Source organism: Siphateles boraxobius, unplaced genomic scaffold, assembly GCF_051911475.1.
Source record: "Siphateles boraxobius isolate OS27281-9 unplaced genomic scaffold, OSU_SipBor_1 25, whole genome shotgun sequence".
Classification (NCBI taxonomy): Eukaryota; Metazoa; Chordata; class Actinopteri; order Cypriniformes; family Leuciscidae; genus Siphateles; species Siphateles boraxobius.
In genome coordinates this window covers 7,570,473-8,041,031 of record NW_027508866.1, presented here as the reverse complement: position 1 = coordinate 8,041,031, position 470,559 = coordinate 7,570,473, and the positions used below count along the sequence as shown (strand labels likewise).

The window sequence follows — 470,559 nt, the reverse complement described above, 5'->3', positions numbered from 1 at the left end:
CACATTTTCCAAGTCAGCTGTCTTTATACCAATCCTCTGAATAATTCAAAGTTTATTGGGAACTTTGGACAGAGATCTAATGAAAATTTAAGTTAAGAGGCATTCGCACAAGGATCCATAGGTACTCCTGTCTGGTGTGAATTGTGGGATTGTCTGTTGAACCTAAAACTGTGTCTACACTGGACCGTTGTGTCTGTGTCTACGCGGCCGTTGTCCCGTTACGCCGCAAAAGCTAGAAGCTGTCTACACTGGATGGGACAAAGTGTCCATTGCCAATCCATTTGTCCTTCATATCAGAAATGTGTATGTAAACACACACTAGACAGATGTGTTTCACTGTTGTGCTCGCGTCTTTCGCAGAGTCTCGTGCATGACACCGCATTCTAAAAACGCGGCGCTCAAGTTTAAATAAGTTAACTTTAAAAAGACGCGTCCCGAAATCTTGTGGTTTTTCCCCATTCCACTTCCCGTATCTCGCGTTTTTCATAGCAAAAACCAGCCATAATTGGTCGTACCCTCACCCGCTCTGAGCGGGATTTGAACCAGCGTCACCAGCATGGGAGTTAACAAGGATGCTAAAGATGAGCCTCTTGAGGCCAGGGGAGTGAGGTTTATTTGGACAGCTTTTTATTGCTGGCCTTCGTTACACCCCCCACCCCCCCCCACCCCCAAACTTCATTCCCATTCGGGTCACGGCACCGATGTGACTGCTCCTACTCACACCTGCTCCTAGCGGGATTCAAAACGGTATGACCATCATGGGAGACGGGCGCAACAAGGACCCTAAAAACTGTAGCTTCTAGAGTCAGTCCATAGTGCGGCTCTTGAGGTTATAGAGGAGTGAGGTTTACTTGCACAGCGCTTTACTAGCTGGCCCTCATTGCAACAGCATCAGTAGCCGCATTTCCACTACCATTCAAATTGCGAACTGAAAATACGCCCAATGGAAACAAGTCAATTTCGCAAAAAAAAACAATTTATTGCAAATAAATTTTTACGCTCACATGAGGTGGTTTTTCAGACAATTCGAAAAAGAAATATTTAGCAAAACTGCAATGGAACAGTTTGGACAGTTTTCTGTTTGGACAGAATACAAGACGATACGTTCTTTATTAAATTCATTCAAGACAAAAGAATTACAGGAATACTGGATTCTAAACCTCAAAGAAATGCCACAATCAAGACCTCGAAGCAGATATGAGGAAGAAACACCAGCCGCTCCAAGTATAAGAGTCTTTTCCTAACCATTAATGCTTGGATAACACACATACGTGCTTCGATTAATAATAATGCCCAGTGCAGTGGCTGGGATATACGTAAAAGCTACCAACATCCGTCGCCATGATTTTTAAAATGACTTATCGCGAGATGAAAAAAGGACATTTTAGTCGCATAACAGGTTAATGGAAACGCCATCATTTCGCAATAGTTTTTTGTCAACATTTAGAAAAAATTCGCAAAAGTTTTGCGCAAATCTGTAATGGAAACGCACCTATAATAACGGGTTGCGCATGTACGCTGAGGGTGTTTTTATGGTTTGACAAGGCAGATATTGCAGAAAGGGAGGAAGTGAAAGATGGTTAATAGCTGGTTTAACTGGAATTCACCGTCAGCTAACCAGAACCAAACCAACTAATCTAAGCTGGCCATTTCCGCAGGGATTCGTTTAAAAACAACAACCCTTGCATTATTAAGAAGACTCTTGAAATTCTAGATGAGATGAAGAATTGATCTCATCTTCAGATACCCAAGGATCCAGAATAGATGGAATTGAACGTGGACTTTTATTTAAATTACAAAACTAATGCTTCAGCTGCATCCTTATAATTGCATTTACTGGAATAAAATACATTAACTTTGTGTCCTTCCTTTCTGCAGCCCATTGCTCTTTCTAATAAACACTGATGAGTAGGCTATATCACGACCTGGGCGTATACATTACACGTCCTCTTGTATAGATGATAAATAGAACAATAATGAAGAAAATAAAGAATAAAATATAGCTTTAAAATATTTTCCATGAAATCACATTTTATATAGATTTGTAATATTGTTTTATTTTTATTTATTTCTGTATTTAACCATTTTTAATTGGCCCAGACGAGCTCATTTTTTCCACAATATATTTTAATATGCTTCTGTGACAGTAGATCAATTGCTGGAGAGCTTTTAGTGCTAATTAACAGAAGCAGAGGGAACCAGTAATTAAAACAACAGATTATATATTTGTATATTTAAAATCTGTTAATGTAGGCTACATCTTTGTCCTGACGGACAAATACAGACTTTGAAGAACTGAAATGTTTGTAACTTAAATATGACCAAAGGAAGTGAAATCCAGTAGGCCTATGCAAGATATGATATGCTTCTTTCCTTCAACACGTATGAATTTGCAGCAAACATAAACATGCTCACAAATCCACAAACACTCATACAGTATATCCATGAAAACACACAAATACACACAATTATAGTTACAGCTCCAGGTGGCACGTTGCCATAGAGATGCCTTACTTTACTTTTAGCATGTAGGCTAGATCATAGAGCTAGATATAGAGTGCCGAAGTTATGACGTCACTTTGTAGGCCAACATAGATATAACACTAGATGTCGCCTTGGGGTTCAAAGCGCGCGTCAAAACCGCCGCCATCTTGGAACAGAGGTCTTGTCATAGGAAGTAGCTTTGTAACGCTGAATTCATATGGAATGCCAAAGCTGACTTAATTAAAAATAAATAAATAAATACATAAATAAATATACGAATAAATGTAAAAAAGCAAAAATACATAAATAAATATACAAAAAAATGTAAAAAAGTACAAATAAATGAGTATTTATACTTTTATTTCCTTATTTATGTATAATTGTATTTTTTCACACATTTATTTATTTATTTATACATTTATTCATTTATTTATTTCCACTTTTATTTATTTCCACATTAATTTATGTATATATGTTTTTATGTCTACATTTATTTATTTTCACATTCATTTATTTATACATTTATTTATTTCCACATTTATTTATTTCTACATTTATTTATTTCTGCATTTCTTTGTCCGTATGCTAATGGAGGGGGGGCGTGTTTTACCTCAGACATCAGCAATCGAGCTCAGAGTGGCAGTGCTGAAGCTTTGAGGCCACAGTGACACCTTGTGGTGTGTGACCAAACGAAACGCAAGAGGTGTGCGGACAATATCACATTTTAAGTCATGTATATCACCCTAACTGTGTGTAGGGTAGGCTATATAGGGTTAACACACATAGCACACATGAACAGAAACTTTACTTCAACGGGTCTGATAGCAGACACTTGGACATGAAAGCGCATGAAAGTATCCACTATTAACAACAATGTAAACACGGTGGATAGGGCTGATAAGAGCTTGCGTTTATTGTCGATGAGACTCGCACACCAGCGCAGAACGCGGAGAGAAACCAGCGCACATTTCAATGACTCCTACGCAAGAATATTGATCAATGAGTTTGAAACGCGACTCAATACACGGTTTACATTCGCGTTTCATAATTTCGAATGCATAACAGGTGTCAATTCAAATGCTTAAAACACAACCCACATTTCATAGATGCTGCTCTAAGATACTGATTAATCACAAGTCATCAATTTGGAATTATTCTTAAATCAAAGAAAAGGGCTCATGTAAACGCAGCTATAGTGAGCCACGCATCTCACTCAGTGGAGGACAAAAGCATCATCATGCCCATTCAAACAGCACCTGTCGTGCCCATGGTCGTGGTGATATTTCCCCCTATAAATTGATTTTTTTTATATCTACCCAAACCTTGGTTGAGCATGTGTGTGACTTCCCTCTCTCCGAAATGCACTTACACTCCAGGTCTCTGGAGAATTCATAAACCCCTTCAGCCGACAAAAAATGCGAGGAGGTTCTCTCCCACAGGCTCCATGCATTCAAAGTCTCGGATAGGCCTACTCACATTATTTTTTAGGAAATGTTCATACTAAAGTAAAAATGAATTAATCGTTTACTAAGCCTAGTTTTGTTGTAATTGTGTATCCCCTACTTTCTTTTTCGGATCACAAAAGGAGAATCATTTTTTTTTTTTAAGTCCCGCTCGCACTCATCCATTTAATGGCAGCGAATAACGACCACGGCCAGCATCAAGTTTTTTTTTTTTTAATTAAAAAGAAAAAGACACTAAAGTATCACAAAATGGTCCATATATTATATATTCCAAGAGTTTTAGGGTTATACGATAGGGTTTGGTAAAAAAAAAAAAATGTATATATATATATATATATATATATATATATATATATATATATATATATATATACCACTATAAAACTAAACCAATCTCTGTTACCTTAAATTATATGTTTATCTTTTGTAAAGCTGCTTTGAAACAATCTACATTGTTAAAAGCGCTATATAAATGAGGATGACTTGACTTGACTTGACTATATATATATACAGTATATATATAGGCCATTCATATTAGGCTACATGCACTACCAAAACTTTTTTTTTTAAATAAAGAAATTAACAGTCTGAAACACTAATTTGATAGAACATTTAATAGTCAGGTAAAGTATACATTTATTAAATAAAACAAAATGTCAAATTTTCATCTGCCACTTAGCTACAGCACATACAGACAACAGACCAAAGCTGGTATCGAATTGCACCGCTAATACAACAGCGTCCTCTAGTGGCATATTTAAGAGAGTGCCATCACTGACAAAACTGTATTTTGTAGGCTAGTTTGTTTTAAGTTTTAAAGTGCTGACAAAAAAAAAATCCCCAGAATGACTTCCATAGTAGGCCTAGATTGGTTTCTTTTGTACAAAAATATAGTTAAATTAAACCCTTAATTTTAATGTTCTATGCAAAATTATTAGTAATATCCAATTTTACACTGTAAAAAAATATTGTTGGTTTAACTTAAAGTAACCTGATTGCCGTAATTTTGAGTTTATTGAAATTAAAAATGTGAGTTAATACTATGGAGATTGGTTTAATCAACAGAAATTCAAAATATGTTATCTGAACAACATGAAGTTGATTTGACAAAAGAAAAAATGTTGTGATATCAAACCATGAAAATATTTTTTTACAGTGCAGTAATATTAGTAGTAATGTGTATTATTTAGTAATAGGCCAATTATTAATATCCCATAATAACATTATACCTCAGTTTACGATTACAGAGCAGTTACGTGCTAAAAACATTATAGCTGAAGTTCTCCTGCTGTGGTTTGAAATTAACGTTGTAGACGCCGATTTTCCTTTTGTGATACACCAATCCTGCGATGGCAGCCAGGGAAAATAGAAACACACCAACGCCAAGTAGAACAAATCCAATAGTCTGAAGAGTATCTGATGTATCAGTTTGGGGCGATGCTTTAAGAAAAAAAAGATTTAGTAGTGATTTTGTCAACTGAAATGATGTGCTTATATACAAGGAAAAAAGATATTATATGAGCCTTCATATTCATTAGTACTCAAGTATTTACCTTTATGCAATCTGTTTAAGGGTCCAACAGAAGCCTCTGTCAACCCAATGAATTTGGAATCCCTGTATGCCCTCCCCATACAGTCCTAATGAATTGCAAAAAGATTATTAAACTTTCTTACATTGCCGTTCTCATGCTGTTCTTTTAATTTATGCAAAAAAAGTAAAAAATAAACAAAATGGGAAAGAAAAAAAATATAATAATTTTTTAAATAAATTGTAATACAACCACAGCATTTATTTATTTATCTATTTAGCATATACTCTAGTGGTCCCAATGGACACTTAAAATACATAAAATGTATAAAATAAAATAATAATTGCAGGTGCCACTTAATTCTTGGTTTGTGAGGCCTGAGTGTCCAATGCTTTGCCACTGTATATGAATGAATTACATGAAATGTAAGCTCTCAACCCACAGGTCTGCAGGTGTTTTCCTGAATTTCAACACAGATCTGGATCTGGCAGTGCATGTAGATGACGTCCAGATACACCAATGAGAAGATCTGCACTGACAGCAAAGACACAGTGCTGTTTCCGTTCTGAAGAACAGTTGTGTGTGAGTTTGCCACTGCACACCTGAGGAGCAGTGAGAGATGTGTTAACACTGGCATTACACAGCGCGTTTCTAATAACACAACAGTTAAATGTTTGCACTGTGATGATATATATCATGCTAAAACCTCATTTTAAAGATGCACTATGAAACTTTTTTGTTCAAAATTAACAACGTTTTAATTATGAGTCAATACATCATCAACCATTCTTCCAAAACGTTGTTTTCGTCTTTTCACTATGAAAAGCCGATCTTAAGTGTTATATTTTAGGGTACGTTTACAATGATGTACTAAAACCAGTTATTCCTTTGCATTTTTCGTGCACAATTTAGTGTTTTTGTAGATGACGCGAAGACGATAACGGTATCTTTTTCAAAAACTTGCACTTTGAAACCCAAAACGCAGCTGTCGTGTATGAGTGGCCAAAACACATAAAAAGTTTTACTGTACAATTTTAGTTGAAAACGTAGCAGGATGGTTTTCGTGGGAAATTGCATAGCCTACATCCGTCCCTCGCCATTGTGTTTCTTGTTATGTCCGTAAATAGAGAAAAGTCCGAGTGGCATAGGTTAGTTGTCCCAACGAGCGAGAAAGGTTGACATGGCACTAAAAGCCAGATTTACTTAACGGGGCAAATAGAGCGCCATTTCCAAAAGAAACGCTGACGGGAATGGAAAGTTCTGCGCGTGATCTACTGACGGCACACAAATTAAAGAACACAGATGCAGCCAAATCATTTCCATAATGCCCAACATAAACTCCCAATTAGCGTCTGGTTTAAGACAGGTTTTTTGGGGGGCGGTATAAAATGGCGCAAATACCAGTAAATTGACTAATCCCCTTGCATGATTCATTTAAGGTCAGCCACAAAAATTACCCTGTCCACGCCTTTTCAGCACTCATTTTTCACTTAGTTTTTTTACGGTATTTTTTTAATGCCAAAAGAGGGTTTGCACTGGCGGAAGCTGTTAGTAAATCTGGTCCTAAATATCTCACCTCTGGGGAATCACTAAAAAAAATGCCTAACAGAATCTGCTGGCAAAAAAAGATATCATAATAAAACAAAATTAAATAAAATAAAATATACTTTTCGAAGATGGCGAGTACGGATCGCCGCACATGACATTCAGGAAAAAAATAGTAAGATAAATCGTGCTCACGATTTGCTAATTCGTTCCCTCGATCTATAAATTGAGGGAATATATTAGTACATCGTCCGTGCACTATAGTAAATCGAAGGAACAAATTATTTATGTAAATATAAAAACGAAATACTAATTTTTCTTGGATGTCATGCGCGGGGCTCCGTAGGCGAGAACTGAGGGATTTAAAAATGCTGTAAAAGCGATGCGGAGTTGACTTTATTCCTCAACACGGAAGTATTTTATTAAACAGATAAATTGCCATATGTAGCTCTCTAACAGAGATCATTCTAAAACATGATGTAGCACTGTGCTGGAATTTTTTTTCAAGGAAGTATCATGACTATTACTGGATATAGCTACAGTAACGTCTTCAGCTAGTCAGCTTGAAATCCATCTAAATTGCTTATATCTCTTAAGCCTAGTAGAGAATGTTTTATGAGCAGTAGGACAACCATTTTAATAGGAAGCACAACCAAAACAAAGTTACGTGTTTTACCGCTATAGGGCCAAAAGCTACATTGTGTACATTTAAAAGCTGCAAGTTCTTGTCAAATGAAAATAGCCATTGCAAAATTTACATTCCCATATTAAAAGACATTATTCAGCTGCACCTACCCATCCAGCAGAAACACCCTGCTGGGTGACTCTGATGAGTTGCTGGTTGAAGTGACCCAGCACTTGCTGATGACAACTTTGATTTGGGAGATATTAGTGTTGACCGCAACCTCAACATAGACCTCATCATCAAAGCTTAAGGCGTAATTCTCAGGTAACGGAGACGTCCCATTCAGCAGACGCACTGTAACCTGGAAGCTACCCAATCCTGCCACTTGGCCATTGATCATGTCAAAATACCTTTAAAAGACAGGGTTTGTTAGTAGCGACAAAATGAGTTTCACTCAGAAATCAAAATTCTTAAAGAAAATTAAGCCTTGATTTATTTAATGGTTCTTAAAACAGATTTTCTTTTTGAAAATATTCCTTCCTTTTTCTTTTGATGTAAAATGTGACCTGGACACATGAGATTCACCCACTGAAAACAACTAAATAAACTACTGCAGATTCCACCCCTAAGTTATCTGGTCTCATTTTGGTATCTGAGTTCAGGAAAAATATATGTTGTTTAATATACGCCGACATAATTAACACCTTAAATTGAGTCTAGATGTACTTGACGTGACAAGAGATGGGGTACTGAGCCTGAAAAGCGAGAAAAACAAGCTCCATAGAGACAGTTGCTATGGAAGCACTGTACCCTGGGGAGTCGTATCCCGTGGAGATGATGATGCGACTCGGGTAAGTGCAGATGATGGGAACTTCTAGACGCACATTAGAAGCCACCGACACATTGTTGTATAGAGTCACATTAAATGAATTATGGGTGCTGTTCTGAAAGACAAAAAAAAAAATCATTGGTTATGTTATCATTTTAAATTCTGCATAAACCAGTTTTTAACAAAAACTAAAACCATAACACAACTTGTTAAAACTTTATTTTGATGGTGCACTTCAAACATTGAGTTGACTATAAGTAACATTGCACCTATACATGTCACCGAGCCGCACGATTCTGGATAAATTGAGAATCACAATTTTTTTGTTTCAAACACGATTCTGACCAGACAACTAAACATAATAACATGTAATTTACTAGTTCTGACAACATGTTTATTTGCTGCAGTTAATCTGAATGAATTATTTTTCTTTTAAATCGGATTGAATGAATGATTCAATGAATCACTCATAAATACCTCACTTGTTTCATTACTGGATGAATCAGCGTTCCCTTTCGTTGTCACTCCGAGTTACGTCGGATGACGACGAATGGGGTTTCGCTTAGAAAGCCTATCAACTTCGAGTATTACAAAACGAGCCAATGGCAAAGAAATGCCATGGGTCTGCGGAATTTGCATGGCGTAACTCCGCCCCACCTCGTGGGTATAAAAGGAGGAAGCCGGCAGCAAGCAGATATGTTTTCGCTTCGGAGCCAAGTGTATTCTTCTCTCCACAAGCCATCTCTGAATTGTCAGCTTTACAAACGAGTACCTCGAGTGTTGGTGTGACGGCGATCTACGGCGAGAGCGTGCTTCCTGCTGATCTGTTGCAGTGGTCTGCCAGTCGGTGCGTTTCTCCCCGGGTGCTTCAACACTTGAGTTTTCTCTCACTAAAAGAGCTTACACGTGGCACGTCTTTTTAAAGACGGCTCGCCCGTGCATTTCTGGTTGCAGCGGACTGGTATCGGACTCTGATGGGCACGAGCGCTGTCTAGTGTGTTTGGGCTTTGATCATGCTTGAACAGCGCTCGTGGGTGACTCATGTTCTCGCTGGGAACGTGATCATCGCGTCATATATAGGTCGAGACTCGGTGAACTCGCAAGAGTGAGAGTCCCCTCATCCACCCCCCGATCTTCGGCTGGTGGCCAGGGTGACCTGAGGGTTACGGTCTGGATCTAGGCGCCGACTATGTGTCCGTGTCCCCAGCCCCCCTCTTCAATGACGGTGCCCGCTAGTGAACTGCTGATTCCCGCGAGTCTACCCTCTGGTGGCCCGCGTGTTTCAGTTGAAGCTACAGAGGAAGATGCCATGTCTGTTGCAGCATCACTAGGTGGGTTTGAGTCTTCTGGAAGTGAGGGCTCGTCACAGCTGCCACCTTCCGGTGTGTATACGGCTGTGCCTGAGTCTGATCCGGAGATGACGACCATGCTTTCCTGGGACGATGGGTTTTGGGTAAGGCCGCCGACCCTCGTCCACGGCAAACCCCAATACCTCTCCTCCCGGACGTGCATGATGAGATCTCGAAGTCCAAGAAGACCCCCTTGTCTTCTCGGGACCGCTCGCTGATCTCATCCGCCTTTCCTCCCCTCGATGGGGCCGCTGCCCATGGGTACACTGGGGTTCCCCCGGCTGAACGCTCTGTTGCGATGCTATGTGTCCTCAGAGTGCTTCTTCTCGGCGCAATCCTAAGCACCCGCCCGTGGCCTGTAGTTTTTCGTCTACGCTTGTGGCGAGATCCTATAGCGCCACGGGACTGGCAGCCGCCTCACTGCATGCCATGGTCATTCTGCTGGTCCACCTGACCCAGATGCTCATAGACCTGCACGAGGGCGGGACTGACCCAGGGCTCTTCACTGAGCTGCGCGCCGCCACTGACCTTGCTCTCTGAGCAACGAAAGTGGCCGTACACTCCCTGGGTCAGGTGATGCTCACCAGTCTGTGGCTGAACCTGTCTGATGTGCTGGATGTCGCGCGGACCCGTCTGTCCGACATTCCCATATCCCAGGTCGGCCTCTTCGGCGGTGCGGTTGAGGGCTTGCCCAACAGCTCTCAGCCGCCCATGAGCAGAGTGAGGTTGATTCTGTCCCGACGGCCCCGCCGTCCGCTCAGATCCCTCGTCTGCCCACCGCCGAAGGCGCCCTCCCGCGGCTCCCACCCCGCCCGTTCTCGGGCCGGCTCTGGGGGCCGCGGGCAGACGCCACAGCCCTCTCCAGCCCCGCCCCCCGCTACACGCCGGGTTAAGCGGCGCTCGTGAGACGGGCACCTCGGCGATGGAGCAGACTGAGGTTGATTCTGTCCCGACGGCCCCGCCGTCCGCTCAGATCCCTCGGTCTGCCCACTGCCGAGGGCGCCCCCCCGCGGCTCCCACCCCGCCCGTTCACCCGGGTCGGCTCTGGAGGCCGCGGTCGGACGCCACAGTCCTCTCCAGCCCCGCACCCCGCTACACGCCGGGTTAAGCGGCGCTCTTGAGTTGGGCTCCTCAGAGATGGGACTCAGTTCTTTCCAGGAGTTGGTAGCAGGACCACTCCTTTCCCCGGGGAGGGCCGGGGAAGAATCCTTATTCTCCAAAGAGCTGATTCTCCCGTCTCTGAGCACAGAGTTCTCGGACGTCACAGAGCGCCGCCCACAAGCCGTGCTCTCCTCGTCCCCCTCTGTCCCAGAGGCGGTTGACACGGCGTGCCGTCCACGGACCGCTTCGCCCCTGTCCCCCTCTGTCGCCAGACCCCTGGCAGAGCAGGCCCCCGCGGGACGACCAGCCTGGTCCTCCCCTGGCCCCCTCTGCCAGGGTGCGGTTGCTAACTGTGCCCCCTCTCCGGGCCGCTATGCCGTCCACATCTGGGCCAGTTACTCCGCCTCGCTGCCCCTCCGGGGGGACGCCTGTGGCTCGCATGATCCCGTTGGTTCAGTTCCTGGGAGCCTGGCTAGAGCTCCCCGTCTGTCCCACTGGATCGCGCGTACCGTCAGGCTCGGCTATGCGATTCAGTTCGCACGGTCTCCTCCCCGCTTCAGGGGAGTCCGCTCCACTTTGGTCGGTGGCAATGCCCCTATCATGAGAGCAGAGATTGCCACCCTGCTGGCGAAGGGTGCAATCGAGACTGTCCCTCCAGCCGAGATGAGGTCCGGCTTCTACAGCCCCTACTTCATTGTCCCCAAGAAAACCGGTGGGTTACGGCCAATCCTGGACTTGCGCGTGCTGAACCGCTCCCTTCACCGGATGCCGTTCAAGATGCTCACCGCCAAACGCGTTTTCGAATGCATACGGCCCCAGGATTGGTTTGCAGCGATCGACCTGAAGGACGCCTACTTTCATGTCTCCATTCTTCCTCGACACAGACCGTTCCTCCGGTTTGCTTTCGAGGGGCAGGCATACCAGTACGCGGTTCTCCCTTTCGGGCTAGCCCTGTCTCCTCGCATCTTCACGAAGGTCGTCGAGGCGGCCCTTGTTCCCCTTCGAGAGCAAGGGGTTCGCATCCTGAGTTATATCGACGACTGGCTGATCCTAGCTCACTCTCGAGATCAGGTTTGCGAACACAGGGACCTAGTGCTCCGGCACCTAGCCCGTCTGGGCCTTCGGGTCAACTGGGAGAAGAGCAAACTTTGCCCCGTGCAGAGGATCTCTTTTCTCGGTATGGACATCGACTCGGTCGCCATGTCCGCGCAGCTTACGAGCGAGCGCGCGCAGTCACTGCTGACTTGCCTAAGACAATTCGAGGGCAAGAGTGCGGTTCCACTGAAACTTTTTCAGAGGCTCCTGGGGCATATGGCATCTGCAGCCGCGGTCACGCCGCTCGGATTGCTTCATATGAGACCGCTTCAGCTTTGGCTTCGCGACCGAGTCCCGAGGTGGGCATGGCAACACGGCACGTTCCGAGTACCAGTTACTCCGACCTGCCGTCAGTTCTTCACCCCGTGGTCGAACCTCGATTTTCTCAGGGCCGGTGTCCCCCTGGCACGAGCTTCCCGGCATGTTGTTGTCTCAACAGATGCCTCCACCACGGGCTGGGGCGCCATGTGCAATGGACATGCTGCTGCGGGCTGCTGGACAGGACCCCAGCGGCTGTGGCATGTCAATTGCCTCGAGTTGTTGGCAGTACGCCTTGCCCTGCACCGCTTCCGGGCGTTGCTCAGGGGTCAACACGTACTAGTCCGCTCAGACAATACCGCCACTGTAGCGTACATCAACCATCAAGGTGGTCTACGCTCCCGCCGTATGTCACAACTCGCTCGCCACCTCCTCCTATGGAGTCAGAAGCATCTGAGGTCGCTTCGAGCCATCTTCATTCCCGGAGCGCTGAACTGTGCAGCCGACGAGCTCTCACGGCTTCAGCCCCTCCCTGGAGAATGGCGACTCCATCCCCAGTCGGTTCAGCTGATTTGGGACCAGTTTGGGGACGCGCAGATAGATCTGTTTGCCTCTCACGACTCGACCCATTGCGCCCAGTTCTATTCCCTGACCGAGGGCACGCTCGGCACGGATGCTCTGGCGCACAGCTGGCCGCAGGGCCGCAAGTATGCGTTTCCCCCAGTGAGCCTTCTTGCGCACACTCTGCGCAAGGTCAGGGAGGACGAGGAGCAGGTCATTCTGGTTGCCCCTTACTGGCCCAACCGGACCTGGTTCCCCGAACTAGTACTCCTCGCGACAGCACCTCCCTGGCCGATCCCTCTGAGGAAGAACCTTCTTTCTCAGGGACGGGGCACCCTATGGCACCCTCGTCCCGATCTTTGGAACCTCCACGTGTGGCTCCTGGATGGGACGAGGCAGGTTTGAGTACCCTACCACCAGCGGTGGTGGCTACCATCACTTCCGCTAGAGCGTCGTCCACGAGACACGTCTATGCGTTGAAGTGGAACCTCTTCGTCAACTGGTGCTCTTCTCACCGAGAAGACCCCCGGAGATGCTCGATCAGTGTTTTGCTTTCCTTCCTTCAACAGGGGCTGGAGCGAAGGCTGTCTCCCTCCACCCTGAAGGTCTATGTTGCCGCCATTGCCGCACATCATGACCTCATCGAAGGTAAGTCGGTAGGGAAGCACGACCTGATCATCAGGTTCCTGAGAGGAGCGAGGAGACTAAATCCTCCTCGTCCTCCTCTCGTTCCCTCTTGGGACCTCTCAGTGGTTCTAACTGCCCTGAAGAGTGCTCCCTTTGAGCCCCTGCAATCAGTCGAGCTTAAGTTCCTGTCTATGAAGACAGCGCTCCTGGTTGCACTGGCCTCCATCAAGAGGGTTGGGGACCTGCACGCATTCTCCGTTGACGAAGCGTGCCTGGAATTTGGGCCGGCTTCCTCTCACGTGATCCTGAGACCCCGGCCTGGATATGTGCCCAAGGTTCCTACCACTCCCTTTCGGGACCAGGTGGTGAACCTGCAAGCGCTGCCCTCGGAGGAGGCAGACCCAGCCTTGGCACTGCTCTGTCCAGTACGCGCTCTCCGCGCCTATGTAGACAGAACGCAGTGTTTCAGGACCTCAGACCAGCTCTTTGTCTGTTATGGTGGGAAGCTGAAGGGAAAGGCTCTCTCCAAGCAAAGGTTGTCTCACTGGATAGTGGACACCATTGCTTTGGCTTACCAGCAGCAAGGTCGACCGTGCCCCCTTGGTGTGACTGCCCACTCCACCCGGAGTGTGGCGTCCTCTTGGGCTCTAGCGCATGGCGCCTCGCTAACAGACATCTGCAGAGCTGCAGGCTGGGCGACACCTAACACATTCGCCAGATTCTATAATCTCCGAGTGGAGCCTGTGTCCTCTCGTGTACTCGCTTCAACCAGCTAGTACCGGACCCGCTCAGGTGTCTTCGCTTGCTCGCCATTCCACTCCACGGACTGGATACGTGCGATACTTTCCTCAGGTGAGCTTCTCCGAAAGCCCTGAGCTCCTCCAGCACTCCTGACGTCGGCGCCAGTGTCTATTGCCTGTGCGTCGGCTAGGTGCCTCCCGTGTGCATGGTCCCTCCTCTGAGCGACCCCCACATGTGTATTTCCACTGTAAGCCTCTCTGAGCGTGTGTCTTTCCCTTGGCAAGCCACCTTGCCACCCCTGGGGTTTAAATATTCCACCTGCGGCTGGACACCCCAGTGTTTCCCATATGCTTCCTTCGGGTCATATTGTATTCTCTAAGTCCCCCCCCTCCGGGCTGGCATTAATTGCATACTTCCCCTAAGCTTGGGATATGCTTCCCAGTGTACCTTGGTATTCCTGTGTTATATGGAGTCCTTTGTCCAGGTTGACAGGGATCTCGATTTACGCAGGGCACTGGAAGACAGCTGAGAAGGTGGCGTGATTAGACTGGTAACCCCATTCGTCGTCATCCGACGTAACTCGGAGTGACAACGAAAGGGAACGTCTACGGTTACGTATGTAACCCTCGTTCCCTGAGTAGGGAACGGAGACGTTACGTCTGCCTGCCACTTTCCGCTGTACCGCGGGGATCGCCTGAGCTCAGTCTTGGCTCCTCAGCGAAGAAACATATCTGCTTGCTGCCGGCTTCCTCCTTTTATACCCACGAGGTGGGGCGGAGTTACGCCATGCAAATTCCGCAGACCCATGGCATTTCTTTGCCATTGGCTCGTTTTGTAATACTCGAAGTTGATAGGCTTTCTAAGCGAAACCCCATTCGTCGTCATCCGACGTAACGTCTCCGTTCCCTACTCAGGGAACGAGGGTTACATACGTAACCGTAGACGTTTTTTGAACAAATCTCTTGAAGGAATGACAAAAAAAGTCACTTGGTGCCTAGTCTCAGCCACAGAGCATTGGCGGGACGTCTGATGCATATGTCACACTTTACTGGAAACACTTAAGGATTTTCGAAGTCTTCGGAGACGTGTGTGTCACGTTCTTTATTGGTCCGCATGGAAACAAATGCGTTGACGCCAAACCCCCTCATTGAAGAAGAATGCTGTCATATTTACAACTGTGACAGTGAAAGCTGCGATAATGGGTGTTTCTCAAACCGAAGTCTGCATCTTACGAACGCTGCATATCTCGGCTGCCACGTCATCAAACGTCGCTGGAGGCCATCTCAATTTGAAGGATCCTTATAGGGCAGCCTTCGTTTCGCATTCTTCATTCGGCCTGTTTTGAAGAATGCATCTGATGTATCCTTCGTGGCCTTAAATCACCCACAATCCTTTGCACACATTTAAATTCACGAAAATAAACTGACGGAAAATTAGTCTGTACTGAGCTTTTACATATTATGAAATGTAGGACAAAAATAATGTTTTCGGACATGAAATGATAGATGTTATCTTTTGTTTTGCTGTAAATTAATCACTAACACTAAACTGACAATAATGTAAGCCACTGGGAGACCGCAGACGGCTGTCATTCACTCTTTTGTATTAATAGAAAGCCAGTTAATAATAAAAAGATTTGTATTACAAAGTATTTTTTTAAAATTAAGTTTTAAAGGGGTGGTTGATTATGATTTCACTTGTGTGTGTAATGTTGCTGTTTGATCATAAACAACATCTGCAAAGTTACGACGCTCAAAGTTCAAAGCAAAGGGAGATATTCTCTTTTAAAGAAATTGATTTTTAAGGACTACAACAAACGGCTGGTAGGGACTACAGGACATTCCTCCCGGGTTAGTGATATCACTAAACCTACAATTTACATAAACCCCGCCCCCAGAACACGACTGATAGATTATCACGACAGAATATGCTAATCAAAGACTAGAAGATAATTACAAATAGTTACATGAATTCATCAACTAACCATTCATAAATGTTTTCTACATGTTGTCACTTCTTCTTGAGTCTCTCCATTTTGTCCGACTCCGGTTTGAACATAAAAGGCTAAAAGTTTTTGAAATGTTCAGTGCATGTCTGTGTGAGGTAATGGAAGCTGCTAAGAAGGAGCTGTTGAAGCTCCGCCCTCTGTGCCGGGAGCAGCAGCTCATTTGCATTTAAAGTGACACACAAAAACGGCGCGTTTTTTGACATGCACTTGTCAAAGTTATAGTAAGAATGTCTGTTGGGGATCATCAAAATAAAGTGTTGGCAGATATTAATCTACTAAAGACAGTCTACTAAAATGAATACTCTACTAAGATGTTGAAAAAAATTGACGTTGAAAACGTGTTGTTTATGACAATTAAAAGTAAATAACACTAAGAATTGTAATCAAAAATAGCAATATAGCTTTTTTTAAGCAAAACAACTGGCAATTTCGATGACGTCACTGTCATGGTAGGACCCCCGAAGGTATATAGGCAACAGCTGCAGGTCCTATATACACACACGAAAATTAGTAATTTTAATGGCATGGGTTACGCATTTGAGCCTGTGAGGGACAGGCCAGTATTATCTGACTACCATCACATGGAGGATGACCAGTTTCAGGCTCCACATACAGTACAGGGTCGTTTGGGGGAAGTGACTGGTGTGTGCGCGGGCGCTGCCGGAGCATGGACACTGCACACGAGTCGATCCGTTGCAGAGAGGGCAACCTGGAACATTTATTGATCGGCGAAAAATGCATCACCATGCACCATTCATTTCTGATGCTGTGCGGTGAGAGAGACGTGTTGGAGGTGGAAATGCTATCTATAATGGATGTCCGAGCTGAGACGCTGGAGCGCCGCATAAGTAGCTGGTATGTAACAGTGTATTCTACATGTTGGCGACTGGGCTAGGCTAGGCTAACTTGTTATATCCTTTTCTCAGAGTGTTTAGGTTAACAGCGTACCGGTAGTTCACTCTTTGGGCGAGGGGGCATTTGGGAAATAGGATTCTGATCCCATCCTGTGCAGTGAACTATCAGGGATCTTTTTCCCTCAGCCGAATATCAAGGTTTCGAGTAACGTTATGCGTTGGACTTGTAACTTGGCTAAATAAAACATTTGATGCAGACATTGTCAGACGATTTATGTACTCATTGACGAAAGTATATCTCTAAATAGTCTGTCGCTAAAAAAATGCTCACTACAGACTCGAAATCCAGGGGCTGTTGGAGGGCTAGACAGTTTTAAGGCAGCTAGCCATGACTTGAGGGCTGGTTTCCTTGTCAAAGGTAGCCTGTGAAAATGTATCGTAACCCCAGCTGCCTTAGCACTCTACAATTCATTACTACAGCCAGGGGCAATAGAGTACGAACCCCCCCCCCCCAGAGACCTGTTGGTTTCTGTTTCCTCAGCCATGTCAGCCAGCCTCAGACTATCTACATGCTACGGCTGCTCTGCTGGTATTGGTTGGCAACGGAGTAGCTTACCATGCCAGTGACTTAACCGAATGTTGAAATCCAACATGGCGGCGCCCGCGTAGCAAAAACAACATTTTCAACGTACCATTTTATCCCTTTTAACAAATTTTGCCATTTTAATAATTGTACCAATGAGAATAAATAAAATACATCTGTTATATCACCTTTTCTCAAATTTCAGTTCAGTTCATCTTTAAATTCTGCTTATAAGTAACTTTGCAAGTGCATGTCAACTTATTGTATAATAAAACTATTGACTACTACTACTAACTTTATATAATAAAATAAATAAAACTCAAATAAATAAATAAATTAAAATTAAAATTTACTAAAATGAAAACAATCCAAGGTATTAATAAATACTACAATATTATATCAATAATGATACTAAAAATATATTGATATAAACTCAATGTATGAGTTAAATGATACTGGAGGACTTACATTCTTTAGTGTAACACCACACTTATCCCAAGCTGTAGTGACCCACACATGGGATCCATTTCTTCCGTTGAGAACACATTCTGGTTTACCGAGGTACAGGGCACTCTCTGGGATGCTATAGGCTATGAAGATGTGTCGCCATATGAAGACTGATATATACCCTGGGCTGCACTCAACAGCTACATATGAGATCAAAGGGCCTATACTTGATGTCATGGTTGTGAGTATTGTTGTAGTAATGTTTGCCGGCATTGTTGAGAGTCTGTTAGTCGTGGAAGTCGAAGACACTGTTGTTTTGTTGATGCTCTGATCATGAGCTGTGCTCACTGTACTGCTCATAGATAGGTTTCCAAACGTAGTTTTTGTAATAGATGTTGTAGTGTCTGTGGCAGTGGAATTTGAAGATACTCCAGGATAGTTTGAGGTGGGATAAACGGTTGTGGCGTTATGTGAAGCTATAGTCATGAACAGGAAGAAACACAGATGAGAATATAATAACAGATACAGTATATCTGAGTAAAATGATATGCAAAAAAAAAAAAAATGTAGGGAGGACTTGATTTTATCCACTTAGAATTGATTGGATTGTTGTCGCTTGCTAATAGAGTGCTTCAGGGATGACATATTTTGTAGGCCAAAACAAGTTAGCATTTTAGCATTTCCAGTTCTGTTTTCCTGAAGTCAATGGTTATATTGAGTGGGTTAAATGCCTGAAATAAGGTCTGTGATCAACACAGGCTTAAGATATTTTCAAGTTTTGTTCTACTGCATTAAAAAAATCAGTGAAAAAAATGCTTTGTGATTTTTTTTAAAAGCTGTTACTTGTCTTGAAAAGGCAATTGCTAACAAGTGGCTTAATGGGACTGCAAAGGACATTAAACGTCATCACATCGAACAGGTAAACTCGTCTACTCACTACTCCCCTTTCACAGCCTCGTGTTTATAATTGCACTTTTGTAACTATTCTAACTCAATTTCAGAGAACATGTTTTTTTTTTTAAGTTAAGACTGAAAGAATTATTGAAAGCTTAATGGTGGTGACATTGAAGTCATGTGAAAGTGGTATAGTTTGTTTAAAGCCTACATTTAACTCTAGAAATTGTAATGTAATTATGCTTTAAAATTCATAAAAGTTGTTTTCATTTTGTGAAGATAATCATGATGAACTTTAATGATAAACTTTTGTTGGTCAAGCAGCTTGTTTTATTCAAAAGCCAATGGGAAAATCCTATTGGGTTTTTGTCAAGGGATCAACCTGGGTGATGCAAAATTCTGAGTTGGCCTAAAAATACGTCATCACTGTGGCACTCTATTGCTGCAGTATACCACATCCATACTGTCATTTTTAGTCACAAGTATCTGTGCATGATTGACTTCTGTTTGTCTCAATTAAAGGTGTGTGACATTCTAATGAAATCTCTCAACAGTAGCATTATACAGCATGTACCTGCACAGATGCGTCCTGGTCTACTGAGGCTCAAATCTGTGTATCCAGGCCAACAGGCACAGGTGTATGAGCCATCCGTGTTTTCACAGGAAGCCCACAGAGAGCAGTCCGCCTCAGCTGCCAAACACTCATTTAAATCTATAAATAACAAGAGACTAATCACATCTCAAGTCAACATGTCACATCATTAACAAGTGTGGAAACAGTTCCAACATCAAACTTCATTTAATGTTTAGTAATAACTTATTTAATTCTTTAATACATGAAAGAATAACCCGTACCTTCTGTGACTATATTGTCTACTGTGTAGTTAGTGCTTTTCTGTAGAGATGCAGTAAATTCGCTGGACATGCTAGACATGGTCAGGTTGCTGCTGGGTTGAAAAATGATGGAAAAGTTCACGATTACACTGCCAGCTGAGAGGGATGTTATCTGGATGATGACCTGCCCAGAGATGACTAGCGCACGGGTCTCTGGAGGCAAGTACAAAATAATCTGCAGACACATTTGAAAGAGAATCAACACATTTTTGAAAATGATCTTGGTTATTATGAATCATATAGCTTAAAACAAAAGATTTTTATCAAAAAGATTTTTGCATTATCAGATGAAAATGTGAGTACTTGCAAAACACTAGGGTGTTGCAGGTGGTTGCCAAGTTGTTGCTATGTTGTTGCTAATGTGTTTAAATGGGTGTTGCTAAGTTTGTTGACTGAGCCCACCACCAAGTCTCAATGATTTCAAAGTCACATTTAGGTCCAAGTGGTACTCACTGCAGAGCCAAATGTCATTCAGTGCAGCCTTTCTGGACATAATGGGTGGAGCTTGATGTAGTCCAGCTCCACCTCTTTGGACCTAATGAGTGGAGTTATGTTTAGCTATAGGGTTGTGGTAGGGTTAGGGCAGTGTTTCCCAACCCTGCTCCTGATGGACCCCCAACACTGCACGTTTTCTTTGTCTCCCTAATCAAACACCTGATTCAACTCATCAGCTCATTATCACATATATCCGCAGGGTTGGGAAACACTGGGTTAGGGTATGGTTGGACCGACCGTTCCATTAAGTCCAGCAAGGGGGAACTGGACATCAAGCTCCACCCACTGTAAATCAATGAAGTTGACTACAGTATACTCCACAATGAATCTCGTATTTACATTGTGTCTACACATTTTTCGATATAATTAGAGCATTTATTAACATATTTCTTCTGCCCCTCTGGTCATTGATTTTATGTGCTAGTCTGTGATTGGTTACAGTGCTCTGAGATCTCCTAGCCTCCGAAACTTTCGTCCGGCATAAAAAAAATTATGCGTTTATCGCATCCATAGCAAGCATTTTTAGAGGTGTTTTGACAATTCAGAGCCACCAAATGATGAATATGAAAAAACGTATCTTGGACTCACCAATGGACTATTGTCATTACCTCATGAAACTACGTTTCCCATAACTCACTGCCCTCATCGCTGCATCATCCCTGATTGCTACCACCTGTGTCTCATTACCTTGTCAGTCTCAGCTTATTTAAACCATACACTCATTAATTTCCTGCAAAATCTTGTTAGTTGTTTACACTGCATTTCTGAGCGTGTTTGTATCCTGGTTTTCTTGAATCTCTGCCTGTTCCCTCGTATTTCTCTCTTTGCCTCAGCCCTGATCTGTTATTGTTTGTTTGTGTATGACCCTTGCCTGTTATCTGGATTACGTCTTTGGATTGCCCTATTCAATAAATACTGCATTTGGATCCTCAACCTTTGTGTCTCAGAGCAGTTTGTCAAAGACTCGGTGTGCAAGGACCTTTAGTCTGTAGCCCCATTGCCTTCAATGTAAATATGGAGGATATAACTGTTTCCAGGTGAAAACTGTAAGTCACCTTTCCTTCACTAGTTGCATAATTTATGGTTTCATTCATGTCTAAATGTACAGGACAGTGTTTAATAATAATAATTTATATCTCAAACCTTAAGGGTGTGCAATAGCTCTAATAACATCAAGCTTTTACTAAACCGATGAATTTTTTTACTGGATGATTGAAGAGTGTATTTTATGTCAGGCTCAAAGTATCATGTTGATACATTTTTTATCATGTGTTTAAATAAATATGGAATCCATCAAACCTCATCTATGACACTTCTACAGAACTCCTTATATGCATCACTGTTTGGGTCACTCAAGGCCTTTGTATAGTTCATGTTTGTAAAACGAGCCGTAGCTAGAAGCACCTGTCCATCTAAAGAAAACACAATATTTAGTTATGTAAGCACATTTTATCATGCTGACACCGTAATATACAGCATAACTATAGGAATCTATAACCCATAGTGTTATTATTGACTGAATTTGTAATAAAGGAGGTCTAAAATTTTACATATATTATACATTAAGCACTTAATACTAATAAACCCAATGCTATACTTGCCTGTTTTCACTTTGATCTCCTTGGAGTTTCCCTGGTTACCACAGGCAAATGGAGTGACACGTACAGTATAAAGAACTGCAGGATTCAGGCTATTGAACGTCCAGTTAAAGTTCCCCACATGCGATATGTTTCCCAGCACAGTGGTCCCTTGTAGCAGAACCAGGTGGAAAGTGACACCGGTTTGGTTGTTACTGGTCCATGCCACATGAAAAGTTGATGCTTTGACGTCATAAGAGAACAGACTGGTGATCTCAGGTATGTCTAAACAAAGAACGAAAAAGAAGTTAGTAGTTGTATAGATATACATGGATATACAAGTCACAACAGGCTACACACGCAGTGTATGAAAATAAGGTGAGTTCAAAGACATTCGTTTTAACAAAAGCAATTTTTGAATAATGAGTTTCCATTGATAACTGATTCAGACCAATTCTAAACACAGACTTACCATGACTTAAAATTTGCCAACATTATACCAATTTAGATCTAGACAGATTTAGATACGACCTCTTTAAGGAGATTTTAATAGATTCTCTTATTAAACCTGCACAAAATTCTTTCTTTATTTACATGGTTTTAAATTGTTATTTATTATGTATCATCTCATGATGATATAATCAACAAATGAATGTAAAACCTGCAAATACAACAATGCAACCATGTTAATTATTCACATCCCAGTGCATGCTGGAAACGGGGCAATTGGGACTAAATCACAAAGCCATATGTTTTCTGAAGGTCTCTTTTTTCAGCATTATTTACTTTATCTAAGAATCACGTATACCGTGCCACTTAAAATTTATTAACAAAATGTCCTCTGTCACTATGTGTACTCGGCATTTTTGCATTACACACCGCATGTAGAAGGTGGTTGGCTGGTGGAAAGATTGTTTGAACGTGAAGTGAGATCAACAGTGGATGTCCAGGATGGTCCATCAGTGATTGTTCTATTACCTTAAAAAAGAAGGGAAAGCAGCACAAACTAGATTCAAAGTGATTCCTGATGAAAATGTGCATCATAAATGATCATATCTGACAGGGTTGGAGATAAGCAAAACTTATTCGAAGTGTACCTGGCGGGGGGTGAGTAATCGAGGATGGAGTAGTGTTGTCCATGGAAGGTTGCAGAGTGACACTGGGGGCTGCATTAGAAACAAACAAGAAAACACTTAACTGGATTTTTGGTCCTTTCAGAATTATGGGGCTTCATCAACAAAACAAAATGGTGTGTGCACCTTTAAATAAACAGGTATGTGACCAAAAACATCCAAGAAGGCCTTCAGAAAAACAAAAGAAGGAAACGGCTAGAGCTCTCAAACTCTACAAAAATATTAGACAAATAAAAATGTTTCAACCCTTTTAGTCTTTGTCAGGTTGCTTCATGTGGTTTATCGAATGATTGTCCTTTCTTACCCATGCAATCTGTTCCTGGCTGTGAAGGATTGAGGTCATGATACCCATGATGACAAGCACATGAGTAAGATCCTTCTGTATTCATGCAGTGTGCGTGTGGAGAACAACTGTTCAATTCCGGAACTGCACATTCATCCACATCTGTGTAGGAAATGATAATGTATGCATGAGTGTGTAAGATGTGGATTCATCAAGATAATGGCAAATTCATAAGTCAACACCATTGCCGAGTATTTTCGCCTTAAAACTGCAGTGAACCAAAGACAGTTTCAAAAACATGGTTTGAAATAACTGGTGTTTCTGACATCACAAACGACCTTGCAACCAATCATTTCAACGCGTGACCGTCAACGAATGGATCTCTGAGCTGGTGTGAGTGAGTGGAGGCGGGGCTAATTTGCATATTCAGAGAATGCGTATACTAAATGGGGTTAGTTAGGGGTAATCAATCTAACTTTTTGGTAGCAAATTAGGCCAGTCTATGTATGTAACTGACTTTAAAAACTTATGAACAGTGATAAAGACATAATGGATATGTTTATTGGATTGTACATTAGACATCAAGTGGCGGCTCAACACAATTCAAATGTATACAAAAATATCAAACACTGAAATATGTTACTATTCACATTAAAAGTACATTTTGTCATTCTTGACAAAATGAATCGTATGAAATACCAATCACGAGGCCTACTTGTCGTACCTTGGACCACCACACTAGTCACCTCCTCAATGTTTCCCAACCGACCCAGTCTTGTAGAGATATCTTCTAGAAAGAAGACATTAGAAGAACAAACCAGCAGTGATGAAGAGGTTGTGAAGGGCCCTGCTGACCATGACCGGACATGATGCACAGAAATTTCATCAGTTCCCAAAGCGCCAGTTACCTACGGAAAAAAACAGCAGTTACATCTCTTACAGATCAACATAGACACTAGACAAAGCCTATAAGCTATTTCAAAATGTATTGTTTGCTCCAAGTATGCTGCCTAGGTAGGGAGCTCAACTACATACTGTAATTGAATGATAGACCGATAATTACAAACCACGGAGTGCAGTAGTCTGGTGTGGTTGAAGAGTCCTTTGTCCATAGTTACTAGCTGAAAGCTTGTCTTAACTGTTATTGTCGCATTGAAGCAGGTTCTGTTGGCTTGAGGACAAATGGACATTTTAAACTTATTGAATGTTATTTAACAATGTGCCTATAAGAATTCTGGAATGCAGTGTATGGGATTGTGTATACCTGGTGGTACTGGGTCTGAGCACTGATAGATGTTGGAGATGTTTTCTGTCTGACAGCATTTTTTCCACTGAGGACAATCTATGTCCCACTTGCACACAGAAGAGTTTGAATTATTCCACAGAGACCTTGTCACACTTGCCGAGGGACACAGTCCTTGCTTAGATGTGAATTCTGCACTTCTGTTCAAGGCTGAGATAATGACAATATCAATATAAAAATACTTTTACAGTAAAAAAAAGAGAGGCTACAATAATGTCACTTTAACTGCTGATTAAGACAATCCGCAGCATTCCTTCTCTTTCCTGGGACAATTTTGCAATCTATTTCAAATGAATTTGTTTGAAAATACTCACACAAGGCACAGTAACTTCCAACTTGTTCGTAGCCATGACAGCATTTCATGACCTGTTTGGACATGTTATACACCAGTGTTCTGTATTCTGTCTTATAAACCATGACATCACACATTGCCCATGGCAACCACCCACCACACGGTCTCCTCTGGGTGTACGAGGTTGGATAGGAGATCACATTGGTCACCGAAACATGCTCAGTCACGTTACACTGATGATAACCTGACAGAGTCCTGTCATATCCTGAAAAATGAAAGAAATTCAAAATTGTCTGGAATAGACTAATTTTACAATCTTAGAGCCAGTACTATAAGCCAAGTCGTCATTGTCACATGATCCTTCGGAAATCACTCTAATATGCTGATTTGGTGCTCAACAAACTTTAATAATGTTGAAAAAATTGTGTTGTGCTTTATGATAGTTTTGTGGAAACCATAATAATGTTTTTCAAGATTCTTTGATGAATAAAAAAAGTTCAAAAGAACTGCATTTATTTGAAATTGTAATAATATTTCACATATTTCTTACTTGTTTGCTACATATTTAAAAAGATATAACATTTAAAAGAGATTCATATTTATAGACAACATCCCACCGGAAAAGAAAAATCAATGAGATTAAATGTAGTGGAAATTGGAAGTTTATATAAATGGAGAACTTTCCAGCTGATTCTACACCTTTTTTTTTTCTTTCTTTTTTTTTTTTAGGAGAAATAAATCTCCTGGTTCAGAGGTGAAACTATTGCTCTGGTTTGCCAAGATACCAAAGTATGAAATCAAATGTCCAAGATTTCATTATGAACTTTCTCATCAAAACCTTTATCCACATTCATTTTAGATACTTTTCCTGTATGTCTCATTTTTATTTCTATTTGAAATTTTAGGAAAACATCTGACACAATTTTGATACTGAAATGAAACATATTTGGATAACATAAGCAGATTTTTCCTACCTTCAAATAAAGTATTATGCCCCATTCCAAGGCCAAGGAGAGATGTGATTAACCAGGTAGCAACGGCCCAATGCATTTTGAATTTTGATTTGCCAAATTCTTGCTTCTCGTTTTTAAAAACCAGTCATTGTGAACAGAACAGGTTACTCTATGAGCTCCACATACACGGTTTCTGCAAACCCTTCTTCTTGCCCCTCTCCCACTGCTCTCCACAGACGCCCATCAGCTCCCTGGAGTCTGCTCTAACTGCTCTGCACAGGTGATCCTGTAACAACAGTGGAAAATCAATGGCATTTTTAAAAGCATTTCACTTTCACCTACCCAGCAATCAATTTTACGTCTAAAAGACGTCTAATAGCCGTCAAAACACAGCCCAGACGTTTAGGCTAAAACAAGGCTGAATTTGGACTGTCAGTGAAAATCTAATAGACGTCTAACCCTAGCCCAAGAATAGACTAGTCATCAATTAGACGGCTATTGAACGACTACATATATACGTTCAATAGACAGTGAATATGGGTCTAGACTAAAATAAGGCTGAATTTGGGCTGTCAGTGAAAATCTAATAGACATCTAACCAGACCTCATCAATTAGACGGCTATTGAACGACTACATACGTCTAATAGACACTTTTTAAAAATATTTTTCACTCAAATATAACAGGTTCTCATAATGGACAATCCATCCAAACAAATTAAATATAAAAGTTTTAATTAGAAAAAGTACATTAACAACTTAGACAACTTACAAAAAGACCAAAACATAAAAATGACCATATAAAATATGGAACATCAACAACTTGAGAATGACAAAATTAAAATTAAAATACAAAACCTTTTTTTTTTAAACAACGATTCATTGTTGGCTTTATTTCCATAAAAATAAATGCCATGTATCCAGATTCAATGTTATTTTAGCTAGAAGTGGGTTACACTTAGCCGGACTATATCGGGTCTATATTTAACCGAGACGGTGAAATGATGGCTATTGCTTGCTGGGTACTGTGTAGTGTATTATGTGATATTGACAATATTGAAAGGGTTTTGTGAATAAAATAGACAGTAAAGTAAAATGCTGCTTATTATAAACAAGAATCACTAAATGTGGTTTGATTTCGGTCTAATCAGACATTTTAGTCATGGCAATAGGCTTTATTTGAGTTTGAGTTAATGCTCTTCATGTTTTTAAAAATGTCACCATGGTGCCTTTTTCACACTTTTGCAAACCTCTAACCTCACACTTGTTGAACTGCAAAAGGCTTTTTGCTTCAAGATATTTTCTTCATGGTGAAAATTGTGCTGTGACTGAACCAGCTTAGTTAGAATTAGCAGTGCACATAATACATAACCTATGAGAACATACTACAAGGCGTTAATACACAGATACACAGACACGCACACATACGGACACCAGATTATCAGCAGCCAGTCTGGTATTTGGCTAAATCTAGCAGCTAATAAATGTGGTGTGAAAAATAGCCTAATTAAAGAACGTCAGTGTTATGCGCTCACTGAGTGACTAATGTGTTCTCATGCAGAGAGCAAGAGAGCATAATGTACTGTGTGCTTGAGAAACTACTGAGAGGATCATAATTCAACACGTTATTTGTCAAATAATAGACTGAGGAAAATAAATCGGACTTATATAAAATTACAGAACAAAATATGTGGTGTTTCTGTATTGCAGCTTCTTTTAAACAGTGATCTGTTCCTGCTGTGTTGAAATTATATGGTGTCCAAACTACACTGATTTCAAATCCTGATTTAAGTGAAAGTGGCACATGGAGGCCAAGTATGCTAACCCATACGCTGAATTTGTCCTCTGCATTTAACCCATTCAAGTGCACACACATGAGGAGCAGTGAGAAGTGAACACACACAACGCAAACCGTAGACACACAGACCCGGAGCAGTGGGCAACCATCAGTCATTTCATGCCGGTAATGAGAATCAAACCCGCAACCTTCAGGTAACCAGTCTGACTCTCTAACTGAGATTTGAGAATCTACATTTACATTAATTAGATTTAAAGTACTTGACTACCTTTAAAAAAAATAAATAAAAAAAAAATAAAAAGTTTAATATTTGAATGCTTTCTACACAGCTTTCTAAAGCCCCATGCAAGGCATAACTAGAAACAAATTTCCAACAAATAGAAACAAATTTCAATCTCTTTTATAAGATATTTTAAACTTTCCATTGTTGTCTGGCCTGGAAATCCAAATTCTAAATATTCTTGATAGTCAGGTTTTCCGTAAGGATGGGAACCCTGGAAATAGAGCATGTAATTTTCCTACACAAACATCAAAAATCACTGTGATAGTGTTGAACTTTCCTCATGCAGTTTCACTTTCATATTAAGAGTTAACTTGCTTATGGGTAAACACAATTAAACTCTCCCCAAGGAAGTTATAATGAGTACAACGTCAATGATTCTTTGACAGACTTTATTATTCATGTCATTTTAATTAGTTGCAGAGGGAAAATAACCTAGATCTTCTAGAATAATGAGCAATTAGTTATTCACTCTAAGCATACAACATCATGTCTAAGCAACTTTAAACATAATAAAAACAGTATTTTAGAGCAATGCAGTTGTTTAGTTAGATGCTGCAAATTAAAATGGGAAAATATAATTATTAGTGGTGTAAATATTGTTTTGATAACTTAATATGATTAATTGTATATTTTAATAATATTTTTTGATAATTTCTATTAATCAGATGGAAATTATTTTCCATTCAATACAATTAAAGCTCTCACTTGTAGATCAAATGCACACAACACATTGTGCAAAAATATTTTTTAATTTTTAATACAAACACATTCAAGTTTTTGCAAAACTATTATTAAACAGTGAATTAAGTAACAAATACACGTTGTTTCAATTATCACACCCAGGGGAATGACAACACGTTTCTTTAGAAGTGCTGATTTCTATACACTTAATGACAAAAGGATTCCTGTTTCTTTAATAAGCGTATGCATGCGAACTTAACTCAACTGTTTATCAGTCCGTCATCCTCCGCTCATTTCCTCCATGAACGCCCACTGGCTACAGCAGCCAATCAGAGAGCAGCACACGTGACGAGCGTTCTAAGCGATGACCTCATCCCTAGAGTGGGATGACGTCAAATACAAGATGGATGGAATCACGACTGCTTCATGCTCCACGCAACTCTGAAACAAAGTCCAGTGTCGGAGCTCCGCGACATTCAAACCCACCAAACTAGGGTGAGTTGAAATGCTGAACAACTTTATTTCACCGTCTAACTGAAGTAGTTGGATGTTGTTCTGGTAAAATCTGTCTTTCCTGACGTAACGCTGAGGAGATTTTCTCGCTCTCTCTCTTTCCTGACATAAGCGGCTGCTCCAGCCTGTTGTGCAGGATGCGACGTCTGCGCAGTCGGTGACCGAAGAGTGTGTGTGCGTGTGTGTGTGTGTGTGTGTGCGCGCGCGCGCGCAGACGCGTGTTGTAATCGTTTAATTTCCTATCTTGTGAATAGTACAGTAAAGAAATGCAACCAGTTGCCTGTATTTTGTGACGTGTTGTCACAGTTTGGCAACGGAGAATCAACAAATGGTTTTATTTGAAATGGAACTCGCGATTAAGAGGGAGGATTATCTAGCGAAATCGTTTAACGTATAAATACTGTCGCCTTTTCATTAACGAATACTCTAGGCAGCGTAAAACCAACTGTAACTAACGTTAGACATGATGTAATCAGCGGTGGTTGTGCGCATGCGTAGACACTGGGCAGGCCCGGTTACTGAATTTTATGACATTTATTTGCTTGTTATCTTTCATGATCATAAAAATCTATGGAAAAATGTCATTTAACACATTACAATTTTTAATCTCAAATTCTTTTTTATCTCGTGGAAATTAGATAAGTATGCTTTTTTCCCCCTCTGTGTTTGCAGACATGATTTTCCTTTTTCCTTTATGCAATAACAGTGTTTTATTTCATAATAAATGAATGTTTCCAATCAGGCAAATTGTTGCACAGTGTATTGTTGGCCCCCCAATTTTTATTTTTATTTTATTTTTTTTATACAGTAGTGGCAAGAGTCAATTTTTTTATTTCTGATAATGTAATGAATCACCAAATTATGCAGACATAATTTTTGGTCAGGCTGTGAAAGAAACTATGAACACATGTTAAAACAAGAGAGAACCAATTAATTATTAATAACTGATTATGTTGTAGTAGTCAGTGTATGTTTTTTTCTATGACCTTTTTTTAGTATATTAAAATAAGCTAGAACCTGTAGCTGTAGTTTGCATTTTTTTGACAAATAGGCTAATTTAAATACCCTAACCAATGTAATGTTTTGTTCTTCCCTCATATATATATATATATATATATATATATATATATATATATATATATATATATATATATATATATATATATATATATATAATCTTTAAATACATAAATATTTTCCTCTTTTGTTGTTGTTGTTGATTGTTTAATCAAATGTGTAGGGACATTAAAAAGAAAAATCCCCTCCTGGCATCATTTTTGGCCACTACTGGGCTAAACTAACATATTTAGTGGTATTTTAATTGTCTTAACCATTTTAATAAAAAATCACTGGTCAGGAAATTAGCAAGAATTGCAGAAACACTGTAGATAAAGTACCTTTGCATGGAATAGCCTTCCCCAGCTTGAAAACAGCTTTTTACAGGAAGAAGAGTCAATGTTAAAGGGTAACTATATTCACTAAAACAACTTTTTTTAGTTAATGATCTGTTAGAATGGAGCTTAATAAATGCTGTTCATTGATTCGAGTACATTTTTTGACATTTGGGTTTTAAGTGTTTTGATTCTATAATATATGGTGTAAAAACGTCTGAGTGCTGCCCTCTTCAAGTTGAACGGTGGCTATTGCAGTTGAATTTTCCTATTGGAAGTTGTGGTTCCCTCTGACGTCAGAGGGCTCCAGCTAACCAAGCCCTTGCCTACAGAGAGATGCGTCTCAGGTGCACGCCCCCCTCTCTCTGGGCTCCACATTTCCAGCATTTTTCAAATATTGCCAGTGGGTGGAGTCAGTCTCTGAGCAGGGTTAGTTACCCTTTAATAGCTTTAAACAGTTCACGAGTAGTCGAAAAATTTCTCCCAGTTTGTTTGAGTTTAATGTGAGACCAAATATTCACTATAGGGTTCAAATCTGGACTCTGACTAGGCCAAAACATGAGCCTGATGGACTTGTTCTCAAGCCACTTCTTGGTTGTCTTTGTAATTTGTGGAGGAGCATTGTCTTAAGAAATAACATCTGATCATTCCTCTTTAGATAACAACTTTTCATTTCTGGGAAGCAAGTCATTCTGCAATATTCTCCTGTATTCCAAAGCATTAAATTACTTAAATCCCAGCAGCTAAAAAGGCTCTGCACACAATGACAGCTCTTCCTCCATGCTTCACTGTGGTAGAGATGCATTTATTATTATATTTCTCAGCAGATTTTTGAAGGCACCGGCCGCTTTGGTTCATCACCATGCCACTAGTGTTTCATTGTGATTCATCACTCCACACAACTACTGAACCACAGTCTCTGAATCAAACTTCCCATATTCTGCCAAAAACGTCATTCTGTCTTTGATGTTTTTCTGAGACCGCAATGGCTTTTTAAGTAGTGCATTAAAATAGAAGTGCACTTAAATTTAGCTAATTTCCTGAACAATAATTTGTGGTTAAGACAATTAAAAGCTTGGTGTTTTGCCATTTTGAGAATATTAATGAGACCTTATTGTAAAGTCTTACCAGCGTGAACATTAATGAACAATGGATACACAGTGTATTTATAAATGAACATATGAGTAGATAAATAAATGACAAGAAAAATCGCTGTTCATTTGGAGTTAATGATACCTTGTGCATTAAGTAATGTTAATGAATTGACATTATTGTAAAGTGTTACCGAGATTATTTTGATGTAACTTATTTTAAGTCACTGTTTTAACGAATTTGCAATGTCACTAAATTTGTCTTTTCTTTTATTCTCCTTCAAAGCCAAAATGGAGGGCCTGGGCCACTACTGTAACCCTGCCCATGGTATTTCACTGCTGGGTGCCCTCAATGAGCAGCGGTTGATGGGTCAGCTCTGTGATGTTGTGTTGTTAGTGGGTGATCAACAGTACCAGGCCCATAAAAGCATCCTTGCAGCCTGCAGTGAGTATTTCCAGTCTCTGTTTTCCAGAAGGGACTCGGAGAACCGCTCCGTTGTTCAACTTGACTTCTGTGAGCCTGATGCTTTTGAGATTGTGCTAAACTACATCTACTCATCATCTCTATTTGTGGAGAAATGCAGTCTGGCAGCAATACAGGAGCTGGGCTATAGCCTAGGCATTCCATTTCTAACCAACATCATGTCTATAAGACCTCAGGCGTCATACTGTGTGTCGAGAAAACAACTGTTGCTCTCTGAGGAGGAGGATGGGTCTTTTCAAAAGAGAAGTGTTATTGTACATCAAAGTCAGGGTGAGCAGCCTAACATGGAAATGTTTCCAAGGAAAAGTTTGAGTCTTCAGGGAAAACCGTTTAAACCGGTCACAGAGCAACACAATTTCAGTGACCAGAGCCAATCCTCAGGACACATCAGACCAAATGAAAAAGAACCAAACAGTACCTCCAACAGCAGAAATGTAAACAAAAACACAGTTGAGGGTGACTGCAGATCTATCATCTCCTCCCCAACATCCATACTGAGACATCGAACTGAATACCGATCTCCATCTACGAGGCCGCAACTAACGTCCTCTGTGTCATTCAGTGAGTCTGTACAGCATGCTAGCCTACAATCAGATCAAACTGACACACCCATCGATGGCAGAATGGATGCATCGCATGATTCCAGACCAGTGGGTGAGCAACATGGCCCCCGCAACCAAACTGTTGACCGAAGTGGGCCACTTATTAAAAGTCTGCTACGCAGATCATTGTCTATGGACAGTCCAGTTCCCGTTTTTTCTCCAGCTCTGGAGCTAAAGGACTCACAAAGTCGAGAACAGTCTGTGGTCAAGTTAATGGCCACAACAGCTAGGTCACCATCCCCTGAAAATGAGGACCGGGTGTCAAAAGATATGCCACTTCTTCTCAGGTCGAGACAACGAAATGCGTATGAGGTGGACGGCACTCAAACAACTCAACTCAGAATCAAAGCAGAGCCCAGCAGTCCCCTTGCCGACCCTTCTGAAATCGTTCGCATCACTGTTGGAGACAACCTGCCGGTAAATTTCAAAGACTTTCAGGCAAACTATGATGAAGGTCCCAGAGGGTATTTTACTCCCTCGATGAAGAGGAAGAGTAAGATAGATGGTAATTGTATGCCCTTTAAGAGATCCAGGCCTGTTAATGAGCATCATCTGTTGCATCAGGAAAGCACGTTTGATGAGGTACCTTACAATTCCAACATGGACACTAGTAATGAGGAACCTGGAGAACTTCGACCAAACAAAATGTTTAAGTGCTGGAACTGCCTGAAGGTTTTCAGGTCCAATGCGGGTCTGTATCGCCACGTGAACATGTACCACAACCCAGAGAAGCCGTACGCTTGCGACATCTGCCATAAGCGCTTTCACACAAACTTCAAGGTCTGGACTCACTGCCAAACCCAGCATGGTGTGGTGCAAAATCCTGCACCCTCCTCCAGTTCCTATTCGGTCCTAGATGAGAAGTTTCAGAGGAAGCTAATCGATATCGTCCGAGAGCGGGAGATAAAGAAGGCCTTGATTATGAAGCTCAGGAGAACCAAGCAAGGCCTGCAATCACAACCCTTTGGCAGGAAAAGCAGGCGATCGAGGTCATACGGATGCCCCTACTGTGGCAAAATGTTTTTTTTCCAGTCACACTTAAAGCTACACATGAAGGGACACTCCGCTGAGCTGGCTAGCCTTGACACGGATGCTGAGAGAGACCTACAATACAAGCAGCAGCAGCAGTTGGCACATCTTAAAGAAAACCAAGATAAGGACGTATTTTCTTGCCGGCTCTGCAATGAGAAACTGCCCTCTTTGCCTGAATTAGAAGACCATGAGAGAGCTTGCAGGTATGCTACAGTCTGCCCATACTGTGGACTTCGATTCTCCAACACGGTCGTCAAGAAAGACCATGAAGCTCACTGCAAATACAAAAAGCTGACCTGCCTTGAATGTATGCGCACGTTTAAGTCCTCTTTCAGCATTTGGCGTCATCAGGTGGAAGTTCACAATCACAATATGATGAGTGTAAAGGAGCAGTTGACTCTCGGTCTCCAGGAGAGCAATCACGACGAATCGCCCAATGTGTTCGGAGTTCCTCCCTCTTCTCAGCAGTTGATGCGTGACCCCAGAGAGGAAGCGGTGTACAGCGACTCATCTGTTCCACCCATGTATGATTCTGAAGACTCATCGTCTTATGTCCCAGAGGACTTGAGTGCTCACGGTCAAGGGGAGCTGCAGGTCAAAGAGGAACCTCAAGAGGAAGCCGTATCAGCCAAGGATAACGTGAGCACCGGTTCCGAGGAACCGGGCGTTTGGCCTTGTGAAAAGTGTGGAAAGCTTTTCAGCACCCACAAAGACCTGGAACGACATCAGGAACTGCTTTGCCATATCAAACCCTTCATCTGCCACATATGTCACAAAGCGTTCAGGACCAACTTCCGTCTCTGGAGCCACTACCAATCTCATATGTCCACACCTGAAGAGCCAGGGATGAGAGAGATTGACAGGATTCTGTCTTCTCCGTCTCCTTCTCCACCTCTTACTATTTCCATCCCAGAGCCTCCAACTTCTCAAAAACCTCCACTCACAGCGACCTGTTCTGGGGTGGACACCTCAGAGAAGGAACCCAGAGGCTCCATGTCACCGTCAACCAAACTCAAGAAGCCAGAGCAGGACAAGACTAATGACGAGGAGCCTGGGGAACATTCACACGCCAAGTCCAACAGCACAGATAAAACTATCGCCCCGCAGGAATCCGACACACTTTTTTACCATGCACCAACCCTCTCTGCACTCACCTTTAAACGGCAGTACATGTGCAAATTCTGTCACCGGACATTTAAGACTGCTTTCAGTCTGTGGAGTCACGAGCAAAGCCATACGTAAGAGTGATAAACGCAGTTGCAAATTTGTAGCCGTTAACCATTGGAATCAACTAACTTGGACAGTTTCTCTTTTAAACATAATTTACTTTGGGACACACTTGCAGCCAAAACCCAGGGATTTATTAACAGCATTTAATCATACTTAATATATCTTATTTCTATAAACAGTATTCAGAATGCATCTTGGATTGCATGCCAAGAGTTTCTTAAAACAAACTTGTTTTCTAAAGCATTTCCCTGTATTATTATTATTTTTTATTTTAGGTTTATTGTTCAGTGATTTAAAAAAGACTGTTAAATGAAACGGACTTCTTTCACCTAAAGAACTCTTCTAAATTACTTTCTTTGAATTATTGCAAACAAATATGTGATGACTTTTTTGGGGTTATTACGCAGAAGATGTACACCTCTCTTGTTTTAGTGGCCTTTATGCTGTTATTTAGCACTTTCAAGCAATTCCAAATAAACATTGTTCTCTATTAAAAGCACAGGCTGGTGTAGAAATGGCTCTTTAGTTAGAAAAGATAGATCCGTCACATCCAAAACTAAAAGTGAATTCCCCCTTTTCTACCCTGAACCTATAGCTTTAAGTTTATTTTTGCCCCATTTAGATTTTTCTGTTATATACACAATTCAGCTCTGCCACTGTTGTTAGAGCTATTAAAGGAATAGTTCACCCAAAAATGATATGCTGGTGATCAAACAGTTGACGGTAACCATTGACTTCTATAGTAGGAAGTCAATGGCTACCGTCAACTGTCTGGTTGTCAACATTTTTTAAAATATATTCTTTTGGGTTCAACAGAAGAAAGAAACTCATAGAGGTTTGGAACAACATAAGCGTGAGTAAATTGTCAAATTTTTCATTTTTGTGTGAACTATCCCTTTTATATTGAATTGTTGCTTTGAAGCAAAACTTAAACACCCTAAAATGTATGAATCAAACTTTGTGAACATTGACAGAGGTGAAGAAAACATGTTTATAATTTAATTTCAACATTGCTACTTAAGTTGTATTTTTCATTTTAAGAGTATTTTTGTTCATGTGCTTTGCCAGTTCTGTAGGCTTTCCTGGTATTTTTGTTTAGAGGTTGTGGATAATATTCAGTGACTGTATTGAACAAATAGAAGGCTTTATGTGTACAATTCGCAGGTTTTGAGTGATGTTCTTTAAGCTGTTTAGTGTGTGCCTGCAATGTGGATCTTCTAATACTTTTGTTGTACAGGACATGCAGTATATGTGGGAATTACTTCTCATAAATGTGTAGAGATGAAGTTTAAGTAGATATTCACACTGTATCAGTACTGTATCAGTACATTGTGAGCTGTACCATAGTGTAAGCTCAACTTACCAGAACTCAGTACTCAGTGATTAATGAAGTCTTGATGCAATGATGTTGAATGGTTGGACATTCCTCCTAATGTTCAGTGGCCCTTTTCTGTGACAGTATGACCCAGAGAAGATCTTTATTCTAAAATATTAAAGCACAAAAGCCGTAAACTTATATTTAGCAAGTATTTTAAATATTAAGAAGTCTTCTTCCCTTACATTAGGGGATGTTTGGCTTAGCAAGCTTGTGGCCTTTAAGCACAAAATCTAAATATGTTGCTTGCTCCTTGCATTTTCCTTCAGCTATTGCCATTTACTCTATATTTTGATGGATGAAACAGTAATACATTCCTTTTGATCTTATCCCCCCAAAAAGGTATTGATTAATAAATAAGTTGGCTATTTCTCAGGATAGAAATACTTGATTTAGTTTGCATTTACTTTTGTCACCAGTATTACATGACACTTAACATCAGCTTTTTGTTTAGGGTTAAACAATATTATTAGCAGACCGATGATAAAACGAGCATTTCTCTCAGTAATTGATACATTTCTTAATGTGGTTCATTGAAAGATTGTATGACATTGAATGAATAGTGATGACAGAACAGAACGTTTAATCCTCAAACACATTTTTATGGTCTTTGTTTGTACATGAAGATTATCCCCCAGTTTCACAGACAAGGCTTAAACTAGTCCCAGACTAAATTGCATATTTGAGCTGTTTTAACTGAAGCAACTTGCACTGAAATGTCTTAAAATATATCAGTGCCATTGTTTTGTCTCAAGATGCACACCGGTAATGTTTTTTTCTATGGCACATTTATAAAAGCTGCTTAAATGCCCTAATTGAACTTGGACCTAATCCTGGCTTAATCTAAGCCCTGTTTGTGAAACCGAGCCATTATCTTTTTTGGTATTCCTGTGGTATCACTGCAATAACTAATATTTGTAAGCACTTGAATTGTTCTAATGTGGCTTTAAAAACTGTATCAGTTTTTGTGTTAAAGCATTTTCTACTGTTTTCTGTGCTTGCTTTATAAAATAAATATCAATACTGTGTAACTGAACTTGTTTATTTCATCTACCGTAATATGGGCATTGTGTCAGTTTAAAAATTTACAGAAAGTCTTGTCATTGGATTTACCCCCCCTATATATATTTTTTTTTGTACATTTGTTCTTTTTTTTGTGCAAAATAATATTTAAATGTGGGAAGAATCAATGGTAAAGACTTTTTCATGAAATATGCAGCAATATGTTGTTTCTTTTTTTTCTTCTTTTTTTATGAACAGGCTTTAAAAGTCCGTCTGAACTGAAGTGAATTCATGGAAAAAAACACCTACTCGTGGCTTAATTGTGATGATTATAAAACAGTTTGCAATTGTTCTCACACATTGCATTTTCCATGAACACTAACACATGTTCTTAAATTTGTGTTTATCAGGGTAACAAAAATCAGGCAAACAAATTCAAAAGAACAACGATATGATATAATTTAGGCTGCATAATTAGATTTATTAAAAACAAAAACAACAAAAAATAACTGAACTAGATGCTTGTTTGAATTAGCTGAAAGATAATGGATACCGTTATTATACTGGAAAAGTGTAGTGTATTTATTTTAAATCCCGCTAATGTGATTTTTTTTTTTTTTTTACAAGATCTTCATAAATGTCCAACATTTTTACAATGCCAGCGTGTCTTTGATCAGCCTCCTCATGGTAGTGCTCACTGACGTGCCTAGAGAATCTGTGATCTGAAACGTGATCTTGTACAGATACGGCTGGACGTCTTTCAAACTCGTATCGAACACATTGTCCACCTCTGACTGTGTGGGCATCTTGGGAAGATACTCGTGACGGTTAATCACCTCCACGATGTTGATGACTTTCTCGCCGAGCTTCTCGCCAACTTTCTCTCTGCAGATCTGACGCTCCTGTTCATTGGCCAGGTTCACCACGTTCACCTTGATGCTCCAGACCTCCCAAGGGATGCATTCATCAGAAAAGGGCCAGCGTGACTTCTTCTTCTGGTAGAACTCCACAGAGATCTGACCCATGCCATCACTTCCGGAATTGCCAAGAGCATCCTGGGTAGAAAAAAAGTTGTGATTATAAAAAGTGCAATTTTGCAAAAGTAAGATAGTACTTACCATGGTACTCAAAGTTACTGAATAATGCATGTCCAAACATGGTTTACCATATTAAAATTTTCGAATGAAGTATAATATCCAATAACGATAGTAAAAATCATTTGATGGATAGAAAATGACAATTCTGTCATCATTTCTGTCATCATTCACTCACCCTCGAGTGAATTTCTTTCTCCTGGTGAACACACAAAAAAAAATATTTTGAAGAATGTCGATAACCAAACAGTTGATTACCCCCACTGACTTCCCTGGCATTTTTTCCACACTATGGAAGTCAATAGTCAACTATTTTGTTACCCATATTCTTCAAAATATCTTCTTTTGTGTTCAGCAGAAGAAAGACATTCCTACAGACTTGAAACAACTTGAGGGTGATGACAGAATTTTCATTTTTGGGTGAACCATCCCTTTAAGTAACGTTACTGTGATCAAAAATACCTTAAATTCTGCTACCGCTTTTCTGGTGATCCTGTCCAGCTCATCAGAAGACACTCGCACGAATGTGAAGTCGATGAAGTCGCAGTCCACGTCTTGAGTTCCCACTGTGCCGATGGAGTACGTGCCCTCTTTCTTATAGTGAAATTTCCCTGTGCTGCGGTGCAGGAGGATCGTGTGCAGGAGGGCTAGCATGGCCTCATCCACCTGCCTGCCCTCCACTGACACCTCCAGGACCTCTGATCGACAGTTCATGCTGCTCTATAATACGGTTCTACAGTTATTAAAACAAAACTTTCATTCGAACTGTTGATCTGAGCTCAAATGTGTCAAATACAAATAGACACGGAGCTGTACACCTTCAGCTGTTCTGCTTCTAAAAAGCGCCACTTTAGACTGAGTGAAACAGCCTAAGATTCGAAGTTATAATAAAGTATGGACACAACAATATAATTATGAAAATCAAATGTAATTTAAGACTCAAAAGGGCGTTCACCGAACATGTTTACCTGAAGTACGAAATGTCGATGCGTATTATTTTTCTTTCGACGGCGTACTCTTGTTTTGTAAATATACGTCACATACGTACAGCGCGGGATAAGGGACAGTTTAGTTTTAGCGTTTCACGAACGTTTCTAGCTGAAATGACATGTAATTCAGTAGTAAGAACTGGACTGACATTATCGTGCTAGCAAGATTTAACGGCAAAAAACTGTTTGATATATTTGTTGATATAATTGTTTACAGTGATTGATATACAGTGTTGATATTTGCTACTAGTCAACAATCTTTTTTTACGACAAAATAGATGTTCAGTCAATATATAGTGAACGCCGTTTTATAAAGTGGTTAAGTGATGCAAACAAAAAAGTAAGAAAATGTCCAAATAAAATGTGGCAGGTAAAACGAAAACTACTAATAAACATCGATTATTGTTTTAATAATGGTATTACATTCTACAGTCGTACTGTTCCGAGGTATGATCAAATAAAATAAAATAGAAACCAAATGTTTAAAGCCAAACCATTTAATTGTATGGATATATAACTTTTTCCAATATTAAAACATGTATATGCTTTTTCCTGGACGTTCCACTCAGTTGTAAAATTATATTTAGTCAATCCAAATATTTCCATACAATGAAAAAATAAATGCAAATCCTTCTCATTACTACGGAAATTACATGAGTAATTTATATTCAGGATTTCAACATGTACTCATAAACTAGAAATGTGTAAATGGCTTCTTGGGACTTTTATTTTGAAGAGCATTTTCCCATTCAGTGCCGTCTCTTGTTTTGGAGGGAGTATCAAAAGGAAGAAAAATAAGAAACATAAGCCCTCGTATGTTTATAATTTAATAGTTTTTATAGAATAGATAGTAAATGCGCCATAGTAGATTTTACGTGGTTAAAACTAAACGCTTGCGTATTTGAGGCTATCATAGTTCTAAACTGTCATAAGTTACCAACTTACGAGTCTAACACGACATTTCAGCCTGGTTTTTATCAGTCAACGCCATAGGTCAAGGCTAGTGTTGAAAATGCACAGGACTGTGCCCAGCCTCCCCCTGGCGCCCCCCGTGAAGGTAAAACTCATCAATGCGGGTTTCCAAGTGGCCTCAGACTTGATTGACATGCGTCCTCTTCAGCTCTGCAAAGGTATTTATATAACTAAAACCAACTTTTGAATTTTAAAATAGCCTCACACTAGTTACAGATTACCAGAAAGGTACATTTTCGTTAAATCCATGCTTGTTTCGTTCACAGAGGCAGGAATATCACAAGAGGAGGCAGTGGAGGTGTTGCAGATGTTGAGGGATGATGCCCATCCTCACCAGCAGAGGGCGGCAACAGAGAGCTTAACAGCCCTGGATCTTCTGCACCAGGAGCAAACTCTGGGGAGCATTGTAACATTCTGCTCAGGCCTGGATAATGCCCTTGGAGGGGGTGTGCCTGTGGGGAAGACCACAGAGATCTGTGGATCCCCTGGTGTCGGAAAGACGCAGCTATGGTATGGGAGGAAACAGATTTGAAAATGTGTTAGTTCATCTTAAAATTGGTAATAAGTGGCACATATTTGTGTTGATAATGTAGCTCACTATAGGTTCAAAAGCGGTCTGTTTTTCCCATTTAAAAGCATGCAGCTGGCTGTGGATGTGCAGATTCCTGTGTGTTTCGGAGGCCTGGGAGGAAAGGCACTGTATGTAGACACAGAAGGCAGTTTCTTGGTGCAGAGGGTTGCTGATATGGCGAAGGCAGCCGTGCAGCACTGCACACTCCTAGCAGAGGATACAGGTCTGATTTGAGTAGCTGAGCTTAGTTGGGATGTCTAAATGTGTACGTATATTCAGAAAAAATGCTTAATTAACTCTACAGGTCCAATACTGATCAGCTTTATCTGTAGATTATTGAGAATTTTCATTAATTAATGAGACACAAAATGTATAATTGTCATCTGTCTTTGCTTTTCCTCTTAGAACAGAAACAAGCTTTAGAGGATCTTACTGTCGAGAAGATCTTGTCCAACCTCTTCTTGGTCCGTTGCCATGACTATGTAGAGCTGTTAGCTGAGGTTTACCTCCTACCTGACTTCCTGTCTGGGCATCCTGAGGTAAAATATGTATAGTCTAGACCACTGATATCTCTTTCAGCACAGTGATTTAGATGCTCATAAATTACATGTTCAATCATAGGTGCGGTTAATAGTGATTGACAGCATTGCCTTCCCATTCCGCCATGACTTTGAGGATCTTTCTCAGAGAACCCGCCTCCTGAACGGCCTTGCCCAGCAGCTCATCCAACTTGCAACACAACACAGTTTAGCGGTACTCAGCACCTCGTACCACTGAAACAAAGAATAACGAAGAGTAGACAAATCTAGGATTTAATAAAAAAAAAATTTGCAGAATACTCATATTTGGTTAAATTGAAATAAATAAAATTTTATTTTAACAAAAAGTATTTGGGGGAGAAAAAAAAAAAATATATATATATATATATATATTAGTACCGGTCAAAAGTTTGGAAACATTACTGTTTTTAATGTTTTTGAAAGAAGTCTCTTATGCTCATCAAGGCTGCATTTATTTATATAAATACAGAAAAAAAACTGTAATATTATGAAATATTATTACAATTTAAAATAGTGGTTTTCTGTTTTAATATACTTTAAAATATAATTTATTTCTGTGGCGCAAAGCTGAATTTTCAGCATCATTACTCCAGTGTTCAGTGTCACATGATCCTTCAGAAATCATTCTAATATGTCAATTTGATACTCGGTTATTATCAATGTTGGAAACAGTCGTGCTGCTTAATACAGGTGAAACTCGAAAAATTAGAATATCGTGCAAAAGTTTGTGTATTTCAGTAATTCAAATTAAAAGGTGAAACTAATATATTTAGTATATATAACTATATACATATGATTATACTTTTCAGAGGGCCGACATTTCTGTATTTAAAATACTTTTTTTAATTGATTTCATGTAATATTCTAATTTTCTGAGATTTTGAATTTGGGGTTAATCATCAAAATTATAACTTTTGAACGATATTCAAATTTTTTGAGTTTCACCTGTATTTATTTGGAACCTGTGATACTTTTTTCAGGGTTCATTGATGAATAAAAAGTTAAAAAGAACAGCATTTATTCAATTTTTTTTATTTATTCATTGACTTTTTTTAAAATCAATTTAACACATCCTTGCTGAATAAAAGTGCTAAATAAAAAAGAAAACAAAGAAGAAAATTGATTGAACGCAATATGAACGGTAGTGTATATTGTTACAAAAGATTTTGAATAAATGCTGTTCTTTTTAACTTTTTATTCATCAAAGAATCCTGAAAAAAGTATCAAGGGTTATAGAAAAATATTAAGCAGCACAACTGTTTACAACATTGATAATAAATCATCTTTAGAATGACACTGAAGGCTGGAGTAATGGCAGATGAAAATTCAGCTTTGCATCACAGAAATAAGTTATATTTTAAAGTATATAAAAAAAACACTATTTTAAATTGTTATGATATTTCACAATATTAATGTTTTTTCAGTATTTTTGATCAAATAAATGCAGGCTTGATGAGCATTTGAGCAAACTTTTGACGGGTACTATATACATATATATATATACACACAGGTGATTAGCCAGGAAAAGTAGAATATTAAATGGCAAGAATAGCTTTTAATATTTTGATTTTATATATATATATATGTGTGTGTGTGTGTGTGTGTGTGTGTGTGTGTGTGTGTGTGTGTGTGTGTGTGTGTGTGTGTGTGTGTGTGTGTGTGTGTGTGTGTGTGTGTGTGTGTGTGTGTGTTACAATAATCTATGTTAATATATATATATTTTTAATATTAGGTTGTTTTGACCAATCAGATGACCACAAGAGTTTCAAATGGCCAATCCAAGCTGGTTCCTGCATTAGGTAAGACATAACAGATATGAGGGCATTCATGCATTGTTTTGCTTTGCAAAGTCACCTCCTAACAATTACAATTCACACTTTAGGTGAGAGTTGGGGTCATGCCGCGACACAGAGGCTCATCCTGCATTGGGAGGGACTGAGGAGGTAAACAGACTTTTTTAATTTGCTAATTGTGTGGGAAGGTGTTTATTGTGGCTTTTTTTCTACTGGATTTAGCCTAGTCTTTTTTAGTCCACTCAACCTGACACAGCAAAATGTAGCTATAGAATAAAAAAATAAAATACAAAACAGCAGCCAACATCTGTGGTGTTCTCTGAGCCAAATGTGTCTTAGAGAGAGAGAGAGAGAGAGAGAGAGAGAGAGAGAGAGAGAGAGAGAGAGAGAGAGAGAATGTTGCATAAACTCTTTACCCTTCACCTCCGTGGGTGATAGAATGAATCACTTTGAACAAGTAGCTTGCTTTGCCTTTTGTAGCCAGACCTTATTCATAATGCATCCTGAATTCCTGCCAGTCTATTACTTTATAACAGCAGGAAGCTGAGAGGCACGGAGAGCATCTCCATCTTGCTCTCTCGTCTCTCTATGAAGTTGAAGGTCTTTCTTCTGGCTGTAAAGTTTAGCTTCCCTGCATTTGAATTGCCGCAGACCCTCTTGCTTTTTAAACTGAGCAGACAAGTTCAGAGTGGATGAGAATGTGCATTGTGCAATGATATAACAAGAAATGTACTGTGTTTTTTTTTTCACATTTCCACTTTGTGCTTAGGCTTGCCTCCCTGTACAAATCCCCAAGTCAAATGGAGGCCACAATTCAGTATCAGATTACAGTAAGTTTAATAGTAACAGAAACATTAGTAACAGGGGAGAATATATTATATACTTAAATATACTCTTTATATTGAAAATGTATGACATAGCTTTTCCTTATATATATGATCTCACACAGGTCCGGGGTTTCAGGGATGCCCCAGATGAACCCAGACATGCATCTCCTTCAGGAAACTACAGCAAACGCCCTCGAATGGAGGATCCGTCTTGAGGATCTGTCAGGAATGTACAGATATTTATATATTATATGAAAACTCAAATAATAACAATTAGTTCTTGGATTATTAATATAATAAAGTATTGAATATCGATTGTTGGCCCTTAGTTATTGGTGTTATTGTGGTATTAGTGAGTGGATGACAATCAGATAATTAAATAAATAATGAAAATGCAAAGCTATTCCTTTAACTTAAATTGGATGACGGAACTGGTTATAGGCTATATATTTATCAAAAAAATTAAAATCTATTCTTGCCATTTAATATTCCCCACCACTTTTCCTGGCTAATCTCCTGTATATAATATATGCAAAATTGTTTTTCTGCAGCTTCAAGTGCTCGTGATTAGTCAAAGTAATTGACAATCACCAGTCATTAATCATGTCACTTAAATTGCATGGGCCAAAACTTTGTGCCATAATATGCTAAATTAGTAACATTGTATTGAATAATTTGGCTCCAATGAACCCAGTGAGAAGGTGTTGTGTATATTGTGTTGTACAGGTCGCATCAAGATGACTCTCTGTCTTGCTTGTTGCATGAGTGACAATATGAAGATAAAGAGTTTACCGTTCACATTCACTTCCAAGTAACAGTAATGATTTAGCTGCAGATTGTTCCTGTTCAATATCAGTATATCATCCGGGTTCAGTTTATTCCCAGCGTGGATGTGTGAGGTTCATCACTTTAATTGAATTATACACTGGGAAGCCAGCATTATATCAACACAAAGATAAAATATGAGCACTTCACCTCATATCTCCTTGGCTGCCAATGGATAGTTTAGATATCCGGCAGTGGACAGAAGAGGACATTGTGTTCTTGATGTTTTTAACCTCCATGTTAGACACATGGTTAGATCATGAATGAAGAACTGCCTATGACTGCTAGACTAATAGGATTACATCATTTGTCAGGGTTGGTTTAAGACGAGTGACTGTTCAGTTGTGTGCTAACAGACACTAGACCTCAGGCTTTCTAAGGTGAGGAAGGTACACTGGGTATTATTCCTACATGCTGTGTAACTCATCCTGGGTCACTGCATCAGACATCCCTTTACCTTAAAACTTATAATATCACAGGTTACTATCTGATTATGAAAACAATTTCAAATTGATTTGTCATCTTTTACAAATATCTAACAGTTTCAAAATAGTGAGTTAGAGTCATTAAAATATATAAAAGTGTTCTGTCATTTTCGTTACCTAACAATAGGTGTGGTAACTGATATTTTTCCAGAAACTATGATTAGATAGCTGTTGTGAGTTGAACTAATAATACATGTAGTAAAACCATAGTAAATATGGAATATCCTTTAAATTTTTAAGAAGCTAATAATAATATCTGGCAACCCGCATTTGAAATAACAATGATTATTCTGAATATGGGATATTCCAATAATCCGTATAAGACGCGTTCAGGATTTCCTGTCATTTTAATTTCTCAGCAATAGCTGTAGTTATTTATAATATTTTGAGTGAAAATATTTACATTTTTTAAATTTTTAATTTTGCGTTTAATATGATCAGGCAACCCCCGGTTGAACTAACGCGTGCTTTAAAACCACAGTAAATATAGGATATTTTTCAAACCATGTAAAAAGCTTTTAGATTTTATCCCCTCTGTCATTTAAATGTTAAAGGGTTAATAATAATATCAGACAACCTGCAGCTGAACTAACAATGCCTGGGAGCAGAACAGTTAATTCCCAGCGATGATGTGAAATCTACAACATTGTTATTTTTAGCTTAAGCTATGATGTCCTATATACACAGCGAGCATCACTTATCGAGTTTTCCCACTCATAAACATTCTCTCTAAGAGCTCTGTCGAAGTAAGCCTCTGACGTTTCGATTAAATAATTGTTTCGCACGGCGTCTGAATCAGTCTCAGCCTAATCAGATTTTAATAATAGCCTAATGTGCATCACATTTATGAGGGCTAGCAAACAGCCCTCATGTTGACGGTTTTAAATCTATTTCAATTGGGGCCATTATATAGTGCTATTAATCGGATACTTATTTCAACTTTGGCAGGAAATAGGTTATAATCCGTCTAAATTGTGTTTATTTGTGAGATAAAGTTGAAGGAGTGTTAAATGAGGACAATGCAGACAAACTCAAAATCAATCAGCATGAACCATAGGCTGATTACGTCATAAGCTTTAGTGCTCGACCGATGTCGTACGTTCAAGCAGCCACGAAACTGATGTGGCTAAAAAAGGTTGGCGTAGCGCACGCATCACTAACTTGCGTTCTACTGGAAAGTTATTTATAACAAAATTTATATTCTCACACAGTGTTTTATATACTGGCACGTGCAAACCCTTGGCACTCCTGAAGTGCGTTATGTATGTCTGTTTTTATGTGTTTTCCTCCTCAATGCACATTTCCTCTTTTTGTTGGCCTACAGAAAAAAAGGTTGAACAGTAGAATAGGCTATCTATTATTTGGATCATTAATGTTCTAATTAATTAGGCCTACGTTTTTAAAAATCCCTAATGTATTAAAAACAACTAATTTAAATTAATATTTAAGGTATGAAAACTTGGTTTAAAGCATTCCAATGCAAAATAATGAAATCACATGTTTGTATGGCCATTTAACCCGTTTAATGTCAAAATTTTCCCAGTTACGTGGGAAGTGCATGTTTTGTTTGTTAATCTCATTTGTAACTGGTGGAAAACAGGCTCTGGTGTTTCCACGGGTCAAAAATGCGACGTGATCATATCATATGTGATAATTTAGGCTACATAAGAGCAATCTAAATATTATAGCCTATAAATATAGACCTTTAAAATATTAGGCTATATGCCCCAAAATATGCTCCAAATATTAGGCCTAAGTGTATCTGCTATCTTTCATAGGGGCCAACTGAAATGAAACCTCTCGGGTCACGTGACTATTTATGCCACGTAAATAAAACATTACATGTAAAATGCTTAAACAATTTATACCCTTTGTTGTAAAAGTACATTTTCATCACAAATATGGAATTAAATGGGTTAATGAAAAAATTGCCTCTTCTTCATCATAACCCGCCCCTTGTGACGTCACGTCGGTCAGTTGTGCGACTCCCCTCTTCACGCGCGCGCCGCGGGCCCTCCCCAACTCGCGCGACTAGAGAATCGCTCCAGCCTATGATTCAAAGTAGTGTAGACTTCTTGCCCGGCTCCAGCTGTCTCTGGTCTCTCCAGGAATGAGAAGCAATGGCCGGTTCTGCCAACGAGGAGAAAACCTTCAAGAGGTTCTTGGAGCTCTTCTTGCGTGAGATGAAGCCACCTCTCCAAGAGGACGTACCTCTACCTATGCGCCCCTTGTCGGACCTCATCACGGAGGACGAGGTGGAAGGGGAATGCCTCGACCTGTGTCTCCAGCACCTGTGTAAATAGTTAAGTACCGATGCGCCGTTGCGCTTCATTTGTTTCACTTACTATGCATATGTTGTTATATTAGCTTAAATGCGTTTATAACATTAGATAGAATAAGAATAAAAATATGTGGACGAAAGACAAAAGGAAACAAATTTTTGGTCCCGAGAATTGCATAGAATTAGCCTAATCTGCACAGTTATTTGTGTGTGTGTGTGTGTGGGAGAAAAGCGCAGGAATATTCATCACTCTTAATAACTCAAGCACAGTGTCGAAAATTATTACTGTATAGGAACTTCACAGGTTCAGACTGTTCCAGATCTGAATGTTTCGTACATTTCGACACGGGTAAAGTTTTAGTCTGGCCACTTCGAAGACTATAAAAGATGAGCTTTTCCCAACTGTAATATCATCTGTTAGTATGATATGCCTACATTGTGTGTCAATAATAATTTCATTATTAATTTCATTATTCAATAAAAACATTAATAATAATAATAATTATCGTTATATTGTCAGATTTTAATATTTAATTATATATACTAATTGATATTAAAACAATGATAGCAATTAACGATATATAAGGAAAAATATGACAACTGTGAAAGTCATTTTTTTATGTGTTTTAATGCGTTCATAGTGCAAATGCAAGCAGATATTTGTAGTCCATTTTTCTGATTAGGCTACACCCTCCGTTCTCCAGTGACCCCTTTACTCGTGTCTTTAATACTCCGATGTGGTACGAGCACCTCTATTCTCCATATTTTGCGTCATAATCATTTTCTTTTCGATCAGTTGTTAACGACATGTTTTCATCTGAGATGATCGCATGCTTACGCTATCAGTTTGTAATCTGAGTAAGCATACAGCATCCGTGTCGCCAGTATCCAGCGCTGGACGGGGTTCGTCGGTCGACGAGATAACTGAGCATGACTGGTTTTGACCCCGTGCATGTTTTATGCAGCACGGTTACATCTTTCTTTCAAGATTTCGGCAGTTGTGTGTGCCATCGCATTATGCCGAGACACACCTGTCTACATCTTCATATACATTCAAACGAGAACAGCTTAGTGTAAGTGAAGTGTAGCGAGCATTGTGATATCGCGGTGTTTTGAATTCTGGGCGAGATCTGTGGGAAGGGGTTACGTTTGATAAACTACGTCATTAGCTTGCTATAAATAGCCCATTCAGACCCAGCAGAACTTTTATGAGCATGAAATAGACCTACTCATACACATCTAATGGATCTGGTGATAAATGGGTGCGCAAATGCCCAGATAGTTGCACATTTCCTGAGTCAGGTGTTTTCAACTGTGCTATTGATTTATTTTTAGTTTCACGTTTCATATTTATCTGCATCCATTTTGTGGCTATAATGGAGTAAATTTTCCATAGTACATAGGTCCTTTTTTGGCTTGTGAGTACTGATTTCAGGACCATAAATTACCATCACAGACATTGATTATAATTAGAACATTCTGAATATTATTTGACATTGATTCTATGAACATTCTGAGAAATATTAGACATTGATTATAAGATGAATGTTCTGAATGTTATTTGAAAATGATTTTAAGAACATTCCGAGAATTACTAGAAATTGATTATGATTTGAATAGTCTAAATGTTGTTAGACATTGATTATAATCTGAGTATCCTGAATTTTAATGGACATTGGCCATAATCTGAATATTATTGGAGATGGATTAAAATCTTTACATCATTACGCACTGATTATAATGTAAATAATATGAATATCAGTCGACAATGATAATAAGATACCACTTATATTCTGTGTGTTATTAGACATGGATTATAATGTGACTATTCAGATTAGTGGTCAATCAGTGTGGACATTTTTTTGACTGATTCATAAGATTTGACCTTTGGACACTTGAATCTTGAATATTTGATTACATCCTTGAATGCATTTGCTCAAATCATATTTTACCAGCCTCTACACATCTACAGACCTTTTCATTTTGATCTAAACTGCGCCCCACAAAGAGATTATTGTTTTTTGTGTTTGAATTTCATTCAAATGTCAGCACCAGGTTGCCATAGCCTGCTGTGGAGAATCCCTTTTCCTCTCGCTCAAGCAAACACACAAATACAGTCTTTTTGGGGAATCACAGAGCTATTTCCACATTCAGATTTTTGCAGTGCTCAATGCACCGATGTCAGTGTGGATACTCAGATGTTAATGTTTATTTTAGGTTACTGACCCTGCCTAATATCTGATCCTCAGGAGAGAGTTATATGGTCAGTTAGCCTGAGGTTGATGGGTGTTTGTTTACCGTTTTTCTGCATGGGAGCTAAGTTGAATGAACTTAACCCGACATAGATTGATTTAACCATTTGCCAATGGAATGCATAATTCATTTGTAGTCAGAGGGGTGTATGTGCATTTAAAATATATACATGAATATAGTTCCCTAAATAATGCATATTCTTCCATTTAGCTATATCAGTTTATCCTTGCTCCAAACGAAGGCTTGCTCGCTCGCCTCGCATACTTCAGGACTGAAGCTCCTGCTTCCTGTGTGGTGATTCAGCTGAACGTATGATTATTTTGTCACTGGGTTGAAGATCTAATAATAGTCCTGAGAGAAAAGTGGAGATCCCCTTTGTTCTGTTCCCTCTAGAGTGCGGGTACAGGGTGGTTCTGTGTTTATGTGTAAAAAGGAGAAGAAGAGAAGCAAAAATTTGGTAGGGGGAGGTCGGTGACGGCACGGTGAATAAGCTTCGTTTCAAATCCAGAGCTCCAATGATGGTGGCATCCCAGCAGTGGCATGATGACATGTCTGACTGGAGAAGAATGCAGGGGATCATTTAATAAGTGCCAATCGATATAGAAACAGTGACTCTGCAGACCTCTACACATAAGGATTTCATCACGGCATCTTTTATATTAATGGTCCTCAATGCATGATTTATGTTAACGACAGCAATGGTTTAGCTTGTGCTTTTACTTTTCTTTTTGAAGGTCTAGTATTGTAATATAGTCTTCCTCAACTCGTTTTGCTTTTGCACCTAGATTTTATGCTGTACATAATGTAGGCAGGTTATTTTATTTATTTGTTTTTCCTTGCAACTGTTCCATTTCGGTATTCTAATTGACATGAATGTCAGAATTTTATTTCATTTCATTTTTTTTTTACCTTGCAACTACTTACGCCCTGCTTTTATTTAGTTTTTTTATTTATTTTGTATATATATTATTTTATTTTATTTTAAATGCATGTTGGCATTGTTTCTTTGGCTGCACACTCTTTACCATCAACAACTAATTTGAGAATATTGGAAAATATTGTTGTTGTTTTTTAAATTTTGTACAATTGTTTTGCTATTCTAAGAGTATAATTATATGGTTAGCTGCATTTTATTATTACATTTTGGATAGTTTTTCCCTTGTGACCCGCCCTCATATCTGAATGGTGAAAATTCATGATGCTAGCATTGTAAGTATAATAAAGCGCTTTTATTCCGCCCTATGTCAGTGATCTCTCTCTAAATTCGAAATCTAGACGAACAGGAATACCCATTATATTTTGGTTGACAGTAAACCTTGGATGATGTTATCTAGCACAGTCTGGTTTAGCTGTTTTTCTCTGATAAATGGGGATGTGTGGCTAAAAATGGAGGTTGGGAGGGAGGTTGTTTCCTCCTCCTGTGGTGAGCAGGCCCTCCAAGCCCATGGGGAGTCCTGATAGACACTAATGGATAGAGGAACACTCTCCTAAAGCTCATTAAACCCCCGTCTCACGCAGCTGTAAACCACACACATACAGAGGTACACAAAACTCACACATACACGCGTTCCCACGCACAAAAGACGCGCAACACATCAACACACACAGAGCCCGAGGGAGCGCCTATGGTAATGGAAAAAAATGGCACACTATACACCACACAGCTGTGTCATGATAGAATCAATGATGGAGGAAATATCTGTTGCAGAGGGGAAGGATTTGCATGTTGTAGCATCATATGCGGCGTTCACTCATCTGTGATGGCAGGAGTTTCCCTTTATGTCGAGTGTAGATCAGGTTTATGGTTCTTTTGTGATGATTTAGTGTCAAATATTTAAGAGGATGGAAGGTTTAAAATTTAAAAATGTAACCACATTGTATTTTTTAAGGATATACACACAAATGTGATCATAAACCACATTATAATATGGGATTAAAAACTCATTTTTGGGTGAACTGTCCCTTTAAACTGCTGTCCTCTCATGGATTCTTCATTATCAGTGTTTGATCAGCATCACAGACGACCCGTCCTCTGATGTCTGATCATGACAACATTGATCCGACAATTAAGCAAAACAAATAGATGTGTCAGCAGCGTATTGTTTCCATTCGAGCAGACAGTGTATCTGTGGCCAGGTGTTGTCTAGATGAAAGGATGCTATTTTTCTTCTGGGTCAGTGTGGCCACGGGCACCCTTGGCATGGCATTAGAGTATGGTTCCTCTTCAGGCACACACTGACAGCAGCTGTGCTTCAGATGACCGGCGTAGCCCGTTCACCCAGCCCCCTCTCACTCCGATAACATACACACTTTCTTTTGTAGAGCTATAATCAGATTTTGATTTATTTCAGGCTCAAAACAAGTGTTTATTGTGTGCTGTCTTTGTGAAAAAAAAGTACAAAGTAATACAATTCTGTAAATTATGTATTTATTTATTTAATTTTATTTTTTATTTATGTATTATTAGAAATGTCAATCCAATTAAAATTTTAATCAAAATACTTATACCATATGCTGGGATGCACAATATATTGGTATCAAGAACTATTTATATAGTATATCAAATTTATATAATACAGTTTTTTTTTTCATTTATCCGTTTCAACTGATATTTAATTGTTCATGCTCATTTCCCCTATTTTTACATTGATATACATTTTTTTTTTACTTTTTAAGTTCATATTTAAAATGCTAATAATAATCTACTAACATTGTAAAATGAAGCCTTAAATTGTTGTGATGCCTAAACTCACTTGTAGCATTTAAATAATTGATTTTATTTTTATTTTTAATTTAATAAATTACATGTATTTAGACAAAACAGAATTAAGTTGTAATATTGGGCACTGATAATTCAGTCATAGCTAAAAAATAATTACTTGCTTATTGGTATAAGCCAGAATTTGAATATAGGTGCATCACTAATTAGTATTTTGTGGGAAAAGCCCCCAAATAAATTAATAATTGTGATTTTTTTTATTATAAACCTCTATCAGGTTTAAAGTAGTTCAGAAACAAAATGGTTGCACACTTTTTTATCAGTAAAGCAAGATTGCAAGCTAAATGCATTCGTCAAGCAACGTAGAGTACCTTACTTGTCCTTTGCATGCTCTGAATACCATCAGATCCTTGCAACGTTTTAAACCCCTGCGGCTCTCCTATTGCCTGTAATTGAATTTCATTTTCTGAGTAATAGCTTGCAGCTGAAACCACAAAACACAGAGAGGAATATTTGATCAATAAATCAATCCGGCTCATTGCCTCCCCTAGGCTTCTAGGACTGTGTGTTCATCTCCACTGTGATCAGACCTGACACTTAAGAGAAGCGAGTGTGGCTCCTCTCAGCTTGTTTTCATTTCAGCTGACGGCAGAATGAACTAGCCTTCGCTTCGACAGTCTATATGGACAAATTTAGATCCGCACTGGGACAAACAAGGATGATAGCAGTGGCCAAGAAGAGAGAGAGAGAGAGAGAGAGCTGCTCCTCAAGGATTCACAAGTCATTACTTATAAACCACCATTGGCATCCATAGCAGTTATTTGCACTTCCGTGAATGATGCTTTCTGGGCCTGATATTAATTAGGACTCGTCTTAAGGTCTTCTCTCTTTTTCGGTTTTCTTTAAATGTGCCTCTTGGGAGGTCAGGAGTGGATAAGAGAGAGCCAAAGACCAGATTGTCTTGTCTTTTTGTCACTGTTCAGAGATCAGGGTGCTTCATCTCAAAGGGGACGGTGTGTACGGATGTGCCAGAGAGCGCAAGAACGTGTCCTGACTCCTGTACGAACGGAATTGAAGTATTCGATTAATTCATTTGCATATCATGTAATTCATTTTGTTTTTAATTATTTTGTTTGCATATAATTGTAAGCTTAAGGCCTTTTGAGAACAAATACCATGGACTTTGTTGATCACAGAGCTTATCTTTTGCGACAATCAAAAGCCTGTGAAAAAATCCTATTGGTTTTTTTGTTGTTGTTGAGGAAACCAGTGTGATTCTAACTTCCGGGTTGGCCTACAAAAATACATCATCACTGCAGCGCTCTATAAGGTCAGGCATATGTTTGAAGAAAGGTGATAAGATCCATTGTTGGTTTCATATTGACTTAATATGAACTTAATATTGACTTAAGTGCATGTCATTTCAGATCTGGCACTGAAACGTCTTTCCGGATCGGGGTCAGCGTAATGCGCTATAATACTTGTGTTTTCTTGGGTTTTCTCGTCAACAAGCTTTCATTCATCCATCACAAACAAAAAAAGCACCTGCGCCAGGTTACGTAAGCCTTGGACCACAAAAACACAAGCATTCGAAGCGTTGTGCAACACATTTTCGTCACCGTAGAGCTGCCAGCAGTGTCTCCCTCACAGGTCCTCCAAGGTTGTGTATCCCTGCCTGTATTTCATTTGTTTAAAAGAGGTCCATCACCTCCTCTCTATCTGCTGGCTGGCTAATTGAATGGAAATATGATTGATTCCCCACTTCTCTGCAGTTGCAGAGCAATTAAGCTGAGTGGGTTGGACGGGGGCTGGTTTTCATTCTGTTCGGTGCTGGCGCGCTCAGGTGCGCCGTGTATTTCGCTGTACTTTCAAAAGGCAAAGTTCACCCTTTAAGAAGTGTGTTTGAAATGCCAAAGCTTTGAAACCCTTAATCAGGAATGGCATTTGGAAAACTGTGTTGTTGTTATGTTCTTTCCATTTTGTATTCTAAAAATTGTCATATACTGTAGGACATTTTACAATGACCTCTGTTAGAGAGCTTCATATTGCAATTTATCTGTTCAATAAAATACTTTGCTCACCTGTTGAGTCTTAAAAATGCCATCTTCACCTCGCTTTCACAACATTTCAAATCCCTTCAGTTCTCGGCAAGCCAAGCCAATGTTGATTCTCGTTTTATTACGAGATCTGTTACATTCTCTTTTCGCCAGCAGACTCTCCTCCATTCTGCTTTTTTTTTTAAACGTCTGATTCTCCAGAGTTTCGAGATTTAGTGTGCTCCATCATGTCTGCCTTTCTTGCTCATTGTGACAACTAACCTATGGCAACGTTTCTCTCTTTACGGGTATGACTAGAAACGTATGGGTAAGTGATGTACGTATGCAATTTCCTGCTAAAGGCTTAAAAGCTTAAAAATAAATAGTAAGGCTTACTGTAGTGAATAACGGTAAGACAAAAATATGTTTTGGAAGAAGGATTGATGATGTTTGTCCATTTTGAACAAAAAAAAAAGTACAGTTATACAAAAGTTTAACCCTTTAAGAGCATTCAAATCTTTTAAAGAGCGCTTTCCCTTTAAGAGCATGTTTTGACATTAGTTGCTGTGCACATGTGACTATAGCAGATCTTTGTGTGTTTGAGCATAAAATCTTTCATTCTATACAATTCTGATGCCTACATTTACTTAAAATATTGTAGGTTTTGGTGTGCTTTAATATGTTTATTACAAGTAGTATACATTCATAATATCATTCATTTATTGATTACCATAAAATATGATATTACTGTATTCCTGATATAATATTATATATACATATATTATACTATTTATATAGTTTAGGTTTTAGGGATGGACGATATATCAACACAATAAAAAAAAAAGTCATTATTGGCTCAAATTGGACATTTACCAGTCAGTATTTTAGATATTTGAAGATGTTTACGCCTAATATTAAAATTCAGATCATTTTTCTTTAATCTTCCATTCTGTACATTATACTGTTGTAATGCTTAAATTCTTCTACAAACTATGTAAGTTTTTAGTTTTTTTGCATCTGACAAATTACAGAATATGATATAATTTATAGTTAATTCATTTGATAATTAGAAAACGTAGTTTTCAAAACTAACAGAATTAGCCAGATTTATTCTCAGTACAATATATTTTCTGTATTTTTCCCTTTGATTTATTTTATTTCCTTTTTGTTTTCTCGAAAATAAACAGCCCGAAGATCTCTTTTGAGAGCCTTGTGTTATTTTAGTATTATTATATATAGTATTTCATAATATTTTTAATTAATTTAATCTTTATATTTTCATTAATTTTAGTTTGTTTTAGTAATTTTGTTGTGTGCTTTTGTAATTTGTATTAGTTTGTTTTTGCTTTTGGTTTTAATACTTTCTGAAGTAAAAATAAAATTCAGGTCAGATGCCAAGGTAACATTTGTCATTTTCATTTAAGTTTTTTTAGTTTTTCATCTAATCTTATATTTTATTTAGTTTTATTTTATTTTTGCTTTTTTAAAAGCATCGTTTGTTAACCAGAATGCCAAAAAACTGTTGGCACATTTAATCTCTCTTAATCCTGACACTTGATGTCTCCAATCTGGCTTTGAAAAATGAGTTTCTCTCTTCTTCTCTTTCCCGCTCTGCCTTTTCCTCTTTTGCCTTCCATTCTCTCCTGTAGTTGCAATTTTCCCTCCAGCTGTTTTACTTCAGGTTTTGTCCAGACCTGCAAACACTTAAAGTTACTGAACTTTAAGTTTAGTTTTATGGCAGTATATTGATGCAGCAACTTTTTGATCATGTTCGCATCAAAATCGCATCAAATCTATAAATATCATACACCAATGATACGTTTTTTTATTAATTTTTATTATGAAGCTAGATCAATTATTCAATTCTCCAAATGTCAAATAATTCAGTTGTGTTTTCGAACGTTTTCTCAAACAATTTATTGGTTTCATATTCAGTGCGAGCAGTTTTGGTGCAAAATTCTTTTTTTTTATGCATCTGTGCTTTTTAATTGGATCAGAGGTTTATGGTTGTGCTGGCTAGCATAGCCCCTGACCTCTTTGGTGTGAACCTTGTGGCTGAAGATCTGGATGAAATGCAAGTTAAACCTCATTTTGGTTCAGTCTGACTGAATATGGATCACCGCCCTGAGAAAAGTGTGCTGGTTTCATTAGGCAACCTCAGAATGTGACCTTGTAGAGGACAGGGAAAGTGGACTAGCTGGAGTGGATGACCCAATACAGTGTGCTGGTGTGTGTGTATGTGTATCCTCTCCCTTGATCATTACTTTCTACCTATAGTCCCTGGGCTGTGGAACTGGGGCTGTGTGGAGGAAGAGCAGTAAAGTGACCTACATTACACTGCTTCCCTGGATCTGGAGCTCTTTAGCTCACAAACACACCATATTCATGTTGACTGTATATATCACAATGTTTATGGTTGACATTATGTTTACAGTGTGATTTGATATATGTACTTCTTAAATGGATTGTTCACCCAAAAATGAAGATTCATTTTCTTCTATGGAAGAAAATATTTTGAAGAACTAAACAGTTTTGATTACCATTGACTTCCGTTGTATGAACTAAAAGCCTCATGTTGAATCCAAGAAATAGCAATACAATATTGAAAATATTGATGTTATTGTTGTTGTCATAAATACTAGAATTACAAGAAGGCCATTCTAATTTTTAACTTTTTCCATTTTAGGGCAGACTGGCTTATATATATATTATATATATATATATATATATATATATATATATATATATATATATATATATATATATATTGGCCATTATGTGAATTTTAAAAACCCACAATGCACCTAAAGCCTTGATTATATAATGAATGAATTAATGACACATTATATAGTGCTTTTCATATGTACTACTGTACACACAAAGCACTTCACAATCATGTCGGGGTCTCTCCTCAACCACCACCAGTGTGAGCATCCACTTGGATGATGTGACAGCAGACACAGTACAACGGCACCAGTGCGCTCACACACACCAGCTATAGTGGAGAGAGGAGAGAGAGTGATAGAGCCAATTCAATGGATGGGGATTATTAGGAGGCCATGATTGGCAAGGGCCATTGGAGGGAATGTGGCCAGGACAACGGGGTTACACCATGTTAACATGTTTTAGGGTCATTAAGATTTTTTAATTTTGAAAGTCTCTTATGCTTATCAAGGCTGCATTTATTTGATCAAAAATACAGCAAAAACAGTAATATTGTGAAATATTATTCCAAATAAAAAGAACTCTTTTCTATTTTAATATATTTTAAAGGGGTGGTTGATTATGATTTCACTTTTCTAACTTTAGTTAGTATGTAATGTTGGTGTTTGAGCATAAACAACATCTGCAAAGTTACAACGCTCAAAGTTCAAAGCAAAGGGAGATATTTTCTTTTAAAGAAATTGATTTTTAAGAACTACAACAAACGGCTGGTAGGGACTACACGACATTCCTTCCGGGTTAGTGACATCACTAAACCTAAAATTTACATAAACCCCACAACTGGAACACAATTGATAGTTCCCTTTCGAGAGGTCTCTCCTATTGCGTAATGCTTACGCTATGGGAAAACTCCTTTTCTCGAGAAATATTGAAGCTACATAGCTACATAAATTCATCAACTAACCATTCATAAATGTTTTCACATGTTGTCACTTCTTCTTGAGTCTCTCCATCTTTGTCTGACTCCGGTTTGAACATAAAAGGCTAAAAGTTTTTGAAATGTTCAGTGCATGTCTGTGTGAGGTAATGGAAGCTGCTAAGAAGGAGCTGTTGAAGCTCCGCCCTCTGTGCCGGGAGCAGCAGCTCATTTGCATTTAAAGGGACACACACAAAAACGGCCTTTTGCTCACCCTTAAAAAGTGATGATTTTAAAATGCTTTATAAGAATATCTGTGGGGTATTTTGAGATAAAACTTCACGTACACACTCATTTCTACATCAGAGATTTATTTTACATCTTGTGAAAAGGGCATTATACCACCCCTTTAAAATGTAATTTATTCCTGTGATGGAAAAGCTGAATTTTCAACAGCCATTCCTTCAGTCTTCAGTGTCACATGATCTTGGTTGAAATTGGTTGTGCTGCTTAATATTTTTGTGGAAACAGTGATCCGAATTCTTTGATTGAACAAAGGAACAGCATTTATTTGAAATGGAATATTTTTGTAACCTTACAATTGTCTTTACTCTCACTTTTAATCTATCTAATGTGTCAATCTAATGTGTGCTGAATGATATTAATCATTGGTATTAATACAATGGTTTTAATTTATTTTCTTTAAAAGAAAGAAAGATTATTTTCTTTACTTTTTTGTTGTTGTTGTTGTTGTTGTTGTTGTTGTTGTTGTTGTTGTTGTTGTTGTTGTTGTTGTTGTTCTAACTGCTGTGGAAGTCATATATTGCAGTTTTGGGTCATAACATTGACTTGTTCCAGTTGAGTGAATGTCAAGACCCCTGAGTGACATATTTCAGTTTCCAATGAAGTTAGAGCACAGTTTCAGCATACATGTCCATTACTCTACTTGTCCAGCAGTCTTTAGATAATTAATCTAATCTACAGTCGGGTTATGTAACTCTATTACATCAGTATGTTGCCATATTGTGTGTTTACTGCATGCTATATCAATATTGCTCTAAGATGGTCTTCATATAGTTATTGCATCAGGATGATGTAAGCAAATGCAATAATAAGCATAATGTTGTAAAAATGTAGAGAAAGTTCAGGTTCAATACGCAAAATGAAAATGAGCAAATGACCTGTTATGTGTCAAATTCCATGGACTGTGATATTGATTTCTGTCCAGGTATGGGTCACTTATGTTTGTTGCATTTTATGTCATTTCATGCCATTTCTGTCATATTTTACAATCTTTTGTCCGTGGAACACAAAAGAAGATGTTTTGAAGATTTTTAGGGTTATGGTTAGGTTTTTGTCCATTCAATGAAAGTCATTGAGGTCCAATGTTGTTTTGTCTTTGATTGTATGGACAAAACATTTAAAAAAAAAATCTTTGTTTTTCTTTCACAGAAGAAAGAACAACATGATGACAGACATTTTATTTTTGGGTGACCTAGCCATTTAGAGCCAGGTAAACTCTGCATTCTCTATCATGGAAGAAATTCAAAAAAGAAAAGTTTAACTTCACATCTGGGTCAGGACGTGATATGATTTTGTGGACATCATGATCCAGTTCTGGCCCATCAAACCCACTTTAGTCGAACAGCTTAGTGTCTTCAGTTTGGTGTACTATGACAGCGGCTCCTGCCACCACCGAGAAAATCTGCATTATTGACGCCTCTGGCATCTACATATTTAACACACTGGCCCCGCTATTGACTTTCCAGGCTAACACTCCGCTTGCACGAAATGCCGAGCGCCCCCGCCCCCCTGCCGAGAGACATTCTGCTGCCCGCCCGCCACCCCCTCAGACTAGAATGCCCTCCTGCACAGTTTCAAGATTCATTGCACTGGAGCAGCAGATTCATTTCAGTCCAGGCTTTTGTATTGCGATATGTGTGTGTGTTTCAGGGTCTCCGCTTGTCACCTCGAAGGCCAGCCACAGATCAAATTCTGAACCAAAATGTTGGACTTTCATCACTGTTGCATGGACAATGCATGGACAATAAGTGCAATTTCACAGAGAATTATACCAATAGTCCATTTGCATTTGGTTTTACTGCGAGAATATATTTGTATAATTATTCAAATAACTAAAAGTTTGTGGTTGGTATGAATTCTTTTTAATGTTTTTGAAATAAGTCTCTTATGCTCACCAAGGCAGCATTTATTGAATCAAAAATACAGTTAAAACTGTAATATTATGAAATATAATAATAATATAAAATAAATGTTTTCACATTTTAATATATTTAAAAATGTAATTTATTCCTGTGATGGCAAAGCTAAATTTTCAGCATCATTACTTCAATCACCAGAAATCATTCTCATATGCTGATTTGGTGCTTAAAATTGTGTAAAAAAATTGCTAATTTGATCAATTTAATACGTCCTTGCTGAATAAAAGTATTCATTTTGAAATAAGAAATCAGCAAGCCAAGGCTCCAGAGTTCTTCACTGTCTGTTTTAGTCAAAACAACTTTCTGTTGAAAGCTTTCACAACAAAGTTGTTTTCCCCTTTTGTCATGACCTTTGTCCTCCATACCGTTTCTCCAGCCTTTCCAGCTCAGTTCTTGATATCGCCGTGACCTTCACGACCAGGAAAAACACTGAGGCGGAAAACCACGTTTGTGCTATTTTGAATTGCACAACTGCGTTATTCTTTACCCTGCGTGTTGTACATAGTGAGTAAGACTTTTTAGACACAGGGAGAGAGATGAGGTACCGTAACTTTCACAACACTGACAAGGAGAAAGCACACGGTGACAGCGTGGCCCTCTCCGAGTCGCAGGGAGCTATTAGCTGACTGAAGATAGTGTGCTGCGTCGGTCCGCCTCTGCAGTGGCCTTCAGCTGTCAGCGCTGGGAGAGTGGACCGCGTGAGGGCTGAGTCATAATAAGCAATGTGCTGATGAGCAGAGCCGCCCCAAACATCCACGACTAGCCACTGTGTTCCAGTCAAGTGCCTGGATGTACCCCGCTCTCTCTCTCTCTCTCTCTCTCCGCTAAAGCTTCTCTGACTCATCAGTGAATAATCTGGGCCACCGCGGGGCTTAGATTCTGACTCATCTCTCTAAACCAGGGTTTTTGGGGGGCTTCGTAGAGTGGGATAACTGTAGAGGAAAGCCTAGGATTTGGAAGAGGAAATGGAAAGCAGCCTCTTGTCCATGTCGCCTGCAATCGTGACCTTGTTTGGATCTATGTTTACCACAGGATAGACTTTGCATGTGTTCATTAGCCTTTTGTCCATAGATACATGACTGTGCAGGTTTTTCCCCTAAGATGATCTCGCTGCTCAAAACAACAGATCTGCCAGCTGGTGGATTACATAATCCAGTCTTTGGTCTTAAGGCCACTTACGTCGCTCTCTGAGGACGCTTAGCCTGGCTAATTTGACTTGCATCACAAAAATGGAAGCAAAATATCTTCTAAAACATATTGAGGTTTCTTTTGTTGCTTTATATTTGATTTGGTATTTATATCAAATTTTGTATTACATAAATTACAGTTTAAACTTTTTTTATATATCTATTTTAACATTCCTGTGCTGTTAACATTCCTTTATTCCTGTGATGGAATTTATTTATTTGAAATAGAAATCTTTTGTACCGTTATAAAGGTCATTACTGTCACTTTTAAAAAATGTAAAATGTCTTTGCTGGATAAAATAATTATTTAAAAAAGATCTTACTGACCTTTTTGAACATAAATGTAGTTCACAAGCTCTATGGACCACTTTTATGATGCGTTTATTGAGTTTTTTTTAAGCATGGCAGCCCCAGTCTCTCTTCATTGTACTGAAAAAAAAAGTGGTCAGGATTTTCATTACAAAAATAAGCTTTTGTGTTCCATGGAAGGAAGTCATTTGGAATGACATGAGAGTAATTGATTCATTTTTGGGTGAACTGTTTCTTTAAACAAGTGGGGCAGTTTGTCAGAGAGTTCCTATCAGAGTAAAGCCAATTTGTCAATCTTCTCTGTTTACAAAGACAGGTATCAGTGCCAGAAACTCTGTCTGTACAGGGCAATATTATGCATGCTGAGCACACACACACACATACACACACACACTAACACAGACTCTTCCTGTGGCGTCAGCAGCAATCGTTGCAGTTTTAACCAGTCAGCTCTCCTTTTCTCCACCTGGGAAGAAGGAATGCATCAGCGACAAGAGTTATGTGCTCTCCTCTGTGTGTGTGTGTGTGTGTGTGTGTGTGTGTGTGTGTGTGTGTGTGTGTGTGTGTGTGTGTGTGTGTGTGTGTGTGTGTGTGTGTGTGTGTGTGTGTGTGTGTGTGTGTGTGTGTGTGTGTGTGTGTGTGTGTGTACTTGCAAGGGAGAGGGAAGAAATAATAGGATAAATGCTTAACTCAGGATATCCCCACTCAAAACAAACATCAAAACACTCGAAATCCCATCATGCACCATGGCGAAAAGCATCAACTTAAATGTTCTAAAATAAATGTAGTTAATTTAGAAGCAGGCTGCGGTATGGCTTAGTTCAGTGAACCAAATCCACAACATTATCATTGATTTACCTGAAATTCAGGCTGAGGTCAAAATGCCCTGTGTACTAAAGAGGAACTGCCTGTTCCAAGTTGATCAATTTCATTTTGCAAATTGCCATTGAGCAAATTGCAAAGTAAACTCTGAACTGAGCAACCACCACACAGTGCCCCTCTCAATAATTGTCTCCATCGTGTAATTAGTAAGTCCTGAGGGTAGACTCTCAAGAAAATAATTGCATACTTGATTTGGGCTAAAATATAACATGCACGTTAATTGAACCTTATAATATGGGTTTACGGCACTTAAGACATATGCATTACGCTGCAAGTGCACATCTGATTTTAAAACAGTGACAAATATATTTGTTGTACATATTTATCTTATAAAATAAAATATACTTAGGTTCTCTCTTTTTATCTCTATCTCTTTCTCTCTCTCCTTCTATATATATACATAACAATAGATTTATTTAATTTTATAACATATATATATACAATTATATATATACACATTATGCATTTAGCCAAAATTAAATTAGATTTATAAAGATTCATTAATAAATTAATATATAATATATTTTTTTACAGATACATTTGAAATATATATTTTTTTGTGATATAGGTTCTCACTATGGTTTGAAACACAGCTAAAATAAACATGGCTGTGCAAATGTATTTTTACAGGTTCAGCTGAGTGAACTGTTTTAACCACCTCTGCATTCCAGAGATCTGAACACACCCAAACAATGACATTATCTGGAACAAGAGCGGTCTTGTAGACAGTGTTCGTGTAGATCTTTGTGTAATACTTTCTAGGTTGATACCCTCAAAGTTTATTTTACCTGATCAGCCCAGCATGACAAACAGTGGCTCAAAAAATGGTGTGAGTTTGGGGTGGAAATATCTGTTTGTCCAACCAATGGCAGACAGGAGAATTGTTCGAGGCTAGTGGAGCAGAACTTTAAGTAAATTAGTACTAACAGGGCATGATGATTATTTTGCCCCGCTCATGGCAGTGTCTCTGCTTTCATTTGTGGACTGAATTGGATCTCCTTATAGATCAGTGACGATGAACCCAGGGCATTGCTGAACATCTCGCTTCCGAAGTCATGGCCTTGTGTGTGCTTGTGATGTCTCTTTGCGTAACTCTTAATCAGCAGAGGCGTGTTGGGTAATAATCTCCATGCTGCTGATTAATTCCTTCTCTGGGACGTCCGAAATAAACAATCGCGCCGGAAGCGCCGGCTGCTTCCCGAGACATCCCGGACTCTCTTTGCGTGTCTATAGCCAAATAGAGTTGGAAAATAGTACAAATGGTAATCTCTGGATTATGGTGTTAATCCCGGGTTGGAAGACAATAGGGGCGAGAGGTTCTGTTTGTGTCCTGAAATGAGGCTGGCTGGCTGTCCTGCAGGTTCTACAGCATCTTTATTTCAGTGTAAGGGAGCAATGTCAAATCATGCGATAGCAAGCATTTGATTTCCCGATTTTAATTGTCTAAAATAGCACATCATTCTTTTGGGGATTAAAACCAAACCGGAACCAAAGATATTTGTGTTCTTTCAAGTGTCAAAGAAAATTCACATGGTTTACCTCAAGAACTGAGCATCACTGTCGTCATGGAGACAACCTTGGCCCGAGCAGCATGATTGGCTTGGGCGGAACAAGACGTGAACAATTGTGTTTCATTGCACAGACGCCGCTCCCAGTGCCGTATATATGCACTTAAAGGTGTAGAGTCTCTCCAAGTGCCCTGGTTTCTCTTTTTTTGTGAAAAAAAAGTGAAAAATTGCTCTTGTCAACCACTAAAGTTATTCTGACCAAATATTACAGGTGAAGGACAGAGAAGCTCGTGAGAGTGCCTCTCAACAGTAAGAAACACAGTGAATCCAAGTTTTTTTCTGGCTATTTATGCCTCTACGCTTATACATTGTTCATGTTTTTTTGACTGGCAGCCATTTTTTGTGAGTTTTTATCCTTTTTAAGATTACACTATTCTAAATATGGCATAAAATAATAAATTACGTCATTGTAGTTGACGTATAGCTTCCATTATACAATATTATACAATACAATATTGACATCTTTAACGTAATTAAAAATAATTGCGTAATTAAGAGTTACGCAAAGAGACATCACAAGCACACACAAGGCCATGACTTCGGAAGCGAGATGTTCAGCAATGCCCTGGGTTCATCATCACCGTTTTATGAACTTAAAACGGGTGAACACATCATCACTGATAGTGCACAAGTTGCTAATGAATTCAACAACTTCTTCATGCAATCTGTTAACAACCTTGCGTCAAGCTTTCCATGCTGGAACAACATAGGCCTAACAACAGTAGACCTGCTTGAAGATCAAGATAACTCATTTCAGCTCAGGGAGGTAAGTCAGACAGCTGTTCTGAAATCTATACAGGATCTAAACACCACCTTTTCGAAAGATATTTTTAATTTAGATACAGCTTTTCTTAAAAAATATAGTAGTATTCTGGTCCATCCTCTTACCAATCTGGTTAATATCTCCATTAGATCAGGGCAATTTCCAGACGGGTGGAAAAATGCTCTAGTAATACCGATTTTTAAATCAGGAGATGACAAAATGTCTTGTAATTATAGACCTATCAGTCTTCTTCCAGTATTGTCTAAGGTTTTAGAGAAGATTGTCTCAGGACAACTTGTGCACTATCTTGAGACAAACCAGTATCTGAGTCCTCTGCAATTTGGATTCAGGCACAACCATTCCACAGAATCCGCTACTTGTTTATTAACTGAAAACATTAAACAATCACTTGATAAGGGAAATGTAGTTGGTGCAGTATTTTTAGATTTAAAAAGGGCATTTGACACAGTAAATCACAACACCTTAATTTCAAAATTAGCTAAGTTCAATTTATCCAAACAGTCATTGTGCTGGTTCGATTCATATTTAAAAGGCCGTGAACAGTGTGTTGTGATTAATAATGTGAGATCCACTTTTCTTAAAATCAAAACAGGGATTCCTCAAGGCACGATCTTGGGACCCATACTCTTCAGTCTCTACATTAATGACTTGCCAGATGTAGTATGTCCAGATATAGGTCTACAGATGTATGCAGATGACACAGTGGTATATGCATCTGGTAATACCTATATTTCTGTGGCTAACAAACTAAATGCTAACTTAGAAAAAATATCATCTTGGCTGACCTCATCTTGTTTAACCTTAAACACCAAAAAAACAAACTCTGTCTGCTTTTCAATTAAAAAACTACCTCTAACACAACTTTTGAACGTAAAAATTAATGGGGAACTTATTGAACAAGTACCTGAAGTGAAGTACCTCGGAATAATTTTGGACTATCAGTTGAACTTTAAAAGTCATATTAAGAAAATCTGTAAAAACATTAAGGCCAACTTGAGCTGTTTTATGATGATAAGAAACTGCTTGACTCTTGACTGTGCTTTTATTTTTTTTAATTCTATGATTCTAACACGCATATCTTATGGCTTAACCACATGGTCTCAAGCTCATCAGTCATCAATCAAAACCATAGAGTGTCTTTATAACCGTGCCTTGAAAGTTTTGGACAAGAAGAGAATAAGGTACCATCACTGCCAAATTCAAAGCAAATATAAGATTTTAAGTTTTGCTAATTTTATTTCCTTGCATCTGGTTAAACTGGTCTTCAAATGCTTGAATGACGCTGCTCCACCACCGCTTTGCAAAACAATAACAAGACAGCAAAGTACTAGATCAATCACCCGTTCAGTGTCAAAAGGCAACTGTAGGATCCCTTTTCGAAGAACATCATTTGCCCAGGCTGCTTTTTCAGTTAAAGGGGCAAAATTATGGAATTCTTTGCCAGACCATTTGAAATGTATCCCAACACTAGTGTGACAATCAGCGGCTGGAGTGCCCGCATGAGCCACTGGAGGGCACTCTCTTCCTGCGTTATGTTCCACCATGGACTCATTATGTTTGATTATGGTTTCATCAGTTTCACCTGTGTACCCTCAGCAACCCTTTATCTGGACTGTTCTGTTCTGTGCCCATTTTGTGAAGTATTGTTTTACCCAAACTCTGTCTTAGTTTGTACCTCTTGTTTCTCCGTGCTTGGACTCGATCTTTTGTGTTCCTTTAATAAATATCTGCGAATGGATCCGACCGCCTCAGCCTCTACGTGACAGAATACTTCACCACATCAGGATCCAGCAGATTACAGAACAACTCACCGCAAAATGGAACCAGCAGTTGCTCCAGCAGTCTCTCCCATAGTCGTCAGCAACCGGGCCCTGAGAGAATATCTCTCGGTAATGTTTCAAATGAACCAGTCCGTCCAAAGCTATGCTAAGGACTTCCTCTCCATTTGCCATCTCGGAACGCTCGATGAAATCCAGCTCATAGGCCTGTTTCGGAACGGGCTGGATTACCGGATTGCTCGATGGATGCCGAGCAACATTACCGATTGGACTCTGGACCGGTACATTGCTGAGGCTTGCTTCGTGGACTGTTCCATAGCCACGTTCCCGTCCTATCCGGCCGAGCCAGCTCCTCACTGCAGTCTTACCAAACCCGCGACTCACGTATGCCCACTCGAGCCCGTATTCCGCACTGGTCCTGTTGGATTTGCCAATCCGGAGACCGCGGAGGTTCCGCCGGCCGAGCCAAGTGAGTCAAGTGCTGCCGAGTCAAGTGAGTCAAGTGCCGCCGAGTCAAGTGCCGCCGAGTCAAGTGCCACCGAGCCAGGTGCCGCCGAGCCAAGTGAGTCAAGTGCCGCCGAGCCAAGTGAGTCAAGTGCCGCCGAGCCAAGTGAGTCAAGTGCCGCCGAGCCAAGTGAGTCAAGTGCCGCCGAGCCAAGTGAGTCAAGTGCCACCGAGTCTACCGAGTCAAGTGAGTCAACTGCCGAGTCAAGTGCCACCGAGTCAAGTGAGTCAAGTCCCGAGTCAAGTGAGTCAAGTCCCGAGTCAAGTGAGTCAAGTCCCGAGTCAAGTGAGTCAAGTGAGTCAAGTCCCGAGTCAAGTGAGTCAAGTGAGTCAAGTCCCGAGTCAAGTGAGTCAAGTCCCGAGTCAAGTGAGTCAAGTCCCGAGTCAAGTGAGTCAAGTCCCGAGTCAAGTGAGTCAAGTCCCGAGTCAAGTGAGTCAAGTCCCGAGTCAAGTGAGTCAAGTCCCGAGTCAAGTGAGTCAAGTCCCGAGTCAAGTGAGTCAAGTCCCGAGTCAAGTGAGTCAAGTCCCGAGTCAAGTGAGTCAAGTCCCGAGTCAAGTGAGTCAAGTCCCGAGTCAAGTGAGTCAAGTCCCGAGTCAAGTGAGTCAAGTCCCGAGTCAAGTGAGTCAAGTCCCGAGTCAAGTACTGTGTCAAGTACGTCCAGTAGTGAATCTAGCCCTGTGAAGCGCCGTCGCAGAAGGAAGAGAGGGAGGACTCGTTTGGCTCGCCAGGCTCCGGTGGGCGTTCCCAGACTCCTCGCCCTGCCGGCCCCGCCTCTGCGCCTCGCCCTTCCGGCCCCGCCTCTGCGCCTCGCCCTTCCGGCCCCGCCTCTGCGCCTCGCCCTTCCGGCCCCGCCTCTGCGCCTCGCCCTGCCGGTCCCGCCTCTGCGCCTCGCCCTGCCGGTCCCGCCTCTGCGCCTCGCCCTGCCGGCCCCGCCTCTGCGCCTCGCCCTGCCGGCCCCGCCTCTGCGCTTTGCCCTGCCGGCGCCCTTCAAGCACCTTCCTCCCGTGGATTTCCCCAAGTATTTTTTGGGGGGGGGCAGGAGGTACCCTGTGAGGGCCCTGGGAGCTGCGTCTACATGGACCTTTGCTAGTAGGTACCCTGAGAGGGCCATGGGGGCGGCATCTACATGGACCTTTGCTCTACTGCCTACGTCTGAGCTTCCTGGATTACTGGTTCCGGCTAGCCCAGTTAGGTGTGATCTACTCCGTTCCCGTGTTCAGTGTGCTCCGCCCTGTTCTCCTGTCTGTTGTGCTCCGGCCTGGTTCCCTGCCAAGCTTGCCCCGCCTGGGCTGCCTGCGAAGCTTGCTTCTCCGTGGTCTCGGGTCTTGCTCCTGTCTCCAGGTCCCCTGCCTCTCCACGGACCTGGCCCTCCATCCCATCCCCCGTTGACCTCCCCCCAGAGCTCTTAGGAGCGTCTGGAAGCCGCTCCTTAGAGGGGGGGTTATGTGACAATCAGCGGCTGGAGTGCCCGCATGAGCCACTGGAGGGCACTCTCTTCCTGCGTTATGTTCCACCATGGACTCATTATGTTTGATTATGGTTTCATCAGTTTCACCTGTGTACCCTCAGCAACCCTTTATCTGGACTGTTCTGTTCTGTGCCCATTTTGTGAAGTATTGTTTTACCCAAACTCTGTCTTAGTTTGTACCTCTTGTTTCTCCGTGCTTGGACTCGATCTTTTGTGTTCCTTTAATAAATATCTGCGAATGGATCCGACCGCCTCAGCCTCTACGTGACAACTAGCCTCCTTCAAAAAAAATACAAAATCGTGGTTAATTCAGGAACAATATTGCTCTCATACTTAGTATTTATACTTTGCTATCTCTGTATATTTCCTGTCCTTTTTTATTTAATTTCTTTTTTCTTTTTTTTATTATTGTAATTTTCTTCTCATCCTTTTAATAATGTTAAACTGTATTTTTTATCAAAAAGCCCTACTAGGGACAAGTGTCGTGAATTAGCTTTAGCTAAAAACACTATGATACATACATCAGATGACTGTTAAAGTTGATCTATGTTATTTGTGTCTGTCCCTATCTAAATAAACTATAAAAATTAAAATTAAAATAAATGTAGCCTAAAATAGTTTATGAAGTCTGCTAAGGGTGGGTGGAATCATTTTTCAATGAATATGGAAAACTGGATGGAAGTTATTAGAGGGGAGAGAAAAGTTTTGGTCAGAAGGTAGGACTGTGCGTCAGTGTCACTACAGCCTAAATTACCGTCCTCTTTGGCTCAACTAGGTCATCTGCTCTCAAATAGACTTCACACTTCATTTCGTATAGCCCACATCGCTCCCCTTATTTATCCTTCAGATTTTCAAGCATCTACATGCTGCCAGCCTGAGACCTAATTTGTCTGCTATGTACCGAAACTTGAACCTTTGACTTATGATTAACATCAACACGAACTTTAAATGGAGAGAGAGACTAATTTGTTTTTGTTTCTCCATTTCTGTCACCTGATTTTAGTTTAGGTTCTTTTCCACTGTAGCCTCTGGCTTGCTTAGTTGGGGACACTTAATATTCGTCAATTTGACTTTACTGACACTATCGGATGAGAACTGAACTGAGCTGGATGATGACATCTCTGTTATTTACACAGTTATTGAACGAAACTGGATCGACTAACTTCAGCTGAACAATGACACTTTTGTCTTTTAAGAGATGCTTTAAAGCAGAATTGAAGTCTTTGCATAATTGAATCATTATTTTCCTCTATATCCCTCTAAAGCTGCATTAAAACAATAGCGCTATATAAATAAAGATGACTTGACTTTAATTTAATTAATCTGTCTATTATATATATATATATATATATATATGTTTTATGTATAAATATTTTAATAAACATATTTATTATATTTGTAATTTTTATCATTATACATACAAATTTAAAACAGATATAAATGTGTGTGTGTATATATATATATATATATATATATATATATATATATATACACACACACACACACACACACACACACACACATTTATATTAAATTACATTTTTAAAATTGTTACAATTTTTATTGTTAGAATTATTTCAATGTGTTTTCATATTTCTCTATTTATATATTACATTTTAAATACATATTAATTCATTAAACATTACTTTTCCATACACTATAATCTGTAAATTATGAAATATATGGAATTTGACATTTACAATTGAGAAAAAAATCATAAATATTGATATTTAAAATACTGAATGGTCATTTATTATTTACAAATCAACCAAATATCAATTCTGGGAAAGGTGTATTACCAAGTGAAAGTTCAAACCCTGCTTTCCATAATCCAAAAAGAGATTTGTTTGGCAAATGCATTGTGGGGAAAAACAAATATTCCAGAGGGAACTTATGACTCAAAAAGTGTCCAGTAATATCTCACCTCACTGAACAGAACTACGTGATTAAGAGCTGTGTGTTAAACAGTGGCTCTATTACATGATGACACTTTGTCAAATATATGTTTATATATATCAGGCCTCATTAATATCCTGGGCAGATACGCACATTCAAAGATCTTCAATGACACAGTACGTCCTCTGCCTAGTAGCACCTAGCAACAGATTGGACTCGGTATATGGTGTTATAACTCAAATTGGCTAATCAGTTTATGTTTTGTATTGGCTTGTTTATGGTTTTTAGGGTGTGATGATACTGACCACAGTATCATTTCAACTGCATTATGGTAATGTACAATCAACATGATGATTGTGGACATGCATTCAGTACTGAGCAATGACCTCAACAGACCTGTAATAAAACTACCGGAGAGGATGGAATTAGGCTAGCTGGAGGATGCATATATTTCACAGTTACTTGTTGTTTATGTTTAAGGTTTTATGATTAGGATACCATTAAGATTATGCAACTTTATTTAGGCTGCTTTTAGAATTCCTAGAAGTTCCTCATTAGGAAAATCCATGCTATTTTTTTTAATCAAGCATTATCAATCAGGGCTGTGTAAAAATAATCTGTAAGTTCATTTCATATTTTCTGTTTCAGTCAGCTGGTTTCTTTAGCTCTAATGTCCTTTAGGTTTCTACATTTCTGTTACCTCATTTGCCTAATTCATCAGCCTTCAATGATAGCGATTTTCATTTTTCACATGCTTGCAGGATATCCAGGCACAATTTTTGATTCTCCCGGGGGTGTTCAATCCCCTTGCTAGGTGTCAAGGTGGGGGAGGCGTGTGTCGTATTATGTCAGAGCCTAGAGCCTCTGCTGGCAACCGTCCAGCCCAGGTTTCAGGCCACTGTGTTCTTGCCCCTTTGGAGAATCAAGCATAGAGCCGCCTTGCCAGGGAGAGATGATGCCCAGATGGCATGGCGACCACGTCTGTGAAGAGTTTGGAGGGCTGATGGCCTAGATTCCAACACAAGTGCATTCGAATCTGTTCAGTCCTGTGGTCCAATTAACACTGGGGATCAAGAACACTAGGGTGACGTCTTTAAGCAAACCCTGTATATAATTTTTGTTTTATCAATGCTGCTCCGGGTGTGTGTATCCACGTTTGCAGTGTGTGTATGTGTTCACTACTCACTACTCTGCTGCTAATGTGTGTGCACTTACTTGGATGGGATAAATGCAGAGGTCAAATTCCAAGTATGGGTTACCATATTTGGCCGTCACTTTCAACTTTCACTTTTTTTCACTTCACTTATCTACAATAATTTCTCTGTAGACAATAATTGTCAAAATATAGTTAACGACTTTGGAATGGAAACGGATATGGGTATGGAGAGTACTTCACAAAAGACTAGTTCAGGTTCTGCAGTTAGCAAAGCCATTGAACTCCAAGCTTGTGTCTGTGGCTGGAGCAAGGCGACAACGGTCAGGGGTTTGAAGATTCATCAAGGGAAAATGAAATGCTTGAGGGAGAAGGGACAAGGGCCTCGCATTGATCAGTACTTCTTACGAAGTCAGTCAAGTCAGTCGAATGAAATCCAGCGACAGAAAGCAAACCACAGTTCGCAGGATATCAGCACCCCTGTCATAGAGGAGAGGAGGGTTTGCACAGTTAGTGATGAACACATTGATTCTTGTGAACCCGGTCAGACTAACCAGCATAAGAGAGAAAAGAACCTCAACGGGCATAGGCCTGGAGTTAGATGGCCAAGAACTTGTGAGAAAACTGCATGGGACACGGTAAACACAGATCTATGCTTTGCATTGGAAAGATTAACTGGTACAGTTGAAAAGAAGCTGGATAAATTTGGGGACATCATTTACACATATGGAAGTGAGAGGTTTGGTGTGGAAAAAAGGAAGGAAAAAGTACAAACTTCTCCTGGATTGTCTAGACGGCAGCAGAAAATTGAAGGGTTAGTTAGAGAAAGGAGACATCTGAGGAAGCAATGGAAAAGAGCGGAACAAAATCAGAAGGAGGGACTCAATCTCTTACAAAGGGCCATAAAAGATAAGCTTGGAACATTACGCAGAGCTTGAGCGCCTACGGAAACGCTACAAAAAGGAGGAGCGTACGAGGGCTAATTTCTATACAGATCCAATCAAATTCGTAAAGAAGTTATTTACCAGTGAGAAGAATGGCACTTTAAAAGCATCTAGGTTTGAGCTAGAGAGATATTTGGAGGAAACGCATACAGATGCAAAAAGGCATGAGCCTATGTCAATTCCGTCAGACATCCCACCTGTCAATCCACCAGAATACCAAATGGAGGTATGTGCACCTAAATGGAAGAGATAGAGCAGGTTGTGAGAAAGGCAAGGGCTTCATCATCTCCAGGGCCTAATGGAGTTCCGTACAGAGTGTACAAGAGTGCTTCAGGAGTTCTACGAATTCTGTGGAAATTGATAAAAGTGGCTTGGGAAAAGCAGGTTGTACCTAGAGCATGACGCCGATACCCAAAGAAAAAGATGCTACAAGCATCAGTCAGTTTCGGCCTATTTCACGATTAAACGTCGAAGGCAAGATTTTCTTCAGCATTATTGCTCAGAGATTGTCAACCTACCTATTAAAGAATTGCTTCATTGACACTTCAGTTCAAAAAGCGGGCATTCCAGGATTCTCAGGATGCATAGAACACATCAGTGTTATCTGGCAACGAATTCAATCAGCTAAAAAGGAGAGGAAGGAGCTCCACGTGACATTCCTGGATTTGGCTAATGCATATGGTTCAGTGCCACATGAGCTTCTTTGGGCATCATTTGCTTTTTTCAGGGTACCGATGTCGATAACAAATTTAGTGAAAGCCTATTTTGGAGATTTGCAATTTAGTTTCTCAACTCCAGAATTCAGCACTACATGGCAATGCTTAGAGGTTGGAATAATGGCAGGATGCACCATTTCTCCACTGGCTTTTACCATGGCAATGGAAGTAATCATTAGGGCATCAAAATGGGTAGTAGGAGGAGAGCGCTTGGCTTCTGGGATGCGACTACCACCAATCAGAGCATACATGGATGACATGACAACCATGACTACAACGGTAGCCTGCACTAATCGGTTATTGGGGAAGTTAACAGATAATATTGAATGGGCACGAATGCAATTTAACCCATCTAAATCAAGGAGCATCTCAATAATTAAAGGCAAGGTAGTAGATAAAACATTCTTCATTAATGGTGAGGCAATACCAACAGTTTCTCAGAAGCCAGTGAAGAGTCTAGGGAGATGGTACGATGGGGATCTAAAGGACACAGTTCGAGTGGGAGAAGTTAGACGACAAGCTGTGGAAGGGTTGAAGAGCATAAACAGCTGTGCTCTACCAGGCAAACTGAAACTCTGGTGCTTTCAGTTTGGTCTACTGCCAAGGTTGCTGTAGCCACTGACTGTTTACGAGGTTTCTTTGACAACAGTGGATAAGCTGGAAGCCTTAATAAGTTCATACATCAGGAAATGTTTGGGAGTTCTGCCTCAGCAGAGTGGGACTTTATAGTAAAGAAGTATTGCAGCTGCCAGTCTCTGCTTTAACCGAGGAGTTTAAGTGTGCCAAGGTCAGACTGGAAATGACTTTAGCAGAGTCACGCGACAAATGTGTAAGGGAGGCAGCCCCTGTGGTAAAAACTGGTAGAAAGTGGTCAGCAAAGAAATCTGTAGTAGAGGCAAAGGCTGACCTTCAAATTGGGGATATCGTGGGACAGGTACAGCATGGAAGAGGGGGTTTTGGGCTGAGTTTAGCTCCTCCTAAATGGCACAAGGCAGGCCCAGCTCAAAGGAGGAAGCTGGTAGTCAACGAGTTGCGAAAGCAGGAGGAGAGGATGAGATGTATAAAGGCCATTTCCCAGGCCAAGCAGGGAGAGTGGATGAGATGGGAGAGTGTGGAACAACGCAAAATGGGCTGCCAATACCTTTGGTCAATGGAAGAGAGTAGGATCAGTTTCCTTATTAGGTCAACATATGATGTTCTCCCATCACCGCAGAACCTAAACCTCTGGGTAGGAGAGGATCCCTCTTGTCCTTGTGTTCATCACCTGCCACATTAAGGCACATTTTGACAGGATGTAAGGTGGCTCTTAGCCAGGGTCGGTTTACTTGGCGCCATGACCAAGTATTGCGATGTTTGGCTTTAGCATTGGAAGGCAAGCGTAGTATGACCAATAAGTTGCCGCCTGTTCTAGCAAAACATTACACGCAGAAGACAATATTCCTCCGCCCAGGCGAGCAACCACCAAGAAAAGTTACTAACACCAATTCTCGCCCAGGACAACTGGAAGCTGCTAGGGACTGGAAGATGCTGGCTGATCTTGATCAACGGCTTATTTTTCCACCTGAGATTGCCACCACTAACCTACGACCAGATATTGTTTTGTGGTCTGGATCAGCACGCATTGTTCAACTGATAGAGTTAGCACTGCCATGGGAGGATGCTGCAGATGAGGCATATGAGAGGAAGAAACTGCGGTATGCACATCTGGCCACTGAAGCAGAACAGCGAGGATGGAGAGTCCGGGTTTATCCAGTGGAAGTGGGTTGTCGAGGTTTTGTGGCACACTCTACAACCCGGTTCCTCAGAGACGCCGGATTCAGTGGCCAAGAGTTGCGTCGCACAGTAAAGAACTTATCTGAAGCAGCAGAAAGGAGCAGCAACTGGCTGTGGTTGAGACAGAAAGATTCTAGCTGGCTGTGTACAGGCCGCCATGCTACGGTTTCATAGATTTCTTGAAAACTTGAAGAGTCTGTTGGTTTATTTGTATAGGTTGTATAGTATTTACAGTCATTACGTTCCTGTGTATATTGCGTGAATGACAGGTGGTTGGGCAGATATTGTGTTTTGCGGTAGGTGGTATGCCATACGGAACCGTTGCCACTGAAACTGCATATTAACGCACCAGTGGGGCTCGACAGCCTTAGTCAAACGGGTTGGCGCGTATGGTTGGGTTGCGTAGAGATTGTGAGATTGTGGTTAGGTCTCAGCAGCAACTGTTGGTTTATTTGTATAGGTTGTTTAGTATTTACAGTCATTACGTTCCTGTGTATATTGCGTGAATGACGGGTTTGTTGGGCAGATATTGTGTTTTGCGGTAGGTGGTATGCCATACGGAACCGTTGCCACTGAAACTGCATATTAACGCACCAGTGGGGCTCGACAGCCTTAGTCAAACGGGTTGGCGCATATGGTTGGGTTGTGGAGAGATTGTGAGATTCTGGTTAGGTCTCAGCAGCAAGAGGGAAGTAGAGGTCAGTAAGCTGGGCTGAGTTGAGTGGGGGACGGAGGGGGGTGACTCTGGGACGCCAGAGTCACTGTCGAGCCCTCTTGAGGTGTCGTGGGCTAGTCGACGAAACACTGAGGACGGAAGGTGCCCACTTGAAGACCCTAGAGATGTTCCCTACTCCGCTCAATCCAGAGGGTTGTTATGGGCGGACGGCACATTGGTTGCAGTCGTTGTGTGTGCTGACGCGCAATACACTGCAGCTATTAACACCAGACAGAAGGAGATTCACGTCACCAGATGGAAAGAAGCGTAAATGGATGGAGAAGCATAGTTTACTGTAAAGCTACGTCTTAGTTGGTGATTATCTTGGCGAAAGCCGAGTACAAATCAGCATGAAGTTTTAACACCTACTCTCCTGTAATGGAAATCAATTAGGGGTGTGCTAAGAATTAGTGTCAAGAATTAGAATTTTTTTGGCACCGCTTAGTTAAAAAAAGGGCATGAGTGTTTGATCAAATTATACAGTTTGTTGAGAAGTGTGCTTTTATTATTATCAAAAGGTAAAAAATTTTTTATACTTTACTGGACGATTAAAAATAAAAAAACAAAAACTGGGCCAGTAAGCCATAGGTATTCGTAGATTCAACCGCTAATTTAAATTCCTGAACAAATGGGATAACTTTTCACAGGTGAAAATGTGTTGGTTTGTGTTTTTATATGTATTAACTCAATATTACCGTCTCTGTGTAGTGCAAGCAGAAGATGAGGAGGAGGAGGAGTCTAAAGTTCCAATGCAAGCTTTTACTTACAATAATTATACAAACAGGTACAGACAGGCAGAAGGTTCACACACACTTAATACAACGGAGAACAGACAAAGACTGACTGAACAGAAGGGAACTAAATACAAACACAGATGAACATTGATTGACAGAACACAGGTGACATAGATGAGGTAACAGGTGAGACAGATGAGGGTTACCATGGAAACAAATGAGTGGCGGGAAAACAGAACAAAGACATGTGACTAATGAAAACACAAACAAACACTGACACATGACAATTACATGTTTTTACAATGGAACTTTTAATATTTTTAATATATATCATACTTTATAGTAGGAAAGTATTAGATTTTGGATGCAGCGTATGTATATATCTATGCAGTAGCAAACCGATTTGCAACCAAACCATGCATTCTAGCCACCACAGCAACATTCTAAAACCGATTCAGAACACCTTTAAAAGAACATAGCAACACCCTAACAACATTCTAGCATCATGCTGGTGGTTCCTTCAAAGAACAATGACATTCTGAAGACCTTAGTTCACAGTTCACATCAAGGACGATAACTATATTAAGTTTTAATAATCGCTCTAATTCTATGAGAATTGGGAACACCACAACTATAACTCTAATCACACAGAGCAACGATATTATTGGAATCACTTTCAGAATGCGCTTATAATAAACTGAATATTATTGTGCGTCAGTGTTGGCACTAACACTGTTTTCTCTAGTTAAATTGATAGTTATCATTCTTGGTATGAACAGGGAGTGAAAAGATTAAGTCATTTATTTTGCTGTAAATAATGGCATGGACATAATTTTATTCATTTTAATGTATTTTTGTACACCACTCTGAACAAAGCCTCAAGAAATGATGATAGACGAAACAGTCCGTGACATTTAGAACTAAATGCTGCTTGTCTGTACCTTAAAATTGCCGTATAAAGATTAAATAATGAGGATGCTTTCTGAGGCCCAGTTGTGCTGTGTACCCCACCTTTATCTGTTACCTGAGATAACACGACTTCCTGTGACATCAAAAAGCAGATTTTTCTGATAAAGCCCTATTTCTCTCTTTATCTTTAGGTCTCATATTCTGTCTCTCTTTCTATTAAGCTCTTACTCAGTTTGTCATAAAGGTATGCAAAGCTTTTCAACCTGTGCGACGTCAGCAGGCAGGTCAAAGGAAGAGAGTATGAAAAGTGTGGGTTAGCGCAATGTGTGGGTGTGATGACGCCATCTCTCTCTTTTCTCTCCCTCCCTTTCCGAAAGCGTGACTCTGAGGCGCTATACTGAGCAGAAGAGGAGTGATGGGAAAAGTGGGGTTTTCATGAAGGTCCTTGACCCAGAACAAGCACTAGTCTTTATTTAGGCATGCTGTTATTGTATGTGTGTGTGTGTGTGTGTGTGTGTGTGTGTGTTTGTGTGGGTCTGTGTGTGGGAGGATAGTGGGTGTAATAGAGAGATTGAGAGAGTGATGGACAGGAAGAGGATTTAGTTTGGTGTTAATCCTGAATGTTTCTATTAATAACCCTTGAGTCATATATGTGCGCGCACACACACACACACACACACACACACTCCAACTTATCAACTCGCACCAACAAATTTCATTTAATTTCCACCCACTAGCTCTTCTGATGAACTGGGGAAAGTCCACTACATGCTGTATTACACAATTAAACATGGTATGTTGCGCACATTGTGCTCATTACAGGAAAAGTGAAAAATGTTGTCATAATTTACTTTCCATTATGTCCTCCAAACCCCTCTGACTTACTTTCTATATGGAACATAAAAGAAGATTTTTTTTAATGAAAAAAATATAATGAAAGTGATTGGGGACTAGGACTATCAGACTCTAAAATAACAAAAAAAAAATACCATAAATGTAGTCCATATTTATCATCTACTCTTCTGATGTCAAATGATAGTTTTGTACGGAACAGACCACAAATTTAAGCCATTATTTGCTAAAAATACCTTTTGTGTTCCACAGAAGAAAGTAAGTCATATAAGTTGTGAACAACATGAGGGTAAATAAATTATGAACTATCCCATTAATAATCATTTTAGGCATGTTTAGCTTCATACATAGTTTATTCTTGAGGATTAATGATACTTCATTATAGCAGCACATCACAAACATGGATCACAACAGAACAGCCTCGTATAGCTAAGCTGAACTGGCGTCTCAGAGGAGAAGCTGTGTGTGAAAAGGAAAATCCTCTCTTACACACACACATGATGTTGAGTGTTTGGGAGATCTTACACAGTCAAGGACATTGAAAGTTAATGTAGGAGTAGAAACCCCCTTGAGAGCCGTGTGTGTGTGTGTGTGTGTGTGTGTGTGTGTGTGTGTGTGTGTGTGTGTGTGTGTGTGTGTGTGTGTGTGTGTGTGTGTGTGTGTGTGTGTGTGTGTGTGTGTGTGTGTGTGTGTGTGTGTGTGTGTGTGTGTGTGTGTGCGACATGATTTTGCAGTAGGTGGGCTAGAACGTGAATGCCAAGCCACAGTGAAACAAACACAGGCTCTTCCAGATACACGTAACTGTTTCCATATCTATGTATTGGAAAATAAAATTGTAGTTCATCTACTCTTATAGTCTATTATAAAACAGATTTGCTTAAACAGAATTGCTAAAATAATGACTGTATTAACACTAGTTTTCATTTGTTTGCCATTGGTTGAACAGACAGAAAGCCCCGCCCCAAACGCGCTGCATTGGTTGAGCCAATGTTGTCGATTTTTGAAAATGATTTTTCGAAGTTGTAAATATGACTTAATTTTACAAGAAAATACTCTTTCGGTCTTTCTAGAAAATTTCTTGTTTAAATCAATGTCACTTGCACTTTGTAAATATTTGTGAAATATTATACTATTATATATACTAGCAATTTCTGAGAGAATTGTTTCAAAGTAGATCCTACACCAAAGGTTAAGTTATATTTACTAAAGATTATTTATCTAATATTTTTATTATGTATTATATTTAATTATAGCTATAAGGCACTTGAGAGCTTGCAAGAAAGCCCTTTAAAATATAACACAGCCTCTTGTAGCTTGCTTAATTATTGTATTATGAGATGAAACTAATTTTGAATGTGTGTGTGGGTCTTTAATTACGTCCCTAGTTATAATTACTGCATTCAAATGCAATGCAAGTCCATCAACAGCGTGTATTCGTGTGCGTGTGTGTGTGCATAAGCATCATTTCTCTCTTGACATGAAGTGTGACTATATAGTGTTAGCCACACTGAGCCTTCATTCCTCTGAATGACGTCAAAGCGAGGCTCCCCGACACATTTCTGTTTCTGTCGCTCTCCTTCTCTTTTTTTTACCCTCCTGCTGTATAGTTGCATTTATCTTCCGTAACCAGGATAATCTGTTAAACACAATCAAAATGAGAGCAGAGACAATTCTATTTATTCCTAATTTCTGTTTATCCTGCAACACATAACCATGCTGTGAGATTTTAGTTGTCTACTACAGAGACGGCACTTTGAAGTCTGGGGATAAAGATGTTTTTTTTGCAACTTGATTGAGAGGACAAAAAAAGCCTCTTCTCTAATCCTCATTCCTTTGCATCCCTCCGACACCTCTGTGCTGTTCAAGAAACGGCCGTCTCCCATTGGCTCACCTTATCTGTGCCCGAGAGGCTCAGCCAATCAGAGCTCCCCACCTCAGCACCCCCTCCCCCTCAGGTAGTGACGGCTGCGTGCGTGTGAGAAGGAGAGAAAGAGCAAGAGCATTTCTATGAATGGAAATGCGGAGGAGGATCCCAGAATGTGATGGCAATTGGCATGTCATTTCTCTCTCTTTCTGTCTTCGTCCCCTCCTCAGGCCATCAGTTCCTCCCACATCTCACTGTCACTTTTCTCTCCCATCTTTTCATATTTCTGCCACGGCTGACATTAATGCACACTGCTGTCCCTGTGACACGCATGCTTTCAAAGACTTCCAGTGTCTTTTAGGATCTGATTCATACACCAAAGTTATAGGTATCATGGATAGGTGGATGGATAAGTGGATAGATAGATGCATAGATAAACCGATGAACAGATATATAGGTATTCAAAAAACAGATAGACAGATAGAGAGAGAAAGAGAGAAAGAGTTATAAACAGATACATTAGATTGATTAACATATGGATGAACAGATAAATGGATAGAAATCGATAAACATAGATATAGAACGGTGGATAGATCAAAAAACAGATAGATAGACAGATAGATAGATAGAAAGATAGATAGATAGATAGATAGATAGATAGATAGATAGATAGATAGATAGATAGATAGATAGATAGATAGATAGATAGATAGATAGATAGATAGACAGATAATACATGGATAGATTGATCCAAAAAAGATGTACAGTGTAATTAGGAAAGTTATGTGGGTAAATTGATTCTGATTAAAAGGAACTCTCTTTCATCACTTCTTCACACTGAGAGAGCCGACTATATCATGTTGTCTGGGAGAATCTGTTCGTTTTTAGCCTCCTTCTCATCTCTCTGCTGGATCCTTTCATTTGGAGCAGACCGTCATTGAGTCGTCCTTGAGAACGCTCCACTTTCCGCCCTCCTGTCTGCGGGGCTGGTATTCCAGTGTGTGTGTGTGTGTGTGTGTGTGTGAAACAGTTAGAGATTGCTCTGATTTCTAATATCTAACGTGTGATCTGACCTGAGGGCAGATGGTGGCTTTTTTCCTCACTACAACATCACTCACCACAGCATCCCGTCGTCATGGCGCAGCCCACGTTGTGCTGTCAGGGTTGTCATGGTTACGTAGGCGCATCAGCTGCCATTGCTGTACAGCCTAATGTGTCTATGGCCACCAGAGCGGAGGCATTTTAATGCATTATTAAGATATTCATAATGCCTAATTTTTGGTTATATTTTCTTAATACTCCCTCGTGATAGCACCTTGACAGAGAACTGTAACTGATATAAGACATTAGTTGTGGGTTGCTCATACTTTACATTCTACAATTTATGGTGTAACCAAGAATATGTAAGTATTATAATGGTATAGATGATGACATACAACATGTATAAGATTGGCATTATAATTGAACATTTAGTACCATTATAATGCATTACATTAATATTGGGGAATTTATTTAGAATTAAATCCATTGTTTTGATTGTTTTAATTCATTATGGACCATCGTTCATAAATTGAGCGCGTCATAATAAATGTTTTGAGGATTAGTACATCACATTATTGGATGGCTGTGTTATCCTCTCTCATCAGGCCACAGCTGAAGCTATTAATTCAGCAGAATGTTGGCAAACGCCGCTGAAGCCGCTCACAGACAGAGAGTGGACGGGAATGGCACATTGACACTGTCGAGGACACACGTTTAGAAGATTTCTGTGGCATATTTATTCACTGAGATTAATGTGTTCCTCTAGTCAGATAACTGTTCCTTTCCACAATTAGAAACTGCATTTATTTATCCGTGTTTTTATTATTATTATTATTATTTTATTATTATTGAATGGTCGTAAAAAGCAATAATTAAATAGTCTTCTTTTTTTGGATTTTCTTTATAATATACTGTGTACTTTATATATGCAGTACCTTTCAAATGTGTGTACCTTTCAAATTAATACTTTTATCCAGCAAGGAAGCATTACATTGATCGATAGTTATAATGCTACTGTAATGTTACAAAATATTTGTGTTCAAAATAAAGGTTTTTCTTCTTTTGCACCTTCTATTAATCAAAGAATCCTGAAAATATATGGTTTCCACAAAAGATATTAAGCAGAAATGTTTTCAGCATTGATAATAGCGATGAATGTTCCTTGAGGCTTAAATAAGCATGTTAGAAGGATCATGTAACACTGAAGACTGCAGTAATGGCTGCTGAAAAATTCATATTTCCATTACAGGAATAAATTACATTGTAAAATATATTAAAATAGAAAACAGTTATTTTAAATTGTAATAACATTTCACAATATTTCTGTAATGTAATAAAGCACACGAAGAAGAAGTGGGGAAACAAAAGAGAGAAGGTGAAAACGTTAAAAAAAAATATACGTTTTCAAACTAAAACATATTAGTGTGGGGTTGTGTTAAGTTATTCTCCTGCGACTGACAAAGAACTGAACAAAAAAGACCTCAGGGCTTAAATACATAGGGAATGTAATTAAGGATAAACCGGAACAGGTGTGGGAACTAATTAACAACCAGAGGAACTAACTAGAGAAGTAAGGCAGGCAAAAGAGGAACAGAACACAGTGAAACGGAACCAAAATTGTAAATGCTCATTACAGTTGCTGTTTTACTGTATTTTTGATCAAATAAATGCAGCCTTGGTGAGCATTAGACGTATTTCAAAAAACATAAAAAATTCTTACCAACCCTAAACTTTTGAACGTGTGTGTGTGTTTGTGCGTGTGTTTTTTTATTCTTCTAATATACCCCCCCAAAAAAGTCAATGTGTCATATAAAATATAGGATTTCTTGTCCTTGTCTTGAAAATCATTGTCAGTCATTTAACGGGGAGATCCCTGCTCTGTTTGGATGAGAATTCCACGATCATCTCTTGTGAAATCCTCTTATGGGGATGACGGGGCTTGTCTTTAAGTGTCGGCTCTTGATTTCATAATGTGCAGTTGTATTTATTTTCAGTGATCCAGCAAGGTCTGGGCTCTAAGCACTGCAGAGTGCTGAAGTGGATTTGGGTCAGGCTAGTTTTAAAGTGCCTCTCCTCACTCTCTCAATCCATCAGAGCGACAAGCCCTAAAAGGATATTCACATCAGTAGTTAAAAAGCCAGGCTTTAACACTTACAGTTCAGCTTTTTATCCTTGTTCCCCACCATAAGCTTTTTTAAAGGAATAGTTGACCCTTGCTGGAGAAAGTCTGTTTGTAAAGAGTTTTTTGGTCCACAGTGATCCTATTCAGGCCATTTTCTCTGTTTTGACCTGTGCATATTGCTTTTGCCTCCTACTCATCATCTCACGGTTAAACGAGCTCTCGCTCTGGTGCTGAGGAAAGAAAAAATGAAGGGGAAATTGAATCAATTCCTGACAGCGCTCCTTTGCATAATGTTCCCGTGATCTACTCAGCAGATGTTTTAAAGCGCTCTCTCTTTCTCTCCTCTTCTCTCTTTCACAGTAACTGCCCTTTCTCCTTGGCTGCAGCTCTGGCCCGTGGTACGGCAGACAGTATTCTGCAAAGCGATCTCTCTGTGTACTATCTCAACAAGAGTGCGGAGGACGGAACAGACAGGCTGCCTCGTGAGTGACCCATAAAAACTGCATCACATAAACTGAAGACTCCATTAATGAAAGGATAACTTGGACCGAGACTAGTCTAGCGTTGATTCATTGTAGTTTTTGACACTCGTCGTGACCCATCTGAAGTCATGCAGCATCAATAAAGCCAGAGAATCTGTACTGAAGTCTTGCTATCGAGTAGAGAAGAGATCACATAATATTTGATCCGAATGTAGGCCATTCTGCACAATTTTAAGCCTCCTATTCAAGTGCAAATTTAGGTCACTTACTAACTTAACGCTGGCCTGAATTGCTTTCTTTTTTTTTTTATTCGAATTGAAATGGCAAAGGAATTTGAGATGGAAAAGGCTGCTAATGTGCCACAGTTTTAGCTGTTGTTGAAAGGAAAGCTCCGAAAATCTATTCATATTTGAATGTCAATCACCTCGTATTGTTATGTAATCATGTCCGTTCTGATTAATTTCCCCCTTCGCTTCGCTCTCACCGTCAAGACCTTTTCTGTGGCAATAAGTGTAAACTGAAAGTATGTCAAAACAAATAATGCCTGGCATGCAGATGTTGATGTGCATGAAGTTAGGGTGCACAATATTTCAGTGCCATATTTGTTATCAGCCTATATTTAAGATGTTTTACATTTATATCTATCGGTCGATATTGTATTTTTACTTTTGGATCACCTTATATTTCTAAAAACACTAATTATTTCGTGATCATTTTTTAAATGTAATCTTTAGCAAATATCAAAATGAATATTAATTTTTCTTACTGTTCATTATAATTTTGTGATGGCTATATTCACCTGGCAATATTTAGTTTTTTAGCATTATATTTTTCATTTATTTAGACAATATAAGCTACTCTAGAATTTTACCAGCAACCATAATATGAAAATAATTATCATTATAATATATAGTATATAAATTAAAAAAAATAACTATTTGTAATTTTATGTTTTTTAATATTCTTGTGCTATAACGTTAAAATACATAAATAAAATAACATACTATTTTGTAGAATTAGATTAAAAATCAATAACTACATATTGCCATATGTAGTTATTGATTTTTAATGTAATTCGACAAAATAGTATGTTATTTTATTTATGTATTGTAACGTTTTTGTGCTGCTACAGTGAATTATGGGAAATTAGGTCTGGCTGCACAAGCAAACAGATTACAATTCAGTTTTCTCAGACTCAGAAATGACAAATTTCATCTTTAATTATGACCGACAACAATTTGTTTCTGTCATAATTCTTTAATAGACATGCTCAAACTCGGAAAGAAAATTCAGAGTTTTCCCACTGCTAATTACATTGCGGTGGCGTTCATGTACACTGATCTCATAAATACAATCATTCCGACAAGTCACGAAGGCTGAAATAATTCTCTGTGGTTCACATCCAACTATTGCCGTCATGAGTTAGCACAGACATTCACATAGCACACTAATCCCAGACACTTTCCTGATTGGACAGTAGATTTATAAGGCCAGATGGACCGCAATCTGCGTTGAGTTTAAGCACTGTTCAAAAATACGTCAGAGCTTGAGAACTCCACTTGAGCCGAGTCTGGGTTTCCTCAGCTGGGACAGTTAATCAAGGGTTTCACGGGAGGTACGGTCCTTTAAACAGGCCTACGTGACGTGACCCATTCCAGCAGCAGAGAGTATGTTCAGTGGAAACGACTGACATCAGTACACTGGGCGGCAGACAGACGTCTGCTCAGGGCAAAGGCAGTACATACTGTTCACCAGCGCAGCCCTGAGATGGCAGATTCAATTTAGACTCTGTGCCCACGGAGACAAGACGTAGAGCGAGAGAGAGAGAGAGAGAGAGAGAGAGAGAGAGAGAGAGAGAGAGAGCATCTAAAAGGATAAGGGAAGAGGAAAGAGCATGTAATGTCTAATTTACAACCATCAAACAATCTAAAAGGCCTCTTCGTCCACACAATGATAAAATACATCTGTCAAAAGCAGCACTTCGGTGGACTGATGGACAAAAAGGGAAGAGGAAATACTGCCATTGAAAAATATGCCACAAATTGAGTCATAAAAAACAGACACTCCATTAGGAAAATCAGGGACTTTGCCATAAGCTTTGCAATGCAAACGCTTCCAGCTAAATTTTATGAGATTGAGAAACAAATAATTTGATTGCCAGTGATACTTTTAAAGGTTTTGCACCTACAAAATAAAGATCTGTCTTAATTTACTCACCCACATGTTTTTCCAAACATGTATGACTTTCTTTCTTTAAAACCATAAGAAATATTTTAAGGAATGTCCATGCTGCACTTTTGTCATACAACGAATGCAAATATTGACCAAAAGACTAAAAAGCCCAAAGCGGGATTAAAGTTGTTCATAGTTCTTGCTATTTTTCAAATATTTTAAAGTCGTAAAACAGCTTTATGTAACACTGTTAAAGGTAATCTTTAGCTTATCTTAAAATAAATATCCATTTTGATACGGTACATTACAATGTTGGGATGCCTAAATTCACTTGTCGCATATAAAACAGTATATTAAATAGCATATAGAATAATTACATTTTTTATTGTTTTACTTTTTAATTTATTTAGACAAGATAGAATTTTAATATCGGCCATAACATTAAATAATTATCATTATAGTAAATAGAATGCAGTATATGTTAAAATAAATTAAAAAAGGTATTTGCTCTAAATAAATTTAAACTCAATATAGTAAGATATTTTTCATTTATGCACACAGTGACCAGAAGACTAAAAAGTTTTAAAAAGCACCATAAAAGTAGTCATATGCTATATTCCAAGTCTTTTGAAGTCATACAACAACTTGACGTAACAAGCGAACTGAAATTTAAGCCTGTAACTTTTGAATCTTATTTACACTTCTGAATATTTGGTGCATTATTATGAGAGACATAAGAACTAACAGCATTTGGTCTGACTTACATCTGACCTGACGCGATGCGTCTCGACCTTTTAAGATGTGGGTTTGTAAAAACATGAGGATGAGTAAATGATGGAAGATTTTTCATTTTTAAATTAACTCTCCCTATAGGCTATAGGCACTTTTCAATACTCAACCTATTTAAATCAACAAAAGAAACCTTAGTTCATCAAATGCTTCGTATTACCGTCTGAAAAGCTTTGAGAACGGGAGAGCATGTTTCAAACATATTGATATCGAACTTCACAGAACGAAGGAACGGCAGCTTTAGTCCACAGAGACCAGAGCTGGAACAATCCCATCATCATTAACCAGTCACCTCCTCTCTCTCTCTCTCTCTCTCTCTCTCTCTCTCTCTCTCTCTCTCTCTCTCTTTCTCAGTTGGCAGATGGCCTCTTTTGCCCACTGTCCTCAATTCCGCTTCCACTGTGCATTTAATCAGCAGCTCATGCACTCGTCCTTTCCAATACGATATTACAGTCAAATCTGTTTGGCTTGTGAGCATAAAACAGCACTGTCTGTTTGCGTATGGTGCATGTGTGTGTTTTTTTACAGTGTTGTGACATGAAAAAATGGTTGATTAGTCATCATGAATCTGAGCAGGGTGTTTGTGTTAGCATGTGTAACATGTAACATGTTATTTGCCTTGGCAGAGATCGATTCGGTGAAGCTGGCACGGCTGATCTTTAATAAGCTGTGCGAGACATGCTGTCATTGGCTAAAAGAGTTTCCGTATCGCCGCCGCCACATGCCGTACTACGAGACCTCCATCCACGCTATTAAAAACATGCGCCGAAAGATGGAAGACAAACATGTTGTCATTCCTGACTTCAACTCGCTCTTCAATCTACAGGTATGACCTTGATCGTGAGTTTGAATGACCTTTTATTTTTAAAGGTGCTCTAAGTGATGTCACACGTTTTTTAGGCCTAACATTTTTTTGTCACATCCAGCAAATATCTCCTCACTATCAGCTAGCTGCCTGTCCCCTGAACACACTGTAAAAAGCTAGCCTCAGAGCTAGCCTCAGTTTTGTTTGACAATACTTCGAACGTCAACAAGAAGTGACGTCACCCAACATCGCTTAGAGCACCTTTAATAATATACACTACCGTTCGAAAGTTTGGTGTCAGTAAGTATCAAGTTTCATGATTACTAATATTAAATTAGCACAGCTGTTTTCAACATTGATAAAAATAATAAATGTTTCTTGAGCAGCAAATCAGCATATTAGAATGATTTGTGAAGGATCATCTGATACTGAAGACTTGAATAATGATGCTGAAAAATTCAGCTTTGCCATCACAGGAATAAATGATGAATATTTTTTTGAAGTTGTAATTATACTTAACAACAACATTACAGTTTTACTATTTTTTTATTTTTATCAAATAAATGCAGTGCTGGTGAGCATAAGAGACTTCTTCCAAAAACACAAAAAATCATACCGACCACATACTTTTAAACAGTAGTGTATAATGAACATCAAATAATCCAAGATTTCTGTTCTGTCACAGAGACAAATATAATTTCATAAATACTAATTTCAGGAAATTTCTGTCAGATAGGGACATTTTATCCGTGGTATCCCAAATAAATTCTTACAACACATTTAATGGTTATTGAGATTGTTTCATGCAAATTCTTCTCTAAAGATTATTTTTTTATGTCCTTTTTGATGGAGAGAAGAGAATTTAATATCAGCAGGAAATGTTTAAAGACAGATTTAAACCTGCAACACCCACATGAGCACCAGGGCTCAATGTGTCTGAGGAACTACGCGGGCTGCTAAGCCACAGCGCGACCCACAGGCATCTAACATGAATACTAAGGCTGTCAACAGCTCTTGATTGTTTTTCATCAAAAACTCATGTTAAAGCCTCTGCCGAGCCTTCGTGCCTTAACAAATAGCTCTCACAAATGTGAGTCTAGGTTCAGTAGATGCTAAAGCACCGATACACTTAGCATCACTTTTCAACATAACAGAGTTGTGCTGAATGTAGCATCCCAGAAGAAACAACATTATGTAATTTCTTTCCTGATTGCCCGTGTAATTTCCAGTCGAGCGAGAATGTGCTTTGTAACCGGAAAGCAATAACTGCAGGCAGATTTGCCGTGTCACATCTAGATCTACTGGATTCTTCGGATGAAATGTGTGGGCTATTCTTCCTCTATATATAAGAGTAAACACTGTGATAGCCGTCCACTGTTGCATGAAACAGACTCTCCCTAAAGAATATCCCATCCTGATGGCAGCACATTTCATCAATACGCTCTTCCCTGTACTCATAGTCTCTGGGGCGGTTCTTCACATCTTCCATTTGTAGATAAATACTGGTATTATTGGTGAACACCAGCATCCCTTTGCCTTAGGCAGAAACAGATTAGAGACCAGTCTAGGCGATAAGTGGACATCATTCAGAGCAAGAAATGTAAACATAGTTGTTGTTCTATCAGTGCTGTTCTATGTAAGCGACTCGTCAAAACTAGCATACAAACTAATGTATTCCTAATGCTAATATTTCAGTCCTGAATTCACTAAATAACTGAGACTCAGGATCAAAATCTAGGATCATTATGCATTTAATTTTCAATAAACTACACTGAAAAAGTTACAAGACCCATTTGGTTGTATTTATTTTATGATTTTACTGGCCTGATTATCTTGATTTGTGCTGTATGTTTATTTATTTTCTATATATAACCTTGTTTTGTTCCCTAGTCGGTGACGAAACTCATTTTCAGACAGACAGCTGTTGTTTTACAGAACATTGCATGCAAGATATGCAAAATTGTATTCATTGAATAATCAAAGAAAATCAGTTCAATTCAAAATGGTTGTTCAACGCATCCACGTGTCATATTTTGTTGATTAAAATCTGAGCTTTTCAATTGGCCTCGAGCCGCTTGGGTTCAGCGTCGACACAGTGTCAGTAATGGCAGCTCAAGGAGACTTTCATAATGAAATCCTTATTTAAACCAATGAGAGCTTATCCCGTTTGACCAGCCCTGCTACGGAACTAAGACATTTAATAATTCATAAGCTGCTGATAATGAAAACCGGTCGACAAGAGGAAACACCAACATTTAATTTGCATATATTTCTCATGTGTAATATTTCATTTAGCCACGTTCACTGCAGTTGATTAAGCGAACAGCTTCTGATCTGTTGGCAGGTTTTTGTTTTGTTTTGCATTGAGAGACGTTTATAGAGATTTATTTCAATTAAGAATGGATTATGGTCATTTTTATGTGGCAATAAGCTATTAACAACAAAAACATTTATTTCAGTACAGTGAGTGACTGTAACAAAATTTTAATCATGATAAAATCTGAAATAAATTATAAAAATCATGTGTTTAGGATCAGGAAGAGCAGGCGTTTTTCGCCGTGTTTGACGGTCACGGCGGGGTGGACGCTGCTATCTACGCTGCCAATCACCTGCACGTAAACCTGGTCAGACAGGGAAATTTCAGTCAGGATCCGTTAGAGGCCCTGTGTCACTCCTTCAAACTGACAGACCAGCGATTCATGCAGAAGGCGTCACGTGAGGTGAGTTCCTTCCCTATAAACACAGTCAGACGTCAAGATGCTCCTATCAGCCCTTTGTGCACTGACAACATGTGTGTGCATCCATATGTCTGGAACAGAACCTGCGCTGTGGCACCACAGGGGTCGTGACCTTTCTGAGGGGTCGCACGCTTTACGTGGCCTGGCTAGGCGACTCACAGGTCATGATGGTGAAAAGAGGTCAACCGGTGGAGCTGATGAAACCACACAAACCAGACAGAGAGGTGAGGTGTATAGTACATTATTTTTTATTTTACAGTACACTGCAGTTCTTGCTTTTTCAGTTCAGTTTTTGGTCAGTAAGAAGTTAACACCTTTTTTTATTCCGCAAGGATGCATTAAACTGATCAGTATGCTTTGAATTGACAGTAAAGACATTTATAATGCTGCAAAAGATTTTTATTTGTAAAAAAAAAAAAGTTCTTTTGAACTTTCTAATCATTAAATAATCCTGAAAAAAATTTATCATCAACATTGATAATAAGAAATGTTTCTTGAGAACCAAATCAGCAAATTAGAATGATTTCTGAAGGATCATGTGACACTGAACCCCCTAAAAATTCAGCTTTGCCATCACAGAAAAAACTTACATTGTACATACAAATATATGTTAAAACAGACAAAAGTTATTTTAAATTGTAATACTATTTCACAATATTACTATACTTTTGATCAAATAAATTCAGCCTTGGCGAGCTTAAGAGATTTCTTTCAAAGAAAAAAAATCAATGCCTTTCAATGCCTTTTTTGTGCGTACGCAACAATTTCACAGGAGGCCCAGCTCTTTATGAAGGATGTCCTTCACAGCCCATTCAATCGACAAAAGTCACATGACAGCAAAGCTGTGTTACATAACACACTCCCAAGAGTGGATCAGTTGAGCCGAGTCTTTGGAGCTTTAGCTATATAATGAAACTGTATGTAAATCACAGTCTGACATTTCAGCCAATTCGATTTTTAGTAACTGACACTGAACTGAAAATGATACTAGCTGTTATAGTTAATGACTCCTCATGACTGTATTGTTTGTTTGTTTATGTGTGTGTAGGATGAGAAAAAGAGGATTGAGGCTCTGGGTGGGTGTGTGATCTGGTTCGGCACATGGAGGGTGAACGGCAGCCTGTCCGTGTCAAGAGCCATAGGTATGCGACCCTTTGAGATTACAATATACATTTTAGCATGCAGAATTGACAGCCCTGTTTGTGCTCTGTGAAATACTATAAACAACTACATAAATCAATTGAATAGCACTTTTCACTATACATACAGTACTGTTCTAAAGCAGCTTTTACAGAATCCCACAAATCCCAGTAATCAAGCTAAAGCCATCAGCGGAGAGGTAAAAACTCCTTAAGACGGTTTTGAAGGACTTTCCTTTTGGGCTCTTAGAAGATATTCACTTATTTAGACAGGATCTTTTGTAAGTTAAAGTGAGATAAAGGTCAGTGTGTGCATATTTTTAGAAGATGATGTTCAGGCCACAGCAGAAAACCCTTTCAGAATATTTCAGTATGAAGGAAACTGCATTTTAGAAAGGAAACCCTGGCACAGACTCGATGTAATCAATGTAGCCAGATTGTGCAGCTTACACTTGGTGTAAATCAGTAGCTGAGTCTGTGTACTATTGAAGAACAATATTGATTATTGTTAAAACTTAATCAACTATACTGATAGATTCTAAACTTGCGTAATCAGACCAACTGTGTTAGTTGGAGATGAAAAATGTACCGACCACAAATTTTTTTTAATTACCTGACTTCATTACCTCAATAAATTATTGATACAGTATCAGTGTCCTTTACTTTATGTACATTAGCTAGTGTAAGATTACGGCTTTCAGGCTAATGAACATTGCCGTAATAACAAAGACTGACCTCCAGCAAAATCCTTAGGCAGTGTTCCCACGGCTTCGTGCACAGGAACCGTTGCACTCCCTAAATGCTGATAGCTAATCTGTCAGATAATCCTATCAGTTTAGCATTTAATTCACTTAAAGCTCTTGATTCATAAATAGGACAAGTGAGGCTAATTCTGCCATAGCCTAGACAACTGGTTGTTTGCAAGTACAAAAGTCCACAACATGTCATATTTCACTCCAAGATCAAAAGAAAAAAAACAAGAAATTAGATTTTGTTTAAATAAAATACTGAAATATAATATTTTTTTGAATTAGGGCATTATTTTCATGACAATTTACTATCTCATTACTGCAATGTAATTTTATTTATCAGATTAATATATCATTTAAGACTAAAACTATTTTTTATTTAAAATCTAGTATGCGTTCTAGTTCCTTTCATTTGTTGATTTTAATGAAAAAAAAATCATGGTTATATTAATGAGAATAACCATTGTGATTAATGCGAAATCTAAATGAATAAACAATTTTTATCTATACAAATATATACCACTTTTCTGAAACCTGTTTTCTTTTTTTGTGAGATTCACTTAATCACGTCCAGGTAATTAATTTTTTTGTATGTCTATGTCCAGGTGATTCAGAACACAAGCCCTATATCTGTGGTGATGCAGACAGCGCCACCTTCAACCTGGACGGCAGCGAGGACTACTTGATCCTGGCCTGCGACGGCTTCTACGACACCGTGAACCCAGACGAAGCCGTGCGAGTGGTCAGCGACCACTTGCAGGAGAACAACGGGGACACCTCCATGGTGGCCCACAAGCTAGTGGCCTCGGCCCGAGACGCGGGGTCCAGCGACAACATCTCGGTTATTGTGGTGTTCCTCAGGGATCCACGTTTGCCCCCACCCTCAGATGAACCGGAGGAGCAACGGGAAGAGGGTCCGGTGGAGGATGCGGGGGAGGAGGAGGAGGAAGAGGAAGTGGAGCCCTTGCAGAGTGAGCTTGTGTGTCAAGAAGGAGGGGCAGAGAACGGAGGAAAGAACCGGAGCGGCTGGCCACTTCAACAGTGCTCGGCGCCCGCTGATCTGGCCTACGAAGACCGCATGGATTCGTTTACGGACAGAACAAGTCTGAGCATCACGGGGCCAGACATGCGTGCAGAGACTGGCTGCTTCAGGCTCCCAGCTTCATCCAGCCTGCCCCCGATGAAAACCGTCACGCCAGACCTCATACCCCCCTACGGTGGGATCGGCGCGGCCTGGCGTCCCTACCAAGAGGATGGCCCCAATGGGTACAGGCAAAAGCCCCAGCCTAAACCCACAGTGCCCTCCTACACGCAGACCACCTCAGATGGACAATTGCTGGAGGTGGCTGCGCTCTTCCCTCAGGAGGGCCGGAGGAAGAGGCGGCTGGAGGTCATGCCGCTGAGGAGGGAATCGCAGAGCTTGATTCGGAGGGCCAGAGAAGGCCACGGTCCTCTAAGCTGCTTCCCTAGCGTGCCCTATCCACTCCGCTCCCCAGAGAGGAAGCCTGGGATAGCCTTTCCCCATGTAACCCACAGCAAAAGTGTCTAATCGAAAACTTCCTTGCCCCATCATGCCGCCCTCTGTCCCTGAAGATGAAACATACTCATGCAGTGGGCCTACGCACACATACATTCACGCTCCGTTCCAAAACCTTGTGAGCACTCTTCATAGGCAGCATTTTAAGGTACCATTCAGATGGAAAAAGTATCTAATTTTGGACAAATTCTAAGCAATAGTGACAGTCTTTATGCTTATCAGAGAAAAGGTGCGTTCACTTTTACCATTGCTTAGCGAAATTTAATGAGCGAGATCCAGTCATTTCAATAGAAATTCAAAAAAGAGGGCGATAAAGTTCACCATGCAGATTTTGCTCATGTTTAAGTTGCTCATGCGAATTCGCTGTGGTGACCAAAGGAAATCTGCTTAGATTGAAAGTGACGTCTATGTGAGCAGGCAGCATTTTAAGGCTAGCTTGTTTCGGGCAAATTCTAAGGCAGCATTGCATGTATACTTGTGCAGAAGGCAAACATGACAAACTTGGCAGATGAACGAGAGGAATTAAAGTATTGATTAAAACAGTTAAATATAATTAAAACCAGACTTTTTTGTGAGTGCTACAGTATTTACTTATAAGAGAATAGTTGCGGTTACGAAATCCAGTCATTCTAATAGGAATTTGCGCTTTGTGAGTTTCATGTGAGAGCAGAAATGTTCACCATGCAGATTTCGCTTTGTTAAAGTTAGTCAGGCGAATTTGCCTCGTTGACCAAAAGAAATCTGCTTGGTTTGAAAGCGACGTCTATGTGAGATGTGCTTAATGTCTCAACACTATTGTACTATGTGACCGTACCTTATCCCTTTGTTATGATAGCAACATGCTGACAGCAAACCCTAATGAAATTCCTTTGTGCTCATTGCTATTTGTGTTACTGCCTATGTAGATGGTCCAAATTAGTCACTTTTGAGATTTCACGGACTGCTGTCTATGTAAAGAGCAGGCAGCGAGGCAGCTCACTGGGTTTTGGAACAGAAACACACACTCAAACATATGAGATACTACATTGCATTAACGCTTCCACGTTTATCTTATATGAGCCAGCCTATCAGAATCCTTCATTACTCTCTGCCAGCTTCCTCCTCATCCTCATAACTCTCTCTCTGATCTTGATTTGTGTGTGTGGAAATAGTGTTAACACTGTCTTAACACTATCCTCTATTCACACACACACATAACATAAACCCAGTGTAGAAGCAAGCAGGTCAACAGGAGTACGGATCTTAAATCTGAGGCGAGAGACATGATACAGCTCTTGGTTATTAAAGCCATTTTAATGTTCAGACACTACACCTTCAGAGGAACTTAACCTCATAGAACTTTTATTTATTTATTCCTTTTGATCCAAAGTGTACACTGTTTGAACGGGTTACTCGATGATGGTGTGGGGATGTCTATAAATTGCAGCTGAAAAATCGAGCATAATTATGACCTGACTGTGTTGAATCATTGAAAAGCGAGTGGCATCATATTAATTTGCATATGTTTTTAGCACGCATAATGTATGTGCTGTTTATGGCCCCTTGTTTTACCTTGTTCGTTTTGTAAGACGTGAAAACCATAAATGGCACTTTCCACAAATAGGGTACAATTTAGTTTTAATGTTTATGTTTATTGCTATAGGAAATAACAAAATCACAAAATATTAGTAACAGAGTTGCAAAAAAGCAAACCAGCTCATATACTATTTAGTTTGACATCCTGAGGTTGACAGTCACTATTTTCCAAAGGCCAAGCACCCCTTTCACTGACCATTTGTTGAAAGAACAAAAATGATTTTAATTTTAAGAGGCTTATTTTGTATTCTATTTGTGGAAAGATCTGGGCTGTTTTTGGGCGGCTGCCACGTCAAAGCATTTGGACATTCAACATATCTCCAAACACCCTTTGATGATGCTAACTAGAAATAACATAAGCCTCTGACAAACGACACCTGTCTGACAAACGACACCTGTCTGACAAACGACGATGTTCCAATCATCGCCCTGGAGTGAACATATCAGATCAAATTTAGATGCAGTATATATTCTATACATATTCACTTTCAAAACCAAAGAATATGATCATCAGGAGGCACACTACCATCCCTAGACAGCGCTACATCTACAACCACCAACAAAGAGCTTGTTGTTAAATCCTGCAGAGGAAAATTAGTCAAAGACTCAGTTAACAGTCAAAACAAATATGTTCAGCCAAATATCTAATTTCTTTATATTGGCAAACTTAATTAAAAAAATTAAGATCTGTTTGATTGTCAAGCTAAGCTTGTAGGATGTGTAAGTGTAGCCAAGAATGCTTGATTGACATCAGAACAAAGCCGACAAGAGATGCTCATAGTTTGAAGTGCCCCTCAGGTGTTGAGGACATGGATAATAAAGTTTCAGCAGCACAACGTGTGCCTTTATTATTTCCAACATTGGCCTGTTTTTGACAGGCTGTGAAGTTATTGTAGAGTCAATTTGACCGCACTACCACTTTGTTTATTCTAAACTCTACTAGTTTCTTTATTCAGAAATGGATGCTTAAGATTAGGACTGTCTTTTTTACCATCTTTGCCATACTTTTATTTTTAAAATCAGAATTTGTTGAAAATTTAAATGGTAGAAGTACATATACTGTACTTTAACATTATATTTAATAAGAGTACACTGATTCATTACTCAGTGTAGAAATATAAATTATCATCTGTCTCTCGGTCACTGATATGATATCGCTATGTAGAAGCAACATGCTTTGGAAATTCTTGGCCTGAAAGGGAGAATTCACCCAAAAATGACAATTCCGTCACCCTCAAAATGAAGATATTTTGAAGAATGTTGGTAACAGTTTTGGTTACCATTGACTTTCGTTTTATGGACAAAAAAAAACGACATGTTATGATCCATATAGAAGAAAGTAAGTCATAAGGTTTGGGACGACATGAGGGCGAGTAAATGATGACAGAATTTCATTTTTGGGTGAAAATTAAGCTGATCATGCTTTACCGATTACCACAGAAAATATTTATGTCCACAAGTGGACAGCAACTGTCACAGTTACAAAAGTATAACCCACAATACATTGTTGGTATGAGACAGGTGTGATCAATCACCAAATGGTCTGTGCAATATTATATTCAGTCTTCAAACTCATTTCGAAAACTTAACAGAAGAATTGCTTTAACAAAAAGACAAACATTTCTACTTTTAAACCAGCTATTCCAGTTGCTTTTACGACTGTAAACATACATTTTTAGAAATAGCTGTCAAAATTATTTTCTGTCCCCATGTCGCATGCGTTGTTAATAGAGCTTGAGTTGTATTTTACCCTGAATATTCCAACTATAACACTACAGCAAAGATCACCACCATTCTACCAAAGCCGTAGACGTCTGATTATATTCGGAACTTATAACGATGTCACAATATCACAAACTACGCAGCCATAATGTTCTGCAGTTCTGTTGTGCTGGCCTGGTGCTTGACTTGAACTACACATGTTAATGACTAGCAATGCTGCAAAACTTTTATTCCTTCCCTATATCTATAACTGAACGACTTGTGCCATTGCACTGATCAGTTTCCATTTATTTATTTTAGTTGGCAGAGGGATGTGGGCGGGACTTTACATCCATCACTCAGCCTTTGTGTTGTCATTCAAGCTCCCCTCATCATCCTCTTCCAGTTACGAATTGAGCCCAACTTCTCACCCTACACCATTGTTCTCCTGTCAAAAAAGGGAGCATGAATTGGAAGTTGAACAGTCATTGTGCATTATAACTGGTCCAGAATGTACATCCAGATGTCGAATGTAAGAGGAACCCTCCCTAGAGCTTGAAACACGAATAAGGAGGAGGATCAATGAAACATTTACCCGCATTATCCAAGTGGATGTTGCACACTGGTGGTGGTTGAGGAGAGACCCCGACATGGTTGTAAAGCGCTTTGGGTGCACAGTAGTTGCCTACATATGAATGGGCTATTTAAAATGCCTCACTCATTCATTAAAAGACTGTCCCGTGTGTCTGTACGCACTCTACAGCCCATTATGAGATTCGTCACCTGGTTTTATACCCTTGTGGAAGTTTCTGAGCACGTGACCGGCTGCCCTGCCACCTCCATCATGAATCGTAGATCTGCACTAGAAGCGGAGAACGTTTCCACAAGGCCTTCAGTGCGGGACTGATGACTGGAGATTGATGAGTGCAGCTCACAGGACATGGACCTCGCGACGAAGCTCCGATCCACGTTATATAGACGATGCGGATATAGATTCAGAGAGCCTTCCCCTTTCTCCCTCACCATCATGTACAATCTCCCTCACGATCATCACCTCGTACGGGGCACAAATTATATATCAGAAGTGTAGTAACTTACATATATTGTATACATGTACGTTCGTATGTTTTGAGTGCGTGGGTGCGCGTAAACAGTTGGGATGTGTATGTGATGTCTGTCTTCTAAATGTGCTATTTTAATCACCACTGATAACTCAGATGGATACAGAAATCTGTAACGCTTTTCAGTAGGCCTAACCCCTGGCCAACCCCCCTTCTCACTGAAGTACGTGCTTGAAAACTACTTGGAAGTGCGCAAAGTCTAACAGAAGCAGCGCTGGGCGTCTGTAATACAGTCAACGACAGGCCCTCGCTTATTCACCATGTGGTAATGAGTCAAAGGACCAAAGTTTTCGGACGCTTAATTTCAGTGAAGAACATCTCACTTCGTCTTCACATTCTGTTGAGTCTTGCCCCCCATGGACTGACTGTTAGACGCTGCGTTCCCCTGTTAGCGATAGTTTCTGCGTCAAGGGCGCGCGCTCTATCTTTCATGACGGTTAGTCCTCTCCTTACTTGCTGTCACTGCTTTTTTGTCCATGTACTGTTCAGTACTGCTCTTTTTCTGCTAGCAATAATGAACCTACGCAAGCCATGTGTGAAGAGAGCTCTTCAAAGAGCTTGTCTTCTCTAAAGCAAAGATGAGGAAGGGTTTCCAGACAACTTGGGGGGGGGGGGGGGGTATCTTTAAAAAGAAACCTATGTTACTGATGGTCATCACTGTATTCTATTAAACTTGTATTGATGAGAAACCACTACTGTACTCCAAAGACTTTTTGTTTTTTGATGGGATGCGTAACGGTTTTCATGGTCTGTGCCTGAAAGCAGTTTCATTTTCAAGATTTCTAACTGATCACTTTGGTCATAGTAGCTATTAATAGAGGGAAGGTGACCTGGAAGTCAGTCAGATTTAGATCATGGATTGAACTGATAATGTGATTCATGATTTAAATAGCTTCAAGGTTCAGATTTAACAACAACAAAAAGTTGTTTTATGTAGGCCTAGCCTAAGATTTTTCCTCCTTTTGTGAAATGCTGGTTTGCTTCAATCATATAGATAGGTTTGTTTTGTAGATCCTCCCTACAAATATTAGAAGGCATGCTACTGAACAAAAAAAAATGCTACAAAAAATAGCCTATGTTTACACAACAATGATGTAGCCTACTAAAAACAGGAGCGTTTCTTCTTTGCATTTGTTCCATACAGCCATTCACACGGATCTCCAAAAAAAAAAAAAAAAAAAACGACTAAAAATGCTGTATTCTGCTGACAGGCCAGTAGTTGGCGATGTCACTTTTAAAGAAACACTATGTGCCCTTTAGACTGAACATGTATGCACATGACGTCACAGTTTTTCCTGAATTAGCATTTTTGTAGTTTGCACGAAGACGATAATGGCTTCGTTTTCGAAAACGTGCTCTTTGAAACCCGTTTTCAAAAGTTTGCATTTTCAGGGTCCCAAAATGCTGTTTTAGTGAAAAACGGTGTTGTGTCAATGGGCCCTAAATCTTACCGGCATTTGCAACAGTCGTTATTTAAATATATATTCCCACACGCAACAGTGGTCACAGCGCGAGTTGTCATTTCTGATTCACAGAAATATGACCTCTCATCGCTATACGTTTTTTTGGATTGTGTTTCAAGGATTAATCATAAATGCAATAAACATGTTTGGATTGGTCTGTAAAGGGCCGTTTAAACAGAACACTTATGAAATGTCTTGTGCTCGTGAGATTCGGTTTGAATCAGTCTCAGTCAGTGAATCATTAAGTTCGCAAGTGACTCTTCGTAAGAATCATATTTTGGTTATGTCCGTATGTTCGTGAGACTTACATGAGTATGACATAGAGTGCCGAAGTTATGACGTCACTTTGTAGGACAACTCGGAAGTTAGCGGCGCATGGGTTCCCTCGATCGAAAAGCTATGCATTTTCCCCATAGACTTTTGGAAAATCGCAAAAAATAAGATCTGTGTTCAACAAAGAGTTGTGACCCTTACACGTTTTGTCTATCAAGATAGTCTTTACAAGTTAATCCAAAATGTATCTTGAAGCCTATATAAAGTTTAAAAAACCACAAGCAGACACAATAAAGTTTAAAAAACCACAAGCAGGTTATATGGTGTGTTTTATGTCATAGATCAAAACGTGAAAATATTTAGAGGCTTTGTTAACCACAGACCTTATTTCAGGCGATTTAGCAAAAACCCATTCAAAAAACCCATAGACTTTAGGGCGAGGGAACCGGAAGTGCTAAAATGCTAACTACCTTACGCGTTTTGGCCTACAAAGTGACGTCATAATTCGGCACTCTATTCACTAACTAGTTTCAGAATATCCCAAACCCTACCACTTTATGCCGATAAAGTCTCTATCAGCTCATAAGATTTACAGTAGTTTTAACAGTCTCAGACATGTTACAGCCTGACTGTAGGCTACACATTAACAGTAGCAATATTTCTATTCATTTCTGCGAGTGTTCTGAGATGTGATGTAGCCTACAGCGAGTCCTTATTGCTGACCCCTGAAGGTTTTCTGAGCCAGGACATGTAAGTCTCCGTCCTCCACCTGTCAGGCCTTGGCAATAACACAGGACAATTTAATTGAACAAGCTGCCTCTTAATCAAGCTACTTGCATGTCCTGTGGCGATAGGAGCGTGAGCCCGTGTCACACATGCAACATTGTCACCTGGTTGTAGAGTACGTTTGTTATTTGACTTTTTTAAATTACTCAATTTAATAATACTAAAATAGTTTTTAGAATTATATGTAGGCCTAAAGACAAATACATAACACCATGCTACGGTGTTTATCAGCAGATCAGGTGTAATGTAGGTCATAGCACAGGAAGTGCCTCCTTTTCTGTGTTGTGGTGTGTAGGCTATATTAAACTTTAATCAGTCTTAAGTTATTAATGGTTATATTTTTAAAGCCAGCCCACAGTGAAGCACTTCCTAACCAGTCCCTGCTGAACTTCAGAAGAGCTTTTCCCCTTCAAACATGTAGTTTATGTAATTATTACGCAAAACAATATAGGGCATGCGATGTATTTTCATGTCAAACTGTTACTGAAAACCTAGCAAACAAGGTCAATGTCGGTCTAAAAGACTAATTTCAACAAATCAAGTAAATCAACAGTGATGTTGTGGTAAGCACTGACCTTTAATATTCAACAATATTATTAAGATGACGCAATTTTCTTCTAGAAACAAACTTTGTTATATTATTTTCATTTTATCACAGCGTCACAGCTTAGCTTAGCTGCTTAGATCTGTATTGTAAAAAGCCCAATATAAATAAAGGTTGACTTGACTTGACATTTAGAATTAGGACATTAAAAAGGTATTTTGTTTTCGATCATGACCCAGCATAATATTAGTGAAAGCCAGCCAGTGCTTCTGTCAAACCTGTAACTAAAAAACACATGTTTACTTGAGTTCAAATTTAAGATGGATTTTTCCGGTTGAGCGGTCCAGATTGAAGGTGATGAATTGCACCGAGAACAGGATTTAGTGTTCCTCTCTCTGGATGAACGGTAAATTAAAACTGTGTACTTTAGCGTCCAACACTTTCCCAACACACACACACACACACACACACACACACACGCACTCACGCACGCACGCACGCACACACACACACACACACACACACACACACACACGCAAAAGGTCAACTTGTTACATAAATCATCTGAAACTACCTGAAGATCGGTCATAACGGCACAAAACACACACACACACATTTAGAGGCTTAAATAACTGGGAATGTTAAAGGATGCATAGGCCAAACCAGGTGTTATCAGAATCCCGATACTGACACGGATCCTTCACAACATGTCTTTAGAGACTGCAGTGAGTGTTGGCAGTCAGGTGCTGGAGAACGGATGTGAAGAGGACAGAATCAGAGCCAACACGCACTCATCCACATAAACACTGCTGGGCTTATTCTCACACAGCACTGATCTGGCACTGCACAGTGTACAGACTAGACCAGACAGCAGGTGCACACAGGCAATGGACACACACACACACACACACACACACACACACACATGACACAGCAGTCAGTGTGTGAATCTCACCAAAACCAGATCCTGGTCCTATTTCACCCCAAAATATAAAGCAGGAAATATAAAACATAGTTTACGTTTTAGAAGTCCGGTTTTTTTTAATCATTACGATTTTTGAATCATGTTCATGTCAATTCTAATAAACTTTTTAGCAAGTTTAAACTTAAAATCTATATTTTATATTAAGTGTATTTATAAATAATAATAAATGTATTTGCTTTTAATGTATACTGATTTAAAATAAAAAGTTATACAGTAGACTAAATCACCTTTAAGAAAAAATTGAATGCCAATAAAACAAACTAATACAATTTTTTTTTTACCTACATTGAATTTAACATGTAAACATATTTTTTTTTTTTTTTAAATTCATTATATTTTATTATATAATTCTTTTTAGGCTTAAATCCAGGTCATATTTCACAGTTAAAATTTTATAAATAGTTTTTTAGAATCATATTTAGAATCACATTTTAATAAACATTTCAACAATAAACAAAGTTAAAATATATATTTTTTATATTAAGAACAAGTATAGATAATGGTATAATAAAGGCATTTAATTCATGCTGATTAAAAAAATAATACAGTAAAACACAAAATAATAAATCATCTTTAAGAAAATGAAAAGTAAAAATAAAAAATAAATAAAACAAACACCTCAAAAGTACATGTCATTTTACACAAACAATATAAGTATTTTTATTACATAAATATAATTTAATTTTATGCAGATTTCAATTTTTTTTAAATGTTTTATTTTATAATAAAAAAATTAATTTTATTTTATATTATATAATTCTTAATTCTGACATTGGACCTGTAATTTTTTTGTACACTTTAACACATTGCAATTGATGTGACTCAAAGAAAAAAAAAAGTATTTAATAGTATATCTTTTATTTGTTCAGATTTTAATTTAGATAAATATACAGTACATACTGTGCATATACTCCAGGTTGTTTTGAGGCTCCCTCCCTTCCAAAAACAAATTTTTTTTTAAAAATATGCTAGAGAAATAAACCAGTAAACAGATTTCTCTATTGCTCATAGGAAACATAAAACATCAAAATAGGGACTTTATTATTATAGCACAAAGCAAAGCATTAGATTTATATTTAATAGTCAAGGAACACGGTCTTCATTGTTTTAGATTTTGCAGAGACTATAAACATGCTGGAGGGGAAAAATGTATTCGTATAAAGCACTGACCTGTTGTTAATTCTTAAGCCAAAGATTAAACCGCAAAAGCTAGTACACATTCACACTTTCAACAGACTGTACTGAGTGAACGCTGACCATGCAAAGAGCAACACTGTGACCTTAAGTGAATGAATGTAACATAAGTGCATCACTCCCCAGCTGTTGATGACGCCACCACATCTATTCCCAACAGAAACGCTGTGATATCATCCTGCTGCCGCCACCGCCGTAACAGGCCACGTCATCACTGTGTGTCTGAGCTCAAACCAAACCACACACACACTCCAGCAGTTCTGATGCAAAATACCACCTGCGTGGGGCTACAAAAACAGACTTGGACCCACCTGAGACTTTGGTTTAAGTATGTAACTGCCTTTTATTTGGACATCTTATAGGAGTCAACATGGGTATATATAAAATAAAAGGAGGGAGGGGACACCAAGCAAAAATGGGAATGTACCATTAATAAGTTCACTAATGCTTGTAACTGAGCTGTGTAATAACCGCTTATTTGATTATATATATATATATAAACAATCAATTCAGAAAATTTTATTTACAAGTTCAAATATTTGAATTTGAATCAGCTCCATGTTCCCTTTTTGCAGATATTTAGTCGATGTAAACATGTTTTGGGTATAGAAAGCTATCTTTGTGGACTACACAGCTAAAGTGGGGTTAGCTACAAACTCACTTATATTATATATATATATAAAGCCACATGAATCGGTAACAGAGCAGCATCTGTATTGACATTCTGACTTAATGTGCCAAAATATTTAAACTCAGTTTTTGACCAAAAAAAATAAAAAAAAATAGGGCAACTGTTTGGCAACTCCCTATAAATGTATAACAATAAACGGCATTGCAAAAGTAAAGAAATGTAGTATACAACTTTAATATATGATTATCTAGTTATGCACACATAAATTTATACACCTTTATAACGGAATGTTACGCATTTCACAATGCAGAGGAAAAAAGAAGAAAAAAACACTTTTCTCTCCCATCCTGAAAGTTGTTTTTCTCTTAAATAACATATACAATAGCACACATATTCCTGTTCTATCTTAACATAAAGTAAGTGCACAGACATAATTGTAAGGAGCACATTCAGAGCCTGACGACTTCAGGACATTTTTGTAGCATTTGCTGCGGCGGATCACCTCTCTGTGGCGGATCACCTCTCTGTGGCGGATCACCTCTCTGTGGTCTCTCCAGACACAAAGCTCAGATCATCAGGGATCAGCTGCTCGCCTGAGAACGACACACAGACAGACAGGACGTCAGCAGAACACACACAGGTCTCTGGAACAAAAGTCACAATACTGGAATATTAGAATAAGCTGGTGCAGTCTGGCCCACACACAGAGATAATCAGAGACTAAACAGGTGGCTGACCTATTTTAAACTTTAACAAAGCACGCAATTACATTTATTCAACATACAGGCTGTGTGATAGAGTGTTATTCTATATTAGGAAATCACTCAATTAAAAGTGGAGATATACAGGCAAAAATCATAATTTTGCTTGGATTTAACAATTTTGACTTCCAGATTTTGGAAAACATCTAAACTAATCTTCAAAATTAATAAACATTAAATATTTATTTTAATTAAATTAGAACTGGTTAGCTTCAACAGCCAAGTGAAGTGACATTTACATGTTTTTTGCTTCTTAAATTACACTTCTTGTCACTGTCAGAGAGATTTCTGGAATTTTTCTAAACTTTTTTTATTTTTTATATATATATATTTGTTTTCAGCATCTAAGGCTGTTGTCACGCCAAGAACAGGGTTAGATCAATTTAGGTATAAAAGATAAATTAATAAACATTTATAATAATTTATAATAAATGTTGTAAACAATAGTAATAAACTATTTCCCCGCCATTGACAAAATTTAGGAGCTTTCTGTGTTTTCACTGCTATACAGTGCCGCACTGCTCGGTGGAAACCAGCCATTATACACATGTTCTGAAAGAGAAGAGAATCTCCAGATCAAAATAGGCAAAAAAAGGAGCATAAACAAGCGATAAAAGCATTACTTATGCACATTGTATTTTGAAGAAGAAAAAAAACATGATTTTCTTAGCTTTTTGTTCAAAATGTTGCTTTTTTATCAAACTAACCCACATTCAAGAGCTGATTAAAAATAATGCATTAAGGTAGGACCAAATGTTTTTGTTTTAAAGCAGAGGCTCTATTCTTTCTTTTGATATATTGCATGTTCAGATATTCATACAACAAAATATTCTGGGGGCAATGGAAATTTTGTGAAAATTATCAAAAATACTGGCGCTGGCTGGCACCTTCATTTTTTTTTAAAACGCTGGCCGGGAAAGTTAAAAGGAGATAGAGGAATGGACAAACAGGATAAATCATTTATATAGAGATAAAATCTATCAAACGTTTAAGGTGCACTAGTGTATTGCTTTTGTTATAAATGAGCAATTTTTCGCTTAATTTTTAATGAGATTGAGCCTAATTTGCATATGTAGAAATGCAAAAGGTACATTTTCCATTTGACCTGAATTGAAAAAAAAAAAAAGAAAGTATTTAAGCCTTTAGATCAAACAGATAACGAAAAAACAAGTTCAGTCTAGTGTGTCCAAACTTTTGTGGTAGCAGAGAACTAGCAGTGTCAGTGAAGTGTGAGATCTAAACCTGGGCAGGGTAGTGTTCTGGTGTCAAACGCACAGTCGCCAGCCTCCAGAGACACAACTTCCTCCTCATTTTCGTTCTCCGTGTCACAGTCCAGCTCGCTGTCACTGCTCATGCTCGGCAGAACGCGGTGAGGCTGTTTCTCACTGAGGAGATCTGAGGACAGACGACCATGTGCTTATATGAACGGCCAGATATCAGTACTGAGAACACGTATTTTTCTGTAATAGTTGTGCTTCATTTCCTTTACAATAAAGCATCAGATAAGGGAGTGTTACTCAAGAGCCTCCTGACGGTAACTTTGGGCCATTTGGAGTATGATTAACTGTCAAATCCTGAGAACACGTCTACTTTTATATGCAGTTGAATGACGGTGCGTTCCTTCACAGTGTGTGCAATGACTCATTTATGCAACACAAATATAACATGCTGCAGTGTAATTATGGGCCATGTTTTTGAGAGCGGATCTTCATGTCTCACCTTCATCAGGGCGTGAGGAGGAAGAGGAAGACGGCTCAGCCAGTGACAGCAGTGACTGGATTTCACAGGCACTCTCTTGATCACAGTTCAGAGAGCTGTCTGTCAGCAGGCCAGGCCTGAGGGATACAATCTTATGAAAACACATTGTGTATCATGCTATTTTATGTCAAACAAAAGGGAAAACTAAAAAACTAAACCAATGCCCTAATTGAACTAAGGCCTAATCCTAAGCCATGTCCGTGGAGCCAGGCCTATGTGTCTTGCTATTTTACATGAAACAAACTAACTAAACAAAAATTTGCCTGGTGTAAGATATTGTATGACAAATATTTCACCAAAAACCAGCCAAATTTAAACAAAGCCAAATATTAGCACTGTGAAAGCTATTGTGTCATTTTACCTTACTATTCAATGTGGAGGGAAAAAAACTACGCAAAAGTGCCCAATAAAAACGCTTTCTTCGATTTAATACAAAGACCATCCACTGATTTATAGCATCAGAATAGAACTCAACAGATGTTGATAATGCAATTGAATGTAACAAATTATGACAAATTAAAATCAACACACCATTATGAGGATCTCATCAGCATTTAAAGGGATAGTTCACCCAAAAATGTAAATTCTGTCAGTATTTACTCTCCCTCATGTTGTTCCAACCTCGTAAGACCTTCATTCATCTTCGGAACACGAATTAAGATATTTTTGATTAAATCTGAGAGCTGGATCACTCCTCCATTGGCTTCTAAGGTGTTGACACTTGTTCCCCGTGTAAGTCATTAAAGACATCGTTAAAATAGTCCAAGTGACTACAGTGGCTCAATCTTAAGTTTATCAAGCGACGAGAATACTTTGTGCACAAAAACCCCCCAAAATAACGACTTTATTTCAACTATTCATGTCCTTCTCTGTGGGCCTCGAGTCAGTTCACTAGTATAACAGCGTAAGCTTCTGTTGTTGTACGTCACATGCATCACACACATGACCAGCGTCGGCCAATAGTGAGCCTACGTGTGACGTAGCTCTACGCAATCACACTACGTTAACTGACTAGAGGCCTACAGAGAAGGAAATGAATAGTTGAAATAAAGTCGTTATTTTTGCACACAAAAAGTATTCTTGTCGCTTGATAAACTTAAGATTGAGCCACTGTAGTCACTTGGACTATTTTAACGATGTGTTTAATGACTTTTCGAGGCCGGCAAGTGTCAATCCATTAGAAGCCTATGGAGGGTGAATCAGCTCTCAGATTTCATCAAAAATATCTTAATTCGTGTTCCGAAGATGAACGAAGGTCTTACGGGGTTGGAACAACATGAGGGTGAGTAAATGCTGACAGAATTTTCATTTTTGGGTGAACTATCCCTTTAAATGTCTATTCTAGGTATAAATACGACAACTTTCAATCAAGCCCAATTACTGGATTTGTTCATGGATGGAAACGCACAATTTCACAGCGATGGCTTGTTTTATGTGCATTACCCAGCGGCTGAAGTCCTGCGCTGTTTGGTGGTGGGTGCAGCCGCTCCATTGATGCTGAACAGGTCTGAAGCTGAAGCTCCGTACAGCAGCTCCTCGTGTTTGGAGCCAGAGTGCTTATCAGAGGAAGAGGAGCTGCTTCCCAGCGAAGGAGGAGAACTCTGGACACTGCGCGCTTTCAGGGAGCCTGCAAAACACAGATAAATGTCATTTCAGACCATTTGAATACGGCCTGAAATATCAGGGTTGAGTTTCCCAGAAGTCTGCTTTTCCCCAAATTAATCTTTTCAGATTATTTATAGCTATTGTAGCTTCTAGGGATGGGCAAAGCGACATATTTTCATAATCGACCAGCTTGAGCGTTCTCTGAACGACTAGTCTTAGGAAGCCATGTAAAATTAGGCTGGTGGGGTTAAAGGGTTAGTTCACACAAAAAAATCCAATTATCCCATAATTTACGCACCTTCAAGACAACCTAGGTATATATGACTTTCTTTCAGCCTAACACAATCGGATTTATATAAAAAATATCCTGGCTCTTCCAAGCTTTATAATTGGAGTGAATGGTACCTTAGATTTTGAAGCCCAAAAAAGCACATTCATCCATCATAAAAGTAATCCATACAGCTCCAGAAAAATATCCATATTTATAATTTTATAAATCATAATCACTGGCTTCCGGTAATGGCCTTACGCGAGTTGAGTTCCGGTGGAAGAGTGACCTCTGACCCGACGCATGGACAAATGTGGAAGCTCCGTTCACGAGTTAGAAGTCTAAAACGAGAATTTTTAAAGATAAATGTCGGAGGAGTTTGAGATTGTTGCCCAGCCCTATTTGCTTGAACCGAGAGGGGCGTCTACCCCCACCTAAGCTCACACTACTCCTACATCCTACGTCGGGTCAGAGGTCACTCTTCCACCGGAACTAGTCTCTCTAACAGCCGTTACCGGAAGCCAGTGATTGTAGTTTATAATGTTAACGCATCATTTTGCTTCAGAAGGCCTTTATTAACCCTCTGGAGTCGTATGGATTACCTTTATGATAGATGGATGGATGGATGGATGGATGCAATTTTTTGGGCTTCAAAATCTAAAGTACCATTCACTCCAATTATAAAGCCAGGATATTTTTTAATATAAAAAATGTTTGGCTGAAAGAAGAAAGTCGTAAACACCATGGATGGCTTGACGGTAAGTAAATTATGGGATAATTTTCATTTTTGGGTGAAATAAACCTTAAACTTGACATGGCCTCTCTCTCTCTAAAAAAAAAAAGCATTACTTGTGAAATATGCTGAAAAGCAGCATGCAGTGTTTTTTTCTCACAAGATAAATGGGGAACGACTAGTCTACTGTATGTTGACCGTTTCTCATTTAATTTCAATAATTACGAGAGGAACAGTGTAGTGTACAAACCATCTAAGGAGGAGGGCCCCTCTCTGGGACAAAGAGCAGGTTCAGTAGAGGACTCTCGGCCTGCTCCTCTCAGCTCCTTCTCTCCAGCATCCACAGTCCGCCGCAGGGACAGTCCACCCAGCGCTCCCACACTCTCCTGCTTAGGAGAACCAGCCTTCTTCACCCCTACAACAAAGACCAAAACAAAGCCAGGCTGAATCTACAATATACACTATCGTTCAAAAGATTGGGGTCTGTAAAATGTTATTATATTTTTGTTTTGTATGCTCATAAATGCTGCATTTATTTGATTTATAAAAAAATGTAATACTGTGAAATATTATTACAAATAAAAAACAAATCTTTTTTCTTCTAATATATTTTAAAATGTAATTTATTCCTGTGATGCCAAAGCTGAATTTTCAGCATCATTACTCCAGTCTTCAGTGTCACATGATCCTTCAGAAATCATTCTAATATGCTGCTCAAGAAACATTTTAAGTACACATCTTTTTAAGTATGATAAATGTTGTAAACATCTGATTCGAATGAATATTTTTGTGGAACGTGGATTTCCGCATGATGCATTTAAAAAAAAAATCTTTTATGAATAGAAAGAACAGCATTTATTTGGAATAGTATAGTTTTTGGAATAATAATTTATTACTGTCTTTTGATTAATTCAGAGCATCCTTGCTAAATAAAAGTTTTAAATAAAATAAATTAAAACAAATTAAAATATCTTACTGATCACAAACTTGTGAACAGTGGTGTAAATATGAACAAACGGATTACAAAAAAGTATAATATATCCTGTAGATGGTAATGTTTTTTTGAAAGTGATTTTGACATCTCTGTCAATACTAAATTAATGGTGGTGGTGGGGGAAAGCATGGGGGCTTGTCTGTAATATAAAATCATTGGTTACCCGTAAGACAATCACATAACGTTTGGTTATGACGTGTGTTATTCGCCAGCTCAACCGCATCAAACTTCCACTGTAAACACATGTATGATGCGAAACCGAAACCATCGAGCGAAATACCGGAGTGAACATGGCTGACCGAGTTTTGCTGCCTCCTTAACCTGATCCTCCATGAGTGCAACCAAGGGGGACACAATCACAACTATCGCCTTGCCGGTCTTTGGCCTCCCCAGTTTCTCGCTGACGATCGGTAATATTTGATAAATTAAACTTTTACCGAAACCTGTTGGGAGTAGGGCCACGACATCACCTCCATTCAAAATGTTTACCAAACACTCTTCTTGTTCGGCCTTCAGTTTGTAAATGCCAGGAATATTCTTCACAACAGAGTGAATTGCGTCCTGTGTTTCCATATCCGCGGTCGTTTTCGATTTCCCCAATCTTAAACTCGGCGCTTAGCGTCTACGTCACGGCTCTCAGCCCGCACTCTGTTCGTTGATTGGCCGGCTGTTTTCAGGCCGGAGGAAAACTGAGAGGCATGTCGATGTCTCAGACTAAGTACAGAAGCGAAATGAAATTGAGTGGATTTCGAAGTCTGACGTAGTCAGGCTATCGTACTGTCTAATTAGAAGCAAAAATAAAAAAGCTCAGTGCATACCACTGCGAGAGTGTCTTGATGAAATGGGCGCTTTGAAGAGCAGTTCACTGGGTTTGCGGCTGGGTCCCATCTCTGAGTCCATGGAGGGGCCCTGCTCGTGGATGGAGGCTTCCTGAGAGGAGACTCGACCGGCTCCACTGCGAGCTTCCAGCTGCCCTTTCACGTCTGACATCTTACTGCGCACTTCTGCCATCTGAGCCTTCAGTCTGATCAGGACCCCCGAGTCCGGGGCTGACCGACGCACCGCCTGAGGGCGACGCTCACGCTCTTTACGGGAGGGCACCGCAGCAGCTGCCAATCAAAAATGGTTAATGAGTCATGATTCATACCAACTTTAGATGCTACAGACATTTTAGAGTGTTATTAAGTTCATGTTTAATTATTAATAATTGTCATCTCCATTTTGATGACATCATTGAGACCTTGGCTCTGGAGGAGAGAGGTAGGGGGGCGGGGCTGCATCCCCCACAGTGACTCCACATGACTGCGGTCCTTCAGGTCCAAGAGTTGGATGAGGATGACCGGGTCGATCTCCAGGAGGCTGGCTGAACTTGCACCTATCCCACGCCTTGAGCCGCGGGCACAGGCACCCGAATCTCCTGACCAGCAGGTGGAGACAGTTAGTACAGAGAGGACTTTGCATGTGTAAGGGTAGCATCATGTAGCTGTAGTCAGTGGGTAAGCATGTAAAGGTGGAAGCCAGTAGGGATATAAAAAGTACAGGAACAAAGTCTATTAAAGTTTGGAGAGAGTATTTGTACAGTAAAGTAGGTTCCATCGCAATTTGTATCATATGGATCGAAGACAGGTCGAAAAGATTCACCGACAGAAGTCCTTAAGTTTAAAGGCTTTATCTCATTGTTTTAATTCAATTAAATGTAAAATGAGAATTAAAATGTTTTTTTAGTTTTACTGCTATTGGTAAAGATGTCATTATTTGCGGAATTATCAACTTTACGTGGGTTGTGCCTCGGCACGGCATTGCGCGGATGAATCCAATGTTTTGAGGAGAATGTGCGGCTGTCAGTCACCGCATCTGAAAATGTCATCTTACAAGTAATTAACATCCATGTTTGTTCTGACCAACTAAGGGAAGAAAAGCATTGCAGTAAATCGCACTGATTAAATCTAATGATCGCTTATCATATCACGTCAAACAGTGCAAATGAAATTATACTTTGTTCTCAAATTGTTTATGTTAACCACATCAGCATTGTATGACTAGATTAAATGCCCTTCAGATATGTATCCTTGTTTTAGCATGGGCCAGTTGCGGTCTCCTTTTTTCTTTTCTTTTTAAGTCCAAAGTCTTTTGCATTTTACGACGGGCGAGTCTCTTGTTCACCAGTTGTCACTGATGATTGTCGTTTGAACCTTTTTGGATCCGCCATCAAATTTATAAGTTTAATTATATCAAGTGCTGTGAGAAAAGGCTATACATCTCTATTATTTTTAATGGAATATTGCATTGTTTATTATAAATGAATAGTACATAAACAAACTTTCATCAAAATAATTTTCCCCTCCCCACCAGCAACCTGTCACTCACATGACATAACAGCAATTAGCAAACGACAGCAATCCAACGATCCAATCAATTTCCAATGGACAAAATCAAGACCGCCCTACATTTTTTGTTTCTCGTTTGAGAGGCAGTTTCACTCAAAAGATGATCACAACTTCAGTTTCATGCCGACTTTAACAAGAACACTGCTCAACTGTTTCAACACAAAAAACATTATAGTTCTAGTTAAAAGTTTTTTTTAGGGAATTATTAAATGTCATTTTGATTTAGTGAACACTAACAGTCTTTCCGCAGAAGCTCTAACTGTGTTTTAAACTGCAGATTCTGCAGTAAATCCTCAAAGGCTGATATGGTGATTTGGCTCGGTTTCATGACTACAACTGAGACCCGGGTTCGAATCCACTGTGAGACACCAATGTGTCCCTGAGCAAGACACTTAACCCCTAGTTGCTCCAGAGGTGTGCGACCTCTGACATATAACAATTGTAAGTCGCTTTGGATAAAAGCATCAGCTAAATGAATAAATGTAAATGTAAACTGATTAACAGCGTGTCGCAGTCGATGACACTTCAAAGCCAAGTGTTTCAACACACCAGATTGCCATATGCATGACATTCGCTTTTCGTTAGAGAAACAGCATTATTAGTATCAGTGGTGGAGCATGGATGGAGAAAATCTGGTTCACCTGTTGCCCCGGCAACATCATCAGGTAATTCACCTTCCTCAAGGTCTAGATTCCCGCTGTACTCCACGTCATTCTCACCAGACCTACAGCAGATGGAAACAATTCACACTTGTATTATTTCTCTAGTACTAGTGGAATGTCAGCAGCAAGTAAACAAAACTACAACGCATAACCAGATCAGCTCTAATATTTGGAGTATGTGCAGAAATTATTAATTGGATCCCAGTGGAGCTAAATGAGGCGTGGCCGGGCATTATGTCCCCGGCGCATCGCCACATGCTCTAAATTCATTTGCGTGGCTCCCCCTGTTAATAGTGAGAAGTGGTACGGTCTGAAATAAGCTTCTCCACAGGGGGTGTTGATAGCCTTCTGCTCCAAGCTTACTGCTGAATATGTATGTATATGCGAGTATGTGTGTGTGTGTGTCTGTGTGTAAGGGTAACACATGCACCATTGTCTCAGGCTCAAACATGTGATGACTCAGTCCTCTCCAGCGGTTCTTTGCGCTGATCCACTACAGTATTTATAGAAGCTGAGAGCCTCGACTCCACACGGATACATCGAACAAATGTTTGCTTGCCCTGCTAGAACTTGCACTGTCCCTACAATTTTTTTATTGTATGCAATATAGAATAAAAAAATAAAATAAAATAAGCTGATTCTGTGGGTTCTCTTTATATATATATTGAAAAAAAGTGCGCATGTACATCGCAGGGATTGTGCGGCTTTAAATGAAAATAACCATCCAATCGAGACTTCTTTGTTTTGCCTGAATGACATCAGGATGCATGTGAAACTCATGTGAAGAACACATGAACCACATCCAAAAAGCTTAAAAACATTTGCTGCCAGTTAAAAAAAAAGAAAGAAGTTTTTTGTGCTTAAACACACACTGATGGAAATCAAATCAAATAAAAAATATGCAATCTCAAGACGTCACCGAAAATGCATTTGATATGATAATAAGGTCCTAACCTTATATTCCCTCTCTCTCCTACTTTATCCTGAAGAAGTGGGCTTCTGACATTTGGGCAACGGTTAGTCCATGGGGACACACACAACACTCGAGCAAATGGAGTCAAAGGTGTGAGAGAATGTGCGTGGGCCTGAGAACAAGAGTGCACGTATGTGTGTGCTGTGCACGGAAAAGAGATTCTGTGAGAACGAGCATTTGTAAGCAGGAGGTAGAGGCTCTGATGACTCATTCGTCTCATCTGGTTGGAGCAGTGTGTGCATTTGAGAGCTGTGTGAGCAGGCGGTAGCCGGCAGCATGAGCAGAAACATGTGAGGTTCTGACTCCAACACCTCACTACAGAAACACAAGCACTCTCTCAGAGCCTACACAAGTCAAAGCTGCCAATAGTGCTCATTTTCTCAGTTCGTGATAGGACAGGATAGAAAGAACAGCTCTTTGGTTGAACACAGTGCGTGAGGGGCTTCCTGTCACAGTTGTGGTAGCAGCCCTAATTAAACTGTGTTTTCCAGTCAGGGGGAGGATACAGCTGTTACCCTCTAGCACACAAAGCACCATCTCTTATGCAATAATTTTAGTACACTAGTATTTACCACACCATAAGGATGTGATCTAGCAAATGATGAGTACTGCTATAAGAAAGAAAAAAAGAAAAACGCTATTAGAGCTGATCACGATTTTGCCTGAAACACTTTCAATAGATCTACTTTATCTACATACGTACCACAGTGAAGCTTGTGACTTTCATCAAGTGCTGTTTTCCATCAATTACTATAAAATAAATATTTTAAAATAAAATATCTCAAAGGTCTCTAAAACCTCATTGGATGAGGCATATAAAGCTGATAATAACAATAACGTCTCCTGATTTTACCTGGGTCAAAAGAAATAGTTCAGCCAAAAAAGAAAATCCTGTCATTATTTAATCACCCTTATGCGGTTTAAGTTTCTTTTCTTTTTTTCAAATAAAAATCTTCAAAAAGAATCTCCAAGCAGCATATTTCTATATAAAAGAAAATTAACGGAGACTGTCAAGTCCAAAAAAATGATCTATATGACTTCCAATGCCCTAGACTTCTGAAACCATACAATAGCTTTGAGCGAGCTAAAGAATGAAATACAATTTTGAAGAGTATATTCCCATATTTTGGGTGAATTATGCCTCTAACATTCATGATAAAATCACTAACAGTCAAGTGGTTCTGCTTTAAAAGCACATTTTAGTAAGGCTGTTTTTAAATCTTGTACATACATTGTCTCTTCGTCAATGTCATTCTCCTCCGTGTTACTGGTGGCTGTGGAGCTCCCAGAGGTGCTACTTCCATCCAGAGGATTGACATCTTCATCTCCAGTTAGACAGTCCACCTCCAGATCCCCGTCAGACAACTCCTAACGTTGCATCAACACATCATCATCAAAATGATACCAGTGTGCGTAATATAACATCAAATAGCTCCAAGCACAGAAATCTGCAGGTTCACTTCATTACATTAGCATGTAAGCTTGTTTTCTTTAGAGATCACAATGAGTGCTCTGATGTTAATGTTAAATGCCTAAAAACACAGCCTACTGTCAAATGATGATGATGTAAGAGATGTAATCAAAGATGTGGCTATGATGAAATGATGGATAATAGCTTATAGGAGATAAAAAACTGTACTTTTCTAGTTCTCAAAGGCAAGATTTTTTTTTTTTACATTTGACTGCTAGAATAAAATAATAATAATAATAATAAGGAAAGAAGTAGCTATGAACGTCATCATGCTGCTCTTGCAGGCCTTACATTAGAGTCATCATGCTGAGTCTTCTCGTCATCCTCATCTTCCTTCGTCCCCACTGATGCTGCCTGACTCCCTTCCTCCAGTAAGGAGCTCTTCCCCTGACGAGAGTCTCTCCCGGAGGAAGTTGTGGGGCAGAGACGCCGATCAGGTGGAGAGGAACTACGTGATTTCTGCCGACGGAACAGTTCTATGGCCAACCTCTGAACAGAAATATACCAGAACATAAGCAACATACGTCACATCTTAAAGGAATTCACCCAAAAATGAAAATTCTGTCATCATTTACTCAACCTAATATTGTTACAGCCTTGCAAGACTTCCTCTCTTCTGAAAGAGAAAGAAAGTATTTTGAATAATTTCGGAAAAAAAACAATTTCAGTTCCTATTGACTTCCATAGTATGGATAAAGCATACTATGGAAGTCAATAGGAGCCATTCTCTTTCCAACACCATTCAAAATAAATTCTTTTGTGTTTCCACAGAAGAAAGTCACACAGCTTTGGAATTACATGAAGGGGAGTAAATGGCAGAATTTTTTAGTTTTGGGTTGACTATCCATTTAGTTACGCTTAAAGGATTAGTTCACCTCAAAATGAAAATTTCCTGATAATTTACTCACCCCAAGGCCATCCAAGATGTTCATGTCTTTCTTTCTTCAGTGGAAAAGAAATTAAGTTTTTTGAGGAAAACATTTCAGGATTTTTCTCCACACAAAGGACTTCAATGGTATCCAAATAGTTGAAGTCTAAATCAATGCAGTTTCAAAGGGCTTTGAAGAGCATCAAAGGGCTCTGCATGATCCCAGCTGAGGAATAGTGTCTTATCTAGCGAAACGATCGGTCATTATCTAAAAAAAAAAAGAAAAATGTATATACTTTTTAACCACAATTGTTCGTCTTGTGCTGGTCTGCGACACGCCAGGCATTACGTAATCACGTTGGAAAGGTAACGCTGGACGTCAGCATTGTTTACAAGAGTGGAGAAGGAGGATCGTTCAAATTTTATTGTATGTTGAATGACATATTTATGTCTTTGTTTCAGTTTATTGTTTAAAATGGTCCTTTCGTGTGCGTATCCTGGATGTTTAAAACAATGGGGCGGTACTTCCGCCGACGTCCAGCATGACCTTTCCAACGGGATTACGTAATGCCTGGCACGTCGAAGACCATCACAAGACGAACAATTGTGGTTAAAAAGTATATAAATTTTTCTTCTTTTTTTTTTAAATGACAGATCGTTTCGCTAGATAAGACACTATTCCTCAGCTGGGATCATGCAGAGCCCTTTGATGCTCTTCAAAGCCCTTTGAAACTGCATTGATTTGGACTTCAACTATTTGGATACCGTTGAAGTCCTTTGTGTGGAGAAAAATCCTAAAATGTTTTCCACAAAAAACTTAATTTCTTTTCCACTGAAGAAAGAAAGACATGAACATCTTGAATGGCATTGGGGTGAGTAAATTATCAGGAAATTTTCATTTTGAGGTGAACTAATCCTTTAAAAACATTAACAGGCATTACATGTTATAGCATTAATATTACATGAAAAGTTAATGTATTTATAAATACATTCGCTTCAGTCTGTAAGGAAGAAAGCAATCCAGTTTCTTCAAGCCGGATCCTAAGGAGGCTGTTTTCAGGGTTACATAGAACTACACATAACTGCATCTTTAACACTGACCTCTTTTAGGTTGTTGATCTGCTGAATGTAACTGGACTGGGCCGACTCCAGCTGAGTTATATACCAATACTGATCTCTACACTTCTGAAAAAACGTAGGTGATCGCACTTGATACCTGTGACATTAATGGAAAAAGCAGAGCATGAGAAATTAACGAGACAGCATACTGGATACACCCCTGTACATTGAATTGTTATTCTATAAGCAGAGAAAATGGTTCACACAGAACGTGTTCTTGCATCCATTTGAGTTGGAAGGACGTCTAAGCGTTTCAATGAGTCCTTCAAAGTTAAATTCCATCTAAGATGTTTTTGAACACAATTATGCTTTCTGTGTCAAAAGGCTCTAATAACTAACACAGGTGCGAAGTAAATTAACTTAAATATTTATATTAAAGGGGTCATGAATTTCCTTGACCTTTTGACAAATTGGTAATTTTACTATAAAAATATGCTGTAAGTTTCAGAACTCAAAACTTCCTTGTTAGTCCAGAAACAGCATTTATTGAAACCAATCTCCCAAAATGATGTAATGCGCATGAATGTTTCACAGTTGGAAAATTAAACTATGTACCTTTCTGCAGGGTCATTTCAACACTAATTTAATTTAATGTAATAAAATACAATACTACCTCACAAATACATATGGAATAAATATAAATAAAGATATTAATTACCAAACTGTTATTTGAGGTGTAGGTTTGTCTTCTGATTCGGGATCAGGAACATGTATGGCGAACATCGGAAGTTTTCAAAACAATTCCACACGTGTAGCGGGGATGTTGAAAATTATTTTGCAAAACTGTTACACTGTGTCCACACCGGACGTGACAAAGCGACCACTGCAAATCCAACTGTCCTTATAGTATCAGAAGTACCTCAGAAATAGAACGAGGCATCAATTTACCCAGTCACATCTTGCCGCATCCAGTGTAGACAGCATCAGTGATTATAATGGGTTCTATTTACTTTTGTCGTGTTGCGTCGCTTGCGTCTGGTGTAGACACGGTGTTAACCAATCATAGCAGTGGGTGTTTACTTCCAAGTCTTGAATGCGTCACGCCTATCAAAACGGAGTGTTTCAAAGAGAGGGTAAAAAACAGGATAGAAAATTGCCTATTACTTTTATATTAGGATGTTTTTTGATGCAAAAATCTTGCTAACATCATAAGTGGACCTCAATGAACAATATAATTTTCTTTAAATGCAGTTCATGACCCCTTTAATATTAAAGGAGCTATTAGAGCTATAAAAGGTCTAATATAAATATGCAAGCTCGCACCTGAGCACAAGTGTGTCAGTCTGCATATTCAAGTATCCTTCACTGGCGAGAAGGTCCAACCTGAAGAACCTGTTATACCCCCAGCACTCGCCCACCTCAAAGTCCGATGCAAACTCTCGAATTATGTTTTTAGTGGGGTCACTGGAAGCCTGATGGACCATCTCCACCCTGTATTCATATCTAGAGGGAATGCAATGAGTTAGGCATGAACAAATAAGTTATTTGTGAGACTATGCCGCAAGATGAGAGGACAAGATCAGGGAGTGCGGCCTACTTGGACGTTTCAGGAAGCCCTGCAGACAACTCCAGAAAAACAGAGAGATAGTTTCCCCGAACAACTCCATTTCCATCCTAAAGCACAAAAACAAAGTCTGTGAGAATAGGAAGAGTTTTTGTTTTTTAAATCTGAAGTTTAATTTGTCTCCATGTTACTCGTGACAAACGTACCGGATAAACCTTCAACCTCCAGCAAAGGCCGGATATCTGGAGCGGGGGACTGTAGACGGGGTCGGCTCTCTGCCGCAGAGTACTTCAGGCAACGAGACAACACCAATTCAAGTCACGCAAGAGAACTAATGCACCATTTAAGAAATACATTAATAAAAGAGACAAAGGGAGGGTCATTACCTGAAGTTTGCCAAAACAAAAGTGCTGGAGTCATAGGCAGGGACCAGCTCACTGAGAAGAAATGAGATATGACTGCATGCAATTTATATTGCAAAGGGAAAGGCTATTCAAGAAATGTTGACCACAAACTTTAATTCATTTATAAATAAAGGAGCATTATTTTAAGTGAAGTAGCGTACCGCGTTGCCTACAAATTGACACTGTGATTGAACGGCTCTATTAGCCTAGAGAATTTTCATTATTCACAGTCTGCCACAGAGAGCACAAAACTTCAAGCTCACTGAGATCTCATCTCTGCATGAAGTGGCAGTATAACAGGTACAGTCTCTAAATGTGCATACCTGGTGAAGTCTGGTGGGACAGGAGTGGTGACAAAAGACTGCATTGGTTTCCTGTGAACCTGCTGGAACATAAGCAGGATCTCTGGACTCTTGGAGATCAGCTCGCTCTTACTGCATGAACGCAGCTGTAGGGTGTAAACACACGTCACACTTTAATGCTATTTTTTCCATTACAAATTCATTCAATCAACAATGTAAGTGAAGAGTTGAACTGAACTGAAACTTCAACATTCATTTTTAGAATGACTTAGTATTTGGTTCGTCCTCCTTTTGTTGGTCAAATTTGCTTATTTGATCTAGTAATAGTGCATCTGAAATATAATTCTTTTTTAAAAAGAACTCTTCTAATTTAATTTTAGAAGATTCAAATAATATATTTTAAAGTTTCTTTGATTGCCTCAGACTCTTGGACCACATTGCATGTCTGTGTTTTACTCATACATTGACTCCACACACCTGATGTTCCACTTCCTGCAGCAGAGACTCCAGCAGTTCTGTTTCCTGTGTCAGAGAGGTCTTCTGTCCTGTGGGTGCAGCAACACTACATTAGACCAAGATTACCTCAAAGATCAAGTTATATGATAATTATGTCCGAAGAAAAGCATGCTTGTACCCATAAGCGTGATGAGTTTGTTCTTGAGCTGATTATCAAGTCGAGCAATCATCATTTCCACAGCATTCCGGATTTCCCTCACCCTCTCATCCTTCGCCCCACGCACCGCCTCAACGTTCTTCTCCTGAAAAACAAAGAAAATGTGGTTCAATTAAAACAGAACACTTCTGACATTGTTTCTTTAACTTAGTTGGTTTCACATTACTGGCCAAAAGTATGTGGGTGAACACACTGACATTCAATATTTGGGGCTCAGTAAGATTATTTTTTTTTGTACTTTTATTCAAAAATAATACTTTTATTCAGAAAGGATAAATTAAATTGATCAAAAGAGATTAAAATAATCTGTTTTAAATAAATGCTGTTCTTTTGTTCTTTCTATTCACCAAAGAACGCTAAAAAATGTATTACAGTTTCCACAAAAATGTTTTCAACACTGATAATAATAACATATGTTTCTTGGGCACCAAATCAGCATATTAGAATGATTTGTGAAGGATCATGTGACACTGATCCTTCACAGACTGGAGTAATAATGCTGAAAATTCAGCTTTGCCTTCAGCATTAATACTTCCACTTCTGGGTAGACTTTGGACTAGATGTTTTTTGCCCATGTGGTGCATCTTAAATAATTAAATTTGCTGTGGATACATGTGCTGTGGCGCCCTCTATTGGACAATCACCTGACGTAGGATTCAAAAGTGAGCTATAATCAGTAACTGATGTATGTATGTGGGTTTCTTGGCATCCTGGAGTTCTACATTATGTAAAATGTCTTTATTATGTAACGCATTATGTAAAACGCCACTTATCAAACCAAGAATACATATAATTAGATAACATTTGATTTGTCATTAGCAGTTCCATCTAAAAGACATTTGAGGCTGCTAAACTTACATCCATTATGAATTGTCAACTCTAAACACGTCTAAATGCTGCGAGTGGGCGTGAATGAGAAGCAAGGGTGCTTACCACTTCTTGAACCAGACTAATGAGCTCCATCAACCGGCGCCGCAGCTTAGCCACCTCCTCGTTCACCTTCGTCACATGCTGCTCGTAGATCTCGGCCAGGGGTTTGAACGTATGACCTCCATGCTGTGGAGAAGGAGGAGATAGGGAAGTTCCTGTTTGAGACTAACTGACATCGTTACGTGCAGTGTTATTCAGTGATAATCTGCTCCTATGTATGACCAGTCATGTTTCATCTGAGGAGGAAATGACACCATTGATGTAATCCACCAGCCTGACTAATGCGTTTTGAAGACAGAAACACATACCATGCCTCCCCACAGAGCACACTGGTGACAGATGCACTTCTTACAAGTCCAGCAGAACACGCTCAACTTTTCATGATGGTTCTCACACCTGTTAGGGTGAGAGAATGACCGAGTGAGGAGAGTATCACTGGCAGTCAGTATTAAAGTGTACACTAATTGATCACTTAGTTAGTTAGTTATTTGTTAAAACGAGAGGAGACTCAGAAATTAAAAATCCAGTATACTCTCTGTGGCATATCTTTTTTCTATGAAAAAAAAATCTGCAAAATTTTGCTAATCAAATGCCTTTTATGTCTAGATGTTTAAATCCATGATAAAAAAATATCACATTTTAAAAGCTTTAATGTGTTTAAAGTGTGAAATAATTAAGAAAATCAATACTTCTATAGACTTGTATACTTACATCAAAATGTAATACTTAATTCAATATAAATGTTATACACACACTCACTTAATGATTAATATATAGAACTTAATTGTATAGACTCACTACTGTTCAAATGTTTGGGGCCCGTATGATTTTTAATGTTTTTTTAAAGTACTCTCTTATACCACGGTTGCATTTATTTAATCAAAAATACAGTGAATACAGTAATATTGTAAAATATTATAATATATGTGTATAAAATGTATTTGATCCCTGTAATGGTAAAGCTAAATTGTCCGTATCATTACTTCAGGGTTCACTGTCACATGATCATCTTATCATGCTGATTTGGTGCTCAAGAAAATATTTTTATTATTATCAACGTTGAAAACAGTTGTGCAGTATAATATTTTTATGGAAACGGTGATACATTTTTAGGAATCTTTGGTGAATAGAAAGTTCAGAAACAGCATTTATTTAATATAGTAAAGACTGAATAAAAGTATTAATTTCTTTCTTTAAACAAAACATTACTTTAAAAAAATAGTTATTTAACAAGGGCCAAAAGTGTCCATGCTGAAAAACACCACACTGCAGCCGTTAGAATTGCATTAATATTCAGTGCGAATAAGTGTATGGCTCACTTGTCTTTGTCGTTCTCCTCATGTTTTGTGAGGTTGCAAAGCTGTAGTGTGTCCAGTTGTTGAGTCACTTCCTCTGCCCAGCGACAGTTGACCAGTTCCCTCAGCTGAAGAGGAGCTCTGAATTCAACATTTAGAATTTGTATTAGCCAATAGGACCATATACAAAATAAAATATTATTCCCACTTTTTTTAAATCAAGAGAGGACAGTGTTGCAAACCGGTTGGTTTTACCATACTGTCATCATTTATACATTTTTTTCTTTTTTTAAATCAACCAAAAACAAGTATCAGGGATGAATCTGTTCCAGCACTCGTGATAAAGGAGTTTTTGTGTTTAACACACACTTCAAACTGCTTTGGCAATTATGTAAGTGTGTTTCTGTTGCCAAATATCAGGTGGCTCTGGTCCAGTTTTCTAAAGTTTTTTTGCATATGGTTTCTTTAATGTAACTAATCAATGCTTCCCTGAAATGAACTCTAACAATAGAAAAATCAATACTTAATCCTCTAGATTTACTCCAAAGACTGTCAGAGCTCAAAGCATCATTTGAAGTTGAACCTCAGAACTTACCGACAGTGGGGACATTGAGCTCTCTGTTCTGTCAGCCATCGCTGCCGGGAAGACAAACAAAAAGAGTAAAATGTACTCAATTATAAATGCTAGCTTGGCTTATCCTCTAAATCAGTAAAAGGTCAATTATTAAAATACATTTTAAGAGTTTTATTAGTGGGATTCTTCTCAACATGCACTTGGAAAGCATCTAAAAAGCATTTATACTGCTCATTACACAAAGGGTTTTGGCAAAAACAACTATAATCTTTGAGATATGGGGCCAGTTGCATAAACTTAGCCACTATGTTATGACTGTGTCTTAAGAACTCGTCTGGCCAACTAGCAGTTAGACAAGAGGAAATAAGTGTTACTTTTCCTTTTGAAAGTAGACCAAACTGCCTTTTTATGGAACTGATTTGGACCAGTCTTAAGGTGGAAAAAAATGAGGTGAGAAACTTTTAAGACTGGTCTATACAGTTTAAACCCGCAGTTAAAGTTGAAGTGTGTAATTTTTGCAAAAAATTCTTTATAAATGTTTTTAAACCAAATCCCCTTATATGAATATACTCATATCCTGTCAAGTGAAAATAAAGAGAGCGCAGGGAGTGTTGATTCATTACACAGGGCTCTGGTACACTGTGAGCTCCTCCTGGCTGTGTGTTAATGAGTGTGTACGTGTTTGCTCACCCGTATGCAGCTGAAACAGCAGAGTTTGGAACAATGAGGGCAGAGACGGGCATCGCGCAGCTTTTCCATGCAAATGAAGCAGCGGAAGACTTCCGCAATACTCTGAAGAGGGACGCAAGAGAAGATGCAATTCAGACAAACTTAGGCCTGCTTTCGGCAATCCTGTAAGATCATTACAAAATCACACTGTACGACATGGATCTAATAAACTTGGGTATGATGTATGTAGACTGTGCGATGATGACACCAATTGAATCGAAGGCTACGACCTGAGGTATGGAATAATAAGACGTCATCAGCATGCACAATTGTGGTTTTTATGTGCGCTAATTTAAAAAAAGGAGGAAGCGAAAGAGGAGAATATGGACATGTTCATGGCTAGGGAAAAGAGGCCATCTTGGCATGCCAATTTTGCAAATGGAGGTAAGTAGTTTTAAGTTTTGATCAATATGTCATTTCATGTAATCATGTTGCATATTTATTGGCTAGTTAGTAGACGTAGGTTGTAGCAGCAAACACACTGTGAGATGATCATGCTAACTTTCTGACACTGTCAGTAATTTTTCGCAGGCTATCTTTGGTTGTAAGACCGTGACAACAGCCGTCTTTGAACCTCTCTCACTGTACGACGCAGGACCACCGTTTAGGAGCCACGACCAATGAAATCGCCACAATTGGTCATCTTTCGTCTGGAACAGCCCAAAATCGTACAATGTGTACTGGGCAATAAGAGGGATAGTGTTCGGTCAACTTTTAAACAACATGTAATGAGCTTCTTGTTAGTTGATACATTAACGCATAAATTTATTGGCATAAAACTAACAATAGATTTACCACAATATACTTTGTTTATGTTCTTAAAGGAACAGTTTGGCCAGAAATGAATATTCTGTCTTTATTTACTCACTCTCACATAGTTTATTTTCTTTGATGTGCTTCCGACTTGCAATATAACCGACAAATCTTATAGATCACTTTTATTACACTACGTTTTTTTTGTAATTTGGCACTTCTCACAAATTATATCTGATAAAATAGTATGATCTTCAAGTCAAGTCACCTTTATTTATATAAAGCATCAAAAGCAGCTTTACAGAGAAAACAGGAAAACAATTCAATGGTGCAAACAGAGTTCATTTCGGCTGTACAGCAGCTCTATAAGAAAATAGTGTTCAGCTGAAGTCAGTTCAGTGATGTAATAGTCCAGCTCAGTTCAGTTCTCATCCAAAAGTATCAATGTAGTCAAATCACTAATATTGCTGAGTATTACATGTCCTCAACTAAGCAAGCCCGAGGCGACAGTAACAAGAAACCCAAACTCCATCAGGTAACAGAATGGAGTTCAGTCAGGGGGCCAGTTCTCCTCTGGCTAACGAACAAACTCATGTGATTATGATTCAGGCTGCATCACAAGTCAGAAATCAGATTGTGGATTGGTAGCACTCAAATATTTCATCCAGTTCTTTTTGCTTGAAGATCGGATTCATCACATCAGAATGGAAAATGATCATCTTCTGCCTAAAATGCTATGAACAGCAGCTACGCTAATTCTTCTTCTACCTCTAGACTTCAGATGACAGCAATTATGGATTGACACATACAAAACTATCAAATATTACCCTTAATTGTAATATTATCCTTATATTGTAATCATTACTATCACAAGTTATAATTGAAGCCTAACAAATTTTCTGTGTCTACTTAACTGAATATATGACGTTAACTATCCACATAACATATTATATTATAGCTGTGCATTACTGCCATATGGGCATTACTTTCATACACTCCTCTCTGGCTGATACATAATACTTTCTAGATTTGTAACATTGAAACAAACATTTTTAGTAAAGCTGCTTTGAAACAATATCCACTGCGAAAATTGCTATACAAATAAACTTGAATTGAATTGAATCTGGGAGTCAGTCATGTAATTTTGACAAAAGTTTAGAATATTCCTAATAAAATACACATTTTGTGTTCCAGTGAAGAAGGAAAGTTGTTCACATTGGACATAAAGGTGAGTAAATAGTGACAGACATTTCCTGTTACGGTAGATGATAAATTTAATGTTCCATGTCAAGGTTTTGTCTCTGATAATTTTTTTTTAAACTTGGTGCCTGTTAGTATAAAACACACACACACACACACACACACACACACACACACACACACACAGTAAACATACCTCAACACTCTGCTCATCCATCTCTGCCAGTTTGACTTCTGACAGCCAAATATATCTGACAGGAGAATCCTGGTGCTTTCACTGAGGTAAAAACAGACAGCAGAGCCCATTTAGATGCTCACGTTTCATGCAGTAGTATCATGCACTCAGTCTGCTAGTCAAATAAAAGACAGTCTTCTGAATTTTCCCAGATTACTATAAATATGTGTGGCAACGTGGAGCTGATGTGACAAGTGGCAGAAGACATGCATTTGTATGAGCTTTACTGTATGACCGCAGATGGCCAGAACACATTATAAAATAAACAGAACATTGAACGAACTGCCAAAATGCTGCAGGACACATCAGGAGGCCTTTATGGTGTTATAAAACAACATATCCGCATCAAATACAAGTTTTCAGTGGTCGAGGTTGACTTCAAAAATCAAATAACCAATTGACGGTCAATATAACGACCAGTTCAACTAATAACATAAGCTGTCATCTATTAAATATATCTGCATAATAATAATAACTGAGATATTAATGGAGCACATTACACACAAAAAAATAATCATCATCATCTTCATGCTCGAGCATAAAACGCAATACCAATGCAGAGAGGACAAGAAACGATTGATAACCTGTTCAAATAAAATATTAGCACAAATACACAACACATTCTAGCAGGTGATGTAGCACAGTTTAGCATATTAGCAAGTTAGCTAGAATGGTTGCTCAATACTCTGTTAACCATGTAGTAAAACATCGCATCCATCTAAATGCAATTACCTTTTAATGTTGCACTCAGATCCGTCAATCCGACTGTCTACATCAAACGCTATTAATTTAGTGTTTTATGAACAGGTATTGCAACATCAGACTGCTTGTTTATGGACTAGCAGCAAGCAGCGAATGTAGCGCCTATATGTCAATGTCAGTCACCATGGGAGACCGTGTCAGTCACCATGGGAGACCGTATCCACCAATCATATCCACTGTTGGTAGCCGATGACATTAGCATTAACCAATTACAAACTAGCATATGGAGTGGGCGGTGTATTTGGAGAATTTGCACGCCCACTCAAAAGCGCCAACATCAAATATTTTATTCATGACTATTCAGTTTTGCCCGTGTCCTTTTAACCGTTTTTGTAACTAAATACGTTACTGTTGTATCACATTTAGAAACGTATATCAAATCGATGCTCGTATGTACTTTTTTTCTAGGCTAACAGTAAAAGTTGAAGCAGGTCAAACTAATAAAGTTTAGGTGTTATGCCATAAATGGCATTTTTGGTCAAATCATATAACTCATAAAAACATGTTATATCAATGCTTAAAATAACAAAACATTAATTGCAACATATTGACTGAATAATGAGTGCGAATGTAGAGTGAAGAAATCACTTGAAGTGTCTAACTCTCCAGAGAGACGCCGAGTCGACCTAGATTCTATACTGAGAAACTCTGGAGGCCTGCAGGTGCAGCGCAAACATCGTACGAGACTCGGGTTTGGTGGGGCTACAGATCTGTTATGGATCTGATGGCTGATTAAATGAGCCATTTTCAAAGTCCCTTATGAACATGTGCAAATTAAACAGTTAGATTCAGGCTATACCCAATGAGACGCAAATCAACTCATTTCAGAGTTAGAGCACTAGAACCTCACTTTTCCATGCATGAATACAGCACCGATACAATACTCAACTTTACACACATTTAGAGTATGCTTCGGTAGAAAAGAAAGGTGCATGATTTTCCAAATATTGTCAGCCATAGGGTTGAAAACATGGCGATAAAACAATTTCTTTTCTATGCTGACCATTTCTACCATCAGATGTCAGCATTGTGCTATGCTGATATATTATGGTGCTACAAAGAGATAAATAATCATTCACAGACAGCAAAATAACACACCTCAGGTTATATTTACATCATAAATAAAGCAACTCAGTTAAAATATCACACAGTCATAAATCACCATCATTACTGTAAATTAAACCAATTATTTCCACATGAATATAGTGTTTTGCTAAGTACCTGTTACAGTTGGGGAAGTTTTAAAAGTAACAACAGGATCACAATTAAATTGGTTATGTGTAATGCTGACAACATCAAACGCCAAACATTATCCTGGCTGCAGAAGGAGTAGCTATTTGTGTACAACCTGTGGCCACCATGACAGAATTTCACATTTATTTTAGGTGAGCAAATGCACAGCTTTATACCAATATTTTCACTTGTAAGTAAACAAATTCCTATGTAAATAGTGTTTATTGCTGAAATGTCTGCACAACATTATACCCCATAGATTATGTGAATAAACAATTAAGAATGACCATCTTCGAAACGTACCAAAATACACAAATTCTCCAAAAATCATACATTTTTGCACGGGATTCAATTTTAAATGTCCTAAGTATACAGTATGAGCGACACAATATTTTATACATCAATAAAAAAACACCTTTATCCAGGAGAACATCACACTAATGCATAGGGGTGAAACCCTACAGCATGACATGAACATGAATTATCTACATGAGAAAAGCTGATATGTAGTTTACGATCACATCAAATTTGCAATCATATTAAAGGACGTATTAGCAGCTATTGGACTCAGTAATTTAAAACAGCTCATGTATTAAGGTACATCACAGTCACACTACTAACAAATCTTCTAAAACCAGGTCAGAAAATCGTACTAGGTTTCACAAACTGTGCCTCGTCCTTTTTGAATCACTGCTCAAAAGCAGTCCGACAACAGTATGTTTGCAGAAAAGATGTAACGGGGGACTGTGTAAGCATTTAAAAAGCATATGGAATGGTAACAGCCCAAATATGGGGAGGAAAGGAGCAGAAATATTGGACGAGAGCAGCCATCGCATATAAAAACATGCTTTACCCGTCTTGGTACGACCATGTCTCTGGCTTATTCACACAGGAAACTGCTATGCTAACCCGCAAACACTTGCGGCTGAAGAGGGGGCGGCAGCCTGTCGTTCTCCACGTTCTCCGCATCGATTGCGGATGCTCGTGATTTGATCTCCAGTGGGTATCGCTCCAGGATCTCCTGCACCTCACGGGCCACGCTGTCCTGCCATTCTGCCAGTTCGGTCTGCAGGCTCTGCGCCCCCTCTATGACCTGCTGCTGTCTTTTCTCAAGGTTGGATAGGTCGCTGAGATTTTGATGGATCTGGCTAAGTGCCGGATTGACACGGGAACCACTCTGGAGCCAGGCTGCAGGATCGTCTTGCCTTCGAGGGGAAGCCTGACCGGACATGTAGCGCTCAAAGTCCTCAGGGCTGAGATTCAAGGAGTGGGCATCCAGCTTCTCTATGAAGGCAACGGCACAGCACTGCAGGGAACACGTGATGAAGATGAAATTGAAAAGACACAATGGAAAAATTGCAAAGAAAATACATGAATCCAAAAGACTAGACCAAATGCCGTCTGACTAATCAGCCTGCAAATTTCAGCAGTAATTACAGTTGCCCTAAACTGTTTTTGGACACTTTTGCCACAGTTAGAAATGAAATCATTTCATTGTATTAGATATCAAATTAAGTTGCATATATTTTAAAGAAAAAAGTACAGTTTTGGACCAAATTATTGCACAAAAATGTGTTTAATGCCAAATTATGGCACATTCAAATGATGTGTAGACCCACCAGATTAGTGAAGTAGTATCCATCCTCTCCTGTCATGAGCCTTGAGGGGTTGCAGAAGCGTGTGATGTACTGAATGTTGGACTGCAGTCGTGGCGGGTTGGCCTTCAACACGATATAGATGAGGGTGGGTAGGAAGTCATCTGCAGAAGCCGGTTCATTCTTGGTGACCCTGATGGCGTTGAAGATGTGCTTGCTGCAACTGGTGATGAAAGCCAGTTTATCCCTGGGCACACGCTTGGAGTCCATCTCAATAACATCTGTGGCAGACAAAATAAAATCTGTATTCTGATGGAAAACAGCAGATAAAAGGACAAAATGATACCAAGCTTTGCAGACTCACCCGTGATGGCTTTGACTACACTATCAGAGACTTCTGGGATCTCCTCGTCCACAGGAACACACAACATCTGAATGGTTACCCAATGTAAGGCCCTGAAAAACCAGCCAACCATTTTTCAAGACTGCAGATTTTCAAGGAGAATGCCGTAAAAGCATTATACTGTACTTTCTAGAGGAATATGCATTCTTTAACTTTCCAGGAAGTTAACAATGATATGAAGCGTTTACCAATGTTGTTATTGTTAACTAAGAACAAAACTATTAAAAAATAGTTTTTGTTCATTTAAATAAAACTGAATTATAAATATAAACATTAGATGTAAAACTTAAACGGAAATTAGAAATGTTGCCTTCGTATGTTGCCTTACTGAAATAAAAGTTATTATATTTTACAAAAACCTAAACTAAAAATGAAAAATATTAAAATAAAAGCTTATTTCAAATGTTAAAAAAAATATTATAATAATATATAAACAGAAGTAAAATAACACTGGCTGACCGAATCCTGCGCTGGGTAGCCAGGTCTTTTTTCTCATCATCTGAGGTCTCTGGACAGAAGACGCTCTTGTAGAGTCGTGTCATGATGTATTTTTCCACTTGGTCCATCACCCTGTCCACCTTCTCAGAGGAGCCTGAGGAAAGAGGAACACACTGAGGTTTACATCTGTAAAGGAAGCATTCATCTGACTTCTGGCAAAACAATTCAAACCATTAAAAGTTAAGTCTAAATATGAATGTTTATTTGTTTATAGTGTAACGCCATGCCAGCTGCCTTGGCTATATTCGTAGCGAGAAAAGAAATTTAAAAGGAATGATTACAATTTTCATTTTGCCTTAGATAAAATTCTAAAACTAGATCTGGCCTTACTTCATTAAAAATCTTTTCATAAAAGTCAACTGAAAAATAACAAATTCTAACCGAGTTCAAACTATCACAGTCCATCAAAATATGCTTCAGTAATGATGGATTCTGGCACAAGGGGCATAAAGAATGATAAATATGAATATATCTCTAGAAAATCATCCGATCACATCACTCTACAGAGAACAGCCCCTTCCACTAATATACAACAAAAAGCTTAAAATGCACCATGAAGGGGATGGCTGACTGCAATTTCAGAAATGTTTATGTCCTAGTCTGCTCACATTTAAATAATGATAACAAAGATGAAGAGGTTCCATTTTATAAATATTTCCCGCTTTCTAAATAATTCTGCCACTGCCAGTACATACAAAATTTTTACATAATATTTTCTCTCAAATACGATTACAAAAAAACATCCGGTCAGTAAGTGCATCAGATTTGGTAGTCACTCAAATGGATTCAATGAGCAATTTGAGTGATTCAAACCAGTGACAAACCAGTCTTTTTAGACAGATTTAACATTGCTAGATTTCTCTGAAGAATGAATCCTACCTTTATAATGATTCAAGAGTCGGTCAGACATGCCCTGATAGAAGTCCTGCACACACTCAGACAGTTCTTCAGCACTAAGATCCTGCATATCCGAACAAATACAAAAACAATATGCTTATTGAAATGATTAACAGCTAAAAGTTGGTGTGGGCGTGTGACCCTGGTTCTGACCTTTTTATTTCCCATGCTTTCTATAAAAGCGCGGCTCTGCTTTTGGATCTCTCTGCCGGGCTTCTGCAAAGTCTTGAGGAACTCCAAGAAGTCTTGTGACGCACGATCGGTCTCGATGCTGGACTGACGGGTAATGGAAGGACTGGGCGTTTTCCCTTCGTGGCTCTCTGAGGAACAGAAATAAGCGCACAGTATGTTTACAAACTGGATGAACATAAAGTGGATGATGAAAATGGAAGTTCAGCAGAGTCAGTTTTCATTGCAGAATGTCATGTGAAATTACGTAATTTCCCATCATTCTACAACAATCAAAGTCCAACGGGTAGCCAAATGTCTTCAAAGATCAACAGATTAGTTAAGTAATAATGGCTGAATTAGACATGGCTTTCTGCAAAGAATAAAGAAAAACTCCACTGAATAAACCAATGTAAAATTTCATTATATATATATATATATAAAAATACACATTCACAAGTCCAAATCAACTTGTAGCCCATAAAGGGAGAGAACAACCTTCTCAAAAGTAGGCCATACTACTGAAATATTGATCTGTTACCATGCCAACACCTTTGACATCAGACCAGAGTCAAAGATGGTAATAGAGTAGCTGAATGAACAGAGAGAATTCTGGTACACGCATGCTTTAACTAAACACTACACAAACAGACGCACCAAATGCTGTTGCACCTGTCTTTCTGAACGCCCCATTGACAGTAATGGAGTGTTAGAAGAATTTCAGCCTGAATGCATGCAGCTCATATATATACACAACACTGATGCACTGGTTTGTTTTCTGTGATTTGTGCTGGAGGGCTACAGTGATGTGGCACTAATACCCACCTCTCAGCCTCGATACCAGAGCTGCCACCAGATTGACAAGAAAAGAGGAGGACGCAAGACAATGAGACAGTGAACATTAAAAATAATGGTAGGGTGAAATCATGTCTTTTGACGCACATACAAGTAACATAGAGAAATGAACAAATACACAGTATGGATCAGGGCAGTATGTCACAAAGAACATCAGAGGGGAACATAAAATGTTAAAATAAAATCTGAACTCTGAAAAGTTTGTTGTACTTTGTGAAATACTTTTAGTAAAGACACTTTTAAACCGCTACCTCTTCAACACAGAACATCAAAACACACAAAAACGGGGTGGTCCACCTCAGAAAAGACAAACACTGCAATCTCCACCCACGTTTCCTTTTCATTACCCCAGATCTTTCTTCAGGCTCTGTCGGTTACCTTCAGTGGGGGAGCCCATATCCCATGGTTGGGTAAAAATGCCCTTCAGATCCCTCAGGAGGGTTTCTCCATGGCTCTCCCTCCTGCCCTGCAACTTCTCCTCTTTCTCTCGTTTCTCGCTTTCTTTTTCAGGGGGGACTAAAACACCCAGGGTAGGCAAAGGGAAACGGCGACATAAAAATGGAGGGGGTTGAAATGGACGGGTTTGGGGGATTACAAATGTGGCACCATAGGAGTTTCAGATGAGAATGTGAAAAAGATAGAGAAAATGTGGGAGAGGTGGGGCGGAGATTAGACAGAACGGCAGAACAGCAACGAGATGAAGAAAAGCTGAGAGATGAAGGGTGGATCACTTGTTGAAATAAAATCATCTCATAAATACATGATAGACAAATGATAAAATCATATGATAACAAATGAACATAAATGCATCAAAACATGCAAAGATTTATTACGCTAATGTTTAAAAGTTTAGGGTCAGTAAGATTTTTTTCTTTAGAAAGAAAATATTACTTGTATTCAGCAAGGATGCATTAAATTTATAAAAAGTTACATTTATAATGTTACAAAAGATTTCTATTTCAAATAAATGCTGTTCAAATACATTTTCTTGAGCAGCAAATCAGCATATTAGAATGATTTCTGAAGGATCATGTGACACTGAAGACTGGAGTAATTATGCTGAAAATCAAGCTTTGCCATCAGAGGAATAAATTACATTTTTAAATATGTTCAAATAGAAAACAGTTATTGTAAATTGTAATAATGTTTCACTATTACAGTTTTTACTGCATTTTTGATCAAATTACTTCTTTCAAAAACATTACTGATTAATTAAAAAAAACTTAATTTAAGTTTTAACTTAAAAACTTCTTACTGACCCCAACATTTTGAACGGAAGTCTATACTTGACGTTTCAATGATAAAGCCTTTTAATTACAATCATTTATGTCTAATAAAATAATATTAAACTAGTATAAATTCCAAATTGCTGTTTGGATGTTGCATGCAGGCACAGTTTATGGCTTTATCAGAGAATGTCATCTAATGACATGGTAAAATCAAAATGGAAATATGTATGATGATGAGGGAAGTAATTTGCATATGAAACAGGCGTGATTTACAGAAGGAATCTAGAAGCTAAAGTGCGATTTTTTTTCATATTGGGCTCTGGGGAAAAGTGGCAAAGAAAGGAAAAATCTACAGCACTGACTCAGCTCCACTGTATTTTAAACCAGTTTTTCCTTTTTCAACCAATGATAATATTCCTAAGGCATATTTTATCAAGGGCAAATATTAATTTTGTCGGTTGCAGACGAACAACACCAAATCGAATCCACAAGCCACACCCACTGCTGACTCCTCCTACTGCAAAACAACAATAATAATCACACTCATATCGCTCCAATCCCACCCTCCTCGTACCTTTTTTAGGTGCCGTGCGGGAGGAGGGGCTGAAGAACTTCTTCACGGTGGTGACCTTGCGGGTTTTCTCATTGGTTTTCTTCTCTTCAAACTTGGAGAAGGTGGCGAGAGAGGGCTGAGAGTGCGACTGTGGAGGCTGGGTCTGAGAGGAACTGTGACTGCTGACATAAGCCGCCTCCTCTTCTCGTTGCAGCCTGCGACAGGAAGCACATCCTTACATCAGTCTGTCTGAACATCATTTTTTGCTTTATGAATCTATCTCATGACGACATAGAATGATTATTTTACTAAATACTTAATGCGTGAACTAACAAAACACAAGCAGTAGAGTTTAATTCCACTTTCATAAGCAGCATGTCCAACTCACTTCTCCGCCAGAGCCCAGTCCTCCTGGATCTGTCTCTGCCGGGCTCTCTGGTATTCCTCCCTCCAGCACTTGGAGCACAGGCCCTGCCAGGCAGCATTGCCATAGTAACCGCAGCCTTTCTTACACAGCAGCTCTGATTGGTCCACATGGATCCCCCGTCGCTCTGAGCGCTGACTCATTGTGTCTCTTTTGTCTAGGTAAAGAAACAGGTTTGAATTTGCATATCCTGTCTGTAGTACATGCAGCAAAACAACACACAGGGAAGTCATGCAGAACATACCACAGATGTCAACATTGCTAAAAACGAGACAAGAGGAGTCATTTCAATAATCTGAGCAGAGCTGGATGTGAAACTAATGTGAATATTGATATTCACACTGTGATTGATATTTTTGCGCTAAAGCGTAAGGATATATAAATTAAAATGCGAACGTGTAAAAATGTCAAACAACCAATTCAAACAACTGCGTCTCAATCGAAATGAAAAAAGTATTTCAAAACAAGTGTGATCTCGTCTCTTTATAGTTATAATGAAATAAAGGCTTGAAAACACAAACACTCTGATCAACACTGATGAAATAACATTAAACTCCGAGTATTAACGTTACACCACATACTGACATCGGTCGTTCAATGCCGGGGCTTGTAGCAGATTTTCAGTGCTAACTAAACATTTATTAAATGTCTAATGGGGAGTATAAAATCAACTTAGAAAATATATCGTCTAATGAAAATAACATTGAATGCATTTCCATTCGCGACAGGCAAACACGTCAAGCTAACAAACCTGCTACGCCGATAAAAACAAACGCAGTAACTCACGGTCAGCAGGATATAAGATAAGATGTATAATGCCGTCTAAAACTACATTAAACAAAACATTTTCAACAAAAACAGCAAGTTTCCGTGTGCAATGTCAATCTACCGGACGGCGACAGATACCTCGTCAGCGGTCTCTTCTCCGGGTCACAATGACATCATATCCTCGCGACTGGTGGTATGCGTTGTGTGGGCGGGGCTATAGTTGGGCCGCTGAGCACCAAATGTCAACAGTCCCTAGTAGGAAATACATCGCATACTTCAAAGTATTTCATCACCTTCTGTAAACGCTTTAAATGAAAAATGCCCTGTTTCTAATAAATTGCAAAATATATGGTTTATTATCAGCACAATAAGAGCCAGTACAATAATGCAATTCAAACAACATTATTCATCAAATGTACAACAGAGAACAAATCGGGCAATAAATTAGCAACAAAGTAAACTGGGCAAGACTGAAAATAAAGCCCAGTTAGGATTATCAGATGCATTTTATCTCGTATTAGATATTCTGCTGCCAAAACACAGAGAGCTCATGCAACTTCATGTGGCCCTCACAGCTCTCACAGCAAACCAATGAGAGACAGAAGTTTCAGATGATTAAATTAACAAATGCTGCTAAATCATATGCAATTGTTGAGGTTTATGGCAATTAAAAGTGTGGAAAAAAGCTATAGGCAGCAGAAAATAATTTCATAAAGAGTCAAAGTATAGCAAAATAGGCAATCTAACCTGCAATAAGGTGGCTAACAGTCTTTAAGAACAATTTTAAATATATACTTCTTTTGATTCATATTCAGGACATGTCATATTCAATGTAGTACGTACATAAACTTATTCTTAAAAAATACATTTTTTAGAAGGTTTTTATTTTACATAAATCGATAATTGTATGCTTGCCTAGTGGTGTATGGTTATTTTAGAAGGCTTTATGTGAAGCTTTGGGTGGCTGTAAATACCAGATGAGACCTTTGTATTAGTTAAAGTCAATATCTGCATGATAGTGCTTGTCATCACTGGCAACATAATACAGATCAGGTCCTACAGCTAAACAAATGGGGTAAAATCATTTAAAAATACTGTAGGGAAAAAAGGTTTCCTTTAAGAAATACATCACAAGCAATAACAAATGTCCAATTTCCCAATGTGACTCCAGCTGATTGATTCTTTGATCAAACTGTTAATACAGTACATTCATTACACCTAACACAAAAGCGTACTTTGCAGAGATGTCGTAATTATTAGAACAGAAAACACTGTTTCACATAAATTCAGTTCCTCTGAGGTTGATTCCAGAAAACCCCTTTAAAACAACAACTGGAGGGAACAATTCCGGCTTTACTCTAAAGAAACTAAGTTAAACGATTACTTACAAAAACTAAAGATCGATAGAGCTGCCCATAAAGAAAATTTTGGGTTGCAAATTGCAGTTTCATGAAGAAACAAAAGAGCAACTGCCATAATAACAGCCATCTTATTCAAAAGCTTGTCATTATTATTTCCATTCATTTCGAGAAAGATTTCATGATCTTGCTGGTTCACTGTAACTGTAGACAGCAGCAAACATCACTTGCTCAGACCTTGTAGATCTCAGTTCTTGGCAAAACACCTGCTAAAACACCTCACCTTCACCACCAGGTGATTTTAAACTCATAGATGGGCCTTTTACAGTAGTAGTGGTTGATGAGGTGTTTGTCACACACACCGATGCATTGCTGGTCAGCAGAGATGCCACGATCTGCCAGGTCGCTCACTATGCAGTGAAGAAGGTCATAAACATCAGCCACTGCCTCCCAGGGCCCAAAGGACACGTCAACCTCACAATGGTGCTCAAACAGCTTGGCCTCACTCTCTGAACGCTCAAACCGCAGCGAATTGAACAGCGGTCTTTCATAAGGGGTGATGGGCATCTCCTCCTTGTACACGCAGATCTTCAGTTTCGCGAAGCGAGCCTTCCGCTGCATGGCACGAAGTTTTGCGATCTCCACAATGCGCTCAAGATTTTCTGGAGCAAAATGGAACATTGTTTAGTCAAATGAAAACAACTTTTTTTATTAATTTTCTTCATAATTTTTAGGGGTGTAACAATATATTGCATTATGGCAATACAAAACAGCAGCATGCATTGTGGATAGTGACAGTATGTTTATGTATAGTTCACCCAAAATAAAAGTTTACATTCATGGTAATGACCAGGTTCATGCCAAGCAAGGAGCGGGGCCCAGTGCGAGTTAGAGAAAGCGGGGCTCCCCTCAGTCGGTCTGTTTGCGATCGCCGTTTACCATATGTGCTACAAGTAATCATTTAAAAAATGACTACGGTATTTTTACTCTGGCTTTGTTCAGAGTATCGTGAGAGTACCGTATCGTGAGATCATTATCGTGTATCGAACCGAATCGTGACATGAGTGTATTGTTACACCCCTAATTATTTTATTTTACCTTTATAATAGGGCAAGAGATCAAGAAAAGCCTGTCGCACTTTCTCTCCGGTAAGTGGCTGCGTGTCTTCCAGGCTTTCCAAAAGAGGCCCAATAGCATAATACTGAGCTTCTCTGTGCACCGCACGAACACGGTCCCTCTGAGGCAGCTCACCTTCTCGCAAGAAATTCAGAATATCCCTAAAGCCAGATAAGTGTATATATAAGCACTTCTAATAAGCATGCGATTTTAAACTGGATATCGAGCAGTTATTTAAGTCATCCACTGATGAAATAATAAAAACAAAACCTAAATTCAGATAATCATAATGTTTGCTTTGTATTTTTGGGCCAAAGGCACTAAACATAATCAGATATTCACTAAACACAACACTAACCCAAAATATGCTCCATCTCGGTCGATGAAATATCGTCCCTCTGCATCCCGGGGAATGTAGTGACGGCCACTAAACATGGCGGCCAACATAGTGTCCTCATAACGCCGCAGAGTGGACAGCCGAGTGGTGAAATATGTTCCTCCTACATTCAGCGGGATGACCTCAGGGAACTGTGGAGAGAGAGAAAAAGCAAAAAAAATATCCTTTTACATAAGTCTGAATGTACACAACATCTCAAAGTTTGGGTAAGACGGTTTTAATGATTTTGAAAGAAGTCTATAATGGTCATCAAGGCTGCATTAAATACAGTAAAAAATTTAAATCGTTAAAAATAATTTAAAATTATTTTTATTTTAAAATTTAATTTATTATTAAAATATTTGTATTTTTATCACATTTCATTGTTATTAATGTTGAAAACAATTGTGCTGCTTAATATTTTTGTGAAAACTGGGATACCTTTTTTCAGGATTCTTTGATAAATAGACAGTTTAAAAGAACAGAATTGATTTCAAAAAGAAATGTTGTGTAACATTATAAATGTATTTGCTTGTTTTAATCAATTCAGTACACATTTCTTTCAAAAGTAGATAGTAGCCTATGACATATTTCACTATGAGGGAACTTTTGAAACATTACCTACTAAATTGAATGATGTTAAATATTTAAATTATTTTAAAACCCGGGTGTTGGACTAAGCATATTACACATCTCGACGGGTCACTCTGGGTTTATCAACAGTCTGCAAAAAGCGATTAGTTTAATCCAGTTGATATGATTTGATTGACATGTGAAGTGAACCAATCAAATGCGACGTTCACCCGCCCCACTGCGATAAAGGACCAATCAGATTGAAGTAATCAGGAAACAAACACACTCAATACATCTGTTGCCTATGGAAACGGTTATGATTAAACGCAAAACGCTGAGAAATGACACGGTTCCTCCAGATATTTTTTGGGGAAAAGAATCACATTGGGGGAAAAGCAGATGAACGTGGACATTTCATAAATCACATTTATAGTAGCCTACAACAAACTACTCCGTGATGATAATAATAGCACATCCTCTTTAAACCTCGGGGACTTACCTCCTCAGGTGCGTCTAAGGTGCGAAGGGACTTCCCTAGATTAAGATTAGGAACAGGTATGGCTGGTTTGCGATACTCCTCTTCCCCGGTGTCCGCGCCAGACATCGCATCTCCGTGATTTTCAGTGTCACTCGCAGCCGAAAACACCACCATCACTCTCGGCTGAGGAGGGACCGTCCGCCCCTCCTGCGCGAACCTCCTCACCCGTGATGTTGCCATTTGGAGAGGAGCTGCTGCGCTAAAGGAAAGCGGAGGCGGTTCTCCGTTTGTTTCGCCTCCTCCATTATGCTGCATGCACACACCACAGCAGGATTGATAATAGTTTAGATTCAGGCCCACACGTAGACTGTCAGTGTCAGCGATTGTTATGATGTCCAGGTCTGTGTACAGGAGGACAGCAGGGTAGCACTGCACACCCCACGCGAGAGGCGTGGTCTACAGGCTGATCAGGTGGATGTGAGACTGATCTTGCGCTTGGGTAAAGCACGTACGCAAATTGCGTAGGTGCAGCTCACGCCTGGAATGTTTTCAGCGGTGTACTCCGCTACAGGCGTAAACATACCGAAACGTGCGTAACTTGTGTACACGTAGTTCATCAGGCTTCACTTTTATGTAGGGCAGAGTTTAAAATAGTTATAAAAAAACACCAACACACACACTATATATATGTTATTAATTTTTATTCATGTTTATAAATTCTCTGATTCCAAAATAGTGTAAGTTTTTATCCACCACACTCTTTCTTTAAGGTAAAAAAACCCCAAAAGCTCTGGACTTTTGGTTGTACCTAGTATTTATAAGTCCACTAAAGGAGAGAGGCTTCGTATTTGGCTCCTAAACTCGGGCATAGCCTTCCTGATGATGTTTGGAGCCCAGAGACACTAGCCCAGTTTAAATCGACCCTAAAGACACATCTCTTTACCCAAGCATTCACATAATAGGCTACATCTCATAACCTTGTACTCCAGTTATATCAGATCGAATGCACAGTATTATCTTTGCTTGAAATGTTATGAACAGCAGCTACGCTAATTATTTTCCATTGCTTTTCTGTTCTGAGATAACTAGGGTATGCCAGCTGCGATCCAGCCTCGTCAACGAAGTTTTCAGATGCCACAAAACCTGTGAAGAGATGACTCTTCAGATGAAGCAAACTCTGAATCAACATGCACCAATGCTAAATTCTATATTGTAATCATTATGTTCACAACTTGTATTACTTCAGTAAGCTCATAGTGTCTGGCTAAAATTAATACATAATTGGCCTGGTTTCACAGACAGGGCTTACATTAAGCCAGGACTAGGCTTTTACATGCCTTAGAAAGAAGAGGGAAAAAAAACATTACTGCTGTCCATCTTGACTTCTTAAGACAAAGCAATTGTTTTTCAGTTAAAACAGCTCAAACATGAATTTTAATCTCAGACTTAAGAATTGTCTATGGAACTTGGGGGATGTTAGCTAGCTAACTGAGTGATTTGTATAGGCTATGTATATTTCTGAAATACATTATTTGTAAGCAGTCACCTCTGATAACACACTGAATTGTAATGCACACATGCATCTGTAAAGCTGCTTTGAAACTATGTAAAAAGCACTATACAAATAAAAGTGAATTGAATTGCATGTAGGGAGCAGTGCATTACCAGGATAAGTGTAGTGTTTTTGTATGTGTCCCCAATACATTTAATAACATTTATAATGCTACATTTCTACGGAATAGAATTTTATTAGGGCCCTTTACATTTTTCCCATTAAAATCATTTTGATTTATTGGTCTACGGTCATTGTCTCGTGCCCACAGAGCAGCTGAAATACGTTTTTTAAATTACAATTAAATTCTATGGTTGAATTATCTAAAAACATTTTAATGATTAATTTGAAGTAATAATACTGATAGTTTGTCCACTGAGTTACTGTCCACTTTATGTTGTGATACTTTGACCTATACTATTTAATGAATAAATATAAATTAATGAATAACAAAAACTGTGTTTCGTTTTAAAAATTGATTTGTAGGAATGACCCAAATCCAACAGTCTAATGATTACGCAATGATTATGATGTAACAACAACCTGAACGCTCCACCAATCTCTTTCATGGAAACACTCTTCTCGCACGGCACTGGCCACATTTCACTCAACCTGAAAAGAAGGGCAAATCTAATTGGTTACTTTGCTGTTCACCGAAACCGATGACAACTGTTTTGTGTGCTCTCTGCGCAATGGCGGAGGTCAGACACCGGTTCGGGAGAGCAGCTTACAAGCGTTTAAAACCGCAAAATCTCCCGTTTTTGGATAAAGAATGTAAACCCGTCTCACAGGCAGCTTATGTTGCAGCTTTAACACATTCACTACATCTCTGTGAGGCTCGAAATGACCGTGTCCGTGCTGTAGAAGGACTTTGTGCGACCAGCCCGGCAGTTGTGGAGACTGCAGAAGAGAATGTAAACAGACTCTTTAACGTTACCCGCTTCACGGGTGCTGGTGTAGATACTCACAGCTTGAAAGTACCGTTTAACTTCTGCTCTGGAAATATTAGTAAATGGAATGCCTGTCTTGGATTGAAATCTAATGCATCTCCAGTGCACGTGCCGTCCTGGAAGAGCTCAAGTTGGGGTAACGTTACACATGGAAAACTTCAGTTTGTGTCTTTCACCAGAGCTTATAGTGGCTCGCAAAATAACGACAGTCGAGCTGGGCCACTATACAAATCAAAGTATGGTTATTATGACATTTTGGGAGTGTCTCCAACAGCCACGCATGCTCAAATCAAGACTGCTTACTATAAACAGTCCTTTATATATCACCCGGACAAGAATGCAGGGAGCGAGGAGGCCACGTCCATGTTCTCTCAGATCAGCGAGGCTTACCACGTCCTGGGTAATAAAGCCCTGAGGAGGAAATACAACCGAGGGATCCTGAGTCAAGCAGACCTGCTGGGATCCAGTAAACCCACTGGTAGAGAGAGTCCAGCATCAGGACAGCAGACCAGAGCCCGACACTCCCCCTCTGTTGGAGCCGCCCAGCAAAACATCTTCGACTTTGATACCTTCATCAGATCACACTATGGAGAACAACTTCAGAGAGAGAAGCAGCTCCGGCAGCGCAGAGAAGAGATACTCAGGAAGAGGAAGGAGAACTATGAGGATGTGAAACTGGGCAGGCTGAAGGAGATCACTGTGGGGTTAATGCTGGCTATGGCAATGGCAATCGTATTCAGCCTAAAGTCTAGCAATTGATTAAGATACAGGGATACTTGAAGCATATCGCTCAAATCGTAACAGCCAACACACAAATATGGTTCTGATATTTTACATTTACATTTTTTTTAACATATGGACAGTTGCAACAACCCCCCTCAAAGTTAATATTTTGACAAGTTATACATTAAAATATCCACATGATATAAATTATCATTTGTTCCATTGTAGCTATAATTGTGTGCTCTACCTCATCTGTTAAACTGTATTAAAAATCTAATTAATAAAACACTTATGGCTTTATTTTGCACAAGGGCCCTTAGTAAAAACTTACCAGTTTATTAATATTATTTGTCTGGCTTCAGTTCACCTAAGCCACCAATTAAAATGTTATAATAACGGTCAAGTATTGTGTTCAAATAAACGTCTGAGACGTGACAATTAAAGTGTAACTAAATCACTTGGAAGAATGATGGAAAAGTTCTGGAGTTGTGATTGGCTAATTGTTAAAGAGGTGCTAATACAAACGGTTGGTTCAATCTCACATTGGGATGAACCTGGAAATGGAGATTTGCTGAAATTACAACAATGCAATTTAAGTGTGCCTTCTGGTTATTTAAATACATGGAGGAATATATATATATTCTGTGGATAAGAAAAAATAAATTATTCAAAATAATTCAGCAACTTTGTCTTCGGTCATTGATTGTATGGAAGTGTGGTGTTTCTAGCAGTAAATGTTTATTTTTGAGACACTTGTGTTGTAGTTTCATTTGGGTGCTTAAACCCCCCCCCCCCCCCCCCCATAATACACATGTGCATATATAACTGTTGAAGTCATAAAACATTTAGACATGTAAATTATGCTTGAACGGCTGCTTGAACATTGGTTCAAATTTCTGACATCAGAAATACTCAAATAAATGCAGAGTACAGTGATAATGTGTTTGTACAAAAGATATTTACTTCAGTTAATACACCTATGGTGGTTATGAGGAATAATAATAATATAATGAATTTCAAACAGTGATATTGCTTTTTTCATTTTGGATTAGAACAGCGCTGGGAACAGAATACAAGACTACATGATGATACACAAAGGAAAAACCATCCGAACTAAATACATATCAAGAGAACAAAGTGGAAGAGTCTTTATTCAGGTAAAATGGAGGATTCAGCTCCATCTTGTGGTTCAAAACCATGACACATAGAAAAATAAACCATACAACTGTTGTTAGCAGGTGTAAGAGGGAAAGTGTCACCAACAAACTAATGGACAAAAGGACTGTGCTAAACCGAGGTTCTACCTGAGCTTTGAGAGACCTAAGGAGAATCTATAGGATACCAGCTTGTGTTGGGAGCTGCCTGTCATATTTCATTACAAGGCTTCATATTACAGCATACAGAGCAACAACAGAGAGAGAGAGAGAGAGAGAAAGAGGGAGATCTGAATGTCGTGATCAAGACATCCCATTTCCATAGATTGTTGGTCGAAATGAATCATGATAATTAGGTTAAATTGTTGCTCTCGCTGAGACGGGTGTATAATCGTCGTGCTCGCCTCACATGTAACACAATTACACAACTTTAAAAACAAAGAGAGAGAAAATCTCCATCTGGGTTACAATGAAACAAATTGTGGCTGTTCAGAACATACTGTCTCGGGTGAAGAAAGAACATACTGTCTCAGGAAGTGATGTAAGTGTGAGGGAATAAACGAGGTAACAATTATGACACCACTAGCGAACTAAGCTACGGACGAATATCTACATTAATGCTACTCGTGACTACCAATGTAATATCAATAATGATGATCTTTTTTTGTTGCTTTCTTTTTATTTTTTTGTCTTTTTTTTAAAAGAAATCATATAAACGTGCTGTCTGTGCAGTCGTATGTTGATGTGTTTAGTCATCTGCAATACTTTCCATAGAAAAATATGAGCAAAAAGCAGAGAAAAGGTGCTGGAGATCTTGCATTGAGAATCGTCTGGAAACTCGTTCCTAAGTGTTATTCTAAGTGTTTCATGCCATGATATCAACAGTACGGTTACGGTTCAGTCAGTGAGAACGTGGCAGACATATAAAAGCGTCCTTAATACAGACCAGATCTGAATGTGCTCCTAAATGTGTGTCTTTTTCCTTCTTCAATTAAAATCACATGTTTATGATCGGAAAGGAGTCTTTACATGTTGATTTGTCTGTTTTGACAATTTGGTCCACACTACAGTATATTCTACATAGGCCATCATTTAAGAGTTTCCACATAATAGCCAAATCAATCTGAGAACTTCCTCCAGCGCGGGGGAAACTTGCCGTTAAAATACAACAACACAGTAACAAAATAAAATAAAACATCTAATGAATGCCTAGAAATGATTAAAACGACATTTGGGACAAATAAATGCGGAGTTAACCGATTGAAATTTGCCATTGTAAAAACTTTGTTTTTTTTTCATAACCAAGCCTGAATCCTGGGACAGCTGTTTTCTCTCAGATAAAACAATACAGACACCCTAAAAGTACAGAATATTATGACCTGAGACTAGATGAGACCTTATTATTGAACGTGCTGGCGAAAATTGCTAAAACGTGGTATCTGACACACACGATATGTCCAATCACTTACTTGGAATGAAGACGACGCGATTCTAGTAGCGAACAGTTTTCAGTGAAGGCACTCCAATGTTAGATGTGGAGAGAAAGTTCGATAAACAGTCACGGGCTTCGACGTATTCGTATATTCTGATAAAAACATTGGTTCATGAAGTATCTCTCTGTGCTTTCGTTAGGTCTTAAAGAGACTAATTTGATTTTGAATCATTCATTGGCACATATAAAAAAGGCCAAAGGTAGTTTTAAGCCGACGTTGTTCTCCACGATTATTTGGCGTACATTTTTACGCAACCGAACGACATATAGTGAATTTCATTCCTACTTAAAAACAACAACAACTAAAAGACCAATTCCTCAAGGTGCAGCTCAAAGCAACAGCTATTTTCAGTGACGTTAACTACCAGTTGTTCACTGGCTCAATGTAGCAACTAAGCTTGATTGCGATAACAAACGTAATCTCAGAAAAGTTCGCAGGTTAATTAATTACCTGGAAACCTAATTCAAGAGCATCAATCGGTTTGCCTTTGTAGAGTGAATACAGCCAAATGCAATTCATCTTGAATTGTCATTTTTTCAAAATTGTTAAAACATCTAAATTGCGTACTAATTAAAATCATTAATGCAATACATATAATTCTGCTTCCTTTGTCAATGTAGTAACTGTTCATCCAGCTCACTAACAGAGTAAAATATATGGAAAAAAAATGATAATCTTCAGAATTAATCAATAGACATGTATCAAAAGTACATCATTTAAATGTAATCCAATACTGCCGGCAGTCTATTAGTCTAAAAATATGTAACCTGACCTTTTATAGTCCCTTCCATTACAAAAAAAGAACACGTATAACAATATAAGACATCAATATGTAAAAGACAGCATCTATAAATAAGCAAACCACACCAACAAACAAAAAAAAAATCTACCATTAGTTTATGCGTGTAAATAAAAAGAACTTAAATGTACTATGTGATATGCTGCAGGACTGCTAAATAGCTTAGGGACGTGAGGAGGTGTTTGCTTCCACAGCCTGTGGCGTGTAGTAGTAGTAATATACAAATATAGATCGCTCTTGTCAACAATTACACACACACTCATACACACAAACAAACAACCTCACACTCAAGGTTCGCACACCGACGAGCGCGTGGCACCACCGTTCTGTGCTTTCGTTCACAAAATCAACTGCATACAATGATACAAGGGCCGGAGGTGAAAAGTGAGCAGGTTTTGAAAGGTGTTTCAGGAGAGAAAGAACATTTCTACAGAGGTGCAAAGTCCTCGCCGCGTCAGTGTAGCGATTCACCTCAGGTTCCTAACGTTAAAAGAGCTTTTCATTCACAATCTACATATTTTCCTCTTTTTTATGCGTTAAACAAGAAATGTGGATGAAGATGTGTCTGAGTCCTCCGTCATATACAGTATTAAAAAGTCCATTTTGCAAGGTGTTTTTCCAGTTGTCTTGGAGGACAGATGCGTGCCGTGAACATACTCTGAAAAGCTCGTGTGAACAGCGAATGGAGAAGCTGGTGAAAAACCTGAAGTTTCGAGTTTGCACGAGAGCCCGCATACTCAGCGTCCGGTACCCTGGTGCTGAGGACCAGCCCATACAGTGCAGTGGCCCACGGCCACACCATAGAATTAGAATTTATAACACCATAGATATTGGATTAGAATTGTAATTCTATGGGCCCAAACCGCCCAACTTGGTTAGAGGTCTCTGATGTATGGTTCTTTTATAAGAGGATAAAAATCAGGCTTGTTCATTCTCTTTAAAAAATATCTTGTCAGGAATATTTACTCAAAGTACTGTACAAATCCTTTTTTTCTTCACTATCTGTCTTTGTTTTGGCCTAAAAGGACGTTTATTATTAAACAAGACCTCTGCGAGCTTCAAAAACGCAAGTCGCGGAGGCGATTAAAGCTATGGAAAAAAATAAACGAGCGCTACCCTTACAAGAGATCTAAATAACGATAAAAATTGACACTTAGCTATCAAGTTACGAAATTTCTCCCATCTCCCATTTGCGTCGACCTTACAACAACCGTATGAATTTTTGCATGATACGTGGATTCTTATTTACGACGATTATTTTTTTGTCTTTTAGGCCGTTGGCGTGTAAAATCAAAAGGAGTGCTGTTTAGAGTCAACTGACTGTGCAATCTCTCGGTGGCAACTTAATTGCTATAAAAAGGATTTTCTTCTCGCATCAGAGAAGCTTCCGAACTGTGAAAATAATGCAGGTTCCATTACGCTGGAATCCATTGCGTACTAGAGTTGCATAGCCATTGGATGGCCTCCTCTGGGGTAGGGAGGGAGAGGCAGGTGGGACGGTGCACCCGTGTTCCTTCAGCCAACACTTGCTTTTAAATGCTTGACTTTTGGTTTGAAACCGGTTCGAACTAGTCTCTGCTGACGGCCGAAGCATACATGATACAAAAGAGGAAACTCCCAAGAGTCTTGAGAACTGATAAATTATTGTAACAGTTTGTTGGTGAGAACGTCTCTATTAGAAATAGAGACACTGTGATATCATAGTGTGTACTTATTTTTGTTTTTTTTGTGACTGTCGCCAGTCTTGAGAATATTTCGTGGGGAACGCTCCCTCTCCTGTGCTTTTAAGTTTTGTGTCTTCACCATAACCAAATGGTGTTACAGCTCTGTGGCCAGCAGGGCTGTTAAGTGCTTCACAAAATAAACAGACTAAAAACTTGTTTCCTTTTCTTGTTCTTGTCTCACTTCTAAACAGCGATTTGAAAACCCTTGGGTTAACCGGTGGTGTGTGTGCACCAGGCTTGGCCAGGTTAGCTCAGTGAGGGACAAAGTGAGAATAAAACGACAACACGGCGGTGGCTCAGAACTCCCATTCGTGAGGCTCGTCGCGGTTCGCCGCTTTCTCCAGCCTATGGATGATGTTGTTGAGGTTGGCTGCTTTCTTCTTGCGCAGACTGCTGTCCTTTGGGTTTCGACAGGGGGTTGCGGTGGCAGTGGGAACAGATACGGACTCGGGAATGCCGAACAGGCTGTCTATGATACCTCCCCGTGGTCTGCTGGTGCCCGAAGCGCTGGGGAACTCGCCCTCGCCCTCTTCGTCTCTGTGGCCGAGGCCGGGGCTCTCCAGGAGGCGCTTGCGCTCCTCTGAGCCACTCGGTCTGCCCTCCGCTGTGCTGTCGGACTCAGTGCCGTCGCAGCTGTTGTCTCCCTCGCCCCCAGACTTCCCGGCCCGTGCCGAGGGGGACCCGCCTTCGCCAGCCGCTGCCTGGATCTCTTCTATAAAGAGCTCTCGCCGGATACGGGACCTGCCAAAACAAGAACAAGACTCGTGAGAACGGGAAAACAGGCAAGTGGTAACTATAAAGTTTTATTAATCGTTCTAATTCTATGAGAATAGGGAAGTCCACACTACTAATATAACGATAACAACACAGAAGAACGATATAATTGGAATCACTTTTAGAATGATTTTTTTACAGCTGATCAATGACAAAAACATTGACAGCCAATCAGTATCCACCCAAGCTCTCGCATTTAAAGCAGAATATTATTGTCCATTTGTGTGGATGCTTATATTAGGGCTGTGCGATTAATTGTAATTGATTTTCGATTTCGGAACGAGCATGAGCAAGGTATACTGTGGGCTTTAGATGCGCGCCTAAACGGTCAAATAGCCTACACACAAATATGTCGAAATACCGTTTTGGTAAGTATCCTCGTAAACACAGTCGGTTATGTCTTAAGTGAATGTAAACACTGAGAAAGAGCACGTGTGTAACAGTATATTGGATCTGTGCATTAGCTCTTAAAGTGACAGCAGCCTAATAAATCTGATGCAGACATTATTGTTAATCAAAAAGCAAAAGACAAAGATAAAATCACTCACTGCTCTGTTAAATAAACTAGTTTTAATAAGGATTAGTAAATATTTAATGTATACAGCAGTGTTATTTTACATTTGATTACTTTATTCAATTTCTGTCGTAGGCTAAAACTTATCTGAATACCACTGTAAGTACATCTTGCTGAAAAACCTAAAATATTGTTTATTTAATTTGTATTTTTGTTGGTTAGTTTGTAACTTTGTTTGTAGTTTGTATATTTGTTCTTATTGTATTGCTGACTGTTTACTTGTCTTCTGTAACTGTTTTGAGGACTTTTACTAACATTAACCAAGTATTAGTTTTTCCTGAAGTGTGAAATTTCACTAACATTTAAAATGACTCATATCATGAAATAAGACTTTGATCATATCACCCAGCTATAATCGTTTTAAATAATCGTGATTTCAATATTGAGCAAAATGATTGTGATTTTTGCCATAATCGAGCAGCCCTAGTTATTTCGGTAATCATTTTTGGTGTGAACCGGCCTTAAGTGCCACCATACCTGTAGTTGTGGAACCAGTTGATGACTGTGCTGGTTTTGAGGTTGAGCTGGCTCGCTAACTCCTCAATGGTTTTAGGGGAGGGGTAAGGCTTCTGCTGGTAGGCTCTCTTCAGAGCTTCCTTCTCTTCTGGAGCCAGAACCACACGGGGTTTCTTAAGATGGGGCTGCTGGGGCTGCTGCTGCTGGGAGAGGTGTTGAGGGCTGGGGCACTGAATGAGGTCACTTCCTGACAGACCACTGTCCAGCGAATGACTCTCACCAATTGAGCTGTGGCGCCTCTTCATGTATGCTGGAAAACACATATGGAAAACAGTTGTATATTCAATCAGAGAATACATATAAACAAATGCATATCACACATGATTTCCTTCAACAGGAAATATTCAAGATTGCCTCATATTGATTTGTCAATACTTTTACAACTGGGGGGGCAATGTGTCCCCCTCAGTGTCTATGGTGGTTACAGTGTGTTAGATGCTGTAGATTAAATTATAGGTTATACAATGCTTGAATGCTGTATTTTTCTCTAGTCAGTAGAGGGCAGTCTCTGATTACAAATATTATTATTGCATCACAGTCTTTGTGAATTTGGCTCAGACATTTGATTCCACCATTATCCCACCAGCATTGCAAAAATATCTATAAATAAATACATAAAAACCTTCCCAACAAAAAGTAGATTCATCGGGGCTTAACGATAAAGAGAACCTGATGATTTGAGTGGAACTATGCTTTCATAAAGTTTTGCATTTGTTGGACATGTATTTTTAGAGTCAGTTAAAGTAGGTTGAAAATGATAAATCACTAATGTTTTGCATCATGTCTATTCAACATAATTGTTTATAGATGTCGCAAATAGGCCTGTCACGATAACCAATTTTGCTGGACGACAAATTGTCCAAGAAATTATTGCGATAAACGATAATATTGATAATAAACGATAATATTGTCATTCTGAGACCATTTTCATCTAAAATAATGATAATGGCATAATAATGCAGGTACACAAAGATCAATAAACTTTTATTTCAGTTTGCGTGTATGTGCGTGAGCGACTTTAGGTGTGTCGTTGTGCATTTCATATGTATTTGTTTCAGCATTCAGCAGTATACATGCATGTTTGACTACTTAGTATATGTGTATGCAAGTGTTTCATATGTGCGTGAATGAAGTTTGTTTTAAGCCCTAGACGGCGCCTCATATGAGGGAGAGAGCGTGCGCGCGAGAGAGAGACGAGCGAGATGTAGTGCTTGCGATATGGCGCTCTGCAATCAAATACGATTGTAAATGGGCGCAGTAAAAAAATAAAAATAAAAAAATATTCGAAAATCAATGTGTGGCAATTTCGCAAATGTGTGGCAAAAATATCGCGTTGATATTGTCATCCAGTCTCTTTGGTATAGAGAGAGAGACAGAGACGAGGAAAACAAACAAGCATGCAAATGAAAATTATCGAGCTCATTTTTTTTTATCGTGCGATTAATTGATTTATTGATTATCGCGACAGGCCTATTCGCAAAGTTAAATTGGAAGTGTAAAATCTCCAGCTACTGTATTTTTTTTTTTAAGTTTATATGTTATATTAATTTGATCAAAAGTGACAGTAAAGACATTTATAATGACACATTTAAATTCCTATTTGAAATAAATGCTGTTGTTTTGAACTTTCTATTCATAAAAGAATCTTGAAAAATGTATCACGGTTTCCACAAAATATTAAGCAGCACAACTGTTTTCAACATTGATAATAATAAGAAATATTTCTTGAGCACCAAATCAGCATATTAAAATAATTTCTAAAGGATCATGTGACACTAAAGACAGAGTCATGATGCTTCTGAGGCAAATGCCAACCAAGTATTTGAAGGTTGAGCAGCGAGCTCATTGGCTACTGATAGAGCGGGAACCAATCAGCTGTGCCCTATAGATAATGATGTGATTGCAAGCAGGTTGAATTAAAAGGTTAGTTCACCCAAAAATGAAAATGATGTCATTAATGACTCACCCTCATGTCGTTCCAAGCCCGTAAGACCTCCGTTCATCTTCGGAACACAGTTTAAGATATTTTAGATTCAGTCCGAGAGCTTTCTGTCCCTCCATTGAAAATCTATGTATGGTATACTGTCCTTGTCCAGAAAGGCAATAAAGACATCATCAAAGTAGTCCATGTGACCTCAGTGGGTTAGTTAGAATTTTTTGAAGCATCGAAAATACATTTTGTTCCAAAAATAACAAAAACGACGACTTTATTCAGCATTGTATTCTCTTCCGGTTCTGTTGTCAATCCGCTTTCATGAGTCCGCTGACGTAAGACGAGCTGACGTGTTATCTGGTGCGCCCGAGCTTCGTTTACAGTCTGAGGGAGACGCACGCTGTAAACAAAACAATCTTTGCAAACATGTCTAAGGAGTTCGACACAGGGGAAGACTTGCATTTTTTTAACCAGACATATTTATTTGAACCCGAATACACGGACGCACCAGATAACACGTCAGCAGCGTCTTACGTCATCAGCGTCACTGCGGACTCGTGAACGCGGATCCCCAACAGAACCGGAAGAGAATACAATGCTGAATAAAGTCGTAGTTTTTGTTATTTTTGGAACAAAATGTATTTTCGATGCTTCAAAAAAACCCACTGAGGTCACGTGGACTACTTTGATGATGTCTTTATTGCCTTTCTGGACAAGGACAGTATACCGCACATAAATTTTCAATGGAGGGACAGAAAACTCTCGGACTGATTCTAAAATATCTTAAACTGTGTTCAGAAGATGAACGGAGGTCTTACGGGCTTGGAACGACATGAGGGTCATTAATGACACACAGTCATTAATGACATAATTTTCATTTTTGGGTGAACTAATCCTTTAAGGACCTATCAGCCTGCGCCATCTAGAGTTTCATCAAAGAACGTTGTATATATTTTAAATTGTAATAGTATTTCACAATATTAGAGATGAAAAGTGTTATTGCCAGTAAAAATTTTGGCCAAGCAAGTACAAATCTGAAATACTGGCCCAACTAGGCCAGGAGAAAGCTGTTCATGATAGGCTAAGCAAATGTTCTCAAAACACCAATCACTCCTTCTCCTTCAAACAATTTACAGCTTAATTAGAACAATTTACAGTAACAATAACACAGTTTAACCAGATTCTTTTAAATGAACAGACATCAAGCATATCAATTACCCTGTTCTGATTAAAACAGTACAGTACAGCTAACCACACAGCTGTGTGTGAAATTAGTCATTTCCGCTGCTTTTCAGTGTCTGTTGAAGAGGAGCCTTTGGCAACCGCAATGGTAAAAGATTTCGCCGGTAGCTAAAACTCTCAGAACAAGGGCCAAGCAAGGCTAATTTGCTTTGTGCCTCTAGCCAGCGTCGAGGTCAAACTCATACTCTTTTCTGTAAAGCTAGAGCAAATGACAGCGAGGTGGAAAGAGAGACAAAAACAGATAGAAAGAACACGACAGCAAAGCTGTTGCTTTCTGTCCCTGGCAAGCACACAGTGGGCTTTAGGGGTAAATGGTGGAGCCAGTTTCACTCTAATGAGGAGGTCCCCCCGAGTTTCGCCCGCTCCGCGCACACGAACCGCAAAGCCTGACTCATAACAAAACCATCATCGTCATCGTCACCCAGGGAGCACCAGTAATGTCACTTTTAGCCCGAGAGGAGTGTTAAACAGGCCTAATGACTCCAGGAATGTTCACTTGGCCTGCTGCAAGCTCGCAGGCGTGCGGGCCGGCGCTGGGTGCAGTGGACTTTAAGTAAGCCAGCCCCACAGAGCCGTCAGCCTGTCACAGCCGATCATGGAACTGACATCTCCCACCCTCATCAATCCAGACAGCGGAGCGACGAGCGGCCTCACAGAGCATGTGCGGCCTATTCGGCAGCCAGAGGACACATCTGGGCTATTAAAGAGGGAAAAAAGAGCAATCAAACAGCCCATCAGGCCTCCCTCTGCCTGACCGGCTCGTCTCTGGCATCTCGCGCATCTCTTCACATTAAAGTGAGGTGCGCCGACGAGAGGCAGCTTAAAGATTGTTTTCTGCAACTCCTGGGCCTGCCGGAATCAATACCGGATAGACACAAACGCACGCTTGCCGATAATTAGCAGGTGCTGAATGTAAATATGGACACGTGACAAAGGGGCTGGCGTTCTACAACGGTTGTTCTGCAGAAAAATACAGAGATGCTGGGCTTTTTTTTCTGTTATTGGAAAGATGTTAGAACAAGTCTTCATTTATTAGTATTACTCGTAGCTTCGAACATGTAACATTTGTTATATTGTTACAAACTCATTTACACAAACATTCAGATCAAAAGCAAGAATTCATTAAATCATTCAAGTGTGACAAAAAAACCCCAACATGTATAGTGTAACAGAATGTAGAATAAATGCTGTTCTTTTCAACTTTCTATTCATTAAAGAATACTATTAATAATAATATGAAATTAAATTAATAATAATAATATGAAATGTTTCTTGGGCACCGAATAAGCATGTTAGAATGATTTATGAAGGATCATCATGTGACACTGAAGACTGGAGTAATGATGCTGAAAATTCAGTGTTGCCATCACAGGAATAAATTTTTTTTTTTAATATTTAAAAATAGAAAACAGTTATTTTAGATTGTAGTAATATTTCATAAAAGTACAGTTTTTACAGTATTTTTTATCAAATATATGCAGCCTTGATGACCATAAGAGACTTATTTAAAAATAACAAATACATTTTGTTTTTAACGGTATCGTAATTCTGCGTCTTTACTCTACCATAAGCTGCTGTAACAGCCAGAAGAAATTTGAAAATAATACATCAATCATTTTACATATCACATTTTTAGAATAATGCAGTAATTTTGCAGAAAAACAAAAAGTCAGATAGTTCTGTTAATTATGAGTTTTGTTTTTACATTAATGTAGCCAGATTGAGCTGTTCTTTTAAAAATGAAATGTGTTAAGGACATTATCCTGCACCCTGAGCCACCTTCTCTTCACATGGAACAGGACCAGATTGAGCACCAGCACTTTGTTAGTGAAAAAAATGAAACTCAACCCAAGTGAGCACAATGGATCAAGCAATCTGCTGCACCACAGCTCCAACGCCAAGCGATAAAACAAGAAAAGATTAATAAAATCCCACATCAGACAGAAGTCTTTCAAAAGTCCTGAAAAGACCTGCCAACTAAACACTGACACTGAACAAACTGTGAAGCACTTTAATAAACAGTGAAATAAAAACATTCTGAAACAACACAGACAATTGCAAACAGGTTTTTGTTGGTGTGCGGCCAGACTGCGGCAGATGCCTTTAGAGGAGACGTTACCTTTCTTTTCCATCCGTTTCATGTCCATGAGTTTCTCCACGTTGCGCGGGTCGCTCAGCCATAGCTGCATGCGTACAAACGGCTCTCGCCCCTTCAGGCTGAGCTTATGCCAGGGCTTGGGCCGGGCCAGCAGATCAGACACAGAGCCTTGCGTCAAACCCAGAATGCTCTCTCCAAACAGACGCTGGCCTGTAAACACAGATCGTATCAGTCAAGAAACCTTCATGTCAACATGTTCCACTCATGCTGGACAACATGAAAGTGTCCAAATAACATTTTACAATTTATTGATTTATCATTAACAAACTTATTTTTGTGTAATGTTTTCTCGTGGGGAAAAATGCCACTTGGTTTGACATTTTGTTATATAATGGAAGACATTCATACAGTTTAACTTTCTTAAGTGTCTAAATGTTTATTGGGGCCACTGTAATATCATTTATTCTGGGCCAATATTAATATTAAAAAAACGAAAAATGTATTTAAGAACATGCTTTTATTGTAATATGGCATCAAAGCTTGATCAAACAAACCCTGCTGATTTCGCTTTTAACCTCCACCTTTAAGGCAAGGTGCTTTCAAACTGTTTTCAACGGCTGCTTAAGCTTTCAACGTTTTTTTTTATACCTAAATAAAAGGCACCTGAATCCTCTCGACAATAACTAAGATCCGTCTATGTTCAAAAAGGAAATGTTCCCCAGAGTAAAAGAAAAGCCTGAGATCCCAGAAGATTACTTCTCTCTCTCACCACAGACTCGTATCAACACAGCTGTCTTTACATTTTGCACTTTATACAGGTCAATACCACTACAGAGCACAACAAATCTTTGCTGCTCCCGAGACAAACATCGCATCGGGGAATGAGAATCTGCGAGATGAAAGAGACTGTCACAGTATCACGCTGAGGTATCATCTGTGCGGTGTATCCGTACTTTCCTTTGTTATATTGTGTGTGTGATCACATGACTATAAAAGAAGAAAGTGTAAACACAAAGTTCACAAAGACAAAGTACTGGTGATTTTGGTCAATTCTCTTTTGAACATAAGGACAACGGTTGATGCGAGTTAAAACAAACGGTGAAGGAGAAAGTAGCTGTGTCCAGTGTGGTATTCTCGTTCGACCTCTCATTAATTATGGCAGGGACAGTCGGAGTGGACGGCCATTAAGTGCTAAAGCAGGGCCAACCTGTCCTCCACCTGTCCTCTCATGTGGAGAGCCATTATTACAGGTATCGTCTCTCTAGGACAAAAACATGATGTACTGTATCTATTAAATGTATGCTGAATGCTTCTGACAAATCTAAATCATGGACGACAAATAAAAAACACGATTTACCGTATGTTGATTTATGTGTGGAAATTGTTCTACCTTATTTGTAAACGAAAACCACCAATTATAGCTTAACGATACGTTACGATACGTAACATACTATTTATTAGAGTGCGTTGGTTCCGGAAGTATTAGTTAAATAAAAATGTATAAATAAATTAAAAAAAAGTATTATAAATAAAACATAAGCATAATAAATATAAATGCAAGTAACCTACTATAATAAAATATAAGTAAAATAATAAACAGTATAAGAAATAAAAATAATCAGTATTCTTGAAAAAATAACTTGAAATAATGCAAATTAACAACCATTTGAATTTTTTTCATTTGATTTAGTCTAGTTAGTTTTGTTTCAAATACAGTGTGTTTTTCGATGATCGATATCTAAAAAACGTCAAACTTTCCACTTGGACAAGCGGACCACTTTCCCTTGCACATGAAATCTCCCATATTCCAGCAATGAGAACGCAGATCACCTGAGATGATGCATGACAACAGAGCATACATGCCAAAGCTGTTGTGAATCCGCCTACCCATGGATGCTCAATTTATTTTTATAGAGAATACTGACAGCATTCGCAAGAAACCTCAAAAAAGGTTGTGTTAAATCACTTGAAATGGTCTATGAAAATTTTGTTGAAGTATTTTAACTTTTAACATGACCTCGTGGTATGGTAATTTGAGTGTCAAAAACAGGGTCATGCGGTCCAAGATTGTAAATGAAGATAGTAAGATATTTGGCAAGACACAGAAACATCTGAATGATCTATACACATAAAATGTAAAATCAAGCAAAAGGCTTTAGTGATAGTAGGGGATGTGTCTCACCCTCTTCATGGTGAGTTTCACCTGTTGCCATCAGGGAGACCACATGCAATGGAGAAAGTTTTTCAGTTACCTTTTGTGTCCAATGCTGTTCAAATTTTAAATGCAATGATTGTTGTTGATTTGTTTTAGTATTGTCTTGTATGTTTTTTTATGTATACTGCTATATTGTTTGTGATGTTAATTTAATGTTATTTTATATAAACATTTTAAAATAATATTTTTTACATTAGGTATACTTATATATTGTTTGTGATGTTAATTTAATGTTATTTTATATAAACATTTTAAAATAATATTTTTTACATTAAAGTTATTAAAAAGTTCTAGTATATATATCTTTTTTATATTTGATAATTTATATATTTAAAAAATGTACAAAAAATAGCCTGCAAAAATATAGAAAAAAATACTAGGAATAACTCTATAATTCCCAACTAGTCAACCACCATTGTGTAGGATTACCTTTTCAGAACGTAGAATGTCTGTAGTTTGACTACTATAAATTATGAGTAGATTAGAGCTAGTCCAAATTTCGTTCACTGAGGTACACTAGCCACCATTGGGTTTATTGAACACACTCACCAAGGTTGTTATCTGTGAGAACTTCTTTTACTTTCTTAGTGATGGCGTAGGTGTCCAGCTCGGGTGACATTGCCACCATCTCTTGTATGCTAAGACCCCCGTGTCCCGGCAGAGGTAACGGTAGAGGCGTGCCAGGCTGGGACTCGGAAGTTTCGCTGGGCTCCTGGACGGACGCTCGGCACATCTGCCCCTCCTGCTGGCTTTTTACCGACTCCTCAGCCGAACTCAGAGGGGATTCTGGGGCAGGACTGCAGCTGGCTGAGGTCTTCGGAGTAATCTCTATGGAAACGAGAGGAACCGAATTAAGACGTTGCGCCAACGTAGCACGTGACCTCGTCCGTTGGCTGGGCATTACTTATCGACAGAAGGCCTGAATGAAGATGTGTCTAAATATGGAGCGAGTAGCCAATGAAACCGTAACCCCAACCAAGGTCCTCCTGCTCAGCGACAGGAAGTGATGGACAGTGACAGATGCATCATGTCATGCCAAGTCACAGCTTCTCTTGAAGCATAATGAGACAAATAAATTAAGGAGGAAGGGAGTTAAACGTGTTTGGTGTTCTGAGAATTAATATGTTCATACCGAGTTAGCTCTTCCAACAATGAAACTTTCAAGAAACAAAAAAAATATATTTTATTGAAGAATCACCAAGCTGCGAGGCCGAAAATACACTTTAGTTCAAATGCTTGGGATCAGTAAGATTTTTTTAAACAAATGAATCATTTATATTTAGCAAGGACACATTAAATTGATCAAAAGTGACAGTTTCTATTGCAAATAAATGCTCTTCTTTTTAACATTATATTCATCAACGGATTCCACAAAAATATTAAGCAGCACAACTGTTTTGACAATAATTTATATCAATAAAGATGTATCTTGAGCACCAAATCAGCTTCGTCTCATTTTTGATCAAATAAATGCAGCCTTGATGAAAATAGAAGTCTTTCAAAAACTTTGCTTCTTTATTTTTTTTTTATATGTATGTCTTTAAATATATTTTGGAATAAAAAGGGTTACATTTTAATAAATAATATTAACAATGAAATGAGAATGAATAATAATGAATATATTTTATATATAACAAACCGTGTAATCGGACCGATATTTAAAGTACTGTGAACATCTACAAACATGAGCTTAAAATCTGATTTCATCAACAAACATACGCTTTCCTTTATTTAGCGTTTAACAGAAAATAGAAAGATGTACATGTGTGTAAAACGACATAAGAGCGAGTAAATAATGAACGCATTTTCATTTTGGGCGAATTGTTCCTTTGATACGTAGACATCGAGCACCTAACACGCTCTCTAATACTCTTCCCTTTCATTTCCCATCTTCCTCTAGCCCTTTCAGCTCGACTCTCTGATTGGTTTGCTGTGGCAGTGCAGTGCAGTGCTGGTGGTGAAGAGAGCATCGGGAGGGAGCGTCAGTTTGGATTAGCTGCCTGCCGAGCTGGGGGACACGGCAAGCAGAGAGCAGGGCGCTCAAGGCGGGGAGCAGGCAGTCATATCAGATCTGCAGCAAGACCACGCACAGCCTGGTGACAGTTTGACTGGCGGCATGGTCTGTGTGTGTGTGTGTGTGTGTGTGGGAGGGGAACGAGGGAGGTAGGAGGTGTTTTAGGGACACGAGCAGGAATGACAGGATGTTCCTGTGACATGCTGCAAGTAACCAGTGCGTATGCGTGTGATAAAGAGGACGGGAGGGGCGACCGCATCTGGACACACAGCTGGTTAATGCAGCTACACATGTGGCTGAGCGCGAACACACACACACACACACACACACTCGCGCTAAGCTGGAATAAGCGGCGCAAACGTGAAACCCTACATCTGTCCAGCCCTAATTTTGATGCATGATGAGATTGAGTCTCATTGGCGCACAACAGGTTTAAACCCGAACGGGCCCGAAAACATCCGATCGACACGCTCTCACCTCAAACTACAGCGCGGTCTAATCTTATATGGGTTCTGATTGGACGATCGCAAGGACGGACTGACATTCAGAGGAGCGGATCTGGAGAGACTGATGAGGGGTCATGTATTGCTCTTCAACTCACTCACACACACACACCTATGCATACACATACACACACACCCTGGAGGAGAGCTTGTTTTAGCCTGGTTGAGTGTCGTCCTAATGAGGGTCAGTAAGGACAGGCAATATACAGGACACTTGCTAGAGGACAACAGAAAGCGAACAGGAAGAACCGTGTGTGGTGTTGCAACCACATTTACATAGTCTTTTTTTAACCTTTAGTGTGTAGCTTGCTTTTTTTAATTTTCCCACATGGCTTATCTGAAAAGGATAGTTCAGCCAAAAAATGAAAATGATTATTTCCGCACCACAGTGTCATTACAAACCTGTATGACTTTCCTTCTTTAGCAAAGTCAGCACAAAACAAAAGAAACATTTTTGAAGAACGTAGTGGGTTTTCTGTGGAGTTACAGTGGATGAAAGAAAGTCATGCTGGTTTGGAACGACATAAGGGTCGATTATGACAAAGTTTCATTTAAGGGTAAAGTAGTCCTCTATTTTTAAGCAATAACAGACTCATCTCTTTCTATAAACAAGAATATATTGTATCGATCACTTGACCTAAATCAATCTGAGTCATCAAAAACGTCCCGTTTTAAATCCACATTCAGGCTCTTTCCTGTGTCCTGCCACCATTTGCAGTTTTTTTTTCCACTGAGGTGCATTAGCTCAGTGCTAAGTGCTCCGTGCTGAAAGCTGTGAGGCACAGAACAGGGCAGCTGGAAGAAAGAAACCCATTACAGACCCTCTAAAACTCGGGCCATTATGGTGCCTGCTGTTCAGATTATCTGGCAAATCGGTCAAGCCTGGCCAGTTCACTTAAACACACTCTTGCATCAACTATCCACACCAGCACGTCACCGGATGAATGTATGTGTAAACATATATCCTTATGCCAAGTTTACTAGGGTTAAAAAAATAAAGACAAAATAAAAAGTGAAAAAAATTAGTTTGAAAAAAAAAAAGTTTAAAAAGACATACTTTTATATTGATGTATTATTTCACCCTATACGAGAGGAAGGGAGTGTTTGATAAATATTAAACATCCAATCATGGTTCACTTCCTGTACGTGATGTTTCCAGGCAAGTAAATGTGAAAACCCCATCATCACAATAAATAATATTGTTAAAGGGGTTGCAAACTAAAACTATACTGAAACTAAAAACCAAAACAAAGTAATACCAAAACATAAAAGTGTATACAAAATAAATGAATAAAAAAATTGCCTGAGTAAGATTTTCTTTTAAATTTTTTTATATTTTTACTCAACAAAGTTTTGATCAAAAGTGACAGAAAAGGGATTTATAATGTTAATGTTTAATAAATCAGTTAATACATTTAATAATTCAGCTTTTCTATTACAATAATAATTTTTTTTTTTAATATATTAAAATAAAAAGGTATTTTAAATTGTAATATTTCATATTACTGATTTTACCGTATTTTTGATCAAATAAATGCAGCCTTGGTGAGCATACAAGATTTCTTATATTTCCAATGTAACGTAATGTAATGAAATGTAAAAACTTAAAAGTCAAGGGAATATTTCAAAATTACAATAACCTTGTGTTTTTGTCTTAGAGTGTGGTTAAAAAAGGTCCCTTTAAATTCTCTCCAGGTTGGATTAAACAAGAAGATGGTCTGACATTTACAATTCTGTTTAAGTTAACAGCCTCAGTTCAAAGTTGATCATTTCCTATACCTTTTTTTCCCCACCTCTTGCTGAACTCGTTGCTATAATGTATATATTACTCGGCTTAATTTGTGGTAAAAATGACAGAGAAAAGCTTCTTTAAGTAGGACAGCGAGCAAGTGCTATTCATCATAATCGGCCTCGCACTCACACGCACAGCTTGACTCCAATTTATCATTCCATCGGCTGATTATTTGCATATTAATCAGCCACTGGAGCATGATGGTGCGTTCGACAGCCAGTCACAGAGGAGGAGAGGCGGGTAATTATCATATATTCCAGCACTGATGGGCTAATTGATTACAACAGCTCAAGGAGGCCCTTGAGAGAGCCCAGGGGGCCTTTTCTGGATGGCCCCTATGAGACAGACCCCCTCCCCATCCACGCTGCAGCGATTTAACCCAACCCCCCAATGTCTTTCCTTGAAATTCAGGTCAATGGAAATATAAAAATTGATGACTGCTAATAAACGGCATGACGGGTTTTAAAAAGGCCTTGAACTGCAAAATAATAACTAGATTTTCACATCCATACGTATAATAGCTTATGAAAGTCAGTTTCAGTTATCATTCAGGTCCGTAGCACAAACAATGCGGGAAGAATAACGCACCAAAGTGTGATGCTAAGGGTTAGGGATTTGAACAAGACCCTAAACATCAAAGCGCTACGTAATCATGAGCACTTATAAACATCCGAAATCGATCAACAGAATGCAGTTATCCTAGCATAACGATTGCACACTAAAAGTGGGTCAACAGTATGATCCTGCATCCGTTTAGACATGAGTTATTTAAATTCTCCCACCGTAGGCCCGAATGAGGTACAGCTGGCTAAACTATTGCAGAAATACACTAAGAATTGGTTTGCCCTTGGTTATTTATTCAAGCCAGGCTAAAACCAGTATTAGTCAAACCATTAAAGGAATGCAGCCATTAGCATTTTCAGGAAATAATGTTGTTGTTTTTTTTTTACTGCTTCTCAGAGTGCCCCGTTTTAAACAGAGAGATATTATAAGCCATCTACTTAAGTCAAAATGAAACTTCTGAAATCAAACAAGATATACATCAGGAAAAAAAGGTGTTTTTTAGTGTCAAAATTTGGCAATCTCAACATGAGAGAACAGACAGCTTGCTTTTCTTCCTGCGATACTTTCAGAGCTAGATACTCTATTTTAAAGAGTTTTGTATTCTCAAACGCCCATGCCAAACGATAAGAAAGCCGAATGAATGGTGGCTTTGATGACTGCTCAGGATGCGAGTAGTGAAACCAAGAAACCAAAGCCACATCAGAACGAGAAGCTCTTTCACATCCGTCTTGAGCCACTATGCACGTTTCTTTGTATAGATGAAACTACACTGAGGTCACACAAGAACGTCCGGGTTCTCTGCCACTACTGATCTGCAAAGCATGAAATAATGCGTGTTAAAGTTATTATTTGACAGAGATGGGGGACTCGAGTCACATGACTTGACTCGAGTCAGACTCGAGTTGCAAATTTAAGGACTTGAGACTTGCTTGACTAAATTAAGAAAATGACTCGACTTGACTTTGACTTGAGATCCAATGACTTGAGACTTGGCTTGTCTTTAACTGTATGACTCGAGAATGACTTGATATACATTTATCAACGCAACATCAATTGATGAACAAAATGAAAGCAACGGAACCATTGACGCCAGTCATCAGATTCTACGCGATTGCGTGACACTGCACAAGCCCAGAAAAAACAAACATCGCTGTGAGCGCGCCAAATACAAAAAACATCTCCCAGCATCGTTTCTTTTTGGATATAAACACTAGAAATTGACTATATTCATACAAGAAGATTTGCTGTAGATGTTATCAGGGGTTACATCTATTAGATGTTATCAAAATGCCAGCAGAATTAATATTGCACCCAAAATTCAAAATGTGGTGGAAAAAAATGCCCTAGTATGAGTTATTTTCATAATTATAACATATGATATTAAAAAAATATTTCCAGAATATTGACGCGATTGCAAATGTGATAATGATTTTATAAAACAGTTCAGTAAACAAAGAGTGAATATTGTGATGTGACATTTAAACATAGCCTAATATTCCAAATATTTTCTGTTTTTGCTCGATTTCTCCAATGACAATAGTTCCAAACAAGCCACAGAAAGAGTTATGCGTATTTGTGATTCAGTGACCTAGTTACTCAGTTCCAGAACGAATCTGCCGTTTTGAACATAAGTTAAATGAACGCTTCTATGACTCGTACATTAATACGGTAATTCGGCGCCACCTATTGGCGGTTTTAACTTCATAATTAAAAATATATAACTTGTATTAAGGGGATGCCAGTTTGAAGAATGCCTTTGGTCGCATAGGAATTATACTTGAATTGTGAATTGTTTAATACCTTTTAATGGTCTTCTGCAATGTTTGAGGCATATTTATTTTTTCATGCTTTAATGTTGGCCTAATTTCAGTTACATTTAGATTTTTATTGTAGTAACCACTCAGCTATATGTGGAAATGCATATATTAAAAAAAATGTTGCAAATAAAACCATAGTCCACAACATCTGTAGTTTGAACTTATTTTAATATATAAATTCAGTGAAATCGTCAAACGTTTGTATGACTTGCCAGTGACTTGTGACCCAAGCTACGACTTAACTTGACTTTCTTGACATAAGGCAGTGACTTGACTTGACTTGCCTTTATAAAAAATTTACTTGGACTTGCTTGAGACTCGAAGGTTAAGACTTGAGACTTGCTTGTGACTTGCACATGTGTGACTTACTCCCACCTCTGTTATTTAAGTGATATCATCACTTCACAAAATGAGGAAAAAATCAGTTTTAACTATTTTCAGAATGTGAAATTTCCAGACGTGTAACACATTCTCGCACATATGCAACACTTGCGATGCAACAGTTCTGAAGCATGAGAAATTTGGCAAATAAAATAAAATAAGTAAATGCATAAAGGATGCACCAATGTGTCATTTTACTGCTTGACACATTTTACCACAATAAATAATATTTGACATTGATCAGATTAAAAAAAAAAAACTATGAACTATAACTCAGGACAAAGTTTGTCCTGATCCACTCCTCAGCTTTTTGGTAATTTTCAGGCAAATTTGAATGAAGCTCCAAATTGAAAACAGCTCTTTTTTGCGGTGCCTCAAGAACCCGGAAATTTTGTCACAGAGCGTTTGATTGTATTTTCACCTATGATGCTTTGTAGAAAGAGTTCCTCTGTGCACATGAGTGTGTGATGTTAAACAGTGTCTGGGTGTTACCTTGTGTCTGTCCGGGAATTGGCATCAGTGCCTGGCCCAGCTCGCCGTTCAGCCATAACTGCATGCGTATAAACGGCTCTCTTCCTTTCTGCGTGAGCTTGCTCCAGTGCTTCGGCCGAGAGAGCATGTCGCTCACGCTCCCCTGAGAGAGGCCCAGCACCTGCAACCCGCACACAAACACACAGGGGATACGGTACATGAGATTCAGAGAAAAACAGCCCTGAAACTAATATGAAGATATTTTATGATGCAATAAGAAGAAAGATGCAGCTGGTATTACAAAGTGATACATTTGCATGGACTATAAAAAAGAAACCGACACACAAACGCTCAAATCATTTCTAAGCAGAAGGACGGATGGGTAATCAATGGAAGCGTATCTGATGTAAAAAAAGCACTGACCTTCTCGCCAAAGATCCGCTGGCAGATGCCATTCTTGGCTAGTTTGTCTTTGACTTGCTGTGTGAGATCGACAGTGTCCACTTCCTGGTACATGTAGTACTCGTACTGCTCGGGGGTGAGCGGGGGCACCACGGGTTTGGCGACTTTGGGGAGGGACAGTAAAGGTGAGGAGGAAGGCAGTGGGCTGCTCTGAGGGGTCTCGCTGCCGCTGGGCATCTGTAGACTGAGCTCTGAACTTTGTGAGTATGGGGACTCTGAGCTGGGCCAGTCCTTCCAGTAATCCAGAGAGGAAGCAGGAGCCATGGGCGCGGTGCTTCCCAGCCGAGGGAGCTTCTGGTGGGGGCAAAGAGGAACTGCATTCTAGTGTGCAAGTACGGTATTATTCTGACTGGAATAATATAAAGTAAATTCAGAACTTATGGATGAAATAGTATTCCCTGTATGCAATATAGATGTTCGTTTGGCATAGATTACACACACACACACACACACACACAGAAATTGACATTAATCTTATTTTTTCAGTTTCTATATAAGACTGGTCTGAAATCATGACATTAATCACAATTATTTTATTGTTTTAACAGCCATAGTTTTATATATATTATCTGATTTACACATTTAATAGTACTCCGTTTAATTGATGCATAGAAAAAGATATATAGTCAACTTATTGACAGTATACAACTACAACAAGCTGTTTTTGTTAATTGAAATAAACAATTATATATATAGATATATTTTTAATTTATATATACACACATATATATATATATATGACAAAAAACGAAAATTAAAATGTTGTCCTGGAAACTAACAAAAAAAATTAGTAAAATAATTAAATCTGGAGATTTTTTTTAAAAACTAAATAAAAATATTGAGGGGAAAAAAACTAATAAAAATGACAAAAGCACATAAGATTACTTAAAATAAAATGAAAACAAAAATATAAGCTTTAAATTATAATACTTAAAAAATACCAAAATATTATATAAATAATACTAAAATAACTTAAATAAATATACACACACACACACATATATATATGGATGGATGGATGGATGGATAGACAGACAGACAGACAATAGATAGATAGATATGTGTGTGTTTGTTTTTTTCTATAATATTTGGGGATATGTGGCATCAAAAAGTTACTAATAATGCACTATACCTCCTTGCTATCCTCTTGGCTGTGGATATCTTCGCTAACGGAGGTCTGCCCGGTTCCACGGCGCTCAGAAAGACCGGTGCTCCACCAGTGTTCCCTCCAAGAACCCCCACCTACACCTCCTCCACTCTCAGAGAGACGTCCGAGCTTGGGCACCCCGTCCAGCCCCATATCTGAGACGGCCACCTCACCCATCTCCTTCTTTACCCCACTGTGGAAGTCCAGGAGAGGAGAGGTGGAGGGCTTTTTCAGAGAGTGAGCAATTGGGGTGTAGGGGAGAGAGGAGAGCGGGGAGCCCAGGAGCTTTGAGCCCAGCAGCGAGAGATCTGTCGGGGCCATAGAGCTGGCCTTCAATACGGGCTCCAGAGCCACCTGCTGGGCCTCCATCTCCCTCCGAGCCTGCTCAAGGATGGAGCGAATGTTCTCGTCAGAGTTGCTGGAGGAGGACGGAGGCTGAGAATTCTCAACTGCAGGAACAGAAGACAACATGTAAGTGGTCACAATCTGTTTCACTAATAAATCTCCATATTATTACTCAAAAAACAGCCTACATAAAAATAACTATTCTGGCATTATATACTCATCCTCTTGTTTTCCAAACCCATATGACTTACTTTCTTCTCTGGAACACAAAAGTAGAAAAATTCAAGAATGTTATGTCAGTGAAAGAATATAGTTACCACAAGCTGTCAAGCTTCAAAAAAGACAAAATAGTTTAATAAAATGACAAAATGTTGTTTTTTTGCACAATTTTGATATATAGACTACTGTTATGATACTCTAATGGAGTTTTTATACTTCTATGTGTCTTATTTTTGGATATCAACCTGACCATATACTTCAATAGCATGGAAAAGAGTAGCGATAACATTCAAAAACATCTTCTTTTGTGTTCCACAGAAGAGTGAAGGCTATACTGGTTTGGAAAGACATGAGGGTGAATAAATGATGACAGAACTCTCATGTTGGATGAACTACTCATAGGTTGTTAGTAAGAGATTGCTGCCCTGTTACCCAATAATACTGTAGAATAAATTTGGAGTTTAATGTAAATGTAATATATACTATATAAATGCTATATATATATATATATATATATATATATATATATATATATATATATTATAGCAAAAGCAACTCTCTGTAAAGAGTTTCAAATAATAAAGTTAAAGACGTCAGTTTTCTGTGAGTTAGATCATAAAAGATTTCTCAACATGTGTATATACACTGGGTTTTTCATTGATGTATATATATAAAACATACATCGGTCATAAATCCCCATGACTCAGACTGATTTATGACAGTGAGAAGTTAATTGGGAGCAGTAGCGCTCTTGGCGTGGGGGGAAAATCTGGGGGGGAACTTTCAACAGACAGCACAAAACCTCACCAAGTCTTAGACTGTGTGCATATATTTGGAAATAGCTGCCCGACCCTCTGTGGTAACCTGATCGCCGTTGCCTCTCCCCCACGCCGTCTGCAGTGGCAGGTGGGGAAGAGACAGTTAGTTTAATTCCGTTACACAAGCTTGGACAGGAAAAGGTAAAAGTGGGAATTTTAAACACTCAAAACAGGGAGGATACGACTCAGTATGTTATTGATTGATATAATAATTTGTTTTAAACAGTTCTTGTGCAAAATCTACATTGCAATTACAGTTTAAGCCAACATACATTACTGTTCAAAAGTCTTTTGAAAGGAGTCTCTTAAGCTCACCAAGGCTGCATTTATCAAAAATACAGTAAAAACAGTAATATTGTAATATATTACAATAAATACAATTTAAAATAACCGTTTTCTGTTTTAAAATATTTTAAATGTCATTTACTCCTCTAATGGCAAATCTGAATTTTCAGTGTCACATGATCCTTCAGAAAACATTCTAATATGCCGATTTGGTACTCAAGAAACATATCAATGTTTTTAAAAAAAAGTTGCGCTCCTTTATTTTGTTAGAAACCTTAATTTATTTTTAAAACATTCAAAAGAACAGCATCCATTTGAGATAGAAAATTATAAATGACTATCTTATTACTTCTGAACAACTGAATGCATCCTTGCTTAATAAAATTTCTTTAAAAACAACAACAAAAAAACACTTACCTACCCTAACCTTTTGAACAGTAGTGTAATATATTAGTATGACGATGCTACAATCAGTTTTACATCAGAAAATTACTCGCTCATTTAGAAAAAATGAATGCAAGAATGATCGTATTCAGGTGACAAAAGTGAGTCCTATCCTGAAGTCACTTGACTGGTTGTTGGTCAATGGAAAACAGGTGTGAATGCCTGGACCCTTGTTTTCCTGATGGCATAAAAAGACTCACCTGCTTTCTGCACTTGTAACTCTCTCTTGGCCTGCTCCAAGATGGACTTGATGGCTTCATCGGAGCCGGTCTCAGGTGTGCGGATCCGCGTGGTGATGTTACCTGTGAAGACACAACAAGGACATGTAGCTGTGCGTGAGACATCATGTGTAACAACATATAGATCTGTTTAGTTCTGAAAAGGAGCACAATATACAACCATTTAGATTTAAAACAGCAAAAAAATATTGCTATGCTCTTTACTATTTCTGCAAGGCAAGATTAAACAGGTGCAAGCGCAAGCTTACTTTAACAACAATCTACGCGGTATGCTAAAATAAGGCTGGCACTTTTTTATGTTATGGAAATGCAATCCTGCAACCAAACTCAACGGCACATAACTAAAAAACCATTAGCAATCGTTTGCTTGTCTATAATACTGTGTGTATCAGCACCTGCACTGCCCCTGGCTACAGCAGCACTTCCTGTGTAAGGACTGAAACCTTTTCCTGTCCTCCACAAGTCCACAGAACAAAGAGTCAGTGAGATTTGGACAAAGTCCATGAGAAACAACAGAGCTTTTATGGAAGTATCATCAGACGGGTTAACGCAATAATAATAAATATGGAGAGAGAGGGGGGGGAAGTGGCAGAGGGAAATGCCCAATGAGCAGTGGGCAACAGGGCAAGGTCAGAGTCACTGGTGTGTGATGAGAGCAGCTGGACAAGTGTGTGAGGTGGAAGTAATGCTCTCTCACCCTTTCTCTCTCTCTCACGCACACACACACAGGCTAGCCACCCACAGCGCCGCCCTAGGGGAGACTCAACCACCAGTTGTAATGTGGTGGCACTGTGGATCTGCCTGAAGGATTCTGCCACACGCACACATATATAAACACACAAGCTGACCACAAAATAACAGGACAGACTTCTCAAGGACCTCCGTGATGGAAAGTTGCATTGGTTTAGACTTGATAACACTCACACAAAGTTTTTCCACAGTTTGAAACTAATCTATGAAGTCAAAGGTGTAGCATTTATTGTAAACAGCTGTCTTCAGACAGTCGGAACGAGATTTTTCCAGTCACACTTCTTCCAGCCCCGTCTGTCTCACTCACTTGTTTTGCAACAGATTCCAGGCCAGAGATTGAGAAGAAACAGACCAGCACAACAAAAACATACAGACAGAGTGGATCTGACACTCCAGAAACTCGTAACACGAGAGAAGGCGTGAGACAGACCTGGCCGTGTGGAGCCTTCCGAGCCGGTTCTTCGCTTCGGAACATCCTGAAATACTCTGTTCAGGTTCTGGCCTGGGTTCTCTGTTGGAAAACAAGTGGCGGAAGATAGAAATAAAGTAAGACCAAGCCCTAAACTTCTGCTGTCAGTTGTCCAATCATCTCCAGGGCTCAACAATAAGAATGACCCAAGTATGAGAGCATTTTTTATGCCTGTTGACAGAAATGTCACCTGTCCTATCAGTCTAGTGTTGCAGCATCACTGCATGACGTGACGTGCAAATGCGCTGCATTTGGTATTTGAATTCACCTGATTCAGATGTGTCACTATGGTTATTTAGCTATTAGTGAAGACAGATCAAGTATTGTTGTATTTGCTAGAAATACTAGTTTTCATCTAATTGAATCATGAATCATTTGCACCATATGTGACAAAAATATGTTACAAAAGCGTGTGCATAAATCCATAGCTTTCATAGTTATATTGTAATTTTATAATTTCCAACACTTACTGCAAATTAAAAACCTAAATTATATTTTTTTCTTTGGTGAAGTAAATATATTTGTATTTTTATCTTTTAATATTAAATAAATAATTTTAAAAAAATTGCTTTTCAGAAAAATATATTTTATATATTGTTTAATTTAAATACAAATACAAAAATATATAGTAGTTGACAACTTTATATTTGCCACAATTACAATCCAATAAAAATAGACATTACAAACACAAAAAATAAGAATTAATATAATATTTAGAAAAAAAAAACTTCTTTAATTTTGGGGTAAACTATTAACTATTAAATAAACTTTCAATGTGTTGCAAAAGAATTCTTATTGTTGAGCTCTGATCTTATATAGATGTCAGAATGTCTTCACAGTCAGTTTTGGAAACACTTAGTAATTCTAATCCAAAGTAATACCTTTACATGAACTTATAAGTGTAAATATCCTTTGAATGGTAGTTTGTTAAGCTTAAACACAGATCGACCTAGTCTGACCTCAAAGAAAGCCACCTGCACCTTGCAGAACTCACTCGAGTGATTATTTCAACGTTAACGTGCTCATTTAGCCCAGGTCTTTGATGTGAATGAATGGGTTTTAAGGTTTTTACAAAGTTCCTACTCCCATGGGAGACCACAAGACGACGCTATGGAGGCAGACAGCCAGACCAGACTCCCTTGAAGACGTTCCAAACCGGTGTGCAGACGCACGGGCAGCACAGTCAGCCTTTTTCAGCTCCGGCTCGGTTTCAAAACTACTGCCTCACAGCTAGACTGAACAAACTTAGACTCGGCTCAACACGGCTTCAAGGATTCACAGCCAACTGCCCTCATATGCAAGTACTCTCGCTCACGCTGGGCTCGGCCTTGATTTGTTCACTCTAGCTGTGAAGCACTGACTTGAGGCAAAACATGACGCTTGCAAACCTCTCTGAACTTCCTCTTCACCCGTAGGCTGAGATCGAAATGAAAGAAAGGGTAGACTCCTGAAGTTTAGCTCTAATCAACAAGCGGCCTGTGCCAACTGAGTACTAATAGCGTTTCCGTCAGAATCTAGTATCTAGTCACTATGGGCTTCATGTAGTTATCCGAAGACTTATGTGCACCATTCCATTGTGGATGAAAGGGTTAGGGTTAGCCTAAAGCTTATCGAAAGGGAATCATGGAAGCCTGTTTTCACCCAAAGTAAAAATGAATGAATTAATTAAATTGCGACTTCATACTTCACGATTGTGTCTTTATACATCACGAAGGACACATCATACCTTACAAATGGAACTTTATACCTCGCACCTTTTTTTACCTCAGAAGTTAACCTTTTTCACAAATTTGACTTTTGACTCATAATTGCGAATTTATCCCTCACAAATATGACTTCCTACCTCACGATTGTAAATTTTAGATCACAAAAATTAATTTATACCTCACGAATGAGACTTCAAACCTCACAATTGTGACTATAATAGCTCACAAATACGACAAATACGACAAAAACATCACAAATATCTCACAAATGCAATGTCTCAATTGCCACTTCATCTCACAAATATTTTGTTATCAGTGTTAATTTGGTTCTTATTTAAAAATTTATCTCACAATTAATTCAAAATTTTTTTACTCTGAGGCAGAAACAAGCTTCCATAATGGGTACATCTGGATCACAGCAATCCCAAAGCACTGCCCTCTCGTTATTGCACATATTTGACTATTTAACGTATCAGATTTGACTCTTTAAAGGAATATGTGCTCTGTGAGAATGCGAACATTAGTGTGCCCATGTTGAAGTTGCTTACATATGAGAGAAATTTATCATGCTGTTACAGAGCACATTTTAATCGCATGCATAATGTTTGAAAATAAACGCGAGTTGGGAGATCATCTGAGATAACAAGGTTATGTCTTTTCCTCAAGCTCTGTTACTGACCTCTCTGCCTGCCCTGGATGCTCCTTAGCGCCAGGATGTTCTGCTCATCAGACAGGAAGTGCTTCATCTTGTGAAACGGCTCTTTGCCACGGATGGTTAACTTGCTCCAGGGTTTGGGCCGGGCCAGAATCTCACTGACAGAGCCTTGGGACAGACCCAGAACATAATGGCCGAACACACGCTGACCGATGTTGTGTTTGATCAGCTGCTCCTTGACCTGTCGGGCGATCTCAGCCGTGTCCATTTCCTCCCCTTCCGACGTACTGCCCGCGCCCTCCGACTGGCTGGGGGAGGGCGCCATGCCGTTAACCTCCGGGCTGCCCGCTGACTGAGGGGGTAGGGGGCTGGAGAGAGAGTTGGTTGTAGCGTAATGGGGCGGCCCGAACAGCACAGAACTTGGAGAAGGGTCCTGGAGGGCTTTGGTGTAGATGGTTTGCATGAGCTGCCTCTGAAGAAGAGAGTTGAGTGCCATTTTGCCAGCCAGTGGGGGGAACGTGGCGCCCACACTGGCCATGCCGGGGGTAAAGAAGTCTGGCCCGATGCCCGTGGGGGAAAAAGGGTGGGTACCGTTGGCACTGGCAGCAGATTCGGAGGTAGCGGTGCCCGTCCTCATCAAAAGCTGAGGGGAGGGAGGAGGAGGAGACCCCTGGAGTGTGGTAGGGACCGGAGTGGCAGGAAGACGCTGAGGGTTTTCCACTGTAGTTTCTTTACTTTTTCGCCCCAATGCACCTGTAAAAACAAACCGATGGGTGACGAGAAAAATCATGGATACTGATTTAGACTGATACTAAATATATTTAAGAGATAAATGTAGAGTAAAATCCTTGCAAGATGATTTTGTATCATCCTGAAAGGGTTTATTTTGAGATACTAGCCAACTGACAGTACATTCACTTATTAAATGTGCTACTTAATGAATTAAGACATATTAAAATATAGAGTAAAGTTGAAATTTAGTGAAAGAAAGAGAACATTCCAGAGACATAACTAGCAATAGGAAACCGGTTTAGCCATCATTATACAAAAAGATATGACTACACAATGCCATCTGACCAATCACAATCATGTATTCCAGAGAGATGTGTAATAGAACTATTACTCCAATGATGACTGTACATAAAGAAGATTTTATTATCGTAGTTCTAGTCTTTTAGCCACTTTATACTGAAATGGGACAGGAGGTCATCTAAGCAGGAATGGGACTGGAACATATAGAAGGCCAGATTCAAACCACAGCCGTATCTATTTTCCCATTTACCCCGGCCAAAAAAACAACAACAACAACAACAACAAACTAAAATCAATTCTAAATGTCAATCCCCCCCAAAAAAACAATAAATAAAAAAAAACGAGCAGAAACAAAGCACCAAACACTTGCTCTGCATGCTTCAAGGAAATCTGTGGTGTATGTGTGCGCATGTGCCACAGGCTGATGTTTAACACTGATCTCCTCTGAGGTCTGTAGACTAGCAGGCATGTCCAGAGATATCAGGCCAGGCAACTGTGCGTGGGCTACCTGCTCATGCAGTGGGGACTGTTCACTGCAAGGGATTGTGGGTGTCAGTACGGTTATCCTTTTTGCCATGACAAAACACCTCTGCTGTGTGCGCTTCCATAACAATACCATCACTTTATACAACGATGGCAAAATCAATATCCAGTGCAATAGAATTCTGTTGGTTGTCAGAGACAGATACATGCTACGATCACAGATGATTCTCTGTCATTGCCGTCAGCAGCGAATGCCAGGTTTAAAAATGCAAAATTTGTGATAGAAAGTCACATTTAAAACGCAAATTAAATGTATGATCTCCATAGGGGTGTCCAGAGGTGTTCTATAATGACATTTTCAGCTTCACACATACAGAGCGCAGTCGAAAGGGCAGGAAAAGGGAAATAAGGCCTAATTATCACATTGGTCTCCGCTAGCCGTTCAGGATTTATGCAAGCCCCAGGTGACCTGATCTCCTACATACCAAATCCTAATATGCTGCTGCCTTTAGAAAAGGGTGAACTGACCTTAACAACACGGGTGCCTCCAAACCTAACTCGTCACTATCAGTATGATCTGTTACGATATTTATTCATTTTTTTCTTGGGGCCAAATAAAATCATTCAGCTAAAGTTCTGAAAGTTTTTTTTTAGGTCATGTTGCACATCCTACTGGATTTTAGGTGAAGTTAGATTTGGAAAAAATAAATTAATAAATCACCAAAGTTGCTGTGTATAAATTGCAAAAGCTGCAATTTCCCAGCAAATGGAAGTTAATGTTCCTCAGAAGAGGCTGAACACTGGACACTCACCACTGAAGTCACTGTTGGCCAGTCGTTTCAATGCGCTCTCTGACAGCTGGCTATGGTCTTTCCCTGTCAGCAACATCTCCAAAGGCTTGGACAAGTCCTAAAATGAAGGATAGATGAGGGAGAAAAAAAAACAAAGGAAGGAAGGAAACAGATAGGAGGTAGGAAAGGAAGTTAGGAAGGAAGTAAAAAGGAAGAAGTCAATTGAAGGAACAAAAACAAAAGGAAAGTTATAGAAAGGGAAGTAAGAAAAACAAATGTAAAGTTTTAGGAAGGAGGGAAGTGAGGAAGGAAGGAAGAAAACAGACAGAAAGGGGAAAAAAGAAAGTGAGAAAATAAGGAAAAGAAAGGAAGTGAAAAAATAAGGGGATAAAAAGGAAGTGAGAAAGGAAGGAAAGAAGAAAGGAGGGAAATGAAGGCATAAAGAAACAAGGAAAGTTATGGAAAGGAAGGAAGGAAGGAAGGAAAAGAAGTGAGAAAATGAAAATAAAGGAAGTGAGAAAGGAAGGAAAGAAGGCATAAAAAACAAGGAAAGTTATGGGAAGGAAGGAATGAAGGAAGGAAGGAAGGAAGGAAGGAAGGAAGGAAGAAGGGATGTGAAGGATGAAAGAAACAAAAGCAAAGTTATGGAAAGGAATGAAAGGAATAAACGAAGAAAATTTAAAAAAGTGAGGAAAGGAAGGAAGTGATGAATGAAGGAAAGGAACAGAAAGGAAAGAAAAGAAAAGAAATGAGGAATGAAGGGAGAAAGAATATAAAGGAAGAATGAAACATTTCGAAAACAACTGCAAAAAATCTCAGATATGACCTCTTTCACATGAATTAAGAGGGAAAAAAAAATAATAAATGTCTTTTTTTTTTCCTCGAAATGAACAAGTACAAATTAATGATGTGATATTCAGAATTTAAAAAGCATCAAAGGCAATAAAACACGCTGCCTTTTACTATTATAATGCACTTAAAGGACAAATCCATACAAATCAAGTTTTAAATTTCTAATTTCTAATGACATGACGTCTTACCTTTGCTGAAGAGTGATGATCTGATGAGTTGTGCTCGATTGATTTCAGGGTGCTGGCGAGAGTGAAAAAAAAAAAAAAAGTGTACATATTAAAATAATGGTGCAACAAGCAAAAATTTCTGTGACACCTACAATCACGTTACCCAAATTAACCTGTGCCCAGCTGCACTCTACCCAGCACTGATCTGTTATCTATGGATTAAACCGGGCCATTTTCAAAAGCCTTTTGGGTGAAAACACTCATTATATCACGGTGGAATGTGCCTCGAGTAGACAACAAGCTATCAATATACATTCAGCAAAGCGGCTTTTTAGGCCGATCATCAGACAAGCACAGATCTTAACAACACCCTCTATTCATGGATTACTTGCTTTAAAAGTCCCAATTGGGAATATTACGCCTAAAATCGAGTTATGCAACGGACAGCCAGACATCTCCCGAAGCCTCCCAACACACACACCGATAGCACAGACGAGCGGCCGAGCCAAAAACACACACATCGCTCAATTAGGTTATCGCCGATGCAAACTACGTTAGCCTCCTCATTACAGCTGTGGCTGGAGATGAAACGCAGCAATCCCTCAGTCCTGTGCAGAAACCACTCCAACAACAAAGCGTGCTTAATCCGCTTTTCTCAAAAATAAGACCCAATACTCCTTGCATACCTAAGGTTCTTTGAATTTATTAAACAGAACGGAGATTACCGCAGAGTAAAATTCCTTCTGGTAAAATATGGGAATAAAAGATCCGTGCCCAGACGGAGTTTGGCGATCTCTGCGGTTCATATCTCAGCTGGCTGTACTACACCAGATCAAATTCAGTACGTCTGACTGTAAAGTTCAAGACCACCAGGTAACGAGAGCTCATAGTTCGAGCCCTGCAGCGAGAAAGGATGGGAAAGATACATGCATAATGGAGCGGCAGATAAAGGTTAAGAATGGTCTGAGGGTCTTAAATTTATAAAGGTGGATAAAACATGACCAGACCAGGTCACTCCAAACAAAACCTTTGCTTATTTAGACCTATGATACAGTCTATTCATGATATTATGTACTTGGATATCACGTTAAGGTTGATGCAACGTTCCCATCAGCATTAAAATAATGTTAATGATGCTAAAATATTCACACATCTATTAGAAGGAAAAGGCTAAAGCATCAGGATTATTTGTGCTGACAGAATTAGCGCTTTAGAACTTACCCGAGTTCTCGTTTGATCTCCTCGTAGTCTGACTGCTCTTGAAGCTTTTCTTCCAGATGCTGGGGACGGGAAAAGGCAGATATACTTATAAGCAAAATTGTAATGTGAATCAGTGTATGAACTGTATTATACACTGAAAATTCACAATATTCACTTTAGAAAGGCACTATAAATTAATATTCCAATGAAAATTCGGTCAATGTACTCTGTTTTTTTGGAGATTGATAGACATGGTCATAATGAACAGAGCTGCACAGAGGATCTTTAAAAAATATTCCATGGACAGCAAACAGCATACGAGTTTGGGATAGGTAAGTAATGGCAGATTTTTTCTCTGCAATATCCCTTTAAGAGGCTCAAAATACATCGAATTTAAACTGATACAAGCCATGCAACATCTCTTTCCCATAAAAAATTATATATTATTATTGATGATAAAATTACAAATAAAACTGAAACCACAATATTTTCGTTCATATACAACACCGTTCAGAAGTTTGGGGTTAGTAAGACTTAATATTAGTAATATTTTAATTCAGCAAGGATGCGTTAAATTCATCAAAAGTGATAGTAGCAATGCTTATAATCTGACTAAATATTTCTATTTCAAATACATTTTTTTTTAAATAAAAATGTATTCAGGTCAGGAATAAATTATATTTTAAAACATATTTAAAAAAAACTGTTCCTTTAAATTGTAATAATATTTCACAGTATAACTGCTTTACTGTATTTCTGATCAAATAAATTGCTTTTGGTGACCAACTCCAAACTTTTGACTTCTGTGTGTATACACAGTATATAACTAAAACACACGGGCAAGTCACTCTGGATATGAGTTTTGTATAGATATTTTTACATAATTTTCGAGTAAATATTGTGAAATTAAGTGTACAAATTTAGCTATTTTGTGTACTATTTATTTGTATTGTTTATTTGCTATCTTTAAATTGTTATATACTTCGCTTTATATCAGCCGTTCTGCTTTCTAGATAACGACCATAAAAAATAAACAACATTTAGCTCGACCACTATTCCGTATGTGTGTGGAGAATGTGTATGCGCTCATGAATCTGTCCGCACTGCACATGCTCAGATTCTTCCGCAGAACTTGAGTCTGCTACAGGCAGGGCAGATCAGAGCAGTCTCTCCGTGTGAGGCTCAGCGAAGGCTTCGTCTCAGCTCAGTCTCCTGCCATCCGACCAGCTGTCATTCAAACTCTAAACATTCACTACATGGGTCACATGGCTCATGTGAGCCGCTGCAACATTTACAGGCCTGTCCTGAAGCCACAGAGCAGAGATCTGACTGCTGCCACGAGCAGGACCATTCGCTTCATCCAACATGAAATGTCGAGTTGAAACAGCCCGTGTCTGGAGTCCAGTGTTAATGTGACTTTAGATGGGCCGCTGCTCCCAACAGGCTCATTCACTTGTCCTTTCTACAGCTGTTAGCGAACTAAAGAGAGGAGCTTCTTCATTTATGCTAATGTATTAACGAAGAAGGCTGTGAGGTACAGCGATTTTACCACAGTTAAGGAGTGCAATGCAGGAATTTTATATAGCACTAACTAGGGGTGTAACAATACATCAATATGGATCAATGTATCGCCGATCAAACGTCTAACGATACGATGCATCGATTGCTACACGTAAAATATCGATATAAGATACCTTTATTTTGACACTCTCCACATCCTCACGTAACATCCGTCAAAGCATTTCTGCCAAAGCGCGCATTTTTGTTTACTCATCATACTGTTTGCCGGTGTGTCTTTGTAACGCTAATCTCCTCATCTTAAATAAACTCCTGACAAGATTGACTGAACCCTAAACACGCTTTGTCACAAAAGCCGAAATTGTTCACGGTCAAGGCATCGCATTTCATGTTTTACAGCAGAAACCCACAAGCCCCCTTGGTGTTTGTGAACACATCTCGATAAGTCTGTCTAGAAGACTTATCGCGCAATATTAAGTAAGTCTGTCTAGAAGAATCAGCACGCAATATTCAGGTCAGGTGACAAGGCTGCTAATTACTTCGAAAAGAAGCGCTAGCTGAGAGGAGTTTCGTCAAAGCTGACTAAAAGTGATCGAGGATGGATCATTTCAACGAACTTGATGAACCCGTGATGTCTAAAAGCTGAAACTTTTTCACGTAATCTTGCTAAAACAGCATGTTAGTGGTGAGGGAAAAGCTTCCTGTATTGCGTGTACGTTAATCACAACAACAAATTTTTCAGGCGTCTGTGTCAGCTGAGGAGATTTACGTAACACAGATTAACCAAGTGTTTTATTATATATCATAGCGATTACTTGGTTTTGTTTAACTCTGAAACATGAAATGTGGAGTTATCTGCTTTTGCCAAAAAATTACTAATGGAGTTATCTGCTTTTGCAAAAAGCAAACTTTTAATACATAAAAAAACATACTTTCAATGAACTTTAATTTTGTGAGTTACCTGAATTTTAAAGTTTTAAAGTTATTATTACTTATTTAAAACAAACCAGCTGCTGTTTGATTGATATTACTTGGAAAACACACAAAAAAACCCACAGTTATCTGTTTTTGCAAATGGACTCTTCTGTTTTAATGTCCTAATTGAAAGAGGATGTGCAATTTTCAAAGAGTTTAAAAAAAAGTTAATGTTGTATATTTTGGTTGCATTTTTGATTTAATAAAAATGTAACTGGTTGTGTAAACTTGGCACATAAAATCTAAATATCGATAATCGATCAATATTGCCCTGAATCGAATCGAATTGAATTGTATCACTCAATTTTTTTTGAGGTATCGCAAATATCGTATCGTTGGCTGAGAGAATCAATATTGTATTGTGATGAACTATCCGATTTACAGTGTTAAATACTGGCTGGTGTGCACAAATGATGCCCTACTTGATATATCACCTGTATTTTTTATTAATATGCTTCATATTAAGCACGGGTCTGACTGACCTTTAGTACGGCCTCTTTGGAGCTCAGCTGCTGCTCAAGCTGACTGATCTGATTGGTGGAGGTCTCGCTGAGCTGGGCCAGACTGGCCTGGAGTCTTTGAACATCCTCTGCCAAACGCTCCACCTCCCTCTCTTTAGCACCCAACTCTGCCTCCAGACTGGTGCAAGACAGCGCCTCCAGAGACTTGTCCTGTACACACAAATACACACATTTTACAATGCTGCATTGACAACGTAAACGGTAACACTTCCTGTGCGTTTTCCAAGCAGTGCAATGTGAATTACTATTCTGTACAAATTTTTTATATATAATTAAACCTGCCTTGTCAAGCATGTATATACTATGTCAAGCATTATAAAGGTATTTTAAATGCACTATATTCATAACACCCAATAATGTACATTGCAAATGTTTCATAAATAATAAAAATATAACAGTATTATATTACTTATGATTAATTATGTTTATATATTTAATGCTGTAAACATTTATTCATTAATATTTCATAATTTATAAATAAATGAATATTAAAATGTAATTAATAATTATACAGTAGTCAACATTTGAAGTGGATCAAATACAATGTGTGTGTTTACATACACATACATAAAAATAAAAAAATACATTATACAGTGCCTAGCATAAGTGAACACACCCATACTAAAGTTGACTAAAAAGAGGAATAATAAAATCAGCTTTTGGAAATTGATCTTAATGCCTTAATTTAAAAAATGAGGAAAAATCCAAACCTTTAAGGACACCAATTTTCTTATTTATTTACGATACATTATTCATTCACAAAGAAAATTGATGTCCTTAAAGGTTGAATTTTTCTTCATTTTTTAAATTAAGGCATTAAGATCAATTTCCAAAAGATGATTTTTTTATTCCTCTTTTTAGTCAACTTTAGTATGGGTGTGTTCACTTATGCTATCCACTGTATATTTTAAAAAAAATTATACTGGCTACACTTATTTACAGTGGAATTGTGAATGCATAATACATTAGGAATATCAGGTATAATATGACAAATATTTTTTTTAACAATTAATCATGATTAATAATTGATTAATCCATCTTTTTATTATAATATTATTAAGAACAATTACAGTATCAATCAAATTAATTAATCAAGTTATAATATTTACAATTATTTACAACAAAATTGTGAATGCTAATGCACTGGGAATATCTTCATAATGCATTATATTATTATAGGCTTCATGGAAAGTGTTCCCACATTACCATTCCCTCCTTTATTCTCCCTCTTTCTGCCTCTCTCTACAGTACAGGCACGCAGAGAATCACTCTTACCATTTCCGGTGTTTTCTCGATCTGATTGGATGGTTGCAGTGTCTTGCCAGCTGAAGTGAGCTGTTCCCTCAGACTCACAGCATCCCTCTCTGCCGCCTCGGCCCTCTGTGGGCCACAAACAGAACAAATGGGTGAAAAACTGCCATGGTTGAGGATTCATAACCATTATATCAACTGACGTTTATGAATTGTGAAGACTGGGAGCTAAAAGATCAAGGCCTGTTTTTATATGGCTGGGCTGAAAAATGTTAACTGAACTCACAAAGGTCCTACTTGGCTGAGTGCTCTAGTATTCAAGCTAAAGTGTGTCAAGGTATGTACGGTTGGTTGATTCACAGAATATGCAAATCACTCCGAATTTATTTTAAATAAAGATTGTGGTGTTAATTCATTTGTTGCCCTAGAATGGTTCCCTGACCTAAAGACAAACGTCTGGATTCATGATGAGACTTAAAAAAATTTTTATATATTGTACAAGCTGCTTAAAGCGTTCAACCTTTAGCCGCACCAAATCCAACACCACCATCTTTATGCATTTATGGTAATGACAAGCTAAATTATGCTAATTTATTCTAAACGTCTACGTAACAAGTCTTACCAAATGTTCTTTTTTCTGTTGATTGGAATAATAATGCTAATGAAAACAATGATTATAAACTTTTTACTCGGGTGTTTGTTTATTGCTTGCCCTACATTTTCAAAAACATAAAAGTTTATCATTTTTATATAAGCAAACAGATTTTAGTTTCACAAAAAGAAACATCCAGAAAATTTAACTTGTGAGTACTTTAGCAAGAAATAAGTCAAGACGAAATCAATTAATAATATTACATAATAATACAAAAACAAAACATTCCTATAGATCTTCTTTCCCAAACATATAAGGTCAGAAAAACAATAAACTGATGATAAAACTGAATCCCCAGAAAAAAAGAAAAAAAAAACAACATAAAAAAGGCAAGAGATTCTTTATATTGCATCACATAAAAGATCTGATATTCATTTAGATTTAGCCGTTGGGGCTCACAGCTCAAAAAAGTGAAGGGAATGATGGATTTCTTCTAAAAGGAAAGCAGATGGAGGGAATTAGGATACGTAGAACTTGGATATATTTGACTCCAATAAAGTTGTGTGCTAATAAAAGAAATTTGCAAACTAGCACGACAACTTCTGTACAGTCCATTAGACCGGAGGTATTAATAAAAAACCTAAACAAGCTGTTACTGTGTCTAAGATTTGCATACAATAGAAATAAGAGTCACTTTTCCATGAGAAATATGGCCTTTACCTGATTGGCTCTTTCCAAATCTGTCATCACCGCTTCAATCTCATTGGCCCTGAAAAATGAAAGCACACATTACTTACGCAGGCAGGAGGGAAATGGTAGCGCAGATTTGTTGCAGTAAAACACAGTGATGCAACATATCGCAATGCAATAAAATGGGTCATGTAAAGAATGGACCAGGTGGAACAGAAGACCTCACATCAACATAAAATGGGTAATCAGCATCTTGCCTCACTACTGAGCCGCTTGCGTGTGTGCGTATGCAATTATGAGCAGCTAGATGTGTTCGTGAGGGCATTCATCATGAAAACATCTGGATATGTGTGTGTTGTTGTATTAAGATCAGCCATTTCAGTTGGACTTCTATAACCCCGTCATGCATGTGAACACTTGCACACTCACCCGTATGCACACTGACAAACACACACATACACACTACAGCGCGCACGCAGGGCCATTAAGCCCTCTCGATTTCACAGTAATCCGCTGGACTGTGAGCTGTGTAGCCCAGCAGTGGGTTCACGGCTCAGCCACATGGACAAGCCCAGGTTAAAACAGAAGGATTACACTAATATAGGCCTCAGACTCCTTTTAATGCACACTAATCTGATATAATATTCTCAATTCTGCTAGCGCGCAGCTCAGCCCAACAAATGGCATGGCTTAGGTGTGTAAACACAACTGCTTTCAATAAAGGTTAACAGTACTTTATGTACCCATTAAACATTCATCTCAAATAAGTGTAGTTTTGTCCCTCAAAAACAGCTTTCAAACATTGATCCTTCCGTCTGGAAAAATTACAAATGTCTTCCCATTGCTAACACTAATGCTAACTCTTCTGGTAACTGAACTGCTATTAAGATGAGGGGACAGAAGTGATTGGAAATACAAGTTTCTTAAAAACATTGTGATCCAAATCCATAGTCAATGCTGTATTAAGGTTTAGCTGGTTAGCATGTCTGTTGCTAAATGTAGTTACATTAAAAAGTGTCTTTCTTTGTTGTTGATGCATATTTGTTGCCAGTATATTCTGAATAAATAACCTTTTGCATATAACATGTACTTTCAAATTTTCCATTGAGAAATTTCCAACTGTTTTTGCCACTCCTGGTTCTTTCCATTATATATTTGAGTCTGATACTGTTTTTCCATTTTTTATCTGAGTCTGATACTGCCATCTCTGTCTTACTATTTTATATTTGAGTCTGATACTGTTTTGCTACTCCTGTTTTAAGGCTCCTCTTAGCTTTGCTGCGCTTATTTGTGTTGTATTGTTATGCAGGTTTTATTTTCTTTTAATTCGGTTGTTCTGTAAAGCACTTTGGTCAGTCAGTAGCTGTTGTAAAATGTGCTATATAAATAAAATGAACTTGAACTTGAAATGTTTAATTATCTTTCAGATCTTTACCCTCTGCATACTAAACATTTACAGCTCAGATGTGCTAACCGCTAGGCTACAGCTCCAACAAATCCGTTTTTGTTTTGATTTTGTACCACTATCTTAACCAAACTCAAATAATTCTCAAATAATTTGATGTAACATTTGGGGTAACCTCTAGGCTACAGCTTCAAAAAATCTGTTTTGATTTGATTTTGTACCACTATCCAAACCAAATGCAAGTCGTTCTCATACAATAATGTGTTGTAGCATGTGTGCTAACCGCTAGGCTACAGCTTCAACAAATCTGTTTTTGTTTGATTTTGTACCACTATCTAAACCAAAACAAATCGTTCTCCCACACAAGAATTTGTTGTAGCATGGGTGCTAACCGCTAGCCTACAGCTTCAACAAATCAGTTTTTGTTTTGATTTTGTACCACTATCTGAACAAAACGCAAGTCGTTCTCATACAATAATGTGTTGTAGCATGTGTGCTAACAGTTTTTGTTTGATTTTGTACCACAATCTTAACCAAACATGCTTGATAACGTGTTGTAACGTGTGCCAACAGAACAGCTAGGCTACAGCTTCAAAAAAAAATTTTTTGTTGATTTTGTAACAATTCTTACCAAACTCAAAGCGTTTCGCACAACATAATGTGTTGTAGCACATGGGCTAACTGTTAAGGTGCAGTAACATTAGCAAACTTTTTGCAAATTTTTTGGGGTAAAAAAGGTCCATCGTCTATTGTCAATAGCAATGTCGAAGCACAGCTCACACAAAAGTCACTTTAAATCAAGCAGCTTTCTGTTGGTCAACACATTGAATCTGCATGACCAACTTGAACCCATTGCAATATCTGTGAGAGGAATTCTTGCACCTTACACGAAATTCCAGATCAAGTGGATTCCTAGAGAAATAATTGAATTTTGCCTGTGAAAATTTGCTAAACAATGGTAAAATGTAACAGCACCTTTATGCTAGTACTCCTATTGTAGCTGTTTTTGTTTGAGATTTACATTTAATAATTCATATATTTATATTGTTTGCCACAATCATAACCAAACTCAACGGTTTTTTGTTACATTTTTTGCAATATTTAACATCTCACGTATGCACAATCTCAAAACGATCACATGCTACAACACAATATTGTGTTGTAGCATGTGTGCTAACTGCTAGGCAACTACTCACTGTAGCAATTTCTGTTTGATTTTGTACCATTATCTTTACCAAACTCAAAGCTTTTACACTTGAAGCAGCAAAGCTGATGCTTGTAGCCAGATCTGAAACAGACAAAGTATTCAACCAACACATTATCTTTCATCAAGTGAAACTTGTTATCCCACATACTGAGCTCTTAATTTGATAAAAGCACTTGCATTATTTCTGTGACCCACTGTACTCTCCTCTCGAATGGTTCCCCCATTGACATTTCTGACCATGTGACTGCAAACTGAGAGGAGTCAAGCACAGCTGAAATTAATTCAACAGCCAAGCTTAATTAGAGGCGATTTGGTTTAATGATTCAGATGAGCTTAACTCAGCTTTGTGTGCACTTTTAAGCGCGTGACTCCGGCGTCTCATGGATGATGCTGCGTTGGAGTTTCATTGTGGCTGAGAGTGAAGAGCGCTGTGAAAATACTATGTTTTAAATTGTTATTGAAACATAATTATTCACTCCAATTATGATGGCTCTCTAACGTCAATGTGAAACCCTATTCACAACCCATTTTATTTCTGTAATGTGACATTTCTGAGTGAAACAGGATATTTAACAAGAAAAAAAAGGTAGGACGGGACTTGAGGTTATCCACTGGGAATTAATTGGATTGTGAAAAATGGGCGTTACACAACAGAATGGAGCTAAAAACAATGGCTAAAAAGCTATTAAAATAACCTGCGATTTATTATTTGGAATAATGTGCACAGATGTGTTCACAATAAGAACAGGAACATTCACAGAAACTGAATATGGTCAATATGGTCAACTCATTTTGAGTTTAAAAATCTAAATATTAAATATAATGTAGATATTTAATAGTTACAGTAATATATATATGAATCTAGATTTTTTTTTCCTCTGAGCTTTATCAAACCCAAAGAGTTAAATATAAATCATTAAATGAATGTTAGATCAGCATAGATTTGGGAATTATGGAATATAATACTCCTTTAAACCTAACGACTGCAGATCAGAGGTTTATTTTATGCATTAACAGTGTCATGATCTCGTCATGGCACAGAATACAAAAAATACAATCCCTCTTAAATACAGTGTAAAGAGGCACTCATTCTTTCCTTTGCACACACACACACATTATTGCGAACCTACATAACCTAATCTCCAGTCATTTTTGCTCTCGTCAGCTCGTGTTCACTCCCTCCTTTATGGGCCCCACTGTAAAAACACATTATATGATGACCTTAAAGGGGCCATATTCGACACTTTCGCAGTATTTCTTTTCCTTGAATCCACTTGTGTTAGTCAAGGTTTCTTGCACTGAAAACAATCTTAATTTAGTGTTACGCTCTCTCTCTGACCCTTATATTTAAACAGTCTGTTTTCACTGTACTAATGTAGTTCACAAATCTGCAACTTTGTAACATTTTTCTAGATGTTTCAAGTGGACTAAGGAAGTGTATCAACATTGTATATTGAACTTTTATTTCAAAAGTCCAAAACAAAAAACAGTTTTTCATGATATTTCCCCTTTAAAGATGAAAAGATAAGGACGAGAACTGCGTAAGACATGCGTAACTCCCATCGGAGCTCGGCCTTCAAAAACGGCATGTTCTTCATCACTTCAGACCGGGGACCAGAGGTTATCTGCGAGATCATTTATTGGGATTATTTCATCTACATATGAACACGCTACGATGTGGGAAAGTCCAAAGAAATAACACTGTGAACGTAATCCAGGAACATATAAACATGACTTCTTTTGTTATTCTACGAGCTACCGCTGATGAATAGAGCGTATTAAACACTTACTGCTTTTGATTATTGTGTTTGGTCGTCTCAGGCCTGATAAATTATGAGAACCAGCTGCTTTGATTCTGACCTTTTCCATCCAGCATGGCTGTCAGAAAGGGGAGGTTAACTCGGCGCTCGGGCGAAGCTAGCGAGAGAGAGGTCCAGGTTACATGCATCCTCTGGCAGTAATTCAACTCTTTCAGGCGATTCTCTCTCTCTTTCTCTCCAGTCTTGCTCGAATTCACTCAAGCTCGCTCTCTCCCCAGTGTCTTTGTTTCTGCTGCGGCTCAAATCCCCCTGGGCTGGTACGACATTTCACAGATTTAGCCCATTAGATTTCCATTTTGCTCTCTTTCTCCATTTGGCCCCTATCTTATGGAGCCAGTGTTGGCTTTATCCTGCTGGGTTTTTATTTTTTGTCCTCCCATCCTCTCTTAACCTTTTGCAGGCTAGGGTAGTAAGAAAACCCTCGGGGTTTGATTTTTTTTTTCTCCTCTTGTTGAGTGTCTGACCTCCAGGAGATAAAAAAGCTTGTTCTCAGAAGTGTCACTCCTCACACTACTAACTCTCAAAACAACAAACATCATCGACCCAAATTTTACTTGACAGCAATCACACAGGTGTATAATCATCTCCAAAGGAGTTTTCAAGAGTTTTGTTTTGGAGTAAATTAACTACTAATGTTGTTGATTAATCTGTGATTTCATTATATTGAGTTATTCAACCTCACCAATAGCTAGATTTTTACACTTTCTGAAGGAAATATGCGGTGTTTTAAAATAACCCCAAATCCCCTTATTATTTTGATCCATAGATAGTGGTCTGCTACCTCTTTCAATGGGATTTTTTTTTACCACCAGATGAGAATCGCAAAGTTTGGGCTTTCAGAAAAGTAATAGTCCTCTACAAGTTGCATGATTTGAGGTATCATTTGTGTTTACAGCACAAATGGTACAGGTCTATTTGCAGGTTACCAATGTTTAATATTAAGGTTTAATACTAGGTTTGTGGTTCAGAAAACCCTTAACCATAAGTAAAGTGTGAAAATGTTGACTATGCATAAAACACATTCCTGAGTTACATACAAAAACGCTGAGATAAATGACAATATCAAATAGTTAAAATGTCAAGTATAATACACAAACATTTGAATCTCTGAAAAAATTGAGAAAAGGGTGGTTGTCAAGGGTAGTTACTTACTGGCCCAAGTAAAAAAAACTTCCTAAAATCTCTATGATATTCTGATCTACAAATATTGGTTAGCGAGCTCCTGCTATGGGATTTTTTCTCCAGTTTTAACCACCTTCAGATGAAAAATAAAAGTTTTATTGCTGAAAAAAGTAATAGAACTCCATGATTTGAGGTATAATTTGTATTTCTGTTTCGAATGGTACTAGTAGAATTACCCAACAGTGTTTGATGCTTAAGGTCTGTGGTTTAGAAAACCCCATAACCATAAGTATGAGCAATAGTGATAGTCATATTAGCTTAGCTAATCATGCTAGTTTATACTAGTGTACAGGGCTCTATTTGAAAAGGCTGGATTGTTGTACAATACATCTGCACAATACGGTGGAAATATCAGCGAACAATGTAAGAGCTTTCTGGGAAGGCGAAATGTCTTGCTTGACACAGATGAAATGTTTTCTTTGCACTCAGCCAGCGAGCGTAGATCTGTGCAGATAAATCAGGTGGGTAGGATGAGGTCCTTTGTGCTCCCCGCAGTAATTCAAAACCTGCCAGACTGATGGGAGTACAGACAAATGGATCAGACAGAGCAAAAATCCACCCTCTGAAATGTCACACAACCAACAGCACAGCAGAGACCCTGTCAAGCAAAACATGCTGGATGCAGAGACGAAAAAGGCTGAGAGGTGGGAACAGGCCTGACGTTGCTCTTCTGCTTGGATTTGAAGGGAATCAAACTGCGCTGTTAATCCGAGTCAGTGCATGTAACATCACAGGATGCACAGACAAAAGGATCTGAAGGTGTGTTCACAGGCGAACACGCACACGCGTGCTTGCGGTCGCGGCGAGCCCGTGGGGACTGTCATGTCACCAGGAGCCGATGAAATTCGTGTGCACAGCTCTTGCATGCCAGAACACTGACTGCACCAGCTCACTGGCCTAGTGCACTTCTCCACGGTTTACATCTCACACACACATATGCAGAGCCCACATAAACCACTAACAGAAATTCACTCCGTCTCTCTCCATTTCTCTCTCTTTTTAACACACGCACACATCTCCACCTAGGCGCACACTCGCGATCCAACATCCGCACAAACACGCACATAATTCCACAGGCCTCACACACGGCAGCTATTTCTGTAGGCTTAAATCTACTGCCCATTTGTCTCGTAAAGGACACACTGCAAAACCCAACCTGCCACTTTCAGCGCAGGAGAAACAACTTTAATTGCATGTTGTTTCTTTCCAATTCAGTCAGGGAAAACCAGAGAGAGTTTAACCACGCTGGGAACAAGCACAACAGGCCACACAGCATGACAAACTCAACCCTGCGCCTTGCGATTGCGACTTCCCGAGGTAATAAACATTACGTATTTTTCTACTTTGTTTACTACGAAAACATAGGGTAACGTGTGAAAGTGTTAACTATGCATATGATAAATATACATAAACGTTAGATATGTAAATGTTGAGGTACATCCGAATATGTTGTCAAATGCGTAAAACATTCAGCACAAATACATTGGAGTTAAATGTGAAAATGTTGAATTAATATAAAAATATACTAATATTTTATATATTAATGTACAAATATAATTTTAACAAAATGTAAAAATGGAAACAAATAAGCTGACTTAAATAGTAAAAAATGGTTAAATAGGAATGTTGAGTTGAATATTTCGTTAAATACTTAAAAAGACTTTCTTCTTTCACCCAAACACAATCAGAGGTTTATTAAAAAATATCCTTGGATGGCTTAAGGGTGAGTAAATTATGGGACAATTTTCATTTTTGGATGAACTAACCCTTTAAATACTAAAAAATTTAGTTAAATGGTTAAATAAAAATAGGTTGAGTTAAATATATATAAAAAAAATACTTAAGAAAACGCTAAGTTTAAAAATGTTCGTTTAAATGAGAAAATACGGAAACATAAAAAAAGTAAAAAGTGATTTATGAATAAGTCTACCTAAATATGATTGTTGAATTCAATATTAAATCCAAATAATTTGAGGACATTACGTAAAAAAAGGATGAGTTAAACATGACAACTACATTACAAATAAAATATTTTAAATAAGAAAATATTAAATTAAATACAAATAAGCGGAGTAAAATGTGAACACAATAAGTTAAAAATTAATATATACGTTAAATACGAACTATATACGTTAAATATGAACAAGATACATTGTTTATCATTTTTTCATCTCAGCATTTGTGTATCAGCACTGGCGTGTGTTTGCGCGGGCATAAATGGGCTGATGCCCGTGTCTGTGCCAGCTGTAGTTACTGTAACTGGCAGGACGTTAATGAGGAGGTCCTGAGGAGGGATGAGAGGAGAGTCTGGGCAGGAAAAGAAAAAGAACCGGATTAAAATTTCAGCACAACACAGAGCCCTAAGAGAGAGAGAGAGCGAACAAGATAGATGGCTGGGACGACAGACACCTCGCGGGCCTGTGAGAAAGGCGGACATTCCACCGTGAACACGTCTGGGAGGGGAGGGATAGTGGGGGAGGGCGTTGGGGGAGGGGAAAAGAGAGAGAAAAGGGAGAGAGAGGTCACATACAAACAGTGAAGCGAATTGAAGCATTCCATTATTACGCTCGACTGAACCCTGCTCCTCTTTTCACCCTGAACCCAAGACACACACACATACACACGCCACCAAATACACACTCTCTTTGCAGCTGATACCATCCTTCCTTCAGAATGAACTAAAAAGAAAAAGAGGAAGGGGAGGGTGAGATGACAGGAAGGAATATGAAAGACAAAAATAGGAATGATGTTACTGGAATGACTAGTTCAAGAAAAATTGAACGTTTAAAGGGTGAGAACTGGATTAAAAAAGTAGTAACTCTTCTATCCATCAAAAAACATGTCAGGTTGAGATTTCAATGATTAATATTAGTTTTCTCCACCCACATGGCCTTGATGACATCAGCAGGTAAGAAAGGTCGCTTTAGAGGCTGAAAAAGTTATGAAAAATAATGAAATCAAAAAACTATTTTTACAATAGCATACATTGAATCCTTAGTCCATTCTATTTGATTCCACATTAAGTTTAACACATGCAGTCTTTCAATAAGCGCGACCGCAAACATCTCCATGGTTCATACGGGGGATGATCGATCAACGTTATGGATTATCTGTCCATACCTGCTGAACACCCAGAGCTAACCGCCCGCATCAAAGGCAGAACAACTGCCCGCCGAGGGATTTCCTTTCTCTTTCGCTTATTACTGGAGCACTGTGGAGCATGACACATTCTTATGTTTATTTAACTACGCGATACGATACACACAAATATCTCTGCACCCTTCCCGTTGAGATCCACCTACTGTCACTGTAGATGAACTGAGCTAACGGAGCATGTAAAACCCTGAGGCCAGGAAAGGGCTCTTAGATGGGGGCGGGATTCCTTTATCCCCAACCAAAGACACATGCACAGAATCACGTAACCTCATTAAGTCAGCAATCACAACAACAAGATAACGATGAAGCCTTGGATTATAGACGATCCAGGCTTAGGCAAAATTGCATGTATAAAACACAAATCTATATACAGCATATGTACATAGAACAAAACCAATGCCACTTACTATTAGCAAAATACCTCAAATGTTTAGTCCTTTGATGAAATTTCATATGTAGCTTTATATTTCTATCTTTGTACTTGCTCTGAAATGGTTCAAAAGGGTCATTTCAAATCTGTTTGGCGACATAAATACAGTAAGTCAGTTATCTACTTAAAATTATTAATAATAAAGATAATATTTTGTTTATTAATTAAACAAAAGATGTATTCACTGATTTTCGACCAACAAAGCCATAAAAGCAATATTGAACTATTATAAATAAAATGCCACAAAAAAGTTCAATAATTGAACAACACCTATATATATAACACATAAAATGCAATTAAAATTAATGATATATATATACGTAATTATGGATCAGAAATGAATACAACAAACCACATCACAACAAGGACTTTATCGTATCGATTGATTGGTTTCTCATTGAGTTTAAAATCTGGCTCGACAAAATTGGACATCAAATATTTAAATGTCTTCTGATATACTGTCACACCATGGAAACAGCTGGTTAGGACACGGTGTAGCACTATATTTGCTATTTGCGTAAAAAAGACATGGTATCTTTATATTTACCCTCTCATTCACAATTAATTGTGATCTCAACAATGTGTAGTTTAATTTTATATCAACAGCAAAATCATCCCCAATATATTGTGAATAATCAGTCTTAGTTCATAAACCAAAAGAAAGCACCAAAGCAAAAACTAATAAATGAAAGCTGGAGCATAAGGATGAGAAGCAGGTAAGAAATCTAATGGAGTGGAAACGTTTATCCTGCCACAGTCTCTGAAAGAGTCCCCGGGAGAAACCAGGCGGATTGGAAACAGGCCAATGTTACTGAACGTTCTTGTTTGCATGTACACAGTCATATTCAAAAGTTTGTGCACAAGCATGAGAGTAAGATTTATTTCTTGTTAGATTTGCATCTGCGATGCTTGTGGAATCAGAAACATATCTTTTCATTAAATGAACCTTGCCGTGACCTTCCAGTTCGGTGGCAGCTCACCATGGTGGGTTTCTGAGCTTAAAAAAAAAAGTGTCTTTTTTTACTTCAAATGTGCAGTGATGGGGGTCTGGCATGGCAGGGTTCGGTTTGATCATAGGTAGTGTAATTACACCACTCCCAGCGCATCGAGCAGCACCGAAACAGCCCGCAGCGAGCGCACACTGCAACAGGATGCATTCCTCAGTGACAGCGAGACAAGGAAATTGCCACCTAACCCCGACCACATGACAGGGGGAGCAAGCGGAGGAACGCACACATGCAGACGCACACAAACACACACGCATGACCCAGATCAAGGCGAACAGGCACAATGCGCAAACAAAAGGCGCATTTGAGCAAGTATGCAAACACTGATTCACCGCCTACAAAATGTCAGTCGATGGTACGAATCCCGTCATTATTGGATACTCAGAGAATCACTCAGAGCATCCGTGCGAGTTATGAGGATTGTGTCATCCATTATTCAGTCTCGTGTAGCCATGAAGGCAGCATGGGCGGGATGTGAGGACTATTGAATATCAAAAACTTGTCCATGAATGAAGGTGTGATTTCACCACACTGTGTTTTCCCCCATAATCAAACCTGTCTGCAGTAGGATTATAAGCTGTTATGGTGTGGATCAAAGGGGTGTGTGTGTTTATCTGTGTCTGTATGGACACGCAAATGTGGGTAAATGTGTGTGCAAAGGTGAGACAAAGATGTAGCACGCCTAGCAGACAGTCGAGGAAATACAGAAGGGGGAATACGAGCCATTTCAGCGCTAATCCACACTGTCTCTTGCTACGTCCCGTCAGAATTAAAAAATGGTTACTCACTTTGCTGTGGATTCTTCATTGTATTTTGTCTTCAGTTCGTGGAGCTCTGCCTGAGTTGCTTCAAGTGCTGTGCAACAAATGAAACGCGTCTCAGTAAAACAGGCTGACAAATTTAAAGTATGTAATTGCAAAAACGCATAACCTGACGGTGAATGCATTAGCAAACCTGTTTGTAAGGACTGCGTTTTCATGTCCAAGTCTTCTGTCCTGCTGTCCTGGCTCTGCTGTGCCTGACTGCATAGAGACATACAGAGAATAATTAAAACAACCGTTTCCAAACATATATTAATGTAAAGACAGCAGTCACATTAACGCTGCAGTACTGCAAATTGACATGATTGTGAATAATTCACTAGATGCAGCGATATTATGTGACATTTTTAACGTTTAAAGGGTTAGATCACCCAAAAATGAAGATTCTGTCAGTATTTACTCACCCTCATGTAGCTCCAGCCCCATAAGACTTTCGCTCATTTTCAGAACACAAATTAAGATATTTTTGATGAAATCTGAGAGCTGTCTCACTCCTTCATAGGCTACTAGGTAATTGCATTTGCCAGCCCAGTAAAGTTAGTAAAGACATCGTTAAAATAGTCCAAGTGACTACAGTGGCTCAACCTTAAGTTTATCAAGCGACGAGAATACTTTTTGTGCGCAAAAAACAAACAACATACAATAACGACTTTATTCAACTAACTCCTCTCTTTCCTGCCACTCTCTTACGCTATTCACTTTGTTGGGCTATTCACAAAGTACAGCTCTTCCGTGTTTTATGGCAGAACACTGGTTCACTATTGGCTGAGCACGATCATATGATCACATGCATACATGCATGTGATCATCTGATCGTGCTCAGCCAATAATCTGAGAGCAATGGTGCTTACATGAATCGCGTAGCAGAATGGCGTGGAGGAGAATAGATTGTTGAATTAAGTCTTTATTTCTGAATTAAGTCTATTATTTTGGTTTGTTTTTATATTTTTATATTTTATTTAAATTTTAGTTAAAGTTTTAATTTGGTTGTGCATGTTTAATTTTTGTTTTTTTTGTTTTTTTACATTTCAGTTTTAGTTATACATATAGTTGTATACGTCTAAATGTTGCCTTGGCACCTAGCTGAAATAAAGTCGTTGTTTTTTTCTTTTTCAGTTAACATTTATTTTATTTTAAGTAACAAAAATGTTTTTTGATGGTTTTAGTTTTGATCCAGACACATTCAGCTCAACTATCATGCCAGAAAATGTTGCTTTGAATTCAGAATTTAGTTACAAAGGCACCTATGATTCACAAAAATTGTATCTAAATTTAGTGTTGAACCCATGATGCCTAAAAAAAGCTGAAAATGTTGTTTTTCTAGCTCTGCATTCATAATCTTGTTATGCTTTCTTTGCTGATTCAGTTTTTCAGCACATCATTTCAACGCACCTATGATGCTCAAAGTTGCTATCTAGGGAGGCAGCTCACTTGGTTACTTGGTTTTGAAACACAGCCTATGAATTCATAACAAACATTATGATTAATGTAGTATTGGATTTGTGCAATGGTCAGGCTAACCTCTCCTGGTCTGCATAGTTGTTAGGAAGGTTTTCCCCTCTGCTTTCCCTCTGTTCTCTTCCTGATCGGTCCTGGTTTTGATCGAGAGCTTCCTCTGTGTTCTTGTCCTGCAGAGAACGCTCATACTGCTCCAGCTTCTCTTTAAGTGCTTTAATAGTGACTTCTGTAAGAGAGAAAGAGAGGGCATTAAAAAAGGCCTATGGATGTGTTCGGGTTAGTTTTTGCCAACATTGTGGGGACCAAATGTCCCCCAAGGACAGTAAAACCTGAAATCAGCCAAGAGGAAAACCGCCTAAACATATTAAATTATATCTTTAAGGAACAATTCACCCAAAATGAAAAATCTAGGAACATTTTCTTTCATGGTAGACAAAAGGAGCAATGAAGGCTGTGACAATTACAATGAATGGGAAACCGAAATTTAAGTAATTTCTCACTGAAAATCAGACTCAATGATCCAGTCTGAACAGTTTTTAAGGTGCTGTAACAGCCCACTTGAGAGAAGATTTTCAGTGAATAATGTCTTATATTTCAGTCCGTTTCTCACCCAAAGCAACCGTATCACTTTAGAAGACAGTAAATCCACAACGAATCATATGAACCACTCTTATCATACTTTTTGGTGCCTCTGCATCATTTTTTATAAGCCTGGAAGCTCAAAACCTAATTCATTGCAATTTCATTGAAAAGAGTGACCAACACATTCTTTGAAATTGCTTGCTTTGCGTTCAACAGAAGGAACAAAGACATACAAGTTTGAAATGGCATAAAAGGATAAAATAAAGTAAATATTGACTATTTTTATTTTAGGGTGAAAATGTTAAACTGTTTCTGAGAGGCTTGTATTTATGATTAGGTGTAGGGTAAGAGGATAGAAAATTTCATTAGCTCAGTATAAAAAAACAGAAGTCAAGGGAAAGTCCCCACCATGAAATGTGTGTGTTTGCATGCCTACACAGACACACACACACACACACATCCACACAAAAATATCCCTGATAGAGAGCTTTTTCCTCCTCTCTCCGTCTCCTGCACAGCCATCTGCGGTGATTTAAACTCCAGCACTTCAGCGCTGACACATAATCAATGAGCAGCAGTCCCACAAGAGCCCTTTTAGACCCTTAAATGCTAAACTGGACTTTAAACACTGGGAGACTGGAGGATCACTGACCTGAGAAAGATCAGTGTGTAGAATACACACGTGTGTACACGTATACGCGTGTCTGCGAGAGAGAGGTCGCACGTGGTGGTTCCTACGACTGGTGCAGGACAAATAAAATATTGCAGTTATTGGACTGCATCGATTAGGGGAATTCCACAGACCGTGAGGGAGTGATCTTTCCCCGTTGTTTACGTTAAAAAAAGAAAAAACAGGAAACATGTCTGGCTGAAACAGCAGAGGGACAGAAATAGAGCGCAGATGACTACAGCTCATTCGAACAAAAATAGGGCCCAGTCTGTGTGGGTACACTTATTCGGCCTGCCAACTTTATAGATACAGATAAACCCTGTTTTACAAAATGAGAATGCTTACAAAGAGCATTCAACTTCCATGTTGTGACAATTTTGAGTGGAACAATATTACAGAAAGTAATGTAGTGATTTAATAAAACGTGATGTTATCCATAAGGATTGGATTGGGAAAAGCAGGCTATGAACGAATAGTTAATGAAAGTTAATGAATGTGTGTGTGTGTGTGTGTGTGTGTGTGTGTGTGTGTGTGTGTGTGTGTGTGTGTGTGTGTGTGTGTGTGTGTGTGTGTGTGTGTGTGTGTGTGTGTGTGTGTGTGTGTGTGTGTGTGTGTGTGTGTGTGTGTGTGTAAATATATAGTAAAACAAAATTTTTAATAAGTTTTAATTATTTTTCCCCGTCCACCTGATATCTGATATATATATATATATGAGATGTGCATTTAAATTTTTTTTGCCCTTGGTTACATCATACGAGTTACATTTGGTAACCTTTCTTGGTCCCACTTTAGTTTAGGGTCCAACTCTCACTATTAACTAACTACTAACTACAGCTTTCGCATCAATAAACTCCTAATTACTGCTTAGTAGTAGGTGAGGTAGTTTAGGTATTGGGTAGGATCAAGGGTAGAATGTGGCCATGCTGAATAAAGCATTAATATGTGCTTAAAACAACATTAAAACAGCCAATATCCTAATAATATGCATGCTAATAAGCATCTAGTTAATAATGAAAATTGGACCCTAAACTAAAGTGTTACTCATTGCTTTTATATGCGGAGAAAGTTCTACATATTTAGTTTTGTGATTTTTTTTTTGTTGCCATAATTTCAAGCAGCACTGAAAACTAGGCTGGTTACCTTGGTTTTTAACCTCTGCAATTTCACGTTCGTACTCTTGTAGTGTATCTTTGAGCCTCTGGTTTTCTGTCTCTAAGTCGTGCATCTTCCGACCAGTCACCTGGAGTTGCTGAGTTGCCTCCAAAGCCGAGACAGGATCTGAAACACACATCCACACACAGTTCAGAATATCGTGTGTACCGTGTTCAGAGCAGGTCAAAGGTTTGATTCAGTGAGTGAGAGCTGTGTATAGAGATCAGTGTTGGTTTGTCTATGTGCAGTGTGCAGCTTCATTAAATACCTAAAAGTGTTTTTGCATTTTTGCGGATTGCCAACCGCAGCTAAAAAATGTTAACTAGAAAAACAAACCAAGCCAAAACACGGCAATAAATCCACACAGCGCTCCAGCGCCTCGGTTTAAATCTGCTCTGTTAAATCACAATAAAAAAAAGCACCAAAAACAACCATGGTATTATCACTGATTTTGGACAGAGACCATGCAAGCACCGTGTTTTCTGGACACGTACCATGGTAACTCTAATTTGCTGCTAGAACATGACAGTAACAACAGTGAAAACAATGAAGCACTAAAACACAATATTTACTCGTACACAAAAAAGACAACTTAACCTGATTTTTTTTTAAATTGAGAAAACATACGAATCATATTTTAAAACAATTATACTTGTCCCTTCAAAGTTAAAACTGAAAAAACAACGAATATTCGAAAATCTGTGGAACCACCACAGTAAACTAAGGGCACTTGCATTCTCGGTCAAATAAAACAAAATAAAAATGTTTTTAAAATAATGATCTACAAAAATAGAAGTAATAAAAAAAATATATATATTTTGTATTTAAAAAAACAACAAAAAATATTTCTAATAAAATAATTCTAAAAAAGGAAACAATTAAGCTGACAAATTAGTCCGTTCGATCAAATCCCGGCAACAATCATAGTTTCATAATTGATGTCAGATAAAGCGACCAAAAAAACACCACCAGCTGCTGGAATTTCAGAATAGCAGGTTGTAAAAGGAAGTTATAGTAATTCATATTTGGCAGGCTGTTAATTTGTTGCTTTCATAAATGAAGGCGATGTTAAGTGAAAGCGGGGTCGAGCGCAGCGGTGGTGTGGGACCGGGGCCAGCCCTCCGCACTGAAGGACTAAGACATTCTGACACACACACACACGCTTTTTCATCACTGTCTGTCCCCCTCAAATGCTAATTGCTATATGACTAATTATGGCCCTGTTCCCGTTGATTTTCCTTAATGAGACAGCCAAGTTAATTATGTAATCAAACTATTTTATTAGCCCCTGCGGAACATGAGAGTGTGTGAGAGAGAGCGAGTAAAATCGGAGAACGAAAAGCTGACAGACATGAGTATAAAATAAAACATGTCATTCCTGTACAAGTTCTACGTGAAGCTACAGTCGAGATTGTGGTTTTCGGCACACATCTCTCGCCCTCGTTCACATCTGAAGGTACAGGAAACGCTGATGGGGTGTGTTATGTGTGATGTGCATGTGTGGTGTGTGAGAGTGTGTCATATCTAAAAACTGCAAGAGGAAGTCTGAATGATATGCTGTCATGGTGTGTTCCCTTTTGTAGCCGTGGCAACTGCCATTTCAGTTCAACTCAGCTTGATGGGCGACCACGCGTGTCCCTCAATTCTGAACGTGACTGTCATGTGACCGAAATGACCAGCCAATTCAAATCCGATTTACTAAGACACATCAATTTGGATGCGTGTCATTTGCTGTCCAACACATCATCACAAGCACAATCCGTTCGGTTAGGTTGCAGTCTAAAGCTAAACTGAAGTACTGTGCTGGGCGGCCTCACCAAAAGCACCTAAAAAGAACAAGTGGGAATGTTTAGATGTTTTAAAATTTACTTTAGTAGAGGTATAGCATCTATGACACACATTCAGCCTCTAAAAGCAAAAACCAACATTAAAATCACCCTAAACCGACAACTTATTAATTGCACAAGTGAATCCCCCGTCTCAGTGTGAACAGGATGCAGGAGTCACTCCTGAATTCATAATGGCTGACTTGGAGACAATCATAGTGGCATTTTGGCATGGAAAACATGGATGTACTATTTCCTGTCATTTGTTAGTAAACAACCATCACAGTATACAATATTTTGCAGGAAATTCGTTAGTCACTCCTATACTAAATATTCAAACTCAGTGTAAAAGCAAATAAAATATATGATGTATTTTAATCATATTAATATACTAGTATTTCTTAATATTTTTAATTAGCTTTCATTTTAATTTTAGTTTAGGTTTTAGCAATTTTTTTATGTGCTTTCGGCATTGTTATTATTACTATTTATTTTTTTTCCAAAATTTCTATTTAGCTTTCAATATCTATTTTCATTTAAGATATATTTACTTTATTTAAATGAATGAAAACGATTTTAATAAGTAAAATTGTAAATTAATTCATAAAAATGTAGGGGGAATGTTTTTGTTGGGGCTAGTGAAGCTATTTGCAGGAGCAAAGTAGTGACTGAGCAAAGTAAAAAAATAAAATCTATACAGTTGAGTTCTGTCACTGTTATTAAATGGGCTTTGAAACAATATACAGATATATGTATAAGTATGAACAATTATGGATGTTACCTAATAAATAAATAAGAAATAGACGCAAAGTAGCTTTAAATATATGATATTGATATATATACACATACATACACACACACTGAGTTAACACACACCACAATGCTCACACACATGCAGGCCTACACAGTGTACCAGTGTAACTATCACAAGATAATTTGTCAAGCTGTGATCACATTCGCAGACAAATAGACAGGATAGACAGGACTGGACAAGCTCCAGATTTCACAGTTAGAAACAGACATTCCCAGACTAGACCTCCCACTCCAACATCCTGCAACACACACAAACACACACACACACACACACACACACACACACACACACATACATACATACAGTATACTCTCAAAAACACATTATACACACATATAAAGGTAGTCAAATACACATGCACGCACTTCCAAACACAAAGATACGCCGTTGAGTTGGCCCGGGATCTCCAGACCGCAGCATTGTGGTAATTTAGGGATGTACTAAGTAGTTGTGCAGGCAGACAGTCCAACCTGCTCCAACAGGCCCAGGCGGCACTGTCTGTCTGTCTGCCTCCCTGTCACTCAACAGATGTGGGCGGGGCTAAACAGTGGAAGTGTGTGCATGTGTATTTGACTACCTTTATATGTGTGTATAATGTGTTTTTGAGAGTATACTGTATGTGTGTGTGTGTGTGTGTGTGTGTGTGTGTGTGTGTGTGTGTGTGTGTGTGTGTGTGTGTGTGTGTGTGTGTGTGTGTGTGTGTGTGTGTATGACTGTTAGGGTGTCTGAAGGATTACCAAACCAATCCTCAAGTTCAGTTCAACCAGATGCCGGATTTTTCGATACACTCCACAGTCGCATTTTTACCTAAGTGGGGTTTGATACATTATCCACACTCTCCCTTGGTGAACTTTTTTTCAGTCTGGAGCAAAACTCTATTGAGAAGTCGAGCTATAGACGCTACGAGATGTCACATGAACCTTTGCGGCACCATTAACTTATTATAGATCAGTGCAACAGAACATTACCATATAAAAACTGAGGATCAGGGGGCCATTATCTCACCGTTAGAAAGCCAATTCGGAAGATTAAAAGGTGTTTGTGGGGCAATGAATGCGGATTTTATTAGAATCCAAGTTTCTCCGTGTGAGTGGGGTTTGGAACGGAGCAGGTCTCTAAAGCCGTAGAAGTCATTAAGACGGCCCGCGCGCGCATGTGTGTGATTTAGACACTAGAGACGGAGGTCTCATAAATATGACTGATGTGTTTACAGTATTCTCGCCTCAGTGAAACACTACAGCAGTGTGTGTGTGAGTGAATTTGTGTGTGTGTGTGTGTGTGTGTGTGTCCGTGTGAGAGCAGCCAGCACAGAGCGAGCTGAGACATACCTGGGACATCGATTAATCTCTTGTACACGCTGAGGAAAGCAGCCTCTGATTCTTTACTTCTTTTACTCAAGGCGTCGATCTGAAACAATGAGGGGGAAAAAAAACAATAACTGAATCGGGTAACGCTTGGAACTGCAGGCTTGATAATTGCATTAGCAACCAGGTTGAAATTTGCAGACATTAGCAGCAATGACGAGTCCATTAAAGATGGCCATATGGAAAACAGCCTAGAAAAGAAATTTTGAACTCACATGCGCACATTATGTGCATCACTTACCATCTATTCGACCTAAATAAAATGGCTAAGTGTACATAACTGTAATCTTTTTCATTCACATACGGTAAATCATTCATTTTTTGACACATGCGATATTTTTCCAAGTGCTGGGTCGAGGCATTTTGGGGGCACGCTTCAGGTACATACGCTCGGGCCGTTTCTGGTTCGCTTTATATAGAAGGTAATTATCAGGTATAAATCCAAATCCCTGTGAGCATGAGATGACAGAAACAGGTAATGAGGGACTCTGATAATGAGAAGAACTTTTGGCCTTAATATAGAGCGCCGCAGACACGTACGTATGGGCAAATTACATACTGTATCTGGGTTACGGCTCCCACTGCAAGAAGAGGCCTTCATCATTTCCTGAAGATAAATGATTTTCAGAATGGTGGCCACAGTCACTGAGGTACCACCCCTAACACAATATAATTGTCAATTTGTCCAAGGATGCATGATCACGGTCATAACGGATGTCAATAGAAGGCAATGCAGATTAACAAAAAATATTTTTAATAATCTTACAAACATATTTCTACTTAATTTTTCACAATGCTAATTTGCGCATTATCAGTGAAGATTATTTAGTAACTCCCCCTTACTAATAATAATATTAAATAAAGAAATGTTTATTGGTACATCTTTAGTACATGTATACTCTTAATCCAAATACATATTTACAGGCACTATCACAGCATGAGAATATCACTGTCAATAACTATAGAATTAAAAAGGAATCATTGCATTAAGCAGTAAGCCTCTGTCTTCCAGGGTCTCGCTGGCACAGGTGACCTTATTGACCCTTCAGTGGCAATGTATGACAGCTGGAACAAACAGTGCAAAAACCCAGCGCCATAACACACAACAGGGCAGAGAGCAAAGCGTGAGAGAGGTAAGGCAGTAATATAGGCTCTTCAGTTTATACAGCTCTAATAAAGACACTGATCTCTCTTAATCTGAATACACACACAGCTGTGGTGATTCTGGACAGATTATAATCCATCATCCAACTGCCTTCTGTTGTGGTTTGACCAAAAATACCCTGTTGATACCATCTTGTCAACATAAACGTTATTTTGCAATTGATTTCTATACATTTGATGCTAACAAGTTGATTTAATTTACATTTAACTCCCTACTTTTCGGTACTGAATAAAACAAGTTTATAAAAATTTCTCTCACCAACATTTTCTCTAATCTTGGATTTATTGTGGAGCTTGTCGCAATGCATTCTGGGACTGCTTTCTCTACAATGCATACAATGCTTGGCTAAAATGACGTATCTTAGAAGGCAACATAATTAGGTTGCCAAACTTTTTGGACAGCTTTTGAGTTGGAACCAATACTGCATCTTGCTAGCGTCTTTCCACCAAATGCAAAGAATTGCATTTATCAGTGTCTTAAAAATGTGACAACCAAAGGCAGGAGAAACATCTTGGATCGACACATTAGAGTGATTGTCTTCAGTAGGGTGTGGTGAACCGCTTATAGAAATGACAAAATGCCATGGCAGCACTTTCCCCCCGTGCAACTCTGATGATGACAGCATACTGATGACAGCCTGCTGTAGAACCAGCATGCAGCCAGGCCCAACTGGGCCAAATCGAGCAAACTGGGTCAAACCTGACAGGAAACAAGGACCCAAATCAGTACGGCCTGTATACAGTAATTTAGGAGCTGCTAAAAAAACTGAACCAAATCTTCACCTAGCTTAACCCGAGTTCTACATTCCAACAGCTGGAGCAAAATCCTGGAAAATTCCAGAACACAGAGCTGGGTTTTTCAGTATTCCAGAACTCAAAAGCGGTTTCCTAAGAATAAGATTCTAGAACTCAGGTGATGAAACAAAAAATAAAAATCATCTTTGATTTAACTAAAATGGATGAGGTGTATTAAAAAACTTAAAACCTTCACTAGTTAACATATTATTAGACACTACTAATAGTAATAATACTAAAAGTCTGAAACTTATTTTTTTACAAAACTAAACTAAATATAACAGACAAATTAAAAATAACCAAGCTTGAATCCTGAAAGGGTTTTTCACCATTCTTGGACTCAGAACTTGAAATAGTACTTCTTTTTACATTATGTCACAATAGTCATGTAAGAGTGTTCATAAAATTCAGAAGAATTCCAAGTTGTAATTAAAAGTTTGACTAAGACGCAAGCCGTTTTTACAAGTCAGGAACTGGTAATTATGGTAATTTTGCTATGACGTGGACGCAGCATCAGATCCTCCAACGTTCTTCAAAAGCCTGCAAGTCTTTCTGAACCTCACCAAAACGGCAGTACCCCACACCCAAAAACAATGTGGTCTGAATCAACAGTATTGCTTTTATCCATTAAGAAAAAGTTGAACTCCTGTGCTGTTTACATGTTCACAAGTGTTGTGTGTTTGGTCTTCCAGCAGCGGAACATCAAATAAAAACTGTAAATCTGCAGCCCTGAGATGGCTGGCCTTGATGGATGGAACAGGGCAGTTGCCACTGTAAATATCCAACATGTAACAGACTTTTCACTCCTATGGGAAAGAAATTAAACATTTTCAGATGTTTCTTGCCGGAAAACATCTGGATCGGCCCAGGCAGGGCCAAGTTCTGCAGCCCTCTTGCAGATGGAGCAATTAAACTTGTCTCTGTTTCTCTCTCTCTTACTCGGCACGGGTCCACGTCTACCCCTGAAATCCAGCAGGAACCAATGTCAATTTTTAAACTCTCAGAGCTCTGAACCAGACATGAGGTTAAGAGACTGTAAGGCTGCCTAGAAGCAGGCAGAAGTGGCATGCGTGACTTTGCGGATACAGTCTCAGCTCAGCGTAGATTATCTGCTCTTCTCTTACTCTGCTACCAGATAAATCTGACGGTCAGGGCATCTGGCATCATCATGCTGCAGGACTTAAACACAAAGTCATGCAAACAGCCTCAGACATTATACCCTTCAAATAAACGCTTACAAATGCCCACATATAGGGAAGACCTGGATTAGTTGACATGTTAACAAAAGTCAAACGTTTTTTAGGGAAAGTTTATTCAGAAAGAATGCAATAAACTGCCCAATAGTGACAGTAAAGACATTTATAGTGTTGCAAAAGCTGTTCTTTTGAACTTTCTATTCATTACACAATAGAATCTTAGAATAAAATGTATCGCGGTTTCCACAAAAATATTAAGCAGCGCAACCAGTTTCAAAATTGATAATATGAAATGTTTTTTGATCACCAAATCAGCAGTCTTTTAAATTGTAATAATATTTCACAGTATTACTGTTTTTACAGTATTTTTGGTGAACCTCTTTAAAAACATTAAAATAAAATAAAAACTACTGACCCCAAACTTTTGAATGTTAGTTTATACCTCTATGCTTTTTTTGTAGCCTTTTAAGGTGTGTCTCTATACAGAAATAACCTACCCTGAGAAACATTCACTGGAGTAAAAAGTATGACAACTGGCTCCAGTCTCACCATTTTACACCAAACACGCACACACATATGTACACACACACGCACGCGCACACACCCACACACTAACACAGTCAGTTCCGCCCCTTTGAACCACACAACATACAGTCTATCTGGTGGCATCAAAAGCATGCCAGTTTAAACAGCGGTATTCCCTTACGGTCCAGCCGGAACAGGGGTTGAAATGGGTGGGGGAAACGGTTATAAATAGCTCTTGTTTCTGTGAGGGAGTACAGACTTGGCACTGCTGATAGCAGAGGCAGAAAACTCCATCAGTTCTACTGACCTGCATCGCCCTCAAAACAGAAGACCAGCCTTCAAACTTATTTGACACTCAAGTTTCTTAGTTCTGTTTTTATTTCCTTTTGCCTCTTATTACACTGAGTGTGGCAGGAAATTATTTGTGAGAGAAAGGAATGGTGCACATTGGACTTGAACCTGTGTCACCAAGGCTCCGAGTACATGCATAACCACTGCACCATAGATCTAACTCTTACTTCTTATTACAAGTGCAGTGCAGATTTGGTGGAAATTTCTGGATTTGAACCTACATCCATATGAGCACCAAGGCTAAAAGTGTCAAAAGAAAATGCATCCAAAAGGAGATGGCTAGCTAACTACCTACATTAGCATCCTACACACATACACTTACTTTGTTTGCATGCATATATAGACAATTCAGACCCGAACTCTTTTATCTGAGCTGCCACTAAACCTCCTCTCTCCTCAGCACTTGGGCATGTTCAGCATCTGCAGACTCCGGCCCGCTAAAATTAGTGCACAATTACGTCAAATCAATACTGACTTCCAAATTTGTAGAACTTCCATGGCACTCGGTAAATGGCTGCCAGAGTGATTAGCTGTCTTCACAGAGAGATTTGCTTGCGGGTCAACTTGCTCTCTCCGTCTTGAATTCTTTCTTTCAGAATGTTGAATTTTCCACTTAGAAATGACAAATATTTATTATCAAAATGAAGCTTGAGATAAGAAGCTAAATGGGGGCTTTTTTCTTGCACTTAAAAAGGCACAATAACATTGAACTTCACATACACTTTAGGAGTCCAAACTATTTGAGCAGTTTTCACATAACATACTGATTCACGAATTAAGCAAATTGAATCTGAATTAAAGACCAGTATAAAAAAACAGTGTGAATGTGTGTTAAAACAGTGAATGTAATGTCAAACATCATAATTTAATGCCATACAGTAAAATAATTAAAATAAAATAGTAATTTTAAAGACTAAAAAAAATAAATGGATAAAATATCCGTTTTGTTTTCTTTGGACATGACTTATCTTGTCTAGGGTACCAAGTGAGACAGCACCACAAAAGAGTAAACGTCAATCAAAACAAAACGAAACAAAATCAAGCAAAAAAAAAAAAAAAACTAAAGCAAAGCAAAACAAATAAAAATGTAATAAAATAAAATAAAACATAAAAATGAAATATACCACTTAAAATGTGCTCTCCTTTGGTCATGTCTTATCTCGCCTAGGGCACCAAGTGAACAAGGATCACCTCAAGTACACTCTCAAAAAAAAGAACAAATAATTCAAAATGAGGCTGGAAGCTACTATACAGAAAGTCTTCTCGAACATCTGTAACATATGGCTTGTGGCTATAAATGAGCAAAAACAAAAAATTCTTTACAATTATTAGAGCGACCCCCCCTCCCCCAAGTCTATAATTTACACATACACACACATGCGTGTGCAACCCCAAACAGGGCCCCAGCCGCGTGCTATGTACAGCTCCCTATTGTACTCTCATTTCCTGACAGGAAAAGAGGAGGCTCTCGCTCTCTCGAATGAAAAAAATGACATGTGGTAAGGACTCTGCACTGACCCAAGAGATCTGCGTCGGTCTGACTCAAACGTGCTATTTTAACAAACCCACCGTTACAGGAAAACGGAAGATAGAAATTAAACCGAAAAAATCATTCATCCATTGCAAACGGCTGTATTCATTGGTTTGTCTGCCATTATGAATTATATATGTGCTCTATCTTTTTTTTTTAAATTGGTGCTGTAAAATTGAAGTCTCTTTGTCTATTTTAAGATTTAATGGACGGTCAGACTGACAAGACAAAACACAAGCGAACCCATCCCTCCCGCCAATAAAAATCAAATAGCTGACGCCTGAAAAAAATGGCCAAAAAAATGCCCATTTCTGGTGTGAGCAGTCCGGCTGTTTTTGTCGAGGTCAGGCACTGTCAATAAGGAAATATTTCTCGATGAAAAATAATAGGTGGTCTAAAACTATTTCGCTGTTAAAGTGGTGGGATGGGGATTTATATTTAACCAAGCAGAGATTTGAAGTGGGGCAACTACCTCAGTTAATGACAGGCTAGTCCTCGAGAACACAGCTCCGAAACCACAATGAGCTATATTGGAGCAGTTAGCCAGAGGTACTGGCTCATGAGAGGAGAACGGGGAGCCACTACTCACAGCCCTCACTTCATCAAAGTTACATACGGCCGTGTCTCACTGCGCTTCGAGCCCCTCGACAGCCTCTTAATGCAAGGTGCTGCTGAAGGCCGTCAAACGCTGCATTACATGCACAGAAATATAATTTAACGGATAGTGGAAGTGCTTTTGAGGTCAAAAGGAAAGGAAAATTGACACATACTTCTCACTTTCCTTCTCTTTTATTATTTTTGGACTTTTTTGCCACTTCATTAGACAGAATAGTGAAAAAGGAGCAGAAAATTATTGAGGGAAATAGAGGAATTGGGACGTCAAAGTCGCCCTTTTTCCAGTGATGTTTTTTTTTGGGGGGGGGGGGGGGGGGATGGATGGAGGAGAAAAAAACAGCCTGGAAAAACAGGCAAAAAAAAAATTCTGGTCTGGAATTGACAAAGTCAGTAACTGATTAAAGAGGTATAAAATATTCTTTAAAATCAGGTCAGCTAATAAGTGCTACAAAAAGTAGCTACAATCATAATTTTGGACATGGTCATTTATTTTTGGACACACACTATTTAATAAAAAGACAAAGAGTTATTCTGAACCTGCAGTTAAATACTTTAAAAACCTCAAATATAATCATGTGAAAGGCCTATTGTTTAAAAGCACAGCTATTTTATGAATATCTTTTCAGATAATTTAACATTATTAGCATAGAAGAGCAGGAAACACTTCAAAGCTCTTGTACTTGAGTTGCTGGTAACTAAGAGATTGAGAAACCCTTACAGCGAGTTATTCAGCGCAGCGGGTTATTCAACCTAATCAAACTCAGTTTGATATCACGCAACAGTACAACTAATTGACTGAATTATCAAGGAACATTAGGTGTAACTCTTTTAGAAAAAACAGCCTGTATTGGACTAAAATAGACCTTAATTAAAGTAAAGAATGTTTTAAGAAGGTAGGGCTCAAAACAAAACTCACTCAAAATCCTTCTATTATTATTATTACTATAATTATATTTTAAGTCTGTGCTGCAAAGGGCATTTAAATATCTGCCTGCTGTCATATTGAATGGTAATGTACATTACTTATGGAACACAGCACCATGTCCCAGTCCTCAACTATCAGTAAAGACCTGTCAAAGGAAACTCAGCTTCATTCCCTGAGAAGAACTGGTGAACTTATTTTACATCTTTTTTTAAACAATTATTAAATGTGATGAACGCTTTTGTGAATTCTTGCCAACAATTCACAGCAAATTTTTAAGTGTAGTCTAAAGACCAACAGTAATGTATATAATATTTTTATATATATATATATATATATATATATATATATATATATATAAAACTGGTGTATCACAGAAAATTCATCTGTAATATTTGTGAAATCCATGCATCCATGTATCTATCCATCTACACACACAGAGAGAGAGAGAAATAGAGATTGTTGTTGAAAAGATGTGACCCACCATTTGAGAACCACTGAACTAATTAAAATCTTTTGGAATTGTATTTAGCAAAGTAAAAAAAAGACTTGATACAAGAATAGAGCCATAGTCATTCTACATAATATTGTCACTGATTACCAGAGCGTCCAAAAGAAAATTTCATAAATGTAAAAAAAAAAAAAAAGATTCTCTCAACCTCTGAGATGTGAAACTCAGGAGTCCATCATTCTGGCTCGGCCCTGAACAAATAGACTTACCTGACACCATGGAGCGAAAACATCATTAGGATTTCGCTCTCATCCGACGGATGGAAATAAAAGAGCGGGAGAGCAAACAGTGAGAAAGTATCAAAACTGTCTGATCTGATTAGATGCTGACAAAATATGGAGGCTTTGTACAACACAAGCAGGCCTCAAATAACAAGAACAAGAAGAACAAACTGTCACATAATAAGCACTGTTGTGTAATCAGGTGGGCTTTTTAGCCCGTCAAGACTATCATCAGACCAGAGAGGGCCATCTTCCACCAGGTCTGTGACGGGTTTACCAAACAGGTCTTTCCCCTCTCGTTCCTTACAAGAAGGGCTGAGAGATTAATTGGTATGTTAAGCCATCAGGAGAGTGTAGTTTAACAGTAGTGCTCTCGAACCGCTAGCTGAGCAGCTTTGTCACACTGCATTGATTAAACAACTGAAACTATTGCTATTTCTTTCCTAGGAATATGACTCCAGTCTAGACGATCAGGAATTTCATGCAAAGAGGAGGTTACCCCACGATGAATACAATGCATTTTGGAAACATTTTTTTCTAATATCAAAGAATACTTTGAATAAAATAAAATAGTCAAACAACATAAAATAAAATCATTTCAATAATACATATATATCAGTGAATATAAAGCCTATATCAGGGGTGTCCAAAGCAAGTGTGTTGAAGCTAAAAATCTGCACTGGATACCTGCCGTCCCGGAGCAGGATTGAACACCCCTACTCTATATAATATTATTTATATATATATATATATAATATTCTGGTGTAAACCAGTTACATGTGTCTTTAGCATGTTTCAGGAATTAATTATGAATAATACCAAAAACTTAAAGTTTAAGGCAAGTTATTGAATATATTATGCAGGTTCAGATCCACACATTGGATTTGGGGGGTCTTTAAGAAAGCCTTTTAAGAAAAAAAAAAAATCTCAAAAAACTAGAGAATAACAAGCTTCTCAATTTATATATATATATATATATATATATATATATATATATATATATATATATATATATATAATTTGAACAATTATTTTTAAAGCACAAATCTATTTTCTGCACCACTAGCATCACCAAACCGGAAAAAAAAAACATGACTGTTTTCAAACATGTTTCCCTGAGCACTCACCCCATCTGCAATTGGCTGGTCAAACAAATAGTGCCACCCTCAAACTCACACCATTGGTTGAACCAATGCCACTGTTGGGCAGGTTGAGGGGCTTAAACAAACAAATTAATGTTTTCATAGAGCCTCAGAGCCACAGTATTTACACTTTGCAAGAGAAACAACACAAATGGCTTACTTACTGCTGTTTTGGGGATAAAAGTAAGCATTTATACATAAAAAAATACACACATCATCTTTAAGAGTTTATGATAATAAATACGAGTGAAAAGTTTAGGAAGACAACTCACCTCTGCTTGGAAGCCTTTCAGCAAAGGAGCTATCTGTTTACGCAAATCCTGCAATGGAAAAAAACAGACGTTAGAACTATTATTTTACTATATAAGATTCTGAACAGTGTTTGAAATGAATAGATACGACATTGTCTATCAAATTCTCCGTTTTTTTTCAATGTAGCATTTGTGGAACTCAGGATATTGAGAGCAGACAATGCCAGGCATCTGATCGTAGATGGAGGGGGGGGAAAGGGGGGGGGGGGGGGGATACACATAATGTATTAAAATGGATATCTTAATTTATCAAATGTCCGAGGGCTGGGTTAGTTCTCTTCAAAAGAGGGGGGAAAAAAAAATACACAGCAAGTGCTTGCCCAAGTGTATGCACACGCACAAATGCTCTCTCACACAAAAGAGTATCACCTTGTGCTGCTCCTGACTATGGGCAAAGGACAGTATTTGCTTTAAGGAGTGTATATGTATGCATCCGTACTCTCTCTCTTTATCTCCCCTGATATGCCCTCGTTTTTCCCTTGCATGAGTTCTCCATGACTCAGTCCTCTCTGCTGCAAAAAACTGCTCATGCAAAAACAGCGAGAACAAAAAGCAAAGTGTAGCGCCACATGCATGTATATGTGCGCTACAGCCGTGCAGTCGATGCGAATAAATTACATAATTAGTTCTAAAGAAAGATTTACAACTGTAGCCTATTACTATATCATCTTGTCAGAAAGTTACAGATAAATGAGTTGCTTTTCGGCTCATGTTTCTGAGTGATATGAAATTTTCATTAAAAAAAAAGAAGAATCATAAAGAGAAATAAATAAAAAAATCTGCTTCTGGAAAACAAACCGTGTCTTTGTTTCAAGTTTTGCATGGCAGCGCACCTCCCTCCTTTTGCAGGCCCTTACAGTCGAGTAATTTTGATGCCGTGGTATTAAAGTATATCAGATTAAGATGAACATCAATGCCTCTTTCATTTGAACATAGGGTGGGTGTTTCAACATGAAATGACATTACACACGGCTGTGAATAAATCTCCCGGCCGGACAAAAAGCCCTCACATTAAAAGTCAGTATAGGAATGCCTACCACGCACAAACACATTACTGAGCACTGGGGCCGAATAAAACGGCGCCCTGAGTGCTGTAATCGCCAGGACGCAGGCCATTACGCCACTGCGGCATAAAGATATACACATCATTACCGAAGCTGCTCGCGTTTCATTAGCAGTGTAGGAGTCACCATAGTAGATACATTTAATATAATGGGCAACACAGAATTGTATTTTACAGGAAAAGTAGCAAAAATTCCTCCTCTTTAGCCCGTCCACTCCAACTTTCTTTATGGTTTGTCTGTGGTCTAAGAGATGAGTAATGATCAGTGTCTCAGATTTACAAATAAAATGATGAAATATTTTACTAATTTAAAAGAAAATACTTTTGCATGATCTATATGCATTAGTTAGACCACAAAGTAAAAAAGCAAAACAAAAAGGTAGCTACTTAAAAATATGCTCAAATACAAGATAAAAAACAAACAAAATATAAGATGGCCAAACAATGTATGTGTGTGTAATTGTATAAACTGGTTAAAATAATAAATGTAAAGAATAAGTGCCCAAACATCTCATTTGAATGGGAGGGTTTTCAATTTTTTTGAAAATATTTTAAGTAAATATTATGGCAATTTGCATTTTTACAAAGTTTTGAACGCACCATTTACTGTAATGTTTTGTGAACTGCTAAAATGATGCCAATAATTATTGGTATTGTATTGCCTATCAGCCAGCCTGCTCTTAAGATATCATCAATACCAAAATTTTGGTTTCGGTACAATACCATTGACCTAGTATTGATAGTAAATCATTACCCGTCACTGAAAAAAAACATTTTGACATTTCCAGGTTCTTCATAGTCTGGGTTTCCCCATGCTGCCTTCCCGCAGCGCGATTTTATTCACCCTGAAAGGCAGTATGGATACCATGGTCCAGATTTTCGCCTCATCTAGGGAACCAATCACAGAACGGGGAGGGAGCAGCAAGACGATGACGACACCTATGCGACACACCGAAGCAGTTTGTTTATTTCTATGGATTCAACGTGGCAGCAGACGCGAAGCTACCTTTTGATGCAGCCTTAGATATTGTTCTAAGTAGTTTAGAATGCAAGTTTATTTTGAAAAAAGAGCAGCTTTGCACAAACGGCAATAGTCGCTGAACGTCATTGTTTACACAAAAATATCTTACCCATCGTCTTCTTCCTTGTCTAATTTCTGTCGCTCTACATACGTCATCTGGTATAATTGAAACGATTGGCTATGAGCTACGTACAGGCGCATTTGATAGACATTCTTAGCACCCAATAAACGGCGCCGGGCATTCGTAAACCACGCCTCAAATACGAGAAAATGTACATGTGGTTCTCAGACCCAAGTCTCAACGAGAATTGGGTCTGTTGTTAGCCAGGCTAGATTCTTCATGTAAAAAACGAAAAAAGAAAGGAACCTGTCAGTGGTTCGGTGCTGAACCCCTGCTCTGCTTTCACAAGCACGACTCAACTTTTCTCAGTGCAAAACTTGCTAAAACACCAGGCTGCTCTTAGTGGTTGCCAGTGTGTTGCTATGTAGTTGCTAGGACTTTCAGGGGGGGTTGCTAAGATGTTGCTATGTAGTTGCTAGGACTTTCAGGGGGGTTGCCAGGGTATTGCCAGGGTGTCCTCAGTGGTATTTATGGCTTGGGCTCCTTCTCTTATGCAAGTCTATAGGATTAGTTTGCCCAATTCTTGCCCTACACCTGTCTATTTTCTGTGAACGTGTGATACTTTCAATTCATTAGCCGCTATAGGTAAATAACTTGAATTAAAAAGTGCAGTAAACAGAACAACCATCTGTGCTACAAACCATTGACCTAGTATCGATAGTAAATCATTACCTGTCGGTGAAAAAAACAAAACATTTTGACTGGTAGTGTTAAGTAGTGTATACACACACAACATGTCTGCAAGGTCGATCGTGATGAGCAGGTAACACAATGACAAAGCAAGATTCCCGCAACTAGCTGACATCTGCATGTCTCACTCATGTTTGGAGAGAACGAGCGCTGGCAGAGAGCAGACAGAAGTGGTGGAGGGTAGCTTTGACCCCTCTGCACTCTTCATCTTCCCAGAGCGAGCAGCTGGGCCTCCGTTCCCGCTCTCCCGCCCGCACTGGCTACTGTACAGATGACATTTATGTAAGTGCCGCACCAGAGGGGCCCACGTGACCAGGAGGAAACATCTCTCAACATCTGGTTTCAACATAATACTCGGGGCCTGGCCAAAAGAGAGTTCCCCTGCCCGCCTTGAGCGGTATTCTCGTACTCCCCATCTTTCTCTGCAGATGCAATCTGCCAGCGTTTCTTCGCAAAGACAGCAGTGCATAAAAATACATTTATATTGTTAGCGAATGGATAAAAAGCTTGCAATAAAAGTAAATCTCCAGGAACTGAGCCAAGTTCGAGCATGTGCAAGTCGTTGTTAAATCCAGAGGGGTCTGAAGACGGAAACACAATCTGTCGGACTACTGCGGCACGGAAAGAGCCGGTGAGGTCAAAACATGACGTGACGGAAGCTTAACAGCTGAACGAGCAAAACCTATGCAGGCAAACTGCACCTCATGGATGACTGAAAAGGGGAATTAATTATAGAGATTGTCAAGCCATGAATCAAATATTATCCGATTATCAGCATCAGATGATATCATGCATGGATGCATTTCTGATTTGGAATAATTAGTGATTTAGTGAGTAGATATTGATACATACATCCTGCTATAATTAAATTGGATTTGCTTATGTGACCTATATTATCAAATTAAATTAAGGTGCAATATTTAAAATAATGTGTTAATATTGATTAAAAATATTTTAATCATAAGCCCCTTCCTATTAGTGTTATATTTAACACTTGACTCAATTATAGATATCTGACAAAGTTCAATAATTTCTAAATAAATAAAAATGTAATTTTCAAATAAATAAACACATTTCTGCTCAAAGTCCTGGTTAATTTCTGACCCCTGATCAGCATTGTATATCAGCTATTGATAGTAGTATTAATATCAATACCCATCATCAGAAACTATAAAAAATAAATAAATACAAAAAAATACATAATTATCCATCAACCACTGGAAAACTACCTACAAAAACAGAGAAACAGATCTTTCTCTCTGGGCAAAAGAGTTTTGAGCAATGATCACATCCGTTTGGGGGGTCTCGTGAGTGGCGCTGTACTCAAACAACCAGCAGGAACACATTCTGCAGTGTCCCCAAATCCAGATCCACCCAAAGTCCCTGAAAGCCGTCCTCTCCTCTAGCACGATGCATCTTTAAACCCACTAGTTTGGCAGATTACACAGCTGCATGTGCCAGCCCGGTGAATTATTTACCATCAACGTGAGCCTCTCCCTCCTCCCACTCACTCCATTATATAGAGCATCACATGCCAACTGGTGCTGGCACGCTGGCATCTGCGGTGGCATTGCCTAAGTGGAACCAGGCCAGGCCTGTTTTAAGCTTCTGGTGTCTGCCGTAATACCATCTAAGCTTGGTAGGTACGGTGATCAACAGATCGGTTTAATCGTATCTGATTGACCGAGGGAATATACACAAGGAGGATTTAACAAAATGATGAACATATTCTCTTTATACATACACAGATCTAAATCTATTCTGGCACAAATTTATGTTGCTTTTATGCCTCCATAAAATGGAAATATTATTGAGACACATCTAGGTCCACAAAGAAACTGAGGAAAATCTCTGAATTTGGAAATGGTAAAATGGGTTAAATAAAATATTTTGAGTGCAGAAAACATGACTATCCAAAATTCTTAATAAATGAACATGCTTTGTAAAGTCATCACTTGAAGGCGCTTATAATTTTTACAAAATTTTGTGGGGCAGATTGTTAAATCCAGCACTTTCAGTAAAATAGAAGCTGTAGTATAAATTATACAACAGTAATGAAATAATGTTCAGCTCAGTGAATCTAGCTTTATATTTTGGATTCTCCTGGAAAATGGCTACCGGCCTGTTCTGTGAATCGTAGATCACTGTAAATCCAGCGCTGGAAATGGGGGAAACAGGAAAGCACATGGTGTCGCCTGTTCACTGGATGTCTTCTCTTGTCTTTTGCTGCCTTCTGGATGTAGAATCTCCATTCAACAAAGTCCAAGAGCATCACCCTACTCGTTATTCAAAAGTACACACACACACACACACACACACACACACACACACACACACACACACACACACACACACACACACACACACACACACACACACACACACACACACGCATAGACAGCAGAGAGCAGCCATGATGGATGAAAGGAGAGTTACACTGATAAGAGAAAGGCCGCTGTGCCTCCTTTATAGAGGAACACACACACACACACACACACACTTCCAACCATTCTTTAGGAATAAGAACTGTGGCATTTTACTGAAGGTGGCTGACACCAAAGTGCATGTCAGCTTCTGTGCAAGAATCTGTAGAATCAGATATTTTCCAGGTTCTTCATGTAAAAAACGAAAAAAGACAGGTACGTATCAGTGGTTCGGTGCTGAACCCCTGCTCAGCTTTCACAACAGGATGGAAACGAAGAAAACAATAGGATGAATATGAAAACACTTTTACAGTTTCTAAAGAAAATGTGAAAGCACCACTCAACTTTTCTCAGTGCAAAACTTGCCAAAACACCAGGCTGCTGTTAGTGGTTTCCAGTGTGTTGCTATGTAGTTGCTAGGGCTTTTGGGGTGGTTGCCAGGGTATTGCTAGGGTGTCCTCAGTGGTATTTATTCCACTTGGGTTCTTCCTCTAATGCAAGTCTAAAGGATTTGTTTGCCCAACACCTGTCTATATCCACCTTGCATCATAGAAATAAGCTTTTTTTGTAAGTGTGTAAACTTTTTGTGTTTAATGTCTTTTTGTTATGTTATTGTTTTATTTTAATTTAATTATTGCTTGTACAGCACTTTGGTAAACTCTCTGTATTTTAAAAGTGCTATATCAATAAACATTGAGTTGAGACTTCCAATTCATTAGTCGCAAAAGGTAAATAAATAGAAGAATTAAAAAGTGCAGTAAACAGTACAACCATCTGTGCTCCAAACCAGTGTGTTTATGATTATGATAATACATTTAAATAATGAGATATCATAAATACAATTTCGCAATATAGCCTTAAGCAATTTAACAGACTATTTTTGTACAGGTAAAATAACTAGAAGCTTGACGCCAGAAGCCTCGCACATTCAAGTTACAAATGGCTGTGCCCATGGATGGGTGTGAAATTTGATGGGCATAAAACTTGCAAATAATTCCATTGTCTATTGTTAATATTGTAGAAATGTAAGAAGCACAGTTCACACAGACATTACTTTCAAACTAAGCAGTTTTCAGCTGGTCAACGTGGCGAGTCCACATGACCAATTTGAACCCGTGGTGAAGAAATCTTTCGCCTTCTTGTGAAATTCCCCTATAATGTGGATTCCTATTGAAATGAAAATTTCGCCCGTGAAAATTCATGCAAACAAAGGTAAATGTGACAGCACCTTAAGTCTAATCACTATGTTCTGAACTTAGTTATATTTATGGTTAGGGATTTGAACAACCTTTAAATATGAGCAATGGTGATAGTTATTCTTACATTAACAAGACTATATAGAGTATGCAAATTTAGGGCATCAGTGCTTACCTATTGCACTCAAGCTTCAAGCTTGCACTCGTGTGTGTGTGTGTGTGTGTGTGTGTGTGTGTGTGTGTGTGTGTGTGTGTGTGTGTGTGTGTGTGTGTGTGTGTGTGTGTGTGTGTGTGTGTGCAGCTGTGCACGCATGTCTGCGCGTGGGCGTGTCAGTGTCCCCTATTCCGTGCTCCCACACCCTTAAGGTCACAGTCAATTAAAGCAGACGTGGAACAGATCCCCATTGCATTCAGACCAATTTCAGCTCCACCTTAAAACTTACACGCTCTCTTAACCACACATAATCGTGAGAAGGGATTGTGCACAGCATAACCATATAAATAAGAGTTGTTACAGTAGGATAAAATGAGAAATAGAGAGAAAATCAAGAATGGATAGGGGTTGGGGGCCCCTGTTGGCCCCCACGAGATGAATGCCCCCAGACGCTGGTCTGGTAATGAGGTCATGGAACTGTCAGACAGACCCCCAAACAAAGACGCTGTGATCTAGGACCGGCCGGCCTCTCAGACACACACACTCTTGATGGAGGCTATCAATCACACCCCCCCCCCCCCTTTAATAATACACTCCACAAACAACACAAATACCTAATCTCCAAAGGCTGAAATATAATATAATATATAGTATAATAATATATTTTGTCATTTTATTAGTATTGATATACTATTATAGCGCTTATTTATATTTGTAATAAGCTTTTATTTTTATATTTCCAGTTTTCATTTTAATGTTTTATGGTCATTTTTCTTACTTTTTGTTTTTTTTAATTAGTTATTATTTGAACTTTTATTAAAATTAACTTTTTTCGATAGTTTAAGTTAATGATAACACTGAATATAATATATATTATGGATATAAATATTATAGAACATTTTTATAAGATAATTTGATTAAAAACATTTTTATAAATTATGTTAAAATGCAAAAAATTATTTTATAATATAAATAAAACATATAGAATAAAAAAGGTCCCTTTTTATCTCAAACATCAAATAATATTTTCACAAAGTGTCCTAGAAAGCCTTCTTTATTCGACACATGGTAGCACAGGCCATCGTAGAGGAGGAAAGAGTTAATGCAAAGAAAGCAGGGGAAAAAAGAACTTTTCTTTAGCAATTAGTTCTGATGAGCAGGTTTGTTAGGCAGCAGCTATTGAAGGTCTATTTATAGAGATTGCTTCAGGAGAAAAACCTGAGATGCGGCCATGCAGATCAGAGGGAGAGAGGGATGAAAGAAGGGAAATGAAAGAGGAAAAGGGGGGATGGTGAAAAAAAAGGAGAAAGACATGGCCTTCTGCCTCAGAGGAATGCAGGGCAGCCTCTATCTGATGATGAAACCGTCTCACAGCGAAAGAGTGGACATCTTGCTTGCCCCCTTGTCCACATGATGCTGTTTGTTTGCATTTTTTAATATTTGGTTCATCTTTACATCACCTCGCTTGTGTCAAAAAGGTCAGTTTACAATTCTGGCCACAGCTTGAAGTGAAACATGTGATTTCATGTGACACATCATTCATTGACAGTGACTCTAGTCTACACAGTGACTATTCATTCATTTGTCCTGCATTTGAAATCGCTCACTGTTTCACTATTCCCTATATAGTGTTTGACAAATAATTAGTGTCGATTTGCCCCTAAACCATAACATTTATTCACTATAGATGAATGCATTACCTACAGGTGATATATAAATCACAATTTTCGCTGTCTACAGTGACAGTCCATGTAAAAATACCATTGAGAGCAAGTGTAATAAAATAATAAATAATATATATATATATATATATAAATACAGATCAGCTACACTATATAACGAAATGCATTATGGGTAGAAAAGACTAAACTATATAGTGCATTATGCTGTTTACTTTTCAGGTAACACTGTAAAATGGCCACATCTCAGAAAGTGCACTACAAAGGGCACAAGGAGTGATTCGGACACTAGGTTGGTGGGTCTGCGGACCAAACGTTACAGACGAAAAGTGGGAATGAGTTGTCAAAAAAAAAAAAAGTGCCAACCATATATGAGTCTCAGGCTTTTTTCCACTCAGGGTGCATAATTGTCAACATTCCTCTTAAAAGCATATTCCATGGAAACAGCCCCCCCTCCGCTCGCCTGAACCTTGTGAAAACTTTAAATAGTGTTTTATGTTGCACGATTATTTCTGCCTTGTAATTCTGTCAGAGGGTGGAGGGGGTCTCAGGCTCTGAAAATTACCTCAAATAAAACATGTGGTGGGAGGAGGCTGATGCAAGTGTCTCTTGGAAAACACAAAGACATTTCAGAGGACATATAAAAGAGAAATGGACATAAACAGAGGACGAATGAATGGGCAGGGTACGGCAAGAATCTGCTAGATTTAACCATATTGGGTAACAAAAAGCGGAGTGGCGTGCACTGTAAAACAATTAAACCAAATACAGAGCAGTAGAACAAACACTCAGAACACGCTTAATGCACATTCACGTCACACGCCAGGATCATTCAGTAAAAAAAAAAATGGAACGAGGTCCATCGTACGCCAAGACTATAAATATATACACACACAACAATTTGTTACAGCTGAGAAGACATCTGTTTCACAGTGTCTGGACGCCGAGCGTGAACTACACTCGCTGTTTAATATAAAACATCAATTTAGTGGATAGGTTTTCAGGCCGTACTGATTCAAGATCAGTATTGAGATTGAGGGACAGAATTGCAGCAAGACTGCCAGCCCACCTCCCTCAGGAGAATCACACAACCCACAAATCAGTTTAATGTTTCACTGACAGCCATGGCTGTTCACAGGAGGAACCACAACTGTGCAAAGCCCCCCCCCCCCTCCCTTCACTGCTGAATAAAGTGAAACTGAAGTCTGTTCTCAACAGACATTCAGACCGGGGGAGAGAAAATGGGGCTCTGTGTGCAGAGAACGACAATGTAATCTGTGGACAGGAGGAACGGGAGCGACTGTGTCTGGAAGGGATTGTGGGATTGTGTCTGTGGAAAAGAGAAACGCACATGTTAGAAAGAATAGGCTGTATATAAAAGGAAGAAACGTGTCTGTGCGGAGAGGAGAGACTGTGTTCACTTGTAAAATAGAAACTATCTGTTTGAAGACGATAGACTGTGTTGTCTGATAATGCGAGACTGTTTGAAAAGGAAAGAGTCTTTTAGCTTGTAAAAAGAGGGATTGAAGAAAGATTGTTTAAAGAAAATAGACTTTATTAGCTTGTAAATTAGAGTAGGGCTGCACGATTAATAGAAATAAAACCGAAATCGTGATATGGCTAAGTACGATTATCAAATTGTTCATATATAAACATATAGAGTATACATTGTGTGTTTCAGAGTGTTCTTTTGTACGCGTGCAACTCATGATCCGTTGTTTTCAGTGTCTCATGGCGGCCCGATTCACACTAAATGCTTCTCCAAACAAACTCATCTCTGCATGTGCTTTGAGTTTGAGACACTTAACATGGAAACACATGTGCCAACCATCTTCCCAAACTTGTAATGAGAAGTGCTTATAAATCAGCTGTTGTCAACAAAAGAGAAGCTTCAGTGCTCTTTAGCAATTTTCCGCCTAAATAAAAGCTTGATGGTTTTACATTTGAAAATGAAGAAAAAGACAGCCATCAATATTAGGATTGTAAATTTTCACACTGACATATAAATCACAAATTGTGTCCAAACAAGCAAACAAACAACTGGACTGCAAATTTCCAAGAAAAAAAGAACAATAAAATATGTGCAACCATAAATGAGAAAATGTTAGCTTGTGACTAGGGTTTCACTTTATTTTGATGGTCCCTTTAACACATTCTGTTGACTATAAGTAACCTTGCACCTACATGTCTACTAACTCTCATTAGAGTATTAGCAGACTGGTAGGTTTAGAATAAGTTGACATGTAGTTGCAAAGTTACTTTAAGCCAACAGAATGTTCAAAAGGGACCATCAAAATAAAGTGTTAATGTGACGAGAGACTGTATCGGTTTCAAAAGGATTTAAAACAAAGGCTGTTAGCAAGTCAAGTAGAACTTGTTTAGAGGATAGCCTATGATAGTTTGAAAATGAGAAAATGTGCTAGCTTTTCAGCGATGTTAGCTTGTAATTTAAACAACTGTATGATTGAAGAGGAGAGCCTGTGTAATTTTTTTCTAGGAAAGACTGTGCTAGCCTGTAAAAAATTAACTGCACTGGCTTGTAAAAGAGACTGTGTTTGTATGTAAAGTACAGACTGTGCTTGTAAAGGATAAACTGTGTGTTTTGAGGAGAGACTGTGTGTGCTTGAAAAATTGAGACTGTGCCTGTATGTGGAGGTCAGCGCGCCCCACTGTAGCAGAGGGAGCACACAGAGCGTAAACACATTAACGTCACAGTGCTGCTGTACGCTCGGCTGCATTCACAGACTCTGACTCATCAGGGCTGGAATGGGAAACAGAGGACACTGGCAAGGGGGAGGCCCAGTGCAGTCACACACTAGCAATTGCCATACACTCTGTAAATATAATATTATAAAATAAAAATAAGTTATAATATTAAACATTATAATTATACTATACTATGAATATTATTCAGTAAATATTTATTCATAAAATGTAGTGTGTAATAATCATTATAAAACTTGTTTAAAATTGTATTTTTAAATATATATATATATATATATTTTTTATATGTATATATATATATATATATATAATTTTTTTTAATATTTTTTATTTATTTTATTTATTAGGGGTGTAAATCGGACAGTTCATCACGATACGATATTGATTCTCTCAGCCAGTGATACGATATTTGCCGATACCTCAAAAAATTCTGCAATACAATTGCGATTCAATTCAGGGCTATATCAATCGATTTATCGATATTTAGATATTATGTGCCAAGTGTACACAACCAGTTACGTTTATTAATTCACAAATGCATCCAAAAATATATAACATGAAAGTTTAATTAAACTCTTTGAAAAGAAAACATGATATATGAAAATGAACAAGAATGGAGTTATCTATTTTTGCAAATGAACTCTATAACAGAAGAGTTCATTTGCAAAAAGAGATAACTCCATTCTTGTTCATTTTCATATATCATGTTTGTTTGTTTTATTGGGCATTTGAACATCAATGAAACTGCAGCTGGGTTGTTTTGATTAAGTAATAATAACTTAAAAAATACAGCTAACTTATAAAATTAAAGTTCATTGAAAGTATTTTTTTTAATATTTTTTTTTGTGTGTGGCAAAAGCAGATAACTCCACATTTCATGTTTCAGAGTTAAACAAAGCCAAGTAATTGCTAGGATACATAATAAAACACTTAATCTTTGTAACGTTAATCTCCTCAGCTGACACAAACGCCTGTCAAACTTTGTTGTTGTGTTTAACGTACAGAGAGCTTTTCCCTCACCACTGTTTTAGCAAAGTTCCGTGGAAAAGTTTCAGATTTTATTTTCCTTTTACGCCCCGAAGAAGATATCACCGGTTCATCAAGTTTGTTTAACTCCATCCTCTATCACTTTTAATCAGCTTTGATGAAACCCCTCTCAGCGCGCGCGTCTTTTCAAAGTGATTAGCAGCCTTGTCACCTGACCTGAATACTGCGCACTGATTCGCTAAAACAGACTTTTCAGGTTGTGTTCACAAACAACAAGGGTGCTTGTCGTTTCTGCAGTAAAACATGAACTCGCGATGCCTTGACAGTGGAAAATACCAGCTTTTGTGACAAAGGGTTCAGTCAATATTGTCAGGCATCTATTTCAGCTGAGAAAAGTTACGTGAGGATGTGGAGAGTGTCAAAATAAAGGTACCATATATCGATATTTTATATGTGGTATCGATGCATCGTATCGTTAGATGTTTGATCTATGCATCGATCCATATCGATGTATTGTTACACCCCTAATATGTATATATATGCACTAACAAATTAATATGAATATCCAGGTTTTGAATATATAAATATTATTATTTTTTTAGATAAAAAATTATTATGCGCTCTGCCATTTATACAAAACGGCATCAAAAACACAACTGCGATTCAGAAAAAAAAATCATCTGGAAAGCATCTGAAAAGGCTAAAACCTGAGAGTCTATGTCATGTAGTCCTGCATGACATTAGAGGTTTACTAGCTGGTTTTACGTCCTGTTACAACCATCACACTTTACACAGTCTTTCATTAAGGGGAGCTGTAAACGTCAACAGCCATTACCTCATCTCCAACAGCAGAGTCACATGGCCGGCATGACATCAGTCAATGCTCCACACTGAAGAAAAAAACCCACATACACTAACACTAACTTACACCTTCGCCTGCCCATTTCTCTCTCACTATAAACAAGGTTTCTGCAGGTGCAAGCGGTCCAGTGGAAATTTCAGTCCCGGTTCGCCCATCGACAGAAACAATATTATCATACACAATAATGGGTTTTCTGTGTTCGGCAAAGCGCAGATTCCATTACAGCTAAAAGCAAACAGTGATGCTGTTGAGTCATGCCTGTTAAGCGCTATAAATACAGACCTGCTCTGTGCTAATGGTCTGTAGCGTTGGCACCTCCAACCGCAGGTGGCAGATGGAGTGACGGGCAGAGACCAGGGCACAGGGCAGGGTGGGTAAAGGAACGGGGCAGCCGCATACATACATCCGAGCATGCTTTGGCCATTTTCATTCAGCACTGGTAAAAATATGGCAGCCACATCCAAATGAAGAGATGACAGGAATGATTGTTGCATTAGTCAGGCGGCCCTGGCTGTGGGTGCTTAAAATATCCCATGTCAAGCAAACTACTAAAATAGGGTACGATTTAATGGGCCTATAGGAAAGGATAATATGCCAGATCTTTTATGTCACACCAAAAGTTTGAGGACTAGGGCTGGGTTAAAAATGTCGATTTCTTGATTTGAATCTATTCTCATTTTGATGAATCAATTGAAGAATCAATCTTGTAGTCTACTGTTTTCAGCTGATGAATCAAACTTTGTATCGTGCCTCCCATCCAATAAGCTTTGTCATTTTTAACTTTTGATATGAAAAGGTCTCGGTTTTCAAACTTTTAGTATCTAATTCAAACAATAAATGCTGTATTGGTGACAGATTGCTGTCGCCGCTTTAGTTCAAGCAAAGCAGCACATGAACTGACCAACTCTTCATCTTTACTACAAGTTATAGCACAAAGTAAACGTGAATGAACATCGGAAGGTATGTTCAAATATACAGTCAACTTCCCAAAATCTGTATCATGTAATCGCTTAATCAGAGATGTCGATAAACAGCTTGTAAACAATGTCACGTAATGTTACATTTACCTCAGAAAAGACCAAAAACTCATTAGTCAGCTTAAAAAAAATTTACTCTAGAGAAGAGCATTTTGCTAAATATGTGCACTATTATATATTCATTATATTTTTACTTAACCTGTTCTTCATTATTTAATATATGTTTGAATAAAAACGTGAAAAGTTTGGGACGGAAGCGGGATAAAACCTACCATAATCAGAGAAGCGGCAGGAGCGGGATAGAAAAAGCCATTCCGCACAGAACTCTAGTTAAATTTTAATCAGAATTTAATCAAATCACAAGCTTGTGAATTAAAATCTAATTGAATCATGAAATTTGTGTCAATGCCCAGCTCTATCAAGGGCTGTTAAAAAGGACGCTGTGCAGGTGTGTGTGTGGATTTACTTTAAGAATCGGTAACCCAAGTCAGACAAAGACCTCTGAGGTACATTAATCAGTAAAAGTAGGTCTCTGTTAGGACATCTAACACTGGGGACCAGGCGATTGAGACTGGGGCCCTTCAGAGGACGGGCTTCCGGAGGTTCAGCGGCGCTGAAAAGCACAGGACAGGCAAGCCTAGTGTTGAAAAGTAGTAAGTGGATCTAGGGTTAATGGCGTCTGTGCATGTGTGCATGCCTGTCTGTGTTCTTTTACACACGAAGGGTGTCTTTACGAGTGTGTAGAGCGTATATGCGTTTGAGTGTGCATGTTTCAGCGTGCATTCGAGTGCGTATGACAGCGCAGCCGTTTGCTCGGGAATGATGGAGCACAGCATGAAATCTGATCACACTCCCAAGGCCGATACACTGCCCACCCAAGGAGATGAAGATGAGTGTGTGGGTTATCGGGTGCTTGCAGATGCTAAAACACACAAACAAACACACACACACATATTCATTCATTGACACAATAATATGTTGTTTAGGCAGAATAAGGTTGCGTAAAATACCCAAACAAAGCGCATAAGTGTTCTTTGGCTCTAAACAATAATGTGACAGTGTAAGAACTCACTTTCTAAGAATATAAGTATTCTTTTTCAGCCTACAAACAACAGTAGATGTTTTCTTTGTATTTAAGCACAAAGAACATACGTACTCACTCATATGAACAATATATAAAGGTTCTCTCAGGCTAAACAAACATTGTATTTACTGTATTGATTCACAGTTAACCAAAGAGTAAGAATTGTACAATAAAGTTAAATGCAAATACGAAGGTGACAATTGTAATGTAGCATTTTCTAATCAAAAAAGGGAGAAAAAAGGCTTTAGGCACTGTGCGTGTCAAACAAACTTGAGACTGTTTGCATTTAATTGCTTAATTAGTGTTATAAAATGTACAGGGGAATTTCGATTCTTGATACATCCAGGCTCTGATCCGGGATTGGCCCAGTCATTATAGGATATATATTGATAGTTCACATAAAAATGAAAATTCTATAATCTTTTACACACCCTCGTGCAATGTAAAAACGATTTTTTTGAAGTTCAAAGCAAAGATTATCAGAGTGCGTGAGAAAATACTATGAGATTTTCTACTTCTACCATCAGATTTAACTCCATGAGCTGCTTGCCTGTAAAAAAAAAAAAGGTGGTTCTTTTGGACCCCACTGACTTTCATTATATGGGCTAGAACAGATCTTCAAAATACCTTTTTTTGTGTTCCACATAAATAAAGTCATACAGGTTTGGGATGACATAAGGGTGTGTAAATGATCACAAGAAGTTTTATTTTTGGGTGAACTATCCCTTTAAGACTTGATTTCTGACCGCGGGACTGTAGATTGCAGGGTTTTGAAAGGATCGCTGGGGGTTGCAAAAGGCTCGGCTAACGTGACCAATCTGTTGTCGGCTAGGTCGCCTCGAGAAGACAGATTACTCTTCTCCAGGCAGCTCAGGGACAGACGAACCCCCAGAACTCCAGAGGGAGGTTCCCATTCCGGCTCCTATTCCCATTCCTTGTCCCACTCCTGTCGGCTCTAATGACCCAGTGCAATATCTCAGCACAAAGGGATTCTAAACAAGGTGGAAAAATTATATTCAGCTCTAGTCGTGGATCTTCCTAGAGACCCAAAGTGCTCAGTGTCAGGTTAGGGTACTCACACATGCTCAGTGATGCATTCTGATGGGAAAATAACTGAATCCTTATGACATCACAGAAATTGGCTCATTTTTGAATATTTCATGTCGGTAATAAAGTCACCAGACGGGTGATGATAAACTAGAACGGACATGAACACTAAATATTATATAATTATGAAGGAATCAGCATTAATTTCAAAAACTACCAATCAAGCACAACCAACAGTGATCTAAGTGAAATTGAAGTCGACTCGTTTTTAAATGTGGGGCAACGTGATTCATAACATAGACACAGTAGTCAGAATATCCAAATGCATAACACTCAGCAAAGTCCAGTGGTGACTATCAGACAGGAAGCTCTGAGGAACAGCCAATCAAGTCAGCTGAGAGAGACAGGAAGTGGCACACAGTCAAGCCCCATCAGTTCCACTCCAGTCTCATTCCCACTTTGGCTGAGCAGATGGATCAAATCCTACAGGCACAAATACAATGAACCAGTACATTAAACAAGTGCTCTCAACCTTACAGAAAAACCCAAGGAGGGGGAAGGGTGAGGAAAGAAATCATCAACAACTCTGAAGTTTATTTTGATATTTTACTCTTTTTTTTTTACTCCGCTCTACTATCCTGTCAGGAGGAGACGCATAGGTACTAATGCAAAAACCCCACCATGAACCTGAAGGCTATGTAGAGAGACAGATATCCCTGACCAGTCTCTCCCACACAAGCCTTTAGTAGGTCAGCCCCTATTCAAGGATACCATGTAAAAGCAAATCACTTCTGACAGGACACAGAAGAACTTCCAACATTTTTTCCCGAAAATGCAGGATGTTATCTCATTCAAATATATACAACACAAACATTCAAAAAACAATCCAATAAAACTACATGCAAGGTCCATTATGAACGTTATGGCACTATATATACACACTATCATTCAAAAGTTTGTGATCTGCAAGATTTTGTGTTTGAAAGTTCTCGAAAGAAGTATTTTATGCTAACCAAGACAGCATTTAAAAAAATACAGTAAAATCAGTAATATTTTGAAATATTATTACAATTTAAAATAACAATTTTCTATTTTAATATATTTTACTATGTAATTTATTATGTCATGGCAAAGCTGAATTTTCAGCATCATATTCCCAGTCTTTAGCGTTACATGATCTTTCAGAAATCATTCTAATATGCTGAATTGGTAATCAAGAAACATTTATTAATATTATGAATGTTGAAAACCGTTGCGCTGTTTAATATTGGAGCAAGTGGAAACTGTGATACATTTGATAAATATTCTTTGTTTAATAGAAAGTTCAAAAGAACAGCATTTAAAAAATATATATTGTAACATTATAATGTCTTTAACACTTTTGATAAATGTAATGCTTCCTTGATGAATAAAGGTAATAATTATTTTTTTAAACTCTTACTCATCACAAATTGGCTGTGTATAATAAAAATAACAGTATTTTAATTTATTAAATACATATTACTTCTGTTTAAGCCATGTAATAGGTCGCAATTCCAGAATTCCAGTTTGAAAATGGCAAGTTTAATATATACAAAATATTGAGAAAGAGCTAGAGTAAACATGACTGAAACCCTGAATAAGACCTGTTGATCCAAGATAGACTAAACAGGAAAACTATTGCTTGCCGATTACTTTATCATACTCAAATGACTTCATTTCAAATATACAACACTTGTTTAAGCTCATATTGAAATCTCTGACTTTTGATTGCAGACCTTCATATCAAGGCTATATTCCACAGTTGTTATTGTTCTCTTCTGAAACTATAATGAAGACAAGTGAGATTACTGGGGTCTTTTCTCAGAAAAAATCAGGCAAAAGTCTCCACATGTAATCTCACTGCAGTCTAGAAGAAACAATTGACATATATAAAGAAACATGACTCGTGATTTTTCTTTCCAACTTGCAGTGAAAACACTTAATCGGTCACGTATGAATGTAGTGAATGTCTCGGGTCTACAAACCGGATATGTCGACCCCAGACCTCACTGGATTGTGCCTCCCAGCCCCCCATCCCTCCATTACAGTGTCAACATCAAAGGCATTTTTCAGTGTGCTAGTCACACAATGCTCTCCCTCTCACTACCTCTACACAGAGAGATACACAAACACACACAAACACACACACACACACACACACACACACACACACACACAAATACACTGTAACAAATTCAGGCCTTGGTAAATACCCTAACGTCGTGTTACGAACGGGACGGCTATAATTAACAGTGTAAGACGCCAGTCTGCCAGCGTGGGCGGCATGCCAGTGGATCAGCCCTAATTACTGTATTCATTTTGTCAGGCCCATTCAGTTCACAGCTCTCTCTGACCAGCCCTGGCAGCCAATGAAATCTCCGGACACTAACATCACAACGTCCAGAGGCCAACCAGCCGTCCCCTTTAAGGCAACATCAAAGCCAGTGAAGGAGCAAAAATCAAAATGGCTGACGCACACACAACAATCATCACTGAAAAAAACTGACGACTGACTCTGTTCTTTATAGTGGCCTTTGTCGCTCAGAATCAGCAGAAGAAATATCATTGCGCATGTAGACAATATGATGAAACAGTACAAAAAAACAAAACAAAAATAATAATAATCTTCTCACTAGATCATAGTACAAAAAAACAATACAAAAATAATAATAATCTTCTCACTAGATCAATGCCAGAATTTAAGAATTCGCTCTTTAAATTCAATTGATCACAACCTGCAGGAAGTCGAATTGAAATAGTAGGAAGAGGAGTTTGCTAAATTGCAATTCAAAGAAAGCAAAAATTGTTTTGACAAAATGACATAAATTTCACTAATTATGCCTATTTATTCCCTGATATGTAGAATATTTTTTTTGCAAGAGTGGATTTCTAAAGTTCAATGCAGCCAAAAACAAGATTTTAATAAAAAAAAACAAGTATTACAAGTATTTTTAAAATGAAAGTTAATTTAATAAACAAATTAAAAAAAAACTATGGGTGGGTTTTCAAAATCTGATTATTAAGATTATTTATATTTAAGAGCACTTTATGTTTAATATCTTAGGATTTTTTGTATGTTATTCATACTTAAAATTTAAATGAAATTCATTCTAACAAATTGTATTATGAAGTACACTTATACCAGTCACACGAGTTTCTTTGAATTTTATTCCATTTTAATTCAAATTTTAAAATTACAATTCTGCATCATTTTAGATTCACACTGATATTTAAAAAACTTTTTTTAAATCTTTCATTGTGACTTTCCTTCAATCTGAAGTCAGCAAACAGTCTTCATTTTCAAGCCCTATCCTCCAACCACCTGCCATATAGATATATCAAGTCCCACCTTACATTTTTGTAATATAATATTGTTTAACTCAAAAAAATGCCACATTACAGAAGTAAAATATGTTTAGAAGACCTTATATGTTCACTTTAAAGAGTGTATAGAAAGAGCACCGCTTTTAACATCTGTGTGGTATTTCACCATCAAACACTCAGCGTAAAGTTTAAATGCGCTCTTCGAGTTATGGTGTTTGCATGTGGTGCAACACTCTCAGCAAAAATGCAAAAAATGGGATTTTTATCAATGGTTTTTAATGCATAAACTCAAAATATGTGAGCTAGAGGGGAGGGAATGCACATGACCTTATGAAAATATTTCCATCATGCAGGCAGCACTGAATATAATTTCAGCGCCGACACACTGGTCTCTTTCAGTCTCCATCACATCCTATTTAAAACTTTTTCTAAATGAGCATGCAAAATCTAAACGAAAATAGGACCAAATGCTGCGGTTGTTTGGTTTAAATATTTATGCATTCGAAAAAAAGACTAAATGAAGTGATCTGTGGCAAATTTAACGTCTGCTTAGGATTATTTATTTCACAGGTGCACGCCGAGCAAAACACAGACGTTACGTAATCGGTTGGAAAATAACGGGTCATCCTAACAAATCCCTATCTGTCACATTGACATCACATAGCGGACAATAAACTTTTCAACCAGCATCCTGAGGCAAATCAGAACCATGAAGGAGCTACATAAATAACTAGTCAATAACAATTACACAACTGCAGTGGAACATTAGTAGACTGAAAATGGAAACGGATGTGGAGAGACAGAGAAACAAAAATGGCAATTCATCTGTCTAAATATATACAGACAAGTTCTGAAAACTTTAAAGAGACAGTTTATCCAAACGTGAAAAAAGTGCCATTATATCCTCACGTCATTCCTAACCTGTATGGATTTTCTCTCTTCAGTGGAGCACAAAAGAAGAAATTTTAAATGACACACCGGTCACTCTTTTAAGTGCATTTGCTTTTCAGAGATTCAAAAAGTACACAAAAGCACCATAAATATAAAAATGTTAGTTCTATAGTACTACAGTTCAAGTCTTCTGAAGCCATTAGAGCATTGTGTGACTAAGAAACCAACAACAAAACAAAAAACACATACATTAATAATATTCCCCTAAAGTGGGCTGTTAATGCTGGAGTCAGTGAGTGAAACTTAAGTCAGTATGAAATCAAAATTGACCCCATTTACTGTTAGCACACATTTCTAGTCTTGTGATAAACAATTAATCCGTGCAGATTGATCCACTTTTCTTTTCTTTCTTTTTTGTCTTTGTAATCTTTAATCAATATCTGAAAATGTACTTCCCCTGTGGAAAGGCCTTCCATCTCTGATGATGTCAGTTTGATGCTTGGGTAGAACCGTCAGTCTGCTCTGACAGCAAGCTGAAGGGAACGCCTACTTTTCTAGATCCAATCAATCCCCAGTACAGAAAAAACAAGCCACACCCTCTCATTTTTCTCATTTAGAAGAACTTCCGGTTCATGCAGATTTTAAGTAAATCAGTGCATTTCATGAACAAATACTTGTAAAGTGGATTTATTAAAAAGATTTGTTTGAAAAGTAAAATTTGTGATATTCATTTGGTTGACACGTAATGTGTGTGCGTGTGTGCATATATATATATATCTTTAAGGCAGATTTGAATAAGAAATTTGTCTAAAATATTGTATAATACATATTATACTATATATCGTAGGATTATTATTATTATAATTAAAATATAATTAAATCAACGAAAATGTATTAAACTTCCTAAATTTGAAATTTCTTACTAAATTGTGCTATTTTAAAAGCATGTTACTTTGCTTCTGTCATACATCCTATTTGGATTTGATTAAAAAAATGTCATGCATCAATACATCAATATTGGAGACAAAGCTAAAGTTAACTTTGGACTACTTCTATGATCATTTATTTAATTATTTATTTTTTGAGCTTAAAACCCCGCTCTTCATTATAAAGCTAGCAAGGATATTTAGCAAAAAACTTTTGAGTTTCACAGAAGTTTGGAAATTTTTTTTTTTTTTTTTTGGGTGACCTGTTCCCTTAACTGGTGGAACCTGATACAAACTGAGTAAATTAAGCACAAACATTAAAAATTAAGCTAAAAACAGCTGATACGACAACATCCATCTAGGTTAGATTACGGCTTGCCTTGTGTCAGAAGAAACGGTACAGCAAGGTAGCCATGGCACATTAATTCCACATCCAGCAGTCCAGCCATTAAGGTAAACTTTCCAACTTCCCTCATCAGAGATAGAATTTCCACCTCTCTGACTGAGGCCCTTGATGTCTTGCACCTTGGGTACCGGGCAGAAAAGCACTAAGATGGACTTTTTTTTTTCTTTAACAGGGTTCACAGAATCTCCGAACGCGTGGCCTCCCAGCCAAAACCCCCAGCACGATTAATTTAGTAACGGGTTATTAAGCTTAGACATAAATTGCAGCCCTGGACATTTTAAATGGAAAAGGGGGACTGATTTATTGAGGCTCCGGAGACAAAACAGGTTTTTTATTTTCCATTTATTCATCGGCACTCTCTGGGAGTGGTAACTCGCGAGGAATTCGCAAAACGAGAGGCAGGAAAGAGGGAGCGAAAGGGAGGAGGGCAGGAGGCGACAGCAACCATGATCAAAGATAGAGCAGGCCGGAGCGCCGCGGTGCCCTTGAGTTCTCGACACCCCAGATGGGCTGGCAGAGACTTCTCAAAACCAAATACAGTAAGGAATTATACGGATTTGGCGTTTGGAAGATTGGAGGCACCTGTCTGAAATCGTTACAAATTAAGCACACTTAGGCTGATAAGGATATTATTAATCAAAGACTAAAAGAAAAGCCCAAGGTTATTTTGAACTCTAGAAGTCTTCTGACAGATGTCTGATGTCTCTCTCTCTGACGCAATTACTACATCCTGATCTGCACTGTTCTGACCCATCAGATAAAAAAGTTTTGTCTTCAGTACAATACTAAATTTGAGACAAATAAACAGCAAACACATAAACAGCCTCAGAAAACTGAACAAATGGTCAATAGATTCACTAATTTGCAATTATTTACTGTATAGCAGAGTTTAATACAACATTTGTATGCAATACTGTATTTTTATACATTGTACATTAAATAATTACATATTATATCGTAATAATTATTATTATTATTATTAGTAGTAGTAGTAGTAGTAGTAATACAATTTTATTAAATTAATTAATCAAAAAAATTGCATACAGCTAAATAACAAAATATATTTCTACAAAAATACGATATTTCATAATATTTTCAGATTTTTCTGGACAGATTCCTTTGCTTTTATAAAACATCCTATCTGGATTTAATTTAGAATGAAAGAGTCAAAATCGATGAATGAGTTAAACATGTCATGAATGTCCCTCATCCATGCATTAACCTGACAGAAAGCTAACCCTCCATGTGATTCAAGATTTTGAGTCTGTTAATACTATAGGATAGAAACAGAGTCTATAAACATCACATCCACACATTAAGAATAATCTGTTTCTAAACAGAACAAACATCTGATAACCATCCTGATCGAATAGTCGTGATGTTCTCCTACTGTCAGGGCGCATTTGTTTTAGAACTCTATCAGATCAGAGAGGGTTTTCAGTAAATAAAGAATCACTGATCCTAACTGTCTTGCTAACATGCATCGTCGGTTTTTCCTCTGGAACATGACCTCACAGACAACCCTATGGTCTGGACATGACCGTCCGCCACTGTTCATGCAGACCGAGTATTCCCTAAATGGATAAAACCATAATATCCTCTGGTTTCTCTGCCACTGACCTCTCTTATGAGGCCATGCCGAGCTTCAGACAAGTGCAAAATCCGAAAAGTAATCTAAATGCTATAGAACTCAAGTGGAACAATTGTAATAACAAGACTGCAACTCTACGGGGTGCACATTTAAAACCATGAAAGCAGCAAAAATGGAGGTAGAATGCGAGCAGAAGAATATCAACTGATATGAAATGCCGAAATATGGTGCTTCATATGTACCCAGGAGACCAGGATGTGCCAGTCCAGACTTATGAAAATTAGGCACTCAAATTCCCCTTCGCTCCACTACCTTTGAGCTTCCTATCATTTGGAGAATCATCTCTCACTCCATTTCTCGCTTTCGCTCACCTCTGGAGTATTCTTCTTGAACTCGCGGCTTTGGTCGATGAGTTTTTTCCTGGACTGCTCGCTTTCATCCTGTCTGTTGGCCAGGGCTGTGGCGGTGGCATCCAGTTCTTTCTGAGGACAGATAAGGGAAATGATTCACGTGAGATTCCAGAGTAACGGTTTTAGTAAATAAATGAAATGAGATCAGTGAGCCGTGCCTAAATATCAACCTTGAATTTTCAGAATTGGCAATCATTTTAGTTTTTGGATTTTTAGAACCGATTTGTCTTACCTATGACAATCAGCTAAAAAGAATACAAATGTAAAAATTATAATTATTTTATTATTTACTCATTTTAACTTAGTTCCAAACTGAAAGATCATTGCTCCAATTCACAATTTAGACAAATATAATTCAGAGAGTTGGATTCAAGATGTCAACTTAACCGATTTATAAATGATTTGTTCATTCTGAACTGCGAGAAAAGAAAGATTTATTTCAATTATGAAGCATCGACAAACCAGCTGATTTGATTCTCTAAATGATTCAGTGAGTTGGATTTAAATTGTCAGCTTAAAAATATATTTGTGAATGAACTGCTTTGAATTGTGAATCAAATCAACTGGTTTGTTGAAAAAAATAGTTTGAACAGTTGATTCAATTCACAATTTGGACTAAACTGCAATTCAAGTTAGAATTCAAGCGCTGCGTCCAAAATCGAAAACTTCCCTACTATATAGTATGCAAAAAACAGTACCAAAACAGTTTTATGTCCGAATACATAGTTTCCGAAAAACAGTAGGCAAAAAGTACTACTACTTCCACCGAGATTCTAAAGTACACTTCGACTATCCCATAAGGCCACAGGAGGGGATTTATGAAGGGAAGTGAAGTGGATGCAAGTGATGCTGGTAGGTCACGTGACATACTACATCCGCCATGTTGTTACTGCCCAAACTACCCATATTCAAACTATATAGAACATACTTTTTTAACAGTCGCAAAGTAAATTCAAATGCAGTACCTACTCTGACAGTAAAAGACTTCAGACGCAGTAAAAACGTCAACTTAAGAACTGATTTGCAAATTAATCATTCAGTCCAAAATGTGACTCGGATCAACTGGTTCTTAATTAGGCTACTACTTGTCACCACTCTATGTAGAGGTAGGCAATACCAATTTTTTTGTCAACAAGCACAGTCATCGACCTCAGACCAGTCATATCCGTCATAAACGAAAGCTGTAAAAACAATACGAATGGACCTTCACAGTTCACACCAAACATCACGTCTATTTTGCAGAAAACACGCGTTTTATAAGGTGTGAGAAAACTGCTTGGTATGCACCTGCAGGCGTAATGCAGCTATAAACCACTCATTCGAAAGGACCAATCAGATTCCCTAAAATTTGAGACAAACACACCGCGATTGGCCACCGGATCCATCAGTCACCTACAGCCCGCTGTAGTCCCACCCCTGGTGGGCCTCGTGAAAAGTCAGCAGTCTGCGGTCCCTGCCGTCCCACTCCTCTCCTCTCAACAGCAGGGAGCTGAGCTAAAGAATATCGGCTGACATCTGGGAGCCAGATGCTGGGAACAAATCAACTTAATTAGGCTGGAACTCTGCGCGCCAGACTCCCCAAACCTCCAACACAACAACTGGGGGGCTGAGTCACCACAGTCTCGCCCCAGTTTTACTCTCCTCTGTTATTATCACCTCCTCCTTCCACATAGGAAGACACATGGCTCCGCAAAGCACTCTGACGGAACGTCGTTTGGCTAGTCTGGCAAGGTAAAAGCACGAGGGTTGATCTCCAGGGACAAATCTGGTTTTAAAATACCATCCCAAGAGACGGGTGTGGATCATTGGTTTCTGGGTCAATGGGACATGTTTTAGATAAAAATGTCATGCTATGTAAGTGGGCTATGGTTCTGGTCTTCCTAAATGACTTGTTATTAAAACAAGCAGTGAGACTGTGACGGAAATAAGTTGTGACATAATGCATTTACACCCTAACAATGCACTGACATGACATGTACGCACGACTATTAAGGGTAGACTATATACATTACCTCTCCATAATCATGATATATATTCTTGTCTCACACCATAATGCAATTCGTTCAGCTAAAACTACAGGAAATATGGATAATAATACAGTAAAGCTTATGCTTCCAACTTAGGAAAGCATTTGTGAATAAATCGTTCTGAACTGTCAAACAGATAAAGGGGTTCAATGAAAAGAACCTGTTTATTTGATTCACAATCTTGACCATCTTTAAACAAATAAGTGAGTGGATTCAAAATGTCAACTTCAGAACTGATTTGTGAATGTAATAATCAGGATATATATTCTTGTCATACACCATTTTTAAGGTTGTGCCTATTTAATTCAAATATGAATCATAATACAGTAAAAGTTGCACTTTCAAAGCTTAAGAAGGTTCTTCAGTGAAGTATCAACTTTGTCTCAGATGTTTCACCTAAAATTACTTGGGGAAAATAATTAAAATGTTAAGATACTACATTCAAAAAAACTCAAAAGGAGACACATGTGAGTTTCCTGGGGTCTTTTCTTCTCTTATTACGTCTTATTAGACGTAATAAACTATTTAATCTCACTGCCGTCGAGGAGAAATATTTGAGATATTAAAGAGCGCAATTTTTCTTTCCTACTGGTATCAATAGTGCTAATGCCCCCAAGGGTATTCCATCCAGCCCCCCTGGTATAGTTCAAGGAAGCCCTGTAGCCCTCCAATGAGAGTCGTTTATATAAAGGACCAAATTGTTCCCCATAATAGCTTTATAATTTTCCTAATGGAAGAATTCTGCTGGCTCAGGCGGCGGTGCTTGTCTTAGTTAATTTGTTCGGTAGTAAACGCTGATGGAACAGATTACAGGGCTCCCCAGAGAGCCAGGCCCTGCCAGATACTATCAGCTGCATATGCAGCAGGGAAACGTCAGCGGGGCCTCTCTCTCTCCCAGTCTCTCTCTCTCTCTGTATAGCTGCTGTTTTTCTTCCTTCATTCTCTCATAACCTATCTTTCTCACAGGCCATTAGATTTCCTCCTCTCTCTCTTTATAACTGCCAGTGTCGCTGAGCCACAGAGCACCTGAGCACTCAAGAGGGTCAACAGCTCAGAGGCAGTCAGGAACAGATAAAAACAAAGAAAGAATCTAACACAGGTGAGAGAGGACAGCAGACACTTTTGTCGTGGGAGCTGTACTGTAACTAAAAATGGTGGACAGAAATCTGAACAAATGGGTTTAGAATTCTGTTAGCAAGAAAAGCTGGTTAAGTGAACACAAATGAAAAAACATCAGACACATTCCTAATTTTAAAAAAAGTTTAGTTTACATTCTTTTATACTGAATGGGTCAAACACAGTGGGAATATAGCCTATGAAACTCAAGTCGGCTCTGTTCACTTGTAAAGAGTAAACAGAAGTTTTTTTTTTCCAAATTGTTCAGCCCTGTAAGGATGGTTTACACTCAAATGTCTATTATTTTTAATTTCAATGAAGAAAATCTCCCTAATCATTGTAAAATTATTAATTCTTTCCACATATTCAAGTCATCCGTTGAAAATTCCTTTGTTTTTATTTTGCAATAAACATCACAGAAAAAAGAATATCACAATATCAGTTTTTCAAAATAACGTGCAGCCATACTTGAAAAAAAAACAGTATGGAAGTATGTATGCACTACCCACCAGACAATGATAAATAGTTTCAAACTTAAAAAAAAAAAAAAAAAAAGTCAGCGGCACCACAAGTCATTTTTTTGTGTGTGGACTGAGATTGAGTCACCTCTTCACTGCCTTTAAAAAAAAAGATTTTACAGTTTGAGGTTTTTTTTATAGCTTGTCCTTTGATCATTTGGTCTAAAAAAAGGTGACCTGATTTCTGAAGGGTATGACTTTATACTATAAAAAAACTATAAAAGACGTGCGTGTGTATGTGTGTTTTGAAAGGCACCAACGACTGCCATTAGCACAGATAGAGCTAATCTATTTTTACGCCGACATAGCCGTTAAGCCCTTTATCAAAGTCTTTGCTATTGCTGCTACCATTTATAACAAACCTGCTTTGTGTGAGCAACTAATCTCAAAGCTGACCCACCGTTTTGAGCTTTGACTCTGTGTACACTGTAGTGGGGTCTGTTAAACACCTAAATCAAAGATTTGACAGCAGAAGTTTGAACTTAACCTTCATGTCAATCCCGAAAAGAGATCCCTCGACATTGTGTTAGAGTTTGTGACCTCTAAAGACTGAATATTGCATTTGACCCCTTGATGCTTTAGACTTAGTAGTAAAGCAAAGGGCCTGATGTTTGACCTTACCCACAAAGTGAAGAACCATATTAATATTGTTTTCACATAAATGGTTCAATGTGCCCTCACACTTTAGTGCCAGTCCTGTGAGCGATGATTTAATTGCTCCTCAGGGAGTATGAACGTAAGAACGGTGAGTAGAGGGAAACTTGACCCTATGAAGCTTTGTTAATAAAAGTAACCTTTTGCAGATAACACACAATTAAAATATACAATATTTGCCTCCGTGAAAAAGGACAAAAAAATATTGATGGCTCAACAGGGCTCCAGACTGCGACCAATTGGCGCAGTCAATTGGACCAATTACAAAGACGTGAAATTCACCAAGTGGTCTGGGTAGTTTTTGTCCAACTCCATTGACTTGTATTGGGACAAAAACTACGATGAAACCTGTTGGAAAGCATCTTTTGCAGTGATTTTTGTGTGAGCATATCAGTGAACACCCCAGACCACTCGGTGGGTGGTCAAAAAGCTGCGCTTGAACACACCAAAATGATTACAGACAACTGTCAACAAGCATGTGCATTCTGCGCCTGTGTGTGAGGAAAAAATTGTCTATATCAGTAGGTATCAATAGTCTATTCATCATTCAAGAGGGGAAACCAAAGCTAGGACTGCAGATAAACAAACCGTAAACAAACCAGCGCTTACTTCCCCTTCTGAATGTTAAGCAAGTTTCAATTATGAAAATATAAGCAAGAATCAATTATGCTGATGATCACTTTCTTCATCCCAGGCAGAAAATATTTGCGCATTGGAATGCTCAGGTAAGATGGCATACAATTAGAACAGCCATTTATCTGAGGCGTTTTGACTTCTTTGCTCGCTTTTATCACTTTGGCTTTTATTCACTAACTCTCTCTCACCTACGGCACAGACATACGGCAATTCAACATGCTCAAATGCCGGAACACACTGCAAAAACTGGTGGAAAACTTGGTGGAAACCTAAGAAAAAGTGTGATGACGGTTTTTGTTAATCAGGCTGACTAGAGACTGAAAGTTACAAATCATCTTTAATTTATGATTGTAATTTATGATTGTCTCTGTATTTACCTTTATATTGGACAACTGCATTTACAACATGCTATGAGGTATTTTAATGCATTTAAAAAACTTTGATTCAAACATTTACCAAACCACAAGCATTACAACATGGCCTGACCCGTTCAGTTCCTTCCTTGTTCTGAGTCTTGAATTACACACACAGTCTGAAAAAGTTCAACAATGACCTAATCGCACTGCACGAACAATGCATGTGTGTCAGTAGTCTGTGATACACTAAATCTTCCTGTCTCTGTTAGCTTAGATGGCTTAATTGCAAATCAAGGATTTGGCACGTCGTCAAGATCCAATATCACAGAGCAACAATCAGACAAAGGCGTGTGAGTAATATCGTTGCAGGAGGTTGCGATAGCGCAGAAACTTCACACTGTGGCATGCTGTACCCAATCAAGACCACCACGTTCACAGAGCTTATAATGTGAGAGCCCACTGTTGCAACCTCTGGGAACACAGGCAACCGCACACACGACGTGCCCGCATACACAGAATCTGTGAATAACAAGGGACCGTGGGGTTGAGTCTCATTAGGTATGGACAAACTACAGACCAGACTTCATTTCCATCCAATTAAGAGACACTCAAAGCATTATGGGGGCTTGCTGATTATGATGCAGTACATTTGGGTCGTCTCAGTGCAACAATGTCCCAGTTGTTGACAGAAGAACACTCCCTTTCATACCAGCTGGGGAGGGCAAGAGTTTTTTGAGGCGGTTTAACAGACTGTACATGCATTACTAATTCCAACTTGTTTTGTAGGCTGGACATCAGGAGTGACAGCTTAAAACGCACACAAATAGTTTCTTAGACAGTATAAATCTCACTGATACAACCACCTATGTTTAACCTACCACAGACCTGATTCGTTTAACAGCATATTTACTCGAGTGATCGTGAACTTGTTAGCATCTCTACATATCTTAAAACTGGAACTCTTTGAAGGCTTCTCAGAGTCACAGTATTGGGATTACGACTGACACAATATTCTCAATAGGATAGTATCTTTTTAACAAACTCTGTCGAAGCCGTTCTCACGGATCAGCGTTATCTCTTGTCAGAGCGGTCCGGTTGGTCCACAGGGCTCGCGATATCAGCCACTCCTACGGCTGTAATGAATCCAGGACCGGTTCACCATCTTACACGCCATGTTTGCTATCAACAGAGCTCTCAAGGGCTTACAGCGCAGTTCATTAAAGCTGAGGAGCAAGAACAAGCCCAGAGCCTATTCGCTTTCTTTCTTATTTCTTTCATTCTTTCTTTCTTTAAACCACCATAGTTCCGCCTTTGATTTATTATGCAACAAGATCAGCAATTTACTTCAGAGGCTTTCAGTCAGTACTGGAAGAAACGCAATCTGAGGGGGTCTGAGAGCGCGTGTTGGTACTGCTTGTCACAGTCATACAGTACGGGACTTTGCAAAAAAATCATTGATGTGTTATCGAGAAAAGTAAAGCATTCCTTTACCTCCAGAAACTTTTAGGTTTCCCCAAGCAAATACATATATCTCTGCCTCCTCCACCACTGATAACAGCATTCCTTAAATGTTATTCGAGTTTTAGAGAAAATAATTAAGGCAATTATATCTCCGGTTGGGAGTGGAGGCGATGTCTGGGGAGTGGATCTCTGGTTGGGAGGGACGTGAACCGTTTCTCAAACAGTTTGACCGGCCTGAGACTGGATGACAAAAGAGGCAGAGATCATCTTTTCTTTCTGGATAACAGCCTAGTTAATGTTACTGGCTTGAGTAAAGAAAAAAGACAATCACTGACTCCACAAAAGAACACATCAGACTGTTTGTAAATGAGGATTGTTTACTACCATACTGCATGTCTATGAAACTTAGTGTACGTTAAAATGAATGACACGTTTCTCAATCTTTTCCTTTTCATTTTGAGTATTTATTTTTTTAACATTGTGTGCCAGTGGAAGGTCTCTGGGAAAAGAATATGAAGTGATGCACAGCGAGCAAAGCACCATAGGAAACATATTTGCCCTCAGCGTAAACACACATGGCTAGTCCTTAGCCTTCTTCATTCAGCGGGCGAGGTGCGGTGCAAAAAAAAGAGCACAAGTGCTGCATTATTTTTCAAGAATTTCATGACAGAATCTGGCATCTAACAACCACAAACTCTTCTGCATATTTGCATTTTAATACAAGGTTTGTTTATCCTGAAATTTCTGCTGTAAACTGAATTAATTAGATGCTCGGATTCATAACTGGAAATTAGCATAACGGGGCAGAGAGAAGAAAGAAGGGGGTGTTTGTTCTTCACAAGACAACAAGCGGTTAATTGTTGAGGGCTGGGGGTGCAGACGGTGACCTGAACTAGATATTACAGTATAGTCCAACTGACTCAGAGAGGCCAGGCTGCATTGTTCCGATTCGTTGTTCTCATTCACTAGTGTAAACAATAAGAACAAGTCTACAAGCAAACGACATTGCAAAACTAGAACACTTCAATTATAATCAACAAGCTGTCTAAACTGCAATTGTCAGTGAAGCTGTCTACACTGCAAATGCACAGCTCCAAATCAAAAGCTGTGTACACTGCAAGAATTTGACTTTGAACTTAACTGTAATGCACATGTGCAAATGTGTGCAACTTTTGACAATGAATCCGTCTAAAGTGCAAGTGCCTAAGTGAATCAAAAAAAGCTATCTACACTGCAAGTGTACAACTCTAAATCAAAAAAGCCATCTACACAGCAGCTGCAGAACACGAATCAAAAACTACACCGCCAGCATTTGTTTTAGAAATCAACTGTGTACACTGCAAGTGTGTGAATGAATCATCAAAGCTGTCCACACTGCAAATGCATGACTCAGAAAAGCTGTCTTCACTGCTAATGCACGACTTTGAATCCATGAAGGTTTCAACACTGCAACCAGGGCCTGACCGTGGCATAGGTGACGTGGCGGCTGTCTATGGCATAAAATGACAGGGGGCGCCGCATGAGAGGCAGGCCCAGTTCTCCAGACGAAAGCAAGAGCACCCTTAGTTGATACTCAAATAATATCATTTTGGGGAAACAGATTTGACAAACCCTATGTTTGTGCTCTGGAGAGTGTCCAGGGGTTCTTCTCATTTCTTATTTCATCCTTGCTTCCTTTCCTTGCATCTTAGCTCCAACCCCTTAGGATTTGAGAGAAGGATACACCCGTGTATCATCTCCTCAGGAAGCTTCCTTTGCTCCTCATTCCTCGCCTCCGTGCGGTGCAATTAGAGAGTTGAGATGTCCTTCAAGAAAGATGACTTAGTTTGATCGGTTTCCGGGTCACTGGCAGGAGGAAATCATCAATTTGAGTATTGACATCTTGCGTAATAGTTGACAACATGTTATGTTGGACTTGGACTAATTATTTTAAACACTGCATCACGACGTGATATTAATACATGACTATAACACGTTAATTATGCATGACAGTGCAGTTACCATTGGTATTAGTTGGCTTGTGGGGGGCGCTACCAAAATCTTGCTTAGGGCACCAACAGACCCTGGGCCGGCCCTGACTGCAACTCCATAATTTAAAATATAAAACCTTCACACTGCAAGTGCAAAACTTTGAATCAAAAAAAGCTATCTATACTGCAAATGCGCAACTTCAAATCATCTTGGTTTAGACTTCAAAAGTGCGACTTCTTTTACACTGTAAGCATGTGACTTTGAATCAACAAAAAGCTGTTTACACTGCAAGTAAGCAACTTCGAATCGAACAAAACTAATAAACTTTGTTTTAAAGGAACTGTCACTCACTTTCAGTGAAATAAAAGTCTAAGATCTCCTCAAAGGAGGCATCATGGACACTTTAATGGGGATGACATTTCAGGAAATTCCAAAATCTTTTTTTTTTTTTGACAAAAAGTGTGGGGGGTGAATACAACAATGATTACAATTGTTGAACAGTCAGCATGTATATACACATCGAGCTGCTAAAACACAAAAGATGGTGACATAGCAGGTGGATAAAAAAACATATCATCCAGTTAAAACATTACTTTAATATTTCCATATTATTCCTGGACTGTGTTTCACCTATAAACAGCCCAACCGGTATTTTATGTCAACTGATCAAATCTACTCTTCATGTTTTCAGTTGGGGTTAATCTCCCTGCGTATTAGCATGTGACCTTCAGCACCTCAGCTGCTGATTAGGCGGTTCTTGTATCTTTCACTCGCATCACACCAGAAAGACAGGAAAACATTTTTATGCAAGTAAAGTGGGCAGAGACATGCTACAGCGCTCCACGAGTGAGGGCCAGTCATTCCAGACGGCACGCACCGCTGCATTAAAACAGTAAAATAAAGTTCAGCACACTATATGAGAGCGATAACGTTCCTTAACCAAAACCGGACCACAATTCAATTCAGGGCCTGTACTTAATTGGCTCAGTGTCTTAAAGAAAGAGTCCATCATTTACTCACCCTCTTGTTGTTCCAAACCCATATGATTTCCTTTGTTCCTTGGAACTTAAAAGGATTTGAAGGATGTTCAAGCTGCTGTTTTATGTACAGTAAAACTGGATAAAGACCAGGGGCTGTCAAGCACCAAAAATGAAAAAAGCATCATAAAAGTTGTATGTATATATACTTTGAATCGACAAAGCTGTTTACACTGCAAGCAAGCAATTTCGAATTGAACAAAACTAAGAAACTTTGTTTTAAAGGAACTGTCACTCACTTTCATATATTATGTGTTTATATGTGTATGTATATGAGTCAAAATGTGCCATTCTAATTCCACTGAAGCTGATGCACTATATAGCAGTATCACATCGATTTTCAGTGTATATTAGAGATTAATTAATCGATTTGTGATTATTTACCTATTAATTTATTATCAAATATTATATTAAATATTTTCATACTGTACATTATAATATTGTGATGCCTACATTTACGTTTAATGGCCTTTAAAATAACAGATTTTTTTTAGCTTTTGTATTTAGATACAATAGTATAGAATATTAATATCAGACATGACACGAAAGTAATTATTGGTTTATCAGTATCAACTAAAATTTTGATATGAATGGGTCATGACGACTGGTTATGAGATGCAAGAACAAATTATGTTTGGCATAACTGTGTCAAACCTGGTGTGTTGCAACATTATGATGTTAATGATGACATCAAATGAAACTTGTTCTTATGTGTCTAGTGGTACTTTTATTATACTTTGATGGATGATACCAATCTGGAGCTTGATGTTTACAGGTCACTATAAGAGAGAAAGAGACTATTGTAAACAATCTGTCAATTATCTTCTTTTGTGTTCCACATGTTGTTTTTTTCATGTTGAACTTGTACACTTGACTTATACACAAGCATTTAACTGCAAATATGTGAGATAGAATATGTTCTCTGTAATAAAACAATACAAAAACTGAACTTAAGCCCACAAGTCACTCTATTCTCAAGTTCTGCGTTCAGAATGGAGTATAGCACTCGCAGTAGTAGTGTGTACACAGAAGGCCAGCAAAGATGTAAGGCAGTGTGTGAGGTAAACATTAATCTGGCTGCTATTGTGTTGGCACTGCTCTGTGTGTATATGTGTGTACTGGCTCTCTGCCATCGCCGGCTGTGACCTTAGAGAAGGTGCAGAAGTACGACTGACCTTCAGCACGCCTCAGTCAATCAACCCTCATCTGAAACACTACACAAGTCCGACCTTCATACATCAACACGAACACTAAGTCTCTAACAGCATTAGATAAGGCAACAAAGAACTCCTCCTTTAGATTCACTTAAAAGTAAACACATTCAAATGCTTTTAACAGCACAAAGTCAAAGCTAGGTGTTTATTTAAGGGGGAATTTTCCCCAAAAAGCTTATTAAGTTCATTTATTTCCATATAATAATGGTGATGTAGCATTAGCAACTGCAAGAACTGACACATAACTGCTCACAAAAGTATAGTAAAGGAAGGGATTAAGAATGCGTCAGCAGAAACGTTCCCGAGCCCGGAGAGGAAAAGCTAAACTCAAACACTGACTCAGCGAAAAAAAGCTGCTAACTTTAGTTCAGCGAGTCGCCAACCCCCCCTCAAGCACCATCCCCAAGACTCCGCACTGCCATATTATCCAGAATATTATTTTGATTATGAATTTCCTTCCATTGCACATCTGCTGAGCTGCCCTGAACTCAGAATATGCTTACGTGCCATGTCTAAATACAAAACACAGTCAAAGGAATATGCAATATCGACATAATGGGAGACTGCATGGGGAACTGTTCTACACAGACCATGAAAACAGTCACGAAAGCAGCTGAGGGTGGGGGGATATGATGAGGATAGATTGGTGGTGAGCTCTATTTTTGGGCATTAGAACAAATAAGAGATCACAGGAAAGTATTCGAATTTGAGCCACTCTCATATAAGCACAACAGTACGAAAGGTTGGAAGGTCATGTTTCCGACTGTTAGAGAGCACTTTTGTAGTACAGTGCCTCAGAAGGGTCATGGTGATGTGAAAAAATAATATTTTGGAGGAAAATAGGAGCTAGGATGAAATATCACATTTCAATGCTTTTGTGCTTGGACTAAAATGTAGCGTCCTTGCGCAAATAGTTTTTCATACCACTGAAAAACTCTTTGTTCATTTGTAAAACTTTTAATATGACATGGGAGGAAAAAGTATATTTAAATGCTTTAGCGAGTGAATGCAAAGTTTCTTGGGGGAACACAAAAGTTTTGGGAGTAAACATAAAAGCTTTTTTCTATCACCATGTCACCCTTAGGGTCCCGTAGGATAGCAAGCTGATAAATAAATAACACTTTCAGCACAATTGGCTCAATTCTTAATTTTAGTTAATTCTTTTTTTATTATAAATTAATTAATTACTAATGATTTTTAAAATGGAAATAATCAACAGCACGCTGAACTTACTTAAACTGGACAATGACTTTCTTCTAGAGCTGCTGTACAGCCAAAACGACTTTGTTGCATTAATTTCCTGTTATCACTGTAAAGCTGCTTTGAAACACTCTGTATTGTAAAAAGCGGTATATAAATAAAGGTGATTTTATTTTATTTCAACTTTTTTTATTACTGAATGTTTAATTGCAAAATATCTGAAGAATACATTCTAGTGTTTTAATCTAATTTATTAAAATAAAACTGAAAAAAATGGAATAAACTTATTTAAAAAATTGCATGCTCAATATCAAAATTTTCGCTGTGAAACTTAGCCTAGTAAAAATGGATATTGGTTTTGATTCTGGTATTGATATTGATAACTAAAAATCTTGTGATTCGTGACAACACCCATAATCCAAAACCACATTAACGTCTTAATCGATAAATGTTTATCAATGCATACTAGAACTCACTGTATGCTCTGGAAGCGTTGATACGGAAAGCCTCTCGTCTTTTTTGGTCTTTGTCTGCGAGACACAGAAGAACCCCTCAGCCCTCATAACCTCAATAATGCATGAAATGCGCTGCAGCCCGCAGACTGAGCTCTCCGAATGCTTTAAGTATTTATCGTGAACACTACGCTATCAGAGCCATTTCTAAATGGGCCTTCCCTGCCAGCTCTTTTTCGATTATGTTCGTGAGGATGAATGACCACCTCAACGTTGCTGTTTTTGTTGAAACGCAGAAAAGAACCTGCAGTGCACCTGCCCTGCTATGTCTATAGCGACAGAGCTGCAAGAACAATTAAAACCATCAACACTAAATTAATCTGAGCGCATCTGTGAATGGCTGATAATCTCTGTGACCTACTGAGAGTTATTACCACCATGACTAGCACAAAAACAACCTCACCCAAGATGGAGGAGCGCTAGTGCTCGAATATAATAGCTGAAATAATGCCGTTTTTACAATGGAACCAAAAGGTTTTTGTACCTCAAAAACGTGGAACAGAAAAGAGATTTTGAACAATGTCTCAAACATTGAATTTCAGTAGGGTCCAATGTAGTTTTGAATTCTTCAAAATATCTTCATTTGTGTTTCATTGAAGAAAGCCAGTCATTAAGGTTCAGAAAAGACATGAGGACAAGTTCTCGAGGATCAAACCTTCCTTTCCATCCAGCACAAATGAAGTAGGGGAGGAGATGTAGATGAGAAAAGCAGCGAGGAAATCTATCCATGCTTGTTTTCTTAAATTTGTTTTCCATTTCAAAGGCTGGTTTGCAGTTTCAGCAACCCTCTCGTCTCAATGACATCGGTCTGAATAGGATAGAGGGAGTGCAAGAGGGCAAGAAAGGAGAGAAATAAAGAGACGGAGAGCAGGAGAGAGGGGTCCCCCTCTGTGTTGGCCAGCTTCCAGTGAAAGCTGTTCAGAACATGGGAAACATGGTGTCACAGCGCAGTCCAATCAGCTCGTCTGGCCTGCGGTTTTCCCAGCGAGTACCGTCATGAGCGCTCTCTCCTTCTACGGGTCCGCTTTCACTACCATGCCTCCGGGAACAACAAACTCACGCTGCCAAAGCACGACCACACACGCGCAAACGCACACAATGGCAGATGCAAACGCATACACGCTCTCATGAATGCACAAGTACTACCCCCTACATTTTCTTAATCCAGACTTTGCCAAAAATGTCAGTTGGATTAGTCAGCAAAGCAGTGCATGATGACTCTCACTGGCTGGACATGACATCGCCAGACATACGAAAACACCAAAGGCTAATAACTAAAACAGAGAAAAGGTATATAGCCTATATTAATCGTTCACATCACTTATATCAGATTATCATTCAAGTATTGTATATGTACGGTAACTTCCTGGTTTTCGATAAGCCATCTCAGGGATTTCTGGTGAACTGTCAGCCGTTAAGAGGTCATTCTATACTTGCTGCCTTCAAGATCTGCCTTGGTTCAACATTTTAATTAATTCTCGATTTGATGAACAGATCAATTCTTAAATCCAAGAATTTATATTTTGGTCTATGCGGTTTTCAATTCCAGTACAAAAAGTTTGTAGTGTGACTGCCTCCCATCCAATATATCGCAATAAGCTTTGTGCTTTGTTACTTTTGATATGAAACAAAGTCTCCACTTTCGAACAATAAATATCTTTTTAATGTGGTGTGACAAATCCCTGTCGTTCAGCACACGTGAACTTATCATCTCTTCCTCTTTACTACTAGTTACTGCAGTAAATATACATGAATGAACATCAGAAGGTATGTTGAAAGATATAGAAGACCTTACTGAAATATAATCGCTTAATCGGTGTTAAGAAGGCTAAACTTTACTTTCTGTGTCTGATGTTGCGGCCTGTCAAGTTGGGCAAAGGAATTAACAATAAAGAAAAACAAGAGATCCTGGGAATAGCCAATGGCAATCGCATTTTATAAGTAAACCAACTTAAAATAACAATACAGACATATGAGGGGAGAATCACAACTTTTAAACAGAAAGATTAAAATCTTGTGTAGAGACAGACGATTCATTTTATGCATGATCCATTTCATTCAATGTTGATAATTGGCTGGGAAAGTGAAAACTGATGGTACAATTAAATTTTGCTGAGGAGGAACTGAGGGATGCAACAGTGCTCAGCTGTTCAAAACGCTGAAATTTAAACATCCGTTTAATCTCTTTTTACATTTGAACAACTAAATTAATTGCTAGGCCTGACTATTTAACTGACTATATTCTGATTATAAACTATTACAATATTGATGTTGTTAAAGCTACATCAGAAAATTGAAGATACCACACACCAAGTGATGGAAGTTTTCTAAGCTGGCTTATATTATTGCAGAAGTTCATAAGAACGTTCTGTGCATATAGCGGATTTTAAACCTTGGTCATGTGACTGTGCCATCCTCAATATAAGCAACAACATTCCAGTGATTCTGAACTTGTTTGAACTTCCTGGATAAGGCAGATTGCTATTTCAGACATTTCTGGATCGATCCTCTAATTTGGATTTAGCATGAGATCACTAGTTTAAATCTTGGAAGTTTCCCAGAGGCTTGAACTGATGACTCAGACACCAGCAATAGTTACAGACCGAAGAAACATGAGGCAAAACACGATGCTTCTACTCATCGACTCACCAACTCCCATTTTGCCCCCCTTCTATCTCTGGCCTCGGATGCAGGTCGTGTAAATCCATAATACGCACATTCCAGCCTGACAGATAATGCATCTCTCCATAATGGAGGTCTTGGATGCATTTGGAACGAGTATCTGTGTGCGGATGTGTGTTTAACTGAGATAATACCTCAGTGTAAGTGAAAGTCCTGGATTAAAAGAGAATATACGCCACCTGATTGCTCGCAAAGATAAAGCAGACCGTTAAATGAGGGATTGAGATGTTTTAGGTGGGTTGAGGTCTCAAATCATACCATCAGCACTGGATGTTCTGTCGAGTTAAGATCAGAATTTTTTATTTTTATTTTTTCAAATGCCAGTTTGCCTATCCGGCTCTTATTAAAAAACAACAACAACAAGACAAAACATGTGCATATATATATATATATATATATATATATATATATATATATATATATACATATATGTTTTGATAAAAGAGTACCAAAGGAAATGTTTACATTTTCTTTACATTTTTGTTTAGCATATAAAGCATTTTATTTAACATTGTGCAATGATTTTGTTCACAAATAAAACTAGGAATGTGTATTAAAGTAAACAGGGTCAGTATTGATTTCATGTTGCCTTTGTTGTACAAAATGATAAAGAAAAAGTCTTGATATGCATCCACACCAGTAAAACAAAGCACAAGTAATACAGACATGATAAATCTTATGTAATAACTAAAACAAAATGCTAAAATCTATGGAAGACCGCAGTCACAAAGCCCTTTTCAGTATGTCGATATTTATAGTGATTTGTTTCTGTGCAGAGAGGTTCAAGTCTGTTTAATTATGCTGTAACTCCCAGGACGCACAGCGGTCTTTTAAAAAGCATGTTGTTTGAAATATTCTCTGGATGATGGCCAAGGAAGCCATCAGTGTCAGATGTACATATCGGCCTGCCAAAAGAAATAGTCCAGCTGAACTGAAGGCAAACACCTCACAGAATCCTGCACAAACTGATAACTGTAACGTCACTGGGTAACTTTGAGAAATCGTACAAATAAAAGAGCAATTTGGAAAATTGATGTTGATTTAAGGGGCGAGAAGAACAACCACAAAGGGTTGAGAAAAATCCCTCTTGACCACCTAGGATAAAACCGTTGCAAGTAGCACAGTAACAAGGTAAAATGCGATTGTGTCGATATAGGCCAGGTGTGACGTTCTCATAAATAAGCAAAAAAGGCTCCCCTGCTAGCCTGCTATTTTCATTCCCTCTTGCTAAAATTCACCTGATATATTCGGCCTTCTGATCTCCTCGGATCTGTCTCTGATATCCCATGGGACCGAGGAGAGCACATCCTCTGCCCGGTTGCTGTTAAGACTAATAACAACACCAACATCCCGCCAATCTCTCTTCACTGCAAGCTAGGCCAGCCAGGCAGGGGCCAACACACACATGCAAGTACAACACACACACATCTGACCAAGTACAGTCCATTTTCAGACACTTCCTGCTAAAAATAATTACCCTCCTGGAGACAAAACCTCGCTGGAGGCTGCACAGACATTTTGTATAAAGAGAGAGAACAAGGGGATGAGGAAGTGCTGGAATTAAAGGGGCAGCACGTGTACTGGACTAATCCAGAGATGTCATTGTCAGACTAAAAAGCAGAGTAAGGCTTTACCTTTGCCTATAGTAAACACATATGTAACAGAGAGTTTACAAACAATATGAATGGAAACTCAAGGTTGAGAGGTTTTTTGTTTTTGCTATTTTAAGAAAATGACAAGCTGGATCCAAACTAACAAAATACCAATAACAATACCAATACCACTCTTTATGTCATAAATTCCAAGAAAGAGGAAGTTAAGATAGATATTTTGATAGCATCTCTGACTTAAACCTACTTTCCAAAAATGGTGATAAAACGTATTTTAGACCAACTTAATTTTATTCACAAAATTCAGATTTTTAATTAGATTTGTTACCATATTTTACATTAATATATTACTTTGAATTGAATTGGTAACACTGCTTGGTTGAAACTAATTAAGACCTGATTGAAAAGTTAGGCTATCATCTTTTTGAGCCATTTCAGACTTAATACATAAATACATAGGCCTATGGAATATCATTAAAAGTCTGGGGGGGAATATAAAAAAAAAATACTGAAATATGTAATATAATTAAAATATTTGGGGGAAAATAATTTTATAATTTTTTGATTCATAGCTAAATCATGACCTACATTTGAAGAACCACCAATGTTTTGCATATGTACGATCAGCACTAACAATAGTGTTCATACCCCGCGAACAAACAAATTTGGAGGTCTGACCCGTCCCCAAACACACACACACACACCACCACCACCACCCCTCCTGTAGCGATATTCAAGCATGAGCCATCAAGGGTCACAGTCCCCCCCCCCCCAAACATGGAAATCCATGTCAGTCTCCCTCCCCATGGGCACCATTTGAAAGCTTAATATCGTTTTCCAGCCACTAACGGCATCTGGCTTCCATTTCCACTCCTCCTGGAGGTTTTCAGGTCACTAATAATAACTGTTTCAGGCAAAAGTGAAAGTTCAGCCAAAGTCTAGCTCCAAGCCAGATCAGGGAGCCCTGCTGCTGCTGAGTGTGAGGTGGAGCTGCCCGGTTCCCTAGGCACCGAGGGCCCCCGCAGAGGATTCTTTTTTGTTTGGGTTTTTAAAGTGCTGAGCCCAGGCTGGCAAGGGACGTCTGGAGTAAAACCCAAAAGTGTTTATGTGTGTAAGTGCAAGGCAGAAGGGAAAAAGTGCGGACAGGGGGCTAAAGGGTCTCCTGATTATTTCCCATTCTCACAGAGCACTTAAACCACAGCTGGGTGCGAACTCTTCGCCATGGCTACCTGAGACTCTCCATGAATAGTAATGGAGCAAAACGGCACCCAAAGTTCTGAGATGAACTTTTCCGGAAACTCTGAGGCGTTCAGAAAATGCTGTCTTTCCCCCCAACCGTCCAGACCTTCCTACTAGGGAATTGCAGAGAGTTGGTCTAAAATAAGTGCCTCCAAAACCTCACTTCGGTTTGCCTGCTCTTTCTTAGACCAGACAATAACTGTGAGGATCAAATTGAAGCGTAATGTTTATTTTCTCAGAAACGGCACTAAATTCTTCCGACTCAAAAAAGTTCCTTCCTCTGAGCTTCAGTAACACTCTTCCCCTGTTCTGTGCTGAAACAGAAGAGGATCCAGAGAGATCTGGTTTATGTTCCCCTGTTATGAAGATTAACCTTCTTTATGGACACAATTACTCATCCATACAGGATAAGACTGCGGCTAAATTAGGAGCCACCATCATATCACATAATGTACTGAGCATCTGGGGCTCCTCAAGAATAAGAACTCCTCTAACGGTGTCCAACGAAAACTCCTGTTTTTACAGACACGCTATTCTCATACAGGGTTTTTGCACACTTTTTAAAGTCAAATTTAAGGCTTTTTAAGACCACACGAAATCAAAATGAAATACCGTTCATTAGGGGTGTGCGATATTGACAAAAATATGTATTGATATTTTCAACGTTTTGTTGATAATAATTAAATAATATTTTACTGATTCTGTTTTTGTGATTGGTGCCATGGCTGGTTTAGGCCTGTTGTTGACAGCTGAAAATATAGACATTCACATTTTTCATATTCTATGCAGTGGTCAGTTCACAGCCTTGACAGATATAAAAAAAAATTATTAAGGGGTAATATTTACCACCTTAAATTGATTTCCAGGGGCATTTTCACCTATATATGGACATTTGTAGTAGGGATGCTAACCGATGACCGTTTGACCGATGGTTGACCGTCTCAACGTTAACCGATCAAAGTTGTCGGTAGTCGGTTAAAAAAAAAGTGATCTCTAAATTAGGCTATTATAGACAGTGGACTAAACGCTACTACAGTTAGCCATCTTAATCGAAGATATTTTTGTGTGAAGTGAACAAATCCCTCACACTCAATTTTTCATAACTCGCCTGTTTGTACTTAATAAACCAATAAAAACATTTGGCGCGAGGTCACAGCGTTTGGGTTCGCGCGCTCACAAGGTTTGCGAAAAGTAAAGGCTACAGGCTAAAACACTGGAGGTTAGAGCAAGGGTAGACGACAGGATGAAGCGTGCAAAGAAACGTAACGTTAGTGTGTGGGACCATTTCACCAAAAAGAATGACACAGTAAGTTGCAACTTGTGTGATACAGTGCTTAAATACAGTAGTAATACTGTAGAAATTCATTACATCTACATTTCAGTGGTAACAGATAAGGTGATGATGATCCTCATCTTTCTTTATTATTGTTAGCACTAATGTTACCTCAAACTAAGCGGAGTCTCTTCGGAGCTGTCATTTTCTTAAATGAGACGCTGCAATGTTTCAAATGAGCTTCTAACGCTAGAACAACGCCTTTATTTTCAACGCGATCACCTTGTACCCAAACCATTTCGAAACTGAGGAGCCATTTGTCCTCCGATTACATACAAGCTCCTTGGCCCCGCGTTTGCGGGACTCATGTTTCGCGTTGTAGGGGATTTTAAAAAAGTGACGTGACTGGAAGCGCGGCGCCGGGGCAGTGTGTGTCTGTGTGTGAGCGGGAGGCAGAGAGAGATGTGACAGAGTTGCGAAATTGCAGGCGCGGCTCGAAATGGCTGTTATTTCAAATAGCGTGGCATATTTTTTAAACTAATCGGTTAACCGGTTTCAACCGGCTAATGAGGCTCGGTGGTCGGTCAAGCAAATTTTTAGTTTTCGCCATCCCTAATTTGTAGATGTATGCATCACCGTTTATGTCAAAATCTAACGTCCAAATCAAATTCTATTACACAATACCACTGTTACCAGTCAAATTAAATCATTAAATCAAAATCCATCTTTGCAGTGCAGAGGTGACACAGAAGCAGCATCAAAACATTAATGTCATTAATACATTTACACTGCATTTACAATTGCCTAAATAAAGCTATGAGATTGTTTTTTTTATTCAATATTTAAATATGAACTGTTTTTTTAATTCAATATTTAAATATGAACTGATTTCTAATTTTTACAGTCTAATAATTAAAGGGTACTTTAAATGTGAAACTAAAACCGCCATTAGTTGGCAGCAAGTCACTGTCTTAAAGCTGCCGTCGGCAAACATTTTTTGATCATATTCAGTGAAATCGACACTATAATCCGACAGAACAACATAAATAAAGTGGTTTTAGAAAAAAACCGAGCTTCTACCTCCACCTGGAGCGTGTTATTTGTTTTGCAAAAATCCACTGCTCCCGGATCATCGGGTCCAATCAGCGCAGGGGGGTGTGAGATCTGACTGTCAATCACAGGTCGTGCACACGCCACCCCTCGCGCACGTTACAATCACATGCACACGCCTGAAGTTCGCGCAGTAAGAAGAGTGATGGCGGAAAAGATTCCAATTCCTCAGTTAACCTCACGGGCTAGGAGGTCAAAAACAACACAGGAAAAGAGAACACCTGCTGAAAAGAAAGAAGTAAAGAAAGAAAGCGACCGTGCCCATAATAAAACCAGGATCAATATCGGATCTGCATTTGAAAGGTGGAGAGATTTAGGTGATTTAATTGGGTTCAAGCTGGATGCAGAGCTTGCAACATTTCTTCTCGACAGGTAATTGTGCTTGATCAACCAGTTACTTTATTTCTTAAGCCTGTTTTATGCTTCTGCGTCGAATCGACGGCGTACCCCCGCAGACCCCTCTGCGTCGCCGCGAACCCTGTGGTTGGTCAGATGCACCGCGATGCAACTCAACCTGACGCAGAACCATAAAACGGCCACGACGCCGTAGGAGTGACGACGTAGCTACGCCGTGAAGTTGACGCAGAAGCATAATGAGACCTTTAGTGTTATGTTAGTAATCTAAGTATGTTTGCCCAAATGTGTTGGTATGGATAGCTAACGTTAGCACTTGTTGGGCAGGTTCGTTAGCTTTATTTGCACTGAAATCCGTGAGAACGTAACGTTAGGTGGATAAACATGTCCAGATGAAGGGATAAAGTTCGGCTTTTTGTAAGAATCAATGCTACTCTATCTTTCTTACCAGAGTAAGAACAGTAGTAAAGCTACGGTTATTGTATGTGCTATCCGACTAGCTCCAAATACTCGATGGTGTTGATGGATGCTGATGAGACGGGCGCGTTCACAGAAAATCTGTTGCACTCGCACTGACGAGCACAAACTCGGTGGGAGGGTATTGGTTGATAGTGGGGGAGGGACATGAGAGTTGTAAACATTCAAAATTTTGCCTAAGGCCACTTAATCTGCCAGACTTGCCGACTGCAGCTTTAATAAGTGAGTTGAGGGAGTCATTCATTCAACCAATTTGTTCAAACAGCTGATTCATTCGGGAAAGAAGCAAGTGATTGTTCATTGAAACATTAAATTGATTCGTTCAAAACGCGGATTTCAGTAAAATAAAATCATCGCTGTCTGTTGCATTGAGACTCTGCTACGGTTTCATTTTGAAATTCTCGTTGGCGAAATAAAGGGAAAACAAACAACATTGACAAAATTGTTTATAAAATGTAACTCAAAATGTTCATTTATTGTTGATTTAACTGTCATATAAATTAAATATCACATTTGCAATTGTACCCGGGAAAACGGCACTCTCGCTGGTGTGATATATTTATATCATATTATGTTATCATCATGCAATAAGACAAAAATTCATTAGGGAACATACCTATAACTGAACACATCACGCAGTGAAAGCACGACAGACGAAAGCGATTTCTGCTCACAGTGCCTCGTACATCGTTAAAACAATGATTACAATATCATTAAAGACAATACACATCGCACACCACTACGCACATAAACAATGAACTTACAATTGAACTGACATTTACCAACTTTCTTCTCCTTCTCTCCTCCTGTTTCGCGTGCAGGAGACAGACGTAATGCATCCGGGAATGTGACGCGAAATGTCACGTGAACAAGCAAATCAACAAAGAAAGAATAATAAATAAAAAAAGTAGCCTTCGCTTATTAGATAGTTTTGATTTGGAAAACATTTAGATATGTCTAAGTCAACTTGCCATTGAAAATTTAAGACCTTTCATTAGTAAAACTAAGACTTTAAGACTTTTTATGGCCTTAAATTTTAAAAAAAATCTAATTTAAAACTTTTTAAGGATCCGCGGAAACCCTGTCATAAGATTATAAAGTCTACGCGAGCTTACATGGTAGTGCTTATGAAAACAAACAAAAAAACATATACATTAACGCATTAAATTAATCAAAGGTGACAGTAAAGTCATTTAATACTATAAAAGATTTTCTTTTATAAATAAATATTGATTTAAATAAACCAAAAAAGCATATTAGAATGATTTCTGAAGGATCATGTGACGCTGAAGACTACATGGCTGCTGAAAATTCAGCTTTGCCATTACAGGAATAAATTACATTTTAAAATAAGTGAAAATTGAAGTTAATTATATTTTGTAATAGTACTGTTTTACTTTAATTTTTATCAAATAAAATGTAGCCTTCCTGAGCATTAAAAAAAAACCTTTAAAAAATCTTACCAACTCCAGAATTTGATGCTTATATATATCTGGGTCGAGCTAAAAACTGAAAAAGAAATATTTAGAAATGCATCTCGAAATGTCTGAATTTAATTTAATTTCGTTGTGCTTGGGCCAACTGTTCTTGAACGAATCTTCAACAAACTCTTATGACAACTTATGCAAGAATTCGTTCAAGAAAGTGAAATTATAAGATTATAACTTGAATGGTATGAAAAGGTACAATTTTCATAGGTTTTATATTTCATATTACAATCACTGTTCGATTTACAATTACATTTAGATTAGGGTCTTACAGTTTTGTACTGCCCAACACATGCAATGTCTTACAAATTTGCCATCTTATAGGAATTGTTAGCTTCTTAAGAAACCAGGTTAAAAAAAAATCTTTTAAAAAAAAGAAGGTAAAAAACAGCCTAATTATTCACTATCTACCCCTCCCCCCTCCCAATTTAAACATTCTACATTAAATATCTTCTTTTGTATTCCACAGGGGAAAAAGCCAGGTTTGGAAGGGTGAGTATGTGATGAAAGAATATTCAACTCTCCTTTAAGAACAATTAGTTGACTAGGTTTATTTTTATGTACATTCGCACAATCCTAAACTGCCAAAGTCAACAGGCCACAAGGCCTCAAAGCAACTTTGTACAAACTACTTTTTAAAATTATGATTACAAACCTTTAAATTAAACAAATTAGGTAAAAGCACCAGAACAAAACGTATGAAGGTTGCTGTGCATGTGCCCTTCCTTCCAGTTCTTATTGAGGAAGGCTATTTATATCTCTAGGATTACGCACACAGCAGAAGGTTAAAAAAAAAAAATTGGCATTGGAGTCTGGAGTGGAACGGTTTCTGGGTCTGCTGGTTAATCCATTCATTTAGTCACAAAAACACCTGTTTGTGCTTGAGACAGCAAAGTTAAACAACAGTCCAGATGTCTCTCGACAGAAAGCGCTCAAAGGGAGTCGATGCGCAAGACCAGCGGACAAAAGAGTGTGTCACCTTACGACAGGTATCCTGATACAGCCATAGCACTTTCTCAGTTGGCAATCAAACCAAGGCTTCATGCCAACCAGAGAGTCCGAATGAGAAAGGACAGAAATAAAAAAGAGTTCAAATCTAAAAAGCGCTCGGGTCGTCCCGCCAAAGGGTTGGTATCTTATGTAACCCAACACAAATGTGATTCATCCTTCATGTGGACACAAAAGCTGCAAAAGTCCAACTCTTCCCGCAAACAGTCATCAACCTCAACAATCCGCAAACCTCCGACTGCACAAAAACTCTGGGCTGCTGCTGTCAGAAATACCAACTGGCAATGCGAAACACAGACCACAGCTGACCTACTTATTCACACCTGATTATGCTGGCACACTACACACGATGCAATATGGCGCTACATCCTCTGGCCCATGCCACGGTCAGCAACAACGCAGGGCTGTTTCAGCAGTCTGAGTACATTTACAGCTGACAGCCGCTGATGGAAACTCCAGCTTTTCAATCATCCCTCACAGCGAGCGGTAAGAAAACGAGAGGGAAGGAGAGCGAGAGAGATAAAGGGAGAAAGAGAGGTGCGCGCCTCCTCCTCTCCTCAGCTGAAATGGACTGTTCATAGCCCCCTAAGAGCTGGGCTTTTATCAAACATGGCATGTGAGTGAGATTCCAGTCTCTCGAGTCTCCCACACATTAACAGTTCCGACTGCGAGTCTTCGGCCTCTGCCGCCGTGTGCGATCGATACGCTGATATTTAAAGAGCAAATACAATCTCTATTTTTCAAACAAAATCTTGCCCAGTAAATTATCGAGCGAGGGACAATGTCTGCCTGCTGCTTGGATCGAATACAAGATCATGACGAGTCATTTTGTGTTTTGTGTTGGATAAATAGTGGTTTGGCTTCACTGTTGGCTATATTTTTACCAATAACTCGCAGTTGAGATGAATATATAACGGTGTTTGCAAACAATTTTAGTTATGAAATGCAACATATTCTGAGGATAACAAAATTGCAGTTTAGGGCAGGAAAGTGACATCAGTTCTGAGCGCTAGCTAATAGTTTTATCAATAGTTTGTGGTTGACGTCAACAAGAAACCGTGTCCGCAAACAATTTTAGTTATCTGATATGGCACAATTTCTAGGATAATAAAATATTCAATGATTTAGGATGAGAAAACAGTTTGGCGGCGTCAGTTTAGAGATGGAAGATGAACATTTGTATCTTTGGAATAACTTGCATTCATCACCCACAAAAAGACTTGGAAATTGTATTTATAAAGTAAATGCAGTCAATTTTGATTTCATGTTGATTTTGAGCAAAGTCGCCATAGCTGTCAGGTTTAGCGCTAGCTAGTTTCACCAATAATTTGTTGATTACATTCAACATTAAAGATTTAAGTGTTCAAAAACATTTTAACTTCTGTAATGAGACAAATATTCAAATGATCTAGAGTGGTATTCTATTCAATAGGGATTGATTGAAACAAGCAAAGTTTGTGAAAAGTCATTTCAGACTCAGAGCCAATAACTGTACTTTCCAATCATTTTGATTTCATGTTAAAGCTCCAGTCGGTAACTTTTTGGGGTTAAAAATTATCCCAAATAAATTTGTGAGCAAGTACATAACCAGCCAGTGTTCAAAACTCTCTGCTTGCCTTAGCTCGATTCAAAACAGTAAGCTTGTAATATGGTTTAATTCCATTGGTACTGGTGGATTTCTGCGGGAAATTCGAGCATGTCTTTGTGTCATTACGTCACATCTGTACACATTAAAGAAGGAGTCTCGGCTAGTAGAATCTGTGATTCTGAATGCCAGTATCCACACCGGCGCGGTGACTGACAGCCGCACATTCTCCTCAAAACATTGGATTCATCCGCGCTGTGAATCGAGGCACAACCCACGTAAAGTTGATAATTCCGCGGATAACTACAATTGCAGATTTCAAACAGAGATGGCGACAAAGAGGAAAAACTACAGACTGCAGCTTTAACTTAAGAATCCAGAGTGGGCGATAACCATCAAACCTTCGTGGCTAGCAAAGTTTGAATCGTTCACCACTCGTTCAAAATGAAATTTGCAGATTTATAGTAACTCAAGGGTTGCTGTAATCTGCATATTGACCACCAGCGACTACAGAAGACAACAACGAGATGAAAAAGCAGCCAGACACAGGAAGATGCACCTCATTAGTTTTATGCACAGTAAAGTCACAGGCTTTGTCAAGGCCTTTGATCTCAGCGGTTGTGATTTTTTAAACATATCTACAGCAAATTAGTGTGGTGCGGCAGAGCCTCGAAATGGCAGCGAAGACTGGAAAAAAAAACATGCTCTTCTCATCACAGAGTTGGTGAATCTTGTATGAAAACAATAGATCGGGTTGCAGCGTGAAACGTTCAAAATGGGGCAATCACAACAAATGGTCCAGCTAGGTTTAAAATGGCTGATTATGACAGACTCTAAACCTGCAACCTGCATAAAAGCACTGGAAAACAATGAGAAAAATAGTCATCATTTATATTGTAATTTAATGTTGTCATTAAAACCAATCTAAATGGCATGGAACACATAACAGGGAACAAAGAGATAGTAGTAATGATTTTTAAATAAGTACAAAATCTTTTTTGAGTGACAATATACAAAAAGACCATTTGGACTAAACTTCCCTTTAAGTATCTCACTTTATCTCTCTCTCTCCTTCGCTCAGGAAAGAGGGCAATCGGAGCAGATCTCTTTCCCATGGCTCTTAATTCAGAACTACTTCCCTCAAACTCTTTCCAGATGTTTCTGAACAGAAGCAAATAAAACGCTGTTCTAACCTTTTTTCCACAGTCTATCACAGTAATAACCTGACGCATTGTTTTAACACAATTTTACATAAATATTACTCAGCAGTTCATTTTTCCCCATTCAGGGCTTTAAGTAGTTTTTGAACGGCCACCAGGACACAAATGTTAAAGCCCTAAAAGGAAGTGTAGTTTTCTAACAAATGTATACATTTGAATTTGTAGTTTTCATGTTACAATTTGTGATTGTACAGCTTTAAATTCATCACAAACTGCAATTTCAACCCATTTTACTTCCTTAATCTGACACATTTCCAAATGAAACTGAATATCCAACAATAAAACTGGAGGTCAGAACTTTTTATCCATGAGGAAATGATTAGATCATAAAAAAATTGGCCTTATTTAGGCTATTAGAATAAAGCCAGATTGAATGTGAGTTTGCTAAAACAATGCCCAACCATTTGGCTAATAGTTAACATGATCAAATAGCCAGTGCTGTGAGGTCAGCAGTAGCAAAGGACATTTGTTTCAGAGGAAAGCTAATTTAAAACATTTTGATGAAAAGTAAAAAAAACTGTTATGTTGACTTAAAGACCATTATAGTGCCATTAAACTTTAGTTGTCTTCTGCAATTTACTCTTTTTCTCAATTCAGTTGCACTGTAAAACAAATCAGAAGCGTTAAATTCCTTCAAACTAAAAGAATTTCAAGAGTGCACAGGCATGTAGACCAAACACGCCATAAAGTACGACCGAAAGGAAGCGAGAAAGAGAGAAAACGAGAGGAAGAGAGAAGGGGTGGGAGGGGCAAGCGCTCTCATCCCCTCCTCCAACTTGGGTTCTATTTGAAATGGACGGCTAATTATGCTGGTGGCGTCAGAGTTCTGGCTTCCCTGTGTGGGGCGGGAGGGGAGCGGCCCCCCTGTGAAACTCCAGCCCTCAGACACAGCGAACGGGGGCAGGCAGTGAGGTAATGACCGTGTGTATGAGCGTCTGAGAGAGGGTGACAGAGAGAGAAAGAGAGAAAGAGTGTGCTGGCACATGGCCTCCCCCCCTGATTCCCATGGCCACTGAATTCTTCCTGCCATCTTTATCTCCAGCAACCGAGTGCAGACCGATCAGCAAATGAAAGAGGGGTCAGCACGCACACAACAGCCTATAAAAAGCACTCCCTTAAACACTTTCATTAACTATTTGGCCACTTCATATTACATAGTAAAAAAAACATCTATTTAAGCACGTATACATCTATAAATATATTTAAGCACACCCAGTTTCATTTCATACACAAGTTATAGATTGGGGGCAGGTGAACTGCCTTTAGGAACGGTTCGATTGCCTCTTTAGACCGAATAAAAATACATCATCATCAAGTTTATCACACAAGAACCGAGTTCCCTTTAAAGGAGCTATACTTGGGCCACCATCGCTAGCCTGCGACCATCATATGGTAGACAACTACACTCTTCTTATTTTAGATTGCAGTACCTAATAGAGTAGGTAATTCAAATACTGTAGGATTATCAGCATCTGGGCTGATCTGGTACTAAAACAAAGGTGCTCAAGTAGACTACCGGATCTGAAATCACTAACCTATTCTTTTCAGTGACAAACTAGGCCTACGTTTTTTTAATAACCAAACCAAGGCAACAGACTGAATCTCCTGTCACAACGCAGCAAAGGAAATCGTAATGTGAAATCACAGACAACTTAATACTGTGCATGTAATATTCCTCATGTCTTTACAAATATGAAAAGGCTATTAACGTACGCAAACCACACAATTTTATTTTTTCTTTCATTTTTGTACAATTCAGTCCAATTTAGCCCAAGTGATATATGTTTTTTGGGTCCCACATTATATTAAGGCCCTTTCCCAAACACTTGTGGTCTTTCGGAATTACAATGGCCGCTGTGTGTGTCCGTTAAAGGATTAGTTCACCTCAAAATGAAAATTTCCTAATAATTTACCCACCCCAATGCCATCCAAGATATCCATGTCTGTCTTTCTTCAGTGGAAGAGAAATTAAGTTTTTTGAGGAAAACATTTCTGGATTTTTCTTTGAATAATGGACTTCAATGACAACCAGCGTTTTGAAGTGCTTTAACAGTCTGTGCACGATCGCAGCTGAGGAATAGGGTCTTATCTCGCGAAACGATAGGTCATTTTCAAAAAAAAAATATATATATATACTTTTTAACTACAATTGTTCGGATTGAGCTGATCTGCAACGCACCGGGAACTACGTCATCACGTTGAAAGGTCGGTGGAAGTATTCTCGACCGTGTGAAGAAGGATAGTTCAAATTGTTTTGGTCGCTTTCTATACAGTGGGGCAGTACTTCCACCGACGCCGGCGACATCAAGCCTGACCATTCAACGTGATGACGTAGTTCCCGGCGCGTTGCAGATCAGCTCAATCCGAAAAATTGTAGTTAAAAAGCTTTTTTTTTTTTGGAAAATGACCTATCGTTCGCGAGATAAGACCCTACTCCTCAGCTGCGATTGTGCACAGTCCGTTGAAGCACTTCAAAGACCTTTGAAGCTGCATTGATTTGGACTTCAAAACGCTGGTTGTCATTGAAGTCCATTATTTGAAGAAAAACCCAGAAATGTTTTCCTCAAAAAACTTAATTTCTCTTCCACTGAGGAAAGAAAGACATGGATATCTTGGATGGCATTGGGGTGAGTAAGTTATTAGGAAATTTTCAATTTGAGGTGAACTAATCCTTTAAGTCCACAAGAGGTCATTTTAGGTTTCAGAATGTGGCTCGCGAGCGCCCACCTTCCAGCCGATATGCACCCTTGATGCACACTTTTGGTGAGTTCCACAACAGACTTCTACCCAACAGTCAAAGCGGCATTACGTCGCGAAAGTATGGACTCAGAGGAAGCGCGTATTTTTTTCGGCGTGCATGTTAATCAATGAGTGCATTCACACCGGGAACAGGAGCAGCGCGTGAGCATCAAGCAGGGGCGTCGCGTGAGCAGCAGTGAAGCTGGGGTTTCGGCGGACACAGACAGCTACTTAGGCTAGCACAACCCAAATCAAACCCGAGTGTGCCGTTTTGTGTGTGTTTTATCCGTGGAGTTTGCTTTCTTGTAAACATATCGAAAATAGGTTATGACTGAAACGACAAGATTGGAGCGGTTTTCTTGGTTGTTTTGTTGTTTACCATTTATATGGTTTACCAACTTCTAAAAACAAATTTATAGTTGTCTTTGTAAATAATTGCTCGCTTAGGCCTATATGTAGCTTTGGAGCCGCTGCTGTGACACTGTACAAACGCTTCCGGTGCGAATACTCTCGCGCAGCTGCAGTGACGATGTAGTTACGCTGACGCGCTACTCAAGCGCCGCTCACGCTTGCGGTGTGAAACAGCCGTAAGTGTCTTTAACTACTATGTACTAACATTTAAATTAATCAGTTGATAGAATGCATGCACTTATTGTGTAAACATGTTTTTTACATTGCACTTACATTTAAAAAAATACCTGGGTAATACTTTATTTTACAGTGCCCTTGTTACATGTACTTACTTTACTAAAAATAGTAAATGATGCATAATAACATGTAACTAGCCACAAACCAAACCCTAAACCTAACCCTAACCCTAAAGTAAGTACATGTAGATACTTATTATTACTCAGTACTTAAATGTTTTATTACACTGTAACACGAACACCTTAAAATAAAGTGTAACCAACACCTACAAGTAAATATACAGTGGTAATTCATTTCTGTAATAATACCCAGTCAGTGTCATTACTACATTGTATGTTCATGCAAAACAGGACTGTAAATAAAGTGCTACCATTACTTCTATAATTACACTGTTGTTATGCCAACCCTTAAACCTAACCATTCCACCAAACCTGTCCTTAGCCTTACCCGTGTCCAACCTCAAGAGCAGCAAGTGTTTTTACAATACACGAGAATAAAAAAAAAGTACATTGTTGTATCAAACTATCTTTTATGCAAGTACATAGTAGTTCAAGAAAGCTAATATAAAGTGACTTTTTTCTCAAGTGCATACTCAAAGAGCCTTGTAGAGTTTATAATGCATCTAACTTGTGAAATTAGACAAATACAAAAGTCAATTGAAGTGCTTTACTTTGAGGCTAAATTTGCAGAGCCCACATGCAAATATATGTGTTGTTTTGGGGCCTCATATAGTTGGCTTGGTTTTGAAGTGGTCAGGATCTGAGTCTGTGTGAATGTGTGGGGTGGGCTCCACAGAGACGCTGTTGTTCTATTCATCTTTCATGTCAGCATTAAAACCATGCCTAAAAGTAGTTTACCCGCATTTTCACAGACACGTGGCGACATTCCTGGTTACTTTTTAGGGACTTTCCCGTGTCTTTCGAATCCAGTCAGGTGTCAGTCAGACAGTTATTACCAAAACTTCAAGTCAAAATACTGGTGCTCAATTCAATAAGTGATGTGTGTATGTATATATATATATATATATATATAAAATACTCTAATTGCAAGTGATGAATCTCCTCAAAAATATTCAGTCACACTTTAATTTAGGGTCCAATTCTCATTATTAACTAACTACTAAAGGGGTCCTATTATGCTTTTCCACTTTTTCAACTTTAGTTAGTGTGTAAGGTTGCTGTTTGAGCATAAAAAAGATCTGCAAGGTTATAAAGCTCAATGTTTTATTTGAACAGAATTGCATTTTTCAAGAACTACAACGAACGGCTCGTTTGGACTACAACGCAGTTTTTCCTAATCTTATGAAGTCACAATGGTACTCATTTAAATAATCCCCAACCCCCCGGAATACGCAAAAAATGGGACAAGGCCAGGTTGAACTGCATTAGAGAAGACAGTGTTGTTGCTATGTCAAAGACACTAATTTTTCAATAACATTTACAAAACTCTTTGTTTGACCTTCCTAAGGCTCACGAACTTATTTTAAACACTGTTCATGAACGTTATAACCCCAATGTTTATCTGTGACCTTTTTTCTTCATTTTATGGAGAACAGCTTCTTTTCTGTAGCTTTTGTAAGCTCTCGCTTTTGTAAGACGGTTCACCGCTCATTAGGAAAATTAACTTCGGTTTTGTGATCGATTAATGTTTGTATTACCATAGTTTTCCAACAAAAATCATGATTAAATGGTGGATAACATCATATCTCTATAATATATTGAATTTTTTTTTACAAAAAACATCTCTGAAACTCCTGTGAAATCCATGCTAACAAAGTCTGTGCATGAAACGCGTTCTACACAATCCTCTTGTTCGTTAACATTGTTGTCAGGGTCTGAATCGGGCTTGAATTGGTTTGAAATTTAGGCTATCCTCAATATTTACACTAGAGAAGAACTCACAGTTATGGAAGGGCGGGACATTTCCCAAACACGCTAAGTGGTACCAATCACAACACACTAGGCCAGCTAACCAATCACAGTACATTTTGTATTTCGAAAGGAGGGGCTTCATCGAAATCTGCCTGTTTGAGCCAGACTGGGGAGAGAGAGATGCTGTAATAATATAAAATATATGAAAAATTGAAAAAAATCAAGCATGAAAACATAGCTATTCCAGTACACCACAAAAACTAAATCAAGACTTCGTAAAAAGGCATAATAGGAAACTTTTTTGCATCAAACTCCTAATTACTGCTTATTAATAGTTAGTAAGGTAGTTGTTAAGTTTAGGTATTGGGTAGGATTAAGGGATTTAGAATATGGTCATGCAGAAAAAAGCATTAATATGTGCTTCATAAGTACTAATAAAGTTAGCTAATATCCCAGTAATATGCATGCTATTAAGCAACTAATTAATAGTGAGAATTGGACTCTAAACAAAAGAGTTACCAAATATTAAAATGCAAATAGCATCAAGATTTATCGAGTAATCAGTTAATTATCTAAATATTGCCATAAGAAAAGCTGATGATAGCACAACTAATGTCTAACATCCAAACCTGCTGAAACTCTTCACAGGAATATTGTAGAAGATCTCTAAGACACAGCCGTGCCAATCATACAGTAACCACAAAGGAACCAAAAATGCAACAGATTACACTCGTATGGTGTTTAGGTACACAGTGTACCGCAGCCGGCCCATGTGCCCCTCATTAAAGATATCAAACAGATTTTAAAGTCATCACAGTGCCCCAACGCAGGTCCAGACAAGAGAGTCTGCTCACATCTTGATGGTGGCAGTACTGCCTGCGTCAATCGCTAATCTCTGTGTTGACGCACGAAAACTCGGGACCACACACTAAGGGAGGTACGCTTACACCTCACCTGCATCCACAGTCCTCAGAGCCACGTGGTGACAGGAGGCAGCAGGTGACACCGACAAACAAAAAGTTCTGGATACATGAGACAAAAAGGTCTGCTTGGAGTCATACGTTTGGGGAAATTATAATACAGACGACTTTCTTCCACTGTCTGGTGTGGTTTTTGCAGGGTAATCTGAGACATCTGATTCACATGGAGGCATTAATTAAGCTTAAATCAGTGGAGTTAATCAGAAAAAAACAAGAAATAGATAAAGTCGTTTAAAACAATGAAAAATAATGATTTAGAGGTCTGAATAAAAACACAAAAGTAGCAAGAAACAAAACAAGATAGCATCCATGACATCATCAATGCTTGAACTCGCTGATGCCAGTTCTTATCAGCCTGGGAGACAGATAGAAAGAGAGAGAGTGAGAGAGAGAGAGAGAAAGAGAGAGAGAGAGAGAGAGAGAGAGAGAGAGAGAGAGAGAGAGAGAGAGAGAGAGAGAGAGGAGGAAGAAGGGAGGGAGAGCACTGAAAATTTAGAGTCTCCACATCAGATGCCTAGCTGTGTGTGTGGTCCCTTTATGTTAAAGAATATATGTCTGGAACCTAATTAAATAAATTATTTTCCTAGAAACACAACATAATCAAACAGCAAAACATCTGACATGCAACGAGTCTGGCAATGTTTGACAATTACATATTAATGTCACACAAAAACTGAATAGCATCCCAGAACATATCGCAACACATGCACGTAAAGGATTCTCCATTCTGCTTTAAATTAGTTTTATTTTAGTATATTTGACACAAAAAAATGTAATTTGTTAAAAATAAGCAAATTCTTAAAAACTTATAAACCAGAAAATCTTGTCAATCCAAAAAGGTCGTTTACTTGTTACTATCGAGTTATATCGATTTTTACATGATACGTTATCGATTTTTAAATGACTCGTGATGCTTATGAAGATGTATAGATGGTTACTGGTAAGAGGAAATATAAAGTTCGATCGGAAAATAGGTCAGCGATTTCTTCAAGCTAAGCTTTGCGACCTCAGTTCATAAATACATAAACTCTTAATCAATAATTGATATAATCATGGGTCTATTGTTTATGCCTAACCAAACGTAACAAATGCACTTCATACTCCTACAGCACGAACATTACAAATAACGAAAGACGAAAGAGTTCTGACTTTGACACCTAATCGATTTAAAAAAAAAAACAATAACAATATTATACCAGAACAAATGCAGAGCAAACAGAATCGTTACGTTCCGCCAGTGTTAAAACGCTCGTTTGATCCATATTTCTGTAGAACAGGAGAACTCAAGTTATATGTGAAGGAAAAAAAGACATTGCATTAATTTGTTTTGAAGAGCTATTTAGTCGCATTTTGTAACTGAATAGCGAAACAAACCTTCTTTTCTAGTGTCCCACATCTATATTTCACAAAATCCTTCATCCGTTCGTGTTTGTTTATTGTTTTGGGTTTAATTGTTCCTGTCTGGCGCAGGTTTAGCAGCCAATTCCGTCTTCGATTTAAACTTAACTACTGAAGCTGAACTTTGAGTTTGCTAACTTTATAAACTTCTAGAGTCACACAAAAAGTGCTAGTAAACAATAAACGATGTGAAATATAAAAAGGAAGGCAGTCTAACACCTCTCTCGTTACTAAGCAATAACGTCTCGGTCCAGCACAGCGCCACCCGTGTAGCGCGACACACTTCTAAACACAAAATTATTTCAACAAACATACTATCTAAATCTCTTCAGCACAAACTATTCCCAAAACATCCGGGGATGGAAAGGAGCAGGAAAGAATCGGGAAACCTTCGGGCTCCCATTGCCAAAGTGGCCGCATCCACCTTGACCGTGATGGTTGATCGATGGGAATTGAACAAAGAGGATCAATTTCCGATCAGCGCGAGAGCCGCTTTAATCAATGGGCACCGAACCCGGCGAAAGACCCGACGCGAGAGCGACGCGCCAGCCTCTCAGCGCGACGCTCCCCGGGACCGGCTTACCGGCACACACAGCGAATACAAAGCGAAAGAGAGCTGACCTGGAGCTGCTGCAAATCAAAGCGTTTCCAATATTGAAACATCGATCCCGCATTGGCCGCCATCTTGAGACATATTGAGACGGAATGAAAGGCTGATAGAGAGAGCGCGAGAGGGGCTGGAGTTCAGCGCGAGAGAGAGAGAGAGAGGCGGGGGAGCGCGCGCAAAACACGGAGCGGAGCAGATCGAACAGCGCGGGCGCGCGCGGAATGGAGTTATCGAACGAACGCCAACCTGCGATATTGAATAGGGCTACTGAAAACAATTATTGAGACCGTCCTAAATAAAAGGCAGAAAACGCGGGATGGAGTTTCCGTGTTTAATCGAGCCCCCCGTGGCGCAGGAGCGGGGAGGGGGATGCTGGATATGTTTTATCCGTTATAAGAAGAGAGTTTATACGTTTATTGATTTTTTTATCACTATAGATAGATATTGCGAGACACTGATCAGACCTGACGTGAGGCGAACAACGCGAACGGAACGCGTAGATTATTTGTTTTTATGCTTCTCATAGTCAAATCAAGAATCGGCTGGCCTGTTTTTTGTATTCGCACACCTGATATATTGATTTTTGATTTGGTTTTATATCTTTATCCCTCTTAAAATATATCAGATGTTCTTTTGTGTACGCTATTGTCTAATAATGTGTTTGTTGTCTAAATGTCCACTTACCCTCTGTTTTGTAGCCTACTCTAAAACCAATAGTATTATATTGATTTTATGGGCAATCTTGCGTGAAGAATGTGGATACGGCGATCGATAGCTTAAATAAAGAGGAACACAAGCTAGCTCTTCTCCATATACATACTGCATAAAGCAATATGCATTTTAAATGGTAATGGACGGTGTTTAAGATGGAGGCATTAGATGGTTTGATGTTATATCATGAACCCTTGTCCGGTCGATTCCTGATGAATTGTAAATACTGCTTTTGAACTTGAACTTGGAGAGTGGCGCCCTCTATTGGGTGCACATAATAGCGTCTCAACTCATTGTTCATGGTAGATGATCCAAAGTAATCGTATTAATTGTTACAATTAGTGATGATAACCAATCGGTCTTTAGCTGGGTTAATTCCTGGAAACTGATTACGCTGATTAGATGAATATATTTTATACTCAGTAAAATGGTATTATTATTATTATTATTCAATTAGGCCTACTGGTGATGAACAATCACATTTAGCCAACGATTCTTGGAAAGTAAGTTTTTAAATAATAGTAATAATTACTGTTTGTAGTTATTTGTATTATTATTATTATTATTATATTACATAATACACGGACAGAAACGCACACACACATAAACAATTACATATATTAAGTAAAATATATTACATATAAAAAAAATAATTCTCAGATATATAGATATATATAGTGTATTTTATGTATTAAGTAAAATATTATTATATTACATGTGAAAATATATGTGCACGTATATGTGCACAGTTCATATTCTGTGATCATTTGCTCTTTTACAGTCAAAAAGTATTTAATACAGTCAAAAACTGAAAATAATGCAGAGAAACATTTTTTGTAATAATGTTGCTAAATTCTACCTACTTTAATGATCTTTCTAATATGGCCTAGTTTTACCTCTTTGAATCCTTTTTTGTTTTTTATTTTGTAGATTAGATTCAACTTCATTGTTCTTGTGCAGAGTACAAGCTCAGAACCTATAAAATACAGTTCGAACCAACTGTGTAACTAGTAAAACAGCATTTAAATAAAAACAAGATAGTGATCATTATGGTACAAAATATATTTTATAGTAGCCTACCATGCAAAAGAAAACGAGTATGTATGCAGGGGTGCCGCTAAGGGGGGAAAAGTTAGGACGATTCTAAGGGCCCACACACTTTTGGGGCCCCCAGAGATCGATTTTATTAATGGAATGGGTGGGGTGGGCCCAACCTCATATTCTTTCATAGGGCCCAACATTTCTAGCCACGCCCCTGCATGTATGTAAAACCAAAAATAAACCAGGAGCTATGGAAGAAAGTCAAGTGCCACGGTTTAAACCTTAAGTGAACAATGAGCAATTAACCTTCATTTATACAGCCGGATTCCAGAGTTACGTTCAGTTACGTTCATCTGTAGAGCAGGCCTGCTTCTCACCCTCACCACCGCACACAGAGACGGAGAGGGAGAGGGAGAGGGGGGGGTTCAGATCAGACCCTGCAGGGCGGAGTGAGAATTGGAAGCTCGTAGAGTCCCGTGGCTCCTGATAAGTGCTCCTCCCCTCGGTTCCCTTCTCGGAGACACCAGGGGAGCCGCGCAGGAGAGCCAGTCCCACTGGCGGTTTGTTTTTTCAGGCCCACTGGAGCCTCTGAGCACCCAGCCCCCCCTCTCTCCGCCCAGGCGTGCGCACACCTCATGGGAGCACAATTAAGAGCTGTCTCTCCTGCCTGCCGAGCTGTGGAGGACTCCCTCCTCTACCCTTCCCCTTTTTTAATCAAATAAGCCTCCTCTTGAGGCTAGTCCTCGTTTAAAAAGTCGGCATGCAGGATTAGATTTTAATTATGGAGATGCAAAGACATGGCAAGAGAACATAATGAAGAGACAAGCAGAGATGTGAGGAGGGCATTGTTCCGGGGATGTGTCTGACTTATCTCATGCACACCTGTGTGTGATGATCAATGGACAGGTGTCTGAATTCTAGTCATAAACAGAAATTCATTTTTACTGTAAATTATACGTACTTTATGACAACATTTGAAATATAAATGGCTTGTATATTTTAATTTTCTGTGTAAATACATCCATTAAGATCTAATTGTACAGGTAATAGGCTTTGTAGGATGGGGGAATATCATCTTTAGAAACTTACATTGTAGTTCATAAAATTGGGTAAACTGCTCCATCTGCAGGCAAACAAACTTCAACTAATAGCACCACTATAATTTAAATGTAAACAATGCTAAACAAAAAGTATAAACAAAAATTAAATGAATGCAATTCCTGGTGTATAAAACTAGTGTGTGTGTGTGTGTAGATTTTTTTTAAAGAAATGAATTCTTTGATTCAGCAAGGATCCATTAAACTGATCAAAAGTGAAAGTAAAGACGCATGGTTACAATCTTAAACAATTATTTATATTTTAAATAAATGCTGTTCTTTAAATTCATCGAAGAATCCTCAAAAGAAATGTATCACAGTTTTCCACAAAAAAATAAGCAGAACAACTGTTTTCAACATGATTCAACATTGCAGCAAATCAGCATATTAGAATGCTTTCTGAAGGATCATGTGACACTGAAGCTGAAAATTGCATGAATTACAATTGAAAATACATTCAAATATAATTTTTTTAATTGTCATAATATTTTACAATATTAATGGAAAAACTTAAAAATCAAGCATTATGTAGCCTACATTTTAATAATATATACGAGAGAGATCAAAACGTACCTTTTCCATAAAAAATAATGAGAGGAACATCAAAAACGACTAAATGCATCCTCTCAGTGTTCTCATGTAAAGCAGGCTGTATTCACAGGCCTGTTAAGGTGTGATGGAACCATATGGCTAATTTGATTGACAGTAAGAAGCAGCTGTAGGAAGCTGACACTTCCCCGCCAGGCTCCCGATCAGTTGTGTTACTGCTAGCACACATAAGCAGACCTTGACTCCTTCTCGCCCCCCACCTGCTGGTCACACTCCTAACATGGGCACACAGCACACTACACACACACACACACATACATGCACAATGCCAAGCAGTAGATCACAGTGGCATTCCTAGCATCTCTTTTGGACAGTGTTCGTTCAGTTGTCTGCGAGGACACTGCTAAAACAAGCTTTACACAGCCTGCTGTCGTGCCAGGATAGCTGGACAGATTATTTACGGCAGTCTGACGGCACAATACTTGGCTGTTTGCAAGAGCACATTTAAATCTGGCAAGCATGGGATGCCTGGCTATATTTGTAGTGCTGAGAATGGCTTTTGTTCAGCCCAATTGTTCGCAACAGATAATGGGAGACAAAGTAGAAACAATATGTTCATAAGAGTTGCATGCTGAATTAAAGCCAAGGGATTGACTATAACTCACATCTTATAATGACTGGATTCAAACGGATGAGTTCCATATGCGTGCATTTCAATCATATGCTATTGTTTTGCCCTATACATGCCGATAAATCACAATCAGAATTTGGAAAAGTCCAATTATACATATGTTTGGGAGTTTTTTTTCTGGCAGTGGATTTTAACCAAATGTTTTAATTGTCCTTTAAAGACAAGGGTGGGTAGATTAGATGGATGGATGGATGGATGGATGGATGGATGGATGGATGGATGGATGGATGGATGGATGGATGGATGGATGGATGGATGGATGGATGGATGGATGGATGGATGGATGGATGGATGGATGGATGGATGGATGGATGGATGGATGGATGGATGGATGGATGGATGGATGGATGGATGGATGGATGGATGGATGGATGGATGGATGGATGGATGGATGGATGGATGGATGGATGGATAGATGGATAGATAGAATCATTGAGATACTACTGCTTTTTTTATTTTAATTAGTTTTACTTTTTCCAAAAAAAATGTTTTTATTACTTTAATTTATTAATGTAATTTTAGTACAAGTTTAACTAAATGAGAAATGTTGCCTACGTTTAAGTTTGTTTCAGTTTACGTTTACTTTATTTGAAGCAATAAATTTTTTTTTATGGTTTTAGTTGCAGTTTTAGTGTCAGTTAATAACAATGTAGACCAAAGCAGATGTTTTAAAAAATAAATAAACAATATAATAAATGTTTAAAATAAATCAACAGAGTTAAAAGTGTGACAACTAGCCCCATTCTCCCCGATACAAAGACTGTACAAAATATAATAATCAATACTACAAAAACTGTGTAACTGAGCAGAATAAAATAAGAGTAGATAGTTGCAATGAATATAACATTTCTGAAGAATAAGTGATAAAAATGCAATGCACAGGTGCATATATGAGTATGTTGTCTGCTGTTGCAATTCATTTAAGCATACCTTTAAGTCTAAAAAGTATAAATAAATGTTTCATGGATTCATCTCTCCAGAATGTTTTATTCTCATCGAATACACTCAAGTTAGACTTGCATGTCTGTGTTATAAGCCTCCTAACTGTGTCTTGTAAGCCGGTCAGAAGTGTCTATACTAATGATCACCAATCTAACAAGGGCATCAAATAATTAAAGTAATCCATGTAGCGGAGACATTGCGTCAACATCTGACCAAACGCAGTGATGTGAGAAGCTAGCCGGCTTCACACGGCCTTTAAACGACACATTAGGCGTGTAGAAGAGTCTTAGGGGGTTAGGGTGCTTCCAATGATCCTAAGATAGCAAAGCCCATACACTCCGATCACATCACCTAGCATCTGTCCGTAACAATAACTGGGGGCTGGTAGGGTTGGTGATTCTCTATATGGCAAGTATTCTTCTGTTGTGCCTCCTCCTTTGTCTAAACATAGAACAGGTGGGCCGTCAAGCCAATTGTGCCAATATATAGCTGGAAACCGACGATGTTTGAGTGTCCCTCAGGCTTTTGAGACCAAGAAAAGAGTAAAGAGAAGCTCTTCACAATGGTAGGACCGTGTCTCTTTGCTTCGTCCTATCTTAACATGGAAATGGTGGTGAAACTGAGTGGCGTTGGTCTTCTGACTGAGAGAATATTGTATTTTATTTTAGAAAGTACATGCAATGGAAGGTTTTGTACATGTATTTCTTTCTATATCTTTTGAAAAGGGTGATTTTAATTAACCTTGATCTTTGTTATGAGAGAAACTTTTTTTCTTTAAATTTCAGGAAGCTTCTCAGTGAGTAACTGTTCCAGAAGTCAATATATATAGCCTATCTGTGTTTCATTTGTAAGATTTCGGACTAAATGCAACTAAATTCATGATGTATTTGAATAGGGACACATTTTGACAGCTCTCATTGTCAAACTCGGCAGAGTTCATTTTGTGCCGTAGAGCGGTTAAAATGTATTATAGCAAACGTCTTTGCTGATCATGTAATTCTTGCATGAATTTTTAAGTTTTATGTGCTTCAAAATTACATTTAAATAGACAGGGGGGAAAAAATATCTAACTTGTTTTTGCTTTGAATCCCAGGCACCAAAGAAGGCCAAGAAGAAGGAAGCTGCCAGCTCCAATGTGTTTAGCATGTTTGAGCAGTCACAGATCCAGGAGTTTAAAGAGGTGGGTCATTTCTAGGAATCACTTACTTAAACATTTTATTTTAGCATATTTTTTGGTACTTACCTCTGTAAATCTGAATGCTTCTCTAGGCTTTCACCATCATGGACCAGAACAGAGATGGCTTTATTGACAAAAACGACCTGAGGGACACATTTGCTGCTCTGGGTGTGTGAAGCCTCACTAAATGCCTGTCTGTAAAATACTGTAAAAACTCAGGAAAAAAGGTACAAAAGCTATCACTGGGACAGTACCCTTCAAAAGGATTCTGATATTTGCCATTTAAGTACTAATATGTACACTTTTGGGACCGATATGTACCTTTGAGGGACCAATATTTAGGTACAAAGGTGTACCTTTTGAAAAGGTACAGCCACAGTGACAGCTTCTGTACCTTTTTTTCTGAACGTGTACTTAAAGGTGTTTATCCTATTGAACAACAAGAGTATTGTTCTAAGGGTTACAGTGTGTCCTCTTTAGTCCCCGTACTGAATGTTGTGAAGCCTAAATGTGATTATAGCACTGTTTAACAGATTTAGATGCAAAACCATTCTATGAAAGCATTGATAAATTAATATATAGCAGTAAAATCTTTCTAATTTATTATTTTTTTATAATATAAATATTTTTTATACAAATTATAACGCCAGCACAACAATTCAAGTACATTTTGTTATTTTTTTCCTCTCAAAATTCTAAAACTTTGTCTTTTAAAAGTAAAGCGAAAAATACCCAGGCTAATTATTATTTTCCCTGGCTCTGTAATCTTGTCTCATTAGTATTTCATTGCATTAAACATCTATGAACTTTGTAATGGTCTACTCCCACTACATTCGAACTATCAGAAGTAGTGGCAGTCTGTATTAATGTATATCTTTGTATGTGCGTGTTTGGCAGGACGTCTCAATGTTGGCAACGATGAGCTTGATGAGATGCTAAAGGAAGCCTCCGGCCCCATTAACTTCACCGTCTTCCTCACCATGTTTGGAGAGAAGCTCAAAGGCAAGAATCAAATTTATCAGAATTGAAATGATAATGATGCTAATGAGGTGTAAATAGCAGCAGAACCCAGCAGACATCAGGCAAGCTGCATACTGATATATGAATTGTATAGTTTAGCATCAGACGCATAGATTTTGAATGCAACTTTCTCCAAAAATTTTCATATCTTTGTTAATTAAAGGGATAGTTCACCCAATAATGAAAATTCTGTCATCATTTACTCACCCTCATGTTGTTCCAAACCTGTATGAAGAAGATATTTTGAAGAATATGGGTAACCAAACAGTTAATGGGCCCCATTGACTTCTATAGTATGGAGAAAAAAATACTAAGGAAGTCAACTGTTTGGTTACCGACATTCTTCAAAATATCTGCTTTTGTGTTCAGCAGAAGAAAGAAATGCATACAGGTTTGGAACAACTTGAGGGTGAGTAAATGTTGACAGAATTTTCATTATTGGGTGAACTATCCCTTTAATTAACAAAGATATGAGTAATTGTTGGAGAAAGTTGCATTCTGCTTTTGACATGTATAAGAGTATATTTGACTATTATAGTTACAGAATAATCTATAATCGGTTACCTTTCTGTGACTGACAGGTACAGACCCCGAGGAGACTATTCTCAATGCCTTTAAGATCTTCGACCAAGAGGGCACAGGAATCCTTAAAGGAGAAGAGTAAGTAAATTTACGGAAATGTAAAAACCTTTCGGCACATCACTGACTTTAAAGTCCAAAGTCTCCTTGAAATGCACAGCATTTCATTTATTTATTTTGTTTCTCCTCACAGGATCAAATATCACCTTATGTCCCAGGCTGACAAATTTACTGAGGCTGAGGTAATATACTTTTCTTTTTTCTGAAATGCAAAGGCACAATTCAATATTAAATTATATAAAAAATCGTTGAATGCATTTTAATCAAGAGCATTTTTACAAAATTTACCTAGGTAAACCAGATGTTCACGAACTTCCCCTTGGATGTGGCTGGCAACTTGGACTACAAAAACCTGTGCTACGTCATCACCCACGGAGAGGATAAGGAACAGGAGTAAAAACTACATTTCCCATGTTTGTTCATGTCCATTTGTGTGTTGTCTTCCTCTTAAGCTCTGTACCTGTGCCTTTTGTCAATAAAGAGATAAAAACAAACACAAAGCCTAGGTACTGTTGTTGTTGGAGGGTTTAAACTCGCTAAAATACCATCCATCCATAAATAAGTAAATGAAAAATGTTGTTTCCCATAAAAAAATTTATTTAAAAAGTCAAAAATCAAAATACAAACAATCTCAATAACGTAAAGTTTTACTGTGGGAGACTTTTTGAACAAACACTTCAGACATGGCTTCTTTCTTAACTCAACAACAAGAAAAAGCTCAAGATTCAGAAAGATTTTGTTCCCTCCTGAGGGGATTACAAAAGCTCAAGCGCAACAATAAGCTTAACGCCACAATGGCGTGTTGAACGGTCCTCTGCGAACAAGGTCAACAGGGCCTTTTGTGTCTCTCTGGCTATTCACTGCAACCCTATTAATAGCAGAGGGGTGCGTTCTGCCATTTTGGCTTTTCAGCGAGTCAATGATAGGCTTTATGAATAAGAACAGGTGAGCAGAGGTGTAAACACAATTTATTGTGGTAGACGTTGCCCTTTCTATACAGGCAAAGGGCTAAATTTGGTTTTAAAGTTCTATTCTAGTGTATTTTTCACGGTTGCTGTGAGCTTTGAGACTTGAATTGTTTTCAAACAAAGCCACTGCTAAGAGTGCTAAATATAATTATGTGCATGAGATCATCGATCAGAAAACAAAAAGGAAATGACAAGAAAAATTGTGCCTTTTTTGTTTTCTGGAAAGTCTTCATGACTATACTTTTTTTAATGACAATAAAAAATTCTAGCTAGATAAAATCATAATTCATGCAACAAAAAGCTCATTAAGAACTGAATAGTGTGAAGAATTCAATTTTTTGTTTGTATAATCATTTAAATCATCATGTAAATCAATTACCCCAGATATCCTGCCAGTCCAAAATCCTCACTTTTACTATCATTAAAGAAACAAACTACAGTAAATACACACTTAAAGTCACTAAAAAAATTGATTCCAGTTACATTCTTAATGCATGTTTCTGTTCTTATTGTGAATGATTAATAGGTGCATGTTATTCAGTCTTTGTTTTTATAATCTTTAATCAAGATCTAATAACTTGCTCTTACTATAAAATAACTTTTTTTTTCTGCTGACATCACTTTGATACTTCTAACCAATAGCAAAATAGCTAGTTAGTCATCATTTTAGCAAACTCACATTCAGGCTCTATTCTGTAAGTAATGCCCATTTTTTAAACATCCAATCAATTCCTGGTGGATAAAATAAAGGCCCGCCCTTGAAATACATCACATTACAGAAGATGAATGGATTGTGAATGGCGATGAAAATGGTTTTCAGACAGAATATTAACATTAAACATAAAATACATAAAGTAAAAAAAATAGAATAGATCAGTGCCACTTTCATTATACTCATCAACAAATACATTGAGCGATGGGTCCTTCAGAACAACAGACAGGAGATAAAGGTCTTGTGGTCACAAGTGTTTGTTATTCACTCTTCATACCCAACAGAGTCCGGCTACTCTCTGTCCGAGGTAAGAGGAGAGGAGGGTCTGGCAGCACCAACACTTTTAGCACTGCCTGTTAGCATGAAGTCTGCCAGGAGATCTATTCCAGAACCAGAGTCCAACAGAGTATCTGGGTAGAGTGATAAAATTAAAGGAACAAAAAAAAAGTTTGTCTAAAAATAAATAGTTGGCTGTATATTTATGGTCCTCTGATGTCAATTTTATCCTTAAAAGCAATTCATCCTCATGCAACGTTAAAGTCATTACTAAATAATTGCTAAATACAGTTGCTAACCTCTCTGGTAGCTAACAGCTTACGCCATGGGATACTAATGACGCTCTGGAATCCAACTGAGTCTAGTTATAACTTATTACTGGAAATCTAGATTAATATTAATCCATAATTCTCACCATGAATGCCGATCATGTGTTCTAGAATGAGGACCCTCTCGGCCAAAATCTTCAGCGCTTCCCTCAACTGCTGCAACTGCAAGAAGGCTGAGCTTTAGCATGTGACAATAAATCATCATAACTACACATCCAAAACGATCCCATTTTTTTGTGCGTCATCCTTACCTCTCCTGGAGTCTCTCCCGGCTCACCTTTAGAACCTGGAACACCCTGCTCACAAAATGAATTTTATATACATGTATGTATGTATGTATGTATATATGTATGTGTATATATATATATATATTAAATACAAACAATTTTTAATTAAATTTAATTATCTTAATTATAAAAATGAAATGCATTGCAAAATAAATTAATTGATTTATGAATTGATTAAAAATGATAATAAAACAAAAAAATAAATAATTGTTATAAATATAAATGTGCACTCACAGGCTGCCCTTGCTTTCCTGTTATTCCAAGTGGACCCTTTGAAAATAGAGTGATACAATCTAATTAGCCCAAATAAAAAAGGGTACATTTTTATGTAAAATGCAAAATGTATAAGATAAAGATGTAATTTCTATCTAAATGTAAGTCTTTATTGATGACTCACTCTTTCTCCTGGATCTCCTTTGGGTCCCCTGTCACCTGGTGTGCCTGAAAAGCTTAAGGCAGCCTATGATGAATGTGAAATAATAAGTACACTGTGCCTTATATATCCATATGTATTGGTCAATTATTTCTTTCCTCATACAAACTGTAAATGCATACTATTTTAGAGTACATTTCATGTATAATCTTCAAGAACACTAAATATATTCTTAATTATTTCTATTTATCCTAAAATATATTCTAAATACATTACATAATGATAAAAATGCCTTACATTTTTCCCCGGGGCACCCGGGTGTCCAGGTGGTCCGGCAGGCCCTGTTCAACACATATGGATATAAGATTAAATGTGTGATGAAATGGGTGGGTGATACCAGGTGAAACTGTTATGTATGCTCTGATGTTCTGGCATACCTGGCGGACCAGGAGGGCCAGAGGGCCCGGGGGGACCAAGGAAAGTCTGTAGGTCACGATAGGCAGCAAAGTCACTATCCGCATCTGAAACATGTAATGTAATGTAACTTCACTTGCAGCAAATGTGATTTGAGCTGTACCGCTGTTCTGCTCAAAAGGATTTGCTCCTCAGGTTCTGTTTTGAGTTATCCAGATTCATGCTGCTTCACAGACAGCTAACAAATGACTCTGATTAACTACTGACAGACAGAAGCCAACCAGACTCTTAAAGTGAGCCAGAGCTCTGAGACGTTTATCCAAGCAGATACTACTCAAATGCTTCCATCTTATGGTCATTTTGAGAATAACATTTGAAAGGTTTCTGCTGTTACAAATCATTTACGTAATCAATTCCTTATTTTCTTTAACCCTGATTAATAATGGTGAAAATTCTGTCATTAAAGGGATAGATCACCCAAAAATGAAAATACTGTCAGTATTTACTCACCCTCATGTAGTTCCAACCCCGTAAGACCTTCGTTCATCTTCGGAACACGAATTAAGATATTTTTGATGAAATCTGAGAGCTGGATCATTCCTCCATACTAATCCATAGGCTTCTTCAGGGATTGAAACTTGCCCGCCCCAAAAAGTTATTAAAGATATCGTTAAATTAGTCCAAGTCACTACAGTGGCTCAATCTTAAGTTTATCAAGCGACGAGAATACTTTTTGTGTACAAAAAACAAACTAAAATAACGACTTTATTTCAACTATTAATTTCCTTTTCTGTGGGCCTCGATATAGTTCACTAGTATAATAGTGTAAGCTTCTGTTGTTGTACGTCACATGCATCACCCACATGACCAGCGTCGGCCAATAGTGAGCCTACGTGTGATGTAGCTCTACGCAATCACACTACGGTAACTGACTAGAGGCCTACAGAGAAGGAAATGAATAGTTGAAATAAAGTCATTATTTTTGTTTGATTTTGCGCACAAAAAGTATTCTCGTCGCTTGATAAACTTAAGATTGAGCCACTGTAGTCACTTGGACTATTTTAACGATGTCTTTAATGACTTTTCTGGGCTGGCAAGTTTGAATCCCTGAAGAAGCCTATGGAGGAGTTATCCAGCTCTCAGATTTCATCAAAAATATCTTAATTCGTGGTCCAAAGATGAACGAAGGTCTTACGGGGTTGGAACTACATGAGGGTGAGTAAATACTGACAGAATTTTCATTTTTGGGTGAACTATCCCTTTAAATACTCACCCTCATGTCTTTCTACGGAACACGGATGAAGATATTTTCAATGAAATCTGAGAGCATTCTGTCCTTCCATTGACAGCTACGCAACTACCACTTTGACGCTTCAAAAAGTTCATAAAGAGATCGTAAAACTAATTAATATGAATTGAGCGGTTTAGTCCAAATTTTCTGTAGAGACACTATCGCTTTATATGATGAACAGATTTAAGCTTTTATTCATAATTTATTCTTTAATTCATTTAATTTATAAACATTCATCAACTCACACATCAGTTGTGGTAAACGCAGGCTCAAACATATTCGTTTGACGTGTGAGAACCATTCTCGTATGTTACGTAGCGCATTTGAGCTTCCACAAGAACCAGTGAGGTTTGTTCCCGCACGTCAAGCAGGTTAGATTGAACTTCTGTTTATGTTCGCTGATCAAAGCATAAATTAAATCTGTTCATCATATTAAGCAATCGAGTCTCTTCAGAAGATTTGGACTAAACTGCTCAATTCATATGGATTAGTTTTACAATCTCTTTATGAACTTTTTGAAGCGTCAAATTGGTAGTTGCATAGAAGTCTATGGAAGGACAAAAAGCTTTTAGAATTCATTACAAAAATCATCATTTGTGTTCGGAAGATGAACAAAAGTCTTACAGGTCTGGAACGACATGAGTAATTAATGACAGAATTTTCATTTTTGGGCGAACTATCCCTTTAAAGTCATAAATTAAACAAATGTAGACAGTGAACCGTATGTTTCATGTGGACTGTACTCACATTCGCCATGTTGTTTAGCCATTAGAGTGAAAACATCTCCCCTAATGGAGAAGGGAGAGGATGCAGCAGGGCCCGGCGGACCAGGAAGGCCTCTTTCTCCTGGAGGACCTCGCAGACCTTGAGGTCCTACAGAGATCAGACGTAACCAGGGGAGCTGTGTAGCTAAGTGAAAATATTTGCTTTAATATTCCCAGTCAAGGTAAAGAGTTAGTTCTTACCTCTAGGTCCCAAAGGACCAGGTTTTCCATTAAACCCTATCTTTCCTAAAGGTCCAGGAGGACCAGGGGGACCTGGGAGCCCAACAGGTCCTGGTTGTCCTTTTGGTCCTGGGAATAGAATTCTGATTAAGACAATATAAAATATAAAACAAAAACATTTAAAACTTCTATTTATAAATATGTATGAATTTGATCTATTTTTAGATTTAATTTTATATAAAATAAACAATAAAATAAAATAAAACAGATAAATATCGTATGAAATGACGCATCCTAAAGAAAAGTATAGTAAAACACAGAATTTTTTCTTACCTGGTCGGCCAATGGCATTGGGTGTTATTGGTGAGGGGTGTGCCCTGTCCACCTCATTATCAGCTGTTCTCTCAAGTGATTGGCTGGAAAGAGGGAGAGGGGGTGCCTCTGCATCTCTCAGTAACATTATCTGTTAAAAAAGAAAAAACACACACTTACCATCTTAACTTAAATGTGACTGGTTAACACAAGAGGTTACCTAGATTTCTATCTTACCTGAGCTTCAATGACACCCAAGCGCTCTTTGACGTCAGCATAACCAGTACAGTTCATGCACTCTAAAGGGATGAATGAAAAAAAAAAGATGTTGAGGTAACGTGGTATGACAGCAGAGAAAGGGGGAATTTTAACCATAAAAAAATTAAATAGCACAGAGTGAATGGATTAAGCAAATGCTATAAATCTCTCAGCCATCTGTTGAGTCATAAGTCAAATCTATGATCATTCAATCTAAAGTTTGCTCCGTTTTTGCAATATTATAATTGCACACTAGTCAAAGTGGTAAACAGAACTGATCTGAATGAGGTTAGGGATGCTCTCACTACGACCGTAACAAAGACACATTCATTCATACTGTCCTTAAAATTCCAAGGATCATTCCAGAGTCACTGATTTGTAGTCAAAAAATGAAATCAATCCCGAAACAAAATATCAGTTATATGCTCAGTGTTGTTTTGTGAACAATGAGAACTTGTTAGAGAGACACTAAATGAGTTCAATCATATCTTTGGTTGACATCCCTCTCTGGGGTATGAAAAGGAACAGGAAAACCAGACATTGGCCAGCCGTGGTTTTCCGTATGCATTGAAACCGAGTGAAGGGAAATATCTCACTCTGGGTTTCCCCAAAATTCACCTTTCTCTTTTGAGAGAGACACTCCTCACAGCGCAGAGCTGGTCAGGAGCTGAAGACAACCACAAGGTGCTGGACCTTTCTGTGGAGGAAGAGCGATCTTGGGAATCATTTGGCATGAAATGAGATGATGATTAATTGCAGCTGATCTCTTAGTGGTGAAATTTTATATGTGAAATGCAATACACAGATAATGAGATTAGAAATTAAACTTTATTAAACTTCACAAAATACAAAATGTCTCAGAAACTAAAACTGATTATGCTGAGCTGGGGAAGCTACTTTAATGTAAACACGAATTGTTGTTTGCAAGCCATTTTTTTTTTTTTTTTTACATATTTGACATCGCCATTTAAAAGTTTGAGGTCAGGAAAAAAAGTTTTAAAACAAAATACTTTTATTCAGCATGGACACATTAAATTGGTCAAAAGTGACAGATTATTTTGTTCATGATGTTATAGAAGTTTTCTTTCGAATAAGTTATTTTGGTAATAATAAAGAAATGTTTGAGCAGCAAATCAGCATATTAGAATATTTTCTGAAGGATCATATGACACTGAAGACTGGAGTAATGATTCTGAAAATTCAGCTTTACCATTACAGGTATAATATTTTAAAATATATTCAAATAAAAAATACGAAATATTAAATTTTAATATTTCACAACGTTACTGTTTTTACTGTATTTTGATCAAATAAAGCATAAAAGAAAATTCTTACCAACCCCAGTCTTTGTTTCTCTGTGAAATTGAATGAGAACAATTGTAGAACAGGACTTGATTTCATCCATCAGGAACTAAATACAGCTAAAAGCAAAGAAACTAACCACCTTAATTTTTGACTGGTTCACTCTCAGGAAAAAAAAGTACAAAAGCTGTCACTGTGGCTGTACCTTTTCAAAAGGTACACCTTTGTACCTAAAGAGTGCATATTGGTCCCTCAAAGGTACATATCGGTACCAAAAGTGTACATATTAGTACCTAAATGGCACATATCAGAACCCTTTTGAAGGGTACTGTCCCAGTGACAGCTTTTGTACCTTTTTTTCTGAGAGAGTGTTGAAAAGACATAAAATACCAAAAATGCAGTACAGGACTCATTTCTGGACTCATTTGTGTACATTCAAATGGACCACTAAAATAAACCAGACTTCCACTACTTTAAAAACATCTAAACTACTGGGCAATGTGGGTAGTTGACAGACCAAAGCTAGTTGTTTCGCTAATTTTAGTTAGTACGCAGCAGCAAACTACTTGGCAACAAAACAAAATGATCATAACATCATTACTTCTATTTTCTTCCAATGAGACATTTAGAACACTACAAGCTTTATCATCTGCTCTCAATTGACTTTAACATTACAAGACTAAAAGCATGTCACAGTGTCATAAAAAAACAGTTTGGATGCCAGACCTCTTGAAGGGACATTAGCTCATTCCATGAAGCACAAAATAAAAAATGTGTCACTCCTCACCACAATATACACATCCAACAGAGCAAGAAAGTTGACATGTCTTTGTCTTAAGGACTGCATTAAAGGGCAATGCTTACTGCATGTCTCTGAGGAAACACCCATGCTGGGAAACCCAAAGAATGCCATTCACTCTATATCAGTTATGCTAAAAAATAAAATATAAAACACTAGTTCTGTAATATTTACTTTGTTGGGACTCCATGGCACTGGGTGATGTATGACCGAATGCTGTGTGCAAGTTAAAGCGATGTTGAAGTTTGGCAGACTATGAAAACGCAGATTGAAATGTTCAGCTGTCTCTGACATGCCTGTTCTCTTTGTGCCTTGGCCGTAACGCAGGGCTCTGCTGGATACCGGACCGCTCTCAGATCAGTGGACAAATTAACGTTTTCTGGAAAAACACCCAACGGATGAGCTGTAAAGTAGAGCAGCACAATGGGATCTGCAGACACTGGACCGTTATGCTTTCTGCAGATGCGAGGGAATTTTTTGGAACTAGCACAATGATTTTATTAAAACTGACATGGTTAATAAAGTTACGCAAACATGTTCCAGCACAGACATCAGTGATGTATTGATGTACCAAAGAAGAGTGCGACTCAAGAAGTACAAATACACAAATCACACATGCAAGCTGACCACGTTAAGACTCCACACCCATTAACAGCATTCTGGCAGAGACTGATGGGGTTTTCAGAGATTATGAAGACACAAGAAACTTCTGAATGCAGTTTATAAAGTGGTTTATTGGTAAAATGCGATGCAATGAATTTGTTTTATATAGAATTTGAATTAGCTGTATTGCCAGATCTAGATTGTGCGTCATCAACTTTTTTCTATGCTAAATACAAGCAGACTTGTTAGTAATGAACTTCAGTCTCTGTATCTGCCCTCAAACAAATACTTTGGGCACATGCATTGCAGGAAAACTGGTAATTGCTTGCCATTCCTCTTTGGGATTCATTCGCTGGAAATGGTATTCCCCTGAAGCGTATAGTATACAAGCAGACTAAACAAATCTAAATTCAATTCAGTTTAAAATGCACTTTCACGTAATTGCTTATTTGGTTTGTGAAGCACCTACATAAATAACTAAATTAAATTAACATTTTAATTTACATTTGACATTTCATTTATTACATAATATCACTGGGAGACGGGAGTTGCTCTCTAGTGTCAGTTGGAATAATGTTGAGGGACAAAGGATCTCTTACAGCTGTTGATTCCAGCTGCAACCACAACACCTTGCAGCTGTGCTGTCTCGCATTTGTTAAAATTGTGATGTTCATGTTTCTGATCTATTGTAATATTGTTTTAGACTATTATGCATAGCCCATGTCGGTGACTATGTGGTACTTGGACAGTCCAAGGGGATCAGATGTGTTTCTTGGTCTGAAAAGTTGAATAGGCATAATTTAATAAGAGTAATTATTTTCAGCAAAATAATCATTTTAATCATTTTTGTTCAGCCCTACTTTGATTATTTAGACAAATTTATATTCATGGTCAGTGTTGGGTGTAATGCATCACTAATTAATTAGTGTAATTCAATTACTTTTGACTTGAAAAAGTAAAGGGATTACTCTTAATTTTTCTGTAATTTAATAGTTCCTTCTGATGTAATTGCTTTAAACACTGTATAGACTATAAAACAATTCTATATAAAACAATCGTGTATTTAACATAACATTTAACGTCTAATGTTAAAATCTATGTTTTAAATGCAACCATCTCCCTTTAAATAGAGAGAATAATAATTTCAAGATGAATTTATGCAATTTTATATTATTCATTGAAAGAGCCGTTTCATCCTTGTATTGTTCAACTGGTCGAGGTTGATATGGGATTTAGAAAGTAATTGGTAATGAGTAATGCAACACTTTTTGGAGAGAGTAATTGATACAGTAATCTAATTTCACTGTTTAAGATGTAATTAGCTAGTAATTAATTACTTTTTTAGAGTAACTTATCCAACACTGTTCATGGTGGAAATTACAGGGTGTTTTGGAGGTTCCCACCCCCATTTAAGGCTCAAACCCCAAAAGAAAGTCAAAACGAAGACATAAGTTGGGCTTACTAAACACTAATAGTAAGTAAGTTATCATCACTAAAACTTAATATTCAATAAATATTTTAACAACATTTTAAAAAGTAACCACAAAAAGTTAAATCACAAGTAAATCAGATCACAGAGCTACAAAGATGCAACATAGTACATAATACATCTTACATACATATACAATAATCTATAATATACTCTATATATAAATATACACTATAAGTCAAAAGTTTGGAATAATTTGGGGGGAAAAAACATTTAAAATTTTTAATTATTCCACATTGTATTTATTCTAGAATAACTAGAGACACTGCAGGCACCAAAAGACATTTTGAGTTGCTTAATGGCTAATTCTCACTGCACCCACACACACGCTGATTAATGTAGACAATCACCAGATTACAGTATGTCACATCTCAGGCACTGCACAACCCGCCAAACGCTGACATGTTCAGTCAGCGAAAACAAGCGCCAACTAACAGCAACAGATGCTGACAAGGGTACTGAAAAACCCAAAGAACGTGTCCTGTTGCAACTGGTCATGAATGTGTCTGTTGGCGTTGGTCACTGTATAATTTGCACACTGATTATATTCACAGTGCATTTATGAGATACAGTTTTGGGTTCATAGTCTTACAAGTTACCCTAATGATCAGGTAGAACGCATTGGCTTGTCCATCTGTGCTCCACCACAGAAATGAGATGATCTCACCCGCCACAGGCAGCTGAGGGGGCTGGAGCACACGCTCCTCATCAATCATGAGATACCACTCCACAGACATCCCATTTTCCCACAGCTAGGGATACTGATCACAATCTCAATAAAGGAATTTGTTAAGCAGGTGATAGATTTGAAACTCTGCCAGGCCTCCTGGAAACCCGGTATGGGGGTAGTAAGAAAGACAGCTGGAGCAAACTATAGCCTATAGATATAGATAAGACCCTGACCAGGGCATTATGGGAAGTTCGAGTACCCAAGTAATTCTGCTGATGGGAATTGTTCCCATGAATGACTAATGCCTTTAGTCTAACAATCAGGGTTTGGTGGTTTTCAAACTGTAATCGAAGAACCCTCAGGGAGCCATAATATTATGTACTGTTGATAAAATTAATTACTTGTTTTAACTTAACTGTTTAGTAAATGTACTAGTAAAAACCACTCCAAATTTTGTTTAGATTGTCTTTTAGGGATCAAACTAACTTCGTCCTCCCAAACCACTGTTATGTGCAACATGCTTACATGAAAAGTTAGACTAAATAAGAAAAAAGTAGAGTAGGTAATCTATCTTTACTCTAACAGTGGGTAGAAAACATACAATGTCTTATGCTGTATTATGCAAATCAAAGTAAAAATTTCCAAGATAATAATTTGATTTGTTTTTGGAAACCTGTTGTATTTCTACACTAACATTCAAAACTTTAGGGTCGTTTTTTTTTTTTTTTAAGTCTTTTATGTTTCATATGTCTAACATTTTTTGAAATGTTCTAGTGACAATTGAAATGCCGTTACGGGACAAAGGATCTCTTACAGCTGTCGATCCCAGCTGCAACCATCCTCCCTCAACAGCTTTGCACTCTAGCATTCCTTAATGTCTACTCATTCTTAGTCAAACATGAAGCCATACTTTTCACATAGTTGAACACAATTGATCAGAATTAATAGAGTCTTTGACATACTGATATGGAAATTTAATGAGATCAAGAGAAGAACTGGCTTCAATATACAAGGAATCCATTTAAGAACAAAACAAAACTAACCGAGGAAGGGACAGCAACAAAAAGTCCAGCATTTTGCTGACTAATCTGATGGATGGAAAAGATTTATTTTTCTGGGCTGCATTAATGAACAAACAACTTCATCACACTGGTATCTTTTAATACAAGGCACATGAATTTTTGACACTGTACATTCCTGAAGTACTAAACATCACTAATGTGGTTCAACATGACCACAGATAGTCACAAAATTCTCAATAACTGTCAAAGTGATATGAATAAACATATAAACCACAACTCCAGGGGAGAATGAATCATTTTAAGTTTCTTATTGCATTCTGTTTATATATATAGCTGGATTGTTCACCAAGGTCTGAATCCTACCTGATGACAACAGCTATAGTAAATAGTTCACCGAATGAATAAATACATGGACATGAATTGTACATCATGAAACATAAAAGAGTCTGTGGTGTGACACGAGAGACACCAGTTTCAGTGGACGAAGACAGGGAATAACAATAAGAAATATAGCTGCAAGCAGCCATTACGGGGCCAAGAGCAAAGAAGCCGACAAGACATGCCAACATGGCTGGGAGTGTCAGACCAACTGCAGCAAGGAGCAATTAGAAACATTTTAAGAGGATTTTGGGCAAATGGCTGAAAAATCATATATAAAGCAACTTATAAGATGATTTAATGGTTTATCACATTCGACCAATAGGTGGCGCAGTTATGGTGTCAAAATGTCAAGGCATTGCAGAGATAAAGCCTGAATTGTCATTTTGGCAGCATGTCTCAAATTTGATGCTGTGGTATACGAAAACGGTTTTGTCTATCGTCACGAAATCCTTAACTTTTTGTCGGCACGGTCTGGAGATGATACGATTCGATTTTGGTGAAAATCAGACGAATGATCTAGGAGAAGTTCGAAAAATAATGTTTTAAAAGAAAATAAAGATGGCGGACAGGAAGTTTGGCTGATTATGGCAAAATTGGTATCTATGTTTTTGGCATAACCCAAGGAATCTATTAAGACCAGTATCAGTATCACATACAAAGTTTGGTGTCAAAATGTCAAGGCATTGCAGAGATAAAGCCTGAATAGTCATTTTGGCAGCATGTCTCAAATTTGATGCTGTGGTATACGGAAACTGTTTCGTCTATCGTAACGAAATCCTTAACTTTTAGTCGACACGGTCTGGAGGTGATACGTTTCGATTTTGGTGAAAATCAGACGAATGGTCTAGGAGAAGTTCGAAAAAGAATGTTTTAAAAGAAAAATTCTGCTGATGGCACATACTATGTTTGGTAATGTTACACCAAAGCATTCGTTAAGTATAGCATTTTAAATCACAAAACTGTATTGAATTCAATGGCAATTTCACGTTTTGTTCTATTATAGCGCCAACCAGTGGCACAATCCCACAATTTTTTTCATGTGTCCTCAGAGTGAGACCATACATGTGTGTGTCAGATTTGGTGAAAATGTCTCATTTTGTTTTGGAGTTATAGACATTTATATGTATAAACACATAAAAAATGACTGACACCTGACTTTGATTGGATTTTACTACCACTTTCTATAAATATTTTGACATTTTTGGGTATTAACTTTTTTTGTTAACTATTAACAATTTTCGTGGAAATCGGATCATCGTCCAAGGAGGAGTTCGAAAAAGTAGTTTTTTCGGAGAATTCAAAATGGCAGACAAATTTTCATTACGGAAAATGACGTCATACGGTGCAATCGAATTGTCTTGAGCTAAGGAATCAATGGAAAAAATAATTTGGTTTCTAGCCATTATGGTTCCAAAGTTATTAGCATAAACATGAGTGAAAGTTCGGACAGTTGGTGGCGCTAGTCGGATTGAGTTAGAGACTCCAAATTTGCTATGGTGACAGTTCAGACTATCCTCTATCAGTGTGTCAAATTTCACAACTTTCCTGCAAGCGGTTCTATGGGCTGCCATAGACGCCCAGTCGGAAGAAGAAACGGAAGAAGAAGAAGAATAAGAACCGGAACAGATACAATAGATGCCTCCGCACCTTTGGTGCTTGGCCCCAAATTAAGTATTCGAATTGTCCGTTCACACAGAAGCCGTTCGGCGCTGCACTTCCATTGTTTTTCTATGTAAACATGCCCTAGATGGATGTGTTTGAACATTAGTGTCTTGTTTCTTTCGCATGGCACCGCGTTCAGAAAACTCATGCTCAAGTTAGTTCAACTTTTTAAAAAACGTGTCTTGAGACCTTACATTTTTTTCCATTCCACTGCCCGCATCTTCACATTTTCAATGCATTCCACGTTTTTCATTTGCATTCCACTGTTTTAAAATCTTCCCGGTCTACAGACATTTGTTGACATGCGCTTCATGATAACTTTAGTTAACTCTACAATAAGTAAATCCACTTCTTCACCAGCTAATTACTCTTCGACAGCATTGCACTAGAAATATACTGAGCTATCGCAAAAACGAAAGTTCAAAAACAAAATTCTAAAGATGGCTGTGCGCTTGGGTCTATTCCTTGCATTATTTTCCCATTCCACATTTCCCATAATTTCCCATTGCATTTGATTCATGTGTCTCATGTTTTAAAATTGGCGTGAATCGCCCATTTAGAGCCTCGTAATAGATAAAGCACCCTTTCCACTAACATTTCTTTAAGAAGAGTATATTTATAACACTATACTTAGTGATATTTTACCCTTGCATTAAAATATGGGGTTTCTAATACAGCTGCTGTTGGAGCAAATTGGAATGCAATAAAATAATTATAATGGCTATATTTGCAATGGTCATCCACCCATGTACAAGTTCACCCTGCTTTGGTTTAACTACGTTCCAAACCCGGAAATGTAAAAAAAAGTTTTTTAATGACTAAAAATCAGACACAGCATTCTTCTTTAGGCCTCATTTCACACAATAAATGGAAATGTTGGGATTTCACACGACTTACTTTGACCTAACTTGAGCTGTTTGACTACGAGTCACAATCCAAAGTCCAAAAATATGTTCTTAAATAAACCAAACACAGAGGGGCCTGAGACCCAGGGGATTGACAGCCTCAGGCTGAAGCTATGAGCCCAATGGAGAGGGATAAAAGGGAGGAGGAAGGAGAAAGAAGAAAGGGATGGGGAATGAAGATTTCTGATTTATTTACATGTCAGAGACCATGGCGCCCTTGGATTTGAACCAAACTAAATCATCCACCTCTCACAGGGAATGATTTGAAAAGAGACACCGCAAACGGGCCAGTCAGTCTGCTGTGGGGAAGAGGTTCATTAAAACCAGCATCCAGAAAAACATGGGAATGTGTGTCATGGGTCAATTATCCTTATTGGGTCTAAATGATTTGGACTCTTGTGACCTCTACCACATCTAACTGTGCTGTGTCAAATAAATTAAAATTATTTAAAAGCATTGACTCATTTCCTTAATTCAAAATATTTTCTTCCAGCTATTTATTTTATTTTAATTAAAATGGATTTACCCATATATGCAAAGACCCAGAGCTGTGCTGGTTTTAATTATGATTAGTTCTTTATTAGGAGTAAAGTGTGTAAGTAAGGAGTGTAACTGTACCAATATGGCATGACATTGACATTAGACAGGGTTACCAGGTAAAATACATACAGATCTTTGTGTTTATACCCACAAAAAGTTAGGAAAAGGATGCATTGGCTCTATTATTTAAGTAGTAGACTTCCAAAGAACTTGTCTCAGATACTCCTCCTAAAATTCTTTAGGATAAATACGAATAGAATCACATTAGATATACAGAAAATTTAGTCTTGGAAGAATATAAGAAATATTCATATTGAGACATATTGACTTTTGATTGCAGATTTTTGTGTCATGGCAAATCTGAGCATACTTTGTGACATGGGCAATCCAAAATGAATTTTCTCCAGGTTAATATATGCCAGTATAAGAATGTTTTGCACTGAAGTGTGTGGTGCTCATATAGAGAGAGGGGAAATACATTCACCGGAACAATTATTGACTCATTCCCCTTTTCTACCAGATGATTGATTCCCATAGTCAGACCAGCTGTTGTCACTCACATTCGCACCCACAAACTGAATGTAAGGGATCTCTCCTGGTTGCTTAGAGACTTAAATTAGAAAAAGAACCACCCACTAAGACACACCAAGAAAGTGTTATTTGCTCGTGCAAAACTCTTGCTGGATGCTTGGGTCCTCTGGGTGGTTTCAATGTGGTTGCTTGCTTACACAAATCAAAAGAGTCCAACCACAAAATCTGTGATAATGTTATGATTTACTTGGCACAACTGATAAATGTCATCTAACAGCTAACAATTGTTTTCTCTCACAGACATTCAAATGCTTCAGTAATACTTCAGTGAACTTGAGATTGGTGAGAAATGATCTCCCTCACCCTCTCTGCAGTCTTCCCCATGGAATCCCGGACAGCATCGCCATTCCAGAGAAGTGATTTTCCTGTAGGTCACTCTGTACACAGGTCTCACCAGAGTTCTGTAGCTGGGAAAATACAGAAAAGCAAAGCATGCACAGAGTCTGTTAGTGAATGTGAGAGTGAATAGTAGAGTATAATCCAGTTTATACCATGAAATCATTTATTTTCTCTGTACCTGATGAGGTTTGCACATGGTCCTGGCCATCGGCAACTCTGAAACAGTCGCTGCACAACAGTCTCTGTCCCATTTTGTGTCTGACATGAAACTGTCTTCTGCACTGTGTATTGGCACCGGTTCCTTATTTGTTCCATGATGAATAAACAGAAACAATGACAAAGACCAGAGCAATCAGTATCCAGCAATGTCAAATATCGAATAGAAAAAAAATCATGGAGAAATGAATGCCAATGAAATCATGGAAATTTAGAGCATTAGGTAGAGAGTGATAAATGTCTTCCTAAAATTCCTTTTCGCAAAACTAACAAAACTGGCAAACAAACAAGCCTGTGACTTGAGTAGTCATGAAGCTCCTTCACTTCAAAAGCTAAATGAAATACAGCATAGTCCTCAGAAAGAACCTCTCAGTGGCACAAGCATATCTTTTTTCCTTTACCATGGGAGACTGAATGATTTATTCTCTCCCCACATTTATTCAACACCCAGAAGTGTCTGTCATCTGTTCTTGAAAAGAACTAAAACCAAAAAAATCTGGAAAACTTCCTTTCTGATACGTCTCAGGTGATTCAAAATATCCCAGGATTGTGACCGTTTTGTCTATCATGTCATTGTTCTTCATTGTTTCACAGGACAGATAGTGATGAGTCGTGACCGGACCACAGACGCACATGAAGCTCTACACGTCTAGACTAAAGAGCTCAACCTCAACTGCATGTCAAACCACAAAATATTTAGCCACATCTGTTGGGAAAAAGAACTATTCATTTTTAAGATAAATACTTATGGCTTTGGTTTGGTTTGTGCTTTTTCTGGGAATTCAATCAGGGTTCACATGAGCCTTCACAGATGTGTTTAGGATATATATATATATATATATATAGATATATAGATATATATATATATATATAGATATATATATAGACATGAAACAACAAACAGGATGACAAAACAGATAGATGGACAGATGACAAATAGATGTTCACTGTAAAATTATTTCATCAAAGTCGTAAATAAAACAATGATTATTGAAAGAAATTTTACAAGAAATTACAATTTGTCTTTCTACATGAAAATGTCATGTTTAATTCAACGTTTCTTTGTAATTATTTGTGAAATACTAGCATTTTCTGAGTTAGAACTGTTTCAAAATAAATCCTACACCAGTTTTTGTCAGGATATTTATATGTACACATTACATATACATCTAGAAAAGTTGTAAGCCACATAAAGTTGTGAATAATATTTATATTAAGTAAAATATTGTTCGATTAGTTAATAATAGAAATGCTCGACTAATTTAAGTTCATTAAAGCTTGACTGTTATAACTCGAGTTCATTGACCTTAATACATCATCCTGCAATATACTAAGGCTTTAAATCAATCAGTTTAATAACCCAGTGATGCTCCAGCTGGTTAGTAAATCTCTTTCTCTAATGTTACACACACCGAGCACATGAAGTCACAGAGTTTACCTGTTGAGTGTGTTTGCTCCAGTGTTGTGTTCGGACACTGTGCGCTGCAGTCTCACTGGAACCTGATAAATAGTTGCTGAGGCTTTAAAAGGACGAAACGACAACATGAAAATACAAAGAAGTTTCCAAAATCCCTCACGCATGGTCCGACGTCTAAGAACTCTTTACTTATTGCCTGCGCTTTATCTGAAGTTGTCCTGCTCAGACAAGTTGTGTTAAACGCCTGAGTGAGTTATTGAGAGACCTGACGGAGGAGAGAGCGTCAAAATGCTATCCGATCTTCTGGAGTAAAACACTGGCTGTGTCTCATAACATATTTGGCTGACTAGTATCTACTACATCATAGTTAGCGTGGCCAGAAAAATGCTGCAGGCGTTTGTGACATCCAAAACGCCGTCTAGGTATGAATTAAGGTACTGTATAATAATGTGGCAAGAGAAATGCAGTGAAAACAACTAGAGAAAAAACACAACACAGATAGATATTTCATTATTAAACACAATGCAGATACGTAAATAAACAAATAAATAATAATAATAAAACTGATGGGCAAAAATAATAAATAATAGTTCTGATTTAAAGTGGGTAATGGGGCTTTAGCGCCACCCGCTGGTCAACCCCTTTTTAATAACACAGATATTGAATCTCCTACACTACCGTAAAGATTTTTGTAATGTTTTTGAAAGAAGTCTTGTATGTTTACCAAGGCTGAAAATACAGTAAAAACAATAATACTGTGAAACATTATTTCAATTTAAAATAACTTTTCTATTTACATATATTTTAAAATGTAATTTATTCCTGTGATGTAATGCTTTTTTAAGCATCATTACTCCAGTCTTCAGGGTCACATGATCCTTCAGAAATCATTCTTATATGATGATTTGATGCTCAAGAAACATTTTTTATTATTATCAAAGTTGAAAACAGTTAATAGACTTTTTTAGGATTCTTTGATGAACAGAAAGTTCACAAGAAAAGCATTTATTTGAAATACACATTTTTTTACATTGTAAATGTCTTTACTGCATCTTTTGATCAATTTAATGCATCCTTGCTGAATAAAAGTGTACAGAGTGTATTTTGTTATTGTTTTGAAAGAATAATGACAAAAATGAAGTTTCTTGAAATTAATGTCTAATATTTTAATAATATTTGCTTCAAATAACAATATGTCTGCTTCATCAACCTTAATGTGCCCACAAGACAAATACAATTCCTATAGAATTTGATGAATAATACCAACATAGTGAATAATAACTTCTTTCAATGTATGTGTTACATTGAAACAAATGAGTAAGTGTTCAATTAATGAAAACGATGAGAAGGGTGATTCTTAAACAGTTGGAGGCACTAAGAGACCCTGAGACCAGAATCTACAAACAGAAAATCTAGATCTTATTTACATATTTTGAATCATAGCTTAAACATTCATTTCAATCTGCATGTAAACTCACAGAATTTGATTGAAGAACTTCTGCATGTTAAGTCATTGTATTTATTAAAAGAGAATGGTGTGGTCTAATGAGATTATTTGTGCATAAAGTGTGATGTATTCAATTATATTTCAAGCAGCCTTGTTATATAGCCTAACTCACTATTTGTCTTTGTTTTGAAATACATTTTCTTCAATAATGGCTAAGCCTTCAGTCAACATGAAATTATTTTATGGCTTTCTTTTTTATCAAGCATCACATTCCCCTGACTATAAAATAAAACTATTATCATTATAATAACTGTAACAGGACTCAACAAGAAGGGCTTTAAAGTGAGAGTACATTCATCTGCTCTCCCGGTAAACAGGAATGTCCAGTTAATAGTCTGGCTTCTTTTGATTTTGGTTTATTAACCTAGAAATAATGCTTCATTTATGTCACGTCCGAATTCTACTGCGAGATCTTCAGAAATGAACAATAATTACGACATGACCAGAATTGAAACATATTCTGTATGAGTGAGTTAAAAAGGGAAGGCCAAGATTTGTAAATCTTAAATGTTGCAAAGATATTCCATGCGATAATAAATATAGTGCTTTCTCAATGTCTGGTCCATATTGTGTCTTTTGCAGCAGTTCTAGAAAGGTCAGTGATCAGTCTGGCTGATTATCAATGCCCAGTGTACAGTGTGTGTGTGTGTGTGTGTGTGTGTGTGTGTTAGCTCAGAGGGGCTGCCTGGATGACCGAGACCTGCTCGGTACAAATTCTTTTTAGTGGTGGGGCTCCACAACTGTCTTCATCCTCCTGCACCTAGAGGGAAAGGAACAATTACTAGCTGACACAGAAAGTTGTTGCATTGAGAATAAAACCAATAAAACCAAAAAAAAAGAAAAAAAAAAGATTGAAGTTGAATGCAAGCAAGGCCCGCAACCCAAGGCAGAATAACTGTCCTTGCATTCATGCTTTATTATCAACCTCTGGCTAGTTTTGTAGTGTTTTGCACCTGAGCAGTGAGGGGGAGAAGATCTTCTTTGATCAGTGTTGGCGGCTCATCTGCAATCTCACTCGACGGCAGCAGCGGTTCTAGGAAAAAAAAGTTAACATTTTAAAAAGTGGGTCAACTGACTAAAAGATCACAGTGAACTTTGTATTTTTAAGAGATAAGAGCGCGACGCAATTGTTCAGAACAAATCAGCATGACACAAAGAGGAAAACAACTTACAGTGGAGTCTAAATATTTCAGCAAGGTTTATAAAAGCTTCAGGGTTTATGAAACACTGAATATACCTTTGAAAATGTTTAATTTATTTATTAATAATATAATATGAGTAATGAATCTCTCAGAGATTAACATTAAACCAACATTTGAATTTTAAAAATAATTTGAATTTTTAATATTTAAAAAAAGTAATATAATATAATATAATGAATCTCTCAGCTCTGAGGTCAACATTAAACTTAATGAAAATGCAAGATATGAGTCTCACCTTCCATGATTTCCTGGCCGAGGGTGGGCGGCTGTGGGTCATCTGTGTGATAGTCTAGACTCTGAGGTGCAGGACTGACCGGCTCACTGGGCGGCAGACTGGAGTTATTGCTGCTGTCTGCAGCTATTTTATGCTGGTATGAGTCGAGAGAACTCTGGTTGCTGTTGTCATCTGAGAAGGCAGGAGGCAACCAAGAGAAGATTTGAATTTGACATGAAAGAAAGAAAATCATATGGGTTTGGAACAAAATGAGGGTGAGCAAACACTGACAGATAATCATTATTGGGTGAATTAACCCTTTAAAACTTGCATCTGTTTACCTTGAAAATCTAATAGTACAGAACAGGCGTTATCAGATGCCTCCTCCGTGGGAAAATTCTTTCGTTGCAATTCTCCACCCACAGACACTTTGCTCTTGTCCTTCTAAAAGACATCGGGTTACAGATACAGTAAATACTGTGGAGTTTCAGACAATATGTGCAGATTATAATTTGATCTATATGTATGAAATGGAAACAACATATTGTTGAACATGCATTTAGCTTATCCAGATGACATTAAGGAATAATTAAAACCAAGAGAAAAGAACATCTCAGATGTGTTGTACCTCCTTTGTGTCCACCACGGGAACCCATTTAAATATTCTTAATGATGTATCACCAACTGTGACCCATTTCTTCTCCCTGAAATGGAGCAATTGTGTAACAGGTTTCCCATATACATGACTTGAAAAGCTCTATCAAGTTACCATGTTAAAAATGCAACCATGCAGAAAAAAGCACTTATCAAGTTTCCAGATGGAGAAAGTTTTGGCTCATCTAAGAGCTGATTTTTTTGGGTACATGGGATTACAAGGTCCATTTGTTAATGAGATGACCCCTATCAAATATCCCCATTTTTTTCAATAACAAAAGTGCTTCGTTTTGTTGGGCTAAAGCCTTACTGGGTGTGCTTGGATTACTCTTTTGCACAGTAAATGTATAATAGATTATATAAACTAGTAAAAAAAAACAATAAAATCAGGTTACTGACAGTCCCTACATATTACACTTTTTCATCACATGAAGAAACCTTTTAAAAACCTCTTAAGTCCCGCCTCTTTCTGCCACTTGTCCCTTGAGAAAATAAAAACAAGTGCGCTGACATTGGCTGTCTCTTGTGTCAATCAAACAGCATCCTATTATGAAACTCCTCCTCCTTTCCGACTGAAGTTTCTCTTTTGTAAAACATTTCTCTCTTTCAAAGTGTCTTGACGCTGCCCGTTATACTTACCATCTCCGTACTCTCTCGATGGCGGCCATCACTTTCTTAATGTCATCTTTAGCGCGGCTTCGGGTCTCTGCGCGGACCGAACGACCCGACATTTCTGAATTTTATCGGTACTCTTACTGGAATCGTGTCGGTCTCGCAGTCTGGCTACACAAATCTCGCATCGCGAGAACTCATAACTCCACTTTCCAGAGCTTCTTGACAGGTCCCACCTACTTACAGAGGGCACAGGTGGCTGCTGTTTTTTTCTTCTTCTGTGTGTACATTTTATTAACTTTATTATAGTCCTTATAATCATATCCAGTCAACAACCGAATGGCCTAATCATTTTCTAAAGATTATACTTGTTTATAACCTAAATGCTTTAATTTAACTCTAAATAGTTATAGTACCTTTCAAAATAAAAGTCCAAGGGGGCTGTTTTTTATAGCTGAATTAAGATATAAAAATTAGTGTTATAATTCTTAACAGTTAATAACATTTAATAAAAAGTAAAGAGTTTATTATATCTATTCATTACTTTAAAATTATTTAAATATACCTTTTAATGATTAAATTCTTACAACACTTTGCAGCTGACATGTTCCTTAAAAGGTGCCGTATAACAATTCTTTGATCTTAAAATATTCCTATCCCTGTTCAATATGCAGAGAAACGCAAGTAGGCAAAATTATAAAAAGTCAAATATAATGCAGTTCAAAGGCAAAACAGTGACTAGATTTAGTCAAATTTGAGGTACGAGATAATAATCTGCCCTTTGACAGGCAGACAGATAGCTATGCTCATTTAGAGAAATAAGGAGGATGAAAATATTCAAATCAATCAAAAATATTTTCATTTCAGTATTACAGATTGTTGCCTTTGTAGGGCAGTACATTCCCCCTGAAAAGTGTAAACATGTCAGCTTTAAAGGCTCAAAAAGACAACAGAAGAAAATGTAGAGGAAAAGGAACAAAAGTAATTTACAAACACTTAAAAACATTTGATTTATTCAATAAAATCAGCCAGGTAAAGCCACTTATTTCTTAAACCGAAAACAGACTTGCTTCCCAGTGAAAACAAAATCAGCCTTTAGTTCTTTGTTGCATTCAGAACTGTTTCCAGAGCGCTCTGAGCATCTGATATCTGCTGCTGGAGTCTTTGTCTTACTCCATCATTTGTCGTTTTCTTCAACATGGTCTCCATGTCCTGGATGGCAGCGCGGTACCCGGTGACATTGTGAAAGACGCGAATGGCACGGTCCCCAGTACTCACTAGGAAACGGCTGTTGATGTCAAACTTAAGGTCGGCTATTTGTTCGCTGTGAACACCGTGGAACTCCTCCTCTAGTTCACCAGTGGTAGCACTGTATAAGGCTATATCACAACCGTTTGATATGGCTACTACACGACCGTCAGGTGACAGGGCAATGCGGCTCCCCTCCGAAACCTGACATGGCACGGTCCGGAGCAAATATGGGTCCTGCTTTTTCTTATACTCCACATCAGTGTCCCACAGCTTCCATGTGCCGTCTTTGGACACAGTCACCATTCTGTAAAACGCAGTGAAATGTTATTAGTTGTAGCTATTGATTTATAGTTAAATTTGACAGTGAGAATTTTAAACTCAATGAAAACTATATAATTAAAGGGATGGTTCGGAGGAATTTCAACCTGGGGTCATTTGCACCATGACCTCGAGCCAAACACCCCCCCCCCCCCCCCAAAAGCTTTTTTTCCCCTTGGTCGAACATTATTAAAGTTAGTGCTTATTTAGTAGAGTTTACTTCATCCTGCAGTGAAAAAGTTTTTAATGTTGTTTATATGTCAATGGGGTGTTTTTATGCTTTAAGACAAACCATGTGCAAATTCATAAGTCAACACCATTGCCGAGTATTTTCTCCTGAAAACTGCACTGGAAAAAGACGGTTTGAAATCACCGGTGTTTCTGACGTCACAAACTACCCTGTAACCAATTACATCATCGTGCTGGCGGGCTTTAGCATATCATTAAAAACTAGCAGGGGAGTCTCGAGAGATGCCAGGTTATATTTTTCTGTTGATATGAAAAATTGTGTGAAAAATGAAAAAGGGTGTAGAGTTACATTCAAGCTATTTTAAGCCATGAATAAAAAAAAATCACAGGAGAAAACGTTTAAATATGTAATTTTGGTGATCAAAGATGAGATTTAAGGGATAACTAGAGATGCCTAGCGGGGTACTTTAAGCTAATAAAAAAATAAAATAAAATAAAAAAGCTAAATAACATTAAATAACTAATTAAAATAACAAAAGTACGTACATAAAATTACAAAAACTTAAACTATAATTAAAATAAAAACTGAAAATATAACAATAAAAACCCAATTCAAAATATGAATAATATACTAGTATATGATTAATACTAAACACTGATTAAAAAAAGATTTTAACACACACACATATTTATATATATATATATATATATATACACACACACATATATAGAGAGAGACGGAGGGAGCGAGAGTAAGAGAGAGAGTAAGAGTGTGAGTGATCTTGCCTTCGAGAGTCATTGGAGAAATCAAAGGAGTAAACTCCAGCTGAGTGTCCCTTAAGGTCAAATGCACGGGTGACCTCTTTGAACTCCCCTGATTTAGCAAAGCAAACCTCCCATACCTTCACATCAGGGGTAAAGCCACACGAAGCAACAAACCTTATGAGAGGAAATATTTAAATAAATAAATAAATAAATAAATAGAGGTTTTAAATCCATTTCATCTGCATTACACATCCATATTCTATAATACTATTGACACCGTGATGTGATGCAGATGTTGCAAAGAGTTTCATTATTATGCCAAATGTTATTACATGTAACATTTGTTTAACTATATTGAAAATATATTTGACCCAAAAAACACTTGTACACAAGGAGAAAATTTCAAATTCCTATTGGAGCTGCATGTATTGCTTCTTGAACTAACCGTCCACACGGTGAGACAGCAGCATGTGAGTTGGTCATCTGATTAGTGTTGATAGTAGCTAAAACCTCTCCTTTCAGATCCCAGATCACAATGGTTGTGTCAACAGAGGCAGACATTATAAATTTGCCTGAAAACAGAATCTAAAATTAGTGATTAAGTCTTATGCAAACTTGCTTATCTTAAGTATAGGGCATTTAATACAGTTCAGATGGGTTTAATTAATGGAGTCCACTGGCCTGTCTCTGCGATTCCGATGTTGATAATGATCCCCTTGTGTTTCTGAGGGAAATCCTCCGGAGCAGCTTTGAAATTGAAAGTCCCATCATCTTTTTTAATCATCTTATAGATTCGAATGGTCTCTCCATTAGACAGCCAAGTGATAAACGCTCTAGGGACAAAAACCAACCAGTCAGCAGTAATAACTGTTTATTTACAGAATCTTGTAGGTTTAACATGACAAAATATGTTAATGACATAAATTGGACATGTTAAGGAGGCCAAACGTACCGACAGTCTGGGCTGAAGCGGACAAGTGTGGCGTGGTCAAACTCAATGTTGGCCCGCAAGCACTTGTGATCTCGGTCAAGGAAGTCTTTAGTGCTCCAAATCCTGATGGTACGGTCATCTGAGGAAGATGCAAGATATTTGGCATTGCTACTAAAATCCAGGCAGGTCACATTGCCACTGTGACTCTAGAAGGGGGGAATGAATGCACAGAAATACAGATCAATACAGGACTTTCACATACACCTAAAGGCAGTTTGCAATCTTGACATTTAAAATAATAAGACAATATAACCCAATATAATATCAATACAATTTATATTCTAAAATGTTATTTATTCCTATGATGGCAAAGCTGAATTTTCAGCATCATTACTCCAGTCTTCATGTCACATGATCCTTCGGGAATCATTCTAATATGATGATTTGGTGCTCAAGAAATATTTTTTTATTATTATCAATGTTGAAAGCATGTGTACTGCTAAATATTTTTGTGGAAAGAGTCATACATTCTTTCAGAATTCTTTGATGTGTAGAAAATGTTTTGTAACATTTTTCATTTTGATGCATCCTTGCTGAATAAAACCTTTCATTTCTTTGCCATCCTGGTCTTCTCTAATCGTTGTCCTTGACATGTTATGCCAGCAAATGACGTCATGTGTTCACTATATCTTTTAGATTTGATCATGAAATACCTTGAGAGAGGAAGCCAGTAGCTGGTGTGAGAATGTGTGCTGCTGCGGTCTCTCCTTCCGGGGGCGCTGTTGCTGCTTCTGCTTTTTGGAAGGAGCTTTCGTTGCATTTTCCTCCACTGTAACATTATCCAGTTAGTTACATAGCATCAAAATAAACTACTTTCCAACCTAAACTACGTTTTTGAAACGAAAATACAACATCGTTTTGTTAGTGGCAAAAATCAACTTCAAAACTTGTTGCTGGCAAGATAGAAGAGAGACACGGACACACTTACCCGGTGTATCGCTGTCTTTCTTCTGTTCGTTTTGCTCAGATAATTCACCTTTCTGTCTACCAACAGCCACGACCACTAACAAAACCAGTGCACCTATCAGCACTGACAGTGCAAAGATCGCTGCAAACTCCATCTTGGCGAGATTTGTGCCACGTTATCACAAGCAAGCAGGCTGTATAGAAGCAGATATGTCTGTCTCTCTTCTCTGTAACTTGAGTCACACTTAGTTCCACTTCACTCCAATGACTCGCTGGCAGCTTGAATGCTGCAACACATTAGAGTGATCTTCATTGACTATCCTAATGGATCAAACTTCTCGGGGCAGCACGGCAGCCCCTGTATTTGTTTTGAAAATTGCAAAAACGTATTATATAAATTACCTGTATGAAATGAAAACTCAAAAGGGGTCTGTTATCTCAAAGAATAAACTACACTGCACGTAATCAAGTGCTAAATATCTCTTCACAGTTCACCACCGCGCAGCCGCGAGACTCTCTTTCGTTGGTGAGCGAATGAAAAGTTCGAGCTGTTAGCGCCCCTAACGGTTCGGAGTCTCAGCGGAAATTTACAAATGACCCGTTTACACCAACATTTTAGGGATACATCTAGTCTAGGGATACACTAAATACTGTTATCTGTTATCAGACGATATTAGAGATTTTTTTAATTTTAAAGATATTTGTGGATATTCACACATTTGAGACATACATGCATTTATTAGGACAACTCATTTTTCCCAGAAAAAGGAAAGAAAAAATAGAAAATATTTCCAGTTAGCACTCACAATACACTATATCCATGTATTGCATTTCTATAGATTCATTCTTTTTGACATCATCACTCCACATGTGCTACAGAATGCCATCAAACAACAAATATAATTTTAGTTCTCATTTTGAAAAACTAAGGTCCTCGCTTTTTCTTAAATCATCACCAGACGTTTCATGCATTCATAAAAAAAATAATAATAATAATCTTCAGCATCTTAATAATTGGTTGTAATTGTCCACTGGTTTTTCATCAGTTCCAACAAAATGCTTGTGCTGCCCTTAAACTCACAGTCGTACTTTCAACAAAGAGAAGTGCTCAGTTATTAACAAATCCTTTCCTCATATTGGTCCAAATCTTGAAAAGGGACCGTAGCTATAAATTACATCATATACTTGATTTCTCAGTAGCTGAACATCTGCGGTGCTGCGGCGGTCTGTTGTTGAGGAGGTCCTGTGACTTGCGGCTGAATCTGATGCCTTTGTTCTGGCAGTGCTTGTGGCTGTTCTGACGGTGCCTGAGCGGACTGAACATCCGTCTGGGTGTCATCCATGGTGGTGGCATGCTCTCCATCGGCCGATGTGACGGGCCTCCAGGTTAAAGCGGGCTGTTCCAGCTGGTGGGAGATGGGGTTGACGAAGGTGGTGAGGTTGATGAAATGTGCCACCGATTGCGGAGCCGCGGCCCCCGTGGATCCCACCGCCTCTGACTGGAGATCTGCTGGACGGTTGTGCAGCATGGCTGAACCGCTGACGGCATCGAAGGTCACGGTGAGTATGGAGCTGTCCAGCGTGAGGGACCGATCGCTCGTAGCGAGGTGGCTGACGGCGACAGGCTGCAGGTTGCTGAACTGGGCGGGAGAGGGTGTGGTGATGGGAGTCACAGTGATGTTGGTTAAACTGACCGAGCTGGAGGGGGCTGGAGGGGCGCTGGGGTCAGCCAACACTACCACCTGCGTGTGTACATTTGACAAAGGAGATTATTCAATATAATTGAATGAAGCAACATCTAAAAACTCAAATGCACAAACAAATTGAAATATCTGTTGGTTTCAAGTCCATGAAATTGCATTCGCAACCCATTCTGATTCTGTGATTTCAGAGTGAAAAGCGACAATACATTTTTTGTTTTGATTTTATCCATCAGGAATTGATTGGATCTAGGGATGCTGTACCGTACATATTAGTACCATTTTGGTTATCAGACAATGTTAGTGCTTTTAAATGTATCAGTATTGGTTGATATTGGATATTTATTTGGCTATGCTCATTTTCTATATTTTTACATTTAGATAACCTTCACTTTCGTGTAAAACTCACATGTAATTGATCTTTAAATACACTCATAATTTAATAACACATTTTAAATGTAATCTTTAAGAAATGAATATCCATTTTCATCCTGTACATTATAACGAAACGATGCCTAAATTCACTTTTAAAATTTTAAATAATTAATTTTAGTGTTTAGTTTTTAAGTAACACTACTGTTCAAAAGTTGGGGGTCGGTAAAGGCTGCAATTATTTGATAAAAAATACAGTAAAAACAGGAATATTGTGAAATATTTTTTACACTTTTTGAATATACTTTAAAATGTAACTTATTCCTGTGACGGCAAAGCTGAATCCGCAGCATTTTCTTTCAGGATTCTTTGATGAATAGAAAGTTCAAAATAACAGCATTTATTTATAATACAAATCTTTTGTAACATTATAAATGTCTTTTCTGTCACTTTTGATCGATTTAATGCTTCCTTGTTGAATTTCTCATTTCATTAAAAAAATCTTACTGACTCCAAACTTTGAAGGTAGTGTATATATGCTCAATTTTGTTTTCATGTTGACTTTAGTGGGCGAAATGCTAAGAGATAATTTCTGATGGAACAAACCTGCTGAATGCTCTGCACAGCAGAGTTGGTTTCATCTCCCACGGTGTTCGAGAACTCGGTGGTTCTGCTGGTGAAGTCAGCGTACTCGTCTGAATCAGACAGCTCAGACTCGTGAGGCAGGAATTTTGCCCTCTTCTTGGAGGGATTGGAGTTCCTGGAGACTTTTTCCACAGCGAGAGAGCCTTTCTCCAGAGTCAGAGAGGGCTGAATAACAGAGAGAACAACAAACAGAAACCAAATATGAAAAAAAAAACAATGAAATGTCTCTCAAGTCAGAGCAATAGCCTTGTGGACAGCGCTCCGACATATAGCGCAGATGTGCTTCAGGCGACCAGAGTTCGAGTTCTGGCTGTCCTGTTCCCCTCTCTCTCCACCCCATTGCTTCCTGTCTCATCTACGCTATCCTATCTATTAAAGGCATTAAAAAGACCAACAAAATAACTAAAAAAAGAATGACCCTATCCTCCTTTCATTTTCATTCTCTGTCTATCATCATTCAATACAGGTTGTTAAAAGACAAACCTGTGCAATACTAATGGTAGAGGCGTCGACTGTTGATGGTTCTTGAAGATCAAAGTCACCCAATCGTACAGTCACAATCTGAAAGATCATATGAAGCTTAGACATATGGCTTTCCATAAGCTCAAACATTTTAAAGGTGTGATCAAAAAATGCAATATGTACGGAGCCCCGCACGGACAAAAAACATGTATATCATGGCCACAAATACTATAGTAGTAAATAATTAGTTAGTTACATCAGGACGTTTTACTACATAGTTCCCTCATTTTAAGTAAATCATGCACACAATATAATAATTTGACCCCCTCGTTTTAGTAAATTGTGGCCATGTTGTAAAAATGTGTTCCATTGTTTTAGTTAAATCAAAACGATGGAGCCAATTAGTTCAATGTGGCCACAATTTAGTATTACAAAGGAACAAATTAATAAGTTGTGGAATGAATTCTTAATTCGTGGCCACGATATTATTATTTTTTGCCTGGATGTCATGTGCGTGGCTCTGTAAATATGAAATGAAAATGTCTTTTAAAATTAATCACTATCTTGGGATTTCATATTTATTAATTTTTTACTTTTCATAAATTGTTATGTTAATTTTATTTTCAGTCAAATTTACTCTGACTAAAATGGCATGTATTTACACAACAAAAACTATTTATTTGATGAAAACTTATAGATAGTTACCTTGAAAAATTAACATTTTGAAAAATATAGTTTATTTATTTAAACATTTATTTACAACCCCAAATCAAGAAAAGTTGGGACATTTTGTAAAATGCAATAAAATCAAGAATCTGTGATTTGTTCATTCTCTTTCAACTTTACTTCACTGACAAAAGTACAAAGAAAAGATTCCCAATGTTTTCACTGAACAACTTAATTGTATTTTGTAAATATAAACAAATTTCGATGGCTGCAACACACTCAACACACAGTTAGTTAAATAAAGAGAATTAACAAATCACAGATTCTATGGCATTTTACAAAATGTCCCAACATTTCTTGATTTGGGGATGTAATTTAAATGTGTGAAATGTATAAAGACATGCATTTTTCAACATAGTTCTTCTGTCATTTTTACTGCATCATTAAATATCTTTAATATCATATAATATTTTTTTTCTAGTAATACTACATATCGTGTTTTAAAGGAGTAGTTCACTTTTTAAAAAACTTTTGCTGATAATTTACTCACCCCCATGTCATCCAAGATGTCCATGTCTTTCTTTCTTCAGTCGAAAAGAAATTAAGGTTTTTGATGAAAACATTCTAGGATTTTTCTCCATATAATGGACTTCATTGGGTACCAAACGGTCCAAGGTCCAAATGACAGTTTCAGTGCAGCTTCAAATGGCTTTAAACGACACCAGACGATGCATAAGGGTCTTATCTAGCGAAACGATCGCTCATTTCAAAACTAAATAAAAAAGTATAAGTTTTATAAGCACAAATGCTCGCCTTGCTCTGTTCTGTGATGCACGTTCGTGACTCTCCTGTTCGAACTCGTTCATCAAAATGAACATATCTTTTTTCGAATCATTTCGTTCATTCAACGAACCAAATGACTCGAAAAAAGATTTGTTAATTTTGAACGAGTCTTTTTTTGAGTCATTTCGTTCATTCAACGAACGAAATGACTCGAAAAAAGATTTGTTCATTTTGATGAACGAGTTCGAGCAAGGCGAGCCTTTGTGCTTATAAACTTTTTTATTTAGTTTTGAAATGACCGATCGTTTCGGAAAGATAAGACCCTTATGCATCGTCTGGTGTCGTTTAAAGCCATTTGAAGCTGCAGTGAAACTGTCATTTGGACCTTGGACCGTTTGGTACCCAATGAAGTCCATTATATGGAGAAAAATCCTAGAATGTTTTCATCAAAAACCTTAATTTCTTTTCGACTGAAGAAAGAAAGACATGGACATCTTGGATGACATGGGGTGAGTAAATTATCAGCAAAAGTTTTTTAAAAAGTGAACTAGTCCTTTAAGTGAATTATTATTATTTGTCATTTTCGTCTCTCATCTCGTCTTTCATCTCAAATATCATTGACAATATCAAAAGAAAAACAAATATTTTAATCAGTAATATCATTAACCCCAGAAGTGTGTGGTTGTTTCTCACCTCGGGGTGTTTGCGGCGCATGTGGCGGTTCATGGAGGCACGTGTGGAGACTTTGGTGCCGCACAGGTGACAGCTCTGAGCCTCCACCTTCTCATGGGTCAACTGCATGTGTTTCTGCAGCATATACTGCGTCACATACTTCTTGTCACAGACAGCGCAAGAAAACGTCTTTCCAACTGCAAAAACGAGACAGATGAGAGTAAAGATTTGACTGTTTTAGTGTAATTAAACCAAACTCTGTGTAATATTTCAGTGAACTGTACCCGTATGAATCAGCTTGTGCGTTTCCATTGTGTTTCTCTCACTAAATGTCTTCCCGCACAGCTCACACATGAAGTCCTTTGTGCCTGAAGGAATACATTATTATATTTTGAATAAATTTTTTGTAATATGTATCATATGTAACATTATAGTATGATGTGATCCTCACCTGTGTGTCTTTTGTAATGCTTCAGCATGTTGACTTTCTGGGCAAATTTGCGGTTACACTCTTTACATTCATATTCTTTAATTCCCTTGTGCAGTTTCATATGATGCCGTAGGGCATGTTTTGTCTTCATGCCTGGAAAACACAGATGCATTTATGTACTCATTCAGTTAAAATTGAGCTACATGCTGAGTCCCAATTTGCATACTATCCATCCTTAATAGTAATCGAAATTAGAATTAGTGTGTCCCAAATCGTAGAGTTGAAATATTCTTTACCTATTCTTTTTGCGGATGATACCAATTTTTTTTATTCTGGGAAAGAGTTAAAAGATATTGTGAGAAATGGTTTGATATTAATAGGCTGTCATTGAATATGAGTAAAACAAAGTTTATGATTTGGGGTCAAAATAGTGTGACAGAAGTGAATGTAAGAATAGGGGTGGAAGAAATAGAAAGAGTAAATGAAATAAATTTTTTGGGTGTTATATTAGATTGTAAATTGGGGTGGAAAAAGCATATTGATTATGTAAAATCTAAAATCTCAAAGACAGTTGCGATATTAAATAAGATAGCGAATTTGTTAAATAAGAAGGCATTATTTATGTTATATTCATCATTATTTGTTCCATATTTAACGTATTGTCTGGAGATTTGGGGTAATACGTATAAGACATACAATACGTATAAGACATACACCCAACCACTTTTTATTTTACAAAAGAGAGCTTTACGTTTTATTACAAGATCACAATATAGGGATCATACTAACGATTTATTTTTAAAATTAAACATTCGAAAATTTTATGATTTAGTGGATTACAAGGTTACATTGATAATGTATAAAGTATACTATAAAATGCTGCCTGATAAAGTTTTGAGTATGTTTGAGAAACGTTATTGTAAGTATGAGTTAAAAGGAACATGTTTGTTTAAAAAACTGAAGGTACCAACAAATATTAGATGTAGAACTATCTCTGTAAGAGGTGTGAATTTATGGAATTGTTTGCATATAGATCTTAAATTGACACAAACAATAAGTGGATTTAAACGGCTCCTATGAAACAAGATGATACTTTCATATAGATAGGTTTTGGGTAATTAATATTTATGACTTTGTTGTTTCAAGTGTTTGTAAGAAGAGAATTGAGCACTGTTGACTGTTGTAAAAAAAATTGAGAGGGATAGGCGTCAATAAGCCTTGAGCTTCAGCCTATACCCTTTGGTTTAATCAAAAGTTATGTATATGATGAGTTGAATATTTGTTATTGTATATTTGTTAAAATGATAAACCAAATAAAATGAAATGAGTATTCCAAAGATACCCGATTGTGTACTCTTTCCGGTTAGAATCGGAAAGTGCGGATCCGTGCACACTCTAACGGCTATGGATGAGAATTCGAGTAAAACTACAAACACAAATAAAAAATGTTAAAAAACTACAAACATACCGGATGTGCGAGTCCAGAAGCTAAGAAGAGAGGTTTAGGGTTTGAGTGATTTATTACCAGTATCTAACATGACGAAAATATATTTTTTCACTGTTATCCGCATAATATTTCATCTGCAACAGCATTGTGGACATTTATTCAGATACGTTTGGTTATTAACTTTTGAATGCATCATTATTCAAATTGCAAAAACATGAGGAGAGTTCTCCGCATGAAAGACCCATGACTGGCATTTCTCTACATTTCTCTCCAAAACGGTATAAATGATATGTGGAGGATTTTAACTGTGACAAGATGATTGGCAGGGCAGTTTAAAAGGTGACAGGATGCACATAACTAAGTGACAGAGCTTTCCGTTAAAGACGCGATTATAACAAAGTAGTATATCCCATAACTTGTGTACTCCTCTGCTACACACTCAAAATTATGTCCTTTTTCTTCACAAAAACAGTACATACTTTTAGGGCATAGTAGGCGAACTGGGACGCAGTGGCAGTGTTTCACATTATTATGCAAGGTGTATTATGGGATGGAGAGGAAGGTAAGTGTCCGCACCTTTCCCACACTCTGCACACAGGAAGTCTCTGACGTTGTCATGGACTCTCAGATGTTCCTTTAGCATGTCTTTCCTAGCGAAGGACTTTCCACACTGATCACAGCCGTGGCTTTTCACTCCTGCAGCGGCCAGAGGGTTTATCACTTTTAATTAAACCTTTTCTATAAAATGTAAGTGATTAAATACTTTAAAAATCAAAGAAATTTTAGAGCATAATATCTATTTTTCTACCCGTGTGCTTCACTTGTAGTACTAAGACTCACCTGTGTGGATGATTTTGTGCCTCTCCAGGTTGCCGATGCTGTTGAAGATCCGTCCGCACATGTCACACGGATGAATGTATCTGTGAAAAAAGGAATGGCATTTAACTTTCCCGCAAAAAATAATCTTAAATGCTTTTCTAAAGCCTCGTGAAGAAGCAAATATTTGAAATCCAGTCTCTCTGTCTTACTTCTGCACTGCAGGATCGGGCAGGTGGTCTCGGTGGATGACCAGGTGAGCGTTGTACGTGGCCTTCAGAGCAAAACGGCGGTTGCACATTGTACAGTTGTAACCTTTTTCCTTATGCATGTCCATTATGTGTTTCAAGTAGTCACGACCCTTGGCGAATGTCACCTGATGAAGGTAGTTGAAAAGTGGTGGAGAGAGAATGAATGTTCCTGATAAATAAATCAACTATTTTGCTGGGAATATAAGATTAAGCAACATCATGAAAATCACGTGATTTTGAATGTACTTTTAGCAATTAAATGTTTCTGTGAATCAATTAAATTTGATTCAACGATTTGTTCTACTTGTTTGTTCACCACTCAAAAATGTTCATGGAAGTCTATACATTAAGAAGTGAAATGGATGTGTATTTTTATATATCAAAATGTTCTAGTGGAAATATATGTTGGTAAATATTGCTGTTTATTACTATTTATTGTTTATAAAGTGGTGCATATAAATGAAAATGAATAAATATAAAAACATACACTGATTATTTTTTATCTAGATTTTTACTGTATTCTAATTCTAGCATTACACATTTAAATGTACTTTGCAACAATAAATAAATTAAGTGATGGGTACTATTTTAAAAAATAACACTTTACAAAATACACTCACTGACCACTTTATTAGGTACACCTGTTCAATTGCTCATTCAGGCAAATCTAATAAGCTAATCACATGGCAGCAATTCAATGCATTTAGGCATTTAGAGATGGTCAAGGTAATCTACTGAAGTTTAAGATGAGCATCAGAATGGGGAAGAAAGTTGATTTAAGGGACTTTGAATGTGGCATGGTTGTTGATGCCAGACGGGCTGGTCTGAGTATTTCAGAAACTGCTAAACTACATGATGATGCCAGAGGTCAGAGAAGAATGGCCAGACTGGATTGTGCTGATAGAAAGGAAACGGTAACTCAAATAACCACTTGTTACAACCACAGTATGCAGAAGACTGTCTCTGAACACAAAACACCTGTCGACACACAAGGTCGAACCTTGAAGCAGATGAGCTACCGCAGCAGAAGACCGCCCACAGCACAGAGTCAGCGCTATTGAAAGTGTTAAGCGATATATTTTTGGCTTTAGACAAAGGAGATAATGTTGTCTTGGTGCTTCTTGATTTGAGCTCAGCTTTTGACATGATTGACCATAACATTCTTACCTCCCGTCTTGAACATTCAGTAGGTCTAAAAGGCATAGTCTTGAAATGGTTTCAGCCCTATTTGAGTGGTATATTTTTTTCAGTTAATTATTGTAATATGACCTCGGGTAAAAAAACTTTTCCTTGGGGGGTTCCGCAAGGGTCTATTCTTCCCTTTAAACTTTTTTCATTATATTTGCTCCCCTTGGGTAGCATTTTTAGAAAGTATGGAGTGTCATTTCATTGTTACGCCGACGACACGCAAATGTATCTACCACTCAGGCGCTCTACCAATTCATTTGTGTCACTTTGAGAGTGTTTAAGGATGTTAAAAACTGGATGGCCAAAAAAATGCTAAATGAGGAAAAAACAGAGGTTAATGTATTCGGCCACCCAAAAAACTCCTCAAAAATGATATTAGATTCAAGTCCTCTGGCATCTCACTCGAAAAACCACTGTTAGAGATTTAGGTTTTTTAATTGATAATAACCTAAAAATGGACAAGCAAATTAATTCTGTGGTTCGGGTTTGTTTTTATAATCTGCGTTTATTAGCAAAAACTGAACCATTTTTATCAAATAAAGATTTCGAAAGAATAATCCATTCCTTTATTTTAACACGACTGGACTTTTATAACTCTCTGTACTGTGGCATCACCGCCGGATCTTTGTCTCGATTACAATCGGTGCAAAATGCTGCGGCAAGGCTTTTAATGAAGGTAAAGAAACACGAATCAATTACACCTGTACTAGCGTCTCTAAATTGGCTTCTGGTCCATTTCAGAATTCAATATAAAATATTATTATTTGTATATAAATCATTAAATAATCAGGCTCCACCATATTTGGCGAACCTTCTAACTCCATACAACCCTTCTAGAACACTATGCTCAGAGAATCATAAACTTCTTATAGTACCTAGAAACAAATCGCCTGCATAAAGGCGACCGGGCTTTGCAGTAATAGGGCCGAGACAGTGGAATGAGCTGCCGCTAACTATCAGATATGCGAAATCGCTGTCATTGTTTAAGAATTTGTTGAAAGTGCATTGCAACGTCGGTAGCCTATAATATTTAGGTGTGATATTTTATATGTTGTCTATGTGTGTTCTTGTTTTTATCTTCTTAGAACCTGTATGTAAAGCACTTTGGTTCAACCTTGGTTGTGTTTTAATAGTGCTATATAAATAAAATAAACAAGAAACAAGAAAACAAGAAGACCAGACTGGGTGTCACTCCTGTCAGCTAAGAACAGGAAACTGAGGCTACGATTCAGATGGGCTCACCAAAATTGGACAGTAGGAGATTGGAAAAACATTTATGTCAAACTGGTTTGTCGAACATGACAATGAGTTCACTACACTCAAAAGGCCTCCATACTCACCAGATCTCAATCCAATATAGCACCTTTGGGATGTGCATTCGCATCATATATGTGCAGTTGAAAAATCTGCAGTAACTGTGTGATGCTATCATGTCAATAGGGACCAATATCTCTAAAGAATGTTTCCAGCACCTTGTTGAATCTATGCCATGAAGAATTAATGCAGTTCTGAAGACAACCCAACCAGCCGGTGAGTGTATATATATATATTACACATAAAAAAGTCCGAAGGCTGAAAATGTCAAGACATCAGAAGAGACACCATATTCAATCAATTATGACATTAGCTCCTACTTTACCTGACATTTCTTGCAGCTGTATTTGTGATGTTCAGGATCGTTCTTCTCATCTTCCTCATCAGAACTGTCGTCACTCTCGTCCATAGAGATGCCAATCTTTTTAATGAAGTCCTCTCTTTCCTGCTCGTCCATTAAGGCGATGTCCTGAAAGAGATGGTTTTGAACTTCAATTAGAGTACACCACAACATATTAACTTTTTTTTAGATTAGTCATTATGCTCAACTAGCTAACTAACTTTTTAAAATGATGCTTTAAGCATTTAAATGCCGCTTAACGAAAACGTTTTGATGGGACGTAGTGGACCCTATTTATTCAGCACTTCCTTCAGGCTGACTAGTCAACTGGTCATTCAGACAACCCACCAAATACTTGATAATGAAAAGATAGTTGTGCATGTCACTATTCCTCACCTTAAAGTGTACATGTATGTGATCTCTCAGGACGTCCACACGGAAGAACCTGCGGCCACAGATCTCACAGGTGTATTTCTTGTCCCCGTGGGTTAGTAAGTGTTTGTTCATGTTACTCCGACAGGAAAACACCTTGAATAAAGGTATTTATTTTATTTATTTATTCAATGCTACACAGATCTGATATCAACAACAAATATGGTGTCCTTGGTCTAGGAACACCACCTTTCCACAAATGGGACACGCCGAAGGCTCCTTTCTGTATTTGCTTCCCTCCTCCCCGTTCGCTTCAAGTTCCTCTCGTTTCATGTTTTTCGGACCTGTGGAAAAGCAATGGGTGGTGGAAGCCATTAGAGCACATACAGAGCAAGTGACATAATGGTTGATGATCTTTACCTACAGAGAAGGACAAAGAAAATGAATGAGGCCTAGAAACAGAGAACTCAAGTAGAGCAGATGTTTGTGTTTATTTACTGGTCAGATAAACAGACTTTACCTGCCATTTTACTTTCAAATTGACTTTATATGAATATTCTACATGGGCACAGAGTATTTTATTGTTTTATTTAACTCACCAACAACATGCCGCCTCTGGTGGTCCTGCATGACATCTTTACGGTAGAACATCTTATTGCAGATCTCACACGCATACAGTTTCTCTCCGTGTTTCTTCTTGTGCTTGGACAAATTACTGTTAGTGGAGAAAAACCTTGAACATATCTCACACTGGAACGTTTTGTCATCTGCAACAAGAGAGAAACACAAAATATATGTTGTGCATGCGGTCAAATACATATTGTGTTCGTTTGTACGATACATTTGTAAAATACATTTCTACAGGTGTGTTTTATAACTCAAATCATGCACAAAAAAAAAAGTCAAATTGGTAATAATTAAGGTCTCGTTTGTTAACATTAGTTAATGCATTAACTAATATTAACAATCAGCAATATATTTTTACAGCATTTATTAATCTTTGTTGATGTTAGTTACTGTAATAAAAATGTTCATGTTCAAGTTAGTTCACAGTGCATTAACTTATGTTAACTTTTGATCTTAGAGATGTAGTAGTAAATGTTGAGATTAATATTATCTAAGATTAATAAATGCTGTAAAGTATTGTTCATTCTTAGTTCGTTCACAAATGTTAAAAAATGAAATCCTATTCTAGTGTTACCGTAAAATTAAAACTTTTCATTTAATTAATTACATAATTTCCTTATCAATTGGTTGTCTTTTTTTGCAACATTAAAAATTTTTTTTTAAATAACACTGAATTAGTGAATTAAATAGACAGCCCAAAAAAAGTAAATTGACCAATAATACAATAACATAAAGATATATATTCAAATATTAATTTTCATAAAACACAAACATTATTACTATTATCAATAATCATAATAATCATCATTAGTAGTAGTAGTAACAGTATTATTATTATTATTTATGCAAAGTTGTGTAAATGTTTTGGAATAACTCACCATAAATCTAAAACAGAAATTTAAATATTATAATGAATGAATATTAAAATGAAACCTTTTTTTATTTATTTTTTATTTTTACCTGTCCTGCAGTTATGAAATCTTAAGGCATTTTCCACTCGGAAGGATTTCTCACAGGTTGAACATTTGTACCTATACTCTATATCAGACTAAGAAAACACACACACACATAAAACATATAAAGACACACAGATTTGTGTAAAATGAATGTATCTTGACATTTTAAAACATGCTATTTTTAACTATCATTAAACATGAAGTTATTGGTTAAAAAGTGCCATACCTGATTCTTGCTGTGTTTGTAAGATATATGCTGTTTAAGACTCTCCTTTCGACTGAACATCTTGTCACACTCATCACACTTAAAACACTTATCACCTGTAAGTGACACAAAGGTATTCAGCATATGCCACATCTAATAACCTCAAATGGTGTTATGCAGAGTGATAAGTTACTTCCAGGGATGATGGGAGAGTTACCGTGGGATCGGATGTGTCGGTTGAGGTTGCTGCTGTTCTGAAACACCTTACAGCAGAGACAGCACTGGTAAACTCTTTTATGATCACCAGCCTGCCGCAGAGATCGTCTCCGTATACCAGCTCTAACAGAAAAACAGGATCAAGAATTGTTCAAGTGAAATTACACTACTGTTCAAAAGTTTGGGGTCAGTAAGATTTTATCATGTTTTTGAAAGAAGTCTCTAACGCTCACCGTGGCTGCATTTTATTTTAGCAAAAATACAGTAAAAAAATAGTATTATTGGGAAATATTATTACAATTTAAATTCCTGTTTTCTATTTTAACATATTTTAAAATGTAATTTATTCCTGTGATGATGCAAAGCTGATTTGGAGCTCAATAAACATTTTAACATTTTTAAACATTTTGTGACATTATAAATGTCTTAAAAATTTTATGCATCCTTTCTGAACAGAATATATTTATTTATTTATGAACATTTATTAGAGGATCAGCCCCATGAGATGAAACATCTCGTTTTCATGGGGGTCCTTAGGATCATGTCCAAACAACATTTCTTTCTTTCTTTCTTTCTTTCTTTCTTTCTTTCTTTCTTTCTTTACATAAAGCAAACTCCACACTTTTTAACAGTAGTGTATGCGTTTTAAAACCCAAAGGATGTGACATAAGTGAACCATAAAGGTTGTCCTTACTTCCCAGAGGAGATGGGGGAGCGTGTGACCCGAGATGTTTTGAGTGGCGGGCCGTCTGCAGCCACCATCACCTCCTGGACATCCAGTACAGTGAGGGGAACATCAGGAGCCAAAGTACTGAGAGGCGGCTCGCCAGATGCAGGAACAGTGGATTCTGCTAGATGGGAAGTGAAATATAATGCTCATTTAAACAATTTTTCAAGTGTCACTTCTCTGCAAAATGTGCTTTAAAAACCATTTTTGCCGATCAAACCCCTTTATAGCCCTGAAACCCCCACCTCACCTTGACCGGAATCAGCCGATCCACTCGGCGCAAGTTTCTGTGCTTTTGTACGTCGTGGTCTGCCTTGTTTTCTAGTTGGCTCTGGTGGGGCGGGAGCAACGCTGGCCGTGTTGTTTTGGGGTAGCGCCTTTGCAACCTGCCGGACAGGTGCGTCTGCTGGGGTTTGGCAGAGCAGTTGCTCTGGGACAGGAAGGGTTTCTGTTAGTGGCCCCTTTGCCGGAGGGACTCCAGGTTTGCTGGACACCATTTCTGAAGAGGCAAAATGATAAATTACGTCATTAAACATACCTATACTGCACACTGCACAGATACTGCACACTGCACTTTAAAGCACACATACCTGTTGGAGGTGGAAGTACAGGTGACCTAAGAACAGGCCGATCCATTTTTTTGGCATAAAATGCTCCATACCAGACTCTCAGTTCTGTTCCAGGCAGAACATCCTGAAATGGAAGAAATGAAAGAACAATTCGAGAAAATTAGCATTCGAAGTTTAATAAAACACTGCAATAAATACATTTCATTTTACAATCTAAGGCCGTGTGTCTGCCAAAGCATTTTTTCACGCGTCTGGCGTATTTTTTCAATTGTTTTCAATGGGAGCGCCGCGTTTTTAGAACGCCATGAGCGGAACCAAGTGCCGAGTGTTTTTTTGAATGTTCAACTTTGGGTAAAACGCAGCGCTCATAACTGTCACTTTTTACCCAGCCGTCCAATGACAGTGGAGGAGGGGCGGGACAAATATCACACCGACCAACCGCCACATTCTGCTTGTACAACGACGTCAACCAGCAGAGCTAACGAAAAAAAATGGATGAAAAATAAATTTTTAGTATGAAACAAATTATCTGAGAAATCAGTTACAAGTAAACTGTGCTGCGGATATTCTGTATCGCAGCAACGAATCGTCTCAACTGCAAAAACGCTGCGCTGCAAAAACGCTCTCAAGCGCCCACAGCTAGGCGTTTTCAGCAGAGCGTCTAGCGTTTTCAGCTGGCTAAAAACGCTTTGGTGGACACACGGCCTAAATCATACATTATTTGATAGCATAACTATCTTCACTATATAACCGCAGTGCTATGAAAGGAACAGAAGTGACAGTGCGACATCAACGCACCTGTGATGTATTAAAGTAAACATCATCATCTTGCTGGTAGGCCGTCAGATTTTGGTGTTGGTGGTCTGTGGCAGGCCGAACCAACATCATCCAGTTACAGTCATCTTCATTGGACGAGTCAAAACACACCACCGATCCGTCCTTCTGGAATATCTAAGATACACAATAGAAAAAACATTAAGTATAGGTCATATGATTAGGAGTGGCATTTTAATGGTCTATTGTTTACCTTTAAAGGAAATGCGCCCTCAATTTGAAGGCTTGGAACCCTTTTGGCTTCAAAAGGGCCAAATCGAGTCCTTTTAACCAGCCGTCTAAGTACAAACACGCCTTCGTTCCCCTCCTCAGCTGACCTGATCTCCAAGCTGTCTGGTAAAGATGACCTGGAACATGGACAATGATTATGTTCTTAAGTTAAAATTTCATATGCAGCCAAAAGTTTGGAATAATTAAGAATTTCTTAATGTTTTAAGAATTTCATAAGATGTCTCTTATGCTGAAGTAGGCCTTATTTATAGGAACAAAAATACAGTAAAAAAAATGTGAATAGAAAACAGTTTTTGCTGCTTAAAATGTTTCTTAAGCAGCAAATCAGCATGTTAGAATGATTTCTGAAGGATCATGTGACGCTAATGACTGGAGCAATGACTGCTTAAAATGTACCTTTGCCATCCCAAGAATAAATTACATTTTAAAATATATTAAAAAAGGTAAAATTGTAAAAGTTTTAACTGTATTTATGATGAAATAATGCATCGTTGGTGATCATCAGAGAAAAATATTTTCTCTTAAACAATCTTACTGGCCCCAAACTTTTGAAGGATAGTGTACAGACAAAGTTTATGATATTCAAATTTGTAATATATGTAACAAAATGTTTTTTTAGGATTTAATTATGTATGATCATAATTTTATGATCGTTAGCTTTTCATCTCACAATGAAATCTCCCCCTGCAGTTCTTCCATTAACCCCAGTTTGGGAAACCTTGGAAAATGTAATGCTTAATGCATACTGTTATTGTCATAATACAATTCAGCGATAAATGTCACAAAGACACTAAGAAATTCAAGCACCAAGTCCAATAATTTCCCATTAAAAGAAATACCAAGTCATATATACAGTGATGTGAATAAGTTAGGACACCCATGCTAAAGTTGCCTAAAAAGAGGAATAAAAAATCATCTTTTGGAAATTGATCTTAATGCTTTAATTAAAAAATTTAGGATAAATCCAACCTTTAAAGACACCAATTTTCTTTGTGAATGAACAATGTATCATAATTAAATAATAAATGTTCTTCCTTAAAATACAGGGTGCATAAGTCAGGACACCCCTATGTTAAATTCCCATAGAGCCAGGCAGATTTTTATTTTTTAAGGCCAGTTATTTCATGGATCCAGGATAATATGCATCCTGATAAAGTTCCCATGGCCTTTGGAATTAAAAAAGCCCCACATCATCACACACCCTTCACCATACCTAGAGATTGGCATGGTTTTATTTCAGTTAGCCTAATAGCTGGTTTGATTTGCATTGAAAGATGATCTTATGGAAAGTACCCCATGCCAATCTCTAGGTATGGTGAAGGGTATGAGATGATGGGATATTTTAATTCCAAAGGCCAAGGGAACTTTATCAGAATGCATATTATCCTGGATCCATGAAATAACTGGCCTTTAAAAATACAAATCTGCCTGACTCTATGGGAATTTAACATAGATGTGTCCTGACTTATACACCCTGTATTTTAAGGAAGAACATTTATTTATTTATGATGCATTATTCATACACAAAGAAAATTGGTGTCCTTAAAGATTGGATTTTCCTCATTTTTCTAATTAAGGCATTAAGATCAATTTCCAAAAGATTATTTTTTATTCCTCATTTTAGGCAACTTTAGCATGTGTGTCCTAACTTATTCACATCACTGTATATACTGATAATAAACATAAGACAGTCAATATATGGCCTTTGAAAATCACACATATGACCATGCAATTGTGGTCAGTGCTCTCAGGCGGTGCCAAGACCCTTTTTGAGGGTATTTGGCCAAAAGCCACCCATGTCCGCTCACCGTGCCCGACTTAGAACAAATGAGTCCTTCACCGTGACGACGGGCCCCAGCTCAGGACACTCAGAGTCATGGTACTGCCCGCAGTCCTCACACCCTGCAGGAAGAAGAGTCACATGCAATATCATGCTATGTACTTGAGTAAAACTAGTACTCACTAGTGGCAATAAACATACAATAATGTTTCATGCATATTCATATACAAACAAGATTATAGTTGTGCACTTACAAATAAACTCATCTGGTGTCTGCTCTGCCATTCTGACACCCTAAAGATGATGCATCAAATATGTACATTAGTTTTAACACCTGTACAGCATGCTGCCCTTATGATACTTATGAATACCACACACACACACACACACACACACACACACACACACACACACACACACACACACACACACACACACACACACACACACACACACGTCACACACACGTCACACACACACATATATCTATAAATATAAAACACATCTGAGAACATTTCAAATTACATTTTGAAACATATGACATTAAAACATTAAAAACATGCAGGTTCCTACAAATATAAACTTTATGTTAACTACATAAGTATATTGTAAAACCATTTCCCACAAATATTATTAAATAACTAATAAATCTAAAAATATCAGGTTTGGTAAACATCCAATTATTAAAGTACTAATAATATAATAATAATAAAATACTATGTCAAATAACTTATGCTATAACATTTCTCTTTTCCACAAAAAATCTTTTTTGTATATATTTTTACCTTATATTATTTTTAATATATATATATATATATTACATGAATTTTAAAAACGTTCATTGGGTGTATATAAGCATTTGGCATGAACTGGGTTTTTAATATATTTTTATACAACTTTATAAATCTGGACCAAACATATGTACATGTCTAGAATGTATAAGGAGAAAATTCTTTGAAATAATACGTTATAAAATGATAAGTCCTTAAGGTCTAAATGCAAAAACACTGTGCAAAAACATTTCAATGCACTTTTCCATTGTAACGTTGTGTTGATTACATTGCTGTCAGTCAACAAAACCCATTACACAATGCAACAGATTTTGTTGATGCTCCCGAGATCAACAATCACAACGCATGACGCTCTTTATCAACGCGGTACAGGGAGCTGTCCGCGAATGAAACGCTTGTAAGCAGCCAGGGAAAGAGTACAATACGGACCGATGCCGACAGAATCCGTGATTTGGGAAGATTTCAAACTGTAGCCGGGTTTTAACTCCGATCTCAGGCTGCGCTCGCTCTCTTTCAGCAATGCAAATGTAACAAAGAACAATCGGCATGGCGGATGGAATGGAGACGCAGCGCTCATCTGGAGCTAGAGGGTTTGAAAGCGCAAAGCACAACAAACTCGCTTCGCACATACTTTTCATTGCTGCTGCTCCTTTGAATGATGAGCATTTGGGGATTTAGTTCAATGCGTTTGAATATAACTACCTCACAAGTTTAGCATAAAGTCATTACCTGTTTTCCAAACGTCTACACATTAGTGAATCCTGACTCCGGGTTCCAATCCGCTCCAGAAACCGCGCAGGACCGGAAATATACCCACGAATTGCATTATGGGAAGTGTAGTTTTTCCTGAAACGGACCACAGTAAGATTTTCATCAATATTACAGCTGATTAATTAGATTATGCAGACACAAAATAACATTGTCTGACTCTGAATCCTATTTTGACAGCAAAAAATGAATGAAAAAATAAACACAGGAGTTTTCAGTCAGTGTTTACTGCTCAAACCAATAGATATGTTAATGAACAACATAAGCACAGGCTTACATTCATTATGCACAGACATCAAGGTCTTTGCCACTTTTTATAACAGAGCTGTTCATTTATAATGTCATTTTGTAGGATAACCAGAAAGCTAATCAGCCATAGGTTCCCTCGGGAAGTTCATTTTGGGTACGAAAAGCCACAAAAGCTCTGTTTAGCATTACTTGAAAAGACTTTTGCATTAAGCAACACACATTACACAAACTCTCAAATCAAATGTGAAATTTAAAGCTTTATTGATATAATAACAACAGGGTTTCATTAACTAGCATACATGTGGTAGTTGTAGTCCTTATTCAACAACATATCCATGTGTAATATAGAGCAAAACAAGTCTCTTCAAGTAATGACAGACATTATTTAATATCACAAACCACCATTCATAAAAGCTGACAGAGGACTACAAATGGAACAGCTTTATGAGTTCTTACTGCACAGGCCATGAAGATGTGTGATCTTAATATTGCAGGTAAATGTGTTATGGTGATAAACAGGTTCTCATGGATACAATTATCATTCACAACAACAATTTCTACAGACATTCTTGTTAAGGAGACCAACCAGAATCCAATAGAAAGCAAAGATGAGTTAAGTTAATGAGGAGTTCTTCAATGCACATGATTATATTATGATGATACGCATAAAAAGAGGACTGATGTGTTCGATTTTATTTAAAGGCTAGATCACCTCTGGACGGCCAAGTAAGCATGACAAAAATAAAATCTTCATTTGCCTCCTATTTCAATAAAAAATGACCTGTTTAATTTTATGACTGTTAAGAAATACCACCAAATGAAGTGTTAACAGCCAGGCTGTAAATGGCAACACACAACAGGAAAAACGAAAAAACAAAACAGAACACGGAACAGTAGTCCTCCCAAAAATCAGAGTTAACAGCCAGACTGCTGAGGTTTCTTTCTGGCAACATTCACTATGGACAGGCATTCGGGTTTCTTCTACATATGCAGTTCAAGTAAATGTCAAATGGAGCCTGTTATTGAATCCCTTACCACAAATCCACTGCAGTTCCTGAATACAAACTGGTTGGCAATCACAGCCAACATTTCAGGTGGCTTAAGATTACAAGTCAAAGAAAACACCACTCTTGGGAAAATAACTCCTGGATCGTGAACATATTGAATAGCTAAATTCAAGAGGCCAGTGCTCTTGCATTCTGGTCTTTCAAACGGGAAAATGTCCTTGCTTAGTGTTAAAAACCTTTGGTACAATTCACCGACATTTGTTTAAAATTGTGTGGCATTGTGGAATGACAGAGGGGGGAAAAAAAGAAAAGAAAAAAAATCAATCAGCACATTTGACAATTTTACAGTATATTTAATAATGTATGCTTAAAAAGAAAATATTTTAAATAAAATAACCCTAATAATATATTTGATTGATATGTTCCCACCTCTGCTTAATATTTAGAAATTAAAAGATGAACAGAAAACCAAACCCGTCTTAAAGCAAACATATCAGTGCCAACCCAGAACATTTGAAATGTTATGCTCTGTTAGAAAATGTTTCACTTAACAGATTGGGGAAAATAATAGTCACTATTCCCAGAGACAATTAGGCTTAAACTGCAGATTAGTCTTCCCTATCAAAATAAAAACTCCTATATTCAATTCACATAAAGGCAGAGATCTTTCACATGATTTTGAACAAATGCAGCGCATGTTCACAACCAAACCCCCAGAATTCACTGCACATCACTGCAAATGCATTTGGAATGAGTTCTGAGCATATAAAGAAGTGCAAATCAAACTGATGGTTTTCCCTTAGATAGTCAGAGAGTCCAGGTTCCATCAGGTCACCAGAGGGTTTCCAGAGGGATAAAGCTTAGGTAAATAGCAAGAAAAGGTTATCATCAAATCCCACTTTGGTTAAAAGGCCACAAACACAGAGTATCTTTTGCATGATGATCAATGTTTGCATAAGGTTAAACGACTCCCGAGTCATTCGGAGCGACGAAGAGAGCCAGTGCTCATTTGGATGCTGTTCTGTAAACTTTCTTGCATAAACACACTGTTCACAAGGTGAAAGAGAAAGTGACAACCCTGTGATGCCTTTTTACTTGGATGAAGAGATGAAACTAGTGCCATGAAGACAGACTTCATAAAGTAGATCAAAAGTAGGAAAACCAAGCTGAAGGGTCTGAATAATAATAAATTGGAATTCTGAGAATGTGCACGATGTGTTGAGAGGGAGTTGACGAAACACACTGATTGTTGCAACGCAGAGGTTTTGGCAAATACAGCCAGCAATAAGAAATGACTTGCATAAAAGTTGATAATGAATGTGAAAATGAGGACATTAGAAAAAAATGAAGAGCTGCAAAAACTATTAGTTTCGATGAAGGCCTTCTTTAATGCAACAGAGTGGGCAGTTCACGTGGGCTGTTCTCTCACTGTGCCGTTGGGTTTGCTCTTGCTCCTGGGTAGAAGCTTGTGGTTGATAATCCGCCTGAAGGTGGCCGTCCTCTTTTCCCTGTCGCCCATCATGGCAGCCTCGGGATGCTCCAAGTACTGCAGGTCATTGTGGGACTGGCTCATCCCTGGCTCCTTTCGCTGATGTCGCCGTCTGAAGAATAGCTTGGCACTCTTGTGCAGGAAGCTGCCTACAGGAGGTGCCAAAGAGAGATGAAAAAAATCAGCCAAGCTCACTAACATACTTCACTGAGCCAACCCGGATGTCAAACTCTGATCAACGGGAAGCTAAACCATAAAATTTGTAATCAAATATTATTTTGGTTTGATTGACTACCATGAAGACACAGGGGATTTGTGGGAATTGTGATGCTATCTGCGTCATTTACAGCTCTGAAAGATGCTAATGCAATACTCTGGCAGCATCAGATGGAAATTAGCTGAAAGAATACAAGCGCACTACTAACACAGAGTATGGAAACATGTTTGAAAGGGCTTGGTTTTAGAATCAAAGCAGCCTAAACCAATCCACACCAGCTTAGAAGTTCAGGAAGGTTGAACTTCTGGATTATTATGCTGTTTGGGCAAATTATCAGCCAAAACTCTCACTTGGCCAACAATGAAAAGGTTCAATAGGACAAAACAAACAAAAAAGAGGTGCCTCCAAAGATTTGAGAGGTCAAACAGCATGTCAAATCTTTCTCCATGTCCAAAATTCACGTTTGAAACCATGTTAATCAAATACAGGGTAATAACTTGATTATTATCCCGATGGAAGTTTAAAACGCTGGGGCATGGACTAGCTTTTTTTACTAAAAGGGTTTGTAAACAATTTCAGGGAAGTCTACATAATTTTAATATTATAGACTTCTCAAGAGGTCACTTACTCTTCCAGCAACAAAGTCTGGTTAGCACAGGTTTCCACTTTAAGATAGCAACAACAAAAAAAGTGATAAGGGGGAGGTACAGACAAGAAAGTGAATGTCATCAAATGTGAGAAGTACAGACAGAAAGACACTAGACAGTGCTGTAACATTCATATTAGACACAAACAAAGGTAAGACAGAATTTAGTAGCTCTGTGATAACTTGCATGCCACTAACAAGACTTGCATTTGGTTGAGATGTTCCTTTTTAAGAAATCTTTCAGTCTTTTTTTGAAGGTTGTTTACATTAAGCAACTCAAGAGACGGAATAAATGGCTACTTTACTCTTTGGCTTAGTGGGACATTAGTTTTAAGATTCAGATCAGCTTTTTAGAATAATTAATTCTAGAATAATAAATATTGTAGCTACAATTTCGTGGGGAAAAATACAACACGCTACCTATAGCACAGGGGTTCCCAAACTTTTCCATTCCAGGACCCACCTAGACAAGTATAATCTAATTGAATTACTGTAAGCTTGATGTTAATCAAAAGTTTGATATGTAAAAAAAAATCATATGACAGCGAATATGTATATAATTTAAACGCGGCCTTTGCAAATTTGAAGCGATTTTTACTTAATGTTGGAATATCGTGCATCCCTAGACAAAATGTGCGTCATTCACTGAAACGCACATTTAGCTGCGGCCAAGTGACTTTGTGTGACCCACCTTTTCCCACTCTGTGACCACAGTTTGAAAACCCCTGCACTAGCATATACACTACTGTCAGATTTTTAAAGAAATTAATACTTTTGTTCCAGCAAGCATGCTTTAAATTGTTCAAAAGTGACAGTAAAGGTATTTATGTTACAAAAGAAATCTTGTTCTAATTAAATTCTGTTCTTTTGAACTTTCTATTAAACAAAAAATCCTGAAAAGAAATGTATCAGTGTGGTCAAATACAGACTTCTTTCAAAAACATAAAATCTTAACGACTCTCAAACGTTTGAACGGTAATGTAAATGCATGCCATTAACCTTGTGGTTCACATGCAGACCTGTGATCAGATTTATGATTCTAGTTAAGCACTTTATGTAGTTTGAAGGTGTAAACTGGTTAAATAGAAACCCAAAATCCAGCTCAGCATAATTCTGAATGTTGTTCTTCTTCATACACAAAGCTCAAAGTCCAGCCCCCCCCCTCACCTTTTCCTTTTTTGGAACTCGTTTCAGAGGTACAGAAAGACAGAGAGGACTTATCCGCATCTGGGTCCTCTCCAGCCTGACTCTCCCAGTCCTCTACATGATCTGTGCCATTCGCACCCACCAGAGACTCTATGGGTTCGAGAAAGCTGGGTTCTGCCACTGTTTCTGAGGGTAATTCTGCTGCTTCGCTGCTGGAGCCCTCAGATGCTCCGGACATAGAAGCGTCCATTGCAGCTGCATATCCTGCCATCAAAGTCATCTCCTCATCCTGTGTTAGAGGGGCCTAAGGAGCAGGTTTATAGCAAAGCTTCAATTAAAACCTGACAATTAAACCCATAGAACTTGCTTTATGATGTAACATTGTGACTAGGGCAAGGTATCACTAACTATTTGTAGATACAGCACAAAAAAATGTATTCTGTCTGATACTGACAATTTTGTAAACATATATTAAAATCAAAATCAGTTTTTTTTAAATGCTACGAGTAAATTCAGGCATCACAACAGTATAATGTAAAAAGATCTAAAAAGATTGATAGATGTCCCAAAAATTACAAACTACAAACAGTTTATTTTTGAAGTCTTAGGAAATGCTTGCAGTGTTTTATGTGGGTTAGGGTTAGACCTAGGACCTATTGACCTAAGATTAGAGGGTTTCCAATTTTGAAAAAAATAAATAAAATAAATCTGTCTGATAAATTTGCACAATTTTGTATAAATAAATCAAAATCAAATATTTTTTTAATGCTACAAGAGAATTTGGGAATCACAACATTATAAATGTCCAAAATACAAAAAATTATATTCAGCTTGAGATTTGCTAAATATTGCATTTAACAAATGTATTAAATTATTAGTGTTTAAAAAAACATTTAGGTAAGCGTTTGATGACACCATTGGTAATATAAATGTAAAAATATGGGAAATGAGCATGCACAGAAAAAAGTAAACAAAAGAGATATGGTACAAATATAGGGTACATCCTTACTAAATACGCATATATGCGGGCAAGTAGTCTTTTTCTGTACCTTGGTTACTCCTGAGATGATGATGGTGCTCTTTTTGACAGGAGATTTGAGCTTCTGTTTTGCCGACTCATGGAGCTGTCTGATGGCAGCCTCGGCTACAGGGTCGGTCCCATTTAGGATCAATAACTCTGTGCAGGAAAAAAAAAAAAAGTACACAAATGCTGAATGTAACCTATTACTAATGTGTATCTTTCATTCATGCTTGCTCCGGGATTACTGAAGAGCACTTGCGGTGCAGAAATAAAAGGAAATGCATTTAGCCAATGAAGTCAACAAGCTTGGAAATCTCACCTGTATCTGATGATGACAGGGCTTTGCTAACTTTGGCTCCGAGTATTGACTGCTGCTCTGACACTCTTCTCTCCGCCAGCTTATTTTTAGAGGGTGATTTGGATTCTGTAAGAGGGATTTTTAAAAAACATGGAAATCATATTAGAGATTTTGATTTAGTGGTTTAGGAGATTGACATAACAATTGTAGTATTTTCATATTTAACTTTAATAACAAATACCCAAATAAAACCCCCACTATTTTGCCTCCCTCAAAAATGAACAACTGAATCAAAGGTCAAATGAAAGGTACCAGGTTGTAAAGGTCGTCCTGGTTTACTCCTCACAGCAGTGACAGTGGTGACAACGGTGCCACAGGGCATCACAGTGCGGTCCATCTCCACTCTCTTAGTAGGGGCTGGCGTGGGCGTCTGCCAGCTCCGCACCTCGCTGGGCTCCAGGTAGGTGAACTACACCGAGAGCATGATGAGGTAATGTCAGGTTTCATTCAGGTTGGTAAACAAATATTAAGTATGGTATAATTCATATTCCAAAGGAAACAAAGGAAACGGAAGGTTTTAAACAATAGGTTAGGCTTACTTATAGTTCTTTCTGCATATTAAGCTTGGGTATTTTAATTCACAAAAATATATAAAGAGACATTTCTATGAGACTTTGATCTAAAATGAGATCAAAATTGACACCTACTTACAGTCTCATTATGATATAATGATGATATTTGATATACATTTACCTCAGTAGTTAGTGATCCGGTCATATGATCTTTGTTCATGAGTGAAAAGGTCTGTTGACCTTTGGGGTGTTTCTTCACTAGATCAAAAGGCACAGATACCTGACCTAACAAACCACCTGGGAGGAGAACAGAGTGATGTCAGATCAAATCAAATTAATGCACATTATTTAATCAATGGGTTTGCCTAGGAAGGCAAAAGTGATACTGAATAAACAGACAAACACATTTCACACAAGCGCATCTGGCCTGTTAGAAATCAGGTTGAAAGGCCAATGACATGAGGTAATGGAGGCCGTCACATGTCTGTTAGCAGAGTTCAAATCATAATGTTACCACCGTATCCTTCTATTAACTCAATAAATGTACCACTTTCACCTCATTTTGAGGCTATTTCATGATTTAGAGAAACAGATGACAAAAAGTAGATTAAATTTCAGATGACCTTCAAGCTTCTGCAGACCCAGATTAATGGATATCACTACTCTGTTTTTATGCCGTTAAGCTGGTTTATTTTCGGTCATGTGGACTTACTCTCCTGAGGTTTGCCGTTATCCACGACCTGGATGTTCAGCTCCTTTGATCGGCCGCTAAGCTCACTGCAAAACCATACAGAGACAGGAGATAAAATAAATCATACGGCATTCCTATCTAAAAACATTGAAAGAAATATATATTTTTTTTTTTAAGTCTTAGGACATGGTTGCTGGTTTTAAATTTTGTGTGGATTTGTGAGTTGACAATCTTGACCAAGCTTTTGAAGGTTTCCAATTTTGAAAAAATGTTAAAATAATAATAAACATAAAATGAGAATATAAATAATTCTTAATATTTATATATACGCTATAGCACCTGTGCTACTAACATTACTGAACAGCCAGTTTCCCAGCCAGTAGTGTCACTCCAACATCAGCCTGATTCACATTATTTCCCTCTCATGTCACCACCTCCTCTCTCAGTAATTTCCTCTCCTATCTCTATTGTACTTTTCTATAACAGTGGCAAAAGTTTAAAACAGATTTTTTTTTCAATGGGTATAAATGAAGTTGGCAGGAGCAGCTGGGGAGGTGGACCTGAACTCACAATATGAAGGGCTGATCCCAAGCCGGGTTGGATGTGTTAGTCAAGACTGAACTGGTGACCTTCTGAGGAGGATCATCCAACTGGAGGATACACTGGGGATTCATGACGCCTGAAAGCAGAACAGAAACAGTTTTTTATATTCAAGCACAAGCAATACCATTGCGAAAGTAGACTCATTTGCTAATGTACCCAATTCAAATAAAACCAGATATTTGAGCCAAAAGACACAGGAAGAGATCTAGTACTGTTTGAGCTAAATGACAGACTAATGCAGAGAACACTCTTCGTCAAAATGAATTATGCATAAAACGGATGAGCTGCCAGTTGTCTCCGTTAAGTGCTCACTGGGCTGTAATAATGACTTGGCTGGAGAGCAACGGGACAATTAGACCACTTCCGAAAATGATTTCCGAACAGAAGGGACATCCTGATTGTGGGAAACACAGGCAGTTAACTCAAGAAGTCTTGGGGGCGGTGCTTTTTGGGAAGTGTTGCTTGCACTTTGTGCCCACAACAAAATGCCATCTAAATTATTGGCTTTATTTCTTCGATCCAAGCAATATAAAAACATTAGATGAGGTCTGTGGTATATATGAGGTCCATCTAATACATAGAGACATAACGAATGGGATTTCAAGGATGTAAATCTTTGTGAATCATATGACCATATATTTAGAAATGGCCCATCATAAACAGCTACCCGTGATTAAGAAAAAAAAAAAGGTGATACTAATTGTTACAAAAAAAAATTCTTTCAAATGCTGAAAAGCATGTTTAAACCAATATACATCATATATTGCATTTTATTTAACATTGTATAAATCTGCAAAAATTAGTTGGCTAAATATTAAACAACTGAAAGGACATGCATTCTTCATTAATATGCGTGTGTGATGCACTGCTCTTTTGGTCACTGACCTGCAGCACCATTCTCCTGTTTGGATGTGACCCGGATGTTCTTCACTAATAGTTTCCATTCATGCGCTCGTGGGGGCTTTGGGGGTGAGGTCACCTGCAAGGTCTTGTTCCTTACTTCCTGTTGAAGAGGACAAAGGAAATAAAACATTATCACTCATAACATCAACAGCAACATCCTTTTCTTTGTTTTTCTCTCCATTCTGAGAAAATTCCAAAGTTATGTAATTCTCTGAACATTATGACATTTATCAGATCATATATTCAAGGCCTTAAAGGCATAGTTCACCCAAAAATTTTAATTCTGTCATCATTTACTCATCCTCAAGTTGTTCCAAACCTGTATGAATTTATTTCTTCTGCTGAAAACAATAGACGATATTTTGAAGAACATGGGTAACCAAACAATTGATGAGACCCATTGACTTCCATAGTATGGAAGAAAAAAAATTCAATGGAAGTCAATGGGGTCCATCAACTGTTTGGTTACCCGAAATTCTTCAAAATATTTTCTTTTGTGTTCAGCAGAAGAAAGACAATCATACAGGTTTGGAACAACTTGAGGGTTAGTAAAATGATGACAATTTTCATTTTTGGGTGAACTATCCCTTTATAACAAACATAATAGGGTTTTAAAACTCTTTTGTGGTTGAGCTTGAAATTATGTGGAAGCATTTAGAGAGGATTAAGAGCTAATGATGATACGATAAACACTTAATGACATTTGCGCAGGGTTGTACCTGGACTTCTGCAGACTCTGCAGGCCGGGTGCTCAGAGTTACAAATGCTTGAGCTCCATTCAAGACCTGTCTGAGCCTGTCGCTCACAGCCTCTTCACTTAGACTCCCATTATCTCCCTTAAACACACACAGAGTCATCCCATGTGCTTTCCGAAAAAATAGGCAGAAGTTACCTCTTTAAAACTACTGAGATTTACAAATGAAAATCAGACAATTAGAACCGTACTTAATCATGGTCTTTTCTTTCTTGAGTGGGCTGATGCGTGAATATACCTGCGCAAAACTTGGCGTCAGCTGCAAATCTACAGATTCCAGGTGAAGCACCTTCCAGGAAATCTCCACTTCCCGGTTCACCTCTTTCATCTGTAGGGCCAGCTGTAACAACAATAGACACACAAACGTTACTTATAACCACAGACACAAAACAAGGGCTGATTTGAGCAATAAGACATGAGACTATGTACAAAATTGTAAAGCCTAAAACCTCTTTAAACATGGTTTAATATAAGGTCTCAATTGTTTTGTTGCTTTTAAAAGCTCACGAAACAGAAAACATAGTTCAAATTAAAATGTCAACCATCATGTAAAACAATGTTAGCTTCTATTTATTGGTTTATTTATTTGTATTATTATTTTGGCATTTATTTTTGCATTAAATTATGGATATAAAATTAACCTGTTTATATGTAAAGCTTATCTAAAGTTTGGGTCAGTAAGATAATACAGATAAACAGTAATATTGAGAATATTATAACAATATAAAATAACTTTTTATTAAAAAGTAGTTTATTCCTGTGACGGCTAGATTTTCAGCATCATTACTCCAATCTTCAGTGTCACATGATTCTTCAGAAATCATATGATGTTTTGGTGCTCAAGAAACATTTCTTATTATTATCCATGCTGAAAGCAATTGTGGAAACCGCAAGAAACAGCATTTATTTGAAATTGAAATCTTTTGTAAACATAAAATAAATATATTTACTCTCACTTATAATCAATTCAGTGTAAAAGTAATAATGTTTTCAAAAAAATTACTGAAACCTTTAAACATTTACATAAAACATTTAAACAATTATATAATTTTGTAATTGTTTTGTGCGAATTCAAATTCATTGACACTTGATTTTTCAAAACTAAGGTGAGAACAGACATTGCAGTATGATAAAAGACACCAATGTTTAATAGAGGTCATTAATAACAAAAAAAAGTATTTTTCAACTTATGGCTATTTACCAGTGTCAACTTGCCCCACACAGAATAAAATTATCAAACTGAACAAATGGCCAAATATCAGCTATAAATTAAACAATAAATGCTGCTGCTTCAATTCAGCAAGGCAGAAACACACAGCGACCTACAACAGAATAACCTAACACTGCCTACTTCAAACACACAATAAACAAAGGGTCCACAGCATTCTCATATTCACAACGGCTCATTGAGCCGCAGGGCCCACAGTACATGAAGGAATGGGCTGTCATGTCCGAGCACGACTGCTTTACATTTCTGGAGAATGAACTTGGATGAAACGAGGAGGAAAAAAAGACAGGACGCCAAATTCCTTTGCAGTGCTCTCAAGTTCATTCCTAAATCACATGAAATAATAGTCTGAAGAGACAGCAAACGCTAACCAGTTACAATTAGCTTACAGTGAGATTTATATAATCAGGAAATGACTCAATCGACTACTTCAATCTTAGCCTGAAAATATATATCCTTACAGTGCTTGTAACTTTGTCAAGAGTTGGACCGCATGGAGTTAAAATAAATGGGTTATTCCACTACCTTGTTCACGGCTGTGGGGTCTAGAGTGCAATGACCTCTAGAACAGAAACAAAAGCCTTAAATTTACTGTTATTCAGCCTACAAAGCCATTCTAACAAGAGCTGGGAGCTTTCCAGTAACTGGCCTTCACCAGCAGGAGAAACTAACAGAAAATAAGCAATAGCCATATGGATTCCTCCAGAAAGAGGCTGAAATGACAAACAAAAAATAAACGCAAACACTCCTAAACATGCAAGCATTCTGTATGTACATTTGGCACATGCCCGTAATTTGATTTACAATCTAGCACTTGGCCTAATCCTCTTAAACAAAAACTGCCTACTACTACAGAATACCATAGATCCGGGGCAGATTGTGGAGACATATGAGGAAAATGAAAGATTTTACGACAAGTTAAATGTTTAGCCACTCAATGCACTTAAAGCTAAAACGGGATCAGCACAACAATGAGTCATCGAGTAACTTACTGGTTTAAAAATAGCTGTAATTCAATTGAGAAAAGCCGGTGTGAGCTCTTAAACACAATGTATTGTCAACTACTGCAGAACTGCAGCTCTGCACACAGAAATTGTTTTACTGGTATTTGTAGTGCAATATTAAAATAACTCCGTTCAAGAGGTACAAGCTTTTCCATGAATAATTCTGGGCAGGATGTACTAGTGCAAGTGCACGTGTTCTTTCCTGAGGCAGAGACATATTAACGGTGATTAAAATAGAGGCAGGACACTGAGCCAGTGCTCGCGACTGAGGCACTTAATCTGATTCCCGTGGCGAATAAAACGGCAGAGTGAGTCACGTCCTATAAATCAAAAGCATGCAGGATGGTGCATAAGGTGTTACATCTCTCATGAGAACATGGGACGTCCCATTCAAGGGCAAATGTGTTTATTCCTCATTCCATATTGGCCTAATAGAACTGTACATAAATGGAGCAGTGCTGTCAGGATTAACTAAAACTATTAAAAATGACAAAAGAAGATCCGCACACAAAAAATACGCTAAAAAGCTCACATGAATTTATTGTCCAGAGGCAACAAATAAAGTGCAAAAGGTGCGCAAAACGTTTTAAGGTTCAATCCTTCATCAGTGCCATGCGTTTCCAAAAATACAACTGTGCTCATTTACAAGCTTATTACCATAATCATTTTAATATAGCAGAAAATGACTTTGCTAAAATTATTAAAAATTAAAAAATAAAGCTGAAATAAATATTAGATGAAAAACTTCAATGAAAATTAGAAGCATTTACTTGGCAACTAAATGATAGAAATAAGTTTAAGTTGATGTACTAAAATTACTAAAACAAACAAAAATAACAAAAGTTAAAGCTATAATGAAATATTATATAATATGAAATAAAAATTACAAAAGCACATAACAAAACGACTAAGTGAAACTAAAATGAAAATTCAGCCAAAAAAGCCAATTCATTTCAAAATATTAATAAAATACAATAGCAGTATGTACATAAATAACACAGAGGGGTTGAAGTCTGAGAACACTAATAAAAACATTGTTTTTTTGTGCATTACTTTAATTCTACAAATTTTTTGTATATTTAAGTGAAAATGTGATTAGTGACAGAAACCAAACAGAATCTGAAAAATGTACTATTCATTTTACATCATAACAACACTTCTTTGTTTTAAAGGTTTCAAATTGTTTTGTTTTTTACTTGCTTTAGAATTTATAATTTCCCCATAAGACTCATTTCCCTCTTCACTCAAACTGAACGTACAGTTCAATTAAGCATAGTGTTGATTTATCACCATGTGATTAAAATAAATATTTACTTTGATGACCAAACACGTGATAGACTTTCCTAGAAGCACACAGAATGAGACGCTAGTCTGCTCCATGGGAATGTATAAACAACAAAAAAAACTGGTTCATCCTCCAAACCAAATGGCAATATCTCTGGAAGCATTCAAAGAATGACTGTCTTGTTTGACAACTTGTTATACAGACGCCAAAGCCTGATGTTTACTCAACCATCCTCAAGTGACTTTAAAGAGCAGAATAAACACTCGTTTTTACCTGCAGACGAAGTGGAGATATTTTCACACTGTATCTCAGGGGGGTTTCTGAAGACGCTGAGCTTGGTAAAGCACTGACAGAAAACTGCAGTTTGTTCCCAACCACCTGACACAGGACATCCTGCAAAAAGAAACCAACTATGACTAAAACTAGGTGGAAACTTTAAATATCCTAACACTTTAACAGTCATAACACTGCTAATAACTTTTCTGAATCAACAAACAGCACTGCATGTCAAAAAGAGAAGTCTAATATCATACTCATATCCCTATTTTTTATTCAACACATGCAAACCTAAATACAGGCAAGTAAGGAGATCCACAGTATAGGTTAGTGCATATAAACTTAACTAACTTTAACTTTATTGTCCCCAGGGGGGAATTCTTTTCAACAGCACTGCACTTGTTTAACACACACACAACATAACCAATATAATACAAATAGACATAATACAGGGGGGAAAAAACAGTTAAATAACACTCAGCGATGTCTGTTGTTAAGGTATGTGGCTGAGGGAATCAGTTTTGAAACATTCAAAACATGCCCTCATTGCCCTTACCTTTTGACCGGGTGTTTTTGTAAAGCTTGAAATCTGGTCCAAGGCCAGTTGTGATGACTGGACACCATCATCTTCAAAGGTCAGCTGAATCCCGCTCTAATAACAGGAACAAAATACCAAAGTAATACAATTAGTAAAAACAGACCACAACAATCTCTTTTTTTAATAGGAAATCATGTGCGATTTTAAAGACTGACAATATATATATATATATATATATATATATATATATATATAACTGAATTACAAACCAACCTGTGATCTACGAGCTTCCTCATTAAGGCCCCTAAACCAGGCTCTTCTCCACTGACTCTTCCAGCTTTTCAGAGACAGCACCCAGCATAAAATCCCATCGGCTTCCTCTGAATCCACATGACTGAGAGGTGTTTTCCCAGCAGGGGGTTCGTTGGAAAAATACAGCACCAAGTATATAATCAAAGTGACAACAGAGGCCAGAAAGAGAGTGACCATGCAGAGCCACTGCCAGTCACCGGAGAAAACACCCTCCATAGACGACATGATCACCGTGCCATTCTCTTAAACCCTTAACATGTTTACCCTCAGCTCTGCTCCCCTCCCTTCCGCATCCCAACACAATAATAACGACACTTTCCTTCCTAGAATTGACTAGTAAAACACCTTCACAAAATAGCAAAAATGAAAGTTCACGAACGGAGGGTGGGTGGAAACACGAGACCGGTGGATTGAGGCTCGTAAATCTCACTTCAACCAGCACGACAGCGACAGACAAAACAAAATACAATTATTAAATGTGATATTTATAATATTAGAGCATCTGCACAACTACTTACACACTAAGTAACATTTTTAACATACGCTAGTCACAGTAAACTGAGTGTGAATTAATCTGCGAGATGTTAACAGTGTTATCGGACACAAACAGATTTTGTTTTAAATGACAGGTTTAAAAAATATATTATTAATATTATACACGAAAGACATCGGTTGGAATATTATTGGTTATTTGAATACATCTCTAAGTAATGAAATCATTAGATCCGGAGTACTCGACGTGAAAAAAAGTTCCTGAAAATCCCCCGGTGTTGATGAGCCACGTTACCATCACATTAGCCGAGCAGAAAACAAACAAAAAAAGAGTTTAAAAAGTGAAATTAAGTGCAGTCCTCATCTTCTATAACGCTGTTGTTCATTCTTCTGTGCGTTTAAGAAGAGAGATGGAAAGAGAGAGGATGTGTGTGTAACAGACCTCTGATTTCAAGGATTATTAGCTTTGCGTTGAAGTTCAGGACACAGCACCGTCACCGGACAAGACAAAATAAAAGACCCTACCGCAGTTTTCAAAAAAATTAAAATAAATTATTAAATGTATTTAATAAATAAATACATTTATTGACAAAAAAAAAATACATTTATAAGTCAGAATAGTTTTCTTTATATCATCATATGGGGAATTTATGCTTAGCAGAACAAATGCATTTCTTTACACACCATCTGAACAATGGGCGTGTCTTTGTTTATATGGTATCTTTTTTTAAGTTGTGTGGTTAAATGGAATTATTTACATAAGTCCTAACCCCAATTTTCCAAAGTAGCAAATAGAGCAAGTAACTTAGTTTGTCCAGAGCGGTTTGGCTATTTTTTTAATCAGATTTTTTTTTTAAAGTTGATTCACTATTTATTCTTAAACTGTTTAATGGTTTAATTTTTTTTTATCCTTAGCCATCCTTTCGGTCCAAGATCGTTCGCCATGCACTATGGCCTGTTTATGCTACAGTTGAGTAAAATATGAATCTGTAAATCATAATAATGAGATAACTATAATTAAATAATAAATTATAATCTAATAATTATTTAGTCTCATTATATTGAAAAAAAAGGTTTCCTAATAATGACTTACTATATCATATCAATTAGAATTTCCCCCGTAGAACTGTATCTTAATGTGAAACTTTCAGATAATTATTAGTGAATGTGTTATAATATTTAGGGGTAACATCTCTATTATGAAAAAGTTTCTCCTCACAATGACTTACAGAATCATTTATTTACTCTCAACTGTGGTGGGAACGGGCTTTCAAACCATAGTGATACTTATAGTATATGTAATATTTTGTTATTTCTGAGGTAAACAGGGTTTAAAAAGTATTATTCATTACTAACAAATTGCAATTATTTTGTTTTGTCCATAATTTCTTATCAATTACAGAACATGAGCAAGCGATAGACAACTTACAATTTAAATAAATTTTGACAAAAGTCACAAACAAACCTATTATAACAACTCTCACACAAACTACATTGTTATTGGAGTGAGAGTGAGTGACTGTTTTGCTTTGCAACATATTTGTGCGGAGGGAGAAAGCAGAAGGAGAAATAGTGCGTGTCAATCACAATGTTTTGCTAACAAATTGGATTCTCTTTTCAAAGTTTATGAAGTCTATTTATAAGTCTAAACAAAACATAAAATCACTATTTTAAATACTTCGAATCAATTATAATGAAATAAAACATGTCGATATTTCAAGATTCATCCAATAGCATCCATCCACCATTTCCCAACGTCCAATAGAATCATCAAGAACGAGTAAACCGCGTGAAATACATTACAGAATATCGAATTACTTCTTTCAAAACTTATTTTAAATTAGAGAAAGGCAGCTAAACTCTTCCTGAACTGGTAAATTATAGTGCGATAAATATGAATATTCAGATTACATGAGCTTTGTCTAATTTTGTCCGTTTGCTAGCATAGATGTAAGTTACGTTGATTACATTTAAAATTTAACGTTATGTTAGTAAGGAGAACTTCGGTTAGTTCTCGTTTCTTTTTTCACTTTCTTACTGTAATTAGTCAGTAAACAATGTTAAGCAAACATGTGTTAATCTCTCGTTAGGTTAGGTTTCTATGCTAAAACTATTCAACCTAGTAACTTAGGCCTAAATCATGGTTTACAGGTGAGGAAGAAGAAACCTCTGGAAACTTTACCCCTGGGACATCAGCATCATGACAGGGGTTCAGCCAATGCCCTGCCCGGTGCTCCTGGGCACCGTGAAAAGTGGAGGTTTGCCAGCCCTCCTGCACAGATACACAATTGAGAAAAAAGTAGCAAAAGTGGAGAAAGTCCTCAAAAAAGGTTTAAATACATCTCAGGGGCATTTCAAATGATTTTTACTTTGATTGTACGTGTTTCATTAATGCTTTTTGTATGCCACCTTCCATAGGTGTGGGAGTTGACAGCATGAACCACCTTGGACAGACACCACTCTTTTGCGCGTCTCTCCTCGGCTTTGCCAGTGTTGCAGAGAAACTTCTGCAGTATGGAGCAAACCCAAATCAGTAAGGCCAAACCTTCCCATAATCATCCATGGAGATTGTGTCGATATGAAAAATAGCATACTATCTCACGTGTGATGCTTATGTCCACCAGCCGCTGTAATGATGGTAGTACCCCCATCCATGCTGCAGTTTTCTCTTGTAATCCCTGGCTTCTGAGTTCACTGCTGGATGCTGGCGGGGACCTGCGTCTCCATGATGATCAGGGCCGGACTCCGAAGGACTGGGCCGAGGCAGGTGCTCAGGAGAACAGCCCCAAGGTCTGTGCTGCTTTGGTTCCGTATAAATAAAATACAGCATCAGCGCAGCCTTAATCTTTGTTTTTGTCATGACAGATTATATCATGGTGTAATTTATTATTTTAGATGATTTTATTTACAACATTTTCATAGTTTCATATTTAAAACATCACATTTCTGCAATTGTAATTACTATGTACATGCATTTATAAACAGTCTGTGTAATGCAGCTTATTGTGCTATACTTGCTGCTTCAGATGCAGTTTTTGCAGTGTAAAGATGCCATTTGACTAATTGTTCTTCCTTATCTACAGATGCTTGCTTTTCTGAAGAGATGCGAGTCTCAAATGCAGAGGCTGTTGCAGACGCATCTGTCCGGGGATGTGCGTTCCTCCCCTACCTCCTCAAAGACTCTCCTGAACTCTCCATCCCTGCTCAAGCTCTTGCTTCCTTGGTAAGATTTGCAGAAACATTGATCTTTATCAGTGAACACTTTCAATCTCTTTGTTATAGTGTCAATAAATCTTGAGAATGAGAAAGTAACAACACCTACGTTGGACAGTGATTTAATTACTCAGATTGCACAACAAATGGAAACTCAATACAGTACAAGTGTTTTTAGTACAAAAGTGAAAGTAAAAATTCAGTTTCTTTTTGTTTATGTCCTTTTCTTTAGGGGATATGAGCTCAGTCATGAAAATAAAACTAGCTATAAGATGTCTGCCTGTGATTTGATGATGCAGTGTTTTGGCTATGGAAAGGTTTGTGTAAACATGTTTTTCTCTCTTGCAAGTATTTTGAGAAGGTTAACCCTGAACAACCCTTGAACACACCAAGAATACACATTTCTTGGTAATTTTTATAAACCATTTCACATCGATGAACAAACTATGTTTTAAATCCTAGATTACTATTACAATGATTTATAGAATTGAAGGGATAGTTCAACCAAAAATTTTAATTCTTTCATCATTTACTCAATGTCGTACCAAACCTGTATGACTTTCTTTCTTCTTTTGTGGAAAACAAAAGAAGATATTTTGAAGAATGTTGGTTACCATAAAGTTTCGGTTCCCATTGACATCTATTATATAGACAAGAAGTACAATGGAAGTCAATGGGAACCGAAATTCTTTGGTTAACAAGATTCTTCAAAATACCTTAATTTATGTTCCGCAGAAGAAAGAAAGCCATACGGGTTTGTAACGACATGAGAGTGAATAATGACAGAATTTAATTTAATTTTTTTAGATGAACTATCCTTTTACGATTCCTCTACTCATTGGCACAGTAAAGCTACTAAACACAATGTCCTTTAACTTTTACAGCTTAATTCCAGTGAGCTGTTAGGATATATATATTTTTTTCTTTAATCATTACAGTTATGCTTTGAGAAGCCAAGGCTGAGTCTGGGATTGGCTGCTTCTGTGCCCTTGATATGTGACAGTGACTTAGGTCAAGCTAACGATGAGCCCCTCAATTCATTTATGTGTGGATCTTTCATACGCATGACCAAGTAAGACATTGTAATGAATTACCTTTTTAAATATGCTGCACATCAGATGAAAGATGTGATGGATATAACTACATTTTTTTGTTTAACCATGCCTTAGTTACAGATGGAAAGGATGTCGTGTCACGGTTAAAGAGCTAAATGATCAGATTTTGCAACAATGTGAAGAAAAAGATGGCCTTCTGGATCTACTCATTTCTGAGCAGGAGTATTGCTGGTAAGACTATAACAATTCCTGGAATAAAAAAAAGCCACAAAAGAGTTTGACAAACTCAACAGTTAACTTCTTTAGGTGGTAGGGCTGTTTTTTGTATCATATTTTTTTTAACTAAATGTTTATTAATGTAAAAGGTTTTCCCTTATACTTCATTTGAACTGGAATAATTAGAAGACCTTATAAAATAGTATTTCTTAGTGAAACTGAATGGAAAATAATGTATATTTTATCGATTGTGAATTAAATGAAACATGTTGGAGTGTGATATTATTGGTTAATATTATATTGCTTAATATTATTTTTCCTGTCTGCACAGCCTTTTGTCAGAAAAAAAAGTTATTTTAGAAGCAGATAAAGTTTTTATTTCGATAAAAGATATTAAAACATTTTTTGTATCATTGATATTCTGTTATAGTTTTTATTTTTATATTTTCTGTTTTTATTTTAAATGTAATTAAAGTTTTGTTGTTTTTTAAAATATGTCTATACATTAAAAAAACAGTTTTAGTTATAGTTTTTTAGTACTTAAACCAAATAAAAATAAGAAATGTTGCTTTAGCTAGCTACTGAAGCTTGCAGAAATAATTTTTATTTATTTAAAGTAACAAAACAGTTTTTTAGTGGTTTTAGTTTTAGTTAACTATAATAGCTCTGACTAGAATAATGCACTATTAAACCACTGACATTTATCAACAAATTTAATAAGGTCCATTTTGATTTCATGTTGACTTTAACTTCAGTCAAAATGTCCAAAATTGTTTAGATGGAATACTTCACCCAAAAAGGAAAATGTTTATCATCCTATACTCATGTAATTCGAAACCTATGTTTATATTCCTGCATTGTTATTTGTTATATAAATACACTGTGCAGAAGCCATGATTTCTATGATGTCCTCTGTAGTCAGGTGTCTCACCCGCACATCCTGATGCTGATGGCTGTGAGTATGTCCGCTGGCCTGGACAGCACAAGGCTGGTCTATGAGAGAGTGAATGTAGGATCCCTGTACAGTCTGCTTCATCAGAAGGTAATAATTGAGCATTTCAGAAAGCACAAATTTATACATGAGGGAAGTGGTTTTGTTTTAACTGTGTTTTTTGTTTCTTTTCACACTCTGCAGCGGGATGAGTTTCCTCTACTACAGCTGGTTGACCTGTTATCTGTGGTGCTACAGGTGTGTGAGGTGTTAATGTACCTGAACGGCCGATCTCTGGTGCTCCGGGCCCTTTCCTCACACACTGTACTCATAGTACACCCTGGAGTTGCCAAGGTTACGGGCCTCGGCTTCATGGTGCCCAGGTACACCGTCATTGCAAAAAGCACATATTAAAATATATAGACTATAAATTTAGAATAATTTGAATGAATGAAATGTGTAAATTAAATAGTTTATACAGGCGAAACTCGAAAAATTAGAATGTCGTGCAAAAGTTCATGTATTTCAGTAATTCAAATAAAAAGGTGAAACTAATATATATTTAGTATATAACTATATACATATGCATGATTATACTTTTCAGAGGGCCGATATTTCTGTATTTAAAATCCTTCTTTTTTTTATTGATTTCATGTAATATTCTAATTTTCTGAGATTTTGAATTTGGGGTTTTCATAAGCTGTAAGCCATAATCATCAAAATTATTACAAATAAAGGCTTGAAATATCTCACTTTGCATGTAATGAGTCTATATAATATAATAGTTTCACCTTCTAAGTTGAATTACTGAATTAAATTAAATGTTTTGAGTTTCACCTGTATTCATTATGGACATTCCATTCACGCCAAGGACGATAACTATTATGATATTGATAAAGCTATAGTTCTAAAATCCAGAATAAAAAGAATAATAGGCCTTTTTCACGGAAGGAATGGCCTATATCCGTTGCTTGTGTGGGTGCTAATATAGTTATCGTTATAGTTTTCTTTATAGTTATCGTTCTTGGTGTGAATGGGCCTTTACAGAATGCAATTTGAATCTTTAGTCATTTGATATGTTTTCCAACTACAGTGAGGGAACATGCCCCTACAGTGCGCCTCCTGTTCCTGTGCCTCTCAGCCTGATAAACTGGGCAGCTCCGGAAGTGATTAGATGTAGAGCATGTACAGGAAAAGCTGATCTCTATAGTGTGTGCACCCTTATACAGGAGATCTATACAGGTACAGGTCATGTAATGAAAACGATCTGTCATCTTTAATGTAGAGCTTGTGTGATAGATCTCTTTTTGTGTTGCTAGTTTGTAACGTGGTTGTGTTGCTTTGTACAGATGCTGTGCCATGGGGCCCCATGGACCCACGTTGCATAAAACGGTCAGTAGAGGCCGGTCAGGCTCTGATAGCACACCCTGCCGTGTCTGAGCCTTATTACCAGTTCCTGCAGACTGGCCTCCAGCACAAAGCCCAGCACAGGACCAGCAGCCTGCACGATCTGTGCTACAATCTACGCTGTTATATCAGAGTTTGTACATGGGTTTAGTTATGTTTCTATCTCATCAATCTGCACCAACATGCTCTCTTTTCTAGATGTACACTACCACTCAAAAGTTTGAAGTGGGTTTTAGATTCTTTTGTAATGTTCCTGAAATTCTTTTATGCTCATCAAGGCTGCATTTATTTGGTAAAAATAGTAATATCCTGAAATATTATTAGTTTAAAATAGCTGTTTTCTGTTTGAATACAATTTATTCCTTGATGGCTGAATTTTCAGAAGCAATTATTCCAGTCTTCGGTGTCACATGATCCTTCGGAAATCATTCTAATATGCTGGTTTGCTGCTCAAGAAACATTTATTATTATTATCAATGTTGAAAACAGTTGTGCTGCTTAATTAGTTTTTGGAAACCATGAATAGAAAGTTTTAAAGAATAGCATGTAATAATTGTTAATCAAGTACAAATTGTTACGAATGCTGAGAGATGAGAGAAACCACTTGCACACACTCATTTTTAAACAACAAAACTCCACATGAATAGACAGGAACATCTGACCCAAAACACGAATACGATCTACCATGAAACAACAAATAGCAAAGCACAAGAGAAACAAAAGGGCTTTATACACAGGGGCAAACAGGCTTAACAAGGAAACGAGGACTAGGGCAAGAAATACAACAAAGGTCAAGACAAGACATGGGTAAATATGTGACAAATCTTCCTGAACCCAACATTTTGAATGGTAGTGTATGTCTTATATTGCCCTTTATTTTTTTTTTATTTAATTTATAGATTTTATCTTTTCATCTATATTTTGGTCATGCTGTGCAAGGTTTTTCCAGGTATACAGAGATAATAGATGATAGCATGAGAGTGAATAGTGCAATCTAATCTGCTATAGGAGATAAGAAGCGAGAATAAGAGAAGTGGATGGAACTCTTGGTCGGCTCTTCAGTGCATTCCTGGATGGAACACTGACATTAATCAGGCGAAAGAGCAAGACGAAGCTGGTGAGATTTCCATCCAGCCATGATTAGGGAAACATTTAGAGTCTAGACAATTATCACTTTTGCAAGAAATTGCCTGCTAAGAACATTAATGTAATGAAAGACTTTGATTGTCCTATACTTTCCTTTTAGTATATCAGAACTGCAGGACTGCAGTACACAATGAGATCCAGGAACATCACCTAGAAAAAATCTACACAGAAGAAGAGAAGTCCACCTCAGACACTGATGACCTCCACTGGGATATTTCGCATCATGACCACATTCCATTGCATGAATGGCCTATTACCCATCATTCTCCAGTCTCTGAACCATCGTGTTCTAACTATACGGATACAGACAAGGATCTGGCAATCAGTAGCTCCATCTCAAAGCATACTGGCTCCATTGTTCTCAACCTTAAAGTGTCTGAGGTTCTTCTACAGCAAGCTGAGCAGAGTCTGGATAATGTGGAGGCGACTCGATTGAGCACCCCATGCTTTGACGAGGTGGATGCTGTGGTGAAGAGGGTGAAAATGGAGAAAGAGCGCAGTGATAGTGTTTGGAAGGCTTTCGGGCCACCGTCCAAAAGTTATATACACGAGTGGACGATTAATGCAGATGACGAGGTCAGTCAGTACAGCTCAGCTCAAGATGAGAGCTTTGAGAGCACATCCTATCCTAGTAGTGTACAGGTATGTGCGCACAACCTTTAATATAAAATATATTTTATATAATATAAAAATATGAACTGCTAAAATGTTTGGGGTCAGTTAGATTTTTAATGTTTTTGAAAGAAGTCTTCAGAAACGGTCACCAAGGCTGCATTTATTTGATAAAAAAAAACATAATATTGTATGAAATATTATTACAATTGAAAATATATTACAATAGAAAATAGTTATTTTAAAATGTAATTTATTCCTGTGTTGATTTTCAGCATCATTACTCCAGTCTTTAGTGTCACATGATTCTTCAGAAATCATTCTAATATGCTGATTTGCTGCTAAAGGAAACATTTATTAGTATCAAACAATTGTGCTGCTTAAAATCTTTGTGGAAACCGTGATATACTTTTTTCCAGGATTCTTTGATTAATAGAAAGTTCAAAATAACAGCAATGATTTGAAATAGAAATTATAGGTAACAATGTAAAAGTCTTTACTTACATGTTTGATCAATTTAATGTGTTCTTGCTGAATAAAAGTACTAATCTTTAAAAACAACAACTTTTGAACGGTAGAGTACACACACATACACTATACTTCACCTTCAGAATATCACCAGACTTGTATGATCAACTAGCTGGGAGTTACATGTTAAACTAAATTAGTGACAATTACCACTAACAAAGATCAGATACTAACAAAAAAATAATGGAATAGCAATTAGTGTAGGTTGATGATTTAAATAATATATAGAAAACAATATGAGGAAAAACTTTACTTACAGGAGGAGAAAAGTGACTTCAAGAGAGTCGAAGCAATAAAGAGAGGACAGCAGCAGACAGGACGTCAGAGGTACAACAGTACAAGTGCATTAGCAGAAAAAGACTAATACAAGTCGTATACAAAACAGGAGTATAATAGATAGGACGACAGAAAAGATATATGAGCAAATAGGCAAGAGAATGACAAAAATAAGCAAATGCATCTCTTTCAGGTTGAATGTGCAGCTTGGGTTGTCGGAGACACAGAAAGACAGAGCACACCGATCTCTCGCAGAACATTGCCTAACAAAACCCACATGGACCAGTGAGAGACAACAGCCACTCCATTCATTATCTTCATGTGCAGTTGATCCAGTTTAAAAAGAAAAGTGTTGAAAAGGTATGCGATCTGTCTTGTGTGCCGGTTCAGGTGAGGTTAGTGATATGGTGGCCCTAATGGCACGTGGGTGTTTGGGGAAACCACTGGGTGCTGTGGGCAGCAGTGACAGTGAGGACGTAGAGGAGCAACAGCTTCACCTACAGGACTTGCAGAGATACAACATCAGACATAGTGTGAACAGCTACCCGGAATCTGAGACCCTGGAAAGCACTGATTTGGAGCAACTGTTCAAGAGTTTTGCTGGTAGTAGAGCTATGCCTGAAATTGCTGTTAATGTATTTCATATATTCATGTTTTATTTTGGTTACATTTAGTATTAAACTGCATTTTTAAATAATTAACTCATTTTCAAATTCTATTTACGGCCAGGTATTCAGAGTGATAGTGAGGAGAGCACAAACTACCACACTATCAATCAAACTTTTGACGTGACCAATGGAGTGCTGGAGACTACAAGCCAAACTGAGGTGATAAACTATAACCTTTATTTATACTTGTTCTGTGGTGTTCCCCCACATATATATTTGTTTTTTTCCCCATGTAGAAGTTTTAAAGGTACAGTAACAAAAACAGCTTTTTGTGTACTAGTTTAAGGCTGTTTAATAAGAGCTAGGGGAGTTTAATAAATAGTCATTTGAAAGTAAATTATGACTGGAAAATGTATTTACAAATATACGATTTCTGCATATGTAAAATGTTGAATTTCTAATGTACTATTTAATGTCTTTTGTGTCCAAAGGATGAGGGAAGTTCGGATACTTCGGCTTATACACAGACCCCTTTAGAGCCGTCTAGTGTGTTCTACACACCCAAACACCACCGGTCAAAAAGCACATCATCTGGTGTAGAGCATTCTCAGGTGAGAGTGGACATTTAAGTTAGTTTTGTCATATAACACTCTAACTCCTGGTTTCACAGACAAGGCTTAAGCTAGTCCCAGACTAAAATGCATGTTTTTTTTTTACATTTGTTTATTGATTTTTTCAGTGACATAAAATCAAGAGTTAACAATTCGGGAGTCAAAACCGTGTCAAGTACAACTAACAAGGAAAAAAAATAAAATAAAAAACAACCCCCAAAAAAAAAAAAAAAAAAAAAAAAAGGTCATCCATTACTAAATAAAAGCCCAATATGTTTGCTTACAGAGAGATAAATAAAAAACATCCCAGCATGCTACAAATTCACACAAGAAAAAATTCACAATTAGAAGACAATCAGGGTGAATACTCTGGAATAGCCGTGAAAATCAATCCCTCAACATGTGCAAAAAATGGACCAAGTTTTATTCAATTTTGCAAGAGAACCATGTATCGAGCACCTAACTTTCTCCAAATTCATGAACTGAAGGATGTCCCTGATCCAGGACGAGTGAGAAGGCGGCGCACAGGAGAAACACAGGAGACCTCTAGAGGCCCGGATACAAACAACACGAGGCAGGATGCTGACACTCAAGATGCACACCAGAAATGTTTTTTCTAAGGCACATTTATAAAAGCTACGTAGATGTCCTAATTGAACTAAGGCCTAGTCATGACTTAGTCTATGCCCTGTCTGTGCAGCCGGGCCTAAAATATAGAAGAATAAAGTCAATATCTTTCGTAAACCCTTTATTTCTCAGTCACTGAGCTCAGAGGATGAGTTGGACGTCACAGTGGAAGTGTGTCGACCCAGCACATCTCCAGCAGAAGAAAAACAAGCTGTAGAAAACAGTCTGAGTGGTATACAGATGAAACACTCTGCAATCATTGTATTGCCAGCTTTGTGGGTAAAGTTTGTCCATTTTTCTAACCTTTATATCGCCCTTATTATTATCCAGAATACCAGCTTGCTCAAGAGGACTCGAAGGAGTCTGAATCCATTACCCCTGTGCACAGGTACATTCCTACCCTCAGGTAAAAGAAATTAAGCATTTCACGCAAAGCTCAACAGCAGATGGAATTAATTTGTTGTAATAACTATGATTTTTTTATGAAGTGTACAGTGAATTCAAATATTTGGGGTTAGTTGGACTTTTTTCAGCATGAACACATTAAAATGATCACAAATAACAGTATAGACATTTTTGGTAACACTTTATTTTACAGTGATCTTGTTACATAAGTTACATGTAATTACCATAGTAATAACAGTAAATGATGCATAATTACATGCAACTAACCCTCAACCAAACCCTAATCCTACCCTAACCCTATAGTAAATACATGTAGTTGCTTAATATTACTCAGTACTTAATTATATAATTAAACTGTAACAATGACACCTTAAAATAAAGTGTAACCACATTTTTATATATACTGTTATAAAAGATTTCTATTAAAAAAAAAATGCTGTTTTTTTTACTTTCTATTCGTCAAAGAATAGAAACAATTTTAATGTTTTTACTGTTTGTTGATAAAGTAATAAAGTCTTGCTGAGCATTAGAGACTTTCAAAAACATTAAAAAATCTTACCAACCCAAAACTTTTGAAAGGTAGTGTATTTTGTCTGTTGAGTCCATTGCAAATAAAAATAACAATATTGACTTCCTTCCTTCCTTCCTTCTGTCCTCTGTGCTTTGGTGTATTTGTTTGATCAGTTGTTTGCCAGACCTCGCTGAGATTGCGGACCTCTCCAGCATATCCTGTTCACCGGCCCAGCACCAAAAGTGGCTGGGGTCCGCCGAAGCCCCGCCGATCCCTCACAGCAGAAAACATCCACCCTGCAACAGCACCCCACGCAGCCCAAAAGGTATGAAGTGAATCAGAAAAATATAACATGCATCTACATAGGCTTCACTTTTAGGATTAATCAAAATTCAGAGTACATTCTGTGGGCCAGTTTTATGTAATTGTGCACACTGTTTAATTACAGGTCGTAGGACTCTTCAAGATGTGCAGATTGGCTCTGAGCCCCTCCCTCACCTCCAGAGCCTGTTGGACACATCACCATGGGGCAGTGCCCCATCCCACACTGTCTGCACAGAGAGTTACGCCACAGCCAGCGCAGGAGACAGCAGCAATGTCAGTCAATCATATTTGAATAATACATTTCTGAAGTATATCAACGGTCATATGGCTATCGGATGATATGTGTTTTTATAATGTTATCTGTATCAATCCGATAAGTCAATTAAACTGATCATTTATACTTAAAAGTGCTGTATGTAACTTTTTCACTCGACTAAAGCATAAAAATACCATAATATGTTTGCAGATATTTATAAGTTCACATACTCATTTCTCTGAAAAACAATGCCTACAGCCAGTTATCTCGCCCACTGCCAGTTCACCCAATAGTATTTCGACACCCCGGGATGCCAGTTGGCAGGAAACACAGCGTATTGCAGCCAGCAAACAAACTGGATCAGAGATTGCAGATTCTACACAACCTTATAAGCCTCGGTATCCATCTAAAAATCTCTATGAACGAGAGCATATTAAAACGCGGATAAATCAACTCATCATTACCTTACAGTGTGTAAGTCTCCTCGGCTTTCATTGTCAATTGACCCTTCGCAGGGAGCTTGATTGACAGGTGACCTGACCAATCATACCATCGCCATTTTGTCCGACAAAGCAGTCAGGAGAGTTAGTAGATTAACATGGGAGGATTTGAACTTGAAAAACTGAATATACTGATGCCTTTCCGCAGTTAAAACAACATTCCTTCTTATGTTCGTTCATGTTTATTTGATGCTATAAATGAACTAGAAGGAAGAGATGATCGGTTCACGAGCAGCTTTAACCGAGGCTCTACAGCGATCTGTCACGACACATTATAGAGCCACAAAACGGTATTTATTGTTTAAATTTCTTTTTAAAAATGACCAAATTTGAAAGGTGAGTCTTTGTTTAATATGTTTAATATCAAAAGTAACCGAAAGTAACCTGGTCTGTGCTGTCAGCGTATTGTCAGTCTCCTCTCTGATCCGCGATGTATTTTTCACTACGTGAGAACATGGTGTGTGCGTGAGAGCGGCGTAGCTTGTCGGACATAGCGACAGTAACGAAGGGGGGCGGGTCTTTGCCAAGGGTCAATTGCGCTCGTTCCTGTTGCGTGTCTCACACTGGCAAACCGCGTGAGCGTCGAGTCTGAGGAGGAGGGTGCAGGGAACATTATCACAGACTGCACCTTTAAATGAACACTCCAAATTATTAATGCTTGTTGGCTTGACTAATGTTAAACATAAATAAAATGTCTACTCAGAGCCTGTTTATTGTCCAGGACACACATTCATTTTGTTTCTATAATCTTTGTTATATTTGTGTCATTTTATTGCATAAAAGAATGTTGGCTATAGATGTGTATCATTTCATTCATTATTTTTGATTAACCTTTATATGTTATTATAATTATTAATATTATTTCCAATTTAGACTTTTAATGTGAGTGTTTTTTTTTTAATCAGTCTCTAAATGTAGAATGATAATATCTAATTGACCTATATTTCAGTTATTGGCTTCAAAATATTATAAATGATCAGTTATCAGCCAAAACATCTACATCAGTGCATCTCTAATCTTTCTAATATGTGCTTTTAAATGTCATGTTGACTACCGGGAGAATTTGATAGCACACTCTAGCCATCAAATATCTTCAATATTGACGTCTTCAACGCATGTTTTGACAGAGTTCACTCAAAATGTTTTATTGACTTTGTATTATATACAAATGCTTATTGTTATTGTTTTGTTGTAAAAGCTTTCATTTGACAAAAGTAAATGTTCCATTATCTTATTATATTTGCATCAATATATTCACAGGTATTACATTTAAAATGACATCCTGCATCTCTTTTCAGACGAATGCCTCTGTGTCTAGCGTCCTGCAGTCTCCATTTAAAAGAGAAATGTCTAAGGAGGAAACAGACTCTCCCTCTAGCGGTAATGCAGAGTTCACCACTGCCAGCTCTGGAGCAAGACAGACCACTGAGACCAGCCAGGAGACCAGTGAAGAGATGGAGCATCCTATTGACAGTGTGCATTTATAATTCACTGCTATAGTGTTCCAAAAATTCATTATGGGATGTATTGTTAAAGTATTAATGATTTTAGCAATTGCTATGGTGTGAGAATCAAACTGTTTGTGATTCCTGTAGAGAATAATGATGTGGATGAGGAAGTAGGTGACGACCCGTCTGATTCTAAACATCAAGAGTCCTCTGATGAAAAGGTGTTTGAAGATGAAGGCATCTCAAAGAGGAAGGAAGAGTGTATGGGTGAAAACCCGTGTCAGATACATGGTGAGACGGATCTACATTGGGACTGTCATTTAAATTTTTAAAAGGAATTCAAATGATGTACGTTTTTATTTTCAGACCAGAATCCAGATCTTAACTCTGCTGATATGGAAAGTAATGCAAACTCTCAAAAGAGCAATAAGAGTCACAGCCTTGATGACACTGAGAGGTAAAACCCAATACTTTGCCTTAGTAAGGGGTATTTCATCATTGGTTGATAACTTTCTGACAGCGTTGATAAAAATATAATAATAACCTGCATAATGATTTTAGGGCTGTTTGGATAGAGAAATGGAGCTATATTTAACACGATATTGCCCTCAAAAATGAGGATCTATTTACACTTCATGTGTCTTTATAGCTCAGATAGTTATCCACTTAGATATGCAAATTTCATAACCTTTTTTTGTTTTTGCGACCGGATTTTTTTCCCCTATTGTGATTGGGGAAATTATTATATTAAAATAATTATTATACTATTATTTCCCATACAAGTGAAACTGTTTCTCAAACAATAAAAAACATTAGTTTTGATTGAAGATTATGAGCACAAAATAAATAAAAAAATACAAATATGTGCATGGATAAATTGCATTTAGAAAAATAAGAATAGTCAATTTTGATTTCATTGTTTTAAAATGAATCAGAATAGTACATTAAAAGTCTACAGCAGTAAGGGGTTGATATGTATGTTTATCAATATTTCTTTATGTACAAAATTTGGTAAGGAGGTCAGTGTAAAATCTTGCTGACAGCTATTTTAATTGAATGTTTTGTTCATGTTTTTGGATTCAAGTTATTAGGTCCTCTTATGTTTTTTCCTCTCCTAAAAAAATAAATAAAAAAAGAAGATACTTCTACTTTGAAATCTTGCAGAGCAAGCTCCACCTTTGATGAGGATCTGGAAAGAATGCTTTCAGAAAGAGCCCCTAGACAGAGAACCACTGACATAAAAGGAGAGGGGGATGTGAGGGACTTGGGCTGTCCAGAAAGAGACTGCATAGAGACAGCAGGTAAGTGGAAAGAAGTTATGGGGTCTTTTTTGGCCTTCTTTAAAGGTTCAGTAAATAAGCTCAAACGCAGACTGTAGTGTTTAACTGGTTGAAGCCCTGTTGATTCTCTCTGTAGAAGGCATAAATGAGCTGGGAGAGAGGATTGAGGCAGCTAATCAGGAGAACCATCCTAACAGGTGCACAAGAAGCCTAAAAAAAATGCATTTGACCCAGGAATACTTACTGTTTATAATAGACTTTTAAAACACTTCAGCCTTAGAAATTAAGGTTTTACAAATAACTTGATAACTAGTTAATTCCCCTGCCCCAAATTAATTTTTATAATTTCAATGTTTGTTTGTTTTATCATCAGAATTCTTGAGCATACACCTCCAGAGTCAGTCAAACCACATAGTTAAAGAGGAGCCGATCTCTTGGATTTCCTCAAGGTCTCTTGCATCTGAATCGTTTCCATTTTAGATGCTTAAGGCATGTGGTTTGTGTTCCTTTATGTTGAATTTACTGTTAAAGGAAAAAGATCTTTCCAAATAAAAACCTTTAGCTTTTAAACTTGTTCTTAACATCTGCACATCAAAGCTGCAGTTCTAGTGTTGATGTTACAGTTGACTAGCAGATGATGTTGTTCAAGGTAATATATATATTTTTTTTAAATGATTTTGACATTCTGTTTGATGTTGCTACAAAAAATGTATTGCTATTTGTCGTGTTATGTTTAGTAAAGCTTCTAAATAAAACACGTATATGCATATATATATATAAATAAGACATTTTATTGCATACAAAAAAATGAATTTACTGAATCTTACATTCAAATACAGTCTCCTTTGCTTTACTGAGATCTTGACGATCTAAAGTTACATAAACACCTGTTTAACTTCACACAAAATATAAACTCTTATGCTGTACAGTTTCTTTCTTGTACAAATCTAATGATTCCAGGTCATGATATAATTTAATACAGCAGCATAACAATGCTGAAGAAATTAAGTTTATTCCTTAAAAAGTTAGTTTCTTATGTATGCAATCCCAATTAATGGATATACTGAACTTAACAGAATGTTTCTGAAATGTTGTCTAGTACGCCATCATTCAAGTGTGTGTAGAGGGGTTTTACTATGGAATGGAATATACTACAACTGGAAGTAACTTGAGGCTTTACGCATTTTGATGGGGTTGCATCTATTTTGTCCCGGTTTCCTTTGCCAGCAATGACACAAGTCCTTTCTTATCCAGCTCAATGAGTTTAAGGTGTTGTAAGGTCTTCATTGCAGATTCACTGACTTTCATTTTTAACTTCTTCATTCTCTGAGTGCTTATCGGCCCCCTAAAGTCACCAGAATGAAAAGACTTAGATCCAATGCATTAGAAATCAAGTTTGATCTCTTAAACTTGTTTGAAGCCTTAAACTTAAATCATGCCTTAAGCCTTAAATCATGTTTGAACCCTTAAACTTCACTACATTGTGAATCATGTTAGGGCTTAGGGTTAAATATGACCAGACAAACCTGTTCTTATCTGAGAAGTACTCAGATAACTGCTTATTGAGCATGTTAAGGTCATCCAGCTTCAAGTTACCGCGTACACTCCGCGGGACAGTCTCAAATGTACCCTCAGACACCTCTTCATGCATGTTCCGTGCTGCAAGACAGACAAAACAGCTATATATATTACAATTATTGAGACTGATAAAGATGCTGTTCACCTTTGACATTGTGAAAATGTTACAGCTGCTTTATGTTGATGGATTTCTTCTGTCCTTACATTCAGACTGTGCTTGAGTTTGAGGTTCCGATGTCGGCATGGCCTAAAGAAAAAGAAACCCATTCACAATAGGAACAGAGACATACAATACTGTTCAAAAGTTAGAAATGTATACTGTTATTCAGCAAGGACACATTAACTTGATCAAAAGTGACAATGATATTTGTGTTACAAAAGTTTTGCCATTCAAATATATGCTGTTCTTTTGAATTTTCTATTAACCAAGGAATCCTGGAAACAAAAAATTCATGGTTTCCACAAAAATATATAGCAACATTTGCCATTTCAGAAATAAATTAAAATGTAAACTATATTAAAATACAAAACAGTAATTTTACAACATTACTGGTTTTGCAGTATTTTTGATCCAATACAGTTGGTCGGAATGAATGGCACCCCTGGGAAATATTATCAAAAATGGCTGTAGAAAATAAATCTGCATTGTTTATCCTTTTGATCTTTCATTCAAAAAATGTGCAAAAATCTAGCCTTTCATTGAAGTTAAAGAATAGAAAGTGGGGGGGGGGGGGGGTCACATTATGAAATAAATGTTTTTCTCTAAAACACGTTGGCCACAAATATTGGCGCCCTTTTATTAAATACTTTTTGCAAACTCCTTTTTAAGATAACAGCTCTGAGTCTTCTCCTATAATGCCTGATGAGTTTGGAGAACACCTGACAAGAGATCAGAGTCCATTCCTCCATACAGAATCTCTCCAGTCCAGATCCTTCAGATTCCCAGATACATGTCGGCGCTTCTTCTCTTCAGTTCAGCCCACTCATTTACTCTAGGGTTCAGGTCTGGGGACTGGGATGGCCATTGCACATCCTTAATTTTGTGCTCATTGACACATGTTTGTGTTGATTTTGAGTTTGTTTTGGATCACTGTCCTGATGGAAGATCCAAACACAACCATTATAAGATTTCTAGCAGAAGCCGTTAGGTTTTGTTTTTATATCTGTTGATATTTGATAGAATCTACAATGCCATGTATCTGAACAAGATGTCCTGGACCTCCAGAAGAAAAATATGCCCACAACATTAAAGATCCAACGGTATGTTAAATTGTACACATGGGGTACTTTATATCCTTGTGTGCACCAAACCCATCTAGTGGGTTTGCTGCCAAAAAGCTCTTTTTTTAAGTTTCATCGGACCACAGAACCCTGTGCTGTTTGAAGTTCCAGTCATTTGTTGGAGTTGTTTACTTGATGAGCGAGGAGGATTTTTCTTGAAACCCTCCCAAACAACATGTGATGTAGGAGTTGTTTTTTTTGTTTTTTTATTGGTAGGTTTCTGACCCCAAGACTCAACTTATCTCTGCAATTCTCCATCTGTGATCCTTGAAGAGTCTCTGGCCACTCAATCTTTCCTTCTCACTGTGCATTAAGACAATATAGACGCACGTCCTCTTCCTGGCAGATTCGTAATATCTTTAGTTGATTGGAACTTCTTAATTATTGCCCTGATGGTCAAAATGTGGATTTTCAATTCTTTAGCTATTTTCTAATAGCCATTTTGTGATGCTCAATCTTTTGATGCACATCAGAACTATATTCTTTAGTTTTACTCATTGTGGTGGATGATTAAGCAGGGATTAAAGTTCTCCGTCGCTACGACGGATTTCCGTTAATTGCAGCGAGTCTATGACGGATTTCCGTCAATTGCAGGGTTCTTGTCTGTCCTTATGTTCCTTAATGTCCTAAATTCACTTTTCATAATTTTAAGGCCGTAAATAGGCTTTCATTTCTCAAATAGTGTGATAAATGTCTTAATTTTAGTTTGAACAGGTCTTAAATGAAGGAAAGACGAGGTGTATTCACCCTGCGGAGGGGGATGTGATAAAGCCTGGATTGGAGCGAAAGCACGTTCCTCTCTCCACTCTAAGCATTCTGTAATCACTTCGCTTATAGTCCAGTCCGGCTTTTCAATTCCCGCTCACTCAATCCCCCGTGTTCACTCAATCAATCTTTTTGGAGAAGTGCATGTCAGGCTACAGCTGGTTTGCTGCGGTCCGAATCCGAGCGCGTTTGTTCCCGGCGCCCCCCGCAGCGTTGGTCTGGTTTCAAACTCAACTTGATTCTATCCAACCCTGGTACGTTTGTGTTCATATTACATCATCGCAAACGTGCACGGCGCATGATAGAAAACAGAACGCGGGTCAATATTGGCCGTTTCTCAATACCAAGTACGCAAACTTCGGACTTGCCAAGTTCGACTCAGGAGAACAACTCCCGAGGACGCGCGTCCGGTTATCTCTTTATGTATATTTTAGGCAACAATAAAACAAAATATGGTATAAAATACAACTCTGCCTCTTTTCATCAACAATCAAACGAAATATATATAAAACACCTCTTTTCATTTATAAATGAACATATTATCATAAACAAACATATTAATGGCCACACAAATGTGGTTCAGGCAACGCACATTGATTATCTTCACTGCATATATTTATAGCAACACGAAATATAAAACACAACCCTGCTTATTTTTGTTTTCATTTAAAAAATATGAAACATTATTAATCATTAAAACTGACATTTAACAAACAGAGACAGGGTTGTATCGTTTTATTTTATTATGCATGTACACAAACAGTAAAGAGAATGCATAGTAAAATACATATAAAGAATATTTTAGAATATATAACATTACACAACCCTGTCTCTTTTTGTTAAATGTCAGTTTTAATGATCAATAATATCCAGTATAAAAGTATAAGTAGCCTAATAGGTAGGCTATAAGAAGCTATACAATGAGAAATAAATCAAACAATTCAGTCAAACATAAGACAGCTCTCTAATAGGCTGCAAAGTTAAAGTTAAATAGCCTAAATATATAAAGTAATGTAACTTCACTTTGCCCTCAGCCAAACGATTTGCCATGGAACAAACTATATATTAATATATTTAGCATTGTTTGGTCTTATAAGATAAATAAAAATATGCACTGAAAAGTTATGTAGATGGTTGATTATTTGTCAAGCTAATAAAAATGTTTTCATAGATTAAAATAGCTTTTAAAATACACAAACTGGCAATATTAAAGCGGTTTAAAACATCTCCCCTTAAAACGCTATTGGTCTCGACTATTTAAATAAAGTTAAAGGAATATGAAAATTTCAGTCAGAAGAATTTTTTTCACTTTAATCCCTGTGATTAAGGGAATTTGGCCTTTGTGTTTCCTCATATTTAAATTCCTGTGAAACAAGAAGTCATAGCTAGACAATTTCATGTTCTTAGTCACCCTGGTATGCTAAAAAAAAGGTTATTAATGGGAATATACTTTTATAGATATTTTACACATAAAAAATATTTTAAAAATATACATTTTACCCCCCCCCCCCCCCCCCCAACCACTTTCAATTCTTTTACTTAAATGAAAGTCTAGATTTTTTGCAATTTTTTTGAATGAAATATCAAAAGGATAAACATTGCCCAGATGTATTTTTTACAGCCATTTCTGATCATATTTACCAGGGGTGCCATTAATTCTGACCACAACTGTAAATGCATGCAGCCATAAGAAAATTCTTTCAAAAATCTTACCGACCCCAAACTTTTGAACAGTAGTGTAGTTGTGTAATTATGATAAAAAGCATTTTTTAATAAAACTGTCTAACCTCTACATTTAAAGCGGCAATGGATGAGCAGAGAGCATCTCTCGCTTCTTGTTCTTCTTCTGTCAGTGGAGGAACCTTGAACACCAGAATTCCCATTAGCACACAGCGTCCGAACCACAAACATCATGGAACTACTTTATTTTTCAATCTTTACCCTGGTAAAAATCATTGTGTATGGCCTCTAGTTTAATAACATTGGCAAGGACCCTTTGGTTTTGTTAGACTTGTGCTCTTGTTGCACTAGTGAATGAATACCTGCACATCTGCTGTGTTCTGCAGCTGTTGAACCAGCTGTACTGTCGTGTCCAAGTGAGCTCGTATGGAGTCCATGGATCGTTTCTGTTCTGCTGCGATCTCCTCCACTTGAGTGCACAGGGCCGAATGGCGCGCTTTGATCGCCGACAGGTTCTCCAGCAACTGAACCGGGTTTCCCTGAAATCCACGACCACAGATTTAGAAAAACAGACTCGGTCATTATTTAAAATGAATAAATGTATACAAACTTACCTCAAACGAGCCCGCTTCACGCACATTTGCCATGAAGTCAAATTTCAGCCGTTTTTCCACATATTCTATATCAGCTTCTGCTTTCTGGAACTACAAGGACATGGATCTAAACACCATCATTCAGAACATTTGAGTCAGGAGTTGATTGCCATTCATATGCTTTAGCATTTATTGGCCCATCTGAACGAGGGCACGATCTAAAACCTGAAACCCTATTAGCAATATTGCACTACTCTGAACACAGTGGACAGCAGAGGCAATACTGATAGGGTCCCAAGAATTAGGATTAGACATTATGACCTGCAAAACAGAAAACAAACAACAATTTGCCAACTGAGATGGTGCACCTCTTTGAAAAGTTGTAAACATTGTGCAAAGCTGTTCTCAGATGCTTTGACAATACTATTGCACTGCTAGCTGTCCAATACAGTAGTGCAATGAAGTCAGAGCACCTGTTAACAGCAATTGATGTGACTGGCCAAGTTGTTGACCCTACCTTTGAGAAAAATCCCTGGCCAATGCCCTTTTAACATTGCACTGCTTTAATAACTGGGTTATCAGTAGTACAATATAAAAGGGGCACTGGACAGACAGTACGCATTCAGGGTGGTCCTTTTGCATGCTGAAATATCCAACAATCATGTAAATAATGCCAATTAAAAGCCTGGGAAGAAGAACACAGTTTTAACATAAACATTAGAAAACATAAACCCTATAGTGCTGATATCCAGATATGTAGATGTTTCATAATATGGGCAATACTTTTAAAAGTGAGTGTTTAAGTGTGTGTGTGTGTGTGTGTGTGTGTGTGTGTGTGTGTGTGTGTAATATACACATACAATTTCTGGCAAGCTAATATTGCGCCCCCTATCGTTTCCTCGTATTAATGATATTTAAACATGCAAATATAAAATTACTAAAGGTTGAAGGTTTTACTAAAATCATAGAATAACAAAAATGACTTTTATGAGATTTTGCAGGCATGCAATTTGTCAGAAGCTTCACAGACTAAACGTTTACACAGATCTGTGCGTCGTCCAGAAATAATGGACACATTTTATATTAATTTTATCCGTTAATAACAACTGCGACATTAACTCGATGTATATAAGCCTGTACAGTTTAAACGTGAATAAAAACCTTATTGAATTATGTATAGGAGTAAGTCGGGCTGCAGCGCAGTTTGGCGGACAGACGCACAGGCCCTCCCGCACCCGCACTCTCCTCACTACCGACCAGCTATCGAACCAAATAAACATTTTCAGGCTGAATGCCAAGGTTTCGTTTCAAAATATTCGCATTACAGTAATTTAATGATATGAAGACTGATATTGCTGTAATTATTATTAAATAATGTAATTAGCTTTGGCACTAGTTAGCCATCCAGCTACATGTTTTTCGTAATTTTCTCCCCTCCAACCAACCTAAGGGAAAGACAGAGGTATATAGAGAACATGTATTTTTTCATGTTTTATTCTGCATTACGTCATCTAATGCAAAGGCACCGGTATTATTAACAAATAGACGAATACCGTCACTTTACAAGGGAAAACATTTGATGGAAACGTTTGCCTGAAAAAACAGCTTACCATCGCCTCCAGCTTATCAACTGTCTCCATGTTGAATAGTTTACATTCCTAAAGCAGCCCCGGAAATATAAAGCTCGCAGCAGAACGCAAGACCTTCTCTGATTGGTCAGCTGTCAGAGAGCGTGGAAGGTGATTGGTCAGTTTGGAAGGAGAAAGAGCGGAAAGGGGGTGGTATATTCGGGATGGAATTCTAACGTACTGTCTTGTACGTACTACAGTAAATGTATACTGCGCATACTATTTATAATTGAATGTGAAATATGAATCCGTATTAAATTAAAATACCCCCCCCCCCCCTTTGTTGTATTGTGGGATACAGTGTTTATTGGAAAGAAAAACAATTATTTTGCATTCTGTAAATTCTGTAAAAACTTTTGTCACTCAGATCAAATAATGAATCAAATTTATAACTTCTTTTTTATACACCACACTAAAATGTCAAGTATGGAACACAGTTTTCTTTGCTGTAAGCTGTGGTAAAATTTTGTTGAATAAAGTAGGTCATCCAATTACTCTGCATGCAGAAAACATAGCCAGGCTCAGCACAGTATGTATACTCTATATCACTACACTGTACAGTATTCAGACTTTACACTACATTAGACTTTACTAATCTATATTTATAATAATAGTTCACAAACATTTTGTCCCAGGCTTTGTAAAATATAGCAAGAGACCTGTTTTATTCTCCAACATGTAATGTTTCAGGCCAGGGTATAATTTTAGAATAATCATGCTCCTAGACAAATTCAGTTTTAAAACTAAATTCTTAATAGGCCAGGAGCAATTATTACTGTTTAAAAAAAGTTTAATAAAAGAGTTTTTTTTTAAATTGTATAAACTTTGTACTTTTGTCCTTAAATAGTAATAAAAAAATTCAGAGGGCTGAAAAAGTTTCTATGACGTTTCATCCAAACGGACCAATCGATCGCCAGATTGTGATCAGCCATTGAAGAGTAAGCGGTGGTAAACCCCGCCCCATTTAACATGACTGACAAAATTTCTATTCAATCATAGCTCTGCATACACACCGCTACACCAATCAGAGAAGGCCAGTATGTCATAGCGTCAACAAAGCTTGGCTGCATCGTAGACTTGTTCTTCTCACACGGTTGTCTTGTTAGAGGACGTTGGAGTCACAGTCAGGAGGGGCTCTATATCAAATATTAATTTTAAAACCGCAAGCACTTACTGAATATCAAGCCAACATGTTCTCCCGCATCGCTAGACCATCAGCCACCCTCGCCCGAAGCTTGTCCACTTCCTCCCAGGTAAAAACGGTCATATTTGTTACCATGCAAGTGCGCTAACATTAGCCTACGTGATGTATATGAGTGTATATTGACGCTAACATGTCAAACTGAGTTTAAAACTAAATTTATTTTTTTCCTTTATTTATTCGTGGTCCTTAATAATCCATAGACTACAATAATACAGTTGAAACTAAGTTAAGAACCTGCATCCAGGTAACCTAGAAGTTACCTTGCTTGGCATTTAGCCAGCACACTGACTGTGATTTCTTAATCATGAATCCAGTATCCAGTTGAAATCCTGCTGTCCGCCATGAGTAGGTTTTTAGTCGACCTTGCCAACTCGTGTAGTCTGCCTCTGCCTGTGTGCGAACATCCAGGTTAGAGATGGCATCGCATTGACTCGACCCCCTTTGAAAGGTCATTACTGTAATCAGCTTGTGGTGTAGCAAGTACTACAAAGTGCCTTGATCTGTAATGAGAGATCAGGCTTAATGCAGCTTTTGTGTTGGCTTAAAAAGGCAAAAGCGCTACTGCGATGATTCACTATTTGATATGTTTATGAAACAAAACTTTGGGCTATATAAGGCTTGTACTTCTATTCCCCATACATCATCACACCCACATTGCATTCCTTTTTATTCTTAACACATTGCAATACATGCGTTTAGTTGCCTATAGAATAAGACTAATAAAATTGTTTTCCATAAACTCGCACTAAACGCACTCGAATGGCATACAGACTTCCTTTGTAGTGTCTAAACACTTTACAGAGTCCTTAATCACTTGGTTTAAACTCTCCCATTTCTCTGCATGAATGGTAGTAAAAATTCCTACTGGTGTATTTCTTTCCAGAATGCAAAAGTCCCAAGGTCCAGTTAAAAAATATGTATGTGTGACCTCCATTTGTAAACTCATAGACACGCAAATGGATGTTTAACATTTGCATTCAAAGGTTGTTCTCTTTTTAATTTTTATTTATTTAAAGGGACCAAAAATGAAAGTGAATTACTCGCCCCCATGTCGTTCCAAACCCTTGAGACTTCTGTTTATATTTGGAACACAAATTAAGATCTTTTTGATGAAATCTAAGACTTTTCTGTCCCCCGGTTGTCAGCTATGCAACTACCACTTTAATGCTTCATAAATAGATCTTAAAACTAATTAATATGAATTGAGCGATTTACTACAAATTTTTTGAAGAGACTCGATTATATGATTAACAGATATAATTTAGGCTTTTATTCTCATTTAAGCACTGATCAAGCTCAATTGAACCTCATTGGTTCTTGAGGAACCTCAAACGTGCTGCGTAACACACAGGAATGAACCTCATTGGTTCTCGCACGTCAAATTAACATGCTTGAGCTTCTGTTTACCACAACTAATGTGTAAGTTGATGAATGTTTATATGTGAATAAAAGCCTAAATTCAATCTGTTCATCATATAAAGTGATCGAGTCTCTTCAGAAAATTTGGACTGAACCGCTCAATTCATATGGATTAGTTTTACGATCTCTGAATGAACCTTTTGAAGCTTCAAAGTGGTAGTTGCGTAGCTGTCAATGGAGGGACAAAAAGCTCTTCTCCGATTTCATCAAGAAGATCTTCATTTGTGTTCTGAAGATGAACGAAAGTCTTACAGATTTGGAACGACATGAGGCTGAGTCATTAATGACAGAATTTAAATTTTTGGGTTAACTAACCCTTTAAACAGTTTTTGGTAACCAAGTTATTATTAATGATACCTCTTAAATCTGTGTATATATATTGCACACAACAATACAAAGCAGTTAATTTAATGGCCTATTGAGTCAAAGTACACTTTACTGATATAAGTAGGGTGGATCAGCACATATTGCAATTGTGTAACATGTTGCAATTTTTCCTCCTTGCAGAACAATGCGAAAGTAGCTGTCTTGGGTGCCTCGGGGGGCATCGGGCAGCCCCTGTCCCTCCTACTGAAGAACAGCCCTCTAGTGAGCGAGCTGTCACTTTACGATATTGCCCACACTCCTGGGGTGGCTTCTGACCTCAGTCACATTGAGACCCGAGCCCATGTCACAGGTACAGAAATGGTTTTGGTTCTGATGGTTATAATTAGATTTTTTTAGTATTTGCAGAGAAATCATGTTTATTATTTCAAAGTTGCCATGAATTGAAAATTCACTGTATTTTCCAAATGCATCTTATTAATCTTGTGAACGATTCATCCAGGTAACTTTTTAACCCATAATTTTAAATTCAAATGTTCAAACTTGACAGTTGAAACAACCTACTTTTATCTGGTAACATGTGCTAGACTTCACAAATGCTTAAACCCTACCAATTTTTGTTTTGTTTTTTGCTTTTTGCTTTAAATTGGTCTGCTATAGTGTTCACTGTCTTGCCTTGCAGGGTTCATGGGAGCAGATCAGCTGGGTGCTGCACTGAAAGGCTGTGAGGTTGTTGTCATCCCTGCTGGTGTGCCAAGGAAGCCTGGTGGGTGTTTATATATATTTTTTTTAATATCTCTGATTTGTTTGTTTTTTAAGCACATTTATAGTCAGCATCGAATGGCAACATTTGTGTGAATGCAAAATAGGATAATCAACAACAAATGTTGATTGGTTTAATCATAAGGGCTTGGGGATAGAATTGGGCTCAGTTATAAATGAGAAATTCTTATGGATTTCTATTCATTTCTGAAGATTGTTCTTTTTCTAGGTATGACCCGTGACGACCTGTTCAACACCAATGCCACTATTGTGGCCATACTAGCTGATGCCTGCGCCCGTCACTGCCCTGAGGCCATGATCTGCATCATTGCAAATCCTGTAAGTATAAAGTCTCGGAGAGATCGGTGCATTGCTGTTATATTACTTTATAACTGCTCAAAGGTCAAAAGGGCGTATAGCACTACATATCTACACACGCACACACACTTACATGCATGTATGCTTTGTACCGTCCATTTAAGATAGTTGATAATTGTTCACATAGGAAAAAAAGTTCTGTATTAAACTTCATTGTGAATTTCAGGTGAACTCCACTATTCCCATCACATCAGAGGTGATGAAGAAACATGGCGTCTACAACCCCAACAGAGTCTTTGGTGTGACAACACTGGATATTGTCAGAGCAAATACTTTTGTTGCTGAGCTCAAAGTAAGTTCTATAAACTCAATAGATGCAGATTTATTTATTTAAAGGGATAGTTCGGCCAAAAATGATATTTAACCCATGCATTACTCACCCTTAAGCCGTTCGAGATGCATATGTCAATCTTGTTTCAGACGAACACATTTTCAGTTATTTAAGAAAATGTCTTAGACCCTTCAGTGGATATAATGTGAAGCAATGGGGTCCACCTCCTTCAAGTTCCAAAATGTGCATACATCCTTCACAAAAGTAATCCATCCGGCTCCAGGGGGACAAACGAAGGCCTTCTGAGGGTAATCCGTGCGGTTTTGTCGTAAAAATATACATATTTAAAACTTTATAAATGAAAATATCTTACTTCCGGCAACGATCAACGCGCATTCACGGGTGATGGAAGTCGGCGTATTCCTTTTTTGGCCGAACTATCCCTTTAATGTCATCACCAGAACATACATTTGCACAGTCATTTCATTGTCACGGTTACTGCAATATTTCCAGGGCCTTGATCCCGCCCGAGTCAATGTGCCAGTGGTCGGAGGTCATGCAGGAAAGACCATCATTCCTCTCATTTCACAGGTGAGGAGAACCTGTATTACTACATAACTGATAACTTATTCAATAAGCATTTTGAGCATTATTGCATTACAATAACTACCAATTCAAGCTTTAACTTTCATGTCAATCCAAGTTTTTGGCAGCCTATTTTGTAGGAGGCTTGCTTCATTGCTCACTATGTAATCTCTCATTGGTCTACAATCCTGTACTGTAAATGTAAAATATCTTCACTTTTTTTTTTGGGGTCACATTGCACAGCAGTTTTTCTTTCGGACGGGTTGTTTAGATTATTTGATGAAATGATAAAGCTGATGTGTATTCTTGTTGTTTTCAGTGCACACCCAAGGTTGAGTTCCCTGCAGATCAGCTGTCTGCTTTGACAGGCAGGATCCAGGAAGCAGGAACTGAGGTTGTGAAAGCTAAAGCTGGTGCAGGTGAGAACTGCGGTTTTAGATGCTGTTTGATTGCTTGTTTTTTGATTGCATCAAGTTCTCAGACTAGGCTGTGGTTCCTTCATGTCGCTGGCATCTTTTTTTAATTGTGCAGAAACTTAATTTAGATTTTTTTTCAAATACCACATTAAAAATACAATTTACAAGATCTGAAATATGAATTTGTATCTGTAAACCTAAATGTGTCTGTTCATAGGCTCTGCCACTCTGTCCATGGCCTACGCTGGAGCCAGGTTCACGTTCTCCCTTCTTGACGCCATGAATGGAAAGGAGGGTGTTGTTGAATGTGCATTTGTGAGATCTGAGGAAACGGAGTGCAAATACTTCTCTACACCTCTCCTGCTTGGGGTAAATCTAGCTAGACCCTCTTTTGATGTTACTTCATCTTATGTTCAGATCATACAAGGTCACAGGGACAACAACCACCTGGTAAAACAGGCTTTGTGTTTTTGTCTTTGTTTATTAACTCTTTTTCTTTCTAATTTCTCTTCCTTTTCTCAGAAAAACGGCATTGAAAAGAACCTTGGCCTTGGCAAGATCTCTGCGTTTGAGGAGAAGCTGGTAGCTGAAGCCATGGATGAACTGAAGGGCTCCATCAAGAAAGGAGAAGATTTTGTTTCAAACATGAAGTGATCTGTGCTTGAGGCACACTACCTGTGAAATGTCCTTTATTTATAAAGCTGAGTCATTGTATGTCAACAGGATTTCCCAAACATGTGTTTTCATCATGTTCAAAGATGCATATTAAAAGTCAATCCAGCCATCAATAAAACTGGTCTGTTTACCAACTATATACATCCTTACATTTCAGTTCACTCTTTTCAAAATATTGCTATTTTGCTATGAGATTATATTATTGACTTGTTTATTGTTTTGTTTTTATTATAAATGAATGCAATTTGAGTGACTCATAAATCCATGTGAAAGAGCCATTTCTATTTATGTAAAACTCAGTGTAAACCGGCTGTCAGTGTTGTTGTTGTTTTCAATCCAGGATACACTTTCACATTCAAGTCTCTTTCCATGTGTCTATTCAAAATTTTTATTTTTTTATTTTAACCTTTATTTAACCAGGTGAGCACATTGAGAACACTTTCTCATTTACAATGGCGACCTGGCCAAGATAAAAAGCGTTGAGGTACAAAAAACATATGTTACACATGTAATTACAAGACAAAGAAGTACACAGTAAACAGAAAATGAATATGTAATATGCAGGTCTGACAAAATGAATAGTGATTTGGAGGTATTTAAATAATGCTTAATGATGTCATAGATTTTACATTTCCTACACAAACACACATATATATATATATATATATACAGGTCCTTCTCAAAAAATTAGCATATTGTGATAAAGTTCATTATTTTCCATAATGTAATGATTAAAAATTAAACTTTCATATATTTTAGATTCATTGCACACCAACTGAAATATTTCAGGTCTTTTATTGTTTTAATACTGATGATTTTGGCATACAGCTCATGAAAACCCAAAATTCCTGTCTCAAAAAATTAGCATATTTCATCCGACCAATAAAAGAAGTGTTTTTAATTTTAAAAAAAAGTCAACCTTCAAATAATTATGTTCAGTTATGCACTCAATACTTGGTCGAGAATCCTTTTGCAGAAATGACTGCTTCAATGCGGCGTGGCATGGAGGCAATCAGCCTGTGGCACTGCTGAGGTGTTATGGAGGCCCAGGATGCTTCGATAGCGGCCTTAAGCTCATCCAGAGTGTTGGGTCTTGTGTCTCTCAACTTTCTCTTCACAATATCCCACAGATTCTCTATGGGGTTCAGGTCAGGAGAGTTGGCAGGCCAATTGAGCACAGTAATACCATGGTCAGTAAACCATTTACCAGTGGTTTTGGCACTGTGAGCAGGTGCCAGGTCGTGCTGAAAAATGAAATCTTCATCTCCATAAAGCTTTTCAGCAGATGGAAGCATGAAGTGCTCCAAAATCTCCTGATAGCTAGCTGCATTGACCCTGCCCTTGATAAAACACAGTGGACTAACACCAGCAGCTGACATGACACCCCAGACCATCACTGACTGTGGGTACTTGACACTGGACTTCAGGCATTTTGGCATTTCCTTCTCCCCAGTCTTCCTCCAGACTCTGGCACCTTGATTTCCGAATGACATGCAAAACTGAGCAACAGTCCAGTGCTGCTTCTCTGTAGCCCAGGTCAGGTGCTTCTGCCGCTGTTTCTGGTTCAAAAGTGTCTTGACCTGGGGAATGCGGCACCTGTAGCCCATTTCCTGCACACGCCTGTGCACGGTGGCTCTGGATGTTTCTACTCCAGACTCAGTCCACTGCTTCCGCAGGTCCCCCAAGGTCTGGAATCGGTCCTTCTCCACAATCTTCCTCAGGGTCCGGTCACCTCTTCTCGTTGTGGAGCGTTTTTTACCACACTTTTTCCTTCCCATAGACTTCCCACTGAGGTGCCTTGATACAGCACTCTGGGAACAGCCTATTTGTTCAGAAATTTCTTTCTGTGTCTTACTCTCTTGCTTGAGGGTGTCAATGATGGCCTTCTGGACAGCAGTCAAGTCGGCAGTCTTACCCATGATTGTGGTTTTGAGTAATGAAACAGGCTGGGAGTTTTTAAAAGCCTCATGAATCTTTTGCAGGTGTTTAGAGTTAATTAGTTGATTCAGATGATTAGGTTAATTTTCATGATATGCTAATTTTTTGAGACAGGAATTTTGGGTTTTCATGAGCTGTATGCCAAAATCATCAGTATTAAAACAATAAAAGACCTGAAATATTTCAGTTGGTGTGCAATGAATCTAAAATATATGAAAGTTTAATTTGTATCATTACATTATGGAAAATAATTAACTTAATCACAATATGCTAATTTTTTGAGAAGGACCTGTACATTAAAGATCTATGATAGTTTCAAGTCTGCTCCAGATTTGTGTTATTTGAGAAGGGGGTACTGCCTGCATGAATCATTAATTAAAAGCCCCCCCCCAATATTTTGGCAAGCTTAACTACCCAGCTTTCTGAAAACCTCTTAAATATATAAACATCCAGTTTTATGTTTTTAATTCACCTTTTCCATAGCATTAGTTGGTGTCTTACAAAGGCTTTGGTCTTAAAATGGCATTGTGATTCCATTGTAAACAGATAGAAACCTTTCGTTTTATATATGGTGCTTAAATCATATTGCTGCTAAATGTTTTCCCCTAAAATGACTTTAAATGAGTAATTTCTTTTAAAAATGCTAAAAGCTTTAATGCATACAGTTACGTGCATAAATGTATTGTTAAAAAAAAACTCTTGAGAATTACCAACCAACGAGATATTGATCACATTAGAATATATATAAAAATAAAAATATTACTTCTGAAAAATGCAAATTTTTGAATATATTTGTGTAATGTTTATATTTTAATATTTTCATAGGGTTAAATAACAACCAATACAACAATAATTTAGTTTGTTTGTGTGTATTATAATATTTTTTACAGTTTTCTCACTTTTGATTAAAGAAAAAAATTACCCTCCGTTTTACGGCATAAAAGGTAACGCTAGTAAAATTAATCTGTATTGCAAAAAAGTTAAAGATAATAGATAATATAATATTTTAAAGATAATATTTTTATTTAATAAGTATAAAAGGAAAACATTAGTCAATTCCAGTAAAGCTAAAAAATAAAATAAAAAATAACCTCACATTGGCTTATTTGAATAAAGTTGGCTCATTTGCATACGTGCAGATGAGCGGAAACGACCTGCCACCAATCATTTCAGGCGGTTCATACGAAAACGTCGTCTCCGCATCCACCGCCGTACTAATAGGCCAAATTTACCGTTTCCATGAATTTACTGTGCAAGTAAATAACAACCAATTAAACAAAACATTCTGAATCTACACAGTAGACTGAACGTTTCTGTGGTGTTCAGACCGTAAAATAATGGCTGGTTTAACAGAGGAGCGTTTGCGCGTGGTGGCGATCATTCACGCGCTCAAAGCTGTCGGTATCCGCGTGAAAAACTGGAAGAACTTTCTGAATGGAGATTCAAACTGTCAACAAATTTTTAGTCAGGTAAAAAAAAAAAACTTGTAACGACGGGCAATTATTTGTTGCTTAAAATATTCTATCATTTACCTACTTTGAATTTGTCTCTCAGGAGAGCTCGTCACAACGCTTTGCTTTTGGACGTGACATGCATTTGCTCCCTCAACATCAACTCTCTGACATGGGCGGTACACTACCTCAGTATGTTTATCAACATATCTTGTTTGTTTTAAAATTCAGATAATCAAAAATAAAATTGAAGTTCAGGAGAGCAGCATGACAGTGATTGAGAGACAGAAGCCTGCGTTTGTATGCCACATGAGAGCATCTGAAGTGCTGGTTTTCAGGTTCTTGGTGGAGGCCTGTGGATATCTGTCACAACATCTGGATACAGAAGGTCTTTTCAGGAAGACCGGATCCCTGAGTCGTATCCGAGCTCTAAGGGTAAATTCCTTCACATTTATCATATATCACTATGGCTTTGACAGGTTATAGTTTACCACTCTGCCTATGTAGTTGTGCGTGTTAAATTTATACAGGTAGCCTATTTCATGTTTTGATGGATGGCAATATTTTTTTCAGGTACCCGTTTTGACCTTTACACCTGTATTTTCCGACCACTAGTTTTACAATTCTGGTATAAAGTTTGGAATAAATGAGATTATATTTAAAATGTTTATGCTCACCAAGGCTGAATTTATTTATATTAATTAGGATAATTTCTGAAGGATAATGTGACACTGAAGACTGTCACAATTTGCCATCTCAGGAATAAATTACAATTGTTAAAAATGATTGTTTTTCATTGTAGTTATATTTTACAAAATTGTAGTTTTTACTATATTTTTTGATTAAATACATGCAGCCTTGTTGAGAACAAGTTCCTCCTTTGAAAAACACACAACTTTTTACTGGCAGTGCACATCTAAAATACAAATAGCACTTTTGACACGTGTTTAAAATGATCTGTAAGGAAAGGTTAACAACAAATGATTTTATTTCATAGGCAGATTTGGAGCAGGGAAAGACAGTCTTCCTTCCCCCGCACACAGACCTCCTGCAGCCTTGTGACGTCGCCTCTCTCATCAAGCAGTTCCTGCGTGAGCTGCCGTCTCCTCTCATCCCTACAGACCTCCAGATCCCTCTGATTCAGGCCCAGGGGCTTGAGATGACACACGACCAGGAGGGAGCGAGAAACAGAACAACTCTGCTCATTACAGCTCTGTTACCTTCATCCCACGCTCGTGCACTCAGATACCTCTGCACCTTTCTGCGTCAAGCTGCAGAGAGGTTTTACATTTGATTGCAGCTTGTAATGTCAATTTGAGTCTTTTATTTTCCTTGGATCTGTGCAAATTTTAAAGGAATAATTTCTGTAATATTTACTCTCAAGTCGAAATTATTGTCTGTGGTAATTGACAGCATGCTAAAAACACTTTTGCATAGATGTACAGAAAATACACAAGCTCATTTTTGGTCCTATTTTCCTTATCTTCATGTCTTTGATCAGATGCAGCGAGAATAGAATGGATGCGAGTAGCCTGGCCGTTGTTATTGCTCCTAACCTGCTTCATTGTCAACCTTGCAAACTCACTCTGGACACCGAGAAACATTTAGACCAGCTGACATCAGTGATCAAATCACTCATTCTTCATGCAGAACGTATTGGTAAAGATGTAGGAGATTTGAATGAGCGATTGGTTAACCTGCCCTCTCTTGGGTACAGCATCAGATTGACCTACTTATTTGGAGTAAACTGAGCTTGTACTTGTGTTTGAACTTTGTCTATCAGGTGTTGTTCCATCATGTGTGCTGGAGGCTTTAAAAGCAACAGGGGGAACAGAGGCACCCTCTCCTGCAGGTGGCGCTATGTTTAGTAAGAGGACAGGACTCAGTGTTTACAGAAGTCTGAGACGACAACGAAGGCGAAGTGTTGGTGGTGAGATTTTTTTTTTTTGTTTGTTTGTTTTGTAGATTTTTTTTTTATTGAGCAGATTCTTAAATGTCAAATATGCATGGCATACATGGAAAACGTGACAAGGAAATCAAATCTCCAATAAAGGTATCCTTTTAACCAGGACAATTTAGGAGGGGGGCATGAGGATTTCCAATGTAACAATATTCGTCTTCTGGCTACCAATGCGTCAAAAGCAATAATTTTAGCATGGAGCTTGTTACACAAGCCATCAACAGGGAGTAATCCAAAAATTGCAATTATTGGGCAGGGTTTCACAGAAATATTAAGAGCCTTTGACAATGCAACAAAAAAAGAAGACCAGAATCATACTTCATCACAAACAATTAAGGTGGTCATGCCACCACCCCCCAAGTATTCTGTTTTTTTTAAAAGTTATTTTATTAGGTCCCCCCCCTATCCTATATACGGTGTCATCTTTGATTTTGCAATATAATATTAAAAAAACATGAAAAAAAATTATGACTATTAATAAAAGAATCCTGAAAAAAAGTCACAGCTTTCACAAAAATATTAAGTAGTACAACTGTTTCAACATTGATAATAATAAGAAATGGTTCCCGAGGGCCAAATCAGCATTTCAGAATAAAGGAATACATTTCTGAAGGAATAGATCACATTTTAAAATATTAAAAACTAATATTTTAAATTGTAATGATATTTCACAATTTTACTGTTTTTCCAGACCTCAAACTTGTAAAGTATTTAATGATTTATGTTATGGGCACAAAAAAAATCCTAGCATATCTTTCTTTCAGTTTTAATGATAATGTACATTTTTATCAAAATATTGTTTCAGAAATATTCGTAGATGCTTTTTCCAAACTGAAGCCATGTCGTACTCCCACTGGACCACCAATAGTCTTAGATGTCACATCAGGTGAGCCACTATATTTGTGCATGGTAGGTGCTTTCCTATTTGTTATTTTCTTAAACTGCAAAAGTAAAAAAAAAAAAAAATGCTTCTTTAATTTTTATAGTGACTCCGCTCTCAAAATGCCCTACTCCTCAATCACCAGTTACAGTCAAACGTAAAGCCACCGAGGAATCACTTCCTGAACTTGAAGGATCTGCGAAGAAAAGGTACATTTTTGGCTTATCTGATACATAAATATCCATTTTGTCTGGTTGTCAGATGACTTTATAGCCTACTTTGCAAAAGATGTTCATCCCAGATGTTTCTGTGCTTGTGTGTTTACTATTGATCAGGCGGTCTCTGCATGACCTAAGAGAGGACATGTCAACAGCTATCACTCAGCCAGAAGGTCAGTCTATTTATGTGTGTATTTTACCAGCTTATCTCATGATTGTTGGAGAATATTGATACCCGAAAGTTGCTTTGCAAAAATCTGTTAGAATCTGTAAGCAGTCATAGTCCCCTGAAAGAAAAGTGTAGTAAAGAAGATACTATTCTCACCACCAAGAAGAGAAGCCACACCAAAGAACAGCGGAAATTGCTTGGGTACTGTATCATGACTGCCCTCTACTCCGTAATACTAATTTGGGGATGATATTTAATCTACAAAGAGTAGCAGTTAGGCTTATCTGTGTATGTTTTGGGGTTTTCAGGCCTCCAACACAAGAAGAAAAGGTGCATCGGAGAAAAAGATCTCTCCGATTTTTTACTGTGTCCAGTGGAAACAACAGTAACCAAGTATGTTTGTTCTAACCAGGTTTTAGTAGTTTTTACTTTTTTTGTTTTATTTTTTTCATTCTGTTAACCTGGTTTGATATTTTTAGCTTTCAGTGACACCAACACATAAAGACCCTGAATATTGTTCAGAAGAACACCAAGAACAGCTTGACTGTAAAAGTGATTCACCACTTATAAATGATGATATGTCTCCAAGGATACCTCTTATTGTCATTGATGAACCAGGAGCAGGTTTGGAAGAATTTTATTAATTTGACTGATTTTTGATTATCATTTTTATCAACTTGTACATGAATTCAATTTGAGCGCTACAGAGTAAAAGTTACATGTCAGTCTGTTTCTTACACAATATTTACCGATTCAATAAACATCTGGCCAATATGCTAGTTCATCACTATCATTGACATTATTGTATACTTCAAATCTTTTCATATTTTCTTATTTTCTTTCGTTCAAATAAAACATTTTTGTATCATGCAGTTGTTGTTGGGAATGAGGTGGACGATGACCCGGATCTTCTCAACTGCAGTTTTGCTGAAAGCCCTGATGACTGTCTAAAAATGGGATCTGAAGCATCTTTCATGCAGAGACAGGACCGTGAAGAACCATGTGACGATGAATGCTGGACTGTACTTGAAGTTGAGGACTTTGAGCGGTTAGGAGAATGTGAGGTAATACAATCTGTGACTCAAAATGAACGGTCTCAAATTAATGCAAGCCCAGAAATAGAGAATGAGCCAGAGGTGAAGCCGTCACGTAAAGAGTCCAAAAAAGATAAGAACCGCTCCAAGAACCGATCTCGTCCTCGTAGATCCATAAGCCTACCTGAAGTGATGCTGGAGTCGTGTACTGATGAGATCCCTGCTTTGGAAAAGGAAGTTGGTAGAGCTGAAACTGAGATTGATAAGAGTGTCTGGCCGATGTTTGCAAGTCTGACCCTTTCAAATGAGCAAAGGAATGTAACCACGGAGAAGAAGGTGGGTTTCAATGAAGTGCATGAGACAAAAGGAAGCATCAAAACACAAAAGAATTATAAACAAGACAAGGTGACAGACTCAACTCTTGGTTTCAAAAGACCCCATCAGCGTTTGTCCGTGGCTGAGCGACTTAGAGGTTTTAGTGCTTTGACCTTGCTGCTCCGGACATCACGAGCAGCACCTCATTTCCAGGAGAAGCCGCAGGAATCCCTTCAGAGAGGAGCCACGCGCCTTCGGAGGCAGGGGGCACGCCGATTCGGCCGCTCCATCAGTCATGAGGGCGTATCTGAGAGACCACCAGAGCGGAGTCCTGTGGGATCTCCCCCTGCAAATCAGGCTTTCATAGGAATGTGCGACGCTAGCCCTGATTCAGGTGTGGAGTCGGTCGATCAAGAACCGATTAATGATTTACATCATCAAGAGATGTGCAAGAGGTCACAAAATTCCCTCCAAAATCAGACAAGAAATGACGTGGATTCTCTGAGCTCGTTGGGAAACCCAAATCAAGATCCGAATTTGTCTGCAATGAAGAAAACTGAATGTCTGTTCCTGTGCAAGCAAAATGTCAAGGAGCTTGATCTTCATAAACTGTTGGATCAGAAGTGTCACATTGGTGGTCATGAGGAAGACGATCGTGAAGATTTAAATGTTCCTCCTGTAGTTCTTACACCTGATTTTGCATCTCCAATGTTCTTCCAGCAGATGATGCCATTGAATCTCTTTGAAGACTCAAGTTCAGTCGAAGACTTCAGAACGGATCAAGTCTCTCCTTTGCACGAAAGCGACAAGGAAACCCCCTCATGGATAAATGCCAGTCCTCCATTTGAGTTTCCACCTTTTGCTTCTTTGACACGAGATAGTGTGATTTTTGAAAATGACACATGTAACAGGTTGCCTGGTGATCTTTCCTCTCCAGTCTTTCAGTTTAGGCGTCCGACCACTAGAAGGCGCTACAGAGACTCTCCCCGCTGGCCCTCGCATGAGGTGCGCATGTCTACTTGGAACCCGTTACCACTTTAATCATTCAGTCCTTTCATTTTTATTAGTTAAATTTCATTTCCCAACGACTGGGATCTGATTATGGTTTGTGCAATCCTTAAACTATTATTTATGCAACAATGATTTTATTTGTTTATGTTTGTGAGCTGTCACAAATTTTCTTTGTTCTTAATAAAATCTGTTTTAATAATTCACTTTTTTGTAGTTATTTTCTAGAAGTTCATTTAATTTTCGTCTATATAAGGACCTGTGACAAAATCTGTTTGCAAGTTAAAATGTCATTACTTAGTTGAGTTTCTTTCTTCTGTTGAACACAAAAGAAGATATTTTAAAGAATGTTGGTAACCAGACAGTTGACGGACCCCATGGACTTCCATAGTAGGAAAAACCAGCATTCTTTAAAATATCTTCTTAAGAAACTCATACAGGTTTAGAACAACATGAGGGTGAGTAAATGACAAAATGTTCATTTTTGGGTGGACTATCCCAATAAGCAACTGATTTGGTTCTATATCATGTTAAGTAAGGAAGACTGGTTTGGGAAATGTTTAAAAATATTTCCAAGAAATGTGTGATCTAACTTTGTAAAAGCAAAACATGCAATTGCAATAAAAGTCTATTGGCAAACAGTTGCCCATACCGTTCCATTACAAGTGCATTTCAGTACAGTTTTCTTTTTTCTTTTTACAAACTGAGTTTGAGAATCCTTTTTGGTGACTTAGAATATTTCTTTTTTTAGAGTGAAATTATTTATTTGCTTTAGATATCCAAGGAACAAATCCAAATTAAAGTTTTTAAAAAGAAAGGTACAATATTTTCACTAATTTAACCAGTTTGAATTATTATTAAAAAAATGTAATATTTCCTTTAGCTATTAAGCCCGACAGAGAGTGATAATGTTAGTTTTATGAGGCTGGTGCTCCTCCTCTTTGATGTGGAGGAGCGAGAGGACGCTCCAGAAAGCGGAGCTCTCTGTGAACAGCATTCACCAGAGCTGGAGTCTCAGTTCTTCACACGCACAGGCAGCCTGTGGGCCGAAGTGAAAGAGAAGTGGGGAAGCTAGGGCTGGGATCTGTCCCAGCTGGGAAGAAGGAAAGAGGGGACTCACTTTTCCTGCTGGTACCTGTAAATCTCCTGAACCATGGCAGAAGGAGCAGAGGGAGAAGAGGAAATCCAGTTCTTACGAACAGTGAGTTAAATTGAGAATACCTTACCTCCGATTAGTTAAAAAATGCATGTATAGACTTATGAAAAATGAATATATAGATGTATGCATTAGAAATATGACAATGTTTCAATGAATGGAGAAGTCATGGAAATGTATTGTCTCAAAGGGTTAGGAGGCATTGTTTCTTAAATACACATTGTTCAATGTTAAAGTTGACAGCTTTCTCATTCCGTTTTCATGAATGTTTTTGGATGAATATGGAGTGACATGACCAGGTGTGTGGATTTGCTGGCATTGTTGTCTATTTATACATAGTGCAGTGCAGAGGTTGGATTGTCACTGTTTGAAACATGACTTTACACTTGGCACTGTGCACAGAAGCATGATGACTACATACTGCCAAGACCAAGATATAAATCTAGACTAGCTCAAATATACAGTACAAAGATCTGTGAATTTAAGATGTGCGAGTGAAGCCCAGTACTGCCGTAGTGTATGTTTACTCATAGCTTGACCTTAGTGTTGTAAATGCCTGACCTGGCTGTGTTGGGGTTATGTCAACATGAACATTGAGTCATTCTAACAAGAGCTCAATCAGTCCTATAATGGATGCACTGGGAGATTTTAACTGTATGGCGTTCAACCAATACAGAAGCATAGATCAAGACAACTAGTGCTGTTCTGTACTGTTGTTTGTGATGCTGCCGTCTATGAGCTCTGAGTCTATATACAGAGATAGGATTAGCAGCGTTCTGGCCCGTCATGAACCAACACCTGTTTGTTACAGTCTATTTAAGAAGTCTATTCCATGTTCCCTATTTTTATGTCGGCCTCTAGAGCTTTTCAGCACATATTTAGAGTTTGATTAGCAGAAACATTTCATGAACACTGTTTAACTTTAACACTAAAGTTTGGGTGGTTTTTGTGTGTCACGAGCTAAAAGTCCTCTGCTTAAATTATCGAAAATAAGTTTGTAGACCAATTTGAATTATGCTAGTGTGTAATTTGTCTGGTAAATAACATTTTATTACGTCTTTTTTTTTGTTGATAGTTGATGGGTGACTAGATAAGGAAAGAAAATCAGATGAAGTTTCTTGATACATTCTGTGATTGTGAAACAAGAAGTCATTGTCAGTCATTGTCCCAAATGAACAGTCATTCAGTGATTACAGTTCCACTGTTACTTTTGTGTGACTCTGGCTCCAGGAAAATTGCATGTAGCAGGTGCCACAGCCTGAAATAGAGGGATAGAGGAGGAGGCCGGGAGAGACAAGTAGGCGAGAAACCTGACTAAAAAATAATGTAATGCTTGTGAAACTGTAATTGGGTTGCTGTCATTTCAAACAGTAAGCGATGACATGCTAAACTATTTGAAGACCATTTAAAACAAATATTCAAAATCTTTATGCATTTTCAAATTTCATTTATCCAGTTTTTATGACCTCATATTAATACACACATTGAATAGTATACTTCTAAAATTGTATTTGTCACACAGTCACTATGTGATTGTGTACGGCAAAAATAAAAATTTGATTTTAAAACGTGAAAACTAAAAATGTACACGTTCCTTTTATACAAGCACATAAATATATATATTTTTAGATATCTCTATTGCTCATTCATGTATTTATTTAATCAGAAATAGTCAAAACAATAATCTTGTATAACAACTTAAAATATAATTTATTTCCGGTGATGGTAAAGCTGAATTTTCGCATCATTACTCCAGACTTCAGGGTCACATGATCCTTCAGAAATCATTCTAATATGCTGATGTGGTGCTCTAGAAACATTTCCTATATTATCAATGTTGAAAACAGTTGTGCTATTTAATGTGGAAACCGTGATCATTTTTTTCAGGGTTCTTTGATGAATAGAAAGTTCAAAAGAACAGCATTTCTTTGAAATAGAAATCTTTTGTAACAATGTAAAAGTCTTTACTGTCACTTTTGACCAATTTCATGTTTCCTTGCTGAAGGCATGAAACGTAAGTTACTATTGTATATAGAAGTGAAACGGCTTCTCGAACAAGAAAAAAATGTTGGGCGGAACATGATTTTGTCCATCAGGAATTGATTGTATTTTTGGATTGCTGTGGTTTGCTTATTTCTGTGATGTCATGTGAGAGACAGTCCTCGCGCCAGTAAATAACATCATCATCAGAGAAGAGAATAGATGAGGCTGCAAGTGGGAAGGGAAGTTATTTTGATGAAAGATTTTTGATTGAAATTATTTTGATTAAAAAAAGAGAACATGAATGTAAAAAAATGATGGGCATGAATAAACAATTTATAATACAGTAGCATTCCATAAAAAACTAAAAATGCCAATTTTGTTTTTGATGGTAACTTTAATGTCTTAAAAAAACAACTGTTAAACATGTATTTCCAACAACAAGTTTAAATATTTTAATGGGATGATTGGTATGTAAGTAAAATGAATGCTTGTTGCATTTCCCTCTCATATATTATCAAAACGTATTCTGCCATTTATTAAATGGAAATGTTATAATTGCGATCTCACAATGACTATATTGTTATAACAGAAGTGCTGTGTCTCAGGTTGCTAGCAGAATGTGTCGGTGTAGACAGGGTTTTCCACGGCCCACTGGGTTACATTCCAGCCCTGGAATATCTCAGCAGATGACACACTTACATACTTAATACACTGTAATGCAGACTCGCCTGTCAAGGACATGACCTGCCCCAAATTTGTCTATAAAGCCAGGCTTCATCTTCATATAATCATATAAATGCTGACAATTTTACATAAACATTGTATATTCATACAACAAATATTGAACTGAATCAATGCAACAGTAATGAGGTTATCTATTAAATCAAGTCTTTTTAAGGTCAACTTGTAGCAATAGAGTAACAGACGGTGGTGTTGTACTGCACATAGAATTAGTAGCACCACTACACGCATGTATCAAGATCAAATAAATCGATTTTCATATAACCTATCAAATAACTTTGCTTCTCTTAGAACTTGAAAATATTTAATACATAAAGCCATCTTTCTTTCTTCTTAGACAGGCCCCATCTAAGCCTCCTCACATGTGTTTTGGCTGTAACCTGAGCCACATTCAGGATTAAGTGCTTGCTGCCTTGATCAAGGTTACAAATACAAAGTTATGTAGCAGCGATGTGTGCTATGGGCATGTTGTTACAAATAAAACATCAATGACTTGTCCAAAGCAGTATTTCAGAAAGTGGCAATATTCAATACTGAACCTAATTGGATTTCTGTGAAGCAAAGATTGAGATTTACTCCTAGTACTCTCTTTATCAGATGATGCATCGACAAAATATTGTCTTTGTTTATCATAAGGTTGCGTGAGATTGTGCCCCGGAAAGTACTCAGGCACTGGATAAAATAAATTACATTTCAATTTTGATAGCTTTTTGTCTAATGTTAAAAGGATAGTTATCATTTACTCACCCTCATGTCGTTCCAAACCTGTATGAGTTTCTTTCTTCCTGTGGAGCACAAAAAAATATATATCTTTTGAGAAATGTCTCAGTGTTTGTTTTTGTCAATACAATGGAAGCCAAAAAGCACCAAAATGGTTGGATTACCAACATTTTATCAAAGTGTATTTTGTGTTCTGCAGAAAAAAATAGGTCTAGAATGACATGAGGTTGAGTAAATGACAACAGAATTTGTATTTTTGTGTGAATTAACCCTTTAACTAATCTGAAATGTTTAGTCTTCTTTAAAAACATGATATATATTACCCAAAGACTGACATCCTGACATTTATTTTCTTTGTAGGATGACCAGGTGGTTCTACAGTGCACCGCTACTATCCTGAAGGAGCAGATCAAACTCTGTCTGTCCTGTGAGGGTTTTGGGAATCGCTTGTGCTTTCTGGAAACTACATCTAATGCCCAGGTATGCTTTTCTTAAATGAATTTATGAAATACTGTTTTGGATTCCCAGTGTTATGTACACGTTTTTTTTTGTTTTTTTTTGTGTGTCCTTCTAGAATGTTCCTCCTGATCTGGCCATATGCTGCTTTATCCTGGAGCAGTCCTTATCTGTGCGGGCCCTTCAGGAAATGCTGGCTAACACGAATGATCTTAATGAGGTTTGTTCAGAGCGCATACATCAGGAATGGGGTCACTCTTAAAAGGAGATAGTCCACCCAAAAATATTAAAATCAAATTGGAACTACATTACAATGAGTATTAAATTATGACATAATTTAGATTTTTGGGTGAACTATCCCTTTAATATCAAACCAAACCAACTCAATTCAAATTCAATTACTTCTTGTGCCCAAACAACCATGAAATGCATGAAAATGTCTTGTCCTCCTTACCTTGTTTTCTCTTTTGCATACTATAGGCAGTCGATTTGGACAAATGGGTAGGTTTCCGTTTTTGCCTCAAAATGTTCCTTGAATTTTGCTAATTCTTATTGCTGTGTTTTCTACCTCGGATTATAGCCGCCTTGTCACTATCTCTGACAAAAGGCAGGCCAGAAGTCATTCATCACTAATGTCGGAGACAGTGGAAAGGCGGGTTATAACTGAGTCCACCCTGATGCTAAACACTGTAACAGAACATGTTTTGTCCTCTCATAGTCTTTACTCACCTAACGCAATTCTGTGTTAATCTTTCAGTTATTGCTGTGACAAAAACCATATATATATATATATATATATATATATATAGATTTGTCCATATCTACATAGACTCTTGAATTGTTTATGGTCATGTTTTTCCACCTTCTTTTAGTCTTCACAAGGAGGAGGCCACCGCACGTTGTTGTATGGCCATGCAATCCTTCTCAGACACACTCACTCTAGCATGGTAGGTCAAATTTTTTAATGTACACATAAAGGCCATCACTGGATGAGTATTTTAAGAGAAATGTACTATAGCGAAATAAAAATGTATTCCCTCTGTTTTTATTGATTACCATCTCTTTGCATGATGCAGTACCTTAGCTGTTTGACAACATCAAGGTCACTCACAGACAAGCTGGCCTTTGACGTGGGCTTGCAGGAGGACTCGACAGGTGTTTGATTTCTAGGGGATTGTTATCTCAAATATACTGAGTGCTTGCAAAAATACAAAAGGGAAATCTGAGTTTAAGAAAATCTCCCTCCAGGTGAGGCATGTTGGTGGACCATTCACCCTGCATCCAAGCAGAGGTCAGAGGGTGAGAAGGTCAGGGTGGGCGATGATCTCATCCTGGTCAGCGTGTCCTCTGAGAGATATCTGGTAAGGCCCGTTTCTATATAGTCAACACAATCTCTTGTAGATGGAGCCTAACAGTTTCACTTGAAACATCTGTCCCATCAACAGCACCTGTCCTATGCCAGCGGAGACCTCATGGTGGATGCTTCTTTCATGCAGACCCTTTGGAACATGAACCCAGTCTGTTCTGGCTGTGAGCTGGCAGAGGGTAAGCTTAAAGTACAAGCTTTCTTAAATCCCACATTTTGTTTACCATAAAACTTGGGACATTTTAAATGCTTTAGGGCTGAAAAAAAAAAAAAAAAAAAAAAATATATATATATATATATATACAAAATTGCAATTTAAAATCTTTATTTAAACCATGTGGTGTTCAAATTTATTTATTATTTTCATGAAATGAATGTACTATATATTGTATGAATTGTTGCAAGTGCCAAAACCTTTACCAATTTTCGTACCATTCTGATGAAGTAAAAAAATATAAAAATTACTAAATAAAAACAAAATAAGAATAAAAATTACAACTGTAAAATTACTTTACTAATATTTATGTCTTCATTTACTTATTTTCCCCAGTTAAACAAATATGCATTATGCTACCAATATCAATATGCATTGTAGACCAATTTTAAAAGTGCCTTTACAACAAACATTATACATTATTTTGTGATGTTTCCTTGGTTCAGGGTATCTGACTGGAGGGCATGTTCTGCGTCTTTTCCACGGGCACATGGATGAGTGTTTAACAATTCCTGCTGCTGACCAGGGCGATGACCAGAGACGGTGAGATAGAAATCCATATACTACTGTATGTAAACAGCTAATCTACACCACAGTCAATCTTTTCTTATTTTGCATGAAATTTCAGAAATGCACACTATGAAGGTGGAGCCGTGTGCAGCCACGCCAGATCTCTTTGGAGACTGGAGCCTCTTCGCATTGGGTTGGTGCTATTTTTATAAATCAGCAGAGCCTTAAGAAGCAAAAATAATGTTTTTCTCTTTTAGAGCTGATGTTCAATCTCATTGTACACAGGTGGAGTGGTAGCCACATGAAGTGGGGTCAGTCCTTCAGGGTGCGTCACATCACAACAGGCAGGTATCTGTGCCTGGATGAGGAGAAAGGACTCCTGATTGTGGACCCGGAAAAAGCGAATACGAAGAACTCTGCTTTCTGCTTTCGTGCTTCTAAGGTCTGAATAATACTCTCAGCTTTATAACATACTCTCTGGGAGGTTGCTCTTTTGAAAATGTTTTCTATCTATCTTTGATGTCAAAACTTTGTATGTCATTTGATTGAGCAGGAGAAGACCGAGGTGGCTCAGAAACGTGACGTGGAAGGAATGGGGATCCCAGAGATCAAGTACGGAGAGTCCATGTGCTTTGTGCAGCATGTTTCTACTAGCCTGTGGCTCACATATGCCTCAGTGGATGCCAAGTCTGCTCGACTGGGGCCACTGAAGAGAAAGGTATGAGTTTTAACCTAATGTACACTACCGTTCAAAAGTTTGGGGTCTGTATTGTTTGCTTTAAAAATAAATTAATGCTTTTGTTTAAGGATGGATTAAAACGAGCAAAGGCGGCGGCAAAAGACATTTACATTGTTACAAAAAAATCCTATTTCAAATAAATTCTGTTCTTTTGAACTTTATATTCATAAAAGAATCATGAGAAAATTGTATTACTGTTTCCACAAAAAATATTAAGAAGCACAACTTTTTTAAACATTATTAATAGCAAGAAATGTTTCTTGAGCTTCATATCAGCATATTAGAATAATTTCTGAAAAAGTCACCTTCGCCGTCACATGAATAAATTACATTAGAAAATATCTTAAAATAAAAACAGTTATTTGAATTGTAATAATATTTCACATTATTACTGTTTTAATGTATTTTTGATCTGGGTGAGTATAAGGGACTATACTCAAAAACATAAAAAAAATCTTACCTAGCCCAAACTTTTGAACAGTAGTGTAAATTCACAGACCTAAGCAAACCTAAAACTGCAGAATTCACAGATTCAATCAATTCTAATATGTGCATTTCTTTTCCTCAGGCAATACTGCATCAGGAAGGTCACATGGACGATGCTCTGACTGTGGCCCGCTCTCAAACAGCAGAATCCCAGGCTGCTAGGATGATCTACAGCACTGCGGGACTCTTCACTCAGTTCATTAAGTACGTCCACATACAGCTGTAGATCTGGTCTAAGATTGCAGCAAATTGTAATCTTTAAGGATTCTTTGAAAAATCCTAAACCACCCTATCAAAACACACAAGCCTAACCAGATGTTGAGACCATATAGTCAACTTAGCACCATTAACACTGGTTTAATAAAAAATTGTGTTGTTTTATCAAGGGTAAATATCAGGCTATGGGTAAATTATTATTTTTTTTGTTGATTTGTGTTGTGTTACAGGGGTTTGGACTCTCTGAGTGGGAAAAGTAAATCTCCAGGCCCGTCCCCATCTCTGCCTCTAGATTCCATTGTTCTGTCCTTGCAGGATCTCATCTTTTATTTCCGCCCTCCTGACGAGGAGCTTGAACATGAAGAGAAGCAGACCAAACTGCGCTCTTTAAGGAACCGTCAGAATCTATTTCAAGAGGAGGTTAGACATGCTTGCAAATACAGATAAACCAAATTTTATTTATGCAAATGAAAATATATTGTCTTTACATTCACTGCGTATAACTTTTACAAAAACATCCAAACATAATTACCAATGTCAATGTTGATTAGGGCATGATCACTCTCGTATTGGACTGCGTTGATCGGCTGAATTTCTACAACACTTCGGCCCACTTCTCAGAATTTGCTGGGGAAGATGCAGCTGAGTCCTGGAAAGAGATTGTAAACTTATTTTATGAGCTGCTGGGTATGGCTGTGTTTACTCATGATTGAATCATGTAATACAGACTAATCTTAACCACACTGGTGCACTTCATGATTTACTATTTTCAGTGTTTTTGGAAATGCCCTTGTCATTTTTTTTCTTTTATAGCATCTCTGATTAGAGGAAACAGGGCAAACTGTGCTTTGTTCTGTGATAATCTTGACTGGCTTGTCAGCAAACTGGATCGTTTAGAGGCATCCTCAGGTAGGAAGCCATCATTTATCCTTTGAGAGTCCACATAGAGTCCTCTGAGATTCATTTAAGAACCTTTGTCATAAAAAAACAGACAATTAGGGGTTGAGTTTACATGGATTTAATCACAGGTAATAAGAAACTGGAAAAAAAAGTAATAGAGCATTGACAAATATAATTTAACTTTCTTTTAAAATGTAATGAAATATTATTACAATATTAAATATTTTACTATATTTACATTTACTATATTTATTCCAGTGATGGCAAGGCTGAATTTTCAGCATCATTACTCCAGTCTTAAGTGTCACACGATCCTTCAGAAATTCTAATATGCTGATTTGCTGCTCAAGAAACATTTCTTCATATCAAAGTTGAAACCAGTTGACTGATCAGAGGAAACCGTGATTAAGGATTGTTTGATGAATATAAAGTTCAGAAGAACAGCATTTATTTGAAATAGAAAATATTTTTTACAATATTAATGTCTTTACTGTTTCTTTTGATCAATTTAATGCGTCCTTACTGAATAAATAATTACATTTCTTAGAAAACAATTCTTACTAACCCCAAGCTTTTGAACGGTAGTGTATATGTGCATATTTTTAATTGTCAGGTATTCTGGAGGTACTGTATTGTATCCTTATTGAAAGCCCTGAGGTGCTTAACATCATCCAGGAGAACCACATCAAATCTATCATCGCGCTTCTGGACAAACATGGACGCAATCACAAGGTTGATATCTTTTCGCAATCTAGGTTAAAGCTTTTCTTCAATCGAATCTGACCACATCCTCTGTTGTGGCTTTTTTTTGTAGGTTCTAGATGTACTCTGCTCTCTATGTGTTTGCAACGGTGTTGCCGTGAGGTCCAATCAGAATCTGATCACTGAGAATCTGCTTCCGGGCCGTGATCTTCTCCTGCAGACCAACATCATCAATTATGTCACCAGGTCTGACTCAGTACAACCCAAATTAAATTTTAAAGTTATCTGTTGAGGCATTTGTTTCTTACTCATGTTTGATGTTTTGCAGTATGAGACCCAACATTTTTCTGGGCACGTGTGAAGGCTCTACACAATATAAGAAGTGGTATTACGAGTTGATCGTAGACCACGTGGAGTCATTCCTCACCGCTCAGGCATGTCACCTTCGTGTTGGCTGGGCTTTGACTGAGGGCTACAGCCCCTACCCCGGAGGAGGAGAGGGATGGGGGAGCAATGGAGTTGGAGATGATCTTTACTCGTACGGCTTTGATGGACTACAACTGTGGACAGGTTAGAATTACCTTCCTCAATCTATTCCAGCACATGTTATATCTCACTGAGCACATCTATAGAATTATGCTTTCATCAGGTCGCGTACCACGTCAGGTGACGTCACCCAATCAACACATTCTCGCAGCTGAGGATGTGGTGAGCTGCTGTTTGGATCTGAGCGTGCCCAGCATCTCCTTCCGTGTTAATGGACATCCCGTTCAAGGCATGTTCGAGAACTTCAATCTCGACGGTCTGTTTTTCCCTGCCGTCAGCTTCTCAGCTGGGATCAAGTAAGAGCTGATTTTTCATAGCCTGGGAAAACCCAGACGAACTTCCGGCAAATTTAGATTTGCTCTGCAAGTTAGTCTGGCGAAGAGCCCATTCAAGCTCATTTCCAATCTTTCCAAATCGAGGCACCAATCACAAACGTTGAGGCGGGCTTTACAAGATGACGATCGCTCTGATTGGTTTTAAGGTCTATACAATTGCGCCCAGAGGCATTTGAGCGACGTCCGTTGGTGACGCCCCTTTGGAAATGAGCTGTCAATGAACCTTCCCCAGACTTTAACTCAGTTACGACTGTGAAGGGTCTGGTTTTAACCAGGCTAGATTTTTCAACAAATTACATGTTAAATCTAATAGGACAAATTCAAAAATGCATTCCACTTCATAGAGTTCGGTTTCTCCTTGGTGGGCGGCATGGAGACTTCAAATTCCTCCCACCTCCAGGTTATGCCCCATGCTATGAGGCAGTTCTTCCCAGAGATAAGCTGCGGATTGAGCCCATTAAAGAGTACAAGCATGACTTCAATGATGTCCGGAACCTTCTGGGGCCGACCCAATCTCTCTCCCACACTGCTTTCACACCCTGCCCAGTGGACACTGTGCAGGTAGGATTTCAGAGAATACAATTAAAGGTCTGTGTAAATAAAGTGACGTGTATTGTATTGATTTTGCCATCTAAATTATTTCCGCAGATTGTTCTTCCTCCTCACCTAGAGCGTATCAGAGAGAAACTGGCTGAGAACAGCCACGAGCTGTGGGCCGTTACTCGAATTGAGCAGGGCTGGACTTATGGACCAGTGAGTCTATGAATATGAAATACAATTGAAGGATATAATGATTATTTTAAAATACTAAATGCACAATTAACATCTTTCAATTCATACTCAATACTCTCTGTTTGCTGTCCCCACTCTTTCAGTTTCGTGATGACAACAAGAAGCTGCATCCTTGTCTAGTGGACTTCCAAAGCCTCCCGGAGCCTGAGAAGAACTACAACTTGGCAATGTCTGGAGAGACACTGAAGTAAGTGAAATACTGAGCTTTTATATGTTTGTTGCTGTGTGGTTAGTTAACCCCTGGTTCTCTGGATTCTGTCTATAGGACTCTTCTGGCCTTAGGTTGTCACGTAGGCATGGGAGACGAGAAAGCAGAGGAGAACTTGAAGAAGATCAAACTTCCTAAAACGTCAGTATTACAGAATATCTCAATAACCACCACTAATCATGTAACACTAATAAAGTAGTTTTAATTAAATTAAAAAGGTACAATCGTGTTAGTTTACCTTCCAAACGTTTGGGGTCAGAAATATTTGTTATTAAAGTCAGATTAAATATATAAAGTATATTTGTTTTATTTAACATACATAATTATTGCAGGTTTGCGGAATATTCTTGAGTTTGAATTTCACTGTTTTTATTAATTTAGAGGAATACTGAAACTCTTTTGATGAGTAACTGTTGAGATGAGTAATTGTATGCTCAGATTTAGTCTAGAACTACAATAACCATCATGTTTACACAACTCGCACAATGCCTTTGCTTACTTACAATTACTTACAGCTGTCAATAAATGGGAAAACAAAGTAACTTGCATTTCTTATTTGACAAAGTAACTCGGACATTTTTTTGTACATTTAAAAGTAATGCATTACTTTACTAGTTAATTGAAAAAAGTAATCTGATTACGTAACTTTTGTTACTTGTAATGCATTACTCCCAACACTCGTAGTGTATGCTAACAACAACGGGTACTGATATAATAGATATTTTAATGACAAAATGATAGAGAGAAAAAGCAAAATAATGATGCCTAAACTTAAAATAGTTTCTGTTTAATTCTTAGGTATATGCAAAGTAATGGATACAAACCTGCTCCTCTGGACCTCAACTATGTGAAACTGACACCGAATCAGAACACACTTGTGGAAAGGCTGGCTGAAAATGGACACAATGTCTGGGCTCGAGACCGTGTCCGCCAAGGCTGGACTTACAGCATTGTTCAGGTACTGTAGGTGTACACTTTGTCACTTTTTAGTAGCAACAAAATAAAAATAAGGAAGAGTAAAAATGCTTTCCAGAGCATGGCTGATCCTTTACGTGTCTCACATTCATCCATATTCTGAGAGAAGTACTTCAAAAAACATTTAAACATATCACAATATACATTATTAATAAAAAATTATATCTAAATTTAGAAGATTCTATGAGATTACCATTTCAGCTTCTGATCTTTCTGTAGAGTTTGCTTAATTTTTTTCTGATTTTGCTTTTTTTTAGGACATTGTGAACAAGCGCAACCCCCGTCTTGTGCCATACATTCTCCTGGATGAAAAGACAAAAAAGACCAATCGTGACAGTGTATGTGCTGCTGTACGAACTCTGATTGGTTATGGCTACAATATTGAGCCACCTGACCAGGAAAGCAGTGAGTGTCCATCTAATCATGCACCAAATCAACCTCTTCATATCACTCTTGAAGAATTCTACTACAAAGGGAACTTAAAGTCATCCAATGAGTTTTGTATTAATAAACTTTTACTCGCCTAAACCTCTGTGACCATTTATTCCAGGTGGACATGGGAATGGCAGTGGTCGGAGTGATAAGATCCGTGTGTTCAGGGCAGAGAAATCCTACGCGATGACCCAGGGGAAATGGTACTTTGAGTTTGAGGCGGTAACAGTGGGAGAGATGAGAGTTGGGTGGGCAAGACCAAACGTCCATGCAGACAGAGAGCTGGGATCAGATGACCTAGCCTATGTCTTCAATGGGTTCAAGGTACTGAAACTTTATTAGTATTATTAATGGCTTCTTTTAGGAAACCCTCCACAAGCATTATTGCACAAGCTTAGAGTATGGTCTTTACGATATTCATTAGAATATTGACAATTATTACTTTTGTTTAGCATCACACCACCAAAGAAAGGAAATATTGTCATTCATTAGCATTCAAAAGTCTATTCAAAAGTCCGTGTGATCTTTTTTAATGTTTTTGAAAGAAGTTTCTAATTCTAACAGAAAAAGACAGCATTTATTTGATCAAAAATACAGTAAAACAGTAATATTGCGAAATGTTATTACAATTTTAAAAAACTGTTTCTAATTGAAAATATTTTCGAGCGTAGTTTATTCTTGCTATGGCAAAGCTGAATTTTCAGCATCATTACTCCAGTCTCGTGATCCTTCGGAAATCATTCTAATCATTCATGCTGATTTGCTGCTTAAGAAACATTTCTTATTATTAATGTTGAAAACGGATGTGCTGTGTAATATTTTTGAGGGAAACATTATTTTACAGGATTTTTTTTTTCCAGAAAAAATTCAGAACAACATTTATTTTAAATCATTTGTAACATTATAAATGTTTATTTTCAATTTTTATGTCATTTTTATATTTCAAAAATCAAAACAGTACTGTATAATATAATTTCCTGATTTTTACCCATAGGCTCAGCGTTGGCACATAGGGAATGAGCCATTTGGCCGGCAGTGGCAGTCTGGTGATGTTGTGGGCTGCATGATCGACCTGCCAGAGCAGAACATCATGTTTACTCTGAATGGTGAGATGCTCATCAGTGACTCTGGATCTGAGATGGCCTTCAAAGACATTGAGATCGGAGAAGGTAAGAGTCACGAAGAGGAATGATATTGAGATGTTAGTTGGCTGTGACATTTAATAATATGTCTGTTCTCCTGACCAGGCTTCATCCCGGTATGCAGTCTTGGGCTGTCCCAGGTGGGCCGTATCAACCTTGGGCAGAATGTGAGCAGCCTGCGTTACTTCACAATCTGTGGCCTGCAGGAAGGTTTCGAGCCCTTCGCCATCAACATGAAGAGAGATATTACCATGTGGTTCAGCAAAAGCTTGCCCCAGTTTGTGCCTGTACCAATGGACCACCCTCATATTGAGGTAAAAACACACTGAAAATCCCTTATAAATGCATGCTAATCTGCCTTAGCTACTAAGTAAATAAATAAGTTATAGTACTAAAATGACTAAAACTGAAATAAAAATAAAGGTTGCACTTTATTTTATGGTGACGTAGTTTCATTGTACTTACTCAAATAAGTACGGAGCAATATTAATTAACTGCATGTTCTTACTATAGAGTTAGCGTTTGGTTTAGGGTTAGTTGCATAATTGACTGTTATTACTACAGTAAGTACATGTAGTAATGTGTAACTGTCACCTTAAAATAAAGTGTTACCAAAATAAATTAATAGAAAATATTACAAAAATGATAAAAATTAAAAAAACACATTACCAAACGCACTAAAATTGAAATGAAAACTGAAAATATAAAAATAAAAGCTAATTCAAAATATCAATAAACACTTGTCAGTCCTCTTTTTTTGTTGATTGCTTCAATAGGTGTGCCGTGTGGATGGAACAGTGGATAGCGCCCCCTGCCTGAAACTGACTCATAGGACATTTGGATCTCAGAATGCCAACACGGACCTTCTGTTCTTTAGACTCAGCATGCCCATAGAATTTCACGAAACTTTCAAAGTGCCAGTGGGAGCTTCACCCCTCACCCGAACCCTCACTATCCCTGAGGATGAAGCTCTTGAGGTGGACCCCGAATCTGAGTTTGAACTTCTGAAGAAGTCAGCCACTCGTAAGGAGCAAGATGAGAAAGAAAAAGAGCCTTCAGTCCCTAAAGAGCTTCCTGGCAGCAAAGAGGGTGAAAATGAGAAGGACACCACCACAGAGAAGAGCAAAAAGAGAGGGTGAGAGAAGATAGATGCGAGATTGTATCTGTAATCTTGTCCTCTGATTCAGAAATGATAAAATATCTGTGATTTCCAGGTTTTTTTCCAAGGCGAAGAAGGCAGCATTCACCCCACCACCGGTGGTTCCAACGGTGCCTCGTCTGATGGAGGATGTTGTCCCAGATGATCGAGACGATGCTGATATAATCTCAAACACAACTACCGTATGGTTGAAACTTTAAAAATTTTTCCCTTACTGAATATCTGTGTAAGCGGAAGTTCATCTAAATAATGTGTTGATGCATGATAATGTTGTCCTGTCAAGAAAATCCTTCTTTTCATCCCAACAGTATTATTATTCAGTCCGAGTATTTGCCGGACAGGAGCCCAGTGGAGTATGGGTAGGCTGGGTCACTCCTGACTACCACCTGTACGATCCACACTTTGATCTTTGTAAAGTCAGAAATGTAACTGTTACGGTTGGGGACGATAAAGGCAACATTCATGACAGGTAACTCAACTTAAGGTAACTTTAGTATATAGCTTCATACTGCTACATATTTTAGTGCATTTTTCGCCAGAATATGACTAGTAAGGAAGCAGGCTTAACTTTAGCCATTTTATATCCTGAAATTCCCCCTAATAAGTCATTCTGGAGGTTACTTTACATGTTTCAGCACAAGCCTGTCTCTTTTTCTGCTTCCCTCAGTGTAAAACGCAGCAACTGCTACATGGTGTGGGGAGGAGAATTTAGCAGCTCGCAGCAAACACGCATCAGCCAGGAGGACTTTGTGATTGGCTGCTTGGTGGACCTGGACACAGGACTGATGACCTTTACAGCCAATGGCAAAGAGATCCACGCGTTCTACCAGGTAAGATAAAGTGGCCAGAGTGAATTAGGTTTCACTTGTTTCCTGTAACTGAACAGTACATAAGGAACTAGGTAAATTTGAAGTAGATTTTTACATTTTCTGATTTGAAAATGTGACTGGAAAAAGTAAATAGTGTGGTTTGTTCATTTACCAGGGTGCAATGATTTTTAAAACATAGCTAGGCAGCTCCTAGATGGTTAGTAGTGTAGTACAGAATAAGATTACTAGACAGTATTGAGCATCAGATGCTTTATAAACTCAGCAAAAATGAAACGTCCACTCACTTTCAACTGCTTTTATTTCAAGCAAATGTCTTAACGTGCAAAACATAAAACGTTTTTACAGACATTTGACAAACAGGAATGGAATAAAGAGTCCCTGAAGGTGGGGTCACGTTCTTCTTGTCTCCCTGTAACACTGTCTTTGGCATCTTACAATAACGGACACTGCAGTTTATTGCTCTGTTCACATCTGCAGTCCTCATGCCTCCTGCAGCAGGACTATTGCATGTTCCCGCAGGTGATCAGGGACCCTGGGCATCTTTCTTCTGTTTTTTTTTTCAGTGTCAGTAGAAAGGTATCTTTAGTGTCGCTTTACAAGTTATTGTAACTTACCCTTTATTATCTACCGCCTGTAAACTGTTAGTGTCTAAAGATGCATGTGCAATAATTGTTTATGGCTCATTGAACAAGCATGGAACAAGCCCTTTTTCCAATAAAGATCTGTAAAGCTTATTTGGATTTTACTAAATTTATTTCAAATATCCGGAAAAGGGGAAAGTTTCTTTTTTTGCTGAGTTTATATATATATATATATATATATATATATATATACAGGTCCTTCTCAAAAAATTAGCATATTGTGATAAGGTTCATTATTTTCCATAATGTAATGATAAAAATTAAACTTTCATATATTTTAGATTCATTGCACACCAACTGAAATATTTCAGGTCTTTTATTGTTTTAATACTGATGATTTTGGCATACAGCTCATGAAAACCCCAAATTCCTATCTAAAAAAATTAGCATATCATGAAAAGGGTCTCTAAACGAGCTATTCACCTAATCATCTGAATCAACTAATTAACTCTAAACACCTGCAAAAGATTCCTGAGGCTTTTAAAAACTCCCAGCCTGTTTCATTACTCAAAACCACAATCATGGGTAAGACTGCCGACCTGACTGCTGTCCAGAAGGCCATCATTGACACCCTCAAGCAAGGGGGTAAGACACAGAAAGAAATTTCTGAACAAATAGGCTGTTCCCAGAGTGCTGTATCAAGGCACCTCAGTGGGAAGTCTGTGGGAAGGAAAAAGTGTGGCAAAAACGCTGCACAACGAGAAGAGGTGACCGGACCCTGAGGTAGATTGTGGAGAAGGACCGATTCCAGACCTTGGGGGACCTGCGGAAGCAGTGGACTGAGTCTGGAGTAGAAACATCCAGAGCCACCGTGCACAGACGTGTGCAGGAAATGGGCTACAGGTGCCGCATTCCCCAGATCAAGCCACTTTTGAACCAGAAACAGCGGCAGAAGTGCCTGACCTGGGCTACAGAGAAGCAGCACTGGACTGTTGCTCAGTTTTGCATGTCATACGGAAATCAAGGTGCCAGAGTCTGGAGGAAGACTGGGGAGAAGGAAATGCCAAAATGCCTGAAGTCCAGTGTCAAGTACCCACAGTCAGTGATGGTCTGGGGTGCCATGTCAGCTGCTGGTGTTAGTCCACTGTGTTTTATCAAGGGCAGGGTCAACGCAGCTAGCTATCAGGAGATTTTGGAGCACTTCATGCTTCCATCTGCTGAAAAGCTTTATGGAGATGAAGATTTCATTTTTCAGCACGACCTGGCACCTGCTCACAGTGCCAAAACCACTGGTAAATGGTTTACTGACCATGGTATTACTGTGCTCAATTGGCCTGCCAACTCTCCTGACCTGAACCCCATAGAGAATCTGTGGGATATTGTGAAGAGAAAGTTGAGAGACGCAAGACCCAACACTCTGGATGAGCTTAAGGCCGCTATCGAAGCATCCTGGGCCTCCATAACACCTCAGCAGTGCCACAGGCTGATTGCCTCCATGCCACGCCGCATTGAAGCAGTCATTTCTGCAAAAGGATTCCCGACCAAGTATTGAGTGCATAACTGAACATAATTATTTGAAGGTTGACCTTTTTTGTATTAAAAACACTTCTTTTATTGGTCGGATGAAATATGCTAATTTTTTGAGATAGGAATTTTGGGTTTTCATGAACTGTATGCCAAAATCATCAGTATTAAAACAATAAAAGACCTGAAATATTTCAGTTGGTGTGCAATGAATCTAAAATATATGAAAGTGTAATTTTTATCATTACATTATGGAAAATAATGAACTTTATCACAATATGCTAATTTTTTGAGAAGGACCTGTATATATATATATATATATATATATATATATATATATATATATATATATATATATATATATGCTTCTAGCTAATAGCTGTTTTGCCGCACTTATTTGCAGGACCTAAGCAATATAACAGCCAAGAAACAATCAAAACATCAAAACACAATAATATATAATAAATATATATATTATGTATGTATTATATATTTTTATTTAGCACATTCAACAAATGACCAATTATGTAAACTCCTAAATAAAATCATTATGCATTATTATTATAGAAAACTCATTAATTCCAATATTTAAAACATTTGACTTCTTTAATTTACCTAAAGGAAATTAAAAATACTTAATCACCATAATTGATGTCTATTTAATGTGAAATTAAGCTGTTTCTCTGTGTTTCAGGTGGAACCCAACACTAAGCTCTTCCCTGCTGTGTTTTGTTTGCCATCTAGCCAGAACATGATACAGGTGGAACTCGGCAAACTAAAGGTCACTATCTTAGTGCTAAAGTTGCCTCCTTTTTTGTGAAATAAAATGATATTTTTTCATATTCTTCTTTTACCATACTTTATCCAGAACATTATGCCCATCTCTGCGGCCATGTTCCGCAGCGACCATAAGAACCCGGTCCCTCAGTGTCCTCCCAGGCTAGATGTCCAGATGTTGACACCTGTCATATGGAGCCGGATGCCTAATCACTTTCTGGACCCTGAAACTGGCCGTGTGAGTGAGAGGCAGGGCTGGAAGGTGCAATGCATGGAACCTCTCATTATGATGGCGCTGCACATTCCAGAAGAAAGCAGGTATTACATTAGTATGCAAATATTTCCTGCTTATTTCATTAGAAATTTGAAAAACTTTCCTTGATCCTTTGAAATAAATGAATTCAGTGTACAAAGAAAAATGTAATGGATTAAACAAGTGGCAGAATTTGATATCACTTCCTGTCTTTTCCAGGTGCATTGACATCCTGGAACTGTCAGAGCGCACAGACCTGATGAAATTTCATTACCACACTCTGAAACTGTATGGTTCTGTCTGCGCACTGGGCAACAACCGCGTTGCACACGCCCTCTGCAGCCACGTGGACGAATCACAGCTCTTTTACGCCATCGAGAACACCTACCTGCCCGGCCCCATCCGCAGCGGATACTACGACCTGCTCATCTCCATGCACCTGGAGTCTGCCAAGCGCAACCGTCTCATGACCAATAAGGAGTTCATTGTGCCCATGACGGACGAGACACGTAGCATAACCCTCTATTCAGACGCTGAGAAGGCCCATGCGCTACCTGGGGTCGGGCTCACCACCTGCCTGCGCCCCAAACTTCACTTTGCCCCAACTGGGTTTGTGGGCACTAATGCAGACCTCTACACTCTCAGCCCCATCTTACCTCTACAGGTAGGGGGAGGAAAAGAGATAGAAGCAAGGGTTTTTATAGTTAACTAAAACTTTAACTAAAACTAAAATCATAAAAAACGAATTCTGCTGTGTGAAATGAAATAAATTAACTGAAACAAAATAAAATATTAAAAAACTTTATAAATTTTTTTTTCAGCATGTTGCCAAGGCAGCTTTTCCCTTTTTTTATTTAGTTTAACTTGATGTACTAAAAAATTTAAACTAAAACTGAAATAAAAAATAACTAATGAAAATGACAAAATTAACAAAACTATAGTTACATTTGAAAACTGAAAAAAAGAAAATATAAAAAAAATTATTCAAAATATGAATGAAAACTATAACAGGATCTCAATGATACTAAAATAACACTGATTGTTTGTGAAAACTGCCACAAAGTTGACATTTTAATTTCTCTGCTGTTGACTCTTCTTCTTCTGTACTTTAGATGCTTAAGGACCATGCCCTCAACATGCTTACTGAAGCCGTGCAGGACGGTGGACAGGCCATGCGGGATCCCGTAGGAGGCAGCGTTGAGTTCCACTTCGTGCCAATCCTGAAGCTAATCAGCACCCTGCTCATAATGGGCGTGTTTGATGACAACGACGTTAAGCACATCCTGAAGCTGATCGAACCATCCGTCTTCAGTGATGGAGAGAGCCAGGCTGAAGAACTGGAGGCCGCCAAAATTGGAGGTGCTGAACAACTGGTCTGCAAAGAGGAAGGAATAGAGGTAAAAGAAAAAGCAGAACACGTAGAAAATGAAAATGAGGGAGAGATATTGGATGAAGGCATGGGAGAGGATGAGGAAGAAGATCTTGAGGAGGATGAGCTTGAACCTGAGGAGGAAGAGGAATATCAGCAGGCGGGAAAAAAAGGGAAGGAGGACGAACATGCTGCGGAAAAAACGGACAGAGAGAAAGCAACAGATGGAGAAGCTGAGAAAGAAACTGATGCAGCTGAGGCAGAAGTGAAGGAAGAGGAGGATGTGGGAGAGGGACTGCTGCACATGAAGCTTCCTGAGTCTGTTAAACTTCAGGTGAAGTACTGTTGATTGAAGACTTTCATATGTGTTACTTCTTTGTCTTACTTTTTGTCTTCCTCATCCTTAGATGTGTACTCTCCTGCAATATTTCTGTGACTGTGAGCTGCGTCACAGAGTGGAAGCCATTATCGCTTTCTCAGACAGGTTTGTCAACCAGGTGCAGACCAATCAGAGACAGCGATATAATGAGCTCATGCAGGCCTTTACGATGAGTGCTGCAGAAACAGCCCGCAAGACTCGCGAATTCCGCTCCCCTCCACAAGAACAGGTACTGTAATAGCCGCTATGCATGTGTACATATATGTATATACACACACACAGACTCGTATATATACTTTTTTGTAAGAAAAAGCTAAAATTGTATAAACTCTGTATATTCAGGTGAACATGTTGATGAACTTTAAGAATTGTCCAGATGATGAGGATAGCCCCGTTCCTGAGGATGTCCGGAATGGCCTGATGACATTTCACCATGACCTTTTGGGTCACTGTGGTCAGTTTAACCGTGCTAACGGAAATCTTTTCAAAGAACATACTGTCACTGTTTAATACAAAGACCAGTATCATTACTGTAAGGGGTATACAGTCAAAGACCCAGAACCAGATATGAAGAATGAAGACCCGGAGTCAGAATTATAAAAAATTAAAGAAAAGTTTTACTGAAGATAGTTTGCAGTTTCATCAGCAGAAGTCAGCTTCAAGACTCACACAGGAGTTCGTAGGCCACCCCGCTTACAGTTACAAAGATCACAGCAGTTATACCATTTCCAAGGTTTAAGCTACGTCATTGCCTACAGGATGAATGATTCTTATTGGCTATGAAATAGATAAACACAGTAATTTTCTACACATATACAGATAGACTGAAGCATATCTCCATCGATTATGCAGCTGAAGTTAGGCACGTCATGACTTTCAAGGTCGCAGATTTGGGTTGCTGGGCGCCAGCAGAACAACAACTCCGTCAATCTCCAATAATGCCAGTGGTTCCTTAACATGTAACCAAGAAGACTAACACACACACCGACACACAGCTTTTCCAAGGTTGGATTTGGCCAGGCTCTTACTATAAACAGGAGAGTCATCTCAAAACATCAAGATAATGGGTTCTTTCTCTCAAGGATAGCTAAACTTTAGTCTAACTGGAAAGTAAGGCTTTAACAAAGAAATGGCCCCTTAAACTATTGGCTTCAATGACCCCTATATGTTTTAACACATTGAAGACCTTTCTCAAACACAAAACAAGTCCCTATTTCATTTCTGGAAGCTGGGTTAAATAAGCAAGTACTGTTACTGCATTCATATATCAAATACAGACATTAAAGAATACATGAAAAGAACATTTCAGTAATCACACTGGTAACTTATATAAACAAAGTAAAATCTCCAGAGAAGTCATTCAACTCGTTTGATATTTAGAAGGAAAAATATTGATTAATACCTTAATTATAATCAATCATTACATATACATTGAAGCACCAGTGGATTCTAATCCACCCCCTTCATTACAGTCCATGTTTATTCCTGTTAGCATGTCACTCCTGTTTACATATGCATTTTTTTCAACCTTAGCAAGACAAGGTACATCTTAGGATTCACTGTTCTCAAACATAGTGTAAGGAGTCATATGGATTCTCCTTCTCTGTCATAGGTGTGCATATTGAAGAGGAGGAGGAAGAAGAGGTGGTGGACACCTCTCTCCGTGGGCGCCTCTTGAGACTGGTGGAGAAAGTTAGGAGCTTACGCAAGAAGCCAGAGGCAGAGCCTGAACCTGAAGAAGACAAAAAACCCAGTAAAAGATTTAGTTTTTGACTTCCGTGTCCCATCTTGTTTTCCCTTACCATAATTACATGAACATCTGCTCTTGTATCACAGGTACTCTGCAGGAGTTGATCTCCCACACCATGATCCACTGGGCTCAGGAGTCTTTCATTCAGAACCCTGAGCTGGTGCGGCTCATGTTCAGTCTGCTACACCGGCAGTATGATGCCCTGGGTGAGCTGATCCGAGCGTTGCCCAAAGCCTACACTATCAATGCTGTGTCTGTGCAAGACACAATGGAGCTACTGGAGTGTCTGGGCCAGATCCGATCCCTGCTCATTGTTCAGATGGGGCCAGAAGAGGAGAGGCTGATGATCCAAAGTATTGGGTGAGTGCATGATCACACCCTCTAAAAGTCCTTTAACTTCAATTGGTACCAATAATTGCAACTGCAATAGATACACTGTGAGAAATTTCCACCACCCAAGAGTTGCAACCATCCTCTGTTTCTCTTTCAGAAATATTATGAGCAACAGGGTATTCTACCAGCACCCCAACCTGATGAGAGCTCTGGGAATGCATGAGACAGTCATGGAGGTTATGGTGAACGTACTTGGAGGTGGCGATTCAAAGGTACACAGTTTATATTTTTAACACATTTTTATGCAATGTTCAAACATTTGAAGAATAAATTGGTTTGAAAGATTTAATTTGATTTGCATTTTCTCTGGGCAGGAGATCAGATTCCCTCGAATGGTGACCAACTGCTGTCGTTTCCTGTGTTATTTCTGTCGTATCAGCAGACAGAATCAGCGTTCAATGTTTGATCATCTGGGCTACCTACTCCAGAACAGTGGGATTGGGCTGGGTAAAGCCTGATTCTTAAAGAAACCCACTTTCGTTTTTAATAACTTTTCATCTCCAGAATGTACATTTATGTTTAGCCTAGTTCAAATTAAATTAAAACTCAGCTATAAATGTATATTATTGAGGGTTGTATTAATCAACCAGTGATCACTGTTTCAGGAATGCGTGGCTCTACTCCTCTTGATGTTGCTGCTGCATCCTGTATCGATAACAATGAACTTGCACTGGCTCTCCAAGAGCAAGACTTGGAGATGGTGCGTCATCCTAAAGTACAGATGGAAATCTTTGTGACCAGTTTTTGTGGCTCCTACAAAAATCTATTTGTCTCTCTGTTTGTGCAGGTGGTGAAGTACTTGGCTGGTTGTGGCCTGCAGAGCTGCCCAATGCTCTTATCAAAAGGTTACCCTGATATTGGGTGGAATCCATGTGGAGGAGAGAAGTATCTGGATTTCCTGCGCTTTGCTGTATTTGTTAATGGTTTGTATTTATGATGCGATTATGATTGTGTCTAACTGGACAAAGGAAAGTATACAGTATTATACATAAAATGTAGTTTGTTAGTGTGCGAACTGTGAAGTGCAAATAATGTTGACATGACAAAAATAAAACAAAATAAATGATAATAAAAAATATAGAATTAAATTAAAAGTTTTCTATAATGTTCTGCTTTCAGGAGAGAGCGTGGAGGAGAATGCTAACGTGGTGGTCCGGCTGCTGATCAGGAGGCCTGAGTGTTTTGGTCCTGCACTGAGAGGAGAAGGGGGCAATGGTCTGCTTGCTGCCATTGAAGAGGCCATTAAGATCTCAGAAGATCCTGCAAGAGATGGACCCACTGTTAAAAAAGACAGACGCTTCCCAATGTAAGTGCAAAGCATCTCTGTACTAGATTACCATCTGGTTTATTAAAGTCATTTTATCCTGATTAGTGCTTCCACCATTTTCCACCAGTTTCAATTATCCACCATTACCGCCACCCACAGTGGTATGTAGAGAGGTTTTTGAGTGTTTCTTGTTCATGATGTGTCAGGTTTGGAGGTGAGGAGCAGCATGAGGAGAACAGAGTTCACCTGGGAAATGCCATCATGTCCTTTTACTCAGCTCTTATTGATTTGCTGGGTCGCTGTGCTCCTGAAATGCACGTAAGTGTGTTTGTACTCTATGTAACTGCTTGAATGGTACTCAATGAGATCTGACTTGATTGAACATCTCACACTTCCTGTCTGTTTGTATAGTTGATCCAGGCTGGTAAAGGTGAGGCTTTGAGAATCAGGGCCATTCTTAGGTCTCTTGTGCCCATTGAAGATCTTGTTGGTGTGATCAGCTTGCCAGTCCAGATACCTGCTTTTGGAAAAGGTAGCAAGTAAAGAGGTTGAAGATGGAAGCTTGAATCTTTACTTGTCTCACACTTCTTATCTGACTAAGCTCATTATATTTCAGATAACAGCATAATTGAACCAAAGATGTCTGCTAGTTTCGTGCCTGATCATAAAGCACCAATGGTCCTGTTCCTGGACAGAGTTTACGGCATCGACAACCAGGACTTCCTGTTGCATGTACTAGAAGTGGGCTTCCTGCCTGACATGAGAGCAGCAGCTTCCTTAGACACAGTAAGAAGTCTGCTGTATCATTCTTCACTAACAAAAATGCTGTCTGTGACTGCATTCAAATGATGGTGCTCACATGGAAAATGCAGGTTCAAGTCTTGCTTTCATCGTTTCCTTTTCTCTTTACATAACTATCTGCAGTACCGTCACAATTATTATCCTGTTCTTTCTCTAAGGCTGCGTTCAGCACTACAGAAATGGCCCTTGCACTGAACCGTTACCTGTGCTCCGCTGTGCTGCCTCTCATCACTAAATGTGCTCCTTTGTTCGCCGGGACAGACCACCGCGCCATCATGATCGACTCTATGCTTCACACCATCTACAGGCTGTCACGAGGACGCTCTCTTACCAAAGCTCAGAGAGATGTAATCGAGGAATGTCTCATGTCTTTGTGCAGGTAACTTGTGTGCAGTGTTGGGTGTAATTCATTACTAAGTAATTAATTACTGTAATTTAATTACTTTTCCCTTTTAAAAGTAAAGTAATTAGTACAGTATTCAAATTAAACTGCTGAATATGTAATTAATTAGTAGTTATTAATTAATTACTTTTTTAGAGTAACTTACCCAACACTAATTGTGCGCTACAACAAACGCCAATAAAACAAATATGTATAAAAAATTAATTTTGGGGTTGCTTATTGTTTTACAGGTACCTGCGTCCTTCCATGCTTCAGCACCTCCTCAGGCGGCTGGTATTTGACGTGCCGATTCTGAATGAGTATGCTAAAATGCCCCTTAAGGTATGGGATTATATCATTACACGTCAGTACAATGAATTTAAGATGGTTGCTATAGTCATCTCATCTGTCTGTTATTATTTTGCAGCTGCTTACTAATCATTATGAGCGTTGTTGGAAATATTATTGTTTGCCCAATGGCTGGGCTAACTTTGGCGTATCATCAGAGGAAGAGCTTCATCTCACTCGTAAACTCTTCTGGGGAATTTTTGAATCTCTGGCTCACAAGGTGGGAATATGCCCTCTATTGCTGAGCTGTTTGAGAGAGTATTAGTGTTATTCTGTCCCCAAAATGCATTCAAATTACAGAATAACATAATAAATAGCTTTTTAATTTGTGTCCAACAACAGAAATTTGATGCAGAGCTATTCAAAATTGCCATGCCTTGCATATGTGCGATTGCTGGAGCAATTCCTCCTGATTATGTGGACGCCAGCTACTCCTCCAAAACAGAGAAAAAGGCTTCTGTTGATGCTGAGGGCAACTTTGACCCCAAACCTGTTGATACCACTAAGTACATTTATTTATTTAATTATTCTTTTTAGTGAGATTAATCAAATTGACAAAATGTCAAATATTTGATTACTTGTGCTGTTGTGATAATCTCTATTTTATAGCACTATCATTCCTGAGAAGTTGGATGGTTTCATCAACAGATATGCAGAATACACACATGACAGATGGGCTTTTGAAAAGGTATATATTATTTTATCTATCTATCTATCTATCTATCTATCTATCTATCTATCTATCTATCTATCCATCTATCCATCTATCCATCTATCCATCTATCCATCTATCCATCTATCCATCTATCCATCTATCTATCTATCTATCCATCTATCCATCTATCCATCTATCCATCTATCCATCTATCCATCTATCCATCTATCCATCTATCCATCTATCCATCTATCCATCTATCCATCTATCCATCTATCCATCTATCCATCTATCCATCTATCGTTTTGCTAGGTGGCTGGTAGTGTGTTATTTATTTATTTGCATAAGAGTTTTACCAGTGCCTTTTAATCCACCAGTTCCAAAACAACTGGACTTTTGGTGAGGTGTTGGATGAAAATGCCAAGACTCATCCCATGCTCAGGCCTTACAAAACATTCTCTGAAAAGGTAACCAACATCATATATTACATTTTCACTCTCTCAGAATCTATAGTGCTATTTGGTTATTTGTTAGTGCCTAATTTCATATGTTTTAATGTAATAATATTTGCATTAGGATAAAGAAATCTACCGCTGGCCTATTAAAGAGTCCGTGAAAGCCATGATTGCCTGGGAGTGGACATTGGACAAAGCCAGAGATGGAGATGACGAGAAAACAGAGAAGACAGCACGCAAGATCTCACAGACTGCACAGGTAAGGGAGGATAGAGATAGTAAAGGATAGAGAGGAAAAATATATTCAGCTATTAACCAAATACTAACTGCATACTGCTGTATCTAAAACTCTAAATTAAGTTTTGTGACTTTTGTTTCACATAATAAAAAACAACAAATTGCATTTATTACTGATACTCTAAATATGAGAATGATATCATAATTCACAAATGCAGTGTTTTTACAATTTCTTTTCATAGGCGACCTATGACCCCAGTCATGGCTACAGCCCTCAGCCCATTGACATCTCAGGCATGACACTGTCCAGAGAGCTACAGGTACACAATGATTGAAAGAAAGACAACACAATCCCAATTAGTTCAACATCACCAATTCAATACAATTGAAAGCAACATGGCTAACAGCACACTGCGTTTTCTAGTCCATGGCAGAGCAGCTTGCAGAAAACTACCATAACACCTGGGGCCGCAAGAAGAAAATGGAGTTACAATCAAAAGGTTAGCCCATGACCAATAAACAGCCTTTTTAAATGATTTTCCTGCAGGTCATTTTAGTTTTTCAACATCTCTCTTGATGTCTTTGTGCTTAGGTGGAGGGACACATCCTTTGCTTGTGCCTTATGACACACTGACAGCTAAAGAAAAGGCACGGGATAGGGAGAAAGCATATGAGCTGCTTAAGTTTCTGCAGCTCCATGGATATGCTGTGACAAGGTACAGGAACCACTGAAACCCATATATATACTCCAAAATAATGTAATTGCTATAATTGTGATGGTCTAATATCTCTCTGTCCAGGGGGCTCAAAGATATGGAAAGTGACATTTCATCCATTGAGAAGCGTTTTACGTATGGCTTCCTACAGAAACTGCTAAAGTGGATGGACATTGCCCAGGAGTTCATAGCACATCTTGGTAAAAACTGCATTCATTTTTATTGCATGAATTTATGGATGAACTAAGATTAACTAAATATTCTGTGACATTTGTGTTTACAGAGGCAGTTGTGAGCAGTGGCCGTGTGGAAAAGTCGCCGCACGAACAAGAGATTAAGTTCTTTGCCAAGGTGGTCTATACTCCCAAGATTTTTTTTTTGCATTTAACATTTGATCAGGACTGTAAATAATGTGTGTGAAATATTTCTGTCCTCCTCAGATTCTTCTGCCTTTGATAAATCAGTATTTTAAAAACCACTGCCTCTACTTCCTCTCTACGCCGGCCAAAATCCTGGGCAGTGGCGGACACGCCTCAAACAAGGAAAAAGAGATGATTGCAAGGTAACAACACAGACACTTAAACAGTCTGATATGATGTTAATGTCACATACAAGATTCTTTCACATTACATTTTTTAAACTTTTTATTTCATCCTGTTCCTCTTGCTGCTTTCTTTTCCCTCTTTCTCTCACGTTCATTCTTATGTTTGTTTGATTTCCTTTAATTTGGTATCAGTATCTTCTGTAAGATGTCTGCCCTGGTGCGACACAGAGTGTTTCTCTTTGGTAAGATGCCCTCTGCTGTCCTCCATCACTTTTCCTTTCCTTTTGCTTATTACTTTTATTTCGAGTGTTTTACCTTTATTTTGTGTGTTTCTCTCAATTAACTCAGTAGAGCATCTAATGTGCTTTACCTCAGTGTTAATGGTTTTAGAAAAGCTGAATATCTATTTTTGATGTAATACCATCTGTTTATGTTATATAGGTACGGATGCACCTGCTATTGTCAACTGCCTTCATATCCTTGCACGCTCACTTGATGCCAGGTAAGCCATTAAAATGAATTGTCCATCAGAAAAGAGACCAGTAGCACAACAGTTGTATGTTGTATCTGTGTCAAACTCTACTCCTGGAGGGCCAGAGTGTAGCTCCAACCAGCTTCAAAACAACTGCCTGGAAGTATATAGTAATCCTAAAGACCTTGGCTGTGTCCGAAATCACCCCCTATCCCCTTAATTAGAGCACAATTTAAGGGGACAGCCATTTTTGTGGTGTCCAAAACCATAGTGGATGTAATCAAGTGCACTCTTTCAATCACACAATGCATGCCCCGCAATACTGAGTGTACAACCAATGTACGCTCAACAGCTAGAGAATACCCATAATGCACTGTGAGGGTCAAAGATGGCATTTGCAGCGAATCATCAGTCCATCCATTTTCCAAACCACTGGTCCTATGTGGCTACAGCGTAATATCATACAGGTATAAATTCGTTTTTAATCAATTATTAATTTGTTTAATTAAGGTTTATACATGTTAGTTTCCATGGCCGAGTTCAAGATAAATCTTTTCATTACTGGAGACTGGATCTGCCAGTTTGCTAAGTTTCAAATGATTATTAAACAGCAAGCACAAACTATGCTAAAGCGGCAGCCCTTCCTGCGCACTCAGTTTCCTAATTCCGTCACTCGTTTTCATTCACTTTTTCAAGTGGACTATATCAATGGAGTAATGTAGGGAATAGTGAATGAGGTTATAGTGGATGATTTCGAACCCAGCTCTTGAATAGCTGGTTCAGGTGTGTTTAATTAGGATTGGAGCTAAACTCTGCTGGAGGTGGCCCTCCAGGAACTGAGTTTGACACCCCTCTTTATTAATTTTTAACAGAACTGTGATGAAATCCGGTCCTGAGATCGTAAAAGCAGGGCTGCGTTCATTCTTTGAGAGTGCAGCTGATGACATTGAAAAGATGGTGGAAAACCTCAAACTTGGCAAAGTGTCCAAAGGAAATCAGGTGCAACTTTAGTAATGCTAATATCACAAAGTGTTTATTTCCTGCATTATTTTTGCACGGCACGAGTCCATCTGTGTCTTTTGTCTCTCAGCCAGTGAAAGGCGTGTCTCAGAATATTAACTACACCACAACAGCTCTGCTCCCTGTCCTCACTTCGCTGTTTGACCACGTCGCTCAGCACCAATTTGGAGATGATGTTATGCGTAAGGACCTTTTTTGAAAACTAAATTATCATACGTTAATTTTAAAAGGACGTAGTTAAATCAATGTGTGTCTCTCTGTCTTGCCTCTATTAGTGGACGATTTGCAGATGTCATGCTACCGAATCATGTGTAGCATCTACTCTCTTGGTACAGTAAAAACAACTCATGCAGAGAGGTTTGTATTTGTGTGTGTGTGTGTGTGTGTGTGTGTGTGTGTGTGTGTGTGTGTGTGTGTGTGTGTGTCTAAAAATGTATGTGACAGTGGGGTTGGGTTTTTTATATTTTTCCTTTTTATGTGCATTAGGCATAGACCAGCCCTCGGAGAATGTCTTGCTCATCTTGCTGCAGCCATGCCTGTGGCCTACCTGGAGCCCAATCTTAATGAGTATAATGCGTTTTCAGTCTACACTACCAAGACACCCAGAGAAAGATCTAGTAAGTCATCTCTTTTCAGCTACACCTCCATTCAATAAAATACATTTATAATGTTACAAACATTTTCTATTTCAAATAAATGCGGTTCTTTTAAACTTTCTATTCCCTAAAGAATCCTGAAAAGAATTATCATGGTTTCCACTAAACTATTAAGCAGTGCAACTGTTTTCAACATTGATAATGATAGGAAATGTCTCTTGAGCACCACATTAGCCTATTAAAATGATTTGAAGGATCATGTGACACTAAAGACTGGAGTAACGATGCTGAAACTTCATCTTTGCCATCACAGGAATAAATTACTTTTTATGTCTTGGTGAACATAAGCAACTAGCTCAAATACATTAAAATATCTTACAGAGACCAAACTTTTGAACGGTACTGTATATAAATCTGTTTCTGTATTTGTATCTGATTTTTATTATTCCAATTTATCCTTTTATCTACAGTCCTGGGCCTTCCGAACCATGTCCAAGAGCTGTGTTTGGACATTCCTGAGCTAGACATATTATTGAAAGAGATTGGAGACCTGGCTGAATCAGGGGCTCGCTACACTGAAATGCCGCATGTGATCGAGGTCACCCTGCCCATGCTATGTAACTACCTACCCCGCTGGTGGGAGAGAGGAGTGGAGAACTTTCCCGAATTGGAGGGTAAGCTGTGTACAGACGTCACCTCCGATCACCTCAACCAGCTCCTGGGAAGTATCATGAAAATTGTGGTCAACAACTTGGGAATTGACGAAGCTTCCTGGATGAAGAGGCTTGCGGGTACGAGAAGTTGTTATTCTCAAGTCTGGGCTTGTATTTTGCACTGAACCTGATCTTCAACATAATATCCTTGTTTCGATTCAGTGTTCTCCCAGCCCATTGTGAGCCGAGCCAAACCAGAGATGCTCAAATCCCATTTCATTCCCACCATGGAGAAGCTGAAGAAGCGAACGTCTAAAGTAGTGGCTGAGGAGGAGCACCTGCGTATGGAGGGGAAATCTGAGGGGGATGAGGAGGAAGGAACTATTAGAGATGAATTTGCAGTTCTCTGTAGAGACCTGTATGCTCTTTACCCTCTTCTCATCCGCTACGTGGATAACAACAGGTATTTTGTGGTTCCTACGTAGATTATTTTAATAGCATCGTTTTTAGTTGTCTTGACATTTTAAATGTCACATGGGTTTTAGAGCAAGATGGCTGACGTGTCGCGACCCAGATGCCGAGGAACTGTTCCGCATGGTGGGCGAGGTCTTCATCTTCTGGTCCAAATCTCATGTAAGAGACAAATGTCTATTTGAATGAAACAAAGGAAAACACACAGTATCAGTAGTCATGATAAACACATTCATTGAAGCCACAGCATATGACATTTGAACACAACAACCTACAATTCTATGTACCTCGCTTCTCTTCTCATTCTCTCTGTTTTATCTCTATGCAGAATTTCAAGAGAGAGGAGCAAAACTTTGTGGTGATGAATGAAATCAACAATATGTCCTTCCTCACTGCTGACAGTAAGAGCAAAATGAGCAAGGTGAGGCCCTACTGTCAATAAATGAGAAATAGACTTTCATATTTAATCATTTATTTCTTATTATTTGATTATCACGTGGTCCGATTAGTTTTTCTGTTCTGCAAATTCACATATATCATTTATATATTGGTATTTTTATATCTACATTATAGATTTGTTATTTTTTTGGTTTTTTTTTTTGTTTTTTGGGGGGGATCTGACTTAAGCATTGTGTTGTCAATACAATTATTTTATAATTATTTATATACCATTATAAGTAGATTTTTTTTAAATCAGTTTGCATTTTAATTTTAGTTTAGTTTCTAGTAATTTTTTTTTAATATTTACATTTAAATTGATTTCAGTTTTTGTAATTTTTTGACTACATTTGATTTTATTTGCCAAGGCAACATTTCTAATTTCTGAAGTTTTTCATCTTATATTTATATTTTATTTAAACTTTGTCAGTTAGTTTTAGTTAACAATATTAACTCCATTTTTTCATCTCAAAACAAAAACTTAAAATTGTTAATAAACCAACAGCCAATGGTTGATTTGGCATCAAGCCCCACATCAGAAGGTAAAGTGTGCAGTGCTTTCATGCTTTTTTTGAAGACGTTGAGTTTATACTCGCTGCCACAAAACGCCAGTGATTACTGGTATTATGTGAAAGTGCTTTTCGGATGCGTTTTACAGGATTTAGGTGACCGTGTTAATGGTGTTCTCTCTCTGACTGTACCCTGTACTCTTTTTCTCATCTGGATGCTGGTGGGTTTCTAGGCCGGGGACTCTGAGGTTAGCTTCTCTGTCTGCACGACTGCTGTGCTACCGCATGGCACCTCACATCTAGGGGGGAGGCATTTCATCAACTCCCCCGACACACTGGCACTCATAACTGTGACTTCACAGCTGTTTGACAAGACTAGTCTCTTTAGGAATAACACAATTTTTTTTTTTTACGTTTCATGCGTAGATAGGCATCATGCTAAAAAGCATAATGGTAGTTTTTCCCTAAAATGGTGTCTTTAGTGCTCTTTATGGATCAGATTATTGAGAGATACACAGCTTAAAATTGGAATTTAGGATAATATAATAACACAATGTAAATAATTATGTTAAATGGGTATAGTATGAAAAGATGAGCACTCTCAGTCTCAAGAAAAATCCCATCCCAATGGACACAAGGGCCACAGGGCGCCTGTCGTCCTGCCAGTGTGTGGGGGGGAGTCTGAATCGAGGCGTTTGATGAAAGCACTCTTTGTAGTGTCAGGCTCATGGCACTTGATTCCCTGTCCGTCGCAGAGGGTCCGAGCCCCTGGAGGCCTGTGCCATCACCCTGTACAGCGGTTTGCATCTGTTGGACTGTAGTTCGGATGGGGATCTTCATACATCTCTTATCTTCCTTTTCTTTTTGTATAACGGCTGCAGGTTGGGGTCAATTTTTAATCTGTTCAGGAAGTCAACTGAGACTCAGAAATTTGCAGAATTTCACACATCAAACTATTCAAACTGTACTTCAGTTCATTTCCTAAACTGGATTCATGTGACGGAATTTGACCTCAATTAATTTATATTTCATCATTCTCCCTGACAAAGGGGGACATTTAGAGTCCATCCTCTAATGTGTGCCTTCTTAATCCCACCTTAACTGGAATTGTTTCTGTACTTATATCCAATGGCTTACATACCCATGATGTCCCATTTTTGTCTCCCCATCCATCCCTTTTAGCCCACGACCCCTGATGCAATCAAAAACAAATGATTGAGGTGGGATTGTGGAAAAGGGAATTACACTTACATACTTTAGGACTAACGTAACCTGTAAAACTTGGCTTTAATTTTTAGTTGCATTAACACAGTGGTCTACATCTGAAACAAATGTACAATTGTATAACCACAACAGAATACATTGATTCTTTTATTCAGGCCAGGGTTGAAGACAATATCAGATACCCAAATCCAGACCACTAACGGAGCCATTAAGACCCAGACCAAGACGTGTCGGTCCAAGCTATGATACCCACACCAAGGCCATGTTTATTTTATTCTGGGTGGCCTTAACCCTATAAATCCTACTGTATCATATTTGATACACAAATTTCTACAGCCTCTAAATTATCTATGTGATCAAAAATATGCTGAAAAACCAGTTGTACTCAATTTACTACATGGCTTCTGTTGTCTTATTGATAGTTTATACTTTTTAAAAGCCTTTAAGTAAAATGTCCCCCTTCACGTTGTGTACACGTGTCCTAGTAAGAAATCATTAGAGATTTTTATAAAGTAAATGTAAGAATAACTATACATTGTTAGTAATATTTCAAGATGAACACTTACTGGACTGAAGTAAATTCGCTTTAATTGATTATCCATAGATCATTATTTATAAAAGTCATGTTAAAATGTGAGTATCAAATAGGATGCATCAGACTTTTAAGGAACAATTATTATCTCTCAATCATCACTGTGTTGCATTGCATTATGTTTTGCTCCCCATGATAAAAAAAATTACAGAGCTCTGATCATAAAACTAAGCATTTAAAAAAGTATAAACTATCAATCACACAACAAAGGGCATAGATGGTGTACAACAGGTTTTTCAGCATCTTTCTAAGACATATTATTGGAAGATTGTAACGTCTGCCAGAGAGTTTGAAGTCTGCCCAGATGAAGGTTAGGAAAGACAGTGCAAACGAACTGGTTGACCCACGAGTCTTTTATAGTTTCCTTTCAGTTAAGCACACTCTTAACATACATGTCAAAGGTCGAATGTTAACAGAGAAAAGAAAACACTCTGGAAACGCCACAAATCAAAATAGAAGTAAACAGATTAGTAACAGCAGTTGGCGATAGAGCGGTCATCTTCCTCTTTGCGTGAGCATTCTCACTCTCACTCTGCGTGCGAGCTCACATAAGAACAGCACGCATACAATAACGTATGCCATAGAAGAAGTCATCTTAAAGGCATATAAACATAATATCATGAACACTATTTAACACTTGGTGGCCGTTACAAGACGTAGAGTAACAACCAATACTTTAATGCATTTTATAAAAGAAGTCTACTATACTGTTATTGAGATTTAATTAATTAGAAGCTATCAGAATTTCATCTTACTTTTTGGCCAAATAAATAAAATTGAGTTGTTTCTTGTCCTCTGCAAGTATGTTCTCATTTTCTCACTATATCATAGTATATAAGCCATAAAAAGCCTGCCCTGATGCATAAAATATGATTCACAACAACTTCACAAGGTTAAGATCAAGACCACAGGGTCAGTATACCAAATTAGATTGACAATACTATATTCTTTCACCCACAATGGTTCTCATTCATGAAGCATGAGCAGAATGATTTTTGTCTAAAACCATTCTTACTTAATCTTTGCATTTTTTGAACATGTTTTCTAAATGAGACTAAATTTCTGAAAATCTGAAAGTGCTGGATTGTCGGGGCAAAACTGGTGCAAACAGGACATGTGTGATCAAGCGTAATGAAATGATTGCCTCTGAAGGTTGAGTTTCTTAACTTTGGCAACCCAAAATGAGTCAAAAGGGATTATTTCCCCTTTAGTTTTATAATTAACGCCACTGAGTGTGTTTTACAGTGTTTTTTTAGTTCCACTTCCTCCCCCTAAGTCTGAGCTTGTTGTGACCGTGCATGCCCTTGCAGACCTTTTCCATGCATGGAGTGTATTAAGCTGCACTGACACGTCATAGTACCAGCCTATATATAGTGCCTGCTTTTATTGTGTGTCTACGCTAAGATGACATTTCAGTTGAATGAATTTCACCCTTTTTAATGTTGTCACCTCTGTTAAGATTAGAATTGAGATTTTAGCTTCAGACCAAATATGCCTTGTCTTCCCCACTAAGCCCCAATGTTGTTGTCTATTCTGATGAAAAGCAACCCTGAACATTTACCCTCCCTTGTCTCTTAATTACCCTATTTACCCTAATTACCCCTATAATCAGAATGACTCCTTTCCAAGGACTGTTCTCTAAAGAAGTCCTAACATAAAGATAAAACCTAATGACTGAAATAAAGTCTTCAAGTAAGGATGGATTGTTCTGTTTAGCGGTCTAGGTAAGGGAACAGGAAGCTTTATAATTTGCTCAATGAAATGAATGTAACTTGAATTAATCTTGAGTTGGACTTCCATTTTTTTGGTCAACAGACTCATCATTCAATATGAAAATCTTTTAATAAATGCCATAAGGTTTCACTGAAAGTTATTTCTTGTCTATATCAGTTGTCATGCTTTGAATGTTACTTTCATCTCAGGCTGGTGGCTCGGATGTGGAGCGTACCAAGAAAAAGAGACGTGGAGATCGATACTCTGTTCAAACGTCCCTCATTGTAGCATCCCTGAAGAAAATGCTTCCCATTGGACTTAACATGTGCTCTCCTGCAGACCAGGAGCTCATTAACCTGGCCAAGACACGCTATTCTTTGGTAGTGTGATCACCATATATCTATCTGTCTCCCTATCTATCTCACACGCTTAGATGTTGTTATAAAGTTTCACTTAGGTTGGTCAGCAGAAAAGGTAAACTCAGCCAGTCTGTTGTGTTGTTGACCCATAGAAAGACACAGATGAGGAGGTGAGAGAGTTCTTGCAAAATAACCTGCACCTCCAGGGCAAGGTAAGTGTATGTCTGCATGTTTGTGTTGGTGTTGATGTTAAAGTGTTTTTGCAGGCATCCGAATGCTATCTCTCTCTTCTCAGGTCGATAACCCATCTATGCGCTGGCAAATGGCACTGTATAAGGAAATGGCAGGAAAGGCAGAAGATGCAGATGCTCCAGAGAAAGTGGTGAAGCGGGTTCAGGAGGTCTCTGCGGTCCTCTACCACATTGAAGTGGTGAGTTTGAATTCAAAGGTTTGAAAATCCTAGTGCAACTCAAATAAATCACATTTTGATGACCACTCACCCACACTGCCACTATACTTCAGTATCCCAGTCAAATTCGCCAGTTTGTTGCCTGAACTTTGCTGTTCAGGCAACAGACTAGCGAATTTGACTAGTATACTGAAGTATAATAGCCATTAATAGCCAAATTTAAATGCAGTTTAAAATCAGAGAAAAAAAAAGTATGTTTTTGCAGCCCAAGTATAGTTGTTTTGTCTCTTAGACTTATTTATTTTGTAATATCTTCAGACAGAGCATCCTTTCAAGTCCAAAAAAATGGTTTGGCACAAACTGCTGTCGAAGCAACGACGTAGAGCGGTGGTGGCCTGTTTCAGGATGACTCCCCTTTACAACTTGCCCAGGTAAGACAAAACACGGTAATACGAGAGTCAGTCGGTCTGTTTCATAGAATAAAATGATGATAAAATGGGGTAACAGGATTGGAGACAGATAAATGTTTACCATCTCTCATTCAGGCATAGAGCATCTAACATGTTCCTGGATGGGTACAAGCGGAACTGGATCTACACCGAAGGATATTCCTTTGAGGACAGAATGATTGATGACCTGTCTGTATGTGCTCACACATTCACAAAAATTACTGTTGCATTTTAGCAATTGTTTGTGATGTAATCCACATGATATAGTTTTTGTTCTCACCGATGTAGAAAGCAATGGAGGAGGAAGAAGAGGAGGAAGAGGAAAAGGAGACAAAGCCAGACCCTCTTCATCAGCTCATCCTTCACTTTAGTCGCACTGCCCTCACTGAGAAGAGGTGAGATCCCGTCACACCCCTTGTTAGTGAATGACACATTTGGCTCCTGGTGCAAAACGAGATGATCACATGGCCATAACCAGTGACTGTTATACAGACAGCTCAAGCTATTCACGTTGTTCACATGTTTTTTGTCAATCTAATGTAATCACCTACTGTATTGCAAAATAAAAGCAATATATAAGTACTGGATAATGTCAGTCTGTCTTTATCAATAACTTACATTTTAGAGGTCATTTTCAAAAAAATTGTCCACATGATATCTCTATTTAGAAACGTATATTCTGATATATATATATATATATATATATACAGAGAAAGATATTCTAGAATCAATTATCATTTGAAACAATGTAGACCTTTTTACATCTGTGGTTGTCTTTGAATCATTGTTATTTATCTCCTTGTCCCTGCTTCTGCTCTGTCACAGTAAATTGGACATAGATTACTTATACATGGCATACGCTGATATCATGGCTAAGGTGAGACCTTTTTGTCCTATGGTAAACCATTAACACCAATTTACTATTGTTTATTCTAATTTTCTTTTTATCTGTGATTAAAATGTATACATACTACTTTACTGTTACTTTTATAAATTTATAAAGACATTATTTTATAGGCTCTCACACTATGTAATGTTCTTTGTTCATCTCTGTTGAATTTAGAGTTGCCACATCGGTGAAGAGGATGAGGGGGGAGAGGAGGAGGAGGGTGGAGAGGAGGAGATGCCGTTTGAGGTGCGACAGACAGAGATGGTAGGGGGAGTCCGGGGGCTGGGGACGGGGAAGACACAGAAGCGGTAGAGTGACATCCAAACCAACCACTGTATCATCCATCCATCCATCCATCCATTCTCTCACATCCCTTATGTTTCTCTGACTGGCCTGTGCTTTCTGATCTCCCTCTGTCTCTCCATCTGACTCATTATTAATGTATTAATAACATCATCCCACTGCAGCATCTTTAAAAAAAATTTAAAGGTGTTTTTTTATTTTACAGTTGAAGAGCTTTGAGCCACCAACTAAACACAAATGCATAAAAAATTACGTGAATACATTTACTTGACAAATATGTTACATATGAAAAAAACTCATTTTAGAGTTTGTACCAAAACATCATTAGTATTATGTGTTTAGTAGTTTGGGCTTAAGGAAATGTTTTTTATTCTTTTTGTTGTACCATTCAGTTATGAACACACAAGGGTGAATTTCATAAAGAAATCAAAATCAACAAAGTAGGAGTTATATATTATACAATTATATCATTTTTTGTGATTTATATTATTTTAGTTAATTCTTATATTTTCAATTATATAATTATACATTTGACTTCAGAGAGATTTCAGTGTGAAATTTCACCTGTTGCAGCTTTAAAAGTTCAAAAGAAACTATATATTTATGGTTGCTTTTTAATGATATGTTGGATGATTTATTGTTTTCTTGCCGTGAGCTTTATGAGTGAGGTGTCAAGTGAACATGCATTTTACTAATATTTGCTGTTCCACAGTTTGAGTAATCACTAATGATGGCTTATGTCATATTTATGCTTTCTATTGTATTTCTTACCTTAATTTACTTTAACTCATTCACAATAATTATGTGAAAATGACTAATCAATGTTTTCCCCCATACTGACATAGTACACTGACACACAGACTACAGTTAAAGCCAGAGCAGTCTCCTAGTCTACACACACTCACAGAGGAACAAACACACAGGAACACCTATGACAAAGTGGATTGTACGTACACACACACACACACACACACACACACACACACACACACTAAGGCTGAACGTTTATGTAAAGACATGGTAAGAAGAAATGCACACACGTTTGGGTGTTTAGGCCAGGCTTACATGGGAGGGGGGTGGCACGGGTGGGGTGGGAGGTTTGGGAGGGGGGTGTATATATATATTATGCATGCAGTAAATTTTATGATTCAATTAATTTTTGGAAAAGCAAGCTTCTGTAAGTAAGCCAGCTTTTGTATTTGCGTTCAAAATTTTCACTTTGCACTATCTTTTATTTTTGTAATAAAAAGCTTGCTTTTATTATCATTTCAATGATAACATTATGGAATTGTATTTGTTAAAATATCTACAATTTAAAATAATTGCATTTAAATACAATTCCCTTTCATTTTAAAATAAGTTGTATGACTTTTGGTAAAACGGGCTAAGGGTTGCATATATTTCGTTTATCGTTCCCCACTTCCCAACAGGAGACAGAGCTGTAGATGAGTAACACCTGTATGGCTCTTTGTTTCTCTGTGAGATGCAAAGCCATCAGGAGAGTTTACTGTAGTCCAACGTTTGCTCTGATAGACAAACGTGGGAAATTAGTATGACTACCCCATAACTAATGAGGATGGTGGGGTTGATTGGGAGCATGCTAAATGAACATGAGTGTAAGAGAACAGAGTTTTAGAATATAAAAAGAATAATCAGCGCGGCCCAAATCTTTTATAAATGTGAAGCACTCACAATCACCCAATCTCGCCTTAACACTATTATAATCACATTTTAACTAAAATATATCCACTTTGTTTTATACAATATTTAGTCATACATGTGAGAATGCCGTTAGACCAGATGTCTAGGTTTTACAAGTTTTCAATTAAGGTGAGAACACGTTAGCAAAATTTGTGAACAAAAAAGGTCCATTGTCTATTATCTATAGTGTAGTCATGCATGAAGCACAGCTCACACAGAAATAGAGTCCATATAGAGAAATTGATTTTTACCTTATAAACCTTTAAAGACAGGCCCCCTGAGAGTTACAAGACTTCTGTTGATGTTGTTAGCCCATGTTATTGCAACTTAGTTTAAAACAATCATGTTTAACAGCAGAATTTGTGGTGAAAAACTACATGCAAATGACGTAATCTTGATCATACATTTTATACTATTGACAATAGACAATCAACCTTTTTTGTCCACAAACTTTCACTAATGAGACCGCAACTACGGCTCACTGAAGTTTTTCCTACAACAACAGTACTCATTGTTTTGAGTTGTCATGATGACAATACATTTACATGCTCGCCGCTGTCCTTTGTCGTCTTCACAAAAATACCAGTTTCTAAATTTAGAAATACCCACTGAGATAATTTTCTTTACACAAAACATGGAACTGCAAGTGACTTTCATGGTCACTCTACACATCATTGTCTGACGCCCGCAGACATAATGAACTACATTTTTATAACAGGATCTTGAAAAGCACACAAATAAGACTTTTGAATGACAAGAAGCACCTGATCAAGATTGAAAAATAACCATTATCGCTTATAATGAAAGATGATTTTACTGTTATGGTTAGTTATGGTTTCTTTAGTTCAATTGCTGGAGTGGAGCTGTGAGATTGAGCAGAAATAATGGTTTGTGAGAAATAGGATGCATTAAAGGCTTTAAGGCAGTTAATTTTTTCCACGTTTAACACTACAGGAAAAAGAGATGGAAAAGCAAAGACTCCTCTACCAGCAGGCCCGTCTACACAACCGAGGGGCAGCTGAGATGGTCCTACAGATGATTAGTGCATGCAAGGGTACATGCTCACCCTTACACACACACAAAAAACACATTGGATCTTATCAAGTGTTTTTTTTTTTTTTTTTTTTTTTAAGCTTTAACTTTCCATTTATTGTTCTACATGCCATCCTAAAAACACTTCTTTCTTTTTTTTTTTGTACAGGTGAGACCGGGTGCATGGTCTCCTCCACCTTAAAACTTGGTATTTCTATTCTAAATGGCGGGAACTGCGAGGTCCAACAGGTTAGTTAAGAGTCTGCATGGAGACAGTGAATTAGACCCTGCACTAATGCTCAGCTTTAACAGGATTGACGATTTGCTTGCAGAAAATGCTGGAGTATCTGAAAGACAAGAAAGATGTGGGTTTCTTCCTCAGTGTCCAGGCTCTAATGCAGACCTGCAGGTATATTTTAACTGGAGGCTGTTGTCTTCTCACATTCACACACTAGTTAATAGATTCAGTAAATCAGTGTTTGGGCATCTTTTGCAGTGTTTTGGACCTGAATGCTTTTGAGAGGCAGAATAAAGCAGAGGGTCTAGGTATGGTGTCAGAGGAGGGAACAAGTAAGTAACATTAATAATCTAGAATCTTTTTTCATCAAGAGAAATACCAATAAATGGTCAAAAGGAAGATTTTAGTTCAATAGAGAAAGCTCTGAAGATCATCGTCCTATCAAATGTAATTTGAAAGTGTAAAGTAACTATATAACAATCCATAAACATGTAGACTGTCTTGCCAACATGACATATGGCATCCAAATATTCAATCATCCATCTGTAATCATACATGTTTGGTCATTCTAACATGGAAATGCTCATCATTTTTGTTGCCAAAATGTATCAGTTGAATAAATTAATTGTAATCATATTGTCATATACTCCATTTGTCTCCAGATGTAATAATCTAGTCTAATATGATGTCAATAAACACAGATTATGAAATTGGCCATAATTAATTCCCTTTTCACTCCATGTCGTCTGTTTGCCCACAACTCACCATCCCTCTTTTTCCATGACTATACTTTTGTCCTTCATCTCTTTTCATTCCTCCTTTCCTTCACGGGCCTCAGACATGAAGCTAGAACGGGGTAAATAATGCCTCTGTCCCTCTTCTTTTCATTTCTCTCTTCCTGTCACTCCTCTCTGTCCCTTTATATCTTTGAAATCAGTATTGTTTGAAACTTAGCTTTTTTGGTTTTTGAAGAATATATATACGTTTAAGTGTATATATATGAATCTTATCACTCAAGGATTTGTAAAAACAACTGTCAGTCACATCACAAATACAGATCGCAAAACATGTATCTGACTTATTCATTCACACTGACAGAATGTGACTGAAGTGTTTTTCTTTCTTCCCTTGAGTGTTGAAACAGATCTACTGTAACTCTAGAACTCTGCATTGTGTCTAATCTATAAATTAAATTATACAATAAATATATGCTGCATTTTAGTTATTCAGTGTAACAGACAAAAATGTTTTTATTCATAATGTTGGTTTTTGCATTAATGAACTTTCCTTTCGTGTATTTATAAGCATTAGCTTTGTTTCTATCGAAAAGGGTCTTAACCTTCATATGACCACACTAAAATTCTTAAATTGACTTTTTTTTATTCCTAACAAATACACATAACTTAAACTTACCAAATCAAGTCTTTGATTATGAATTGAGCCAAATATGATCTAACTCTGTCTTGGCTTCACGATTTGCACCTAACATTACCTTATATGCTCTCCTTTACCCCTGTCATGAGGTCATATTTAATCCAATAATCAATCATTCATAATTGCTCATATCAAAACGGTAGTCTATGTTAGTGGACAGCAGTTTAGCATTGCACTTTAACATTTTGTGAATTTTATATGCAACAAATTTGCAACAAAATTATCAAAGGAGCTATTTGTAAACATATCATTCCACGCTGAAGGCTTTGACTGATTGTGATTTTCATGAATTTAGCTTTGTGTAATGACCTCCTCCTTCCCTCCCCAAACACAGCTGAGGTTTAGGATTGCAGTAGGTCTGTCCCGCATGCTAAAGTACCATCTATGTTAGGGCTTCATGTTGTAATTAATCCCCCTTTGTTTTTGAGCCACAGTTTATGTGATTGTATATCAGTGTTCTTGTATCTGTTTTCATATAGATACCATTATTGTGTATGTGTCTAGTTAATGTATATGTGTTGTGTTATTTGGGTAAAGTAATTCTGTGATGTGACTCATTTTGTTGCTATGGTTCAGTCGGAGATTATGCAAAAGGCTGTGTCTCATTCCACTCCCTAGTGCCTAAGGAAGTGAATCAGTTAAATTGTGCAATGACAAAGATCTTTTTGGTATCATTTGGTATATCTTTTTTGCCCATTGTTATTACATCTGTTAAAAATTACAGCACAGTTATGAAATATTAGCTTGTCCTCCATTTCTGATGATTTTACAGGACATCATTGAATATAGTGAGCTACTCATGCTTACTAGCTTTATTGGTGCTTTCTGGGATTTTTAAGTGCACCTTGGTCAGCGTACTTAATTCTGAACTGGGCAGTGGATTGAAACACTAACAAAATTTCCTGCTTATCTCTTGCAGAAAAGGACAAAAATATGGCAGTTTGCACTAACATCATAACATGAGAGATTTGAGGCAGTTTGTTTTCTCTAAGCTGTTTAATCTCACTTTCTTCCACTTACGGTCTTTCTCTTCTCAGTTCTAATCAGACTGCCCCTACACTAAACCTGTGATGTGTCATAAAGAGAGATTCACCTTGTGTTGAATGTGATGTATTCCTACACATTTCCTTCCTTCACCTAGGTGAGAAGGTGATGGCTGATGATGAGTTCACTTGTGACCTCTTCCGCTTTCTGCAGCTCCTCTGTGAAGGTCACAACAATGGTGGGTGGGTCCTGAATCTGCACATACAATTTTACAGCAGTGAATATGAAAATTCGTACTGTGATTTATTGCAATTTGTGCCCCACAACCATTAAAAAAAAAAGTTAATTCTGTCTTTTACACACCATCATATTGTTCCAAACCTGTATCTTGTGATTTTTTTTCTCTCTTTAAAACAGTGTGAATTTGAAAAGCCACGTTTCAAGGGTTTTGAAATGTCTGTAGCACAGATTGTGTGTAACCATCTGTGAGTTTACTTCACTTTAGACTTCCAGAATTACCTCAGAACACAGACAGGCAGCACCACCACCATCAATGTCATTATCTGCACAGTGGATTACCTGCTTAGACTGCAGGTGAGGTCATTTTACCCTGGAAAACCCAGATAAAATGTTGCTTATATTCAGATTTCAGCACACTTATGGCTTTGTGGGCATTTATTTTCTCTCTCCAGGAGTCTATCAGTGATTTCTACTGGTATTATTCAGGAAAAGACATCATAGATGAACCAGGCAAGAGAAACTTCTCTAAAGCTATGGCTGTGGCCAAACAGGTGTTCAACAGCCTTACCGAGTATATCCAGGTGCAGTTTATTTTTTGATCATTGACATTTTTATTCCATTTATTGAATATATTCATTTATTTCAGTCTCTACGTGTAGCTGCACAAACCCTTTTGTGATTGCATAAGCTGAATACTATAGTCTCCTTAACCGAATCAACTTGCTGTGGTTCTTTTCCCCTAAAATCATACACTTAATTCACATATAGCTGCCATATATTGAGGTTATCATTCTGTTTCAGGGTCCCTGCACAGGCAACCAGCAGTCCCTGGCCCACAGTCGTCTGTGGGATGCTGTGGTGGGCTTTCTGCATGTGTTTGCCCATATGATGATGAAACTGGCTCAGGTAACCCATCTAAAATCGTTCTGTTATGGAAACATTTTTTGTTTTCATTCTCTCTGTGCATTAGATCACATAGCTGAAACATTCATGTACATTAAATTGACTTAGTGTTTTTTGTTCAAGTATTTTCTCAACTTGATATATGAGTAGTTTTTGTAGAGTATTTCAGCATCTTGTATGGAGCATAAAACCATAGTGCACAGTTTCCCTGTCTTGTCAGTGGATATGCACACTTTTACCAGTAGCAAATATATTTAATTTCTACTAAAAGGGCTTATTTATTATTTTAGAGGCTAATAGAAAATGCATGGAAATTAAACCATAGTAGTTGCTCATGTAGAACTGTTCTTAATGATTATATTACATGCTAATGTTAAGAACATGTTACATTCCTTTTTCAATTTTAAACAAATAGTATGTTGGAATGTAATATTGTTTTTGCTCTCAATGCTTTACTGATTAATTAAACTGTTTTTCACACGCTGTATACAGGGAAGAGTATGTATCACTCTATTTATCTATTGAAGTGATTGTATTTGAGTTTTCCCCCTTCATGTTCCAGAATCCCAAATCCAGGTTGTTTGAACCCAAGAATATAGATTTGGAAGTATTCTAAAAAGAATCCCTTTTTATATCTGTATATTTTAGCTTAAGTATTTAAAATTTTAGACACAAAGTCTAGTTTTTTGGGTTAATTTAGCATGATAAATTCTATTTAAATTAAAAAAAATTTAAAACCTAAAAGTATGCAAAAAAGTGGGTCAAACAGCCTGAGAAAATGGATGGAAGGCAGTTAACATTACCCAAAAGAACCATGTGTTTTCAGCTTTACATGATTTTTCTATTAAAAAAGTGTTTTTGCCCTTTCTATAATTCTACCTTTAGTGTGCTGATTGATTTTTGTTTTTATGATTTTCATGATGTCTTGTATGTATAGTGTTTCTGTTTCTAATAATTATTAACCCCTGTTATTGTTGCTGCATGCAATAACCTGCATTTAAATGTTGCAGAATTTTACATTATCCTCAGCCAGTTTGATAAGGTAAAGTTTCTTATAAAGATGCTACTGTAGTTATTTTTTGACCATATCCTTGAAGTTAACCAAGTTAAACCCTTACAAATAATGAAGACCTTATGTCTAAAACAGTTTTTTGTAAACAATTGTTTACATTTGTTGTTATTGTTTTTTATTTTGTTTAAAACATTATTCAAAAATGTTACATTTTATATGTTCCTTTAGTTTTACAAATTAGACATTTTTATCAAATTTGTTCAGTTAGATTGTATATTTATCATAGTTATCGGCATGTATTATATGTTATTGTGCAGCTAGTATGTTACTTCTGTTTTCTTCTAGGATTCCAGTCAGATTGGTCTCCTGAAGGAATTGTTGGACCTTCAGAAAGATATGGTGGTCATGCTATTGTCTTTGTTGGAGGGTATGAAGACAATCTTGCATTTATGTTCATCAATTTCACATTATTCAGTCTAGATCTGATTACACTGTATGGTTCTGTATTTGACAGGTAATGTTGTAAATGGCACCATTGCTCGGCAAATGGTGGACATGCTAGTGGAATCCTCCAGTAATGTAGAAATGATCCTTAAATTCTTCGACATGTTCCTCAAGCTAAAGGACATTGTTGCATCTGACGCATTCCGCGACTATGTGACAGACCCAAGAGGTTTGATATCCAAGAAGGACTTCCAGAAAGCCATGGACAGCCAGAAACAGTACACACCTTCAGAGATCCAGTTCCTATTGTCCTGCTCTGAGGCAGATGAGAATGAGATGATTCATTATGAGGAGTTTGCCAATCGGTTCCAAGAGCCAGCAAAAGATATCGGATTTAACATAGCGGTGTTGCTAACCAACCTCTCTGAACACGTTCCTCATGATACCAGGTTGCAGAACTTCCTCGAACAAGCTGAGAGCGTTCTGAACTATTTCCGCCCATTCTTGGGTCGCATTGAGATAATGGGCGCCAGCAGGAAGATTGAGAGAATCTACTTCGAGATCAGTGAGGTGAATCGTAAACAGTGGGAGATGCCTCAAGTCAAAGAGTCCAAGCGGCAGTTCATATTTGATGTGGTCAACGAGGGTGGCGAATCGGAGAAGATGGAGCTTTTTGTCAACTTCTGTGAGGACACCATATTCGAGATGAATATTGCTTCACAGATTTCAGAGCAGGATGAGGAGGAGAGAGAAGAGGATGAAGAGGAGGAACCTGAAGGAGGAGATGGAGGAGGCGCCGGTGATGAAGAGGGTGGTGGTGAGGAGGGCCAGGCAGAATCAAGCTCTGCCTTTGCCGATTTCATCCAAAGCGTCATGAATTTCCTGGGCATGTTCACCTTTAGAAATATTCGCAGACAGTACCGTAGGCTCAGAAAGATGACTATCAAGGAAATTGTGGTAGGACTTGTTACCTTCCTGTGGACAATCCTCATGGGCATCCTCCATTTCATTTACAGTGTGTGCAAAGGTTTCTTCCTGCTCATCTGGCATACACTTTTTGGAGGCGGTTTAGTTGAAGGGGCTAAGAACATCACTGTGACCGAGTTACTGGCAAGCATGCCGGATCCTACTCAGGATGAGGTGCACGGAGACCTTCCTGGAGAACCAAGGGGTGGAGAGGAGCAGGATACTGGTGGGATAACAGACTCAATGGAAGCAGGAGGGGGAGAGGAAGAGGATGAGGACACCCAGGAAAAAGATGGTGGGAAGATTCCTGGTATCGATACACCTGGTGGACTTGGAGATATGGGAGACACGACCCCCGTGGAACCACCAACTCCAGAGGGCACTCCATTAATGAAGAGGAAAATGGTATGTAGGTTTTCATTTGGCTGATTTCCTCTTGTTTCTTCACCAATGTTCTAAACAAAGATGTGTGATGTTGGTCCTCGTTTATATATGCTGCAGCAATCAGAAGAAGCAGGACCTGAGCAACCTCCTGCTATCGAAGAACATCCTCCTGAACCTGAGAAAGCAGAGTGAGTGACTCCACAATGAACGGAAAACAAGACATTGTAGTGTTTGTGTTTGATTCTTTATGGTATTTTAGATGTATTTAGAATTTTAATGACCATCTTCCATGTGTAACAGCACTGAGAATAGAGAGAAGGCAGAGAAAGAAGCAGAGGTCAAGCCTGACACAACACCAGAAGAACCAAAACCTAAGAAAGCCACTAAAGCAAAGAAGGAGAAGAAATCAGCCAAAGTGGCAGGATTTGAGCTCTGGAATGAGCTGGATGTTCAAAGAAATAAATTCATGGTAGGACAAAATATAATATTATTTTTCCCAAACTAATACAGAAAAAAGAGAACAGATTCCAAAGAACAAGGCAAAAAAACAACAACACACACACACCTACAATACAAATGTTCATACTCATCCTTGCATAAGAAACACATATTCTTGTGTACATATGTATACGCAAGAATATAAACACATACATAGACATACACTGGTCAGCGGGTATAACTTATATTACCAAGTATTTGGATTTGGATCAAATTCTGCAGTACAAAGTTGTTAAGGATTACACATCCGTCTTCTACCTCATATATTCATGCCATGGAAAAAAAACACTTAGTTAACCGATGTAATCTTTTCAACCATTTCTCCCAATATGATGAAATTCTATTGTCTTAATGAAAAGTGCAGAGTTTCCAGATTGTACACACCATTTAAAATTTCAGATGGGGGATCTTCATTGAGCCATTTCCCTGTAAAGGCCTTCTTACTAGTTGCTAGTACCGATAATTTATTAAAAAACTATATGTTCTTTGTTCATCTACAGAACTGTTTGTCCCGTAACTTCTACAACCTTCGTTTCCTGGCTTTGTTCATCTCCTTCGCCTTGAACTTCATTCTTCTCTTCTACAAGGTTGTAAACTTATTTTAGATTTTTACACTTTTTTCCCATTTAAATTTTTGGTCCATTTGGATTTCTGGGCTACTTTATATGTCCTTTTGTTTAAATTTTAAAATATTCATGACCATTTTCAATTCCTTTTAAAATGTCATGCCTCACAATAAATTTTTTTTCGCATACACATACAGGAGATATAAAAAATAAAATCTCGTTTTTGTTTTTAAGGATCCATCTTTTTATTTCTCCAGGTATCTGATTCTCCTCCCAATACTGATGATTTTGAAGGCTCAGGCATGTTTGAAGGCTCTGGGCTGTTTGAAGGCTCTGGGCTGTTTGAAGGCTCTGGGGAGGACTTTGAAGGCTCTGGCAGAGAGGATGGAGGCGATGATGATGTTGAGGAAGGTCCTGTCTATTATTTTCTGGAAGAGAGTACCGGATACATGCAGCCCACTATGTCCGGCCTGTCCATTCTGCACACCGTCATCGCCTTCATAACCATCATTGGATACAACTGCCTTAAGGTTTTAACCACTAGTTTCATATTTTAGTGCCTGAACTTATATTATTATCAGTTTTGATTCAAGATGGTTTTTATTTAATTCTGATCTTGAATATGTACACGAATATTCTTATTTATTTCTGCTATCAATAAGTGATCATGATGTCATGGTCTGTTAGATTCCGCTGGTAATTTTTAGGAGAGAGAAAGAGCTCGCGAGAAAGCTGGAGTTTGATGGTCTTTACATCACTGAACAGCCAGAGGATGATGACATCAAAGGCCAGTGGGACAGATTGGTGCTAAATACACCGTAAGTGTGGAGACATCTGGATTATTATGGAGCTGTTTCTCACAAGATATATCTGAAAACGGACATGTAGACTAAAACGAAAGTTAACCTAGATTATGTATTGAGCTCAAAGTTGTTTTGTACATCTGGTATGTGGTCCCTAATTAATGTTTCCATAATGCGCTAGGATAAGTGTTCTTATAAGTGTTCATTAGCAGACCTAGCCAGTTGTGGTCCTTTAATAATAATTATTTTAAAAAAAACTAATAATCTTTATCATTGTTTTAGCTCCTTTCCCACCAACTACTGGGACAAATTTGTTAAGCGAAAGGTAAACCAATATTCTTCCTGTTAGTTGGTGTTTTTGGTTTAAAATGAGTGCATTTACACAGCTTTACTATTCTTGATTATTTTGTAAGGTTCTGGATAAATACGGAGATATTTATGGACGTGAGCGAATCGCAGAGCTGCTGGGTATGGATCTGGAATCGCTGGATGTCAGCAAACAACAGACAGACAAGAAACACGAAGAGCCAGACAACTCCATGCTTGCATGGTATTAAAAATACATCACTACTGGCATATACGTTTGTGACATTTTATCTAGGATATTACATTTAGGTTATGTGTTACTATTTGCCACTAGTAGCATTTTGCCCTAAAACCATTGGTCAAGGCAATGGTTTCATATGAGATCAAGTTTTAGATTTTCTTTCCATATTTTCTATTCCATATCCCATTATTTTTTAGGCTCACTGCCATTGACATCAAGTATCAGATCTGGAAGTTTGGAGTTGTGTTCACAGACAATGTAAGTCTTTTATGTGAGTTACTAAATTTTATTTTATTGATTGATTGTAAAGTTCATGTCATGTGCTCTAACGTTTTCTGTATTTTTAGACTTTCCTCTACCTGGTGTGGTACACAGTGATGTCACTTCTGGGGCATTACAACCATTTCTTTTTTGCTTGTCACCTTTTGGACATTGCAATGGGTGTCAAGACCCTGCGTACAATTCTTTCCTCCGTCACACACAATGGAAAACAGGTAGAGTCAGTACAACAAAACAAAACTAGTTCTGGAAATCCGTACTGATGCACCGGTTGACTCTGTTGGGATTGTTTTTAGCTGATGATGACTGTGGGTTTGCTGGCTGTGGTTGTGTACCTTTACACTGTGGTGGCCTTCAACTTCTTCAGGAAGTTCTACAATAAGAGCGAGGACGAGGATGAGCCGGACATGAAGTGTGACGACATGATGACGGTTGGTCACTTCATTATACAACATTACTGGGATCAAACTGTCCTTTATTCTCTTTCTCCTATAATGTATGGTACTTAAAATAAATTGTATAAGCATTTGTTATTTTTTCTCCAATTCTTCGCTAACCAAACACTTGCTGTACAATCCAACAAATCTCTCTCTGTTTCTCTTGGCAGTGTTATCTGTTCCACATGTACGTGGGTGTGCGGGCAGGTGGAGGTATAGGAGACGAGATTGAGGACCCTGCAGGGGACGAGTATGAACTCTATCGGGTGGTCTTCGACATCACTTTTTTCTTTTTTGTCATCGTCATCCTGCTGGCCATCATTCAAGGTGAGACTTGTCTTGCTTTTCAACTTGTGTAACATCCTAGCAATTATACCACATTAAATCTGACGTTTTGGAGATTTATGGCTGACTATGAAATTTCATTTTCTGGATCTGATTGAAAACACAGCACTGCAATTCACTGCCAATGCATGTTTGTCTGCACAGGTCTGATCATTGATGCTTTTGGGGAGCTGAGAGACCAGCAAGAGCAAGTAAAAGAAGATATGGAGGTACTGAGATCATTACTGTCCAATACAAAAATAAATATTAAGTATTTATATACTTAGCTGTCTGTCTTATTTTACACATTGCATTGCTTCTTTAGACCAAATGCTTTATATGTGGTATTGGGAGTGATTATTTTGATACAACTCCACATGGCTTTGAGACCCATACGCTTGAAGAACACAACCTGGCCAATTACATGTGAGATTCAGTTTTATGGCACCTTTCTGATGTTATACGATATCTCCATCTCCAGACAAACAGAACTAATGTTTCTCTCTTCACTAGGTTCTTCCTGATGTACTTAATCAACAAGGATGAAACGGAGCACACTGGGCAGGTGAGACATGTCACAATGTTCACACCTCATCATAACAATAATGAAGTGTGATTCAAACATATAGGATATGCGTTTGTGTTTGACAGGAATCATATGTGTGGAAGATGTATCAAGAGAGATGCTGGGATTTCTTCCCTGCTGGAGACTGCTTCAGAAAACAATATGAAGACCAGCTTGGATAAATGCAATTCTGTTTTGTACCTAGTTTTTTAAACTAACAAAACTATTATGATTTTATCAAAACGACAAGCTATGATTTATGTACATTAATACTTAGAAATTATGTTGTAAAAGAAAAACGCATGCTATTTATGGATAGTAAGTTTTTGGGTAGTTTCTAATCATTTAAAATGTTCATGTTGTTAATACCTATTCTAATAATTCTTTAGTGAGTGTCACATTAAAGTTTTAACCAAGTCCCTTAAAGTACCTTTTGTTTGATAAATATGAATTGTATTTGATGTTCTTGCAGTTTTGAGCATAAGCATCCCTCTTGAACATCAGAATTTACTGTGAAAAATTAAATAAATAATCATTTAATCCAAATGTGTAAATAATCATCACAGACATTGTGATAATTGTGCTGTTTTTATTCATTGATTTTAAAAGCATTACATTCTTTAAACATAATATTTGTGTACAAACATCTACTCATCTTAAATCTTAAAATTGCAAATTCACATACACTGTAAATGTTAAACATGCCAAAAACAGGTTGTTCAGTACTACTGATGAGCAACATGCTACAAATGCAGAAATCCTGATGAAAGCAAACAGCTAATATACATTTCAGCAACATACAGGTGCTAACAACATTGTTTAATTTTAAGATTTCAAATGCCTTTTTAAGACTTTTTCAAAGAGGTAAACAAAAAACAGAATAATCGAAAAGTAAAATCTCAGAGCAACTTGTAGTTAAAATGAAACTATTTGACATGAAACTGCAACTACATTGCCAATTGGCACCAGCATGAATCACAAATAACTATAAAGCGCTCTAAATAGTCATGGTTTGGAAGATGAAGGGCTTTTCCCACCAGTACACAAATCATACTCTAGAATTTACTCCTTCTGCCAAATATATCTTATCAGACACATCTTACACTATGATACAAAGCTCATTGCTTCAACAGATATGTTAGTAGACTAATCTTTTACTATAGGCTTCCTACCAGTAACTACAGAAATCATGTCGAAAACAGCAGACATAACATGTCAAGGAAAATAATATCACACAAGTGAATAAAAAACTGAACAAGAGCAAACAATCTGGGGGGAAAAAATAATATGAAAAGTGCTTACATGACTACTAAAATGGAGAAAACAAAGAATACAAAGAATACAATTTAATTTAAACAGGGTGGTGATGGCGCAGTGGATAAGACACATGCCTTAGGTGTGAGAGACCCGGGTTCGGATCCACTGTGAGACACCAATGTGTCCCTGAGCAAGACACTTAACCCCTAGTTGCTCCAGAGGCGTGCGACCTCTGACATATATAGCAATTGTAAGTCGCTTTGGATAAAAAGCGTCAGCTAAATGAAAAAATGTAAATGTAAACAAACACTACATTATCCTGCTTAAACAAAAGAACATAAGAAATTAAAACATTCAAACATTTATCATTCCTTGTTTTGATATGTAACTTGACTCTGAGTCGATTTTTTTAAAACAAAATGTGCAAAATGCCAATAATGGATTTCATCATTATTTAACATGAACAATTTTTTTCAGCTGTAAATGTTCTACTTTTCATCAAGCAAAATTCTAATTTCATAACACGTATTTTTAAAAATCTCTTAAACTGAATTGCCTCAGTCAGATGAAGACTGATACCTAGACTGGGTTATCCTCTGGAGATGGGTCCTGGGTTGGTAGGGCTTCAGCAGGTCCAGGTATGGTGGAGGCTGAAGAATAGCTATGCATGCATTGGTAATCTGACGACAGGTCTGTTGGGTTTGAGAGGATGCTTTCAATGTCACTGCTGGACTGGGACACCATTTTGTACTCGCGCACAGGACAGGCACGCTCTGTGAAATTAGGTTTGAAGCCGTTCTCCAGATCTTTAGGCATGGACAGCCATTTCTGTGTGAAAAAAAGATGATATATTCTCACATTCCCCTCTATGAATTAAAAAACAAATTCAAGGTACATGACTGAAAAACAAAAAACTGTTGCTTACCTCTATATTGCCATCATAATTGTCAAAAAGGGATGCAAGGTATTTGCTTACATTTTGTCCTGCGTTTGGTACCACTGGTATTAAAATTACTCTTAATCTAAGGAACATTAAACATTAGATTAGAGTAAATAAAACACTTATGGACTTTTATTGTTGACAATTATTAAACTAAAATGTTTAAAATCAGTGTAAAGAAGTTAATTGACAAAAAAATGTATTCAAACCTCTCATTATGGACCAGCAAGCAGGAGAGTATGACGAGTATTACAGTGGCTCCCACTGTATACAGCACCAGTGTCGTCACAGACACAGGAGCCAGACTCTCTGGGGAAAGAGTTGCCATTAAAGCCACTGCTGTACTTTCATTGTTGTTTTCAACTTAGGGTTGTATAGCATATAGATGCAGCAAGAACTACACTGGCAAAGTTGGAAGTTAAACAAACCAAGCACTTATATTTATATGAGTACATATGTAGTGGGACTTTTCCTACGTCACCGGCAGTGGCATTGCAGGTAGAGATGGGTGAGATACCTCTGCAGTTAAGGAGGGAACAGCTGGCACTGGCAGGCAACTATTGGGCAAACTTACATGGGCATGGTAGGTCTCACCCCTCAAGGGTGCATGAAAGGGTTAAAAGTCAGAGTTTTGGATGGGTGGGTGATGCTATAGGAAAAGAGATGGGGCTTGAGGGAAAGGAATTTAGTCCAAGAGTTCCGATGCTAGTCTGACCACCTTGGCTGCTTGTGCAGCCTAAAGTGTGGACCTGCAGATATTACTTCAAGAGTAGAGAGGATATGGATTTATGTGAAGGAGTATAATGGCTAATCGGATATTTACACAGATGGGTAAAGTTTGCATGGGTTCCAGCACATGTAGGAGTTAAAGGATATTAAATGGTAGATTGTTAGGCAAAACAAGCAGGGTTGAAGCTGTTGAATGACACCAAACATGTAGTGTTTGAATGTCAGAAGTATGAGACGGAAAGGATAAAGATGAAAGGCAAAAGAAGATTGGGGGTTCAAGGGAACTCACTTAAAGGTGCAGTGTGTGTAATTTTTAGCGGCATCTAGTGGTGAGGTTACGAATTGAAATCAACAAAAGTTACGGTGGCCGACAGGAAAATATGTCATCGTCTGAGACAGCAGAGAGTAGCCAGTTCAGCAATGGGGTTTCTTTACAAGGATAAATTAAGAAATTATGTTTACCTAATTATTCAGTAAAACTATGTTATTGCGAATATTATTGTTACTTGTTCATCATTGTGTCAGTGTTTTATTCGCTGAACTAAGCTTGCTTCCTTGCACGAAGAGCAACATAGTAACGAAACGCGTTTGTCCGTTTAGGGCCACTGTAGAAACAAGTCGGAGCATTTCATTGTTAGGGAACCCGCGGTGTGTGTAGACTAGTGTTAATTTTACCAGCCATTTTTAAATTTAGTTTCAGTTTTAGTCCAGTTTCAGTATCGCTTGTTAGTTTTTATCACATTTAGTGGACATCATCCCATTTTTATTTAGTCTAGTTTAAGTCGACTATGAGTCGAGCATTTTAGTCTTTATTTTAGTCCAAGAAAACAATTTTATTCGTTTAGTTTTAGTCAACAAAAACTGTCAACATTTTAGTCTAGTTTTAGTCAGGACATCATTTTAACCTTTTACTTTTTTGTCAGCAGATAATATTTAACATTTCCTAAAATTATTTCACATTTCAACATTTTCTCATCTTTTTGATAAAAACACAATTTTAAGGAATGTTAGATTATAAACAACCACCAACAATCTCTCTGTTAATTTACCACAATGTCTTTGTGGTGAACTGCGACGTGTCTCTTCAGGTTTGTTGTGTTTTTTCCAGCTACCATGTGGCCACATTCCTTCCCTTCGACTAAAATCAAGCATTTGGTTTTGTTCTCCACTTCAATGAAGCGAAAATGTGTCCATATATCACGTCTCCTCTTTCTCCCGAGCCCCGTGCAAAGCATGTTTTACTTTTAACCTGTCGCCGCCTCGACGTGAATCCAGCTCCTGCCTGCTCCATGTGTTGTGTAGGCTACTCTGTGCCCGGCCCGCCCGCTCCAGGTTTGAAAGTGGGTGTGTGGCGGAAGAGCTGACGAGGAGGAGGCGGAGGAGGAGACAGGATTTGACAAAAACATATCATATAATAATATGTAATTTTCGTCTCGCCTTTGTTCGTGAACTAAAATGTCCATAGATTTTAGCCCAGTCTTTTAATTACCGAACTGCATTTTCGTCTCGTCTTTATTCGTCTACGAAAATTATTTATGATTTACTCCCAGTTATTGTTTATTAGTGGGGATTTTAGTCTCGTCTCGTCTAGTTTTCGTTCGGTGAAAAATGTGCGTTGACGAAAATATTTTCGTTTAGTTTTCGTTAACGAAATTAACACTAGTGTAGACAGAAACTGCTCATTCTAAGGTAATACAAATATAACGGTTCATAAAGTAAGGTCTTTATACACAACTGAAAGCTTATTTTTCAAGGTAGTGAGGAAACACGCTCTGTAGCGCTGTGTGTTCGCTGTCGTCTACGGTAGAAACATGACGACACAATATGTCGACCTCCACAGAAGGGGGAGCCCGCGGTTATGGAGATATAAATGTCTCATTCTAAGGTAATAAATAAAAACATAACGGTTCATTATGCAAGGTCTTTATACACCACTGAAAACATAGTTATGGATCTTATATTGCATTTCTGTCAAAAGATCCTCAGAAATATTACACATTTCACCTTTAAAGGAGCTGTATGTAAGAAATGTATTTCAATTAATCATAAAATGGCCCTGATATGTCACTAGACAATAAGAAATCATGTTCATTTCAAATACTTATATCTCTGACAACAGTAGTCCGGCCAGGATATTGTCATTTAAAAAATGAAGTTGCAGCCCTCAACTGATGTTGATGTTGTCATGTTGTGTTTTGGTCTGATGCGCCACCCTCCACCTATCTACCAATCAAGTCAGTAGTGTTGCAGCATCCGGGTTGCCAGCTCTGCTAGTTACCACAGCTGCAGCTACAAACATGCCGGAATCTGATTAAAAAAATGTCTAATGTTGCGAAACAAAAAAAAACTCGTTATGAATCCGAAATACTTCGTGACTAAGTTCGAAATAAAACAAGGATCTGTATAGGAGATGCCTTTGAAAGATGGAGACGGCTGAAAACGGAGAAGAATTTCTGTACAGGTAAGATTCATCTATGTTTGGCTGACTTGTACTTGCTTTAATGTTAATTACTAACATTAGCAATGCATTATCAGAGCTCGTTTCTCTGTTATTATGCTGAGACGCTGAGGAAAACAACATTAGCACGCCCATTATTGTTTATCATGCAAGTTCTACAGCCAAAAATAATAGAATGACACGTAATCTTTCACATCACATATTTTAGCGTTATGGACGTGTACTGGAGGGTAAGTTAAAAAATACAGATGGCAACTTTCACTTTTAGCGTCAGCTAAATGAATAGCTGAATCTTTGATATCGGTTACACACAGTGACAGAGGCTTGTGCTTGTACTTACGTTAATGACAGATACCTACCGTTACAAGTTAGATTAACAGCTACTGTTCTAATGCACAGTCACATTCGAGCGTACATCTTTACGATTATATTTGGCTAATCGCCATTACTACATTTTTGCGATATATAATTACTTAGCAAAACATCTCTCATTTGAAGCATAAACATAATTAACAGAAAAAGCTTCTTGTAGCAGCCTACGTTCCTGCTGTATCCTGCAAGCCTATCTGGCAACATCGAGTCAGGGAGGAGGGAGAGGGGATACACCGCTCTCCAGTAATTTGAAAGTGATTGCAGTACCAGTTTTGGCCACATTCTTACATACGGCTCCTTTAAGGAACTACTGGGAAAAACATCAAATGACATTACTACACATTTATTTAGTTTCCTAAAGGGTACGGATCCAGCAGATAGGATATAGTTTACAGCTCTTAAATAATATTTTTTTAATTTTTTACTGGTCCACACTCCAGTATAGTTGGTGGCGGTAATGCACCATTGAAGGTGGATGCCAACTGCTGTTAAACATCAAAGAAGAAAGAAGAAGAATACTGTGTACTGGACTAAATTGTATGTGAAACAAATATGTATGTGCGTAGCCTACATATGATGATATTTTGAGCAGCTGAGAACTCATGGAGAGCTTATAAATTGTGTAAAAATAAATAAATGTTAAAAAAAAACAGCGCCAGGAATCAAATTAACTAACTGAATAACTTTTTACAACAGAAATGAACAATCACTGAACTTACATAAGCTGAACTATGACACTATTATCTTCTGGATCTGCTGTACAGCTGAAACCAACTTTGTTTCCTATAGCAATGCCTGAACCGCATTTCAACTATGACTAGAAAAAACAGGTATGCTAGAGCATTCTGTCCTTTTTAGGGTCGCATCTTGTGACATCACATCATGTCACATGTTTGGTTCGTTTACATGTCTTTGGTCTGTGTAGCATTCATATTTCATTACAACCGCACCAGAGTTCGTTTGGAAGGAGACCGAGACCTTTTCAGCGGTCTCGGTCTACTTGTTTTGCAACAGGGTTCGCATAAGCTTTCACACTCATTCAAAATAACTGCACACACCAGTGTTCGTTTTAATCAAACCAAACATGCCAAGTGTGAACGTGCCCCATTGGGTAGTCAAGTTCTTGATGCCCATTTAAACACTTTCTTGGGCCAAACACAGGAAATACGTCATGTAAGTAGACAAGTGGTTGAGAGCAATGACTGCAAGTGTGGGTATTGGTACTCTCTGCCATAGTGTGGAAACAGTGAGAGACTCCGTCTTAAATGAATAAATCCTGAAATCTCATCCTCATGTATAAGAATCATCCGAATTGAAGAAAGTGATTGTGGAAGGATTTTATGACAAACACCTCATGTTCTAACATGTAAATCCATAAAAAGCATCCAATCCGGTGAAGCATAACAGAAGATATGAAAATTACAAGATACATGTGCGCTGCAGTGCGTTGCGAGTGTGAGAGCGTGCAAAGCAGAGAGAACTGTTTTGATTGGCTGTGATTGTGATAAACTGATCTGTCGTCGTGTCACGCCCTCTGATTAATTTTTAAGAACATTTATATAGACATATAGATCAGTGAGAGACTAGAGATAAGATGTGATAAGTTAGTCCTGCGTCGGTACCTGTGTCGTTGGTCTTTAAAGATTCCCAGTACACAGACTCACTCCAGTCGCTCCAAAACTTGGACTCTCCGCAGGATGATGAGATTCGAGCCCTGACCTGGAACTCATACCGTTTTTTGGAGGGAAAAGGTAAAATGAAGGTGGTCCTGCTGCCTGGAGAGGTGTTCTGGAGAGAGAGAAGTGTCGCGTTTTGTGTCTGGTTATCAGACGACCATAAGGTGAAATGCATAACAATAATAATTTCTTTTTATTCATTTTATCTGTTTATTTAATAGTTGCATAAAGGCAATATCAAATCACAATCTTGCTGTTTGTCTGAATATCAGCACAAGCTTCTCATAATAAATTAAGAAGCTATGAGAGGCTGTATTAAATAAATATACAATGTGCACATGCTTCAAATGTAGCTCATCCAATCAGAATTTATTTTTATAATACTAATTTTATACCTTCCAGTCTTTGTTGTTTGTCCTGTGACGAACTTCACTCTCAATACACCTGTCATCATTCGTGACATTCCAGTACAGCCACAGTTCAGCATCTTTTCTCTCCACCACAGACAGGTTGAACGGAGGGTTAAGCTTCACTGATTAGCAACACAGTATAACGTATCAATCCATCAACAAGTTATTACCATACAGTTGTTGTCAAGTTGTAAGAAATATGAATAACTTTTCATACCATATTCTTTCAGAGAATGGTTCTGCTGGGTCACCAAACTGCCGTTGTCACTGTACAGCCATGTTTTCAACAAATTAAACCTTTGTGTTTTTTTGTAGGGAAACATGCAGCCCACATTAACACTGTTAATCTTCTGATATGTAGAACAATCCAGAATTTCATGATGTGAAAACCTAAGAGAAATCAAAAGAAAATTGTTTGTCTTGATAATTTCATCCAAAATTACAGGTTTTTCTATTTTGTTCAACATACCCACCTGCTCTTGAAACTGTAATTGTACTTGAGCCCAAGCTCACTCCATGTGCAGTTCACATAGTCCAGATTTATGATAAGGCAGTTTATTTCTGGGTAAAGATGAGAGAAACAGTATAGTAAATGCACCTTGGGTATACTTTGTAGAACCTTAATTTATTTACAAACTCCTGAGGTTAAATTTTCAACAAAAAATTTTAAAAAATATAAATAAAAAGTACAGCTTGTAATGAATATTGTTTGTCAGTAGAGGATGCTCAGCTTCAAGGGTCTCATTTATAAAACTGTGCGTAGGATCCTTACTAAAAGTGTACATGCGCCCGAAAGCCGAAAATATTCATACCTTGGCCAAATACCCACACTTGCTGACACCAAGAGTGACCCATAATAATACATTCAGTTATTAGTATTATTACTAATATTACTATTACTACAACTTTAATTTCCAACCCAAACCTGTCTGTCCGACGTCGGATGTTGACAGATGTTGGGTTCTGACGTCAACATCTGACATTAGCACAGACGTTGGATTTTGGTTAGAAATGAAAGTTAGGTTGACATCAGAGCCCAACGCCAGATTGACGTCAATATCCGACGTTGGATTTTGATTGGAAATTAAAGTTGTAATAATAGTAATAGTAATAATAATAATAATAATAATAATAACTGAATGTATTATCTGACGGTGGGTTCTGACGTTATTTTCCAACCAAAATGCAACGTTTGACCGACGTCGGATGTTGACGTCAACCCAACTTTCACTGACACCTATGCAAGTATTGGTGTGTTAATGGTGCGTTCACGTGCTATGGTAATTATGGTAAATACCAAAAGCCGACGTGGAAAATGCACATGAACACCCCCTCGTGTTGTATTTTCCACTGGGCAACTCGTAGAATATTTTGATGCACGAGTTGCCGAGATGAGATAACCTTTGACGTTTTCAAAATGTCGGAGAGCAACGCGAGAGTCGTGAATGGTAAAAATATATAGCCTACTATTCATGATCTAGAAAATATAGGCTACAGCATATTATTTACCGTTTGAGTTGTGATAAATCATCTTCTTGCTGTAGCAGATGACTTAAGCAATCTAAAATAGTTTTAGCTAAACAGGTCTGGATCTCCATCTTTTTACCACGACAACAAAAGCACTTGAACGCAACACACTGGTAAAAATACCAGTTCACAAGTGGAAAATATCATATTTTCCATAGCACATGAACAGCACGTGAATTTTCCATAAGTCATCTCGTATATATCGTATTTACGAGTTGGACGCACATGAACGCCACCACAATGTCGTAAACACGAGTGGGGAGCTCGGGATTTTCTTTGAGCCCCGATCTTTACGATGGGGGCGTGTCAGTGACAATACTTCAAGGCATAGATATCATAGTTCCCTTTCGAGAGGTGTCCCCTATTGCGTAAGTAGCTTACGCTATGGGAAAACTCCTTTTCTCGAGAATATTGAAGTCTTTATGTAAAACGCATTGCAGCTGCACAGCTGACAGCAATGAACGAAGGAAGCTCGGTCATTGGCTGTGCTGCGGCAACTTGCTCGAACCAATGACGGGGCGACTCTGAATGCGCGACCAAAGAGCGCGCTTCGCGCCCGCACGCGTCAGAGCCCGCCAAGATGGCCGTGGCCAAGAGCTATTTATTGGGCGCCCCGTCATGAGAGTTCTTTAGATTTAATCTCCTTCAGCGAACACCTTCTTCGCTGGATACTCCGGATTATTGAAGCCTTTGCCGCCGTCGTCGAAAAGCATACCAGCGGGATTGCTACGAGGACGTCGGCACCTTCAGCCGCCTTCGAACGCCATCCTACTGAGCCATCCGGCGTGCCACACACGCAAGTATCTTTACATCTGTTCGCCCCGCGACACTTGTAAAAGAGCAATTATCTGAGGCGTTGTTTCAAATGCCTTCCTGCGCGTCGTGCAGAGACCTTCTCCCGGACGGGGATCGTCACATAATCTGCGCTCGCTGCCTGGGCCGGGACCACGCAGAAGCTGCTTTGACCAAGGGCGGATGCCCGGAATGTGATGACCTGGGTCTCTCCGCACTGCGGGCTCGCCTCGCCGCTTTCGCCGTGAGCGAGCCCATCGCCGCCACCCCTCTGTTTGAGCCACGCACTAAGAAAAAGCGCCGCTCACAGAGGCTTCCTGAACCGGAGCTCAGTGACGTCACGCCGAGCCAGTCTCCGCGTGCTTCACCGCCGCTCTTACCTTCCCCACCGCCGGTTCAGTTCACCCAGCCGGACCCACACCCTTCTAGGAATTCCCAAACACAGGAAATACGTCATGTAAGTAGACAAGTGGTTGAGAGCAATGACTGCAAGTGTGGGTATTGGTACTCTCTGCCATAGTGTGGAAACAGTGAGAGACTCCGTCTTAAATGAATAAATCCTGAAATCTCATCCTCATGTATAAGAATCATCCGAATTGAAGAAAGTGATTGTGGAAGGATTTTATGACAAACACCTCATGTTCTAACATGTAAATCCATAAAAAGCATCCAATCCGGTGAAGCATAACAGAAGATATGAAAATTACAAGATACATGTGCGCTGCAGTGCGTTGCGAGTGTGAGAGCGTGCAAAGCAGAGAGAACTGTTTTGATTGGCTGTGATTGTGATAAACTGATCTGTCGTCGTGTCACGCCCTCTGATTAATTTTTAAGAACATTTATATAGACATATAGATCAGTGAGAGACTAGAGATAAGATGTGATAAGTTAGTCCTGCGTCGGTACCTGGGACGTTGCCAAAAGATTCCCAGTACACAGACTCACTCCAGTCGCTCCAAAACCTGGACTCTCCGCAGGATGATGAGATTCGAGCCCTGACCTGGAACTCATACCGTTTTTTGGAGGGAAAAGGTAAAATGAAGGTGGTCCTGCTGCCTGGAGAGGTGTTCTGGAGAGAGAGAAGTGTCGCGTTTTGTGTCTGGTTATCAGACGACCATAAGGTGAAATGCATAACAATAATAATTTCTTTTTATTCATTTTATCTGTTTATTTAATAGTTGCATAAAGGCAATATCAAATCACAATCTTGCTGTTTGTCTGAATATCAGCACAAGCTTCTCATAATAAATTAAGAAGCTATGAGAGGCTGTATTAAATAAATATACAATGTGCACATGCTTCAAATGTAGCTCATCCAATCAGAATTTATTTTTATAATACTAATTTTATACCTTCCAGTCTTTGTTGTCTGTCCTGTGACGAACTTCACTCTCAATACACCTGTCATCATTCGTGACATTCCAGTACAGCCACAGTTCAGCATCTTTTCTCTCCACCACAGACAGGTTGAACGGAGGGTTAAGCTTCACTGATTAGCAACACAGTATAACGTATCAATCCATCAACAAGTTATTACCATACAGTTGTTGTCAAGTTGTAAGAAATATGAATAACTTTTCATACCATATTCTTTCAGAGAATGGTTCTGCTGGGTCACCAAACTGCCGTTGTCACTGTACAGCCATGTTTTCAACAAATTAAACCTTTGTGTTTTTTTGTAGGGAAACATGCAGCCCACATTAACACTGTTAATCTTCTGATATGTAGAACAATCCAGAATTTCATGATGTGAAAACCTAAGAGAAATCAAAAGAAAATTGTTTGTCTTGATAATTTCATCCAAAATTACAGGTTTTTCTATTTTGTTCAACATACCCACCTGCTCTTGAAACTGTAATTGTACTTGAGCCCAAGCTCACTCCATGTGCAGTTCACATAGTCCAGATTTATGATAAGGCAGTTTATTTCTGGGTAAAGATGAGAGAAACAGTATAGTAAATGCACCTTGGGTATACTTTGTAGAACCTTAATTTATTTACAAACTCCTGAGGTTAAATTTTCAACAAAAAAATTTAAAAAATATAAATAAAAAGTACAGCTTGTAATGAATATTGTTTGTCAGTAGAGGATGCTCAGCTTCAAGGGTCTCATTTATAAAACTGTGCGTAGGATCCTTACTAAAAGTGTACATGCGCCCGAAAGCCGAAAATATTCATACCTTGGCCAAATACCCACACTTGCTGACACCAAGAGTGACCCATAATAATACATTCAGTTATTAGTATTATTACTAATATTACTATTACTACAACTTTAATTTCCAACCCAAACCTGTCTGTCCGACGTCGGATGTTGACAGATGTTGGGTTCTGACGTCAACATCTGACATTAGCACAGACGTTGGATTTTGGTTAGAAATGAAAGTTAGGTTGACATCAGAGCCCAACGCCAGATTGACGTCAATATCCGACGTTGGATTTTGATTGGAAATTAAAGTTGTAATAATAGTAATAGTAATAATAATAATAATAATAATAACTGAATGTATTATCTGACGGTGGGTTCTGACGTTATTTTCCAACCAAAATGCAACGTTTGACCGACGTCAGATGTTGACGTCAACCCAACTTTCACTGACACCTATGCAAGTATTGGTGTGTTAATGGTGCGTTCACGTGCTATGGTAATTATGGTAAATACCAAAAGCCGACGTGGAAAATGCACATGAACACCCCCTCGTGTTGTATTTTCCACTGGGCAACTCGTAGAATATTTTGATGCACGAGTTGCCGAGATGAGATAACCTTTGACGTTTTCAAAATGTCGGAGAGCAACGCGAGAGTCGTGAATGGTAAAAATATATAGCCTACTATTCATGATCTAGAAAATATAGGCTACAGCATATTATTTACCGTTTGAGTTGTGATAAATCATCTTCTTGCTGTAGCAGATGACTTAAGCAATCTAAAATAGTTTTAGCTAAACAGGTCTGGATCTCCATCTTTTTACCACGACAACAAAAGCACTTGAACGCAACACACTGGTAAATACCAGTTCACAAGTGGAAAATATCATATTTTCCATAGCACATGAACAGCACGTGAATTTTCCATAAGTCATCTCGTATATATCGTATTTACGAGTTGGACGCACATGAACGCCACCACAATGTCGTAAACACGAGTGGGGAGCTCGGGATTTTCTTTGAGCCCCGATCTTTACGATCGGGGCGTGTCAGTGACAATACTTCAAGGCATAGATATCATAGTTCCCTTTCGAGAGGTCTCTCCTATTGCGTAAGTAGCTTACGCTATGGGAAAACTCCTTTTCTCGAGAATATTGAAGTCTTTATGTAAAACGCATTGCAGCTGCACAGCTGACAGCAATGAACGAAGGAAGCTCGGTCATTGGCTGTGCTGCGGCAACTTGCTCGAACCAATGACGGGGCGACTCTGAATGCGCGACCAAAGAGCGCGCTTCGCGCCCGCACGCGTCAGAGCCCGCCAAGATGGGCGTGGCCAAGAGCTATTTATTGGGCGCCCCGTCATGAGAGTTCTTTAGATTTAATCTCCTTCAGCGAACACCTTCTTCGCTGGATACTCCGGATTATTGAAGCCTTTGCCGCCGTCGTCGAAAAGCATACCAGCGGGATTGCTACGAGGACGTCGGCACCTTCAGCCGCCTTCGAACGCCATCCTACTGAGCCATCCGGCGTGCCACACACGCAAGTATCTTTACATCTGTTCGCCCCGCGACACTTGTAAAAGAGCAATTATCTGAGGCGTTGTTTCAAATGCCTTCCTGCGCGTCGTGCAGAGACCTTCTCCCGGACGGGGATCGTCACATAATCTGCGCTCGCTGCCTGGGCCGGGACCACGCAGAAGCTGCTTTGACCAAGGGCAGATGCCCGGAATGTGATGACCTGGGTCTCTCCGCACTGCGGGCTCGCCTCGCCGCTTTCGCCGTGAGCGAGCCCATCGCCGCCACCCCTCTGTTTGAGCCACGCACTAAGAAAAAGCGCCGCTCACAGAGGCTTCCTGAACCAGAGCTCAGTGACGTCACGCCGAGCCAGTCTCCGCGTGCTTCACCGCCGCTCTTACCTTCCCCACCGCCGGTTCAGTTCACCCAGCCGGACCCACACCCCTCTAGGAATTCCCAAACACAGGAAATACGTCATGTAAGTAGACAAGTGGTTGAGAGCAATGACTGCAAGTGTGGGTATTGGTACTCTCTGCCATAGTGTGGAAACAGTGAGAGACTCCGTCTTAAATGAATAAATCCTGAAATCTCATCCTCATGTATAAGAATCATCCGAATTGAAGAAAGTGATTGTGGAAGGATTTTATGACAAACACCTCATGTTCTAACATGTAAATCCATAAAAAGCATCCAACCCGGTGAAGCATAACAGAAGATATGAAAATTACAAGATACATGTGCGCTGCAGTGCGTTGCGAGTGTGAGAGCGTGCAAAGCAGAGAGAACTGTTTTGATTGGCTGTGATTGTGATAAACTGATCTGTCGTCGTGTCACGCCCTCTGATTAATTTTTAAGAACATTTATATAGACATATAGATCAGTGAGAGACTAGAGATAAGATGTGATAAGTTAGTCCTGCGTCGGTACCTGTGTCGTTGGTCTTTAAAGATTCCCAGTACACAGACTCACTCCAGTCGCTCCAAAACTTGGACTCTCCGCAGGATGATGAGATTCGAGCCCTGACCTGGAACTCATACCGTTTTTTGGAGGGAAAAGGTAAAATGAAGGTGGTCCTGCTGCCCGGAGGGGTGTTCTGGAGAGAGAGAAGTGTCGCGTTTTGTGTCTGGTTATCAGACGACCATAAGGTGAAATGCATAACAATAATAATTTCTTTTTATTCATTTTATCTGTTTATTTAATAGTTGCATAAAGGCAATATCAAATCACAATCTTGCTGTTTGTCTGAATATCAGCACAAGCTTCTCATAATAAATTAAGAAGCTATGAGAGGCTGTATTAAATAAATATACAATGTGCACATGCTTCAAATGTAGCTCATCCAATCAGAATTTATTTTTATAATACTAATTTTATACCTTCCAGTCTTTGTTGTCTGTCCTGTGACGAACTTCACTCTCAATACACCTGTCATCATTCGTGACATTCCAGTACAGCCACAGTTCAGCATCTTTTCTCTCCACCACAGACAGGTTGAACGGAGGGTTAAGCTTCACTGATTAGCAACACAGTATAACGTATCAATCCATCAACAAGTTATTACCATACAGTTGTTGTCAAGTTGTAAGAAATATGAATAACTTTTCATACCATATTCTTTCAGAGAATGGTTCTGCTGGGTCACCAAACTGCCGTTGTCACTGTACAGCCATGTTTTCAACAAATTAAACCTTTGTGTTTTTTTGTAGGGAAACATGCAGCCCACATTAACACTGTTAATCTTCTGATATGTAGAACAATCCAGAATTTCATGATGTGAAAACCTAAGAGAAATCAAAAGAAAATTGTTTGTCTTGATAATTTCATCCAAAATTACAGGTTTTTCTATTTTGTTCAACATACCCACCTGCTCTTGAAACTGTAATTGTACTTGAGCCCAAGCTCACTCCATGTGCAGTTCACATAGTCCAGATTTATGATAAGGCAGTTTATTTCTGGGTAAAGATGAGAGAAACAGTATAGTAAATGCACCTTGGGTATACTTTGTAGAACCTTAATTTATTTACAAACTCCTGAGGTTAAATTTTCAACAAAAAAATTTAAAAAATATAAATAAAAAGTACAGCTTGTAAGGAATATTGTTTGTCAGTAGAGGATGCTCAGCTTCAAGGGTCTCATTTATAAAACTGTGCGTAGGATCCTTACTAAAAGTGTACATGCGCCCGAAAGCCGAAAATATTCATACCTTGGCCAAATACCCACACTTGCTGACACCAAGAGTGACCCATAATAATACATTCAGTTATTAGTATTATTACTAATATTACTATTACTACAACTTTAATTTCCAACTCAAACCTGTCTGTCCGACGTCGGATGTTGACAGATGTTGGGTTCTGACGTCAACATCTGACATTAGCACAGACGTCGGATTTTGGTTAGAAATGAAAGTTAGGTTGACATCAGAGCCCAACGCCAGATTGACGTCAATATCCGACGTTGGATTTTGATTGGAAATTAAAGTTGTAATAATAGTAATAGTAATAATAATAATAATAATAACTGAATGTATTATCTGACGGTGGGTTCTGACGTTATTTTCCAACCAAAATGCAACGTTTGACCGACGTCGGATGTTGACGTCAACCCAACTTTCACTGACACCTATGCAAGTATTGGTGTGTTAATGGTGCGTTCACGTGCTATGGTAATTATGGTAAATACCAAAAGCCGACGTGGAAAATGCACATGAACACCCCCTCGTGTTGTATTTTCCACTGGGCAACTCGTAGAATATTTTGATGCACGAGTTGCCGAGATGAGATAACCTTTGACGTTTTCAAAATGTCGGAGAGCAACGCGAGAGTCGTGAATGGTAAAAATATATAGCCTACTATTCATGATCTAGAAAATATAGGCTACAGCATATTATTTACCGTTTGAGTTGTGATAAATCATCTTCTTGCTGTAGCAGATGACTTAAGCAATCTAAAATAGTTTTAGCTAAACAGGTCTGGATCTCCATCTTTTTACCACGACAACAAAAGCACTTGAACGCAACACACTGGTAAATACCAGTTCACAAGTGGAAAATATCATATTTTCCATAGCACATGAACAGCACGTGAATTTTCCATAAGTCATCTCGTATATATCGTATTTACGAGTTGGACGCACATGAACGCCACCACAATGTCGTAAACACGAATGGGGAGCTCGGGATTTTCTTTGAGCCCCGATCTTTACGATGGGGGCGTGTCAGTGACAATACTTCAAGGCATAGATATCATAGTTCCCTTTCGAGAGGTCTCTCCTATTGCGTAAGTAGCTTACGCTATGGGAAAACTCCTTTTCTCGAGAATATTGAAGTCTTTATGTAAAACGCATTGCAGCTGCACAGCTGACAGCAATGAACGAAGGAAGCTCGGTCATTGGCTGTGCTGCGGCAACTTGCTCGAACCAATGACGGGGCGACTCTGAATGCGCGACCAAAGAGCGCGCTTCGCGCCCGCACGCGTCAGAGCCCGCCAAGATGGCCGTGGCCAAGAGCTATTTATTGGGCGCCCCGTCATGAGAGTTCTTTAGATTTAATCTCCTTCAGCGAACACCTTCTTCACTGGATACTCCGGATTATTGAAGCCTTTGCCGCCGTCGTCGAAAAGCATACCAGCGGGATTGCTACGAGGACGTCGGCACCTTCAGCCGCCTTCGAACGCCATCCTACTGAGCCATCTGGCGTGCCACACACGCAAGTATCTTTACATCTGTTCGCCCCGCGACACTTGTAAAAGAGCAATTATCTGAGGCGTTGTTTCAAATGCCTTCCTGCGCGTCGTGCAGAGACCTTCTCCCGGACGGGGATCGTCACATAATCTGCGCTCGCTGCCTGGGCCGGGACCACGCAGAAGCTGCTTTGACCAAGGGCGGATGCCCGGAATGTGATGACCTGGGTCTCTCCGCACTGCGGGCTCGCCTCGCCGCTTTCGCCGTGAGCGAGCCCATCGCCGCCACCCTTCTGTTTGAGCCACGCACTAAGAAAAAGCGCCGCTCACAGAGGCTTCCTGAACCGGAGCTCAGTGACGTCACGCCGAGCCAGTCTCCGCGTGCTTCACCGCCGCTCTTACCTTCCCCACCGCCGGTTCAGTTCACCCAGCCGGACCCACACCCCTCTAGCAGAGCGGTGGGCCTTGTGACTTTCGGCGCGTCCGAGGACGATGGGGGAATGGATGACAGCTTGTCCATCGACGCTGCATCGGACGACTGGCCGGGCTCCACTCTCGACCCCGCCCCGTCGACGCTAGCTAGCACGAGCGGGGGCTCCACCATGGATACGGAGATTATCCGCGTCCTCTCGAAGGCCGTAGAGGACCTCGGGCTCGATTGGTCTTCTCCCGAAGAACCAACCTGAAGCCGACTGGATGAGTGGTTTCTGCAGGGGCGCCAGCAGGCCCCTCGGCAAAGGCCTTCTCCCTTCTTCCCGGAGGTTCATGACGAACTCACCAAGTCATGGAAAGCCCCCCACTCTGCGCGTCTGAAGCCTTCTTTTTCTTCGTCGCTCTCCTCTGTGGACGGCGCGAAGGAAAGAGGCTACGAGGGAACGCCGCCCCTCGAGGAGGCCGTGGCCAATCATCTCTGCCCGCCCTCCACCACCGGATGGAAAGCCAAAGCTTCCCACCCCTCGAAGCCCTGCCGCACTACTTCTGCTCTCGCCGGTCGCGCCTACGCCGCCGCCGGCCAAGCTGCATCAGCGCTTCACTCAATGGCGATACTTCAAGTGTTCCAAGCTAAGCTTCTCCGCTCTATGGACGAGTCTGGCCCCGTACCCGAAGCCTTTAAGGACCTACGCAGCGCAACTGATATAGCTCTGCGAGCCACGAAGGCCACCGCCCAGTCTACAGTATTGGCCGCGACATGGCTAATTTGACTGTTCTCGAGCGCCATCTGTGGCTGACTCTGACGGAGATGTTACTGATTTAATCAGCCGCTGTCAATCAAGTAGATCTCTGCGCTCTAATGACCAATTGCTTCTCATGGTTTCGCGGTCCCGTTTGAAATGTAAAGGTGATCGGGCATTCTCTGTTGCAGCTCCTAGGCTCTGGAATGACCTTCCTCTGTCTGTAAAAACTTGTCCTTCATTGGGTGCTTTTCAGAGTGCGCTTAAAACTTACTTGTTCTCTTTAGCATTTGACAATGCTTTGTAAGTTTTTATGTCATATGTTTGCATTGTTTTTATGTCTTTGTTTTTACTTTTATTTTTATTTTTTTATACCTTCTGTACAGCACTTTGGTTCCACTTGTGGTTTTGAAAGTGCTCTATAAATAAAGTTGAGTTGAGTTGAGTTGAGTTGAGATGAGATGAAGGACGCGGATAAGGCGTCGTTTCTCAACGCGCCTATCTCCACCAGCGGGCTGTTTGGACCGGCGGTTAAAGGTTTCGCCGAACGCTTCACTGAGGCCCAGGACGCTTCACAAGCTATGCTCCATTTCCTGCCCAAGCGCTCCAGCTCATCGCAGAGCAGACAGAGACCGCCACAGCCGCAGCGAGCTAGAACAGCTCCCACCGCCTCTCAGCCCGCGCCTCATGCTGACGCTCGACGCCGCTCGCGCTCCCACAACCGCAAGCCGCCTCCTGAGCGACGGGGTCCTCGGCCCAAGATTGTGCTGAACCCTGAGCCTCGAAAGCCGTCCTAGCCACAGGAATGAGAAGAGAGAGTGCGTGTCTCGCAAAAGCCGGACCACTCTCTCTGCAAAAGCTCAAACATTACCCAGTCCCCTTACAGGCGGCTGGAAATGTCCATACAGCAGTCAATGGGCCAGTCACAGAGCTCGCTCACCTGCAAACAAACGCCGTTTTTACGGCGACGCACAGAAAACACAAAAAGAGTCTTTTTCTGCCTGTGTCACTAAGGGTTCACATGTCCACAAAGTGTGCATTCCCAGATACTGTCAAAACAGTGCCAAATTCATTCCCAGCTCAGGCTGCGCGCCCCATGAATGTAGATCACGTGCCTACGGTCATGTACGCACCACTACACACAAGCACTGTTCACACAGTTATGAATTCATCCCCAGTAAAAGCGGGAAACATTATAAAAGTGACGCGTGTGCCTATCACTGTTTATGCACCCCCACTTATAAACACTGTCCTTACAGTGTCAAACACAACCCCAGCTCAGGCTGCGAGTTTTACAGACATAGCGCGCGCTGTTGTAAGCACACACGCGCCCATTCACTCAGCTGCTCAGCGCGCGCCCGCGTCTCTGAGAGCTACGAGCTCAGGCGATTCGCTGGCCGGGTCCCTACGTCACAGCGGCCCGCCCCTAGCCTGTATTCAGCCCATATCTGTACACGCAGCGGCATGGGAAAACATTCCAGATATGCCGAAATGGGTATTGAATATAGTAAAGCACGGATACTCGCTCCAGTTCGCTCGCAGACCACCACGTTTTACGACTGTGGTCGAGACGAAAGTGAGAAAGGAGTGTTCACAGGTTCTACGCACCGAGGTGCGCAAACTAATAGAAAAGGTCGCTGTGGAAACTGTTCCCCCCTCTATGAGCGAGGCAGGTTTTTACAGCCGCTATTTTCTCGTCCCGAAAAAGGATGGTGGTCTCCGCCCCATCCTAGATCTCAGACACCTGAACAAAGCACTAATGATTCGCTCGTTCAGAATGTTAACAACCAAGCATATCCTCGCGCAAGTACGCCCAGGAGATTGGTTTGTCTCAGTGGATCTGAAAGATGCTTACTTTCACATTCCAATAGCGCTTCATCACAGGCCGTTTCTGAGATTCGCTATCGAGGGACAGTCTTACCAGTACACAGTACTTCCGTTCGGCCTGTCCCTGGCTCCCCGTACATTCACGAAATGTATGGACGCAGCACTTTCCCCCTTGAGACGAAGGGGAGTGCGAATACTGAATTATCTCGACGATTGGCTGGTCCTAGCACAATCAGAGAGTCAGTTAATAACACACAGATCTTGGATTATCAGCCATTTAGAATGCCTGGGTCTAAGAATCAATTTTGCAAAAAGCATACTATCTCCCAGCCAGAGGATTTCTTTCCTGGGAATAGTTCTAGACTCGATGCAAATGACAGCGCGTCTCTCATCAGAGCGCGCGCTCACCATCCGGCGCCTTGCAACATCATTCAGGGCGGGCACGCGCGCCCCCGTCAAGCGGTTTCAGAGGATGCTCGGTCTCATGGCCTCAGCATCGGCCGTACTCCAGCTAGGATTGTTGCATATGCGCCCTCTCCAACGCTGGCTCAAGAGCCGCGTCCCTACTCACGCGTGGCGTTCGGGCCACTTTTTAATCAGAGCAAACCACGGCTGTATAAAAGCCCTGACGCACTGGAAAGCCGCCGACTGGTACCAGTCAGGCATGAGTCTGGGTGTGAACACAAGGAGAAAGATGATAACGACAGATGCCTCCAAAATAGGTTGGGGGGCCCTTTACGAGGGCAGGCCTGTCTCCGGCTTTTGGTCAAACCCGGAGAAGCGCCTACACATAAACTGTCTGGAGATGAAAGCGGTCGCTTTGGCTCTCAGAGCCCTGCTTCCACATCTAAAAAACGAACACGTCCTGGTCCGAATGGACAACATGACGGTAGTGTCGTACAAAAATCGCCAGGGTGGACTCAGGTCGAGCTCCATGCATTCAATGGCCAGGAGACTAATTTTATGGTCCCAGCACAACTTGCGCTCGCTGAGAGCAGCGCATGTGCCAGGCGCCCTGAACCAGGGGGCAGACATGCTATCCTGAGACAAGATTCTCCCAGGAGAATGGGCTCTCAACCCGCTGAAGATTCAATGGTTATGGAAAACCTTTGGCAAAGCGGAGATCGACCTCTTCGCCTCCAAGGAGAACGCGCACTGCTCTCTTTTCTTCACGAAGAGCACGGACGCGCTCGCCCAGAGCTGGCCGAGCCGCCCCTTATATGCCTTTCCCCCATCGCGATGCTGCCACAGGTCATCAGTCGGGTCAGAGAGGAGAAAAACGCAGTGCTTCTGATAGCCCCACTCTGGAAGAACCAAACATGGTTTCCAGATCTGATGCAAATGCAATCTGCACCACGGCCGATTCCACTGAGGCCAGACCTCCTCAGTCAGGCCAGCAGGATGATATTTCATCCCCGCCCCGATCTGTGGGCCCTTCATGCATGGCCCTTCAACGGGTTCCCAGGAACCTCACGAGCGGAGCGCTAAAAACCATCGCTGAGGCGCGGGCGCCCTCCACGAGACGCTTATATGCCCAGAAATGGAAAGTGTTCAGTGACTGGTGTAATGCCAAGGGCCTGAACCCTGAGACATGCGAGATTACGAACGTACTCGCTTTTCTACAAGGGCTTCTGGAGGCGGGCCGCACCCCCTCCACGCTCAAAGTATATGTGGCGGCCATCACAGCGTCATACAACCCTGTTATGGAACGTCCATTGGGATGAAACGACCTAATTATTCGTTTCCTAAGGGGCGCTAGGAGGAGGAACCCTTCACGCCCCCCCTCAGTTCCGATCTGGGACCTAGCTACTGTCCTAGACGCTCTTAAAGGGCCCCCGTTCGAACCACTCCGAACCGTGCACCTTAAACAGCTCTCGCTCAAGACTGCGCTCTTGCTGGCACTCGCCTCGGTCAAGAGAGTGGGCGACCTGCACGCGCTTTCGACAAGCGCTGCCTGCCTAGAATTCGGACCTAACGACTGCAGGGTCGTCCTTAGACCGAAACATGGGTATATTCCTAAAGTGCTCACCACTCTCTTCAGAGCACAGGTTATCTCCCTAACTGCGCTATCGTCTCCAGCAGACGAACACAACGCTAATCTACTCTGCCCCGTTAGGGCTCTCAGAGTGTATTTGGAGCGTTCTGCCCTATTCAGACAGACAGAACAACTGTTTGTATGCTTTGGCGGCCGTACGAAAGGTTCCGCCGTTTCAAAGCAGAGAATCTCTCAATGAATAGTTGAGGCTATAGCGCTGGCTTATGAAGCTAAGGGACTTCAATGCCCCTGGGGAGTCAAAGCACACTCCACCAGGAGTGTGGCTTCTTCCTGGGCATGGTCGAGCGGGATACCGATCGAGGATATTTGTGCGGCGGTAGGCTGGGCCTCACCGTCCACATTTATCAGGTTCTACAACCTACAGGTCCCGACATTGCATTCCAATGTACTATCAGCATGATACTAGTTGAACTACGAGTTCGTATCTAGATTATGTATGTGCTTGTGTCACACTGAGCGCCTTCTAGCCGCTCTGTATTTTTCCCACATATAAAGCTCGCCTCTGCCGGCTAGTTGGATGATAACTTTGCTTTTCAGCTCAGGCACCTGCCTCTGGCTATCATAAGGCGAAGTTCAGCACGCACGGCGTTTTGCATGGTGTTCCCATAGCGTAAGCTACTTACGCAATAGGAGAGACCTCTCGAAAGGGAAGGACTCGGTTACTAACGTAACCTCGGTTCCCTGAGAGGAGGGAACGAGTATTGCGTAAGCTGCCAATAAATAGCTCTTGGCCACGCCCATCTTGGCGGGCTCTGACGCGCGCGGGCGCGAAGCGCGCTCTTTGGTCGCGCATTCAGAGTCGCCCCGTCATTGGTTCGAGCAAGTTGCCGCAGCACAGCCAATGACCGAGCTTCCTTCGTTCATTGCTGTCAGCTGTCCAGCTGCAATGCGTTTTACATAAAGACTTCAATATTCTCGAGAAAAGGAGTTTTCCCATAGCGTAAGCTACTTACGCAATACTCGTTCCCTCCTCTCAGGGAACCGAGGTTACGTTAGTAACCGAGTTGATGTCTATCCTTCAAGGTAGCTATTTAGCGGCAACGCGTCATAGTTGGGGGGCGTGGTCGGCGTGGGGGAAAACACCACAAACATCATCATGATGTGTATTTGAACGACAAAATGTCTTATTGCGAAGCATTGACGCCTGCCGACCGACAACGATATATTGCTAAATTAACTGCAATAGGGTACGATTGCCCATATTTAATTAAAAACTGGGTCAATGACCCGACCAAATGGCCGGAGGTGTCGTTTCCAGACACATTTTGCTATCTGGTTGAATCTCCAGGTAAGCTACCGGTAACATTAGCCTATAACTCAATCATATGTTCCATACTATAACTCTATAAAACCTTGTCACTTACCAATTGTACATATATGCTTCACTCCAAACTATTAATCCTTTTGTTAAACGGTGATCAGTAGTACGAAGTTGCCGAGGGACTGTACTGAGTGATCCCTAACTCAGACGGCAGTCTGTATTGAGTGTAGACCTTAGCGATTGGCCTATCAAGCGAGCCTTCAGCTGATAACACTAATGTGAAAGAGACATCCCTTATGAAAAACAACTATAGGAATCTTGTAGTATTTTAGGAAAAAATATTATAGTAATCCTATAGGAATACTATAGTATTTTTGGGACATACTATAGAAGTACTATAGAGGTATTACAGAACATCACAGAAGTATTACAATACTATTTAGTGCTTGTAACCATTTTGTCGTCCTTTCCGGTTCTGTGTGTTTATTAGGAAGGATGTAGAACTTCAATTCATAATTTGTTTGTTTATTGGCAGTACAGAAAACGACACAGCAACTCTTCGGCATGATTGTCGCGTGTATTTCAATGAGCGCCAAGGCAATAGGTGCGTTCCATTCGACCGTAAGTGGAATGCGAAGTGGACTTCACAGGGTATTTCGCCATCTTAAGTGAGATTCCAATCAGAAGGGAATGAACATGTTCTGTTCGAAGGGCACTGCAAACAGCGTAGGGAATAAGGGAACATCGATACATCACTTCACAGGAAGTTGAGAGCGAAAATCAACCAACTGTCATTGTGCATCGCGTCACCAGTCTGAACTAACCATAGAGCAGAGCCGTTGGAAGAGATTTTAAATTTAAATTTCTAACGGCTCATAGTTTACGTATGCATTGAGTATTCATAAATATTGTTATTATTATACAAACTAGAGTATTTATGAACGGTTGGGGTGATTAATGTATCTTTAGGCCTATTATATGATTTTAAATTAGAAAGGAAAGTAAATTAAAAAAAATGTATTCAGTTATATCATAATCTGCCCTGTTGTTGCCTTTCTTTGATGACGTTGCAGGGCATTCCAAATGAGTGATTATTGTCAGCGAAGTCCACTTCAACTGATGTACCGTGTTCAGGGAGTAGGGAGCAGTGAACACTGCGTAGGGACCCTGTCAAATGGAACGCACCTAATGTTTTCCCTCACGGGCTAAATTCACATCACGTGACGGGGCGTTCCCGGGGGCGTTCCCAGACCAACCCACTGTATCTATGATCTTGTCAGGCTTTCTATTTACAGCGCAGTAAGCACAGAATATGATAGCATTATTAAAAAAAACAATGTAGTAGCCTAACAATAAAGTTTGCAGCGGCTTCATAAATTGACTAAAACATAAAAATGCAAAGCACACCATATGAAAATCATTGTTCTCATTTTATAGAACTAGAGTTTAAGAACCTTGCTGTATTTTTGTGTAATTACTTAAAGGAGCTGTGTGTAAGAAATTTATTTAAATTAATCATAAAATCGCCCTGATATGTCACTAGACATTAAGAAATCATGTTCATTTCAAATACTTATATCACTGATAACAGTAGTCCGGCCAGGTTATTGTCATTTAAAAAGTGAAGTTGCAGCCCTCAACTGATGTTGATGTTGTAATGTTGTGTTTTGGTCTGATGCGCCACCCTCCACCTATCTACCAATCACGAAGTCAGTAGTGTTGCGGCATCCGGTTGCCAGCTCTGCTCTAGTTACCACAGCTGCAGCTACAAACGTGTCGGAAGTCTAACGTTGCGAATCAGATAAACTCATAAACTCGTTATGAATCCGAAATATTTCGTGACAAAGTCTGAAATAAAACAAGGATCTGTATAGGATATGCCTTTGAAAGATGGAGACGGCTGAAAACGGAGAAGAATTTCTGGACAGGTAAGATTCACCCATGTTTGGCTGACTTGTACTTGATGTAAATGGACATTTCAAATATTCATGACAGTCGAACAAAGTTATGCATGTTCGTGCAAAGTAACGTTACGTTAGCTCATATGGAGGAGGTGGGTCATCGAATTGGAAGCAGTATAGGCGCAATTCCACGGTAAAATAACTTTTTCTAACGTCCATAACACCAATGTAAAGCACATCGTAGCCTATGATGTGAATAATGTGTCCCACTTGGAACGTTTTGTAGCCTACTTGTTTATCATGCAAGTTCTACAGCCAAAAATAATAGAATGACATGTAATCTTTCACATCACATATTTTAGCGTTATGGACGTGTACTGCAGAGTAAGTTAAAAATACAGCTGGTCGCTTTCAGCTAAATGAATAGCTGTATCTTTGATATCGGTTACACACAGCGACCGAGGCTTGTGCTTGTACTTACGTTAATGACAGATACCTACCATTAGTATACTAACAGCTACTGTTCTAACAATGTACTGTCACATACGAGCGTAAATCTTTACTATTATATTTGGCTAATCGCCATTAGTAAATTTTTTCGATATATAATTACTTTGCAAAACATCTCTAATTTGAAGCATAAACATAATTAACAGAAAAAAAACTTAGCCTACTGTGTAGGACTCGTCACTTGCCATTGGAAGCTTCTGTAGCAGCCTACGTTCTTGCTGTATCCTGTAGCCTATCTGGCAACCTCGAGTCAGGGAGGAGGGGAAGGGGATACACCGCTCTACAGTAATTTGAAAGTGATTGCAGTACCAGTTTTGGCCACAATCCTACATAATGCTCATTTAAGAGAAAGTATACAACGCCATCTTACTCCGACGAAAGTGACTTCACTTGAACCAAGGGGGTAATCCATCAGCCGGAAGTTGAATCTTCGCGGGAGCCGCCATTGTAGCAGAACTTCACCTGCTGTTCGCATTCCATTGACTCCCATTAATTTTGGCGTCACTTTGACAGCGAATAACTTTACATCTGAGGCGTCCAAAGACTTCATTTGTCCATTATTTATTTATAAATAAACACGATAATGTATAAAAGGCTCCATTACTTTGTATCTTACGTTATGGCCAAGTAGAAGCCGTTTTTGTTAAAAACAGGCTAACGATTGCGTCATAACCACGCGACTTTATGTCGCACAATAGAGACATTACCGTATAGACAGGAGGAGAAGCTCGCAGGCAATCAGGGGGACGTCCCGTCAAGGGAGAAGCCCATAGATAATGAGTCCATAAAAGCAACGGGATAAATTATTTCAAAAACGTTTTTGGGGAATTGGAAATAATTCGGTATGTGGTAAGTGAATACATATGAAGTGATTAACGTTGGCAATTTTCACGCACAGCTACTAGAAGATTTACGTCTGTCAGACAGGTTGCTTACGTCATCAAGCTTAGTTTGAGTCGGTTTGAGTCTGAGCGTCAGGAACGGAAGTGCTCAAAAATCGCTAAAAATGGGCTTCAACTGTCTCAACTGAGTTCCAATGAGATGGCTCTGTCCACTTCTTATACTGTATATGACTTGAACGCACCTGCCGTCGTAAACACGACTTCCCACCTCGTAAGTACGAACTTCCCAGGAGGACTTGAACATATTATTTTACTATACTCAAAAGTATTTCATATTAAGAAATTATAAATTACTAAATGATAAACTCAAATGTTATAGACATCTTGCTGCAAGTAGCCTATGCAACAATTAACATTTTAGAACTAGTGAACCCAACTGTTACAGGCATAATGATAAACATCTGTTTCACTTCAAGATATACATTTAAACAAAGCATCCTGCAAAAGCACTAGCTCTGCGCCGTTTCAGTGGACATGGTGTGATTTGGGCGTTGAAATGAAACGCATTACGTAGCCTAGTAACGCTCGTCCAAAAAATAAATAAATAATGAAAATTAAAATAATGAAAATAATAAACTTTCAACAAAATATTCTGGGAATTTAGAACGTTCTGATGAAAGGGTATAGTATAGGCCTAGGCTAGAAATACGTTTGAAAATGAATCGCTTGTTTTAAAAGAGAAAATAAATATTTGCGTGGTGCCCACCTGGACGTGGCACTGGCACTTGTCCAGTTACCCATATGGTTAATCCATAATATGTTTAATTTTCTTTACATTTTCTATCTAAAAGTGACCAAAAAGTAATTTAACTCCAGCTCACCATCGGTGTCGCCAAACAACTGCTCCGTCTACAAAACGTTCGTATCAGAGTTTGCATGCAGATGCGCACATTTTCAGTCAAGTTTGTTTTTATAAATCACAACTTATGTCAGAAGTGGCGTTTCAGGGCCTGTTTTGTGCGTACGCAACGGTTACAACTGAGGCCCCAGAGGACCAGACATACACGTATACATACAGGAAATATGTATTTTTTTTAATCAAAAACACTATTTTATTCAATCTTACTGATTAAAATTAAAAGTGAAATAATATGTCCAGCATAAGAATTCTTAGACTATTTTTATTCAGTCATTTCTGTAAAAAACTAAACAGAAAAGCTTGTAAGCTCATGTTTCGTGCGTGTACACATCATGGCAGATCAGACATTTTGGAAAGCGATGGTCTGAACATTTTGTCAACTTCTCAGCGACAGGTTGCTGAAGAACTTCATTTCCTGAGTAGTAGCCTACTAAATGGTCACCTCTTCTGATGAAATAATCTATGTGGCCAGACTTTTTAGGTCCTATATGTTAACATATTATATTTTAACATCTTAAATGTTGTACAACCACGTTACTTCCGTAGTTTTAAAATGCGTATAAAACCACAAAATGGGGAGGAAATTAATAAAAAGACGACGTACCCTAGCATGATTTAAGTCGTTTAGAAATTACTTTTGTAAACCTTGTGTTTTTATACTTTGAGTTATATGTTTTGTAAAAGCAACATAATGTCAAATCTAATCAATAAAGAAAAAACATTTTATTTTCAAAATAGCAGTTATACCATACTCACTTGGTTCAGATGATGCTGAAAATGCAAATGAAGGAATATTCCCAAGGAAAAGACTGACTAATAATATCATCTTTGACTGGTTTACTTAACTCACTTGTTTTGTGTCTGTTTTCTTCCCTGTTCTGCTCTCAAAGTATCTGCTCTTTTTGTGGGGTGACGTATTATTTCCTGTTCACAGAAACCGCTTTTTTTACTCACTGCCTGTTATGAAAAGAACTGAATGCTAAATTTATGTATAAAAGAAAATAGGGATTAGATTTGAACTTATTTATTTTTATTACAGTTCACATTTACATAAAAACACACTGTTATCAAAAACCTAAAATAAGCAATATCTAAGGAATAAATATATATTCTGACCTTTAGTTACAGGTAGACATTATATATAACAATCAAGTACAACAAAATAAATGTTTCAAATCACAATTCATATTTTAAACAAACTTTGCACTTCTGTGCTATCATACAATTGGCTACCATATCTTTATTTCAGTGGGGAAATTTACTGTATTGAAGAAGATAAACCATTAAACAAACTGATAATCAATTATATATTTTTTGCATCATATCTAAGAGATGCTATGATACATTTTGATTGTTTTTGCGTACATATATTTTTATATTTATATGGTACACCAATATCAAGTAACTTGCATACAAGATTAGTTCTATTTATTAGTTCTATAAGGGTGATTTATAAATGTCATCATGGCAACCTTCCCACACAAATATTGACTTTAAACCAGCACCCAATTCAGGTTGCGCTTACAAAAAATGTCCACCATTTACAGAATTTTTAAAACAAAATGTTTTAATAAAATATCAAAAGGATTAACAATGCAGATTTATTTTTTACAGCCATCTTTGATTATATATACCAAGGGGGCAAATAATTCTGACCAGCAGAGCCGATCCCTGGGGCCCTAAGCTAAATTCTGTTAAGGGGCCCTCCTACCTGGGCCACATGCAATCTGTGGAATTATGCGGAATAGTTTTAATTATTAGGCCTATATATATATGTATATATTCACAATCAAATATGTTATTGGTTATAGCAATATATATATTAATAAATCTTTTTTTTGGGGGGGGGGGGGGGGGGATCTGTGGAATTATTTTAAATGTGTTAAAAAAAATCCTAGATTATTAGAAATGAAAACATTACAAAATATTCACTACTTAACATTTATTTGAGGTTCACAATACAGATGCAAATAGAACTTTTATTTTGACGGGTTTCTGAGTGTATCTGACAATGAAATGCTGGAGATGAACTTACTTGAGTAGGCCCACTCTAAAAAATAAAACATTGGGTCAACAAAAAAATATATGTTAACCGTTTCCACTAGAATTTCTAAGTTAAGACTGCTGGCAGAATTACATTAATTCAAAGCAATTTTTTGAGTATGGTGAATTACCTTTTAGGCCACAATAAAACACATTTTTAAGTAACATGAACTTAAAACATTATGTTGAATCAACTTAATAATTTTCAACATGAATGCAAGTAATTAAGTTGATTCAACATAATGTTTTAAGTTCATGTTACTTAAAAATGTGTTTTATTGTGGCCTAAAAGGTAATTCACCATACTCAAAAAATTGCTTTGAATTAATGTAATTCTGCCAGCAGTCTTAACTTAGAAATTCTAGTGGAAACGGTTAACATATATTTTTTTGTTGCCTAAAATCTTTTTCACCTTACTTAAAACATTGTTGAATCAACTTACTTAAAACATTATGTTGGATCAATTTAATTACTTGCATTCATGTTGAAAATTATTAAGTTAGGTGAAGAAGTTTTTTGGCCACAATAAAACACATTTCTGAACTGAGGCTAAGTTATTATCAACTTAGCCTCCTGCGAAACACAGGCTATCGCAATGCAATGCCTCCTGAAGACATTTGGGTCTTTGATCAAGAGAGTTTGAGATTTTTGATGGGACAATAAGGACTTCAGAGAGGAATTCAATTTTTAAAATATAAACAGACAACATTAATGGTCACTTTTTTCCACATGATATTCAGGCTTACCATGTGCTGTGTCTGCTCTTCTGTCATGACCTTGAGAAAACTTCTTTAGCCAAGCTAAGCTGGAATCCCCCAGAAATTAGGTGTAGCTACAGAGCCTTGCTGTCTCTGTGAAGCAAGAAGCAGTTAAAATCAAATGATTACAACACAATCTGAGGAACATAAGGATGGTGTGTGTGTTTGTTTGTTTGAGGATGCCTGAGGGAAAACAGCAAGAAGATGACAAACACCTTCTGAAAGGTTGCTATAGTAGGTTTATTTAGAGGCATGAGGGGGCTGGCAACCTGGCAACCGAACAGCAAAAAGAACAGAAATTCAGATTGTTTAATTAACAGTAGCACTAAATCCTTAATTAAAGGGATAGTTCACCCCAAAATGTAAATTCTGTCAGTAATTACTCTCCCTCATGTTGTTCCAACCCCGTTAGACTTTCGTTCTTCGGAACACAAATTAAGATATTTGTGATTAAATCTGAGAGCTGGATCACTCCTCCATAGGCTTCTAAGAGATTGAAACTTGCCAGCCCAGAAAAGTCATTAAAGACATTGTTAAAATAGTCCAAGTGACTACAGTGACTCAACCTTAAATTTATTAAGTGATGAGAATACTTATTGAGCGCAAAACAAACAAAAATAACGACTTTATTCAAGTATTCATTTCCTTCTCTGTCGGCTTCGAGATTTCACGTAGTGTAACAGCGTAGAAGTGCTTCTGTGTCATGCGTCACACGTAGCCTCACTATTGGCCGACGCTGGTCATGTGTGTGATGCGTGTGACGTTCAACCAGAAGCACTTCTACGCTGTTACACTACGTGAAATCTCGAGGCCCACAGAGAAGGAAATGAATACTTGAATGAAGTCGTTATTTTTGTTTGTTTTTTTGCGCTCATAAAAGTATTCTCGTCACTTGATAAATTTAATATTGAGCCACTGTAGTCACTTGGACTATTTTAACGATGTCTTTAATGACTTTTCAGGGCTGTCAAGTTTCAATCCCTTAGAAGCCTATGGAGGAGTGATCCAGCTCTCAGATTTAATCACAAATATCTTAATTTGTGTTCCGAAGAACGAAAGTCTAACGGGGTTGGAAAAACATGAGGGAGAGTAATTACTGACAGAATTTACATTTTGGGTTGAACTATCCCTTTAAAAGTGCAAACAGCAGCATTTGTAGGTTACATTCTCCTAAGACACAAAACATGTACCCAGAAGCTTTGTGAGGAGGAACAGTGTTATACAAGTAAAACCCTGTGCATGAATCACCATCGACTTGTACACATGAAAATGATCACAAAAAAATGACAGGTGGCTGTACATTCAAGGCAGTAATTTCAACATCAAATGAGCAAAGCTTCTTTTCAATCAACTTTGGAAGTACTCGCATCATCATCTCTTCTCTCATCAATATCAGACTGCTCATACTCCAGAATAACTTCAGGAAAAATATCCAGCAAAAGAAGGCACTGCATATAAAGTTCAAAATACACTAACACCCTCAGAGAACAGAGGTCATCCTTTTATATACTAATAACTTTCTCATAACTTTGGACTTCACACACTAGGTGTTCATACTATCATAGAAACCACAAGAACACGAGTGTGTGTGTGTGTGCGTGTGTGTGTGTGTGTGTGTGTGTGTGTGTGTGTGATGTGAGCTTCTCCCTCACGCAAAGTCAATGGATACCCAGACAAAACATCAAAATATTTCAGTTTTGCTGTCAGAGCACACTGTCTCTTCACGCCATACACATGCACCAAACTATTATTCTCCTGTACAGCCTGAATATGCAGTGCGTGTTGTTCTTTCGTTCTGGGTGGGAATGCCCCTGTTCTCACTTCTCCATCTTGTGACTTTTCACCTAGACAAAATCTGCAGACGTGTGAACTGGAAAAGCTCTCAACAAATCCCCCTAAAGAATGGGCTCCTAGATTGTCTGCAACCACACTAAACACTGTGCCTTTGACTCTTCTGCCTAATGCTGGAACATACAGTCCTTCCTCCTCTAAATACACAAGATCTTTGAGCAATGGCTCCAACACAGCACTGTAACCAAATTTCTTCACATCCTCAGCCTTGCACAGGATAGCTAAGAAGATAAGAGTTTAGTTCAGATCTGAGCAATGAGGGGACATCAGCTAACACCCAATACACAGCTGTGATTTTGTGTTTTTTCCTGGATGTACCAATAGGATTGCATATCTCAAAGTCATCCACATAGAGATTGAGAGCAATGGTAAGATCACTTCCTGAGAACAGCTCATTGGTTTTGTAAAAGGTGCCGTCATGAAATGACTTGTACACATTTCTCTGAGCTTCTGCCTCACTCAAGATCAGGTCCTGTATATCTTTCTTGCTAAAAACCGGAAGTAATGACTTTAGAATGGGGACATACTGGAAGCTGCTCTCTCTACTAAGAACATACTCAATCGGTTCAACGATAGAAAAGTGTTCGTTAAAGTACTTTCTTCTTTTAAAGGCAGAGGAAAGAGGCCCACCATCACAGAGGGCAGAACTAATAGGGTTAGCCCCACAAATGTCGTTCACCATTTCAGATACAATGGCTTCATCAATTTCACAGTTGTGCCTCTTCAAGCAAGACTGTAAAATGTCTTTCATGATGGGAGCAGAGGCTGAATGAGAAATAAAATGCAACTCCTCTACAAGCTCATCAATGCATTGGTTGGGTACATGAAAGGAACTCTCTAATTTCAACATTAAATGAGCCAAGCTTCTTTCAATCAACTTTGGCAGTACTCTTACATCATCATCTCTAAGCTCATCAATATCAGACTGCTCACCCTCCTGATTTACTCCATCACTGCACTGATCTGCTTGTGAAGGGTTTTCATACCTCTTTATCACATCGTCTTTGAACTCATCTAATGAGTGGGGAGTATGCTTGCGATTTTTATGCGAAGCAAAGGTTCCACAGATATTAGTTTTGAAATTGCAATTTTTGAAAACACAGATGACAGTTTCTTGCTTTTTCAAATGTTGACGAAGGTGTTCAAAATACTCTTTTTCGGTGGAGAATGTGCCTACATTACAGACCTGGCAACAGAAACTGAGTATTTCAGAGGTTCTTACTCTTGAGTGAGTTGAGTGTTTCCTTGATATATGTGATTTTAGGCTACCCCATGATTTAAATGAACAAAAACAATCCATGTAAGGACATGGCAGAAGTTGCCAACCGCGGATATGACGTAACCTATAATGTTTCAACAACTCGTCTTTAGTAGGGGTCGCAAATTCACAGATTTTGCAAGGCCAATCCATATTTGATGTTTCTGTCTCACTCCATGCTTCTTTACACTGACCACGTCTCAACTTGAACCCCTTGGTCCACGACACCAGGATACCAGGAGAAGATGAAGGCAAGTTGTTTGTCCTTGCAAGGCCCACGGCAAAGTGACAGAAGACCTAAGTAGGGAGATAAATTAAGTAAAATGATTCAAGGAGGTGTGTGTGTGAGAACACAACTGATTTATTTACTGTAGATCTGAATTACAAAAGGAAAGTGTTAATGTTTCTGTCTCACCCCGTACTTCTTCACGGCTTTCTTTAGGAGGCTGATCACGTCTCAACTTGAACCACGACACCAGAATGCTGGATCACGGCAGAAATCCACTCCTGCGCACACACGCACACGCACGCGCACACACGCTTTTCAATTTCACTTATGAGTCTTCAATAGTGACTAAACAAGTTTCACCTGTGTCATCATCACTAACTGTAGATGGACTCTGACCGCTCATCATCTCAGGGGAAGGAAAAAGTGACATTTTTTGTGATGGGGGCCAATTTTAAAGCAAGCCTTGTCATGCTGGTAATAAGATCAATTATAACACGAAAATGTCAGGGAAATTTTAAGGGTTGCTCGTGGAGGATGGATATTTTAGTGCAAACAAAACACTTATTCATCATGAATTCACAATCTGCATTTTAAATAACACAAATGATATTACTGACTTTTATAAGGAATTATGTATATTTTTAAACAGCTTTCCAATCACTTTATATTTTTAGCACCATTTTTAAATTGTAATATATTTCTCTTTTAAACATACATGTAACATTCATCTTTTAATACATTTTCCTTTCAAAACATTAAAATGAACTGTATTACCATTACTGTCCTTTCTAATACAACGTAAAGCATCAATTTTCTTAAAAATTATTTATCACATTAACTGTCTTAACATGAATATTAAATTATTACCCTTATACATGAAATATGGTTCTTCCATAAATTCTCAACAGACAATGGAGAGCAGGCTTTTTTGTGTTTCTGTTGAAAACAAGCACTGAGACCCGGGGAGAGAGCAGCTGCTCGCTAACAGCAGAGAACAGGAGACAGACGCTGGTCATTTTTATTTCATTTGTATAACGTTACATTTTATACATAAACATAAAAAAACACTCTTTTGTGGTAAAATACGAGAAAAAGGTAAAAAATGATATTCCAAAATTTTTAAACCGAAAAAAAGACATTTGGAAAAAAGAAATAAAACGAAATTTAGGAAAAAATAAAACGTAATTCTTAGGGCCCTACATAAATCCGACTGGTTTTGAGCAAAGTATCTGAACAAATAGTGTAGCTACTCAATCAGTGACAGGCTACAGCTACTAGCTAAATTTACCTCGGCACCATAGACAGTAAAAGAAAGCTCGGCACACAGACTGTAGACCTAGCTACTGAAGGCCCTTGCAGAGTCCGACATTTTCGTAGCCTATACGTTTTTTGGGATTCGTAATTCGGTGGCTCTGAATTGTCAAAACACCACTCAAACACCATTCAAACTGCTATCTACAGATACGAAAAACGTAGAAAATCGAACCCGATCCAATTTTTTTTAACGAGGGACTAAAGTTTCGGCGGTAGTGTGCAAGTGTGATTGACATAACGTCGTTTTTATTTTTTAACGTGCAAAAATTTCAGCCGCGAATTTCGGACTCAGTGTGCAAGGGCCTTTAAGGACTTCCAGATTTCGGTATTCGGTTACAGTAAGCTATCATCACAAACAGAATCCTGAGCGATGGCATTGTCCAACGGGGGGCGTCTCTGCACACGCAAGGTTGCGCGCGCGCTACCCGGTTTGAAGCACAATCTCTGTCTCGCGTGCGCGCTCGCTCTAGATTACGGGAGATTTTAACTATTTTGCGGTATAATTAGTCGATCACGAGTGGCTCAACAGGTAGATCTATAGATAAACTCATCTTTCAGGCATTTGACCGACCGGGTTGACACTTCAGCGTGAGAAATCGGGAGTGTGGCGTGTGAGCGTGTGAAACCAATCAAATGCGTGTGTCTCACGGCCAATGCGTGAGAGTTGGCAGCCCTGTATTAATTAAGCATAAAATTACTTACCATTCACCACGCGCTTCAATGCGTTGCAGCTGTAGTCACTCGTCTGGCCTTGAACACGCGCGCACATGCGGGAAACTGTGGGCCGTTTACACGTCATCAAATTGTATTTTACATTAACAGAACTTAAATTTAAATTATTTTGTATTAACTGAAAATGTTAAACTCTGACAACTCATGATTGTATATTTAATCAATAGGCACAATTTGTGTGTCATCCAAGCTCAATAAGATAACAATTACAAGTAAAATCTGTAACAGTATCTCAGAACTTGATTTTTTATTTCACAACAATATATATATTTAAGTAATGACTAAAGGTCCTCTGAATTAGTTTTTAGAGTAGTACAATAACCTGCGGCACTTATTTTTCCTTTCTGTTCTTGTGGCGAGCGGATTTGAGATGCTCCATCCCCGTCTGTCGCCTCAGGTAATCAACAGTTTTATTTCAGGCATTTTAAACATTCACTTTCTTATAAAAAAAACGTAACGTCAATCAGCGCAGCCTACTAAGTTACCCCTCACAATCGCGCATGCGCAGGTTGTACTTGTCAATGACGGTCGGGCACTACGGCCCTGTCCCAAATGTCACTGGAGCTGTGTCCCAATGTGAAGGCTTCATCCTTCGAAGGCCGCGGACTTCGCGGAGCTTGTAAAACATGCGACAACAAAAGGGAAAATCAGCAAAGAAATTGCTAGAGTTTCCAAGTTCCCTTTTATACAAGAATATATACATATGCTCCTCTCGCCTCTGCCTCCCCATGTCTTCTCTAATGAGGTCCAAAAACTCATCCTCTCTGTCTCGCCTTCTTTGTGGTTCTGGTGCTCCTGCTGGTGCTGATGCTGGTGCTGCTGGCTCCTCCTCTTCTTGGTCACACTGCTGAACTTGGCCCTGGTGGGTCCTCAGGGATGGAGGCAATTAGGACAGAGGGGTTGGTGGAGTGGCTCCGTCCCAACACCTCATCCATGAGGACAAACCAGGGCCAAGTTTCAGCAGTGGGTTTCCCACTCACAACCTCACCTGTCCCAGGACACTTGCAATCCTAAGGCAGAGCAAATAAAGCATGCCTGACAACAACAACAACGGCACAATAAATTTAAGCAAAGATTTGTCAAACTTTCTTACTTTATATATATATATTTTTGTTTTTTTTTTAGTTGTCCCTTTTTTTTTTTGGCCTGCATGGGAGTCACCTTCCCCAGCAGGTCCATTTTCTCCAGAATTCTCCTAAAACAAGACAAAAGGGAAACACTTATGAAAAATATTAAGATAGGAGTGCAATCTTAACATTAGTGCAACCTTAACATTACAAAATATGACACATCAGGACATGCATACAAAATACTTCAGAAATCATATTTCTGGATACTCAAATTTGGTTAAAACCTTTGTAGACATAGCTTGCATGACAGCACTACAAAAACACATAAAAGTGAAACCTTATTGTTGTGGGCTTTATAGGGTGAGTGATATTTCTTATAATACACAAGTGAGACAGACTAGTGCAGATATTACAAATAGGTTGTTGTCTTACCCCCAAGCCACGCTGGCAGAGTTTTTCGCCACCGTAAAGAAATGGTCATTTTCAAACCGCAATTTAATAAATTGAGCTGCCTGCTCCCTGAAACAATTGTTAAACTAATATTAGCACAAGTTTCGCCTCAAACCACATGACAAATGAAGCCATGCAATGGTGACGAATGAGTTAAGATGAAGTTTATAAGAAAGAAAAACTTGTTGCTTTTAACTCCTCTAGCTATTTGAGTAAATGAAAACATAAATTGAATTTGTGAATTTGCCGTCCACCACCGAACTCTCGGCCGCCCTGTTTTTAAATAAAAATGCTGTCATCACCAGCGCAATGACTTATGGGGTATTATAAGCCGCTAAGGATCCATTTATGTATCCTTTTGTTCACGGGGAAACGAAGGGTGCATTTGGCGTCGCTTTTGAATCAGGGTAGCCTTCGTCGCGCCGCGATGATGCAACCAGCCTTTAAATACGGCCTTCGAAGGATGCAGAATTGATTTTGGGACAACCTTCATCGAGCCGCGGTGACGCAATCAGCCTTCAAATGCGACATTCGAAGGGTGCAGCATTTGAATTGGTACCTCCTTCATTGGATGTCTTCGTCGCACCGCTGTGACGCAATCGGCCTTCAAATACGGCCTTCGGCGGATGCAGCGTTCACTTTGGGACACAGCTTTCATGTGGACTTTCGGTCTCGTGGACTTAAATTGCGCGTGCTCGCTGAGTCCGCAGGCCGTCCCATTCATCATTTTAACACTCTGAAGTGTGCTCAGCAGCGCCCTCTTTGTACCTTTGCAGGGCTCCATACACTTTAACTACCCAGGAATCCTTGCGAAATGCTAATCAGACAACGGACGGGAGGAGATTTCGCTCACGGACAATTGTTAACATAATTGTTAAAATATTTCAGTGTAATTATCATATACGGTTTTTATGACCTAGGTGTACATTTTATTTTTACATTTACAGTTATTACCTACAGTTTATACAAACATTATGGCCATCGACCAGTGGTTGATGTCTCAAACATAGGCTAATAATAGCGCGCTGAATAATACGATCACATTATGATTCATTAAACAAATAGAACCGGATGTCAAGGCTTTACTGAGTCATATGTAAATGTAGTATGAATATTTAAACCTGTAAATTCATCTGAAAATCACACACTTTTTCATAATGTGTTAAAATTGTAATCTTAGTTAAAATGGAACATTATGTATTATTATGTACAATACATCATTTAAATGAGCATGTATCTCTATTGTCTAATGCCCAGGTGGCATACACAATATCAAAATATAGAACTGTAAAAGCAGGCTGTGTAGTTGACATGGAGATAAGATTTGGGAAAAGAAAAGAAATCCTGTTCTCGATCAATGCTAAATAGTATAATATCTCTATATGATATTTGTGATTTTTATCTAATAAAGGGACTGATGAGATGACCTTTCAGTTTATTCGGGTCCGTATGGTCTCAAAAATACCTCTCAATGCGCCCTCGTGGACTCGCGCTAAGGGCCCTATAGGTCTGCACTACATGACGTCACCAAAGTGTGGACTCTGAAGAAGGCCTCAAGTCCGGAGTGTGCCATTTGGGACAGGGCCTACAATCTGCGGAGGTTTCTGCGGAAGTCTGAGGCCGCGCGTATCCCGTGTGGGCCAGCATGAGTCATGTAAACCATTTGCCATTTCCACACAGTCATACCTGACACCCCAGTGCTCCCACTACAATCCTCCCTTCTTTAACTACTAATGAAAATGTAATTCCTGATATCAGAAATAGACATTGTTACTAGAAAAAGTTCATTCTTAATATCAGGAATTCACATTTTAAATAGTAAAAATTTAACTATTGATATCAAAAATGCATCCTGTGAATGAATAAAAGCTAAATGGCTTGCCATAGCATGTCACTGTGTTTTAAATGATAAAAGCAATACTTGATACTTGATGGCTATTATTTACTGAGGGATGTGCATCCATATTGAGTATGTCTTGCCAATTAACATTTTTAATGCAAAATAAATCAATAGTCAATGTCATTACATTGCTTTCCATCTTATATAGCTATATATAGTTTTATGTATATATATAGTTATATAGTTTATAACTAAACTGACTTTGAGACTAGATAACCATTCTGTTTTTTTAAAAGTGTGTGCACCTATAATAAAGAGTGCCATCACGCCCTTTGTACTGGTCCCCACAGACGTTTTGCTGGAAAGTGTCCGTTTCATTTTGTGCACGCGCATAAACGCATGTTAGGTTATCTTTTCATAACTGAAAAGAGCTGCAGTTTAAAGAAACACTGTTGCCCTTTTGTTGTTTATCACACGTAATAAATAGTTGCATTTCACTTTCACTTTCTTTTTGTCAGGCACAAAGTCACAGAACACAGCCCTGGAAGTGGCCGGCATTAGCAAACAAGACACAGAAAGACCTAAAGATGCACTGCCCAGGTTAGCAAGACAGACAGACTATTGTGAGAGATTTCCGTATGTGTATAGGGCTGATAGGCACTTCTGCCAGCACTGCATCCAACTACTTTACTAACCGGCAACAGCAGCAATCACAAATAGCATGATTCACAAATAGCACTCAGCTAAATAATCAAATAGGAAGGTGATGGGCTTTTCCGACCAGTACACAAATCATACTCTAGAATTGACTTCTTTCTGCTGAATATATGTTATCACAGATACATCTTGCACTATGATACAAAGCTCATTGCTTCGTCAAAAATGTTAGTAGACTAATCTGTTTGGCTTTCTTCCAACAAATTTACAGAAATCTCACATACGTTCCTGTGGAAAACAGCGAACATAAGAGGGCGAGGAAAATTATAAGTTACTAATGTATATAAGATGTGATAAGTTTGCCCTGCATTTGTAGGTACCTGTGTCATTGTTGGCCTTTAAAGATCCCCAGTACACAAACTCACTCCAGTCGCTCCAAAAATGTAGATTCTCCATATAGGATGATGATATTAGAGCCCTGACCTGGAACTCATTCATTTTGTTGGAGGGAAAGGCCAACTGGATGAGAATGTTGTGATGTTCTAGGGAGAGAAATGGAAGTTAACTGTGTCACATTTTGTGTCCATAAGGTGACAATCTAACAGATAGCCTCGAGTTTGATAGCCTAGGTTGGGCACTGGGACTTTCCACTGTTATCACTCCACTATGGCCTCAATGGCTATGTGCATATACTTCCCTATAGTAGCTACTATATAATAGGCAAAAATGGGAGAGGATTTGTGAATTTCAGTAAAGCGACTCAGCTAAGGCTGGTATAGGTCACATGACAGTGACAACATAATTAATGTAGTATGTCTGGAATACATTCATATTATAGGCCTATAGAACAAACATTTTTAACGGTCGCAAAGTAATTACTCATTCAAAAGAAGTACATACTCCGAGTATGCAATTTAAGACGCATTAATCGCTGTGTCGCATTACAAGGGCTGCATATTCTAGAGGCCACGTTTGTCGGCCGCATGTTATGTTCATCAGTAATGCCTTTTTTCAGAAAAGTAACCATTAAGGCTAATTCACACTACGTTGACAGATGGCAACAGACACTTCGTTGGGTGTCGGAAGAGTGTGTTGCCCCTGTCAGAGTCTTTCGGAGCTTGTTTTAGCAGTCTGTCGGTGCAGTGTGACTGGGCCTTTAGCTTGGAGAAATGCAATTATGTTTTGTACCTAGTTTTTAAACTATAAAAACTATTATGATGTTATGTGACAAACCATGTTTTATAGACATTTATACTTAGAAATTATGTTGTAGACAT

General features: G+C 38.4%; 22 protein-coding genes across 51 annotated transcripts; 9 read left to right on the top strand and 13 right to left on the bottom strand.

Moving 5' to 3' along the window:
- Positions 1 to 4,546: 4,546 nt before the first annotated feature.
- Positions 4,547 to 29,386, bottom strand: umodl1 (uromodulin-like 1). Of its 2 annotated transcripts, none has more exons than XM_077242349.1 (19): positions 28,949 to 29,386; positions 25,945 to 26,209; positions 24,993 to 25,235; positions 24,640 to 24,828; positions 24,443 to 24,546; positions 24,100 to 24,283; positions 23,397 to 23,537; positions 23,057 to 23,125; positions 22,839 to 22,937; positions 21,984 to 22,244; positions 21,682 to 21,794; positions 19,849 to 20,062; positions 19,568 to 19,705; positions 18,121 to 18,575; positions 8,457 to 8,590; positions 7,817 to 8,056; positions 5,919 to 6,078; positions 5,501 to 5,585; positions 4,547 to 5,387 (listed from the first exon to the last, which is right to left on the bottom strand). In XM_077242349.1, exons 2-19 carry the CDS (start codon positions 26,018 to 26,020, stop codon positions 5,200 to 5,202), a joined length of 3,093 nt encoding a protein of 1,030 aa, XP_077098464.1. In that variant the 5' UTR covers positions 26,021 to 26,209; positions 28,949 to 29,386; the 3' UTR covers positions 4,547 to 5,199. The 2 variants fall into 2 exon arrangements, with proteins under 2 accessions (XP_077098464.1, XP_077098465.1); XM_077242350.1 differs by having other exon boundaries at positions 28,944 to 29,370.
- On the top strand, positions 29,062 to 37,432 carry zbtb21 (zinc finger and BTB domain containing 21). Its single transcript, XM_077242348.1, has 2 exons — positions 29,062 to 29,178; positions 31,965 to 37,432. Exon 2 carries the CDS (start codon positions 31,970 to 31,972, stop codon positions 35,036 to 35,038), a length of 3,069 nt encoding a protein of 1,022 aa, XP_077098463.1. The 5' UTR covers positions 29,062 to 29,178; positions 31,965 to 31,969; the 3' UTR covers positions 35,039 to 37,432.
- A 621-nt stretch (positions 37,433 to 38,053) lies between these two features.
- atg101 (autophagy related 101) lies at positions 38,054 to 39,545 on the bottom strand. Of its 3 annotated transcripts, none has more exons than XM_077242358.1 (3): positions 39,466 to 39,545; positions 38,960 to 39,230; positions 38,054 to 38,458 (listed from the first exon to the last, which is right to left on the bottom strand). In XM_077242358.1, exons 2-3 carry the CDS (start codon positions 39,209 to 39,211, stop codon positions 38,054 to 38,056), a joined length of 657 nt encoding a protein of 218 aa, XP_077098473.1. In that variant the 5' UTR covers positions 39,212 to 39,230; positions 39,466 to 39,545. The 3 variants fall into 3 exon arrangements, with proteins under 3 accessions (XP_077098473.1, XP_077098474.1, XP_077098472.1); XM_077242359.1 differs by having other exon boundaries at positions 38,960 to 39,217; positions 39,466 to 39,527; XM_077242357.1 differs by lacking the exon at positions 39,466 to 39,545 and having other exon boundaries at positions 38,960 to 39,361.
- A 692-nt stretch (positions 39,546 to 40,237) lies between these two features.
- On the top strand, positions 40,238 to 44,524 carry rad51c (RAD51 paralog C). Its single transcript, XM_077242333.1, has 9 exons — positions 40,238 to 40,616; positions 40,725 to 40,968; positions 41,095 to 41,252; positions 41,435 to 41,568; positions 41,651 to 41,782; positions 43,322 to 43,388; positions 43,472 to 43,532; positions 44,152 to 44,212; positions 44,332 to 44,524. The coding sequence occupies exons 1-9, from the start codon at positions 40,499 to 40,501 to the stop codon at positions 44,422 to 44,424; spliced, it is 1,068 nt and encodes a 355-aa protein (XP_077098448.1). The 5' UTR covers positions 40,238 to 40,498; the 3' UTR covers positions 44,425 to 44,524.
- Positions 44,525 to 47,534: 3,010 nt separating this feature from the next.
- On the top strand, positions 47,535 to 99,310 carry ppm1e (protein phosphatase, Mg2+/Mn2+ dependent, 1E). The gene is made up of 7 exons (XM_077242332.1): positions 47,535 to 47,821; positions 84,171 to 84,292; positions 87,880 to 88,079; positions 90,590 to 90,778; positions 90,877 to 91,020; positions 91,845 to 91,938; positions 93,290 to 99,310. Exons 1-7 carry the CDS (start codon positions 47,640 to 47,642, stop codon positions 94,231 to 94,233), a joined length of 1,875 nt encoding a protein of 624 aa, XP_077098447.1. The 5' UTR covers positions 47,535 to 47,639; the 3' UTR covers positions 94,234 to 99,310.
- Positions 99,311 to 104,186: 4,876 nt separating this feature from the next.
- Positions 104,187 to 127,590, bottom strand: trim37 (tripartite motif containing 37). Of its 2 annotated transcripts, none has more exons than XM_077242323.1 (25): positions 127,425 to 127,590; positions 126,654 to 126,734; positions 124,466 to 124,567; positions 123,797 to 123,837; positions 123,226 to 123,342; positions 122,215 to 122,302; positions 121,910 to 122,032; positions 120,938 to 121,061; positions 120,781 to 120,848; positions 120,325 to 120,449; positions 119,984 to 120,034; positions 119,804 to 119,885; positions 119,631 to 119,707; positions 119,357 to 119,536; positions 118,076 to 118,190; positions 116,398 to 116,595; positions 115,867 to 116,003; positions 113,642 to 113,724; positions 111,854 to 112,030; positions 111,432 to 111,722; positions 109,870 to 110,034; positions 108,457 to 108,640; positions 106,975 to 107,090; positions 106,498 to 106,650; positions 104,187 to 105,087 (listed from the first exon to the last, which is right to left on the bottom strand). In XM_077242323.1, exons 2-25 carry the CDS (start codon positions 126,672 to 126,674, stop codon positions 105,029 to 105,031), a joined length of 2,877 nt encoding a protein of 958 aa, XP_077098438.1. In that variant the 5' UTR covers positions 126,675 to 126,734; positions 127,425 to 127,590; the 3' UTR covers positions 104,187 to 105,028. The 2 variants fall into 2 exon arrangements, with proteins under 2 accessions (XP_077098438.1, XP_077098439.1); XM_077242324.1 differs by having other exon boundaries at positions 106,531 to 106,650; positions 127,425 to 127,575.
- Positions 127,591 to 128,544: 954 nt separating this feature from the next.
- Positions 128,545 to 136,290, bottom strand: rabgef1 (RAB guanine nucleotide exchange factor (GEF) 1). Of its 7 annotated transcripts, none has more exons than XM_077242325.1 (11): positions 136,216 to 136,290; positions 135,274 to 135,466; positions 134,907 to 135,100; positions 133,482 to 133,619; positions 133,074 to 133,094; positions 132,234 to 132,400; positions 132,063 to 132,144; positions 131,145 to 131,277; positions 130,647 to 130,738; positions 130,307 to 130,563; positions 128,545 to 129,993 (listed from the first exon to the last, which is right to left on the bottom strand). In XM_077242325.1, the coding sequence occupies exons 2-11, from the start codon at positions 135,450 to 135,452 to the stop codon at positions 129,592 to 129,594; spliced, it is 1,665 nt and encodes a 554-aa protein (XP_077098440.1). In that variant the 5' UTR covers positions 135,453 to 135,466; positions 136,216 to 136,290; the 3' UTR covers positions 128,545 to 129,591. The 7 variants fall into 7 exon arrangements, with proteins under 7 accessions (XP_077098440.1, XP_077098441.1, XP_077098442.1 ...); XM_077242326.1 differs by having other exon boundaries at positions 136,096 to 136,230; XM_077242327.1 differs by having other exon boundaries at positions 136,061 to 136,228.
- Positions 136,291 to 136,414: 124 nt separating this feature from the next.
- Positions 136,415 to 140,484, bottom strand: kctd7 (potassium channel tetramerization domain containing 7). The gene is made up of 4 exons (XM_077242356.1): positions 140,000 to 140,484; positions 138,910 to 139,079; positions 138,534 to 138,712; positions 136,415 to 138,097 (listed from the first exon to the last, which is right to left on the bottom strand). The coding sequence occupies exons 1-4, from the start codon at positions 140,291 to 140,293 to the stop codon at positions 137,721 to 137,723; spliced, it is 1,020 nt and encodes a 339-aa protein (XP_077098471.1). The 5' UTR covers positions 140,294 to 140,484; the 3' UTR covers positions 136,415 to 137,720.
- Positions 140,485 to 142,191: 1,707 nt separating this feature from the next.
- On the top strand, positions 142,192 to 143,887 carry dnajc30a (DnaJ (Hsp40) homolog, subfamily C, member 30a). The gene has a single exon (XM_077242354.1). The coding sequence runs from the start codon at positions 142,193 to 142,195 to the stop codon at positions 143,237 to 143,239; it is 1,047 nt and encodes a 348-aa protein (XP_077098469.1). The 5' UTR covers position 142,192; the 3' UTR covers positions 143,240 to 143,887.
- A 255-nt stretch (positions 143,888 to 144,142) lies between these two features.
- On the bottom strand, positions 144,143 to 270,492 carry cux1a (cut-like homeobox 1a). 13 transcript variants are annotated; one of them, XM_077242335.1, is made up of 26 exons: positions 269,658 to 269,798; positions 234,615 to 234,725; positions 211,018 to 211,065; positions 201,737 to 201,815; positions 197,757 to 197,894; positions 195,428 to 195,590; positions 194,040 to 194,107; positions 193,874 to 193,940; positions 182,909 to 182,957; positions 181,621 to 181,725; positions 180,307 to 180,495; positions 177,353 to 177,411; positions 176,153 to 176,204; positions 175,134 to 175,230; positions 172,831 to 173,559; positions 170,407 to 170,487; positions 169,188 to 169,289; positions 168,248 to 168,334; positions 166,862 to 167,325; positions 165,691 to 166,023; positions 165,289 to 165,448; positions 158,275 to 158,553; positions 157,693 to 157,713; positions 155,532 to 155,720; positions 150,199 to 150,487; positions 144,143 to 149,114 (listed from the first exon to the last, which is right to left on the bottom strand). In XM_077242335.1, the coding sequence occupies exons 1-26, from the start codon at positions 269,718 to 269,720 to the stop codon at positions 148,670 to 148,672; spliced, it is 4,467 nt and encodes a 1,488-aa protein (XP_077098450.1). In that variant the 5' UTR covers positions 269,721 to 269,798; the 3' UTR covers positions 144,143 to 148,669. The 13 variants fall into 13 exon arrangements, with proteins under 13 accessions (XP_077098450.1, XP_077098451.1, XP_077098461.1 ...); XM_077242336.1 differs by lacking the exon at positions 269,658 to 269,798 and adding an exon at positions 269,013 to 269,171; XM_077242346.1 differs by lacking the exons at positions 157,693 to 157,713; positions 269,658 to 269,798 and adding an exon at positions 270,328 to 270,492.
- myl10 (myosin, light chain 10, regulatory) lies at positions 258,955 to 278,004 on the top strand. 2 transcript variants are annotated; one of them, XM_077242361.1, is made up of 7 exons: positions 258,955 to 259,081; positions 275,768 to 275,854; positions 275,944 to 276,019; positions 276,749 to 276,853; positions 277,453 to 277,531; positions 277,644 to 277,692; positions 277,803 to 278,004. In XM_077242361.1, exons 2-7 carry the CDS (start codon positions 275,819 to 275,821, stop codon positions 277,905 to 277,907), a joined length of 450 nt encoding a protein of 149 aa, XP_077098476.1. In that variant the 5' UTR covers positions 258,955 to 259,081; positions 275,768 to 275,818; the 3' UTR covers positions 277,908 to 278,004. The 2 variants fall into 2 exon arrangements, with proteins under 2 accessions (XP_077098476.1, XP_077098475.1); XM_077242360.1 differs by lacking the exon at positions 258,955 to 259,081 and adding an exon at positions 275,122 to 275,239.
- Positions 278,005 to 278,089: 85 nt separating this feature from the next.
- col26a1 (collagen, type XXVI, alpha 1) lies at positions 278,090 to 295,937 on the bottom strand. Of its 2 annotated transcripts, none has more exons than XM_077242351.1 (14): positions 295,632 to 295,937; positions 294,156 to 294,278; positions 293,942 to 294,045; positions 283,654 to 283,715; positions 283,438 to 283,567; positions 283,126 to 283,233; positions 282,908 to 283,033; positions 280,893 to 280,976; positions 280,753 to 280,796; positions 280,480 to 280,542; positions 280,317 to 280,352; positions 280,047 to 280,091; positions 279,882 to 279,957; positions 278,090 to 279,600 (listed from the first exon to the last, which is right to left on the bottom strand). In XM_077242351.1, the coding sequence occupies exons 1-14, from the start codon at positions 295,772 to 295,774 to the stop codon at positions 279,482 to 279,484; spliced, it is 1,263 nt and encodes a 420-aa protein (XP_077098466.1). In that variant the 5' UTR covers positions 295,775 to 295,937; the 3' UTR covers positions 278,090 to 279,481. The 2 variants fall into 2 exon arrangements, with proteins under 2 accessions (XP_077098466.1, XP_077098467.1); XM_077242352.1 differs by having other exon boundaries at positions 293,942 to 294,039; positions 295,632 to 295,917.
- Positions 295,938 to 296,514: 577 nt separating this feature from the next.
- bcl7ba (BAF chromatin remodeling complex subunit BCL7B a) lies at positions 296,515 to 299,995 on the bottom strand. The gene is made up of 6 exons (XM_077242322.1): positions 299,827 to 299,995; positions 299,162 to 299,237; positions 298,875 to 298,977; positions 298,555 to 298,725; positions 298,071 to 298,150; positions 296,515 to 297,877 (listed from the first exon to the last, which is right to left on the bottom strand). Exons 1-6 carry the CDS (start codon positions 299,916 to 299,918, stop codon positions 297,785 to 297,787), a joined length of 615 nt encoding a protein of 204 aa, XP_077098437.1. The 5' UTR covers positions 299,919 to 299,995; the 3' UTR covers positions 296,515 to 297,784.
- Positions 299,996 to 300,795: 800 nt separating this feature from the next.
- On the bottom strand, positions 300,796 to 304,737 carry tbl2 (transducin beta like 2). The gene is made up of 8 exons (XM_077242321.1): positions 304,622 to 304,737; positions 304,242 to 304,506; positions 303,967 to 304,082; positions 303,275 to 303,459; positions 303,004 to 303,155; positions 302,768 to 302,894; positions 302,344 to 302,496; positions 300,796 to 301,354 (listed from the first exon to the last, which is right to left on the bottom strand). The coding sequence occupies exons 2-8, from the start codon at positions 304,372 to 304,374 to the stop codon at positions 300,895 to 300,897; spliced, it is 1,326 nt and encodes a 441-aa protein (XP_077098436.1). The 5' UTR covers positions 304,375 to 304,506; positions 304,622 to 304,737; the 3' UTR covers positions 300,796 to 300,894.
- Positions 304,738 to 304,937: 200 nt separating this feature from the next.
- Positions 304,938 to 323,416, bottom strand: prdm15 (PR domain containing 15). Of its 3 annotated transcripts, none has more exons than XM_077242316.1 (24): positions 323,343 to 323,416; positions 322,077 to 322,116; positions 321,851 to 321,944; positions 320,005 to 320,158; positions 319,776 to 319,928; positions 318,999 to 319,101; positions 318,659 to 318,907; positions 318,376 to 318,532; positions 317,683 to 317,804; positions 317,487 to 317,581; positions 317,265 to 317,352; positions 316,277 to 316,444; positions 315,927 to 316,021; positions 315,702 to 315,833; positions 315,291 to 315,434; positions 312,425 to 312,588; positions 312,237 to 312,316; positions 311,973 to 312,092; positions 309,971 to 310,102; positions 309,804 to 309,887; positions 309,541 to 309,716; positions 307,420 to 307,497; positions 306,898 to 307,101; positions 304,938 to 305,961 (listed from the first exon to the last, which is right to left on the bottom strand). In XM_077242316.1, the coding sequence occupies exons 2-24, from the start codon at positions 322,105 to 322,107 to the stop codon at positions 305,413 to 305,415; spliced, it is 3,372 nt and encodes a 1,123-aa protein (XP_077098431.1). In that variant the 5' UTR covers positions 322,108 to 322,116; positions 323,343 to 323,416; the 3' UTR covers positions 304,938 to 305,412. The 3 variants fall into 3 exon arrangements, with proteins under 3 accessions (XP_077098431.1, XP_077098432.1, XP_077098433.1); XM_077242317.1 differs by having other exon boundaries at positions 318,376 to 318,529; positions 323,343 to 323,410; XM_077242318.1 differs by lacking the exon at positions 307,420 to 307,497 and having other exon boundaries at positions 323,343 to 323,410.
- Positions 323,417 to 323,867: 451 nt separating this feature from the next.
- c2cd2 (C2 calcium dependent domain containing 2) lies at positions 323,868 to 338,635 on the bottom strand. Of its 2 annotated transcripts, XM_077242320.1 has the most exons (15): positions 337,582 to 338,615; positions 337,327 to 337,422; positions 336,768 to 336,887; positions 333,216 to 333,317; positions 332,943 to 333,059; positions 332,206 to 332,323; positions 331,288 to 331,396; positions 330,739 to 330,803; positions 330,208 to 330,323; positions 329,767 to 329,923; positions 329,476 to 329,580; positions 329,185 to 329,312; positions 328,157 to 328,439; positions 326,972 to 327,008; positions 323,868 to 326,275 (listed from the first exon to the last, which is right to left on the bottom strand). In XM_077242320.1, the coding sequence occupies exons 1-15, from the start codon at positions 337,843 to 337,845 to the stop codon at positions 326,191 to 326,193; spliced, it is 1,902 nt and encodes a 633-aa protein (XP_077098435.1). In that variant the 5' UTR covers positions 337,846 to 338,615; the 3' UTR covers positions 323,868 to 326,190. The 2 variants fall into 2 exon arrangements, with proteins under 2 accessions (XP_077098435.1, XP_077098434.1); XM_077242319.1 differs by lacking the exon at positions 326,972 to 327,008 and having other exon boundaries at positions 337,582 to 338,635.
- A 1,247-nt stretch (positions 338,636 to 339,882) lies between these two features.
- Positions 339,883 to 354,847, top strand: tex14 (testis expressed 14, intercellular bridge forming factor). 3 transcript variants are annotated; one of them, XM_077242314.1, is made up of 29 exons: positions 339,883 to 339,985; positions 340,264 to 340,442; positions 340,531 to 340,645; positions 340,737 to 340,902; positions 341,196 to 341,335; positions 341,558 to 341,642; positions 342,264 to 342,397; positions 342,495 to 342,611; positions 343,515 to 343,638; positions 343,732 to 343,910; positions 344,621 to 344,769; positions 344,877 to 345,067; positions 345,943 to 346,051; positions 346,181 to 346,722; positions 347,480 to 347,547; positions 347,690 to 347,781; positions 347,887 to 348,099; positions 348,226 to 348,323; positions 348,596 to 348,715; positions 349,475 to 349,574; positions 349,673 to 349,730; positions 350,432 to 350,583; positions 350,707 to 350,855; positions 352,637 to 352,811; positions 352,934 to 353,077; positions 353,153 to 353,243; positions 353,951 to 354,087; positions 354,203 to 354,263; positions 354,440 to 354,847. In XM_077242314.1, the coding sequence occupies exons 2-29, from the start codon at positions 340,313 to 340,315 to the stop codon at positions 354,483 to 354,485; spliced, it is 3,885 nt and encodes a 1,294-aa protein (XP_077098429.1). In that variant the 5' UTR covers positions 339,883 to 339,985; positions 340,264 to 340,312; the 3' UTR covers positions 354,486 to 354,847. The 3 variants fall into 3 exon arrangements, with proteins under 3 accessions (XP_077098429.1, XP_077098427.1, XP_077098428.1); XM_077242312.1 differs by having other exon boundaries at positions 349,673 to 349,748; XM_077242313.1 differs by having other exon boundaries at positions 339,980 to 340,118; positions 349,673 to 349,748.
- ska2 (spindle and kinetochore associated complex subunit 2) lies at positions 354,838 to 361,701 on the bottom strand. The gene is made up of 7 exons (XM_077242315.1): positions 361,574 to 361,701; positions 359,985 to 360,074; positions 359,733 to 359,909; positions 359,478 to 359,552; positions 355,849 to 355,891; positions 355,593 to 355,725; positions 354,838 to 355,411 (listed from the first exon to the last, which is right to left on the bottom strand). Exons 1-7 carry the CDS (start codon positions 361,601 to 361,603, stop codon positions 355,267 to 355,269), a joined length of 693 nt encoding a protein of 230 aa, XP_077098430.1. The 5' UTR covers positions 361,604 to 361,701; the 3' UTR covers positions 354,838 to 355,266.
- Positions 361,702 to 362,635: 934 nt separating this feature from the next.
- mdh2 (malate dehydrogenase 2, NAD (mitochondrial)) lies at positions 362,636 to 367,764 on the top strand. The gene is made up of 9 exons (XM_077242311.1): positions 362,636 to 362,844; positions 364,722 to 364,890; positions 365,221 to 365,304; positions 365,530 to 365,639; positions 365,845 to 365,970; positions 366,463 to 366,540; positions 366,854 to 366,953; positions 367,168 to 367,319; positions 367,473 to 367,764. Exons 1-9 carry the CDS (start codon positions 362,782 to 362,784, stop codon positions 367,602 to 367,604), a joined length of 1,014 nt encoding a protein of 337 aa, XP_077098426.1. The 5' UTR covers positions 362,636 to 362,781; the 3' UTR covers positions 367,605 to 367,764.
- Positions 367,765 to 370,716: 2,952 nt separating this feature from the next.
- Positions 370,717 to 376,802, top strand: LOC143749787 (uncharacterized). The gene is made up of 13 exons (XM_077242310.1): positions 370,717 to 371,032; positions 371,118 to 371,206; positions 371,353 to 371,449; positions 372,012 to 372,295; positions 372,516 to 372,673; positions 372,798 to 372,944; positions 373,780 to 373,860; positions 373,961 to 374,063; positions 374,190 to 374,245; positions 374,337 to 374,442; positions 374,550 to 374,634; positions 374,721 to 374,865; positions 375,115 to 376,802. The coding sequence occupies exons 1-13, from the start codon at positions 370,901 to 370,903 to the stop codon at positions 376,629 to 376,631; spliced, it is 3,000 nt and encodes a 999-aa protein (XP_077098425.1). The 5' UTR covers positions 370,717 to 370,900; the 3' UTR covers positions 376,632 to 376,802.
- Positions 376,803 to 377,533: 731 nt separating this feature from the next.
- ryr1a (ryanodine receptor 1a (skeletal)) lies at positions 377,534 to 429,637 on the top strand. Its single transcript, XM_077242308.1, has 106 exons — positions 377,534 to 377,799; positions 381,559 to 381,678; positions 381,773 to 381,874; positions 382,135 to 382,155; positions 382,527 to 382,601; positions 382,731 to 382,809; positions 382,903 to 383,015; positions 383,100 to 383,199; positions 383,681 to 383,777; positions 383,863 to 383,937; positions 384,030 to 384,186; positions 384,298 to 384,462; positions 385,052 to 385,173; positions 385,416 to 385,605; positions 385,737 to 385,872; positions 385,999 to 386,094; positions 386,699 to 386,817; positions 386,900 to 387,033; positions 387,116 to 387,357; positions 387,437 to 387,629; positions 388,013 to 388,229; positions 388,317 to 388,421; positions 388,544 to 388,647; positions 388,726 to 388,809; positions 389,467 to 389,626; positions 389,901 to 390,048; positions 390,194 to 390,399; positions 391,070 to 391,244; positions 391,323 to 391,531; positions 391,994 to 392,352; positions 392,432 to 392,558; positions 392,685 to 392,845; positions 393,044 to 393,206; positions 396,006 to 396,092; positions 396,180 to 396,406; positions 396,561 to 397,005; positions 397,454 to 398,044; positions 398,118 to 398,318; positions 398,432 to 398,543; positions 399,702 to 399,842; positions 399,926 to 400,199; positions 400,330 to 400,444; positions 400,547 to 400,679; positions 400,838 to 400,932; positions 401,020 to 401,155; positions 401,352 to 401,538; positions 401,706 to 401,817; positions 401,911 to 402,031; positions 402,116 to 402,285; positions 402,459 to 402,679; positions 402,934 to 403,024; positions 403,110 to 403,250; positions 403,373 to 403,536; positions 403,640 to 403,718; positions 404,063 to 404,152; positions 404,262 to 404,399; positions 404,620 to 404,697; positions 404,802 to 404,877; positions 404,970 to 405,093; positions 405,178 to 405,293; positions 405,377 to 405,444; positions 405,534 to 405,655; positions 405,830 to 405,879; positions 406,079 to 406,139; positions 406,982 to 407,108; positions 407,200 to 407,311; positions 407,405 to 407,486; positions 407,616 to 407,746; positions 408,196 to 408,516; positions 408,601 to 408,841; positions 408,924 to 409,011; positions 409,178 to 409,270; positions 413,535 to 413,705; positions 413,837 to 413,896; positions 413,980 to 414,114; positions 414,412 to 414,524; positions 414,639 to 414,735; positions 414,831 to 414,937; positions 415,368 to 415,419; positions 415,606 to 415,695; positions 418,390 to 418,489; positions 418,637 to 418,716; positions 418,800 to 418,876; positions 418,964 to 419,037; positions 419,544 to 419,561; positions 421,281 to 421,361; positions 421,629 to 421,717; positions 421,816 to 421,944; positions 422,165 to 422,269; positions 423,624 to 423,705; positions 423,793 to 425,093; positions 425,190 to 425,260; positions 425,373 to 425,541; positions 426,071 to 426,157; positions 426,394 to 426,666; positions 426,824 to 426,954; positions 427,222 to 427,264; positions 427,353 to 427,489; positions 427,684 to 427,744; positions 427,834 to 427,980; positions 428,062 to 428,196; positions 428,373 to 428,529; positions 428,692 to 428,756; positions 428,852 to 428,952; positions 429,040 to 429,091; positions 429,178 to 429,637. The coding sequence occupies exons 1-106, from the start codon at positions 377,752 to 377,754 to the stop codon at positions 429,271 to 429,273; spliced, it is 15,249 nt and encodes a 5,082-aa protein (XP_077098423.1). The 5' UTR covers positions 377,534 to 377,751; the 3' UTR covers positions 429,274 to 429,637.
- A 23-nt stretch (positions 429,638 to 429,660) lies between these two features.
- LOC143749786 (uncharacterized) lies at positions 429,661 to 458,008 on the bottom strand. The gene is made up of 16 exons (XM_077242309.1): positions 457,837 to 458,008; positions 444,777 to 444,864; positions 444,521 to 444,693; positions 444,289 to 444,425; positions 443,840 to 444,005; positions 441,093 to 441,180; positions 440,837 to 441,009; positions 440,605 to 440,741; positions 440,159 to 440,321; positions 437,407 to 437,494; positions 437,151 to 437,323; positions 436,919 to 437,055; positions 436,470 to 436,635; positions 431,498 to 431,597; positions 431,274 to 431,370; positions 429,661 to 431,176 (listed from the first exon to the last, which is right to left on the bottom strand). Exons 1-16 carry the CDS (start codon positions 457,904 to 457,906, stop codon positions 430,928 to 430,930), a joined length of 2,205 nt encoding a protein of 734 aa, XP_077098424.1. The 5' UTR covers positions 457,907 to 458,008; the 3' UTR covers positions 429,661 to 430,927.
- Between the last annotated feature and the right edge of the window lie 12,551 nt (positions 458,009 to 470,559).

Excerpts from the sequence above, each read along its gene's own strand:
- rabgef1 (XM_077242325.1), bottom strand. The coding sequence starts at position 135,452 with ATGAGTCAGCGCTCAGAGCGACGGGGGATCCATGTGGACCAATCAGAG. Across the intron at positions 133,095-133,481 it reads TATGGGCTCCCCCACTGAAG|CTCTGGTATCGAGGCTGAGA; the intron begins GTAACCGACAGA and ends ATCTGGTGGCAG. Across the intron at positions 129,994-130,306 it reads GATACTACTTCACTAATCTG|TGCTGTGCCGTTGCCTTCAT; the intron begins GTGGGTCTACAC and ends TGTTCCCTGCAG.
- prdm15 (XM_077242316.1), bottom strand. The coding sequence starts at position 322,107 with ATGGCAGAGCAGACACCAGATGAGTTTATTT. Across the intron at positions 318,533-318,658 it reads ATCGGCTGATTCCGGTCAAG|CAGAATCCACTGTTCCTGCA; the intron begins GTGAGGTGGGGG and ends CTTCCCATCTAG. Across the intron at positions 307,102-307,419 it reads CTACCATTAGTATTGCACAG|CCCTCTCTGACTCTGGAGAA; the intron begins GTTTGTCTTTTA and ends TCTGTTATTCAG.
- atg101 (XM_077242358.1), bottom strand. The coding sequence starts at position 39,211 with ATGAACTGTCGATCAGAGGTCCTGGAGGTGTCAGTGGAGGGCAGGCAG. Across the intron at positions 38,459-38,959 it reads AAGCGGTAGCAGAATTTAAG|GATGCTCTTGGCAATTCCGG; the intron begins GTATTTTTGATC and ends TTTTCTACCCAG.
- umodl1 (XM_077242349.1), bottom strand. The coding sequence starts at position 26,020 with ATGCATTGGGCCGTTGCTACCTGGTTAATCACATCTCTCCTTGGCCTT. Across the intron at positions 24,829-24,992 it reads TGGAAGTTACTGTGCCTTGT|CCTTGAACAGAAGTGCAGAA; the intron begins GTGAGTATTTTC and ends TCATTATCTCAG. Across the intron at positions 5,388-5,500 it reads CTTAAACAGATTGCATAAAG|CATCGCCCCAAACTGATACA; the intron begins GTAAATACTTGA and ends TTTTTCTTAAAG.
- c2cd2 (XM_077242319.1), bottom strand. The coding sequence starts at position 337,845 with ATGTCGTCTATGGAGGGTGTTTTCTCCGGTGACTGGCAGTGGCTCTGC. Across the intron at positions 329,924-330,207 it reads CCGGATCACTAACTACTGAG|TTCACCTACCTGGAGCCCAG; the intron begins GTAAATGTATAT and ends CTCTCGGTGTAG. Across the intron at positions 329,581-329,766 it reads AGGACGACCTTTACAACCTG|AATCCAAATCACCCTCTAAA; the intron begins GTACCTTTCATT and ends TCCCTCTTACAG.
- trim37 (XM_077242323.1), bottom strand. The coding sequence starts at position 126,674 with ATGGATGAGCAGAGTGTTGAG. Across the intron at positions 123,838-124,465 it reads GCTGTTTCAGCTGCATACGG|CGATGGCTGACAGAACAGAG; the intron begins GTGAGCAAACAC and ends TCTTCCCGGCAG. Across the intron at positions 106,651-106,974 it reads CTCCTCACGCCCTGATGAAG|ATCTCCTCAGTGAGAAACAG; the intron begins GTGAGACATGAA and ends GTCTGTCCTCAG.
- mdh2 (XM_077242311.1), top strand. The coding sequence starts at position 362,782 with ATGTTCTCCCGCATCGCTAGACCATCAGCCACCCTCGCCCGAAGCTTG. Across the intron at positions 365,971-366,462 it reads CTTTTGTTGCTGAGCTCAAA|GGCCTTGATCCCGCCCGAGT; the intron begins GTAAGTTCTATA and ends CAATATTTCCAG. Across the intron at positions 367,320-367,472 it reads CTACACCTCTCCTGCTTGGG|AAAAACGGCATTGAAAAGAA; the intron begins GTAAATCTAGCT and ends TCCTTTTCTCAG.
- LOC143749786 (XM_077242309.1), bottom strand. The coding sequence starts at position 457,906 with ATGATATTATTAGTCAGTCTTTTCCTTGGGAATATTCCTTCATTTGCA. Across the intron at positions 444,865-457,836 it reads TTCAGCATCATCTGAACCAA|AAATAAACTGCCTTATCATA; the intron begins GTGAGTATGGTA and ends ATCTTTACCCAG. Across the intron at positions 436,636-436,918 it reads CAAACAACAAAGACTGGAAG|AACACCTCTCCAGGCAGCAG; the intron begins GTATAAAATTAG and ends CTCTCTCTCCAG.
- kctd7 (XM_077242356.1), bottom strand. The coding sequence starts at position 140,293 with ATGCAGCATAATGGAGGAGGCGAAACAAACGGAGAACCGCCTCCGCTT. Across the intron at positions 138,713-138,909 it reads CGAGATGGAGCATATTTTGG|GGATATTCTGAATTTCTTGC; the intron begins GTTAGTGTTGTG and ends ATCTGGCTTTAG. Across the intron at positions 138,098-138,533 it reads TCTCTTGCCCTATTATAAAG|AAAATCTTGAGCGCATTGTG; the intron begins GTAAAATAAAAT and ends ATTTTGCTCCAG.
- rad51c (XM_077242333.1), top strand. The coding sequence starts at position 40,499 with ATGCACAGGACTGTGCCCAGCCTCCCCCTGGCGCCCCCCGTGAAGGTA. Across the intron at positions 43,533-44,151 it reads CATTGGGAGGGACTGAGGAG|GCTTGCCTCCCTGTACAAAT; the intron begins GTAAACAGACTT and ends CTTTGTGCTTAG. Across the intron at positions 44,213-44,331 it reads CAATTCAGTATCAGATTACA|GTCCGGGGTTTCAGGGATGC; the intron begins GTAAGTTTAATA and ends GATCTCACACAG.
- tex14 (XM_077242312.1), top strand. The coding sequence starts at position 340,313 with ATGACAGGGGTTCAGCCAATGCCCTGCCCGGTGCTCCTGGGCACCGTG. Across the intron at positions 344,770-344,876 it reads TATACAGGAGATCTATACAG|ATGCTGTGCCATGGGGCCCC; the intron begins GTACAGGTCATG and ends TGCTTTGTACAG. Across the intron at positions 348,324-348,595 it reads AGACTACAAGCCAAACTGAG|GATGAGGGAAGTTCGGATAC; the intron begins GTGATAAACTAT and ends TTGTGTCCAAAG.
- ska2 (XM_077242315.1), bottom strand. The coding sequence starts at position 361,603 with ATGGAGACAGTTGATAAGCTGGAGGCGATG. Across the intron at positions 359,910-359,984 it reads GTGAAGCGGGCTCGTTTGAG|GGAAACCCGGTTCAGTTGCT; the intron begins GTAAGTTTGTAT and ends CGTGGATTTCAG. Across the intron at positions 359,553-359,732 it reads AGAACACAGCAGATGTGCAG|GTTCCTCCACTGACAGAAGA; the intron begins GTATTCATTCAC and ends CTGGTGTTCAAG.
- bcl7ba (XM_077242322.1), bottom strand. The coding sequence starts at position 299,918 with ATGTCGGGTCGTTCGGTCCGCGCAGAGACCCGAAGCCGCGCTAAAGAT. Across the intron at positions 298,978-299,161 it reads CCGTGGTGGACACAAAGGAG|AAGGACAAGAGCAAAGTGTC; the intron begins GTACAACACATC and ends GATGTCTTTTAG. Across the intron at positions 297,878-298,070 it reads TTCTCCCCCTCACTGCTCAG|GTGCAGGAGGATGAAGACAG; the intron begins GTGCAAAACACT and ends CTTTCCCTCTAG.
- ryr1a (XM_077242308.1), top strand. The coding sequence starts at position 377,752 with ATGGCAGAAGGAGCAGAGGGAGAAGAGGAAATCCAGTTCTTACGAACA. Across the intron at positions 413,706-413,836 it reads CCAAGACACGCTATTCTTTG|AAAGACACAGATGAGGAGGT; the intron begins GTAGTGTGATCA and ends GTTGACCCATAG. Across the intron at positions 428,953-429,039 it reads CACAACCTGGCCAATTACAT|GTTCTTCCTGATGTACTTAA; the intron begins GTGAGATTCAGT and ends TCTCTTCACTAG.
- cux1a (XM_077242335.1), bottom strand. The coding sequence starts at position 269,720 with ATGGCGGCCAATGCGGGATCGATGTTTCAATATTGGAAACGCTTTGAT. Across the intron at positions 168,335-169,187 it reads GTTACAAGTGCAGAAAGCAG|ACGGCGTGGGGGAGAGGCAA; the intron begins GTGAGTCTTTTT and ends CTGCCACTGCAG. Across the intron at positions 166,024-166,861 it reads GCCAAGAGGATAGCAAGGAG|AAGCTCCCTCGGCTGGGAAG; the intron begins GTATAGTGCATT and ends TGCCCCCACCAG.
- col26a1 (XM_077242351.1), bottom strand. The coding sequence starts at position 295,774 with ATGCGTGAGGGATTTTGGAAACTTCTTTGTATTTTCATGTTGTCGTTT. Across the intron at positions 280,353-280,479 it reads AAGGAGATCCAGGAGAAAGA|GGTCCACTTGGAATAACAGG; the intron begins GTGAGTCATCAA and ends CTATTTTCAAAG. Across the intron at positions 279,958-280,046 it reads CGGGAGAGACTCCAGGAGAG|TTGCAGCAGTTGAGGGAAGC; the intron begins GTAAGGATGACG and ends GCCTTCTTGCAG.
- zbtb21 (XM_077242348.1), top strand. The coding sequence starts at position 31,970 with ATGGAGGGCCTGGGCCACTACTGTAACCCTGCCCATGGTATTTCACTG.
- myl10 (XM_077242360.1), top strand. Across the intron at positions 275,855-275,943 it reads AGATCCAGGAGTTTAAAGAG|GCTTTCACCATCATGGACCA; the intron begins GTGGGTCATTTC and ends ATGCTTCTCTAG. Across the intron at positions 276,854-277,452 it reads GTTTGGAGAGAAGCTCAAAG|GTACAGACCCCGAGGAGACT; the intron begins GCAAGAATCAAA and ends TGTGACTGACAG.
- ppm1e (XM_077242332.1), top strand. The coding sequence starts at position 47,640 with ATGGCCGGTTCTGCCAACGAGGAGAAAACCTTCAAGAGGTTCTTGGAG. Across the intron at positions 84,293-87,879 it reads CGGAACAGACAGGCTGCCTC|AGATCGATTCGGTGAAGCTG; the intron begins GTGAGTGACCCA and ends TTGCCTTGGCAG. Across the intron at positions 90,779-90,876 it reads TGCAGAAGGCGTCACGTGAG|AACCTGCGCTGTGGCACCAC; the intron begins GTGAGTTCCTTC and ends TGTCTGGAACAG.
- dnajc30a (XM_077242354.1), top strand. The coding sequence starts at position 142,193 with ATGACAACTGTTTTGTGTGCTCTCTGCGCAATGGCGGAGGTCAGACAC.
- LOC143749787 (XM_077242310.1), top strand. The coding sequence starts at position 370,901 with ATGGCTGGTTTAACAGAGGAGCGTTTGCGCGTGGTGGCGATCATTCAC. Across the intron at positions 371,450-372,011 it reads GTCGTATCCGAGCTCTAAGG|GCAGATTTGGAGCAGGGAAA; the intron begins GTAAATTCCTTC and ends TTTATTTCATAG. Across the intron at positions 372,945-373,779 it reads ACGAAGGCGAAGTGTTGGTG|AAATATTCGTAGATGCTTTT; the intron begins GTGAGATTTTTT and ends ATATTGTTTCAG.
- tbl2 (XM_077242321.1), bottom strand. The coding sequence starts at position 304,374 with ATGGAGTTTGCAGCGATCTTTGCACTGTCAGTGCTGATAGGTGCACTG. Across the intron at positions 304,083-304,241 it reads GAAAGACAGCGATACACCGG|TGGAGGAAAATGCAACGAAA; the intron begins GTAAGTGTGTCC and ends ATAATGTTACAG. Across the intron at positions 301,355-302,343 it reads TTCTCCAATGACTCTCGAAG|AATGGTGACTGTGTCCAAAG; the intron begins GCAAGATCACTC and ends TGCGTTTTACAG.